This window comes from Lagopus muta, chromosome 2 (assembly GCF_023343835.1).
Source record: "Lagopus muta isolate bLagMut1 chromosome 2, bLagMut1 primary, whole genome shotgun sequence".
In the NCBI taxonomy this organism is placed as follows: domain Eukaryota; kingdom Metazoa; phylum Chordata; class Aves; order Galliformes; family Phasianidae; genus Lagopus; species Lagopus muta.
In genome coordinates this window covers 47,387,160-47,874,396 of record NC_064434.1, presented here as the reverse complement: position 1 = coordinate 47,874,396, position 487,237 = coordinate 47,387,160, and the positions used below count along the sequence as shown (strand labels likewise).

General features: G+C 39.6%; 3 protein-coding genes and 2 long non-coding RNA genes across 10 annotated transcripts; 2 read left to right on the top strand and 3 right to left on the bottom strand.

The window, feature by feature from the left end:
- The first annotated feature begins 29,834 nt into the window (after nucleotides 1-29,834).
- CEP85L (centrosomal protein 85 like) lies at nucleotides 29,835-172,254 on the top strand. 4 transcript variants are annotated; one of them, XM_048934747.1, is made up of 13 exons: nucleotides 29,835-29,896; nucleotides 74,823-74,984; nucleotides 101,526-102,292; nucleotides 137,412-137,533; nucleotides 148,939-149,056; nucleotides 150,840-151,016; nucleotides 155,200-155,352; nucleotides 155,632-155,786; nucleotides 157,411-157,528; nucleotides 157,867-157,917; nucleotides 165,888-165,995; nucleotides 166,349-166,562; nucleotides 167,857-172,254. In XM_048934747.1, exons 1-13 carry the CDS (start codon nucleotides 29,884-29,886, stop codon nucleotides 168,018-168,020), a joined length of 2,322 nt encoding a protein of 773 aa, XP_048790704.1. In that variant the 5' UTR covers nucleotides 29,835-29,883; the 3' UTR covers nucleotides 168,021-172,254. The 4 variants fall into 4 exon arrangements, with proteins under 4 accessions (XP_048790704.1, XP_048790703.1, XP_048790706.1 ...); XM_048934746.1 differs by lacking the exon at nucleotides 29,835-29,896 and adding an exon at nucleotides 60,351-60,640; XM_048934749.1 differs by lacking the exons at nucleotides 29,835-29,896; nucleotides 74,823-74,984 and adding an exon at nucleotides 60,351-60,640.
- Nucleotides 111,285-120,228, bottom strand: PLN (phospholamban). Its single transcript, XM_048934751.1, has 4 exons — nucleotides 120,016-120,228; nucleotides 118,972-119,056; nucleotides 115,255-115,288; nucleotides 111,285-113,110 (listed from the first exon to the last, which is right to left on the bottom strand). The coding sequence occupies exon 4, from the start codon at nucleotides 112,986-112,988 to the stop codon at nucleotides 112,830-112,832; it is 159 nt and encodes a 52-aa protein (XP_048790708.1). The 5' UTR covers nucleotides 112,989-113,110; nucleotides 115,255-115,288; nucleotides 118,972-119,056; nucleotides 120,016-120,228; the 3' UTR covers nucleotides 111,285-112,829.
- A 1,481-nt stretch (nucleotides 172,255-173,735) lies between the features above and the next one.
- On the top strand, nucleotides 173,736-211,985 carry LOC125689146 (uncharacterized). 2 transcript variants are annotated; one of them, XR_007375075.1, is made up of 4 exons: nucleotides 173,736-173,931; nucleotides 196,845-196,918; nucleotides 198,664-198,761; nucleotides 211,886-211,985. It is a non-coding gene; the product is annotated as an uncharacterized LOC125689146 (long non-coding RNA). The 2 variants fall into 2 exon arrangements; XR_007375074.1 differs by lacking the exons at nucleotides 196,845-196,918; nucleotides 198,664-198,761; nucleotides 211,886-211,985 and adding an exon at nucleotides 178,743-185,992.
- On the bottom strand, nucleotides 203,307-204,776 carry LOC125689147 (uncharacterized). The gene is made up of 3 exons (XR_007375076.1): nucleotides 204,663-204,776; nucleotides 204,453-204,549; nucleotides 203,307-203,962 (listed from the first exon to the last, which is right to left on the bottom strand). It is a non-coding gene; the product is annotated as an uncharacterized LOC125689147 (long non-coding RNA).
- On the bottom strand, nucleotides 209,678-441,062 carry SLC35F1 (solute carrier family 35 member F1). Of its 2 annotated transcripts, none has more exons than XM_048935985.1 (8): nucleotides 440,567-441,059; nucleotides 310,834-311,009; nucleotides 260,338-260,465; nucleotides 249,152-249,311; nucleotides 244,501-244,657; nucleotides 241,136-241,188; nucleotides 235,201-235,355; nucleotides 209,678-212,065 (listed from the first exon to the last, which is right to left on the bottom strand). In XM_048935985.1, the coding sequence occupies exons 1-8, from the start codon at nucleotides 440,761-440,763 to the stop codon at nucleotides 211,841-211,843; spliced, it is 1,251 nt and encodes a 416-aa protein (XP_048791942.1). In that variant the 5' UTR covers nucleotides 440,764-441,059; the 3' UTR covers nucleotides 209,678-211,840. The 2 variants fall into 2 exon arrangements, with proteins under 2 accessions (XP_048791942.1, XP_048791943.1); XM_048935986.1 differs by lacking the exon at nucleotides 209,678-212,065 and adding an exon at nucleotides 232,279-233,112 and having other exon boundaries at nucleotides 440,567-441,062.
- Nucleotides 441,063-487,237: the final 46,175 nt, after the last annotated feature.

Genomic DNA, 487,237 nt, shown 5'->3' with positions numbered 1-487,237 from the left:
CAGCTGCACAAAAGCTTTGGGACCTCTCAGCCTTTCTTCAATAGCATGCATATTCTTTAGTGTAAGCATTAAACTGGTTGACATTGCCTTAATTGGTAGAAAACAAGGTTTGAGCTGAATGCTCCTGAAAACTTTTGCTTCTTCAGTGTTATTGAGAGACTCTCTGTGTGGAAGATAATTTATTCTTATTTTCTCTTAGTGATGGCAATGCACAAATGTTTTAAAACTATAAGCAAACAGCTTTGGCCAATCCCATAAGACCAGTGATAAGCTGTAGCTACTAAAAAGACCGTATGGAGCTTTCAGTCTCTTCAGTTTCCCTGATCTTTAGAGTGGCATTGCCAACTCCCCTGCATCATATGCATTTACCTGCAACTTATGACAAAGGTAACACCCTTACAAAAGTGGCCACATTTGCATTTCTTTGCTTCTGCTTTATGATGAACTGCCCACGGTTCCTCAGCTTTGTTCTTGTCAGACACTAATTTTAAAAGATGAATTCAAGAGAACATCTTATTTAGTCTATTAAGAAGGTTTAGGGCTTTAATGTAAATGCAATAGAGCTCCTTTAAAAAAAAATATCCAAATACAATATTTATTCTTACTTCCAATATACTACATTTATATCTACTTCTAATATACTACATTTATATCTACTTCTAATATACTACATTTGTATCAGTTAATCTTAAGTTAAGTAAAAACATTTGCTCAGTGAACCCAAAGATTCCCAAACTATTGCTGACAGGACTCTTATTCCATTCTCATTTTACCTCTTCATCCAAACCATCACTGTTGGATCCTCTTAGCTGCTGTACTTGAGGAGACTAAGGCAGGCAAACAGTACAAAAACTATCTGGTTCCTATTACTACCACAGAACAGCCACCCTCCCTAGGCTGAGTGTTTGTGATGCCAAAATGCTAATTAGGTCAGTGTGTCAGTTTAAATTGTGCAGGAGATGAGCATTAAATGTTTACTAAATTTAGGTGTCTGTTTTTGGAACTGGAGCGTCTGTTTTCTAGGATGGAGCAGGAGCAGAGACATTGGGCTTCAAATTAATCAAAACCAGTACAGTGAAATACATGCAGAAAATGAAGCGGCAGTCAGACTTACGGTAATTATTGCATTAACTGAATTATAAGGCCCAGCCAAAGCTGCAGATAGAGATAGTTTTCAAAAAGGGTATTTTGCAAGCACTGAGATCTCGTACTCTGGCTGTGGTTTGGTGCAACTGCCTACATAAATCATCCAAAAAAAAAAAAAAGGAGTGGGCAGGAACATTTTGAAAAGCGCACAGTACGAATTTGCAGATCTGAGTTAGGTACCTGCAACTGTGCTGAATTATGGGATGTGGGAGCACTTCCTAAGCCCTGGGTCTGGGTGCTTGCCCCAAGGCATTTCATCTTTGTCCTGATGAGGCTTTCACGTGCACCATCCTTCTCATTAGGCCGTGGGCTTACTTGCATGAAAGGAATCTGGATGCCCACCCCAGAAGGCAGCACTGCAAGGTTCTGGCAGGAACTCATCTGTGAAATCAGGAGAGCAGGTTTGCTGCAGAGCATACAAGGCCCAGAGCCTAAATACACTGCAGAATTTCAGGTTGTTAGGTTATCAGTATGTGCACAGGGCACCAGCTCAACTTTCTTCCCAAAGACAGATAAAAGAAGAACCATATGCTTGTTTTGCAATATAGGGATTAAAGCGCTCCCTCACAAAGAGAAATCTTGGTTAATGATGTTTGTCCTGAATTTACTCTTATACAATCACTGACACAACTCTGTAATTTATTGCTTTGGGGAGGTGGAAGTTTGATGCTCAACAATGACATGCTTTCCCAACCTGGTAAGGCTGAAGTGTGGTGAACCCACTGAGATAAAAGAGACTCCAGTTGGAACCTTTTGGCTCATATTAATTCATGAACATCCTGGGATCTGAAAAAGTCTATGCCTTCACTGTTGGGTCAGGTTGCAGAATGTTCTGATGACAAAGCTGGTGTTTGGGGGAGAGGTTTGAGGAGAGCAGAGGAGAGCTTGTGATAAATGCACTAGAAAGGAAAAGTGCCCCAAAGCAGCTAAGTTTAGTTTTAGACCTTAAACAGAATGATATGCTTTTCCTGCATGAAGTGAGTCAATTTATTTTCTAGTATTAAAAACTCTGTATGTGCTTATTTTTAGCAGGCTTTGTGTAGCTTACACTCCCTGCAACAACAAGCACTGGGGACTTGATGTAAAAACAGAACTGGAATAAAAATAGATGTTTTGCTCTATATGCTCACAGCTTCTTGGAACTGTATGTTTCTTAAAGCATCACTGTGAGAGTAAGCACTGTCAAAACAAAGAGGACAAGGACTGTCTCTGTTTCGTGTAAGTTAATAACCTGCCCAAGGTAAGCTCTGTTTTATGTTCCTCCAAAACATGTTCCAGACTGTGTAGTTGCTCAAGACTTGCAATCAAACAGAAGCAGCTGAAACATCAGCAGCCACTGTCATACATCTAAATGAACTGTTGTCCTGTTGTTACATACTCTGTCACACTCTCTCTGTATAATGCTTATTTCTGATAGTCAATAACTGCCATCCAAGCAGGCACTCCTTTCTTCCAGGTGTCTACAAAACAGAAAAGGAAATAGTAGTAAGAAGGAAATTGACTTTAATTGTTTTTAGCTAATATGGCTACCAGGAACCTACCTCTGAGACATGGAAACAACAGTACTTACCACTGAACTGTGCAATCCCTATTTGCCTCAGTTTATCTGTTAGGAATTTGCATAGTTAACAGCATGAATATAACTTGACAATGAGGCGTCCTTCCCGTAACATGGCAGTTCTCATGAGAAAGCAGCTGTCAAGAATCTCCCTCCTCCTTCAACATTATTAAAAAAAGAAAAAAAAAAAAAAAGTCAAAAAGCAGGATAATATAAAGCCAAAAGTAGGAAAATACAGACCCACAAACCAGCTCAGCAGCCTGGAAACAATGAAGAAATTGTTGGTCAGTAAGCCATCGAACTCCAGGGAGAATAGGTACTGAATAAAAGGAAGAGCACTCTTTTCTCTTCTGACCCAGTTTATCTGTTCTGCTCTCCCTATCAGATCTCTCCCTGCTGTAACATGCTGTATTTAATACTCATGTATTTCACTTGCCTTTTATACATAAAAAGGGAGGACACGTAGAGAGGATGAGAGGATGAAATTCCTAGGATTGATGGACATTGACCCCTAACCTCAAATGGTGATATTACCATTCTGTTTATTTTCTGTCAAGTAACAGCACTCAGGAAATAAATACTAGTTTCTTAACAGCTGTCCTGGAGGCTGCATCCCTATAGCTATTCTTTTTGAACAGAGTAAACTAAATAAAGTTAGATGAATTTATCAGACATGATCTCATATAGAAAGAACTGATGTCACTAAAATAACATTCTAAATCCAAAAGTCTAATGTAATAATTAAAGTGGAATGTGGTCTGTTTAGTACTGTAGTGACTTAAGCCACGCTCTTTATTTGCAGCTGTGCTGGCATAAGGTTAGCCCTGCTGATATGGGCAATACTTAAAAGATAGCAGTGAATAATTTCAATGACTAAGATTTATTATATAGAGCTTAAGATTTTCAGCAAAGCATTTAAACCTAACAAAAGGAGAACTTGCACTTATGGGACTGATAGATGAAAAGTAACAAGAAGCTGAAAAGAATCAGACGCTTCTTTTGCCTGTTCAGAAAAATGTTTTAAAGGTGACTTCTAATGTTCCTTTATGTGTCGGCTGATGCTGAGGGGGAAGGAGAGCTCTCAGAAAAAAATTATCAGATGTGGTTTCACTCTTCCTTTCTCCCTGCAGAGGTGCCCTTCTTCTCTGCAGCCTGTGATATTGGGCTGTCTCACGTCCTTTTCTCTTCTGCCCCTTATTCCTTCTCAGTGGCCCCATTCCTCCTCATTTTCCACCTTCTTCACTGCTGACCTCACAACCTCAATCTCTTGTTTTTATAGAGCTCTTTTCAGTGGAGTAGCTCAGCTTCCTGAAGGCACGAAAGCACCCCCACACCATCCCAAAGAATGCTCTTTCATTTTTTGCCTCTTCCACTACTAGCTTGCAGCCATTATAGATGAATAGAATGCATACAAATATACGTATATAAATGACTCTAGATGCAACTTGTGAATGTTGGATCTGGAACACATCTTTTTTAAACATCTCGGTGGAGGCGTGTGTATGAAGGCTTGCCAGTAAGCTGTGCCAAATATGTTCCTCACTTGCCTGGCTGGGCAGTCACTGTGGTATGCTGTTCTATGAGCAGAACAGCAGATAGCTGGAGAAGCCAAGGGCAGCAGCCTTGCCTGTTTGAAAGGGAAATGCTTGAAGAGGTGATCAAAGTGACAAAAGTCTTGCTTGAAGAAGGTGTTTAAAGTATTTTACGGTTGTTAGAGAAAGAGATTTCCTTTTCCAGCATGCTTCATCCCATCCTTGGGTAGCTGTTTGAAACAGCTCCCTGCCTAGCTGCAACCCTTCCGGTTGCTCTCTTTGCAACATGTCAGCCTTGCAGGGCACCAAGAACCAAACCAGGCATTTGGGGCGCTGCCCAATTGCACTTACAGATACATTACTAGATGCAAATTCATCGTAACTGAGTTGGCTCTACTGCACATGTCAGGAGTAATGCAGCATTTAACACCATTCTTAGGGCCTGTTTCTGCAGCAGTATTATTGAGAATGTCCTTTTCCATTTTTAAACAAACAGTAATTTATTGAGTCCCAGTTGATTTTGTAGAGAGAAAAAAATGGGAAACAAGATAAAAAACAAAGGCTCTTCTATAGATACAGATTCTCATATTAAAAAAAAAAATAAAAAAAATAGCAAAAGCAATCCCATTGATAATGCAGGCAATCCTCAACCCTCTCTTATGATATTTTCCAGTTGTGGAGCAAGCATTGCTGGCTGACATACATTTGCAGAGGAAAAATACTCTTTTTATATCTCTTGCTATAACATGTGAAACGTGCACTTTATTACTGAAAAGATTGTGCGTTTAGTTTCTTCTGTAGACGAACGTAGGGAAAGTAAATGCATCCAGCAGAGGGAGCTCCAAAATCTCATTTGCTCGTGGGAGTGACGTATGGCACGGCTCAGAAACGATGCTCTGGTAAAACGCTGGTTGAGACAGATAAATCCTTCGGTGATTTTCATTCCCTTCTGTTAGGAATTCCTGTCTTTCATGTCTCACAATCCTCAACATTGAAATCATAGCAGATTTTTTTCTGTGCACAGAGGCATTTTTAAGTCTCTTCTCACATTCTAAAACAATTTTTATACATTTAAATTAATTTCAACTTACATTTAAAAGCAGCGGATGGCATAGCATTTTTTTTCACAGCATTTATTTAAAATACTTCTATTCAGCTTTGCTATAAAATGTCACAGCATAGGAATTACTGAAAACAATCTTTGCACAGCAAATGAGCAAAGATATTTCCCTAAACGTATGTATGTGAATTCAGTGTGCCTTTTGATGGTCAAATCAGCCAGCCTGAGGTGAGGCAGATGGATGGCAAACACTGTGAGTTAGGCTTAAGCCCTCACCTTTCTCTGCCAGCAGCTCTTCCCTCACTTTTCAGATCCATCAAGGAGTGGCCATGTTCTACTTCATCATTCTAGCGCGTACTACTTCATCTAATCTGAAGTATGAAGGGTAACCTCCATATGCCCTTAATGTATATAGTCAATAAACTTTATATAAACATAGCATACTCACTAGATGTTATTTGTCTATATTTTAGCTAACTTGGAAAAAAATATATAAAATCATTGCCTGTCTCTTGTTCACAGTATTTAAACCTTTGTCTCTGCAAAGAAGCAGATTGCAGCTTTCACAGGCCCAGAAGCAGAAGTACCGAGCAAGTGGAGTATAGAAAGCAAAACCCTTTTGCTATCTCTCCCTTTTGGCCTCATCTTCCATGTTCAAAATTTCCTGAAGCTCAAAAACCTCAGGAACCTGTAAAAAATCATGCTTGCTGCCCTCGTTCTTATAATAAATTCAGAAAAGACATAGCATTTAATTTCTTAATTTTTTTTTTTTTTTAGTGTCACACCACTAAAATTTCTGGTCTGTTGGGGGCCTTTTTTCTTTCTCTGGCTTAATGGATGAAGAGATGTAATGGGAGTAGTCCTTCAGAGGAGTAGCTGCACAGTCCTGTAGCAGCTGCTGCTGTGTGTGGGATGGAGGCCCATCTGAAACAGTGTGTGGCATTGCCCTTGATGCAACTCCTTGTTCTGCCAAAGAATTAATGTCATGATGTACTCTTTCCCAACTCGGCAGCCTCCAGATGCAGGAGAGAACACTGTTCATTTTGCAAACAAGAAAGCAGCAAATGTTTTCTTGCTGATGCTGCTTACTTTGTGTATGTTGCTCTGTGGACAGAACAGAGCTGGGAGCTATTTTGTGCCATTCAGACCTTCCTGTCACCAACTTCTGGGTGTGTTGTGACTGTGTTGTGCCCAAATAATCAGAAATCAGAATCTGGTTCCACAATCTGTTTTGTTCTTCTCTTCCCCTCCTCTTTTTGATCTGCTTCCAAGAGCATCCTTTGCAGTCAGTGATGTCGGCTAGGCACTCTGGATATTTGAAAAGCCAGCCACTTGTTTAGTTGCAAAAACAGTGCTTTAGGCTTATTTTTTGAGAAATTTATTGTATACAAATATTGAAATGTTGATACACTGTCATACTGAAGAAAAAAAAAGTTACTAAACTGGTTCATATTTATTTGTGCGTTTTAAATGTGCTCAAGTGTTGCCACAAACTATTGTGACATCTCACAAAGGATGGAAAAGCAGAACCTCCATTTGATGCCATCAGCCTGCAACCTGTGCATCTCCCAGCTCCTCTCCTTCTGAACTGGTGCCAGGTAGAGCTTGGGTATTTATCTGATTAGTCTGGAAGTCCTCACACTCTCAAACCATCATTTTCCCCTTTACATACACTCCAGCAAGGCTCATTTCTGGGATCTTGTGTAATATCCTTAAGAACTAAATCTGCTAGATCACTTTCTTTTCTGAGGCATATCCCTCTCTCCTGTTTCAAACATCTACAGGGTAGTGTCAATCGTAGATGAGTGTTAAGAAGGTAAATTTGATCACTGCATTAGCTATATTCTCTTCTCTTGTTCTGCATCACCCCTAATGCCTTCTCTTGTTTTGTAGCTGTGCGACTACCAGTGTTGTTATTCTCCAGCATGCTCTAAAATACTTTATTCAAGCTTTATCCAATGAGCTTGCCTTCCAAACATGAGATCTGTGAGAGAAACAAAGCATCCTTTCCCAGTAGAGGATGTCCTCTGGGTGTTTTAACCCCTGAGGATGATGGAAGAGTGGCCAGCTTGCCCGTTTCCCATGAGCCAAGATGGTCACCATGTTGTGCCAGCACCCACAAAATGGCTGCCCCCGTGTCTCCTCCCCACAAAGATGGCCGCTGTATCCCTGCAGAGCAGCCACATAGTGTGTGTGTGGGTACTGGCAGTCAGCTGGAAGAGGGAAGTGGGATGTGGGGTGTGAGGAGAGGGTTAAATCCGGTACATGGCGGGGAGGGAGAGTGCAGAGGATGGCTGGGTAAGGCCTGAGCAGATGCAGAGCTGAGGGCTGAATTATGCTGCGTACTTCAGGTGGAGTCTTCTGTGATTTGGGAGGAGTGGCATTCCCCCCCCCCCACGTGCACTTTTACTTTGAACCCGTGTGATTTAAAAGCTTTTAGAAACTCACAAACCATTGTGCTACTGTGCAGCAGGCTTCTCAGCAGAGAAGTGGTTGTACTTCCTGGGGGTATGCAGGTTACGCCTGTGGCATCAGTACTGCTATGGTCAAATCCTAATTGAATTGTGCAGCTTTTTCTAACACGAGTTAAAAAAATAGGTTTAAAACCAAGCTGATCGTGAGTAAATGCGATCTGACACATCGCTGTCCTATTATTGTTCTCTCTGGTTTTAAGCAGCGAGTCAAAGAAGCTCAAAGCTTCAGAGACGAGGTTCCCAGAGTGTGCATATCAATAGAACACTGTGGTCGTTTTCTTTGCAATGAAGCTCCCTTAAAATTTCATGAGCATGTTGGATCCAGTCTGCATTGCATATGTCAGCAGAAAAAAAACAGAGGAATGAGAAAAGTGAGATTTACTCATCTTTATTTCTGCTCTAGAGAAACACATAAAGATGAAAAATCTGGTTTTGAGGTTTTTTTGTTGTTGTTTGGGATTTTTTAAGGTGTTTTTTGTTTGTTTGTTTGTTTTATGTATCTTTTTATGCCTTACAGCACAACAAGCCATTGACATTTGTCTTCCCGATTATAAGCAACATCCTGGCTGTGCCCCATGCCAGCTCCTTGTGCATGCACCCCCAGCTCCTCACTGGCAGGGCAGCATGAGAACAATGTGAACAATCCTTGGCTCAGTGTAAGCACTGCTGAGCAGCAACTAAAACATCAGTGTGTTATCACCACTGTTTTCAGCACAAATCCCAAACACGGCAGCATATGAGCCTCTGCAAAGAAAAGTAACTCCATCCGAGCCAAGGACATAAGCTTCATTGGAACTCTGAGTTCCTTGGTAGTGCTGTATTTTAATTCAGTCAAGCTGGCAAAGATATTTTCCAGGCAGAAATAGCAGAAAACAATGAGACCCACCTTTTGTTCCACAAAGATCTGTCCAAATTTGGTTGGTTTGCCCTCATTGCTGCAGCTTTCCCAAAATCAGAGTAATCTGTTAAATAGTTCATACAGCATCGTTATCTACCCACCTGTCTTTGTCAACCAAGCGTCATCAGAGATGAGCACAGTCACATCAGTTTCCCTTGTTCTTTGCATTGAGATTTCTGCTTTGTGATCTTTGGCCTCTCCATAGCTAGGCTAGTGCTCAACTTTATTGCCCCCTCAGGGCCCATGGGAAAAGGTTTAGAAACTACTAGATCAGTGTTATTTTGAATAAAACCATCTCAAAAGAGACAAGGGTGGCTGATTTTAAAAATACATGAGCCATATACATAAGTGTCCAAGACACTGTCAACTGGTGGTTTACTCTCTGGAAGAGAGATGTCCAAGGGGCTCTGTGTGGCAGAGAAGCTTTCCTGCTTTGTTCTGGCCTCCACCTCCTGCAGTGCTAATACATTTAGGTCCGCCTGTCACATGGTTCTTGTTGGAGGCTCCACAGTGAAGAAAGAGGTTTAAGACAGCTTTTCAGCCCTGCGCAGCCATGCTCCTTGGCACACACCTTTCATCCTGGGGAAGAGCAGCCAATTGGATGCCCCACAAAAGTACTGCTTCCAGCAGGAGCTGAAGTGTCAAAGAGAGGAACAACTGTTAACAGAAGTGCTGGGAGACACAGCTGAAGTGAAGACCAAAATTTCCATACACATTCTTTTAATCTTTTAACTACTTGTGAGTATATAGGCTTTGGGGAGAATGAAGAGACATGAAATGATCAGGACAAATATGCCTAAAAATAGTGTCATGTATATGGCTGACAGAGGTATTCAGCCCAGGTTTTAGCAAGCTTAACAAGGCTATTAAAGAATGAGTAGATGCTGAGGGGAACTGGAAAAAAACAAGGGGAGATAATGTGGAAACACATGAGGAAGAAATCTTGCCCATTAACTCATCCTTGACCACGTGTGGATGTGAGAAGAGGGAAGGATGCACAGATGTAAAGTGGAATTGGTGGAATGAGAAGCCAGGGATGGCCACGGGAGCAGGGTGTGAAAGTGACTAACGCTGTGAGATTTGAATAGCTGGGATCCCTTGTCAGCATGAAACACATCATATGCTGGCAGATCTTCCAGGGAGGGCCCTTGAGAGAGATGCACGTACATTTAAAAGGAGATGCTCTAATTTTCTTGCACTCGTACAGTCATGACGTGTGGGTGGGTGGAGAAGGTCTAGCACTAAACATCACGCTAAGCACATCAACTTGTTCAGTCTTAAATGCCATCATTTGGTGCTTACCTCATTGCTCTGGAGGCGAGAGCCTGACTCAAATTGACAATGATCTGCTGAAAAGTCAGACTGCAGTAGAAGTGAAATGGCACTTTGCTGCTTTTTATTTCTTTGCTCAAGCAGAGTAATGTGAGAATGATATAGAGGGGAGCAGGGAGGGTAGGATTCAGAACTTCTAGCCCCCTGCACTTGTAGCATTGGTAAGAATTAATAATTAGGGACTATTCATTATAAAACCATAGGCATGTTTTCTACAATAGTATGTTTTGAAAGTGTTTATTAACACAGGCTCAATGTGGCCTTGTTAATCAATGCTTTTTAGAAATCCCTTGCATTAGGAATTTATGCAGGATATATAATTGCTCTCATGATTAAAAGAGGCCTTGAAACATGGATAAAAAAACATGATGTGTAGAAAAAAAATCTACCTAACATTTTTTGGCATTTATTTATAATGGCATAATGACCATCTGCTTCCCAGAACCTGTAAAAAAAAAGCTTTCTGTGCACCTGTTTTTATTGCACTGAATGTCAATATGTTGTCTTTCCTGTTATCGCAGCATCGGTCTCTGGTATCTGTTACTAATGCAAAAATGGTTTATTCCTAATAATAGAAAATGGGTCGTAAATGAGTGCCCTAGTTTACTGCTGAATTGGGGCCCCAAAAAGTGGAGCAGATTTATAGATACTCATGAGGTTTATGTACTATAGGGAAATATGACAATTATTATTTTTTAGACCAAATCCCTCTTAAGTTTCCTGCGAGCATGAGATAAGTTTTCACTGCTGGTTAAAAATTGTGTTTCCTTCTGTTAAATGAGGAAGTAAAGCGTGGAGTGTTTCAACTTTTATGCTCATTGAATGGCTATATTCAGCAGGTTGTCAGTGGGATTTCAGTTACTTCACAGACATCGGGACCTGTCACAAAGCAAAGCAGCAGCCTCTGAAGAGCAGTCAGGTTGGATCTTTGTACATGAAGAAAAATTAAATCATTCAGGACTTTGCTGTCCCCCATTATCAACTCTGGATTGTTGTGAAACAGCAGACCAAGGGTTCTGTTCACCACGATCATGGTTTTTTTGCAATGTGGAAATCTGATCTTTACAAAATCATTAATGGGCATTCCCAGCGCTGAGGGCTCTTCTTCCCCTGTGCTGAAGTGGGGACAAAGAAAATAACAGAGAACACACAGGGACAAAGAGGAAGCAAAGTAACAGCTGTCAAAGCTCAATCAAAGTATTCGTACGTGGAGAAGTACCATTCTTCAGCAAAATGAGTCTGCTTCCAGCTCTATTTAAAATCCCTGAGCAGAGACACCGTTTCTGTTTCTGTCCACACACACAGACCCAGAAAGTGGTGGAGGAGGTTGTGAGAATCCAGGAGCTGCTATAGCATAGCTTTGTGCTGAGGTTCAGCACGAGGACCTCACTGCTCAATACATTCACTTCGGAATGGGGTCAGAGATGAATGGTTTCCTTCTCACAAGACTCTGCATGTGTATCACAGGGAGTTTTTCAAGCCATTTGCACTACTCTCAAGTTGATTTCTTGTTTCTTGGTTACCTTCCAATTGTAATTCCCTTGAAGCTCTTCCCTAGCATGCATTTGTAGGCTGTGAAAAGCATGGTAGATTGCAAGGAAAACAGGAAGTTTCAATGCAATTCCCAGAGGTTACGTGCAAGATTGAAACAAAAAACTGTTGTATGTTTATTTTGGCCTGCATAGCTGGAACCTCGAGCTGTGCAGTTATTAATGCTCAGAAAAACATTCCAGTGGGTACGTACCCATGAACCTGCTGACTTCTTGTTACCGTATTTAAAGAGATGCTGTAGAAAATAAAACCTAGTTTATCCAGTGAACTTTAACAGCACTGCATCTGTTCAGATGACGTGGTTTCTAAGAATATGCTTTTTTTAGAACTCGTTACTTTTCTGATCATTCCTTGAGCCAAGGCAACAAAACTGTTCATACAGATATTGCCTGGCTCCTGCATTCCTGGCAACTCATTTATTTGAGTGAAGAAAAAGGAGGAGAAACAACTCCTACATTGTGAACTTCCCCTCTGCAGTACACTGAAGGTTTCCTCCAACGAGTCCTATATGGCGTTACCTCCTGCAGAGCAGCAGACTGCTCTCTAGCACAGGCAGAATTTCTTGTATGTCCCTTGATTCATTTTGGTCCTCTCTTTGCAAATGCTATGAATGCCTCACCCTCCCCTGACCTAAACACCAATTTCTGTCTTTGGTTGGAATACGACTCTAAACCAGAAAATGGGAGCTAATATCTTAAATCTGATCAGCAATCAATTCTGTGGCCAAAATAAGAAAAGCAAGACTGAAAAATACAGTGACCAACAGCAAAGCTAAACTCATGCTGATCAATAAAGCAATTATGCCTGGGAGTTGTCTCAGTCTCCAAAATGTAGACGAAGGACTGGCTTTTTTTTTTTTTTTTTAGAATGGATAGCCCAAGGTTGTATCCTAAAATTGTTAGCTTGTTATATGATTTAGGGTCTACCTGTAGTGGCAGAGAGCATTTCAACAGTTTGCTGGGAAAATGGCAATGATTTGTGCCTGTCAAGTGGAATTTCTGCTATTGAAACCTCCTACCAGATTTAATTAATGCTCTTGTTGACCTGCACCAACTTCTCAGAAAGTGCTTCTCATCTGGTCTCGTAATTCTCTCTCAGGGTATCCATAAACACGGCATGCTGTGGAATGCTAATATTGGCTGTGTGAGGGAGTCACCTTCCCTGTATGCTGAGCAGATACAGCTGTCCATTGTATAAGTAGTTCAAACTTTAAAAAGATATGCTCTACCACATTTTAGATCAAGGTGTTTTTTTTTTTTACCTACCAATTGGAATTTATCTTCCACTTATCTGCTTTTCAAAGTCATTAGCACTGTTCAGCTGGGGAAATAGCTAAATTGTAGCTGAGGCTGGTGGGCATAAGAGACGAACCTATGAAGCAATTAGTAACTGAATGCCCTGGACATGTAGCTAAGTTTAAATGCGTATGTGCTGGGCTATGTCATCAAAGCTGGCTGATGAGGATGTCTAGTGTTACTCTGATTCCTGATACTCTCTGTAAAGGTTAACAGGTCTTATATGTTCTAAGTAAATAAGCAGAGAACTCCAGATGTGGAGTCCTCAGTACAGGGGAGACATAGACTTGTTGGAAATGTCCAAAAGAGGGCCACAAAAGTGATGCAAGGGATGGAACACTTCCCTTTGAGGACAGGCTGAGAGAGTTGGTGCTGTTCATCCTGGAAAAGAGAAGGATATAGAATCATAGAATCATAGAATCATAGAATCACTAAGGTTGGAAAAGACCTAAAAGATCATCCAGTCCAACCATTCACCTATTCCCAATAGCTCCTACTAAACCATGTCCCTCAACACAACACCCAGCCTTTCCTTGAACACCCCCAGGCTCGGTGACTCCACCACCTCCCTGGGCAGTCCATTCCAGTGCCTGACCACCCTTTCTGAAAAGTAATACTTCCTCATGTCCAGCCTGAATCTCCCCTGCCGTAGCTTGAAGCCATTCCCCCTGGTCCTATCACTAAATATGAGATGAGGTCTTTCAGTATTTAAAATGGGATCTACAAGAAAGAAGGGAACAGACGCTAGTAGTTGTGATAGGACAAGATGAAATGGTTTCAAACTTAAAGAGGGTAGATTTAAGTTGGATGTAAGAAATTTTTTACAGTGAGAGTGGTGTGGCACTAGAAGATGTAAGAAATTTTTTACAGTGAGAGTGGTGTGGCACTAGAAGAGGTTGCCCAGAGGTATTTTGTGGTCCTCCTTTGGATGCACTCTGACAGGTTCATATTTCTCTCCTGTACTGAGGACTCCACATCTGGACACAGTACTCCAGGTAAGGCCTCACCAGCAGAGTAGAGGGACAGGATCCCCTCTCTTGATCTGCTGACCACGCTTCTGTTGATGCAGCTCAGGATATGGTTGGCTTTCTGGGCTGTGAGGGCACATTGCTTCTCATATCCAGCTTCCCATCCACCAGTACACCCACGTCAGCAGGGCTCTGCTCTAATCTTTTGTCCTGCAGCTTGTACTGATAGTGATGGTTACTACAACCCAAATGCAACACCTTGTACTTGCCTTTGTTGAACCCCATGACTTCTCAAATCGTTAAGGGAGGCTTATATGAGAAACCTATGCTCTTGTTCTCTGATATTGCTTCATAGTTACTGTCACTGTTACAACTCAAGACACAGCCACCCTGGAAACCTGAGCTGGGACAGAGTGCTGACACTGTTGACATTTTAAATACATGCTCATCTTGTTATGCTCCAAGGCAATCAGTCAGTGCTTTTACCACGACTCCCAGTAATGGATCTGAAAAACAGCACTAACTTGCGTCACTGACATATAGTTCCTCTGGTAGCTTGACTCCCTTCTTCTTTCTTCCTCTTTTGTTCATGCTTTTCTGTTTGCCAGCACAGTAACTATGTACACAGAGTGGTTTTCATATAGGGCAGATATTTGCAGTGATAAGTCATCTGAAAAAAAACCTAACTTTTAAGTCTGTACACTCTAAGGCATCCAATGCTGAAAAGTTTTGTTGCAATATGCTTGTCATAGTGAGACCTGTCTGGGAGTTCCCTAATGATCATGTACGGATTATTAAAACACTGAACTCAGTTTCCTGCATTTTACCAGTAGATCTTGTATAGTTATAGCATTCCTTTTCCTCTCCAACACTTCAAAAATATGTTTAGGATGATAGCTGACACTGATCTATCCTCAGCTGGTGAGCTGGAGAAGAAAATGAAAGAGCAGAAAGTCATTGCTGAGGGTTCACATTGATTACAAACCTTCCCTTGAATAATCTGGGCTCAGAGATACTTTCATTGTAACATTTCTTGCTCTGTTCCACTGAACTGAATAGAAGAAAAAATGATATTTTGAAATATATTACCAATATGTGGCTGAATCATTGAAGATTTAAAGTTGCAATGGAGTAGACGTTACTTGCTTCTTTTTATGTGAGCAACAGAGCTTATTTGTACAGCCTTATTTTCAAAATCTGCCCATCTCCACACAGAAAAACAAAACAAAACACACAAAAAAAACCCAACCACTTTTGATTTCTGTAGATTTCAACACACAATTCTCGTGAGAGAACTTTTAAACTGTGCATCAGATTGAGTTCCCATGTAAATATGTGTGACTCCTTCCAAAGTACCATGTGCTGAATTTATCTACTATCCTATAGGATAAACTCTATCCCTGTAGGATTGCATTTGGCCTGAGATTTAGAAATCTCTCCTCTTATTAGTTCTGGTTGCACAGAGCCTTTTGGGGATAACTTCAGTGAGTGTGAGCAGCAGCATCCAATTCTGTGCTCCAGTTTTCACAGACATACAAAGCAGCGGGGGAAGCAAAGATGACAAGTCACACTTAACGTCAGCTCTGTGAAAAGATTACTATTAATGGCTTAGAAATCGAATTAGCCACTCCTTTTCTTTTAGTGAAAGCTGGTATGTCAAAGGTTGCTGTCTCTCAGGAGAACAGTGGGGTGCAGATGGCTGAAAATCCTGTCATGCTTTTATGGAAAATAAGATTTTGGCGCATCGTTTTTCTTCAGATCTTGGAACTCCTGAGGAAGCCACACTGTCACCACCTGGCTGGGCTCCCCCCATCCAACCGCTTCCATCTGTAGCCATCTTTCCTCCTTAACTGAACAGATTTCTTACACAGACTGGTAGCTGTTTGCCAGACAGTGTTAGGTGGCTGTCAGCAAATGGGATGCAAATCACTTTTCTATTTGTTTAATTGAAGTTTCTTCTCTTGTCTTTCATTCATCTTCAGTGACGGTCAAGGGCAACAGTTTGAGGCTTTTAAAAAAGAAAAAAAAATAATGTTTCTGTCCCAGTTAATGTCTGTTTGTGGGAATATATTACTTTTATTCATATGTGGCTTAATGCTGGATTTATTTCATTATTAGATCCCTTTCATACCAGTGTTCATCTTTACCAAGAATTCACATGTACCTTTCCATGAGACATTCAGAAGACTGTGCATCTTAAAAGTCACTAGATAAGTTGTTTGATTCCTATTTGTTAGCCCAGAAAACATGCAGAAGCCCAAGACATTCATTCAGGACATTCATCCAACCTCTTCTTGGCTTTGCATGAATTGCAGTTTGTCAGAGTAGGTTAGTGCTTTTGTACTTCATATGTAATTCCTCCAGCATTTTGGTAGTCCAGAGGAGGATGGACATTTTTTCTCCATTGTGGATTGTAACCTGTTCCACAAAATTCTGTTTATTGTAGGCTTTTCTTTTTCCAGGCATTAAAGGGTGTATGGTAACTGTTGAGTCACGGCCTGAACCACTGATTGAACATCTGGGGAAAGGACCACCAGGTCAGCCCTGAGAGTACAGGTGAAGGCAATTCACCTGTGCAACCAGGAGAGGTGGAGCCTGGCTGCACCTCTCTTAGACCCCATTTATGAGCTGAATGGCACTGTGGAACGATCTGTGGTTGGAGATTCATCCCTTGTGGAGTCTTTTTTGGGAGCCTAGACCTTTGGAGATAAGTGAGCACCTTTACTTTTCCTATGAAATACCATTCTATCTGCACTGGTCCCTTTGCTGTTACATTCCTGTATTGCCTTTCTGCTGCATTAATCTTTCTAATTATAACAAAGGTGATCAACAATTTGAATTTTCCCTTCTTTTAAATATTGTTTGGACCTCTACAGAAGTATGCAGAATGTCCACCTAGATTTGGGATTATCGGAAAGAAGGAGAGAGACGCTGCAGTGGGATCTTTTGGGATAGGGTAAAGGGAAATGGTTTCAAACTAAAAGATGAGATTTAGACTGCAATGGAGTCTCTTTTGCCCAGAGAGATGGTAGAAGACCCATCTCTGGAGACATTCAAGGCCAGACTGGATGTGGCTCTGAGCAGCCTGATTTAGCTGTAAGTGTCCAAGTTCATAGCAGCAGAATTGGGTATTTGACTTTCTAGGGTACTTTCCTGATCAAATGATTTTATTATTTGCTAGCAGTTTCAAAGTACGTTGAATCACAGCTTTTGCACCATTATTGATATATTGGAGTATAGCAAATATCTAGAGAAATCTCAATAAATCCTTTTTATCATCTGTAGTCTTGCTGCACAGAGAAGAAAACTCCTGGAGACACTGTCCAGGAGTACAAGAGGGAATGGTGGGCATCTCACACTAGCATTTCATTGGAAGAAGGCATCCCAGACTTGCTATGGAGGGCCATCAAATATTTACTGTTACTTTAACCTGAGATTCAGGTGTGAAATAGGGTCTCCAGCACCACCCCTTTTGATGACTGTCAGCTGATGCAAGGCTTGCTAATGTAATCAGCTTTCAGGTTCTCTGACTGATCTTTCTTAAATGCAGTTTTCCTGAAGAATTTAGCTTGAGGTATAAATCAGTCCTCATTTTAGAACAAAGACAGTTATTTTGTGCAGACTGAAAGGGAAAGGGTAAAAGTAAATTTGTATTATTATGTCAGTAGGTTAGCAATTTGGTTTAACTCACAAAAGAGATCTCTTCTGAGACAGAAGAGACAGCAGTTCCTCTGGCTTTCAGTATAGCTTGATGCAAATGGTTGCTTCTTGAAAGTAAGTTTTTACCAGTTATATGGATGCTTTGATTTTTGTCATGTATTTTTAGCAGAATGCTTGAGCTGGATATATTAAACTAAATGTAACAAATGCCCCAACTCCATCATGGTTAGTTTTTTCTGGTACTACCCAAAATGTTCTTGTGAACCTTGTGTTGCTTGCACCTCTAAAAGTATTAGCATAGTTAAGAAACAAAGATACTGCTGTTAAGGAAAAAAGGAATCCCTAGCAGTGTTTCAGCAGACTCTTGGTTCCTTGCAGGTTATCCTAAATTCTCTACCACATCTCATTCCTATTTGCTGAACGATGCTCACAGCATCATGTCAGGCTACAGGAGCCTGTGCTGTCCTCCAAGCAGCCACTTTTCTGCCCATCTTAATAGCTGCTCTTCTTCCTTGTAGCCTAGGGCCACCTAACTCTCAGGAGGGAGCAGAGTGCCAAAGATATTATCTTCTTCTGTAATAACACCCATCTTGCTCCTAACTCTTCCCATCTTCCAGCATTTGCCTGCGTGCTCCTTTCCTCCTCACTCACATCTCAGGATGACCCTCAAGGGGCTCTGGGGCAGCTGTAGAACATCTGCCTGACCATCCAAGAAGTGGACAGTCAGTCCAATGCCTTTAAGGGAGAATCCATTACTTTTGATCCAAGATGGATCTATTCAACTAGAAACCAGTGCTATTAAAAATAAGATGCAAAGCAACTGACAGAAAGGCCAAGCCCTCAAGTTGAAAGATCAGACTAATTTTAGCAACTCATGCAGCCCTGGAACTGTGAATGAAACTCTAGCAAACATCCATAATTGATCAAAATCTCTTCCAAGCTTTTGAGGTTTAAATCCCTAGTAGGGTAACTGATGTTTTTATTGTAACTCAAGTTATAAAATGACAGACAGGGGAACTTCAAGAAAAACACGTGGTACAGCATGTTTGTGTCTGGTAGAACAGAGTAGGATTGACTTCTTGTTTAGCCTGGATGAAAAGCAGTGTCAGAGAGCACTGCCCGTGGGAGCAGTTTCTGAGGAATAACATGTCACACTTAAAATTGAATCTTCTGAATGTGTTCTTTGTTCTGAGTTTTGGACTCTACTGTGATGAAAGGTTTAAGAAATATTTAGGCCAGAGCCATCTTCTTCCTCTACCTAATATTAATACTGACATCTACTTCTGTGGGAGCAGGTCCAGACTGCTGCTCGGCTCCTTCAAAATGCAATAAATGTAATGCCATTAAAAGGAAAGCTATTACGCTAATTAAAATGAGATTCATTTTCTAAATGCCAAGAATACACATATTACTGAAAGATCTACGACCATCAAAATGCTGTGGAGCAGAACAGAATACCTACAGTGCATGCTTCCTGAAGCTTCCTAGGTCCCAGTCATCAGTACCTGGAGATGTAAGAATGACCCCTGATGGTCAAAGGGGTCAAAAAATGACCAAAGACAAGTTCTTCAGTTTGTAAAATAGCAGGGAAACAAATCTTTGCAACGCTTTGGAAACATTTAAACAGCCCCTTCAGGGTATTTAAAAATGAAAAGCGGTAAGAAAGAAAAATAAGTTAGGATGAAAGATAGCATTTTATGCCATTTTCTATTTTAATTAAATACATCTGTTTTAATTAAATACATCATGCTCTAAATTTGTTGAGTTCTGTGTTCATTATCCAGAATATACTTCTTATAGATTCTAATAAGGATATAATTACATATTCTTGTAATTATAATTCAATATACGCCATCTTTGGGCAACACAGACAGGAAATAAATAATGTATATTTCAAGCCTAATTTAATTTTCAGTGATTAAAAAGTAATTAACACCAGTTTAGGCAATCTGTACAATCTCATTTCTTGCCATCTCTTTAATTTCCTTGGAGCTGAAAAAACTAACAGCTTTTTAAATGAAACAAAACAACTGTTGTTTTGGTCTTTCCAGGCTGTTCACAGTAAATCCTGCTATCCTCATGCCTGTAAGTAGTTGTAACAATTCCAGTGAAATCCCTCGCTCAGTATTTAAGTGGAAATGAAATGCAGCCCTTGAGCTGCAGAAGTACAGAGCGAGGCAGAGTCAGAGCCTCTGCTGGGTCCAGCGCAGCAGCTGCTGCCACATGCTCTGCCATGGGGTAGTGGGCCCCTAATGTGTGGGTCTGGCAGCAGCAAGGCCCTCACACACAAGCTCTGCATTGGTATTTTTTATTTGGGCCTTTTTACACAGAGCATTTGGCTTCTGGTTCCTCTTTTGGATGTTTTCTTGTCTGGCTCCTGTGTTCTCTACTTTTAAAGATATGGGTTACAATGACCAGTTTTTGTTGATGCATGTCTTCCTCCTTCCTTCATTGATCTTCCTTCCTCTTTCTCTACCTCTCTATTTTTCTCGTCGGGCCACATTTGATTTTAGCCAGGCATCTGCTTGTAGTGCTTAAGTGAAGTCACTCTGCTGCTTCTTTGTGTAATTCTGGCTTACTGCAGAAGCTAAATTCGAAGTTATAATCTGCCTTTAATTGCAGCAGGGTCAATGTGCTTCTCATCTGTTAAGTGTGAGCAGCAGTGTCCTATTCTGAAATCCCAGGAGAGCAAGCACTTGCTGCAGAGCCCTGCCATGCTGTGGAGTGCACGTGGACAGACCACGAGAGCAGAACAGGGCAACTGATACCACAGACTCCGGAGATGTTTTCCTGCATTATTTTGTCATGCAGATTTAACTATTTTCTATAGCACAGAATTAGCACATCTTAAACAGCTGGCAGGTTTTTTAAGAGAGTCAGGACTGTTTGTTTTAATAATGTTCGTACATTTTGAGTGTTGTATCGGTACTAAAGTATGTTATGGCATCTTACTTTTTCAGACTATTTGGAGATATTAGAACTTCTCTGTGTATCTCGTTATTAATATATCCACATTACAACACATACATAATTTCTGAGTTCTGTCAGTTCTTTTAAGTTCAAGCTACCAGTTCTACAAAACTTTAACAGTGAATAAGGAGCATACTAATATTAAGAGATCATTAAAGAAAATTTGCAGACATTCATTCACCAGTAATTATTATTAGTAAATATTATTAGCAAATAATAATAATTACTCTACCTGTGAATATCTTTGGTAATAAGCTTTTCTGTTTATGTTCTGTAGGGAACAGACAAGGAAAGGGACTGTCAGACTTGACTGCTGTCACTGTTATGATGAAATACCTCCAGTAAGTTGTTGTACAGATCTTTCCACACCAAATTTTTGTCAGTGTAGAGCAAGAATTCCCAAATGCCATTGTTTTGCTTGCTATACTGCTGGTAAATTTTTGCATCTTCAAGCACATTCAATTCAATAAGCGATAAATATGCTTTTGCAGCTAATAGGGATTGGCTTTTTATCCTCTGGCTGTTAACCCCAATGAGAAATGTGAAAAGGGTCAACCCAGAACTCTTTAGGAGTTTGCACTTTGCTTTTGTATTCTTCCTTGGCATAATATGTACCACAGAAATTGGCCTGTTTGGAAATGCCAAGGTGAATATACTACAGCAATGTGACTTCCAAAAAGTGAAGAATAAGTACCCATTTAATATTACTAGGAGTAGTTAATTTTCCTGTCTTTCTTTTGTTCAATTTCAGAATGTTTGGTGTTTAGTTGTTGCATGTACACACTTCTTAGCATTTTCATATTCTGCACTTTGTTTTCTTTTCACGGCCCGTCGCCTAGGAATTGATTTTACTTCCCACAAGGAATTCTCCGTAAATAAAATCTTGGGAATAACATTTTAACCTAAACAGTCAATTATTGTAATTCTGTTTATTCACTTAATCAATGGTTTACAGATGATAAAAAATACACCTTGGCTCTGAGACAGTGGGAAACTTATGCAGTCCTAGCCTGAATCCTTTCACACCAGTTGCATAAAGACCCTATGGCAAAGTGTTATTAATAGGAGTTGTTGGTAGATGTCAAAACACCGTATTTCTTAACAAATAACTTCTACTTGGGAACATCAACCAGCAGGTACAAATGAGTTGGCCTGGATGGGTGTTCCCATATTCATTTGTATTTATACTAGGGAAATCGTTATTTCAAAAAGCAGTCTTATTTATGTAAAGGTAACACAGTGAGCAACACGGGCATACCATATACTGAGGCACTGGCAGTGAGAAAGTGCCTCAGTCTGCTGTAGGATTGCATTTTAAGTTAATTGCTTCATTTTTTTTTGCCATTGCAAGGTTGTGCATATGCATAGCAATTTATGCACATCACTTTCTGTTGGTTATTAATAAAAGCTTTTGTCATTTTAATGAATAACTTTCATGACATTGAAAGCATATGTTAATAGGTGTAAAATGTAAAGTGTATCTTTAAAAAACAGGAATTACTATCACTAAGGCACTTAGTGGATGGGGGAGGCAGGCCATTAATGCCAGCGTTCCAGTGATATGTGCTTTAAATACACGGTGTGATCACTTGCTAGTACTCAAAATACCTTACCCACTTCCAGTGCTAAGCAGGAACCAGTGATTAAAAGATTGTTTGTGACCGAGAAGCTGGGGCTAAAGATAAAAAGGGAAACATCATAATAGTTTTTAATTGTATCATTTAGGTGAGAAAAATCTTACCTGATGCTGTTAACCAGCAAGTAAGCTGTCACTGAACAAGTCAGAATGAGAATCTAGGGATGATTCATGTACCCTGAGAACAGTCCTTGTCCAAGAAAATCCTTTTAAAGGTCATGAGTAAACGCTTCGTGCATGAGCAAATTCTGAATGTAGAAGCTATTTTCTTGAAAAAGTAACTTCTCATCCCACTAAGTGAAAAGCTCTTCGTTCCTTCAGTGGAAGAAGGTTTGGCCTGCAACTAGAATTGAATTAAAGGGAAATCTCTGACTGATACTTGTATCTCAAATCCTACTACTGCAAAAGCCATGTAATCTGAATTACAGAATATGCTTGTACTTAGAAATGTGAAACACATTTAGAAATAAGCCTTGGTGTTTAGACTACACCTACAAGTGTTCTTGGTATGTCTCTTCACTGATCTAAATTCTGACAAAAGAAGTGGGTTGAGGGGTGATTTAATGGGAGGCTAAACTTTTCACATTAAATTCACATTACATGTTATTTTGCATTTCCCTGGAATAATTATTTATATATGTATGATAGTAGATTCTCATAGGGTGTCCTGCTCTGTCAAGGACTTTGAGCATCTAAATATGTTGCAGATTATATTTTGTCACTAACTAAAGTGGATACGTATGCTTAATGAAACAGATTTGATGTCAGTGTATGATGTTATGTTTACTAAATCAGTGCAAGACCATTTTAAAAGTCTTTCAACTCACCTTTTTTAAAAAAATCTTTTGTGTGAATAAAAGAATATTGTTCAAAGCATATTTCTTCTCTGAACAGTTACTTTAAAATTGAGTTCTACGTTTTCCTCCCATTAGAGAAGAGTTCCTTTTAGTGAATTGGGTACTCTGTATGTACATAAAAGAAGAACAAGGCTGGCCTCCCTGACTTGTAAGATTAATTTGGTACCTGTATTTTAGCTGGGTTTTTACAAATTATCTACAACTGACTAAAGAAGTCTTTCAAACGAATCTCTTCTCAAAAGGAACCTGTGGAATGCTACAACTTGCACTGGGTTCTGTGAATTGCAAGCAAATAGGGTCAAGTTAAGGATTTTTTTTCAACGTGAATAATGTACAGCAGGATCTAGAGTTCTTTTTCTACAGTGTCATCTCTACAGGCCTCAAGGAATTAATTAAAAAAAAAAAAAAAAAGAAAAAAAACAAACAAACTTATATTATCAGTGAAAACAATGAGCTTAACAGAACGTCTATGAAGGGCGAACCACAAAAGTGTAACCCTTCCTCTTCACTTTTGGAGTAAGACAAGTTTGACATTTATAGATCTTGAGCTTGTATATAGGCTTGTGCAAGAGGTTAAGGCAAACAGATAAGGAGCTAGCAAAGTAAAATAGAAGAAGCGTAGTCTAGAGTTAAATAATTACTCTGAGTGCTAAGGGTAGTTTCAACCATGTGGGTACACAACTGAAAATGCTAGAAATACATCAGTCTGATAGAAATCCCATATTTGCCTCCTTGCTGAGGTAAATAAAACAAAAGTGATTGATTTTGCTTATGTTGTATACGCTTTCTGCAGTAAGAAGTTAGCACTGATACATTTCTAAAACTCATCTAAGCCTATGATCTTTTCTTTACAATGATCTGAATCAATCCAGTGGGCCTGGAAAATTATTTCATTCTTTTCTTTAACATGCACAATAGGAATTTCTGTTATGAGTGATATTTCTAGCTGTGATAATAAATTTTCTTAGAACTTGATGAGGAATTGTTTGGATATTGTATTCCAACTGGCTGAAATCAATGTCCATTCTTGAATTTGAAAAGGAAGTATCTAGTATTGATTTCAGATCATTAGTTTGCAAAGAACTAGCAAATGTACTGCTGGGAATAAATCTTTACAAGAAGTGGAGGAGAAGCACCCTGAAACATTTCAGTGATTCAGATTTTTTTTTCAGAGGTTATTCCTCAAGAGGAGCTTTGAATTGAAAATGCTTCCCTTTTTAAAAAGGAGGATTTGATGTTATACTTAGCTTTAAATTTATCCTTGTCTGTTCCCACACTATGAAGCAACTGAATTTAATTGAAGAAACAAACTAAAAAGGAATTATGATTATTATTTTTTTTTATAAATAAATGTTACTCAGGACTGTTGCTCCTTAATGAGAATAGCTAATGTGAAGGAAGATCTTTGCATAACAAAAGGACTGAATTCCAAAACAGCTCCTTATTAACCAATAAAACAAACTTGCATAAGCATCTGTTTACTACAGAAAGTACTATCAGTTCTAGAGATCCACAATTATAGTAGGAATTTGTTTGGGTTTTTTTTCCACTTAGTGTATGTCAAAAATGACTGTTGACAGCAATTATTTAGCCCACAGGTATTTGTCTCTCAGCCCAGTGAACCTCTACAGTCTTCATTATCAGACCTAAATTACAGACCTAACTTACAGGTCTAATGCAGCGGATCTGATCATCCTGAGAACTGTTTGAATTTGTTGCAAATAGAAAATGGCTGCATTTGCAATCAATCCCCTTTGTTTGGATGAGGACAGGAAAATGTCTCACTGAGATAATATTGTTGGATAAATGCAATGGAGGGATTCATGCTTTGGCAGGTAATGACATAAAATTATCCAAATACAATCAGTGGTAGTAGGAATCTTCCTTACCAGTGTTCATACGAACATTTGCCTGGATCCCAAGAGAAAATGGCATTAGGTAAGCTCCAATAATCTCACGAGAAGATGCATCTCTTAGTAAGGAAAAATGCTTCAGAGTTTCATTTAGCCTCAAGAGTGTTACATCAGAAAAAGCAAAGATTTGGGTATCTGATTTAAAATTCATATCCACAAAGCCATGCAGTACTTCTGCACAGCCCAATGGGAGTTTCTGTGTGCCAAGTTTCCATTAAAAAAGTTCTCTTAGGATTTGAATTCATGTTTTGTATACAGTCTGTTGCTACCTCATACATATCTAAACTATGCTGAGGTTTTCATTTTAAGCAAATATTTGCTGAGCTCATTGGTAAGATTAGGTCTATTTGTTATTCAATTAATTTAATTCCATGTATCCTTCAAGTACTTTCCCCGTTTAAACTTCTGTTTAAACACTTGTTCATCTTGTGATTTTTGAACTCACGTTTCATAGGGATGCTTCAATTAGGTGTAGGATGTTAAAGGATGAGGCAGTTTCAATCTCTTCTAATTCAAAATAAACAGCTTTACAAAACAATAAGAAAAAGATGCAGCTGAATAATAATTTTGTGACTACACAGCTTGTGCACATAGGGGAAGGGAAAGAAGTCTCCAGTTTTTCTTTCCACTCCTGTGAATACTTTACATCAAATATCCTAGCAATAAATGGATTTGAAGTTGAAAGTTGAAAGCTTAAACTTCATGGCTATGGAGAGAATCAGTGGATGTGTAAATATTTATAATAAAGACCAGTGTTTTCAACAGGAAGAATAAAAAGAATCTCATCAGATGTTGTTTAAAAAACTAGTTTGTGAATCCTAAGCAATACAATGTTCATAAGTATAAATGGAGTCTCCAAGTCAATTTACATAGTTATGGCGCATAACTGCAGAAGCAAAATGGCATTTGGGATGCAGCTGGGTGAAGTGTTGCAGGAAAAAGTGAAGAATCAGGTGATACTGAGGCCAAAGTTGATAGAACTTCCAGAGCTATGTTGGTATCGCTTCCCTGTGAACTGCTTCCACTTCTTTACGTGTGACTTGTAGCTCTCAGTCAAACAGGAATTTTAATATGAATTTGAAGTCATCAATGTTGGACACTTCTGTTCCAGCATCTGACAGCAATAGCATTTTGATAGGAAAATATGAGTTCGGAATCTTTTTTTTAAGGAGGTAAAAATTGAATTTGGACCTTTTATACACTGTTCCAACAAGTGTGATAAGATAAGATCTCTAATTCTTAATAGTCCACAACTATGACAGTGCTTGTGAGGAAGGACTGGCACAGGTGCCTAGGTTTGGGAAAGAGTTCATATCTGTGAGTATAGAGAAGGTGGAAATGCTTGCTTGGAGTAAACAGGAACGTGAGACCCAGCTCGTCCAGGGAATCTTACAGGCAGGTAGGCAAACAGTCATCAGGACCTGCATTTGAACCCCCAGCAGAGCTCAGGCTGGAAGTATTCCTGCTAGCAGTTCAGCTGCCTCTCTTCTTGTTGTAGATTCCACACAGGGATTTGGGCTCTGGAGTTTAAATTAAACCGGTTACTTGAAAGACAATTGTTTCAATGCATGCACCATTTTGTGAAGCTGATCCCTAGCATGTAGCAGCTGGGCTCTCTGTTCCCTCACTCTGCTGTTCTGTTACCTCCGTGCATTACAGCAAACAAGAATTGGTGATCCTCGGGAGAGTGACATGCTAAGAGAAAACAGGAGTCCTGGATTAATTTCTGTTACTGATTTAGCAATATTTACCTGGGGGAAAAAAAAAATATGTTTTTTTCCTCTTGCTGTTTTTTTGTGTATATATAGATGTAGTGGTTATAGTGGTATACTGGAAAAAAAAAAAACAAACCACAAAAGTAGAGACTTTTGAAGTTCCTGAGCTTCCAAAGAGCTGCATGAAGCATTTTGCTTTGAAGGGAAGAAGATGGGAGAAAGGGGAACAAGGGGACAATTATGACATAAAAATACTTTTAATTTTGTTTTCAATTATATCATTACTTGCTAGAAATCCTTCTGGCAAGAAGAGTAACTTGGCAAGCTAGAAATTGAAGAGCTAGATGAAAAGAAATTACTGGAAGGGTTAAGGCAGCAAGAGAAACACAGAGAGGGAATAAAAGATGAAACTCAATGGCAAAAGGACCTTTTGCTCTAGGTTAATTACTGAAAGACTGGTGTGTCAGACTACAGCCTTTTCACTTCGTACCTGTCAGATCTCCTGTTATAACCTCTTCATCTCGCAGTCGTGCATCCCCCTCTGCACACACAACAATCAAAGATATCTCTACTCACTGTTCTTCCCTGCCCTGAGTAAACAGTGTCTGAATATCACATATCTGCTGATAAGAAGACAGTAGGGAGCACGGGTCTGGAGATGTCACTGTATTTACCTTCTGAATTACCTCAAGAAGTTTCAGAGTTGAACATGATAGCAACTATTCTGCATAGTAGGTGCATTTGGTGGAGGCAAGAGGTTCAAATTATATTTTTCCAGACAGCGCTGCTTAAACCGTCTGAAAATGCAGTAAGGAAGGACTATGGTATGTTTAATAGGGGAAAATGCAAAGAAACCAGATGCAGTTTCACTGAACTAGGTAAACTTTTCCTTCCCAGAGCCTCTATGTCCTTTTACTTGTGTCGTGCAACAGAGCAATGCTGACTTGCTTTGGTAGCTAAAAGAGATGTTTCCTTTTCCATGTGTATCTCTAGTGATTTTTTTTTTTCAGTCTGATAAGTAACAGCGTAAGCCAGACCTGGAGTCTATGCCATGGAGCTGACTCAGCTTACAGACAAATACTTTTCCTTAATCACTCACCCTGCAAAGTCCGACTGTAATCCTAAGGGCATTCTGTGGGTTTGTTGACTTATGCCCAGAAACACAGACTCTGTAGGCTAGCTCTGCCCCTCAGCAATTCTGTGCAACTGCTCCTTTCTGTAATTCTTTTGTCTTCTACAGCCACACCATACCTGCTAAATTCTTCGGGGGTCACAACAATCAGAATTTGGTCTTACAATTATGACTTAGTCAACAGCATTTCATCCAGTTTCATGACTATTTGATTGTACTGCCACTAGTCTCTACCTTATCTAATCACTCAATGGTATTGCTAACGGACTGACAAAAATGCAGATTTGAAAGTATAAACCTTGGTGAGGCAATCCAGTTATTAAAGTCATGCCAAACTGCCTGCAGTATCAGATGTTATCAGAGCTTTTCCATGGGTTCACAGTGTTAGATGCATATTTCTGTGAGCTGGATATTAGTGGCAGCCTTTTGCATCTGTTAGATGCTAATTTGGAAACAAAAAACAGATTGTCATTCCTGTTTTAAAGGCTGAAGGAAGCTGGCATGGTTTCAGCTAGCAGTCTCCTTACTATGAACTTACTTTGCCACTGTCTCCCACAGTATTCTCCTGGAGAAGCTAGCAGCCTATGGCTTGGACAAGCACACTCTTTGCTGGGTAAAGAACTGGCTGGATGGCCAAGACTAGAGAGTGGTGATGAATGGGGCTCAATCCAGCTACTGACTGGTCACTAGCTGTTTTCTTGGGGGGTTAGCATTGGGGGCCTGTCCTCTTCTATATCTTTATTGATGATTTGGATGAGGGAATTGAGTGCACCCTCATAAAGACTGCAGACAACACCAAGCAGAGGGGAGGTGTTGATCTGTCTGAGGGTAGGAAGGTCCTACAGAGGGAGCTGGACAGGATGGATTGATGGGCTGAGGACTACAGGATGAAGTTCCAGAAGGCCAAGTGCGGGTTCCTGCACTTTGACCACAGCAACCCCAGACAATGTTACAGGCTTGGAGCAGAGTGGCTGGAAGACTGTAGAAGAAATAGACCTGGGAGTGCTGGTCAGTTCTTGGTTGAACATGAGCCAGCAGTGTGCCCAGGTAGTGAAGAAGGCCAATGGAATCCTGGCTTGTATCAGAAATAGTGTTGCCAGCAGGAGCAGGAAGTGATTCTCCCCCTGTACTCAGAATAGGTGAGGCTGCACCTCCAGTAGGGTGTTCAGTTCAAAACTGAAAAAAAAGAAGAAAAAAAAAAAAAAGGAAGTGTTAAACGTCTTTGAGAAAGACATTGAGGCCCTGGAGCATGTCCTGAGAAGGGGAACAAAGCTGGTGAGGGGTCTGGAGCACATGTCGCATGTCCTATGAGAAGTGGTTGAGGGAAATGGGATTGTTTAGTCTGGAGGACTCAGGGGAGATCTTATCATTTTCTAGAACTACCTGAAAGGAGATTGTGGCAAGGTGGGGGTCGGCCTCTTCTCGCATGTAAGTAGTGATAGAACTAAAGGGAATGGCCTCAAGTTGTTCCAGGGGAGATTCAGGATGGATATCAGGAAAAAATTCTTCCCAGAAAGAGTGACGAGGAAGAGTCACCATCCCTGAAGGTGATGGAGGAAAGGGTAGCTGTGGTACTTAAGGACATGATTTAGTGGGGAAATATTGGTGGTAGGTGAGCAGTTGCTGGACTAGATGATCTTAGAGGTCTTTCCCTACCTTAATGATTCTATGAAACTGTTGCAAGAAGGTGGTAGAATCAGAGCCCTGAATCACTGCTGACCAAATTCTGCCTCAGCCCACTTCTCCCTATTTGTTCACATTTGTACCTATGTGACCAAGAGGTAGCAAAAGGTCAACATAGCCTTTAGTAAAGACAGAAAACACAACTCCTCATAAACTCAATAATCAATGATAGGACATCCAGGATGCTTTTCATTTTTAGGTCTCAGAGCATTTCATACAGGTACTGTTCCAAGCATAGAGCTATTATTAGGAGCAATCAAGCCTTTTCACAGGCATATTTCATGTAGATCTTTGTTAAAAGAACTTCTCTCTACACACTGCTTGTTTAAGATTTAAATGTAAAGTGCAAGGAGGGGAGGTGGCAGTTGCTTGTAGCTCACCAATCCAGTGCTGGCTGCCTTTGCGCTTTGCAGCTGGTGGTTTAAGTTGCAGGCATGCAGCTTACCCCTAATTACCACAATTTCCTGTTGAACTCATTTGAAAAGAGTGTTCCTGAGGAAGTTATGAAGACGGCAAGTAAGTTGCTGCCTTAATTTCTGTGTGTATGATTAAGAGTGCTGTCTCATTTATGCCAGTTGCAGCTTATCTACAGTGTTTCTCAGACAGTGATGTCTTTTGGAGGGATGAAGAGACCTGTGCTTCCATGTAACATAGGGGTAGGGTGGGGTTTTCAGCAGTCCTATCACTATGTTGCTCAGGATCAGCTGTAGAAGGATAAAGGCAACTCTTGCTGAAACTGTGAGGAAAACAGCTTAAATATTCTGTTGCAAGATGCTGCTGCAGCTGAGATATCACATAAGAAAATATAATTACTAGTATATCTACTGTATGATTGTAAGTGTTCCTTAAAGGCAGTAAATGAAAAAAAAAAAAAAAAAGAATTTCACATGTTCAAACCAGCATGTATTTTAAATTACTGAACTATTTATGTCTTCACTTGGCCTTCCCCAGCCTTGTGAAGCGCAAGCTGGAGACCTCCCTTTCTGTTCACAAAACAGATTTTTCAATAGAAAGGATATTTGTACATTTTTTGCTAGCAGTCATGGCTTCCTGCCTTTGTTAGGGGAAACACGGTGGAGGGAAGCAGCAAGCTTGCTGTCTGTCTGATGCACAGATAACCTGCTCCGGGTGCACAGTTACTACACAGCTTGCGGCACAGATAGGACTAGGTTGACTTTGCCTGCAGTGTCTGTCATGACAGCAATTGCCCTGTTAGCTAGGGCTCAAATGTGTACAAAGAACTAAATATAGCTCTAAAATAAGGGGATTATCCAGAGAGAATATTAGGTGCTGTAGTTTTTTTCTGGGTATAAAATGTGTGTGAGGAAATGTTGTGGGAAAGTCTGCGTTGCTAGGCAGTTGTTTTGCTGGTAATATGGGAACTTTGCCAAAGCAGAGCAAGTCATAAAGATTGTTCTTTTCAGGCCACATTACAGCAGAGAGCCTCAGTAACTTCTTTGCACTCAGTTTTCCACAGTGTCTGAACATTTAGGAAACCATTTATGTCACATGCCCTCACTCCTTATAGCTGATAAAATACCTGCTACTCTCTTCTCTCCCCTTCATCAACTTGAAAACTAAAAAATGCAAGAAAATGAAAGTAAAAATTATTACAGTTTAGTGTATGAAGCAGGTAATTGAGAAAATAATTTAGCTGAATGCTCATCAGTGACACTTTGAATTTCTTTGTTGGGGTTGTTGTTTTAAAAATTAATTCTGCCTGAACTTAAGCAAACTAGAATGCTATCCTAAACAATTGCACCAACTTAAAATATCAGTAACTGGATGTGCAGTGGCTTATGAAAGCACGAAAAGATTCCTGTAGTTCATATGAAGAACCAGAGTCTTATGAAGGCAATGTCAGTAATAGGAACTAATTTCCATTTCCATTTCTTAGTTAAAGTGGGAGAAAAGTGTATCCCTTGGGCATTGCTCTGCATGTCAGTGAACTGTGCAAGGCAATCTTAGGTATTTCAGTTACAGGATTAGAAATTCAACTCCAGACAGTGGGATGCCAAAGAGCTGTTCTCCAGGAGTTACTGATACTGTACCAGCACTCTGACTCTGATTTAAAGAAGTGAGAGGATATTTTTCAATCCTAGTTTGTTTCCATCCCTTCCTGTGATTCTGCAAAAAGGTTGTTGTCAGACCACAGTAAGAATAGGCACTGATGGGCATCGCCACTGGCACTGCCAGCAGGGCCAAGAGGACAGAGAAGAGTGGAGAAAACTTGCATTCTGAGTCACCTTCCTGGTGTCATGTGACAAATTTTAATTTAAAGGATTATTGTAGCTTTGTCTTAGCAATGCCAACCCAAATCTCTATCTGTGCCAAGCTTGGCAGTAATGGGAATGGTTTGCCATCATTGCTTAGGAGGAGGATGAGTTTCACATAGAGGGAAGCTCTCAGTCCTGATGCCGGTAATGCACAAGCTCCTTGGTGGTTTGAGAAACCAGAAGCTTGGTGTCATCTTTCACAGTTATTATAAGTGCCTGCCTTCATTTGTTTTGACATATTTGCGTTAATATTTCTTAAAGTGTGGATAGAACATTATGGCCTCGTTTTGGCTCATATTTGTTAGTTTTATTTTTAGTTTGCATATTAGCAGAATATAAAACCGTATTTTGTTCATACACTAGTTCAGTGTCTTTCTTCCTGCACCTCATAAATAAGTCAATGTACAGGGTTGTATTACAGAAGCTCTACTAGCTGATAAATAATGCATTTAGTTAGCCATACGATTCTGCACTTGTCTGCCTGCCCAGTGCTCATCTAATTCACAACATGTTTATTTATTGATAAAGTGTGTAAGTTAAGATTAGATTTTTTTTGCTATACCTCTCATAAAACTCATGCATGTTCTGAACTAGATGCTTCTGCAAAGTTTTTACACAGAGTAATTTATATATAGAAAAAAATATTTCTTTCTTGTCTAATGCCTTTGAGTTTTGTTTTTCTATTACTAATTTTTCTATAAATTAATGAAATGTGGATTTTATAAGCATTGTGTTCTCCTAAACCCAGGTGACTGCCACATGCAGATTCGCTTTTTAAAGATCTTGAAAAGGTATTAGGGCATCTCAGGGGATGGCCATTCTGTGTCCATCGTGTACTTAACATATATGAAATCCTCTCCAGTTGTCTGCATGATTCAGGAAATCAAAGCAAGAGTCTGAAGAGCAGTTTGCAAGAAATATTTGTGTGTTGATATTAGAAGATATGCTGGCCTGTGAAAATACAGTGGGATACTGAAGAATCATATGCATAATAAGCAGGGAAACCCTTAAAAACATTGCAGAAAACTTGAGCAAACAGCTAAAGTGAAAATAAGCCAATCTGTCAGGAACTTTGACATTGGAGAATTATTTTTAGATATTCAAGCTGAGAGAGGTATTCAAAATAATGAGGACAAAGAAGGAAGTATTGCCAGGCAGGCTTGAGATCATCAATGCTGTCTTTGATGGTCTCAAGAAAATATTCAAAACATTCAAAATTCATCCAGCATTCAAAATATTCAAAATTTGCATGCATGATAATGATGTGGATTGCATTTTGCTGGAGGAAGTCAAGAGCACTGGCCAGAAGTCTCAGAAAAACAAGGTCTAGAGAGTACGTGGCTCTGAGCAAGATGGTGCATAGAAGAAGGAGCTGTTCAGAAAGTCACGTGTTATGTAATACACAGAAAGAAAAATGATTTTTAAATAAAGAATGAGGGAAGTCAATTCTGCAAATAGTACCTAAGAAAGGCAAGCTGTTAAGCTGCACAAGTCACCATAAAATGGCTGCTCAGTGAGATTAAGTCTTTCTCAAAAGATTCACAGTACAGAGAAGACTATCTGCAAAATAGGCTGCTGCTCCATGTCTGGAGCTGACAAGACTTGGAAGCTGCTTGGTCTGCTTTGGTAAAGCACGTCACTTGTGAGTTCATAAAGCCTTTTTCTGGAATCACTAGAGGTTGGCAGTGTTGATTCCCAGAAATTTTTCAGACGTTATGAGGTCAGTGATCTTAATGAACAGCCCAGACCAGGCAACCAGTATGAGGTGAAAACTCACAGTAAATAGGATATCTGTTAGCTCCCAGTGCTTTCCTGGTCTTCCTTGAGAAGCTCATGAATGGAGTAATAATGGCAAAAAGGATCTCTTGTGCAAAAAAAACGAGAGAATGTAGATTTGAAGAGGAAAGTCAACTGCTTCTTCAGGCTGCTGTGTTACTAGGCCAGCTTATCAATGTGTTCTAGGCATGGCAAAAACAGTGGCCTTCTGGAAAGGAGATAAAGAGAATTATGTGGATATTAAGGGCAGTGGCAGGGCTGATGGGCATCACTTTCCAGCTTATGGCCGCTTCTTCACATAGGTTAGCAATTATTAAAAGAAACCATGAGGAATTGTGCAGCAAAGGTGGTCTTGTCTTATGCAAGGCCTCAACAGAGGGAGATATCAATAATTTTTAACTTGTGATTTACTAAACCCTTAGGAGTGTCCAGGAAAAGTTATGTAGAAAATCAGACTTCATTGTCAGTAAATTACTTAACTTTTGTGAGCAGTGCTGGGAGAGTAGGAAAGGGGATTAAAGAAAAAGACAGAAAGTGTATCATATATTGCAATTCAGGCCCCCCTCTAAATGGCAGTATCATATCTGTGAAATTCATCAGTTCTTTCTGGCACTGTAACTAAAGTTGATCTATTAAAATAGTTCTATCATTTGTTTTGAATCTAAAAATGTTGCTACCAAGGTTTTTAAAGAGAAAATATTTTCCAGTGTGCATCACTGTTACCTAAATTGGGGCTGGACTATGCAGAGCCTTCATCATCCTCTTAGTCATGTCAGGCTTTGGTTATGCCTCCATCTCCTTTTCAAGAGTCTGCCAGAAGGCAAAGGATTGTATTTGAAGATGACTGCATCTACTGCTGACTCTGATGGAAATATGATTGCATTATCTTTGAATTGAATCTGGAGATTCATGACCCTTGAGGTCCCTTCCAACCCAGGTTGTTCTATCTTTAAAGTATAGATGGGCTGTGTGGGCAGAAGGCATTTATTAAAACATTCCTCTACCTTGTTTAATTAATTTGTATTGCTTAGAGTCTTCATAGTTTAATTTTTCCAAGAGTTGTCCTTAGATTTATGAGCACCAAGGGTGGTGCCACCTTGTAAGCATTCTTTGGAATAGCTTGTGTAGTGATGTCTTGGGAGGAACAAGGATATAAAGTACTGAAATCTTAGTAGCCCTCATACAAGCCAAAGCCTTTTCTGAAAAGTTCTTAAAAGTGTGTCAGTAAAGTATCCATAAAGGTTATTGATACGAGGAATGTATACTGAGGTGAAATGCACAGGGAACAAGCATCTGTAAGACAAAGATCTCAGTAAAAGCTGAAAGTAATAAGTAGATGTAATTACCTGACTCATATGCTCTTCCACTTTTTAAATCCCTTTGATAGCAAAGGTTTAGTTTTGTCCATTACCACATACATTCGTAGCTGCTTCCTGGTTATGAGTCCAGTAAAGATATTTTTCAAAGGCTGATGATGTATTTCTGCTCTCATTTCCTCCTGTGCACATTTGTATGTCACACAAATACCATATAGCTGTATTCTGGTGAATCTTTTGAGATAAAAGAAATAGGAGTTTTCCAAGGGGAAGCGTGAAGTAAATAGTTCAGAGAACTGGTGTCTAAAGTTTGTAATGACAATAAAAATTAAGAAACTGAAGCTATGGGGATGCAAAGACTTTTCAGAAAATGAAAAAACTGAACCTTGATCTCTGAGTGCAGCTTTCAAGAACTAATGATTTCCTTCCCCCAGTCCTCCCAGCACATCTGTGCGTCTTTTTCTCAAAATAACAAATTATGATGACTGCAGTGCTGAGGGAGAGCCAAAGGACTTGCTAATATATATTCTGTATACCAGTGATGGCTATGTCATACAGAAAAAATGCATGGGATTTTTTTTCCACATTTTTAATAACAATAAACAACAGAGGTCAGGACACTTCCTAAGAATTTACTGACTGTTTTGAGTTAATGTCCTTCATCTTACTTATGAACCAGCATTCGCTCCTATTCCACCATTAATCTGCAGGGAAGGTCCTGCAGCTTGACACCATTTTCCACATAACAGCAATGCAAATCAGTAAAAACGATGTTCACAGAGCAGGTAGAAACACTTTCCTACACATTAAATGCGTGCTGTGTACGAGAATAAGTCTGCACAGGACCAGACTAGTTCTTGTGAGATGCAACGCTGCTCTTCCTTTGACATTCAGGGAAACTGATTGACCAGTTCTACCTCTCTTCCATGCAGTAGCCTCATTCACCACAGCCAAACTGGAGCAGGTAGCATTACCTGATACAGCAGTGCCTCAAGCTGTTGTGGCATAGACATGGGGCCTTCTGTGTCACTGTTTTGTCCCCTTCTAATATCCAGCCTTAAAATGTATTACATAAATGCATCGTCCTTGATAAGCCTCTGAATGAAATTGTGTTTCCTTTCTGAGAAATTAGAGGCAGAGAATAAGTGCAGCGTAAGAACTGTCTCAGGGAAAGCACAACGGAATTTGACAAAGGAGAGCCATGGAAACTTTATAAATAAAGGCAGAATTGTTTATAAATATTTTCCTTTTTTGAGTGTGGGTGTGCGAAGTTGCATTTATTTGAATGCACTTTTCTCTCACCACATGTTTTTACCCTCACTGCTGCATGAGGTTCCTACACAAACAGGCACGAGTAATACCATCACCAGGTGCCTACCAGCTGTCCCTGCAGGGAGTGCAGCGCTGCTGAGGCACCCGTCAAAATCTAGGATAAACCTGCAGCAGAAGCTGAGCTGTGAGCTGAGCTCTGCCTTCCAGCCAAGCTGGGGAACTCTGGCAGCCCTCTGCTAACATGACTTTGTTCCCAGCAACCAAACCAGGCCTCTTGCTGCTGCCAGCCACTTTGTAGTTACCCTCCTGCTGCTCAAGTGGTTGCAATTGGAGCTTTCAGCACGTAATTCAAAGCTTGTGTGACATGGAGGGTGTTACAGTTTCACATAATAGAAATTATTCTATATTATTATAGAAATTCGAATTTACAAAACAAAGCACTGCAAGCAGTTATGCAAAAAACAACCTTAAAAGACCTTTACTTTCAGACTGAGAGGTGTCTTTATTCCCGCGGCGTCTTCTATTCTTTACAAGTACACCTTTGGATTTTATATGAACTGCCTCACTCCTTGGAATTATGCAGTCCACTCTCAGTGACTCAGCTTCCCAAAGTGCTGGGGACAAAGCTGAGCCCTGGAGAGTGCAGGAGAAGAGCGGGGTACAAAGGGCTGAGCAGGTGTGCAGGGCCAGGCAACGCAGCATGGCATGGCATGGCATGGCATGGCACAGCATGGCATGGCATAGCACAGCATGGCACAACATAGAATGGCACAGTATGACCTGGCACTGTGTGGCACACACAGCACAGTGGAGCAGAACACCAGCACAGAGGTCACATAGCAACAGGAAGCTGCAGCAAAAGGAATTCTCCTCAGAGCAATCACGCAAACAACACTGGCAGAGTGAAGGTGAGCCAGAGGGTAAAGGCACGATCCTCGAAGTGGTCGTAAAGGTAGAAAGAGGAGGAAGCTGAACTGAGACTGTTATTATCCGGAGAAGGAAAGAACATGGGGAAGCCGTGCAGGCTCATGAGAGAAAGTGAGCAGAAAAACAATAAGCAGGATTAGTCTCCAGACAGCACAAACTACGTGCCCAGTGACAGGAATGCTGGTAGGTACACAAATATTTCTAGCACTTATTTCTGATAGCTTTCAATATAGTACGCTTTCTGATTTCTGATAGCTTTCAATATAGTATTCAATATATAGAATATAGTATGGTTTTACTGCATTATTATTTAAGGGGATTTGTTTTTCTTTATCAGCACAGTATTAAAATAAGTGTTTAATATTAATATTAATAAGAATATGTGTTTAAATCATTTATTTTGGAAATCTGTTTTACATGTGTGAAATAAGCACTTCTCCGGTGAGTGGTATTGCTAGAAACAACGAGGATGAGTAATTCTGTATTAGCATTCTTGATACTGCTGTGTGGTGAGCCTTAGCCAAGAGACTTTACAGAGTAGCAGAAAACTTTTGCTTTGAAAATTTTGTGGAGCAAATAAACGTGGCAAAGCCTGGGAGATAACAATAGACCTTAGCACTGTCCTTCTGCTTCATTCTCCTTTTATTCTCTGCTCTTCGACCTGAGAAGCAGTGCTGTGTTCCAACAGCCACACATTCCTGTGCTGGGCCCTGTGGGCTGGCAGCAGTGTACACAGGGAGGAGGCCTGGGCTGTAGCACGGGGCATTCATCTCATCCTCCTCCCACCGAGCCAGAAATGGGCGAAATGCCATGACTTAGGTGACAGGAAAACCGCATATCCTGAATGAAATCTATGACAAAACAGAGTTCTGAAAGCTTGGAGCAGCATCCCAGTGTGCCTTCCAAGACCGTCCTGCCTGGTTGCTCTGCTTGCACCTCCAGCCAGACCAAACATCCACTCATATTTTCCTCAGTTTTATGAATGATTTCCTGGAATTTTCTATTAGTTACGTCACGAGGAAGAAGCACTTGACAAGACTTAACTCAAAAATAATGAAGTTTGTTAAAGTGGAAATGCCTTTATTTGTGTAACTGGTGACCACAGGGCAGTTCGGGAGGAACTCAGGAGGCACACACAGACTGGGCTGCTGTGCTGGGGCCAGGGCTAGGGCAGTCCCTAGGCTGTGGTAAGTTCTGAAGAAGGAAAGTGGGTGACTGAACTGAGGAGCAGGGCTTGGCACCAGAACCACAGCACAGCACATCCAGCTTTTGCACAGAAGAAAGTGAGATGGAGGGCCCAGCCTGGAGAAGAGCAGAGTTCTGATCCTCATGTGGGTTACTGGGGTAACTCCTCCCTCTTCTGTTCCCACCTTAACCTGTTAGTTCTTCTGCTTTAAATACTGCTGAAGCTCAAAAGGTACAGCAGACTGCACCAACTTGAATAGTTTTTAGCTCAGCTTGCACATTAACACATACAAAATATTTGTGTGTGTTTAGCTGAGATGTGAATATACAGCTTATTTGCAATTTTCTACTATATTTCCATGGTATTTTTTTAGTATGCAAAGGTGACGTATGGTTCTTTCATGGTATTCAAGGAGCATTTTGTGTTTTGGCTGGAGGAATCTGCCATTGGTGTTTACTAAGCCCTGCTTGCTTCTTGTACATCAAGGAGCTTTTGCCTCATGCTGCTGGAAGTTGAGGAAGCAACTAAAGCCAAGTGATGAGCTGAGAGGCCTCTTTCTTTAGTCTATTCTTTGTTCAGCCTAAACTCCTCTATTTGTAGGACGTGCAGAGTTATTTGCAAATCCAGGCATTGAGAAGTCAAGAATGTTGCTGTGAGGGCAGCCAGTACCTTTCCCTGAACTGTGAAAGAGCCAAAGCTTGGGGGGTTGTTCAAAGAGAGCAGTTCTAAAGGAATAAACAAGCACCCTAGACAGTTCTTTGTGTTGACTATGGAAGAGACATGAAGGTCAGCTTGTTGTTACTAGTCAAGGCTATAAATGCAGAAATAATTAATCTGTGTTTAATTAGTAGATTGTATCTACTAAGGTGTGGTTTCTATGGTCTAATAACTTCCTTTGGTATTTAAATGCTAAAGCCAAACTAAACAGTTTAGTAAAACTGAATGCCGAGGTGAAGAGGTAAAAACACATGATGTACATGGGCTTGTAGTAGGATGATTTTAATTTGACAAAAAAAGAGAATGAAAAGGATTTAATATTATTATCAGAGGTTGTTAAATAACACTTGACCAACCTGTCATTAATCAAGTGCCACATTTTAAGTTCTTTTTAAACAGGCTGTTTGTTTCTCTATAGCCTTACAATTATAAAAGTCACCTTTTTATTCAAGAATGATCTTAAAAAGAGCATTGTTTTAATGTTGGCTCTCTAGCAGCCAGACAGCCAGGAATAAAATCTGATGTCATGCAAGGTGTCATTTGCAAGGTCGTGTCATGACAAATATGCCTTTTCACAGGACAATTTTCTTGCTGATACATAAGTACTCTGACATTTATGAAAAAATATACTTCAAGGCAAAGGTTCACATTTTCAGCAAATAACCAAATATTTCTATAGTAACATATAACTGTTTGCTTTGGGGGGAAATCTTAAATTATACCAACTCTTTTTTCTTCTTCTGAATGACTTAATTGTAGAGAAGGTGAAGTGTTCTACACAGTAGCTGCTGGTGAAGCTGTGAGTAGGTTGCTTTCTGCGCCATTACGAACTAACCGCTTTTTGAATGATGCCCTTTGGTTAAAAAGCATAAGGTTATCTAGAGTGTTACCTTACCCAGCCTGTACATATCCTTGTAACACTCTCTATCTGAAGCTGCAGCAGCTGGGGAGAAGAGACTTCCTGCTACCCCTGTCCTTAGCAGTCTCTCCAGTAGCGTGTTCCTCTCTCCATGTATATTTGCCCTATTGGCTTTCCATCCCGATTTTTATCAGTGTTGGAAATGCATCTATATCTTACCTAGTTCTTTTTAACAGCCTCCTGGGGGCTTCATCATTTAACTTCACAGAAGGAACTGTGCTATTGAATGCTTCCAGGAAGGGGGCATCCATAACCTTGCTGGTAACCTGTTCCAGTGTCTCACCACCTTCACAGCAAAGAAATTTCTTCCTAATATCTAGTCTAAATCTATCCTCTTCCAGTTTAAAACCATTTTCCCTTGTTCAATTGTTACATGCCCTTATAAATCTGAGCACCGTTCCTGCTGAATGCCTAAAGTATCTTGGGTTCTTGCACTGGCAGATGTGAGGGTGCTCAGATCAAGTTCCTCATAGGGGAAATGTGTCTGAAACATACATTACCATGTCTGTGGACTCACTGCCAGATAAAAAAGTATAGAATCATAGAACCGTTTGAGTTGGAAAGGATCCTAAAATGTCACCTAGTCTAACTCCACTACAATGAATAGGGACACCTACAGCTTGATCAAATTGCTCAGAGGAATTTGCTCAGAGCCCCAGCCTGACTTTGAATGTCTCCAAGGACAAATTTACCACCTCCCTGGGAAACCTGTTCCAGTGCCTCACTACCCTTGTTGTAAAAAACGTCTTTATATCCAATCTAAATTTCCTCTCTTTTAGTTTGAAACCGTTTCCCCTTGTCCAACCACAACAGAGCCTACTAAAGAGTTTGTCCCCTGATTTCTTGTAGCTCCTCTTTAGACACTGAAAGGCCACTATCAGGTGTCCCTGGCTGAACTGCCCCAGCTCTTTTGGCCTGTCCTCATAGGAGAGGTGTTCCACGCTTTGGATCATTTTTATGGTCCTCATCTGAATGTGCTTCAACAGGCCACGTCTCTCCTGTACTGAGGACTCCACATCTTGGTGAAGTACTCCAAATGAGGCCTCACCAGTGCAAAACAGAAGGACGGGATCACTTCCCTCGACCTGGCTATGCTTCTTTTGATGCAATCCAGAATACTATTGGCTTTCTGGGCTGCAAGGGAAGATTGCTGGCTCATGTCCAGCTTGCCATCCACTGATACCCACAGGTCAGCAGGGCTGTGCTCTATCCTTTCATTCCCCAACTTGTATTGATAGCGGGGGTTGCCTTGCCCAGGTGCAAGACTGCGTACTTGGATTTGCTGAACTTTGTGAGGTTATCCTGGATGCACTGCTCAAGCCTGTTTAGATCTATTTGGCTGGCATTCTGTCCATCGAGTGTGTTGACTGCATCATGCAGGTTGGTGTCATCCACAAACTTGCAGAGGGTGCACTTGATCCCACTGTCGATGTAAGTGATAAAGATATTAAAGAGAACCGCCCCCAGTACAGACCCCTGAGGAACAGCACTTGTCACTGATCTCCATCCAAACACTGAGCCATTGACCACCACTCTCTGGGTGTGGAGGTATTCCTATCCACTCATTCTATTCCTCAACCTAAAGCAACATGACTGCTGACTGAAAGCTGACTCAGTATTAGTAGAAGAAAAAAATACTAAACACCCTGACTTGAAACAGGGTTGTTGTAATAAAAGCACATGCAGAATATGGCTCTGTGATTTTAATTGTGCTTTGTTTCCATTTTGCAGATACTATAAGTTTGTCTGCAATTTGAAAAAAAAGAAAAAAAAGAAAGAAAAAAAAAAAGACTCAATTTACAAGAGTATAAAATAATAGCTATAGGAGAAAAAAATGAAAAATCCAACATTTCTTAATATACAAAATGTATTTTAGTGTTTCCTTTCTGAAAAGAGTCTTTAAAAGTAGTGAATTCTTTATGTTGAGATTACAGTAACTAGTTTTTTTTTAATGTAGGGCATTTTAGAATAGGATTTACAAGTATAATCTTACTCTATTTTGTGGTCTTTATCTTCTTGTGGTCTGTTGTCAAGGCCCCTGGAGAGTTAGAAGTTCTCCAGAGGAGTCTGATTTATTAAGCTTCTTTTGGCCTCTTTTAGATCCCAGGGTTTGTATGGTCTTTCTTCTGGCTCTTAGATAACTTAGAAACTTAGAAAACACTTTCACAATCTCAAATCACACAGAGGAGTTGGTAGGGCCCTTCATGCTTCATAATGAAACATACCTTCCGTTTTGCTGAGGAAGCAAAGGCTGCAGGAGCGGAAGATTTTCAGTACAGGTGATCCATTTTCTCAAGGAGCTGGTAAGTGAAATATTTGAACCTATAAGGGAAATCCTGCATTAGTGCTTAGACTGGTTACAGGAAATGTGAGCTACTTCAACAGAGAAAAAAAATAATAAAATATAGAAGAAAAATCACATTTGGATTGGCAAGCTTTATGTAGAGATCCGGTTCAAACCTTTCACAGAAGTCCCTGGATTTTGAACATAAGCCTTAGCTCATTTCAGAGCTAAGAATGATGTAAAATGAAAAAAAACAAAAAAACAACCCAACCATAAAGCTACTGATGGAAGGTCGGCACAGCTCGAGTAAACAGTGCATCTCTCCTGAGATGCTTGTATGACTTTTCCTAAACAGAACTTACAGAGACTTGGTGGTGTTGAGCAGACTGCAGCCTTTGTCTGCTGCGGAGCCGGTGCATGTTCTGCAGCTGGGATTCTTCTCATTGATCTGTTCCCTAAAGGGCTCTCAATCTTTGCAATGGAAGCAAAAGATAAAGTGACAGGAAGGTTTTGTTCAGTGCTCTTATTTTCAGAGATGCATTAGGCATCTCTGAAATTAAAAGGAGTAGGGTTTCCTGTTTCTGTTCCACTGTTTTTACAGTGTGCAAATATGGGAGGTGCATATAGCTTTGGTTGTATTTCCTGCAGAAGCACCATGAAGCAGACAGATAAAATAATATAGCTAATTAATTCAGCAGTGTTATCTGAAGGTAGAGTTGAACAACATGAGTGACTGTTAAACTCACTGCCAAATAAAACAGCTTTTGTGAGTGCCCTAGAAAAAATAATCATGAACGTGTTTGTACCACATTTATTTTCTATGTATGTTTTAATATCTTGCTACAGAGGCAAGATTTATCTTTGAGTATTTTCCATTTGCTCTCTAATCTTACCATTAGTCTGTGTACAGATATCTCTTCCCAGCTGTGCTTTTTCTAGTGCTTAAAGCAAAAAGCTATTAAAAATGCCCTTCATCCTGGGAAAATGTTTTGTGATAAGCAATTCTTGGGCCAGTCTGGCTTGAAAGACAACTTGTAGCCTTCTTGTCTCTGGAGGAGTGGACAGTGTTCTTGGGCACACCCTGGTGCATGGAGAGTTTGTCTCCCTTCAGAAAGTCTACTGCTCTCTCTTAGGGTAAAGTTGCACCTCTTTTGTCTGGACACCTTGCTCCTTCAAAGTGGCTCTCCGCCATCTGGCAGGATCACTGCTTGCATGTTTGCTGGCAGGACTTTCAGGCAAAAAACTGCTTGATGCACAGGAATTGAGGCTTACTGCAGCAATACGTCCATTTTGCTTGCAAGTTTGGCAAACAAGAATGCAGAGAGGCAGATTGGCTCAGGGGTGACTTCACACATGCTGCCTGGTGCACTGCCAGGCTACCCCAGCTACATGGGGTCCCCAGGCAGGTTAGGGGGTGAATGCCCACTGAGGTGTGAGTACAGGGAGGCAGCCTTGAGGGATCTCTGGGGCCAGGGACTTCAGTCAAGCTTTTCAAGATGCAGTGGAACAAGTCAGCTGTTTGGAGATCCAGGGATCTGCCTGAGAATGAGCTCAAATCTAAATGTTTCTTGATGTTTCCTTCCAGGAAAAAAACTCATTATTTTCCCAGCAATTAGGGACTAGTAAGGGCACTAGTAACTCCAGTTTAGCAATGAAAGTGTGATGTTCGTACCTCTCCTCTCTAAATTTAGTCTAGTCCTGAGCATACAATGCTTTCTATCAGTTCTTTGATAACCCATCATGAATTACACAGTGATTTGTTGCGCTGGAATATATGCAGTGATTCCTCTGGTAAAGCAAGCCAAGAGAATTTATCTGACAAATTTCAGAACAACTAGGAGTGTTGTGTCATTGGAGGTTCATTCCGTTTTGTGAAATCTGTATTCAGTTTGTGAAATGGGCAGATATGGTTTTAAAAATAATTTTATTTTCTTAGAGTTAACACTGCACTGGAAATGCTGTTTGTGTAAATAAGTTTACATTTCATGGAAATGTCTGAGAGAAAGAGATTTCTTGATGTTGGTTCTTTTTTAATTGTATGAATGCCAATCTAAATAGTATAGGAAATTTACTGAAAACAGAAAACCATAAAACCATCATTTGTGGTCCTTGCCTATATGTGTCATGGTTGGATATAATGTGAAGAACATTAATAACGCAGTTGTTTTACATCAGACGACTTTCTGATGGTGCAAAGGAGGCAGACTAGGCCCTGCTGGCCCTATCATTTCTGCTTTGCATCACCTGATGGCATTTTCTCTGATGGATCTCTCTCCTCTCTGTAGTATCTGTAGGACCTTCACTGCAGTTGTCTATTCATGCTGCACTTGGCAGATAGCTAAGCAAATAGAAGTGCACTGCCCAAAAGAACAGTTTACAATGGCTTTCCATTAATATTCCTTCCCTCTTTTTGGAGAGATCTAGGGGTGAAAACTCAAGTCTGAAATCTGTTATGTATTAAGTGGTTGTTACTGCACAGACATGTCAATATTGATGTAAGGTCCTGTGGTGTGATGGAGCTTTCAAAACAATGTCAAATCCTTAGTGGAAGTCAGGCTAACATTTTATGCATTACACTTAAGAGGCCAGTGGCTGTGTGCAATGGCAACATCCTTTGTTTGGTGACCTGGAACCTGATTTGTAAATGCATTTGTCTGGGTTTACATTCATGTGCATTCTTAGTGGGTTTTAGTACTCGTACAAACATATTTAATGAAACAAGCACTTTGATTAGGTTTTGGCCTATTTAAATATTTCACTTTATCTGTCCTCAGCTGCTTCTAGATAACCTTATTTTATTGCTTATCCAGTATAAAAACTTGCCAAGAGCCTCACACTCTAGTGCTGTGACACTAAATTGCTACAGCTTTACTTTCCCACAGAAACATTTGTGGATAGTAATATTTTTGTGCATGTTTTAAAATTGCATTGTATAGTCATTGCTTGTTGACTTCTAGAATCAGTTTAGTAAAAATGTAATGAAAAATTACAGATGCTGGAATTAACATTTAAAAGGCATGGTACTACAGAAGGAGCAAAACTGTCACCTTAGTGGACTGCTTACATTCTCCATTTTTCAAGATATAGATATGAAAAAATAAAGAAAATTATAGGGCATAAATGCTTGGCAGGTTTTTTAGACAGCACCTTTCAACCCAATTGCAGGAAAGTTGATATAGAAATGACCATTACACAATACTTTTCATTGAGAAGAGTGTCATCCTTATTGGATGGCATCCACACGGTGAAGGATTGAAAGACTGGAAGAACCATTTTGTGCTTTGGACAATTTATTTAATTTTATTTGGCCTCTGTCTTGAAAGAAGTAGCAAATCTAGATTAAAATCCAATTTATTATACACTATAATGAGTAATGTAGGTTAGATTTTAATGACTTTTGCTCTATGGCTCATTTATATTCTGTACGTCACCAGATGGTTATCTATGAAACCATTTCAAGAAAAAGAGACTCCTATGCACTTGTCAGATGCTGATGGAGTCTGTGGCAAGCAGAAACAGGAGATGTCTCTGGTCCACTCACTGTTCCAGGCTGCACAAAGGGATTGGGCACACACACAGCATTTCGGATGTGGTCTGGGAATTACATTTGAGCGGTTGGTGCATGACTCTTCAGCTGGAAAGGGGCTCTCTCTCTAGAGAGAGTACTGATAAAGAGAGACGTAGTGGGTTTCTTTTCTTTTCTTTTCTTTTCTTAGGACAGATAAAGAAAGAATCATGAGTGTTTCACCCTCTTATGTAGTATAAGGCATGCTTAATCAATTCAATGCATTTGACCCCATTGTTACTGGTATTGGAATTTCTGCAGTTCTGTGTTTGTAGGGCACACAACTTTTAGGGACTGAGATATTTCAGTGTAAGAGAAACCCAAAAGCATGGATAAAATTCCATGTCCTGTAGCACTAAAGAACTGAAAATACAGAAATTGATAATTATTCTTGCATTTGACATTCAGCCACCCCATAATACCTTAGTTCCTTGTCCATGTTCCTATATGGGCAAAATGATAAAAATAAAACCAAACCATTTAGTTTCCAAAGCCATATTCCACAGTCTGGGGCAAGAAGCAAGCCTTACTGATGAACATGAACACCTTAGAGCTGCACCTGCACAAAGAGCCAGTGTTGACTTCTTGGGATCCAGTCAAACATAAACAACAGACTCTGTTCTCGACGAGGGTACAAAAAGTTGAGGAATTTCTGGTTGGGATGCTTTCTAGAAACTGCTTTCTAGGTTGTAGACTGTGCTTTCCTCTGCAAATTACAAATCTACATCTAAATACAATTCATCAAAGTAGTTAATTTTTTTTTTCCATGCGACCTGAAGACAGACATCAAACTTGCTCTTTTGGATGGAAATTGTCTGTTTCCCAAATAAACCCCAGTTGGGTCCTGGGATTTCTTTGCTGTCAGAAAGTTGTTAAGTGGTATGCACTGAAAATCTGGGGCCTGGCAGACTCAGTGTCCATATTCAGTTTTAGATCAGTTTTGGCTTTCTTTCTTTTTTTTTCTTTTCTGTGAGAGCTGAGAACGTTGACATTCACTCAGTGTGTTTCCTCTGTGCTGAATTGCCCTACGCTGAATAACTAACAAGAGACCAAGGAACACTGTGAAGATATCTTTTCATTGCTTGTGCTCAGATTTTCCTTTCATTGCCAAGATACAGCATCCATTTCCAGCACTAAATGTCATGCACACAATAGCTCTGCTGTCGGTGTGAAAACCTAACTTAACTGGAGGAGGAGGCATAAAAGATCAGATCACATCCTCTGTGTGCAAAGCTGTGCAATCTGAAGCATCTGTTTTTTCATGGGCGATTCAAAACAGATTGATTAGACAGGATTGTATCCTAAGGCTTCATTGCCTGCCTGCATAAAGTGTAATTTTTTTTACCATTTTTGAACCATCTCTATATGTCCAGGCACTGAAAGTGATTATGGCCCTTACTTGGCCAAAAGAAGGTAGCATTTGAAGGAAGGTTTGCAGACTGGTGACTTGCCTGCACATTGCTGAGCAGTGGATGGATGAACATAAAGGCATACTGTTGCTCTTTGTCTTTATGCAGCTCAGAGCAAACAGTATTTCAGATGTGAAGTTTAAGCAAAATAAGAGGTGGCTTTATCTCACCATTTGCAAGTGGGAGACATCAAATGAGAATTGTACAGGAAAAAAGAAAGCAGAGCCAGCCAACTCCCAGTGCAAGGCAGCATTGAAAAACAAGCAGTAAGTCAGTCACTGAAACAGGAGTAGGACCCAAATCAAATTCTGAATCTCCACCCTTGCAGTTTGACCTTCACTGCATAGTCTGTAAATTGATTCAGAAACTGTATAAATTCCTTGATACAGAAGTGAATAATTTATGAGAATATTTCTCTAGCTTTATATGGTAGGGTGTACATATAATCTCATTAGAAAAATAATATAAGATGCAATGAATACATGATATGCTCTGACATTTAATGGTGTTTGTAAGATATAAGTCTATTTCTAGTGCAGCGTAGGCTTAAATAGCCAAGTGGTTTTTATAGGAGATAGGCTGCTGCATTCCTTTACAGTTTGCTAATATGTGCTAGTCTGCTGAAGTAAGCCAGCCCTGTGCTGAATAAAGATATGGGACTCTGTTCATGTATAGGAGAATGTGAATAAACCACTGTACCTTCACTGGAGATCTGTGCATATGTTACGTCTTAAATTGTGAAAAAAAAAGAAAACAATTTAAACAAATTGATTGTTTTCATTAGATACACTCCTAGGATCTGCATATACCTTAGTTTACCCAGCTGAAACTTGAAATAGAAATATGTGTAACTGGAAAATCTTTGAGGTGGGAACTGTAAAATTCCAGTTGTGAAACTTAGTTTATTCTTGTAAAACGGTTTAGTACCTTTGTTTCAAATGTGTTTAAACCATAAATGCTGCTAAGTGTTTGCTTTACTGCTGTTCAGTGCTTTCGGTGTTGCATTACATTAAGAAGCGGAGGCATGCTGTTGGTTGGAATACTGCACGCAGTGTTGTTCTGGACTGTTCTGGAAGAACAGAAGCATGAGTTCTCTTTGTATTGGTGAATGTATCAGAGAGATGAGGATACCCAACTGTGTAGTGCCATCACAAGGTAGAAAAGGAAGGAAAAAAATAATCTTTTATGACTGGACTGACATTCAGTCAGTAGAAAAAAAAAACAAACCTAAAACGGTAGAGCAAATGTTAACGAGCCTTCATCTTCAAAATAACTTTGACTTGTTACAAAGCAACTTAAACCAAATTTCTGTGACTCTCTTTCACTACATGATCTGAACAACCCCCAAAAAACAACATCTGAACTTTTCTAGGTGCAGTTGGTGCAGCATTAGCAGGTATTAGACTTTATTCAGAATCCTGCCTTCAATCTCCAAAAATTCAAATTGCACTTAGCTTAGAAAGTTGCTGAGCCAAAGTTTCTGGTCCTTTCTTGGATCTTGCTTGTGTAAAACATTCATTTGAGCTAAAACAGGCTCCTCCTATCTTGTTCCCACACTTCTCCTGAGAATCATTTTAGGTGAGATTATTGCTGTGATCACTGAATTGGGCAATGTGCAATAGTTCAGATAGAAACATGCAGAAAGCGAAGGAATAATTTTAATTTGTAGAATCTAGGTCTTCAGTAGGAAAATGTTTGCATGTGGTACTATCTAGTCACTTGGAAATACAGATTTACAGAAATATAGATTGTGTGGTGCTTGAGTGTTTAACTCCAGGGGGGATACTACAAGCAGAATTGCAGACCTCTGTGGCTTCTAATGGAAACAAGGACAGATCATGAATGAGGTAGCTAAAGTAGGTTATATTAATGCCCACAAGGAAATATGTCCATTATATTTTTTTCCTGTGGCTTTCTATTTTATCTTTCTCATTTAACAAGAATCCATACACGGAAGGACAAACTGGGGGAGGGAAATAATTCTTTAGGAAATATCCTTTTGCTTTCAGACTAGCTGGATTTGTTCCTCTTTTTTAGAAACCCCAATGCATAGCCAGTGAGCAGTGTCAAATTCTTGGTTTGAATTTCTCTTTGTGTGTTTACCGTCACAAAGAAGATATCAGTTTGTAAGCAAACAGCAGAGCATTGAGCAAGGATGTGTTTTGAAAGACAAGAACAGCTGAGCCTTCTGCAGGCTGTACAGTTTACTGATTATTGTAATCTCCAGGTTGATTTTGCTTACAGTTACATGTATGTAATTTATCTGCACATCTAATTCTATAAATTAATCCAAAGAGGAATCAGTATAATGCTGCTCTCCAAACTTCCCTCTCCCTCTTTCTAAACTTAAGAGGAAAATTCTCCAAAACTGCATTTTGTCAGAGAAGACTTCTCATTCATGCTCCTTTACTCCCTTTCTCTTCTTTCTTTCCTTTCTTGCTTGCTTTTCCTTCCTTTGTCTCTTTCTTTCATTTCTTCTTTTTCTTTTTCCTTTTTTTTTTTTTGTTTTTCATTTTCTTTACTTTTTTCTTTTTTTTTCTTTTTTCTTTTTCTTTCACTTTCTTGCCTCTTTACCCACTCTCTCCCTTATTCTGTTCTTTGCCATTCTTTCTTTCATTCTCTCTTTCTAAAGCAACTGCATTATTCTGGAGCGGGCAAATTACCTTTATGTTTTATTGCCTACTAAATTTTATATGAAGAGAACTTAGGACCTAAAAGAGTTCCTTTTGGAACAGGAGTGGGCCCCCAAAATGGACTGACTGTCCAGATTGCCTTAAGGGAAACAAGAAAAGAAAGATTAGTCACTCTACTTGCTTATTTGCCTAAATTTCACATCAGAAAAGCTTGAACAGTTTCTGAACTCGCAACTTCTTGAAGAGAACATGAAAACTCACAAACCTGACACTAGTAATTTTGCGAAAAGGCATTACTTGATAATACTGATACATGTTTCTTTGTTCAAAATCGTATTTGACTGCTGTTGTTTGGTAAGAATTAACAGTGCACTTCCAGCTGTTCAAGAGACAAATGAAAATTCAGGGCCTCCTACCAGGAGCCTGTTTCTTATTTCTGAAAAGCTAACTAGGCTTTAAATGTGGTTTAGAAGTTGATGTTACTTCAGAACTGTCTTCTTAATTCCCAGAGCTGCTATTCTACAGATGCTGACAATCTCTATACTATATTGCCCACGACTCTTTGTTATCATCTGCTAAAGGTCCAAAATCTCATTTAGCACACTACTAATTTGAAGTTCCTTTTTCCTTTTTGGAGACTGAACCAGTCTCCAAACACAAGAGCAAGCAGCATATCTGTATAGCTATTGGTCAACTAACTCTGCTGCTTTTATTAGAACTCCTTTCAGAGATGCTCACCAATACTTCTGTTTAAGTCAGCCAAGAGGAATTGTAATTGTAATCTTACATCCTTCTCTTTTTTCCAACGGAAAACATAATTTCACCAGGCAAACTGATATTCTGCCATGCAAGAAAAACACATGGTGTTTGAAAAATTGAAGCTGTCTTCAGTAAAAGCCTCTTTTCAAATGTGTGATTATTCTTTCTCTATTAGCCAACTGTACATATGTAGAATTAAAGCATTCAGAAAATAGTATTTAAAAGTATCATGAAAACAGTAATTGTAAATTCATTGTATATCTTACCCATTCTTCATTACTTTTTGTTATAGCTATGCACAGCATAGTTAGTAATTGCACTGTTTTGGTTCTCCCTGTAAAATTTTTGAATTATTTCATTTAAATGATTGACTTGAAACTGGTTATTAATAATAACATCACTGTATTATATTATATTATATTATATTATATTATATTATATTATATTATATTATATTATATTATATTATATTATATTATATAATTTTTAATAAAAACTCAGATTACTAAATTAGGAATTGACAATTCTGCAGCTAATAAGTACATTTAGCAAAGTCCTGTAGGAAAGATTTAAATGGGAACACTGTGGTGTGTTTACTGAACTGGAGCAGATGTGTGTCACATCCATTTCCCATCCAACAAGTGCTGCTGTATGACACTGTGACGTTCACAGGGACAGTTTTCTTTTCTGTGCTGTGAAAAAGATGAACAAAGTCTTCCACTCTCTAGATAGATCTATAATAGGAAGACTGTCTGTCAAATCTCAGGAAATTATATGGAGCTAATTTTGTGCTTAGAAAGATAACTGATGAGCATGAGGGAAGGGCTCATTCAGAAATGTCGGCTTTTATTCTTTGCCAAGCAGTCCCACTCTCAGGCAGATTTGGAAAAAGATGGGAAGATGAGAACAGGGGAAAACCTGACCCTGAATTCCTTTGGTAAATGTTGTCTTCTGGGATGGTAAGCTATGTGATTAAGTTGCCGAACTAATTGGATAATTTATTCTATGGTCCCGTGTGTTGATTCTTTCTGCACGGAATCATTTGAGTTGGTATTGAGGTCCATTCAATTTTTCAAGCTTTTTCAAGTGTGTCTGTAGACCCTGCAGATGTATCAAGCTAAGCCTCCATGCACACCAGAGCCATGTGGACCCTAAACCTTTACCCTTTTCTCCACTAAATTGATAACTCATACCTGCCCTTTTTTGGGTAAATCAGACTACAGTGCAATCATAAGGCTTGCAAGTCTGTATTGTGCTGCTCCATATGGAGTCATCATCGTGCTGGGAGGACATGGAACTGTGGGAACGTTTGCAGCAACTGAGGTCTGGATACAGTGGCAGTCACTGCTTGGAATGGCAAAAAAGATATCTGAGGCCAGCTGCAAGTATGGTTGACTGGGACTCTGCAGGGCCATGCAGGAGATTCCATTTCAATCACTTCTTGTTTGTATTTTAAATGAATAAAGTTTTAGCAATTTAGAGTCTTACCGTATGGTTCAGTTTGAGTCCATATATACACTCATAGAATCATTGAATCCTTAGAGTAGGAAGGGACCTATGAAAACAATCTAGTCCAACTCCCAATTTACCTAATTAAAATTATATTTTAAAGTAATATGAAAGATTATGCTAACAAAAATGTGGGGAAATATTAGAAACTATTAGATAGAGAAATACAGTTCAGAGCCTCTCTAGAAGATGGTTGGAACTTACTGATTCAACATGTCTTACAAATTTTTAGGTTTTATTTGAATTCTATAACTTTTTTTAGTGCTTCAGAGCTGGCCTGGAAATACTGCAAGGGAAACCTTGTTCTTAATATTTAATATGACTCATGATGCTAATAATAATAATAACAATAAATTGTAGTTATATTTTAATACTTCTGTAGAGACAGTTTCAGTAATTTAAGCAAGATGCACCAAATGCTAAATATAGACCATAGTTAAATTTTTTTTCTGTGTTTTGCTTGTTTTTTACAGAGCTCAGTTTTCTTATCTCTATGTAACCTCTATCCTTAAATTGAAATCTATAAGCTCAAGGATAAATAACATTTACTACAGCGTACAGGAAATGTTACTGTTTGATTAAGTTTAAAGTGTATTACACACTTTCAGTGTTTTATTTTAGAGATCTATTATATTCAACTTTCAGAGGTGACACATCACCTTCAAACACAGAAGTAAAAGACAAGCAGTATCTCCATGCAATTTTATTATTTTTTTTTTTTTACAATTGTCTGTTTCCTCTTCATTTATTTCTCATTTTCTCTTTCTATTTCCTAACAGTATTGGCTTTTTAAAGTAAAGATCCTGTCGCTGGGGCTGCTGGGGCTGTATTCCAGCAGGATCATGTAATGCTTGTGCAGTGTGTAGTCAGCAGTGTCGTCTAGCAAGGGCTTCCAGGAATGAATTAACACAGCATTTACTGGAGCAGTTTGCAGATGGGAATCCTGTGAATAACTGTCTCTTGTGCTTTCTTAATATGCTGCTATTCATTTATCTTTCTATACTGATTTTCATGTCCTATTTCAGTGTATCTTTTTTTCTTTGTACTTTCTTTTCATGGGAGCATATATGTAATGCTGTAATGTTTGCAAGGACATATCCAATTCTGAACTATTAGGTAGGCTGTTTATCTCTTCAGTTAATCCATTTAATTTGGATGGTTCAAGCTACATACCTTGTGAACAGATGATAATCAATGTCCTCTCGAACTGACCCAGAAGATTGTAAAGTTGAGAACAAAATGGTCGAAGTATAGAGAATATCTTACATTAATGTTCTGTATAAATGAGAAAATTAAAATCATGATTCTTCAATTTAATTTTGACTGATGTAACAAGACATCCTTATTTAAGAAATTAGAATGGTAAACTTGGGCATTCACTTCTGTGCAATTCTTAAAACACAGGATTCCTGAATTAGTGAAACAGTCTGCAACAATTTAAGCAGTGACACTTATATACCTTTTATATATATACTTTTAAAGAAACATGCTCATTTACAAGCCTAATTTCTTGTTTTCTCTGCGATCAAAGATCAGGTTGCGTGTTTACTGAATTGCTTCCTATATCAATTTCATCACTCAAGCAATGAGTTATAAGTAGAATACTGAAGAAAGTGCTTACAGCCAAGTTAGAGTCTCAAAGTTACTTTTATTAAACACTCTTGTCTGTGTTAATTTTAAAAGCAAAGCAGTCTAAGAGTACTGTGGTGGATTCATATATATTGCATATAATAACTGAGGTCCAGTGAAACAAATCTGATGGGCATTGTAGCCAGTACAAACTAGTACTGTCCACTTTTTCATTTAGGTAATTTTCTACTTTTGTTGTTGTTGTTGTTAACTAGATTTCTCTAAAAGCGTATGCCAATCTACATGCTTGTCAGTTTAATGTCAGAATGCTATTAAAATAGAGACAGATATGAAGCTCAAGACAGAAGGAAATAGTGCATTGCAGCCTCAGGCATAGGAGAAGCAGAGGCTGTTTTGTTGGCCTGCCGGTTCTCCACACCAGGACGTTCCCAGCAGACTGGGAGCAGGTGGCTGCCAGCCTCTATGTGTTGTACAAGGAGTGGGCTGCTTCTGAGATGTCTGCAAGTGGCTTGCTGTGTGGGCTTAAAAATGTCCCTTTAAACTGGCTTTTGTTCTACCAATGTGGAATACCCGCTCATTTCAGTCAAGAAACTCTCGCTGCTGAGATAAAGTATTACAACACAGACAAAACAGTTACAGTGTATAGCAACAAACTGTTGTACAATCAGCATAGCAATTGTTGTAGAATCAATGTCAGTACAGAAAAAAATGGGGCTGTGAGGGTCTTCACAAAGTACATTATGTTTATAGTTAGACCATGGAATAATTTTTTCCATGTGACTATTACGTATGGGCGTATGACAGCACAGAGCTGACTAAACCGAGCACTGGCACAGTGCTTTCACTTTACTGAAATTTCATCCCTTTGCAGTAATACAGGGTTTGGCTCAAACACAAGTGACCAGAGAATTTCTTGCTAGTAATGTTTGTAGGCTGTATTACTGACAGGAGTGAACAAACTCCGTATTTTAGGCTATCGGCAGACAGATGGGCATTTGGAAGAAATTTCCATTTGCAAATATTAATATAAAGTCACATTGCTAGTTGGTTGATCTCTAGTTTGTTTGGCTGTCCAGTTTAGAATCACTTGTTTTCAATTCTGTATTTCTCAACAGCTTTAGAATTCAGTGCGTTGTTTGTCAAAAAAAAAAAAAAAAAAAAGGAAAACAGGAACCTCAGTGCATGCTCTGATCCTTTGTTTCAGTGACTGAATACAAGGGACGTGCTTTTTTATTAGACATTAAAACAGGTAGATTTTAAACAGATCAAGCTAAATGCTGTTCAGTGCTTCCAATGCGGCAGCTGCTTCCCATTTGTGGTGGAGTTTAATCTACGTAAAGCAGTTTAAAAAAAATCTTCAAATCGTGCTATAGCAACGTCGTCCATTGTTTATCCTTTTGCATTGGTTTATCTGTGTGTAGCATGAAGTCAAGGAAGACTGTCTTGAAGTAAAATGTCAACTCTAAGAACTGGAACATTGCTAGCAGCAGTTGGATTGAAAGTCCGGCCTGCAGCGCTGCTGAAGCTTCCTACATTTTAACATAAGTTTAAGCACAGAAAAATAAACACAAAGAAGTTCAGTATTTTCTTAATTCCAAACAAGAAGTGTTTTGGTAATACCATTTTGAAACTGAACTGTGACTGTCTGGTGTGGTGATCTCCTGGCTTAGTCTCTGAAGAATACTAGAAAATACTGTCAAGAACAAAATTATCATTTCTCTTTATTATTATCACAGAAGCCTGTTGGCTGCAACAAGTCTCAAATAGGACCTTTATCAGATGTATCAGCAACAGAACAGATGCAGAATATCACCAAGGGATCTCAATCCACTAGAATATAGGAAAGGAATATCAGTTCATAGGAAGGGAAGGAGATTAAAGTGGGTTCAAGAACAAGAGAACCACAAAGACTGTAAAAAAAAGTCATTTAACAGGAACAGAAGATGAATTTATTTATTTAAAAAAAAAAAAAAAAAAAAAAAAAAAAAAAGTATTTTGTCTAAGTGTTATGTCTTTAAAGATGTTGAATATGTTAGCGAGCCCCACCGGTACTAGGGGAGGAAACTGGCTGTTCCAGTACAGGCAGTCTGCCATGGAATGTGTTAGGAGCCAACCCTGGAAGCTGCCTGCTGCCTCTAGGTTTTTAAATACTCTCTCCATCCCCTTCCAGGCCACTTATTTTTCCCCTTCTTGTCCTTCTGGGAGGGCAATAGAGATGAGGGAAGGGGGAACAGCAGAACTAAAAAAAATTCCCCTTGAGAAAAACACATCTGGGAAACTCCTTGTTTGTTTTACAAGACCCTGATTAGAAGCCACTGGATTCCACACCCACAGCGTATTCTTCTTGTGGTATCAGAGTTGATGACTATGGGATTATCATTATAAATCTCTTTGATTATTTTAAAATCTTATGATGAAAAAAATATGATTGTCCTCCCCATCAGTAATGAACCATGTAAACTGCATAACTCCCAAGAGTTGTCCAGCAATGGCTTAAACCAGAACATTTTCAGGCTGAGATTCTCAGATTCTGTAACCCATAATATTAAGAAGAATCTAAAATTTCAGGAGGCTTGTAATAAAACCATAGCTATGGTAACAATTACCTTCTTGATTTTATTCACTGTCATGGTTTCAGCTGCTACTGAAAGAGCAGGGCAAAGCAGGTTCAATTCCATATCAGTTTTTTGCTCCTTTGTGAAAGACGTGCTTCCTGATTTACTTGTAGAAAAAGGCAAAAATAAAAGCAGCGCAAACACTATTATTTCCTGATGCCTGCTTTGCAGATACCAGCTGGCACAGTTTATTGTTGATGCTATACAGTGCATGCAATGTAATTTTAGTGGAACATTTCAGTCTTTTATAGACCAACCTGCCCCTACCAGCAGGATACAGTTTATGAAGTAAGCTAAGCTGTTGTTAGCTCCATCCCCCCCAGTGCAGTTTAACATCTTGCTTTGTAACACACATAGCTGTTTTCTGGTAAACTAGGAGAAATTGTTTTAAGGCTTTTTAAAGGTCGCTTAGATTTTGCTGGGACATGGTGTTCAGCTTCAGAAATTGTGGGTGGAGGAAAATGATTTCTGTGCTTAGTGAAAAAAAAAAAAATCAGTAACTGAAAAATCTGTGATTTTAATTTCCAAGTAATTTAGAAGATGTGTTCGCAGAAGTGATGCTGTTGGTTCTGACACAATGCATACATGTTTGATGTTTTAATTAGGCAGTGGAAATAGTCTGCATTTTCCTAGAATGATGTTTAGCTATTTAGCATTAAAGGTTTTTGTTTTCTTTTTTTTTTTTTTTTTAATAATCTTTTAATTCAATTAAATGCAAAAGTAAGCATGTAGAATAAATATTGAACACATTTCTGCCTTTAATCAAAGAAAAAAGACTGCATTCAGAGGTTACATTTCAGCTTAATTTCATTTAGATCATTATATATTTTAGTCAAGGAAAAAAAAGATGTGATTTCTGAACGTAGAGATAGATCACAAATCCTTGGGTAAGATGTGTTGCAAATGACATTAATGAGACAGCATCTGTTTAGTGCCAAGCACTTAAGCTATTACTTTCTTTTGTTGTTGATTCTTCCAAGAGGGTTTTTGTCATGAGGAAAGAAGTGGGGAAAGGGCTTTGCAGACAATAGAAACTTGAGTCCATTCATTGTCTGGAGCATCTCATTTCACAACAATTATACCGGCTGTTTCCACTTAGCATAGATTTACTTGTAAGGCACCACGCTGTGGCTTTCTAAGAGTACCCTAAACTTTATACACCTCTGGAGTGGGGCTGTATTGGGACAGGGATTGCTATACTCCTAAGAGTCAGCCCAAGGGAAGGTGGTAAGCTTGTGCAAGTGCTCTTAGTGCAGGCAGGCGTTATGAGGTGCAGAGGCACAAACGAAGTGGCCTGGCAGTACCCAGCTTCTCTGCTCAGTTGCGCCCTGCAGATTGGAGAGCACAGACTCAAAGGATGGCTTGGGATATCCTCAGGACCCACAGGTGAGGTCCGTGCAAAAGATGTGCCACAGCAGCAATAAACAGCACATGCCTGGCTTTGCAGGAGGTCCATTCCAAACCAATAGCTTTTTTTAAAAGAAGTTTTTGAGAATCTCTGACAAATTCTGCTCCCTGTCTAGAACTATGTACGTAGGCAGACTGCAGATGCAAAACATTTCTGGAAAGTGCATAAAATATTAGCCAGCTGAATGTATTCATAGAGCAAAGCCACTGACTGCAGTTTGGCCCAGTTTCCAGGCAGACACACAGGTTATTTGCTTTAATTCAGTTACAATAAGAATAACTTAAAATCTAATCAAAACAATGAATGTATCCCAGGTTCAGTTATCTAACTGCTTAAAGGGCTTTTTGTTTTTCTTTCTTTCTTCTTTCTTTCTTTCTGCTCTGAGCAGTAACATTTTAAAAGCATGAAGGGGTGGGCTCAGACACCTTGGAAAACAAGAAGCTGCTGAGTCAACCTCCCTCTGCAAGGAGCGTGGCAGCAGTGAGTCAGCCAGCCAAACCCATTGTGTTCTGATCTCCTTTATTCACGTTCTTTTTTTTCTCTGTAATATTATTCATAAGTGGTTGAGATACATAGAAACTGTATAAAGCTTCCATGAATGGCAGTGCCAAAAATCATAACAAGACTGCAGTGACACATAAGGAGATAAAAGAACTATTATCAGAGCATTTCTGGGTGCACAGCTTTCTGGTGGCAAAATATGCCACTGGATTCTTGCAGCTCCATCATAGGACAGCATCACAAACTGCAAGGCTCTGCACTGATAGGGGAGTTTTTCTGCTCACCTGATGCTGCATGCCTTTCTTGGCCTTCAGTTTCCTCTCAGGCTGCTGTGTTCCGTTGTGAATACACTATTGGCACACGCTTACCCAGAGTTGAGCAAACTCAACAAAAGAGCATGCAACAGATTTTACACCTAGACAAGTTCTTTATACAAATATCAAACAAAGCTGTTCACGTGTTTCTTGTTCCTGAGTGCTTCACAAGTTATAACACCTTTTACTGCCCCTTCTTACACTCACGTTTACCTGCCTTGCTCTCACTAACATCCATCAGTATCAAAGCTTGCTTGTTGGCTGAAGGGTTGCATGTTTTTGGCTTGATGTTACCGATAATTTACTCTCTTGCATTGTGGCATCTTGAAAGTGCTTCCACCTTTCTGTCATTCAGAAGGCCTCCAGAAACATCCCGAATATTCTGATGGAATCTTCTGGAGCAGGTACACACCACTTTTAGCACTGTTGATTTTTGTTCAGCATTTACTTTTGAAGCCTGTTTCTACAACTCTACCTACAAAACAATTATGCTCCCTGGGTTAAATGAGCTAGTGAGGAATGCAGAGTGTCACATCTTTGATGAGAACATAAGGGCTGTATGCAGACAAGAAAAAGGACAACACAATATGCAAGCATTTCTAAATGCTCATTCCACCATTTCAGAGCCCTCTCTTTTAATGAGTACATTATGAATATGTAGCTAGGTGTAAATAAAATATGACATACCAAAATCTAACATAAAATTTCCCAAAGAGATAAAAGCTATTCTGTGACAAAAAGCTACTATTAAAAATGTACTGAGTCAGCAGGAAGTATTTGAGCATAGATTTATCCATTGTGGATGTTTTGCATGAATTGCTCCTGTTTCACCTCACTTCTTAGCCCTTTAACGTCCATTGTGCTATGCAATGCCATCTAAATTTTTCATACATTGGTAATAGTGGTGGGTTTTGTAATTTTGGGATGGTTACATTAAAAGTAGAAGACACCTAAGTATTTTCTCCTTAATTTTACGATCTGTTGGGCAATGACGATCACTGACAGGTTCAGAAGGCATTTTGCAGTGGGGAGCACTGGGCTCCAGTTGCAGACCAGCAACATAAATGCGAGTGCTGCTGTGGCAGAATTCTCTCTTGATGTATTTTGGCAGCCTCAGAACAACTTGGTTTGGAAACTTTATACTGTTTTTGACTTATTGCTGACAAGAGCATTTTGTTTCCAGCCCTGTGGCCTAAACTTGATTGTGATGCTCAGAATTAACCACTCAAGGGAAAGTTGTGATTCTTCTTTCTTTGCACTTCTTTTTTCCTTATGAAGTAGGAAAGTAGGGAATGAAGGGAGTACAGGAAAACTGTGATACTATAATAAACTCTAGTAAGCCTGGATGTATAGGCCTGGGGCACTTCTTTAAAAGGTGTAATTTAGGAGGAAAGCATTTCACCTTTCTTTACTGATGACCCTGATATCAAACTCACTTCCATCATCGTGGAATACGGCCGTACGGGTATTTGCGGGGCCAGCCAGCTGCCTGCGAGGCAGCAGCTGCGCTGCAGACCCGTCTCCAGGAGAGCATGGCAGAGCACGGGCAGTGACCCCGTGATGTATTCTGCCGCTCTCCTCTTCCTTCACCATGGCAGCTTCCCTTTGCCCCTCAGTTTCCAATTATATTTACTTGCCCTTGCTAACTGACTCTGCATTTGCCTGCCTGGATCGCAGTCTAGATGGGAAGAAAAGGCAGAACGGAGTGCAGCGCTCACGCCCCAGCTCTATGTACCCTGCGGGCAGGCTGAGGAAGTTCCCACTCTCGACACAAACGGCAGCGCCCAGCTCCTTCTCGGGGCCAGAGCGGCTCCGCGGGCCGGGCCCGGGGAAGCCGACCTCCCCCTTCAGCCTTGGCCTGCCTCCCTCTCAGCCCCAGCTGCCGCTCGCCCCGCGCCCCCTCCCCATGGGCCGGCTTACGCAAGAGGCTCGCCCCCGAGCGCCGCAGCATCCGCGGGCTCCCTCCCCTGTCCCCGCCCCGCTCCGCTCCCAGCTCCGGAGAACCAGGCGGCGGCTGCGGCGGCAGCGCAATAAAGCAAGTTCTGTCTGCGGTGGGGGCGGTCAGCTCCTCCCGCCTGCGCGATCGCGGCCAGGCAGCATGGCCGCGGCGCCCCGGGGGCAGCGAGCCGCGGCGGCAGCCCCCCGCTAATTCCTGTCGCCCGACCGGGCCGCTCGTCCCCCGGCCGGGGCCGGCCAGCGAGCGGCTCCGCGTTGCCGGAGCGCGGCACCATGTGGGGAGGGCTGCAGCCTCAGCTCGGCGCCGGCCCTCGCGGCTACAGGGCGGGTAAGAACCGGGACGTGGGGATGGGGCAGCTGCGGCCGCGGGGATGGGGGCCGCGGGGCCGGCGCCGCTTCCCTTCCCCTCCCTTCCCTTCCCCCGCCTGGCGCGGTCTCGCCGTTCCCTGCCTGCAGCGTGCTCCCGGCGCCCCGCAGCAGCGCCCGTGCCTGCGGAGAAGCGGCTCCTTCGTTCCCTCCCCCGCTCCGCGGAAGGAAGCGCCGCAGCGGCTCCACGAGGGGACGTGGCGGGGAGCGACCCCCCGGCTCGGCGGACGCTAATACAGTTAGTCCGCATCTATCTTTAGGGCCGCTCGCGCTGATCGGGGTGTTTTTCTCTCTTAAATCTGCGGCTCAGTGTCTCCTGCCGCGGGGGGAGCCTGCCCGGGGCCGAGGACGGGAGGCCCTCCCCCGGTGCCGCTCGGCGCGCCCCGCTGTGTCTGGAGCGCCGGGGCAAAGCTGCGCTTACCCACGTAATCACCTTCTGTGGATTGGGCCCTTGTTTTTTTTTCTTCTTCTTCTATTTTTTTTTCCTTGTTACTGTGCCATTGGATAGAAAATCTAAGCAAAAGGCTCGTTGTTTCCTTTTGTGCTTTTTGCTTTACATTATTTAGGTTGCAGCCTGCTCCGGTTGTCGAGATCGTTCGAATCCTATTTTTTGCATCACGTTGCTCTCTGTTTCTGGGCTTTAGATTAGAGTCCGGCTCCCACAGTTTGGCAGGGGGGAGTTTAAATTTGGTGTTAGTCTGGCAGGGAAGATGGCCCGTGGGTAAGAGTGCTTGGGATGAGTAGATTGCAGAGGGACGTAATGGTTGTTTTTGTATAGGTAAGCCCAGATACTAAGGTTTTTTTTTTGGGGGGGGGGGGATGCCTTTTTCGTTTTTTTTTTTTTTGTTTTTTTTTTTTTTTAAGACATTGTGGTCTAAATTCAGCGAGCAGAGTTCCTGTGAATACTTTGAGGCTTTTTACTTGCTGAAGTAATGGATCACAGTGTTAAGTCGGTGGTTTGGTTTGGCAGTGCTGTTACAAGGGCAAAAATAACACTCTTGTAATACTTTTTTTTTTTTTTTTTTTTTTTCATTCAGAAATTTGGCATTGTGTTTTAATTTTGGACTTTGGAAGTATGGCTGCATAACGTGTGTTTGGTTGGTTGACGTATTTAAATGGAAGGGATTGTTTTGGTTTCACTTGACAGCGCTTCTCTTGCAAATACAAGAGCTGCTAAGATGTTCTCAGCAGCTGCCTGAATCTCTGCAAATAGCCTAATGTTCACTCCTTATGATTTGAATGAAGGCATTGTTCCTTTTTTTCTTTACTATTATTATTAATTTCTATGTATAACGTGTTTGCCTTGCTGAAGCGTGGTGGATTTTTTTAATGCTTCCTGTACAAAAGCAAAGTTATGTTATCTTTGTGCTGCTGCTTGCCAAGATTGGATATCCTGAACCAAGTGCACAGATCTCAGTGAGTTTGATGGAAACTGCAGGAATTCAGTGTCTCGGTTCTTGACGATTTGTGTTTGGGGCAAGAATACTGAAAGGCTGTATCACATGTGTGCACTGCTTGTTCCATTCACTAGCTTCAGATTGTTAAAAAGGTTGTTGATGTGCATTTTTTACATTTGCTGTAGAAGACTTTGGATTGGGCCATTTGTTACTGCGTGTGGAGTCAAAGTGTTTTCATATAGCAGTTTTCATCAGTTAGTTACTGGATGAATGTTTTCCTTTTGCTACTTTCTCAGAGTCTTCCTCTCAGAGTAGGCTGTGAGATTTGAGAATGTGTTTTGATTTTCTTTGGCCCCCATTCCTCCTCTTTGAATACTTGCAGTTAATGTGAAGTTCAAAATATATTTGCATATGAGTTAGGTAAAAGAAATAATGTAAGGTAGCAAAACTTTTGTAGATAAACCTCCAATTTGAGGTAGGATAGAATAACAGGAAGTAGCAGTTGATAGAAAACTAATGCATAACAATGGAGCTTAAACTTAAGATATAATCTCTGCATTATGGTTGAAGCATAGTAGTCCCTTCTTTCATTGATCTTGCTTTGAAATAGTCCAGAAGTTGTTCTGTGAGATTGTGTAGCTGTGCTAAGGAAGTAGAAAGTATTAAGGTCCATACAGGCATTGTAAAGAAGAACTGATGGCTACAAAGATCCTGTGCTATTGTGTTATTGACAGACTAGGTTTGTTTATTTTTGCTTGAATACAAGTTGTCCAAGGGAAAGTATTTTGTCCACAGTTATGTCCTACTAGGATGCAGGAGTTAAAGAATGAAACATATTCTATCAGAAGAAAAATTCCTCTGGCTTCAAAATTAAATGCTTTAGCAACAGCTCCTCAATATAGATTTTGATGGTATTGGCTTTTAAGTATTTGTTTGGGAATACAACAGTTTTGTTGTCAAATTCAGTTCATTACTGAAAAGCACAACTATATTTTGTTAGTTGTGTGGTAGTCATACGTGGATATGGGATCAGAATTTCTATTTCACTCAAAGTCTTACAATTTGCTTACAGAATTCTTCAGGCATTTGGCTCTGTAACTGCATAGGAAAATTATATATATATTTTTTTCAGTAATAGATATGGATTAATTCTGATTTTTCTTAAAGTGTAACAGGTTGGGTCACTTCATTTTTATTTTTATTTTGCTTTTCAATGTGATAGGAGCACATTACCTGAGAAGTTGTGCTGTTCTGTTTGCACACCTCTTTTAGATGGGTGCTATTGGATTTAATGACACGTTTTGCTGCTCAGACAAGAAAAATTGACACGTACACTCTTATGTCCCCTCCCTGGAAGCATTCAAAGCCAGGCTGGATGGGATTTTGTGCAACTTGGTCTAGTGGGAGGCGTCCCTGCTATAATTTTAGCAGTGTAAGAATGTACTATATGGCTGTTCTTAAGGGATAGCAATGGTTATAACCTCTTGTGTGTTAAATGTTTACTGAAATATCAACTTATGATTTCACATCACAAGAGGACAGTTCTATCCTTTTAAAACTTTAATGAAAGGAAGCAGTAATTCATCTTAATGATTTCAAGAAGAATGCATTGATTTGAAACAGTTGCACAGAATAAGCATGTAGTAAAAGGCAGCGTGAGCCATCATGTCTGCAGTGGGGGATGGAGGCAAGGGAGGTGTTTGCTGGCGTAAGAGTGCCTGTAGTTTCGGCACTGAACATCTAGGATTTGCCTGCTGAATATTGCTGTTTATGACATGGTAAGATTTTAGCAACAGGCATTTGAGGAGTGTTAAAGGACCTGTGCCGTTCAAAGTATGGACAAGTGGCCAAAGTGGTAATGATATGTGGTGGTAAGGATGGTTGAAAATTGAGGTTATAGTAGGAGAGGATCATCTGCCCTTGTTGGAAGCAAAGCCTATTTGTTGTGGATGAGTAAGGAAGAGGGGGACAGTACTATAGATGTGTCCAGTACCAATGCTCTGCCTTGCATATTCTTTGGATGCTTGCTTTTATTAAATAACTTGCCTGTGGCTTAATGGTAGGGCAGTTAAACTAATTTAGTTTCTGTGCTTAGTTGCCTTTTGACTGAAAAAAATGCTGACTTGGTTCTAGTTGTCATTTGTTTGTCAGCTGCTCAGACGTGTCCTGAAACTGGCAGTAAAAATCTCACTGTGGCTGCAGTTTGTTTTAAAACACATTCAGGATATTTGCTATGTGATTCAAAAAGTGACTTTCTATTTGCCTTCTATCGTGGATTCACCTTGCCTGGCTGCCAGTCATTCTCGCTTTGCTGCTCTACAGCACTGGGGGAAAAACAGGATGGCAGAGTCAGCAGGTTGGGATCTGAGGGAAGAGATCAATCACCGTCACGGGAAATCAGACTCTGCATGGGGGAAATGAACTTAATTTATGGCCAATTAAAATGCACTTGTGCAGTGAGAAGCAAAGACAGAAACAAAACAAACCAACCCATGCAAATAATAAGACCTCCCTACCCTGCTCCCTCTCTTGGGCCTATCTTCCCTTCGGACAGCACATCCTGATCAAGACAGGCATTGTGGCCATTCCAAATGGTTAATCTCTGCTGTTCCTTCCCCCTCATGTTTCTCCCCTGCTCTGGTACAGGTCCCTCCTGAGGGATGCAGTCTTCCATGAAACTTGCTGAGGCCTGATCCTATCTCAGCTGCAGAGCTGCTCTGCCGTGGCCATGAAGGCAGCATGGGAGCCTGGAGCACCTCTTCTCCTTTTCTGACCTAAGTATCTACGGGTCTTTCTCTCACTTCCTCACTTGTGGGCAGTACTTTGCCTTTTCTTACATGTACTTATTGGAGATGCCACCAGCTGTGTGTAGCATGGGGCAGCCCCGTCCACTACTCACAGATGGCACCACTGCAGTCCCCTCTGCCAAGCCCATGACGCCCACCCTGGTACAACTTGCGGAGAAGAATGCTGGACCTGCAGTAATTCTGTGTGTTACCTGTAGCATATTCCTGCCATTGCTAAAGGAGGGTGTTAAAAGGGATCCTGAGGTCTGGTAAGATTACCCAAATGGGAGCTTCTTGCTGTTGGACTGATTGAGGAAGTGCAAAATATGGCTCATGGGAGACTGCAAACCAGCTGCAGAGGCTTGAGAGTGGATAGCTAGAAAAGATGAGATAGAGATAATTTGGATAAACAAGTTCACGAGAATGTCTGAGTTTATACTTGTCCTGACCATTCCCTCTTTCAGACCAAAACTGCAGACTCCTGTGTAATTGCTTGCAAGATGCTCATTTTCCACAGGCATCTGGATTTGTCGCCTGGGCTGGAGCATCCTATTGATCGCCCAGCTGTATTCCACTGACCTATTTCTTCACAGCCAGCCATGCTGTAAGTGGCATCACATCCTTCTGTTCGGCTTCACCAGTGACCTTGGCTGTTTTTTGAGAGTCAAATGGCTACTGTAAGAGGAAGCAGTGATGCAAATAAGAGAAGAAGGGTGAGGGTTGAGAATTTATTTACTTTCAAGGCATTATATTCCCTGAAATTTGGAAGATGTAACAATTGCCTGAGCTGGGGTATGTGTGTGAATTGCAGGACATCATTTCCTTTTACAGTTAAAATGATCTAGTAGTAGTTCCTATGCTTCTGGATACTAATGCTCACACATCTTTTCTATTTCCACGGGGCCTGCTCTGACAGTTGTTCAGCCTTATGTCAAACTGATCTGGGGAACTGGAGGAAGGAGAATACTAATGGTAAACAAATGATAAAGGGGGAATTTACATTTGCCTGACTCCTGCTTGAGCCACTGCAGCAGAAAGAATCTGTGCTGGTGTCAGGCAAGTGTAGAATGAGTGATGTCAAATGGGCTAGCTGTAAAGTCATCTTGCAGGTAGTGGAGAGAACTAGTAGTGCAGCCTTGCTTCTCCATTGCAGAGCTGCTGATGACATCAGAAGGACCATAATTAATCCTCAGATGTGCGAAGAAGGCCAAGGAAGATTAAGGGAGAGGATCTGAAAAGTGACATTAATTCTAATGGACTTGCATTCAGGTTAAAACTGGTCCAAAGTAATGGACAATGACTGACAAGGTAGTAGGAGGCTATCTCTGTCTTTCTAAAGAAGAATGGTGCAAGTAGTGTCAAGGAAAAAAGTCCTGCTGCTTCTCTATGTATTAGAATACCTGGAACAAGCTTACATTAAATGTTCCTTTTCAGACTTTTAGCTTTCTAATGTGTTACGAGGTTTACAGTGTCAGGCAAGAAACATTCTTGAATCATCCTGGAGAGAGATCTGAGATTCCTTATAAGGTATCTGTGTGTTTTTAATGTCTGCTTTGTTCCTTTTGTAGCGTAGTTTCCAGATGGTGTGGAAAGCTGCAACTTTTTCAGTGGTTTAGAATAAAAATGGCCTTATTAAAATTTGTGCTTCTTTAAAAGATGGTGCCTTCCCTCTTGCATACTCTTAAGCAAAGATATTTTTGTGTTTGCACATTTTAACCTCTGGTAACATTTCTTTATTTAAGAATGAATGCATGTGAAAATGCTTTGTGTAAAAGATTCGGTGACTTGCCCTGATGGAAGGCAGGAAGTGCGAAAACACTAACGGGCATTGACAATGCCATTACTTAAAACTTTATCGATCTTGCTAAGAACTGAGGAGAACTCAACTAGCAGTTATGATCTTTACTTGTTTGCTTTGTCATCCTAAATACCAAATTGTTTAAACAGGGGTCTTGTGTGCTTAGTAGAGTTGTTGCAATAAAAGCTTTCGTGTCAGTAGTGATTGCAGTTGTGAAGAAGTTATGAGAACATAAATGACCATTTTTTGGCTGGAAGTATTCTATGTATAGTTTGTCATAACAGTGTACAAAAGAGATATGTATATGTTTTTCTATTTTAAACTACTGTGCTTTCTTTTTAAGTTTCAGAGTATTCTTCCTTGCTTGTTTTGAATATGTATGAGATTTTTATTTTTTTTTTAAACAGAGAAACCAAGCTTGTTGAAAAATTTTAACTTGTGTCATAAGCCTTAGAAGTTAGAAAAGAAAATCTCCTAATAACTTGCACAAAGTCAGAGTGCCACTCTTTTAACTTAAATATAGGAATTCTCTTGTATGTTACACAAGTTTCTCTAAATGTGTTCTAAAAATGCAGCCTGAAGGCTCTATCTTTGGTGCATTAATGTTGATTCTGCCATGTGTGTAATGCCTATTAAGCTTCTTTGAAGAAAGATGAAAAAATGATATCGCTATGCTTTGGCAAATTGGTTCCTTGAAATGATGATGATGTTTTTTTTTTTTGTCTCTGTCCTTACAATTTCTTTTAGTGCTAAGGATATCTTTAGATCTGATTACAAGGAGAAATTATGTTCCTATTTGAAAAAATGAAGCATTTTTGTAAGTGTGGGAACTGCATAAAACCATCTACATTTTTTGTTGTTGTTGTTCTTTAACCTGTTGTAGAAGTTGTGATTACTTTTTCCTATTCAGAGAGGAATGTGAATGAGGGAGTGAGGAAGAGGCAGTTCTGGTAGAAGAACATTGGAATAGAAAAAAAGAAAAAAAAGAAAAAAAAAAAAAAAAAAAAAAGTCAGAGAATAACTTACCTGATTGTGATTTTAATATCAATATGGTTAAACCCAAAGAGAGGCTTAAACATAGATGATAAAAGGATTTAAGAAAAGGGTTTAATGTTTCACCTACAGTACACAGCCTTCTAACACTTTAGAAACTGAGTGGGTGTCCTGAGGGCGTGCTGTTCTACATTTATATATACTTTATGCATAGCCACGTGTTTATTTTCCTAGACATTCTCCTCTTCATATTGTGATAAACTTAGCAAGTTTAAAAGATAGGCTTTTCATCTGTGTTCTCTACATGAAAGTGAATGGAAGCTAAGAACGTCATTCTGTGTTTGTGTGGGTTGAATAGTGCATTTAGCCCAAAGACAAAGAGGCAGGCCAGCATAGCAGGCATGAGGTAATACATGTGGTTGGTGTGCCAAACTTGAAATAAGAAACATCTGTAGCCTGTAGAAGTTCTGCTTTATGCAAATGTGCTCTCTCTCTGGAAGAGGAAAACTCACAGGAGAGCTATCAACAGTTGGATGCAATGCCTGGTCTTGCCCTGTCAGTGATGAAATGGAAGTGAACTTCTTACTCTCCTGGCAACAGTGGGGATTTCACTATTGGGGTGATACTAAATAAATGTGGATAGATGCTATCTGAAAACAAAACAAAAAAACCAACAACAACAACAACAACAAAAAACACAGCATAGAAAGTATGTTACAAATTGAGTCCTGGTGCTACATACTTTCTGGACTAGAAATCAGGCTGAATGTCATTATGTACTGTGCCAATGTAAAGATTTTGGTACCTTTTTAGCCAGCAGAGTTGAGCAAAGCTTTCTGCTAGCTGAACAGATTTTGTCCTGCACATTGAAGCTTGCAGAAATTTATGCCTATCTTGCTCCAATTCAGAGTCAGCCTGAATGCACGGTTTGGCAGTGAGTTGGTTGGCCAGGCACTTTGATCTAGTGATGAGCTAGTTGCTGTTGGGCATTTAAGTGTACCTGTACATTTCCACTCCTCACTTAGCACTGCAACTGTTTCACCCCTTTCTGAGACAGCTTTGGAGATCAAGTTAGAAGAGAACCTTGTTTGTAACTGGGGATGGTTTTCTTCCTGAAGCACTTTTTGTGGTATATGCAGTGGTAGGGCTTTTGCTATGGAAGCAAATCTGCGGGTGGGGAGAGAGACCAACCAGCCTGTGCGCAGCAGCTAGCTGATGGATCCAATTAGTGCCAGTGTCAGACAGCATTCTTAGCTCAACCCATTTTTGTTAGTGAAATAATCTTGCCAGCTGGTGGACTTCCTACATAGAGAAAGATGGGCACCTCTTGCTTTCTGTTCTGTGTGGTTTAATGACAAGTGAGGTACCTGGTTGTGTCTTCAGCTACAGTAGCAAGGTTCTGTAAAGCTCCTCTGTCAAACTGCCATTTTTTTTTTTTTTTTTTCTGTTTGCATTCTTCTAGATTGCATACTTCCCAGCATGAGAGACCTTGCCACATGCTGATTTGGTATTGTACAGTGCCATGCACATTTATGAAGTCATAAAAATATGTAGCGTATAAAAGCTTAGCGATACTGTTTTACAGAGAAATCAGTTTTTATAGCTATAATCTATGAAGAGAAATTGTACAGTTATCTATTTCTTTTATTAAAAAAATAAAGAACTTAATCTTTACTGAGGAATTTCAGAGACAAAAGAAATCAGGTGTGTTGTCACAGTCAGCTTAAAATGTAGCTCTCTTAGGAAATTATATTGCGAGTGCATACTCCTTAAAATGGGACTCTATTCAAGTTCCAGATGATACTGCCAATCAAGTGCATGTTTACTTTGAGGACTGTACTTTGAGGATTTTCTTTTGGGTTTTTCTGCTCTACTTTTCTCGCTGCTGTTTTATGACATTTTTATCCCTCCTCCAATAAGTGAATTATTTTATGGATGAACCCTTATAAACTGGGTAATATATTATCAGATTATACCAGTAGAAATGCAGTGAAAAGCCCTCCCTGTCAGTGTTCTACTTGAAATCATTCTGGTCTTTTGTTCCTGCTTGCCTTTATGTATGTACAATTTTTCTTCCTTGATGTTCGTGGTTATTCTATTCAGTTTCCAACGGAAAAACTGGGAGAACTCAGTTTAATAGTTTGCAGGTTCTGTCAAGAAAGCTCACCAATAAGGGATGTGAGTCCTCAGGATGAATCATATTTCTGCTATCTGACACTGTAAAGTGCTTTGGATAAACTGAAATATACAGATTCAGTAGTTAAGGCTGTCACTTCATCCCGCTTATCTCTGTTCATGCACTGACATGAAGCCGCGTCACCCACCTACTCTCAGCTGTGTTGGTAGGAGGGGAGGGGCTGGGACCTTCTGGTGCTTTGGTTCATGCCAGTGAGCAGAACTGTGAGCTTCCACCACCTCCGGGGCATTGTGAAGAGCATTTTCACACTGTCATCTGGCTGTTTTCCTGAAAACATTAGGAAACTCAGTTTTTTCCATACCACTGCTCATCTTAAACACAGGATATTAGAAGAAGTTATATTGTAGACCTGGAGCTTGTTTTGGACACTTGTTATTAATAAAAGTCAGAGCTCGTTTTGCAGAAAGATCAGAGTTGAAGTTCATGCCAGGTTTTGCATTATTATTCTCAGGAATCCTCACCTTTTATTCCTATAGACCAGCAAACACTTCGCTAGGACTGAATGTTTCGCTCTGTCCATGGAAGAGCTTTAGGCAGGTTCTGCTATCATCATGGTGTGAAATTTTGTTTTATAGCCTGGTCACGTCCATGCTGATTAGAAAAAGCATTGAGTTGTGAGGTTTTGATAGCACTGTAGTAAAACCTCCCTTTCAGAATCCTTTAGTTGTATGCATTCGCACCGGCTGTCACTGGTATTTCACTTCTGGTCACAGTCTGTGTCAGCATCATGCTGTGAAATAGAGAAGTTGGCTGTAGAAGCCAGTTAAGTCTTCTGGTGTTGTGTTTTTATCAGCATCTAGGTAGATGTAATAGCTGCCACTTAAAAATAATTTTTGTACTTTGGGCATGTTAGAGGTATTTTAGCAACCAAATACAAAGATCGTGATGCTGTTATTTTGTGTATGTTGATCATCTGGGGTCTTTGCATGCCAGAGTGGTAATGATCCAGAATTAACTAGCTACCTTCCTGCCAACAGTCTGTAATACAGAGAAAAAGGTGCATGTTCTTGTGGTGTGTAACTTCAACCACTGCTGTCTTTTAATGAGTAAGTTACTTCCTGCACTTCCTTTGTTTTGTTGTTTACTGATCTGCTTTAAATGCTTTGGCTGGAGAGACAGCACCATGCCAGTAAAGTTAGCTGGCTAAATTCAAGGATGCAATCAACTGCTTGTATAAACAAGTCTCTTTCATATTTGGGATTTTGGCTGTAGTCTGTTTGTCACATTATTTGAAACCATGGCCAGGTAGGATGCCATTTTTTAATTTTCTTTTTCTCCTATTAAATTCTGTGGAAGGTAGATTTTCCTGTAGCGGTAAGCCATGATCTCAGTCAAATGGTAACTTACTGTCTGGTGGCACATATTAGAAATTTTGGCTTGCTTCTCTTGCCCCACTGCGTATTTTGGGCAGATGGATGCTGGCTGCTGATAGGCAGGCTGGTGATCACAGCAGCAGGGGGAATCAGGTGTGTAGCTGAGCAGCAAGGGCAGTCCTGTGTATCTTTCTCCTTTTACACTCGATTTATTTAGTGTCATCTGTTCGCTGCGTGGAAGATCATATTTTTACAGAGAGCTGCTGAAAAAGAGATGGGAAGCATATCAGAGTACAGAATGATTGGTGGTTCTTCAGTACTTGGCTCTGAACGGCTGTGCCAAATGTGAAACTAGTAAATTGGTTTTTAAATACTGACTTGGACTGATGGAGGGGTCTATAAGGTTTTTTGGGTTATGTTTCCTCAATGAAGCTTGCATAACATCCTTCCCTCAGTAATGGAGGGTTGGTCTGTTGTCTGGCACTTTGTACCAGACAAAAGCCTTAGCTTACTGATGAGGCTTTCTTAATGAGTGTGTTTCTACTATCTTGCTGCTTTATTTATTTACTGCCGTTTCAGGGACTGGGTTCCATTAGCTTTGAAAGGCTTTCTCATATGGACTGTTACATGCAGCCAGCCAGGCCCAATGGGATAAGGAGAGGGAGTGCCACAGCCAGGAGACCTTCTGTGGCCCTGGTCACAGTGCTGAGACACAAGTGCTTCCCTGAAAGCCAGCTAGGGTCTGGTTAGCCAGAGCTGAGCTGAAGCTAATGAACCTGCACTGCGCTCATGCTGGTCTGTGTGAAGGTATGTACGTGGACCAGCACTGAGCAATTCAGGCCTGCTGTCTCAAGAATCAGTCTTTACAGCATAACTTGGAAATGTTCTCCAGTTCCTGGGAATGTAAACATGCCCCAAAAGTGGTGTGTTCCTTCTTTGCTGTTCTTTCCCACTGGACCGTGCTGCAGCAACTGAAGCTTGAAGTACTCATAATCTTTGTGCCTGTAGGTGTAAAATTAAGAATATATCCCAAAACACCTTTGGATGCTTTCTGTTTCCTCGAATTACAGTAACTATAGAGATTGTGCTGGGATGATTGTCTGCACCCCACTGTGTTAGCACTGTTTGTAGGTTCTAGCTGTGCTGTGCTGTTCCATCTTCCGGGATATGTTGCAACATGAGAGATGCTCATGAGGTGTTAGGAAGATCATCTTTGCACTGGAAATGATTAAAGACTGAACCAGGTTGTCTGGAAAGGTTGTGCCATGTGTCCCTGGAGATGTTTGAGGCTCAGCTGGATGTGTCCCAGAGCAATCTGATCTAATTATAATTAGCTTTGCTTTAAGCAGCTGGCTGGACTGGATGACCTCCGAATGTCCTTACTCACCAATGTTATTCTGTCCTTCTGTGCTATTTTATGCTGAAGTTTTTCTTACTGTTAGTAATAACTTTATTACTCTGTCTCTTTTGAGAGCGTGTATATAGATGAATATATGTCCAGATACTGAACATCTCTGTAACCAAGACGTCAAAAGAGTTTTGCACTTAATGCATTGATTTAACTTGCAGTGGTAGTAACTTTGTTTGCTGCAGTTCTGTTAACACTTGTTTAGTGCCATAAAAGCTGAAAGCCTCCAAAGAGGCGTAATGTGGAGAAAAATATAATAAAGGGTAAAGTAAACTGAATTTCTCTTCTATAACTGTATTTTAAATGTCTCCTACATTAGAACTGCCTCAGACTTAATTAGCTTAGGCTCTCATAAGTCAACTCAGTTCTTGCTGGAATAGTTAGATACAGTTTGAGAGGTGTAATGTGGAACTGTTAATGAGAGCAAAGCTATTTATAGAGAGGGAGAAGAAAACTGCTGCTCCCAAAGAAGCCAGTGTGTTTAATGAACCAAGTGCTGGGTGACAGAAGAGGAAGAAATGTCCCAGTTTCCCACCAGCTGTATGTGAAACTGCCATGTGGCAATATGTTTGATGGTGATACAGAGAGGGTGGTAGAGGAATGGTGCTGGAGTGGCACCCTGTTGGCATCTTGGAGCCTAGCATCTGGCAAGCCATGGGCACTCATGCCTGTTTCCCAGTTTTAGGTTTTGCTGTCTGATCCTTGAGCTTGAAAGGTATTCTAAGGGATAATAAAGAGTTAAAAGACTCTGGAGAAAAGGCAAGCAGTTTGAGGAAGAAAAGGAAATGCATTGCGCGAGGCTATGCATTGCACAAGGCTTGAGTAAAAAAGAAGAGTTAATGAGATACTACAGAGGCAAGAGAAAAGGCAGGAACATGTGTTAATGGAAAGGAGAAGAAACTCTCAGTAGAGGTTGAAGTTGAGACAAGTGGGCAGAGATATTGAAAACCTCCAGGAACTACACAGAAGGTAAATTTAGATGTCATGCTACACTTAATTGCAGCATTCAGTAAGGGAGTGCATACAGCATACCTCATTTTACAGGTGGTTTTGTGAGCAGCTACTGTTGCTCTGGTTGGTAAGTTTGATTTCACTGCTAGATGGGAAGTATGTACATGTTCATACTTCTACAGATAAATGTGTTTGGGGATGGTTGATATATGTATTCATTTTTACATCGTTTTCTGAGCTGCTTGATTTATTGTGAAAAGAGTACAGTGAGCTATGGAAGTCCTTGTGGAGACAAATTGCTCTTATGGCTTTGGATGCTGCTGAAAATGTTTAAATGACCTAAGAATACTCATGTGTAACCTAAGAGACACTATATGTGAGCTGATAGTTCTTTGAGTCATTTCCTGCTGAAAGTGTTATGCAAAGCTTGCTGCTAGAGGGGGTGTATGTGAGCAGCTATGTAGAACATCAAACCTGAGCTGTGCTTATCTCCAGAGTTCTTTATGTGCCTCTGCTGATGTGGAGTGCAAATATGACAATCAGTATGTTGCCTGTAGGCCATGCATAGGTTTAGATTATGGTTATTAGAAATTGTGATCGTCATTTGGGGTTGTTCTCTGGGTTTTATTTTCCACTTCTGATCAGCTATAAAATAGGACATGTTTTCAACAATTCTTTGAGCAGAGAAACTATTTGCTGCTTTGAATTGTGCTTTAAAATGTAACCTTTCAAACTTTTTTTTTTTAAAAAGCAAAACAGCAAACCCTGGATATATAAGATTCTCACAAAGCCTATGTGCCTGCTTGATTTAATAGGCCATCTTGTGATATAGCACAAAAAGATAACAGATGACTTTAGATACCAGTGCTGGCTTTATTTTATAATCTCAGTCATGTGTGGTTTATGCAGTTGGAAATGACTGTTTCGACTGCAAATGCTTCAGCTGGTTTCTGCTGCTGGAGCACATTTATTTCTTTGTAGCTAAGTGCTTGCAGTGCAAAATCCTGCTGTATGTTGAGAATCAACTCTAGGATAAGAAATGCATGATAAGTATCTTGGTAAAGTTACCATGAGAACAGTTTCAGGACTATGTTTTTAAGTAGTAAAAGTGTATTTACTGGACCTTCTTGGGAAGGTTCCTCTTAACAAAAGGACTGTAATTTAGGGAAAACCGAACACTGGCAGATTGTTTCAAACCTAATCTGTGAAAGATAGGGCTCAGTTTTCACCTTGACAGGTATTTTGTTGTTGAATTCTGTTCTGTATCTGTAATGACAGACTTCTGGCTTCCTTCTTTATAGGCTCAGACTATTCCTCTGTGGGATGGTTACCTGGTACTGATTCCCTGTGGCAGTCCGCAACCATTGCGTCAAGCAGTCAAAGCAATCCTGTCAGAAGACACAGTATAGCTTCCGACAGCGGGGACACTGGGATCGGTACCTCCTGTTCTGATAGTGTGGAAGGTGAGTGTACACTGTTAAACTTTGGATGTTTCTGAGAGAGAAACGATCCAAACTGTTTTGAAGGTATGTTTCTGAAGATCATGGTGATTTTTTTTCCAGAGCTGTCGGGAGCATGCAGTTCTATAGTTTTCTGACTGGACCAAGTCTTTGTTTTGGCAAGGCTTAATGTTTTGGCAAGGCTTAATTAGTTTACTTCCGCATGAGTTGTGCTCATTAACTTGCATTTCTGCAACAAAGCTGGTAACTGTTTCATCTTTTGATAGCTGCAGTTAGAAGAGGTGCCAGACTTGAACAGGGAAATAATATCTTGTGCAGTGGTGCTTGGTAAACAGCTGGTAAAAACAGAAGAAAGAAATTTAGGAGTTGGGGCACTGCTTTCTCACATTTTTATGCACACCAGCAATGAAATCTTACTGGGACTTTTGGAAAACAGGGTTACTGTTCTTCAGTTCGTTACTTCTCTTGGCGAAACAGGTTTGCATTTTACTGCATGGCATTTGACGCCTCATCATAGGATCACACCCCCCTGAACTTTCCTTTTCTGACTGAGGTACCTTTAGAAGGCCAGTTAATCAAAGATCTTTTGGGGGCGTATCAACTGTATCTAAAGATTGTCAAAACTCAATTTGTATTAAATCATGGTTACTCTGAGTTGCTCTTGTTAGGTAAGGTTTCAGCCTCTAAGGCAGCAGCATCTCCATAAAATTACAGCCCTGTCTATGACGTGTGAAAGTGGGAGGAGAGAAGACAGTGAGGAGAGCTTGAGATTGCCTTCTTGTGAAGCCTCATGTCCCAGTAAGATTTTCAAGAGTAAGAGAAATGAAAGTAGGCTTGTAGTATAACTTTCTCCAGTGCTCTTCTGTGTGGAGGAGTGGACAGCTGAAATGAGGTAGCACAAGAAGAATCAGTTGAAGAAAAGGATGCTGTACTGTATGAAAAACAGGATAATATACGCGAGGGCTGAGTATTCCTGAGGAGAGGTCTAGCTATTGCAACACTGGTTAGTTTTAGATGAGGGAATTGTCTGCTGCCCTTCTTCCTGTTTTGTCTGTCAGTTAGAAAGGAACTGTTGGAGACTCCTTACAACTTTCTTTCCACGTACTTTATTTTTAAACCTTTACTGGGCTTGGCAAAATGTTTTTATTTAAATATGCAAGTTCTTTGGTATAAAACTGAAATATTAAATGGCTATTAATACTTACTGCTTTTTATTAAGTCTTACTGCTTTTTTTCTTTTTTATTGGAATTGTAGGGAGAATAAAGCTCTCATGCTTACTGTATATGTATTTACAAGCTGACTTGCCCGTGTGTTGTAGAACAGTATTTTAAAATGCAGTATCTGAATTGAAACCATTCTTGCCTGCTTTTTTTTTTTTCTGTCTCTTCTCTTGAGGGCTTTACCATCTGAGGGGAGGGAGTAAGAAAAGGAAATGAAACAGCACCTCTTTTCGTCAGATAGTTCTCCTGACTGAGGAGACCAAAATAGCTGTTCCTTGATGGGGGTGGGGAGGGAGATGACACTGATGCAGCCGCAAGTTTGAAAGTCAGTTGTTGCTATCCAATGACTCTGACCATTTGTGTGCTTTGTGTAGAGTATTATTGCAATCTGCATTAGGAGTTTCTCAGAAAGTGAAGAGGGAGAAATGGCAGCAACTGGTTTATGAAGTTTGTGCATTTGGTGGTACTTACATGCAATGGTCAATTTTTCTGTATCTTTAATATTATGTTTCCTGCCACCTTGTTTAAGAAACTTTTAGCAGAAAGAAAACGTTAAAGGAGAAAAGAAGGAAATGTAAAGTGAAAGATAGTGGAAGGAGTGTATGACAGGATTGGATGTTGACTCTATGCACATTTTTAGTGGAAAGGGCAGTTGCCTATGATACCTAGCTGTCCACATCTCCAGCTGCTCCCTCCCCACACCCACAAAAAGAAAAGAATATTGTAATCTGCGGGACTGCCAGGCCAGACTGGTAATTGCAGGCTTGATGCTGGCCATCTGCTCTCAATGTGCTGCTTTGGACATCTCTTGGGGATTTTGTAGAGAGGAATTTTTCTCAGCAGATCATTAGAATTTTTAACAATGCTTAGAGAGTGAAATGTGGTCTTGTTATTTCCTTTTTACTATGTCTACTAAAAAGCAAAAACTTAATTTCAGAATTTAATATTAACATCTTTAATTATAGAAATCTCAGGTGGATTAATTTGTGCTGATGTGTAGTAACTTGTAAATACACTGGCATGGGGAATGGAGATCAAGTACATTTTAAATCTGTTATTTTGTGGGGGTTTTTTTGGTGTGTTTTTTTTCCCCTATCTTTCCTTCAAATTCATGTGCTTGGTCATACTTTATTTCAGAAGCATTCATTCTTTTGGAAGGTGCAAGGTTTAGAAAACAGTGTCAGGCCACTCTTGTATTCTGTTTAAACATTTGTGGTCTGGGGGAGAGATGGGTTTTGTCAAAGGCATGAGTTAAGATAACCACCACTGAAACTCATTTAATCACAAAAGATTTATATTTTGCAAAGGTAGGAAAATTAGAAAATGTATTGACTAGTTGAGTTTCATTGCTGAAGGTGAGAAATGCTGGTGTGTGTTGGAGGAATCTGAGAGAAGAAATCTTAGCAACCATAAATGCGGGGATGTTAGTTTTGTTAGAATAAATCTAAATTTCTAATTCAGTGTGCTCTTAATTTAAGAATTAATGTAAAAAGGTGTTTTCTCTTTCTGTAAATAGGTTGTTGTTGTTGTTGTTCATGTTTTCGTTTGTTTCCCGCCACTGAGTGCTGGGTGGGTACAGTTCAGCTTTTGAAGGAGGGGAAAAGCCCCCACAAATGCATGTAGTAGGAGGAAAAGATTTGTACATTGGATTTTTCAAAGTTCTCTTATTTTTAAACTCTTCTCTACTAGTGAACAAGGTGTGTTATTACAGTTTTCATCTTATCCTGTGCTATCCTGACTGTGTAGTTTACTCTTGGACACTGAATGCCATTAGTGTTCTGAAAAATCTCATTCTTTCTGTTAAGAAAGAAAGTGGAAGGAAGTGGAGCGTGGAGCCCTGGATTGAATTTAGAAGATCAGGGTTATAACAACTTCACTGGGGAGTTAATGTTCTGCTAGTTAAATTTATTTTTTTATATGTTCTGGTAGAAGTGGTGATGTAAGATGGATGTCTAATTGTGTCTCTGTCTCTTTTCATTTAGAAATCTGAATAAACGAGGTCTGTTCATAACCTAAAGCACTGCTGCATAGGGCTTGTTATATTGTCAGTGCATTTTAATAGGCAGGACTTCTGAATGCTTAAAACAAGTTGCTGTTCTATCATTTAATATTATGAGGCCCACAAGAGTCTCTGATCTGTCACTTTTACTGAACAAGTTACCTTGATAACTGATTTTAAAAAATCTGATTACTTCAATTGAATTGTGGTGCTTCTTTGTGTGCCAGGGAGGCATGGTACAGGCAGCTCCAAAGTTGTTTAATATTCCTATATCAAGCCTTCTTTCAGTAGGACCTTAGCATGGTATGATGTGCACTTTTTTCTTTTCATTTTTCTTTTTACTGTGGAGTGGAAGGGGGTGGAAAAGCTTACAAGTGTAGCTACAGAATGTAGCTTGGTAAAGGCTGAATAGAGTTTGAGGAGGTAAAATCTAATTATGAGTAATTTAGCGTTCTTGTTTTGTTTAGCATGCTGCTAAAGATAATGGGATTGAGAATGTTATATCTCCAATATTAGCTCGCTCTATCTGTTTTAATGTCAGTCAGGAAGGTGCAGTAGCAGAAGGATCCTGAGAGCTGGCATGTATACTTTGTGTTCATTGTCTTCTGCTCAGTGATTCTGGGAGATGATGGATTTTCAGAGGAAATCATTGGACTTCTCTAAGTGGAGGTCAGTCTTTTAGCATTTGGATCCTGGCAAATAGGGGTATAAGTTTGGTGAAATATTCAGTTACTTGGTGAGAGGAAAATAATGAAGTTGGCGTCATTCTTCCATGATTTCCTTCTTCCCCACTTGCCAAGTTTCACATTCTGGAGAAGCGTCCCACCCTCTGTGTGTCAGCCTTATTGTGTTACTTGGATATTTTCTGTCCTGACGATCAGAAATGTGTACTTCACTTATACTTACATTAAACTCTGTTCTTTGTAGAAGAGGTGCTGTTGTTCCTTACTACAATGAAAATGTATTTCTTAATGGAGTATAAGTACTGAATGCTCAAATGTTGGCTGTTTATTTTCTGGCTGGGTGTTTTTTTTTTTTTTTTTTTTTTTTTTTTTTTTTTGATTCTGTAGAGTTCAAACAAAATTGAAACACGGGGTCTTTGAGAAGTCTAGTAACATATTACTAGGAGTGGATAGAAAAAAATATGCAATTAAGTCTCCACTTACGTGACTGAGAAATTGGCTCAAATGACTGTAGAGCATCATATGTCTGAAGAACTCAAACTATGGGTAATTTTCACACGATTCAGTTTTCTTGAGATACGCATTAGATTTCCCCATCTTTTCTGTATTACTACCAGAAGTCCTTGAGCAACAGAAATCCCACAAATGAGTTTGCCATTCCCAAGGAAAGCGTAACCCACGCTGTCTTTCCCAGCCAGTTCTTTGTGCACACTACTGGGACCTTATCCCCTTCCACAGTATGGAGGGACTTTGGGGAGGACCAGCTCTGTAAGCAGATGCTATGGGGTTCGTTGGTGGAGTGGCTTCTGCTGTATTTACATCCCAGCACCTGAAGGTCCCTGCAGCTGTCACTCGAGGTTTTAACAGTCTGTTATATCATTTAATCTTCTCAGAGGATCTTCATGATACCCTTTATCCTCCTTCCTGCCTTCTCTCTATCCCTAGGGTATTTTTTACTTGTCCTGTGAAGAAAATACATCAATTATTTAATATACATTCATATTTACTGTGCAGCTACTGCTACTAAAAAGGTAGAACTATGTAAGCATTAGAAGGAACAGAGCTTCTAAGTAGAATGGGATATGAAACTCTAATTTATAGACTTGTGGATTAAAAAAAAAAAAAATACCAGGAAAGGTGACATTTAGGAAAGTTGTCTTTAATATGTCCTGTAATCTGTATTTTGGAGTGCAGTGAATATTTGGCATTGTGATAGGAAAACAAGGAGCATCATACAGTAATTCTTTTTGTATTTAGGTTAGTGCTGTGGGACCTGAGCGTGCCAAATTTGCATCTTTGCTAAGAGGTCTTATGGAGGATTTCACATTTTCCTTGCTGTTGTCAAATTAGAGAAAGCTTCTGGCCTGCATTCATCAGCTTGGTAACCTGGGGTCTCCTGAAGAAAGCAGGAATTACATTAGAGATCAGTTTCAGAGAACAGCATGAAAGGAACCTTTTGAGCCATAAACACTATAAACATATTCAGATACTATTCAATATTTAATGTATGTATTCAAGCAGCATCTGCAGCTGTATCTGGAATAAAAATCGCATGACCCCGCTTTAATCTTTTCCACAGTAGGCAACATAGTGCTCTTGGTGGATTACCTCTAGTCGTCTGGGATGTAGGCAGTGGGTTGTTCAGAGACTTTTGCTGAAGAAAAAAAATGTTCTGGTGCTGCCTAGAGTTCTACGTTGGGGTATGGCAGAGAAAACTGGTTGTATCCTCTGCAGAAATGCCTGTAAATCCCTGCTGGTTTTTTGTGTTATTTTCAACAGATTTATATTACTGCCTATTTCTGGAGGGCTTTTCTTTTATTTTTTATTTAATAAAAACTAAATATCTACATTAATGCAAGTAATAAAATCTTTTTCTTGCTATATATATATTTTTTTAAAGTGTGGTATCTAGTATATTTAGCATCACCCTTTATTTTAGCTGTGATTTCAGTACTAACAATAAAGAATTTTGTAAAATGCTTTGAAGCAGAGTATAAAAGCTCCTTGTTAAAGAGATTCTTTTTCGGTACCTCACTTGTGCTTCTATGGTAAGTCAGATGGACTTCTTACATCAATTTTGGCATCATAAAGAGGGCAGCAAGAAAAAAAAAACAGTGTGCAGACCACTCTTAGATGAAGTGTATTTACTCCTTTCATCTCACTTCCTTCTTCACTAACTTCTTTCAGGTTAGGGGAAGTGAGAGGGAGAGTGGAGCTGTGACTGCTTTGTTTTTAAAGCAGTTAAAGCTGTTGCTTTGGTGTTGTTTTGTTTTGTTTGTTTTTTTTTTTGTTTTTTTTTTTTTGTTTTTTTTTTTTGTTTTTTTTTTTTGTTTGCTTGTCTTAAAATCTTTTTACTCAGTCAAACTTGGACAGAAAAATTGGTGGATTCCCCCACTGGAAACACGATTAGAAAAAAAAAAAGGAAAAAAAAAAAACACAACGATTTTTTTCTACTTTCCTATTAAAGGGTGGGGGAGGAAGTGTTTGTGTATCAGCTTTGGTTGAGGAAGTCTGCATTGTAGAAGTGTACTCAGCTACACAGAGGTCACTTCTTCTCCACTGAAAGGAGACAACCCTTAATTCCAGAAAATTTGTAGATGTACGCTTGGCTGATGTGAATCTATGAAAACTTTGAGTTGAGATTATGACAGAATTCATCCATATTTTTATATTATATGGAGCTATCAACAGGCATTAGTAGTCTTTCAGTTAATTGCAGAATTTTTTTGCTTCTGTGGTACCTGAAATCTGTGACCTGCAGTGTTGCCATGTAGTTCTACTAAAGTTTTAGAGCACTTTAAGATTTGTGTCTTGCCTTAGGTACACTTAATTGTCTTTAGTAGCTGATTTAACCATGTTTAAAGGTTTTTGGTTTTATTGTTATTTTGGTCTAGAAATACAGAAGTAGCATATCATGAACTGATATTAGACAAAAGTAGTTGAAAAAGAATCACAACAAGTAGGTGTGAAAGGATTTGATCATTAATGTCAGTTCATAGTGAGAGTGCACAGGCTTTCAGTTAGTTTTTATGTGGAAGCTTGAGTGAATTTAACTCCTTTGTTGGGTACCTTTTGGTTTTATTGTTCTTTGTTTTAGCCAGTAGTGAGTATTTAGAGTTGAGGTGCAAGAGGAAGGTTCTTAAATCCAAGCACATTTTGAATTAAGAAGAATCTGTATGAAATACATTGGGAGAGTAGAGGTGAGAACATTTCCCAGGTAGGTATTCCTACATCTGAATTTTAGCTTTATAGCTGTGCACTAGAGCTATAGGTCAATATAAAGAAATCTATAAGAAGTTTGTACATAGTCTGAAGAATAGTCTTTGTCACATAAAATGCAGATATGAACTTTTCTACCATATGAACTATACCAACTGAATTCGTTAGGGTGTGCCAGGCAGCACTAAGTGACCTGGTCTGAGGTTCGGCACTTGTTTTCTGAGTTCAAAGCTGCACTGAATTCAGTACTGAGCTGAAATGAACTTGTTGCTTAGGACCGTGTTTTTGTGGCTCTGTTGTAGAGATAGAGACAATATTGGTAGTGTTAGTACTGCCAGGAAAAAAAAAAAAGGAAAGGAAAAGAAACAACAACAACAAAAACTGTAGACTCTGTGTTTTCCTCTTGGCTGCAGAACGGTCATTGAGGTGCAGTAATAAATAGCCTTTTCATTTCGGGGTGAGATTTGGAGCCCTTGTTCGTTTTTCTCTGTTCTACTTGAAAGGAGCTCTTCTCTTTACTTTCTCTGTAACTTCATGATAAAAGAGCTAATGGATGATGCTGCAGATTACAGATATGACGTCTGAATTGTTGGAATTTTAAGCTAGCTGCTGAGAAAACTGCAGGATATGTCTCAATGCAGAAATTACCTTTTTGGGTTTTTTTTACCTTGTCTTGGCTTTTTCTATGCTACTGAAAAAAAAATTCAACTTCAAGAAAGTGTATTTTAAAGGTATGTTTTTATTTGTGTAGTAAGTCTTACATGATGCTACTCAAACTTTTTTTTCTTTTTCTTTTTTAACTTAAAATTTGGCTTAAAGTTTGATCTCTTGTCTGGATATAGATCTTTGGCATTTCTGAAGGAAATTCTCTTAAAAATCCTCCTGTGGATGGAGGAATATTGGCTGTGCTGAGAGGATGCTTGTATCTTGATTTGGCTTAGTTTGCATTGTTCTTTTTAGTTGCTACTTGTTTTTTAAAACAAAATACGCAAACTTTCTCTTTCCTGGGAGATCCCCAAGTAAGCCATCAACCCCCACAGCTTATAATAAATCGTTCACCAACTGACCATGCGGAGGCTTTGCAGAGGTGAGCTTATTTGTATTCCTCTGGACTATTTTGAAATTATCTTCCATTGAAAGTGACTTTCCCCTGCAATTTTATGTGTGCTTGTATAGAAACTTTCCTTAGAAATGTGTTGAAAAGTTCAGGCTTTGTTCTGCTTATGAAAACAGGTACGATTTATGTAATGAGCAGCTTTTAAATGCATTTTCTAGCCTTCTCTGCAGAGAAACACTTCAAAGCAACCCTGGCCAAAAATATTAATTGTGTACACCTGGAGAGTATCTTCTGTGTATACATATTGCTTTTCTTTCTGATCTTACTAATTTGAGATTTTTAAAAACAAACAATCTAGATGCATAGGTAAAGCTGTGTATTTTTAGAGGGAGAAAGATTATTGGCAAGAAAACTATTGAAATCTATTACTTGTAATGTGAAAACATACTCCCAGCAGATAGTTTTTCATGCAGCCTTTTCTTTGTTTCATCAATGGTACAGATACATAACAGTGTTTTCCTTAAAGGGGATCTTGATTTGATAAAGAAGATTGTAGATTGAGTTTGCATTTTACTGTATTTTTTTTTAATCCCATGCAGAATAGCTAGTAGTTTTAAAAGAAATCCAGGTTTTTTTAACATCATTGAGTGATGCTGTTAGGATAATGGAGGATCAGACTGATGAGCATGCTAACAGTCTACTTCTATGGGTTAATAGGAGCCTGTGTTCTTTAAAAAAAGGTGTGGAAGAAAAAGTTCTAATTCTAAGGTCAGTTTCTTCTTGTTCACTCCGTAGTTCAGGATTTGCACCCTCTTCTCTTTGTACTTCTCCCCATTGCTGTTCCTTCAGATGCAGAAGGAACAAAAAGCACAGTAAAAGTGAAATACACCTACCAGGTGTTAGTATTTACAAAAACTTGTAAGACATGATTATCCATAAATGTATCGCCCTGCTTGTGATCCTTACCTTACAATATTTTTCTTTTCCCTTGTGATGACTTGCTGTATTATTATTATTGCTTATAGTAGTAGTAAATACAACTATCTGCCTTTTTTTTCTTTCTGGTTTTATTTATTCTTTTACTGGCCAGAACTATGGGCTGGCTTAACCATTACCTCTAAAAATATAAAGCAGAGTTTAAAAATTAATAAAAAATAAGATAGGAATATACAACACAATATTATTTCTTATTATATATAGTCATGTAACAATGCATAAACATACGTAATGTTGTATCTTTACTTTGTGTGTACACGTGTGTTGATTCGAAGAACTCGTGTTTGGGCTGCTACTCTTAAGTATACAGGGTGATTTTATTCCTGATGTGAATTTGTGAACCAGACTTGAACATCGTGTGTATATTTCTTAAGTTGTAGGAGCTATGATAAACTCTTTGTGGCACATCCTTTTCCATCAGAGCTTAGCCTATCACTGTCAATAGCTAAAAATATTTTGCATTTGTAAATAGAATTTTTCTAGGCTAATGTAAACTGTGACTTTTTTTTGTATGAAGTAGCAGGAGGTTTTCAGTTCTCCCGTTTATAACTTCTACTGTTGAAATGCTTAGAAATTCTGGATAGGATTATGCTTATTGTTCTAACTTTATATACAAATGCTGCAAAGGAAATTCTTAAATGGATCAGGGATGCTTTCAGATTAAGCTTTTCCTTTGAGAATTGGTGTAGCTAAAAGCATTCCCTTCTTTCTCATTGTGGACCATCTGCATTTATTCATTCTTTTCAGTTGAAAATGGTGGCAAATTCTAATTTTAGTTAGCTCAAAAAGTGCATTAAAAATATATTTGAAATGTGTAGAAGAAGAGGGAGATGGATTTGATGGGGCCCATAATCAAATCAGCTGATGTCATCCTTAAATGTTAGGTATGTTCAAATGGCTAAAAGAACAAGTTGAAACTTTTTTTTTTTTTTTTTTTTTTTTAGACAATATTAAGGACTTGGAGATTTTTTGTTGTTTTGGTGGAAATAAGAACTGACAAACTTCTGGTACAGATATTTGGTAAAAGGAGCGTGCAGCTGAGATCTTGGGCTTTAACTTCTGTGTTTTAATAGGATGGTTCAAAGAATGAATTTCAAATGTCACCATTCACTTATTACTGCACTGAATGTCTTCTGGATTGTAACTGAAGAGGATGCTGGGTGGTTTTTGTAGGTTTAATGGGCATGGAGTCTTAGAAATGGTGATTTTCCTGTGAGTTTGCAAGCTTTAAAAGAAAATGTGTTCTGCTGGGTGGTACTGCTTGTGGAAGAGTAACTCTTTTTTTTCCCTTATGTAGGCAAGGAGGAAAAAAACAAAACTTGAAAGTATCCCTTGTGAAGAAAAGTAATTTTTGTGGAGATTGCTAGTATAACTCGCATTGTTTCTGCTAGTATTATTTGTGTTGTATCTGCTGTTCAGGAAATCCTTAGTTAAGTGATTCATGACTTTGGTAGAACTGGAAATGTGCTGCCCTTGTGACATATGCCTTACCATTATCTTACGTTACTTTTTTTCCTCTCCGTTCAACTCTCACCAGTGCCACCAGCACCAGTAGTCCTGGTAGTTCCTCCCATGGATGGCCCCTATTTTTGTTCCCAGTAGTGATGTGCTGTGTGGGAGGAAGGAGAAATATCTGAGTTGAAGCGGTTTGCAATATAAGTATGCTTTCTATCATTTAGGCCTTCCTTGAAACATCTCTCATCTTCACTTCAGAGTCAAACTGCCTTACTCTTTGATGCTGTGTGGTCTACAGTAAATGACTGTACAGGGTGCTCAGCTGGGCAAGCTGTACATGGAGTTCACAAGTGACAGAACTGCTCCAGTTTCTACTTTGCCATTTGTTCAGTGGTCATTTATTAAAGAAAAAATGTTAAGATTGATTCTGGCCAGACTTCTGGCTTTATGGTCTTTGCTGTAACTTCTCATGTTGCTTTTCATAGACTTGTAGAATCCATAGTATTGGAAGGAACCTTTAAAGGTCATCTAGTCCAACACCCCTGCAAAAAACAGGGACATGCACAGCAAGATCAGGTTGCCCAGGGCCTCACCCACCCTTGACTTGAAAATCTCCAGGGATAGGGCATCAACCACATTTCTGGGCAACCTTTTCTAGTGCCTCACCACACTTACTGTAAGACTTTTTCCTTATATCCAAACTAAATCTACCCTTTTGAAGCTTGAAACCATTTCCCTTTGTTCAGTCATCGCAGACCTGCCTAAAGAGTTTGTCCACTTCTTTCCTGTAGCTCCCCTTTAGATACTGAAAGGCTGCTACCAGGTCACCTGAGAGCCTTCTCTTCTCCCGGCCAAACAGCCCCAGGCTCTCTCAGCCTGTCCTCATAGAAGGGGTGTTCCACTCCACGGATCATTTTATGGCCCTTCTTGGGATGCACTCCAATAGGTCTGTGTCTCTCCTGTACTGAGGACTCCAGTGTGGATGCAGTACCTTCAGGTGAGGCCCCCACCAGCACAGAGTAGAAGGGCAGAATCTCTAATTTTTCAGTGGAAATCAGGATGGGTTATCTTGGAGAGAGCTAAAGAATGCAAAAAACCCCCAGGCTCTTAAATGGTACTTCTGAAATTTTTTGATTAAAATGGAAATTCAGAGTAGGAAGCAATTCTAGGGATATAAATGAACATATACCTAATTCTGGCAGGTAGCATTGTCTAGCAGAAATAATAAAATGTGACTTTCTGGCAAGGGTTCTTGTTTATGGAGTCTTCTGAGAATTTCATATGCCCATGGGAATAGTGTAGCCTTCATTTACTGTAAAAGTTGAAAAATGTTATTTAGCCATTTTCTTAAATGAGTGGTTATTATTCTCGTTGCCTGTGGTGTAACTGTAGGACTTGATAAAGAGTCTGACAAATATGGTTGAGTTCTGTGCTTCAGGTTTAGAGAACTGAGAGACTTAGAGAATTATGGATTATTTTTTTTCCTCTGAAACTGGCTGAATTTTAGGCTGGTTAAGTTACTTCATTTCTTTTCTGTATGCCCTTGTATAGATACATTTATGAATACAGGCAAGGAGAGTTTGTGTGCCTTTATGTATATAACAAAGATAATGTACGTTTTTTTCGTAACATCACATATCTCTTTAGCCTACAATAAATGAGAATATAAATTAAAATCTTTAAATTAAACCGCAGTACAGAAACGCAGTATAAAAATTACTTTCTGCTTTTTGTTAAGAAGCCATTCCTGCATTCAGCATTTACAATTTTATTACCAATACGGTTATGCTGTTTCCAGTGTTCTAATATTTCAGTATATAATTGGGCCTGATCTGCCTACAATTGCTCGCCTACAAGACTTGAAAGGGAATTGAGCTGTGGTTGATTTATTTATTTATTTATCTTACAAGTATTTTATGGAATGTGAAGCATGCTAGTTTTGATTTCTCTAAAATCATTTGTGTCGACCTCTTTAAAGCTAAAGTGCATTAATAGCCTTCCACCACTTGAGTGATGATGGGAAGATCTGTATGTGGCTTCTAAAATTGCTGCCCTTTGCAGAGTTTCAGATTTCATCGTGGTAGCTTGGATGTGGGCTAAATGCCATTACAATTTGCTATGTTAGGGATTTACTGGTACTATTAAGTAACACTGGAAAACATACATACTGCATTGCGCAAAATGGCTCTCTCGTGTTTCTCTGGAGTGAAAGAAAACTTTAATAACTAACATTATTAGGGAGAATTACATATATATTTTGGAATAGTTGTTATAAGTAGATAATTCAGAGTCTGTGAACTAGTGGTTATGGAGCTGACTCTGAAATAGAGAGAAGATCCTGGTAAGCTGTTTTATCCCATGCTAGTTTTTATGATGTACTTTACTGCCTGTGTTTATTTATTATATTTAAAAGAGCAAATCTGAAATTGAGTCTAGTTTTTTAAGAGTTCTGGTTTTCATTTTTGACCATGCTATGATCATAATACCAAGATTAAGGTGTTTCCTAGTAGGTCGGAGAGCAGAGGAGAAGCAGTCTTACATTGTTTTGCATGGGTCAGAGCACTCTGCTAATGTGCTTGGATACCACAGTGATGAGAACTATAAATACCCCAATGTATGAGCCAACAACTGGAAATAAACTTATAAACACTAAATTCTTTCCATTATCAAAGGCAGCAATTGAAACATTCTCTGGTCTCCACCTCTGTCTCTGTACTCACAGCTGTGCACACTGGAAAACAAAATGGATGGGCAAACACTGTCTTCTAATTTTTGTGGTCTGCAGAGAGAAGCTATCATCAAATCTTCTAAATAAAAGCTTAGTTTTGATTGCTGTTGTTCAAGCTTGTTAGTTCATAAACAGTGAACCCCTCGTATTTTAATGCTGCATTTCAAAGTATTAAAGAATTCAAAGAATTTAGTGCTCACAAGTCTTACAGTAGCACTTATAGTAAGTCTGCAATTCTTGTGTTTAAATTGAAACCTATCTTTAGTAATGCTGGTGATGTACGTTAGGGAGGGATGTTGATGTTGAACCAGCATTCAGGTAATCCATCCTGGTAGACATTGAAGTACCAATCTGATTTTTTTTTTTTTTTAATTTTCTTTTTAGGATGATGGAGCAAACCTCAGAACTTTTCTGAGGAGAAGAGAGAATTGTCTTTTCTCTGTTTTGAATGCTTTAGCATTTTTTTCATCTTGACTGACTGTAGAAATGATGGTTACAGTTCTGTTCTATGCAGGGGATCAGGTGTTGTAATGTGAGACTGTTTGTCATTTGCAGTGTGTGCTGAGTTACGTACCAGGGAATATGGATTTGGAGGACCGAATGGTGCCTGACACCTACATAAGATGTCAGATATCTTTCAAGATAAAAATGTTCTTTTAAGTGAATTGCCAGTGAAAGAATGGGGAAAGAATAAACTGCTGTTAATTTATGTGTGTGTGTGTGTGTGTTGCAGAAGTTAATATTTTGTCCAGGAAAAGCCAAGGTAGAACACTGTACTGGACATTATACAATTCTTTCCTAATTTGGTATCTGTTTATTGAGGCATGCTTCATAGCTGAAATCAGATCTTTTGTAAGGACACAAATGGCTTACAATTTTCAGAATGTTTCCAAAAAAAGTGACTTACAGGTTCAGAGGGACAGTGTGTAAACCTGATTATATAACCATTTTTGCTTTGTGTGCAGTCTACTAGCAGGTGAAAATGCTGATAACCCTTAAGATATGCATATATAATCCTGTATCATGGAAAGATTCTGGGAAATAGTATTCAGATGGCAGTGGTTTTCTTCTCTGAAACTGTATTTCGTAGCAGCTTTGGTGGACGTGAAAGCAAGTATAGTCCCTTTCTGGACTGAGGCTTGTTTGTTTTTTTTTTTTTACAGTGCATAAATTCTCCTAAGAGTGCAAGATTTAGTTCTAAATATAGTTTCTGAATTAACACAGCTAATTTTATCTGTGTATTATTCACATTTGCTCAAAATATCAACTGTCCTCTAAGGAAATCAAAACCAAGTCCTCAGAGTGTGTATGGAGAAGATGGAGGACTCAGAAGAAGGTTGTCAGTGGGCATCACAGAAATGTAAACTGTTATTTTTTTTACTTCATGCTGCAGAGAAATGAGGCATTAGAAATTGAACAGTATTCAGTTGTTGTCAGTCTCAGTGCCAGACATAGGTGTGTCAGAAATACAGAAGTATTTGAGCGCAGCGCGCAGAGCGTCGTTGTTGGTGGTGCAGAGTCCGGCTGGAGGCCTGTAACTAGCGGTGTTCCTCAGGGGTCTGTGCTGGGTCCGGTCTTGTTCAACATCTTCATCAATGACCTTGATGAGGGGATAGTGGCCACCCTCAGCAAGTTTGCTGGTGATACGAAGTTGGGAGGATTGGCTGACACGCCTGAAGGCTGTGCTGCCATTCAGCAAGACCTGGACAGGCTGGAGAGCTGGGCAGTAAGAAACCAGATGAGGTTTAACAGAAGCAAGTGTAGAGTCTTGCATCTGGCGAGGGATAATTGCATGCACCAGTACAGGTTGGGAGATGACCTGCTGGAGAGGAGCTCTGCGGAGAGGGACCTGGGTGTCCTGGTGGATGACAGGTTGGCCATGAGCCAGCAGTGTGCCCTTGTGGCCAAGAGGGCCAATGGCATCCTGAGATGCATTAGAAAGAGCGTGGCCAGCAGGTCGAGGGAGGTGATCCTCCCCCTCTACTGTGCCCTGGTAAGGCCTCATCTGGAGTACTGCGTCCAGTTCTGGGCTCCCCAGTACAAAAAAGACAGGGATCTCTTGGAAAGAGTCCAGCGGAGGGCCAGAAGATGGTGAAGGGCCTGGAGCATCTCCCCTATGAGGAAAGGCTGAGTGAACTGGGTCTGTTCAGCCTTGAGAAAAGGAGACTGAGAGGGGACCTGATCCAGGTCTATAAATATCTAAGGTGTGGGGGGCAGAATGGCGAGGCTGGACTCTTTTCAGTGGTGTGTGGAGACAGGACAAGGGGAAATGGCCGGAAACTGCAGCATAGGAAGTTCTGCGCAAACATGCGCAAGAACTTCTTTACAGTGAGGGTGACGGAGCACTGGAACAGGCTGCCCAGGGAGGTGGTGGAGTCTCCTTCTCTGGAGATGTTCAAGACCTGCCTGGATGCCTACCTGTGCTACCTGGTGTAGGGAACCTGCTTTGGCAGGGGGGTTGGACTCGATGATCTCAGGAGGTCCCTTCCAACCACTACAGTTCTGTGATTCTGTGTGATTTGAAGTAAGAGTTAAAATGGTGAAGGCCAGAAAAAAAGGTACAAGAAAACAGATTTTTCTGCATCTGTTTATTATGTTATAGTCAGCTTTATAGGGTGTTTTTTTGTGACTTTTTTTTTTTAATATCTTTGGCTTGCCACTGGCGTCTTCAGAAAACATTCTGTTAGTAGTGGGGGAGTCAACTTCTCTTTGTAATACTAAATCTTTGGTTGCTGTAAAATAATGCTGAGAATTCCTGGCTACCAGTGCTGCTTGTTGTAGGTAACAGTGGGTAAAAACAAGTCAGGTTTACTGAGTGACATCAGGCTAACTATTTTAGTACTCCACTTCCTGTTCTCCATATGAGAAATGGAGACAATAATACTTACTTCTTAAAGCACCAAAAGTGCCTTTAGATTATAGAATAATGATAAAGTGTAAATTAAGGTTACTCCTGCGTGACCTGAACTGGGTTTCAGATGGTGACCTACTGATGACATCGTCTGATTTATTGTGAAACAGTGCAGGGTTCTCAGTAGCCCAGTTCTAGCTGAATACAAGTTATAGTAATACATTGTTCTGTTACTATGCAGGGACCAGCGTCTGAAGGTGAGAGATCTTCCCAGCAAGTTTTGTTGTTCTTGAAGCAGCAGTGGAATCTTGGGATTAATAGGGATGACCTCTGTCTCGGAAATGTTTGGTGCAAGCATACCCAAATTCTCTGAAGTAAATGGCGTGTGGTGTGTTCACCACTTCTGAGTGGCATGTAGCAGTGGCACGTTGTCTGCGTTCAGCTGCCTGGCCTGATCTGTGCCTGTGGCAGGCAGGGAGGGAGATGGTGTGCTGAGGCACCTAGTCACAAAGTGCTGCAGAGGCTGCAAGCTGTGTGCAGTGCCTTGTCTTCCTGCCATGCAGGGCCTGCAGCCTCACTGCTGCGGAAAGAAGTCAGCAGAGGAAATGGCAGTGTATACAAGGTTGAGAGAGGCTTCAGATGAAGGTCTGTCTCCTGCATGCCTGAAAGCTGCTGCTCCAACAGCTGTTGCTGTTGGAAGGAGCTGTTCTTGGTGGCTTGAACTGAGACAAAGGGTTCATTTCTTAGTGGTGAGCAAATGGGGCACGGGCCAACTTGAATGTAGTATTTTTAGGCTAAAGACCATAAGGACAGGAGTTAAATCTACAGTAATGAATAATCCCAAATGTAGCCAAGAAGTCCGGTCTCCTTGGGAATTGAAAGTAGGAATTAACCTTTTGAAGTTAGTTGACAGTAAGCTGTAGACTGTTTATGGCTGTACTTACATATAGAATGGAAAGGATCAATAAACTCCTTGGTCAAGAATAACAGTTATATCTGCATGGAATTAAAGTGCTTGGGGGAACACTCAGAGTCAGCTCTGGTCCCTTGAGTCCCTTTTCATCACACGTGCACTTTGCTTTCTCTTCACATCTGAGGTGAGGTAGTTCTGGTGTTGTAAGGGATCAGATTAGCTCATGTGAGTGCGCTGGTGTTGGAGGTGGGACCTGGAATGTTAGAGTTGCAATAGCATATGTAAGTTTCCTTTAGAACTGAGAAAGTACAACTTCTGCCTCTGTTGGTATAGGAAAGTGGAGGGATAAGTATGTTCCCATTGATGATGTTCTTTTACAGAGGATGAAAACATTTAGGGTTTTTCTCTCCCTGGAGTTAAGCGGTGGATTTTTTCAGGTGGGCTTTGTTACTCCATATTTTGGACAGTCTTTTCCACGTGGAGTTGAAGTAACTCCAGCAGAGGGATTATCTGGTAGCTGTTGAGGTGGATGGTATTTGTAGCTTGAATATCTAGACGATTCAGAAATAGAGGACAGGTATCTTGTCATCTGTAGCATAATTTTTTTTCCCTTTAACCATTGCTTTTAATGAATGTTCCTAGGGGCATATTTGATTTCAGTGTATCTTCATTGCTTGTCATTGAAGAAAATGGAATTGGAAGCTGTAGGCTAGGCAGCCCTCATATAAGGCAAATGCAAGTTAGCATCTGGACTTCAAGTAAAAAAAACCAAAACAAACAAACAAACAAAAAAAACACCCTGTGGCAGGAGTTTCCACTTATTCTTTCATTTCAGCAAAATGAAGTTGCTTGATTACGTGACTGCTGTTCTGAAATATTGTTTTATCCTCTTATCTGGGAGGGAAAAAATAGAACCTGTTAATCTAGAAATCGTTCTACTTAGTTACGTAACTGGTGCTTAAAAATAGCTTTGGATTGCTGGAAAAGAAGGATTAGATAATGCTATGAGATAGGATTTTCCTCTTCTGTTCCATTTCTTTTCCTTTATGTTGAGCATCTACATTTTAGATGTTATCTTTTATTATATATATATATATATATATATATATATATATATATATATATATATATATATATTTTTTTTTTTTTACAATTTTGTGATGGCCAGTTGTTTGTTACTTGTACTCTCACAGCACTATCCTTTAGCCCAGCTCTGAACTGTGCATGTGCTGCAGTAAATAGCATAAATGCTGAATGCTAAAAGTTGACAGGCCTTTAAAGAGGTACATGTGTCTTTTCATGGTGGGAGGCAGGTACTGCTGGGAAGGCAGATTGTTCAAAGGGCGTTCTTGTTTATGTTGCGTCTTTAGGAATCTTGGTTATATTGGACTGGGGGTGTTATTCTTTTGAATAAGGTGGCAAAACATATAAATAAAGTTTATGCTATCTTGGGAGAAAGGTGGTTCTTTCAAGACCCACTTCTATTCAAACGTGTTCAGTTTTGTAATTTAGAAATACTTTATGTAGGTTAGGCTAACCTTTGTAGATGAATTTAGCAGATAAACCTGATTCAGAAGCCCAGTTTTCATTTTGGATTACTGTTGCAACGTTGGTACCATGATAGTTATGCCTCATTTCCAGTGCCCGAAATGGGCTTACCTTCTATTTTCTTCACCATCTCTAATGAGATGCTCTCTGTGTTTCAGTAACAACAAAACAAAGAAAGCCTCCCATATAGTATCATATTAGCCAATTTTTTTTCATAGGCTTTTAATGGATCCACATTTTCTCATTTCTAACAATGACAGAATAATTGAGTACAGTAAGGAAAACAGTCTTGCAGTAATTGACTGCTGTAATTATTTCTCTCTGCTGAATAATCTAACATGCTTCAACTGCAGCTTTATGAAGAATGTGGCACTTTGGTAAGGCTGTCCTTGTTCACAAGTCTGATACCTGCCCTTATTTTAGAGTGGCAGCATCCTACCTCTGTACAGCATTTCTCTCCTTTACATTCATATGTTAAATCATTTTCCATACATGAGCTTCATGTGAGTGGGATTTTTTGACTCAGATCTGATTTAAGAAGATTCATTGAAAATGTCTTTCTCCTGGAGTTGTGGACTCCATAGCTGATTATTATTAGCCTAGATATTGCTAGGCAAATTGTCCCTTGACAGAAATGTCAGTAGGCAGAACTATTTTGTATAGAGTCTTAAAATATCATTTATACTCAGATCCCTTAAGTAGCCTGGGTGTGCTTGGTGCATAGGGTATGTTTTGAGGGCTTAAGGGTTTTCTTCTGGTCTCTTTCCCCGCCTGCATACACCTCAACATTTGGTAAAACCTAAGTTTTACTACATTAGATCCTAGGATCTTTACTGTGTGACTCATAGACTCATATCTGTTGGCCTTCTTTGTTGTTAAGTCTGTATTTGTTTCCCTTGTAATTTCTTTTTGTTGCACTGGCTTGGTACAGTCTCTGAAGTCAACTGCTGCTAATAACAAAGCATTTGAAATTTTTGTTAAGTTTTATTTGTGGAAACGTTTTTGTTATTTGAGACGTGATAGTTCTTAGTGCCAGGAGCAGTAAGGAGGAAGGGAATCATTTTACTCTGTATTTCAAGGGAATGTGTGTGGTTGGTTGTGGTTTTTTTTTTTTATTATTATTTATTATTTTTTATTTTTTTTAATGAGGAATAGTTTGGATGACAGATTATTCAACCAGTTGTCTTTTAACTTAATTGGGAACTTTAATCTGAAGTCTTACTCTAATGGAACATAAGAGAAAATGAACACTTTTTATCAGGCATGTCTCTTTGCTCAATGTTTTTTAAACTAATGATATATTTGCTTTTTTGTTTGTTTGTTTGAAAATGACATTATCTCCATCTTGTGCTTTGTTTTGGTGCTGTCTCTGGTTTGTTTACACATGTGCAAGTCTGTGAGAAGCTACATTGCCTCCCTTGTCATCTAACTCAAGTAATGAAATTAGGAATTTTGGCTCTTGAAATGGCCACTGTAAATAGAGACTTGATTAGTGTTACTCAAATAAGATCCTATGAATGTTGTCTTTATGTGTGGCTCATTATACCGTTTAATTGCTTGTCCTTGTTCGTGGAATCGTAATGGCTTTGTTAATGAGATTTTTGCTAAGACTACATCTCAAGTGTGATGGAAATATGATTTGGTGTACATGGAGGACTTGTCAAGTTTGGGACAGCCTTTTTACAGATAAAGAGGATCTGTTTTGCCCTGTTTGTCAAAACTGGACTTCAGAAAGTATTTCAGTACCCTAATTACTGTAACTGATTGCACTCTTAAAATAGAAAGTCAAGTAGATTTTATAGATCTGGTTCCTTGTCAGTAGTGTGTCCTGAGGAAAGGTAGGGAAATCTGAATGAGGGTAGGCAACTTCTGTGATACGCTGATAGGAGGACTCTCCTGTGTATGAAAATAGGGAAATGTGAATAAAAGATTTTCACTATGAGTAAATAACTTTATTCTGCTCAATGACAAGGTGTAACTTTTTTGTTTGCTCAGTGCAAATCAGTTACTATGTTAAGCATCATTAACCAAACTTCAGAATGTACTTGTATCCCCCACTCTGATTTCAGATTATTGGAAAGTTGAGTGTTAACCTCACTTTATGCGCTAAGTGGGATTTCTGCTATCTTACCTTCTCTGTTGTGTGACAAAGAGGTGGTAAGTTTGCCAGAAGGGTTATAGAAGTACCAAGTTCTTAGGTGCAACTTGTGGTACATGACAGATTACAAAAAATCCTACCAAAAAAAATAATCCTATTAATTGATTCAGTGTAGAAGAATTGGCTCTGAATTTGCTATATGTTTCTGTGTAACAGAAGCATTGTGCCACTGCAGTATCTAGTGGTGCCAGAAGCCAGTAAACTTGCTATTTTTTTTTTTCCAATACCAGAAAGTGAATTTGCTTCTGAATACTACTCTCCTGGCTTTGCTCTGCAGGCATAAATGTGACACAGGCAACTTGGCTTTCTGACAGTAAGTGTTTTAGTATTTTACATACTAGTATTTTAAATCAGTATTATTTTAGTACTGATTAATGCAATTAATATGTTAAATATTTTATCTGCAGCAAGTTTTTTTTTTTTCTGTTGTTTTTTTTTTTCTTCTTCATGTTCATGCCTAGCACTTTAGTTCCTAAACATGATTTGCTTATATATGAGAATTTCAGGCCCCACTCTCTCATTCAGAACTTGTTAAATGCCAGAACAGTTCTCTCTAGTCTGCAGAGCTTCCATTTCTGACACAGCTTTATGTGACACATGCTTGTGTTTATTTATTCATTGAAAGAGATTTATTTTCAGAGACTTCCTCCATTCATTCGGTTCTTATTTCAAGTTAACGCCACTCATACTATATTTTCATACCCTAAGAGGGGAATGGCAAGGATTTCTGTGCAGGGGGAAAAAAGACTCAAACAAAAGCAAACAAACCAGCCAATTCCTGTGATTGGCTGCTGCTGCCTGGAAAGGCACCCTCTTGCTTCCAGTGTGTGATCCAGGTTGAGATCTTGCAGTATGTTCAGCTGATTGTCTGTGCTGCAGGCAGGCTAGTCCAATATTTAGGTGGATAGGTAGTGGGAACACAGGTGTAGCATAAACCTTGCTTTGCATGGCATGTCATCTCACAGTGTTTGTGTGTTGTATGTTTTGTGGTTTCTTTGTTTGTTTTTTACCAACTTCCAAGAGATTTTAGATGTTCTCATTATTGAAAGCAGTGAAAGCAGCTGTTGAGGAAAAGATTTCCAGGAGGCAGCCATATGCTTTTGTCATACAGAAAATTTGTGGCTACATCAGTGTTGTATGCTGGACCCTGGAATTGCTCTGGCTTGCTGCTGGAGTACGTGCAGTTAAGTTACACCACAGGGAATAATTTGGCAAACGTCCTGTAACAAACTTAAGAACTTTTTTACGCTGAAGCTCAGTCAGATGCAAGTAAATATGTACAATAGTGGTTTGGCTGCCCCCATCTGCCTTCTGCTCAATTAATAATAGTATTTTAGTTTATTTTCCTGGATTGGAGCAGTTTATGTCAGTGTGTAGGGGGTAGGGAGTGGAGCAAAAAGGAAGAGAACGTCATCTGTTTCTAATAGTGGCATTATTCTCTATGGTCAGGGTTTTCTAATTATAGCCTGGATAAAATATCAAATTTCAAAGTCTTTCACACAAGGAAAGTCTCTGTTTCCAGTGATATTAGATACACGTGCATCCCACCAACATATGCATAATAAGCATTTTGGGTTTTGATTACTAGCTGATTGTTTGGTGATATGTTGGGAGAAATAAGATATACTTCTATATCTAACAGTTTAGTTAGATATAGAAGTATATCTTACATATGGGTACTCATGAAGTGTCAATTTCATTTTGCAGCAGGGAAAGTTTTCAATAAACCTTTTTTGCCTCTCTTGCTTTATGACTGACCACTGGGGCAACTGATTAGGATTTGAAGCAGCTGACTGATTGTGTTATGAATCTGACCTGAGAAGTGGCTTCAGAGATTGTCTTCTAAGTCTGGTAAATGTAGATGGAACTAGTGATGTTCTACAGCAAAAAAAAGTATAGGAAAATGTAAATAAAGAGGAGGAGTCCATTAAGTTGGGAGGTTGTTGTTGTTTTTTTGTTTTTTTGTTTTTTTCACTTTTCTAGAAGAAAAGTTTGTGCCATGCTTGTTCCCAAATAAGTGAAATTTCTGTGATTTAGGTTTTTTTGAAAACCAGAATTGATTCTCTTGCATTATTTTTCAATGCTAGATACAGAAATAAGATAACTGAGAGGTATAACAGAGGGTAGTAGGAAAGCCATATGGAAATGTTATTCACTTTTGATTCCATCTTCTGCTACTGTGTGGTAGAAATCTTGTAGAACAAATTTCTAAAATACTCTTATTACTGTGATTTAGTATCTATTGTATCAAAGGTTAAAATGCAGTGCCAATTGGATGGGTGGCCTTGGGTGCTTTGTGGTAGGCACAAAAAGGTATTAATATGATTGAGAAGCAAGTTTTGATTTTTAATCTTGATGTTCAGAGGAAAACCAGTAGCAACTTGCTTTATTTTTTTCTCCCATCTCTTCAAGTTTTCCTTGATAAGAACAATCTTAAGCATTGAAAAGCTGATTCTTGATGTATACAAATTGTGTTTAAATGCATTTACAGTCTTCAAATAAAGACTGGCTTGATGCAGCGAAAGCTGAACCATGCTGAGAAGAGAGCAGTAGTTCATTCATAACTCCTTTTAATTATTCTTGGACAACACTTTCCAAAATGTGGTTTGAATTTTGGATCATCGTATGTGGAGCCAGGAGTTTGAAATGATGATCCTTGCAGGTCCCTTCCAACTCAAGATATTCTACAGCTCTATCACATGAGAGGGAAAAATCTTTTTGCTTAAAGTTGTCTTTGGCAGGATTTGGTGAGAAGGAACTTTTTTTTTTTTTTTTTTTTTTTTTTTTTTTTTTAAAACTTTTCTTACTACATGAGTTATCCAACACTGGCACATGTTGCCCAGAGAGGCTGCGGAGTCTCCTTGGACATCTTCAGAACTTGTCTGGACAGCCTCTTGCGCACCCTGTCTAGGTGTCCTGCTTGAGCAAGCATTACAACAGATGGCATCCAGATGTCACTTCCTATCTTAGCCATTCAGTGACTCTGTAAACTTACTGCTATGTCTGCAGGAGTAATGGTATCTTCTAAGCTTTTCTGTGCTTTTGAATTATCTTTCATTTTGATGGCATTTCTGAATTTTCTGTTTTTTGTACTATGAGGAGATGTTTTAGAATGCAGACCAGTTCTTTCCAGCTGAGCCTGCAGTCAAGGCAGACAGAAGCAATATGCTCTAAGAAAATGTGTGAATTTTCTCATATGTTTCAGTGAGAGTTAATGGGAAGACCAATTAGGGCAACTTGAAAGCAAAATTGCTAGGTTTCACTTCAAAACAAATTGTCAGATACATCCAACTGCTATTGATGGATGTATGTGTTATATTTCAAGACTGAGGCTGCTTGTAGAGTTAAGAATCAGAATTGCTGAAGACAAATTTAGGTCTAATTTGGGAGTTTAAATTTGGAGTAGAAGAAACCAAAACAAATTTTTTCTATGGATGAGTAGCTCATTACACCAGTAAAAATAGGAAAAGGAAGGCATATTCTTCTAATTATTATTGGCCTTAATTCTAGTTTGAAGCTGGTATCTAGATTACATTATCTATATTTTAGACCAAAAACTCTATATTGAATACTACTGTAATCTTGTTACAGAATGTATTTGAGTAAGCATACAGGTTGGGTTTCAGCTCTTGCCATTCTCTTGCAGATGTGACATTCCTACTCGTAGAAATCAACATATCCTGAAGCATAGAAAGCATAGATCTCCACTGTCAAAGAGGTCGTTCTGTATCGTAATGTCCTCTGTGCCTGATGCAGGCAGATTGGCTGCACACAGCAGTTTTAGGAACTTGGTGTTGCGTATCACTGTCTCCACTGCTGTGACAGCTGTTTGGCTAGAGAACCACGATTCCTTCAATTTTAAATGGATTGCATAGTATTCAGTCACTCAGTCCTTTTTGCTGTGTCCCACTTCTTGAGCAGCGTCAAGGCAGAGAACAGCTATGTTTCTCTGGAATACAGAATTTTAAAGATGAAGTGCAGGGAGGAAAAGGGGTTTGTTCTTGCTTGTAGTGGTGTCTCATGTTTTTAGCAACATTGTGCATCAAGTAGCAAAGCCGGTAGTGTTACTCATCTTGTTCTTTCTAATGTGATCAAGCTGTGTGTATTTTTTTTGGCGTTCAGTGCCCTATAGGTAGCTCTCAAACTGTTGGTCTGTTTCAAGCAAATCTGACAATTCTGTGGAAGTCTTAAAGGTGGCCACATTCTGTAACTGCTGCGGAAACAGGCAGCTGGGTAGAGGTGAGAGATAATGTGGTATAAGCTTTCTCTTTAAAATGAGAGAATTGATGGTGGGGCTGTTATTGAAGGCTTCAGCAAATATTTTCATCTCCTTAGTGGCCTTGGCTGCTTTAGAAGTCAAATGTGTATGTAAGAACCCAGTATCAGTTAAGGAACTGTTTATTATTTTGTGGAATATAAAGCATTTTTCTCTGAGACGAGGAGTGTGCCTTTATTCCTTCAATATTTTGTGTTGTGATGCAAGTGCACTGAGTCAAAAGTCTTGTCCCGAAGAGGGAGGAGAATCCAAGCTGGGGATAAGGGATTTTGATACATGTAAATGCTGGTCTTCCTGTCTGTGGCATGGTGTATTGGAAAGCATACACAATTAGTAGCATGTTCTGGCTTTTCATACTAACCTACTGCAGCCATCAAGCTGGGTATCCTAGCTGTAATTTCAGAGTGCTTGGTTGATTTATATAAAGTATGTGTGTAGTTCAAGAGAAGTATTAGGATTGTATCTGCCTTGCTCCGAGCAAAAAGGATCTTGAATGAATAAATTAGCTCTTTCATTCTCTTATCTACTTTAGACCTATTAAGCTTGGGTAAGGCGGAGCCATGTGACGTGGTAGGAGCTGATCCTCTAATGAGAGGATTAGGAGCTTATTTCTGGTTGTCCATGTTCTGTGATGTGAAGCACCTGCTGCTGGGGATGTGAGAGGTCTCAGGCTGTCCTCAGTCACCTCTCGTTTACCTTGATCATCTTTGCCCTTCTGTTGCTTTCTGAGCATCATCTTTCTGATTTCTCTGTTCTTGGTATTTCAGTTTGGGATACATTTAATGAACTATGCTAAACAGTTCCTACGCTGTGTCCTGTTTGGATTTGTGGAAAATACAAAACCTAAAAAGAATATAATATTTTTTTCAGAATTTTTTTTTTAATTAAATCAAATCATCTGATAGAAATGTAGGTTGAAAATAGTGAAATCTGAAAAGATGCATAGTACTGACCAGAAGTTGTTATTCATCTGCCTTGTCTCAACACTTTTGTTTTACAAAGTGCATTCAGTGAATTGTGTTCCCTCAAAGAAGGAGAGGAGGGGTGTTGGAGGAACAACAAATCAGGGAGATCCTAGATTGGGTTGCCTCTATCATTTGTGTCATTAAAACCATTTTGAGTTGTAGGGGGAGAGGAAAAAAGCCTTGCCTTGTGTGTTGAAGTTGGGAAGTAAACACTGCACTCTGCCCACAGTCTAAGTGTGTCTGGAGCTTCTCTTATTGCCTTCTTAATGCAGTACCCAGCAAAGTAAATTTGAAAAGATCTCATTCTGCGAATGAAAGCATATTGAAATCTTGAATGGTTCAGAAGACCTTGTTTTGTCAAGATACCCATTTCCTTCTATTTTTGCATTTCGCCTTGAGGTTGATGTTTTGCCCTCTGTGCACTGTGTTAGTATTCATTTTGTGTTGTACTTACGTAATAAATTTTTCTTCCCAGATCATTCAACTTCAAGTGGTACATCCTCGTTTAAGCCCAGCCGATCACTGGTTTCTATTCCCACTGCCCATGTGATGCCGTCTAATGCCAGCTCTTCACTTTCCAAACACAGGGAAGCTTTCAAGTCTGATGGCTCTAAATGGAGTACAAGCTTTGTACGGTCAGGAGGAGGCAGAAATCCAGATGCCCTAGACAATTCTCTTGACATGAAAACCGCAAGACCTGTAAGAAAATGGTCCTCCTTGTCTAAGCTCAGCTCACCAAACACCTTCAGCCAGGATGGCAGTAGTCATTCCGTGGACTCCAGAGCCGGTACAGACAAAGCTGTGTCACCACCATTAAGGACAAATGGGCCAAACTGTTTGCATGACAGCATGGAGTTGCTAAAAATTGAGGACAAGGAAATAGGGAAAAAACGGTCGTCTCTACTGGACTGCAAGTACAAATTTGAAACGTGCAACAAAGATGATTTTGTTTCAGATTCCTCGAGTAGGAGACATGCCTTAGACTTGAACTACAGTGCCTTACCCGAAAGCAAACCTGTGGCAGCCAGTTGTGAAGCTTTTGGACAGAGATATGCAACCTTGGGACAACAGGCTGTGAGTGGAGCTCCCATACAGCCAGCAGTGAGGACTCAAATGTGGCTTAAAGAACAGTTACGGGCAAATCCCCTGGACTGCAGGACTGCAGAAGAGCCCTATGGTGTAGCTGCATGGCACCTACAGCAGCTTGAAGACTTCAGGCCGGGAAGTGAAGACCCTGTGCAGGTAAGGCTACAGCTTGGTGTTTGCTGCCATCGTGTGGCATCTCGTGTTATATGTGAAGAATAATGCCTTTCGTAGAGTTTTTAGTAAAACACAACAGGAAACTCAAGTCCTCTCAACCAGGTGGTGGTGGTTTTAAATGTATATTGGGGTTGCTGCTGCTTGTGTCTTAGTATCATGTGACTGCCAGCAATTTTCTTCTGACATCTGTTTGCTTAGATTCAATCTGTTGGTTCACATGAGACCAGCATCTCTTGTTGAAGCTGGGTGCAGTAAGAGATTAATCAGAAGACACTTTTAAAATTTTTAACAGTTCTTAAGAGCATTTTTGGCATAGTGTGGTGGAGGAAATGTGAATGTCTATTTTCATCTGAACTGAGAGATTTAATTTACACAATCAGAAGGACTGATACCTGCATACAGCAATATCGCTGTGTCCAGGACTTAAAAGCTTAGTTCATTTTGTTGTTACTGCTTATTTTTTTAGTAAATTAACTGACTATGGTTAGTTGAATCTAATCACATTTATTTAAATAAAATGTATTTGTCTTATTTGAAGCTTTTTCATATAGTAAACATTATATGATTTTTCTTTTTTTTTTTTTTAAGATGGTATTTTTAAGCCTTTCTGATATGACAATGCCCAGTCTTCGCATCCACGTCCTCCCTAATGGGAAAAGATAGTTTGTAACGGAAGGCATGAATTAGAAATATTAATACTTAAGTATGTAGATAGAGTTGTCTGAAAGTTGCAAGGAGATTACATTATGTAAACTTCTGCAACAGGCAGTGTGAAGTTAGTCTAGGATACTGTCCCAAAAAAGATAATTTAGCTGTATGTGAAAATAACCATTTCTTCCGGCCTGACAATAACAAACAGTTGTGCTCAAATTTTGTTGTTTGTTCCATTGTGCACTGTGGGAAAGACTGAGAAATTTAGAAGTTCTCAGGATCCCACAATGCTCTTAAAGGGATCTGTGTTTTTATTATTATTTATTAACATAGAAAGTTGAGGCTGATTCATATTACCAAATTATTATTATTATGACATTTTTCTAGGTTCTTCGCTTCTCACAAGTGTATCCTCAGTCTGGTTGTAATGAAATGCAGTTTCCTTTTTTTTTTTTTTTTTTTTTTTTGAACAGATGAAGCCCTGGGTGTATTACTCTGGTTACTGTTCAGAAAAACCTCTTTTTGTGGTTAAAGGCAGGTAGGCAGGCATAGATTCCCAGCTGTATTTTGAGGACAGAGCTCATAGGGGGAGCACAAACATTAGTTACCTTTTTGGCTTCATTTATAAGATGGTACAGCAGCTTTTCTGCTTGTAAGATTGCAGGTTAAAGTTTTTCCTAAAGCTGCTTTGTCTTGCTTCTGTTGCTTTTATATCTAGATTGGTAATTTATAGCTGGATCGGTGTTTGTTATGGAGTATAGATAGGATCCTTGCTTCCTCAGGCAGACCGTTAAGCTGTGTCAACCCTTAATGATAGGGTTTCTCACATTGTTCAGAGAGGTTGTGGATGCCCAATCCATGGAGGGATTCAAGGCCAGGCTGGATGTGGCTCTGGGCAGCCTGGTCTGGTGGTAGTACTTTGAAGTCCTTTTCAACACAGGCCATTCTATGATTTCCCCCTTACTCAGTTGCAACAGGAGATCACAGGGAGTCTGGCAGTAATTAAAAGGAGTTCCTGATGGCTCTAACAAGTGCTTTCATTGATATGGTTTAGGGTTGCATTGCTGTCTTGAAATAGGTCTGTCAGATTTCCTTAGTGGAGAGGATGGACTTGTCAAATAAGATTCCATAAAGCAGAAAAGTAAAGCATGGCCATGAGCTGAGCTCTTCAGGGTGTTCTCTGCTGCCTCTAGGTGTGGTAACTAACAAGGAGGGAATTTTTTTTTTTTAAATGGAGAAGCTGTGAATGAAAACACACTGATAACCCTCTATCGTATCTTAGCTTCAGCTGGGATATCTTAATTCAGCTGGGCCTGTTATTATATGTTTTGGTTCTAGGACAAAATCAAAACCACTGATGATAATGTACCAGTGTTTACAGTTGCTGCTAAGCAGGGTTGTATAGAGCCAAGGCCATTCTCTGTGAAGGGCCCCTGGAGCTGGGAAGGAAGAGAATTAGGACAGCTGACTTAAACTGGCCTAGGGGATATTCCATACCACGTAGCATCAAACTGAAGGAGCTTTGAAGGGGATGGGAGTCCATCTCCCTCTCTTCTACTACTTGGGGGGGACTACATGGGCATTGGTCAGTGGGTGGTGAGTAAATTGCTTGTGCAGAGCTTGTTGAATACATATATATAGTCATAATGATTTTTCTTTTTGCTATCTAAGTAAAAAGTTTTGTCTCAAGCCATGAGAGTCTCTCCTCCATCCCAGTGGGAAGGGGGGCAATGAGCAGACGACTGTGTGGTGCTGAGCCACCTGCTGGGTTAAACCATGACATAGAAATCTTTCCCCTTTTTCTGTTCCCTGCCCCCTCCCTTTTTAGTGATTATTATTTCAGGTATTTTGCTTTCTATCATGTATGCTGATAGAAATGCAGTGCTTTTACAGGACTGAAATAATTGCTATTTATCATAATTCTGCTTTAAAACATTGCCCTGAACAGAAAACAAACTGAACTTTACTTTAAACAGAGAATATCGGGCAGTTCTGTGTAACTTTAAGGTGTGCTGGTGGCATATGGAGAATAATGGGCCCTGAAGATGTGAGAATCGTAAGGAAAGTTCAGAGTGTTGGGAAGCAGACTTGCAACCTGTCCTGAAAGAGACTCTCCGAACAGCTGTGATTTATACCAGTAGGAAAGATACTGTACATCAACAAAAGCTCTCCTCAGAGAAGGTACAGTGTTTGTCTGTGGTGTGGTGTGTGTAGGTTTCTGAACTGAATCTCCAAGGAGGATCTAGGCTTTGTTTGTTGTATAGCATGGAATTGAGTATGGAAATGCTTTTTGTAGCAAATTTGTATTCAGTGTAAGCTTTTTGAAGATGAACATTCTTCTAGACTTCCAAAGAACAGATTTTAATGATACTAGAACAAAAATAATTTTCCTGCAGAATTTATATTTCATCACACAACTATTTTTTCAGTGCTCAGCTGATCTTTCAGTATTTCAGCAGAGGTGACTGTTCTAATACATTTTAATTTTAAGCTCTCAAAGTTAGTGAGTGGCTAATTAAACCTTTGTTAAGAAGAAAAAATGCTTGCAGTACACAAAATCCCATCTAGTGAACTTACAGGACATATAAATCTGAATACAAAAGCTCCATGTTTCCATGTAAATGCATTTCTTAAAGCCTGATCCTATCATCTGATTGCAATTAATAGATACTGTATGTTAGCCCAGAATAAAAGATATGCCTTCAAAACTGTAGGAGATAATACAGGAGGAAAGAAGTTTCAGAAGGCTTCGTGCAGCACAGTACAACTAATGTGTTGGTTTGGTTTTTTTTTCCAGTTTACGTGGCATCCTTGGGATTATTTTTTTCATGGTGTGCTAGCTTTGAACAGAATATTGCAGAGATGATAGATGGAAGTTGCTTAAGTGCATCTTCTTCCATTAATGTATCTCATTTACTTTTTTTTTTTTTTTTTTTTAATGAGGAAAATACTGTCAAGTTCATACCGTATATATGTTACTACAAATCAAATTTTAATGCAGTGAGAAACTAGAGATGCTACAACAGTCATCATTTCAAAACAGTGCTTGCATATCTGAACATCACCAAACATATAAAAGTTTAATTGAAAGAATATGCTTCACATCATATTGTTGTCGTTGAATTTTATTCTGAAATGTGAACTCAAAAGTATTTTTCCTTATGATTCTGACAGGTCAGAAAAGTGAAGGAAAGAAGTCATTATAAATGTTTTCAAAATCTGACTTGAGAAAAACATACTTTCCAACAGGATAAAAATTTCAAACATCGCTTACAGTTAACAGAATTAGTTCACTGCTGTGAGCTTTTATGCTCTGTTTCTTTTGCTGTGAAGTTGGTTGCAGGCTGACAAATGGATTCAACCCATAGTGAATACGTGCGCTCAGTCTAAGTGCTAGCAGATGGTGGCAAACCAAGCTTGGACCATGTCTGATTACAGAAAAAGGCTTGGCAATGGAAGACTGATAGCTTTTCCAATTTTGTACGTCATCCCAGCAGAATGCATGTTTAGTTTCAGCAGCGTGTTTCAACATTTATTTAAGGTTCTGTGATTTTCGTTGCAGTCTGGGAGAAGTTTGGTGTTGTTTCATGGGGTAGCTACATCCTAATGGCAGTTTGTGCATAGCTTTAGAACTGGAAATAAGTGATAGGTCAAGTTACTACACTCAACTTTGTCCTTTTTAATGAAAGGAATTTTTTTTTTCTTTTTTTGTTTTTGTTTTTTAATGCTAGTTCATTTAGCTCTTTTTAGCTGTTCAGCTGTCACAGTGACTTCCATAAGGTAAGGGAGCTCTTGTTTTTGCAGGAGAATAGGCATGAAATACTCAGGGTGGCCATTTTGCTTGAAAACTAGTTTTTACTCTTCATGAGACTAGAGTGGCCTTCATATCAGTTTCTTAATTTCGTGATTTTTTTTTTATTTTTTTTTTTCATCTTGTCTATTTCATGTACTAGCAGAAATCCTTCTAAATAGTATGGAACTGTATTACTGTTACAACGTCAATCCCACGTACATAAATCTATAGATTTTAAAGCAGAACGTTTCAAGATAATCAAAATAAGTGAAAAAGTGGTTACAGCGTGAAATTTTCTGCTTTGAATACAAATATTATGTATTGACATAAAAAAAAAAGAAAAAAGCAGAAGCTCTTTTTAAGTTTTTATTGCATTTCAAAGCACAAGAGAAAAATCTTTTATTTGACTTCTCTATCAGTGCTGTCCCACATAATGGTGTCTCGATGCTGAAGGAGATAATGTGGTGTGAAACATGGGTGCCTGGTCATGGTGGGCCTGCACACCATGTTTCTGTTGGCATACTGTCTTCCTTTTGTGCTAAGTCTTTTTGTAGATCTTTTTTGTAGTACAGTCTCTTCTGTGCTGAATGACTGAAATGACTGAACCAGCCGCAACAGCAGTAATAGTGTGGCAATCCTATGTGGAGCTGGAGTAGGTCAGCTCTGTAACGTTGGGGGCACCTGTGGTATCAACAGCGTACCTGCTGGTCCAGGGAACTCTTCTGTCATAAAGGAGCTGGAAATTGGGTTTTCCTCACCTCTGGGCACCACCAGCATCTTGCATGTGTATGGCATTGAATGTATGTTGTTACGTTTGGTTCCCAACTTGTTGGGGGAAGAGAGAGATGCTGAAGAGCAGACTTTTTGGCCTCAGTGTGGTGTTTGTAGTCTGCTTGTGGCTTCCTTCTCTCCCTGTGTATCTTAGGGTTGCCTGGTAGGCAAATGATTCTAGTAGAAAGGAGCTCTCCTTGGTCACTGCCTTTCCCAGCAAGCATGGAGAAAGCAGATCATCCTGTGAAGGGCTGTAGGGGAAGGTCCCACGGGAAGCTTTCGTTGCAGGTTTGATGTGAGGATGAGCTATAGGTGGCTAACTATGCTGCTGTGGTACGCATACAACAAATGGAGTGTCAAACAGCTTGAGGGCTCCAGGCAGCACTCTTGACCTGTGCATAAGTGGTGAACTTGTTGAGGATGCAGCACTCTTCTTGCTGTTATGCAGAGGCTCTGACAGCTCACATATGCAGCAGTGCTAAAGGATTCGTGGATATGATAACCCTTGCTTGCTAGTGGCCCTTGTTTGGGTTTGATTTCTGTTTTGTTTGTTATAGATCTAACAGCTGCTGCTTCTGTTACTGATGTGTAACATGAATACTTTCTGGCTTTTAAGATGTTGCTGTGAACCACAGGTGTCAAAAAGTGTCCCTAAAAATTACATTTTCAGATTTAAACTTAACTTGTCCACATCTCAGTTGCTGCAAACCACAGCAACCTCTTCCATCCCCAGCATCTGTACTTTTGCACTCCACGGGAGATCTGAAATTGCTTTTTGAAGGATGCTGATCTTTTGCTGGTCCTTAAAATGAAAGTTGACTGCAGCATTTATAAAACTAAAGTAACTCTTTATGCGTACTTGGATTTCTTTCTGTACTCAACAAGGCTCTCAGCGCTTTCCTTATTCAATGGCATGACATAATTGTGTGTAGATTTAAGGTTCACTTCTGATAAAACCCTCTGAACACTTTCTCTGTCAGATACTTCAATCTATGCAGTCTTGTCGTATTTCTGGTTAGGTAGATTGACCTCCTTACGTTATCATTGCAAAAGAACCCCAAGCCCTCAGAACAAGATTTGAAAAGAAACCTCCCAGGGATTGTTCACATCAGCTTCACAAGGATGAATGCAAGTACTAAAACCAAGACTATGAGCAGGAAATTGAGCAGCAGGTTGAGACCTCTGTTGGTAGCAAGATCCATAACGTGCGCTGGTCTGCCCTCTTGTGCTAGCAGCAGCCCTCTAGGTTGTTTGCTCGGTGGTAAGCAGTGCAGTCACACAAATTTCATTGTCTTCAGCTGTTAACCTGTTCTTAGTTTCTGCCAATTATGAAAAAAATTATTAATAGAAGGTATTTTTTTCCTTTCTAAAAAAAAAAAAAAATCTGAATGTTCCTACAAGCCTTCTTGTTTCTCCAAATTCCTTTTAAAAAGAAAAAAAAATTAATGAAAGACATGAATTTTGTACAGATTGGCTCTTTATTTATATACTTTTTCTATGAGCACAGCACTCTGCAGGACCCTATGATTTCTAACAGAACTCTATTCTCAGTGTTTACTCAGGCTTCCAGTCGTAGATTGTTGGAAAAATCGTTTTTCTAAAAGATCTCTGTAGATGAAAACCACAACATTTTCTGGGCAAAATGCACCTCTTTTAATTGGAGTATTTCCTACCTTTCTACGTTGTGGCATTGTGCACCGCGGCGTAGGTAGTGTTTTGCCAACAGTATGCTGCGTAGGATTCATTGCATCTTCACAACATGAATTCCACCTGAGAAGTCTAGATTGAGCTGGCAGAGTAGGTATCCATAGTACTACTAATAGCACATATGCCATAGCCTTTTGTAAGATAATATCTTATTGTTTTTATGCAAAAATGTATATGTAGAAAAGAAACAAATATGACCAGTTCTCTCTTACACTGAAATGTTGCCAGACCTTTTTAATAATCTAAGTTCTTAGAAAAGATCACAAGAGGGCACTGTTCACTGTTCTATAGTTCTGTGTGCTATACAAGATGGTGCTTCTGTGTAAAGATAAATCTTTAAGAGCGAACAAACAAAAAGAGCAACAAGAAAGAATCTTAGAAAGTGGTCAGCTCGACTGAACTGTCAGATACTACCATGAATACAGAGCCCATTTAAAAATGACTTCAATTGTCTGTGTTCTTGTGAAGATAACCACCAGTTTTTAAAGGAATTCTTGGAAATGTGTTCTGGCTTTAAGCCTTGCAGTGAGCAAGAGGTGTTCTATCATCTCTTTCCATAAGCAAAACACAGACCTCCTTCAGTTTTTAACATCTAGTCAAAGAAGTTCAATGTTAAATGTGATAAATATGATATCCCTGGATCCTGTAGAACATCGCAAATATTTTTATGACAGTTAATAGCCATATAAAGTTGGTATCTGGCCATAATCTATCATGCATCAGTTTGCTTCCAGTTAGAAACAGGGGTACTCTCAGAATGAATGTGTTCATTGCACTGTGCTCAAATTTTGGTACAGCGGGCTTAAAGTACAAGACATGAGTGAATGTGTAATATGATTATTGTTTTCCAGGTATTCTTAAAAAGTTTCTGTGGAAGTTCTTTGTGCTCGGAAGCCAAATACTTTGCATTTTGTGAGAAGCTTTGTTAAAGGCTTCTCTACCCTTAAAGGCTGCCTGACATTAGTGTTGGACTGAGTGCCACACTTGGCAATGGCTACCTCTCATTCACGTAACTTTGATTTTTAAGTAAATAATGGGATGGATGCTTCTTTATAAACAATTGTTTGAATTTCTTCTTTTATTCAGTAATATGTTTTCACACAGTCATTTTAATAAAAAATACAGCTGATGCCAGTTTGGAAGCTCTTACAAGTATACCAAGGAAAATACTATGTAGAAGAGCCTTTATCTCTGGGTTCAGTTGACATTTTGTGATGTGGAGCATGGGAGCAGTTTTTCATATCAACAGAACACAGAGGTGCAAATGAACCTCACAGTACTTGCAATTTATCTGTGTTGATGTAAAATAACAGTAGAGCTTCCAGCTTATTTATACCATGGTTGATTCTTGTTTGCTTATTATCTTTAAATGATTAATGGCTTTTGAGGTACATAAGAAAAAAGCAGGTATTTTAATTTTTATAGGGAAGCTGTTTTTTCTTTATTTAGCAGTGCTCTGCTTTGATTACAGGCTTGTAGATCCTATAACTTCAAAATATCTCAGAATGTGTGCTGATAATTTACTCTTATCACCTTTTCTCTTCAGAAAGTTTTTCAGTACTGCAAAACAATCAGTTATTTCCAGTAGAAATTTATTAAAATAAGTCAAAATTAATCTAAAATGCCTGTATGAGAAAAGCAAGATGGAAACCTTCCCATCACATAATATGGATTTAAAAATAGAAGAAAGTAACTTTTCAATTATTTCTTTTTTATTATTTTCTATTATTTGTATTCTCCCCACAGTAGTACACTGTGGCTTTTCTTTTCCTTCTTCTGTGTGGTAGTAGTGATAGGAAAAGTGCATGTATGGAAAATCATGATTTGTGAAGATGATCAGAATGCATGAAACAGGAATCGAGGTTTATATTGACAATTCTAGTCACTATGATTTGAATGGGATGCATGTGTTGCCAATTACATCAGTATTTGCTTTAATCCTCATACAGTAACTAACTACATCTAGTGACTAACCTTACTTCAGAGATCTGCTCTTAGTGTACCTATTTGCTAGTTCATCACCACTGAGCTTGCATTACATTCAATACAAGAGGGTTTTTTTTTTCCTCTGAGATTTCTTCCCTTTCTGCTTAGTTGTTCATTGTTAACCCATATTTATATAATGTTAAGTCTTCAAGACAGAGTACAAGATTAAGATAAACTTCATTTGATTTCCTGCTTTCATCAGTGGGATTCTTTGCCCAAGAAAGATGCCTGTTCAAAATAATGTCTGATCTCTGTCTGTTGATTGTTGAGCTTTCTTTGTTTGAAAACTGTAATGTTTCTAGGAATTTAGCCTAACACCAACATGTGAGAGGGCTGGAAGTCTGCTCAGGCCTGTTACTGATATCTGCTGGAGCAGAAGCTTCACCTTTTATTTGTATAGACTGTGATTTACGTACTAAACCAATTTTTCTGCAATGTTCTTCTTCCTATACATAATGATACATAACATTTATCTTAGGAAAATACTTGCTTGTTCTCTAACAGTCATGTGCAGTTGAGGATGGTGGTGTTGCTTGTATTTCTGCAGTATGCCCCATTTGCAGTAGTGAACACGACCTAAACCTTTTTCTTTACCACATCAAATGTAAGTCACGTAGAATGGGAGTGGCAAATGTCAAACTATCTGTAGTTTTAAACTCGGGCAATTATTGTATGAATTATAGCAGGCTGCAAATCAAGTTGTCTGCAACCAAACATTAAGAACTTGGAGCTATTTGTAATTTTTTACTTGTGCCGGTTGTTTATGCTACTTACAGAAAATGAAATCTTTGCCAGTGTGGTAGCATGCATTTGTCTGCACAAACATACTGAAAAATCTTTTTGGTTGTCATTTAATTCTGTAAGATTATATCATGTGAAAATGGAACAGCGACAAAGTCCAGTGAAAAAAATTGCCTTTTTGTTTTCAGATCCAAGGTGTGAGTGTATAGAAATATGCAAATACATTATATATGTGTATATATATATAAAGGATCCTTTAAATTTGAAGAAGAGCACTTGAAATTTACAAAAAAAAAAATCTGTTCAGAAGATATTTTTTTGTTTTACTTTCATTCTTATAAAAATGCTAGAACAAGGTGAATGCCTTCAGTTGATAGCACAAAGATACAGCATGTTTTAGGACTCGGAGCAGATGTCCTCCTACTCTGCAGTATGTGGTATGTGTGCTGTTCTTTCAGCTGAATTTGGAACATGCCCAGTGGTTTATGGACTTACAGAGATCCTGAAAAAGTACACTTCTTGCTTGTCAGTAGTGGCCAACCCATGGAAAACTGGCTAAAACATGGGGAGACTTACCAGCCCTCTGGAGAGGCAGTTCCCTGCACCAGAGCAGACATCTCTTGACTGAACAGATAAAATAGGTCATGCACAGCTGTGTAACAACAAGCTCTAGACACTGTTCAGCACAGAAGTGTGTTTTTAATACATGTGGCAGGCAGTAAGAGCAGCGCGACGGCTGGCACGCAGCACAGCCTTAGTCCAAGTGCTAGCCCCTCTCCCAAGGGGATCCTTGCATTGGGGTTGGAAGTGGAGGTCGCTCTTCCCTTTGGGCGGCTTTCCTAGAGAACAGTGCAGAGAAGTGCTGGAACTTCAGAGGAGCATCACAATGATACAGATCAGCAAGAGGCAAATTAAGATCAGGCAGAAATTCACAAAGAGCTCCTGGAGCCTTTGGCGTGCTTGTGGGTTGACCTCAATAGTTGAGGCTCTCCTCAGAGCAGAGCGGGTTATGTATTGGACCTTCTCCATGGCAGCAAGAAAGCAGAGGGCACAAATCAGAGGTTTTAGAAGTGCAGGAAAGGAGTGGAGTTGTCAGGAACAGTGAAAAGTGCCTGTTATCTTCTCTTTTTGTTTAGACAGCCTTTGTGGAGCTGGGAAAGCAGGAAAGTGAAGAGTTAGAAATGCAGAAGTAAAGTGCTTTGATAAGTGCAGATGGAGATTGTTTTAAGGTTCTGAGAAGCTTGAAATAAATAAGTTGTTTTCATGAGGGCTTTAGTTTAAAGTGATGTTTTTGAAATGTTGTTTTCCAAGTTCATGTTTGTGCTGCATTACATTTCTCCTCCCAGGGGCTACTGAGCACCTGCTTCTTGGCAGGGGTTGAAGACTGTAAAATGGAAATTGTGGAAATGTGGGACTTACCAGGTCCTGCCTTTTTAGATCCTTATCTTTCCATCCTTTGTGGTCTGTGAAAAGACTGAGTTTTTTTTCCGCCCTTCTCCCCCCATTACTACTAATACAAGCACACCTGAAGTCTTGTGTTAGGGCTGAAGGCCAGGATGCCTGGCTGTGGTTGCTCATGATCTGTATAGATCATCAGATTTGCTAGAGCCTTGTTTTGGAAGGGAGGAGAATGAGTCTTTATTCATTGCCATTCCAAATAAAAAGTACTTTATGGTGTGTAGTTAAAAGCTATACATCATTGATACAAGGAATTTTAGTAGTATATTTTTCACTACACAGAATAGGATAAGGACTAAAATATTTAGGTACACAGGCTGCTATGGGAGCAAGATAAAGCAAATGTATTACTTTGTCTCCTGCTTGAAATAAAACGTGCACTCCTGTATCTTCTCCCTTTTGATGGCACATAGAAGTACAGGGTGTTGGTTCTCTTAGAACTCCCAGTGGATTATAAAAGCCCTACTGTGTGAATCTTCTGTGTTGATGGGCTGTGTGCTTGCTTAGCTCATGGCAAAGGGTAGGTGCTATAGCAATGCAAAAAATTAGTTCTTAATGTTGATGATGTTAAAATGTCTCAAATGTTGTTCTGAAAGCTGAACTTGCCCCCTGGTGGTTTATGAGTATATATTGCAATAATATCTTTAACACAAGGCCTCTCCTTATCTTGTCTGGTGTGTTTTTGTGTTGTTTTGTTTGTTTTTTTTTCTCTCCAGTTAATTATACAGTACCTGCCTTCCTCTCTTTCATACATGTCAGGTAAAGGTAAACACTTGCTTAGGTATCTGCTGCATGAATTATAGGATGTTTTGACTGACCCAGAGATGTTTTGTCACCCATGAATTTGTCTTCAGGTATGTCGCTATGTCTAAAATGGAAGAACCTTAAAATGAAACAAAAGCATTTTTCAGGCTCTTTTTAAACTTTCCATGTGGGTCTCTAAAGTTAGATGGCATTATATCAGCAGAATACGTGTGTTTTCAATACCAATGGCAGCACCGGTATGTACAAAAAAAAAAAAAAAAAAAAAGGGCTTCTGAAAGGAAGCACTTTGTGCATGGATTTTTTTTAATATACTTTTAAGTGATTCCATGTGATGGTATCTCCAAAATCTGAACTTTAGATTTTTTACGGTGACTTAAGCTCCTGTTGGTCTTAAAATCACTGTGAACAAAGTGCACAGGACCTTAGTTCCTAGCACTGTTTTTCAACTTTGTTGAATGCTGTACCTGTTCTCATCCATCTAAGTAGTGAAGGTGCTCAAAAGGCACAGTGCGCTGAGCTCTTCACTGGCTTCTGCCTGTTCCCAGAGCAGCAATTCCCTGTGCACAATGAGCCCATTTCTGTGGGCTTAGATGTTCTGCTCACTTGCAGACACCTGTACATTATGATGCTGAGTTCATTTTCAGGGGCAGTGACTGAAGACTTTAAAGTACTGCTCTAAAGTATGGGCTGGGCATCACAGGTGGGAAACCATCACCAGTTCAGGGAAACAGAGAAATCTCAGGGAGGACAAAACATCAGTACACAGCCAGTCACTGTGCCAGTGTACCAGACAAGTGATACAAAAGGATTTAAAAAAAAAAAAAAGAAAAAAGAAAAGTAGAGTATATTAGAGCATATACCCCTTATTGCTAGAAAAATACATAGAAAAGGAATGAGAGAGGTCAGATTACAATAACAGATTGTGTAGGTTTGGAAAGTTTTAAAACACCTGCATGCTGCTTTCTCTACTTAGCCTGCCTGTGGGAGAAGTTCTCTTGTAAGCAAAGGGAACACATGCTGCTTAACAAAGTTTTTCTTTACAAGTGCATAGTTTCAAGCAGTAAACACATACCTTACTTGTTAATCTTCCATGACGCTGTCACCACCTGAAGTGTGCATAAAGAGAAACAGTCAGTAATACAGCTGCAGCTGGGTAGCTAACAAGGTCAAAAAGGGCAGCCTGACAATTACACTAAAACAAAGGCAATCATTGCACAGATAATAGTTTTCTCTGTTGTTTGCCTGCTGTCCTTGCTTTAGGTCAATATGAGGTATTGCGCATGCACAAAAACACCTCTTGAAAGTGCAGCAAATAGTGAGATTTATTTGGCTTTGAAGCCAAACTGCATAGCCTTTGGGTGCAACAAGCCCAGAAGGGAAGCTGTTGTTTGCATTGGTGTACAGTTGTGTTTAATGCAGGGCTCTTAATGGATCTGTCTCGTGCCCAGGGCAGCTCTGCAGGAAGACATGACATGGTTAACCCCATGTTACTGTGTGGGGTATCCCCTACACTTGGGGCCCTAGAGTGAGTCACCAGTTACAATTACTGCCTCCCTCTTCACTGACATATGACTGTTCCCCTGATTTGTGTCAGGCTATTTTTGTCTATGTTTCTGGATGTCCTTCACCATGAGAGGAGACCTGTGACCAGAGTAAAAACTGTGGCCACGCTCGTTCCTGGTGCAACTGTGTTGACTCCATTGAAGTCACACAGGATAAATTTGGCTCGTTTGGAAATGCCACAGCAATTTTAGACACAGCCTGTTTCCTGTCATATGTTTACTAAATGCAGTGGTGATATCAGTGGAATGGGCTTGACATATTTGATTTGTTACTGCCCCGTACAAGCAAGCTAAGCCCTGAAAAGGTATTGTTAACAACTCCTATTGTGCAGTAGCTCATTACATAGATTTTTACAATTAGATTTAAAAAGCAAACAAAAACAAACCAAACAAAACAAAAACAACCCAGCAGCAGTGGTCTGGTTTCATAAGTTTCTTGCTAATCATAAGGATAGCAATGCAAAAAAGCACCTTTAAATTCTGTGATCCTTGCTCTACATGTTGAGAACTGTTCCAAACTCTAGAACTGTACCTAGTGTAAGAAATTCCTCTGTACATTTGTGTGAACAGTGTGGTGTTCCTGGGTACGTTCTCTGCACGCTCAGAGAAGAAGCATTTAAAGATGTGTGTACAGTGCCAAAGTGGAAAAGAAAAGCTGTGAATTGTTGACTGTGGTGTCTTTTGTCCCCATTGTCCATGGATTGTAAGGACCCCGGCAGAAGAAGTGCTACAGGGAGTTACAGCTCTGCCTGCACAGTGCGCCTGCGGTTGATGTGTAGGCATGCCTGTCATCTCTGCTGGCTTCCTGTGTTAATGTATAGATATTATTCCCAGTTGCATTGCTTTGTTTTGAACTTGGCTGTAAAACACCTTCTCACTGATGTGTGGTGCCATTTCAATTGAAACTTCCCGAGTCTGAAAATTCTCCTCTTCTGAGTGAGCAAGTTGAGAGCTGATAAGGAATCAGTCTGAATTGGCTTGAGAGACTTCTAGCAGGTGTCTGCTCTCAATTCAACGAATAAAGGCTTCCACTGATAAAAACAGAAGCTGCTTACAGGTTTTCAACCACAGAAGTGATCTGTAGAGGTATGTTACAATTTGTTTTCTTGTAAAAAGAGTGAAATGGCCTGAAGGCAACTTGCTGGGTTTTATGCCTTTAGCTGGGTGTGTGTTTACTCACACTAGGGGTGCAGGATGCTGTTTCCTTTTCTAGGCTGGGAGTTGCACTAGGCAGTTATACCAGTGAAAAACTGTGTCAGCCAACTCAACAGCTTGGCTGTGGGGGAAAAAAAAGCTAATTAAAAAAAAAAAATAAAAATTGAAGAAAATATAAGGGGAAAGAGAGCTGGCAATCAAAAAAGACTGGGGTAGATGAAGGCAAGAATGAGAAAATGGTGCAGGTGAAGACAAACTGAGGGAGAAAGTAGGAAAAAAAAAATGAGCAAAGGAAGAGTGTGGGAGTGTGGAAAAAGAGCAAGAAATTGCATGAGGGGAAACAGAATATTGCAGCTGGAGTGCATTGTCAGTGAAAGGAGCCACGGACTGACTAGTAGGATATGGTTTTATTATTTTATTTTTTTAATTGCATGCAGAGAACGTTGTTTTTGAGATGGGGAAAAATAACAATTCAGCTCAGGTTTTGGGATGTGCGAAGCAACAGGAAAGCAAACTATTTTTTCTGATTTAAAGTCTGTATTGTACTGAAGTGTCAGTGCAAAAGGCTCACACTTTAAAAGTAACAGTTTAGATTCAGTTTTTCCTGTTTTGCATTTTTCATTTTGAGTAGTTTTGATGTTCTCCGTGTTCTAGAAATGAGATCATTGGTTAGTAAGAGCCGTTAGCTATATTTCAAGGATAGTAGAAAGATAAAGGTATGGATGTATTTAAAAAAACAAAACAAAACAACTATTAAATTCTTGACCATGCATAGCTTGGCTTTTTTTTGTTTGGTTTGTTTTTTGTTGTTGTTTGTTTGTTTTGGATGTTATCCATGTACTTTGTGGCTAACTGTGACTTCTGTATCTATTTCTTTCTATTAAAGCAGCCTGGAAGCTGCTGTCTTTGGCTCAATTTTAACTCTAGGCTAGATTTCCTGCAAGTGCTGCAGAACGACGCGGTGGGGTCTTGGGCAGGTACCTCACTGCAAACTCATCTGTTACTTCATTAAAATAGGATGTATGATGCCATGTACTTTTTTCCAGCTGTTTATATTTTTTACTTTTTTATAGAAAAGCTCCTTCTGGGAGATGGCTCCTTTCTCTACTGTATGCCCTGAGGATTTAACACCTTGTAGTTTCAAGTTAGGTTTTAGGTTCTGGTGATTCTGATGTTACTTATTAATAAATAGGATAGGTGCAGTGTGGACCAAAGTGAGTGAATGTGAACTGAATTGCATCTAACATGTATAAAAAGCATGCAAGTGGATGGGCATTCTGAAAGTTATTTCTTATTTTAACGTTTTTAGCAGCAGTGAAGTGGCTTGGATGGAAAACAGCAGTAGATAAGTAAGGTCCTGAGAAGTAACTGGATACCAGGAAAGTCCTCATAAGCCATGTATTGATCTCTGGAAAGCAAAAGCGATCTGCTAGTTCTAAACTATCTGTCTCATAATCTATGGAACATGACATTACTTTCCTGCAGGGTTTTGGTTTCTCAGTTGAGATGCTTTTCTACTGCTAATTCAAGTTAGTGCTACAGTGTGTAAAAATGTGTCTTCCCACGTAGGTGTATCTCAGACATTCCTGTTTGCTGAAAAATTCAATCAGAATCACCTTTATGGTGATATGAACCTTTATGGTGTCTAATTATCAATGTTAGTTTTGTGCTGCACAATGAAGATGCTACATCCTTAACCTTCTTGAAGGATGAGAAATTTAATACCATTTTTTTTTTTAAGTAGACGTAAATCAGAATCTCTGGAAATGCCAATTCAGTTGTCTCTGCTTGATAGGAAATATACAAACTTTTTTTTTTTTTTTTTTTTTTTTCCATTTGGAAACACATTTTAAGTGACCTCAGTGCTAAAAATTGTTTTTCAGAATATTCCTCCTTGTCATAGGTGTTGACTTTGAAGGCAGCATGGGTTTGAATGCTGCTTCTACCTGCTGGGAACAGCTCCTAGAGAGCTTCCTAACAAGCTGCCTCCCTGAAGAGCTACAGAGCATCCAGCCTTCATGAACCAGAACAGGGTGCTGAGCACAAAGCCAGCTGCTCTTGGGTGTCCTTACCTGGTGCTTACCAGTAAAAGGAAAAGGAGCCAGGTGCCTCACAGCATCAATTTGTCCCTTTCCTAAATCAAAACTTGAACAATACCTAAGTAGAAAAGTGAGCATCAATGGAGGACAGAACAGTAGCTCTAAGGAGAAATTTGTTGAGAATAAATCTTACTCCTTCTAGCAATATTCATATATGTTGGGTTCTTGTTTTTGTTTTTTGTTTGGTGGTTGTTGTTTTTAATGTAAATATCCTTTGTGGTGTGTTCCTGCTTGAGATGTGCTCCTTGTTGCTTGCTTAGGCTGTATTTTTGTTGTGTACTGTCTGCACTCTTCCCTCAGGATTAAACGGATTACTTTCTGCATTAGAAATAAATTTTGTGATGTTACAAATCCTGGTTACTTTTTTATTTGTTACTAGAATATTCTAGTTTGGCAGTTACAGTGACCAGAAAGAAAAAAGAAACCTTTCAAAGAAATTCGCAGCAGTAACGTTGTATGCATACATTTGTTTAAGTGTCCAATAATATGATACAATTCCAGTTCTAGCGCTGCTATAAACCAGTTCACATTTGCAATGAAGGATGGTACTTTATCACACAGCAGCCAAAGTTTTTATTGCTCGGTGTCACATCAGCAAAGCATTCCTCTGTGAGCTCAGTAACGGAGGAGCTTTGCCTTTGTGGGGCTGAGGCACACAGCTGGGCAGTGCCTGCGAAACTGAGTTACTCTATGTAGATTTTACATTTGAAACAAACCAAACCAAATAGATTAAGAGGAGGAATAAAGGTTGAAGGAAGATGATGATGAAAGTTTCTCACTGCTGCTGTGACAGTGATGCCCAGGGATAGTTAGTGTCTCACCAGCATGTAGAAAAACCTCATCTGTCCCTTAAAATACAGCACTGTATAAGTGACTCAGAGCAGATTTGCCTAATTTTCCCTACTTCTAGTGAACATTTAGAACTGGCTGTTAATTTGAATAGAGGAGTTTATGTATAAAACTGCAGCTACAGTGCCTTGCTGTGAGGGTTAAAAGCATCAAATAGAGGGTGCTTACCTCTGCTGCAGGCTGTTGGAGTGTGGTGGCAGCTGCCTGTGGTCTCTGGTAGCCTGTCTGAGTCCGTGACCAAGTGCTGGGAACAATTGAAGGAGGCTGAGGGGAAAAATAACAAAAGTTACAGAGGCAGGACTCCTGGTGTCATTCAGCGATGCAGAAGTTGTGATTGGCCTCGGCCCTGCCTTCTGAAGCCTGCAGTTCTCATCTCCACTTGTTGGCAGCGGGACGTGCTCAGTCCTGGCTGCTCCTCTGACCATGTGGGGCTCAGGGAACTGCGGCCAGGGCGCGAGGGAGGGGGTGAGCTATTTGCTGTGGCCTTTTTTATGTTTACTTACATGAGAACTTAAATAGGAGTTGGTTTGGAGGGCTGTTCAGGCTATGCTACTTCAGCTGCAGCAGTGCAGTTTCTTGTTAATAAAATCCTAAAAATAAAACCTATACAGGATTTGGAACTAGAATGATGTTCTTTTGTACCACAGGTTTCTTGAACTGTACACTTTGTGTATATATAATTCAGCAATGTTGTTGTACAGCTGCTGTATGATTTACAGTGTGATGTAAGTTCTGCAGTATCAGCTTTCTTCTGACCGTGCTTGAACTTAATTTTTTCTTTTTTTCATGCCTCTTCCACCCTCTTGAGTTAATTTGTGGGTTGTAAGGTATGGCATGTGGTGGTGTTTTTTTCCAAATAAAATCCAGCTTGTATGAATTAATCCTCTGAATTAATCCTATATAATTTGAAGTATTTTACCTTTCTTATGGAATACCGCAATGTCCTTGTAGTGGCTGGGAACTGTGCCTATGATTTTGTGCCCTGTTTTCTGGGGAGAAGTGCAGCTAGATAAAGCACTGCAGGTTACCTTCTGCATCTTACCCTTGTCTGAGAAATGCCAAGTGGGGACACAGCACACACTGCATCCTGCACTTGTGAGGAGGTTTGTGCTGCCTGTTGCATGGGCCGCATTTAAGTAGTAGGATTCATGCATCCAGGAAATGCAGGATTTCCTAGGTGTGGAGGCACTGAACTGCTCTGTGAGAAAGCGCCCAGCGTTGGGCTTCATGTGTGGATGCTACAGGCAGTGTGAGCGTTATCCTCATTTGGAAATGGCAGGCAAAAATACAGAAGCTCAGCCTAACTCTAAACATTTAGATCCAGTTTTGGCAGTTGTTGCTTAGCATAGATTAATGTCTGGCTTTGAACAAGAAACCAGATGTGATAGGCTGACTTTTTTTGCTTGGTTTATTGTTTAATTTGTTTTCTAATTCCCTCTAAGCCATGCTGTGATGCCTGCTGCAAACCAGAGGCAAAAAATGCTTGAAGGCTTTGAAGGTGATGTTTAGCTCTCTTATGCTTTTCTTGGCTATATTACAATTAAAGTTAGAAACTGAGCTTTTGTATTATAAATGCGACTGCTTTCTGTTATCCTTTAATAAATCCAGGAAATCCAGGGTCACTTGTTTCAATTGAAAGTTAATTGAGTGTCTCTACAGTGATAGTTGTTCACCAGTGCAGAGTGTTTCATAACTTACTTATAATGGCATTATTAACATAAATCTATAACAGTCGGGCAAACTGCATTTGACCTTTTTGTGAGGGGAGTTTCATGTTATCGCTTGCTATCATCCAGCAAAAGTACTGCTGTCTTTACAAGATGTAATATGAAACTTGTACAAGTGTTACTATTGAAATTCACATCTTCCATTTGTTATTAGAGTCCTGCACCCAGCACTGCGGTGACTAATGTCAATTTCTCCCTTTTACTGAGTCATCCTAAAATCATAGCAATACTTACTCTTCCCTTGATTTCTGCCTTTTTGTGTTGGTGAATTGCTTGTAATCAGCATTCTAGAGCTTTTTTTAACGTGAGATGCCCCTAAAGAATGCTCTTTTTTTGTTACTGAGCCACTGACAGGTTAGGATATGCAATCATAGCTTTAGTCGTCTTTTTAAAGAAAGGTATTTAGAAGTGAAAGATAGGGCATTAATGCAAATGGTAATACCTCATCCGAAATGTAATGTGTGCCTTCTAGATATATTTAACTCAGATAAGAAATGCTGCATTCAAATAAGATGGGAAATGCATTTGGTAAATAACAGTAAAATTCCCCAGCGCAGATCTTGCGAATGCTTTGGATTTGTATTGGTGTTTCCCTGGCAAGAGGCTTGCTGGGATACAATCTCTCCAAAAACCTGTCCATTGGTTTGGTGTTACACACTGGTGAGGCTTGCAAGGACCTGTGTGAAGCAGCTTGCTGCTCAGGGACCAGGCAGAAGGACCACGTGTGTGAGGGTGTCTGCATGCTCTTCAGTTTCCTCCTTGGTAGCCTGAGTCTGAGCACCCACGGAGTCCAGAAGGGAACAGCTTTTAAAAAAAGAATTTGTGTTGGAGGTTTTGGTCTGCTTTATTTTGTTCTGGGGAACAAAAATGTGCAGCTGTTGCTTGCTTGACCTTAAATGGAGATGATCTGGGCTTTCTCCAGTGGGATTAGAGATCTGCCACCAGAGCATGTTTCTTCTCATAAATTTATTTGGAGATCCGGTTGATGTTTGGGATAATGTCCAAAAAAGACATTGTTATATTCCAGCATACCAGCTCCTCCATTTAAGTAATAGTGAAACTTGTATTCATAATGGCCATTTCCTATGCCGTTTGTTTGTTTGTTTGTTTGTTTTCATATACTGGTTTTGCAAATTTCAACTGTATAGGCATTGCTAACTGAATAATCTGTGTGCAGAGTTTGAGCTGTCAGTGTTTGACCTTTTGGTAAGCCATGACACTGCATAGAAGTGAACCATAACCCAAGCTTCATTATTTATAAAAGCAAAGAAATTCAGCTATCAGTCTGACTACTCAGGTTATTGCCCTATTCCGTAGCACTGCTCTAGTTTTCTCTCATACCAAAGAAGAGTACATTAATGATATCATACAGCCTTGTGTTGTGTGTTTGGTTATAAAGCAACTAAAAGGGAAGGGAGAAGTGCCACAGGTGTGCACTGGATTGCAGGAGGAACAGAGTGGCGGGTAGCAATGTGAAAGTTGAACCTGGGAATTAAATCTTTCCTGTTGTAACCAGCAATTTCTGACATGATTCTGAGGTGCAGTTCATACCCACTGCCCTGGGGAGCCTGTGCCAGTACCTGACCACTCTCTGGTGAAGAGACTTTTCCTAACACCCTATTTGACTCTCCCTGACACTGCTCCATGCCGTTCCCTTGGGTCAGCACTGTCCCTCTTCTCCCTGTGAGGACCTGCAGGCCACCATGAGGTCTTCCCTCAGCCTCCTCCACTCCGGGCTGAACCAGAGCTCAGCTCAGCACCTCCTTATACAGCTTGCACTCCAGACCATTCACATCTTTATAGCCGTCCTTAGGAAACTAATAGGTTTGTGTTTTTATATCGTAGTGTCTGAAATCTCACACAGTTGTTGAGGATACACCAGTGTATAGTATCATCGGGTCCCTTCAGGTCTCCTCTTAGAACAACTCAAAGCTGCTTACTGGCATTTTTAGGCTGCAAGGTGCTGTGATCTGCAGCTGCTTCAGGGAAGGTCAGGTTGGGGCTTAAGAAATGGTTCTACACTGGAGGTGATCAAGCTTGGGAACAAGCTCCCCCGGGCAGTGGTCACAGCACCAAGCTCCTGGAGTTCAAACAGCATTACCAGTATTTTCAAATGCTCAATGATTCTTGTGCGCCTCTTCTAACTTGGGATATATTATAATTGTAGTTCTTGCAACAGGGGAAGAAATCCAGGCATCACAAATATGGCTTGTGAGCTGCTTTTTTTATGATCTCCGGTAAGGGAAAGGCATCTTTCAGTTATATTGTATTGCATGTATCCTTCAGTAATGTTTGTATGGCAGACTGAGTTCAACTTGAGGGCAGTTCTTTTCTTCCATTAAAAAATATAGGCAAAGCGCTATTTTCAACTATTGTGAACAGCAGTTCAGATTTACAGCAGGTGGGAAGATAGCCTGATCAATTTAGAGATGCTCACATTGCTCACGACTTTGAGTTCTCTTGCTTGAATTTGATAGATTTATGACCCAAATGTTTCTTTTCTGCCTGATGCTTCCTTTAACACTTACTTAAATGATTCTCACCTGGATCTGGAATATGGCTAGATTCTGACAGTCGTTTATCAATGTTTTCTGGATGTATGGGGACAAACTTGTCTTTTTGAGACTGCAGATTTTCCTCCTCCTATCGTGATGCTCACAGCTTCTTTTAGCATTGTAGAGAACAGCTCTGCTGAAAAATTTATCCTTGTTATTTTGTTTATCTCCTCTGGGAGAAGTAGCATTTTCTTCTGCTAAGCATTGGACGATCGTTAAGTAGTCTGATCTTCACATTTTGTTCTTCGTTATAAACAACAAGAACTAACTTTTGAATCTGCAACTTTTGAAGTATAACACTGTGAAGTGATTAATGAACCTGTGTGAACAGAAAACTACGACTTGAGATGAAATACTTCTCATTTTGGGAATGCTGAAGGCTCTGGCAGGGCTAGTTGCCTGATTTACTAATAACCAGAGACATTTTTGGAAAAGTCAGCTTGAAAGTTCTCAGTCTAGTCAGTGTTACTGGCATGAACTTTTAACTATTAATGCAGATCACAGAACTCACAAGTGTGTCACACCAGTTTATTGTCTTTGGTGCTTTGGCCTGGGATTAGGAGAAAAGCAGGGGAACAAGAAATTTTGCCTGGCTCTGAAAACTGACGGTAGACTCCCATACCCCTGCAGAGAACTCTTGTTTGCCTTGGACACAATGGAACTAGAACTGACTTGACTTCTTCTGTTTTACAGCAAAATATTGATGGCACAAAAAGCCTGCTCTTTCAAATACTTGATTACTTATATATCAGTGAAAATAGATTAATGAAGGTCAAAATAATTAGTAATTTGAATAGTAGCAGTTAATTACAGTAGTGCAAAGTGCCTTCAAAATAACGTGATACAGAATAGGACATTTATGATCATCATTAGGGTGGAAAGTTTTTCCTTTTCATAAACTGCTTGTGGGAATTGCCTTTGGTGTTTACAGGTGTCCTCAGTTGACTAAGCTGAATAATGTGTTTTAGGTGGTATGCAGAGATCTTTATACCTAAGAAACTGTGTTGAGTGTCTTTGAGATAAATTGTTCTAGCAAGCACAGATACTAGCTGTGTTATTTGACATGTTATGAGTGATGGATGAATAGCGGGACAAAGGCATATGAAGGAGAGATAAAGCTGGAAGCCATGTTCCTGTTGCCAAGTGTTGATGCTGGACTGTCTCCACTTCAACAGCAGCAGCGCAACAGAAGAGAAATGTCTGGGGTTTGGACTCAGCTGCTATCTATCTCCAGCTGCAGGTTGTCCTCACAGAAACAAACTGCCCAAATGATGAACTCACCGTTGAGCATCTAGAAGCTGAAGAGTTTTCCTGTGTGGGACATTACAGAAACCTTTTCCTGTGGTGTGGAGGGGCAGCTTGTAGAGTAGTGGCCAAGGGCACATCCACCTGCCTGACAGGCACCTTCATTCAGGTCGGCATGGAGACAGTGTCAATCAGACATCTAAATTTGGTGTACCAAGAAGGCTCTTCATGCTAATTCTTAGTTTGTCCTACTTTGAGAGGCATGTTTGATAAATGCAAATGAGAAATACCTCTCCTCCTCTGTGTCTTTATTTTATTTAAATAGTGGAAAGCCTTCCTTTTCTTCAATAACAAAATGTCATTTCACAGTTACACATGCAAGAAAAAAATGCTTTGTTATAAATTTTATTTCATGCCATTCCAAAAATTAAAATCCTAAACTAATTTTTTTCAGAATTTGAGGGAAAAAACTTTGTTTTTCTTTTACCCTATTATGCAGTGTGGCAAAATTAAATGGTGACCTACTCTTATAATTCAGACCACCTCTGAGTTAAAAGCACAGATTTCCCCATCTTGAAAGTATTTCCTAATTATGTATTTTGCTGTGGGCAGCTGTTTTCTGATAAAAGTCTTATTCTCACTCACTGGAGGACAAACTTTGCCATGCAGATTTGGATTTGACTGATGAGTGTTAGAGCACAGCTTAATGGAAATAGCCATGGACTGAAATTTGAAGAATAATGAATTTCAGTCCCATCTACATTACCACATTTGGGGACATCTTTGGTTTCTTCAGCAACTGTAAGACATCTATTTTGAGTCTAAATCATAGAGAAGCTAGATGAAGACTTGCATGTACAGCTTTGAACCAGCTTTTAGTTCCTTCCAAATGCTTAGTATTATTTCTTACTGTTACTATCTTTGGAAGGGTTTGCTGCAAATGTCTCAATTTTCCTTTCATTCTCTCTGTACTGGACAAAAGAGATTCTCCAGCCAGGTGTACAGAAGAGCTGCTCCAGGCTGAAGTGTAATGCAGCACTGCAGCGTTTTCCAACAGGATGAAAAATGGCATCTCATACGGTCGTGCAGAAGATGCAGCTTTATCTTAATTTTAGCTCGAAGAATGTTCTGGATCTGTAAGACCATGTTCTTCTAATTCAGATACTTATTGAATAAGTGTTTATGTTTGTTTTGTTGTTTTTTTTTTTTTCTTTTCTTTAGCTAGGAATATTCTTATTTGTGTTTGACAAAGCCAGTGTTTTGCTTACAGAACATGATTTCCACACTAGAGAATCTGCAGTGTTTTGGTACTTTTTGGTGAGCCTTGGAAAAAAGTGTCTTCACTTTTATCTCGCTATCCTTTCTGTAAAATCTGTCTATAAAGTAGTTTCTTTACAATGTCAGTTGAGACCTACAAGTGGGACGTGCTAACTGCTGGAGGTGGAAGTGCTATTTATTTTTAGTGTGATTTCACTCTGCTGTTTCTGCTTATATTAAGATCCTAGGTCTGCCCCCATTAATTTATCTCTTAAAGAAGGAAGACACCTTCACACACTGACACCAGTGTTAAAATGCACCCTTACATCATCCCTGCTTTTGTTAGAGACAAGTGTGTTTCAAGTACCCCTCATAAACTCAAGTGGAAAAGGTTCGTAATTTGAATTGAAGCCAAACAGTTTAAGAATCCATCAGTTGTTCCATGCTCAAATTATGTGACTGTCATCCACGTTTGTGTGGTTCCCAGTTTAAAAGAGAATCCTGTGTTAAACTAGTTGGGTTTCTTTTATTTGTCAGTGGTGCAAATATTTCAGGCTGGAATCTTCAAATATGTGACTCTGGATGTTCCAATAGTTGATTTTTTCAGGAGTAAAGGCCTCTGTAATTCCTTCTATATTTGGAGTGGGGGGGGGGGTTGGGGAGGGAGTGAAGGAACAAACATGCAAACAGGTCTGTGGCGTTTCCAGATGGGGTTTAAACAACCAAATAAAAAACACAGAATGGAAGAGAAAAATATTTTTCCAAAATTATGGTACAGGTGCCTGAGTCACTGCTGGTTGTGTCACGATTTATGTGCTGCTGTGCAGGGATGGTGGTAGCAGTGCCTTTAAGCAATGGAAACATCACAGTAGATCTACATGCTGTCCTGCTTTTTTTTTTGCTGGCTGAATGCAGATACTTCCCCCAAGGAAGAATTTCCACAAGGGAAGCAGAAAATATGAGCATGCCCTTAATGTTTCATTTACTGAAATCTTTTCAGGTATATACAGGCAAAAGTAAATAAGTCCTGTACTCATTGTTCTGAACTCAGGAATCCACAGACTTTATCAGCTTTGCATGGATCTGTTTCTTTAAACAACTTGGTTTTTTTTATCTTCCAATACTCAGTAAGATGGCTTATTAAATCTCCACATTCTGCTGCTAATAGAATTATCCCCATAAGGGTGTAGAAGGTAGTAGAGAAAGCAGGTCACTACGAAATCATATCTTCTCTATGTGGTCTCAATTAAAACATGTACAGAAGTTGCATCCACAAAACTTGAAATGCATAGTTACAAGGAATTTGTCTGGATCCTGTTCTTTGTGCAAGTGTTCACTGAAACCAGTTCTGGATTGCTATTTTTAAATAGTGTTCTTTTGTGAATTTGTTTTTGTGTAAATATTTTGAACACTTATGCTTTATTTTTGTGGGAGTTCTTTGTTTGTGTTTAACCTCTGTTAAATCTGATGAATGTTAAATTCGTGGTTAATGTTTCTTTTAAAGTCATGAAAAGCTGAACCAAACAATGCAGATGAAGTGAGGCCCGGTTTTCTGGTTTGGGAGATGACACTCTTCACAGAATCTAAAGATTATCCATTTGAAAAATGGAGACTATTGATAATGAATTTGCTGAGGATCACTTCCCCAAATGCCTATTCCTGCTTCAGATTAGGCTGAGAGGAACACTGTTCTCTTTCAACATGTTTGCAAGTCAAGAGACTCTGATACTCTGCTTGGGTAGGGTCTTTTAAAGCTTCTTTTCCAATTATTGGACAGCAGTTCCTTTTATCAAATATTTGCTAAAGTAGAACTCTTTTAATTATTCTCTTGTTAGAAAAGGGCTCCTGTCCATTTCTGTGCAGGACTGGTGCCTGCTCTGCACATCCTTGCAGAATTTCATGCAAGGTGGCAAAAACAGAAATTTTTGCTTCTTTCTAGGTCACTTTTTGCATCTGCTTTTCTTTGAGAGTGAGCAGAAATAATATTCAAATAATGAACAGGCAACTGACTTTGATAAACTGATATTTGTAGATATCAATGGTATTTCTTTAACAAAGACATTTTCATAAATGATCAGAACTTGTCTGAAGATGTCCGAGTGCGAATGACCAAGATACTGTACTTTCAGAGATGCTTCCATTTATGATTGATTTGTGTCTTATTTTTCTCCCCAACTAGTCCTTTTCTAATCTATTTCTGTCTTACTCATACGGCCCATAAAATCTTTCAGTGAATAATGCATGCCCTACTTTTGTGCTGCACTTAAAACAGAGGGCACTTTATGGGCTTTCAAAAATTATAGTCACTTTTTTTGCATGCTGCTTTCCAGGTCAGAATACGAAACACAAAAGGTGAATTTAACTTCATTGTGTTGCTTCCCTGAAAGTTCAAGGAAAAAAGGTTATGGTTGTTCTTGTGGAAGCTCCTTCCATCTTCTGATTTCTTTTGAGTAGAGAACATTTGAATTTAACTGTAATGTGAAGATAAAATGAACACTTAATAAAACAAGTGCTTCTATACTTAGGAAAGCCCCAATTGTTATCAGTGGAAAATTCCAGGCACTGTTGCTTTTAACGTCATGTTAAATGGCACCTAGAAGTGTTTTGTGTTCATAACATTTGCCAGAATATAAATGGAAAGGATTTCTGACAACAATAAAATTGGTGTGGTGTGGACTATAGCGGAATGTTATAGCAACACGTAAAAACAGGAGCTGTTTAATTGTTCTCGGGACGATAGACAGAAGAGGGTGCCCAGCTGGCAGCTCTGGAATTGCTGCTCGCAGCCTGGTGGAGTGTGGTGGCTGAGGTGGGAAGATGCTGAGGGCTGATTGCCTGTGGCCAGTCTCAGTGAGACCCTCCTGCTCTAACACAAAACGGTGCACTTCAGTGAGTGTCCTGCCAAGCCTCCTGGGAGTCACTGTTTTGACTTCTTAGTTTGCCGGTTGGGACTTATGCCCAGTACTGTGTCATGTTCCAATGTGTAGCCTGGGTTTTTGCACAGTCCTGCTGGTTGCATTTTGGTCACCAACGCATGCAGTCCCTGCCTGTGGGCCTGGCCTGTGATGCTGGCCCTGGGCGTGCTGCTGTCACTTAGCTAACCTGCTCTGGGCTGGATGGAAGCTCATTTTCTTGAACTAACCTGCATCTCTGAACACCAGATGTTGGCTGGTAGTCATTCATTTAGAAACTTAGAAAATATGGACAGTTTTTGAAGGGTTTGGCACTGTCTGGAGTCAAGATATCTCAGTTTGAGGTTTGTACCCAGCACAAAGCTGTGCCATTACATATAATCTCAGCTGCTGCTGCTTTATGTAGCAGTGTGTGCCAGCATGTGATCTCATGGCCTGATGTGGTGAACCCAATGCAGATAACCAGTGTGTGTGTGTACAGCCAGGGAGGGGCTGTCAAATATGAGTGTCAAAGAGGTGGGAAGGGGAACAGGCCTGTCCTGATAGCAGCGTTTGTGTGTGCCACCTATAGTGACGACATAGCTGCTGTCAGACCCGTGCAGCTATGCTGGTAGTAGCAGTGCTGTGTTTTTTGTTCTGTAGTGATCAGCAGAGCTGGCCGCAGTATTTAATTTCTGTGTCAGTATCCCAGCTCACTGCTACCCTGATGTAAGCTGCTGGAGTGAGGAATCATGGCTTCCCTCCCTGTGGTTGTTAAACCCAGCCTTGACAGCTCAGAAGCTGCAGTGCCGTTGGTGCTGGGAGAAGAGAATGCCCAAATGGCAGCACTGTAGAGAACAGGTTTCTCCCTGACTGGTGTGGAATGAGTCTCTGAGGGCCCTAATGTGTGGGTCGTGTCCTGTCTGTAGTGCTGCCTTTGTATGGGAGAGACACTTCAAATGTTCTTGGCAAAATGTTTGATTAATAGATTAAGAGGGAGGGTTGCTTTTAGGAGGCGTAACAAGGGTGTTGTTACTATTGATTCTTTCTATATTTGGAAGCTTTCCCCTTCCAAAAAATAGGACAATGGCAGTGTCTATGGATATTCAGCATTAGAGTTTAAGTTTTTTTCTAGAAAAGCCTTAAGAAGTCATAAAGCAGATGCAATAGTGCAGCTGCCAAACAGATGAGAGGCTTGTGGCTGCTAATTGTAAAGATGGAAATCTCACTATCACAGTTCTGAATGCTTGCTGCAAAAAGAAGAGAGGGAGCCAGGAAGAGCACCAGTGAAGGACTTCATGGACTTGCTTTATAAGACCCTAAATGACTCTTCAAGGCCAGCCTGGCTGAACCTAATTATATAATAGCCAAAAAAAAAAAAAAAAAAAAAAAAAAAAAAAAAAAAAAACAGCAATGTTTAAAAATAGGGGGGAAGTTGTCCTTTTTTGTTGTATTGTTTAGTCAATTTTAAGACTCCGATTTACAAACACTCAATTAGCTTTTGCAAATCAGGATACCAACAAGTGCATCTGTCATTCTGGCTGGCTGTTAGAACTTATGTGTAAAACCCATGCTGTTCAACTGTGGCTGTGTTTTTAAGGTCAGCCGTTTCTTAAGTGAGTTTTATTTCTGTTTTATTTGCCCTATGTTGTTGCCTGTGCTTTTCCTCCAGTGCTCTCCAAAGTGTTCTCCATTCTGTTCTTAATCACAAGTAACTATGCTGGGATCAAATTAATCCCAACGCTGAGCAGAATTCCCAATGTATTATTAAGTAAGGATGGGCTTGCCTCATGTTTTCTAAAATTTATTCAGCATAGTTTTTAAAGCTTGAATATTCTTTTGTTTGTTAAATGCTGTAGTTGCTTTTCCCAATCTTTTTAGTTTATTCTTTATTTTCGTGATATTCCTATCTCAAATGTCATTCTGTAAATCCTGATTGAATATGTACTCTCAGCCTGGGAAAAGAAATATTTGCTGTTTTCTTTGATGCCTCTTCAATCTTTGTCTGTAGTATTCAGTTCTTTATTCATAAATTTTTTTACCAAGCTTCCTAATAATTAGGATTGCTCTTGAACATGTTCTACTATTTTAGTGTCTTTCTGGTAGTACAGTGCCCAGAACTGAACGTATTTTTCCAGCTGGGTTTATGCCAGAGCTATTTAAAGTCACCATTGTATTCCTTCCCTCTCCTCCTTTCTCTGTGACCTGACACACCCTATGTAGGCAGTCCAGACTTACAATATGCTTGTTTTCAGGCAACTTCTGACAAGTTTATTCTCTCTGCTGGTCTGTCTCTATTTTTTGTTAATTACTTTGCAATTTATATGTCTATATAAAGTCTACTTCAGAATTTTTTCCAAGCTTTGTTGATTTTTGTTATTGTTTTAATTTCATATTTCACCTCTCCCTATTAGTGTAATGCTAACCTTTTCATAATACATCAGTGTTCTTAGTACCATACCAATTAAATATGCTTTAATTTTGATTTTGTCTCCTCCTCATTAAAAATTCCCCAAGGAGCAACACGTGTACCAGTGCTGGAGTGAGGGTGCAAGGGCTTGATTTGATGCTCTCTCTCTCCCCCATGACTGCTTCAGATTTGTAAAAGTACAGCAAAACATGGTACAGCTTTTGTGTTAGTGCAAGAACTTCCCTGATTATGTTGGGCTGAGCAGAATCACTGTCTCCCCTAAATGGCAAAGATGGAGCAGAGCAGTAAGTAGGTGGTGGTAAAGCACAGAGGCTGCAAACCGAGATTTCTTGATTTGATCTGTTCTCATGTTTTTACCCATCTGGGAATATATTTTAATGCTGATTTATGGCTGCTTGTTCTAGTGCATTTGAGCAAGGCACAGGATTTTTCTGCAGAAATGGTTACTTGCTTTGCTCTAAGGTCATTTAAAAGTAGGGTCCAATTTGGCTTTACATCACTTGTGCAGTGTAAAAATCCCTAGCCCTGTCTTGCTTTGCTGTCAGGAAGACAGTCTTAGAGGGCTGCCTTGACTAAAGGAGCTGTTGCATTCCAAAGCACTCTGCCTGACGCTGAGAATAAATCTGGGGAGGAAGGGATGGGTAAATCCTTATTTCCTTGCTATGGGCAAGGACCTGTTGCGGAGCTCTTCAGTGACCACTGTGCTGGCTCTCAGATGGGATCCTGTTCCTGTTGCAGGAGAGAGCAAGAGGTACCTCTTCAATAATTGCTGCATGTGTGGGTTTGCTGGTCCCCTTGCCATGGGAGGGCAAGAGGTGTGTCCCTGAGGTGCAGCTCATGAGAGAATCTGCAGTGCTTTCCTCTGTGTCAGTCCTACAAAGAGAGCTGCTTGTGGTGTGGTTCATCGTGATTGCACTGATTCTGTGCGTTGGGTTTATGTGGGTACGCAGCCTTGGTTTTGTTCCAAGTAATGAATGGCAGTGAAACTTCACAACATAAGATTGATAACAAGCTGCTGACCAAAAGAGGTTATTCTTGTGAAATCTTTACAGTTAAAGTACAAATACTGTTAAAGTATTGAATTACTGCTTCAAAATTCAAAACCTACTGCTTTTTTTTAGTTGTTGTTTTTACAGTATATGTAATTTTGAGATTTTTGGACTGCACCACAACTCTGCAATACGGTGTATTACGATGTGGAGTGGCATGCTGCTCATAAGCTGAACCACTAAACTGTTTTGGGTAGAAACTGCGGAGAAGATAATGTTAATTACTGCAGTTAAAATCACAGTCATTATTGGCCTAAATGATCCAGATGCTGTTATCCTGAAGTCCAGAGAAATGTTATTTTCCCACTGCTAAGAAACATGATGGAATCAGTCAACAATGTGTATTCCAGCAATAAATATTTACATATAGGCTAGTACAGCAAAGATTTCAAAATTTTATTTCCCAGCAACTGACTATGTCTCAGCATGACTTGAAGGCTTGCCAAGTCATGAAAATGAAGGCTAAGCCCTTCTCAAAAAAAACCAAGCAAGAACCTTTGGACACCACTGCTTTGAGGGACCAGATGTTCTTAGTCCAAGGCTGATATACTCAGAAGAGGTGCCAGTTGACAAAAATAGTTAGATTTTGGGGGCCAGATGGAAAAGAATGCTGTCTGATTTGAGTTAGGTTTATTTTGTGTGTGTATGCTTTTTTGTTTTGTGGAGGATTCAAGTTAAGTACTTGGAGTTGGGAATGATCTTCTGCTATTCTGTGTGTGAGTACTGAAAACATGTTTTGCTCTTTCTGTTTGGCTAGATGTCCTTAAGAGATGAACTACTCAAATGTAAGTGGACCACCTGTGTGCTCCCACACCATTCAAAGCATCTAGAAAGTTGTTTGGAGTAGTCAACACCACATGCTCATAAATAAGTGAAGTGTCTTGTTATTCTGGGCAGTGCTAAGAAGTATTTTTAGCAGGTTTTTTTTTGTCGTTTTTTATATTACTGAAATGTGATATCAGAAAAATCTTTTGTTGTTTTTGTCTCTTCAGAGTGATGACTTGAAGAACACAGGCAGTTGAGATAATGTAAAATAACGTTTTATGAATTTTATGTGTATATCCAGCAGGCATATAGTCCATAAGATTTAGATGTATTCCAGCAAACATCTTGATCGGTCAACTAAGGAGGCATTATGTATTATATATTTTTAACAACTTACCACTAGTGTCTAACTGGCAAACTGTTACTCAGTTCTTAGCTTTGTAAAATGCATTGCCTTGCTTTTCAGCACCAGTAATATTTCACTGTCTTCTTACATAGTCATTTATTGAAACCAAAGTTGAAGGCTTTATTTTTAATTTTAGCCTTAAACATGAGTTTGCAAATGTGCTAGATTTAAGTAACAGGCTTGCTTTGAAGAATTGTGCTAGAGAAATCACTGGTGGCTTCCAAAATGTTTTCAGTTAAGATTGCTTAATTTTTAAATAGTTGTCTGTATTCTCATTCCATCTCCATTCCCTTTTAGTTGCTTTTATGAAAGTTTATTTTTATAGTTTGATTTTAAAAGACAAAATTTGCCTTGCTCAGTAAATGGAATGATTGGGCTTTATAAAGCCATATACTTTCTGTTTCTAATGTCAAACAGTTCTGGGTGGTTTGTTGTTGGTTGGCTTTTGGGGGGGGGAGAGGAGTAGGGAAGGCACAGGGAGGTGGGTAGAGATGGAATTTCTGGTTCTGAGAAGAAAATTGAACAAGGATCCAATCCAACTTTGTTTAGGACTGTTTCTTTTCTTTCCTTCCTTTTTCTTTTTCTTTGTTCTTTATTTTTTTTTTTATTTTTTACTGCAGCACAAGGGTACTGAAGTGGACATATTAAAACAAGGGTTAATGCTACAGTGGAAGAAGCAAAGGAAAAAATGTGTGACACGAAGTATAGTGTTAGTAACTGCTGTTGCCACTTTATATGACCTGGCACGTGTGACTAAGAGAGACTTTGACTGGAATAGTTTTGTGCTGGTGACTATTAATTCAGGCAGTCACAAGAATAACTGTAATACAGAACAATATGTGACAATCCTAAGGTATTCTGTAAGTACTGATGACTACTTTTGAAGTTATGTGGTCTAGTTTTGGCAACCCAGACAAAATTAATTTTTCATTCATAGATCTGAAAAGATTAATCGTGTGTTGTGCTTATGGGACGGAATCATTACTTGGTTAACAAATTGGTGGGAAATCTTAATCCAGCTTTTTCTTTCCCTACCTCCCAGTAGAGTACCACTTTCATAGCTTCCTTGAACAAGCATAAGTTTGGATTTATTGGAAATGACAGACGTGAAAAGTTTTATTCCAACAAAATTTTCCCTGAGCGTGCTCCAGCAAGCAGTTGTATGAGGCACCTTTCTTAGGCACAGTGTTTGAGAGAGTTTCAAGATGTTTTGATGGTTTTTAGTGTTTGTGGGATGTGGTCACGAGTGAGCATAGGGCAAGAAATAGTAGTCATAGTCGTGTATCATTGAGCCATTTTAGGGTAAAATTTGGTAGTATTTCACATTTTACTTTTCCGCAAGAGGCACCGTTACTCCCGTCAGTCTGGCCTTTTCATTAAAATGGTGATACTAAATACTATCCTGCTAGTTACAAAGCTGACAGTAAGCCATCTAATTGCTGCATTCCAGATATGTGTGTTTGTTTATTTATTTTGCTTTGTTTGAAAATGACTGGTACATTTCAATCAGATGTTGGATGCTTCTTTGGGTGTTTTTTTTTTAGTCATTGACATTAGATGTTTAATGTGTAAAATTGTTGTGTATGTTTGTTGTCTGAAGTTATTAATAACAAATTATACTGTTGAAGTTCTCCAGGTTGTTAAGCAAAGGAAGTATTATTGCTAGAAGCAGATAATTGGGCATTATAGGATTTATTTTTTTTTTTTGTAACAGTCTTAAAATAATCTTGAACTAGTTGATTTTGTCTTTTTAAACCTAATTTTAAATTACGTATTAAATGAAGGAAGATGTGTTTCAGCCTTTTCAGGTTCATTTTGTCAGTGAGCACATTAGTTCAGTTCAATCCTTAGACTGAATGGGGGAGAGCATACTCTTTCAATTTACAGAAGAAGCTGTCAGGAATTCATGATGTCAGCACGTCATAATTTTGGGGTTTAGGCAGTAACTTCTCAATATTCAGTTTAGCTTTAAACAGAAATGTGTTCTACTTGAATATCGTGGACCTAATTTTAATATCTCATGCTGTGTTTTGGTCTTAATATAATTAGTTATAGTCATAAGTTTAAAATCCTTAGAGCAGTCAAATACAAATGTGCAATACTCGCACAGATATCATTAAAAACTGTATTTTATCTTTTAAACCAAATTTAGCCGTATTTTCACTTTCTTCTCCTGCTTTGTTCTGAAAAATTAAAGGCACCATAGTCCAAGGTTGCTCCCTGATAATAAAAACGTAAGTCTTTTTTTCCTAGGGGGTGGTGAAGCCCAGGTACAGAGTACCCAGGGAAGCTGTGGCTGTCCCATCCCTGGAGGAATTCAAGACTGGGTCGGATGGGGCTCTGGGCAGCCTGAGCTGGTGGGTGGGTGCCCTGCCCACAGAAGGGGATTAGAACTGGATGGCTTTAAGGTCCCCAGCCCAAGCCATTCTGTGATTCTGTAATTTTTCTAGTGATGAGAAAAACACTGGAAGAGGAGATGATGGCTCATGGCAGCTGATGCTGGGTTGCCTCCATGTGTAGGCTAAAATTCTAACTTTCCCTTATGTGGATTTCTGACACAAACACTCATAATGCTTTTTATATTCTGAGTATAAAAATATTCCCTATTTATCATCCCAGTTAGTGATTTACTTCTAAACCATGTTGTTGTTGGCTCTTATTCAGCTTGCCTGTTGTCTTCAGATCACTTTGTAATGAGGCAAACTGCCTGGCTTTTGTGAATATCAGTGGCAAGCCTGTAATCTATTACTTCTGAAACTTTGTTCTTGGAAGAAGTTACTGTTTAACCAGGATTGTATTCCCATATTCTGTACTTCCAAAGCTATTTTTCTCTTTGCTGAAGTTACAGGTGGGAGTTAACAAGTGAAAGGAATGGTGGTATCTGCAGTTATCAAGCAGATCTACAGCCATTCAGCTATCTCATTTTCAGTACTCAATTGCAGTGGTATATGAACAAAATGTTTGTCTTAATGTTCTAAACGAGCTTTTCATCTCATACTAGTTTCAGGGCTATGAAGTCATCAGTCATTATAAAGCAATTTTTAAGTCGTTCAGGCTGGACTAAAGTCTGTTTAAAAAAAGTGTATAAATCGTATTGTTTTAAATGAAGTAAATCTGAGTAAAGCATAAAACAGCATGACATTTCTGAAACAACAAGCCACTTAGTAAATTCCCTGGTATCTAGGAAATAATCTACCTTTACTGTTTTTGAGGCTAATTATAGAAATATTTTATGCAGGTTCCGACTGGAACATCTCGTCAGAGTTACCCAGCTACCACATATCAGGACTTCAGCAACTGGGAATCTCTAATGAAAATTAAAGAGGGGCTGCTAAGACAGAAAGAGATTGTGATCGATCGGTGAGTAAGCTGCTCTTGCTGCGTTTGTTGGAGTAGATGACATAAAAGCTGTGATGTAGAAACTGGAAAAGTAGAACTGTTAGCTTTCAATCCAGCATGTACTTACAGACAAAATATGTGGGACTTAGACCTTGCCAGGAGAGAAAACAGGCTGCTTACTAAAAGTCTTCTACAAATTTGGGAATTTACTCAGGGGTTTGAGGCTTTTGCAATGGAAAAGGGAGAGCAGGAGCAACAGCTAGTTCTGCTGTCAGCTTGCCCAGTCTAGTTTCATTTAAGTATTCATGTTCATATTGGATGTATTTCTGCTTGTATGTAGGGTCTTGGGATTGATGCAAGCTGAGAGCTGGTAATCTGCTTTGTACTGATTTTATTTGTTGTGAGAAAAGAAAGAAATGCAGTATATCTGAAGCCAGCTGACAATTAAAGCTTTGAGAAATTGGTCTTTGAAGAAACGTTTATTAGCAAAATCCTATTTAATTGCTCAAACAAATTGTTCAAATAATAAAATATTAAAATCATTATCTAATTATCAAGAGATACATAGTTTCAAGTTGAAATTGTTATCAATAGATAACATAAAATAGAAACATAAAATAGAACATGGCAGCAAGTTGCTACTGTAAGTGTCTAGTACAGATGATACAATTTCTGGAGTTCTAGATGTTTAGATGGTATTAAGCCTTAATGAGGAAAATGTGTTTCTAATAAAGGGCCTGAGCTTAATGAAGCTTGCACTAAATTATCAAATGTCATCAGGAGCCACAGAGTTTGGATGTAGGACATTTAAGAAGGGTATTTTTATATTTGACATAATTATCATTTGGCTTAGTCTGTGTTTTAATAATAAACTCTTGACTCATGACTGAAAGGAGTGGTTGTTCTTATCTTGAAATAGTTTTGGCCTCTTATTAATGTTTTGCTTCTCAGCCTGGAGAGAACTGTGTAAAGCAGGTGTGTGCTAATAACAGGAATGTCAGGCATCTGTGATAAATGTTATTTTATTTCATCTGGTAGTTCTCCCTTAATTGGATGGAGATGGACAACTTTGGCGGCAGAATTATAGTTGTGCACTATCTATTCCTTCCCCTCTTGAAACAGAGAAGGGAATTGTGATGAATTAAGATGTTTTTGCCCCCTAGCAATCTGACCATCACTTCTACTGGCCAGCATCATTTTTCCTAGATCAGCTTAGACACCTGATAGCATGTATTTTCCTGCCCCTGCAGTGGAACATGGTCCCCAAAGTAGGAAGTGGCTGGTGCATGCACTCAACATCCTGCTTTAATGCAGACCTTCCAAGGGAACAGGCAGTTGAGGTGGAAGAATCTGTTGCTGTTGCATAGATCTCCTCTATCAGAGGATAAAGGATATCCTTTATCAGAGTCTTTTGATCAGCTGTTTGGGAGCTGACTAAAGTAAAGCAGCTTTTCCAGGCCTGTTATATCAATAGTAGTGCTGTATAACCTGCAGCCCTCTTTTCGATGCCCAAGCTATCACTGACATTTGTAAACACATAATGCATGATGGCCAGGGGCTGTCTTTTGTTGCCTCTACTGAGCACCTACGCTCTACAAGAAGGCTTGTTACACAACGGCAGGTAAGCCTTCAGTTCACATTACTCTTCTCACAGTGAAAATGGGTTTACAGTCAAGGTGAAGTTTCATTTTACTGAAGTGACAGTTTGCAACTAGTTACCTGGTACCGTCCATCCTGAGGGAGAAAAGCAATTTCTTGACATCCCATGGCAATGTGTGTGATCTTTTTTTGTAGAAAGCATGCTTTTGTGTGAATTTGAGATACTGAATACAGCTCTTTCTGGATTTATGAGAGAAGTCAGTTGAGGTGATCCCTTCTCATTCATCTGAAAAGACAGAATACACTCTGAAAGCTACTGACATGAACAAAGACCACTTTGTGATCTTACAGTCATTTGCTTTAAATAGACACTTGGTGTTGCAGTTACAGTGTGAATTGCAATATAGTCATAAAGCACAGAAGGGGCAATTTCTAAACATTATGCCTCCATTTGGGCAAAAACATTGCCTCAAGATTTATGATTTGAAAACAAAGTTACTTCAAATAGTTGAGTTGTATTATTTAAAATCAGTACAAAATGTTGCATATTTATAAAATCTTCTGCATCTCCTTATATTTTATTTTTTTTTTTTCTTTTCACTGGTGGTTTCTTTCATGGAGGAACTAGTACATATTGCAGTCCAAAATTCTAGAAACAGAACACCATTATAAAGTGCTAGTGTTCTATTTATTATTAGATGGAACGTTCATAATTCTTAAGTATAAGTAAAGTATAAATCCATATTTTAAAAGACATTACGCTGAGATCCAATATAATGTCTGGGACTAAACCTAAGATTTTTGACCCCTGTTCTCCTTAGTCTTATCTGAAACTTTTTTTTCCTAAGTTAATGAAAATTCTGAATACTGGCCTAAAATGCATAAAATAAATGTTTTACTAAAATAAAGTTTTACTAAGTCTTGTTAATTAGAATTCAAGATAATGGGATTTAAATTGTAGAAGTTATGCCTTTATGTTGTGGAGGAGGAATTCTTTTGTTGATGGGAGGACTTGATACTAGGTGTTGGCTGGAAAAGCGTTTCATGCCTTTGGTTCTTGCAGAGCTTTAGAAAGCATGGTTGTCTTAAAACAAACAAACAACAACAAAAAAAAAAAACAACCATGGCTAATGTTGAATTTATAGCCTGGTAAAAGAAGGATATCAGCAAGACTTGTTTAATTAATGGGGAACTGGGAAGGGTCAGGTCGTCCCCGTGACATTTGGAAATTGGAAGAGTGGTGTAGCAGTTGGCCAGAGGATGCTGGAGATGAGGCTCTGAACTGGTGCTCTGGGCATAGCTGTTTGCAGTTGAGAGGTACAAGAAGCAGCAGAATGAAAAGAAACACCCCTAGAACACGCTTATCTTGCTCTTGTCACTAGCTGCCATTTCACTGGTTGCTGTCCAGTTTATTTGAGGTTAACATACGCTCTTCTGCTGTGAATTGCAGCAGGAGGTAGAGGAGTTGAACGCCACAACATAAGTGCTTAAATCTGTTGATGTGCTGGAAGTAAAGGCTGCATACATAGTGGTGTTCTTGAGGTGCTCTACTTTGTTGTTGTAAAGGCAGCAGAGAGGAAACAGAAACCTGCTGCCTGCTTCCCTTCTTATCCCACGGTAATTAAAGGGCAACAAAAATCCAACCCATCCGGATAAGAGTATTCAACTTCCTTGTTTTACAGCAGAAATCTAACAGTTTGGAAAAGCTGCAAACAAGATCTTGTTTGAAATAACTCAAGAATTAACACTTGCTGTGTGAATCACCACACTTGGATAGCTTGTGTGTCACTGGAATTCAAAGACATTAGTAGAATGTTAGGAAAAAAACAGCATTTGTAACTAGAATAAATGGCTTAATGTGTATTCTGTACACTGTTGAACATCAGATTTACTGGTAGATGAGTTAAAATTATTTGGATTTGTACATCTGAACAAATATAGATGAACACAGTAGCATAAATGTGTGGGTATAAAAGTGGTTTAATTTTGCTTTTAAAGCTGCTGTAGGTATCATTGCAAATTTAACAAATCAAAGCTTGAAATCCATTTTTAAGTCTACTCTTAAAGAATTGGGGAGAAACCACTTTTATAAAGGGGAAGTGTGGCATGAGGGAGGGAGCCTGGCATGTGTGTACAGAGGTATACAGTGGCTCTTACTAAAGGTGTGCATCATGCTTTTTCCACTTTAGATCTGTTGGTGCGGAGTATGAATAAGGGCAAAGGGTCTTACAGTTCTGTTTGTAAGAGGAAATCTGCTGTTGTAACACTCGTTACTGGAATTGGATTATGTCATTGCCTCTCTTCTGCAGCTTAATGTGTAACACTATATTGTATTTGGCACCAGAGGGAGCCAACAGTATATGCATCAGTTCAGAAAATTACAGCATCACATTGTAATTCTCAGCACTGTTCGCCTGTTGTGTATTCTGTTCAGTTCATTAACAAAATGAAATTACAGCATTTTGGTATAACTATGAACTTCTCTTGTGACTGGCAAGCCACTATGGATGTCTCTACTGTGGTATTGGCCCTGTTTGGCAGGGATTGCACGTAGTTAGGTATGTGAATAAATGCCAAATATCTGAATATATGACATAAACTGCTGAAAATAGCACTTTGCACGCAATGTTCTCGTCCGGGCAGCTTAAGGGCATTTGAACTGCTTTTTATGGAAATACAGGTATAAAAGTATCATTTTAGTGAATAGCTGTAGTTCCTCGGAGCATAGTAACAGTCACAGTCTCTAATCAGTCGCTAAATTATTAGCTTTCCATCCAGAGTTGAAATTACACTTTACTGTTTTCATTAGGACATTTGTAATAGGTTTTCTTTGCCTCCTGTCAAATGGACTTGTCTTCACTTGTTGACGTCAGACTGGGTGGGCTGATAGCGTTCATGTTACTGCTAGTGCAGGGCTGTGATTTCTTAATTTTTGGATGCTCTGTAAGCATCTGCAGCACTAGCATATCCAATTGAAGGACCCATTAGTGCCATTTTTTATGAAGTAGCACTGAAGCTTTATGTCACCCTGGATCTGAGCAAACGTGTACAGTGGGAGTCCTGTGCAGGGATTAGGCTATGGGGAGCCTTCTTGAGTGTCTCGCTGTGTAAAATATTAATTGCTTGCAATAATATCTTCAAAAACATGAATTTATCTTCTTTTGATGTCACTGATCTCCTTGGTACTTGGTGGTTGAGGTATCTTGGGCCAGTAAACCTTAAGTAAGAATTTTCGCACTTTTAAGAGTTCACCTTTTCAGGAGTGAATATGAGTAATATTGCTGAAATGGAATAGTAACAATCCCTCATTAGATAGCAGCTTGAATTGTGGCACCAATGAGAAGTAGGACGGACCTGACTAATGCTTGTTCCAGGCCATAGGGATACACTGTAGCATGACCCATGTAACCCATTCTTTAAAGCCTGCAGTCGCAGATGTTCTACAGCGTTTCCAGGTTGGACAGTTCAGAGATTACCTAGCTTAATCGTTACAAAACTAAGCTTTTCCTCCTAGGTCATATTTTCTGGACCTCTGGTAGGTTTCCTTATTCCTTCAATTCTCTCCAACTGATTCTACATCTTCTGGAAGTGTCAAAGTTGGACAGCTGAGGCTTTCTTCCTGCTGCTCTTATAGGCTGCCTTTCTACATTGCTTGCTTTTGTAGTACAGCATTGTGTAGTTATGCTCAGTCCTTGCTCAATAATCCCAGATATTATCCTCTGGAACTTCATTTTCTTTTCTGTGGGCTTAAATGTTTTTAGGAAGTCCCACTATTGACAGAGATGGGAGCAAGCATGATTCCTGTCAGGAGGGCTCAGAAGTTGCAAAACTCCATTGTGGGAGGGAGGGAGCATCCTCTGCCTGTGCAGGCAGCCACATCCATGTTCCCCTTGTTTCTCACTCCCCCTTGGCTACATGGCTGACATCATTTGACCAAGTCAAGTGCAGTTGTTGGCTGTGCTTTTACCTGGCCTCCCCATATGTCAGTGCTAACTTGCCTCCTGAGGGTCAGAATAGCATAACAAACTTCAGTGCAGTTCAGAAGAATCGTTTAAAAAATAACAATCCACCTATAAGAAAGATCCATTCTGGATTCCTAGAGGAAGAAAGAGAAAGGAAAGAAAAAAAACAATGCCAAAAAGACTTGATTGCATAGGAAGTTGGAGTCTATCTATTTTTGCATGAGCTTTAGTCGTATAAGAGCTCTTTGGCTTTATCTTCCAAGTTACGGAAATGTATTTGCATTGTTTTTAGGACTTTGTGTACTACTGACTTCTCTCTCTATCAGTACTCTGCACGTTTGGTCCCAAGAGATTGTGCCTTTAAAACAAAGGGATATAAAAACTAGTATCCAGCTTCTTAAAACATCAAAACAAAACAGCATACCTCTAACTGTGGTGTGAAATGAGTGATGCTTTTGCTTCTGAAGGACCCATATTGTATTATACTTCATGTTCTGATTCTCAGAAAAATCTTCTGAAGCATTTTCACCTAAGGCAATGATTTCTCGGTAACCTTTGAAGGTGAGCATCGATTTCATTTGACTCATTATTAAATTACTAACATGATTTCTGCAGTGGAGGAAGCTGCTTTCTTCAGTTCCTGGAGTTTCTGAAGGTGCTGGACCTTTATCTTCATTTGTAATGTAGGATTCTTAGATTTATGCTAATTTAAGACTTTTCAGAGTTGAAAGGAGGAGGCAATTCTCTGGCAACCATAGGTTTTTCAAGATGCTTTTATATTAGAATAAGTGATGAAAGGATTTTATGGAAACAGATGAGTTGCTCTCAGGTTGAAGAAAATGTGGCTTGTTTCCAGGCAAATGCACATACGAGTGTCTGTCTAAGTGTGTGTGCCTTGTTAACTAGTCCAGTGTAAATATGAGAAAGCGTTGTGAATGCCAATTATGTCCTACAAACGTTCTGAGAGAGACATAGAAGCAATTTGTATATTAAGCAGTGTATTTATTACTAATGCTGGTCTCTGAAGGTAGTCCAGGCTTTTGCATGCAGAGCTGCGTTGTATTTGTACCCCATGTTCTTTGTGCTGATCTGAGTTTTCGAAGAATTTTGTTTGAGCCAAAGGACAGAACTACAAATGAATTGAAATTAAGATTCCCTCCACACCCCCGGAACTGATATTTTACAGGTAGCTGTAGTTTTCTCTTTTCATATTTAAATGTCTTCAGTTTGTGTCAAGAGATAAGAGTCATTTTCCTCTGGATTACGACCAGCTTCATAAATAGAATCTCAGTCATCCAGCATGGGATGAGCTTGTCTGCCATTTTGTGAAGGGCCGTGTGTTGTCTTCCCTGTGTCAGTCTACACAAAGGAACAACACAGGGATTATGCACCACTAGCAGCTCCTTGCTGCCAAAGGGGCAGACAGACTGTAAAAGTTGCAGCCTCCCATGGGCTCTCAGGAAGCAAAAGGGTGGGTGGGCATCAGGAAAAGATCCAGGGACTTGAGCAGACTGGGCAGCAGTGTGCTATTCTTCTATTGTGCGTGTACCAACTGAAAGTGAGCTGCTGATTCACAGACTTGGCTTTAGGTGAGCTGGCAACCATCACTTTGTGCCAGGTCACGCTAATGCTCATTACCAGAGAACAGTGCAGCTGCTGGGCTGTTTTGCTGTTGGTGAGGGACTAAAAGGAGTGCATAATCAGTTAAAAGTATTCTGGAATGTATGCGTATTCCAAGATACTTAAAATTAAGGTGAAGTCATTTGTGAAAATGGTAGTTTTCTGTAAATTAACTTAGCTAGCGTGTAGCTTACTAATATGAGAGTTGGGACAAAAGAGCTGGATAGAGGGAACCTTAGAACACTTAGCCACCAAGTTTGTCCCTGTGTCTTGGATAACCTGTCACTGTTGCTAAGTCCCTTTAGAAAGAAATACCTGGGAGCGGCACAGGTAGGATTTGGTCTTAAGTTATCTGTATGTACCTGTATCTATAAATTATGTCTGAAGTTCAGAAAAGGTGGTGAAAGGCTCAGAGTGAAACTCCCATGGTATCAATGGAAGTTTTTGGAGTAATAATAATGAAAACATGGATATAACAGGCAGGCTATTTCTGAGGAAAAACAAAACTGACAAATCAACCCATCTAAAGTAAAATCCAACAATACAGTGGCTTCGATATCTTCATTGCAGAGCTCTTCTGTGGGTAATGGAAGTGGTATTCTTGCTCATTTAAAGAAGATATAAAATTCATTTGTTCCTATATTCCCCGTTCCTGGGGACTTTTATGCCTTGAAGGGCAACTGGAAAGATTTATGCCAGATTCGTCTCTGAAAGCAGTGGTATTAGTGCTATGTTTGTATTAGTTGGTTGGATGGGAGAGTTAAAGTTTATACACTTTTCAATGATATTTTCTTCTGAAGCATCAAATTAAGTAAGGCACACTTTTAAATATCCCTCCCGAAAGGATATATTTTATTTCTGCCTTTTTAACTTCTTTTATTTGTTTATTTTTAAACAAACTCTTCTTCCCTTTGAGTCCTAATGATTGGTTTGCAACTTTAGAGCAGGACTGTGCCTCCTGTTCTTCTCTCCTTAAGTCTGAGTATAAAGGGAAGGACGAGTCTGGACAGAAACTTGGAGTATTTTCTCATCTGACTGACGGGATCGAATGAAATCCTGTGACAAGTCCTATGATACTCAGATAACGTGCCAATAATTGTTACTTTGCCTTCAACATAGAGTTGCAACACCCAGTGATGGTGAAATGGAATTTGTGAATGAGAGTAGTTTTTGTGGTATGAAGTTCAGCGTTTCTGCCGACCCTAGTTGTGCTCTGGCTTCTGTAGAGGACTGCCTTTTGTTAGTCCCAGTGCCCTGAGCTCAGGCCTGGGCCTACTTACGTTAAGGCGCGGCTGCCTTCTGGGGTATAAATGTAGTGAATGCCTGGGGAGAGCTGATGCCGTTAGTGGCTCGTTAGAGAGAGGGAAGAGCTGCGAAAAGTCTTGACCAATCTTGGCAAAAGGCTACAGCATTTCAGCCTGCTCTGATCTGCCCTCTGCGAACATACAGGGTGCACGTGAGTTGCAATCACCGCAGCCGTTACAAGGGGAGAGTGGCCTTGCTGTCACATCTTTCCATCTCAGGATTATTTTTGTTTTTTGCCTGACCAGAGTGGCAGTCAGCACGTACCTGCTGGGGTGGAAGATGGATTGGTGATGGGGAGGCTTGTGGGGACAGTGTCCCCTCTGCAGTGTGCAGGTCGTGTTTGTGAAAGTGCTGTAATAATGTTTGCAGCCTGCGGTTATGCTGCAGATTAATAGTAACAGCTGTGGGGTAACAGAAGATTAAAACTGTCTTAGCATATGAGAACATCGGTGAGAAAAGGCATCTGGTATGAAGTCTCCAAAGACTTACAGGACTGTATGTAAATAGTAAGTATGTTTCTATGGTGCTTTATCTTTCCCTCTGCTTGTGACTGCTGGGCTGTTCGCAGCATTTTTGTCTCTGGGTGGCATGAGGTTAATGATATTTTGAGAGAGGCAGTAATGTGAAGAAGCTGTGCAGGATCTACACAGACGTGAAGCATTTACATGACAAGTTTTGCTGGCCAGGTTTCAGATGGGGCAGAGTTTCACGCTTTGCAGAGCAAAAAGAAATGCGGTTACACTCTTCACTCATGCAGCTCTATTTCATCATGGATTAATTTGTTCTACCTTTTTTCCTACAGGGATTTGTTAGGGTAGGGAAAAGATTATGAAATATGGTACTGTAGTTGGAGGTTCAAAAATATTTAAAAATGCTTACTCTGGGCTGTAGCATTTGTCTCGAGCTATTGAATTCCTGCCCATAAAGTGAGGCACTGCTAAGATGTAATCAGTCAGAAGGAGAAAATTGCATAGTGTCTTCAAGGGATGAGTGGCAAATGGATGAATAATGTTAAAGCAAATGGGGCAGGGATGTTGTAATAGCTATATCTGGTAAGTAATAAGGTAATAAAAAATGAAAAACGACTTCTGTTCATGGATTAAGACAAATCATAATAAATGATCCCAGTCTCTGTGACCAAGCATGCAGCAGAAGCCAGCAAGGCTTTATATTTTCTCACACGGTTACACTAGCACTTGAGCTTGTATGTGGCCCGTTACAAGTTACAGGCATACTCTTTTTCTTGATCTTCAAATTCACTTCTTCCAAAATAAGTTTTTTAATTGACGTGCCCTCGTACAGAAAGACACTAACCAAAGGAGCTGAGTCTGAATACGAAGTTGTTCAGCGTTACATAGTCCATTTATGTGGGCTTTTTTTCTATGAATAGTAAAACTGAAAAGGGAAGCCTCAGATTTACCTATTTATATATTTTAGGACTTGCTGTGGAGTCATCTAAATGCATTCGGTTGCTCTTATTTATGAATTGTCATCTTAAGGCACTACAGAATTGAATCATCTTAAGGCACTACAGAATTGCAACTTGTTTGTACTGAGTTCCCACTCATTGTAATTCTTTATAGCTGAAGAAATAGAGAAATGTTAAGAAGATAAGTTTTGAGCAAAGTTTTATACATGTATCCTATCTTTGATGCTCTCCTAATATTAAAAAAAAAAGAAAAGAAAAGAAAAGAAGGAAGTAGAATTAAAGGAGTACATGGAAAATACATAGAATCAAAGAAGAGCTGAGGTCAGAAAGGACCTCTGAGTCCATCTGGTCCAAACAGTGTTCAAGTAGGGACAACCAGAGCTGCTTCACAGGGTCATGTCCAGCCAGCTTCTGAAGATCTCCAGAGAGGCAAACTCCACAGCTTTGCTGGGCACGAATGAAAGCTGTTTGTAGATTGATCGAGCAAGTTGCTCTGTGTGTTTCTGGTAGGTACTGGTGACTCCACTCCAGTCACTTCATGAGGTACCCAGCTCTTCCCAGAGAGAACAGCAGAGCTGGCAGTCTGTGTCTCTCGTGTAACTTGGGCTGGGGTTGAGACGTCTCTTGTGTTTGCTATCTAGTCACATTAATTCAAACAGTAATAATTTAAATACAGTAATACAATGTATGATATAATTAAACAGTGATGGAAGAGTGGTGCTATTTCTGTTGTACACTAGCCAAATGATTGGTGTAAGAGGTTTAATTCTTTAGTATGTAGTGCAGGATTTTACTGTAGTGGTGGGAAACGTATATGAAGCAACTAACTTAAAAGGCCTGGAGCAGCATGGAAAGACAGACATCACAGGAAAGCCCTGCAGACTAACTTTTGTAATGACATCTGTCTAATTTTTCTGCTCCTTGCTTTGTAAATCTCTTTAAGCTATGTCAAAAGTCAGCCCTCAGAAAGAGAGAGGAGCCAGAGCACAGTCAAGTAAACTAAAGGTGTGAATTTTGTTTGTTTGGATTCTAATTTCTGTGTAATTCTTGCTACTTTTTCATTTCTGGGTGTAAGAAAAAATTACAACAGAAGCTGCTCTGCAGCCCCTACAAAACTGGTATTGAAGTACATATTTCTGAAAGATTAATTTATGATTCCCAGTTGAGTGCAGGCCAGTTGGGGGATGCTTAGGTGAAGGATGCATGGCAGCTCTAGTTTAAGAACTCCTGATGAGATTCCAGTTCTGGTGTTGAACTAGGCTTGTTGCAGTCCAGCTGCAGTGGAGAAAAAAATACACAAAAACAACCCACAGCTAAAGTAGATCCAGGATTATGAAATACTTAATCTGGTTCTGTTGTCTGTTTGTTACTGTTTCATTTGACAATGTGGAAGAGAGAAACTAAGTTGCATACATCGCTGTAGTATTCTCCAGTACTAGTCTCAAAATCATTTTTTTATTATGGTCTCTGTTCAATTCCATTTATCTTCAAATAAAATGTATTTATTACAGGCAAAAGCAGCAGATTAACAATTTACATCAGAAAATCAGAGAGAATGAATTACGAGCTCAACATGCAAGACTGAGCCATCTTGTGAACTGCGAAGAACCATACATGACTAATTTGCAGGTAGGATGGATATTTTTGTTTTAGAGAATCTTTCAATTACGCAGTAACTGCCACTTGAAATGATGTTCACAGTTCACTGTAGGATAAAATGCTGAGTTTTTATAGTTATTAAAGGTTGTGTCTTTGGATAACTGTGAATTGCACAGAGTGGAAAATCCTGAAAATGTTATTTACTTCAGATTTGTGGAAATTTAAGTTGTATTAATACTGTGTACATGCTTATTTTGAAATCTGAGGAAAGTGGGGTAAGAATCCTCATTCATATTGCAGCAATGTGCAAAAATGATGGTTTTTAACAGCAAGTGTGTAACACAGCTATATAAGGAGATATTAGAAGATAAAATATTTGAAAACACTGATGAAAGATTTGTGGAGTTGGACAAGGAGGTGCTACCCAAAGCAGTAATTACAGAGATAGTATTGATACAATCCATCCCAACACCTCCACGTGTCGAAATGGTTGTGCTGGAGGAAAATGTTAAAGGCAGAAATGCAGAGAAATAGCTTTGCCATCCTCTTTTATTACTTGATCATTTTTGTCACAGGCTGCACCAGGATCTCAGCTAATATACTTCAGCCTGATGTTAATTATGTTCTTGGAATAGCACAGCTTTGTGTAAGGTGTGTGTTTTGTGTAAGATGGGAGGAAAGTTGAGGTAGAAATTCAGTATGAAGGTGGATAGAAATGATCTCTGAATGTGAATTTCGGTGCTTTCAGAAGTTTCTTAATAAAATACCCTAAAACTCTGTCTAGGTTAAGAATATGAAAGAAAAAAAAAATCATGGAAACTGAAATGTGAATGTATGTAACCTTAGTGTAGCAAATACACTTCAAATAAAGCAGCAGATGCTTTCATCTTTCATGCTTTAAAATACACAAGCAATTTATAATAGGTCTTAGGATTTCTGCTTGATTTGTTTGCTTTTCATAAGATTAACTTGCAAATGAAAATCTGCTCTAATGGAGATTTTAATCTCTTATAATGCTTTGCACAAGGAATGTTATTTTAAAAGCTCTCTGTATAATTTCTTTAAAGGTTCCAGTTTATATTATTAAAAGAATATGAAACTGAAAGCCTAATGGGATGCATCTCCTTTTTCATCCCACGGGCAGTGGATTTCCATTTTGTGCTTTCTCTCCGTGGGCAGTGGAAGTGGGAGAACAATGTTGAACTGCATGAGATAGAAAGGGAGGAGGGTTTTGGTGGACACAACAGAAGGCAGGAAGCCTGCCATCTGGTTGTAGCGATTATCTCAGACTGTCCCTGCACCCCGCATCTCAGTTGTGATAGCTCTGACGTTTCACTGCTGTCTAATGTTCTGCTTTAACAGAGCCTGTGAGGTTGGAGCATATCTTACTTTATAAAATGTCTGTGAATATATTACACTGTTTTTTCTCTGTAAGAGCTAATAGGGTAGTGTAGTGGACTTTTTTTTTTTGAAAATGCATTCCCTTTGAATTTTAAGGAGCTTTTTGTTTGTTTTGGAAGAAAAGTTGTACCTCTTCGGTTTATCTGAGGGGGAAATGTCACACAGTGTTCATTTTTATATGTTGTGAATGTAAGTGTCCGGCTTCCATTTTTTCATTTCTTTTTTTCTCTGCAGAAGATTCCTGAGATACATACCGTTCCCACACATTTTAATGTTTGAAAATCAAACTCCACCCTTCCTGAAAGTGAGGGGGAAAAAAAAAAAACAGCAGGACTGTTTTCTGCTGTGCTGTTAAAGTATGCAGTGGTATGTGTGTGTTCATTTATATGATTGTTCTCTTTCTTTTTGAAAGCAACCACAGTATGAGAGTGCATCACTGCAACCTCACGTTTCAGAAAGATCAGCACCCCACCTTGAGGAGCTTGAGAGAAAGATTGCAGTTGCTGAGAATAAGGAGTTACAACTCAGTGAATTTCTAAAGCAGATTTCAAACAAATCTAGCGAGGAGAAAAAGAAGATGGAAGAAAAAGTAAGTGTCTTTCATGTTCCAAATTTCCTTTTGACCTTGTTAATATGGCATGTATTGTACTTGTTAGGAAGCAACTCTGTGTGGAGACTACAGAGCTGTTTTCAAATTGAAGATAAACTTTGTGATAGTAGGCATTGAAAGTGGATAAATCTGAACTTGTAGTGAAGAAATGTCAATCGATCTGCATATTTCAGATCTGGTAATGGCAATTTTAACCATATATCAATTAAACTTATTTTGAAGAAAGTCTGCTCAGCTCTAAGCCTAAGAATTCGTTTAACTTGTATGTTTATTACAACAACTGAAGTATTTCCTAAAAACACAGGAGAAGCATGGAAATGAAAGCTCCTTTTTAACATGATGCATAGATGCAGGCCTCACACTCTGAGATGTGCTGAAGGTGTCTACTCAACAAAAAGCAATTCTCTTGCAACTTCCTTAGGAAGCATGAAGCAGCCTTCAATCTGAGACAAGAAGGAGGCTTAGCTAACTGTGTTCTTGGAACTCTCTTGATAAGAAGTTTCTTTGGAAACCAAAGCAATACCTAAGGTGGTTCTGAATGTCTCGACAGCCTGTCATTATTGCAGGCTGGAATGTGCCATTGATCAGTGATTTGTGATGTTCAGTGAGATGTTGGCAGTTACCTTCTCTTTAATCAGCAAAACCTTACTGCTGTACTTAGATTTATATTCATGCAGATTCAAGAGGCAGGAGCAATGTGGTACAGTGAAGGAACAGATAAATCCTGTTGTATGCCTTTCATTGACAGTAACATTCAGGAAGAGCAGAAACTGAATTCTTCTGCTTCGTCTTGTTTCTTTTAGTGTTTTTGGTGCCTGTGTTCCTGTGTAGTAACTGCTGCTGTGAATGGTGGCAGTTCTGAGCAGCTGTGCCCCAAAGTCTGTGTCAGCTGGATAGTTGGTTACCAAGAGCCTGATTCACTGTACAGATCTGATCCACCGCACAACACCCACCCATTCTGTGTGCTGAACAACAGGCTCTCAACAAGAAAAAGGACAGGAAAGGAGCGTGTGTTGTAGTAATACATTGAATGCCCTCCTGTTTGAGGGAAGACTGCAGAGGGAGGAAGACAATGTGTAGTGATCCTGCAGTAGGCTGGGTGCCAAGCCTGGGGACAGCCCTCTCTGCAGTTCCTCAACTGTGCCTGCACAGAGAACCCCAAAGCCCAGAAATCTCGGTGTCCCTGCTTGGTGGTACCAGACATTAAGGGACAAAAAAATAGAATTTATGTACTGAACAAAAGGATTATGGCTGGTAGCTGTTCTAGGGTTATTTATCAGGGAGTGCTTATGTTTTTGAAGAGGCTTTTCAATCCTAAGTCAGACTCGGCCAGCGACTGGGGAAATGATAGAAGCCTGAAGCAAATTAGCTATAAGATAAGCTTTGTAAGTGCATGTTTAAAAGGACACGTGCTATATGTATCTAATTCTCTAGCTACCTACTGTTGCAAATATTTTTGTCTTATGTTGACATTTTAAACATACAACAAATACAAAACAAATACAGTGTGCAGATTATATGTTTTTGACAGTAAGAGACAGGCTGTGATTGTTCCAGTGCAGATGGGAAGGAAAAAAACATAAGGAACTCTGCCATTTCCTTGTCCATCAATTGTCAGTGATGAAAGGTCTAGAAGAGTCTCCCTCATCACAAAAACAGGATGTAGTGGAACTGGAAGAGGTTCAGAGGAGGGCAACAAGGCAAATATCCAACGGAAGAATGTAGAAAACATAACTGCCTCAGGAGAAAAATAGTCAAAAGCAACTGGAGACTGGAAAAATGTGTTATCCATGTTCTTTCCTTACTGGTAGATATCTGCATATGGGCCCTGTTGGAAATTACACACTGAGCTACAAGACTTCTTCGTCTGAAGTGCTGTATCCCTTCTAATGTAGTGGATACACTGGATGCTTTCCTTTTGAGAAACAGCAGGGCCTGCAGAGGGACAAGGTGCCATTTTCTCATTACTGGCTTCATACCTCTCTTCCACATGCTGACATACCAAGCAAGGCAGTGTTTTTACTGCCTTGCAAATAATACTGGTACCTGAAGAGGAGGTTTGTTTTCTTCAGGCTCCACATGTGCTCAGTGTGTAATTGAGGTAACTGGAAGTGCTTCAGTGGGTGCTGAAATTTCAGCAGCCTGAAAAGGCTTCTCTTTTGTGGCTGGCCAGATACCTTGGCAGCTTGTGGCTTCCAAGATGAAGGAGTCTGTTAAGGTAGATACTACATCACTCTTCACAAGTGTTCTTATCACAAGTGCTTAGCTTCTTCCTTTTTTTTCTGCCAAGCACAAGTGTGCCTTGTGGCATCTGTAGATTTTGCAGCTCTCGCTATAGTTTTGAAGCATTTCATCTGTACGCTGTGCTGCTGAACCGAAAAACATTGAGTTCAGGTACATGCACCCTGCTATTTCCTCCTTCTCCCTCTTCTGGGATTAGTTGTGAAGACTCCAAGGCACCTCTGGTAGTTGGTACTAATGGTCAGCCCTTTGGTTTCTATGGCATGCTTTAGTATTTAATTGCCAGGTAGTGAGAGCCTGTCCCAACTAAGTCATATATGCATGCATGAGGGATGAAATAATAATAATAAAACAAAAACCAAAACACCAAACCAGCAAAGCTTTCTTGTCTTCTCAGTAGAATGGCAGGAGTGAGTGGAGGGGGTAAAGATAAAATGTTTTTTTCATCTCAGGAGAAGGTAGAAAAAGAGCTGTTGGGCTGATGCTGAGAATGTAAAGAGGACAGAAGGAATCCAAAGGCAAACACTGTAGCTATGAGAAAGGTAGAGGTTGTAGGTGAGAAAATATCTTAGTGTACATATGCAGGAAAACACAAAGATTCAGAAATCATGTAATCTTTGTCAGAAGTACTGCAGTATTCAGACTGTTAACTTCTCATCCTTATTGCTGTGTGAGAAACAAAGAAAAGGGATTTACATATTGGACAGTCGCATGCTCCTGGCAATTTGTCTTACTTGAATGTATTTTAGTTGCTGTCCTGGGACTTGGATTGTGGGGAGAGTATATGTTTCTACAGGGCATGCTGTGGCAGAAAGTGATGGCTGAATTGCAACTTCACCTCACTTGAGTATGCAGTGTAGTTTGATTTTTGTCTAATCTGAGAGATTGTAAATTATTTGGAAAGCTTTGCTCAGTTTTGAGGTCATAATGGAAAAAAAAAAAAAGTACTTAGCCTTTTTTGCAATCCTCAGTTTTCTGGTCTATTTTAGAAGGCTCTTTCTAGAAAAACCTTTCTAGATACTATCAATTTAAACTTTTCTGTTGCCCACAACTCTGAGCTCTGACATTTTCACACTCATTTCTCATTGAGGTGGATGTCCTTAGTACCAAATAAAAGTACATTTTGCATTTACTGTTCATGTTAAGTGCTTGTTGTCTTTGAGTTACTACACAGTTTTGAGTAATAACGATATTGTTTTCCATTAAATTGGACTCTGACTGGAAAATACTGTTGCTTTTTTTGCTTCCTTTCTCTCTCTCTTTTTTTTTTTTTTTTTCCCCAAAAGTACCAGCAGTATAAGCAAACTTAGTACAAGGTGCTTTAAGAAAGCAGCTGTTCTGTTCTGATGTCACCTGATGTAATTGACAGATGGCTTCACAGACCAGTTATTGGCTGCAGTTCTTCTTGGGTTAAGTTCTTAGATCTCGGTGTTTAAGTCATTTTCCTAGGTCAGAAGAAGGGAAGGGACTAAAATATCTCCTCATCATTTTTTGCACTGCATCGTACTTCCTACCAAAGTGGTTGATGTCCTGTGCCTGTCAGTGTTCAGGAGGCATTTGGACAGTGCTCTCAATAGTGTGCTTTAACTTTTGGTTTGTCTTGAAGTGTTCAGGCAGTTTAACTTGATCTTTGTATGTCGCTTCCAACTTAGCTATTTTAATTTTAATATGAACGTGCTCATTTGTGAAAAAAATACATCTATTTTATCTTTTAAATTGTACAGTTTGCTTTTTAGGCATAGGTGGAACAGCTGTGGTTGGAGGGTCTGGAAGTTTGAGCTGCTGGGATTTTTATTTTTATTTTTTTCTTTCAGTAATTAATGCTTTTTTGCAGTTGAGAATATAATTCCTGAAGAGCCTCTGGTCCCAAAGCAGGTTTATTTTCCACTGTAATCTTAAAACATTTATTCTTATTTTCTAGCTTAAAACTAGAGACCGCTATATTAACAGCCTGAAAAAGAAATGCCAGAAAGAGTCAGAGCAAAACAAAGAAAAGCAGAGACGAATTGAAACCTTAGAAAAATACCTGGCTGACCTACCAACACTGGATGATATAGAAGGTCAGACTAAACGGGTAAGATGAAAGGAGTTGGTTTTACTTTTTAAAAGCAAACATAAGCTCTGTAATATCTGTTGTCAAATGTTTTACTGTTTTCCAATACATTTTCCCCTATCTGTTGAGGAAGAGAAGTATTTCAGTGTTTTAGGAGACTAAAACTAGTAGCTATAAGGTATTGTCATACCTACATAACTGTGATGGGGCTAAGACTATACATAGAATAAGTGCCAAGCTGTGGCCTGCTGTGAGCTCTTCTAATATGGCCTTGTGTCTGACTAATGTAACCTGTGTTAGCTGCAAATTCTAGAGGAGAAGAACAAGCAACTTCAAGAAACTATGACTGAGTTGGAGAAGAAACTTGGAGAGGCTCGATCTCAGTGTAGGGAGAGAGAAATGCAACTGGTGTGTCAGAAGAAAAAAGAAAAAGAGCTGGTTACGACAGTGCAGAGGTATGAACAGCTGCCTAAACTGAGCCCTGGAGGTGTGCTTTACCAACTAATATCAATATATAATGTTTTGTTTTGTTTTCCACTTACACTCTATTGCAATATTAAGGACTTTGTGGCATAAGTTTATTACTCTACAGAATGGCTGTGTAGTGCAGTAGAAAATCCAACAAGAGTTGGTTTGTATCAAGTTGCAAGTAATACCACAGAGAAGTCTGTTTAGAAATTCCTTGCTCCCATTTCTGAAGATGTAGGACACCACCACAGTGGCATCACAGGCTGCTGCCAGGCAGAGGATAGAGTAAACATGTTCAGCAAAGGAGCACTGTATAGAAACTGTCAGCATTCCTTCTTTGTAACTGATCTTGTCACAAACTGCAGAAAAGCTCCCGTGGATATTAGCTGAAGGGTTTATCAGTTAAGGATCAAAGATTTAAATAAACTGTAGCTGTCTCTTATCTTTTCACTGAATCTGAGGGATACTTACAGAGAAATGTAGCTGTTGCTTGTCTGCTATCTTTGAACTTGTAGAACTGTGTTTGAAAAAAGCAACAAAGCCAACTACAGTAGGACGGGTTGCCCTGTGAAGAGTCCAGATGAAACTTGGAGATACAGTGGTACATTTTAGATCAGCAGAGATACAACATTTTGTTCAATAACAAACAAACAAATAAAAAAGGTAGGGAGAATCACTTCCAATATTTTATGTGGATGTCACTGCAGTTCAGCATCCCACCCTTACGTAAACATGCATGCCATAGCAGTCTGAAAGTGTTTCCATGATGAAAGGCAAGCTAGTGAGGACTTCTTGCCAGCCAAATTGTTGACACATTGTTTCCATCTTACCAACCAAAGGCCTTTTTTCTTTGTGCCCTCATAATCTAGAGGGGGATCATTTTTTTTTTTTCTGAAAGCCTACAAATAGCTGAAGTGACCCTTCGTTTCTAAATTAGGCAGCAAGATTAATACTAATAAAATCTGTGTTCTTTCTGAGTGAAGGTGAGCAGGCAAAAGCTGTATGATTCTGGGAGCTTGATTTTAGCTGCGGAAGGCCTGAATGTTATGCTTTGGTGTGGAAGCAGCTGGCAGAAATGGCTTCATGACTCCCTGGCAAGCCAGATAAAGAGGGTGTGCAAGGTGGGCTGCCAGTACTCAGTGCTGCCTCAGATTCTGGATTCTGCTTTGGGTCACACATGTTCCTGTGACAAAGTTGGATTTTTAAGGCTCCTGTAACTTGGAGAAGCTCAAAGACTGCTCTGACCAGTGTTGGTCGGCGGCACAGAGCAGCTGTGAACTTACACAAAGTTTTCCTTGGTTTTATCTGCCTTCTCCTTATGCCATACTGCTGGATCTGTGCCCTTCTGGAGATATACCGTGTCTGGTCCATAAAATCATTTTTACATAAGTTGGCTGTAGTCAGTACCACAGGTACTTCAGTCATTTAGGATTTCTGTATCATTTATCCACTGTTGGTTTGCTCATTCATTAGGCTGGATTCTGCTAGTGTTATGATTTTGCAGTTCTGTTTGGAAAATGGTGAAACTTCCTCTTTTTTTTGCCAGAACACAAAGCTTTTCTGCATTTTCTCAGTACAGTCATTTTTTTTTTTTTTTATATTGAATGGCAGCTTGCAGCAGAAAGTAGAAAAGTGCCTGGAAGATGGTATTCGCCTTCCTATGTTGGACACAAAGCAGCTTCAGAATGAGAATGAATGTCTCAAAGAAAAGAACGAGAAAGCCAGTAAGGTTAGTCTGCAAACTATATGTGGTATTTTTGACCTTGAATCCTGTATTTGCTTTTTGTTTGTTATTTTGTTTTTTACTTTAGGAACAATTATCTCTGTAACAAATTACACATTTATTGCTAAATCAGTTTTTTCTTCAATATCTGCTTCTCTTCAGTGGAATTGTTATGCATTTATTTCCAGTTGTGTGAGAGTTAAACTCTGTCTTTGTAATTTGGTTTTTCAAAGATATCATGTAAAATCTGTGGCTATACACCTCTAAGTCGATTTAAAGAAAAAAAAAAAAGCCACAGGCTTTAGAGTTTCGAGCCTATTAAATTACTCAATTTTATATTCTAGGTCATAGACAATCAACAGAAACAGATAGAGGGACTGATTTTAGATATCCAGGTAAGAAAGAGAGTTTATTCTATTTACTCTGCCCATGTTTACTTCATAAAGATGACATCCAAATAGGATGTAAAGACAGAAATACTAGAATTTAATCTTACAGACTGTGGTCGGCCCATGTTCTCTTTATAATGTATTTGTTACTGAAGTTTGTAGGGTTTAACACTCTTCAGATACTTATAAAGTGGTAAGCTGTTGCTATATAGCATTTTTATTCAGCTGGTCTAGTAGATGTCATATCAGAACTATGTATTTCAAGTTTGAGAACTGCATTTTGTGAAGCATCTCATCAAATGTTGGGACTCAAATGATAATCCAAAGTACAAAAAGTGACATTGAGCTTCACTGCTGAGATCCCTAGCAAAATGAGTGCCTTTTTATACCATGCAATTTCACAGAGTTAAAATGGATTTCTCTTCTGACATATTGCTCACTTAAGTGTTCTCTTGGTGGATCTTGGACACCCAGGATAGAGAAGGATTTTTCAAGACATTAGAGGTTACTAGAAGTCAGTTGCTGCTCTGTGGATCGGATTAACACATCAAGTGCTTGATCCTTGAAAGGTGCTTGGTGACCAGTGTTTGTTATGGAGAAAAGGAAACATTATACAGGATATAAGGAAGAAAGTACGACTAGCTCTAGAAGAAGCTGAACATTAAAAACAATAAGTAAACATCTGTTGTCGTTAAATATTGAAGCCAAATTCAATAAATTCTAGTTTCTGTGATCTTCCAGATTGGTATTTGTCTCTAGATTTCTTCTTCCCATACTCTGCAGCAAAAATTAAGTTACAGGCTTGACCCCTGAGGGTGAAGAGGGTATCTCTACTCAGGCTCAGTGTGCTTTAGGTTTGGGAGAAGAACAAAATGGTAGCTGAATGCCTTCTCCTTCTGAAGTGGAAGGGAGTTCGCTATGGAGATAGAATCCAAGTAACAAAAAGATACAAAACTGCTTGCATAGCACTTGATAGGAAAATGTGCTTTCTTACTTTCACTTCGCACACTGGAGCAGAGTTTTCTTATTTGTATCTGCTGAAAGTAAGTTGTGCAAGTAAACAGCAGGTTTGGTGTCTATTGACAGCAACATTTTTGATTAAGTGAACTAGAATATATTAAATATATCTGGAAAAAAGCAGTATGGAGTTGCAACATAAAGTATGTCTGTTAGCTGAGAAGCAGAATCAGGCATCTAAGCTCTCCTTGGTTTGAGGACAACAGAATCTATCAAATGGTTATGTTTGCACAGAGCAGCCTGCCGCATGTGGGAAATATGGCACAGGCAGATGTACTTTCATTATTCAAGAAACAAGGTCACAAACTGAACTCCATAACCTTCTCAAATTCTCCGTCCCTCTCCATAATTCAGTTTAGATTGTTTTGTTGAAATACGCACGTTATTTTTCACCATCCTAAATCCTTTTGTATTTCCTAAATTCTCTAATCTTTTTCTCACCACCACCTTTATCTTGAGACTTATGTTTTTATGTGCTTATTCTGAAGTGACTTTAGGGATCTGTGACTTGGAAATGCTGAGTAGCTGTAGCAGACTGTGAACAGAGGAGTGTTCTATTCTCTGGGACTTTCTCTTAACTTTCCCATTTTGAGATGATTTGTATAAGGCCAGAAAATAAGATTTGGAAGTGGTGTTAGCCCTCAAATTACTTGCAGACTACAGCAGTTTCTTTGTATCTTTGATCCTCAATCCTTTTCACATTTGTTCCATGGGAAGCATTGAAAATTAGTTTGTAAGAAATAGAAATCCCTTATTGGCAGAGAGATGTAATTCATCTTCAGTTGAAATCTTATTTTATTTCCCATCTTCTGCCACACTGTCAAGCTATGCTTGAGAATGTCTTTCAGTTTTTCAAGCTGAAAGAAAATATTCTGCTTCAGACAACAGTGAATCGAGCAGTACTAGCTTCTGTTTGCTCATAGTCATGATGGAGTGATTTTGATCTCTTCCTTATATGGTTTTGCTTGCTTGATTTTTGTTTATTTATTTATTTTCTCCTGACTGTGAGTGATTAAACTTCTGGTTGATCTTGACAAGATGTCATGCTGCATATATTGCACATCTTCCGAAGGACAAAAATGACAACTGAGAGTCTTGTTTGCTTTTTAAATAAAATATTCCTTGTTTACATGATTAATTTAGATATTGCAAAATTAGCATTTTTTGTACAAAACAGCTAGGAATCAACTTATATGGTGTCTGTGTTACCCAAACTATATCTGTCAATCTTGTAAGTCGTAATAAACCCAATCTATACCAGGGCTGGAAATAACGCCAAGTTGTAACCTCAGAAAGCAAAAGGGAAAAGTAAGGATGGGTTATAGAGGACTCTCAGAACTGTGAGTATTGGGAAGTCATAGCGCTATGGGATCTAGCAAGCTGATCAGCATTTGTGCTTTTCCTGAGCTTTAAGGTAAGGATAGCATAGAGTGATAGATGTTAGGTATGCCTCTCAGAAGTAACACTTACTTCCATTTAGTAGTTGCTGTTAGGTTGCACAGTTGGTAAGCTGTTGCTGACATGGACTTGAAACATGTAAATAAAACTTCTAGTGCATGTGTCATATTGGGCTTGGGGTGTCCCTGAATTTGCTCATGCAAGAGAAATGCAATAAAGACTGTTAAAAAGTGAAGATACTCAGAAAATGGAAAATCAGTGTTGGGTACCTGTCCTTATCTTGTTGGTCTGTTCTCCTTGTCTCTAAGCAACTTCTGCATGGCTGCTAACCGCACAAGAAGTCCTTCAGTCTGACTCAGTCTGGCCATTTTTCTCAGTAGACTGTTTTTAAAATAAAATGAAGGTGATTGTTCAAAACCTCTGCATGTTACACTCATCTTCAAGCACAACAAAGGAAAAGCATCAAGCAGAGCTACTTCCTGCCCTCTCTTGGCCCGCAGTGTTTCCTTTGACATGGAGCCATGATCCTTTTTCTTCCTCCCCTTCCTTTGTAGCATGAAGCTGTGCTTTCTAGCCACTGCTTATCTATAGGATGCACACTATTTCAGCACTTCCTTGCGAGGGGCATGGTGTGGGTGAACTGAGAGGCACATCAAGCATGTGGAAATGTTCTAAAAACAAGTAGCATTTCTGGGTTCTGCCTTATGATTCCTGTTACTTATGATGAAAAAAGAAAAGTATTTTCATCTAGATTGAATGTGTAAATTTTAACACCATTGTTTTCTGGCTTTGAAGAAAGTGTTTTGTTTCTTGTGCACCATTGAGCCGAATCTCATTATTGGGAAATTTTCTCAAAGCTGCACACCATTTTCTCCATTTTCTGTTGGCCCTGCCCTGCTTCTCACTATTTCCCACCTTGTCAGCAGTGTTCCTACAGCTGGCTGGTCAGTTAAAAGGCTTCTCCTTACGAAAGCCACAAATGTGGTGTAGGGCCGGCCTCAACGCATAAACATAGTTTCCTATGTGTTACAGTCCACAGTATCAGTACCTTGAAAGTTCCGTTCTTCATACCATTTAGGAATAGCTTTCGCATAAGAGTAAGTTTGGCTTTCTTCCCAAACTGCAATTGAATCATAGAATAAAGTATCCCAAGTTGGAGGGACCTACAAGGATCATCAAGTCCAAATCCTGGCTCCACACAGGACCACCCAGAATTGAAACTCAGTGTCTAAAAGTGCTGTCCAAATGTTTCCCGAACTGCATCAGCTTGAGGCTGTGACTGCTTCCCTGGGGAGCCTGTGCCAGTGTCTGACCACCCTCTGGTGAAGAACTTTTTCCTAACCCCCACCTGACCTTGCCCCGGCACAGCTCCATGCTGTTCCCTCGGGCCCTGTTGCTGTCACATTGAGCAGAGCTCAGCGCTGCCCCTTTGCTCCCTGCAAGGAGCTGCAGCCGCCATCAGGCCTCCCCTCAGCTGGTTCTGCTCTGGGCTGAGCATACCGAAGGACCTCAGCTGCCCGTCATGCACCTTGCATGAGGACCACTAGGTGTTTCACCGTCTTTGTAGCTCATTTTCTGATGTTCTTTAGTAGTTTTATATCCCTCTTGAGCACACCATCATATTGCAACAATTAAAACACGTATTTTACTCAAGATTGACTTTGATCTTTCTGTAACATTTTGTTTGAGCTATGACGTAGAATTTCCTATGACAGAGTTCTTTGTTTTGGAAGAGGAATACTTAGGATTTTAACTACAGAGATTCAAGACAAACCATACTTCTCAAACGGTGTCATTCTATAAATTGAGATCCATTGGTCTGTAAAGCATTCCATCTCCTCCTCCCATCGTGGTCTCTGGTTCCACTTTGTGGAAGGTTACATTCAAAACTGCCAGAGCACACACACACTGTTGTCACCAATGCACCAGCTGTAGTTTGAGCATGATGAGATTGGATTTGCATCCAGTAATTGACACAGGTTTTATACATGAATATGCTGAGCTAGGAGTGGAGAAGGCACTTCAGATGCAATGTTGTAGCACAGCATCAAATCTGTCAGTAATTAATGGCAAAAGAGGATTTTTTTTTCATTGTGGAAGATGAAAAAGTCAGGAATACATGTCAGCAGTAAACTTTACAAGCATTCAACCTTTTGGCTTGTTTGGGGATTGCTTGGGGTGCACTGAATGAAGAGAAATGGATTATATTGGGCTGCATATAATAAATATAGTTAATATAAGTAAGTGACAAAACATTTTATTTTTTAATATTTTTTTATTAAAACACAAAAAGAGCAACAAAAGCATGAAAATAGTGGGATATTTGACCTTGTTTTTTGTGAAACTAATGCATTGGTCTGATATAGTGGAAGTAGTCGCAATTCTTAGTGAGCTCTCAAGATGTTTGTTGGAGATTTCTCGTGAAATTTTACTTTTCCCATACTTCATCCTTGAATCATAAAATTACCTCAAGGATCATCAAGTCCAACTGCAGCCTAACCATAGTACCCTAACTCTTAACAACAGATTTCTCTTGAAAACAGTTGTTCTCAAATGTGCGTAACTGCCAAAACGCGATGACGTGAATAAGATGCGATTGTGAACTGAGGGGTACTTTTCTTTGGAAAGATAGGTCTTAGAAAAGTCTGGTGGAGAAACATGGTTATATTTTTGAGTTGAATACCTGATTACAACTCTATGTATGCCATTTAAAAATTCACAGGTAATATACATTATATTGACTTGAAATGGAGTCACAAATAAACAAAGAAGCGGATAATTTTTTTTCAATATTTTCATCAGATTTCTGTATTTTCATTCAGTGTATTATTCAGAAACGTATTCTCAAATTCCTTTATAAAAACAGAAAGCACATTTTTCGCTGTTCACAGGGCTGCGTTTAGTCAATGTATCAAAATGCATAAAATTATTTACCATAGCTTGAGTGTGCCATAATTTAAGTTTCGTTTCAAATGCTGTTATGATTTGGAACATAGCACAGATGATTTTCTCCTTGAAGAAGTGTTTGACTCATCTTAATGAGTGGTCAAATCTGACAAAGATGGTAAATCTGTGAGCCATTTTTCAGCTTCAAGTTCTGGCAAAAATTTTCATTTTTACTCTATAAATGACTTGATTTCATTTTGGAACTCACAAACTTTTTAGCATTTACCCCCAACTTAGCCACCTTACTTCAGAAAACTAAATGATGTTCTCATAATTTGCATGCATGGTTTTATGAAACTTCTGGAATTGGTGATGATTAAATTCCTTGGACTTTATGAAATTCACAGCTTTTGATTTGCATGATGTTACCAATTTTTAAAGCTTTTGTGCATAAATTTTCTTGATGTAAGGCACAGTGATATTTCATCAAATGTGATGGCAAGTGCATAATCTAATGTTGACTCTTTAAGTCCCTCTTCTTTACCAACAGTCATCGGAGTGCCATCAGTAGCATTGCTGTAATGAAATTTCTACTGCTTCATACAAATCAAGAGCTGTTGTTGTCTTCTAGTGGATCCAAAGAAGCCATTTCTTCAGTGATGTTCATTATCAATTACTCTAATGAAAAAGACAAGTTGAACCTAATCTATAGCATCAGTAGGTTAATCTGCTGCCTCTCAGAAGTAACACTTATTTCCACATTTAGTAGTTGCTGTTAGCATAAAATTTGAAATAGCACCTTTACTGTCCAAATTTCTTCTGCTAGATTTTCCCATTTCTTCAGTTTGCCTGGCTACGGTCTGGTGAGACAAACTGATTTTAGAAAAATCTGTTTTTTATCAGGAAAAATTGTATCTGCCATGCTTTCCAGGGATTGCATAATAAATTCACCATCAGTAAATGGTTTTGATTTTACTGCAGTCAGATTTGGTACCACGTAATGTAGCTTTTGTAACAGAGCCTGTTGGAGTTGTAGCTTTTTTTTAAGGATTGGTTGAGGTAATGGACTTCTTTTCAGTTCTGCTATTTTGTCTTTAAAAAGCATTCCTTGATATTCATCGAATCTGACAGCATGTTTCTGCATATATTGTCTTTTTCAAAGACAATCTCTGAAAACTGACGCGATTTCCTTACGAATTAAGCATAGTGCTATATTATTTGCTTTGACAAGAAGGTGCTACTCTCTCTCTTTTTCATTGAACACTCTTCTTTCATCTACAGTTTTTCATTCCTTGGATTCCCTTTTCTTTTGAGACTACATTAGGTAGCTAGAAATATTATTGTCAGTCAGTAATCACTGCATTGAACTCGCTAAGCGGCACAAGCGCATGTAATGTAGTACATGTGGGTTTCAGTTTGACTGTGTGCGTGATGAGTGGAAGAGGTAAAGTTAGCACTGCACTGCACCCTCCCCTTGTCCTGGTTTCAGCTGAGATGGTGCTAATAGCACACCGATGTTTGGCTGTTGCTGAGTGATGGGTGCGTGCCTGGGGCCGAGCCAGGCTGCTTGGTGGGAAGAACGGCTGCCATGATGGTGTGGGGCAGTGAGTGGGCTGCAGTGCGGGCTGTGCTGGGCCATGTGCAGCCCAGTAGATGTGGGTTGGGCATGCCTGCTATTGCACTGTTGCTAGTATTCAGATAAGATGATTTGAATCTTCCCCTTTCTGAATTTTAGCAGATGACTTTGGAAACATATAGTAGAATGAAGGTGTGCGTTTGACAGCTAAGGTAGCTGTGGCCATGCTGAATTCATTAAAATAAATAAAAATAAATAAATAAAATCTTACAGGGAATCTTACAGTTCTTTCCATGTTGCAGGAGTTGTTGGTTTATTGCTGCTTATCGCTGACATGGAAGTCGGACTCAGAAAGCTCTAGTTCCTGAGTACAGCAGCGTCTGAGAAACTTATTTCTGATTTTATTAATGATGATTGTAATTATTGCATCTGTTAAAAAAAGACAATATAAACTACAAACAAATTATATTGGTTTTTTTTTTGCCTACAGTTGTTATTTCAGCAAAGTAAAATTGTTGTACCCTATTCTGATTTATGTTGTGTGAATGCTTTTAAAGAGGATGGTGCACTGTGTCAGCTACCATAGGCTTTTTTCTCTGCTGTGAAATAAATTGAGTAGGTAGATACTATGTTCTGAAAGCTTGTAGGAACCCCTGCCACAGTCTTCATGGAAAAAAGAGGCAAAAATATGTTCAGCTATAACTCTGAAATTGCATAAATGAAGTTTACTTGTCGCTGGTATGCTTTTTTCAAGTGAAATAATTTGGATAGAATAAACAAAATTGTGTGATTGTTTTAGCCTTCCATACATCCCTTGTTATCCTGTGTTGGAGTAACATTTTGCATACGTGGTCTGTTTGCTTAAAATCAGATGCTAATACTTTAAAGAATTTCACAGATATTTGGTGCAGCTAAGTTAGTGTCCATAGAGCTCTTGGAGCCCAGTTGGACACTATGAAGTGGAACTTGGTAGAAATTCAGGTGTAATTCAAAAGCAATGAATAACAAACTTAGGAATTTACTGAGGATATGTTTTTTGTCAGTGCTAACCTGCAGTGTGAAAATTTAAAATGATTACCTGTGCTTTCTTTCAATTTAGTCTGTGCAAGAGAAGCTTATGCAAGAAAAGAGGACAGTTCTGAAGATGACAAATGAGCTTGAAGAAAAAGAAAGAAATATAGAACAGTTAAATAAAACATTCTCTGAAGTAAGTAAAAACTCCAAAAACCCAATCCATGACCATGCCAGCTAAGAAGAACCTCAGGAAGTGATTACAGTCACTTGTGGTAGGGCTTTATGAGCTACATACTTTGCTGTGATACATGTTGTGCAGAAATATAATAATGCCATCCTTACCTCAAGAAGAAAAAGTTTTAAGGGTGAAGGCCACTAAAAGCTGTGTAAAAGCTGTCTATTTGCTGTTCTTTGGAGAGGTCCAGCTTTTATGTATGGAAGTAACTATTTTTATTTAGTATTGCTTGTGGTTTGATACAGGAAATTTTCTGCCATGCTACATGCTGTAGACTAACTTGACTTTTTTCTTCTTTATTTCTCATGAAGAACCAAAGACTGACAGAAGAAAATGCTTCTCTGAAGGAGCAGATACGGCAGGTGGAACAGTCCCGACAACCAGTGTCTGAAAAAATGCCTGTAGCAGACCAGTTGTTCAAGGAGATGTCCCACTGCTTGTTTGAGTTGAAAGCTTTGTGCAGTATTCTTACCCAGAGAGCTCAAGGCAAGGAGCCTAACCTTTCCTTACTGCTGGGAATCAGATGTAAGTGATGTTATCATTCCAGTGCTTACTAGTGTTTTGGACACAGAATAATAGCAGTTTAGCTAAGTGGCGCTCTCTTGCCAGGTGGAGAGGATAGTCTTCCCATGACTGTGCAACCAGAGCAGTTGTGCACAAAGTATACTCCTGGAGCTCTTGGAAAGTGCTGAGCTGTTAGCACATCTGGGTTGCCAACTGCCATACAGGTCTTTGTCAGGTGCTATACAGGTCTTTGTCAGGTCAGGAGGAGATGTCTAGATGTTCATACAGACTCACTTCTCGATATATTCATGCCCTTAAAAAGGAAAGGCATGTATCTGTGTGTCTCCCTTGTGGTGCACACAGCCGTCAGCCCTAAGGGTTAATGGGCTTTTTCTGTCAAACATGTTTTGCCCTCTAAAATTAGAAAGAAGGTGAGGCATAAGCAGGCCATTTCTTAAACCCCTTGTGATCAAGTGATGGAAGTGTAAGTCTGCTGTTTGAACGTGTATATATCTGATTTCAAGGGGACAGTAGCTGTCTGTGTGTATAAGCCTGGGTACCTGGCAGCTCTAGTTTTGATAATGTTAATTCCATATCCTTCTCCACTTCCTATACTGTAAGCCAGGAGATGGAAAGTACATCTTGATGCCAGCCGTTTAGAGCTCGAGTGTAGTTTTTGTGAGGTTTTTCCTTTTAACAAGCTTAATGGATTTTTTTTTTCCACTTGAATGTATCATATCCTAGTGCTTTCTGAATGTTAATTAGAACTACTCAGACCGTTTGCTGAACTCTACCTTCAGCAAAGTAGGAAGGTAAAAGGGCAATGTTCTGTAGGCACCACTTAGATTCATCTGCACTGGAAACCTCTGAAATGCTGTGAGTGCACGTATACCTGTCTCGAAGTCCATGAGATCATTGTCAGCCAGCAGGATAAATAGTGCAACATATCTGTAGTACTGTTTTGTAATCTTACATGGTCTCATTTCCCAAGCTTTTCTATCCCTCTTTACTGAGTGGCTAGAAGCTTCAAAAATTGTTATCCTACCCAACTTTTTCACTGTTTTTCACTGTTGAAAGTGATTAGTCATTTCTGAGTCTAGGTGCAGAAAGAAAAGCACGTCTTTCAGTAGAGCAGGGACTGGCTTTAAGTTCACGTGGTACAATGTTTTGTTGGCCTTTCGTCACACTGGAGCATGGGGTTTTTTTTGAGTTAATTAAAGTGACTTTCCCTTTATTTCAAGAGAGGCTGACTGGTTTATGTATTCAGAGCACAGCTGTCAGAGCTTTAACCTTGGCTTTTGTTTCTTTTTTGTAGCAATGAACTGCTCAGCTGAAGAGAATGAAAATTATCACAGCACAGAGACTCTCTCGAAGAAGCTCTCAGACGTTTGTCAGTTACGAAAGGATATTGATGAATTAAGGACGATAATATCAGACCGTTATGCTCAGGACATGGGGGACAATTGCATCACTCAATGACAACGTTTCATCCAGTAGCAAATGACTTATTAAATGCTGCTGTGTCACAGGTCTTTGCATTTCTATTAAGGAGCCATATTAGAAGATAGCAACCACTGCACATGCCTCTCTGTGAGGATCATGCATATGTAATCTTGGGAACCGGGTGGGGAAGGGAGAGACATGGTTTGAACAGAGTGGTACAAACTTCAAGAAATCTTTCTTTTCTCCAAACTACTGAATTTAAGAACAAGCTGTGAAGAATTTTTCAGTTGGATTCTGTTTCCTTCATTGGGTTTCCTTTTATTGCTTCAACTAGTTTCTGGAATTGGAGCTTTGGAACAGCCGTGCTGCTACTACTCTCGGTCCTTTCCTCCTTCAAGGGTTTGTGTGGCATTACCTGTGTTCTGAAGTCAGTGCAGAGAGTCAAATGACCTTTGACTGTATGTGGTGAAGATGGGGGCTTCTGAAACTTCACTTAGCTGTAGGAACTGCAGTCGGAACAGTCTCAGAACGCTGCAAACAGTAAATGCTTTTCAAGTTGCCTGAAGAATTTGCTACAAGAAGTATCTTGCTTTTAGTAATGAATGTTAGCTTGTTTGCTGAAGAATGGAAGAAAATCAACTTTCAATTCCTTTATGCACATGAATCCCATAAGATTTAAGCATTATCATATTGCTCTGAGGAATTTCAGTAACATCAAGTCTGTGACAAGCCCAGAGAAAATGGGAGGCGTGAAACTGCAGGGTAGTACATGGCTGTCCAAAAAGAATAGACTGTATTTTAGTGTTCATACCATAATATTTTTTATTTATGTCACCTCCACTTCAAAATGTGGCTTCTCTGTATCTGTATCCTTGGAGACCTCTGATGAGGTTGTAAACAACCTCAACCATTCTTTACTGCAGCTACAAAATGAGTGTTAGGCATTTGGCAAAGTCAGGGCTCGAAACAGAATGTCTCCACTTACCAGTATTAAATTCTCAGTTATGCAAGGACTGCAAAATTTTCCACGTTGTTTGGTTATTCTTGATCTCTCCTTTCTTGCAGGAAGAGGTTACCTTAAAAATAAGATCATATTCCATAGTTTGTTCCATGAGCATCAGTTGGCTGTGCTACTTCACTCCCGTGGGCAGATAAAATATTAACACTTCCACTTTCCTGGATCAGTACTGAAAGTTATCTGAACTGTTGTGTGTGGTGTAAGATGGTAATTAACTGCAGGTAACGAAAACGAAAATATATGACCTTCGGTCATACGTGTGAATTAAAGTTTCAAGTGGCCAATGTGCAAGTCAGTCTGCTGATCTGTATCATGGATAACAGCAGAAATCACTTAGCATAGAGGTTAGAATTGTGTAAGTTCTAGGGTGACATTTTTATAGCAACAGTTTTCTGATGACATCTATTTTAATAGAAGAAAAAATGGTTATAACAACGTAGGCTGGATTTACGAATTTTAACTTGGTGTTTTGTTTTCTGTTCACTGTTATGCAGTTACTGTTAATGTGTTTATAATTTAGTGTTGGTTTTTATGTTGTTTTGGGGTTTTTTTCTTTGCTATAATGACTAATTTATTTGACAGTTTTCTCTATCATGAACCTACACGTGGACTAATCTGTGAAAAATTATGTTGCAGTGTATACTGTTGCTACACAGTATTTTCAGATAGAGATTAATCTGACTGACCCAGCTCCGGTGGGCACTAAAACATCCAGATTAAATCTCAAGAGAAATTGCGTGGTATCTCAGCTTGAAGGTTGAAGGAAAAAAAAAAAAGAAGGCCATTTTATTTTAATTTGTTGAATGCTGTTCTTTCAATAGTTTTGAAAGTGTACCATTACACTAGTGCAAAACTGAAAACAAGGATCTTTGCACTAATTTTCCTGTGTCTCTTGATGCAAAAGCATTGGGTTTTTTTTATGAGGGCCATACCTTGTTCCTTTGGTGTAGTGCAGTGGTTTTGGCCCTGCAGTGAAGGAACAGTCCCCAGTCTATGACTTCTGTCTGCTATCAGAAATTCAGCAACAGGGTTTCTAGAAACATTATGTGACAGTGAACACCAACATAGCGCACAGTTACTTCCTTAGATGGAAATGCTGTAGCTATGGAAATGACCGAGCAACACATTTTTCTAAATTTTGTGGAAATAGAGCATTTAATAGAGAATTAGCTAGCAACAGGAGATGTTTCAAGTCTGTATGTCCTGTTGTGTTGTTGCTTGACTGGTGTGGCTCCACTGTCTTACTTGCTGAATGTACTGCAGAGTTGAGATCAGTAATTTAATATTTGCAAAGCACTTCAGGAGCTGTGATGCTCTGTAAGTATTAGTTGAAAGTCCCTCAGGAAGGAGGTCCCGTTGTATTTGTAATACTTTGTTTGCAATGCTGTAATCTTGCATTTTAATATTTTTTTTAGGGAACCCGTGATATTTATGTTGACTTTAAGGCACTTGGTTGTTGTTTTGTTGTTGTTGTTTTGTTTTAAATATATATATCAATTGAGTTTACCTGCCTCGGTCAGATTAAAATAGGGCTGTAAATGGTGGATGGTTGAGCCAAAGATGCAGGCTATCAACTGAATATCTAAACTGATACTGTATTTTGCTCTGGTTTCTTGAAATTGGGCCTGTTGTAGTAGTAGCAGTTACTATATATGCATCACTTTAGAGATGCCTCTAAATGGAATAAGCTTTGTCTATGATATGCATGACTGATTAATTGGTTAAAATGTAGTGTGTGTGAATCTCATTCAGCATATTTAATACACAGTTGATTAATGAATGTTAACATTGGAATTGCTTGGATTTAGTCATGACAACTTTTTGCTGTGGCTGTTAGACAATCTCAAGGGCTGAAAAAGAACTGCTAATGAATGGATACTGTACTGTTCTGTTTGTCAGCAAATTTGTACAGTAATTTTTTGTATAGTTTCAGATCGAATTTGTACAATTCTTTTAGAAGGTATTTACAGTAACTACTGTATTCAAGAATGTATTTTGAAAAAAGACTTGGAAAGTCTTGGGACAGGCTATAGATGATGCTGTCTATTTGCTATGTAGAAGTAATGCAGCTCAACTGTGTAGACATGATTTAGGTTCCTAGCCCCAGTTCTGTCACTGTAGGGTGCGATAATTCTGTGAAATTGCCGACACTGCTGCCACCACCCACCCAGACTTCAACATTTGAAGCTGCTGGTGGCTGTGAGGTAATGGCAGGAGCTGAAGTTTTGTCCTTTTCACTTCAAGATGTTTCTTCCCTTCCTTTGCCCTCACTGCCTGCTTCTTGTAGCACATGTTCTTCTGGCAAGGTAAGAGCACAAGGAAAGAAAGAAAATCCTTCCTCTGTGACCCACTTCCCTAGCACGTGTTCCTTTCACTGGTGTTACGTAGGAGATGCAGATGTCATTGGGCTCTTCCCATTGGTGTAACGAGTTCTGTCAGGAGAGGGGAGAAGACCTGAATTAATCCACTTCTGTTGGCTCAAACCAGTCAGTGGTTATTAGTGAAAGGGATGATTTATTCTAGTAGCTCCTTAGCAATATTAATTCCACAGCTGCATACCTTTGTGCCTTTTTATGCCTGAAGTTAAGTAGAAATTCCCTTTGAACTTTAGATGAGTTGTTAGAATGCTGATGACTGCACCTTGTTTTCCTCTTACCTGCCAATATTTTGTTGGGCTTTTGTAGTAAGAACTCTGCATAATATCTAGAGACATAAGTGCTGACAACAGGTACTAGGTGTGCGCTCGGAATGTTAGCCTGCTTGTAGTATGCAGCTTTCTATGAAGAGTGAGCAGGAAACTCAAAGCATAATGTGATTCTTTTGTGTGTGTTAATTGCAGTATATCATTAGTGCAGTGGGGAGGAGTGTCTGGAGCTATCTGTTAAAAGCACAGCTGACATATGTACTAGATCAGTCCCCAAAGACTGGTAGTTGTGTAAATTGGGTTCAATTTTTGAACCGCTCAGAATACCTCATATGTAAATAGAGTTGTCATGACTTAATCAAAATGTGTTTGTTGTAAAAAGTAAAGGAGCCACTGGCTGGCTCAGCTTTAGGCTTGTTGTTCTTGCCTCATTTTGTAATTTTTTTAAAGTAGGGTTTACAGCTAGAATTTTGAATGCCAAAGTTCTATTTATTAAATAATAATAAAAGTTTTCATTGTTAATGACTGGTATTTTTTCACTGGAATTTGTTTGTTGATGTTTGGGATTTGTATCCACAGAGCAAAAATAAATTTTGTTACAAAATTGATTTCTTCTCTGCTGATTTTTTCCTGGCATTATTTCTTGTTCTGAAACTGAGACATTGGTAGCAAAACTACTACTCCAGTGCAATGCAGTGATTTTAAAGCATTGTTGCTTGTAATGTCCCTGCTCCTTTTGTAAGAGGATGCTGCTGTTTTTCCTTGCTCATGGAGAGATTATAGATAGAACTTAAAAAAAGACTGAGTTGGTACAAACTCGTAGAGAGAACTGTTACGATCATTAGGCTCAGAGCTGCTTGAGCCGTCATCAACAAGTGGTTTCCCCAACACCAGTCAAGCAGGACAGAAAATAAAAGGAGAGGGTGAAGCAAAAGCAGCAGTGCATCTGAGAGAAAGGGCACATGGTTTTAATGGTAATTTTTCAGCTATGAATTTTTCAGCACTAATGGATGTGGTCATACTGGAGAGCAGTTATGGCAAACAGAAATCCTTCCTGCATGAAACACCACAGTTTGTCACAGACCATTGAAACCAAGCAGTGTTGACTTCTTTCAATGTCAAATTAGCGCTGTCTGAGGAAAGCGAAAAGTTACAGTTTGAAAAATCTGAAGAGGAGTCTTCCCAAATGCTGAGTAAGTGTGCTTACCTGGAAATGATTTCTTTTCAGGCTGCTGCCCTTAAAAAAATCTTAGGACCCAGCTGGAGCATAAGGTGTTGAGCGGTCTCTCTTGACAACTGCTCTTCCTCAGCCCCTGGCTTTCTTCACTGTGCAGAGCGTAGAGGTCAAGGATCTTTTTCCTCAACCTTTGGAAGATGATGGGAAATTCATTTTGATAAGCTAATGCATTATATATGGTACAGATCACTTGCTTTTCTCAAACCTTGTGACTGAACGTTGAATGATGTGCTTTTAATTCAATTAAAACATGCTGTGCCCTGTATAAACGTATGGAAAGGGCTGCGCAGGTGCCAACTTTCCATAAGATTTCTGAGGGTGACCTTTTGTGAACTGTTCAAAGTCAGGTTTAGATTTCAGAGTATCATGATGAAAGCGCTGCTAACAATAGTAGTGGTAGAAAATGTTCTCTTGCCTTTACACCACAAACAAAATACTAGTCCAAATGTGGTTAGAAATAAAACATCAAACAAGAACACTGCAGGTAACACTACGGCATCTTGAATGAGGACAAATTTGCAGCAGCAAAATCTGCAGTAGATTGTCTGTTGTATATTAAATTAAATGTTGTAAATTAAATAATTCCATCGGGATTGCTAATGATGCTGGGTCGTTTGTTTTATAAATGAATGGGTTCAGTGTACCTGGAAAAATTTTCAAGTGGTGAAGGAAAGCATATAATGAAGAACTATGATATTAATTACATGAATATACGTTAATAGTACATAGCTCATGCATATTTATTTTCCTTTCTGTGAGTTACTCCCCATCTGGGGGCTGCTGCTGCTTCTATCTGCATGGAGCTGAAGCCTCACTTCCAGCCGTGGCATTGCACGGCTTGTGGGGAACCCGATAGGTTCAGCTAATGCTGCTGGGCTCTTTCATGGACAGCTTGGCAGCTACCCTGAAGAATGCAGCCCATGTGTATTAATAGACCAGAAAAGTGATTCACTGTTCTATGTACCTGTGAAAGGATTTGCCTGGAAGAAGGAGAAAGGGAACTGTTGTCAAATTCTGGACTGGAGTGAACTGTAATGCTGAAGCTGAGGTAAGAGGATTTTCTGATTGGAGTTTCCTCTGAAGGGAGAACTGAGTAGAACTTAGTGACAGAACTAGAGGGAATGGCCTCCAGTTGCAGCGGGGGCATTCAAGTTGGATGTTAGGAAATAATTCCCTAAGAGAGTGGTCGGGTGCTGGAATGGGCTGCCCAGGGAGCTGTTGGAGTCGCTGTCTCTGGAGGCGTTCAAGAAACATTTAGATGTTATACTGAGGGATGTGGTTTAGTGGGGAAATACTGGTGGTAGGCAGATGGTTGGTCTGAATGATCTTGGAGGTCTTTTCCAACCTTGGTGATTCTGTGATTCTAACTTGGTATCATGGATACTTACCTGTCTTACATTAACAGCTGAGACTACAATCAGCTCCTGACCACCAGATGTCCCCAGACCTTTCCTGTCCAAACTCATGCTGAGCTTCATGGTGACCCTGGGTGCCAGCCTGGAAAGTTGGCTCAGCCCTGCAGCTGTCTGTGGTGTGATGAGGGGAACCTGTGCAGCTGCAGAGCCAGCACTGCCTGCACACAAAGCACCTTCTGGCAGAGCCCAGCCTTCTTTTAAGGGATTTCTCTGGATGGGGCACAAGCACGGCAGCAAATTGCTTTGGTCTCAAGGAGTGTAAGCCTTGTTCCACAGATATTGGTGTGTATGGAAGCAGCTATGAAGTCAGATTCACCTCCTCACTGTCTCCCAGTCTGTCGCACGGAGGCAGGGCAGAAAAGTAGTTTGAAGTATTTTGGAAAGTGAAGAAGTGAAGGTAAGGAAAGCACAGCACACAGGGCCCAGGCCCCAGCCTCCTGCCACTGCCACCTCCTCTGAGGAGATGAGACTGCCTTACACTTACAGATCGTAATTTTTTTTTTTCTTTTTACATCCTGTCAATAGAAAATCATAACGTTAATCACTACATTTCTACAGTTAAAGCAGTTTTTCCCTCAGCCTGCACTATAGATTCTCTTAAGCCAAATTAATTGCTGTTTTCTTTTTATGATGCCTGTGCTGAGAAGGCACATTATGGAAACCAATTTGGCTGAGATTTTGAAGCTGAGGTAATAATTTCAGCAAGGACTCATTGCACTCTCTATAATCATATCCACTTCCACTCATTTTCCAGGCTACTGCAACCACTCTCAGATGTTTCATGATTTGTTGTTACCTCTCTAACCTCAGTGCTGTCCATGAGGTTTTTGGGGCTGGGGAAGCCACAGCCAGAAGAGCTGCCTGCAGGAGGAGGCTGTGGTGGGCACAGGGGCTGCTCATCCCTCAGCGTTGCAGCTGGAGCTGGGCCATTGCCAAACCTCAGCCCCTCACAGTCTCCTTTTGCCCACCTCACTTGTTGCTTAGGGAGTGGAAAAGGAAGGCTGCATCTCCCCTGCAGAGAGCAGTGCTGCTTGATTGTGCAGTTGGCCCTGGACACACTTCGTTACAAAGGCCTGCCACAGTCACATCATTGGTTACACTATCTCCCCTGCCCTAGCACCCATGAAATCGTGGGGATAATTAATGGGATATTTTTAGTTCGAATTAGAGCTTGAAATTGTTAATTAAAAGCCAATTATGATCAATCTGTTTTCAACATCCTTTCCTTCTCATAGTCATAAAAATTAATTACCACCGTAACGAGCCATTCAGTGGCTAGCCCTGATGCTGCCCAGTGACAGCTTCAGAGCTGGATTTGTCACTGCCTGGGGGCCGCATGCATGGACCCAGCCCAAACTGTGCAGGTGTGCAGAGCTCACCGTGTGTGCAGTGCTCTGAAGCTCAGCACGTGAACTGCCCCAATGGCTGTCAGAGAAGCTTTGCTTCCCAAGCAGACTCAAACTCAGTGCACGCAGCTTGGCTTCACAATGAGAAAGTAAGAATCCTTTGGTTTTAAAAAAATAAAAATAAAAAGGTCATTCACTGAACTTTGCTGTGACCTTCAGAATGCTGATCCTGGCCTGTAGAAACAGATTGGGGCCTTAAGATACCTCATTTGGGGATTAAACATGTTTCAGCAGCTCTGTCCTCTGAAGCAGAAATACTTCCTCTGCCAAATTGGAATCAGCCATTTCAATGGAGGGCTTTTCTTTATTGCCAGGAGCAAAGAGAAGCTGATGTTATTTCACACTGGAATGGCATTGCATGAGGCTCAAGAGGAAACAGCTTTAAACTGGAAGAGGGTAAATTTAGACTAGATATTAGAAAGAAATTCTTTACTGTGAGGGTGGTAAGACACTGGAACAGGTTGCCCAGAGAGGCTGTGAGTGCCCTTATCCTGGAAGATTTCAGGGCCAGGCTGGATGGGGCTATGAGCAACCTCGTCTAAAGGGAGGTGCCCCTGTCTGTAGCAGGGGGTTGGAACTAAATGATCTTAAACATCCAACCCAAACCGTTTTGATTCTGTTGTTTTCTGACCGTAATAGAGCAAGCGCTGCAGATGCTGATAACTGACCCATATTGGGCCAACCTTTGGGCTTAAAAATCTGATCTACTGCATCAGGTTCAATTTTCAGTTATTTTGGTGTTTGAAGCTGAGAGACAGGAATATTCAACCACGATGCACATTCTCTCTGCTTTGTATCCTGCAGAGGGAAAGTTTCACATCCCCATGTCAGAAGGAGGACTTTCAGATACTGGTGCACGCAGTGTGGACATAATTATGACTGAGGCCACTTGCTGGAGAGTGAAGTCACAGCTGTCCGGGATTGTGAATTAGCAGCTCTGAGTGTAGCAATTTATGTGCACAATTTTTTAAAGCCCAGCTACTCTTATTTGTACAGCATAGAATTACTAACAAAACCCTCTGCTGTTTCCACAGAGAAAACAAAAACAGGTCGTTTGTAATGTACATTGTAAGTGGTGACTTCACAAAGCAAAAGGATGATTCTAAGACCTTTATTGGATAAAGTAAGAACATCCAGTTCAGGGAAGAAAGCCAGATCCTTTCCATTTGCCTTTTTCTTCTTCCCCCCCCCCCCCCCCCCCCCCTCAGAAAAGCAATGACTCACATTGCTACAGGCTCACAGACAAATAAAGTGGCGATTGCAGTAGGAGCTGTAATTCATCAGTTTGTCCATGAGGCTGCTAAAGGAGATAGAGTGAAAGCCTTGCTGAAGTCAAGATGAGATTGTTCATTGCTCTTCACTTGTCCACTAAGCAAATCATTCTGTTGGAGAAGTCTATCAAGTTGGTTACACATGATTTCCCCTTCATAAATCCATGCTGACAATTCCCAATCACTCTGACTGTATTATGTTCCGAAACCATTTCCAGCACTGTGTGCTCCAGCACTGTCCCCAGGATCAAGGTGAGGCTGACAGGTATTGAGTTACCTGTATCTTTGTCTTGCCCTTCTTGAAGGTGCAGACAACGCTCACTGTCTTATAGCCCTCTTTGCCATGACCATCCAAAGATAATCAGGATACCTAATGCGAGCCTCCTCCACCACCCAGGAAGGCCTCACTGATCCCTGTGACAGTGAGAATCTCCCAGACCTTAAAGATGAGCTCATCTCTGCCAGCTATAACTGTACTTAGTGCTGCTGAGAATTTGTTTGCATACAACTTCCATTCAATTACAATCACAAGTCTTTTCCCAAGCTCTGAAGATGGCACTCATTTAGTTCACTCATTTAAATAAGTTATATTCTGATGTGCGTTGCATGTAATAATGCTGGTTTGATTTCTTCCTGTCACACTTTAAACACGTATTTCCAACAACTCAACACCAAAAATTGAAGTAAAGCCCTCTGCAAAATCACAGTTACTCAGAACTGAAGCAAAAGTCTGCAAAGTTCCAAGAGATGTGGTGAGCCAGTGTGTCACCTCTGTGCTTACGCCTCACTCCTTCCCCCCCTTACACACATCCAGCTCTCTCAGTGCTCTCATACTGAAACATGAGCTCCTGGTGGCAGAACCAAAGCCTTTCTATACACTTGTAGGAGTCCCCACGTTGTGGGTCTGATACCGAAACAACAGGCAACAGCTCTTACCAGGAGACTTCCCTTTCTCCAAGGAGCGCTTTGCTTCTTCTGAGGGCTGTGAGTTGTGCTTAGCATATGTGGGGGCAACTTAATGAGGAAAATAGCCTGCTGGTGTAGTCTTCCACCACTGAGCCCTGAGTCAGCTATACTCACACTGACAGCGAAATGAAAGAAAGCAGAGCTCTCCATGGGAGGCAGTCTGAAACAGCAACAGTGGCATTTTCTGTTTATCTGAAAAATACTTCTACAAATACTTTTATTTAATGTAGTGTAACTACCATTATTTATTTGCACATTGATACAAAGGCACAACGTGGCTTCTGCTTAATTAAAGCAAAAACAAAAACAAACAAACAAAAAAAAAAAACCCACAAACCTCAGCAATGCTCACATCATGTCAGGAACCAGTCTTAAATGGTGGCAGAGAGAGAACTGTACATCAGCTCATTCACTGTACTTACTGCCTGGCACTGCAGAAGCTCAGGGATGTAGAGACACTTGGTTTCATTTGGTTTGATCATGGAAGAAATAGAGCTCCTGTCACCAGTTCCTGCACAGACAAATGAAAACATGGGCTGGAAGACAGCTCCAGCTTAAATCCCTGTGCATCCTGCTCTTGTGCACCTTCTCCTTGTACCATCGATTGCTCTTCTCCCCACTTGACATTTTGCTAGCTAATGAGTGACATGCCTGGCCTTTTCCAGATTCAGCAGCATGGCCCTACCCCACTATATCACGCAAAGGTAAAAGGTGATTCTGTCACAGACTATTACAGAAACATCCAAGTGTTTCCGGATGGAGCAGCACAGACTCCATTCACATAAAGGTTCTCCTTTACAGAGGGGAAGTGTCAAGGAGCAGAGCTGCAGAAAGGCTTCCTGGCTGATCAACCAACAGACAGCACTTTCTGAATGCAAATTTTTGGATTTGAACACCTTTGGCACCTGTCACTAGGCTGCCCAGAGAGGAGTCAGTCATCACCACTGATTGTGCTTGTACCGTTGCTGGCTAAAAGGTAACAGCATGTGAATACTGATCAGGAAGAAGTAAACTTACAGGTGAAATAGAAAGTTTTTGCTAAGAAATTCTGGAGAAATGACCGTGTCACCTTTTAAATAATTGGTTTAATGGTACATAAGCATCATTATCTTCCAAGGTGATTATGAAGAGGAGAAAGGAACAGGATACTGTTGCTACCATCCTTTGCACCAGCAGAACAAGCAAAAATTAATTTGAGGAAAACTGTCTAACAGTACAGCTAATAAAATACCACATTAAGTTCAAATGGAAATAAAGAGAATTCACCTGAGGAATAAAACCTGTCCATTCATGCCAAGAAAACCCCTGCAAAACAGCTCCCTAATTGAAAGTGCAGGCAGGATACTTCATCAAAGTCTCTCTAACAAGCAGATCCTATCATTTCCCCTATGAGAGAGAAGGAAAAGGTACATGCCCGACTTGCTCATGCATACGTGCCTCACAATGACTCGGAGAGATCTTCAGAATGCAAGGAAACCTCCCGAGTTGCCATATCATTCATGGACTCATTGCCTGCAAACAAGCACAGTATGGGAGTGTAAGGAAAATAAAGAAGAGCGGAGGAAAAGAAAAAATATATATATACATGTATATACACACTAACTCTCCGAAAATCTTGACTGACTCCAAGGAAAGCATCAAGGTTCTAAAGTCCAAATGACTGACATTATGAGTCTGGTGTTTTGGAAACCCCACACTGGGGCTCAATGTGTGAATGCAAGGATTCCCACAAGCGATGCCTTCGTGAGCACAGAGGCCTCTAATATGGCACAAAAAGCACCAAACACCAGGCTGGCTGTGACCACAAGCCATTGGAGATGCTGTCAACATATCATCTCTACTGCTCAGTGAAAGCTGATGGAGAGTGAGCTTCAGAGCAGGAGCCCCATGAGTGTGAGGCACCATCACAGCAAGGGAGACACCACCGCTCTCACAGCTAGGCTGTGGTAACCCACTGCAGCCACTACACTGGCTCTTGCCAACCTGCCCCAGCATGGTAGCCCATTCATCTTTCCTTTCTCTATTGGCTTTGTCATCCTTCCAGAAGAGATGGATGCAAAGAACTCCCAGGTGACTGGAAAGAAGCCTTCCCAAAGTGCCCCATCACACTCATCCCATTTCACACTTCAGCCCATTTCTCTCTCCCTCAAGCAGGTTGCAGGCTTCTGTTCAGCCAGGCCCTCGCATTCCCTCTCGCTTCCCATCCTTGCCCCCACAGAGCAAAGTGGAAACTCTCAGGGTGGCTGCCAGAGGCACCCGGAAACGGGGTGAGGAACCCAGGGCAGTGCTCCCCAGCATGCTTCTTCCTGCTGAGGAAATCTCTCAGAGGAACCTCTGGGGCAATAGGAAGGCAGCAGAGCTTCCTGCTGGCTTGCAAGCTCTGTTTCTATTCTGCAATTTTCCCTGAGCACTCAGCAAACCATTCAGATGCTTGGACCATATGGTAATTCATTTGTCTTGGATTAATTTTTATCTGTATTAGAGATTTATTCCTGGTCACTGTTTATTCTCCAACAACATATACCCTAGCAATGGCCATAACAGCTACACTATTAATGTGGTAAAAAATTTGGCTCCTCCGTTAGCTGTTCTGTTCCTCTCACAAAGACAAGGAAGAAATATTTTAAACCTAGTCCCTAGTTTACCCTAGTTTATCTCCATAACAACAGCTTGCCTCTGGGCCAGCAGGCCAAGCTGACCTGCCTGGCTCCTGCTGGTGTCTGCCACTGAGGCATTGCACTACAAGATCTTCCTCATGGTGGCACAGAACAAACATCTAAGGAGCATAAGGGCTGAAGATAAGGATGCAGGATGCCTCACCAGCTCATCAACCCCCAGGTTGCAGTATGAGGAAAGGAAAAACAGAAAAACAGCTTTTCAGGAGTATGTGGCACACACAGGTACATACAGCGGTCTTGTCTATTCCTGGCTGAATGTTTGACCTCTCTGAATGAGGCATGGGATTAAAGAGGGCTAAAGTGCAGAAAGGTGTTCCTCCCAAGGAGCGAGCAACGTGCTCTGCTTTCTCACTAAAAGAAAGAAATTCTACCTTTGTGTAGGATGACCCAAATTTCTCTTTTAAGACACGCATGAGGCTTGAATATTTTTTTTCACCCTAGCGTATCACTTAAATTCAAAGCAGCAGAAGTGTCCATATCCTGACAGACACTCAGCCTATTTCATTCAAAAGCATTCATAAAGTATTTCACACACTAAAGATGGTTGTCACAATAAAGAGTAATTCCTGCAAAGTTTTAATGTTAGCTCTGAAATTCATGTATTACATTTTTATTTTTATTTTTTTTTTTAAACTTGCCAAGCCAAAAGATGCTAAAGGGAAAAAAAAGAAAAAAGCAAGCAGCATGGTGGTTTCCACACTGGTGGGCAGCTGAACGCAATGCCTGCTCTCTCATCTGCCTTCTGAAGAGAAGATAGGGAAGAGGTCTCAAGGGTTGGGACAAGGACAGGGAAATCACTCAACCAGTTTCTGTCACAGGCAAAACACTCTCAGTGTGGGGACATTCATAGAGTTTATTGTCTATCGTAAACAGACCAGTGAGAACTAAAAGCAAACTAAAAACACCTCTCCCTTGCCACCCATCCTCTTCCACCTCCTTACCTGAGCAGTGCAGAAGAACAGGGAATGAGGGCTACTATCAGTCCGTAACATCACTGCCACTCCCTCATGGAGCCCTTTTCTCCTTGTTATACAGCTACTCTGAAGACAGCTTAAAATTCACAAATGTATATTTGCAAGGCTTTGAACCTGATTCAGATCTAATTCCGTGCCCAGGACAAGCTTAGTGCAAGGCTTCCACGTAGTCACTCCTTCAGATTGGGTCAATACACAGCACTCACTCCATATGTGGCCAATGTAGACAATACATCCCGATGTGAAGAACTCCACCACTCCTACTGGCCCCCAAGAGCTCACAAGCTCTCCAATTACTATACACATTACCTAAGCAGCATCTATGTTTTTAAAATAGTAGAGAGAGCAGCTTTAAACTAAAATATATTTAACTTGAGTCCCTCTGGAGCTAACATCCATGATCAAAATAGTCAACTAAAATTCATTAAATCTACTTACCTCAGTATAATTGAAATGCAAATCTCAGTGAAACATTTTAGCTAAACAGGTGAATTCCTCTTTGAATCACACAGTGATGCCATTCTTAGAGAACAATATCTGACACAAAGCACACAGGCTCCAGGGACCTCAAAATCTACCAGCACTCAAGTTTCTGAATGATAAAATTGCCATATAAAAACATAAGTAATTAATTGCTCCTTTCAGCAGGTCTTGTCTGATGTACTCAGACAAGAGTAAATTATAAGTTTATAAGACAAGTTTAAATTATACATCTTTCAGAATAACTCATCTATTGAACTTGGACATAGGGGAAGAAATGGTAGCAACACCTTCCACACCTACAATATTTGCAACAGGCTCAGAAAAAGAAAAGCACCATAGCTGAAACAATGGTTGGGACATCACAAAATTGGCTGAGTAATTTTGGATGAATTTTCCAGGTTAAACAAAATCAGAAACATTAATTTCTGCATTCGAACTCATGACATCAAAAGTTGAATCATGTGAATCTCTAAATACCATAATTTCAAAGAATTCATTGCAAATAAAAAAAATATTCTGGCACATGCCTCCAATATCTGAAAAAATATATTGTGTATCTATAAGCTAAACGCATTTACAGATGCATTAGATATAAATACATAACGTAAATACACATATTTGTAATATGATCATATATGTAATGATCACTGAGTGCGAAGAGTATTGTTTAATGAAAAAAAAGTAAAGGTGTTTGAGTTCCTATAAAAAAGCCAAAGCAGATTTGGGTGCTGGATTGCTCTGCATTATTTATGTGGTTATACTTAATATTCTTCTTCTTGTTTTAAAGTCAGGACCTGAGATATTCCTGAATTTCTCAATGGCAAATTCTTTGCATCTTATCTTTAAAGGCTGAACCACAGTGCACAACTCAGCCTTATCCAAGACAGCCTCCAAACTGAGAAGTCAGCAAATCAAGATAGTAAACAAGCAGAAAGAAGAAGATATGAGTGTTTACTACAAACAAGAAACACAAAGATTGAATTCCACAGCTGTTACAGAAGAGACAGCTGGATATGAATGCTGCTTAGAGCAGACATAGTGTGCTAACCACTGAGATGTTTCTTGCCTAGATGGAAAAAGATTTTGTACTGATTGTCATTCAGGACATTTCGTGAAGAGTACCTCCCAAATTGGAAACTACTTGCTTTTGCTGGCTTTAGATAAGTAGGTGAAAAGGCACAACCTGCACCAGACAATACCTGGTTTCCATGAAGATGGCTTTGAAACTGAGGATGGAATCAGATGAAGAATAAGTAAAACAACTGTTAAATTATGATAATTCCTCTAAGAAATATGAGAAATCTTCAAAGGAAAAATGATAGGAATTATATCATTCAATAATTGAATACTGGTTCTCCAATAAGACATGAAATATTAGAAAACACTATAAATGCCCAAAAGGTTATCTATTGACTTCATACTTCACAGCTACTTTTGTGCAGACAATGAGGGAGCAAGACCTGCAGAAAACAAGCTACTGCTGTCAGAGAGCTTGTGGTTGAAACCATTTCTATTCTAATGAAATAGTGAATCTACAGAAGAGCCCTTTCTCCAAGATCAATAGAAAGGCTTCTGTAGGCTTCCCAGCAAAGAATGTTTGTTAGGAGGTTGCAAGAGAAAGAAGACTGCTGCCAATCTCTGACCATTGAGATGTTCACATCTCACAGTAGAAGTATTGCATATACTTCAGTGCCCACTTTAAAACTTGTGGGAATTTTTTGACACCTGAAATTCATTAAATAGATCATGACAAGTTCATCTGAGATGCAAGCCTACTTCCTTTGCTTGATTTATATTGGATTTAAAAGTAGTACCTGCTGGGACTTTAAGTTATGATTAAATTTGAAATGTCATTGTGGGACCTCAAAAAAAACAAGAGCTCCAGCCCAGGGAAGGAACCAGTACCGAGTCATTTGGGGAACAGCCATCCACTTTCATGAAAGAAAATCATTACATTTGTCAACCAGAATCTTACCAAATTACAGGATTCTTAACAGAGCAGCCTTCTAGGTATTACATTTTGTCGTCTTAAGAATGGCAGAAGTTGCCAAAATTCATTACAGTGGGGATAAGATAGCTGGACCTCGTGTCCACTGAGCTGTAGAATCTGTACAATACCCATAATGACTGCTGCTGGTGGGAGTGTTGCAATTCCTCTGTCCAGTGCTGTATCTGGCTGACAAATTCACAACACGGTTGCAGATGCTGGCAGGCAGTTGTTGATCAGTGCTCAAAGTGACAAGTGATGTTCAGAAGTTCTTCTGGCTTGAATGTTTCCTCCCTGCATGTCAACCTCTGTCCTCTTTCAGTCAGGTGGCTTTTGCTAGAGCCTCACTGGTGTACATCAGTGACACAGGTAGGAAGGAAACACAGTTTTGGCTTTCTTTAGATGGTTGCTTAGCACAATCCAGACTGGAACTACCTTGTTAGCATTGTGAATTAAGTATTACTGGGAAGAGGAAAATACTGAGACCTAATAGTTGTCACCCTGTACCATAGATATGCTCTGCTTTAATAGAAAGTGAAAACAGTGACAAAACTTTAAGAAGAATTTATAAAGCTCCTGCCTTTACAGCCTTTTTAAACTTCTGCTCAACCTAACTTTCTGTGACAAGAAAAATTAGAAACTTGACTTCAGTAACTTTTTCCAAATCAGCTGGTAGAGTTAATCTGGGTGTTTTATAGAATGGCTCTTAGGTGTATGGATCAGATTTAAGATGAGGAATAACTAATGTTACCAGAACTTTTCACTATAGCAGAAAAAGGAAAGAGAAAGAAAGAGAGAAAGAGAACTCTCTTCTATAAAGCTGCAGCTATTATAGAAGAAACAAAGGGGGATATTTGCTATCCTTTTCTGGAAAAAGTGACAGAACTAAAGATCAGTCATGACCTAGTAAATACGAGGTACTGCCTCTTACTCTGTGTCTGGACACAGTATTTCTGACTATGGCAAGAAATAAGTTCTGGAAATTGTTGGTTCTGACTTACCTTGCCCTTTATCCTCTCCTCCATGCACCTGCTGCTGAAGGTAGGAAACCTGGCTATGGGCATCTCTAACCAAGGGAAGCCTTTTTTTTTTTTTTCCCCTCTGGTTAGTCTGTCCAACAATTAGCACTGTACAGGCCTACCATAAGAAGAAAAAGAGAAATGGATAACAGATTTATTTAATTGCGTTTATACAAGTAAAAGACAAAAGATCTCAGTCCATCTGTATACGAAGCATCATGCAAGCAGTGTCTGTTTGCATTTATAATTCAATCCATTTTCATCTTCCACTTTGGAGTCTCCAAGTCTTTACTAAACTTCAGGCAGGATACTAATCACTGGTAAAGGTTAGGTGTACAATTTTTTTTCCAAAATAGACCAGAAACAAGCACAAAGGGCACTAGTAGTGATGTATTTTAATTACTCCTTCCAGTGGCAACCTTATCCAGAAGATGTCACCAAAACACAAGTAGTACTCAATGTTCCTACAACAAAGAACATAAATGGAAGGACTTCTAGTCTGTAGATGAACCACAGAAAATAAAATAAAGAAGGATGCTGAAAGAATACCTCAAAATAAAATTACTGTTTTTCAAGGAGAAGATTAAATCCTCGTATCATCATAGCAAGAATGCTGGATACACTGTACAAGGAGAAAATCTGACGGAAAATATAGAATGATGTTTTGAGCAGAGATCACATTCTTGCCAAAATTCTTCCCTTAAATTAACAAAACATGGGCAGAGCAACCATTGAACTATTGAACAAAGAAGTTTTTCATTTTCTGAAAGTTTAAAAAAAAAATTAAACCATAACATGGTGAAATTAGAATTCTTCTTTTATTTGGATTTAAATAAATGAATAGTATGTCCAACAAGTTCACAGAGCAGGCACAGACCTTAAAAAAAAAACAAAAAAAAAAAAAACACAACACATGGAATCCACCTTGTTACTTGTCTGAGCAATTAAAACAATGTTTTCTTCTGTTAAGGGAACAACTTTATTAATTTGTGAAGTTAAAAAACCCAGTAACAGAAGATTCAGCTGCACTCATGCTTAAAATAGTAATAAAAATGCAAATCTGCTTTACTAACATGTTGAGTCTCGAGTCATGAATAACAGGCAAAAATCAGCATCTAACCTACCATGTAGTTTCAAGTTTGCCCACAGTGAAGAAACTCAACAAGGAGAGATGGTCAGGAAGCTAAAAGCAATCCCTGCAGAAGTTACAGATGTTGCTCTCCTGTGCTAATGATGAGCATCTGCTTGGTTCAGACGCTCCTCTCCAGAAAGCTGTTCTGATTTGTTTTCTATTCTTTTTTGGTGAGAGCAATCAAAAGTGGAGGAAGCAGGGTGGGATGCTATTGTATTGTGAGCTAGGGATTGAGATCTGGTTGAGTTACTGACAGGTTCTTATTTGTCACACATTCAAAGAACAATAAAACTTTACTTATGGGTAGATTTTATATCAAAGTCTAATGCTCAGTTAGATATAAATTAGGAGAACAAGCAATGTGAACAGATATCCAGCCTTAATGGGTGGATATAAGGGCAATTTCAGGCTCTGGGAAGTTTCTCTTTGCACACCTACCAGGCATTAGATCATTGGAAATGCGCATTTTTTTCTTTTATTAATGACAGTAATTATCCCCCATTCCATAGAACAGCTTCTTGTCTCTTTGTCATGGCCCAAAAGAGAACGTTTGACATTAAACTTACTTCTTATTAACTTGCTGCTATTTGTGCAAAACCTTCCAGGTTTCACGCAGGCCTGGACAAACAGCATGGTTAAGAGACAAGCTGTTGGGTCAAACAGAACTAGTGCAGCTATCAACGGGGTAACTGAAGAGATCTTTGCAATTTCCAAATTCAGTAAGTTTTTCAGTATATACTTCTATGAGCAAAGGTATTGATACAGAGAAATTAAAATAAGCACTTTTTCTCTTCCATTATGTTTCAAGTGCATCATGGCTAGGTTATATGTCCAAAGAGCACTTATCATCCTAACATATGTTAGAGGGAAAAAGTGCTTCCACAAGCAACAGTCAGCAACCTGAGTTGCTATCAACTAAATTAAGACAGATTTTTACATCACATGCTGAACAATCACTCTTCTATGTTTTCATCCAGTGCTTAGTAGACTTCACAGAATCACCAAGGTTGGAAAAGACCTCTAAGATGACCCAGTCTGACCATTCACCTATCACCAATATTTCCCCACTAAACCACATCCCTCAGTACAACATCTAAACATTTCTTGAACACCTTCAGGGTCAGTGACTCCACCACCTCCCTGGGCAGCCCATTCCAGTGCCTGACCACTCTCTTGGAGAAGCGTTTCCCATCATCCAACCTGAATCTCTCCTGGTGCAACTTGAGGCCATTCCCTCTAGTCCTATTGCTAGTTTAATGAGAGGAAAGGTCAACCTCCACCTCACCATAACCTCCCTTCAGAGGTTGTCAAACTGCAATTAAAAAGAAGACATGATTACGAGAAAATTACTAGATCTTTAAATCTTTTATTTTTTTTTTCCCTGTTCTGTGCTGTTTTCTATATTGGTAGAGAATAAAACATCACATATTGTTCTCTGATCATATTCCATCACACAGCACTTGCTAGTACTAACTCCTTAAATTCTAAAATTCTTCACATTCTAAGAGCTAAGATCATGCTGTTACTGCAGTTGGCTTTCGCATAGTATAGATTATTTTAAAATAGGATTGAAAGCATGGTTGTATAAGCATACCTTCAATTTCCTTCAGAGCTCTCCTAGAGTAGAAATCAGGATTAGGTTAAAGCTGACCTCAGGGCCTCGTCTCTGTATGTCTCGCTGCAGTCAATGGAGCAGAAGCATCAGTTCAGTAGCAAAACCACTATGGCATGATGATTCACTCCCAAATTTGGCACTGGAGAGATTTGAACCAACATGATGTTGCAAAGTCTTTTAAATTCATTTGGCAACAAACACCCAAAAGGTTTGTCATCGCTGTCCTGTGGCACAAACAAAATGGACAAACAGCTGCTAAAGGAGGCTGTGGTGTTTTCTCTTCCAGTTTAGTTCCTCAGTGTTCCTTTTTCAAATGCACTGCCTTCATTTAAGTTGGTTGTTAGAGCTCTTGGAGAATGCGGAGATGGTTCCTACCACAGTAGATTGTGCACGAGCCTGGATGAGTACCGGTTGGGCTAATTGCTTCCTTCTTTGACATACTGTATAGGAGATTGGAAAAAAACAGACTTGAGAGTAAGATGCAAAAGCTCTGCATTCCTCTGATGAGAGGGAGCCATGGCCAAGCTTCTGAGCAGATGTGCTCTGACAGCCACCATCTGGTACAGGAACCTCCAACTCCAACCTTCTGCCTTTAAGTGAGGAATTCCTCTGGAGCAAATATCTCCTCTTAGAGTTCAGAGAGCAAAAAGCTTTACGAACAGTACAGTACCTAATTAAAAGTTATTATTAGGGGCAATGGAAAAGAAAGTTATTTCTGTGACCCCTGACATGCTTCAGGACTTGCTAATTGGAGGCTGGATAATTCTCAGGCTTAACCTAAAGTATATAGATAAGTACATGTCTGCATGAATGCCTGTATCTTCAGCCCTCTCAGTCACTCAGTGCATCCTGGTATTTGTAATGTTTTGTGATACTAAAAAGTAACCTGCACCATGAGCTTATTGTACAAGGAAGTCAATGAAGAAACCTAGATATTAGCAATTTTCTGATTGCATCAATGTAGGAGAGTTCTAAGTAAATCACAGTAAGCAGCAATAGACTAGACATCTATATCCTTCACCATCTCACCTTACATGCTTATTATTATTGTTTTAAAAAAAGAAAAAACAAATGAAGTAGAAATATGCCTGATCATTCCTTTCTCCTGGTAAACGGCAGCACCACTTCATATGAAACAATAAAAAAGAAATCATACTGATCAGCCACCCATACATTTTCTTTAAAACCCTCATAAATTGGATCAACGTTTAGAAAGCACAGCAAGTACTGGCATTTAAGCAATATTATAAAAACTGTCAAGCTGTAGTAGCATATATGTATCCTTCCTTTATGCATTAGCTTCCCAATACAGACATGTTACGAGATACTGCTCAGCAAAGCAAGAACAAGAAATCATGTCTGTCTTTGTGCACATGAGGAATGCAGTTAGCTCCCTCCCTCACCCCATCCAAGGTCAGCTCCCTCCCTCACCCCATCCAAGGTCAGCTATTCACTCTAATTCCGAAGTGATGCTCTGAGCCCAGTGTTTGCATCTCCCTGTGAAAGAGGTTAAGCACAAGCTTCTGTGCTCAGTCTAATCTTTGATCCTCCCACACCTTAATTAAAACTGAACTGTAATCTCACATGCCTTGGGAACAGCAACAGTTATTGCCATGCCATATTCTCCTCTTGTCCGAAGTGACTGGCAAGTTCACTGCTTGCCAGTGAAATCTATATTCTGTTCGCAAGGAAAGAGAAATTAAATTGGATAAAACTATTTTAAGATATGTTCAGCTTCAAAACACAGAGCTGCCATTCCATTATTTTCCGTACACAACACAGTTGCTTGAAAACAAGCTTGGGTTGATTATTTTTCCTCAGTGATGTTTCAGGGAAAAGTTGCTGTGAACAGACAGTGGCAGTCTGTCATTTTTCTCATCAGTCTCTGGCTATATTTAAGATCTTTTAAATGCTCTAATGTTTCTTCTTGAACTTATATTCTTCTACATTTATCTTTAATGTACTTATTTTTAAACACACACAAACACAGATTTTAGGATGGTTGGCGTACCATAAAGAGGCTGCTCAGATGCATTCATAACCTTTAACAGAACACCAGCTCTTCACCATTCATCCGCTTTATTACCAGTCTCTCCGTAGCATCAGTCTGAACTTCCCCATTCAGAAAGCCTTGATTCAGAAAGCCAACAGTTGTTGGAACTGTTTCCTGATTATTTGTTTCTTTTTATTCTAGAATTTCCAGCAGAGAAGAAAGTTAGCAAGCTATTGTGATCCTCTTCATATTCCAGTAGGAAACTTCCATGCTGGTGTGGTTAACTCTCATGGATGCATTGCCCACAAATGTGGGCTGGTGACTTCTTTCTGGAGCACTGGCAGAGTAGAGATCCCTTGAAACCACCCTGAAGTCATCTCAAAAACTAGCACATAAAGCACATGCAAGAAAAATGTTCATCAGTTTGAGTCTTCAGCTACCTCACACTTGAAGCTGGGATACACAGGTTAACATAACCTACTGCAGTCATCTCATTTGTAAGCTTTCCACCGAAGTCCTTTCCACCCCCATTGGAACACACTGGTTCTTAAAGGAGGTCAAGCACAAGGCTTTTGCTGTAGGGAAGGTTGCTTACTATAGAAGATGGGTAGTGAATTACATCATGAAAGAAGAGTTTCATGGTTGTAATGCTACAGTAGGACAGAAAGTACCACAGTAATAGCAGGATAGCAAAGCCTTTGGCTACAGCAATTGAGAATGAGTCCAAATACAGCAGCTACTGAAATAAAGGAAAACAGCTGCCTACCTTTGGAAGGCTCCTAAAAGCCAGGGATCCCCAACAAGAAACACCCTTGCTTCCACTGCCAACCCTTATATGAGGTCTGGGAAGGAGTGCATCCTGGCTCCACCCCTTCCAATTACTCAGGTGCATTGCCTCTGCTTTCTCATCAGGTGCTCAATCAGTTTCAGGCCATGATCTAGCATTTCTGCTACAGCAGTGCTCCCTTTAGTCTTGCATGCTGTTGCCTTTTGCTCCTTGAAGTCTGCTGCGTTTGTTTGTCTACAGTCACCAGAAGTAATTATTTGGATTTCTTTGGTCTGTAATGACTGCAAGCTTCAACTGTACATACTACAAGAGACAGTGATTCCTCCTCTCTATCCAAATAGGCAAATCGAAGCTCAACATCTGGGAAGACTTTTTCAAACAACTGTTGCTTTTGAAAGCTAGGGAAAGGACCAGGCTGTGGAACATTCTTTCTATAAATAGAAGTTATAATGCCTGCAGTGTGATATTGCATCCCATCTTCAGCACTCAAGGCAGTATTTACCCACTTTTTAAGTGGCCCAGTAGATCTAGTCTGTTTGAGCAGAGACCATGCAACTCATTCCACTCTGGAGTGGAATTTAAAGCAGAGTTTAAAACCACAGACCCAGAAAATTGATCTTAAAAAAACACTCAACTCTGTGAGGAGCTCATAAACCTAAAATTAAAGCTTTAAAATAAATGCAAAAGCCATCATCTCCTGCATTATGTTTCTCAGCTATACCAATTTAAAATTTTCACACTGAGATAATCAGCATAGCCCAGCTCTGTGTCAGTAATATCACCTACACTAATGCCCTGCAAGCACAGCCACAAACCCTCTCAGGTGGGAGGCCAAACATCAGCATCAACTACCAAACTTGGAATCAAATTTTTCTCTCAAGTGTAAATTTATTCTTGTACTCTATGAAACTATCGCTGTGTAGAGGGACAGCTGTACGCACATTTTACAGAGATAACTAAGATGAAACCACTGACTTATGAAATTCACTTTTTGTAGATGCACAGTACTTCTCCCCTGTGCAGCTGTAACAAGAGCAGGACAGAAGTAATGTGATGCAAAGCAGGAGGAAAGCAAAGACATGGAAATCTTTATTGTCTCCTTCTGAAAAAGGAGCCATGTTTCTCTTCCATGCACTTTGTTATCTTACTGAGGGATTGTTTTGAATATTTTCACCACTGTTCTCTCAAGGGGGTTGACTACAGTCTTCATTTTCTCACTCCTGTAACCAATGTAAGCAAGCTGGTATTTGTATTCCCAGTTCTTCTCCCATATCAAGGTCTTTCAAGTGTCCCAAAATAGGCTGGACTTGGAAGAGCCTTTGTAGATTCCCAGTAAAAGAAATACTACAGATGAACTACTACATAGTCCTCTGAATTAACAGATATAATTATTTCCAGTACTGAATCACAGCATATGAATTCATCAGACAAATAGTTTCTTGAAATTGGAAGGGAAGAGAAAAAAAGAAGAAAAAGTGTTCTCAAACACTTCGAATAGAGGCCAGCAGTTAGTGCTCTGCTGACAGCAGGCTGCGGTATCTACATTTATTCTAAAAGCTAGCAAAATGTGAATAATCCATTTGTAATGTACCACTGAAGTACTAGAAACTATCTTATGAATATGTGCTTTTTCCCCCATATTAGACAATTTGCACACAACCAGCAATTCTTCAACATTTTTAATTCACCACAAGAGGTAGTGAATGGCTCCCCCTAACTCGGGGGTTACAAACCTCAGCGCGGTTCAAGTTCATACTTTTGGCAGAGGCAACTCTCCCAGTAAACAGATCTGCTCACTGCAGTGGCCATTTGTCAATTCTGGAACAAGCAGAGACATTTAGGCAGAAGTGCTGTGGTAGTCCTGTTCTAACGGCTCAGTTATCTGGCATGATGCCTGGCATCTTTTGATGTCTCGTTATCTTGTAAAAGCAGAACAGCTGCACACGTGGTAGAGTTTTCCAATGAACAAGTCACAAGACTCTCAGAGATATAGCTGGTGGAAGACTGCTGAAATGCTCTTAGAATAGTAATAACAACTTATCAATGGCTGGAAGAAAATCATTCTTTTAATTCACAGGATCTGGGAAGAGTATTTGCTTGTGAAATATCTTCTGCTAGTTCTGATGGTCATCTGTAAGAATAGCACAGCTGTAAGCTCTTCTGAACTTAGCTCTGCTATCAGATAGCTGTCTTGGGAGACTAATAGATAAAAGCAAAACATGGCTTTTCTCACCAAATAACAACTATTTTGATATGCACAGCTTTGAGCGATAAGCTCCCTGTACATGCCTTCATCTGCAGACCTGTGATCTTGATGCTATGGCTCTGTTACTCACTGGGTAACTATCTCTACTATGTGGGCATCAGCTCATCTGTGACTGTGCAGAAAAGGAAGCTCTTAAGGGTTCTTCAGCTCTTCAGCCCAGCAGAGATTCCCTTGCATGAGAGCTGGTAATACAAAAGAGCTCTAAATAAAACTGCACCTGGCTCTTATCAGCATTAATAGTGAGAGCCTGTATTTCAACCGCTAGTCAATAATGAATGATCCCTTACCCAACTTACATGACCTAGGCAAAAAAAAAAAACCAAAACAAAACAAAACCAAAAGCATCCAAACTCATATTGCTCATTAGTAGGTATTCGGCTGACAGACTACAATTTTCAGAGATGCCAGTCTCTAAAAGTTACGCTACAAAAAAAAATAGAGATGAGCAGAAGAAATTCAGCATCAAATAAATTTATACACAGAGAACTTTCCTATCTGAGAGAGGTGAGCCACACTCCCTGAGGACAGCCAACTCCATGTCTTTCCAAAATAAGCCACAGCACAGCTTCTTTCAAATAAAGGAATGACTCAGAGAGTGCCACTGTCACCACGTCTGGCTGTGAGTCCTTCAGAACTCTCACTGACACCCGCTCTGGCTTTGAACACCAGATGACAAAAGCCAGAGCAATCTTCACACTTCAGGCTGCAGAACAGCAGGTGGTTTGTGTTTCTATTTAATACAAGTGGTAAAATATAACACCACACAGCTGACAAAGTCCCCTATGGTAAAGACCTCAAAAAAGCTCCAGAAGCAATTCATTCCCTTCTGAGATCTATGCTAAGAACTGCAGTAGCAAGGGTCTGTTCAGAACAGCCCCTCCGTTAGGCTAGTTCCAAATGCCCTTGGCACATGAACAGCGCATTTTGTTTGCAAACAAGTCACCCAGAGAAGAAAGGAACCCAATGACACTTTTCTGAGAAGACACACTGGAGACTAAGAGCAATTAAATCAGTGTTTGCCTTGGTTGGAAGAGGAAGTGTGCCACAAAGCCTGATTTTACTCTGTGGCACTCATACTTCTCTCTTGCATGTGGAAACCACAGCGTGCCCCACCGCCCTCCGTTGCAGACGCCTTCCCTAACCCCCAGCTGCCCTCCCCTGACACATCTCCATGCCGTTCCCTCGGGCCCTGCTGCTGTCACACAGAGCAGAGCTCAGCATTGCCTCTCTGCTCCCTGTGAGGAGCTGCAACCACCTCAGCTGGTTCTGATCTGAGTTGAGCAAACCAAAGGACCTCAGTTGCTCCTCGTACATCCTGCCCTCTAGACTTCACTGTCTTCATAGTTTTATGTCTTTCTTATACATCCCTCTGGGCAATACTACATGGCAACACTATGGTTACCACTACCTTATGATAAATTTATTGTTTTAAATAGTGTTTATTTCTTTTTGTCCAGCTACAATGCAAAGTGGGCAAACACCCTCTTGCTCTTAGCTTCAGTTCTGACAAGAGATGGTGGCATTTAGAGGGCTTATTTCCTTAAGGAAAAGAGCCCTTTATGTGTTTGTCAGCCTTTTGAGCTTGTACTTCTAAATGGAGACAGAAAGCACGTTGTACTAGCTCCTCAGGATACGGATAAACATTCTCTAGTGCTGAAACTTCTGCTTTCCTTGCTGTTCAGGTTACAACTTTTTTGTCTTTTACCCATCTGAACCTGAAGTCACCTTGTGTCCCAACTCACAGCAGAGGGTTTATGTATCATCATGCACTATCAAGGCACTTGGTGCCCAGGGAGAAGAGCAGAGATGCCTGCATCTAGCAACAACATACACAGGTCATCAAAAACAAAACCCTCTGCTTTGTAGCTGGTCACAAACTTGCCATTGTGTTCCAACTTTACTCTCTTGCTAAGATCCTGATGTTTTTCTTTTTGGTCCATGTTAGCAACTGACTTCATCTTTTATTCCAGTGATAAGTATTGAACATTACATTTTCGTTTCTTTGCAGAAAACCCCCTGCTTTCTGACCATTATCTATCTAGGGTAAATTGTCTGCAGATGCCCAGTATGTGATTATGAAAGATTAAACAAACAGTAAGGGAACAGCATTAGGAATCCGAAATGCCAGTGCTGACAGTGCATACAATTATGGGCTTGTTATTGAAGGGAACGCATCTTTTTGAAGCCTCGATAGATTTTAAAAGTTACAATATCTTTCTGCTAGTCACATAGTGGTTCAGGAAATGAGGGAGATAATTTTCTTCCCAGCACTATATAATAGAATAGATAATGAAGGAAAAAAAAAGTCTTTAATATTACTTCTCCACTCTTCTTACAATTCTGTGACAATTACAAAATACTGAAAATATATGTGGGCTGCTCTGAAAGTAATGCTTCCTATTTATTTCCATTTTATTTACAACAGACAGAACACAATAAAACTACTTGATAGAGCAAATTTTCAGCTGCAAAACACTGTTTCTCAACAGTCAAAAACCACTAGCTGCACGTTTCTGCCAGTGATGAACAAGAGCCTGCATTCTGTACTTGTTAAAACCTGCACCAGCAGAGGTGATCCACTACTGCTGTCATCACTGCTGAAACACACCACCCACTGCCTCTCTGTGCTTACATCCACTCTTTTGTCTCCTTAAATGTTCAGTGAGCACTGAGGAATGTCAATGGCTGCAATTGTTTCCATATGGAGGAATTCAGTGGCACACCTGTGCTTCATATGCACTGCCATATCAGACTCCATTCTGTCAGATTGCCCCTCTGCTGCCATCTGTCAAATGGCAACAAAATGTAAAGGAGTACTGGTAGGAGAGTTCAACCTCTACAGCCATGCCACCAACATTCACCTCTGATACTGTGGGCCAGCTTAATAAAATAGGAACATTACTTTTGAAGCATCCTTCATAGCAGAAATTGAAAATACCAGCTCTCCGTTAGAAATCTTACTAGATAATACCATTCCTTGAATTTTAGGGTTCTTTGATTTCTCAGTCCCTAGTAATCTTAAATAAAACCAACGATTTTCTCTAAACCAAAGCCAGAACTCATGGGGTGAACAGTGTTCTCTCAAATGTCTATCTATCTACTGATCAATCTCTCTATCTACGTGCTCATAGATTAGAAAACAATTAAACAAACAACACTTGAATTCTGAAGATTAGAAACAGTGATTTTCCTCAGACAGGTTTATGCATCAACTTCTCTAACATGCACACAATATGACAAGTTAAGCAAAATCTAACTTTGTCTGAGTAATGCAGATGGTTCTTTTTGCATTGACTGACCGCTCACCTTTCATTTGTTTATTTTGACATTTTGGTTAGGTGGATTTTATGCCAGTCCTCTGAAATATCACATACTGGGTGAAAGACTAGGTCTACAACTGAAGAAAGGGAGTTTGGGGATGTTGCATTTCATCTACGGTAGAAGAAATCATTGGAAAATTATCTATTTGCCTCAAATGGGGTCATCTCTACCTTTCTTTTTCATCATTCTTCTTCCTAAATCTTCCTTATGATACACTGATACCATATTGACAAGAATCATGAAGAATAAACAGAGCATCTCAGATATTTGGGATTGAAGTGTCACACGTAGTCAGGAAAGCTCACAGCTATGGACAGAGAGTGTGATTTTGCCTACTGTTATGGTGCCTTTTTTCTTCCTAATGCAATTTTTCCACATTTCAGATATTTCTGATAGTCCCTCAAGACTTCTTATCCTTTCTGCAATTACTCCAATTTGCTGGTACCAATTATTTGTTCTATTTCACATGTAGCTCTGAATGAACTCTGCTTGAACATAGCATGCGGCATGTGTCTGAGGAAGCTAAAAATCTTTATGAGAGATATTTGTTTGTTCAAAAAAGGTAAATTCTTCCCACATAGGAGACTTTTTATCTCTTCCCATTTTTTCTCAATTCTGAAATTGAACTTTTAATTTTTGCTCTCTTAGGTTTATAGTTGCTGTCGTGGAGCCTCAAAACTGGCGTGAACTGAAAAAGAAGATACAAGGCAAATACAAGGAATGTATGAAAGGTTTTCAGTAGTCTATAGAATCATAGAATCATAAAATAATAAGGTTGGAAAAGATCTGAAAGATCATTTAGTTCATCTGTCCACCTACCACCAATATTGCCCACTAAACCATGCTCCTAAGTACCACATCTACACATTTCTTGAGCACCTCCAGGGGTGATGATTCCACCATCTCCCTGGTCAAGCCTGTTCCACTGCCTGACCACTCTTTCAGAGATGAAGTTTTTCCTAATGTCCAACCTGATCTTCCTCTGGTGCAACCTGAGGACATTTCCCCTTGTCCTATCACTTACCCAAGAGAATATGCTACATTATTCATAATATAAGGGTATCAGATTTCAGGTAGCATTTTGAATGTAGACTTAAAAGATCCCATGATTAGCAGCAAGAGTCAGTTTATTAATTGTCCTCAACATGCAGTGTAGAAAAGTGTCACTGATGGCAGTGATGAATTGTTATTCAAGAAAACTGTAAACAACTTAAACTGAGAACCAAAGACTCACATTATCCTGCAATGTGCTCGATGCATGTAGGATAAATTAATCTTTATTAAACAAAGATACTGTGCAGCCAAGCAGATAGTTCAAGTATCACCTCATTCCTATACGTCACTTACTAAGTTTTTCAGCAAATCATAAGCATGGTTAATTAAAAGAAAGAGTACAACCACAGAGTTTCAGGCAGCAGATGTGATGTCCTAGCTCCTGCTGCCATTCCCAGGTTGCATGTCAGTGCCCTCTTGCTAATAGCAGTATGCACACACTGCCACTACTTCTACCCTGCATTTGTGTTCAGTTTTCTCTCTGCCTTGGGGGGTCACATTGTGCTGTGTCTTGGGGACCTCATTCCTTCTCACTGGGGACTTGCTGGAAGCCACAGCCAGAGAGAACTGCTGCATTCCAAACCTTGTATCAGTGCGTGTAAGGCACATCCGTGAACAGAACACAACACCCAGGTCAGACATAGCCTCCTTCCACCTTCATCCAGTCAGATTTGTTCATAACATGCATTTTTATTCTCATTTCTCACATCCTATTGTTGCCTCTGCCCCTTCATAAACAATTGTGTGGTGACTGCACTGTACACATAGAGCATCCACATAGTGAGCTACCACATGTCCTCGAATGACTGAAGAGAAAGAAGGGAAATACATGCTATATATTCATACTTACATATAAAGAATTGCCTTTTACCCCAAGAGAACCAAGATAAAACTCAGACAATATAGAGTTGCTTTGCATATAAATGAAGGAGACCATATTGACCAGAGCTGCAGTGCACGTCTGAAGTTTTCTTTCATGTTTAACACTTGAAGTCAGTTAGAAAAATCATATGTGTCAACTCACAAATCTAAATGTCAATTGTCAGAACAGGCTTATCTACTTATTTCACTAGGAAAAATTTTCTAAGTATTAAAGTTTTCCATTGCACTTCTATTAAAAACAGTTCTATCAATCGGGTACAAATGCACTCACTCATAAACTTCTTAAGGGATAAATCCTCTGTTTGAATAATTACAGATGAAAAGATAAATCCTGAAATTCAGTTGTAGTGTAAGAAGTTTTCACTGTGGGACAAGATGTTGTAAATGACAAAAGAAAAACTGAAGGATTGGCACAGCGATGTAATTTCCATGGAGAAAGTAAACCTATGCAGCAGTCATTTCTTACAATTGAACTCATCTTGTTTGGATTTTTAATTCCCATTGTAACTCTGTGTTAACTTTCTTTTGACAGAGTGAATTGTTTTCAAGAAGAAAAAAGATGAAATAAACCACTTGATCCCAAAGTGAAAAGAGTGGACCCATCACAGCCACTGCAGTAAACAATTAGAGGTAAATACAGAGTAACTCAAATTTAACCTTACTTGCCTGCCTTTAATCCACAGATGATTTGAAAGTGATTCAGAGCGAACAGTTAATAATACAGAAGCTTACTGAATTCTTTCATTAGTGCACAACGTTAATGCATTAATCTTCAAACTGCACACATTTCCAGTGTGGGTTAAAAAGATGAAAAGACTGAAGTAGGGGAAATGAAACCAATTGCTAATTCCTTTCTGTACAAAGAGCAGGAACAATGTTTTGGATGCAGACATCGAAAGAAATTTAAAACTTCAACTGCTTTTGCAGAAAATAGAGAAACAAAACAATGACTGAACTATGGCAGCTGAACACATTGTGTCAATTTTTTATTTTTATTTATATAATTTATTTTTTCCCTTGGCAGATAGATCAGATACAAATAGTTCTGCATAGAGAGGTAAATAAGGAGAAATGACCTGGCTGTATTGACATTCATTTTGAAGTATTAGATGTTAAAATGAAGATGCTTTATTGTTAATGGATAACAGTACAACTCTTGCACACAAGGACTCCAAAATAAACAAACATCACTCTAAGTTTATTTTTTTTATTTACAAACCACTGACCGTTGTATGGAGTGCACCGTCACCTCATGCCAGCACCCTGGTTGGAATGAACATGAAAGATAACAAAAAAAACAACAGTAGATGAAGTGGGCAGCCTTTTTTGATGATATGACGATAGTCTCGCACCCTCCTCTATGGGCCTGTATCTTGGCTTTGGAAACTCCCAGGAGCTCCAGCAATTCAAAGACAATATGCTCTGTATTCCACCAGTATAAATTAATATCTCACCTATTAGAAACAAGCTTTCCTCTGCTCCAGAGAGAGGATATAGCGGGTACACGCCATACACCATCCTGGGGTTTTATGTGTGTGACCATGGAGAGGATATGAGAAGGTGGGATGGAAAACCCACCTCAGTGTTATGGGCACAGGTACTGGAGTTGCAATGGAAAACAATCACAAGAGAGGGTGCTTCCAGGAAGACTGCAGTTCTGGCTTCCAGCCGGCAGTTCTGCAGATTGAGAAGATGGTCCAACCTTATCTCTGAGGTTGACAATGAGCCTTCTGGTGTTTATAAATGAGATGAACAATGAATACAGTAACTAACACTAGAGAGACTGCCTCCAGCCAGGTGGACAGTCAGGTTTATTGGACTGAGTGGACTGGATGGCCTGGCACAGAAACGTAATGCTCTAGTGGATACCAGTGCACAGCATACTCTAATGCTATCACATTATAAAAGGACCAAACCCATTTGTTTTTCTGCAGCGATAAAGTGATCCCAAGAGCAAAGTATATTGGAGGTCAGTGTGAGACTAACTAGAAATTAGTGGCAAAAGCACTCAATTGCAACTGGCCCAGAGGCTCCATGCATCCTCAGTACGGTTATCTAAGATGGTACTCCAAGGACTCAAAAGGGTACAGGTGGGCTTTCTGTACAGCTGCCTAAGAGACAAAGGGCACAAAGCAGCTGTCTACCAGGTCTGGTCTCTCAGAGGACCCTTCTGTTGAGATCACAAGCTCCTTCACAAGAAGTTGGTACCTTGGCACAAGAAGCAGAACTCCTTTTGGCACCTTGAACTTTCAGCCAGCAGTCAAAGGGAGCATACTGATGCTAAACGGAGTAAGTTGATTGCACTGATCAAACAGCTGGCTCAAATACGGAATCTCACTCATCTGAGAATCTTTGAAGTGATTATGGATTGGCCCAAAGGCAAAGATTTAAGAAAATCAGAAGAGGAGATTGTGATACATGTTAAAGAAGCTCCACTATATAATAAACTGCTAGAAAATTACAATATGCCTTGTTCTTTGATGGAGCCTGTTGCACTGTGGGAAAGCACTGGAGATGGAAGGCTGCTGTATAGACTCCCCATTACAAGTTGCCGCCCGTCCCCTCAGGGCAGCACTGCCTTACAGGTGTTCTCACCTCTCATCCTGAGCACCTGGCAGAGCTGGGTGTGAGCGACTCATCTCTTCAGCTTCGGTGTTTGAGAGTCACATAAGCATGAGGTGTTCCTTTCAAGGCAGTATACACATCCACAAACACAATTAAAAATATTTTTTTGATAATTAGTTATTTATAGTGACTCCTCGCTCACATCTCTGCCTCTTCAAGGGAAATCCCTTCTGAACTCAGAAATATTTTTACAGAGAGAAAAGAGTGTAATAAAATGATGCCTGTTTAAAGTATCTGGTCTCTCAGTGACTGTTACATTAATTTGCTACAAGATTTCAGATAAAAGAGTATTGTTCTATTGGAAATGATCAAAGGTTACTAGCTACTAGGTACTAAGGAAAAAAATAGATTCCCCCAAATATCCCCAACTAGCCTAACATCAGTTGAATACAAAACACTTCAGTGCTAAGACTGAGGAACCTCTATTGCTGGAACCACTTGTGCTAATTATTTCTCCCCCTAATTATTTGCAACAGAAGCAGAAAAGAAGTGGAATTGACCTCTGAAGTGCTGTGCCCAAAGAACAGCCTTTAAGGAGAAACTAATTAAACCAGGATGAGCAGCAGCATCTCCTCAGGACAAAACGCACATCCATCCAAAGGAGTGATGGGTGCAGGACTGGGGGTTTATAGTAATTAAGAAAAGAAGTGAGATGCTCCAGTGGGAAAAGACTGAGCAAGGCTTTAGCTGTGCAGTCACCCATATAGGAATGTTAGGTTAGAAGACAGCTCAGTCTGGATAGAGAATGCTGACCTGAATTGGAGAGGAAAATTTGAGAGTCATTAACATTCACCTGGAAGAGTGAACAAGTTTGCCCATAGGTAAAATGGAGAAAAAAGAGAAAAGGCAACCAAAGAATTAAGTTGTCAAAGATTTGGATAAATAGAGAAGAGCTGAAAGGGGTATAGTTAAGAGCACTCGGCGGATAAGTTGGAATGCTGAGAAGAAAGCAAAACAAAAAGATAAATAGAAAAAAGATAAAAGAGGCTTGCTGGATGATGTTAACATGCTTTCCAGTCAAGCAGGGAAAGACAGTAAGGGTCAGAGATGTGTTCACATAGGTACATCTCTCTAAAGACTGGACAGGAGCCATTCTAAAGCATTAGCAACATCTGGTAGCTGGGCAGAAGGCAAGGGCATTAGCTTAGTGTTTACAAAACACAACTCCAGAAAAAGTCAGTGCTTGCAGCTGTCTGCCATTAAGTAGCCTTATGTAGAATCGTTTCCATGTGTATGTGTGCCTTGACGGTGCCATGTGGGTGGGACAAGGGGCTGGTATTCAAAATGAGAAAGCCCATTGAATTAGAAATATCAGTTAAAAGCTGAAGAGAACAATGTATTTCAAGAATTATCTGTGCATTTTACTTCGATTTTGTTGTTGTTGTTGTTTTGTTTTTTTTTCAGCAGTTCTCTTTTCTGCTTAAAAGCAAGATCTATTAAGCAGCTGCTATGTTTAAATGCAACCCACAGAACATTTCTTTATCTCACTGGAGAAACAAGAAACCTTAGTAAGAGCAATTCAGCACTTATAGTGTTAGTTTTAAATACAGCAATACATTCAAATTTTAAGAGCTCTACCACATAAAACCAGGAAAGAATAGGTGTATTTCAAACATTTATTCTATTTATCATTTTTAATTTTGTCTTTTAAAAGTTTTAGAGTCTAGCACATTTGTAAACACATAGAAAATTTGGATATCAAATCTTTATAATGTTTGTAATTCATTGCCATCTTCCTTTTGGGTATCATACTTTCTCTAGTTGTCAGTGAGTGGTGTGACCACACCTTAAATTTCATGGAAATCAGCATATTCAAGTATCTTAGCAGTACTTTGTTTGGGGGTTTTTATTTTGTTTTGTTTTCTTTTCTGCCCCCTCCTCCTCCTCCAAATGAATTAGTGACAATTACAGATCAAAATAGTGGATCCCTTAGGCTCTGCTGGTAAAGACACTGTCACACAGGAGTCCAGAGCCCCAGTAGTTTTTCTCCTTTTATTTTTCTTTCCTCATTTTTTCTCCTTGCAGAATGAAAACTGAAAGAGGTGACTCTCCCCCCCCCACCCCCCCCCTCCTAGGCCTGTTGCAAGCCAAGTATGAAGCTAACAGTAGGGGAAATGTTGAACATAAGATCTGGAAGCTGCTTTAGTCCAGAAATGTTGATATAATTAGATTGAGGTAATTTAAAAATCTCACAATTTTTCAAAAAAAAAAAAAAATATTTTTTTGAAATAACAAAATAAAAAAAAAAAGTGCCTGGCATTTGTCATTAGTTTAAACTGTCAATGCAAACTCTGGATGCTTCTTTTATGGAGCCTCAGATACAAATACTTCCTAATTTCCATTCAGCTTTTGCAAAGAAAAGCCAGCAGACAGCCAATATCAACAGAATAAAATGAATAAAACAAATAAAACCAAACAAGGATAGTTATTCTCCCTCTGCTCCAGCATACAGATCATCTCTCATGTCCACAGAGATTTTATCTCTCCACAATACAAGCAACCAACTCACCAAAAATTTACCCTTACATATTAATATAAATTTCTAAAAAATCATTTATGAGTGGTAGGAGAAAACCAAACAAGAAAGGCAACGTTAATACTTCTGCTAAGAATCAAGTACCATGGTAGCGTTCTTGTTTGAGGAATTTTTCTTCTGTCTTCAATGTCTGGGAGATGGTTCTCAGGGGCTTTGTCCATTTCTGCTCTAGATTTCCATGCATCCAACGCAGACACCTCACAATACACCTTGTAGGGAGGAGCCAGCTACAATTGCAACTAATTTATATTTTCATCGTAACTTCAGAAAGATCTGGAAGCCCTGGAGAACAATCAGTGTTACAGCCCAGCTGGACAGCTAGGCCTTCTAGTCTGAAATGAAAAGCAAGAAGCCCACCAGCACAAATTGCCACATGATCAAGTTAGGTACAGCTTATTTTCTCAGGAGCTATCTCCAGAAAGTCTTATAATGTTAACTGAGGGGCCAGGCTGGCAGCAGCCTGCTGCAATGCTGAGGCAACTTGTGGAGATGTGTATGTGGCAGCACCCAGCCCACCATCATCAGGCCTGCAGATACCATCTTGCCTTCAACACTCCATGTGATATAGGCACAGAACTGATCTTCATGTGGCTGGGGCTGCCAATGCTTTTTTTTCAGCCTTGTGTTGGTATTTTGCTCCAAGACTCAAATGCTGAGGTGGAAAAGTTCTCTTGGTGTCACATGTGGGCAGAAAGAACAGTAGAAGCACAAGGAAAGCATACAAATTAAAATGGGAGGGCTGGGGTATTTTTTAATAGACATTACCCCCCCCCCCCCCCCCAATATTTTACAATGTGTATTCATAGTAAAATCTACCTATATTCCCCTGTCATAATAAAATACCTGTGCTGTAGCTGGCAGAGATGTTTCCACAGCAGTTATAGAAGCCATTGCTAGTGCAGCTGCTGCAATTACTTTCCTTAGCTCAGCAGTTTACAACAGTAATTCTCATTAAAGTAAGCCTGTGGAATGTGCCAGACTGCTGGCTCTGCAGAGCACAGCCCTACAAGTATCCACAAAATTTAAAATCTGATAGTTGTATCAGCACAAGAAATCTTGGACACACATTCCTCCCCACCAGTACCTAGGAAATAATGTGTGCTGAGTTTACATGATGAATGTGATCACGTAAATGAAGGAAAATGAGAGAAAAATCTCACCTGAGTCAGTATATCTACTCTCTCTCATGGAGTGAGGTCTTCAGGATAAGTGAAATTTTAGATCTGGGGGATAAGCATTCAGAACCCTCTTCACAGCCTGTGATGTCAAATGCCAACCAGTTCAGCCTTATCTCATATTTGCACCAAACACAGCTCAAAGTACACATTTGTTCAAGGAGAAGGAGAAACTGCAAGTTATCATGGCTTTACCTTGGGTAAACTTTTTTTCTCTTTTCTTAAAAATAAACTAACAAAACAAACAAACATACAAAGAAGAACCTGTAAGTCTTTCCTTGGTGCATTCACCTGCAGAGAGGAAACATGGCCGACAGGAGAGAAGAGCTGGGAAGAGGAAGCTGGTCTCTATTTATGTGAATGGATTGCCAGTGCTAACCCTGTTATTAATTTAAATCATTACAAACAGGAGAGACATTTTTGCTTTATATGCTTGTTTCTTTTTTTCTACTGATGTAGGTTACCATCACTCATTCAGTCTAAATGTCACTTTCACAACCTGAAATAATATAGCTTTTTTATTAGTGACTTGCTATATTCAGTGACTTCTGGGCTACCTGTGGCTCATCCTCCACCATCCACCCCTCTTAATTTCAACACTAGAGACAGTGTCAGCAAGTAAGAGTTTTCACCTTCTCTGTTAGTCAAATGACAGGCAAAAGCATATTTTCTCAGACCTGTTTTTTCAAATCACGAATGACATGCATATAATTGCTATACCACTGGCTGAATAGGAATAGCATAGAGCAGAATTGTATTCAAGGGGTATTTTGATTTAGGGAAATATCTTTTCCTTTCAGCCTACACCTGTTCACTTAAAAACTCTGTTTCCTTCTGTAATATGTTGTATTGAAACTCAAGGCTGAAATAAAGGTTATTATTCTGTGCTTTTCCCACCTGCCTGCTGGCCATGTGCTTCTTGCACTGCAGGAAGCAGTGTGCTTCAAGGCTGTGCCACAGAGTACATCCTGCAACTCCAACACTCCTTGTCAACATGGTTGTTAACTGCATCCTGCTGAAGGAAGGCTGAGTGTGGCAAATCTGAACGGCAGCATTTTAACATGAACAAAGTTGTTATCCTGCTTTGCGGGCTCGCTTTTCTTAATTAGAGTGTAGACTCACAGAAGCAGACTGGGGACATAAAGTCTTACAAAATCCAGACTGATGGTTGCATACCTGTGTGACCTATTTAGCATCTGCAAATCTGTTTAATGCCAAGAACTACATTAGATAATTCAAGCAAAAGCTCAAAGGGAGTCACATAATGAGAGCGTTCAGATTACTGTTGTGATTACTCCAGTCCCTTTCCCCTTCTCACTCAGGAATTTCATTTAGGCAAGCAGTCATTTTAAGAATATGCAAATTGTGATTGCCAGTTTAGCTATGAACCTGGCAGAAAGCCAGGCTTCTGTGAAACTGGCTACTGCAGGCAGCATGAAGTTAAATATGCATGACCTTGCCTGATGTCAGTCCATAGGATTGCAGGCATCCTGCATCTGTAAAGATTCAAGCCTATCAACTATCAGTTACTAGTCTGTATGCAAAGTGTCTCAAAATCCAACATAATGGATTTTCTTAGCATTTCAGTGCTCAATGATCATGTAAACTCAGCACATATTCATTACCTCTCTCTTCTTTAGTAAGGTCTTGAATTAAAAAGCCATGCGTTTATCCATGGCAAATCCAATAGTTAGCTCTTGACAAGAATGTATACTGATTTCACATAATGAGGGTGGGAAGATTTCATGCTGATGATTTTATTATATAAAAATTGGATAAGTCCATTGTTATCAACAAATGGTGATTAAAATGCAATAGTTAGTATAAATAATGCATTTGACAGTAAGAAATTAATGATGCATTAAGATAAGGCTAGCACTAGGAAATTGCCTGAGAGCATTGTACATAATCAAGAATCATAGAAAACTCTACTATCATTCAGGGTTATAAATGACAGCTTAAAGTAGAATAAAATCTTTCCATCCAATACAATCAGCTTTACCTCATTTCAATTCACAAATATCTGTCAAGTATACTGGCATTGGCAATACCTGTATTCTTTAAAAAGATTCTACAACTATTGAATATATACAGAAGGGCAGATTCTGATCTTGTAAATACCAGGGGACCTCAGTGCATAGTTTTGAATTAAAAAAGAAAAATGCTGCCAAACAATGTCAAGTTTATTCTTTCCCAAGAGAAATGGCTGCAGAGGGTGATGACTTTCCACATGGAGCCTTATCATTTGCATTGAGCCAAACTTTGATTCTTCCTCATGGCTGCTTTAGAGCAGGGAAGAATCTTCCTTACCCAAGGGAAACTGGTGAGGAGCAGATCAGCAACAACCTTCCTGCACTCCAGGGAGAGTTCTCAGGGGGCCATGGATGTAGATGCTGCTCCATGCCATCCAGCCACAAAGTGGCCTAAAGAAACACTGTGAGCCGTGCACTGAAATTGAAACCCCAGCTACAACACAGTTGCAAAATCTGAGGGGTACAATTAGACTTTTGTAATCAATTTGGCTGCTGGTTTTCTTGTTTCTTGTCTCACACTGATGGCTCACAGCCAGTCTGTGTCTAATTAGTGACCCCAGCCCTATGGAATGAGCTTTCTCAATACAGCAGAATACAGTACAGCAGTGCATGACCCCCCAGTTCAAAATGGAGAGGGAGGACGATGTCTCCAATGCTCTCACACTGATGTCACCACCATTGCTGTGCTGTTCACATTTGGTGACCATCTGGCAGTTGCTATGGCAAGAAGTCTGTGGCTGTGCAAACAATTTCCAAAGCTTTTGCAAATCTTTTATCTTGATTTGTGGAGCAGATTTAATACAATAACATTTATACATGTAAAAAATAATGCTTCCTGAATCATATGCTATGGCATATTGATGTTAAGCAGGCAGCTTCTGGATTTCTAGTATTTTGGAGAGCTAACGCTAAACAAAGAAAAACCAAAGGGGAACTGGTAGCTTGAATGTGCTTGCAGGGTGGAAACATGTTTGCTGTTAAACAAAGAAACATCTGTTTATAGGTATTTATAATCAATTTATAGAGTAATTCCAAGCAATTACTCTTGGTATGACTCAAAAACTCAGGCTGAATTCTAGCTAGGCAACAAAAAGAGATTTCTGTAATGCTGGAGAGACTCTTGAGCACAGTTGGAGGAAAGTACAAATCAACTGTTAGCATGATAAAACTGTGCTCAGTAACTAAACTTCTGGAGCTCTTCATAACTCAGCAAACATTCACACTGGAAAATCAGACATAAAGCAGCAAATTGCTGCAGCAACACTGGAGCAATGCAGCAGGTGAGACAGAGGGCGTACAGGAGACCCTGTAGCATCCTGGAGCAGCAAATGGGGGCCAGGTAGGATAGTGACCCTGATGGTATTTGTTTGTAGGCACGTCAATTGCTGCCTCAGAGGAGCTGTAGCTTAACCATTTCTCAGGGGGGAGAAGTCTGCAGCAGACACACACAAAAAAATATGTCCTTGGTCAAGATTTACACTTTAGAAAAAGGATTTGATTCTAAGAAACCAGTAAGGAAGAAGACAAGGAAACTAATAACCATAATTTCATAAAGCATTTTTTTTATTTGAAAACATTATACAGGCATTACATTGCCACAGCCAGTCCATATAGGAGCATGCAAATATCAAAATGAAGAAAGGTTTGTTCAGCTTTTTTTACGCAGGATTTGAGGTTGGGATTCTGTTTGCTTGGTTTTGGTTTTGGTTCACATTTCCATCTGCAGTGTCAAGATTAGTGTGCTTTATTATGGCGTTTAACAGTAAAATCCTACCCATGGGGTAAAATTTATATTCATAGCTAGCTCAGGAATACTAAATGGTTTTTTAAAAAAGAAAACAATACTACACGCTTGTCAAAATGTTAATAGCACAAGTTAGCAATCTCTACACTATACATTGAAACTTTTTCATATGACACAATGGTGCAAAATTTTCAATTGCTTGGTCTTTCATTGTGTTGTTTTGAAAGTTTATAGCTGGAACAAGGACAAGGTTTGTTTCCCAGTAAAGGTTTTCATCCAGTAGCAGAAAATTACATCAGTCTTGCTAAGGGCTGCTCAGCGCCAACAGTGTAACAGGGCTTCAGTTTGTTCAGGCAAGGATCTACGAAGAGTAGCTGCCAGCTAGATAGCTGAACCTCTGCTGGTGTGTTCTGAGGTCTTGAACTGCAGGAAACAAGCAGGCAGAAGTAATGTTTTCCTTTACTAGACCCCAGCTTCACAGTCAATACTTGCAAAGCTATACTACTTTCTTCCTTAGAGGTCCATCCAGCACTAGCACACTGGTGCTAATTGAAGTTCCCACCTTTTTTAATGGGAGATGCAGAATGTGAAGCAGACCCACTTTGCACATGGGACTCCTCCTGTGCAAACAACACAGAGGATGGTGGCTGGGCATCAAGTGTATACCCAGACATTCACACTTTATTTCCAGAGGACAGAGCTTTTAAAAATAGCCTCTAAAAATCACTATAGATGGCACATCGTAGACATCCATGGTTTGTAAACTCTTGTGTGTAAATCTCCCAATCCAGCAAAGTGCCCAGGACATGCCTTCTGCCCAGCTCTTTCTGAGAAGACTCCAACAAACATCTACAAGTTAGTGTCAGAAAAATGAAGAGAAAGAGGTGGAAGGACTACAAACATTTGGCTTGAAAATAAATACTAATAATGAAATAAACCAAAACAGTTATGCAAAACAAAGGAATTGTAAACATAGAACAAACACACACACCATCCTCAAAGATCTCAAGATCAACATGGGGACTAACATGCAGAGAAAGGTATTTAATTGGTATAAAAGGTAGCAAAAAGACTGAGATGACAGGTGCCTGTCAGTTGCCTCTGAGCATTTGACAGTGTTGTGGTGTTTGTGGCCAAAGCCACTGCTCCTGTGAAGGTATGAAACCTGACAGGGTTGGACCCAGGATGCTCACTGGCCCACTCCAAACAAGGGCTCCAGCCAAGTGAACCACGTGCTTTCCACCTGGACTTCCACCCTGCTAACCTGAAGCACCAGGCGATCATTCTTGAGTGTGGGAGGTCGATTTTTTTGTTCATTTTAACCTCGAATCCTGTAGCATTTGAGCTTTCCTCCACATTCCCAGAAAAAGGACTCTATTTCTCTGTGGAATCTTCTTTTTTTTTTTTTTTTTTTTTTTCAAAGGCTTAGGAGAAAAAAGCTTGGAAAGATGAATGCTAAAGATGATTTAAAAACAGAAGGCAGGAAAAAAAAATCTCATTCTTTTTGATTTAAAAATCAGAGAATCTTAACTGAAGGTTTTAGAATGGCTTTGAGTACGGTTTGACAATACTGCAGACCCTTCCCTCAGCTGCAGCGGGAGACTGGCAGACAGCCTAAACACGATGGGACAGAAATCGCCTTTTCTCCTCAGCCACAACACAAGTAAGAGAAAACATATGTCTGCTGTTCAGCAGCATTTTGGCATTTGTCACTTCACGTATATTTGGATAGATATTTCTCCCAGTCTGCTTCAGGGAAGTCTTTTCAATCCTAAAGCAGAACGGGACTATAAAAGATGGAAGTTACCGCAGCAGAAATTCATCCTCTTTGGTTGACCTGTGGCCTTTCTAATCTCCAGAGTACAGGCTTTCTGTTCTCTTTTTTTTCTTTTTTAGAATAGAAGTAGGAAAGCTGTATTTTTCAAGTATGAAGACCTACATTTGCACTTTAGATAGACTTCCTCAGCAGAATGCCATTCAAATCAAATTCACCTTTTATGCCCACAAGCAAAATATTCATCAGCCCAGCTGTAAACCCCATGTTCAAATACGATGAATAAATACACTTTTACTTGGTCCCATAGCACCCCTGTGAGGTAGGTAAAATATAACTATTCCCTTACATAGAGATTGGGAAATGCAGCCACACAGAAGGTAAGTCATGCCCAAGATGATGCAGAGATGTGGCAAATCTGTGAATAAAACCAAGCTCTCCTGGATTTCTTTCCTATCTGTTTGGCATTATACCATTACCTTTTCCTTATTTTTAAGTTAAAAATAGATGATGGATATTGAAATTGTGATTACTTCTCATTGTGCTCTCAAAAGAGCACACACAGTGGATTCTCATGACTGCAGCTAAGATTTTCCCCCTTCTGATAAGGCTCATGGAGCAGAATTGCAGTTGCAGAGCACACCCTTAACTGCTTTCATATATTCCCAGGAATGTAAGAAAACTGCTGAATTCTTCTGCTAGTTTTGTAGTTAACGAAAGATAATTGGCTTCACCCTGCTGGTATGGATGCTTTTGTGCTACACCAGCAGATGGTCCAGTGTTCCTATTCATGAATTCCTCGCATAATCTTCCCAATTTTTACAATTTGTGGGTTTTGGTGAAAACCTGACGAATTTCTACACAGCTATTGTTAGAACAATGAACCACAGGAGACTAAGCACACTGGAACAACAGAAGGCGCCCTCGATGCACCGAGTATCTAAAATAAGTGCCCTGATCCACATGATATGTCATCTTACCATAGAGAGGTACAATACATAGGAAACTAGAAAATGCATTTTTCTTTAACAGATTAAAATTTTAAAAGTAAGAAATCTGTGTTAGTCACAACTACAGAGAAATTAACTCCCTATCACCTGATGCAGAACCTCAGCTGCTAGGAAATCTGCCATGGATCATAGAGAGGTCAATGCTAGAGTACTTCACTTCTTGCAAATATAGAAAGGCTAAAATGCTCACTTTATACCTATTCCTAGAATAGAGACGGATATTGTAAGTTGTCCCTCCTCTGGATTCATGGAATAGATTACCTAGAAAGGGCAACTAGATAGCACAGATGAATTTATTGTATTTCCCTCACCAAATTCAAGGTGCTAGTAAAAATGTGTCAGGGTGTTGTTACCATGAGTAACCCATCTATTTTGTGCAAACAAACAAATCTTAGAGAGAAATCAACAGTGACTACACAAGTGTATTTGCTGTAAAAAGATATCTTTTCCACAACTGGTGTGGCTTAGGCATAATATCTCTCAGTGGGTGCAAATACCCGCTTCCATGAATTTCTTCTTGTAATTTCAGCTTCTATATTGAATATCTTTCATAGGTAGTTTGAAAGACTGATTCAGATACAGCAGTTTGTATGGCAAACATGCTGTTCACATCATAAACAAGGGACATGGAATCTCCTTGCAATGAACACCCTGGAACAACTAATTTGCACTTTTATGAGCTTTCCTTATTTGCTACCTTGCAGCTCACCAGAGTAACTGCACCTGGTAAATACCTTTCTCTATGTACAATACAGAGATAATGAATATACGAGCTCCACTGAATCATCAGCAGGCGACCAATGACCCTGGGCTTAAGCAACTCTGACGTGAGGCTCCTCTTCTGTCTCCTGCCCCAGGCTGGTGTATGTTACCGAAGGCTCCAGCTGGCCAGTGGTTGGCAGGTCTACAACAGGTCCCGAAGGGTTTCGAAACTGCTTGTACACCCGAGGATCTTGGGCTACGTAAGTGGATGTGGAGGAGTAAAGCACTAGCCCAACGAGGATGGTGAAGAACGATAGCAAGTAAAGTCCTGAAAACTGAGCAAAAAGAAGAGTACAGACATTAGACACAGCACTGCTTATCCCAAGATCATGAAGACACGTGGACAGAGGTAGGCACAGGTACATGTTATGGCATGTACATCACAATACAAACCTGTCAACAGGATGGCAAACTTTTGGGGGAATATCTATTTGAAAGTTGCTTTGTTCCCATTTATTCCCCTATCTTTCACAACCAACTGCTATCTGGTACTTTTCCAAGGCTCATATGTATAAAGTATTAGTCAGATGGGGCTTTGGAAAGCTCAGCTGTGGTCAATGATCAACAGCTGATTTTGTTGTGCTTTTAGCCAAGTGAACTACCTCTCTGAGTGCAAGTGTTTCTTGCACCAATGTGGGGCTCCACCGTCTTCACATGTTTCTGGTAGAGGACAAATATGAAGCTAATTACAGCCAAACCCTCTAGTGAAGTATAACATTCTGTGAGTAATATAAAATTATAAAAATATAATTAAATAAGCAAATAAATAATTTAAATAACATTCAAAATACCATTAACGTTTTACTTCAATAAAGGTGCTTAAGAAGCCCACCAGCAGCTTCTTTTGCTTGTAAACCGAAAGCAGATGATAGAAGTTTTAGTGTGAGTAAGAACAGGACAAGCGTCTGCTGTGAAACATGCCCTGGTTTGACCTCAAGGGATTTGACACTGTTTGTGGAAGGCAGTTAGGTGAAAAATTAAGCATATGCATATTTTGGCATGGGAGTCCACTAGATCAGAGCTTGAATTTCTTGACATGTGTGATGGACTAAGAATAAATGGAAATAACTTGACAATATAATTCTTCATGTAGGTAGAGGTAAAACCAGGGATCTAAAAGCATAACTGAATGTTAGCCTTAGATGTTGTGTTTCCTGCTATGAGGGATAAAAAAAATGGCTTCAAGCCCATATGACTTGTCTCTTGATCCTAGACAACCAGTTACTGTTTCTTGCACACTCTGTGTGAGAATACATGATGAGTATACTGTCCAACAAACCTGTTTGTGGACTTGCAACAGATTCTTATTAAGTGGGACTTTTGAAAGTGCTTGTACCTGCAGCTATTGGGGGTTCATACTTCAACACCAACGAGTAACTAGCCTGTAACTGACTGCTTCATGAGGTACTTCATTATTTTACATGGAAGTGTCTGAAAATCTGTTATTCAATCCTTACTTATATGGTACATCAGATCATTTCAGCATGAACAAAATAGGTAGATCAGACTGTATTACCTTGGCAGAAGCTTTCTATTTTAATATTCAAAGAAATAATCACAGTAGTAAAAGCAAATTTTATTTAAGGTAACTTTGTAGAAATGCTAATTTTGTCTCATGTAATAGATTAAAGAACAGTTTCCCACCCAAGGAAGCATCTGACTCCATTTATTCTTTGTACAGAATCTGAATTACCTTCAAAAGCTTTGGGCATATATCATGAAGTGACATATCTGCACTTGTTTTTGTTTCCTACAGCTGGTGTATATGTTTTAGAGGAAAAACACCACAACAGGGAAAGTTTAGAAGTTAGAAGAATTGCTGTGTAAAAGAATGCTGCTTTCATCACTTGTTAATTGCACTTTTCCAGGGAAGCCATCTTCACCTGTCACCCGGTAGTATGATTTGATGGGAGCCATCCTCCAGAACATCAAGAATGAACTCAGTTATGAGCATCACATTAAATCTGCTGATGGATTCCTCCTGCATGACACAGCTCTAAAAGGCTGGCTTAGTCTTAGATCTCCCTCATGTGGCAATGAAATCCAAGTCTATCATTTCAAAGCATTTTCTGGTGGCCTTTTTTTTTTTTTTTTTTTCTTTCAGTTTATTTTGTTCCAACACTTTCTCCTCATTTCATGAACTTGTGTAGCATTTGGCAGCAGTGGCTTAAATTAAGCAGAAGAAAAACTGAAGAGTAGAACGTGTCCCAGTTTCCCAAATAGGGATCTAGTTCCCTAGTTTCCTACTGTCCCTCCTTTCTATCTTATGACTGAATTTCTCACCCAGGGCAGCCAGCTGGCTTGCTCTGCTGTACAACAGTGCCAGGCAGACCTGTGATTGCCTTGTGTCCTGCTGTGAGGACTCCATGAGGCTTCCAGCAGCTAAATATGCCCTTATTCTTGCTCTGGGAGCTGTCCAGACAGAACCATTTCACTTTCTCTTTATTCTGTGGCTTCAACTCTACCATTTCCACTCCTCTTGGCCATACCTCTCATTCCACTCTCTGCCAGTGGGTTCTTTTGCCCAATAATATTCTCACTGTGGCAGTTCTCCAGCCTGGGAGAAAGGCTTTGAAAATTACAGAGGAAATCTAAACAAAGGCCTGTAAATCATTTGTCTTTTGCATCTATGCACAGCTTTTCCAAAGAGACTAGGATCCTGACAGCCTTATAGCAATAACAGTCTTTACCTTTCTCTCTTGATTAGAAACAAACTCAGCCTGAACTGTTTTCTGCAGTAGCTCCTTACCACCCCAGAAGGGTTATTAATAAGGTTAATATAGGAATATATACTGTAAGGACCTGATAAATCTGTGTTTATTCACTGTTCTGCTAGACTGACCCAAAGTCCTCTGAAATCAATAGATATTTTCCCTCTTTAAGTGACTGTGAATCCAGCAGTGTGATGGAAACAGTTCACCAAATGTGTAATGTTATTCACTGTACTGTGTTGCTAAGACTCTCCATCTGAAATCTCTGTGTTTTATTGAAGATGATACATCCAAGCATACTCTACTGCTCTGTCTACACGTAGATTTTTATCTTTCTTTCTTTCTATCTTGACCCGCAAACCTCATCTGTTGAGACTCACCACTATTAGACAGCAAAAGAGATGGCTTCAAAAACAGCAGAGGAAGCTGTTCCAAAGAAATGTAGTGAGAGAAAATCATTTCACACTTCCACCCTACGCACAACTGCACTACCAAGGCACAAGCTCTCAAGTAGTGTGCAATTCCTCTTTTTTGCTGAAATACCAATTGACAATGATATTATGCTTCAATTTTCTAACTTATTTCTCACTTTGTATAGGCAGATACTTACTCTAAGAAAAGATATTTTAAAAATATCCATGTTTGCATGCCTCTCCAGATCCCATATCCTTCCTTGCTATATGGGATAATAGAAAGTTGTTCAACCTCTTGAGTCCTGTATTGATTTTTCAGCCTAATATGAATTTATTTTGTGAATGAAAATGATTTTAGATGGCCCTCAGTTTCTTATCATTTAAAAGAGAAAGTAGCACTTGATTTCTTTCTTTACCTCTTTACAAAATAGAGAACCAAACTAATCTACATAATGTGTCCAGCCAGTAATTCCTAATAGAGTAGGATTCTGATCTCAGCTACTGCCTAACCAGGCAGAAATAATGATGAGTGCTTTGCCTTCCCTCTACCATGGAATGGTACCATGGCATGGCCAAAGAAGTCCATGCACTTTTGTGGATTCCCGTGTTGATGTTCCATCTAAATTTGTGGTTGGGTGGACCTCAGTGAGACAGATAAAAATCTCATTGCAATAAAAGAAAGAGAACAACAACAGTCAAACCAAACTGAAGCAACAATGTACCAAAACCAAGTAAAGCTGGAAGAGTCAAGCTGCTTTTGTTTGCTAGAAACACTGTACAGATATAATTTGGAAATAGAGTAGAGGATCCTCTTTCTTTCTTAGTGATAAAATAGATGGAGCACGTCATTGATGATATCATGGATGGAAGTAAAAACATAGAGGCAACATTAATGATTGTATTCCCACCTATTGTGCTGTTTGCTGTATACAGGTACACAGCAACAACAACAAAAAAAACCAACCAGAACAATTCCTGTTCTGAGTCAGTTAGGATCTTAATAAACATAGTAGACAAAAGAAGACATCCTTATTTTCCAGCTGAGTAACTGAGACACAAAGAGACAATTATTCACCCCAGATCATACAGGGGCATAAGGCAGAGTTAGGCAATTAATTCAGCATTTCACAAGATCAATCCAATTCCTTAATCTAAAAACTTCTATATTAGACTGCTTATACCTGCTGCATATTATTCTGCTAGATGCAATTCTCTGTCATGTAAAACAAACATGGGCTGTGATGACAATGTGTAAGTTCTCTGGGAGCAAGAATTTAGTTTAAAAGTAGATGATATTTAGCAACTGACATTTTATTTGGTAAATTCCTTGAATAACACATTCCTTAAACACACTGAAACACTGTATTTTGCATTCAGTCTGGACTCAAATAGAGGTCACTGGAATATGAGATCTAGGGACTCACTGTATTGTTGTTTACTGCCCAATTTTGCTTAGTAATACGTACATAAAGAACAGGGAAGAAGAAGGCAGAACAAGTTGCTACAGAATAAAGAAGGAAAATCACAATATTATCCTATTTGGGGAAGACAGAGATCTCATTTTTTCAGCGAAAAAAAAAGCCTTTGGTTACACTAACATTTCAGGTCTCATCAGTGACATCTCTGAAAACATGTTAGCCAGAGCAAATAGAACAGCCCTTCACATCTCAACAAGGCTGCTCTGCTCTCATACAAGCAGGTGTCTCTAAATGCTTTCCCAGTCACCAGAATTGAACACGGAACACATAAAGATACTTACAATAATTAAATACTAGAAAGACAAATAGTATGTTGTCTCTAGACATTACTGACTACCTGCAGTGAAAATAGCTTGCCTTAAATTACTATCAGTTTTCAGCATACGAGAACCTAATTTTAGTGTCTATCAATTCGAAGAAAAGCACATATAAAGAAAAAACTAGACAAATTCAACATGATAACATGTATAACAAGATTTGCTCAGTCTATCAAAAACTACATTGATTCTGGGTGAGTGGATGTTTCTGGTATTTATCTATGAGATGCTCCTTAGGGAAACAGTACTTGAATGCATTCAAGTAGTGCAGGCTTAGCAGAAAAGCTAATGTCAGCTGATGGATTAGGTGCAGGAGCAGGCACCTAGCATCTCACGTTGAGACGTGCTAATGTACAACTCTGCCAGAAAAACAGTGCAGCACTAGGGCCAAGCTGACCACGGAGAACACATGGCAAACCAGTCCTACTTTCTGTTATCCATGCACAAATTCGTTTAAACTAAGAAAGAATGAACTCAAATATTACTGCAGTAATTGTGTGTGTGTGTGTGTGTGTGTGTGTGTGTATCACAACAGCACTCATACGATTGTGGGTGAAGTTTAGAAAGCTTATTTGAAATTTAGCTCATATACAGTATTTTCATTTCATGTGATTCAAAATTGTGCATTTTGGGAATAAGTTAAGCATCGCAAGCAACTGAAAACTGCTTTTTTTTTTTTTTTTTTTTTTTTTTTTTTTTTTTTTTAATTCAGAAAGAAACATTAAATCTTTCAGAATTCACTTCCACCCAATTCACTACTTCTTATTCCCTACTTCTTATTATGTCTATGTGCAAAACGTGTCTTTCATATATTTGCAAACCATTATGGCTAAAACATTACTAGTATTTCTGCTTGAGTTTCTTGTGCTTTAAAGTAATCTTGTTGAAAAAACAGGTGCAAAAGAATTTTCTTGATGAGGAGCAAACAGTGCTCCTGATTTCATCATCTTCAATTGTGATAAGACAATGGTGGCAGAAGAAAATACAAAGGAAGAAAAACTGTTCAGAAGGCAGTAAATTCAAGACTGGTTTGGGAGAGAGCAAGTCATTCTTCAGCACATAAATCATTGACTTTATGAGGGAAAACAGGAAGAATGGGTTTAAAAGAATCCCTGTATTACAGCTAGGGAACACAGCACTGGCTGACTGCCTTCTGCACAGGGAATTTCAAACAAGTATTTCTGACTGTCACAGATGTCCACATCCATGTTACCATTGCACAAGGGCAAAACAACATCCACACCGACAAAACCTGACAGATGTGAGTCTGTAGAAAAGTTCATGCTGACAAAGAACACAATGATTTGCTAATTTTGGTTTTTCACTAAGCTATCATAATGATCATGACCACTATTGTAACTGGTTATGAAAATGCAAATTCCCTTTCACTTGATCCACTGAACTGGAAATAGTCAGAGAGAGCAGATTTCTCAGCTGTGGCACTCCAATTCCATTTGTATTTCACAGCAGTAGTAAAGACTGAATATTTTGGTAGGTAATGCAACTCTTAGCTCATGGCAACCTCGCTGTGCTTTCTGAATCTGAAAAAGGATATATATTTTTTTCTTATATGACTAATATTCACTGATGAACTAAAAAATGGAATAACTACCATTTCCCTTATCATGTCTAGAAATTCTCCACATTTTGACCAAAATGAATAAAGAAATCAAGGCCTATTAATTCAACTTTTAAACCCACTAGAGAAACAATCTCCTAAAAATTGCACTGATAAATACTCCATATTCTTGTCAACGCTCTCCATGCTCTCTAGTCAGGCAGTTCCCACCAATGCTTCATTCTAGTCAGTGGGTCTGTGCAGTCTGATGAATATCTCTGTCTTCCAAACTAATTCAGTTTGTAATGTATACTGCATAGCCAAACAAAGCAAATAATGGTTCCTGCACTGGCTTTTGTCTTTTCCCCTTGGGTAATTTCACACATGACTACCTGAGTGGACTGAGCTAATAGAGCAAAAGCCAAATTTCTCTCATCATCTTTTACATAGCAAACAGACATTTCCACTCAGTTTGATGAATTGATCTAGAGACTGAGTTTGTTTTCACACTGTTTTCTATTTTTACCTCAAATATTGTTTCCTACGAAATTCACTGTGAAGTTCAATGAAGATCTCTGTGACCCGGTGCAGAAGTTGCCCTGTGGGATGCACATACTCTCCAGTCAGCAGGAGTACCAGGTAGGGTGAATGCTCAGAGCTATGTTTCTGTTTGCATAACTGGATGTTATGGATACATTATTTTATTAATAGGGAAGCTAGACTATGCTAGTTGTTGGCTGGGACTGGAACTCAAACTGTTCCTGACAATTTTTGTTCTAGCCTGGGAGGGAGATGTTTCTGTTCACTCCTAATGGGAAGGAAGGGTTGCTCTGTTTGGGATTCCACATTTGTCCAGCTCTTTATCAGGACAATGATCTATTGGGTCAGCCTCAATTACTCTTCTCTGTCTTCAGATGTTAGAGATAAAGACCCAATCTTTGACTGATTACTGATCCCAGGTGAGAGCTATTGGCAGAATAACAACCTAGACTTTCCTAGGAAGAAATTATTTACTATCAGGGTGGTGAGGCACTGGAATGGTCTGCCCAAAGGATCTGCCTATGTCCCATCCCTTAAGGTGTTCAAGGCCAAGCTGGATGAGACACTGGACAGTCTGATGTAAAGGGTGGTAACCCTGCCCAGGGGAGGGGGTTTGGAACCGACTGGGCTTTAGGGTCCCTTCCAACCCAAGCCAATCTTTGATTCTATGATTTTAGGATCTTTGTCATATAAGAAATAGGGTCTATTACTCCAGTTTCGTAAAAACCACATAGTGCCAAACACAAAGGTGTTGCTCACTCATTTAAGACTTTATATGTATGGCCCAATCCCTCAGGTCTTTAATCTACAGGTCCCTAGATGGGCAGAAAACAATAAGTTTTAGCATGTCTTCTGTATTCTCCAACTGCAGAAGACTGAATGTCTGAATAGAAGTGTTTGTTATCCTGATGAGAAAGATACCAAGAAGTGCTGGCTATCTTCACAGTTTAGTGACCTCCAGCTATTTGCAAGGCAAACTGTGAGGATATAGTCAAAAGTGATGACTTACAGCCCACTCTTGCCCTTTGAACTCAATTGTGATGCAAAGTGAAATTTGTAGCTAGTTCATCCACATCTTTTTTTCTTTTCTGTCCACTGACGGGTCCAGTGAGAAAGTTTTCAATGGACGAAGGATGCTTGAGCTGCAGGGCATACATATGTCTCAATCCATCATTGTTGCCCATAGCAGCCATAATCCAAAGCAAAAGGCATCAGATTCAACAACACTGAAGAACTGACATCAGCATCACTGTTAACTGGTCAAAGAAAGAAAAGAAGCCTAAGAAAATTTAGCCCCTGCCATTTCAAACACAAGAAAAAGACCATACTCCTCTACTCCTGCTGCCTGCTTGCATTCTCAATTTGCTACAATAGAGATGAAATATTGTCTGTTACTGTTGGTTAATCAACCCCTGCTTATACTTAATCACAAATGTTGCATACAAATTGTAATGTGAAGCAATCACACCATGCACTTTCTGCATTTTACATTGGACTCCTAAAGATCTGGCCCTTGTACTTATCTGTTTTAATGGAGATAAAATATAGTGTTTAGCATCTCCTGTTGTACAGCAGCACCCTCCTTTCTCTCATATGCTACTTACACCATTAACTATGCGCTGAGTGGAAAATGCCTAAAGATTCTAGAGAGCAATAAAAAAATGTTTTGGAATGGAAATATTTCCTTAGCTTAGTGTGACTTTTTTTTCCTCCTCCTGTGTAAGGATTGTCACGACTGTGTGCATCTCACCATCAGGGGCATTTGGCTGCCTGTGCTCAAGGCCAGCATACAGCCATGACAGGCCTCAGCAGAGAGCTGGCACCATCCCTGGGAGCTGCTGAGGAGCTCTTTCTCTTGGTCATCACAGCTGCACCCCTCACTAGCCATGTGTTTGTTTTGCACATATTTCACACTGTTTTGCATAATTTCATACTTCTCCAATGGTATTATTAGAAAAACTTTACAGCAGACTGTCTTTTCTAAATTTGTGCCTGTTAGGACAAAACATTTGTCTGATATGGCTTATCTTACTTTAATGGATACTGGGGGAAGTGGAAACGCTGCTTTCTCTTCTGCTTCCCTTTGTTGCCTCCACCATTAGACTGGAGTAAAAATAAGCCTGTGTTCAGTATCCCGACCATATCAGCAGTCTCTCTAATTAAAAAGCACAAGGTACAATGAGTCCTGCAATCTGTTTTAATCCTCTACTATCTAGATAGAAAAGTGGTATTTATGTGAAGTTAAAACACTTATATTACACTGCTGTAATTTCCTGTCAGCATTTTCACTGTGGTGCCTCATTTCTGGTTATTTTCTATCCATCGCTTCACAAGAATATTTTAAGATAAGCTGTGGGCAGGGAGAAACCTACACTTATAAGAATAAAGAGGTCCACATAACGATGAGTTTACTCTGTTCACTCCATGCAAATAGAAGACCATCAGACCATGACAAATTTAATCAGTCTATGCAGAAAAACAGCGGTAAAACACTTAACCTTTTAGCTCTTGTCCTCAATGTTAAAAGGAAGACCACAACAGAAACACTTAGAAAAATAAAAGTAGTTCTCACTCTCTACTTTTACCTCTCAACACTTTGCTGGCTGGTTTTATTGCCATGTCTTTCTGTTTTTGTGTATAAACATTCAATACAGTAGAAGCTGTCAGCTGAACTTGATTCTGTACTACTGTATATGAGGCTAACTGTGTTTAAAACAAAGGTTACAATTCATTCAACTTGGATTCTTTGTTTATATTATTACGCTGAATCCTATTAATTTATTTGTGCGGTCATGCTCTTCCAGAATGGCATTCTTTTATCTCAGCTATACAAACTGGGTGCACTCCTGCCCAGAGAAACAAGGAATACGCAGCTGCATTTGCATTTAACATGAATGACTATGTAAGCTGTCTGGAGAGAGTGTGATGATGCTATTTCTCATCAAGGTGCTGCATGGTCTGCTGTGTTTGCTGCAGGCAAAATCTTAGGAGCAACAAAAGCTCTTAACTGAGTCAACTCACCAGACAGGCATACCAGAATGAAAAAGAATGTCCTAAGCCATTGAATCCAATCCTTCATTGCTTTGTGCAGCCAATCATACATCCAATTTGGCAAATATGCCCTGTCCTCTTTTAAGCACTGTTAGGGTTTTTGTCCTGCCCTTTAATCTCTTTGAAGTCTATCCATGAATCTCCCTGCTAATACACCCAAAAATCCCTCTGATTTCTATTCCGAATTTATACCTTCTCAGTTTCTACTCATATGTTCTTATGTCAGCGTTGGCCTTTAGCTCAAACAATGCTCATTTCCTTCCTGTGTATTTATAGATTAATTTACGTATGTTGACGTATTCTCTCTCAGTTTGAGGTCATAGATATGCCACTTATAACTGATTGTTTTTTTCAATTTGCATATACAGCATTTTTTTTAGAGGATGTATGCTTATGCTGCCAAGGTTTTGAAGAACACAAGAGAAAAGGTCTGTCGGCCTTCTCAGGCTAATGCAAAATTTCCACATATACACTGAGCAAAGTGCTGTCCTACGAAAATAAGATGTCCTACAGCATTAGCATTTCTCCATTGTTACTAGAAATACCTAGACTAATGCATTTGGAAGCAACTATACCACAGTTGTGTTTGAACTCCTTCCATCTGCTATCACAGATGTTCCCTAACACTTTGGGCTTCATAGCTTTCCTCAATGTCATTCAGTTCTTGTTGCATGATATTTCAATACTTCATTCTACTGAAGGTGCCAAAGCTATTGCTACATTCACTACATAAGTCCAGTCCTCAAACACACTCTCTGGAAACTTCATCAGCAAGTTCCCTCTGGCAAACTGTTTATGTTGGCATGTTATCTTGTCCTTCATCCTCATTAGTTGCTATCTTACTTACAATCTTTATAGTGCTAATCCTGTACTTAACTGATACTTTTATACACTGCACCACAGAAAAGTCTTACAGATTGAATCTACCATTTGTCTCTTGTCTAGGAAAATGTGTTAAGTTATGAGACAGATAAGATTTAGAGTGGCATGGTTTACCTTTTGTGAAACTGGTTACATTTTAACTAATTTTCCATTTATCTTCATGACCCTAATAATTTTTCCCTAGTGTCTACTTCTCATTTTGGTTTATTACACACTTCGTAGATAATTCTTCCATCTATATTCCCTAGCTTGGAAGTCTTCAGATCATTGTATTCTCTTCCTACTTCCAATGCAGTAATTCTTATTTCTATGAATCACTGTGCATTGTCATTACATTTATCTCTCATCCTTACTGAATGCGACAGAGGGTTCCCATTTAGTTTTGGTCTCTGCTGTCTCTGCACAGTGAAACTATCCTGTTCACAGACAAGAACAGCTTTATGCTGTTAGTTTAGCTTTCTTCTTTATTGCAAAGTTTGGTTTATCTTTTCTTGCAATCATTATTTACTTCTTTTCCTTTTTACATGTACTGTATTAGTTTTTTTCTCAATTTCTAACATTTTTAAAGAGATTTTTTTTTTGGTCCTTAAAGATGACAAAAAGAAGACTCTTGAAGACTTCCTAACAGTGACTAAAATATCCTACTGCTTGGATTGAAAGTACGTATCAGTGAGATCTCCTGACTGATGTTATGTCTGTCTATTGGCCCATTCCTTTATTGCTGTAGGAAATACAAGGTCATTTTGAAACTTCAAATCTATCTGTCTGCAGCATACACTGATTTGGATGGCAGGAGGCACAACTGAACTAAGCACTTCATCCACTTAATCAAAATACCATTATTTTTTTTCTCCAGTAATTAAATTTCTTGCCACATTGTCAGAATCACAGAATCACAGAATCACAGAATTGTAGGGGTTGGAAGGGACCTCCTGAGATCATCGAGTCCAACCCCCCTGCCAAAGCAGGTTCCCTACACCAGGTCGCACAAGTAGGCATCCAGGCAGGTCTTGAACATCTCCAGAGAAGGAGACTCCACCACCTCCCTGGGCAGCCTGTTCCAGTGCTCCGTCACCTCACTGTAAAGAAGTTCTTGCGCATGTTTGTGCGGAACTTCCTATGCTGCAGTTTCTGGCCATTTCCCCTTGTCCTGTCTCCACTCACCACTGAAAAGAGTCCGGCCTCGCCATTCTGCCCCCCACACCTTAGATATTTATAGACCTGGATCAGGTCCCCTCTCAGTCTCCTTTTCTCAAGGCTGAACAGACCCAGTTCACTCAGCCTTTCCTCATAGGGGAAATGCTCCAGGCCCTTCACCATCTTCGTGGCCCTCCGCTGGACTCTTTCCAAGAGATCCCTGTCTTTTTTGTACTGGGGAGCCCAGAACTGGACGCAGTACTCCAGATGAGGTCTTACCAGGGCAGAGTATAGGGGGAGGATCATCTCCCTCGACCTGCTGGCCATGCTCTTTTTAATGCACCCCAGTAAGCCATTGGCCTTTTTGGCCACAAGGGCACACTGCTGGCTCATGGCCAACCTGTCGTCCACCAGGACACCCAGGTCCCTTTCCGCAGAGCTCCCCTCCAGCAGGTCATCCCCCAACCTGTACTGGTGCATGGAATTATTCCTCCCCAGATGCAAGACTCTACACTTGCTTTTGTTAAACCTCATCCGGTTTTTTTCTGCCCAGCTCTCCAGCCTATCCAGGTCTTGCTGAATGGCAACACAGCCTTCAGGCGTGTCAGCCAATCCTCCCAACTTCGTATCATCGTCAAACTTGCTGAGGGTGGCCATTATCCCCTCATCAAGGTCATTGATGAAGATGTTGAACAAGACCGGACCCAGCACAGACCCCTGAGGAACACCGCTAGTTACAGGCCTCCAACCGGACTCTGCACCACCAACAACGACCCTCTGCGCTCTGCCAGTCAGCCAGTTCTCAACCCACCTCACTGTCCACTCATCTATCCCACACTTCCTCAGCTTTGTTATAAGGACGTCATGGGGGACAGTATCAAATGCCTTGCTGAAATCAAGGTAGACTACATCCACTGCTCCCCCCCTATCCACCCAGCCAGAGACAACATCATAGAAGGCTACCAGGTTGGTCAAGCACGACCTCCCCCTTGTGAACCCGTGCTGACTACTCCTGATAACCTCCTCTTCTTCCAGTTGTCTGGAGATGGCATCCAGTACAAGCTGTTCCATCAAACAGAAGCTACTTAGGACACAAGCAAGTCTCTTCCATACCCCCTGGCTTGGGTAGTTGCCAGATTACCAAACTTTGCCAACCTTTCTATCTAGTTATTTTAAGTCCATTCATTTGCTTTTCCATGCTTTTCTTTCCAGTGGCAATGGAGAATGTGAATATGCAGACATAACCCTCAACTTCCTATTTTCTTTCCTGGTCACTTTTGGAAACAAGAAATTATTCAATTCCACAAGAAATCTCAAACTGCATAATAGAGGTATTTGTATTTAACTCTTACCCTTCACTTTCAAAGATCATTCTATCTCTGTTTTTAGGAAAATTCCAGCCCTTGTTTCTACTTCTGTTTTAAGTGGAAATAACATTCAGTTAGTAGAATCATAACTTGGAAATCTTTCCTTGTGTTTTTTTTTTTTTTTTTTTTTTTTTGTTGGTTTTTTTTTTGTTTTTTTTTTTTTTTTTGGTAACTGAAACATATTTAAGCTTTTGAATACTACTGCTGCTTTGTCAATTCATGACTTTTTTCAGCTGTCACCTCCGGACTGCAAAATATTGCTGAGGTAACCTGATGCTTTAATTGTACTTGTCAAAAAGAGTGCTTTACTTGGGAAATGCTGAGATTCTCATTTAATTTGATTTTTATGTTTTTCCCCACAACTATGCCTAAGCCTCTTCAGGTTTTTTTGTTGTTTTTGTTTGTTTGTTTTAATCATATTTATTGAGCTTTTCATTTAGAAAAGGTATGTTTCCATCCACCTCATAAGGATCCAGCTTAGTAGGATGTCTTCATTATATCTTTCTGTCTTCACTTTTTATTATAATAAAGTATAAGGTAATATTAAAAAGAAAAGGTTAGAGAATGCATGTGTGACTGTGATTTAACCTCAGCAGGTAGCTCAACACCACACACCTGCTTGCTCACTGCTCCTAGCTGGGGTGGAGTAGAGAACAGGAAAGGTAAAAGTGCATGAATTTGTGGGTTGGGACGAAGACAATTTACCAAAGCAAAAGTAATCTGAAAGCAAAGCAAAACAAGGAACTGATTTCCTGCTTCCCATTGGCAGGCAGATGTTTAGACATATCAGGAAAACAGAGCTCATCACATGCAATGTTTTATTGGGAAGAAAAACGTCATCACTCCAAACATCCACCCTTGTCCTTTACCAAAGCTAATCTTACTGAGCACATGTCATGGGGTACGGAACACCCCTTTGGTCAGAGTCAGCTGTCCTGGTTCTGTCTCCTTGTGCACCCCCACAGGAAGACAGAACCAGGACTTTGCTGGCAGGACAGCACAGGGAACAGGAAAGTCCCTGAGTCTGTGCAGCACTGCTCAGCGAAGTTTAAAAACCCATGTTTTCCTCAATAATGCAAAATACAGCATCAAACAAACCTCTACAAAGAAAATTAACATTTTCCCAACCAAAACCATGACAGTAGGTCAGATACGAGTGTTTTTGTTAGACTACTTTTGCTTTGGAAATTTATTCAGACCTTATTCTTGTTTTCTGTTATGTATTTCTATTACTCCTCCCAAATTTCATTTTTCAGTCCATGCTCATCAACACCTTCAAAACTCATATGGTTTTGCTGAAGATTTGCTATGCGGAAGTTAATTATTTCCAATAGCAATTATTTCCAATGAAGATTTCTACTAATAAGTCTGCACTTTCATGCTCAGAAATTATGAGCACTTCACCTTTACTTTCCACATGACTCATTACTACTTTTTCCAAAACACTATTTATTTCATTTAGGATATTACAATTAATCTTCATAATGTGATCTGTAGTATATCAAAGATATCTCTGAACAACGTTTTCCATCTTTCGAAAGTCAAAACTAATTCAAAGCAATCTGAGGTGACAGTTACTTGTCTAAAAGTTCTTAAAGCCCACTGTTATTGCACTTGGCTTCTTGCATTTCTTTAAATTAACAATGGCAATATCCATTTATTAGCTCCCAATGAAAATGATGGATGGAGAATTAACTGCTAAACACACTGTTGCATGTCTCACCAGTATAACTATTGCTTTCGTCCAGCTGCTGTAGTGCTCTTATGTTTAGAGTGGGTGGGACTCCCTCTTCTGATTGAGGACTGCTGTAACTTCAAATTATAAAATGTAAAAGTGTTTAAATTACACTCAGGCCACAGTTCTCTAAGCATTTTTCTCAAGTTCCCAAAACACTGCTCCTCCTTTCCCACTGCTGCCAACAAAGCACTGAAGATTTGAGGGTGACAGGCTCTGTATTTTGCATGCTGTTGAAAACCCAGAACCCATGAAGAACTGCCTTCTTCAAGCAGCTAAAGTATCTTTCTGTTTATTCAGCTCAACTCACTCTCAACGACAATTCTTGGAATTCTTGTTCAAGAAAATTAAGGTGGACTATTTTATAATCATAATTGAAAGTATCAACCATAAGTGTAAGACCTTATAGAGAAATGTCAGTGTTGGAAACTGACAATCTTCCTCTTTATTTTGTATAAAAAATTGGAGGAAACAAATAGGTTTCGTGCTAGGACTTAAAAACTTAATTTTTGTTTGAAAAATAACAACTTCACATTATAAGGCAAGTAAATCACTTTCCCAGTGCCTTATTGGTCAGAGTACCTTAACTCACTGCAAGCAAGCCTGACCATCAATTTTAGTAGATTGCAGAGATATACTGGCTATGTTCTTTCTCTGGGGACTGTCTGTGGATAGGTTGATTCTATATATTTATTCACTATAGTTAACACTTAAACTCTGTTTTCATTTAATGTATTTTGAGTAGTCAATATCCATTAGGCATTCTCCTATCCAATCTCACCAAAGGCAGAACTCAATCACGTAGTAATGTTTTTTCACCCTGACTGGCTGGATTGTCAAGTATAAACTATTTCCTACTTCATTCTGAAATTTGTTCTATTTAAAGATTATACGGGTCTCAACTAGACTTAAAACTTTTATACAAAAGAAAATTCACTGGTTTACCTTCCATATGCAGGTGCTGAGAAAAGGTATGAATGCACTGAACTGTTCTTTTGAAACCGCAAACAAATCCTTTAACATTTTAGTACCTAAGGTATGCAGGGACATGTGATACAAAATATTTAAGAAAGGATATAAAAATATTTTATTCAAATGTTACACGCAATGAAAGCAAGGGTGAAGAAAATGGAAGAAGTGAAGAAGCATTATGCTCATTTGATCACTGATTAAAAAAAAAAGGAGAAAAGAAACCATTACTGAGTTGATAGCCAGTTGTGGAGTAGAAAGGCACAGAACGGTCCTGTTGTCAGTAAATACCATTAACTAGGCATTCACTAAGAACATCCAAATTATAAAGGCAAAAGAATATAAACCCATGCATGGGTAGGAAGATCAGATTCTTACTCTTCTTTCGTTGTAATTCTGAACTACTTCTTGCTTGTGTAAGCAAAAAAAAAAAAAAAAAAACAACCCAAAACCAAACCAAACCTAAATCCTAATCTGAAATGAAGTAAAACCCAAAGCTTTTTCAATACACCAAAAACTGTTATTTCTGAAACAAAGTGTGCTTGCTGGAGACTGGCAACTACTGACTGCAACTACTGGATTGTCTTCACGTCAGAAACCTGGGAGCCTTAAAAGCTTTTCCTTGGGGTTGCAGCCTGCCTAACATCAGACCTGAGATTGGTTCTCTGACTTTCAGAATCAATGAGCTGTGTAACTCATGCTTTTATGTGACTGACAGTTTCCAGTCCTAGAATATGTGGCTGAAAAGTCTGGAAACTATGTTCTGCTCATCCCATTAGATGAGCAGGCAAAACAGCACTCTGACTGGAAAATGCAAGGTTGTTTCATATTGAAAAGTATATATATTTTCATTTAGCATTTTTGTTTCGATAATTAGGTATTTCCAACAAAAATGCATTTTGCTGGAAAAATCCTAATTGGTTCTGTTGCGTACAGACTTCTTACATGAAACAAAAAACCATCCCAACATATAAGTTCTGAAAACATCCCACATACCATTAAATTTACAATGAACTAATAATATCCAAACCAATAATATCAAAAAAGGGAGCCTCCAACACACCTTCTGCAATACAACTGCCACTTCTTTTGCGCTCTTTTTTGATATGTCCAAAAGAGTGAATATTCATGTGGCACTACTCCTGGTCTGCTATCAAAATGTAACATTGCAAAACGAAGAAAATCCATGTTAATGATGCAGTGTTTTCAGGGCAATGCTATAGCTGTGCTGCTTTGTTAAGCATCTATTGTCAGATTGTGCGAAATCTTTATAGGAGTAATTTTGATTTCTAGGTTTTACTCCCTTGTGTCATTTTAATTCAGAGGGTTTTTTTTGTTTCATGCCATCCTCTACACTCAAAGAGTAAGCGGATGTTAGCCTTTAGATCTATATATACATACAAGTGTGACCAAAGACACTCCTTACATCCTTCTACCTCGAGGTAGCTATTCAAGTATGGATGCATAGTTTTCCTACCAGAACTACTTTGTACATTATTGCAATTTGAGGGAGGGAATCCAGAAAGACAAACAAATTTAAACACATGTGAAGAAGTAGCTTCTGAAATGCCACCTAAATGAAAGAAATACACACAGTGTAACAGGAACTGAGTTGCTGAAAGACAGTCCTGCTGTAAGAAATTTCATACTCTGTACAAGAAAGGCAAATATGTGTTTAGGTTTGTGGACATTACCAGTGTCACAAACAATTATTTGGTAATGTGATTTCTCCTCATTATTATCAAAGGCTCAGAACCCTTCACCACAATAAAGGCCCAGTGAAATTAAATTCCATTCAAACAGAGAATTTATGGGTCAGGCAGATGGCACGTCTGATTTAATTGCAAACAACATCCTGAAGAACGTGACTGAGTAAGTATTGCTGTAAAAGCTAGTTGCTTGGCCTTCAATGCCTGCTCTGATTGAAATAATGATACATCATTAACAACACCACTGTCATAGTTTAAAATATGCAGGTGTCAATCCCCTAACAAGTGCAAGCAAAGCAAAGGCTCTTACTGACTTCAGTTTATACTTGCAGATGAGTTTAAAAGGACTGAGAACATCATCTGAAATATTTTCTCAGCTTTGTCCAATGATTTGGAAAAATCTCTCATATTTATGGTAAAAGTAAAACCACCAAGTGAAAATAAAACTAATAAAGAATCATCTCCCAAACCATACTACTTCTACCTCCTGCTCCCAATCCACTCACATCATAATAAAAAACAGGACTGTTGAAAAGCATTATAATGTTCTTTAGAATTTTTCTTTAAAAGAAGATTTTCTTTAAAATAATTATTTATGCAGATGACTATCTGCATCTTTCAAATTGTTCATATGCTGAAATAGAGCACACCAAGTTACAACAAAGCATGGTCTTTATCTCCACCGCCATTAAGCTGTGAAGCGTTTTTAAGAACATTCTTTGCATGGTAGACTTTCCTGACTTACGAAAGTGAATTAAAGGCCACTGAAGCCAGCAGAAAATCTCATACTGGATTCAGCAATCTTTGATCAGGATGGTAGAGAAGATACTTTTAAAAGAAGCTCCTAATTAGGAATTAAGGGCTTCTTCCTACTTCTCCTTTATTTCCAATGGGGGCCACAATCTCAGTCAAGCCTACGTACTTCCATAACTCATGTTGCTTAGGATCCATACAGGAAAAAATGAAATTGATATCTAGAGCCCCTCTTATCTATTATGATAAAAACCACTCTCCCTTATAGCTTGTTTCCAGATGCAATGGAAAGGTTGTCAGCTGCTCCCTTCCATTAAAGAAGCACTGCTGTTAGAACTGGCATTAAAAAGCTATTTCTGGATGCATCAATTAATGAATTTTCAACCAGCACCACTTCAGATTTCTAGTGCTGAAAGGTTTTAAGTATCATGTTTAATTGTGTAGCCAAATTCTTTGACAATGTTACTGTTCATGAGATATATGACTTCCTTATTATGAAATAAAAACTTTTTTTTTTCATTTGGAAATTATTACTATATGCAGAAATTCTGATTTTTTTAATAGCTAAATCTTGGATAAAATAATGAATGATTTTGCCAAGGCAGAATACTTATGCAGAATCCAGATGCTGCCTGGATTGCTAGGTAATGATAAAACACAGTGTGACCTGCTAGTGCAGAGCATAATCAGTATGCATGCTCTAGTTGGTGGAAAACATAAAATGAGCTGCTTAGATCATTTAATGAGTATGCAAATTGCTTAGAATGACTAAAGCACAACATAAGCTTGCAAATGAAAACAATGAACTCTAAAAATTCACATTAAAATAAAGCCAAGGCTAAGGATAAAATGCAAAAATTAACACATTCTAAGCTGAAAAATAATAGTTACATTAAGGATCCAATCCCTTACAGCTGGAGAGTTGGCCCTGCATTTCCCAACAGCTCTGGTATTAGTGTACTGCCAACAAATAAAGGCTATTTCAGCCTCTGACAAAGCAAGGGCTGTTCTGTTACTCAGAATCTGAAATTTCCTGCACACTATGAGTAGACACCCTCATACATGGCATATCTCTCACTGCATCCCCCTGTTTGGTTTCAAAGCTGTTTATTATCAATTATACATATTTACCATAAGTACAGGTGAAACCCAGCCAGCAAAACAGACCCTAGGCTCTGCTGCACAGGTTCATTCTGCACACTGGGAGGGCACTGGACGCTTCTCCTGCCTGTGTTTGGTGGGAATGAGTCTTAGGCAGGCTGACTTCAGTACTGCTGGGACCACTGATTTTCATAGGGATCAAGAAACCAAAAAATGAGCTTGAAAGACATGAGATGAAGATGGATGCTTTGTTGGTATAGGATGAAATAATAATAATAAAAAATCTTTGTTTTACGGCTCTGATTGCCTTTGTTTTTCAAAGCAGGAGATCGTTTAATTGTGCTTAAGAAGAAGGTGAAATGAGAAGAGACAGCTAGAGAAGTTTTGAACATTAAAATTGCATAAAATATATAACTGTGGTGAGAATTAAAAAAAAAAGAAAGATTGAAGATGATGGAATGTTTGTTAAACTCTACTGCGTTAGCCAATATTCAGCCACCAAACAGGCCAAATATCTTTTCCCATCCAATGGAATATTTGAACTCAGTCACTGATTTTAAAAAAGATCTAAAAACTGAGCTGTAATTCGGGTCTGCAGATAACCTTAAGAATGAGTCACTACAATCTAGTTAGTATCCATCTTAAGTTGAAAGTCATTATGTTTAAATACAACAGCTTCTTGAACAAATAACATATTGAATGATGAACTTATCACCAGTGCTGTGTCAGGTTAACATACTTTATTCATAACTTCTACAGGCCTGAAAACTGCTCAGTACAATACAAAGACACTGGCAAACAGGATGAAGGATATAAATACCAGCTGTCCTTTATGCCATGATGTTGCAAGTCTGTATAATCAAAGATAAAATGCTAACCAATCAAAATACTTCAAATGCATTCTCCTCATTTTGGTTTCAAAGGCTCTGAAGCCCACTTAAATTTCCTGTGTTTTCCATGGATTTTCATTGAGTTACTGCTACAGACGCAATAAACTTGTTCACTGATAGAAGTAGCAGCACAGGGAATAACTGTAACTGTTTCTGGTAAGCCTCATAAAATAATATTCTGCAAGGGGCACTAAACCACTCAGTCGATCCTAATTCAGCATAAAACCTTTTGCTTTCTAGTGAAGTGGGACTTTGCGCATTGGTCAGCACAGCAATAAGCAGAAGGAGCTCTGCATTTGAAGGCGACATACAGCTGGGCTGGGAATGAAACAGCTTTTTTGAAGGTAGAAAACTAGCAAGAGTACACAGTCAAAGGAGGTGAACAAGTTTAGATAGTTTAACATATGAGACTTTGTTCTTGAGTGCATAACATCACATAAAATGATATCTGATAGCAAACCAAAAAGAAAAGTAAGAAATGATCTGTCTAAGGATAAAAACATAGTAACTAAAGAAGTGATCAGATTATTAAGTAGAGTTTTAACTCTGGATACTCTCTCTAAATATAGAGTCTGTTTTTAACTTTTCTCTGCAATTTGAGTTTGAAGGGCATGAAGACAGCTCTGACAGCTCTGGAAGCTGATACTACATTTCAGGTAAAGGTCTTTCTGTCAAGTTCTAACAAAGGTCTTCTCCTTATCAGCACTTCAGCTAGGGAGAACAAAGGAGACACACGAGTTACACAGATTAAATACAAATGAAGAACAAAGTAGACACACACAAGTTATACAGATTACATACAAATAACAAATACAAAACATGAATGAAAAAGTACATAAAATGTTAATATTTATGGAGTAATGTTTACCAAAGAATGTGAGAGACAAGAGCATTTCACAAGTTGATAATGATACAGGGCCTTTCCTGCTTCAAGAGCGGAAGGGACTAACTCAGGAAGGATGAATTTTCTCTGGATAGGAGGAGGACAGAGGAACAGGTGGTCCAAACTATGAGGAAAGAATTAAAGACTATTGCTTGTTTTGACTAGAGAATTAGGGGCTGAGAGATGATAATACTGCTCTTTGTTATCTATCAATGTAAAAATGTGAAGGAGGTAGAGGTGTTCTTCATGCAAAGGATATTCCTGACCCAATCCATGAGTGGAATTTTACTTTTGCAAAATTGACTTTTTTTTGGTCATGTTTAACAAATCCGAGCAGAAAATCATCCCAAACATACTGCCTTTCAAGTCTCTCCCTCTGAAAGACTGATTTTGTTAAAACACCACTGCTACTATTTGCAGAGTTAAATTTGTCTGTCTTTTATCGTGTAGTATAAATATCCTTCTTAGAAATACTTGACTAAAATCACCTATTTTATTATGATTATCAAATATTATTAGTGGGGGCTTATAATTCTCAGCTAATACCTAATTTTGAATATTCTGGATTTAAAGTATGGGGCAGAACCAAATCACCATGAAGAAGACCTGTAAAGCAGCAGAGAACATTTGCATCTCAGTTTCTGTATTTGCCTTTCTTCTGTCTAAAGAAAAGAAGAAGCAATGAAGAAAAAGGATTTTGTTTGGGACTGCAAAGATTTGAATTTTCTCTGTCTCTTTCAAATTCACACAGGTACCATTAGTATTACAAAATCTGATTCGTCTTGATTAAGTAATCAGTATTTTTAGGCTTCCATTTACCTAACACTCACATTGGCCACCAATTTAGCTAACAAGTAACCTCCCTCTTACACACAAATGAGATAGTATGAAGCAGTTGTCTCCAGCATCCTGGTGCCACTTTCATATAATGATCACTGTAGGGCTGCTCATTAATAATGCAGTACAGTCTCTTGCAAATGGAGACCAAATGTGTGGTTGTACAAAACAACCTTTTAAATATTAGAGGAACTGAGAGATAAAAGTTTAACTTCAACATAAATCTGCTGCACATTTTGACATTTTAATGCTGAAAGGCAAGACACTGATTTGGCTGGCTGTAATTCATGGACAGTTATGAGTCATAATTTCAGAATCGTTATGAAATGAAACAAAGCCTCTGTACCTCAAGTGATTTAACAGCTCATCCTAATTTGGCGTTGTCTGCAAACTTACTTTATATACATTTGAATCCTGCATCCAACTCATTTGTGAATGGCTCTAAAATGAAGCTCTGTGGAACTCCACTACTGACTGGCCACCAGCCTGATGTAACTCCATTTACTTCAATCTTTTGAGCCTAACACATCAGCCATATATATATATATTGATATGATATGATATGATATGATATGATATGATATGATATATTTGCCTAGCTGTACACTGAGGATTCTGTCTAGAAGGATACTATGAGGGACAGTAGAACCACAGAATCATATAATTGTTTAGTTCAACCCCACTGTCATGGGCTGGGACATTTTCCATTAGACCAGGCTGCTCAAAGCCCCATCCAACTTGGCCTTGAACATTTCCAATAACAGGGCATTCACAACTTCCCTGGGCAACCTGTTCCAAAGCCTCACCACTCTGATAGCAAAAAATTTCTTTCTAGTGTCTAACCTAAATCTACCCTCTTAGTTTAAAGCCATTATCCCCTGTTCTATCAACACAGGCTCTTGTAAAAAATCCCCCTCCAACTTTCTTGTAGGCCCTACTTAGGTACTGAAAGGCCGCTATGAAGTCTTCTCATCTCCACATTGAATGGTAGAAGCTCTTCAGCTCACCTTCGTAGTTCTGCACTGCTATTTGTACAGGCATACAGCTATTACACAAATGCACCTCTCATTTGCACATACCTTGTAGTGGAAGAGGAATAATCCACAGAAAAGGCTGTATAGGTCAGCTGTGAGTAGGGAGAGGTTGACAGCAGTAGCACTGGTCTTCTTTATGACCACTGGCATAAAGCTGTAGAGGCCAAACATACAGGCACTAAAGCCGACATACAACAAGCCTGCAGAAGAGAGACAACAAGAGTGACCTTTCACAGCCTGTAGAAATGACTTATGCTGGAGGGAATAAGGATCTATTTTTACAAAAGAATAGTTTTTCAAAAAAATATGGATTCAGATTATTAAAAGGCATATATGTAAATATATATGTATTTGTACACTAGGAGCATTATCCTAAACATATATGAAAACTACAGAAAGCCACATCTATTCAGTATTGAACATTTGGTACGCTCCCTGTGATTCCCATAACAGCAGTGCTGTTTTAAATTGGTGTCTTATATTGCTAGCAAATATCCCAAATTCAACATAAATTCAGGTGAAATTACATATTCAGACATATCAAATCTAGTCTTTTAAGAAACAACTGTCCCCAGAAGCCACTGAGTTCCACTGATTGGAGGGAGCACACAGCATTTTCTAGGAATCAGCCCACAAGATGTATGCAAAAGTACTTTCATAGTAGTTAATAAACCAACAGATAAACATGTGAGGAGAGCACTCAAGTCAGTTTTGCACCAAACTTGACAAATCATAGTTTTGTGCCTCCATTCCCTACTACTTGTTGTCAGACTTCCTTAATAAAGCTTTCTGGTGCTGAGACTGCTCCTTGCTACGTGCTTACAGAGTGACTCACACAATTAGATTGTTAGAGGCTAATATAATAAAAATATATTACAGTGAAAATCTAATTTCATTTTAAAAACTAAATAACTAACTAAATGACTTACTGGGAAAGAATTCATCCCTTCAGTTATTACTTGATAAATCCCAAGGCAAATAAATCAATGAGAAGTTAAAAAAACAGCAAACACTTCACTCATCTGTTATAATGCAAATGATAATTCTTAGGCTGATATATGCTGCAGAATTCCCAGCTGGTGTATGCATGAACCTAAATTTGGACACATGCCAGCTTTTCAGAGCACGTTATTGACTACATGTTGCAGAAAATCTGATTGCCAAAGTCCTGAAAGGAATTAGTAGAAAATAAAAACATAAGCATAAAACAAAACCCGAAGTCCTCACAATGTTCCACATAGTTAAAAACTCTTTAGAAAAGCCATCTAAAGGACAAAATCAACTGTGATAGCTTTAATTCCTCTGAAGCATTTGAACTGAAGTGTACATTAACCTGAAACAAATACAGCACTCAGGAAATGTCACTGTCCATATATCAGTTTCTATGGCATGATAACAAATCAGCGTTTATATTCAGAATGTGTATAACCATGGTAAGAGCTGCTTTTATTAAAAGGTAGCCATTTTTTAAGGTGCACGTTGTATATGGCAGAGTTGCTTTATACAAAATCTGGAATTCTTCTGCAGTAATAGATTGCATCAAATGGAGCACAGTTTTGATCAATGAGAAACTGTATGCAGACGACCATTAAGTTGGCTTTTCTTTCAGTCTTAAGTCAAGAACAGGCCAGGCACAGAAACCATTCTGTTCTCTGTCATGGTTTAACCCAGCAAGCAGCTAAACAGCACAGCCATTCATTCACTCACACCCCCTCCTCCCAGTGGATACAGGAGAGAACTAGGAAAAAAAAAAAGTAGTAGAACTTTTGGGTTGAGCTAAAAACTATTTGTCAAAACAGAAAAAGAAGAGAGAAATAATAGTAAGGATAATAATATATAGAAAACAAGCAATGCACAACGCAATTTCTTACCACTTGCTGACCAATGCACAGTCAGTTCTTGAGCATTGGCTACACCCCCAGCCAACTCCTCTCAGTTCTGTGCTTTTTTCTCATGATGCCACTTAGTGTGGATTATCTCTTTGGCCACTCTGGGCCAAACTAAAATGTCCTTGACTCTGTACAGCACTGCTCAGCTAAAACATCAATGTGTAATCAACATTGTTTTCCTCTCCTATAGCCAAAATATAGCATCACATCAGACTCTATGAAGAAAATAACTCTGTTTCAGCTGAAAACAAGACAGTTTTCAAGTCAGCATTCTCAAAGTACAGTCTGAAAACCACCAGCTGGCCCACCAACCCCGTTAGTCCTTTCGGATTTAACAGGCATATTCAAGTGTTTTGAAGGGTTACACTCTCAATTACAGTATAGTTTTATACTGCTGTCTTGGTGTTCATATTCTTTGGCAGGCAGTTACATGCATTCCACAGGTTGCTTTTCCAAAGGGCATTTCAATATCAGTGGAAAGCTTTTTAAACGGTATTTGTCTTATCAGAGGTAAATGTAAAGTGGCATTTTACTTACAGTGTAAAAATGCAAGCAATATGCACCAGATAGATAGCATCTATTGGTGACAATAATCAAGATGGAAGTAACGTATGATTTTCAGAGAGCGTTTCTAGAAGCCCAGTTTTCACAACAGAAATATGTTTTAATTCAAAGGCTTTCAGTCTCAGCTTCCTTGAGTGCCACTGCAGTGCTAATGGCAACCTTGGGAATCACCACTAGTGCTGAAGACCCAAATGCCAGAACATGTGCCTAGCCAGGCAGTGAGTCACCAGGACTGACTGCCTGAAGCAGGCATGGGAAAGAAGGAAACTGGAAAGTTAGAAGGTGCTTCTGCATTGATCTGCTCATGAACTTAGCTGTTTTAAGCCCTGATAAATTCATCATTCAGAACTGCATGCTTTGAGATACTGTCCTGGTCTGAAGGATTAATGTGTATGAAGGCGGCTGTGGGTGGGATTTGCTACACTTAAGTCTGGACACATACTGGGGGTTGGTGCCCCGTGAGGAGATTTGGAAGTTTTAGGGTGCTGGTTGTCTAACCTCTTTTAAACACCAGCTTTAGCACAGTTTGATTTGTGTCATGCCTAATTCTTTCTGCTCGTGATAAAAAGATTCTGTCCAACTACGTCAGTTATCCACATCCCAGATGTCTAAAGCTGGTGCAAGGAATCCTGTCTTTACTTTCAGCACTCATCCTGATGAGCAATGTCACCACTTTTGCATGGTTGAGAGCGAGTGTGTGGTGAAGGTCAGAACTGGGAACACAGGATCATAGAATTATGCGGCAATTCAGGTTGGAAGAGAGCTCAACGGTCTCAAGTTCAACCCCTGCTTATACCAGACTCAGCTGTGAGATCACACAAAGTTGCTCAGGGCTTTGTTCAGACTGACCGCTACTGTCGGCACAACCTCCCTGGGTAACTTGCTCCACTGCCTGCCTGCTGTCAATGTGAAAAAGGTTTTCTTCTTATCCAGCTTGAATCCATTATTTCAATTTCTTCTTGTTGTCTATCCTCCTTCCATTGCATTATGCTCTGCACTAATGTGAAGACCTTGGCTCTGTCCCTCTAACAGCCTCCTTGTGTATAGCTATTTGAAACTTTCACTTCTGCAGGCTCAACAAGCCCCAGTGCCCCAGTATATCCTTACACATCTTAAGATAGGGCATCTTCACAGAAACAAGCAAGACCTACCCCCATGGACTACTCTAAGGAGTCCCAACAAGACTAACATGCCTTGGGAACTTTTCTTTCAGCTGAGTGTGTTGTTGTATGTTCCATGTTCTAGACCTGACATTTTTAATCCAAAAATTATTGTTTCCTTGCATGAAATTGAATCAACAGTTCTTTTTACACTGATCCTTTGAAGTAAAGAGTATTCAAAAGCATTCAGAGCTTCTGTAACATGGAACACCTCCCAGGATCATCAAACTGGCTTTCTGAACAAAAGAGTTTTTTGTTTATTCGTTATTATTTCATGTGTTATTCCACAATCATGTCCTGGTCTTCCTTTAAACCGCTCAATTGGCATGATATAATCATTCTCTGTTCAGTGAGATCCCCAGCAATTATTAACATTTAAACCTTCGAAGATTTAAATAGAGCTACACTGATTTATACTAACTGCAAAGATGATACAATGTATTGAAGGAATTTAGAAAATTAAAATCATGAGGGCCCCAGTCTGTTTTAAGCACATTAGACAAAACAGATCACAGAATCATAGAATTGCTCAGGTTGGAAAAGATCTTAAAGATCATCAAGTCCAACCGCAACCTAACCATACTACCCGAACTCTAACAAACCTCTGCTAAATCATGTCACTGAGCAAATTGGTTGGCTTTAGATCTTTATATTCCAAATTCATTTGCATTTTGCATCAACTGAAAGGTTGCTCGTACATTCTTCATGACACAATTATGGCAGATGGCAATGGGCCATCTTGAGTTATTTATTAGGTTGCCTGCTGTGACTTTAACATCGCCATTGAGAAGGCTGGTGATTTAACTCTGTTGTTCTGCAGGTTTAAGTATGCTGTAGTAGATAACTACTTAGGACAACGCTGTGAACACCCTGACATAGATTTGTCAATAACTACTTGACAGTTTTGTATCACTGTCAGTACAATAGAAAGCACAACAAATAGGTGTGTAGGAAGCCAGAAAGAACAAAAAAAGACGCAATTATTGCAAACTCATCTGTGTTTAACTACACAATTTTTACATATATGATGACCTTGCTAAGATGGTCTCATTGACTAACTTTTGATGACATTTTAATGTCATAGACAAAATTTTATTTTAATGGCACATTCCACTGATACTGAGATACAAAAGAACTCCTAAGAAAGTATATATGACATTTACATGTATAGTAAGTAAACTCATGATGGCCATTGCTAGTTCCATTGGTATCAGATTAACTATGTCCCTGAACTCCTTATCATGAAGTATAAACAAACACTGCCGCAGTTATGCTAACAACTGCAGTTTAAAGAAGGACAATACATTTACAGGATGCAGTTGAGCATAGTTCTCCATAGACAGTGTAATTGATGCCATCTAGTACTACAGCACAACCATCAAATCTCCTATATGGAATATTTTATGGAAGATGCACTCTTTTTAAATAGGATAATGAGAGCAAATGTTAAAGTCTGTTTAAAGAAAACAGTAGTGAAATCCAAGAGTTGTATTTCCTATTCTCAGGGATTCCCATGTAGTCAGTTGCCCTTGCACACTTCCAAGTTTTTATCTTGATGTTCATTCTAATACTAGCTGACAAGCTATTTCCAATGGATTGCCAAAACTTGAATTCCCTAGTCTGTATTATTAGCACTCTTTTTTTTGTTCTATTGTTGTAAATGCTAAAAGAGTGATTACAGGGACTCATGTTCAAAATGTTGATTTCCTTTCAAAGCAAGTAAGTTGTTGGACTAATTAGAAGGGAGTCTTAGATCAGAAACTCAGCTTCCCAACTGAAATGGGAAAATGAAATTCACTGACTAGCAAAACATTGTAAGAGCTTCATTGTGCATGATGCTACTTGTTACACATCTTAAAGACATACACATCTAAAAGACATATCTGCTATATTCCACCAAGACTAATTGAAAATCAGTTAACCACTTGCATACAGAAATGGTCCCTTGGAAATGTGTTTAAAGATGCTACAATATGTATTACAAGAACTTTTGAAGTTTTTTGTTAGATCTCATTTTCTTTCTTTGGTATTCATTGAAAAGGCTTGGTTCTTTGTAACTACCTCATTTATTTGTCTCACTGTTGCACTGAATCTCAGAATAGAACACCATTGTTATTTTACTCCACAGCTATGTGAATAATTATCTTATTCATAAGCACTTCTCTGTTGCTTAACCTAAAGGTGCAAGGGAAGAACAGTCAGGGAACAAATCAGTTAAGAATGGTTGTAAGACATGTGCTTCAACCTTTGGCAGACATCAGTGCAAAAATCACAAACATTGGCTTGTGTGTGCCTGCTTCTCCAAAAATCGTTTGGCTCCATACCTCCTTCAGCAACTATCTTCAATGAGGTAAAGAGTTTTCTTACCAATTTGCCAGTCCCAGGGAACCTTCAACAGCTCTTTGTGTTCCATGATTGCACTGTAAGAGAAGAGAAGGCAAAATCTGATGAAAGGGAACAGAAGTTAAATTACTTCTACTCATTCAATTCAAATGCTGGACAAAACAACATAAACAGCCTTATAACAAAAAGTCTCTGTAGGAACCAAATGCAATCAGAATTTGCTAATCCACCCTATTCCTATGTGTTTGAAAGATCTTCAGGGCAGTAATAAGATGTGATAACATACAATTTGCACTGGTTTATTTCCAGCTCTCTGAATACCTGCTCCAAAGTGCTCGTCCCCCTTCATGTTCAGTCCTCTTGTCTTCTTAATATTCTGAAAGCTTTTGAACTTTAATGATTAATAATGTATCTGCCTGAGTTATTCACCCTTCAGAGTGGCTCTGCAGTGAGAGCTGAGTAAATCACTGTCATGAGGTGGCAGATATCACAGGCTGGGTTTGAGGAGAGCGCTGTAATTTGTTACATGCTGAGACAGAGCAAATAGTCATGGCAATGAAAGTCAGGAAACAAAACAAGAGATGGGCAAGCTGCAAAAGTCCATTTTCAACATCTTGTATGTCTTACTTTACATTAACATCAAGATACCAGACTCAGAAAATTCTCAAGTGGCAAAAAGTCTGTTCTTCCCAATCACAAAAAAAGACCCCTGTAAATTAGGAAGCTTACTCTGACAGCAGATGTTTCTGATCTGTGATTGACAGATGTATGGAACTCTGCACAGCAGTCGGGGCACTATTTTAACCAAGCATAAAACATGGACTACACACACTGTAAAAAGAAATACCTAGCACAAAAAGTGGTATGTAGGTGACCAAGTCTAACAGTAAAACTACAGAACTCAATGCCTTCCAGATAAATACGATCTAGAGAGTTGCATCCTGAAAATTCTAATTTGCTTACCTCTGATATGTGGCAAATTTAATACTGTGGACAGAATAATGAGATTATTTTGTCTGCAGAGTAACTAAATTAAAAGTGTCTTTGCACGCAGAAGGCATATGTCTCTTTTATCAGCAATCCAGTAAATACAAACTGCAGTGTCTTGCTATGGGAAGCAAATTTTGATGTTATTTAAATACACGAACATTGCTTTCATACTATTCCATATCCAATACAAAAGAAGTAGAAACTGATATGCTGTGATATGTGCTTCATTATGAAACAAAGAGGGGTAAGAGCAACTTTGTGAAAGGGCTTCATTTAGTGACGCCTGATTCATTGAAGAATAGAACCACGATGAATTTTCAAAGGATGCTGTGACAAGGAGTTCCCTGAGGACTGAAAAAAGAGACAAAACAATATCCAGTTTCAAAAAGAGCAAGAACTACTGCTAGCCAACCTTACTCTAGACTTTGGGAAGATAATGGAGTAACTGTTCCATTTCCAGGCAATTAATAATGAAGAGCTGAGTAGGAACAGTCAGCACAGATTTTTCAGAAGCAAACCTGTTGCCTTTTATGATGAGATGTCTGGCTCCATAGATAATGGAAAAGGAATGCATGTGAGGATGGAGTGTAATCTACCTCAACTTTAGCAAAGCTTTCAACATGATTTCCCAAAAAATTCTTAGAGATTGAAAATACACGGACATATATTGGAAGGGTGGACTATCCATAAGGATCAATGGAAAACTGTGTTCAAAAAGTAGTGATCAGCAGATTGACAACTTCTGACAACTGATTAACGTTATCAATGTAGAAGATTGGATGGAATGCACAGTCACCAAGTTCACAGAGGACATCCCATGCAGCAGATATGCTGCCATTCAGAATGACCTAACAGGCTGGATAAATGGACTGGCAGAAATCTGATGAAGTTCAAGAAAAGCAAACATGAACTCCTACATCTAAGATGAAATATCCCCATGCAACCAGTACAGGCTGGGAGCTGACTGGACAAGAAGCTATACTGTAAAAATCAAGCTTGGAGTCCTGGCGTACAGGAGCCAGCAATGTGTTGATGTAGCAGAGAAGACCAGCTGTGTTAGTAAGAGTCTAGCCAGCAAGTTGAAAGAAGCAATTTATGAGAGAGCAACTGCAGAAACAATTTCAGACCAATCCCTGCTTTGCGAGTGCCAACCAAACTTTGACCAGTGCTTTTCCCAGCATGCTGGTAAAGCCTTATTTCTGAGACATTCTTCCCCCCAGGAAGCTTCCTTAAAGCTTTCAGCAAAGAAATGGCTTTTGGAGTTTCTTTCCTATTGAGTCCTCTGTGCATGAACATACCTTGTGCCAGCACCAGATTCTTCTTCCCAGACAAATAGATTATAGACACTCAGTTGTGTCTATCTTCAAGAAGAGTTGAAATGGTACTATAATTAAATTTAGGAATATGAGACCTGTATATTACTGTTTAAATGCACAGCAAAACAAAAGCACTGCTTGATAGCTTTAGAACAAGCCAGTACCTACATACCATGAACAATTTAGGTAACAAAAATGCTTTACCCAAAACATGACATTTTAAGTCATGTTTTCAGATTCTACATAAACATAATAAGTTTTCTATCTAAAGAAACAGAATTAATTAAGTAGAAATCAATGGGCCATTTCTTTGATGAGTCTCAGTTCTTAAAGCTGAATACCTCAGATGTGCAGGCAAATAACTTGTTTTTGGCTAACATTCAAAAGCTGTTGGGTATGACAAGTGCCAGTGACAGATCTCTGTAAATGTGTTGATCTTGCAGGGTGACTTTTAATACAGGCATATTATGCACAGTGTTGCAATACTGGCAGTGAGGTACCTGCTCATTAGGTACATGTGGATATCACTCCAAAAATCCATGTGCCAATCTACTGAGTGCTAAGTATTTTAAAGTGAAAAAGCCAATTTCTTAAGGACATTTTCATTATTTCTGCCATATCATTCTTAATTACACAAAACAAATCAATCAGTAAAATCTCTTCTGACTGCATATGTGTTTTTCGATCTAAGTAACTTCTAAAAAGTATGAAACAGAACTGTAGAGGGCTGTAGAGAGTTTCCTGTTCACAGACCAGAGCAATATGTGAAATATTTATTTGTCTTCAAGCAATACAGGATAAGGATGTGTTTTCCCCCTCCTCATGGGACTTTCATACGAAAAACCAGTTACTGAATTAAAGTACTTAGCTACATACATATATATATGTATATATATATATATATATGTGGATGGATTTGAGTACAAATCCAGCTATCTCAGATATCAAAAACAAATTCCCAAATCTGCAGATACTTACTCTACAAAGGAAATGGCTACCTTTGAAGAGTAGGGCACAGTACCTCAAAGGAAGCCAGAACTATACTTATTTGAATGACCTTAGAGTTCAAACCTGCTCACTTACAGCTGGATTCCACTGAAGAAGGAGCCAAAGAGTCCAATCATGCCCAGGAACTCCACCCGACTCAGATTTCGGACAATATACTCTTCACAAACGTTCGAGATGCCGTACAGTGTTGCTCCACCCAATACTAAGAGATCCCCTATCAGTTTATTTTCACCTAGGAATAAACAGGGGAAAAATCAGAACATGTCAAAACAACTTTTTGTCTAGAACTGTTGTAAGTTCTGCCCTGTAGATATGAATACTCAGTCACAAAGTAGCTCTTATCTGGATCAATAAGATGAACACAAATGTTCTGTTGTAACAGTTTTCATCCAATTATCACAAGAAAATCTAGCAGAAATGAAGCAAGAATTTTATCTTTTCTGTAAGAAAATCTGAATGTAAAGAAAAACTTATGAAAACTACAGAACTCTTCAGTGATCAGTTATTTTAATTTTATTATTTTAACTTTTATTTTTTCCAGGTGGAATGGGACAGTTTGCATCTCATTTTGAAATCCAAGCAAAAACATCCCTGGCATTCAGATGGGAAGCCAACAAAGAATAATTCTATGTACCTGTGAAATGAATGAAGAAATCATTACAACCCCAATACTGACCTCATTCTCACATGAAATTGTTTGACAATAAAGAGAGAAGGAAGGATGAGGTGTAGACAGGGTGATGATAATAGAGGTTTTGTAAAAGGAGGTAAATTAACATAGCAGTACCTAATTTATAAAATGAACAGAAAATTATATTTTCAGTACTTTATGATATATATAACTACTAAACCACCATATTATCAAAGAATGTTTGAAATCTTTTTAAGTCTTGGGTTCTTTTATTACTTTGGGCCAGAGGGATGCAGAGAGATTTGATCAAAATTAAGTTCCAGCTTGAAAACTGAGGCCCTGTTTTTGCAGCCTGATGCATGCAATTCCCTCTGCACATAAGGCTTACTGAATGATTTCTACTAGAGTTACAGCTTCACAAAGCTGCCAGACATTGCTGCAGAACCAAAGAGAGTCAGAAAGACTGGCTATAATGGAAATTCCTTTGAAAAGGTTCTGAACTTCCCAGTGAGAAGAAATTTATGGAAATGACAATGGTCATAAAATGGTCATAGAAAAAGAATTTAAAAATCCTGTACCTTGTCTCAGAATCACAGAACCATAGGGTTTGGAATGGACCTCTGGAGGTCATCAAGTCTAATCCCCTGTTAAAGCAGGTTCCCTAAAGCACAAGAAAGCATCCAGCTGGGTTCTAAATATCTCCAGAGAAAGAGACTCCACAGCTCCTCTGGACTACCTGTGCCAGTGCTGTCACACTCACAGTAAAGAAGGTTTTCCTCATGTTCATATGGAAGTTCTAATGATCCAGTTTGTGCTCATGGCCCCTTGTTCTGTCACTGGGCACTGTTGAAAGAAAGCTGGCTCCAAGCACTTCATACCTGCCCTTTGGATATTTATAAGCACTGTTAAGATCTCTCCTCACTCTTCTCCAGGCTGAACGGTCCCAGGTTTCTCTGCCTTTCCACGTAAGGGAGATGCTCCAGACCTGTCATTATCTCTGTGGCACTCTGTTGGACTCTATCTAGAAGTTCCCTACTTTTCTTGAACTAAGGAGCCCAGAACTGGACACAATAGTGCAGATATGGCCTCACCAGTACAAAATAGAGGGGGAGGATCACTTCCTTCAACCTGCTGGCCACTTTCTTTTTGATGTACCCCAGGATATCATTGGCCTTCTTGGCCACCAAGGGCACACTGCTGGCTCATGCACAACCTGCAGTTCACCTGAGGATGCTCAGGTCCTTATCCACACTGCTCCTCTCCAGTGGTTCAGTTCCTAACCTATACTGATGCTTGAGATTATCCCTCCCCAGGTGTAGGTCTTTATGCTCGCCCTTGTTGAACCTCAACAGGTCCCTTTTCACTCAACTCTCCAGCATATCCAGGTCTTGCTGAATGGCAGCACAACATTCCGGTGTGTCAGCCACTCCTCCCAGCTTGGTTTCATAGCAGACTTGCACAGGGTGCACTCTATCCCTTCATCCAGGTCACTGACGAAGATGTTGAACAATACCAGACCAAGCACCAACCCCTGAGGAATACAGCTAGCTATAGGCCTCCAGCTAGACTCTGAACCATTGATCATGACCATCTGAGCTCTGCCAGTCAGCCAGTTCTCAATCCACCTCAGTGTCCACTCATCTATCCCACGCTTCCTAAGCTTGCCTATGAGGATGTTGTGGGAGACAGTGTCAAACACCTTGCTGAAGTAAAGTTACACCACATCTGCTGCTCCCCCCTTATCTACCCAGCTGGTCATGGCATTGTACAAGGGTACCGGTTTGATAAAGAATGATTTCCCCTAATGTCTCCAAAATTAGTTATAAGCACCAGAAAAGTTGCTTAGGGACAAACAAGATTAGAGAAAATAATCAAAACTCTCCTACTAATACTTGGCTAGTCTCCAGTATGATTTGACTCAGAGACGTGGTCTCTTTGTAAACATTACTAGATTCAGTCTCACACTGAATTTCAGCTTTGCATACACTTCGACTAACAGTATGTTCATATTTGTCAATTTATCTTTTTAAGATCTGGCACTTATTTTCCTTTTTGCAATCAGCCATGGAAGATGATGGCACATACCCTTAATTTAAAATAAGCATCAGCACTTTGGAAAACCTTACCCTCGATGCATTTGGTGTTCCACAGTGGATCTAATCATCCCTCACTGAGCTCACTCATGTGGTATTTATTATAAACACTCACTAGCACTTTGGAGAAGTACTGCTGAAAGAGCTTTTGACCTTAGAGTTTGTCTCTGCTGAACTGCTGATACAAACATATCATCCTTTGCATGTACGCATCAAACACCACAAGATTGAACATTTTCATAGAAATAAGATGGCCCCAAACAGCAGCTTGTAATGGCTCTTCCCCACCTCACTGACATTCAAAGACTGTGAGACTCAAAATTCACTGATTTCACAGACTGTGGCAAACAAGAGTCAATTCTTCTTGCTCCCTAAAATATAGGAATAACAAAGGAGTTTACTGAGGGCAAATACAAATTCACTGCTTTTGATGAATTCCTTTATTTTGTTTGCCCAGTCCCAAGAAATTACCCATAAATGTTGTGGAACATTTTAATGTAAAGTTTCTTGAGATCTTCTGTTTTGCTGCCAATATTCATTTTAATTTGCAGATTTTTAAGGCATAGTTCTATCCCTTCAGCCAATTTAGTCACAACAACTCTATTTTATTCTGTTAAAGAGAAAGTGGAAACATATTCCTATATTTCAATACATTTCTTTTTGCCATTTTAAGAAGCTGCAAACTCTATCATGTGTGGCTCTGATCTTTTATGTCTTCTTTCTGTGTAGAAATAAGTCTTTCATGTGAAGGTCCAAATTAAACAGCAACAGCATATGTTAACAGATATTCTTTTTATGGGTATATTTCCTAACAGCTATATTCATGCCTTAGTAACTAATATAGCAAATAATATCTAATTATTGCAGATAGACTGCGAAGTGTCAGTGTTTTTCAGCCTTTTCTGCTGATGTCCAATGCCTTGCATGCCTCTGCTGAACCACAACTCACATGCCCAAGCACATTATGCTCCAGATTATAGGGATACTTGATGTTTCTCCCAGAACTCAGGGTTGAAATCCCAGTCCCTCCAAATAAGACATTGCTAATGCAACCTTGGCTGCCTGACTCCACGTATATTCTTTCCTTTATAGGTAGGGTGAAGGTATTTCTGGAGGAGAGCAACGAGCTAAAAGTCTTCAGAACAGAGATAAAAAGGGACAGGGAGGTGTAATTAATACTTTACCAAACTTCCTTGTTTTGTTCAGTTGCATCTTGGCAAATGCAGATCTTAGAGTGCTTGCATTTGTATTCAGAGAGAATTTTAAATCCCAATGTATTATGTTCAGCTCACAATTCAGTGCTTTTAATTAAGGATGAAAACTGTGCCTAATTTACAGCCTTTGAAAAGAATTTTCAGCCTTCCCACATCATTTGTGTTGGCGCTAGAAATCAATGAGACAGAGGAAGTTCGTCGATGAAATCTAACTCTGTCTAGTCTACATTAATAGCTATGCACACATTTTTTGTATGATGCTGCGCACGAAAAAGAACATTTTATGCACAAGAAGATACTTCTCAATAGTTATGCACACAAATCCCAAATCTTTACTTTGAGACTGTGTTACAACTCAGTTAGTACAGTTGGTCTGGTGTATTCTAGTACCAAGCAAGTGACCTTGTCTCTGTACAAAAAAGGAGCAAAGTTAAGCAGCAGTGTACAGGAGAGACAGTATACTCAGAGATGTAGCCAATTTGGAAAGGAAGCAACTGAGATTTGCTAACTCTAAGCAGAACTACAAGCATTTAGTTTGCCCCTCTGTATAAAAGATGACATGCATTGCATGCTCAGAGCATGTTCATTTGCAGAAGTGGTGAATTTTAACTGTTGACCCATTTTTTTTCTCTACCTCTCCTGACAACGAAGCACCCTTGAATGCTGTAGTGCTTTGGATCCATGAAGACACAGGATTTCCTGCCAACTTCCAATTTTCCATGCCCCGAACCGAAATTACAGTTTCTGTGATCAGAACTTTGCAGTACTAGACACTAATCCTTACTCACCTGCTCCTTGCTGTCTCCCAACGAGGACATCTGCTCCTGCCATGCAGCCCATGCCCAGAATGCAGACCACGATCCCAATGAAATGTACTGCCTTGTATCGTACCAGCAAGAAGAACCAGGAGAGCAGTATCACCACTGGGATGACAAAACAATCTAGGAGCTAGATAGAGATAGAGATAGAGAAGAAAAAACAGCAAATCAGCTGCTAATATTTTGCCCTTAAATTCTAAGATAGATTTCAGAAGACGATAACAGGGTTGTTAATTTAAGAACGGCACTTTCTACTGGATAGAAAATGTATAAAAGTCCCTGTGTCCAACAGGCAGATGATAAGACAATATTCTAACTATTCCACTAATCCAGGAGAGATGTTGCTAGCCATTTTAAGACACAATTGAACTGTATTGCTCTTTGATTCAGTTGCACATTCCAAATCCATGGGAAGGAAAGCTGGGCCAAAAGAGAGCCACAGTATTCTCCATCTGGTCTTCACCTCTGGTGATTGAGGGCCAGAGACAGAGTCTACTTTTCCTGCAGTCTAGACATATGCTTTGATTCAGACGTTTCAGGTCCAATTAGCAGGAATGTTCATAATACACAAGTTGGCCAGATTTTCAAAATCTGGCCATATAAATCAAGGGGCTTTTGCATGCAGAATACTTACGAAAAATCTGTCCCCTGTGGGGACTGTTAGCTTCTTAGAAAAATAGTCCCATATGCCTCTGAAGGAAAAAAATAAACACCTTGCCTGCAGTGCAAGAAGCTCAGTCTTCCTGCCAACAGACTTGGGTAAGAGCTTTCTCAAATAAGTGTTATGAAATATAACCTTTAATTGGTCTTTTCAGAGATACACAGCAACAAACCCAGAGGATTCACAATTAAAAAAAGAAATACATCAAATGTTTGTAAGAGGACCTTGAGATTTTGAGACGAAATTATATTTTAGGAACTATCAGTATGTCACCAAGGAACAAAAACCCCTGCGTAGAAACCACAAAGATATTTGAATTTAAGAACATGAATCCCACTTTCTAACGGCATACACACAATTAAGAGATAGGATTCTTCTGATTAAGAATGAGATTTAAAGAGGTGTATGGGGTACATTATGATTCAATGCCATTTGATAGAGTGGGAACTACATCTATACAGCTGCTGCTTCTTTCTAATGAAAAGATTTGGATCAAACAGTAATGGGGGAGATTGCAATTCTAGTTCCCAGAAATACTTCTGGATACTGTGACATTGATTTTACATGATATAATTTGTTGGTTTTTTTTTTTTTAATTATCTTTGGGCCTATTATCTGCTTGCTCTTTTGGTCTCTCAGTCACTAGTCACAGTCACAAAGATTATCAAATAATGATCATTACCCTTTCAACTTCTTTGTCTGCTAGTGGGGCTATCTGAAGAGAAACATAATTTTGAATGATCTGAATTTCAGTCAGTCTTTACCTGTGAGCTACTTATGTCATAAATACTAAATTTAGGGGTTTCACAAAAATTCAAAAGCTTTCATTAAAAAAAAAAAAAAAAGTTTGAAAAACAAGAGTAAGCAGTTGAATGGCATTCTTTTCAATGCTTCCTCGGTCAGTCAGTAGTAGCAACAGTCTTTAGAAGAGAAAGGGTTCACCAGCAGGGCCACACAGCTCTCAGGCAGTTCGTGCAGTCCCAAAGAACAGCAGAACTGATGAGGAAAATTACAAATTGGAAAGGACTATGCTGAAAGAGCATTCTGCTTTTAAAATGAGAGCTAATAATTTAAAATGCATGACAAAGCCTCTTTACAGTGAAAACTGTCTCCACCAGTCCTCAAAATGCAGTCCTTTACAGAGAGGAACAGGGGCTGAAAGTCCAGCAGAACTGGTGCAAGTTCCTTTGTTTTTATGTAACATCTGCTCTGCCACTGAAGAGCCTATAATATATACAGGATGCAACTGACCTATCACTCAGTAACTTCTTTTTCAAAAGCGCACTTGGGAAACATGACTTCAACACCTGAAGTTTTTGTTGTTTTTTTTTTTTCCTAGATAGTTTGCAGCCTATTGGGATGTTTCCCTGCTGTAACCTTGTTTCTCTCTCCTGGAGGGCTCTTTTCCAGTCAGACTCAGGAAGGAAACAGTGGACAACTGAGATTTTCTGACAGCCGCAGCAAACTGTGGCCCTATTGGTGGCCACTGTTCTCCACCAGATGATGGCTGGGCACATAATCGCACAAAGAGAGAGACTGAGTCACTTGGGTGCTCCTGTGTGAGCAGTTCTTCCAGTCTACAGCCCAGGTCTGACAAGAGGCCAAACTGCAGGACTGAAAGGACCAACATCAGAAGCTGTGCTGCTGGGAGCATCTCCAGGAGCAGTACTCCCAGGTGTGGGCATTACATTCTGGCACGTTTATGGGTGAAACGGCACATGGCCTTCTCGTGTCACTGGGAGGAGAGACAGGCCATAGCTAGCCAACACTGACATCACTACTGTATGAACAACATTCTCTCATCAAGCACTGTGGATTTCTGAACTTCAGCACAGTTCTAACACATACCAGTAACAGATAACACACTTGAGGGATGCTCTCTCTTCAGCGTAAACCTTGGGATATGAATCCAACTGAACACCTCTGTTCTCAATTACAGTTCATGTCATCACACCTGTGCACATGCTTCTTGTTAGCAGCACTAGCACACATTTGCTAAAGGTGGAGGGAAGGTGTAAAGCAGTGTCTCCTGATGTTGTCTTATAGCTAACCCTGAAGGTCTGTATCTGTCTCATTCCTATCCACTGCAGTGCTGAACAGGTGAGCTTAACTTACTGCTAGTTTGCATTAAAGCCAGATGGAGGAGACCAAAATCTGCTACCAATAAGAGTTGCTTCTACCCGGCCCAGAGCAAGTGGCTTCTATTGAAAAGCTACTGCATGCAAACAGCTTTCCACCTCTATTTTGTGCAAAGCTGTCAAGTGAATCTCAGTTACCACTGAACCCACCACTTGATTTTGCAAAGACAGGAGGTCCACAACAACTTTTAAGAGCAGATTCAAGAATATGAAGATGTCACCTTTCAGCCATTAACTACCATATCTCAAGAGACAAAATGACTGTGTGGATGTTTTTAACCCCTACTGTCTGAAATACAGTCCTTGTCCACCTTCTCAAGCAGGACATGGCACTGTATGTTCACTGTGGGACAGACGCTCTGCTTTATTTACCCTGGGCTCATCATACAAAAAGAGCTTTTTCTTGAAATACAAATTAGGATGCTAGTATGATTTCAACAACCAGTTTTAAATACTGGTCTCTACCTGCAGCATGTGTACTTCAAGATGCAAATTCTCACTAAGAGTCTTTTTTAGGAAGATTTTTAAAATTCATCTAATTCCATAAATATTTAAACACACCTATGCTTTCAAGTATATGAAATTGTCTCTTTTAAGCACTAATTTCAAGGGAAGCATGAACAGAATCTGTCACAAACCAGCAATGCTGACATCAGCTGGAAAACATCACTTTGGAGCTAGTAGTCCAAGGTCTGAAATGTTATCTGCAGTACTGCAGCATCAATAGATATAAACAGTGAATGCAGGTAACATCCACTGACATCACATAATTCTTGAATCGTGTCCAGTTTACACCTGAATTTAACAATGGGGTAGATAGAAACAATGGGGTGGATACCTTACCACAATGTGAGAATTAAGATTACATGGGGTGTATTGCTAGCTACTGCCTTACATTTCACTTCTCCCAGGCTACATTCACTCTGCCTTTCTTCTTCCTTCAGACATACCTGTCTAGTAAAAGAAAAAATGCACATACATTCTCCAGACAAAAGATGTGCCATCACTGATTGCCTGATGTGTGATAAGGCTTTCTTGAATTCTTTGTTGCTTTTTCTTTTGTCTGCTACTAATCATTGCAGCTAATAAAACACATTATAACTAACTGCCAATTTTCTGACTATATAGCCTCAACATTAACAAAGATAAACTATGTTTAGCTTGAATTTCATTCACAGTAAATAAAGGTCAGTCATTTACCAATATTTCACTAGGAACAGCCTTCTATACTTTCCTTCCTTTTAATTGCTTGTTCAAAAGTACTGCAAACACCCTGTCATTATGTTAAATTAATGAATGACCTGATTTCAGTCAAAGTTATCAGATCACACAAGTTATCAGATCTCAGTAATCTAAAGGAAAACACATTTCTTATTTTGCTATGGAAAGATATTAAAACTGATATCAAAGTGTAGTGCAGACAGGTTGAACATTTTGTATAGAAGGAGGCAGAAGAACAGCTCTCTGCTATGTCTTTCTTACTGAGAGCTCTGAATCAGGTCACTTGAGAAGGCAGGATATAAAAACACCTTATCTACTGATACATAATTTTACAGAAACTACTTGGTAATAAGAGAGTAGTGTTGCTTTAGAGAATGAAGACTCTTATTTGATTCTTAAAGATATCACACTGCATCCATGTTTGTTGATACAAAATGTTGAAATTTATTTCCTCTGATTGTTTGTTAAGTACACTCACTTCTTTACGCTACTGATTCACAGAAAAATACTCTCTTGCCACCAATAAACACCCAGACTCTGATCTCACAAATTCAGCAACTGCCTGCCCATATCAAGCAAGAACATGCTGCTAGTGTTTGGAAAGTGGTGCTGGCAAGCTTTAGAAAAAAGGTCTGTAATACAGAGTGTGAACTGCTGATCTGTAGCTATATCAAAAAGAAAAAAGCTGGTCAGCAAACTTCCTGTGGGAGCAGCTGAGCTGAATCTTCCTTTTTAATCATTCATTGAATTTTTTCCCCCCAGTTACCAGCTCTTTTTATTTCACATTAGGGGTTTCTCATTAGTGCTGCCCTCAAGCAAATCATGCAGAGAGTCAGCTGTACCCTCTACTCAGCTTGCTCTCTAGAGCAGAGAGATCAGTGAAATCAGTGTCACAGCCACAGAGCTTTGTATTGTCAGGTAGATGTGATGGCTACTGAAATTCAGCACGAGAACTGATGAGTTTAATACAAAAGCAAGTTCAGTATCCAGGAAGAGACACACCTTTCAACGAGTACTTTGCTTTTCAGTCAAAGGAAGAAATGGTTTGCCACTAATTCCAACAAATTTTTTGTTCCAGTTTTCCCACTGCTTTCACGATCTCACACTCACCTGATTCACTCCATGTTACACACGCACAAAACCAGCTGAGATGTAAACCTTCTGTTTGCCTTTGGGCTGCCCTCAAACAGAAACCTTCTGTAAGGAAGGTGTGGATGCTGGCAGTGCTTCTGGCAGATTTATTTTAAGCAATTCAAATTAAAACATGAAGCACTGTCTTTACCTTTTGTGTCCAGATGCATTCCTACTTGTTATCATAAGCATATCACTTTTTTTCCCCCATGATTTATGTAACCACAGATGTAGTTTAAAAACTGTTCATTACTTCATCATACCAAAGCATAGGGTACTACAGGTTGGAAGACTGACGAAAGAATCAGTTAGCAATGTCATCTGCCTACAAAACAATGTAAAAATGTTTTGCTTTCATGCTATGGAAGAAACAAGAAGACTTCTCCCAGTCCGAAGTCTCTTTAATATTTTGCTCTTGAGATCTCTTAAACTATTTTCCTTTGGGCCACATGACTAATATTTCTATAACCATTCCCATCAGTTCCATTGATTCTTTTCCAGAATTTCCTCCTTTTCTCTGCAGACGCTGAAACTTCTTCAGAATATTCACTAGTGAAAGTCCTTCACCTACACCTGTCTTGCGTGCACCAACACTTGAGATGAGGATTATTATGGCTCCAAATTTTTGTGTACGTAAGAGGAATTCATTGAGGTCATACAGACATTTAAAATGACGAGTGGTGGTCACATCAACCTAGAGTTCCTCTGCTCTCAAAACTGCGTATTGTCTTTATTGTGAAATAGAATAATTTCATTTTGACTCCTCTAAAAAAAAATATCTTAGGACATACCTCTCACACCTCTTCATTCCTTTCTTCCTTTCACTACAAACACTACAGCTACGCTTATGCTACGTCTGCTCAAATACCACAATCAAGGAAGAGTACAAACAAACTGACTCCTGAAATAGAATTTCATTTAACCAGCTTCCTCCTTTGACTGCCTCCATCACTGGCAGAAGACCATTCCAAGACAGCAGATGGTTTCTCCAGCAGTCATATATTTCTGTAGAAAAAAATGCATTTTCTGTTTTGCTTCTGTCCAAGTAAGAACACTGGATATAGGTTTTGAAGGCCATTTTCTCAAGTTTACCAATTAGATACTTTTCTGTGTCATACTGTAAGGCATGGTTTTGGAAAAGTCAGACATAACTCCCGTAGCAAATATTCTGCTTTTGCATTGCACCTGCAAGAATATGCAAAATGGGCACAGAATGCCAAATTCTCTGCTGTTGTAATAGGTACAGCTTCACTGACTTTAAGGAGATTTTGCATATTTATGCTAGGAAAATGCCTGGCTTGAGGTAAATCTTGCCATTAGAGAATACCTAGAGCTAAGCTGATTCCAAAACTACATAGAGAGACTGGGGGAGGAAGGGGGGGGAGCTGGTTTGTGAACTATGAGTGTGTAACCATTAAAAGACAGAATAACAACTCAAAATACGATAAAAAAACAAATGCCAGACACACCCCACAGATTCTCCCAGTATACACGTATACTAGGCACAACAGCAATCTGCAAACGTGGTTAACAGTGCATGTTTTCCCTCACAGCCCTGAAGCAAAACAGGAAAATATAGCCAAGCTTTCATGCATGGGGACTGGGGGAGGAAGGGAGGGAGTGGTTCTCTCTGCTTCCAAGATATTTCACATTAGTGAGCACTGGGCAAAGTGAATCAACAGCTTCAGTACTGCAAATCCCTTGCTCATCACCTCCCAGATTTGCTTCAAAATTACCTCAAATCTTCCGCCTCAATGCACATCAAGTCCACGGGGACTAAAAACAAAGCAAAGTCTGCCATCCAGCACTCCTAAAATAAGCATCTACTGCTGACTTCTCTCCTTTTTTGGTGGCAGTCGTTGAGGTATGAAAACTGCCACAGGTAATTGGAAGTATGATGTACTGCTGAGGCTTACGGTGATCTAAGAGTAGTTGAGAACATAAGAATCATAGTTTTATCGTCTGTCTCCTGATGTCTATAAATCCTAGCTTTTACTATCTTTGTTTTCATCATGCCAATCAAAGACTTGATTGCCTAAGGAATAAATTACCAGATAAATCACTGTGTGAAAATATAGCTCTCTCTTTGACAGTGCCTTATTTTTTGTAATACCAGATGCACCTGCTACAATTCCACTATGAAAGGCATTGCACATATAGTTCAGTGATGTCACACCACAGAAAAAGGATTGCATTACCACGAGACAGAGTAAATCAACAGCATAATATGGAGAACAGTGTATCTGCAGAAGCAAAGCTGTGGGGATGAAGAGGGAGAAGGGAGGGCAGTCTGCCTCATAATGTAGCTAACAGGATGAGAAAACACTTACCTGGAAGATTACAAATTTGAAAGTCAAAGTCCAAATGTAGTTTCAAACCAATTATATTATCTACCTCTAAATAGTTGCAAGAACTTCAGAATCTTTTAATTCCCTCTGGGGGAGCCAATTTTATCTGCCATGTAAGTGGTGTCTCTAACAACAGTCAAAACACATTTCTTGAATAGTTATGAAAACTTCCACAGGCCTACACCAGAGCTGTGTCAAAATCAGTTAGGATAAATATGGAAAGCATTACCACAGGCAGTCCTGAAAGTTAGGTGTATAGCTTTAAAATAAAGTCATAGGTTCGAATTCTAGTATGTACTGAAGGCTTTAGTGCAGTTCTGTACCTGCTACAAATGACACTGAAAGGACTGCAATAAATAGTGTAAGTTAGATAAAAACATCAAAGAGAAAATAAAAATAATTTTTACAAGATTTTGGCTACCTCAGAACCAGGACAAATGCATCTGGGAGCATTAAATGTGACTGATCTCTAGGAATTCTTGAACAGTGTGTTTTTGGAAGTCTAAATTAGTCCACAGACAAACTACTTCGCCTTCTATGTGATGTATTCTCAAATTTTAAATGAACTCTTTAGAGGACAGTCTTCACTTGCAGGATTGCTGTTCTAAGGATTTTCCTTGATGTAGAATGGTTGAGTTTCAGTTGTCTCCAGCTGAGATAGAATTAACTCAAACTCCTTATATCAGCTACTGTTTTAACAGCTACGACTATATGTAAACAGTGGCTCTACATCTACAATTTAGAAAGCACTCCAGACTTTCTGTAAGCACTTGAGAAATGCTAAGATCGTATCTAACAAATTGAGTTCTTCAGGGTACTTTGGTGCAAAAATACTTGGCTTTTGAATTTTAAAATGGAAGTAGATGTTAAGGTGGCAAGTTCTGGAAATACAGAAGCACTCTAGGCACATGAGGAATGAACTTGAAGCTACAAAGGAGCAACCTGAACTGCTCATATCCCAAGACCATGCCCTTGGCATCAGGTTAGTATATGCAGACCAAGGGGTGCTAGCTGTCTACAAGCATTTTAGCTATATATAGAAAATCAGGTGTGGATTTTTATACATTTTTTTTTAATTGTTCTATTAAATCTAGTTGCCCATGGATTGCACTCCAGGTACCTAAAGGATATCTTGAATTTTATCTGTAGCAAATGACTGAAACCTTGGATTCTGAAATGTAAACAGTGCATTGGATGTCATGGTGGAACTGAGCAACAATTTTCAGACATCAATTGTACAATAATTGAGGATTTGAAATAATCTGAAGGATATCCAAAAGCAAAGGGTAGGTAACATACCCATCTGTGGCTTATGCTTGCGTGTCCTGGCTCACTGTGGTTCTGAAGGAAACTGATGAAATATTTTAGGAAGTTTTACCAGGGAATTCTGTTTTCCCAAACCAAAATCTCTTAAAAAAACAAAACAAAACAAAACAAAACAAAAAAAGTTTAAAGTGTCAATTAGAAAGATTTGAGTATAAAAAAAGCGTGGGAAAGTAGGGCAAAATTTTCAGCCTTCTTCCCTAAACCATAATAAGACAATGTCCACTGGGGGAAAAAAAGAGATGGGAGTTCAGAACAGAAACTTCAAGAGTACAGAGAGTTTAGAGCTACTTGGAAAACAAATGCTGAGTACTCACAGTTGTGCAATGAAAGGAGAACTGTAAATCAATTGTAATAATGGTATATAATGCTTTACAGTTAGACTTTGTTTTTTGGCTGGGAGTAGCTTTTTTTTTTTTTTTTTTTCTTCCTAAAGGCACCACAAACCCATTACATTCACTTGCTAGTTTTGTGTGATGGAGCAGGGATGTGGAAAAAGCTGTAAAACCGATTTCCTAATGAAATGGTCCATGTATCACCACTATAAAAACACTGCAAGATTTCTCATTTACTAAGGGTCAATTTCAACCTTCTAGTAAGTCTAAAATATTAAAAACTTACTTTCTCTCCATCAAAGAAGATTTGGTGTCAGTGAGCATTTACGGCCTCTTATGTAGTAGTGCTCTTGCAGAATGGGGATTTTCCTCTCCTGAAGAGAGCAGAATGTTTGCTTTTTCTAATTCTAGGAGCAGCCTGCTTTTGTACATCTTTTATTTTTTATTTCATATCAGTTATACCAGTGTTTCTTCTTCAGTTGAAATAGGATGTTTTTTGTCTACAGCTCACAAAATCTGTCATTTAATTCAGTGTTCTGAACAAATGACCTCATCCACTAACCTATGGGTGTCCAACTTTTTGTCACGTCTGGGCCACACTGAGTGAAGAGGAATTGTCTTGTGGTGCATATAGAATATATATATATATATGTAGTTAGTTATAAATTAGTGTATATAAACAGTGAAACATCTTTTGTTGTTTTGTCTTTTTCTTTTTATTAAAGCATAAAAGAGCAAAAAATTTAAAACTATTGGGATATTTGAGCTTGTTTTTGAGAAACTAATGCATCAGTCTGGTTTGATGGCAGTGAATGCAATCATGAGTAAGCTCTCATGGTGCTCATCAGAGACTTTGATGAAATTATTCAGCAATCTTGAAACATATTCTTAAATTCCTTTATCAAAACAGAAAGTGGAACTGCATACATTTTGCTGGTATATATATATATACACGATATTCTTGGGTAATATGATGTGGATAAGTCTTAAAAGTATTATCATGTTGTCTGGACAAATTTTGAAGAATTCTTAAACCAGTACTCTGACGACAGAGGCATTTGTGAATATCTCATATAAACCTTGGATTCATAGGGTATTTTTTTTTTTCTATTCTTGTTTCTTATTGAGCTAAATACATTCAGTATTTTCCAATATAACTTGTTCAACTATGAAAGAAATATATTCCTAATTAACTTTGGTTTTGCAGAACTTAAGAGCTGCTCCAGTATTTTACTGTTTCTGAAGCAAACTCCAGGCAAACAAGGTACAAAATAAACTGAACATTATGTAGTGTTGCCCTGTGATTTACAGATAACATAAAAAGGGAGTAGGTTTGCTTTAGAGCAAGTAGCAATGAAGAATGTAATGATTTCCCAAGACAGACAATTTCCAGTCTCTTAAAAATGTTTCTGTTATTTACTTCTGTATTTAAATGGGAAGAAGGCTCCATCTTTGGTACCTGTATTTAAAACATACAGGTTTGATCTTTGGAGAAGCCTCCACCATAGTTTTTATTCACTTCATTTTCAGATTTTAAGGGACACACTTTGATAGCTGCAGTTAAACTATTATATAACATAATGCATCTCTCTGCTTGTATTACTTTATCACAGCTGCATTAGTTTTACTTAATGATAAATTTGACAATCAGATCTGATTTCAAAATCCTAAAAGAAGCGCTTACATTTTTTCCAAGTACAATATGAAGTGAGAAAAAAATATGTCATACCATCTGGAAACAGTTCCTTGAAGGAGCAAATTAAGTAATTGGGTAAAAGTGTGATTGAGCGGTTTAGCACTGATGAACAAAATGAAAGCCACTATGTTTTTGTAGAGTTTGGAAAACATTGAGTACTAAAACTAATGCAGTATGAAAAATTATCTTATGAGATGGCATTGGAAGCACAGAGAAGATATAGAAAGAAACGACTGTCAGTGTACTGAAGACAACAGAAGCTGTTATATTACCTCAGAAAAAGAATATCCTTTATGTACTTACCTGTACACTAGTAAGAGTGGTGTATTGATAAGCTTTTACTACCAGGTAATTGGCTTCTATATCCACTATCCCCAAGATCATGTACTTCCACCATCTTCTTTTCAAAATTGCCAGCAAGTTTTCTTCTCCTGAGGTTAAAAAAGGAGAAAAGAATAATTATGTAAAAGAGGCAGATTTATGTGCACAAGGTATCTGCGTATCAAGAGAAATTATCTAGAAGATCTCTTGCAGTTACAATATGCAGTTGAAAATGCATGTATAGCTAGGTAGTGCCAGGAAATGAAAACTAGCATATCCTATTTGTCTTGCAGATATTTTACAAAACAGCTTGGCAAAGTAATTTGTGAAGGTCAGACTGTTACTTCAATTGAGATATAAACAATGCTAGGAAAAACATGCAAAGCTTGAGTAGACTTTAAATGTGTTCTTAGCTCTATTTTTATGCATGCATATATATATATATATATATAAAAGAGTAAAGAATAGAGCTTCTCATTATATACACTTACACTCTCCATACATACTGATAGATGCTCCTTGCCACAAGTGGGAGATTACCAGTATTTGTAGCTACCGTGAAATATGAGAACGATAGGATACCTTTTGGGTGGATGGCAGATCCTGATTAAAGGATAGCTATTATGACCCTAGAGGTCCAAAGTATTTGACCTGTTTGGAGGAAGGTTGCACTGAAACAGACAGACAGTGTGACAGGTTGCTCTGCTCCCAGGACCAGTTTCTGAAGGAGCAAGGTTTGTTCTGTAATGCCTTGCATGGGAACCCTGCCAATCACCCCATACTTAATTTCTATCATGTGAAGACTGACAGAACAATACGACCTGCTGATCAAACCCACAACTTTCAAAAGGTCAAAGGAGTCTTCACGCCAGGCTAGGTTCCCAGTGCAAATGTTCATTAGTGAGGGGTAGGCAAACCTGCTACTTATTTGCATGACAGTGGGCAAACTGATAGTGAGCTCAGTAAAGCTTTAAGTCTTTGAGAGGGTGCAGCCCTAACAGGGATCCAAGTGGGGTTGACTGGGAAAGTGTCAGAAACAGAACTGCCTTGCAAGTGAAATAAATGCACCATTTTGAGATTTGTCCATATTGATGCAGCCCTTCTAAGTGTCTGTGATCATCAAAATGGGTGGTGGAAAATATTGAAGAAAGGGAACATTACCATCAATTGGCACTAAAACTTGTTCAGGCTTTCCAACTCTCCCTCACCATTTTCCATCATTAGAAGTGTGTTCATTCTTTGGTTCAAATGGTGATATGTGTACTACTATACTGTAAGAAATGGCAGGCTTTCTATAGTGCAGGAATATCTCAGATGTAATCAGATGCAATCACAGAAAAATGGATAATAATTTCAGCAGTTCATTCAGAATCTGAGATGCTAAATCATGGCTCTACTGAGTGACTTGAGTGGATATTTACCTGAAGAAAGCATCTGAATCATGTGACATTTGTTCATTAACAGATACTCACATATATACACACTTACAGGGAGATATTATTAGGCAACAACCTAATTACTTGCTGCAGTGATGATGACACTGAGTGTGAAATCATAAATGTTAAATCTTTCCTTCCTGTTCTTCTTTCCTTCCTCCTCTCTCTTCTCTTTTTCTATTTCTTCCTCTCTCTCAACAGGCAGCGGAGAAATAGAAGAAACAAGATGCTGAGGAAGCTAATTATTATAGACTAAATAAGAACGATTCAATGGTACATTCACCCATATCCCACTGTCACCACCAACTCATACAAGAGATTTCACTAAACAGAAATTCCCTCCCTTTGTTTATACTGTGATTCAGGAACAATGCATTTCAGACATGAAATAAAAGTAAATTTATGTATTTGTTATGATGATTTGAGCATGCAGAAAGTTTTAGATCTTTTTGTATTTTTTAGATCATTTAGGAGGGTGTTTTCAAAAAAGCGTTTAAGATGAGATGTCCTAACTCCTACTAAAATCAGTGTAATGCATGCAGATAGATCCTTCCCAGGTAATGAAACTCTCTCTAATTTTTATGCTGCCCACATAATACCTTTATAATACCATTTGAAAAACACCAACGCAATGGAAAGGCTGAAAAGGCACCTCAGTGCGAATCTTGAGAATGTTTAAAAACCAAAGATATCAAATTATCAGGCAGTATTAGGCTTCCAGTGTCATTGCAGTCCTTATTCCAAAAGTGAAAATCCCACCTAAGTCTGGTGTTTTCACTAAGACCCACACTTACAGAGCAGAAAGAAACAGCAGGCTCAAGCTCTGAACACTGCATTTGGCTAAGACTATAAATAAATATCAAGGAACATTTTGGTGCCTTTGGTTTGCCAATGATTCCTTTTTCCAACTTCAATTTCCAACCACAGATCACTATACTGCTCAAATGTAGACAAATGAATTAGGCGTGGAAAGGAATTCATGGTCATGTGTTCTGGCTAAAGGGTAAAGTCAGGGTTTCCATAGGTGGGAAATAAATCTTTTAAACTTTAGCTGATGTTCATGATTCTCCCTTTTGCTTTTTCAACCCTTTCTAGGTTAATGACAGAAATTAAAAAAAAAAAAATAAGTGGCGAGTGGTGTTTTATCTTTGATGTAGAGCTCTGAGATGTTCCCACCTGCAAAAGATCAAGTTGAGCTGAGAAGTCTCTGCAGAGCAAAAGGTAACGATGAAATGAATTTATGCAGGCACCATACAGCTTTGACGAACATGGTTTAGCTTCACAGCAAGTGTCTTTGTCTGACCCAGTGGAAAGCTGAGAGATGTACAGGCATTCAGCATGACAGAAATAAAACAGAGAATGTGTTCCTGGAAGAAAAATCTTGTGCATGAACTGCATTTCTCTGTGGAACACAGTTAGTCTTTGCTTCCATTCCCAGGCTGTAATTCATTATATCTGGTATGTAAGAAACGTTCGGTTTCTGACGTGGGTCCCTTTGTTTGGACTGTTATTATCTTTGATCATTAATGTATCAGTTGCATAAGTATCAGCAAAATTGACCCACTCATCTGAAGCTTTACCTGAGGAAAAAGCCACGTATGTTTGACTCACTGTTAGTATAGGGAACAGCAGTTGTTCACTATTCTCTGTTTCTTCAGTACTGTAATCAGAATTCACGGAGGGAATTAATTTAAATTGCTCTTGAAATGGAGGGAGAGTTTATGCAAATAGGGCAGGGGACAGAAGATGATCATCTGCAGTGGGTGTCAATTTAAAGCTATGTAAAACCAAAAGGAGGTAGGTGGAGTCCTTGTTTGGAGATGGGGCTGAAGCAAATTCACCATACTGAAAGGCAATCATTCATACAGAGTAGAAGGCAATGGTTTCTGTGGTGATGTGCCTGCCAGAAGAAGACCTCTGGACACTGATCACAGATGGCATCCTTAGTGAATACAGTGTCAACAGAGAGAAGAGTAATGAGACTCACAGTTAGGTAGATTAGCCTCTATTTAATTTGGGGAGACTACAATGAGAAGCTCAGGGTATCAAGAGGTTCATTCATAAGTCTACATCCTAAACAGGAATAAATATCAGCTTTGCACTAGAACCTAAAAGGGGGGAAAATCACTCAAAGTCAAAACAAAAAGAGACATGGTCTTCTTTTTTTTTTTTTTTTTTTTTAGTTTGCTTTGATGACAAATCACAGCAAAATTGAGTAATACAAGTTATAAGCCTTCTAGAATGAAGGAGCAAATGTAGATGCCTAAACCTGAACTACTTGGTAAGGCATTTTAAAACATTAGAATTATTCATCTGACATATTCCAGATGGACTGTTTAGGATGAGATAATGGGTGTTTTGCAAACAAACATCTCTCCTACTGAATGTAAAAGCAGGAGAGATTGTGTCAGATTGTGTGTTTTCGTTATTATCTGAAAAGGACTGTGACTAAGGCTTCCAGGCAGTCATAAAAACAAATAATCAAACTGACAAGCACAGGTTAGCTCGAAGGCAACATTTCCTGCAAGCCAACAGAACACACTGGTGCTGGTGAACACGTGTTTATGTGAGTGCATGGAGTAATGCCATCCAAACACTGCCATTTTCTGATGGAAACTCCCTTTCAAAAAACAAAAGCTTCTGTCAGCACTTGGATACTTTGAAAACTTGAGCTTTTATATTCAATCTAATCCAAATGTACTGTAGAGTTAAATCACATATAAAGAATGTTTTTAGATTCAGAAGTCTAACATACTGTTAGCACAGAGAAACACAAACTCTCTTCTTTAGAGGATAGGATTAAGTTTTTTTTAACCTAATTTTGCAGTGAAACACACAGTTGTCAGTTATATATACAGAGAAACCCTTGGAGTTCGGAAAAAAAAAAAAGCTATAGCTTTTTGCCTCTACTGGCTCAAATTAAAAATCAACAAATAAGCTGCTTTGTAGAAGAGATGATTTTACAGCATATAACAAGGATTTACCCCTGGGGGTTTACAAAATTAAAAATAAATTAGAGAAAATTAGAAGAGGCTTTAGCTGTGCAGTGTCTACTGAAAATGCATATGTACATGTGCAAAAACACTTTCGCATTCACCCACACAGATGCAGAGGTACAATTTAAAAAAAAAAAAAAAAAAAAGACAGCAAATTCCCAATTATTTGTATATAGGCTTGGGACACCAGTGGAATAACAGCTCTGTTAGACCAGAAAATAAGCATATTGCTTCTCTTTCATCTGCTGCAGTCTCTATCTTTTAATTCAAATGACAACTTGCTATTTAGATCAGGATCATCAAAGACACTAGGCTCCCCTTCTACTTTGCAGCACAGAGCTCAGAAGAAGCAATCTAAATGTATGCAGGAGGCTTGCAGAGGGGAAGGTGACATAGGAGCGTGGAGAAGGAAAGCTGCCTGGCGTCCTGTTTCTGCTCTATCCTGCCGGGAGTGCCAAAATCAAGTGGTAAAGAGGCAGAAGTCTCACAGAGGATGAGGATCAGATCAGAATTATCACTGCTTTGAACAGCAACCTGAATTAGAACACACAACAATGGGCTAATTGTTTCTTCTCCGTTTTCACACATTATAGCATATAAAGTCCTGCAGATAAGGAATTTCACCATTAATAGCATCACTTCTTTGCAGCCTTTGCAATCATCCAGTCTTAAGGCAGGGTGAGGGATGAGAAGCAGTAAAAAGGAGTCAATGCTGTGCAGGTGTAATAGGTCTCTTTTCTGTATTACTATACTGTCTGATTACAAGGAACCACTTCTGTGCTGTGTGGGTGACGGAGCACTGGCACAGGCTACCCAGAGGCTGTGGAGTCTTCTCCTTGGAGCTGTTCAAAACCTGTCCAGACATGGGACCTGGGCAAGCAGCTCTCCCAGCTTGAGGAGGGGCTGGGCTGGATGGACCCAGAGGTCCTCAGCTATCCTGCAGTTCTGTGACTCTGTGACAGGAGCAAGAAGCCTGAAAAATAAAAACTTGCTTGTTTCCTGCTTTGTTGAGTTGCTGGTTCAATGGACATAAAGCTTGTTGTAAATGGTTTCCAGCTCTCAGAAAGGTCAAAATAACTGTCTTTCTTCTGTGAGATTTTAAGTCTTTGACCCAGAATAGTTTGTTATTTCCTTAGATCTATCTGTATTACTGATAACTACTTCATGGAAGTAATGTGGCCTAAAGGCAAACCACCACCATTTAATTATTCATGCAACAGAGAAAAAGTCTTCCTTCAACCTTGCTTCACAAAGCATTGCATACACTCTGTTCACTTTATGGATGACTGCTATAAGCTGCACTGTGTTTGTTCTATTCAGTGCTTTCTGCAAACCGACTGAGAGCTGAGATAACCTTAATTCTTTTTGCTTTCTCCAAACACCTGATCTTATCCTGCCTGCTCTCATGCTCTTATGTTGATCTTATGATCTTATCCTTCTGCTGCCTCTCCCTCAGTGGGAAATTGGCATGTCCTGCAGATCATGGCTAGTGCGTACATGTTGAAGTGAACCTCCAATAGATGGTGTTGCTGAAGTAGGATGCAATCACAGGACACCAGCTGTAGGCCTAGCTCAAGGAGACAGCTATGTCATGGGAATGCATCTTCACCTTCTTATGGAGTAAGCCTTACTTACCAGTCACAATCAACATGAAGTTTTGGTTTTGAAAGGGATACTATTTATTTTTGCTGCCTGTTCCAACACTCTGATGTTTGAACATCTTCCTAGAATGTTTCCAGCTACCACACTAACACTTATTTGGCTAGTCCTTTAGAAAGAGGTAGTTCATGTAACCCTTAATTTCTAGATGTTGAGTACCTCAAACTGAAGGTTTGTCTGCTGCCAACTACTCTTGTCATTTTGAACATCCTCTCCACTAAAACACACTTAGCCAACCAGCATGGCATAACATAGCCTTCCAGTAACCATCTTACAAGCTCATCTGAAGTAAAGACATCAGTATACATCTCTGAATACCATTTATGAATATGTAATTTGCATGAATTATTTATCCTCTTGGATGATCTTGGGCACTTTAATCATATTCACAAGACTTAAAGCTAGTGAAATAATCTTAAGAAAAACAATGTTAATTGTATAGGGCAGAGGAAACAGGATGCATAGGTTTTCTTTCTTTTCCTTTTCCTTTCATCAACTCATTATGAAGGGTTGGTCTAGCCACCTACCTGCTCTGTGACATTTCTCTCCCAGAGAGGGATGTGAATAAGGAATTACCAACTTATTATTTATGATTCCTATAAAGTTTATTTCCCAAAGCATGAGATTTGCCTGAGATAATCAGAAAAAAAAAGAATGCCAATTGCCATGATTATTAACCACCATAGATCAAGCAAATCCAACATGAGTTGAATTTTTAGCCTTACCTTTAAAGGAGTAAGGAAATCAAGGAATGTGTATTTTTCTCAGCTCCCCATTCATAACATTTGAAAACACTGATCCAATTTAAACCAAATTTGACACAGATAGAGTACAAAGCTATTAGTTCCTAGAGTTTTACCATGAATCATACTGTGAACTGGGCAGAGGAGAGAAAATCTAACGCCATTGCTACCAAGAAAAGGCTGGGGGGTGAACTCACTATTAGACACCAGTGACTGAAATCTGCATCTTCTTAGGCAGCAACTCACTCAGCCCGGGATGTAAACCCCTACTAGATCAGGCAACACAGGGGTTGGAGCTCCCAGAACCACTGCCTTGCAGCAGGTGCTGGTGCCCTGTCCAAGCAAGGACCATACAGAACATGTGGTATATGACTAAGAGAACATGTTCTCATGGACTAAGAAACCTAAAGATAGCTATTAAGAAAGAAACTTTCCTGATGATGAATATTAAAAGATATTATTTGGTAAGAAAAAGCTACTGGTTAGTAACTGAAAAGGGGAGAATTTTCTTAGGTAAGATGAGCACTACAGGCACACAGGTACTCTATTACAATGACAATTCTTGTTAGTTTAGCAATAGTGTTGAGGGACTTAAGTAGAGTAAGATGGAAAGTGGATGTAACAGCACTGCTGGCAGAATTATGTGAAGTTAAGAGTGTTAACTGGAAGTATATAGAATGCTCTTTTTTGCACGGTTTCATGTTATTGCTCTGAGCCAAGTAGAGAGCTGCAGAGTTCAGAGTATGTTAGTGATGAATGGCTCAAGAGGAATATGACTACAGACGGTCAATGATCTCTAGAGGTATTTTCCTCTGTCAAAAGGTTACCGATATGCACTCAGTCCTCTTGGAGGACCTATGTGCAGTAACAGCTTTCCTCAGCCCATTGCTGGTGGACTGGAATACGACTTGTTAAAGTCCTAAATTAAATATTATCCCTAAAGAAATACAGATGCTTTGGGAATATCTTTCTGTTGTTTTATGCATGGCAGAAATTCCAAAATGCACCACGGAGGAGTAAACCCAGTTAAGAAGACAGAAAATGCAAAATGCAGGCATGGGGAAACGTGTAAATCACAATGACTTCAAGTAACACCCAGAACTGGCACACTCAATAATTTGCCTGTTATGATACCTTCAGGATTTACACACACCAAAAATCTCAATGTTGTGTCTACAATGATCAAAAATATTTTTAAAAAGATGTTTAGAGCCTATGACCGTAGCATGATCATACATTGATGTGTATTGCTAAAAGCATAAAACATCACTGAACCATGCTGATTTACTGGCATAAGGTATCACAAATACACTCAACTAGGCATTTACAGGCAGTTCATCTGAAGAGCTGGCTATCCATTATCACATAATTCTGAATGAGTTATCCAAATGAGCATTAAAGTTAGAAATCAGGCCAGATTTTTTTTTTTTTTTTAATAAGAATCTGTTTGGATCAAGCAATATTTTGGTGTATCTGTAGTATACCTACAACAGTGGGGTCTTCCTTGGACCTCTGGAAATTTAACATTCTTAATATTGAACAACCAGATTTAAAAATAGCATTATACATCCTTATAGTTAAATAAATAGAGAGCAATCTGGGACACCACAGAAACAATGAAGAAGAATCCTCCATACTGGGTAAAGAGAAAATAAATCTTAAATTTATGTGCATTAGGAAATAGATAATGAGGATCTGGATGTGAAAGCATTTGTGGAAGGACCTGATAGCAAGTAGTGTTCTGAGCATGTGACTGTATGACACCATTTCTCATACACAGGCATGCTCATACAGCCCAAATGTAGCTCTGCTACACTGGGTAGATCAAAATGGGAAAATTCTGGCCCACCACATATAGCACAGTTTCACAGAATGATTTGATAGCCCTTTCTATAGCACTGTACAGACATACTCATCATCTCATCATGCTTTTTCTCCTCAGGACACCCACAGTGACAGGAGCTGTGCAGTACTTTTTTTTTTTCTACCAGCATTAACAGCCCAACATTAATTATGCCAACTAGGGCTTTCTCCTCTTGGTATGGCCAAATCAACACCTGGGCATTTCCCGCAACACATGTGACAGAGTACTGAGAGCTAAAAAGCACAGAGACAGTGTCTTTTTGATATTTTGAATATGAAAGAGCTGTACTGGTGTGTCTAATGTTGAGTAACGCATCAGTACAATGCTTCAAGAAGAGGAAACCATTCCAAAATTAAGGGTCACCTTAGCAATTTCATATCTCATAGAAAACTCATCAACACAGACAGTATGAAGGTATATCATGGGAGATCCGACAGTCAAATGCACAAGCAAGCTATCTGACCCTCTCAGAGTAGACATGTTACCTCAATTTCAGTGTGGAAGACTCAAACTTCCTCATAAAGAAGGTGATGGATAAGTATGAAATCCTGTTTGCCAGCAACAGTAACACAGCCCCAGACTGAGAAAGAAGTGGAATAGTAAGCTTTCAGGAAATGAAGTTAATATAAGAACTCTCATAAAATGTTCTGTGGCATCTAGAAATAAGAAAAGCGTCAGGTAGTGTGATCAGATTTTTTTTTGAAATATAAATCACAGGTGATGAACACGCATGTGAACTTGATGGAAAAGGAAGTAGCTGCTGCTGATCACTGAACTGTTGAAGAGAAAGCTGAGGGTTCTGCAAGCCCATCAGGCAAGAATGAAAGCATACTGAATATCCTCTAATTGTTCCCATTCCTTGATACTTCAATTAACATTCTTCGCTTTTTTTTTTTTTTTTTTTTTTTTTAATTATGTCCCCAATTTTCTGCAGTGATGTGCCTAGTTGAACACAATCTGGGCAAGGCTGAGTTACATCTGCCTTGCCCAGAGGGCTAATGGCCCCTCAAGATGCACAACAGTAGAGAATCTAAGCTACCTATGATGCTTCCAGCTTACACATCCTTTAGAGCAGATCTATAAATTGTGAAATCTATTTTTGCTGTGAAGGCTCAGCCCCTTCACCCAACTTACCACTGACAGTAAGATATGGCACATAATGTGAGCACACAGGTTTCAGGAGAAATTTATGTGGGGCAGCTCAGATGTATGAGGTTTTTTGAGAAGTTCACACAGCTGTGGGTTTCTAGTTGCAAGGACTAGGCTGAGCAATAAAATAATAAGAATGAAATCATGGCATAAAACTGACTATTATAGACAGATGGCAAAGGGAGAAGTGGAGAATGAAGCTAGTACTGGTACACAACGATGCTGCTGGACATGCACGTTCACCTGCTGAAACCATACCTGCACATCCACACCAGAAGAGACAGCTTATCTACCTTGTCAGCAATGACATTTGGCTTCCACAAGAGCTAGGAATACCTTGTAGAATTCTGTGAGTACTGTAATTTTACAGACTGATCATCAGATCTCTGTCAATCCCCAAGTACTACCAACTGTGGTCACAAGTCTGCTAGCAGAAGGCTTCAAAATGCCATTCTTTCATTTAGCTTTTCTGTTCTTCATTTCTCTGGCTCTCCAAATTTTCATGGAAAACCACAGAGAGTCTTCGGACACTGTAACTTACATATTGCACAAGTGTTACCACATACAGATATTACACTGAATTTTAGTTCAGTATTTATCTTCAAAAAGAAAATAAGCTGCCCTTCACAGGTATGAAAATAAATTAAAATTGAATAAAATAATATTGCAACAAGTCATTAGTCATGATGTATGGATTTCATTTTGTTTTGTGGCTTTACATTCTCTGCTCTTAGTACAAACTTTCTGCCTTAGGGCATGCAGAAGAAATTGATGAGAGATGTCTTTGTCCACACACCAGCCATTCACAACATTATTTGTTATCATCCTTATTCTGTGATGCCAATAGATGTCTTTACCTATTGCAAGTACAGTGTTAGGTGAAGAATTAAGACTAGTTGTTGGAAAGAATACTCTTTCAAAAGGGGGTCTGGTATCAACAGGCCTTTAAGAACTCTTACAACAGATTATTTTGTGTCTTTGAAACACACGCTCCAGTGTCTCCTAGGATTGACTTGATTTGCACTCTGGAAAATTCCAGTGCTTGAATGTGAAATACACCTTCCAATAATTCTCTCTCCCTTTTTCCTGCTTCTCTTTCATACCACTCTCCTCCTTTGTACACTTTCACCTACATGTCCTCTGCAGCTTTATCTTTGCTTTGCCAACCTGTTTTGTTAAATTCAAGTAGAAAAGCATACTAGATCCCTGTATCTGCCCTAGTGATCAGCTTGACACCCCTCAGGACAGCACCTTCCATTTGACATGCTGCCATTTGACAATGTTCAGCAAGTTACATGAGCCCAGATTTCTGGGGCTCTTTCAGCAGCCGCTCCCCTTTACCTTCCTCTTTCCTCTCCTCATTGCTATGCAGCTGATTCTCTATATGCTGATACTTGACAACAATTCAGGGCTCTTTCAAAAAATCAATTAAAAAAATTAAGTTCTACAGCCAGTGCAGGTCAAATGCCTCAGCCACTTGTAATATCATTAGCATACAGAGAACTGCAAACACTCCTGCTAACTCTGTGACTCCTATCTTCCTCAACCATGTTGCTGCTGCTCTTGAAAGCCAGAGGAAGAGACCTTGAGCCCTAGCAATAAATTCAACTGTAGGAATTGGGACTTCAGTAGGTCCCAAGAGGTACCTTCACAGAAATGTGCTTATACAGTGCAAAATAAACTATGAGGCCTGCTGAAAATTCCTCCTATTTTATGGTCCTGGCCTACAACATCAGAGGTGGATGTTGGTGGTATGACAGTAGAGGTTGAACCTTCCCACCATGAACCTTCTATTACATGTAGCTGACATGTGACTGATGGCAGCAGAGGAGCAGTTAGACAAAATGGCACCTGACATGAAGATGCATATGAAACAAAGGTGTGGAACTGAAGTCCTCCACATGGAAGAAATTATACTCACTGATGTTCACTGACACTTGATAAACATTTATGGAGACCAAACAGTGGATGTAAACACAGTGAGGCAGTGGGTGGTACATTTCAGCAGTGGTAACAGAGAGGTGAAAGACAAGCCATGTTCTGAACAGCTATCATATCATAAAATTAACAGTTCTTATTTTTCAGTGGCAAAAATGCACAGCTGGTGGTGGTGACCATATTGAAAAATAATGTTTTGCAGCTGAAAATTTCCTCTGTCAAGTAGTGCTATTGCACTCTTTGTACCTTTTGTAGTTTTCATGTTAATAAATAGGAGGCATTACTTTCAGAGCAACCTACATATCAATAGGTTCTTAAAGAGTGAGAGATTGACAGGTAACAATTTTCCTACTGAATGAAATTATTTTTTCCCTATTCATTTCAGATTGGATGACATTTTACCATTTATTACTCTGTCATAAAATCATAGACCTTCCCTTGGATTCAAACCTCACTTGTTTTTGATAGAAGGATTGGACAACAACCCTCCATCACAAGCCTGATTCTCCATTCGTTGCAAAAGAGAAAATGTGAATGAAAAAGAAGTAGTAAGGATGGCCGAGATATAGCTGGGACTGGATACAGGAAGACCATGCTGGGAGTATAACCTGCATAACCACAGGGTAATCCAACATGCATTCAGTATTTTAATCTTACACTTTTGCTTCAGTGAAAGATAGAAGGCAATTTCGTGCTGTAACATGAAAACTTGGAAAAGTGTGGTTTCACACGTATGTTTTATTTAGATGGGAGTAAAAGGAAGTGAAGGATAATTCTTCTGATCTGAATAGTGGCTGGAGTGTTATTCAGAGACACTCAAAGAGCTACATTTAAAATACTACACTGCTGAAATACCACAATATTTTGATAGCCTCAGCTGAACAGTAGTTATTTTCACATACTAGGAGACTGCAAGGCTTTATATCTAACTACACTTGTTTTGTGGTTGTGTTTGCTTAAAGCCAATCTGGACGTGAGGAAAATGAGCAGGTGAGAGCCTCAAGTCCCAGGCTTATGGTCTAAAAAGTAAAAGTAAAAATTGCTCATTGCATGAGTTTGATCATGTGACTGGAAAACTGCATGAAATCAAACTTCCTCCAAGGTGAATTTTTCAGGTCATCTATCTCATAAATATTTGAATATGCACGTTCCAGTTTTCCCCCTGTCTTGCTTTGGTGTCTCCTTGCACAGCAGCTTCCCCTGTGGAAATCTGTCCCTCTGGGATTTTCTGCAGTACTGACTGAAAAAGCCTGAAGCCCGAAGCCTTTCCTTGCCTAGGATTTAAAAAGCTTTTTTTTGCTGTTTCTTGCAATAAGTGCACATACCCTTAGGATACAAGCTTGTCAGCCTAATGCTTGCTCTGACAAGGGCTTGCTCTGAATATCTCCTCTCTTCCCTCATGCTGCCTTCCTACTGGGCCACCAATAACATGAGTAACCTCTCAGGTCTACTTTCCTATCCATTCCTTCTCTGGTTTTATTAATGAAACCTCAAAAAATGCCTTTTTCTCATACGAACATTTAATTCCTCCTTCTTAGACCTGCAAGGTAGCTCACTAGCTGGCATCCTCTGAGCTCTCATCCCTCATCCACCTCCAGGTCCAGAACTCCAACAAAAGGCAGAGATTGACAAAGGCAGCAAGTATCTTTCCAAGCATCACTAAGTTTACCTTACATTTTAACATTTAATTTATCTCCTTGATCATCAGCATGAGCAGCAAGGTGCAATTCAACTATTAACATTTAGATATGAGATGCCAGTACAGTTTAGCTGCTCCTTTGGACAGTGACAAAGTCAGCCATAACCAATAAGAATCATATTTAAGGAAGGAAAGAACTGTGATGAGTGTGTTAGTTTCCCTTAATAATATATTTTAAAACACAATGATATTGCTTAAAAAATTCTTTGTACTTAAAATTCTTACCAGCTATATACCTGAGTCAGAGAATTAGCCAAAGTTTGAGTTGTTCACCATCTCTACTACATTAATTTATCTGCTTTTGGGTTTGACACTGGATTATATGGGCTAATACAGCAAGACTTTATTTTTTGATGTAGAAAAACTACTGTAGGCTTCATTCTTGAAAGATGTATCACATCCTTCTTTTTTAACCCTACCAGTTACCTTTGCTTTTGTCTCATAGCAGCACTGATTTTGAAAGTAACCTGGTTTTTGAAACTTTAGTCTTTAAGATATTAGGCCTCCTGCTCCAGGTATCATGTCCAAAAACTCCCACTGCAATAATAAAAGGACTTTTTGCTTCCTACAAAGAGTGTATGAAAGCTATTGTATATGAACACTATTTCCAGATCACAGACTTCAATGATATTTACAGTGTTTGGTCTATTACCATTTAACAAAGACAGGCAAATGGCAGTTGGACCAGAAAACATGCAGGTCATGTTTTCACACTGGGATTCTGACCCAGTCCAATTTAGCAGTGTGAACTCTGCATGACACACTGGTTCCCCCTGAAAAATGTTCATCCATGCCCTAATGATCATTTGTGATCTGCTCATTGTTTACCAGCTGCCTGGATTGGGCAGGTGGGCTCACGCTGGTGGCATCAGCAGTGCTCATGGCTACTAAAAGCAGTTGCTCTAGGCTCCATAAAGTAATTCACTTCAAAAGGATAATATTCTTTTAGACATGTGCCTGACAATCACCTCTCCTCATATGACAAATAACCTAGTGACTATGCAAAGGACAGGGAAGGGCTTCCCTTTGTGTACTATGAAAAACAAACTTATTTTAACATTACTGTAAGATCGTAAAGCCATCCAATAAAATGCATATCAGAATACACAATGAAGATTGAATGAAAAGCAACAGAACATTTTTCTAGTTAAGTCTTTAAAGCACCAGCTTTACTGAATGCCATAAGCCAGCAGAGTACCCTTGTGACCAAGAAGGGCAACAGTACCATGGGGTGCATTAAAAACAGCACTGTCAGCAGGTTGAGGGAGGTGATCTTCCCTCTCTATTCTGCCCTGGTGAGGACACATCTGGAGTACTGTGTCCAGTTCTGGGCTTCTCTGTTCAAGAAAACTGGGAACTTCTAGGTAGAGTCCAACAGAGGGTCACAGAAATGACGAGGGGCGAGGAGCACCTGCCTTATGAGGAAAGGCTGAGAGACTTGGGGCTGTTCAGCCTGAAGAAGTCTGGGAGGGGGTCGTATCTGTCCTTACAAATATGTAAAGGGTTGGAGTCAAGAAGATGTGGCCAGGCCCTTTTCTGCGGTGCCCAACGACAGAACAAGGGGCAATGAGCACAGTTTGGAACACGGAAAGTTCCATCTGAACATGAGAAAGCACGCTGCAGTGAGGGTAACAGAATCCTGGAACAAGCTGCCCAGAGAGTTTGTGTAGTATTTTTCTCTGGAGATATTCAAAACCTGCCTGCACGCTTTCCTGGGTTACTTGCTGTAGGGAACTTACTTTAGCATAGGGGTTGGACTTGATAATCTCCACAGGTCCCTTCCAAACCCTGTGATTCTGTAAAATGTACAGAAACAATGAACCTGGGCAGGGGTGTTAATTATTTTCACTGCTATTAGGCTGCAGTGACATTTGTGTGACCAAGAAGTGACTTCTGACCTTCTACAGGGCATCATACTAATTTATCTCAATTTTATGACCATGGCAACATCAATGAAGTCTGCAGCCTTCTTTTTAAGAACATGAGCTCTAGCAAACAGCTGCAGCAGGAACAAGTAGAGCAGAGATGTCAGGTATGTGCACTGGTCAGGAAAGCAGGCAGCAGCTTCAACAAGGCAACCAGCCATGGAGAAAAGGTATGATCAAACAGGTATGCAGTTAACACAAGAAGCTACCTATTTTCAAGTATCAACACTATTTTATCCATTAATGCAAAAGAGCAAGATGAGTTGGAACACATGTAAGCGACCATGACATGTATCATCTCCATACTACAACCCTTTCCACTTAAAACACTTTCTGAAACATAGCCATGTATTCCTTTACTATATATTTTTCCTAGTGCCCTTAGTATCATCAGGAGGAATACCAAGTTTAATGGCAGTTATGTCTCTGCAAAAAGCATACTTAAAACTCACCCAGGCGGCAGTGAGTCCATGTGCAGAAGTATTCAGCACAGAGAGATATGGCCTGCTACAATAAGGGCATACACTTATTTGTCAGTGCAGGACTCTTGTATTAATAGCAAGCTGTGATAACTTACAATTTGCTATTGTGTTAATTGAAATCTTGTTCCTCTGAGATGCTCTGATACAGGCTATGCTGCACCTGGGCAGTAGATTTTTTTTGCTGGTGCCTGGCAAAGGCAGAAATCAATAAGTGACTTTTTTTCTGCTGCACTGATTTGACTTACGTGTTCTTGTTTAAAACACACGGCAGGAGTTAAAACATACATATGTTACTGTATCTGGACAAACACAGAAGCAGTGATCGCAGCTGAGCCTAGGACTTGGTGTTATTAGTCTGACAGTCACACCACTGATATATGGGGGAACCAGGTTTTTGAGGTACTTGTACTCTCTTTCCCTGTGGGTTTGTTTGAAGGAAATGGCAGTGTTCCCACGTTGATTACAGGCTAGAATATAAAACTGAACTAGTCTTCATTCTTGACTTTCACAAACAAGAATTCAAAATCCATTTAGATTATTTCACGTTTGGAATTTATGCTGAAAAGAAGCAAGCAAACTGTATCTGATAATCAAGGTTCTCAACCTCCAAAAACTGTCAACCTGAATGTCACTTATCTGCATTGGTTCTCACAGAAGGCAAACCTTATGTTGTATTCTCAGTGCCCATGCATTTCTTCATCTTCTAAAGAGCTGGCACCCCAGAACTGCTCCTTGGCAGATTTTGGTTTCCTTCCAGTGCTGAAAAGCAAGAGAGTAGGAGATGTCCTGCTGCTACTCTCCTTTCATTTAGAAAATTGAGAGGTTGTCTGGCTGCCAACCTGTCAGTGTAAATAAGTCTCCTCTGTGGACCTTATCAGATGAATCCCAATGCAAAAACTTTTTGCATATGAATAACTTCCCAAAGAATGCCTGATTCCTTTCAGAACAAATAAGAGAAAGAACAAAATAAAGGAAATGAAAATATAAAGGACCAGTACTGAAAGGTCATTTTGAAGGAACAGAAGTCCACATGGCTTTTTTTTCCTGTTTTCTTTCTTTCTTCACAGTTTGCCTTCCAGTATCTACATGCTGCTCACCTAACTGCAGAGGGCTTAGTCACCGCAAGCCCTCATCAGTGTACAATTAATTACTCCTGTTAATCAGAGTTGAAAGGCTGATGGAACTAGTGTGCCCACAGATCAGTAATGGAATATAGTGCTCCCATAAGTGCCAGCGGTCTATTCACAGGCCTAGGTGAGCAAAGACAAAAACAGCTAACAGCTACCAGATCTGTCAGCAGCCTAGCTGAAGGGAGCTTCAGTGTGTAGGAGGGGCAGAGCTTATCTTGGAAAATCACCAGCACTGGAAATGGTAGTCAGGACTTTTGGTTATATTAAATCAATATTGTTAGTTATTAAATATTAATATTAGTTATTAAATATTAATCTAAGATATCAAAAACTGATGGCTCTTCTGGCTCTGACAGACACCTAGTGTAATCTTACGTAAATCACTCAATTGCAGTTTGTCTTAAATTCTCATCTATAACACTGAGATAATAATGCTTCCCATCTTCCACCTCTTGTGGGTTTGTCTGCTCAGGCAGGCTCACTGGTTGCCTCTCACATTACCCAAGTACAGTCTCCTGGGGTTTGGAACATCTAAGCCCCTGTAATGTTGCAGCTGAAGAGACCAGGCACAGAGAGGTCACACAGCTTGCACAGAAGCTCAAGTCTCACATGCTCTTGCTGTTTGCAAAGGGGAAACAGATTGGATTAGAAGAGCCAAAGGACAGACTAGAGTGCAGCTGATAAATTACATGTCTTAAAATCAGCTGACTCTGAAGAGCCCTGTCCTTGGATGCTTAGAAGAGCTGTTGACACAGTCATTGAATTATTACCAGCTCTGAGAATTCATAGAGTGTAAATGAATGTAATACAAAGAAGGATGATACTGACAAATTTGTCAAAAAAAAACTATGTAGGACTAAGCTTATTTGTATTACAGGGAAAGGAGAGTTATGGGCAAGTGAGAAGCAACAGGTAGCATGTACTGATGTCAGCATCACTGTCCCACTGTAGGTCTCTTCCAGCACCTGCTTTTGACAGCACTGCGCTGCGGGGGCTGGACAAGCAATGGGAGAAAGGGAAGAAATCCTAATTTATGTTACAGCCAATACACTGCTCTCATGGAGGTCAGGGCACCCAGTTCCATTCCCTTTGCATTTCCTTACTGTTTCATGAGATCACTCCTTCCTCTTTCAGTACTTTGCTATCCTTAAGAAATGTCCTATAGCTCTGAGAATGGACATAGATTATTTACCTTTTACAAATGCTATCTGCTCCAAGTAGATGTTCCATGTACACAGATCAGTGAAAGTACTAAGTATTGGTCCCAAAGCACCTTGAAATTGGGCTTATAATACTATAGGCAGCCCTGTCCATTAACCTAGACCTGCAGATGAACTGAAATAAAACAAAGCAGCCTCAAGATGAGTCCCAGTACCCACAACTACAGCTATAACTGTGTTATCCTGTGTAATTGGAACACAGGCCTTCTGGTTAAGAGCTAAGTGAACTGAATTATACTGAAATTAAATGGATGAGAACAGGTAATTCAATACCTAAAAAGTTACTAAAAAGCTACCGCGTGACCCAGGTACCTGCATGAAGAGAAAAGGTAACACTGCTGGACTCTGTCAGACTGTTTCTCCCTTGATGGAGAAGCCAGCCTGAATACTGGGCCAAAATTAGTGAGATCACACATAAAAACTTCCTTCACATGAACAGAAGGGAGCTTGAAAATGGCTAATAGAAGATAAAAAAACAAGAACGCACTAAAACACAAGAATGAGATAAAAAAGAAGAAACTTCACTATTAATTAACTGGAATAACCAGCAGGAAAGAGCAGAGGCTTCAGTTGAGGTGTAAGTTAAACTTATTCTGGAGTTGCCATGCTGACAATAGGACGTGTACATATGAAAGAACACAGATGACAGTTGGGATTAAAGTGCAGAGAAATGTTGACTCAACACATGCATCTTGTTGCTGCCAGTGGTACCCTGACACCGAATACTGACTGGTACCTGAAGTTCTGACTGGGGTTAAGCACATACTCAGCAGCTTACTGTACTGAGATGAGCTGATGAAAGGGGATTCCACAATACAGTAGCTGAAGAATAGGGAAATAGGCAAGTAAACAGCAACAGACGTAAAGAACAACAGGAAATTACTACTACTGACGATGCTGTTGAATTGAAATCTCTCACCTATACTAAAGCCAAACCTGAAGCCAGATTTCACTACTATTAAATTGAAACAGATTAAATTGAAACAGATAATATAAGCTACTGTATTGTTCTGGTAGTCTGTTATCACTGTGTAAAAAATAATCTGCTCAACTTCAAGAGCAGGTAAATGTGATTTGTTTTGTTTCTCTGAAGATACTGCCATTTGCATTTTTCTACTTTATCTTTGTTCCCCCTGTAAAGCTGGTGTGTTTCTTCTTGGTGGTTATGCTAATTTACTGCACTGTATTTTATTTGGGTAATAGCTTAATAAATTCATTAAGGGTGTAACGACTGACACAGATCATGAGGCAGTAGGGAGATGAGCTTTCTGTAGAACACATAGACTAACACTGATTTACCTCATGGTGGGGAAACTGCCAAGTGAAGGTAAGCTTGGATAGCCATGTAGAACAACACTACAATATTGCCTGTTGACAGGGAAGTACAGGTCTCTGGAATCTTGGTCTTTGTGATCTCATGCTGCTGTAGAGAAAGAAAACTTGAGCAAAGGGATGCTGCTGATGGATTAATATTACTTTCTTTACTATAGGCAGCCCTGTCCATTAACCTAGACCTGAGGCTGAACTGAAATAAGCTGATGTATGTTATACAATCACTGCCACCTTGGCATCCACTGGGTCTTCATAAAACTGTATGTAAGATCTAAAACATAAAAGAAATACTAGTTTTCATTAAATCTATGCTAACACGACAATTTCAGTGGCTAATTATTGTCTAACATGTTTGCCATAGGCATAACAGAGTTTACGCTATATTTTTTAGCCAAGAGTCTCACAAACACATCCAGTAAGCACTGTCACTAGGTTTTATCTTCAGGAAAGAATGAATAAGAACAAAGCATTCAAAAGTAGCAATTGATGAGGGGTGCTAAAAAATGCAAATATGGGAATATGAGTTTTCGTAGGTCAACAAAAGAAAATTCTCGCCACTGTTGCCAGGGGTTGAACAGAAATCTGAGTGCAGGATCTGGACTTTGAAATTAACTGTAAAGTCCTAGTGAATAAACAACTCCATAGCAGACATGGTCTGACTGTTGCTAGTCCTCTCCAACCAGGAATGAACTTCACTCCCTTGCAGAGCCTCAATAAAGGGGATGTGGGAGATGCAGGACTGATCTTTCACTCATGGGAAAGTTCAGTAAGAATGAGAAATGTTGATATGTGCCTACACTGAGGTGAGACTATGGATCTGGTCTTCCCACATGTGGGGAATACCTCTAATTGGCAAAAAGTTGTCACTGTCTTTGCTGGAATACGACTCTCAGTGCAAAGGCTGTGCCACAAGGACTTACCGTGAACTGTTAAGAAATTCATGACTTACTTTGGGCATATTTTGGAGAAAGAAACCACAACAACAGCAGTACTGCCACTGTGTACTGGCTAGCCTCAGTCCTGAAAACACACCCTAATATTACTTTTTCAGGCCTGAAGAGATGCATGGGATAATGGAAGTGTTAAAACTGGATGGGTATACAACCAGCTGTCTCCTAAGCTCTCACCCTTCAGCAAACAGCACTTTGACCTGATGCTGCTCTGGGTACGCCTCAGCTTTCAGACAAGGACATCTACAATCACTCTCCATTCCTGCTGTCAACTCAGGGCCTGATGAAGGGCTCTCACCATTTTTGGGTGCAACAACAGCCAAACAAGGGCATCTGTTTTCTTTTAGCCACTATACTGGTGGCTAAGGGAACAGAAGGCACTTTCACATTGGAACAAAAGTAGGCAGCCAGTCTGACACAGCTCTGGTTTGTGCCCATGTGTCCCCACAATTGCTCTATCTTCTTCCACTTGGCTCTGCCTGGAGCAGCTGCCGAGGTCTGGCGCCCTCCTGTGCAATCACCAAGACTGCAGGGAGAGCAACAGCCTAAAGAGATTTTACTGCAGTCAGCAGGATTACTACGGATGCACTACAGAACCGGTCTTATTTCTACCATTTACTGTATTTTATGAATGGTATGTTCTTTTCCATATTGTTTTCAGTTTGTTTTGGTCCTACCTGGAGCAGTAACTAATTAGATGCACTTACAAATGTCAAGCCAGACTTTCAGTCAGCACTCTAAGACCTAAAGTTTTTCTCTTACCCAACAAAATCCTCCTTTCTCTTTAGAAAATGGCAGCCATCCATCTGCTCATCTGACTCCATGAGAAATCCTGACTCAGAGATTGGCCTTTTTGCTGCTTTCTGTTGCGACAAACAGAACCAGAGACCAGTTTAGCAGCAACTAATGCAGTTTCTCCATAGGTTCTGTTGTTCTGCTCAGTAAAATGCTTTCTTAACATGCATTCACTTTTCAACACATTGACCTCTTTTAAGGATGTCTGCTAATAAACTGCTACTCAGATGAAAGATACCCCGAAAGAGCATCTCTGTGCCTCGTGTCATCATTTAATCGGTTCCCTAGTCTATACTGACAGCATATCATCAGTTCTTGTAACAAGGTCTGATAGATGTCTGAAAGAGAGATCCTTAAAAATAGCCTGTTTTTAACATAAGCTGCAAGACCTAGAAAATGCAGTGCACTTCTTCCTCCCGCCATCTGCTTTTCACCCTTGGCCTCAAACACTACACAAAGTGATAGCCAAGCTGCTCTCCTGTGGGACCGCAGCCTTTAATTGGGAATGGGACCGATTTCCTTCATGGCTGTTCTCTGAAAAGAGAAAGCCTCAATTCAGTGCTTGCTTTTCCCTGAGTGAGCCACAAAGAAAAGAGCCGCACTAAACAACAATGCCTTCAATCAGCCACACACGCGCTAAGCAAAGGGAATTTTTTTTGCTGCACAGCCAAAAGAGGAGGGGTCTGATTGGCATTCAGGTTTTGCAGCATCTCACTGTTGGAGAGAGGTCTTCTGCAGTCATTACTCTCCTATGGTGCTTGTTATTGACAGCTCTTTCCACTGACTCTAGCAGAGAATAAAAGTATCCTTCTCAGTAATATCATTCACTTCCCTCACTTTCTGTGCCCCCTTTCTGCGCCTCACTCAGAGCACATGTGCACCTGACACAGAGTGATCACAATGACCTCCTCTGAATATGCATAAATGCTAAGAATCTGTTGTGGGTTGTTTGTTTTGTTTTTGGTTTTGTTTTTTAAGCTTTGCTGCCATGGCTCACTGAAGCAATAGGTTGGCCAGCATTTTGCTTGTGAAAGAATGCAGTGCTTTGCAACTGTTAGCCCACAGATGGCCAGCTTCTGATTCTGGCATCCAGACTTTCTATTTAGTCTCATGAGTAATTTAGAAAACATATAGTTAAAACTGATGAGACATTGATGTTTTAATAATGTGCACCTGCTTTTATTTTCTTACAATGGCTTAGGAAAAAGTCAATGTGCTGAGCATAGCATAGAACCAATTTAAGGAAAGAAATGATTGATGCTAGCAGATGATTTTTTAGAATTCAGCTCTTCAGTGCTCAGCAGTTGCAGCCTGCATGAGTGAAGTGTATCGGATGTAAACACAGAGTAAGAACAGGCTCTACTCCTCCATAACAATATAGATCCAACACCACTGAACTTCAGTAGGCTATGCATGTGCCAAGGGTGTTTCACCACCTCCAGTCTTTTACAGTCCTAATCATAAGAGCAAACACAACATTTACTCATAATTGTTGAACACAACACTCATAGTTTGCTTTTTGCCTTTTAGCACTTATGGTCTGGTTTTAGAGCACTGTTCTTATCCATGAAAAGTTAAATACTTGCTTTTTGGTTTTAACAAGAATTGATTAGCATAGTTTTTACTTTAGAAATAGAATCTTCAAATTAAGTCTGAATCACAGAATAGTTGGGGTTGGAAGGGACCTCTGGAGTTCACTTGGACCAACTGCACCTTGAGCAGGACCACCTACAATTGCTTAGCCAGCACCATGTCTGGGCAACTTCCACAATGGTTAAAATACCAGAAGATACACTATAGCAGAATATGGAGATAGATGCTGAGATTTCTTTGCTCTCCTGCACTGACTGCTGGGATGAAGACAAAGAAAATGGATGGTGTGCCATACTTCTGCCTCTGTATGCACTACCTTGCTGCATCGCTCATCTAATGAGGGTGTTTGCAAAGGATCTGCTTATAACACAGAACTAAAATTCCAAATAATCACAAAGTTCTAAGAAATGAGTAAGTCAGTTAAATATTTCAGAATGTCATGGTATAAGGTCTTCTTTGTAGAACTCCAATAATTCATAACTCACGTTTTATTGTCCTCCTTTTATCAGAGTTATTCCTATGTGGTTTTTTGTTGTTGTTGTTGTTGTTTTTAGTATTCATTTTGTTTGTATTTGTGTTTTACCTGTAAACTCAAGTTGACAGCAGGCTCCTTCACTGGAATAATGTTTCCAGTTGATTGTAATCACCAGTGCCACCGATAAACAGAGCTGCAATAACCTCACTCTTTCTGGGTCTGTGATGAAGATTGCTTGCAACAGTTCTCTTGTAAACACCACCAAACACCTAATTCTCAGCTGATAGAAGATGCTGTAGTAAGTGTTGATTAATCCTAGTTATTTTCTACTAGTCCTGAAGTCCTAAGCACAAAACCCCCATGGGGGCAGCCAGAGCAACAAAATTTTCCTCTGCAGACACATAAAAATTAACTTTCCTCTCTATAGCTTGATTATCTTTACTTTTGCAACAAAATCTTGGAGCTTTCATAATGAGAAAACATTAGCAGAATCAATCAAAGCATATTGCAGCACATAGCAGGGATGAATGATCAGAAATCATCTCCGATTAGTATTATTAATAATAAATACCCTGTGTCATTGAGAATTGAAAACACCTCTGCTGCCAGCAACAGAAAATGAATGAAGCAGGCAGATGAAGAGAGGAATAAACTGAGGGAAAAGAGTATCAATTAATTATTATTTTTCTTTTTTTTCATGAAATGGAGGTTAGGAATTCATCAGCAGTGAGATACTTGGCAAGCTTTTAGCAAGGCTGCTACTAACACACAGCCCTTCAGAAAAGAAGGAAAAAGCATCCAAACAAAAAGCAACTTTACTTGTTTTATGTACAATTCAGTGCAATGGGAGTCACCAGCACAGCTTTGTTCTCCAGAAGGAAGTGAAGATCTGGAACAGCACTGGTGAACCACGAGAGGACTGTCAGAGTCAGGATCAGATGCCTGAAAGTGGTATTTTTAGCCATTGTTCTGAAAGACTTTGAAGCTTGGAGAAAAGAAAATAATATACATAAATAAATGAGAAGTAACAGACAAAATCTTCACAGACAGAAGTGTTCATTATTCCTTCCCCTCTATTCTGCGCCAGTACGGCCGCATCTGGAGTACTATTTCCAGTTCTAGGCTCCTCAGCTCAAGACAGACGGGGAACTTTCTCTAGAGGGAGTGCAGCAGAGGGCCACAAAGATGACGAAGGGTCTGGAGCATCTCTCTTATGAGGAAAGACTGAGAGATCTGGGTCTGTTCAGCCTGGAGAAGGGAAGATTGAGAGGAGATCTTGTCAGTGCTCGTAAATATCTAATGGGTAGGAGACAAGAGGATGGGGCCTGGCTCCTTTTGGTGGTGCCCAGCAACAGAATAAGGGGCAGTGAAAACAAACTGGAGTACAGGAAGTTCTATAAGAACATGAGAAAGACCTTCTTGATTATGATGGTGACAGAGCACTGGAACAGAGCCCAGAGAGGCTGCAGAATCTCCTTCTCTGGAGATATTCAAGACAGACCTGGCCACTTCCCTACTCCTGTGTGAACCTATAACAGCAGGTGTCCGGACTCAATGGTTTCCAGAGGTCCCCTTTCAACCCCCACAGTTTTGTGATTCTAAGTAATTTAAAACTTTACAAGATTATAAATACTGTATTCTGCTTTAAGCATTATACTGCCTTAGAAATTTCTCTAGCACAGCTGTCATGTGACTATTTGGGTGGGAAAAAAACTGCTGAGTTCTGCAAGCAAAACTTAGGAAGTGGCAAGAAAGCAAATAATTAATACTTTCATCCAAATTCGAGTGTGAACAAAAGGCATAAGATGCAACACCATGCATGAGCACACAGCACTTGACTTGAAAGAACGTGCTCACAATTTACACTTATATAAGAAGGATATATTACAATGCAAGAAGACTAGAAAACAAATTCTTCATGATCACTCTGGTGCATATATATTCCTCAGTATTTTACCATATCTCATAATCTAAATAAATTAATAAAGAGTGTTGGCTTTAAGTGTACGTGAATAAACTTAGAAAAGAGCAACAAAATTCCTGAAGACTGAAGACATATTTTAGAAATTTCAGGAAATTATTTTAAAGTACTTGAGATTTGAGGAAAACAATGTTTTGACTTGTTTCTTGAATCAAACGTTTTAAAATAGGACTATATTCAGAAATTAAGTAATTTCACATTTAAGAAACGAGGGTTTCATTTTCAAAATGTAATGGTATTCTTAGACTTCTACAGAATTAGTGTGAAATGTTTCTCAAAAATAACAAATTCCTATATTTCTTTATGAAGCACTGCATGCACAAAACCATCCTTTAACTCAATTTACAATACATCACAGTTAACTCAATATATAGATTCTGATATCAATTCATTTTGATCCTGTTTGAATTTCCATTGAATCTTGAAGGCCCTCATACACTTTATAAAGCAAAACTTGAAAATTTGGCTTACACTCATTTTGGAAGTTATGGACCAGCATTAGCCAAAAGGCACACAAAATATATTATTCTTAGAATTCAGAATTTGCTTTATTTTTGCTATGGTGTGTATTTGTTTTAAGGTCATTGTTATGGTATTTGACTATTTAAGATTGACAAAACTGATATTGTGAACACAACTGGAATATATATCCTCTATTTCCCCAAGTTGGGAGTATTACCATGGAAATTAATTTATATGCCGAAGTTTATAAAAGAAGCAGAAATAAGCAGTGTCTTCCTAGAAAGTACTCCTTTGAAAGAACCGGGAATTACCATTATTATATGAATAAACTTTCTGCACAGTAAGAACCATTCTGAGGGAAATTCTGTTCCCTCTGGAATACTTTTGACTGAGACAAAGCTGAAGTTCAGACTTCATTCTCAATCCACATTTTAATTAAAGAATTCTATGAAATATCAACAAGAGAAAAAGAATTTGTGGATAGATATAAATAAAATTCAATATGTCTCACAAACAATGCAGAGTAATCAGATCTATAAAATACTATGTCTATGCATATAAATCTATACAATACTTGCATTTATTATCAATTAGATTGCCACATACAGACCTATTTTTAGTTTTTTCTTCCAATTGTTTGTCAAACAAGCACTTTTGGTATTTATTGTTAGAAGAAATCCACTTTTTTTTTTAAATCCATTATTAGATAGGCAACATTTGTTAGATGCCTATTATCTAACTTTTAAATAGGTACAGCAATTTTCATTGCTTTAATCTTGGAGAGCTTTAACTGATGGGACAGCTATAAATGGAAAATCACCTGCAGAAACGTATGCCTAGTTGAGCTAAATGCATCCAATGAACCACTCCAGAGCAACAGAAAATGTTTCCGTGCTCATAAAAACATCACAATATATTAAGCAGCCATACTCAACTCCAAAAGGAGTCTGCTGGACTACAAGCTATTAATAACACTAAAGGGAAGTTTCAAAATTTCCTCTGTGATGCAAATGTGCATGAACTATGTGTTACATTAACTGTCTTTTGGAGTCTGTCCCTTACTGTTTGTAACAACACCACATCTGTTTCAATTACAGCCAATGCTTACATAGAATACTTGTATGTACCTGGGGCCCATCTTGTTTAATATCTTTATTGATGACCTAGATGAGGGCACTGAGTGCATCCTCAGCAAGTTTGCTTGTGACACCAAGCTGGGAGGTGGTGTCGATCTGCCTGAGGGTAGGGAGGCCCTTCAGAGGGATTTAGATAAGCTGAATCGCTGGGCTGAAGTGAATGGAATGAGGTTCAACAAGGCCAAGTGCCAGGTCCTGCACTATGGGCACAACAACCCCATGCAGCGTTATAGGCTTGGGGATGAGTGGCTGGATGAGTGTGAAGAAGAGAAGGACCTGGGGGTGTTGGTTGATGCTTGGCTGAACAGGAGCCGACAGTGTGCCCAGGTGGCCAAGAGGGCCAATGGCATCCTGGCCTGTATTAGAAATAGTGTGGCCAGCAGGAGCAGGGAAGTGATCATCCCCCTCTACTCAGCTCTGGTGAGGCCGCACCTCGAATACTGTGTTCAGTTTTGGGCTCCTCACTACAGGAAAGACATTGAGGCCCTGGAACGTGTCCAGAGAAGGGCAACAAAACTGGTGAGGGGTCTGGAGCACAAGTCTTATGAGGAGCAGCTGAGGGAGCTGGGATTGTTCAGTCTGGAGAAGAGGAGGCTCAGGGGAGACCTCATTGCACTCTACAACTTCCTGAAGGGAGGTTGTGGTGAGGAGGGATTTGGCCTCTTCTCCCAGGCAATGAGCAGGACACGGGGCAATGGCCACAAGTTGTATCAGAGGAGGTTTAGATTAGACATAAGGAAGAACTTTTTCTCTCAGAGAATGGTCAGGCACTGGAATGGCTGCCCAGGGAGGTGGTGGAGTCACTGTCCCTGGCAGCGTTCAACAGGCATCTGGACAACGTGCTGCGTGATATGGTTTAGTGCTTGTGGTGGCAATGGTGATGAGGAGTCGGTTGGACTAGATGATCTTATAGGTCGTTTCCAACTTTGTAATTCTATGATTCTATGACAAATACTGCTGGTTTTGCTGATAATTTTGTCTTGGAAAGCCTGAATGGGATAACCTGTTTTGCTCTGCATTTCATCTCTTCTCCTCTCCCCAGCTACTGTGCATTCTTCAGCTTACAGTAATTGCACCACATCAGCTGATGGAGGGTACTTATTGGCACCCTCTCAACCATGATTTGTTGACTGTTGTATTAGAGTGCACAAGGAAACTCTGCCAGAAGCATCTAAAAAACAATTAGGGCACTGGCTATATGAGGAGGCCCTAAGGTTTTACAAGATATCCTAGCGTGAGTCCAATTTATGGATGCTTAAGTTGTAATGAACCAGAAGTGAAAAACTAAACAATTTAAAAATATTTAAGCTCTTGGAGCATGCTTTAAGATTAGAGAATTCGTACTGAATTTTTCAAGTAGCAGAGTACTCCATGAATTAAGATAGTGCTTGTTTCTTGAGAAACTCTAAAAATCACCCTGAAGTTAAATGCCCCATGCAAGTATGGGACTTAACCCTTCATTCATTACAGAACCAAGAACCACAAGAGCTAGAAAACTCTAAGTAACCATGCTGAAGGCCAAAAGACAAGCTGTCAGGCAAAATTTCATTACAACCACGAGCATTGAATGGTAGGCACCTAAGCAGAGGAAGAAAGAGTACTGATGTGCAAGCATCCAGCAAAAGCATTAAAGCCAAAAGTACAATGTTCCCTCACAGATTACAGTCCAATAACATTGATCATGATGTATTCAGAGGACTAATAGCATCAAAGACAAATCCATTTACATTTTGAATTTGGCTTCCTACTTTTTCTGATACAAGCATCAAATCCTGACTGAAGAGATGGATGTTTTAAGAAGCAGATATGTGTTTGAGTCACATACCCAAACAAAATCAAATAGACCAAAGAGTTCTGCAAGTCCTTTAAAAGACAATTACTGTGTTGTTTGACATTAACATTTAGCATGACCTTTAAAAAAAAGTTTAACATGACTACTGTAAAAAAAGGTTCTTGTAAATCATAGACTGACCCAGGTTCATAAAGGACCACAATGATCATCTAGTTTCAACCCCCTGCTATGTGCAGGGTCGCCAACCACCAGACCAGGCTGGTCCAGCTTGTCCTTGAATGCCTCCAGGGATGGGGCATCCACAGCCTCCTTGGGCAACCTGTTCCAGTGTGTCACCACCCTCTGAGTGAAAAACTTCCTCCTAATATGTAAACTAAACCTCTGTCTTAGTTTAAAACTATCCCCCTTGTCCTATCACTATCAACTCATGTAAACAGCCATTCCCCCTCTTGTTTATATGCTCCCTTCAAGTACTGGAAGGCCACAATGAAGTCTTCCCAGAGCTTTCTCTTCTCCAAGCTAAACAAGCCCAGTTCCCTCAACCTTTCTTCATTGGAGAGGTGCTCCAGCTCTGTGATCATCTTAGTGGCCTTCCTGTGGACTCACTCCAAGAGCTCTGCATCTTTCTTGTGCTGGAGACCCCAGGCCTGGGCGCAGTACTCCAGATGGGGCCTCACATACATAAGCCAAGTAGAAGGGGACAATCACCTCCCTCTCCCTGCTGGCCACCACTTTTTTTTAACGTAGCCCAGAACACAGTTGGCTTTTCGGGCAAGCACACACTGCTGGTTCACATCCAGCTTCTCATCTACCAGGACTCCCAAGTCCTTCTCCTCAGGGCTGCTCTCAAGGAGCTCTTTCCCCAGTCAGTATAAATACCTGGGATCATTCCACCCCAAGTGCAACACTTGGCCTTGTTGAACCTCATTAGGTTCAGAAATATAACAGAAATTGAATAATCACACAGATGTGATGTTTTTAAGGGAGATTTAGAAGTACTCCTAAGGGAGTTACAGGAGAAACTTACAGGAGAAACTTTAATGACTAAAGATGAAAGCTGACTGCTTACTTCTTCATAGAACCTTTTTCTTGAATAAATTTTTAGAGGAAGTTCTCACTGAAATTTCCAGTCAGTCAGTTAGAATATTTAGTGGCAAGTCTGCCTTTTGCTTAAAGAGAATTAAACAGTCTCAAAATCTGGCCATTTTCTAATAATTTTCTATCTCGTCAACATGGGCAAAATAGATTTACTACTTATACTTCAGTTTTGTGCTTAATGTTGTCTCATCCCAACCTCTGGGAAAGAGCAGAAAAGATCCAGGTGATTAGAAAGACCTTACATGACAGACTGACCCTGTCTTATTTGCACCCCTCAGCTTAAGCAACCTAAGGATGGACGATTCTGTAAATAAATACAGAAGTGGTATAAGTTGGTAATTTGAGCAGACCCATACAGAGTTTCATTCTGGGCTGTTTTTAACTGTACTGCATTTAAGTCTGGTTGGAGGATAAATATTGAACAACTTGCTTGCAGTCAGCTTATAGTCTATTTCACTTTTCCTAAATTCCTGCTGACCAGCAGAGTGGATTTTCCTTTGGCTATTAACACTACAGAGAAATATTAAATACAGACAAATTTTAATAAAAGCACTATTCTTACTGGACATAAACAACATAACTACTGTTGGATCAGCTGACTTGCACAGGAGGTCCAGATATGTCAGAAAACTTTATAGATGGTGGCGCAGTCTAAGTATGCAAGATACTGGAGACACAAAGCACCAGGCAGAAGGAATAGCCATCCAGACTCCTCTTGACAGAGAACAGAAGCAACTTCAAAACCTGTTGCAAAGCAGACTGAACTACGCTTTCCTCAACTGCAGGACATTTATCCTCTCTACTCACCAAGGAAAACAAGTTGAACAAATACTATCCTACTCATAAAGTAAGTCTACAAAACAGCACAAAACATACACAAGGCAATAAGGAGATGATTTTAATAGTCCCCTACTGAGAACACCTGAACACTTTTACAAGGATATTTGATTTGCAGAAGTGTGCCGCAAAATAATAGTCTTCAAACTCTTTGAATCTTTCCTGCTATTGCCTAATTTACACCTGTATTAGCACAGCAGTTAGTGGAGTCAGATTAAAGCAGTGAGAGCAGAAATTGAAGTTTTACGACCTTGTTTACCATTAGAGAACTCTCTAAGGAGAGCATGGAAATAAGTACTCACAGGAGAGGTAAAGCTTTAGCATCTCCTACTTTCGTTCACAAAGAGCAAGCACTAGAGAGACTAAAATGCTTGGGTTTATATAGTGCCCTTAAGCATTATTACTTATTATCATTTATGTAATTACAAGCTGTGTTCACAGCAATAAAGGAAGGCTAAGGTTGGGTAGTTATTAATAGCCCAACCAATTACATTGCTATAAAAGTTTTATGGGTGATATAAATTTCAATACTATTACTGCCATGCCAGGAAACTGCTTTTGTCTAAAGTAAGGGGTCACAGAGTTGATCTCCAGGTGCTCTATTTTTGGTATAATTCACTAAGAATTAGTGAAGACAAAAGGATATGGGAACACTTCCACCTGGCTACAGGGCCAACTTAAGACATGACTAATCCTGTAGTTACAGTACAAAAGCATTATTCCTCTGGAGTTATGTTTAGGTATGGTAAAGTTGTTTCTGTTCCTTTTTTTTTTTTCCTTCTAATTTCTATGGTCATTTAAAATTCCAGCAGCATTCCTTCAGCTGTGCCCAGTCTTGTCAGACATCAACAGCAATCTCAGATATTCAACTGGAAAATTAAAAACCTCTCTAATCTCCTACTTTGTGAATTTGTTCTTATTATTAAGGAGACATAACTGTACTATTATCTAGACTCTGCAAATGTCAGAAGGTGTGTTCGGGCTGGATACATACTTTTTGGAATACTTGAGTGGTTCTAGGTCATATTATAGATAAATACAGTAATATCAAAATATGCTGTTTGTTTTCAGCAAAATAAGAAATTTTGCTAGAGATTCTGTCAGCCCTTTGAGTTAAATAAGACAGAAGAAAATTATTATGGAAATGTATCTCTGGGTTTATAAATGGCTTAAGAAAGAAGGATCAGAACAGGTATGTAAAACTCAGGTAGTTGCTATTGTCTCAGAAGCAATGCACTCTTAGCAGGCTAGCAGTAGTAGCCAGTGAGGTATTGGAACCAAGCAAGTGGCTCTTTATCAGGTGGTTTTCTTTCAAGTTACTGTGACACTTAAGCTTTCTAATATGATGAATTTAACAAGGCAACTGGGAACAGCAGGGAAGGAGAGGCTGCTCACTTACAGGAGCCAGGAGATGAAAGGCAGACTGCCAATACCAGGCATAAAAATATTTATGGTGATCACCCAGCATCAAAAAAATGAGGATTCAACTGGAAGCAATACAGTTGCCACATACCACTGTGGAGTGTAAGAGTGAGATTGTAAAATCATCATAGCTGGTTTTAGAAACAACCAACCATGTCCACTGCTGAGGCACTGGATCACTGAAGACTGAAAAGGACCTTAGTTAAATCAGAACATGTCACCCAGTGCACAGCTGGGCCCACTTAACCTTTGAATGACTAAGGCTGCCAGCCCATAGAGGTTTTTGATACTGGATTCCAGCTGAAGCATCAGGTTACTCATAACAGCCATGTAGGAAAGCTTACAGACTCAACTATATTATCTATTTTCATACCAAGGACTATCTTACAAATCATCCTTTTAAAACTACTTATACGGTCAATAAAAAGCTGGTACTAGGATGGTATATGGGAATCTGTTGCTTAGGAGCTCCTTTTGGGAAAAGGTCTGCTTTCTGCTTTTACAGGAGTCTTTGCAAAGGAAAAGCCTGCTACAGTTCCATGGTGTTGTCAATAAGCAGGCATCTACAAGGGATTTAATATGTGTAACATATTTGGATTTAAAAATCCTTTATAAAGTTTCACAACAGGTTGTTAAAGAAACAGCTGCAACAGGACTGGGGAAAAGTCCTCTTGTAACTGGAAGCTAACTGAAGCACAGGTTCACTGGTCATTTGTCAGGCTGGAGAAGTGGAGCTAAATAAGGTACAAATAAGAACAACTAATTATGAGAGGGATGGAGCAGCTGCTTTAAGAGGAGTGATCAAAGAAGCTGGTGCTGTTTAAAAAGAGAGAAGAGTGATGAGTGAAAGTACTTTCATATGCAATGTGTGGCAAACTTTTGGAACTTGTTACCACAAGAAGGCAAGCAATATCAAGAAGTTCAAAAAAGCATTATTAAAATTCACTAGGAAAAAAAAAAAAAAAAGACCACAGATAGTAGACAAGCTCTTGTGATCTCTCCTTACATAAGCACCTCTTTATGCCACCTCTGATACAGAAGACTACATGAGGCAGACCTTTGGGTTGATTCAGCTCAGTTTTTAGTAAGTGCGTAAAAGTTCTACAAGGCAAGTGTCCAAAGGGACAAACAGCATCTTGTCCCCATACTATGTACTTGATGTCAGTAAGCTTTCCTCCTTTTACAAGTGGAGAGATCAGTGAGCCACTGGGACTGTAAATGAGCAGTCTGTGCACTGTATGGCAGTTTTGGTGGCATTGAGCTCTCTGCATTGAGTGACGGCTGTACAATCCACTATACTTCTAGAAGTTGCAACCAATAGATAAACCACCATGCATGGCTGTACCACAATACCAGCATACTACTTATCATATTTTTCCTCTCTTGTTTGTCACTCTTTTCACTTCCTCTGCCAAAAAGAGCACAGGCAAATGTAGTCTATTTTTAAGAGCACCAAACTACTAAATCTATCAGGCTTACACTATTTTTAGTACAACCAACCACAAATATGCAAACATTTCTTTGAAGTAGATGTATCTTGCAAAATTTGAAACGTTCTAGGAATCACGTTGTAGTAAACATACTAAACTTGAGATTTAAAAATAAGTGAATTATACATTTCATGTTTGAACATTCTTCTTTGCAGTTATGTAAGAAACACACTTCTTGTAAAATATGGAGGAGATACTCTTGGTTGACAAAATTAAATGAGGGTTTTAAGAAAAAACCTCACATGATCACGAATCTCTTTGTTACAAAAGTATTCTATAAAAGTTGGCTATTTTGTACAGAGTACAGTCTTTGTAAGCTTGCTTCAGTGTCTGCTGATTTTCTTTCCTGTTCACAGCAGAGAAAGAACATTACATTTTAAAGACATGTTCAGTGTGAATAGAATCAAAGCTAGAAATAGAATTTTGACACATTCAGTGTTTTATTTAATGTATTTGAACATAAGAGGTTTAAAATAAAATAGATTTTAAAGGCACTCAGCTACCACAGTAATTAAAGGATGGACAGACAGATAGTCAGATTGCTTTTCATTTGATTTACTGCCTTCAAGGAACCTGTGGTCTTCAGCACTGAAACTACTAATTCCCTAGGGGTATGCTTGACGGAAGTCTAACCACAAGGGGCATATCTTTCAGACATAACTTTATTGGCTTCATTTCCAAGGAAGCAGCTATGAAAAGGTTATCCCACTCAAACTAACCACACCAGTATATTGTGATGAAACACTTAATTGTTAAAACTCTATAAATTACAGTTTGTATTTACTTACAATTCAAAAAGATAAACACCTTTGCCCACGTTACCAGAGCACATAACCCAAGGCTAATTGCATTCTCTTCTGCATTCTCATTATATCTTAAACTTAACTCAAATCCTTGTGAAATTTAATTCAACCTTTGCCTCTATTTCAGGCACGGACGTAATCCATTACTGATATAGTGAAAATGCAGCATCTTGTTCTAAAATACAGCTTCTTTTTCCATTTGTTCCTCATTACATATATCTTCCTTGTATTACAATTCTTTTATAGAAAGGTCTTGAGGAATGACGTCAGAATTCATTAATTTAATTTCGATTGATAGCAGAGTGCCTTGTACAACACACCATCACAGCTCTGATGTTCATTTCATTTCTCCTACCAAAAATAGTAAGCAATTTGCATCCTTATGAAATCATACTAGAATAAAAATTGCTACTGATATATTAACATGAAATAGGTGGAAAAGATGCTAAATCCCGACTCAGAAACAAATGCATCACTGGAAGACAGTTTAAAAGTCACAATCAGTTGACAAGCGTTTTTCATCTGCAGATAACACTTGGAATAAATGAAAAAAATGTTCATAGAATAATGTAGGGAAAGCAACATTATAAAAAAGATTTAATAAATGAAGAAAATGAGAACATCATAAATAAGAAGAGAAAAAACTCTGAATGGCACTGCTAGTAGAGACAAGCAGCATAAAAATAATTTTGGTATGATGGAGAAGACTGCAATCAGCAGGGAATTCCACTGATCACAGATTCGACACAAGGCTTTCAAATTAAGTAGAAGATGAGAACTGTTATTCTCCAAGCATGCTGACTCACTTATCTTTGTGTAAGCCTCCATCAATATTTTGGTCTCAACTCCCCCTGCTCATTACAGCTTTCTAGTCTTAATTTCTGTTCATGAAAACCCTACACAGATTTCCTTGTATGGGTTTCTAGAATTGCCCAGAAGGCTACATGAAGATCATACAGTATTTATGTTCTAAAAGTATGAAAATAAACCACTTTCTGCTGCACTTTGCCTTTTGCCCAATCCATTCAGGTCCATGAAAACCTTAAATGCCATCTTCACACACGATCATTTATTATTAAGTTTGAATTTAATTTTCACTTCTCATGGGAACTGGGGAGGATCAAAAGACTATTTTTCTTTGTTCCATGAGGGTGACAAAGAGTTAGAAAGAGGTGTCATCAACTCCTGCCCTTATTCTGAACTTCTTAAATCTGATGGAGGTAAATCACAGACACATCATGCAACAAGACTTCTGCTTTCAAGTGTCGGAATTGAAATCCTTCCCCTTTCCTTAGATTGTTTCACCACTGGAAGGAGTGGCAGTTAATAGCATTTATGTGAGAAAATTGCTCAGTAGTGTCACAGAACTCTCGTGACTTACGTGCCACTCTGAATTTGAGAAACCGTGATGAGATCTCCAGGAAAAGTCCTTGTGGAACTATCCCACTTTTGTTCTCCTATCTTCACTTTACTTCCCCAAAAGTTTCCTAACAGTATCCTTTGGTCAATCCAAGCAAAAGAAAAGAGCTCCAGCAATGATTTTTCTAATTCTCTTCACAATCATATACTGCTAATTGGCTATCCCCTCCCCACCCTGGGAACATTTGACCACTGGAGGGAAAGAATGACTTATACTGGTCTCAGAGATGGACTTGGGAGTAGCGATGGGAAAAAAACCCTGTTTTGTGACCATATGAGTCAACCAAAGAAACTGACAACACAGCTTATTAGCTTGGTACTTAGGATAGACTGAGTGGTCCAATACAACAAAAATAATTCACTTGTAAAGGATTGTTCCTGTATCACAAGGGCAAGTATCCAGAACAAATATTTGCTCTTCCTGGGCTTTCACAGCTTGCTGACCTTGTCTCACAACTTTCCTTAGGATTCCATCTCTGACCATGTCTTCCAGGAGCCTCAAACTCAATGTTCTTATTTCAGATACCAAAAGGATGATGCCTGCCCTTGAACAGATGTTGTGGGAGCATGCATACTGTTTGTACTTGGCCACAGAATATACGTAAATATAAACAACCTCATACAACCCCTTGCAACAGAGATGATTTCTTGTATATACATATTACTTCCAGAAGACGTTTTTCAAATACTGATTTATAAAACAAAGAAGTGTTAAAGACTTCTCTGGTAACTGTTGATGCAGTGGGTCAATTGAGTACCAATATATCCCCACCAAGTTTACATTGCAAGGTCTTTAACTTTCTTTTTTTTTGCTCACATAATTATTATTAAATGATATAATTTTGGAAGAAAGTGGAAAAAAGAGCTTTCTCTCAGTCATCTATAGCTCTGAAATAGTTATCAGTCTATCTACTAGAGCAGCTATTATCCTTGTTCTGAAGTTAGTAATGTTGACAGGCAACAGAAATATATTCAAATGAAAAAAGTCTGATATTAAATTCCTTGAAAGGGAATGGTTTATTCCTAAGTGGCACTCTGCAGCTAAACTGTCTGTATAGGATATTGTCTTCAGATGAAAACCATGTTGTGGTTTAACCTGACAGGCAGAACAACACAGCTGTTTGCTCACAACTCCCACAGTGGGATGAGGGAAAAAACTCAGAACAAAGGTAAAACTGGTGAGCTGTGATAAAGCTAGTTTAATGGGACAGAAAAGGAAGATAACAATAGTGGTAAAGAAACATATAAAACAGAAATGATGCATAACTGCTCACCTGACCCACTGATGCCCAGCCAGTCCCCAGGCAGCAGCAGCCTGGCTGACTCCTCCAGTTTTATTGTTCAACAGAACAGTATACAGTACCAGACATCCCTTTAGCCAGTTTAGGTCAGTAGGAACCAGCTCTCCTGATTGTGCTTCTCCCGGCTTTTTGTGTACCCCTAGCCCCCTCCTTATATGAGGGTACAAGAAGCTGAAAAACTGAAATATCCTTGGATCTGTACAGTACTGCTCAGCAAAACATAAGACATAGGGGTGTTATCAACATTATTCTTAGCCTAGTGCCAAAACATAGCATCATACCAGATACTAGAAAGAAAACTAACTCTATCTCAGCTGAAATAAGGGCAAACCACTACCAGTAATTTGCTCAAAACTCTTCACTAATTATATATTTTCTTGTACAACTAAATAGTTCCAATCAAACAAATATGAACCTTTGCCTGAGACCACAAAAGGCAATAACCATCATCAGTGCTATTGATTCTGTTACCTGTAACTTTGTAATTCTACAGCACTGTAGTTAAGCCAAGAAGCTCTCTCTTAATACCAGATTTTCATTAAAAAAAATCTGCTCCTTTCAAGCATTTCTTACGTTTTCAACCAATAATGTGTCCAGTCCATTAAATACTGTACAGCTTATGACAGATTAAATCCATAAAACATTAAACACAGTTTAAGGAAGTACAAAATAAAATAGACAGTGAGAAACATCAACAGTATGGTTGATAAAACTTGCAGAAATGTAGTCACATTTTCTTTCAAGCACTGTCATTAGCAGAAGATGACAGACTGTTCCTCACCCATGCAGGATTAGTAGAAATAATGGAAATAAACACAAGCCTCGTGGAAATCATAAGAAGAAATTCCTCTGTAATAACTGTGACAGAAACAGTTGAAAATGAATTGACATCTTTATTCCACATTTCAAAATATTGAGGAAAAGGAGATGACATTTTATCATAATACTGACAAAATATGAAATATATTAACAGGGATTAAAGAAATTAGTCTTTCGAGAAAAGTGAGGAAAAAAGTTGATAGAACCTTACAATTGGTATTAATTCCAGTTAGGAATTAATTGCTACTGTACTACTGAGTGTGTATATAAAAAACAGAAGGCAACTGTGGCACTTCTAAGAAGATACAGCTTGTTTAGATTTGAAAGAAGTAATTTTCTTGTGTAATCTGGCTTGCGTTTATTAGACTATTCTACTTCGAACTGCAGATGCATTTACTTATAAATGTCCCTTTAAATGGCTGATGTGTACTTTTGCTTAGAAATAATTATTAAAAATTGTTCATGATCTTCTATACAAAGTAATTGACACGGCTTCTTTATATTTAAGACCTCCCTCCTTTTCCCATGGAGAAGTCTATAAATTCATTCACAGGCACACTGAGGACTCTTCCTTTGCAATTATGGATTTCTCTTAATGGAAAAACAAACATACAGAGCAAAGAGCAAGAAATAGTTGCGTATAATACACAAGTCCAAACCGCTGTTCAACAAACCATACACTATTGGTAAAAATACTATCATAATTACTAGTCATTTGTCCTCTTATAGGCAGGCTGTTCTGAGATGTTACTTGAATTTTCTCTTCGAAACAGCAAAATATTTTTCTGAAGTGTAATTTCCTACAAAGATTTTTTTTTTAATTTTTAAATTAGCTTTATTTCACTACATACTTCGGAGAAATATTTTTCTGATAGATTGTTTTATGTTGTCTAAGCAAATAACAGTACAAAAATCACATAGGCTCAGTATCTTCACTAAACTAAAAGTGACTGAATTTACGTTTTCTAGCATCCTATTCACCAGAGAAAAAAAGCTATGTTCCTGTGATTGCAGATCTTGGTCCACCACACACACTGCAGTTCTACAAACATTCTCAATCACAATTATCTGCAATTTCAGTGCTAACGCTGCAGCGTGGGCAGAAAAGTTGAAGAAAGTGTTAGTCTTGCTTCTGCTCAATAATGCTCAGTGATTACTACCCTCCCTACAACTATCTTCAGTAGGACTCTTTGCCACAGACATGCAGAATCTGCTGTAGGATGAGGAAAACACCATAGGAAGAAGTTGTTTGGGATGTGACAGGAATATATTTAATGGCAGTTGGAACTAGGTGATCTTCACCTTCCAACACAAGCAACACTACAATTCTATATGCCAGCCATATTATCATCTAAACAGGAACTAAAAAGTCAGGACATACACTTGTTGGTACAGTATTCTTGTACCTTGACATGCTGCAGTTTGTCAAATACCAGCGTTCAGGAGAGCAGCAGGGCAGGTCAGTTTTCAGCCTCTGCTTAAGATATTCTCACTGAGACTTCTGACTGTGAAGCTGCCTCTCTAACTTTGCCTCCTGCCAGGTTGCTGCACACTCTCAGATATATGATTTTATTAGAAAGCATTCAACTCAATGATTTCAAATCACTGACCAATAGCTGCTTAGCTCAATGGCCAAGTTCACTCAGCAATCTTACCTCTAGCTTTAGCAGGTACCTGTTCCTAACAAGCATTTCTACAGTACAAGTTTTGACTTAGTGTGCAATGAGGACAACAGAAATTCAGCTCTTCAGATGTTTTTTCTGTTCCCTTCAGCTTCAGAATGCAGTTCTTCTCACCCCTTACAATAACATTTAATCCATGGTTTCAACATCCTATTGTGAGAGCATCTACAGGATCCTTCATTGGTGCCAGGAATTCACCCAGGGACATGCTTGCAAAGAGTTCACTGGCAACTTGGCTCCATGGAAAGCATGGATTTTGGCAAGCTTCTGTCCCTTTTAAGGCATTTAATTTCTTTAAATTTTTATGAAAGCTGTGTGAAGACACAAAACATCCCTAGTTATATCATGGCCTATATCTTATAATTTGCCCCTTCAAAGAATAATTAAACATAGTGAACATCAGGCGTTCCTGAGCTAACTAGAGCTTGAGATGATAAGCAATAGACACTAATTTTAAAAATAATTTATAGTCTTAGAATCTGGTACTTCATGAGAACAAATCATACAATTCCTTTAAAATGGAGCCAAATCACTAAGATATCAAACATACAAAACATAGACATTAGCTAGTGGTTCTGCTTGTGCTCCAATTGGCTGAAACCTTAACAGGACACTCAAGAACAGGTTCAAATAAAAGATTTGAAAAAGCAATGGTAATAGAATATATTTTAACACAGTCATGAAAATACCACTTCTGTATTAATATTATCATCAGGGTAAATCGGTGCAGATCCATTTAACTATAGCAGTAACAGTTCACTTCTACCCTGAGTTTTTAAAATCTCCTGTGCAATTAAATAAAACAAAACCAGGTATCAGATCACAGAGGAACAGAGAAGGATGGACAAATTGTATTAAGTATTCAGCACCTGCACAGAAGCAAGATGATGAATATTTAACTCAGAAAAGGCAGGTACATAGCTCTCCTTGGAAACCTCACTTGCTACATTTCTGTAAGAGTTTGACTGTCACCAATCTATTACTGAAAACCGAAAGATAATTTTTTTTCTGAGATATGCACATGGCCTCTGCCTCCTCCACGTATTTAGAGAGCTCACTTCTGCTGTCAAAGAGCCCTCCACCCATCGGGGGAAATGTGAGCAAGAATTGAAGGAGGCTGTCAGACAGCATACACTAGCCTTCTCCTTCTCTCTTTAACATTAAATCAGGAAAAGATAATGTAGAGCAGACTGCTAATGACCTTGCACTGAGAGGGAGCACCTTCACTCCTTTATTCAGTAGCTACCTAGGTCTAAATCACCCTCTGGGTTTGTGAATCAAAATTTCAGCCAAAAGGAGATCTGAACCAAGAGGCAAGACCCCAGGTCCCTGCATTTCCATTATCGTCCAAAAGTGGCTCTGTACTCCTGCCTGCTCAGCTGGTTGTAAGCAGAGGGGAGGAAATACAGCAGCTTATACCTAGAGAACTACATTTGTAAACAACTTCTCAGATGAAGTTGCAATTATTATTATAGTGCTGTCGTGCAGAAATACAACAGGAGTTTGAAATAATGGCATACTAATGGCTAACAGCTCAGCCAAGTAGAAAGGAGAAAAAAAAAAAAACGCTTACAAGGCAGTGGAAAAAAACATACAGGATATTTGTGCTTTTTTGCATGACCAACGCATTTAGTTTCACCTATAATTATATGATTACAATGATAATAATGGACAGGGAGGAAGAGTAAATTATTACTGGCATTATGGCTTGGCGTTAGGTAAGAACTGTAAAAATAAGTAGAAAGTTGAGCTTTTTCCCCCACTAATGTTAACTTTTTATTTCCTTGATTCAGACTGCTTTTAAATGAGGAAGTTTATTTAGATCAATTTCTGCAGTGGTGAATGTGAGTTACTTGAAGTACTACATATGCTCTTTACTCTCTTCTTTGTCCACTGCCATCTTGCTAATAGAAGCTAATAAAATCCAACAAATAGAATGGAGATGTGGGCTATTTCTCATGTAAGAGAAGTACACTGCACTTCCAAACCTTGAGAAAAGATGTGATCTTCAGACTTTGCTGCGAGTCCTATGTACAGCTTACAACTGGGCTCTGCAAAATGAGATGCTGCTGAGTCTTTGATTTAATGAAAACTTAGGAAGGCAATCCAATTCACTGCAGGGACTGCTTTGTTCTTTCATTATGATTCTCTTTTAATGAGAAAGACGATTGCAAGGATAAACTATTCCTCTGAATTTTTGCACTAATTACATACAAAGCACCATTCTGGCAGAGCGGGACTTACATCCTTCAGGCAATACAGTTATCATCTTGTAACCACACTCAAATCTCCCATACGAACGCTGATGCTACGTGCATCGCATATGGATTTGGCTACCCTGGCTACTGCTTGAATTGATGAATGTTTAAAGCTTCTGTAAATCACAAGCAAATACTGATACTGAGCGAAATGGGATAGACGACCCCTGCATTTTGCTTACAGCTGTAGGATCAAGGGTAGCTATTTCATCAGAAACATTAACTTTTCTCATTGCAGTGAGAAGGGATGGTTGGTTTTGTAAACAATACTTGAAATGTTTATGTATTAAGGGGGGAAAAAAAGTCAGATGCATACACAAACATTACAAAGGATATTTACCCCTTAATTCTAAGGAAAATAATGCTCTGCTTGTGATTCAGCTCAGACTCTTAATAGACTATTTATTATTTGACATACTTTAAGGCAGTCTTGGCTAGATAGGAAACTGTTTTATCCCCTGATAAAATAACCAAGAACCACATACGATCCTGCACAACACTCTGAAATTATGAGACAAATTTCCAAGCTTGGTATGTGCCCCCTGCCATGGTACATAAGCACCTGTAAGAATTTACTGTGCAACACCCAGCTTTCTAGGTGTCCAAAAAGCCTTCATTCTGTAATCTGTATTATCTGTGCCCGTTTGGATCTGTGGAACACTGAGAACCCACATTACTTCAGCTGCTGAGATAGGAATACAAGTCAAGGAGCTGAGAAGTACAAGTGTTTCAATGGCACTTCCTAAGAGCCTTCTTGAGCCCATCCACTCATGCCTCCAGAAACAAGGTTTCACTCCACAAACTGATACCCATAGAATTCCATGCAGATTAGCATTGTGCTTGAAAGGCTGACACAGCTTCCGGAAGAGTGCAAGGAGGGAGCTTCACAGGCTCAGCAACAAAACCTAAATCTTGATCCAAACAAATACATGCAAACATATATTGTGGATTTTCCCCAAGCCTCAGATCTCGGTGCTGAAATCAACAAGAAAAGCATCACAGTGTAAAACACTACCCTGTGATCATTGTTTGGATTCTGCTAAATCCCACTAGCTACCTGTGGCAGCTGTAAGCTAAATAAATGTGCTGCCTTCCATTTTATTGCATCCATGACTTTAATTATGCACTTACTTATGGAGCTGCCACGTGTTCTTAATGTTCTTAAACAGGAGACTGTCCTTTTATGTTCACTGCAAATAGGGCCTGTAAGGCTTCTTTTACAAAATAAGCACTAGTATTTGAATCATGATGCAAATCCAAACATTGTTTCTAGAAGGAACTGGTCGATGGCATAAGTTTGGTAGTCAAAAACATGCCCATGTCTGAACACCTTGACCTAAGTGTTCTCACTACTCAATATAAACACTCCAGGGATTTTGCTACAAGGAGAGTTCATAAGCAATCTTAGTACAGATTCTCTTTCCTTTGTAGATAAGACCTCCCATTTCCTCATTTAGATCAAGAGGACAGTAAGAGATCTCCGAGATCTCCCTTCTCCACCCTCCCTTTTTTTTTTTTTTTTTTTTTGTCCTCTTGATTGAATCAGCAGAGGTGCTCCTCTACTTTTGGTCAAGGTCCTCATGGAGGTTCTTTTGTCTTTGATGGCACAGATAGTATTTCTTTGAGCAGCAGAGCTATTTTGAAAGCAAACTGGACTCTGAATGAACTGCATCAGGGACCATGGATTACTACTACAGAGAATACTACTTCATGGATGCATGAATAGGCTTAGCCTTTATTGCTTCTGGGGTCTCCTTGAGTATGTTAGTATTCACATCACTAAACCACAGCATACTGTGCTTCTGCTGAACTGCTGCCCCATGCATCCTAAAGGAAAAGTACTTTTCAAGTCTTCAACCATGGGACACGCATCTTATTTCAAAAAATTACAAAAAGATTAGCAGAAAAGTGCATGCTTTTTAACAAGGGATTTTTCCTACAGGCTTGGTTAGCAGGTGTCTGGCCTAACAATTAGGAGACAGAACTGAGAAATTAAAACAGGAGAAAGAAAAGGCTGAGGTTTATTTTGTGGCATTACCTGTCAACACCTTCTCACTATATTTGGGGCCAGGATTCACCTCTAAAGTGTTTATTTATAACTTGCTAAACAGCTGGTAAAGCAAGATGCACCTGATGAAAACTGACTCAGCCCTGAAATGGCTGGTCCCTTGTGCGGGTGGAAAGAAGAAGTAAGGTCAGTGCAGAAAGCTTATGTACACTGGTTAGGGAAACAAGGCAGATGGCAATGAAAAACCCTGAGGGCTGAAAAAAAAAAAAACAAAAACAAAAAAAAAACCCCACCCAACTCCATCATTAGGAACAGCAAAGCAGAAGACAGAAAGGTCAAGTTTATTGTTTTTAAAACTGCTGTCTTATACTCAGTGTGGTCTATTGCTTTTTACTGTAACCAGGTGGGATAGGGCTTCTGGGCAACCTGATCTAAAAGTTGATTTAGAGGTTGGCAACCCTACCCGTGGCATGGTGGTTGGAACTTAATGATCTTTGAGGTCCCTTCTAATCCAAGCCATTTTATGATTCCTACCAGCAGTGTTGAAATTGCATCTGTTTCTGTATTATGGCCGAAGAATGCAAGAAGACTTCATCAGATTGGGAAGAGAAATGCTGTGGCTTTGGGAACCTATCAGAAAGAACAAGATCACAATGTCCTTTGAAGTTTCCATATGCAGAAATAGTTTAACATCTCTCTAAACTGTAGCCACCTACAGAGTAGAATAGTAACAGCTCATGCTATGGAGACAGCAGCAATATTCTGTAGTTCACAGCAGGAAAAAAAAAAAAAAAGAAAAAAAAAAAACAGCTGAAAACGGAGGGAAAATTCATAGACAAACAACATGATTATACAAATGGCACTGGACAGGAAACTGGATCTAGTCATACTATTTTACCTTTTAGTTAGATAGCTCTGTTACCTATGATGTGGTAGGAAACAATCAGATGACAAGTCATATTTCTCACTCCTATACATCTCCTATTCAAAATTCAAAAAATTGCAGGTTACAAAAAAATAAAATAAAATAAAATAAAAAAATAAAAAAAATTGGGATTTTTAAGTGTCTGTAAATAGCCAGAGTTTTAGTTTCTTCCTTATAAAGTGCAGAATTCCTACTAAACATGAGAACGGCTGTTCAAAGCACAGACAAGAGGACTGTTTGGCTGACTACCTCCATAATAAGCATAGCCCACATAACTTGGCACCCCTACCTAAAAGCCCAGAGTGATTAGGAGAAAGTACACCACAGATTGCAAAGCTCTATGGAGAGGGAAGAATCTGCAGAGCTACTCTGAGAATACCAAAGATCAGAACATCATCATTTTTCATCATTCCAAGCCATGCTCACTGTGATGCTTCATTTTTACAGTGCAGCCTGTCCCCTTGCAGCAGGTGGACTAGGAGAAGCCTGACCAGATTGATACTCATTTCCCTCAGGTTTCAAGGCAAAATGCAGTAGTATGTTTGCCATGCAGAGGCTGGGTGTAGTCTCACCAACATATTGTCTTTAAGGACTGAGCACCACTTCTGCCACAAGCAGAGAGGACCATAAAGCAGTATGTCTAGAGCTGTGGGGACAACACAGCAGGCATCAACAAGCTCTTTGTTCTACAGCAGAGACACAAACATGCTAAGAAAACTGAACAATGATGCAATGTATATTTGCTAATCAAAATCACTCCCTGTCCTCCTAAACAAACAGGAGGTCCCATATTTCTGAAGGCATCTCTTTGAAAATGGTGACAAGATTGATGCCTTTCAGGAAGACTTTTCACCTCTATGGTACAACACATATTGCCCAAAGTACTTTATACCTAAGATAGTTTGATCAGGTGAAATTATGTACTTTCTTTGTTTCCCAAATATATTCTTAAGGGCAGCCCACATTAAAAAAAAGGTCTTAATATTGAAGAATTATGGTATGTCTATCAAAGTTAACTGCATAGTACCAGCTTTGAGATAACACTGCTAGTGGAATGAAACTGAATGAAAATAAAGACACATCTATCCTTCCTATCATTCACTAAAAAACTGACAACAACTGCAGTAAAAGAAACCAATGCCTATAAAGTGTCATACTTCCCTTCATGTATCCCATTTCAGTTATTCAAGGGAAGTGGAAAGGATGTCACAGTCATTTTTTCCTCCCCATGTATCTAAATGAGGATACATGTCTGAATAGCAGATGAATCAGTAATTTACATATGATTGAGATACTAAGATCATAAACAAGTCCAAGACAAAAACGCATAAAAAGAAATCAAATTCCAGTGACATGACTGCAATCTTTAAGAGAGTCACAAGGCTCTGTATTTAACTTAGAGGCACAGACTGGATCTGATTATTTGTCAAATCTAAGACATTACAGTAACTCTAGTGAAAGCCATGTTCGTATTAATGTACGTATAACCTTAGTCTAGAAGCAGAACTCATCTATCCATAAAACCTATTTCATGAAACTTATTCTGAATTAGCAAATTATTGCCAGCTCTCACAAATGGTGGCTGGAAAACACTAACTTATTGCACTGAAATTAAAGGAACTTGCACTGTGGCATGCTACTCATGCAGAATTTGACCCTTAAGGTTTTATGCTCCCCTTCCATTCAAAACAAACACCCTTAATGGTCCCTCAGCCCACTTATCCACTGTGCTCCAGGATAATAAAAAAAATAGCTTAATTTTTTTTTTTTTCTTCTTCAACAACACCTAGCAGATGAATTGTTTTCATTTGTAGCATATATGAAGTGGCTTTTAGAAGTAATGTATTTTTGGCTGCAAGCTGCTGATGCTTGCACTCATGTTGACTGTTCATAATTAACACCTTCTGGTCCACTATGGACCATTTCCCACTTACTACTTTTTAAGATGCTAAAACTATCTCCACCAGTTCTATGTCACATAGCTTCATTTCACTGACAGAAGGCTTTTCTTCCTGATAGCCAAGGAGTCCCTTTTCCTCAGTTTGTAATAACATACAACCCAGAGGACTATCAGGTAGCATTCTGAACAAGATCTTACTAAGCAGAATCCTCTGCTGAAAAGGGGACTGAGCTAATACGTGCTAAAACTTTCTTGTCAACTCAGAGGTGTTAACATGGACAAACATAGGCTTTGGCTGTAAAAACAGGCAGGAGAAGAATTTACCTCAAGAGGAAGAACTGAGGGTTCCCTTACTAGCTATTCAAAATTTGGCTGATATCAATCAGATGAAACAATGATATTCATTGCCTGATAATGCTGCATAAGTGACAAATTTTATAGCATTGTTTCCATAAAAAAACTAAAAATTATATTCAGACCTCAGCACATCAATGCTGGTGCATTAAAGAGTACTTGACTAGAAGCAATAGTGGATACACACACGTGGATAAGTGACTACCTGCTTCTCTGCACATCTGAGCATATGCACGCCTCACTGTGAAGAGCCTCTGCACAAACACCTTCAGGGAAACAATAACTTCAGTTTATGTATAACAAAAGAATTAAGATGAGCACAAGAATACCCAGAATAGAAAAAAAAAAAATTATCTAGATACCAGACATTTCATTTAATGGAAATTTCAGAGTTCCACATGTCTCAGAAAATTATAGCTTTGAGTCCGACAGAGAATTAAGGTTTTCTTTGGCCACCTCAAGTGACTGTTTCTTGGCAAGTACATTTCTGCAAAAGCCCAGAGGCTAGAAAAGCAAGCAAAGAGAAAGACAAAGGGATGCAGTTATTTTTGACTATCAGCCAACCTCAATGGTTTGATTTCTGAATGAGAAAGTGGGTAATTTAAAAATCTTAAAGCTTGCATACTGTAGAAGAACTGCAATTGATAAAAAAACACCTTCTGCTGCTCCTGGCACTTAGAACAAAATCAGTCCATATAAAAGCAATATAACTTACGTGATTTCCACCTGATAATGAAGCCAAATGATTAGAGCTGCTGGAAAAACTGCCTTAGTGAAACAAACATAGATAATGAATTTGAGTAAACATACAAGCAAAAAGAATGCCAAGCTCAATCATTTGGCATTATTAAGTGCTGAGTTAATGAGTTGGCTGTACATTGCTCTGCCATTCAGCATTAATGCTACGGTGAGTGCCTGGACAGTGGATTTCATTACTTCAGTAGCTAATTTTGATCTAGATTCTTTTTTGGACACTAAACCAAACGATCTTTCTTTTTTTTAAACAGCTCTCTTCCGACAGCCATTTACAGACTATTCCTTTGTCACCCATTATGTTGTGCTCTGGTTGTCTGTACACTTTATATTCAACTGCAAGCCCCTTCAAACATCTTCCCCAACCATTCTCATATGTCCAAAACATATTTTTGACCTTACGCTAATACTTCACCATTCACTTCCCAAACTTACCTTGCTGGAACTAAAGAGCACTCCAGCAAACTCTCTTTTATCAAACACTGCATTTATAAACAGAAAGTCACTTCATAAAGTAAAATCTTAAGTATTTTTATGTGTGTAAAACATAATGCTTGATAGTGTTATTAAAAAGCAAATGTATACTGGACATCAAACAGCACTCTAAACAAGCCTCTGTAATACATAGCAGATTTCTAGCCCATACATCCTCCCACAATTTTGTGTTTAAAAGAAATACATATATTTAAAGGTCACAGGAAGTTGGCTTCCACAAAATCTATATCAGTCCTGAGGAGAACGTTTTTGGGATAGAATTTGCAAACAGCTAGGCAATCCCACATTCAGAAAAATTATTTCCAAGCACAGTTCTCTGGGAAGATGCTACTGATACACATTTAAAGCCTACTGCAGTGAAAAGCATGTGGCACTGCCCTACACAACTGATATTCCAAGACTGCACAACTGAAATTCCAAGACTAACACAATGCCTGAGCAATTCTTCCTTATGGAAGAGGTAACATTTCCTCAGTTGCCTGACCTCCATTGTTTATTAACAACAATCAACATAGAGTAAGTTCTGTAAAACTCCAGTTGTAGTACATTTCAGCACTTTCTGCTGTAGTGCAGCAGTATCTTTTTAATGCTTGGTTGTTGTTTTTTTTTTCCCCCCACAGGAATGAAGCCCTTATTGTTCTGAAACACTTCCATACTTAGTGTTACATCACGCTTATATCCACTACTATCTTGACTAAAGAACTTAAGCTTCCAGGCTGATCCCAAATCATTACAAAGATCTAATATCAAAGAACAATTCAGAACTATTTGCCCCTATAAAAAATGTGAGCACCTCAATATGCTAATAGATGTTCTGGGGCCTAAGACACATTCTAGTTCTTTTCCTTGACAGAGCCCTTCCCTCCTACCACCAGGAGAGGACAATCAGGAAAGCAAGTAATGTTTTTGCTCTCTTATCTTGCTCCTGTTCTGCTCATGAAGAAGCAAAATTGCTTCTGACAGGATCTTGACAATACTAGGCAAAGTATTCACAGGTAGTCATACACAGAAATGTAAGTTGAACTCACCCAACTGGTGAAGTAGCTCCTTTACTGCGTAACAATCATTCTGAAGAAACAGCCTAGGTCCAAGAAATACTCTCCCATTAGTGGCTGGCCCTTGTAAGAGCCCAGGGAGGCTTCACTGTGGGTCTACTTCTTCTGGTCATGTGGGGAGCACAGGCGCAGTTTGCTTGTGCTCCCTGAGCCAACAACACCCCTTCGCCAGGTGCTCAATCACCAGCTCAAGCTGTGACCTAACAGCTCCCCTATAGCTTCTAATCCATGTGTTTTGTGAAAATGAATTAATAATACAATTATGAAAAAATGAGTGGATGAGAAATGTACTTAAATGTGTTAATTTCCCATACTTTACCTAAACAAGAAATCACAGAGAAGGAAGGGACAGGCAGGGAAAGCACCAAAAACCTGTATTATAGATCAACTATTAAATAGAGGATCATTTGGCAAATGGTACTGAAGTGCACTTAGATGCGTTTCTCATTTGGGGGGCCAGATTGCTTACACAAGCCCTGTCCCAGAGCAGCAGCAGGGCTATAGAACTACTCTGCCCAACCAGCATCTCAGAGAGACAGCATCCCAAATTCCTTCCTTCTACCTCCTACTTCCAAAACACTCAAAATTGGCTGCTAATAGTTGGTGAAGTACTGAGTTTCTTTGATGAGCAACTAGAAAAAGCAAACTCTTCTTTGCTTGCTTCTGAGCTCTCCTTAGCCTACATAAGATGTAGAGCATACTAATATTTCCCAGTAAGACATGCAGTTAGATCTAAAACAAGCCCTGAATGTGTGGCTGTGGTGACAGAGCAGCAAGAAGAGCATTCCTAAAAAAAATATTTAGGATGTAAAAAGTACTGATGTTTCTTTTCTGCATATAGGTAGATGCCCTATCCTTGAATCTAACCCTACTCCTGAATCTGTCAGTTCATTCTTTATTAATAAAGATTTAGGTGTTTTGGTTGTTTTTTTTTTTTTCTAGTTTATCTAATGTACTTTACTAGGCAGTGTAAATATACTATAAATATTACTGTGATGTGTCTGAATCACACTTCAGCATAACTCATTTATTGTTGTTCTGAAAAAGTTTCATCATCACTGTCTTACACAAAACACTGTGAGTTTCATAGGTAGACACTTACCTTGTCTGACTGCTAGTGTTGTTGTGTAGACCAAGAATAGAAGGATATAATTGAGGAAGCTCTGAAAAACAGGTGTGTTGGCATGGAAATCTTCTGACAAATACTTGCTTGTGAGTCCAATGCCACAGATAAGGAGCGAGAGTACCTGGCCAAGAGCCACAGACAGCAAGAGATCCCTAAAAGGAAAGAGAAAAGCACAGACATAAAACACTGAGCTTCCTCACTGTGAAGGAAATGCTCACTCTCCTCCAAGAATCATGTTCAAAAGTGTTAAGACAGAAAGGAAACAGTGCTTCAGTCAACAAGGCATCTGCTGGGTGTTGCTGATGTAAAGCATTCATCATTTCTGTACTTATCACTGGCTTAACATCCCCCGAACACACTAGCTTTTATGCACATATTAAATAGCAGTAGATGGTAAATCTCTACCATTTAATTTCACATTTCTTTTTTAACAATAAAACAATAATACAGCAGCCTTCTCTTTAAGTGTTTTCCCTACCAGAAGTCCTTTGGCTAAGTCTGGAACTACAGCTCTTACAGGACTTAGTAGCCACAAAGAGAGCCATCAAGAAAGGATTCCCTCTGATGTGAAAGCATATCATGTCTCACCAACAACAGGAATTTACTGAGCAACTTCGTTCTCCTCATTTCATTTCCATTTTATTGTATAAACTGTTCTTTCCACCTGTGCAAATGCATGTATCTTTTCCTCTACCTTTCTTACCTCTTACCTTTCTTTCTGTTTGGAGGAAATGACTCATTGTGGTTCTTCAAAATGTACTTTTTGCTTTGGCTTACTGCTTTAATCTGTTTCTCTCGACCTTGATCTCCAGTCTTTGCTGTTCCCCTATCTAATGTTCCCCATTCTCTCTCCCCACAGATCTCTGCGAGCTTCTTCGTTCGTGCATGTTCTGTCTTCCTATAAATTCCTCCTCCTTGCTCAAGAAACTGCTGTATTTGAAAGCTAACTGTTTTATGGTACATATTCTTTTTACATATTTTCTTCAGTCTTCTCCACAATATCCTTTTCCCTTCCAAGTATCTCATGTATTCTTCTGCCAGAGCATCATTAGCCAATGGCACAGCCCAACTTAGCCCCCAAAAAACTCATTTTATCAATATTTTTTGTCATAGGATATCCACAGCACAGGAATATATGTATTTTTAAATTACCCCATTCCCAGATTTACTGTTTGACAGTACTTCTGTGCTGATCAAGCCTGTTTCAAAGCTATGCCTTGCTCTATGCAAAAGCACAAAATATAGCACGTTGGCATGACACGAGAGCAATAAAAACAATTGCCAGGGAGTGTAAAAGGACATCAGATGGGACCACATAGTCTGAGACCTGCTGGCTGATGCTGTCAATGCCACCAGTCCCTAGAAGAGACTGTAGGTCTCTGAGGAAACAAAGGAGAGAGGGAGATGGGAGAGGAACTCTTCTGCACATCTCATTAGAACATGTGAAAAAAAATGATGTTAGGCAATCCTAAGGAAGTAAAGGAAAGAGGTAAGCTCTCTGCTCAGCTGTAACAGTAATTCATGTGTGCTCTCTTCTGCCAGCCAGTAAAATAGCACTGCTTCAAGGCTGCTTTGCTTTCCCTGACAGATTTCCCTGACCTCAGCTGTGTTTTGTGGCAGTGAGCATCTGTGCTCCAGCAACAACTTCCCTTGTAAACTCAAGTGTCAAATTTGTTTCCCTTCTTCTCATAAACAATCCTCCCACTAATGTGTCTCAGTGTCAGTCACGGCGTGATTCAACCAAGCAGATACCAGAAAGCACAAGAAGCTGGGTGGTTACATTCATCCAACATACCTCACTGACAAACAGTATGACATAGATAGTATGAGAACAAACTTTATTGTGTTAAACCCTGTGTTTTGATGGCAGACTGCTGAATAAGTAGAAAATATGATTTCATAACTACTGCCTCCATTTCTACATTACTAATTCTACTGCAAAACGTAACAGCGTGAACAAACACTCGACAGAGGTGATATCTGAGACTAAGACATCAGTGCTGTGAAAATAACAGATCCTCAGCTTCTGCCACTACCTACAATGTTGTTCATGGAGAGTAGAAAATATGACTAGTGACAGCAATTTAAATTCACGTATTAGACTTGTAAACATGTATGTTAGTCCTTCAAGCAGTTGGGTAGACTGTGTTTTTTATGTCTGCCCTACAGTGAAGATTCATGCAGTAGTGTCTTCTTGCCTACTATTCTTTTTAGTAGTTTAATTTCAGTACGAAATTGAAAGCTTGTAAATCTGTATCTCTAAAGGTGTTTCTGTTTCACAGAGGATGCAGGTAATTATTTACTGTCCTCAGTATCTCAGTCACGCCCATTAACATGTATTTTGTTCTCATGAACTCATGATACTAGCTTACTAATACAGAGCAAATAGAAGACATTCTTCTCCCATAAAACACAAATTTAAAACCCATTTCTCAATGTTATTTTTGTTTTGGTGGCACTTGCATTAAAATCCTGTATTGGAAACAATCAAATTTATTTTTGTGTCTTTTTGTGTAGCCACTCTTGCTAGTTAATGCTTAATGTTTGCAATTGAGTCAGATGTGTATTTTGAAGGAAGAATTGCTCATAAGTTGCCAGATGTCACACTGTTAGACATCTATCATCTGTGTTTTATATACTGAAGAGATTAAACAATACTTCTTTACAGCTTCTTCAGAAATAGTGTCAAAAGATAAAGCATCATCTTTGCATTGGGACCATTCATTTCTGTTTAAATGCTTAGGCTGGCAGCTGCTGTGCGTCATTTTACTTGCTTCTCCAAGCATATGGAAGTTTCTGTCAGCTGAGTTGAGTTTCTCTGAGTTTATCATACATGATAACACCATAAACCTCTGAAGGCAGACATTCTTGTATCAAAGCAACTCCAAAGCTCATGTTTGGTTCCTAGCACATGCACACTGGCATGAAACAAATTACTAACCACATAGCCAGGCTGGATGTGGCTTTGGCAGTTTGCTCTAGTGGTTAGTGGCCCTGCAAATTGCAGGGGGGCTGGAACTAGATGGTCATTGTGGTCCTTTTCAACCCAGGACATTCTGTGATTTTATGATCCTCAGGTACTCCAGTGATTATTTTTCAAAAGGTTAGAACATTTAGCTTTGACTACTAGTCTACTTCCATGTCCTCCCCAAAATTATTAAAACACCATTTACCACACAAATCAATGCAGTGCAATGTTCAGAATGGCTCACAGAACTATAGCTGCCATATGCTGGATGAATCAATGACAAGTAAAAGGTGACCAAGTCATATAAACATTTGGGACTGTTTTATTCTGACACTAAATCTTGTTTAAAATCTGACAGTCTCCACGTTAGATTCTTTTAAAGTTAATTGCTTTCCCTCCTCTCTTTTGTATTTTATTTGGTCTCTTTCCACTGACAGATTCCCACTGCATCAATTGAAGATCCAATAAAGAACAGTGCCCATCAGTACTTTTAATCTCTAGCAAGAGGTGTGCTGATCTGCCAGTGTGCCACAGGCTCTGGCAGATGAGAGATTAGCAGTCCATTTCCTGAGCCTAGATTTCACTAGACAAACCCATCTGTACAGGCTGCTCTATAGCACTGATAGAGCAGGCCTGCAGGCGGGACAACACCTTCTGCATGATGATAATGGCTGCTATACATAGTTATCTTTCCAAATGTTTCAAGCATATATTCAAAAAAAGTAAAAACAGACTCACTTCATTTAGAGACTGATTGGTGTTATGTCATAGCTAAGCTGATGATGTCTGTCACAGCACTGTAATCTTGCCAGGCTTTGTCACTTCAGTGCATTTTAGTATGTTTATATAAAAGAAAAAATACAGCAAGGTCTTAAAAACTTTACATTGATTAAAAGTGAGCTGAGCTTACACACCTATGAGAAACAGGTCGAATTTATTTAAACATTTAAAGTTGAATATGGAATCTCAAGCATGGACCAATAGAAGTGTTTGCACACATTTCTACAGGAAAAGATGGCAAAGCATTTGTGACAAAAACTCGAACACCAAAACCCCCGGGGTCCAATTGCTTCTGTGGCAGCAACCCCCTGCATTTGAATGGCTGCTTAATAAGGCCACAGACATCGCTTCCATATTTTGCTGTTTGCACTTAATGCACACAGGCAGCTTACAAAATAATAAATTAACAATATTTTCTAAAACCTATTCCAAGACAATCATTTGAGTTCTCATTGAAAGCTAAAGCTTCACATTTTCTAATGGGAGGCTTCATATGCTTGAAACCTATTTGTCCTTCATTGGTCAGGAATTGGTCATACCTAGAAAACAAGAGTCTCCATGAATTTTGCACAGAAACCTTCCCTTTTTTTCCCCATTATTTTGAAATGTCTATTTCATACAGGAAAAATCCTACACATTGGCAAATGCAAATTTTCTTTCTGCCTCTTAGTAAGGAAAGGGCTGAAGCAAGTATCTTCAATTACTGTATTAAAGCATCAGCATGAAACATTATAATAATTTAGAGAAGTAGCCATAATAATCTGCAGTAAAATGTTCACAGTACTAAAAAGTAAGCAAGGTCCCCCACATATATACTGATGATAACATTATTAGCACTTATACCACTTTTACTAGTCAACAACTCCTATAATGTACATTCTCCATGATCATACTAGATGATGCCTCAAGAAAATGCAGCAGTCTTGAAGATCTACACCAAATACTGTATTTTTTTGATTGCTGTAGAGAAGAACAAATCAGTCTAAAATATTTTCAGAATGTAGGCATAAAGCATAACTGAAGGGTGAAACACCAAAGCGTGAATCCCAGTTAAACTTGCAAGCTGAATTAGAATATGAATAAGTCTAATATTAGCCTACAAATCAGAGAGTGAAACCTATGCAAGAACAAGTCTATCCATCACTTAATTCCTACTGAGTCATTATTTGGAAATCTTCAGTTGCATTTAAATGATGTGAAGGCTGTATACTTGATCTCAGTACAAAGGGTGAATTTTATAGCTGGTTAGTTGCAAAGTACCTCCACCTCCCACTGATGCTCAAAAGAAATGTGGTTTCTATGCAGTGTCTTGAGAGGATTAGCTCTTTATTTTCCAAATGTGAACACTTTAATCTCTTTACAAGAGGACAGCACTGTGGTCTCCATGCAGCTCAAATCTTCAGCCCAGTCTGAAAAGCTCCAGGCTTTGAATACCTAGGCCTTTTTTTAATGAAGAAAAGCCAGTAGAGGAGTAAAATGCTAAGAATTTTTTTTTTAACCAAGGCTTTGAGTCCTTTCAGGTGGGCCACAAGTTCAAAATTCAATCTTTTTCACTGTTTCAAATTCATTATGCCTTACACTGAGAGAGGAAGAGAGTTCTGTGCCTTGCTGTCACCACCTTCCCACCACTCCAGCTCCCCACTTTCTCCCTACTTACATTAAACTCTGTACAGTGAAAATAAGATTTTACAATTACTTTTTTCAGTGCAATGAAGTTCCAATAGTGCGCAGTATTCTTTGTGTCTCCACATTCCTAGCTATCCATTACAATCCTATACTATCACTGTCTCAGATGGGCTTCAAGAGAACTGGGACTGTTCCTTCCTTCAGAGGCTCCAATGAGAGCGATGTTGAGATGGCAAGGCATGGATAAGCAAAGGCGAGTACCAGCATGAAGCTGAAGTTTGCAGCTTATGCAGAGACTCAAGGACAGCCACGAGGAGCAGGGAATGACTGGCCAGACCTGGCTACGTGGACAGGACTTCCCAAGGGAGAAGCCAAAGCAACCACAAAGACAACTAGAAGAATACACTGGGCAAGAAGACAGTTGTGCCCTTTTTTGTTTTCCTAGCTTCATTTGTTCTCAGTTTTACTTTCATTTTTCTGTATTTTAAACCATTCTTTTCTGTTTTATACAACTCGGCTTGAATGTTAGAGTGTCTTCTGGAAGCTCACTAAAATTGAAGGTCTGGGTGCATCCACCTCACAACGGTGGCTGACTCGGGCTCTGCTTCTTGTGACAGCTTGAGGGGTTGCCACAGATTGCTGCGTTCTGATAAAAAGAAAGTAGAATCACATATTCAGAAAGCCTCAAGGGTCTCTGAGCAACTGCTTAAGATGAGATCTTACTTCATACATTTTCTGAATCTTACGTATTTCCTTCTACAGTAATTCTTGAAAATGCATTCTATCTATTATAAGACTTTACACAAGTTCACAAACACGTGCTCACAACTGCATGTCTTTTATAGTTCTTTTAATATCAAAGGAACTGGAAATGCTTTAAAACTATTATTATAAAACTTACTTCCACATTTAATATTTAAAAATACATTGCTGAGGCAATCTGTTGCAGCGACTGAAAGTGCAAACAAGGGACTTCTTATTTTTATTTTTTAATAAAACATGCATTCAAAAATAGCAAAGTGCAGACGGAAAATTTCCAGGCTCTTATCCTGATGGAGCCCAGTGGTAAGTCATTACAGACAAATCTGTGCATAGTAGTTTTTCTTCACACAAGTTGCTAATAGTCAGCTTCATCCTACAAGTGAGATGATAAAGAAAAAGCAAGTATATCCTAAAAACACGTCTGAGTTTTGAAACAGCTGCCTTCAAAACAGCAGTGTCATAGTGCTTTTTCAACTATGAATCACAGCAGGGCTTAGAAGACCATAGGCTTCTTCCCTTGCAAAATTGAAGGTCTCTCCATATATGTTTTTAGCAATATCCCAGTCTAGGCACTACAGAACAGAGTGAAAGAATCCCGGTCTCTCTGATGTAATCAGAAATATAATTACAGATGATCATGCAAGAAAATAATTCTATTATTTTGGCAAATACGCAGACCGAAACTAACTGCAGCCTATAAACTTCTATAAACTGCCACGTGTGCCCTAAAACTACTCAAAATCTTAAATATAAAAATTTGATGTAGATTGGAATAATGAAAAACAAAATTAACTTTCTACACAAAAGCTGACAAAAATTAGTTACAGTAATTGAGGACTACAGTACTTTTTAAAAAAATTCCATCTTATTACATAATCTTTCAAAAATTAATTCAAACTTCAGAAATAGAATCTCTGGGAATCACATATGGATTAAGATGACCTGTAGTATCTCAGAGTAGAACTCCATTTGAAACATGAAAGCTCCTGAAAATACTACATTTTAGCCTTCAAAAGCTAATCAGGGGCATTGGGCTGCTGGAAAAACTTGATTGCCATTATTTTTATAACTCAAGAATAAAGCTCAAAAATATATAGATTTTTTCATGAGACAGATATTTTCTCTTACTCTGTTTCAAGTGAGTGAGTTTGAGATTTCACGTTAAAGCAAACTGGGAAGTGAAAAGAGTGACAGCTGTCTCTCAGAGAAAACAAAGTTCTCTGTCAAATTTTATTAGCTCATCTCACCTGCAGTGACTTTAATGCCTAAGGCACAGGACATTATAAATACAGTGATGAATAATTTTAGATAATATGAGAAACATTTTTAAAAGTTTCTGTTCAGCTAAGATCATCATTAGCTCCTGATTTTCTCAGAGGAGCTCGTAGCCCACAGTAATAGACTGGGATGATTCTAACTTCAAGAAAAATAGCTCACAAGTGTCCTAAAAGTACATCACTTTTTATTGCTCTCTTGCTATTACTGTACAATGCTAATACAGTTTAAATTGATGGGGGTTTATGGATTAAGCCTTACAACTACTGAGAGACAGTTGATAAAGCAGCAGGTAAAAAGCATTGCAGTTCCTGCTGTACCCAGCCACCGATAAGCCAATCTTGACTGAGTGATTCGAGTGCAAACAAGCTCAAATGACTCAAGATTCCTCAGATGACAAATGCTAGTGTAACCTAATTCACTGTTGTCAAAAACAGGAAGTAAAGGCTTAGGAAATTAGGTTGAGTTGCTCGAAAATTGTATATATGTAAGTCAGTATGATGGTATGAAGGCTGAAGTCAGATTATTTCTGATGCTCCTGAAAATTGCAAAAATTATTTCCAAATTTCTGGCCCTGGGAAATGCGTAACGACTGAGGACTGGTTGTGTATCTACAATTAGGTGCTTGAAGTGATTACTCTTTATTTATTTCTCAAATAAATAAATAAATAGGAGGTTAAAAAAATGACAGCTATGAGTATTGAAGACACAAAGATACATCTACAAAGGAGGAAGCTGGATTTTGGAGAACTAGAATTATTAGTTCAGCTATCATAAGATGTAGATTTTTTTTTTATATCAGCACACCTCCAAACTGCATATGTTAAATAATAACGACTTCATTCCAGAAAGCATGTAATGCATAATGTAAAAATATAATTAGAAAAAAAGAAAAGATTTGGCTTTTGCAAAATCTTTTTCATGGCTAAAATTATGCGTACTTAATTTTCAGAGCAAAATTGTTCGTTTTTTTTTCAGTTTTTCTGGAAGTTATCAGTAGCATTTTGGATAATATTGAAACGCTGAAAAGTTGAAAAATCCCTAATTCAGTGGGCCAATATACACATGTAGCTTTCATAAAACTGAACCTTCTTTATTGGGAATTCCAGTGATCACCTACATACTTAAAACAAGTAAAATAAATCCTAACAAAAGTACTCTCACATTCATCTCTGAAAACTGGCCCCTTAACTGCATCACTGATACTGAAAGGTGAAAGATACATTAGCAATTCACCAAAGACAGCAATAAGCTGCTGCACACTATCCCAGATCTCCATCTACTTCAAAGCAAAGATGCCTGTGTGCCTGTGGCTCATTGTGACTGACTCTTTGAGGCTCTGACCTTCTTTCAGTATTTCCCATCCGTGCGTTGGTATTGCTACTGCCTCACTTTGCAGTCCCTCAAGCAGTGGTAATGCTCAAAGTTGCTTGCTCATGGATATTACAACAAATGCAGGGACATTAAAATTTCATGTTTTATTTTTTTTTCTATTTTTTCCCCCCCAGCAGTTCTTTAATGCATGAAGTACAGGATTTTTCCCTTTTGGGCAAATATTCTCCTCTGCACTCTACTTTCCTGTGAAGCTGCATACTTACTTTCATGGTGGCACAACTTCATCACTAAGGATGAACTGGAAATGCTCTCAACAGATCTACATCTATTCCGGTAGTAGAAAGATGGGAATTCAAGTTCCTCGGAACAAGGAGACCACCAAAGCCACTTAGGCAAACACTTCAAGCTTGTTTCACAAAGTTCAGTATTCCTTCTGGTCAAGAAGCTTCTGCTTCAGTTCCAAACCAAGGAGGTACAGCACTCTCAAGAGTGAATGCCAATTTTAGTAGGTAACTACCCCAGGGCTGCAGAAATGCGGGATTTCAGTGGGCTGCATTCTTCCTGGCCCAGTTGATTTCCCTTACTGGGGAAGTAGGGTGCTTCACTCAAGCTTACAAATTCTGACATAAGAGTTATCATATAAAAGAAAAGTTTAAAAACCTCAACATCATCATCTCTAAATCTTTCTGTGGATCTGGGCAAAGTCCATATTTTTGATTTTTGGTGCAGGACTTGAAGGCGCTGAATCTTCTTCTGTGTTACTGTTTTTTTCTAGAAACAAAGTTCCTCTAGGCAGTTTCAAGTTCGGTGTGCAGAGCTGACGCAGCCATAACCCACAGGTGCTTTCACTCTGCCTTTCTACTTCTGTGATTCCACAGTCCTCCAAGAAAAGAAGAAAACAATGAAAGGTGCCACCACAGATTCATTCTCCTCAAAGGAAAATGGAGTGCAGATGCTTCTCCCACTCCTTACTTTTGCTGTTTGCTCACTATACAGTAGTGATAGCCATTACACAGCCAAAACTGCCTCGAGGTCCAAACTTCTGCATCTGCGTTTATATTTCTATTCCATATAATTTAAAAAGGAAAAAAAAAAAAGAAAAAGGATATTTAAAGCAGAAGTTATAGTTGGAAAGAAATCACCTCCTGCCAAATGAGAAGCCCAAGTATTTGCAACAGTCTTCTCCATTTGTAAGCATGAGTAAAATGGTTCTGGTTTACTGTTCCACCCCCAGGCTCTAAGATAAATCTCTCCTTTGCTATTCCTTTGCAGTGAAACAGCATAACTGCCTCTGTCAGCAATGCACATTTATTGCTGACCTGACACAAAATCATGGAACAGGATCAGCTGAGAAAACATAAGGGCACTGATTCCAGTATTGCTGCTTTTAATATAGTTTAAAATTGCAAGGTGTTTGAAATAAAGAAAAAAAGAATATGAAAGTGTTCTGGGAAGCATCAACCTGCTGATTTTTCGAGGGTCAGAAAAAAGAAACTTGTGGCCTACAGAATCCTGTTGTGGTGCCTAATGTACCACCAAAGCCACTGATGACGCGAAGGATAAGAATGATGACTCAAAATAAAATGAAGCCAATGAAGCAAAATGAGCTATAAGGTCCTCTTGTGGGAGATAAATGAGGTCTGACATTCTGGCATAGTACTTATCTGTCCATTCTCATTGCTTTCTAGACTGCTTTACAATTTCTCCACAATATTAGCATCATATTTTGAATGTGCAACAGAAGAAAACATCACCAGTAGTCTTCAGTAGAAATTTTTACTGAGATATGAGTATATTTTTGCCTTTTTGGCATCAAGCAGTGGAGCTGTGCAGACGTGATGATGGCGCTGTAAACAAGCTGCAGTGTGTGGGTGACACAACACCTTCTTCCTATGCAGTGGGCAATGGCTAGCCAAAACACACTCCTGAGCTAGCAAAAAATGGACCAGAATCAAAGTCCAGCTACAGTACCATTTACTGCTGATTCAGCAATGTGTTTGGACTTGACACTGCAGGCTAGAAATTAGTTTGCATGAGCCTCTTTACTTTTCCTTACGAGTTTCTTCTAACTTGGGGTACACTATGATTCTACGATTTAGGGCAGGGGGCCTCTGAAGAAGATCACCTCTATCAAGCCAACCTAGGAAGATCTTCCAGACAGAGCACATCTCCAAAGCTAGGGCTTCTTAAAACCTGCATAAACTGCATCCAGCAATGCATCCTCCCAGACACACAGCTTTCCTTCAGCAGATAACCTCTGGCCTGGCAGTTATATATAAGCGCGATCACAACCTTCATCTAACAAGTCTATTTTATTTTCCCTCCTATAACAGTATGGATCTGAGATTGGTGCGAGGAGAGCAAGGGATCAAGCTGACATTTGAAATGAAAAGTGTGAAGGAAAAATCAAGGATTAAATCACTTTCTGTCCATGCGTGGCATCTGAGATACTCTGTACTAGAGCTTTACATAGCTAGAGATACAAAAATTCATGAAACAAATAACACCGTTAGCATTTAAAAAAGAAGCATTTCTGTGCAATTCAATAGCAGTTGCTCTCCAAAAATCACCTGTGTGAAAGAGGATTGCTGGCCGGCTGTTATAACTGAAGGATGAAATCCCAGTCTTAACTATGAATTTCCTTGCCTTTCTGAATTGAAGTTAGCCATTAAATAGGATTTCACTGTAACAGTATGCATTTCATTTTCTATTGATAATTTTTTTTTCCTAGTAAAAATAACAGAAACAGAGAGAAGGCAGAAATTCTCTCCTAAGCTGTATGAGTGAATGAAATCTCATACCTATCATATAAAGCATACACACTGGTTTAAGGGACTATATTCATGTAGGCCATATTTTGACACAACTGGAGGAGTCTGACACATTATTCAGGAGCAACATGCATTGGGTAACTTATGTTTGGAAATGATTACCTTCTAAGGACCATATATAGAGAGTTTTAAAGCAACGACATACTTCACAGACATAACAAAACATAGTAGCTTTTCAAGTCAATAATTAGTTTACTTATGGATTAAACTAGAACATAACTGCAGTTGAATTACTCTGTGTAGGTCAAATGTTTTTGTTTACAAAGCCCAAATTGAACACATGGATCTGAACTGGACAGGTGTGACTCATCTGGATGATTATCTCTGGTGACCCAAGGCAGAGATGGGCTCACTGTGACTTGGCAGAGGCTTTCCTCAAGGCCACTGCACTGATACCTGTGTTCTCTCCCCTGAAATATGTTTGCTGATGAAAACATCACCATGCCTGCCCAAGCCCAAGAGCAGGGAAATCCAGAAGACTGCAAAGCTCTTGAGGTGCAATATACTCAATAAGATTTATCCATTGAGATAATGAATAACATGGGGATGTTGTTCTGCTTTTTCAGACTCTGTTCTATAGAAGATTAATGGGAAGATAGATAGAAAGGATATCACAGATGACTGCAGCTGAAAAACAAAAACATCTTTACCCAAGAAAACCAGACTTAGCAGGCCAACGACCCTTCAGATGTTCAGTTTTACGTTAAATTAATGAAGAGGAATTTTATTTTTTTTACGACTGTTTTACTCACTAAATCCAAGTGCTTGAGCACACACCAGGGATCTTCTCAAGGAAAAATATCTGAACAAAACAGTGTCAGTCAGTGAGAACCCACTCATTCTTTTGATATCACCGGCCACCAGATCAGGTCACATCTCTGTTACAGCTTATTCAGTGCGTGCATACTATGCAAATCATAGTACAAAACATCAGAGTAATCTGACATTCAGATACTGGTTTTGTGTTTTTTCTAAGTTTTTGGAGAACATCACATTTCACCAACGTGTACTGCATGGCAATGTGATACACAGAATATCATCATTATTCAACTAAGGTGTACATATAAATGTTTTCATACTCAGTTAATATGATTATGTATTCGCAGGTTTACTTGAGATATATCGTGAGACCAGATGAGAGACATTAATCTTGTAATTAATTGCATGTTTGCACTTAATTTCTGGGCTTTTATTATTTAGTACCTGTGTCAACCACTTAATTTGCCTGCAAATCATTTTCTTATATAATATTAATGAAATACGCTATAGTAAAATTCACCAAACCGTGGAAATTAGAGATTAGGAAGATGCATTATATCATCAGTTTACCCTCTTCTCATTTAAAACAGTTCAAGAGCTGTGGCTTCAGTACCAATTTTCACAGAACAGACTATGTTTTCTCATAGTAAGAGATCAGAATTAAAAATCCCATTTACACCGTGCAACAAAATGCTTACTGGAGTCTAAACTTAATTTCTTTCCCCAAACAAGACTTTGTGAAGAAATAATAATGACAGTAACATTCATTTCAATACAAACATTGCACAAAGGTCAATGGTTTTACAAATCTATGTATGACACTGAGCAAACAAAGATCATATTACACAGTAAGAAACACAAAAACATACAGATTTGTCTGCACAACATGCTCCAAACAATTCATGTTCAAATATGAATATGGGTTTTCTTGGGATACTGGGGGGCTGCTGACTGAGCACAGGAAAAGATCAAATCAAGAACATCAAAGTAAATGCTTTCAACTTTGGGTTAGTTTAATGACAGTTTAGGGCATACCTGGGCAAGCTGCTTGGGAATGTGAACAGCTGTGTTTTGGAAGGAATGTCTGAAAGTGAGAATGGCTGAGGATTTGCACTGCTAAGAGTAGGGGAAGAAATTGCCCCAAACACAACAATCTTGCTACAGGATTCTGGGGACAAAGGAAATGTTACTGTGAATGGGTGCGTAGGAATGAACCTATAGACCCACACAACCAAAGGAGCAAAGAAGTCTAATCTTGAGACACCACTGCCTGTAGTCTGATTAGAGGAAGCTCTGCCTGTGATTGATGCTAGAAATCGAAAGTGGAGTAGCAACCAAAAAGAGGCCAAGTTTTAAAAAACCACAAACACAATCCTGCAGATTCTGACTACTAACAAGCGTCTGTTACTGCAAGAACAGAAACAAAAATAACACCAGTAGTCCAGTCTGGCTTATGGGATCTAAATTATGGAATGTAGTGCAAAGATCATGAAAAGTAGGCAGAGATCTTTTGCTGTAGGATTTTCTCCACAGTGTCCATTCTCAGCACTACGATAGAATTAATGTAGATATCAAGTTGCACCAGGGGAGGTTTAGATATCAAAAAGTTATCAGGAAGATACAAGGAAGAATTTATAGAAAGGGTGGCTAGATATTGGAATGAACTGTCCAGGGAAGTGGTGGAGTCACCATCTCTGCAGGTATTCAAGAGAATATGGAGGTGGTGCAATGGAATCGAGCGCACCCTCGGCATGTTTGCAGATGACACCAAGCTGAGTGGCGCAGTCAATACATTGGAGGGAAAGGAAGCCATCCAGAGGGATCTGGAGAGGCTGGAGAAGTGGGCCCATGAAAACCTAATGAGGTTCAACAAGGCCGATCATTGATCATTGTGTCCTTTCCAACCCAGGCCATTCTATAATGCTGTGATTTTATAATATGATATGTAGGATATGATATGTAGGAAGCAGAATAGGAACTGGAAGGTGGTACAAAATAATTTCCTTAAAAAAATTCTGTGGAAGGAAAATCTCCCAACTTCTTGCGAACAAGACTTTCTTTCCCCTTAAAGAAAAGCACAGTATATTTGTAACTGTAGTTTATTTTTTTCACAGTTTTCTTGAAACTGTCAAAGACCAACTTCCCTTGTTTCCATTTTAAGTGAACCTTTTACTCTGTGATGGCTTTCGGTTCTTTGTAATGAAAATGCTTTCATTGCCCAGTTATATTGATTTTCTTTTTCCTAAAACACTGTGCTTTCCTTCTCCTAAGGTTCCACTGACAGAGCTAAGGTTGAGTTTCATTTTCCCTTCTCCTGACTGAGGAAACAGTTCTCAATGGATGAAACTCATCAGGCATTTAAAAATGATCCCCATTCAGCACTATCTTCCTATTTAGTAAATATTTTCATTTTTAAACAGCTACAAATATGACCTATACACATGAAAATTTACAGGCAAACTTTTATATTAGAGATATACAGTTTCTGAGATCAAAAACTGACTTGCAGGAGAAATTCACATTGATAAAATTCAGAGATGCTGTGTCCAATCTCAGTAGGGGTGAACTTGGAGTTGTTTCTATTTCTTAATTCAATTGAAAAAGGACAGAGATACCCAGATACTTGAAAGGCAAATCTTAAAAGCCTCAGCAACCAAACGTTATCATTTATCACTCAGAATTCCCTGGAGATAATGATAATTGAGATTTCCAGAGTAAGTGCTTTTTCGTTTCATTATTGAGCAAAAAAACATCCAGCATAATTTCATACCCAACATGTACAAGATTCACAATTTGAGCAGAAACTCCCAGAGAGTAAATTTTCATACATCAGCTAACTCCACACGTTGCATAGGAGGTAACATTTCCATATTTTTATATCTCAGTAGGTTTTCACTGACCACCTGCCAGTGATTTCTCTCAGGTACTTCTCCTGTACCTGTCCTGGTATTAAAACTAAAATGGAGACAACCCATTCACAGAGTCTAACCCTGGGTATATCAAAACATAAGTACTCTATAGTAATTCCAGAATGAAAATCAGTACGTTCTGAATAAAAACTTATTTCAGAAAGACATCCAGTTTTGTTTGACTTCAGGGCATAGAACTTTTTAAATTCCAAATAATTAAGATTTTTGAGAAATGATTATTTGCACTTTATATCTAGCCTGAACTGTTATGGTTTCAACTTTCTACCACCACAGTATATTATGTTTTTTTGATCAGAGATTACACATGCAAAAAAAGTTAAAACAGGAAAGAGAATCTATCAGTGAACTTTGAGTTTAGCTGAAAAATGGGAAAATATGGCTCCAAATACATTGAAGTGAAATCAGCTTCTAAGAAGATCTTTAAGAGAGATGAGGCAGACCATGTTACCAGTTGTACTTTGCATCAGCTTGCATCCTGGCTGAACTGCCTCTGATGGGGAAGCTATAGAACACCTTTTTTGCAAGCAAAGTTTTTTCCTGTGAAGCTGTTACAATTACAGCTGAGATGTAGTACAAGAAAATTCAAATGAATACAATTACTTTAGGTACTTATTTAAACTTTTGTTATTGGTGATTGCAGCTCTATGTATGTTCCAACAAAAGAACATAGATATAACAATCTAAAATGTCATCAGGGATGATGAGTCCATAAGATCCTTTACTTTGACCTTCAGCATAACATAAGCCATTAGACTTCTCAGAATTAATACCTGTTTGAAACAGAGTACATATTTCATAAAGGCATTCAATATTGTCCTAAAAATGTCCAGCAATAGTCTTGACAACTTGCTCCAGAGATTAATTACCTCATTATTAAAAATCTGTATATATTATTTCTATTTTGTCCAGAATTAACTTTCATTATACAATTGCTTTCTAATGTTCTATTAGCAACTTTTGCTAAGATTATGCAAAAGTCTTTTAACATGACCTCTTATTTTTGTCTCAATAAACAGGCCAAGTTTATTTAGCCTTTCACTAAATAGCATTCTTCTTTTTAGTGTTCTTGTGGCATTTTTGATTTTCTCTAGTTTATCACTATTCTTCAGTCTTGAAGAGAACAGGACACAGTGTTCCAAAACCAGTCAAATCATAACCAAAATGAGCAGTAATGTAGTCCAACCCTTAAAAATTTCCCTCTTTGCATTCTAAAAAATCTTACTATCCCTTTTGCAGCACACATAAACAACACTGAGAGCTCCTCTGGATGCAGGTAGCATCAGATTTACACGTATTCACGTTGTTTCAAATCTTCCTTAATATGGAAACAGGAAGTATTACATTGTTGTTATATAATACATCATCTTTCTCAGAATCCTTCAATGTTTCTGATTTCACTCTTAAAACAAAATAAACAAATTCATCCCTGCCCCCAAAGACAGCATGAACAACAAACCACAACCACAGCAATATCAGTTCTGCTTTCTGCTTCTGCTCCCCATGTTTCCTACAGTCCATAGATACCGCTGCATATGAATTCCCATGTCCTTTTTTTCACTGCTTACACATTTTAAGTCTTTTTGTTGATTTTTTAAATGTAGTCATGAAAGTGTGACTGACTAGAAAGTAGAATATTTTGGGCGTTCTTTTCAGAAATGGTATGAAACACTTACCAGAAAAACTAGAAAGACAACACCAGAGAAATATCTAAGAATGTTTGCTTTCAGTCAGAGGAATCCATTCAGATGCAAGTAATGCTGAGACTGATGGCATTTCTCAGCTCCATTAAATATCAGTAAAATTTCATACCCTAGAAAACTTCACTGCAGTACAAATGAAAGTCAGTTTCACTGTTATCCACCTGTGATCTTTCACTACACTGACTAAATACTGTTTTCCAAAAATCAAATGGCATAGGGGTGAATATTTTGCTATGCTGCTCAGTGGAGACCATGCTTCTATAGCTTGATTTTTTTTCAAGTCAGGCAAGAATATTTTTTTCTAAAATTTCCCCACAGTGGGTAAAGAATGTTTTAGCTGTGAGAAAGCTGACTACGGTTACATGGGTCTAATTGGGCAGCTTTGGCAATAAAACACTCATTTTCTCTTGGCAAACTAAAGGTTTTGCACCCAAACATGCCAGAACTCTACAGCTCTTTAAAGCTACTACAAATGAAAAAATTCATCTTTGTGCAAAGACCTAGCACGTTTAATTTAAAGATAGTGTTTGAACCATCAGAGAAGGACTTAAAAGGGAATTAATTCCGGCAAACTACTTGTGGGGCTCTTCCTGACAGAGAATCAGATCTTGGTTTTACTGAAATCAATAAGAGAAATCAATGCTGACTATTGATCAACAGGTATTTAGCTCCTTATTATGGCCCACATTGCCTTTTGAATGTCACTGTAATAACAGCTGGATTCAAATTAACATCACTCTCCCTGATGCTTCCCTGAAATAACACTTGTATTGTTCTTCAGTGTACCGAGGGAGTAAATCTTATCTTCACTACTAAAAAGGCTGGCATTTTATAGAACAAATATATGTGTTGATTCTGGTTTACTTTTTTTCTAGTAAAAATAATGGCTTGTATTTTGATCTTTGAAGAAGTAACTGTAGTGAAAATGAGAGCACAGTCTATGCATTTTTATTGAGAAATCTACAGAATCACAGAAATAATGATTCAAAGGCAACACTGGTGGTCATTTAGCCCACCCTCCTGCTCAAAGTACTATCACCAACAGCAGCAGATCAGGTCAACCCTGGCTCTGCTTCTCTGAGGCTTAAGAAAGCTCTATGAGGGGAAATCCCATCATTTCTCTGAACAACCTGTTCCTATACCACAAATGCAGCTGGCAAAAATGCTGTCCTAATGTCCAGTCCAAACCTCACAAAACACAAGTTCACACTGAGTGACACTGAATCACATTGAATTGTTGAGTCATTCAGCATGCTACAACCAACTAAGGTGCTTGATGTCATAAGGCACAACATTTCATATCCATCAATATGGAGATAGTGAGAATTGAAGAAGCACTCAACCTCTTAGCAGAAACTGCTTGACTTGTGAGTGCATTTTTCCATAAAAGCTTTCTCATGATTCAGCAGAATGTATTTAGCATTAATAATACAAAAGACTGTCAGTCCATATTTCTCTTGCTAACAACAGCTGGGTCTAAGCACTACAAGCCAGTGCAAGTCAGCACTGCGCTACAGATGGCTCAACACATTTGTTCTAAAAATGGCTCAAAAGACTGACAGCCATTTTTTTCACTGGAACAGGCTGCCCAGGAAGGTTGTGGAGTCTCCCTCTCTGGAGATGTTCAAGACCTGCCTGGATGCCTACTTGTGTGACCTGGTGTAGGGAACCTGCTTTGGCAGGGGGGTTGGACTCGATGATCTCTGGAGGTCCCTTCCAACCCCAACAATTCTGTGATTCTGTGATTCTTTCATTCAAATATTGGTGAATAACATCAGTTTCTTCAAATGCAAGGCATAAAGTTACAGACAGTCACCTTTTGAAACACAGGTATGTGTGGTTCGTAGTTTAAAACACAAGCTGTGTCTTGCCTTACTCATTCAAGTAAGTGTTCTTGACATAAGTATGGCCCTATATGTGCCTTATTCTCTATTTTTATCACTCTTAGCTCAGCTTGCTGGCATTCACTAAAGGAAAGAAAGAGTACGCCAAGATCTGGAAACCCATAATCTTGATAAAGAGGATGTTGTTCAGCCTCTATGGGAAGTTTCGCTGCTGGAAAGAAAAAAGAAAAAAAGCTTCTTTATTCCTACTCCTTTTTTTTAAGAACCATGCAACTGTGCCTGCTACAAGGCTATACAAGGCTAGCAGTAAATGGAGAAAAAAAATAGCAAGGAAATGAACCAAAGGGCACCCATGCAAGTCTTATAATGGTATCATTTAGAATGTAATTAGAATTATTTCTGTTCCTGATTTCAGCAGTCCCAGAAAGCAAATTTCCTATCTTAATACTCAGTTTTTTAAAAGGCTAGATAGACCTACAGCGCATTTTTCATTGCAGCCTAGGTTCACAGGCCTTCTTCAGCATTCCTTCCTGCTTCATTTTTACCTTCATTTGCAATAAATGGTTCTTTGTACAGTCCTCAGAGCTAAACAGGGATAACTAAATGGATATACTTGGAGGATGACTTAACTGAACATTAAAATCTTCATTTACCCTAGGAAATGATGTTGAAGATGAAGACAACAAGCATTATGAAAGGACTTTAAAATGCACGCGATGAAACTACCAGGAAAGTATGAAACCTGGATGGGCACGCTTCTGTGCTGCTGGGTAATCCACTCCAAACCTGTTTCTAGCTTAGGAACTTTGAAGTCCATTTTAAGCAGATCACCAAGAAAGGGGCCATGATCCACTTTTTCTAGAAAGACATACAATGCGCTCCTGCCTTTATCCTCTTGACTTTGGATCTCTCAACTATTGAGTTACCAGACCCAGTGTGAAAGATCACTGACTAACTAGGTTGAGAAGGAACGATCAGCAGCAGTAACAAAGAGCACCTCCACATGTACAGAGTCTATTACCCAGATGGAATTTTAAGTGCAATTTAAATGATGTCTAGATTTTCTGACTTTGTTTAGCAATTCAAATGTGTGCTCCAGTCCACCTTAGAAAAAATGAACAGACTTGTGAGGAAACTGCCCACTGGCACCTTGTGAGAATCAGCAATTGGAACAGGACTGCTCCCTGCACAATGGGAATCCCACACAGCCATGAAGCCTTTCAGTTAGCAACAACAGTTCTTTGTGTGTTCTTTGTGTGGAACACTGCTTTTCAGTGAGCAAAACCACGAATTTTTCTTTTGATAATGGTGAAAGGTAATGATTCTACTGGATGAATGTGACTTTGACATTTTAACGTTTAAGAGAAGGAAGTATTTACATATACTACATGTTCACATGTACTTTTCTCCCAGATTTCTCTGCAATTCTTGGCAATTCTCTTGTCTCCTCAAAGTCAATTTTCCCATGTTGTGATCTGCTTATGAAAGCATGGCTTTCTGGTCTGAAAAAGAAATCTTTTCACTTAAGAAAAGGATGTTAATTATGTTAAACTTCTTCCTAATTAATACATTAAATCTCTCCTAAACATTTCTGATAAAAGAAGCAAGCAGAACAACAACAACAACAACAAAAAAAAACAAAAAAAAAAACAAACAAACAAAAAAAAAAACAACTGGGCATGGCATTCATTTACCAGAAGCATTTATTATAAGCAATTAGAAAAAACGATTCTGTGATTTTTCAAGCATATAAGACTCCTAAAAAGAAATACAAAAATTTCAGCAAGAATGAATTGACACAAAAGCACCTATATCAAGTGGATAAACTGTATAAGGTAAGCCACTGCATACACAAAAGGATTTGAATTTGTAACATGAATTAAAAAAAAAAAAAAAAAAAAAAAAAATCCAATCTTGACTTTAAAATTCCCAGTGATAGCAATCTAGAACCACTGAAAACTATCAGGCGTTTGACTGCTTCCACTGCTCAAAAGACGTGTCTCATTCCTATTTTGCATTTCCCCTCTATTACCTGCTCTTGGATCCTGGACACCCTTGCTAAACCAAAGACTTCCTTGCCATTTAACTTCCCACTCTCTAGGTCTCCTCTTACAGATAGGCCTTAAGTAGGTTACCATCTTTTCTCTGTCTTCTCCCTTTCAGCTTATATCAGATACAACAGTGAAGCAAGAACTTTCTTTTTCCCATTTGAATGCTGTTGCAAGTTCCCACAGAATTTTAATAACAAGCACCTCCTATATTTTGACTGTGAATTTCTACAGTTAAGTTCAGGCAAAAACTAAACAGAGTGGATTGGATTAATAAAATTTCTGCCTTTGATATCTTCTGATCTTTCTTCTGGGCATTTTCTGAAAAACCTCCACTGTACCAAAAGCCTGGCCAAGCTGTGGCTTCTGACCCCTTCAGATCAGCTCCCAGTAGATGGCTGTGGCACTGAGAATCACAGCCTGACCCCTAGTTCTGGGTTTTCAGCAATGGTTCAGGATTACTGAAATGCCTCATGGTCTTACATGTGAGACAAGATGGATGGGAATCTGAGGTCTCCTGGTTCCATAAAGTATTAATTCAGCAAAAATATCCTGTTTTTACTTTTACCATCAGATCACTCTACTTCTAATACCGTGTAAATTCTTGGTTTGCATGTGCAATATTTTTTTTAATTTACTGGAACACCAAATACTTTCAATAATAGCTGATGGAAACACAGATAGGTTCTAATCACTTCACCCTATTAAAATCTATTCACATTACCCACCTCTAATGTGAAAGCCAGCAACTATTAAATGGCACCCAGGAGCACTATAAAGCAAGTTAAGAGTGAAAAAGACCATGTAAAACTGAAACTGTGGGGGAATTCAGATAGCAGGGCTGCAATGCATAACAGCCCCTCCTGACTCAGCCTCTATTGCTTTCCTCAGTGACAGAGGAGTCTGTACAGTCCTTCTAAAGGCTGCATCAAGACACCCACACTTACTCATGCTGATGAATCTTTAATGACTCTCCTTTTATTGAATCTTTAATGCCATGATGTATGGCATAATCAGGTATCAGGAGCAAAGCTGTGCTACTTCAAACTTTGATGCACATGGATCATATTGATACTCACCAAATAACAACAGTTTATGTTCTAATATTCTTGTACTGCCAATTTCTATGTACAGAGAAAAAAAAATAATGAAAAGACTGAGGGAAAATTGCACTTACAAAACAGATTTGACAAACTAAATTATTTCATTATTATACACGGTTGCAGAATAATTTTGCCTCGGATGTGACACCAAATGGAATACCTCTGAATAGCACTGGAAAGGGGAGGAGGAGATTTGTATTTTATTTTGCTCTGCAGCCCCTCAGGGCTTTATTCACTGTGTGAAGAATCTGCTTAAAAATAGAATTGTTCTTTTCCTCAGATGTCCTGGTGGGAACAGTAGATATCTTTTACAGAAGGGCAGGATGAAGTCCCAAAGGTGTTAGAGACAGTTCAGAAAATGCTGCAGGATATAGTAGTGTATATGTTTTCTAAGTTCTTAGAATTAATGCAGTAAAATACTACATAGCAATTGATAACACATTGAAATATATACACCCTTAAGAATGAAAATGAAATTTGGAAAACAGTGAATTAAAACAAATGCAAAAGGAGCAAATTAGAAAAATCTGTAGAAGCCCTTATAAAATTGAAGGCTGTTTTCAACTCATCATTTACCTGAACCTTACTGTGTTTTATATCACATGTGTTTCCAAACTATGTTATTCTTAAATGTACGAGAGCCAGATTCAACCAGGTTACTCATGGCATTGCCACGTGTGGCTCTGTAACTTCCATTTGGCAACCTTAATTCAGTCTTGACTGCTCAGAGAATGGAAAGGCATTATCTGACATAAGGAAAGATCTACATTTGATCCTCAATAAATTTGAAGGAATAGGCTTTCTCTTCATGGTTTGTTGCCTTTATCTGTGAGTTTGGTTCTTCTACACACAGATGTATTTGTTCAGCAGTTTGGGATGAGAGAAACAAGTTAAAACCATCCTTAGATAAAGATACACTCAGTCTCTTAAAAGCTTCTTCTGTCATATTTTCTGCCCCAGAGGAGGAATGAAGTCTGCAGGATGAAGATTTGCTTTTGAGTCCTGAATGCATGCAGCAATTCCCCTTTGATAATTCACCAGCATCAGCCTGCAAGCTTTGAAATAATTTCCAAAACCTGCACATACTTGATGAGTGGTCACAAAGAGTTCATTAATGCTGTCATTTTCTTGCTGCAAGTTAATATCATCCCTTACGTGCTGCAGAGGGACACTGTTTTGAGAAGATCACATAGACATCCCTGGGCTTTTGTCAGCTAAAATACTTGTTTCTGCATTATTTTCCTATTTGTTTCCTCTTTTATGTTCCTCAACTTACCCGACTTCCCCACCATCAGTTGCTGTCAGTTTGGCTACTTTGAAGTTCCGCGCTCAAAGCCCTGAAGACACGAACAAATATTTGTATATGGTATCAGTGAAATTCACTTCTGAGTTTTTTTGCTTATATCAAGTTCTCTCCCTTATTCAATCGCTCTGCTAAAGTCAACATGTGTTTTGTTTTTTTTTTTCCCCTTATCAGACTCCTGATTTTTTTGACACCAAATACATACGTGTATATTTATATGTACACTATATATAAAAATCCAATCTATCTTCCCATGTTTTGCAGTCCAAATCTCATTACTAAAAAGACCAATATGAATTTCTATTCACACTAGGATGAGAAAAGAAAAAGCAATAATTACTAAAAATAGAAGAAAATATAACCCTTAGTGGAAACATGCCAATAGATGAAAATATGGTTTCAAATATTCACCTTGATAATTATGATATGCTTTCCTGAAGATCTATCTTACTGCAAGCACTGAAACTCTGTATTAAGCCACTAAGACACTACTGGCTCAGACACTGTTCATTAGCTCCAGCTTTGTAACAAAACGCAGGAGTAATTCCCTCAGTAGGGCAGTGAGGATCAAGAAAAATCAGGAAGATCAAGTCTAAAGGAATGATATACATATGCTAATAAACAGAATGAGATCAAACGGAATGCTCATATTCAAGTGACAGCTTAGTCTTGGTCCATTTCCCACCCAGCTCATGCTATGTTGGACACCCACCTCCTTGTTCTTCAGCCAAACTCTTCAGACAAACTGAGTTCCACGCTTAGGTTATCCCAGAGGGCTTTTCTTTTACTACATGCCCAGCTACAATTTCGTAAGTAACAAGACAAAGCACATATCTGACGCACCAGAGTAGAGCACGACCCCTCCTCTGCTTTGCTTCTTGAACACAGGAATCTAATATACCATGTTGAGGATATGGAGAGATGCAGAAATAAAAGAAAAACCTAAGAAAAACAACACAAATGAGAGCTGATGGAGTGATAGGAGGACTGCAAAAATGTACCTTTGGGTATGTTAAAACTTCTTTCATATGTGAATTTGTGGGATTTCTAGGTCATCTTCAAGATTTTTTTTTAATGTGATTGCTGTAATCTTTCCTAGGCATAGGTGGCACTGGATGTACCACAGTGTCTCTGAACAGAAATAAATCTTCACTTTTTTCCTCCTTCTTCCTGAACAGTTATCAACTTCACATGCATTCCAGGAAATGGAATTACCTTTTCATTATCCAGCCTTTTTTTTTTTTTTTTTTTTTTTTTCATTTTTTCTATTCTCTTGTTAATGAAACTTGGAAATGAGGGCGGAAGTGATGTAAAGCAAGAATAACATGCAAAAAAAAAATTGTGTCATAAAAATCCTATTTGTGTAGTCCACTATACATACATGTGCAAATAATCTGTGGTTTGAAAAATACTTGACTGGCAAATAGATTTAACTTTAGAAATCCACTGTTCTCATAGTTGTGCACAGTGGCTTCATTTAACTCAGTTTTTAACAGTTAATTTTGAGGGCTATGTCCTTGATTTTGTCTGTGAGTGGTTTTAAAAGAAATTGAGCACCAAATGTATTCTTTTCTCTCACCGTTTATCTACCTAAAACTAAATTAATTCAGTGTCCATTCTGCTGCTTCTTTTGGCTGATTCACAACTGACATGATAAAATTAAGCAATAAGACATGGCAGCTGTATACCTGTGGATTTCAGTATCATAACACAGATGGCAGAATAAGATATTAAATTTTAACCATCCAAGAAGTACAGAGAAATTGCTTTACTTTCCTATGATATTTCTATGAAGTCAAATCTACTAGACATTGAAAAATTGGGAATTCTGGAAGTTTGCCTAATGTAACTTAGCAATGACTGGTCCAACAGTGTCAGAACAGGCAAACAGTGCATGCTTTTCTGTTTTGTCCAGCTTAGCTTTAAAAATTGCTGCCCAAATCCACTACTTACACCGTCTCTGAAAAGCCTAGACACCCCTACGTGCTGCACATGAGACTTAAGGCACTCACAATTACCAATAAGCAAGTTCCAAATACCAACTACATATTTCAGCTAAAGCACTGATGACAGAAAGTAATCACATTTGCAGAACACAGTGTTTAACCTTTCTGTTTGGTTTGTGAGGGTACTGCCAGGTGGTGGTGAGAACTCCATCTCTGCCCTGGGCACAATCAGGAGCGGGGGACCCTAGGCAGGCACAGGGCTATGGGTTCATGAGGTAAGGAATAGGAGCCTCCCTAGCTGGGATGGGTCTCTGGGCAACAACACAGCTTCAGGAGAAAGGAGATACCGGACAAAGCTTCATCTGAGTCGAGGCACAGCGAAAGTGAAAGCACAGTGGTTTTGCGTATGAAAAGGACAAGCAGGAGGTGAGATCAGGCTTCATGAGCATGCCCTGCCCCACATCACTGTGGGAAAGTGATCTCACTTCAAAAGCAGCTTTCATTTTCAGAGCACAATCAGTGACTGACCCGAAAACTCTGCAAGGAATCACAGAGAAGGAACAGCCCTGCGGCACAGGCCATTTATCTTCTGATTTGAAGAAACAACAAAATGAAAGACTAGTCCCTTAAAATCTTTTTGGACCAAAATTTCATTTGTTCTCACACAAACCTTTGGCTCCTCTCCTTTGCTTTAGATTCCCCTTAAAGCAGCTATTTTTCCTGGCCATGCCAATTTTTTATATGTTTTCTGACAGAAATTCCTCCCTACTTCCAGTTTACCATTACATTTGTTTTTACTTTTAAACACAGCTATCATTACATTTCTAAAGCCCCAACTCTCTGAGGTCCTGAGATTCGTAACCAACACACATGGCTGCTGTTCAGAAAGAACTTTAAAAGAACCTGCTGTATTTATTTCCATGGCATTGCAGGTGTGCAATGAAAATGGGCCCATTTTTTTCCCCCACCCATTGGTTCCTACAGCATCTACAGCAGCTCTGACACTTGCAACTCAACCAACATCTACTCACTGAGACAGCTGAATATTCTCACTGCATCCCCCAAAGAAAATCTTCTAATAGCACAGAAGATGTCACTTGTCAACACCAAGACAAAATATCCTGATCATGAGCCAGACTGTACTCAGGCATACAGAGTAGACAGGATGAAACAGAAAAGGGAGAAAAGTGTTCCTAAGAGACATTCCTTTCAGGATCTCATATGAAAAGAGACCTACAGCAGTCACCTTACTGAAGTGCCTGCTTCACAGAGCTGGTATGTAAGCACGGAGTGGGAACTGACTTCTAGTGAGAACAAGTGAATAAACAATAAATACAACTTAACGCTATGAGAAGTATATTCTTCATAGTATAGGAAAAACATTAAATGTTCATTATATTTGGAAAAATAAGTTTTACTTTCCAAATTACAATAGGAGCTGCCCAAACGTGCAAATGTAGAACATAAAACTCATCATTCTCAGCAGACAGACGGAAGACATGGTCTGATCAGACAGCTACAGATGGAAAGAAACCCTGGCTAGCTGTAGCAAACCAGTGCTTGCTTCAGATGAATTCAGAAAAGCCACTTTGCATCCTTTCATATTATGCAAAGTGACAGTATATGCATGACTAAATACATGCAATGCACACAGGGGTTTTTTGTAATTTTGGCTTTTCCCAGCATGTAAAGAGCTAGCAATGAAAAGAAGCTAGAATAAGAAAAAAAAGTCATCCCTGATTGCTTTCAGTTCACCAAAATCACCAACATGCTAAAAGCCATGATGCCTGTAGGTGTATTGCACATGGCCTTCAGACACATAAACAACAACGGAGATAAGGAAACCACCAGTGACAGCACAACTGTCAGATGGTTAGGATGAGCACATCACTGGCAGAACTCCTTTTCTGCCATGCCAAGTTAGTACTTTATTTCCTCAGTGTTATTCACCAGCCAAATCTTGCTTTCAAGAGCATTCAGTAAATGATACATGGTGTCAGTTATCATGCACAGAAATACTACACTAATTATACCTTTACTCGACTGTCTCACCCAAACAAGAAGTCTGGCTGCTGTGCTGCTTGTTCTCCCAGTAGTGCTGCACAGTAGATCCGAGGGTCAGATGAGTTCACACCGGTGATGCCTTCTGCTCTTAATTCAATCCAATCCACACAACACCTGCAGCAAATTTATGGCTATATGCTTAGTTTCTGATGTCTTTGTCATCCTCATGGTGCCCAAGAACTGCTGGCAGCCCATCCTAATCAGAATGCTCTTGTGCAGTGCTACTCTGCTAACTCTTAACCTCTGCCCTGTCAGTGTCCATACAGTCTGTTCAGAGCTGTTGCCTGCAGCTTTCCACCCTATACACTGTTTTTGCACAGCTGTAGCTTTGTTGATGCTGAAAGATTCCTCTTGGTTTTCATAAGCAGAATTTAAGGGACAACCATATCAGTTATAGACCAAATATGCAGAGTATAAATAGCATTGTTCATCTGACAACTGTGGAGAAGCATCAGATTATGTGAGGAAACAATTTGGACTTTTATATGAAGTTGTCTCATAATGTAACAAAACATCCAGATCTTAATAGTTTGATCAGGACTGTCACTGCATTGGGTAGATGAACAGTACTGTCCTCAGTCTGCAATCTCCTTACACTTCAAATCCTAATTTTCTAACTGCCAAAAAAGCCAGCAGACAGATAAGATGAATTTCACAGGAGTCAGAGAAATGTTCATTCTGAGCACTTCTGTCTCACACTTTTTTTTCAGAGGCTATTCAGACAGCCATTTCATCTACCCTAATATCCACATTGCCTTCATAAAAGGTAGAAGAGGACAAGGAAGAGAGATTAAAATAGCCTAATTAAATTAAAATTGTCAAACTAGCCTAGAAGTCACTAGGGAATGTGCATTCAGGAGCACAGTATAAGATTCTTACAATCTCACTAAAAGTCCTAAATTGAGGTGTGTTTTTTCCTATCCCTTTCAGACCCCTCCCCTTGCCAATAGCAGCTGACACCTCCTCCCCTGCTAGGAAGGGTTTCCACAGTTCAGGGAGCTTGTTCCAGTCCTGCCTTGTCTGGACTTTACTCTGCTGGCAATGGATATGCTGTAGCTATATCTTACATCTGCCACCCTCAGATATGTTACTAGCTTGAATAAAAAAAATGACTACAATTGGACAACTTCCTTGTTGAAATGATGAACAAGAAGTCTTTTGCTTCAGTGTGATTGTGGAAGGGCTGTGTATGTTCAGTTTGGTTATTACTTACTTAAGAGCAGAGCATTATTTTTCTTAATGATGAAAACTTAATTTGTAATACAGAACACACCCATATTAGACACAAGAACTAGGAAGGAGGAACAGAATGCACAAAATAACTAGCACTTACACCCAGAGGCAGCAGGAAAACTCTTGCAAAACTCTTGCACATCACAAATTTTGCATTCAGCTCTACTTAATTAATTTTCTCATCTTAGCTAACTGCAGTTACAAGTGGAGTGTGGGCAGCTGCATATGTCCCAAGTGCAGGCTAGAAGGAAGAGCTGCAACCATGAAGCGGAGCTGTGCAAGCCTGAAAACAATTTGTCCAAGAGCTATTAATGACTGAGAGTTCTTGTTGCAGGGCTGTGACTATCAGTCTGCGTGACAAATTAAAGGGTTTTACTTGTGACATCCAGCAGGACTTAAACAACAACAAAAAATAAACAACCAACCTTCAATTCACAAACGCAGCATCATTTAAAATTTCTCTCAGATGCTCACTTCATCTGTGCAATCAGTATTATCAAATACCTTTCCCCATCTTACATAAACATGTAAATACTTACAGAGATGCTATTGCAAAACTCAATCTGATGATAGTTGAAGGAATTATAAAGACCTCAAAAGAGGTCAAGAATTTGCCTTAGTATCCATTAATTTTTAAAGAGCCATTTAATGCAAAAACAAGGAAACAGAATAAACTGGGTTTGATCATAATCTCCATTTTCAGCAGCAAAGTGTACCTTCCAGTACATCTTACCTAGCTTGTATGAAGTGACACTTCCCCAAAGCACTTTGTTCCCCTGTTGCTTAGAGGGCGATCTCCCATGGATCATCCTGGGCAAATGAATTAGATGCATACAGAAAAGAGAAACCAATGTGGCAATCTTCCCTAGAGTATTCTTTCTCTTGAGGCAATAGATTCTTAACCAGATATTGCTGCCCAAGAAAATAATTGCTTTAAAACAATACTCAGCTCAAGCTCAGTACTTTTTTGGCTGTCACAAAGAAAGGAAGGCCACAGACAGCACTGCAGAAGAAAAATGGGATTGCAGGAACAGTGTGAAAGGGCCAGAGATGTTTAGTAGCCTGGTAAGATAAATCAGTATTTTGAAAGCTAAGAGACATTTGATCAAATCAAAGAGGGGAAAAAAAAAAGAAAAAGAAAAAAAAAAAGAAGTCTGAATACATTTCTCGTTTCCTGCCCACAAGAAGAAGACAGGAGGGAGATGTTACACTTACATCCAGTTTATTGAATCTAAACCTCAGTAAGTTTCTTTTTAAAAATTAAGAAACCTAGTGAAATTTCTCCTAGAATCCCAACTTTTTTGACAATCAAAATTGATTTAAAAAAAAAACAAACTATTTTCTACATCTTCTATGCTATTCTTCTCTTTCTTCTACATTTCAGTATCTCAACTTTCCAAAGCCACAATCAATGGCATTTGAAGGCTTCATCCAGTACCTACATGCTGTGTATGTAGCTAATACACAAAAAATGAAAAGGAACAAGGATGATGACCATGCTGATACAAATAAGCTAGATATCCATAAAGATTATTTCACCCCATAAGAAAAATAATAATAATAATCAAACAGGAATAGATTTTAATCTGTACCTAATACAAATGACTCTTGATTCCTCAGCTTCCTTATTCGCATCACTGTCTACATTGGTCTTCCCTGCATATCAGAACGCCCACCAGCTAGGACTAGTTGGTTTCTCTCTTTTTAAATTTTACATGCTGAGTTTGCTCCTCATATGTGGGAAAATGGGTATGAGGTTGCACTGCAGTTTGAATCCACAATTGGCACTGGACAAAGATATAAGCACACACTGCTGCTGTGACTGAGATGCAATGTGCCCAGACACTTACCCCTACCTCCCACCTTTCTGGCCCTGTCAGTAGCTCTGGTCACCAGGAACAGCGACAATACTCCTTCACCTCAGAGCAGGTAGGAAAACTTCAGCCTTCTGCTGGGCCCTAAAAGTTGTGTTTCTCTGGTCCTTTGTTTCACTCAGAAGAGCAGTGAATAAGAAGAGGTAGAATTCCAGCCCCATAGCTGCCCCAAAGGCAGCCTGCAAGTCCCTTCAGTGGAACACAGCTCAGCTGGAGGGTCTCTGGACATCTGCAGTTCTTCCTGCTATGCAGTAGATGCCACTGTAAAGACTGTTTTTGCAGTAAAAGAGCCACACTGCCTTACAGGCCTACTGTTACCCCCAGATTGAGAGTTCAACATGTTTAGCTTGGCAAAGCTTCCTTGAGCTAAGACAGGATTATCATCATTTTTAGACAAGAAATTAGGGTACAGTTTTTTGATTTTGTTATGGTTTGGGCATGGCAAGGTGTACAGAACATGTACTTCACAGCAGACGACTACATTCACCACTTGGCCAAAGTCTCAAGGACATTTACTTGCTCTCTTATACTCCTGCTGTTGAATCCAAGTAAGTATGGAAGATCAACAGATAGTCAGGGTGGAAAGAACTGGAAATAATAGCCACAGACTAGCAACAACAGCAACACGATCAGACAATTGCAAATAAATTCAACAGGATTGGCCAACCTCAGTTTCTCAGTCCCTTATACTAGCCCAGCCTCCTGACCATCTTCCCTTCAGGGGTCACCCCTGTGGATGTCACAGCCAGGCATTCTCTTTATGGTGGCACATCTGCATGTTCCTTCAACACCAAACCTTCCCGGTGATGAGAAAGGCAGAAAACAGAACAGACTTCCTAGGAAGTCAGGAGAATCTGCATCACGCAAAAAAAAAAAAAAAAAAAAAAAAAAAAGTTAAAGGCAGCAGGTGTCTCCATATTGTTACATCCCCCATTCTGAAGAGATGTAGAAGGTGGCTTGGGTCAAAAAATAACTTCTGCTGTTGCTAGCGAGGCAAGGCAGGTGAGGAATTGAGGGCTGCTGCAGAATGTGATCTGCTCCAGCCTTACTTTGCTTTGTTTCTGGGAATGGTTACACAAACCATGGGTATCAGCTTCTCCTTCTCACTGAAGACTGATAGAACACTCACCCAGGCACAGCAGCCTCTTGCATCTGAACTCAGCCATCCCAGACACTTTCTAGCAAAGTATCCCCTCAGCTTCACAGTGGCAGAACCATTCTCATTTATGTACTCCAGACAGACATACTAAGCATTGTAGATCTCCTTGTCCAGTGCTTCCACATTCAGAAGTAGAGCATACTCACCATTAGCTGAAGGCAAAGTAACATCTTATTTATAATCTGCAATTTAGCTCATTGGGAAAAGTCAGTTACTCTCGCTATGTGACACAGGCAACGCAGGAGCCATACCATACCTTTCAGCTGCTGGAGTAGCACACAGTAGCCCTGAATGGAAGAAACAGCTTTAAAAATGCCAAGCACTGCCTTCCACTTTCAACCTATCAGTACAATTTAAGCTCTTAGCCTGGGGGAAAGCCCAGAGAAGATCACTGTGTGTTAATTCAGTGCCAGGAAACACAGCAGCATTTCAGCATCAGCTGTGAGTATTTGCACACCTGCACTGCATTTTTTATTAAGCTCATCCTGCCAAGCAAGCTCACTTGCAAATTCTGTTTCTACAGCAGATTTTACTCACTTTCTGAAGCTGAGCAAATAAAATTAAAGAATCTCTGACAGAAGCAGGTTTCATCCCTTTAACAAGCTATATGAAATAGGAAACAACCTGCAGATTCTAAATTTGAGGTCTTCCACGAGGACTAAATAATCAATTTTAAACAGTCTGTCAGGGTTACATCTACATTACAGCTGCAATAAATACTTATGTCAGTCCTTGCTTTCTCAAACAGTGAGTATTAAAAGCTCACTTTTGTGGACTTGCTAATTGTCAGTTCTAGTGTTTTGATTTCTGTTTGCCAAATGACAAAAACTTTGACTTTTTTTTTTTATTTACCCATCTGCATTTTAAAATTTACTCTCCCTCTGGCTGTCCCCACATAGTGAGACAGTGGAAAGAAGGAAAGCCCCAGAGATTGCTGATGCTGGCAGCACAGCATTCACACTATCCACACTAGTCTGGAGCTAGGAAAAACGCATGACAGAGCTGTGCTGCTCAGGGGTGTGCAAACCCATATATATACATATATATCCCCCTTAACTGACTTGGTACAGTGGCCTCTCCAGTGTCACTCATAGCGATGCGTGTTTCCTGTGTTGCACTGAACTCTGTGATACTTTTCCTTACTGTTTTTTTCCTCCATAAAGCCCACAAGCAACTTCTAGCAGTGCAAATACATGTTTCCATGCTTGAGTGAAAGACTCGGTTGGCTTGATCTCTCTGCTTGCCAAATCATTTTGTGCCACTGAGAATGCCCTGAATTTTCTCCTTTCTCTCCTGGACCCAACAGAGTAAGCAAGTGATTGCTAGAGCAAAGAAGTTGGCTCGTGTCCTGTAATTACAGTTGAGATGTCACCTGCACAGCATGGTTCATCCTGATCTGTCCTTCTCATGCCTATGAAGACACCCATTTTATTGATGATCTACGCTCTCTGAGCTGGAAAAACCACGACATCTTGAGCTGGCAGACACAAGCACTATCCAGAGATAGAAAATGACAATGAAGAAAAGTTAGCTCACTCCTTCCAACTATCAGTGACAATTTGAGAGGAATACAATCTTTATCCAGAAAAGTACTTCCCCGTTCGCTGCTAACCCTTATTTGAGGATGAGGAACGGCAGACCCAAGGTCCACCCATTCCAGTCACTCAGGTGCATTACTTGCAGCTGAGCTCCCTGGGTTAGCCATGCCTTCTCACCTACTGCTCAACAATTGGTTCAGGCTATGACCTGGCAATTCCACTGCCAAATGGAAGTCTCTGGTTTTGCAAGAGCATCCTGGACTTGCTAAAAATTTGTTAGCTGTCTCTATCCAAAGCCTCTATGTTGTCAACAACAGAGTTTAAATTTGCACTCTGGAATAATTACTGTGTAATTGGTAATTTTTCCAGATGATTATTAAAGCTTTTACCTGAGTGGTGTTTATTTTATGGATTAACATGCTTTGTTTAGTTGATGTCAAGTATTTCTGTTGCACGTTTATCACCTACTGCTTGCTGCCAGTTGAGTAATTCTGTAAATGAGATTGATACAAACTCCCGTGTAAGTAAATCTACACGCAAAAGTGTCATCCCATTAAAGCTATCTTTTGCTAGCTAACCAGCCTATGTATGCACACCCATCTGACATCCAGGCCATAAGCAGCTTTTGCCTCTGAACAAGGGATTACAGAAAAATATAAAGCAGCCTGTGGAAAGGTAAATATCACTTCTACGTCTACAGAAGAAAGAAGGTGAAGGAATGGGGCAAAGCTGTAGGCAAATAAGTAACCTTGAGTAACACTGTGCACAAGACAGAGTACGTACTAGAACAATACTGGTTTTCTTATTCTATGGTATTTCTAACATCATTCACTCAAATTATGAGTTAGATCTCACAGATCAACTGCAATTAATAATAAATAAAATCAAGAAACATTAAACAAAAATATTCAAGCTATTATTATTTTCTCTAGCTTCTGAAAATGTCATGGTTAATATTTCAAGCTTTAATCTGAAAACATGAAGACCAGATAGTCATTAATCTTAATTATTCTTAAATAGACTTAAATAGATATGCTAAATATCCTGACACAATACAATTGTGCTCATTGATAGAAATGATATGATATGATGTGATAGTAATAATGACCACAGATCACCAACTGATACTTGTTAAATATCATTTGATTCCTTCCTGATTAAGTTTTACAGTAGTTTTGAGCAATTCTCCTCAAAGATGAAAGTCCTGACCTCGCTTTCTCAGAACAACAATAATTTTCAGAAGCTTAATAGTACAGCTGGATCAGTTATGGGATTTGCCTTTCATATTATTTCCTAATATTTATTTAGTAGACAGCTTGTAAAGCTTGGTGAAGAGTTTAGTGGGTCATTGCTTTGAGCCTTCCTGTAAAATCTGCAATTCCAAACATATGAAAAAGAATAACTCCAGTCCTCAGAATATTATATAAAATAAGAAGAAAAAAACAAAAAAAGCCCACACATTCATAGAAAACTTTTCTTTTCTTTTCTTTTCTTTTCTTTTCTTTTCTTTTCTTTTCTTTTCTTTTCTTTTCTTTTCTTTTCTTTTCTTTTCTAAATAAAAATGTAGATATGTTCATTTTTAGAAAAGAAAGCCAGTATCTCCTTTGATACCTAGTATTGCTTAAAAAAATCCTGCCTAATGGTTTTTAACAAATGGTTAATTAACAAATTAACAAAAAAGATTTCAAGCATTAGCAAACCATGGACCACAAGGTTTTAACATTTTTTTTGTTTTCCTCCAGCAGTCCTGACTGTTCAGCTGCAATCCTCAGGTTCATAATAACACCATGCTAAATTTAAGTGACCCTCTTCATCATTTGTGATGCACTTACTTGAAAAGAGAAAAAGAGAGTAGAGAGCAGATGGAGCTGTAATTATGGTGATGTTTACCTGGATGAGTTTTGGGAGCTACAATGACTGAATTTACTTGCAGAATCAGTGGGTCTCAAAGAAGATCAACTACACCTGTCTGAATCCTTAAGTCTGCAACCGAAGCGAAAAAAAGAGGGACAAAATCTTAAGGAATCAGAGCTAGAAGGATATTCTAGCAATACCAAGGTGTTGATTAAAAAAAACAAGAATGTATGTATTACACTGATAGCTTGAATAAAAGCATCAATTTGACAATATAATGGTATTTATCTCTTTCCTCTGTAAGAGCTCAGCTACTACTTGTATAACCTAGACATGCTCAAGTAAAGGACATGATCAATTAGTCGCTTACTCCATTATAAATAAAGACATTATTTCAGACCCTAGATTTGTCTTAAACTTACAATTTCCTTAATTCTGGGGGGTGAGGGGAGCTACACAAATGCAAGGGAAAAAAAAGGGAGGGTGGGATGACTTCAGCATGGAAAAAATGAAAATTCAGAAAGTATTCATATGTCGGGAGTGAAGACACCTTGCTACAATAAGTTTACCATAAATACTTCTGTTAAAATATGGCAGGTTGTAAACTGCAGAACATGCTCTACTAACACATAAAAATACTGAATGACTGTTTTCCTGTCTAGTATTAAACTGTTTATTTTTATGCTGTTGGACAAATTGAAAAGCTATCTGCTAGAGCAAGTCTCTAAAATAAGTAATTTTATAACGCTGACTCAAGATGAGGCAAGCAGCAGCATACTAACTCATCTGATGTAGGATGCTCCAAAAATATTCAACATCTGCCAATAATTCAGACAAAACCTAGTAGAGGTTGGAAGGAGATGTAAAAGACTCAGTTTTGTCTGCCACTGGCAAATGCCTAACTAATACATGCTGTTCATTTTTCTGCATCTCTGCTGTCTTTTTTGTTATAGAAAAAAAGCTTTCTTTACAAAATTTGGACTGGACCAAAATTTACTCCTGGTTTTGCACTGCATGTCTTACGTATACAAGGTCCAAACATCCATAGCGTATGTGGGCCCAGTTAGTATTTCTTTTAATAAATGAGAGAATATTAGAAATCATGAAGAGTAAGAAAACATTATTTAGTTAAAAACAGAATTGCATCAAGTCACTGAAAACATGATACATCTATAGTATAATCATAGTTCCTCATGAAGGTACTTTCAATATCAGACAGAGTACAATGCAATTAAATTCAAGTGATTGACTAAAATTAAGCCTTTACTTAATTTAAGACTTTTGCTTTTAAATTTAATTAAGACTTTTGCTGAGCAGTAAAGATATGCTTATATCTTTACTTTATAAAGATAAATCAGGATTGCTCAGAATGACCAAGTAACATCAAAATTGTTTAAAAGTTATAAAATTATTGCTCATCAGATAAACAAATTATGGTATTGCAGGGAGAAGTGTAATAGTTTACACTCACCTGTAATTAATGTGTTGATACACACTTTAAGAGCATCCATCAATCCCAATACAGCTGTTATTATTACATAATTAATTATTTTTTATTATATATATATATATAATATTAATTATATAATTAATTACATATTAATATATGTACATATATTCTAGAAAAAATACTGAAGGTGGAGATGCAATTCTCCTTAAGATGATGCAATTCAGCCTCTCCATCACCTTACCTATTTCAATACTCAAACAGAAGTCTTTTGATGGTGAAGCAAAATCTGTGACAACATGCAGGTAGTCAGTGGAAGCACATTTATTCCCAGAAAATGTCAAGACTTGTAAATGTTAAAAGAAATATTAAAATCTCAGAATTTTCACACAGAATGTTACTGTTAAATATTCAATTCTGAATCACAAAAGTGTTTAAATATGTCTTTTATAAGTCAATGCTGTAATACTGTCTGTTGTAATATTATATATTAAATGTGCCGACTGAATTTCAAGGAATAATTAGAACAATCTATTTCCAAAATTCTAAACACGATTGATGTATTTCTACAAAATGTTCCAGTAACTTGAAGCAGAACTTTCTAATGGTAAGTTCTTTAATGAGCTGATTTGCAGTCTGCTGCAGAAGGTGTGGAGATGTCTCGCATAGCAAAGGAGCACAAAGATGCAAACCTGAAGGCTTCTGACCATAGCTGAGTGTCCTTTGACAAAGGCAAGTGAGCAAAGAAGTAGTTTTTAAGAAAATCTTTAACAGTGTGCTTGAAAACAAGTAGTGCCAAGCAAAAAGCCTCACACCCTTAGAACCAAAATGTGATTTAATCCAAAATTTCCTAAGGCACTCCATCAGTTCTTCCCCAGCTACTGAAGGCACTATTCTGAGCACCTTTTGTAACATAATGAACTTGTACAAGATCGTTACTCTGCTTTATTGCGTGGTATTACTTACATCAATACATCTTACAGTGAGTGTCACAGCAGATGAACCCCGTCTGGGAAGATGTTGCAAAGAGTGAGGGCTGGGCTTTAGGCAGACCTTTATTTCCAGGCTGTAAGGCACCTTAGCCATGGAAATGGTTAGGAGCCTTTCACTTCTTCTCCATCACCATTTCTGTCACAGAGCAATTACACCAGCATATGCTGCAAGCACTTCTGTGTCATTTCTAAGCTTGGCTCAGTAGCTAATAACTTATTTAGGACCAGAAGAACCTGCACAGACTTTGACATCTCCTTCCAGCAGGTACCTGCTTTGCTGTGCCCTGGCTTCCTTACACTTCATCATCTATAAATTCAGAAAAGGCATGCAGGTTGAGACTGAGAAAAGCCTTGCACAATATCAGACTTTCTCAGTGCATGGGAAGAAGCTGGTTTGGAATCACATTGTCTTATCTGCATTTATATTCTGGCACATAAACATCATCCCTAGTGTGGGTGAGACTGGAATGAGGAGCACTGTCCTTTCAGGAAAGACACTTGTGGTACCCAGGTCATATGGCAGTGTATTCCTTTGCAGAAACATTTTTGAGAAATTCTTTTTCAAAATCCACTAATTTGATGTAGTGGCTTCATGCAAGCAAGCAATGACACAAATGACACTGTACTATATATACCCTATACTACATATATATATATATATATATGTGCACACATACAAACACACACAAACATGCATACCATATTGTTCAGTGGCTTCTGGTCAGTGCAATTTGCACATCTACTTTGTGGCACTGTTCATTTTAATGTTTTCATTACACTTTTTAATGCATACCAGTCTATAGTCATGTAAGTCATAGTACTCCTACAGGAAAAATGTGGTATGGGACCACTGTTTCTAGTGTATAGTTTAACACTGTTTAAAAGATGCAACATAAAATTAATGGCTAAAATGTTCACGAAGGGAGCATTACATTTCCACCTCATGGAAGTTTAAGAAGATATATCTCTATTACTACTATATTGCCAAAACTAACATTCAGTAGCCCATTATATGATCTGAAGGAGATCCGGTTTACTATCAGTAATGCAATGATGCTAACTATGCTAATGATAAATATCCTTACAGAGAAACTCTCTTTTGAATTCTGTGCCAGTTCCAATCTGACTGATTGCATTTCAGTTGCTGTAGCAAAAATTCTTCTGGTGGTGATGGAAAGAAAATAATTAAATATGGCTTCATTTAATTTCAGTGTCAACAGAAACACTTTCAAACTCTAATCCCAATTAATTACAAACTGGAAGCTTTCTAACAGGAGCTGGGCTTCAGCACCTATGCACCCAGCTCCAGGAACATCCCCTGCTCCCCTGTGCAGCTGTGCAGGCAGAGGAGAGCAGCATGCTGCCCTCAGCCACAGCGGGATTCTCTGTGGGATGCACTCCCACTGCAGTGAAAGGCAGCCTGCACCCAGCACAGTAAGAAAAAGCCAGAAGGAGCTGAGCAAGCAAGCAGTATTTTCATTTCTTTCTTTCAATTTTCACATCCCTATCTGTGTCTCATTTCTTCTGCTCATTCTTACATAAGCTTAAAATCTACTCTTTTCCTCCACTGCTCACATAGCTTCTGCTCCTGCTTAGCCCTTTTTCTTTCCGAACACGATTTCTCTATGATGTTATGGCTTTTCTAATTCTAACCTCTTGCCTGTGTAATTCATAAAAATAAGTATTCTTCACAGACATCTATTTGCCTTTTTCACATTATCTTCTCTTTCTTCACTGCTCACATTCCTTATCTTAAAATATTCTCCCTAAAACATTAAATCTGTCTTTTGAATGTTTCTGCTTTGGACCACACACTGCACACATAGGAGGCTCTGGGTTTGGTGCAGTGTTCTGACTGAGAGCACAGGCAAGAAAATACTGCAACCACCAGAAGTAAGGGGTAGAAATGTGCAGGCAGGGATGTGGGGGAACAGGCACTTGAGAAGGGAAAGCAAGGCAGTGGGAATTTCCTGTGTGTGAATTTGCAAAGATTTCACCACAAAGTCTGTGGTTTCTCACGTGTTCTTCTGCATTTCCAGGGCCTCATGGGCAGGAGGAGATCAGAAGTGCTAAAAAACGATAGATGGGCCCAATTAAGAAATACTAGAGAAAACACATTCAGAAGAGAAGGCAAGCACTGTAAGTGAGCATGCTCCTGAGACTGGGGTAGAAAGTTCAGGAGTGATGAAGACTATCGACCTTACTCCCTTGACCCCCAGATGACCACTAAAACGACCTCGAGTGGAGGACTGTGCATACTCTAAGTGGGAGGGTCTTATGTTAATCAGTTCTAAGAAATGTTTAACATATGCATGAAATTATGGAAAAAGAAAACATGAATATGTACGAGCACAACCAATAAATGTAATCTACGCAAAAGTCAAGGTACACATAATGGGCAAAGTTATCCCCTATGTGCCCAGAGCTGCAATAAAGGAATACCTGTTTGACACAACTCATTGGCACATCACGTTAATCTACTGATCTTCTTGGCATCATTTAGCCACCTTAGGAAGCTATCACATAATTTTAAAAAAAACAAAAACCCTTCAAAATAAAGTTGCTGGTTCATTTTGTGTGTTAGTAAATTGGCCAAAAGTTTTCCATGACAACAACGCAAATATTACTCCCAAATAGGCACTTCAGATGATAACTTGAAGATGCTTTTGAAAATACAGAATAAAACTTCTCCCACTTTTTGTTAAATATTTGCTTTTATATGACTTGTTTGAATGCATTGTACCTAACCATACTGATAATCATAATTTGTCATCACTGGCTTAATCACCAAAATTTCCCTCAGTGGTTTGGCCCAACCTACACTGTTCATTCTTTTTCACATGGACACAGCTGTACGCATGAATAGTTCAACATTCATATAAGAGTTTATATACGTATGCCATTGCAAACGAAATAGAAAGGTTCTACTGATTAAAACATGCTCTGTGATTTACATGAATGTCAAGATACATTCTATCCCATGTAAGCAGATAGCAATTTGATTGCATTCTGATTTAAAACTTACTAAACCTGAGTTCCTTAGCGCATGTTGCCATCGCTGATTTTGGATCAAAGGTCCAGGATTAACTGCAATGCCCTTTAACTGGCAAAAAAGACACATGCAGTCACCATACTATGATGGCTTAAGAAACAAAAAGATTATTTTCCCTAAATTTCAGCTGGATTCTTTTCACCAAGTTGTTTGTACTGGGCCTGAAGTTCCTTGTGAGCTTGAAAGGAGTGAAGGAAGGAGCAATATATTGTGCCTAAAAGGTACAGCTAAAAATCTGAGTAGGAAAACAGGCAGTGAAGTTCTACTAATTGTACAGCTCTATTCAGTAGAAGGATCAGAGTCCTGCATATTTCCCCTTGTAAAAATTAACATTTTTATATCAGAATTTAAGAGAATCCCAAGGCACTTGAGGAATTAGTCATTTTTCATTCTTTATTAAGTTATAAAAGGAAAATAAAATGATCTTTGTGGCCAATTCAAGATGCTTCAGACAGGCTATAAAGCAAGGGATCCCTTGAGCTATTCCTTTGTCTAACAGACCATTTGTTTTGTGTGGTATTTTTCCACACAGCATGGAGCATGTAGCTCAGATCACCTTTTATTCATCTCAGCTAAAGCATAAGTCAGCCCCTGCACTGTGATGGTCATGGAAAGTATAAATCATTGCAGAAAACAAGTGATAATTGTCTGGCAGTGCAGTTACTGATTTGGATGTCAGGTTACAGCCCATTCCCCAGACGCCCCTCTGCTCTTGCCATACACATTCCTACAATAAAATCAAAACCTTTAAGTCCCATCAGAACACTTGAAAAGCTGACAAGCCATGCGAGGCTGCCTGCAAACTTTACAGAGTTCATGAGGCAGGGATGAGGCAGACAGCAATAGTAAGATATTAGTTACCATATCTGTAAGGAATAAGGGTGAGAATTTCCTTTGTAAACCAGACATACATAACTCCTGCCCAAGCTCAGCTCTGACCTAAGGGTCAGGCCTTTAGGAATTGCTTAGGCTTACAACACAGTCCATCTGCAAGAAAGGATGAGAGCAACAGCAAACCTGCAATGACTGACATCACTGCAGTGCCTACCATACCAAACAGGGAAGTAAAGACTTGGATAAAGTGCAATAAAAGCCAGACTCTTGGACTTGTGAGAGAGCTGTGCACATGGATGTTGCCAATAGCTTAGTTACAGACTTTAAGTGAAGTAAAATGAGACAGCATAGGGTTTAAGAAAAGCAGGCACCCTGTCATGTAACTACGTCCATGGAAAGACTCTGTCTTCAGTGGAAAGAAACCAAAAAATCCTCAAGTTGGTCCTCCAAAGCAAAAAGTGATTATGTCTCCAATGAAGCTGTTTGCAGAGCAGACCACTAACACGAATGCTCTTGTGCTGTCCCAGACAGTACTGGTGAATGCTGCTGGCAAGTCTCATCCCTACTGTCCTTCTGGGTGGCAGGGATGGGCCGTCCCGTCCCTGCCACCCAGAAGGATGGGCTTGCCTGAAGTCAAAAATTATGATGTCACTTGTAGCCCTGGTAGGAAACACAGCTACGCAAAAGAAAAAAAAAAAAGGCAAGAAACTTCTACTGTCATACAATCTACAGAATTTTATGTAATAGACAATTCTAAAATATTCTACACAATTTTGTTTCTGCTGCTGTAAAATCTTCATTTACATAGTGTACACATTCTCCTGTATCTTATTTGGTCTTATAAACTACTGACAGTATTGAACAAAGATTGGAGCAGCTCTGAATTAAAAAAAAATAAAAATATATGCAACAACTTTCAATCAGAAGTTCACAAATGTTTAGGATACTGAGGACCATTAAAAACACTTCCAGTATTTCCTATCACTCCTTGTAGATACTCCTCATCCATTCTTCAGAGTTGAGCAAAAGGAAACAGGAGCAGCTCTATGCCACCTGACAAGCTGAAAGACACTTGCTGCCAAATCAGTCATCAGTAGCCCTGACAAGAGATGATTTTTTCTCCATTTTATACCATATGGTGTCTGTGCCTAAAAGCTCAGACAGCTGCTGTCGTTTTTTTTTTCACCATGCATCCCAGCAAGTCGCAACCAGCAACTACATGATCAGAAAGGGTACTAGTGTTGATGAAAACAAAAGCATACCAGGCAAGCTGACATAAAGACAGGAAGAGAGATGTCCCAACCATGAAACAGGCCAGCAACAAATTTTATGTACAGTTTCATTTCCTAGAGTCCTCTCGTCCTCTGAGATTTGACTTTTCAAATTCTTAATTTCAAAGCTTAATTTTTTATAACATGAGAATATATTTTCAAATTTCAGGGCCAAGCAGAATGTGATCTACATGCATTCTTCATCCTCATTTCAGTTTAAATCCTCTCCTATTAACGCAGTTGTACCAACATATGTTACTTTCTTCTTTGTATGCTAAGAGCTAGTATGAATCAATCTTGTTGTGGTGTAGCTGAATTCACATCAAGCAACAAAAAACTTAACTATATATTTTTGTTGTGAATTAAGTTTTGTAATCACAATGAAGAGAATTCAGCCTTTTATTTTTAAACCGGTACCACTTTAGACAAGGCCCCTTAAATAAATTAATGACATGGGAAATAACTGCAGTGTTAGTCTGAAAAAAAATACTTCCAAAGAAACTGTTCTCTACAGTAACCTTCCTAAAAAAAGTTATTAGAAAGATGGAAGAAGTAGAAGCTGGGCTAACACTTTTTCTAGATATGCCTAATCTTCTGTATCTCACAGCTAAGGAAAAAAAAAAACATCTCTCTCAGAGGCAAAGCCTGCAGGGCTTTGACATATTTCAACTCAAGGCTGCAAAACTGGCTCACTCCATGGGGATCACTGTACCACTGTACCTGATCACTGACCCCCTTTATATCTGTAACCCCCATGCAGACCCACACAGATCTGCCCACTGCTCCCAGTTCCCAACCCCTGCATCCCCACAATGGGTTTGATCTTGCATTTGCAAGGCTTATGGAAAGCTTGGTGGTATATTTAAGCAAGAGGAGAATCTTTAAACTCAGTCACATACTGGGCTGGGTGTGGTACCTGGCATATCCCTGTAAATAAATTCACTCTTTCCTGAGTGCCTCCTGCCCGGAGATGAGTTATTATGCGATGATGGCATTTGAAACAGAGGAGCTCAAATAAAGTCCAATTACAGCTTAAGTATTTGATTACAAGATGGGAAAGATATGCAGAAGAAAAAAAAAGAGAAACAGCAAAACTCAGAGATCAACCTGAAACTCAGATTTAATGCCACTGGCTGTTTAGGTTTCTTTCTCGGGTCTTGTCAGATTTATCTCAGCATATACTCCAGCTTTCTATATGTAACCTTTGAGAGTCAACCTCTTCCCTTAGCCCCCATTTATCAGTTAAATTCTACTTTTAGAGTGAGTGGTCAGCCTAACATACCTAGCCTGCCAGGCTTTCTGACTTCTCCCTTCCTCCTATTCAACTAGTTCATATGAATGTATACTGTCATTGAAATGGAACACTGTCTGACTTGACCAATACAAAACCACTTAGAAAGTCTTTTGGATGCAAATGAATCTTTTTCAAATTGCTTTTCTATCACTGAGCCTTGGTTTCACCCATCATCCGTCCCTCTTTCCCATGCCATGCAAATATACCACTTACACATCATCTGAAAACTGTAACCAGTGCCATCCAACCGGTGCCATTTTTGCACAAATGCATCATAGTTAATCCTGCCAATTTACCTGACAAAATTTAAGCCTTCAGAATGGTTTACACAGGCCTACACTGTACTGACAGTGTACATCCTACACTGTCACTGTACATACACACATCCTACTGACAGAACTGTTTTCAGTTTGTCCCTAGCATTACATGAAATCCAGATATGGCACAAGCATGGATCTCAGATGGTAGTATATTAAAGATATATAGTAAATATTAAATTTCCTATAAAGAGAGAAATATTTCAGGCAGTTTTCTTCTTGATTGTTCCTAAAGGTTTCTTTCTTATCTCTTTTCATAAGCCAAAGGAAATTCCTATGTCCTAATGCTACATCACCTGCTGGTTACTAAACATGACCTATGAACCTGGTGAAGTTTTTCTGAAATTTTCTTTCTGAAATTTTCTTTTTCTTTTTTTTTTTTCTTTTTTTTTTTTTTGCAAATTACCTCTTCTGGGAATTTTATTTGTGCACATACTCTTATCAAAGTCTTTTTGCTGTAGAGATGTGCCAGCTCACTCTTTTGGGACTTTTTTAAATCATGAGTTAATTGACTGCCAATTAACTGAATTTACTGTCTTTGAAAACGCAAGTCAGAATTCTCCCCAAACATTTTTCACAGACTACGGACGTTTGTAGTTTGCCTTAACGTTATCCCTAAGGTAAACCAGAAAAGTCTGTAGTATACATTTTGAGATTGCTCAAATTCACAGTTGACAGAGGGTTTTACATTTTCTGGAGAAGCATAGCATTGAGAGGGTTGCCCTTTGGCTTTTTGTACTGTGTTTTTGGTAAAATCACCAAAATCAACTTCAGAAGTACTAGCTGTTGGGCCAATGCTTGCATTGCTTCATTAAAATTAGTTTTTCATTTAAAGTGAACCAGAATTTAACTATAATAGATCCCATACCTACACAAAGATAATTCTGAGTATCTTAGACACTAAAACAATGATCATTTAAAAATATATTAGGCACCTGAGTAGTGCAAATACAGAGAGTATTTTGAGAATCAATAGAATATATCATGCATACAAACAGCCATAGATGTACTTTGCAACTTGTACTATTTGATTATAAACAATGTGCAGTAGCTGATTATGAACTCCCATCCAAATACTCTCTACAATTTCCCAGTGTCAAAGTTGAAACAAGCAACCTCCTCTTCCACTAGAATTTCATTAATATATGAAATATTCTAATATACTCATTTAGTTTACATGCTTATTTACTTGACTAAAGAAAGACATTGCGTATATTACAGCAATTAAGCTTTATCACATTACAGACTAAGAACTGCAAGAACTTTTTTCCTCTATCTTGACATGAACAGACTCTCCTTTCCCAAGAAAGTAATCTAAAATGGTTCATACCATTTTTTCACTTTCCTTTACATCAATCAAAAGTCTATCATTTCAATTCTAGCAAATGTGTAAAGTAACTTCTTCAAGTTGAGAAGCAAAACAGTGCTCTCAAATGCAGTAACTGGGCAAAAGAACAGCTAGTTAAAGTTAATTTGGATTTCTCTAGGTGGGTGGGATGCATCTTATCTTCATACATCTACATGTAATAATTTACAGCTTAGTTAGTTTGAGCTTGCTGGTTTAGCACTTTCTCTACATAGTCACAGAAAGAGAAACACACAATCCTATCCATAGAAAGCAGTTGGCAAGACGTATCACAACCATGTAGAAAAGGATTTTCAGAAAACAGGTATCTATTCAGTTGCATATAATGTTTTCCCTGAATCTCAAGATTCCGATGTGTGATTTGATTAAATGAGGATTATTTGCAATGGCAAGAAAAACAAAAATAAACAAATCTCTATCTTAACAGTAAGGCTCACCAGTTTGGTGTTTGGGTTTACCTACTGTTGCTTGGGGCTGGAGAGATAGAAACATATAATACTTTGAATGACGAGACCAACTTCCTTCACGGCTGTACTATAAACATCTATACTCCCAGACAGTTGTGTTTGTTCTTTACAAACAAAACAACTTTCATATGAATTCTAGCCTTGTGCTACTGTAGATAATCTGTTATCTGGAATGATCAGAGGATATGTCTGAAAAACACAAACTGCTGGTAAAACATCAGTTTCAAGCCCAATTACTGTACCCAACAAGAGACTGCACATTTTCCCCCATATTTCATTTACTGTAGTCCTCTGACAGTCAAATAATACAGCTCTTCAGGGCTCTTCAAGATTTATATTTTATGAATTTATAAATGTGTTGCCCATTTTAGCCAATAATGTCTTAGAAACAAGACTTTTCAGAGTTTGGAATATTTTCCTGGTAGCCTACCAGACTGACACAAGCCGGTGTCAGAATTCACACTTTCTCACAATCCAGATTTTCTCTGGGCACCAATTTTAAGAAAGCCTTAGAGTTACAAGAAAAACAAGAGATATGTGAAATTGTTTTCTCATGCATTGCTGCAAACTTGTTTCTTGTGAGAGAAGTCATTATTTTCTTCACGGAAAAATGTCCATAGCTAAAAGTTATGATAGAGAAGAGTGAACTTGCACAAGGAGCTCCCATGAGCCTTTTCCAGTTTCTTTCTGTTCACTACTGGTGGGTCACCTCCAAGAAGCAGCTGCCCATTTAAAGGCCTGGAAACCACAGGACAACACCTTTAGCAAAAGCTCTGTACTCTTTCTAAATCTTTCTCTGCTCTAGACAGTAACAAAGCCCTGTAAGTGCATCCAGAGGTACGTCAGTGCATAAAGCAATAAAAGATCCTGCAACCATCTCATGGACTATCACCATACTGCAACAATATAGGTCCATTAGAATTTATACTTATTTATTTTACCCTCTATAATTTACAATGATAATTTTGTCAATATTTGCAAATCTTCCCCTTCAAGATATGTCTAAGTAACTTTTGGTGGGATATCTGATGGTGGGTTTTTAGCATAACCAGAAAAACAAAATGTCTCTTTTCGATACACATATTGTGCTGACCAATGCACATCATTGTACTAAACAGAATCTCTGAAAAAAACGCTGTATGTGGTAAAAATGGCTGTGCCTGTAACATGGTATTATTATGATAATGTCAATAAATGAGAAAAAATGTTGTCCAAACAATAAAACCAAGTTTCCATTTGTTGGTTTCATTTCTAATACTTACAAACAACTTCCATGTAAATATTTTAAATTTTCTAAATAAATATTTCTTAAAATGATAGTATAGGAACTCAGATTCAAAAAGGAGCAGATAGTATAGGAACTCAGATTTAGAAAGAAGTATCCTATGTTCTATTTGGTTTTACAAAAATTACTTTCTTGCAGCTGTTCAGGATTATTTGTATACATATTTTTTTAGTTATGATCAGGAACAAAATAAGCCAGTAATTAAAAAATAATATTGACTTAATTTGCTGAGCCACGAAACAAATACTTAAAAACCTCAAGAGCTGACATATACTGCAGACCTATTCCACAATAAGCAATTTACAGCAAAAACAGTGTGTGAGCAGCGTGTTTGCCCATCACTGGTTCTGTGGTACTATTCCTCTTGCCTTCCTCCAATCCAGCCTCACAGCTCTGCAATCTTTTGAAAGAAGCATTAAGATCAGACTGGTGCAGCACACAATTGACATGCTGCATGATTTTTCTAGCACAGAGATATGTACATCCATATCCCATACTTCCTGTCCTTCCAAATCAGAAATGGAAGATAAAGAAAGAGTTATCAGTGGGATTGCTGAGGTAGACCAACATATTTACTCTTTACTTCCCTCTCACATACACACACACCTTGCTGTTCAGCACAGAGAGGATTATTTATTTGACAAACTGCAAGGCTCTAGTAATCAATGTGGAAGATTCACTAATATTAGTATGTGATAGTCTGCCAAGTATGGGATAAAGCCAAGCTGTCTATGATACCTTCTGCGGAAAATTTCCACTACAGTATTGACCTTTATGCTTGCTTGTCTATACTTCCTTTGTATTTCTTAAGACAACTAGATGGAAGATGGTGAGTTATAGCTCCATCAGTCAAAGAATGGTAGGGGAATGTACTTTCAACACATTGAAAGACATATGGAGAAATCTATGCCAAAGTTGATGACAAATATCTACCTCTAATACTAAAATAACTGCTTGCGGTATTGTATATGACCTTCATGACACATAAGGAAAAAACTTCAGAGATGGATGGCAGAAAGAAACAGGCAGTCTAAGGTGTTTAACACATGCTGCTGTTTTATTAAGACTACAGTACTTGTACTTACAGTACATCTTACAGTAAGATGAAGGCTATGCTGTTTGGGGCCATGGGTGTGATGAAGGGAGCTATTCTGTGATAGTATTTCTTTATTGCTTTCATGCCTACATGTTGTTCGATGAGTTGGAAAGATCCAGGATTTTACAATCTAGTAACTCCCTGTTGGCACCAGTAACAACAATGACAGCTGTGGCAGGATCTTCTGCCGACATGCACTTATGCTTATCATAGGAGCTGTGGAGCCTGAAAGAATGCATGAAGATCCAGTGACTATACCTTACACTAGTAACACTAATGACATTTTCTGTCTGTGCGGAAATCAAAGCAGAATGTAAAATGGAGGGAGACGTTTGCTTGGAAGCTACTGCAGGATCTGGGAAGGCCCAGTACTCTCACTCATGAATTATAAAGAAAATATAGACGTGTCATTTTCCTTAAGTGAGAACATCTGGAGGTGTCCAATATAATTACTTTTTCCTAGTGATGAAGCACAAGGTTAAGCTGCACAGCTTTAACAGCTGATGAAAGCAATTTGTGCAGCTCATAAGAACTGAAAATCCAGATGTAACAGAGAGTACAATGGGAAGGGCTTTTCAAACAACTCCACAAAATAAATAAGATACAACAGACACCTTTAAGAAGATTCTTTCCTTGGTTATTTTCACGTAACAGGCCAACGTAAGCAATGACAGGTCCCAGGCTGAGGAGCAAACAGAGAGATACTGCTTTGTCTCTGGTGAGTGAGAAGTACTGACTGCCCCCTATTACTGTACAAGTGAAACCTGCAGCTTCCTTTGAAGCAGATGGAACATCTGAAAGGCAGCCATTCACAAATTTCTGCTGGTCTCATCTTAATTTAGTGTAACTAGGTTTGCCACCATCCCCAGCCCTTCTGAAGATAGCAGTGGGCTGTGCCAAGCTCTGCAGTTCTGCAAGGTCTCTGGCACAGGGAAGGCTGCACAGATCCATGTCCCAACATCCAGCCAACAGTCAGGCAGATCACATGCTGCCAGTTAGATCCTGAGGCTCATGCTCACACAATATGTTGTATATGCTTGCATAAATGGCCAGTCATGCATTAGCACGGATTGAAAAGACAGTATTGATGCAAAGATAAATGGCACTTACAGCCTGACTGGACAAGCATACTGTCCAGCCACTTGATTGTACACTAACCATCTCCTTATGAGCTTTTCCTCTAATTTTTTACTTTTCATTTCCACAGTGAGCTCACAACCATGTCAGCAACCTCTCAGTCTGTGGTGATCTCAGAGCAGGGTCTTCTGCAACCTCACAGTGATGGCCATCCCCCCATCCCTGTGGGGCTGATATTTCGAGGATGCTTGCATCCCTGACTGGTTTATTGGGGTGCCTCTGCCTGGCCCCAAGACCCTCTGCTCCTGAGTGGCTGGCAGCCAAGTGTTTAACCAGCTATGGTGAAATACATGGAGTCCGTGGAAGCTATAAAAGATGGATTTTTGCTATCATTTTGCAGTTTCAGCATGAGACAGTCTTAACATCTGAATGCTGAAATCTCCCCAAGAAAAAGGACTTGCAAGGAACAGCAGGCGGCATGGAAGCAAGGAGGTGAAGTCACTCATCCCAAGTCAGCACAGAAGAGGACAAACAGTGAGTCGACAGGCTGAGCCAGGCAGGGCCATGGAAGGGCTGTGGATACATGGCAGCATGACCAGGCACAAATTTCAAGTGCACATGAGCTCTTAGTTCAAGAGCATGTCCAAAAGAGCTAAGCTCATTTAAGAAAGCAGTTAATGAAAACAAAAACACAACTTCAATCAATCTGCTTTGAATTATGGAAACTGACCACTGATAAAGTCAGGAAAGTTGGCCTTCGTTGGCCTTCCTTTAGCAGCTACGCCAACTCCATTCTCGTGGCAGATAAATATAAATTCTGCATGTACTTTGAATTTTAAGAGGCACATATTCTTCACCAATGGCTGATGGAACGATCTGAGATACATTCATAGCTTCTGGTTGACAGTTCACAAACCAATTAGGTCGGTAGATTGGACATAACTTCTTTCCTTAAAAGTAAATTTTTGAGAGTATGGAGATGGCTTATAGACCATGCATATTGTTTTTCTAGAGGTGAAAAACTGCACATTCAAATGATCAATTAACCTTTGAAATAATATTAATGCACTTATATGAAAAGTATTTATCAAGAATCAACTAAAACTGGTGAGTATACCTTGAAGAATTTCTAGCTTTAAAATTTTGATTCTGCTCCTCTGTGCATATGGAGACTAATAGTTCAGGAAATTATTCCAACACGTGCTTGGAAACCTCTGAAGTGAAGAGAATGTAAGTTTAAGCCTGGAGTTAAGTGAATATGTACAGAGCATTTCTAGGCAAGGGAGTTGGAACTGGGACCTTAACCTTTAACTATATGATTCCATATTTCTCCAGTGCTATTTCTTACAGAACAAGCATCTCTTTCTGGCATGAGCACCTTTAGGCTGATATCAAGGTAAGCATAATTTATGGAAGCAATTTCATCCCACAGTAGATTTTACTTCCAGGTCATTCTACAAATAAATGAAAATTGAAGTGCCACTGAAAGTTGGTTCCACACATGCCCCACTTTGGCTCGTGCTCCTGAGCTATCACAGCTTTTCAGACCAAGGCTCTAAGACCCTTCTATCAGCCCATCAGAATTGGGAACTGCTACAGTCAAAAGATCTGTGGGTATCCCACTCTTGAGGGAAATATTGACTGGATCCACACCATGCAACAGCCTGTGCAATAACAGCTTTCCTTTTGGGGAATCAACAGTGTCTGCAGTCACTTTTCTGCCATCTACCCTTTTTCACTCTAGTTTTCAATCTAAAAAAAAAAGCAACAGTACGCATCACTTCTGGCCTTGTTTTAGAAAGCTGATTTTCAACCTCCAACAGCCCCACCTCCTAACTGTTATTTCAGAAACAACGATCTTACTCAGAAACATGGTATTCTGCAAGAGCAATACATACATATAGATACAAATATTTAGACTAACCAAAAATCACAAGGGAAACAAAAGATAGATCAAATAGATTAGTATTTTCATTGTGCCTTGAAACTCTTGTTGTATATGCTTTTTTGGGGGGGGGTTGTTTTTTTGTTGTTGTTTTTGTTTGTTTGTTTGTTTGTTTTTTCCATGGAAAAATGATTAATATGCCTTTGTGGAACAAAAGCCATTGGTTGCTTAACAAAGAAACCCTGTGCACTAAGTGAGGAAAGCAGCATTAGCGCTCCCTGAACGTGACCTGCTGCTGCAGCCAGCCGACAAAGACAGGGCAGCATTTGCGGGTCTGCAGGGTGACCACCACATGCACACTGCACTGTTATGCAGATCAGAGGCGGTGGCAGCAACTACAGAATTTCCCAGTGCCATAGGGCTTTCAGATGAGTGCAAGGAGGGATGCTTTCCCAGGCTGACACGCTGACCACTGGTGAGTTCACACTAACAAACAGAATTCTGGGGATCCGAACTAATCTTTGCTTCTGTGGCTGAAGCTATACAAACAGCAAACAAAGAAAACAAAGAAAGATTTAAGTAGCATGTGCCCTGCCACCATTCATCTTACTCAGGGGCTGCTATCGAGCTTAACTAATAAGCATAATCAGCTCCAAACATTAACTTCTGAATCTTTAGGCAAAAGCTTTCAAGTGCTCTCGAAATGGTGCAGAATGCAGGTTGTGGGTGAAGGCTCCTTCTCCTTCAGCGCCCCTTCTCACCTCCAGACAGGTCTTGGACCGTTCCCAAGAACAGCGCGGACGTGGAGCTGTTCTTTTTTATGCTGCAGCCATGCATGAATACAGGCCAGATACAAAGAAAGCATTGTATCAGCTTTGTCGGGGATGTTGTAGTCTCTCTTTCCTCCTACAAGTTATCCTCCCAAACCCAACAGCCCACTGCAGCTGCACGGGAAAGTTGCGTTAAAGAAGGAATATTTTAAAAGTTCCAAAAATAATTCCTGAGACATTCTGTTTTTCAATTCTGACAGAGTAACAGACAGGCTGGAGCTGGATGGAGGACAAACAAAACAGAACTAATGACAAAGACAAACCCACAATACTGTGCTGTTGAAAATCAGAAGATTTAGACAAGGTCTTCTCCAGTCTGTGGGAGAATTAAGGATTTTTTTTTTTTTTTGTCTTCCTACACAGCACTAAGAACAGAAAGAAGAATAAAAATGAAAAAAGGAACAACAAAACAAAAAAAAAGAGAGAGAGAGAAAAGGAGGGAAAGAGGGAAAGGGGATGGGGACTGGAAAAGAGAAAGGGCAAAGGGCAAAGAAGTCTTGATAATTTGAGATCTCTGAGTTACAGTGGAACCCAAAGCATGCTGGACAAATGCTGACTTTCTTGATGAAGTCCTCAAAATGCACTGATAAACAAGCTTGAGGAAATGAAGAACATGGCTGTTAAATGAAAATGGAAGGCAATCAACACATCAAAGGGGCAAACCCAACATTTTTAATATAAGCATCCCAAAAGGAAAATACTCAAAATTTAGAGATCACATTTGAAAAACTGAGGTGTTATGCCTTGCACTTCAACAGGAATTGCACAGCTTCACACCACTCTGTAAAGAGTATCCAGGCCTATACATCTATAGCTATTTGGAAAATTTAGTAACAGATTCTGTAATGTTTATAGTGACTTTCCTTAAATCATGCATTCTGGAGTTCAGATTTCCAATATATTCACATTGCAGTGAAATTAAATTAAAACTGATCAAACGATAGCTGAGGATTACATCCTATTTAAGGAGGCTGTTCTTTCACTTCGAGCTAAAATGAAACACTGCCAAGGGCTGGCAGAAAAATAGCAAAGGAAGAACACGATTAAAAAGTAAAGCATTATTACAAAGACAAATGGCATATTTTGCATGTCAACTATTAAAGATACTTACAGACCCATATAAAAATAATACACTGAACTACTGAAAAGGTGTTTTCAGGCAGGGCTATAGGATTACAAGGAGGTGCGGAAACTGCAATAGGGACAGAACCCTCTTCCTCCAGGCAAGGGAAATCAGAGGAAGGCTTTGTACTGTATATTGCTGCCAGACAATAACAGGAGAGAGGGAAACAGCCCAAAATGGCAGTTTTTGCTGAGGTATCAGAGTCAACACATCACTCTTCACTCCTTCATGTAACTCTCCCTGGTGTGACTCATGCCAAGGCTTCATCTATGCTGCACCACATGTGCCCTATGCCCAGCCCTCAACACTGGGAGGTGATCAAAAGCCAGAACTGATCCAGACTGAGAAACCTCTCTTTCATGTCAGAAAGTATGAAATGGAGGCAGCGTGCTTCATTTCCCTGCATTTTGAAGGGCTATGCATGCAGCTAACTGTCACTGAGATTTTTGAGATCTTCTCCTGTATGCCCAGGGGATGTGAAGGGACACTGGGAATACAGATACACAGCTCACATCAAACTGACTAATGTCAAAGCTCACCATGAGCATCATAGCTGCACAGCCTCTCTAGATGAGTGAAAGCTCAGCCCAGGCACACTCGTGGCAAGCATATGTTTTGAGCCAGACTTGGCTCGTTAATGTTGTGGTGTTAAACCCATTAGACATTAATTTTTTTAGCTTTTCACCATAACTCTTTTCTGTGATAAAATAATGAAGAATTTCTCACTAATGCTTTTAAAATGTTCATTAACACCTTGAGTGAAAACTCTGCTTTAGGTATTTTCTTTGGGTCACAAACTCCAGTAGCATTAAAGTATCATTTGATCTTGGCTTCTTCTGGTAGTTTACACATTTAAATCTGAAAATCAAAGAGTGGTTTGGGTCAGGTATTGGGCTTGGTTGAAAACAGAGAAAACAGGCCCTGTGAGGCAATTTGGCAGTGAGACTGGAACATCTTTGGAAGTATGTGCAGGTGGCACCCCTCGTCACCTGGGAGAGGAAGCTGCAGGCAATGCCTCCTCACCCAGCAAAGGGCAGAAATGGAAATCAGTTCACTGCAGTAAGGCACTGTCACATCACATCACTTGTTAGGAAAAAAGAAAACTTATTTAGCAGACATTTGCTTTGTGTACCATTAAGCCAGACTCTGCTTTGCCTGAACTCATGCAGCTGGCATGTATGTTAATTCACAGATCAGCACAGACAGGCAGCCATGCTCCTGCAGCCCTTCCTTGCATTTCAAAGGGAGCCGGGACTGGCAAGGCTGCCTGAAGTCCTTCTTTATTCCAATTGTAAATGGCTGTTTCTGTGTGCCCAAATGGCGTATCCTTTGAAGATGTGAGGGAGGAGGTGGGGGAGGGGATGCTTTCCTTTGTGAATTAAGCAGTTCTGAAAGAAGCCGAATTTAGAGGTATGGTTCTCAGAATTGAATTTAAGACAGGAAAAGCCAGAGCAGAGGGAGACCTTCCCAACACCTTCTGCCTGACGTCCTTCAAGGTGAGCTGGGGAGATGGAAGCCAGCCCTGCTGCTCTGTGATGGCTTCTGTCATTCACACAGCTGTCCTGCAGCTACTGGCACCCACTCACTGGCGACCAAACCTTCAACAGCTGCCTAATAGCAACCAGTTCTGCTCATTACACACAGAGGCTGATTTGAAGTACAAATTCGGAGAAGTGCAGATTAAATTACTAACTCCCTGAACTAGACTGCCTTCACCTAATATCATTAAAGCCTTACATGAAATAATACAGGATGAATTGTGAACCTCTTTATTGGTTTCTGGGTAGACAGCTTTAAATACTAATCGTAGCTAATTAAATTACTTAACTTCATTTGCTTCTGCCAATGGGCCATGTGATACAGTGACTTTGGAAGACGGTGCTCTTGGAGGCTGTGGCTCTTATATTTTACACCAGGGCAATGTTAATCACTAGAAAATACTATTATCACATTATTGCTAAATCCATATGTCTAAAATAAAATGAACTCCAGCAATGGGAAGATATGATACATCTGACTTCTTGAGTAACAGAAAGAACTGCTATTTATTCACTTCAGAACACCCTTAACTCTTGTTTAACATATAAGGCCTATAACACCAGACAAACGTGTTTATGACCAAGTTAGCAATTCATATATTTATTAAAAATCTACCGCTTACTGTCACATCACAGAGAAGTATCCCATCAAACACTTGCTGTTGCTGTCTCAAAATATGAAAAACTCCCTATAAAAGAAGAATGCACATTCTGTTTCATCATACAAGATAGATGTCGCCATTCAGTGTCCAGAGAAGATAAGAGAGTTGTGAAATGGTTTTTCCCCAGTTATTGACAGAAGGGGTATCAGAATTCAGATGGCAACTCATGAGATCTTGGGCCCTACTATTCTTGCACATTTCTCTCACATTACACCGCTGTCTTTCTGCTAATCAATGTCATGATCAAAATCTGAAAGCTCACCTTTCTGTCAATGGCCAGCTGCACAGTTACTTTGATTTATTCTTCACTTGTGAGGCTGTGCTTTTAGCTACAGCAGTACAGTTGAAGGACCAACAGCATAAATATATGTACTAGTTTTGCAATGCTTCCTGATGATGACTCTATTGATGAAGTCAGGAATAGATCTGAAACAGATCACTGACCGAAAAGTATAATTTACAAAATAGTGGTGAACCACCACTGATGTTTATCAATCGATTTCCATCACAGTCAACAGTCTGCTAAGGAAAACTCCTTCCATTACAGCCTCCTGTATTGTTTGCAGCAGTTACAGCAGCACAACAGGTTGCTTACCTGTGGGAGTTTCTGTTCATGCCTTTGCCATGGTCATTCCTATGGGTGCCTGCTTTAAGCAGTGTATTAAACATCAGCATTTGCTCCTACTTCTTTTGAAATGGGGCACTTTTCACACAGCAATTATTCATTCAGCTCCCCTTTCCAGCTTCTTATGCCTATAATTGAGCCTGGCTTCACTTGTTCATTCTGTCTGTTTGCTGCACTCTCACATACCATTATAGCCCCATTTCTGTTAAACAGCTGGCTGTGATGTGAAATGCCTGGGCCTCAAGCTCTGCAAACAATGAGATTAGCACTTGGGTCTTCTTGTGATAGCCATGTGCAGCAGGACTTAATATTGGCATGACCTAACCTACTTAAGAAACTAACTTAGAAACCTCACACTCCTCTGTTCCAACACTGTTTTCTGGGTCCAATTGTCTAATTACAACCAGTCAGGAAAGAGCACGTGCATCCAGATTAACATAAGAGGCAAAAGAAGACTCGCATGAAAAGCAACACTGCCTGAATAGCATGGCAGTGACATCTGCCCTTAGCACGGTGCTGGGTTCTCACATGGTCACTGCATGGGCATAGGGCTGCACTGTCACCTGCAAGTGACGGGCTGGCAGGAATGTTTCTCTGAAAAGTACAGCACTAAGGAAGGGAATACACCTTTGGGCTGTTTTAGAAGCACATGTAATTCTCACAATCCATTTCCTGCGGATAGAAGGAGGCACAGCATTCGACTGGCATTACTTAATGACATCTCACTGGCTAAAAAGATTGTGAAAAAACTCTTTTTGACAATATGTCACTGGTAGGCACTTTTAATCAAGAGCGAGCTGACTACAACATTCAGCCTGGATTAAAAACTGCTCTTTTTTCTTAAAAAGACAGTCAATCAAAGTGGCACAATTACCTGGTCTGAATTAAAACACGCAGTGATTTGCAGTTCAAATGCAGGTAACTCCGGAAATACAATTATCCTTCTAATACTCAGAACCAAAGTAAAACGCTTCAGAACACTTAATAAATCTTCAGATAGAAAAGTTAGCATTCAGCAGCATGTTATATTGGTTTTGCTCCCAGTTTTATAAGTACCAATTTGTCTCTTCAAAAGGAAAGAAAAGAGCGACAGCATTTCTTAATTGAGTCAGAAGCTTTGCCAAAACGCTCCATACTGCTTGTTACCGCAAAGGAAAGAAATACTGGTTCAAATGGAAGCAGTTGTACCAGACTTTGAACATGTAATCTTCACTGAAAAGACTAAGGGTAAATCTGAAGGCAGAGAACTGAATAAAGTCTTCGGTCTCTGGTGTTATTTCATTCATATACACTGATACCATCCAAAGTAGAATAAGAAGACCTGACATGTGTCGCACTGGTACTGCTCTATGCAGTGGCAGGAGAGAACAGCTTTGAATTCTACAAACTAAGGTAACGGTGATATATTTAATTGTTTAAAATGTGATATACAGTTTTCTCCATCGTTTCTTGCTTCTGTGAATTATAGTAAAAATAGTAATTGCTGCTAATAGTTGTAATCAGGGTAAAAAAGACATTCGTTTTTTCACTGACTAATTAACCAATTATTCTTTCTCTATCAACTACAAATGAAACGCATGATTAAACAGACCAACAATAGACATTAATAAAAAGATGGACTGCACTTAAATCACCAACCTAAATATAAATGTTAACTGTAGTTACACATCATGGATTGTATTTCACCATGACATGAAGAGAAAGCAGTTTACAAACTGCAGATTAGAGAATAATAAGCAAAATATTATCATGATCAGACACAGTCCTCAGCCAGAAAACAGGGTGTTTGTTTCTAAATTAGAACTAAGGCTTTAGCAGAGAGCATCTGAGAAAGTAAAATATTACATGTCACTCTAGCAGCAATAGAAAGATGTCTGTTCATATACAGCAAGATTGTGCTTCTGATGAAAGGAGAAGAGATACTGAAGTGCACTTTTGACATTTTAAAGATGTTCTTCAGAGTGAAATACTAACAGGAGGGTCTCTGTTCATCAGGGAGTATCATTATGTTACACCCATAATAAATGAAGGCAAATTCGCAAGTGGTGGCAGCCTGGCAAACCAAAAAGGGAAAGCAGAGCACAATACACTTGTACCTCGCATTTGTACTGCACCATTTCTGGGTAAAATCCAAAATTTGACTTCAACACCTGCCAGCTCTAGTAAAAGAGAAAGGCAGAAAAGAATCTTGGCTGCAGATGAAAGTGAATCAACTATACTTATCCATCCCACAGAGCTCAGCAGTATTTACTTTATCTTGAAGGGATCAGATAAGATACAGCAGCAATTCTTTGACATTATTTGCATCAGCTGCAGCTTAAGTTAGTCGAGGAACTAGGCTCAGAAACAGGATGTAATTCAAAGTAAGTTGTACAGAGATTTACCAAATTCAAAGCTTTTGACAAATACCCAAGTTGATAACAAGGATGAGGGCAGGGGAAATCCCAGAGTATTCAGATGTATTTTTCTGTGATTGTCCAAAAATTCTTATTTTCAAACCACACCACACTGAGGGAGGCAATGTTGCATTCAAATATCTTCCCTCTCCTTTCACCGAACAAAGTATGACTTTGGATTTTAGTTTAGCTTTGCAATTCATAATTTACCAGAGTTGTAGAAAGGGTATATTTCCATCAAAATTTCATATCCTTCACAGCATATATAAATTCCATGATGACTAAATGGCAGTTTCAGAGCTATGGAAAAACCTATAGTATTTTTACTGTTAAAATAACATTCAGCAAGTAACACGCTAAATCAGTAACTGTCTTAGTTTCAGCTGGGATGGAATAGCTCTCTTCCGAGTGTCTGGTATGATGATATGTTTTCATTCCAGGAGAAAGACAATGCTGATACACACCAATGTTTATCGTTGCTGCTAAGCAGCATTGTACAGCGCCAAGGCCATTCGCAGCAAAAGGCCCCAGGAGCTGGGAGGGAACAGAATTAGGACAGCTGACTTAAACTGGCCAAAGGGATACATGATGTGGCATCAAATTAAAGGAGTTTTGAAGAGGGTAGGAGTTCATCTCTTCTGCACAGTGGGCTAGCAGAGCATCATTTGGGGGTTAGTAAGGAATTACTTGTGCATCACTCATTATATACACATATGTATATTTGTCATAATTATTATCTTTTTTGCCTGTCTTAGTAAATCCTTTTATCTCAACTCATGAGTTCTATTTTGTGAGGTTTTTTTTCGATTCTCTCCCTCATCCCACTGGGAAGCAGAGGAGTGAGTGAATGCCTGTGTACTGCTCAGCCACCAGCTGGGTAACAGCTGGGTAACAGCCACAACAGTAACTTTTCTGGAAGTATATTCTATTTAGTACTGTATTTCGCAATCCACTACTCTGGCAAACGTATATACATAAATTAATATTTTTTTCCCAAATGAATCCAAAATTAGCCAGTAATGGTAGTACTGCAGCCTTAATTTACGGATTCTTTGGGACTAAAAAAAATGGTTGACAGGTATAACTGCACAAGCAGCAGGGCCCCAAGATGCTGAAGTGCTAAACACAAAGCCAAACAGGAGACAGAAACAGAGAAGCCAGAACAGAATCAAAATAAAAGGAGGTACTGTGGACTTCATGCCAGCTTTATCTTGCCAGTAGCTGCGTCTTGCAATGCAGCAGCCCCCCTTGGCTGCCATCAGAGCACGGCTGTGACCAGCGCCTCCTGCTGCTCCCCACCGCCCCTCTGCCTGTAGGACACGCTTCTCCCCTGCCCTCTGCCATGGCTTACTCAGATTTCTGCAGGATGTTTTTTTCCAAAGTGTTGCTGACGCAAGTCATGAGCCACGCTGTCGGCTTTGGGAACTAATGAGAAAAATGTTCGTCTAAAAAACAATATCCAAAGGAATATTCCATGCCATATGACATCGCGTGAAAAAACTATAAAACCGAGGGGAGTCGGCCGGTGGGTAGTGAGCAATTCTGCTGTGCATCACTTGTGTGCATGTACACTTAGATATAGTTATTAAAACTGCTGCTAAAATTTTTATCTCAACCATGTGTTCCACTTTTTTCCCAGTTCTCTCCCCCATCCTGCTGTGAGGGAGAAGTGAGCAAAAGGCTGGGTGACGCTCAGCTGCTTGTCCAGTTACACCACACCTTCCATGCTGCTGGCTCCAAGTTTCCACAGCACTCACATCTGCCCCATCCAGATGTCTAATTAAATTGGAGTCAGATGGTTATTATGGCTTTTATGAACATCATTGAGATGGCAAAAATTAATTCAGAACCAGACTGCTTTTTACTTTTCTTAATCTTCAGTTGTCTTTTGGGATGAGTTGTTGAATTTTACAGCATCCTGATATACTCCTCTGTAAAAATGAGCAAAAAAGTTTTTGCCTTATAGACATTAGGCTTGCAGATTGCTGAGAGTCTGTCAGTGGAGTACTACAGAAATGTCAAAATTTGGTAAGAATGTATGAAAGTGAAAGATTCTAATACATATTAATTGCCACCAATATACGCATTCATAGCTTTCTAAGTTTTAGAACAGACCTGATAAGAAGTACAAACACTCATTCTTAAAAACAATCTGACTTCCCTTTCACAAAATGATACCAACAGTCTTTTTGTCAAAGAAACTGTCAGGACACTTCCTAATGCGTTGCCTTAATGCACATCATGGACGTTATCTGTTATGCATTCCTTCATTTGGAGGAAAACTGGCAGAAAATCTTCCCTAGCCTCCCACATTTTTCATTTAATTGCTTACATAAGTTCTCTCTCTTTTTTTAAATACAACCTTTATCAAACAGAAAGGCTAGAAAAATATAATAAGGCTATAAAATATAATACTGATTGAATGTGGTTCATCAACAGAAAAAACTGCATCCCTGTTGAGAGAAGCAATTGCTGAAGTTAAGCTAGACAGTTTGGCAAATGGCATTTTAATTTTAAAACTACAATAAAACTTTAAATAACCAAATTCAACTGTATACTTAGAAAGAAGGAAAGCACTGATGGAATAGAGGACTCAAACCTGGAAACATCATCTCTGAAATGAACCTAGGGAAAATGCAACTAACTTGAGTCTGTCCTGCTGTGCTCAGAAACAGTGCGAAGGAAGGGAGGGAAAACATGATTTTGTTTCTGTGAGAAATTCTGCTGGATTTACATGCACCTTCTGATAAGTGCATTAAAAAGAAGATGAAAAGGGGTATATAGAAAAGCTTGTAAAATTGCTGCACATCTTAGGAAAAATAGCTCATTCAACATGCAATTTATACATACCTTTGGAAAGGAGAATATTGCCTAGCAAGGTGTTCTTTAAACTGAAGAAGTGTAGACAAAAGCTAGATGAACTGATACTGGAAAGAAGTTGCAATACCTGGATACTGGGGCAAACTGCTGAGGAAACTGGCAGAGATTTTCCATCTTGTACTGTCTTCAAGTTTAAACTGGACTTCCTTCTGGAAGTTATGCCTAACACAAACCAGATTTTGGGCATGCTTACAGAGAAAAGTAGGCAATGTTTGTTATGGCAATATCTCATATTTTGAGTCCCTTCCAGCCTGAGCCAGACAGCACGAGAAGACATCATGGGAATGCCTCTAAAGTACAACCATCTCTGACATGAACAAAGGAAGCGTTTCTCTTGGTTTCACATTTCTCATCAGGAAAAGCCTGGGACAGTTGAGATCTAGCTAAAGGAACTATGAAAAGAAACCAAACAACAAACAGCAGCTCTGTAACTTTTCAAAGGCTTTTGAAGTGAAAACTTCATTTCTGAGTGGCTACTGTACATCTTCTTTCAGAGCCAGGATAGAAAGGATAGCAGTTCATGACACAGATTCCTTAAAAAAAAAAAAAAAAAAAAAAAAAAAAAGGCAAAACAAAAAACATTTCAAGAGCATCTATGTTCAACTCTTGGACAAATTCATAGATTCAAAATTTACCTCAAAAACATGTACCTCAAATGCAGTGTTCAGTTTTGGTTTTTTCATCTGTATTTACCACGAATGCTGGTCAAAGTATGAAACACATGCAAATTTTTAAAAACATTAAAATAATTTTCACTCGGAACATCTGCATATTCTTATTGAAATTTCTTCACAGTTTTCCTTTAAATACCTTCTTCTTGCAGTTTTCAGATTTCTTTAATACAACCACCATTACAGCTTCTGTGGATGATCAAGAATTTGAAGATCTCAACCAACTTTAAGGCAAGATAGCCGCTGTTCTGCATTACAGGCATGGTAGTTTTACCACTGCTAGTGCAATTGCCTTCAGTGCTTTCTGCTCTGCTGTCTGCCATAACAGCTGTATGCCTCACTGACCTGTCCCTATTTTCATCATTCAGTGGTACCAACTGTTTCCCTTTATTTGCTATTTTACTGCTACATTAAAGCAAGTAGATTACCAGTGAAGAACAGGTTACCTTTACAAAAGTTACGCTATTTTGACTTCATATTGTCCTGATCTTCCAGTTGCTTGATAGCAGTATTTCCTTTCTTTTCCCATTGAATCATTTTGCCAGGTGCTGAAATGCAGCCTCCTGGATTATAATGCCCTGCATCACTTTCAGCACTTATAAATAACGCAAACGTCAATTTCTTCTTTGCCAATGCTCTAACACACTGCGTTATTTTAATCAGAAATGCTGTATTTTTAATTGTGAGCAGGAACAATCCCAAGCTAAAAGCACCAGAGGCAGGGCTGCAGCTGCTCCATGTGCCCTTTCTTGACAACTGAGCCAGCAGTAAGGACCATACATTTTGTAACACAGCAGGGGTCACTGGGCAGGGATGCCACCACCTGGATCTCAGGAACATTTGCATCTTAATGAATGCAAGCCGAAAAGTATTACACTGCTTGTTGGTTTTTGAAGCTGCTAAAAATAAGCCACGCATGATGCTGAATTACGGATGTATGGGAAGAACAGCCCATCTGCTGCCACGAGCTTGACAGACATCACAGCATGGACTCTGCTCACTTCTCTGTGCAGGGCAACATAATGAATGTGTCTAAGACAGCAAGAAAGACTTGTTAGGTTGGTAATGGCTTGTAAAGAAAACTACAAAAGCAGCTGTACAAAAAAAATCTTCCTATTCGTTTGAACATTTTAGAGAATTTAACAGCCCAGCCAACCTTTAGATTTGCACTGGAGCAGCTTTGGCTGCTCCTTCAACAGAAGATGAACCTAGAGCTGTATGCAATGGCCTTTATGACTTGCTCCATGCCACCTCAGACTGCAAGGAACCCCAGGTCAAGGCTGCCCTCTCTCCTTGTCCCCAGAGCCAGCCATAAGCAAGATTGAGCACATATCCCCACACACAACAGAGAAAAACACATACACACCACTGGCCAGTCAGTTCAACACACAAAACCCACTGCTGCTCCACTTCTGGAATGCTCTGGGATCTGATATAGAGACTCATGTCACCAAGTGAGTTATTGGGATGTCGCTGCTTAGCACTGTGCCCTTCTCCTCCTCTCTGTCTGGGGAGATGGACCTGGAGTCACAAATCCCAACAAATCTCCACAGAAAATGCAGCCTGCTTCTTCCCAAGAGCAAGCAGTTTCCTGGATCTGTCTCTGCATACGCTGGCCAAAATTGCCAGCAACTGAAGTCTGGATAAGAGCCTCCTCCAAAACAGAACCAAATCCACACACAGAGCACATCCAGTCTGCATCATGAGCAAGGCTCTCTCTAAACATTATGTTTAGACAGACACAGACTGTCATATGACATCTTCACAACAAGCCAGAGTTTCATAGGCTATCCTAAATTTCTTTATTTCCTTGCTGCTCAGTGATTGGATTTACTCTGTCCTGTGGGATACATCTAGAAGAAATTGTCTCTCCTGGAGAGAGCAGCTTCGGAGGAGACTGAAATCAAGTTTACATTCAGGTCACATTTATATGTTAAAAAAAAAGTAAAAATAATAATATTAAAAAATTAAGCTCATGTGATAGCAGAGGTTTCAATAGAGTGGTATTGAATTACACGAGCCTCCCCATAACTGCTATAAGGTATGTATTATCTGCCAGATCTGCCACACAGTATTTCTGCAGCCATTAGAGACTGACATACTAGAAAACCATCCAGAGACATTTAGGGGAGCATGACAGAAGTTTGCTGACAATGATAACAACATATTTTGAGTAGCTCTTTTTAAAGTCATCAAATTCTTTTTTATTCCCAAGATCCCAAAGAATGTAAATTAATAGACAAATGTATTCTTCCAGTGCATGTTAACAGATGGAAGATGCACAGGCACAGCAAAAGAGAGTGAACCAATTAATATGGTTAACTTCTCATTTGTTTTATATTCTTTTATATTATGTTTTAAAGATAGCCAAATTAATTCTTCCTTCACTTGTTCTCAGACTTCTGAGAATGATGTTGACCTTCTGTATGATCTGTCATAGCAGGGTTGTTAAAACTCTTAATTAAATGTGTGTAATGCCTGACTGGTTTTGGCAATGCAACATGTATCACTAGATATGCAACAGTTCTGTAAAATCAAATGATAGACAAATGCAACTTTACGTGGTCAGATGCCTAATATGTAAATTCATTTGTCAACAGCACCCAATAATTTGTTAATAGTGTGCAGGAAATAATGACACAATCAAAAAAATCATGCATATTACTAATTTATTAGATACTGTATATCTATTAGATATATAGATATAACGTAAAGCAACTAGCTTTTTCATAGTGTTTTACATAAACATACTCAAATTCCTTTAAAACCAACAAATCAAATAAACCCAAACTTTAATATCTGCATGCCCAAGAGCATGTATTTGGCCACAGCTTTTTTTTTTTTTTTATTTGAGCAATGAAGCGATATACATTTATGCTATCTGAAAAATGTACCAAATATCTTCCTCATCAACCTTTTAACTGAGAATTCTCATTTTGAAGTATGATCTCTGTCTTGCAGACACACTTTCCACTTACTACTTAGGGCCATAAATAAGCTCCAAGCATAAACTGGTGCAACAGAAGTTAATACATCTGGTAGGAACAAAATGCTCAGCTGTGCTGAGCTGAGCCTGCAATTTACACATCAAGTGTAAAATATCTTTAACAATAATAAGCCTTTAAGTTGTGCATATAGCCCAGTTTAAGCACATGCCTACCTTCAGAAACCCTCTTTCCCATTTAGTCTGGTTGTGAGACACTTAAAACCTCACTGAAAATCCATAGCAAAGCAAGTCACTAATATTAATTCTCCAAAGGAGGTACTGGTGAGAAGAGTGAAATGGTCACTGGGGCTGATACCCTCTTACTATGGCTCTTCTAATTAACCTTTGGAGACAGAGTATAAACAAGTTCAGGATGCAGATATTTTCCAGCAAAGCACTTGGAAAATTGATGCAATTGTATGTCTTTACAGTTAAAGCATCTGTACTGCAGTCTGATAAAAATCAGCAGTATCAGGAATGGAACTAAAGTGAATCTTGTCATTTATATTCTCCATCTGAGTATCAAAAATGATGCAAGCACATCATTATTTCTCTAAGTTTTAGGGATGGATGGGGATGGATGGAGAAAGAAATCAATGGATCTTTTGGATGAGAGCGCATACTGAGCACCAGAATTCTTAAGAGTACTGGAAGGGGAGAAACTTTTTTTTATGAATCCACTTTTGATAGATTAGAATTTGAAACATGAAAAAAGAATAAAAAGTTCAATCCTATAGCTTGAATTTTTCCTGTGTCTTCTGTTCACATCACAGAAGACTGCACTTTGGAAACTTACTTTACTGCTAAATATGTGGAAATAACTAATATCACTCTGTTCAAGAGACAGATGAGGCCATGTATTTCCAGAACTGCTTTTTACTGCAAATGTTATTGTTCTGTACAGAGAACACAAGGCTCTATTTTTTAGAACTCAAACTAATTTCTTACTGTTGTAAAGCAGCAATGTTCTCAGTTGATATGGGACATATGTCAAAGATGACAGAAGTCTCACGATAGCACACACTGTTTAAAGTATTAATTTTTAAAGCATTGGTGTGCTCCAAGCCCTCTTATTGTATGCTGGGAAAGTACAAGCATTCATCAGAACACAGCAGAAATCAGTTCTAAAGCAGGGTGCCTGACATTTAATCTTGCCAATAAAATGCTGCTGGCACACAGTTTTTAGGGAAGCCACGTTATGTGATAAAGAGCCCTTTTCATCCTCTGTTGTCTGCAATTACCATGTACCTGTCAGGAACAAGCAGTGCACATCCTGTCCTGCACATGCATAAGTAGTAAAAGATTTTGTAAAGAACAAATAGTTTAAAAGCAATCACCTAGATACTGAAGCTATAGGAAAAACAATTTATTGCTACAGACCAACAAACTTCATACCTAAAGTGCAACTCTTTATGGTCCATAATTCAAATCTTTAGTAACAGAATTCAAATCTTTAGTTGCCCAACAGCACCTTTAAGCAGAGATTAAAAAGGAGAGAGAAGGAAGAAAACACGAATGCAGTCTGACTTTGCTAGATGCAGTGCAGAAGGAGACTTCAGGTTCTGCTGGAAATTGAAGGCTTCCAGAGACCTCTGTTCTTCAGGTGCTCCCAGATTTCTGCAGCGTATAAAGCTAGCTGCAGGGCTGAGCTTTTTAGAGCTAAGACAGATAGCAATGGATGGCAGCGACTCTGAAATTAAAGCAGTGAATGTAAAAAAGAAAAAGGAAAAAGACTTAAGAACTTTGATCATTTTTAATGGCCCAATCCTCTGTTTCTACTAAGCACAATGTAGTCTACAAGAACCAAGAAAACTGTAGAATAGACATCTCAGTAAACTGCAACTTTGATATCTGTGTGCCACTGAATGCAGGAGCTTTCATGTACCTAAAGCTCTCAACTAATTTAGGATCACTGCCCTTTGCAAGACAAACCCCAAAATCTGCTTCTGATCTGCTACAGGTCCATGAGTCACTTTTGTAGTTCAATAAAGTCAGCCAAAGTCCGAGTCAGCAGTGACGCTGTGGCTAATGTCAGGCAGAATGCTAACTCCAATACAAAATACTATCTTCAGGAAGTTAAAAAAATTCCAAAAATTTAGAAACATTCAAAGCTTTTTATTTATAAATTCAAAAGTATCAGAATCAATTGTAAGCCTTTTAATTAGCCTACCTGGTCACTCAGTAATGGCTCACATGAAAGAACCTGGTACTAAAACATCATAAAACAGCATCACTTAAGGACTCTGAAATTTCATTTTAAAATCACCTGAATTCTCATTTAGTCAAAGAGTTAAAGTATTAAGATCCTGGGATTTAGTTCAGCTTCAAAGTCTGCAGACAATGCAAGATTCTGACTGCAGACAGCAGTTGGGATGGGAATGCATCCTTCAAGACTTTCATGGAAACATAAATGTCAGCCTCGCCAATTTTGAATATAAAGACAACCAGGGAGTGGAAGACAGGAGAAGGTTACAGAAGAAGGAAGGTAGATAAACAAACAGACAAAAAATTTAAGCCTTACAGGAAATTTGTCTCGAAGTATCCTCAAACCACATAGAAAATCTTCCTTTAACATCGATGTATTACTTTCACAAAGATGTGTGCTGACTTTTACCTACCTTCCTGGGTAGCAATTTTAGCAGATCCCTGGGTAGGTTTTCCATCAAAGTACAACATTGAAATATTTTTCCTCAGATTGACAACATGGGTGGCAAGAATAGTCAGAAGGCTCTGTGTGGATGTGTAATCTGATTGCTGAGCAGCCATCCATCACACATCTGTTTGGCAACCCTCTCCCTCCCTCCCACCCTGAACAGTCTGCATTAATCCATTTCTATGACATCTCACACTAAACAGCTCAGCATGGGCTCTGACACTGCTCCAGCTATCTTTCATGACTTTTATCACACCTGGCATTTCATGGTTGCTTCTCTGAAATTAATCAGTCAAAATGTGATAAATAGGGAAAGAGTCTCCATACAGTAATCAGGATAAAAGAATTTTATGTAAATTTTACCAGTCTCCAAAAAGCTGTAGTTTCTAACAAAATATTTTAAGTGTCTGGGCAGCGGGAGCCAGGAGAAACTGCCATTGGTAGAATATACACATTTACACAAGTACATTGTTTCTTAGAATGCAGTGTATGAAAAAAATACACTAAAAAATGAGAAGTCAGAGGAATAAAAGAGACACAGTATCAAGTCAGTGCATGTTGCCTAGAGAAGGCCAAGAGTGGAACTGACCTGCTGATCATAGTAAGAATTGCAAATCTCAGGGTAAGGATGAATCACATCATTTGCTTTTAGTTCTGTACTCCTCTTAACCTGAAAAACAATTCTGCATCAGGTTCACCGATAAAAACACTGCTTTGCAAAGATGCTATTTGTGCCCTTTACGTGCTTATGCATTTCTAACTTAGCCTACAGGGAAAACTGTTATGAAGATGATAAAGTTACCTGGAAAAAAGCAAACTTAGGAAGGAGCATTATGACTTGGATACCAACCCTACATAAAATTAGCAGTAAGTGTTCACTGATCCTGAGATCTTCACCACGGAAATCTGTCAGATCCTGTACATTGGAAAGATTCTAACTGGACTTAAACTTTAAAGATAATAACAGATGTGTGCACAATATATAAAAATAAATGTTTGAAACAGTCTTAGTGTCAGAACTCTTTTTTTTTTTTTTTTTTAAATACTTGCTCTATTTTTCCACTTCATAGATAATAACAAATCCAAGTGTCAACGGATTTTCCCCATTGTGATCCATCTGCTCTAGCAGATAATCTTTATTTCCATCATGGCTTTTCTACACATTCCAGCAGTTTGGATGATTTTTTCTGGCACCTGACAAACTGCATTTATACATATTTTTATGCAAAGCACTTTCTTGGTGTTAAGATTTAAAGTTTAAGGACTGTAAGCGCCTTATATCTTTACAGATAGCATTCCCACAGATCTTTGTCCAACAAGCAGAAGTGTGAGTCAAAATTGTTTCTTCTGATGCATCATGAGGAGGGAAATCAGTTCTTTGTCTCTGTCAGTGTCATCAGAATGGCTGGAATAAAATGAGATTTGGACTTTTACTGTCAGTAGACACTTCCATTATGTGCTCATATTCATATACTAGTAATTTTAAGGCCAGGTTGGACGGGGTCCTGGGCAACCTGATCTGAATATGTATGTTGGTGGCCCTGCTAGGCAGGGGGGTTGGAACTACATGATCCTTGGGGTCCCTTCCAACCCGGGTGATTCTGTGATTCTGTAATTTCAAGAAAAAAATCTGTTTCAGATCTAAAATTTCTACAGTTGGTTTCTGTTCCAAGTTGATAGTTGATTTTATTTTTTTTTTTAAATCTGTAGAGAGAAATGGTGCCGTTGTTTTTCTTTCAATCCTTAAATGCTTTCTAAGCAAACTACATTGTCATCTGACTGCTGAGGCCTGTCATTGTGAGGCTTCTACTCAAAAGCCAAGCCTGTAATCTTACTACAATTTTGTATGTCTGAGTGAGAAATAGGAAGCAAACAAATATACTCCTTTATCACTGCATCCCAACCCCTGTGTGTCATACATACCCCATTGCCAGCTCCACTGAACCTCACATTTTCTTGGACACACCCTCTGAACTTTCAGTGGAAAAAGGCAAAAGACTACATCAAAGATAAGCAATTCCACAATTTCACATGGCACTTCAAACAGTCAAACCATCCGAAATGATATGTGATATGTGACATGTGACATGTGATAGAAAGGTCGTTTGGTTCCACCTTCTTTCTCCTACTCTCCCCTCTTTCAGTGAGGTTTTAAATAGCATTACTTGTAAACTAATTTTGGAAAGGAGAACCTAAGAGGAACCAAAGGAGGAGGAGCAGAGGTAGAAGAATTTCTTCACAGTGGTCAAGCACCAAAGCAGGCTGCCCAGGGAAGTGGTGGAGTCTCCATCCTTGCAGGCATTTAAGAGATGTATGGACATGCCACTGAAAATATGGTTTAATAACAGGGCACGATAGGTCAGGTTGATTGTTAAGACTTACTGATCTTGAAGGCCTTTTCCAACTTAGATGATACTAAAATTCCGTACCCAAACTATTAACTATGATATAAAGAGGAAAGTCACAGTCAGCATTTTGAGTCCACAGAAATGATGTTTGCAATCAAAGAGTACATTAGGCATTCAATGAGCTATATGATGCAGATCCATCAAATTTTAAAAAAAAAAAGCAACAGGGATAAAGAAAAGGTAAATGCTGTAGTGCTAGGACAGTACGAAATGTATTTATATCTAATATGTAGTGTATAAACTATTTTCTTGAAATAGCACAAGAACAAAAAATGAAAGTAAATTATTTACTGCACATATTAAGAAGCCAAAAATTAATAAAAAATTAAAAAATCAAGCTTATTTCAAATAGTGGGTTCTACTCTTACTGTCATCTGGTTCCCAGCCTACTAAAGATGTGTGACTTTATTTCAAAGCTAGAGCTAATGAACAAGCAGATGGATGAGGCACAAAGCATTCCCAGGCCCTTACACCTACGTAAGGTAGACATTTTATGGATAGCTACACTGAGTTTCACAAGTTCTACGGATGTCACTGTTACTACATTTTGGAAAGAAAAAAAAATCTGCTAACAGCAGCTTTGCCATACTGGGCCTGGACCAAAATTGACTGCAGATGATGGGAGCCTTTCCACTTACTTCATCAAATTTTGGTTCAAGATCCCTGATACAACACACACTAAAGGTAAAGACAGAAAAGATGTGCTATGTAGTACAGCTTGGCAGCCTGCCTAGAACACATAGAGATATATTTACAATCTTTATAATGGGAAGTTTTACTTCCTGACACTGAGAAGCAATTTTGGAAGTAAGAGAGTTCCTCTTTTGTGGGAGAAAGAAGGAACAGCCACCAAATTAAAAATAATGAAATGTCATAGAAGCTGAATGCTGCAAAAAAAATTTTACAATTGACAATGCTGCCCCTCACAGAGCATTAAGAAAGTAACATTTCCTTTGATATTAGATCCTAGAATAGTACTCCATATTCTAAGCATAAAATGAAGACAGAAAGACAAAAAGGAGGAAAAAGCCATGGTGGTGTTTCGTATTTGACAGGGACTTTAGGCAGAAAGAAGGAGCCTCAACACCATCACAAGGGCAGCAAACCCATAGTGGAAAAAAGCCATGTGCACAGAAGTCATACTCCTGATAAAGCTGCTGCTGATGAAGAAAAACAAAACCAGGACCCCTCTTGGCATTCCTTGACGGTTAGCAGCAAACATATGGATCTTTGTGTCTCAGTTAAACATGCAGATTGAGTGTCTATGAATTTTTATGAGGACATCATTTTAAGCTTAAGAATAAATAATCTGGGTTGTATTCCAATAGATTTGAATTGTCTTTTTTTTTTTTCTCTCCATAAGAAGGAAGGTTTTCTTTAGGGGAAATCAGTCTTGGCCACAATACACACTTGCAAACCTTCTTAGAGGAGTTTGTGCCAAGCCAATTAAGAGTTTTCTGGGACAACGGTGAATATTTTCACTTGCTAGAAACCATCCAGCATTGAGCAGAGGTCACTGAAAACCAACCCTAACCTTCAATATCATTTAGCAAAGGCTATGAAAAGTGCAAACATTTCTACCCATGACTGAATATTTTTTTTAATGTGTAACATTTCCCACAGCCTCAGCATATACCTCAACCTCACAAAGAGAAGATTAAACCACAATGTTTAAAGGAGGGCTTTTCTTTCATTTTATGTGCAGCGTTTCTGATTCACAGGCTTGCAGCCAGCCATGCTACAGGCAGCCAGCACACTCCATGAAGCAAGCAGCAGGAATGCAGTGAAATTCTTGTGATTTAAATTGACACCTGTTTTAAAATTACTAGTTGTAGATCCATATGTTGTGACTCATTGAAAACTCACTAAGATACTATCAATGTAATTGAAACTAGGAGTATTGTAGCAGACCCAAGCAGTGTGTAAGACCTAGTTATCCTCTGCATGTTTATGAAGGTAAATTCCTGTCAACCATTTTTTCCACAATGCTTACAGGCAGCCAATAAAAGCACCCATTCATAAATCTACTGGAAATTGTGTGTAATTTTAAGATCTATTGTTGGCATAACATTTATTTTACTTTCACAATCTTTTTATTGTTGTGTTTTCCTTTTGTTCTTTTCGGTATCTGACAATGTAAGCTCTTCGTATCTTCAAAAGACTACTCAAAAATTGTATTTATCATACATTTCATAGCATGAATTTGAACGATTCTACCACTAGCACCACTAGCACTGATAGTCTATTTTTGATTTAAACTGGTCACAAAATCACAATTGGATCAACTGTTGCTTTAAATCTTTCACTTTTTGTTGTTGCTGTTTTCCAAAAAATATAATTGCTTGTGTCTCTGATTTTGCCTAAGAAAGTATGTTGTTAGCTTTTGATTTGGGGAGTAGAAGGAGGAAAAGAATTTTTATCAGAAAAGGAGACTACTTGTTCTTTTACTGAAAGTAGGAGAAATCAAACAACTTAGCAGAAAAGTTGATAGAGAACAGTGCTAACAATCTTGATACTTAGATGGAGGAAACTTGAAGAATGATAGAGAAATGCATAAAGAAGGCCTGAACATTAGAACAAAACAATGAAAAATGTTTATTTCTCCTTTACCAGCCACTTCACTGTATCTCTAACATTAAAAATACTAATGACCTTAAAATGGGCTCCAGGAATCTTACACAGAAAGAAAATACACCAATATATAGAAAATAGAGAAACCACTTAATGTATCCTTCAGAAAATGTTCTACAGGTAAGAGTGAGCAAAAGGATATTTGGGAGAGAGCTAACGCATGCTAACCCATTCTGCCAACACAGAAACTATGAAAACATTTACATAGACCACAGTCATCTTTCCAGTAAATGGACAGAAGATAGACATCTCTGGGTTAAAGAGTATAGAATAGCTTTAAACAGTGTAGCCTAATCCTTAACATCATGCCCCACCAAGGCAACATTTTGTTCATCATTCCCATCCTCATTTGCTAGCTCTGTATATTGGCTCTCAACTTTTCAGATCTCTCATTTTCACTACTGCATGAACACCATCCATGAATCCATCACAGAAATCAGTCTGAAGAAAACTCTCCAGTAGCTGTGTTTACTGAGCTCTGGCATCACCAGCCTAAACAAGAAAACAGCTAACTGCTTTAATGGGAAAGGGAGGCAGCCTGAGAACAACATGAGTTTGCAGGATCAGGAGTTTATTCACCAAGCGAGAACACAACAGCTTTCCCAAGCACGGCTTCACCTTCCCACCTTTGGAGGATGCATGGGAGGAACCCAGCCAATCTCTGGCCCTGCCTGTTTCTCTCTCATCCACCTGGCAATGACTGGCTGCCACCAGGGAAGAAACAATGGTGAAACTCAGAGAAGGAGCAGGTTGTGTTCCCACAGGCACACACATGTGGAGGAGAGTAACAAGTACCAGGGCCAGTCTTGCCCTTTTTTTTTTCCCCTGCAAAGCTCACACCTGGCTATAGTACATCCACAACTCATGTAGGGGAAAAAAGGATTTTTTTTTTTTTTTTTTAACCTCAGATTTGATAGTTTTCAGAATAAAACAATGAAAATGAGGGAGCATTGTTTCTTCACACCTGATTCTAGACGAAAGGCTTTGCACTTTACAGGGACCTCATAGGCAGTTCTCAATTCATAAAATGACTTTCTCAAAGGAGCAAAACTGAACAAAACAGAATGAGGACTTCTTAAAAGATTGATTTGCCAATAACGTCTTCATTTTGTTTTGGAAACAAAGACACAAGGGTCTCCACATAGTTTTCTCTTCAGCTACAACACGACCTGAATTTGATGATGTTTAGTTATAGCTAGGTCCCCAAATTACCTCCACAATTTTTAAAGTTACACTCAGAAGGCAGGAAATGTAGTGTTAGTTTCAGAAAGCCATTTTTTCCTTCAGTCTCATAAACGATCAGTGCTCTTCAGGTGGAAGGGGAAAATCCCTGTAAAAATATTTTTATTCATTCTCTAAGAATTGATATTCATTCTATAAGAAATGACAACTCAGAAGGAGAATTGAGTTTAATTTGCTGTTTATAAAGCAAGTTTGTAGTTTCTAAAATACTTTTATGAGAGTATTTTATAATCAGCATGTATAGTATGATCACCTAGCAGGTGTAAGATGAAGCAGAAGACATTTTCTAAAAGATATAACCAAGAAAAGATACTGATTGCAGCTCCTCCATCCCAACAAACAGCCCAAGCCACAGAAGCAGCCTTCTTCTGGGGGCTGTTCAGTGGCTCTGCTTTCCCAAGAGACTTATCAATGGGCAGGATAAATTCCAACAAAACACAAATAGGTTACCTCTGTTTTCTTATTCCAAATGCAGACCCTCAGCGTCTCAGATGAGTGCTCTGATGCCATGGGCATCTGGTAGGCAGCTAAGTACTGCCTACCAGCATTCTTTTCACCTAAACACATACATTTAGGCATGTTGGGAACCTAACCATTCAGTTCTCATTTTTGGGTGAATGCGTGTCAGCTTCTCTGATGTGAGCTTTCTAGATCATCTTCTAATGACCTTAACACCTGAATCCACTTCAGTCAAATTGGAGTTTCTGCAGCTGCCTTGCAAATTGCATTAATGGTGGAAGAAAGCCATGAAGCTGTTTTTACAGAAAAAGCAGCCTATATCCTGGATGTTGTTTTTGTCCAATAGAGGATTGCTATCCACTGAAGGTAGCAATGTTAGAAACAGAGCTGGGTAGCTATATAGCACAATGTCTACTCAGTACTTCTCATTTAAAAAACCAAAAACACTTATACAGAAATTTCATACACCCACATGCTGCTTAAAAACTCATTAAAATTCTACAAATGCTCCTTTTGCCTAATTCTAGCATGTCTTACTCAATTATTCATGGACACCAATGTTCATTTTAAATATTCTAATAATTGGAAAACAGCAAAGAAATTATAATTTTGATTTATGTATTATGTGAGGAAACTGTTCCCATTTTAATTTCAGCCCTTGATTTAGTGACAAAACAGGCACGTTTCTTCAGGAAATGGATTAGAACAAAATAAATCTTTGTTAAAAGTAACAGAACTCCAAATCCTGTTGCCTAGCATACTTTAATAAAATGAGGTATTTTTAATAGCAGAAAACTTACAAACCCAGCACCAAGAAAGCAAAGTCTGTATAAGAAAAGCAGAATCTGAGAAAAACATCATCAAACTACACCAGAAGGTAAGAAACCCACAACTGACCTAGCAGCAACAGCTGTTACCTCAAATGGTGATGCATTGACGACATAGAAGGACCAGTACTTCTATTTAAGCATGCACAGCTGAATGACAAAGGCCAGTGTATAAATGATGCCCAGTTGGCTTCTTTCTTTCTCTTATCAGAGAAGCTGCCCCATGTTAGCCAGTGTCCCTTCCCACTATCCAAGCCTGGTGGCAAAGAGGAAAATAGATCACTGTTGTTTCTTATGTGAAAGCTTATCAAATCTGACTCAACTGTAGAGACAGTCTTAGAGATAGGGCAAGTACAAAACTGCCTTCACTAAGCAAGACACCACAGAAGAGTGCCTTGTCTGCCTCTATCTTACTTGTTGCTTTTCCCTGAATTTCTCGTTTTCAACTGTGGTTCCTCCACCAGTAAAGCTGGCAAGTAGGAGTGAAGGGCATGTGGAGTATGGACAGCACAAGTGGAAACGTTCATCAAGATCCTGAAGTCTTGAAGATTTCAGTTTCAGTGAACCTCTCCAGCCTTTTTCCTTCTTTTTCTTTCCTTTTTTTTTTTTTCTTTTTTTTTTTAATCAGTCATGAAAACACTAAATCAACCTCTAGTCTCTTTTGCCTTGATGATCTCCACAAATTATTTTCAACGCTTATTATCCACAAAAGTGAACGATTCCTTCAACTGTACTTGCATAGCCTTTCAAAGTAATAAATTCTTTTTTGACATTCCTTCAGCACAGTAAACAAAAAAGACAGACTTAGGTACTAGCTATCACTTTTCCCTAAATTATCTGGATCCTGTTTCTCAGGAAGAAATTCATGCAAAAGGATCTGAGGGAAACCTAAGATGTATAAAAACATTTCTGAGGCTTTTTTTCAGTTTTTGGAAAGTTACAGGCATAGTAGGAGATTCAGTTAGCCACTCCAAGGTCCCAGCTTTATTCCTCTGGCTTGTGAAAACACTTGGCAAAGATACATCACATTTTCCTGCAGGAGGTAAATCTTTCATAGGAATACTAGTCTGCTTATATCCCCATTGAGCTTGCCAAACAAAGTATCACAAAGCTAAATATGCCTTGCTTTGCTGCACTCCTTCACTACTAGACAGATACTAAAAAGATAAAAAACTAAACTGAATGAAATGAGAGCGCATACTAACATGCAAACAAAAGCCAGGAGATGGATTAGGTTTACAAGGCAGGACTAGCACAAAGTGGTAACAAAAATGAAATGCTTTGTTCTCCAACCTCACCTGATTCATTCAAAATACCTTTCCAGATGAGATGACAACAACTGTAACGGCAACTCTTTTTTGTTTCAGTAAATGAAATGCCAAAGGAATGGCATTTTAGCTTTACAGATGGTCAGCTTTAAGTCAGCTTTACAGATGACCTGAAAATGTTTTCAAATGATGTGTGGGAAAAGAACCTGAAAAACAAAACAAAAATGAGGAACAAAGGAATAACTGAATAACAGCAATACGGGAAAAGAAGGAAGACAAGGCAGGAGAAGCCCCTGGTTTCCTTAAGCCTTCTAACACATGCATTTTCACTTTAAAATTATATATTTTCGCATAAAAAACTAGCTGTCTGCATCAGCCCCATTCAGATAAACGTCAGCATGCATACTCAAATGATACTTGAATATTCTACCTGAACTGCAGCACACTGCTTGTTTCATTGCATCCTTACACAAACATTGAGAGGTTGTTTAACTTATCACTTTGGCAAAACGCTATTGATTTACAAGTAAGAATTCACCATCCTTATTTGCCAAGGTTCCTTTTATTTTTGCTGACAGAACTGAAGAGCAGTTGAAGCATTCTTTCCATTCCCCAAAACAAATCATGCCAAATGGTTGAAATGCATCAGTGATCCATTTGTAAGTACTTGTTTCTCTGGGACAGAATCACCTCTTCACTGTTCTTTTTCTGAATATGAACAAATTTTATTTTAATCAAATGCTGATGTCATGATGCAGCAAAACTTAGGCAAGCAACCAAGTGGAGCAAATTAGTTGTATTAATAACAACTGTACACGTGTTTCAAGAAGTTCTGAACAAACTAGAACCAAAAGGGCACTGGGGCAGAAACAACAGTGCAGACATCTGACCTGGCATATTAAAACAAAGAAGAGAACTACTTTATTGCCTTGAATATTCTATAATTAATGCATTAAAAAAGCAGAGAAAAGCAAGAACTGTATGATGTTAGAAAAAAGTCATTGTATCAAAGGGCCTTTTTGAGTGCAAAACTTTGAAAACCACAACTAAGGTCACACAATCAATATAAAAGTATTGACAGCAAAGTCTCAGCACTTTTATGCTCTCTGGGCTCTCACTGAATGATACTACAATCTGTATTACTGGCTTTTATTACTGAACATGATGGTGTGGAAACATTTCCTAGCATTTAAAGAAATCTCATGTACTATCTAACACTCTCTGAGGGCTGCTCTGAAAGCAATGCCTCTTATTTTATTATGTTGGCCCACAATGTCAGAGGTGATATTGGTGGTATGGCTGTAGAGGTTGAACCTTCCAACCAATATTCCATTACATTTTTTTGCTGTGTGACAGATGGCAGCAGCAAGACAGACTGGCAAAATGGTGTCTGATATGAAAGTGCATACGAAGCAAAGGTGTGCCACTGAAAAAAAGGGCAGAAAAAGAGGGCAGTCACTGAGATTCACTGAAAAATAGGCAAAACACTGTTGAAAATTTGCTCGAGAATTTGCTCTATCAAATTCACTTTTTGTATCTGTTGCAATTTCCATGGAAATAAATAGGAGCATTACCTTCAGAACAACCTACACGTGTGTAGTCTTGGTTTTATTATGAATTGTAGAACATGCTAAGATATTTCGCAGCACCAGCAGATAATAGTAAGAGTAAGGCTCAATTTGTCAAGTTGAGAGCTAATAATGTAAGACTATTTACTGAGAGATCTGAAAATTGAGGAGTGTATCTCATACATCTTCCACTTCACAAAGATAGAATTTCCTACAATTTGTCATTTTTAAAAGTGCTCAAAGACTCCACCAAAATTGCAATAGTCTCTCTCTGTGAACTACACACAGCATGTATAAGCACTTTTTCATATCTAATGCATCACTTTTGCTGCTCTGCTCTACCACGCCTAGCTCTGCTGCTTTCACAAAAGGAAAATGCATGACATGAGCAGCACCATTGTGCTCTTCTGCTATCAAGGGAATGCCTGAAGGCAGAGAATCAGCTCTCTTCACTCATGTATGCTGCATGTATGAAAGAAAGGTTAGCCACCTGAGAAGGCAGAAGAGGGATGGAGAATGCACGGCACTCAGAATCTTCGATATGCTTTATATGCAACATCAGAGCTAGGACACAGCACTCCACACTGAAAGAAAAAAGGGAAGGATACTTCCAGTGTAAAAGCAACCAAGATAAATACATGAGTGAAGTAGCTCTCCCCGAGCTACTCTGAATAACTTCTACAAATTGTTATCTAAGCTAAACTTATCCATGATTGGTGCTCAAAATTGTCCTAGCATCACTTACATTTCTCTAATTAGAATCTCTTTCTCGGAATCATTTATACTTCTTCAGTCTCAGTCAGACACACTTACAACCTCTTAATAACATAAATTTTGTGCCACTTAACCCATCAGCTCTGAATTCAGCACAGCAACTTTAGCTACTTCTGTATTTTAATTAATCCTTGGCCTTGAATTTCGTAGTGCAAGTAGCCATTTATTTCTTGCTCTGGCTCACATCTCTCATTTCTTCTTAGACTACAACAGCTTCAGCAAAATAACATAAAAAGGTTTGATTTCGAGCACTTTAGTCAATGACTACCTTCAACAGAAGAGCACTAAAATAACATCACTGGGCTAAAATAACACCATTTTCACATTAAGACTAACACTAAAGCATACTGTTGATGAATAAGGGAAGCGCAATTAGTAAGAGCTCACAGTATTGCTTAAGTTGCTATTATTTAGAAGAGCCCTTTACACTTGCTGTTAAGCTTTTGATTTACCTACTGATTCTGAAATTCTGCATCACTAAAGGACAAGTTCACCAGCAGAGCTAACGGGCATAGTGTGAAACCAGATAGATTTCATTAGCTAATAACACACCGAGTCCTACTGCTGCTAAGGGACTTATCAGCCAGCAAGCTATGTTTATGACCTGAAGCTTTGCAATTGCACAGGGAAGGGGCCAGGGGGACGTACTTTATAAATGTGCTGCAATTTTTGATCTCTTTTTTTCTTTTATTACAAGGCTGTTCCAAAGGTAATGCTACACTGCCAGACATCACAACTCTGGGCTGATTCCATGACAGATGTCAAATTTCATCTATCCCGCCCGATAATGGGAAAAGGTGTGCATCTCTGGATTAAATATGAAGAAAAGCAATACTGCACGGTCTCTTAAGTTTCTTAGTTATGGTGGTGACTGACAAATTGTTGATGAACCTTCCAGAGTTATTCATCTTCAGATTAATCTGAGTATCTTCAGAAAAGTTCATGAGGTAAAGGCTGCAGATAATGCAAAACTACTTTACAATCAAGAGTTAATGGAAGGGAGGAAAAATAAAGAATGATCTTTTACTGTAACCAAAAACACGTTCCAGAAATGAATGACGTAGTCAGACTTCCGATAGCATTTACTTCATTAGCCACACATCCATGGTATGCAAATGCAAATAATACCTCAAAGTGGCCTTTAAAAGAGAGGAAAATACAGCAGAGACAAAAGAAATTCAGTGATTTTTCTCCTTCTAAATCTACCATGTCATATTCAAAATGCACCCCATCTTTCCAATACTATGCTTCTGAACCTGCAATGAATCTGCTTTTGATTTTTTTTAATCCAGAGGTCTGTAAAATTACTCTATGTTCTGTACATAGAGAAAGGTACCTTTTTTTTTTTTTATCTTAATAGTTATATTTTTCCAGCAAGTCACCTGGGTTTTCTTAGTTTAGTAAATCTGCTTATAATTAACATCATAACATACATAGGACACTCCAAAAGTAATGCCTCCTATTTATTTCCGTAGAGAATAAAACATCTACAAAGAGCACAATAACACTAGCTGATAGAGCAAATTCTCAGCTACAAAACACTATTTTTCAACATAGTCACTACCATTAGCTATGCTTTTCACCAGCAATGTACAAAAGCCTGCATGCTGCACTCATAAAAATCATCACCAGCTGAGGAGACCCGCTCTTGGAGAATCACTTTTTCACAGCTGCAACGCAGCATCACTCCAAGGAAAACATTGCCCATGTACTCCATCTTTCATTGGCTCGAACAGATGGGAGTCAGAAAGCACCAAATCCTGATTATACAGTGGGTGTGGCAGCCACAGTCAAGATTGGCAATGTGCTCCATGGTCTTTGAACTGGTATGGGGCCAGGCATTAATATGCCACAAGAGAAATGATGTGTTTTTCTCTCTCCTGATTCTAGAAGTTCAAGCTTTCAGCTTAGTCAGCATAATGACATAGCGGTCAGGGTTTCTGGTTTGTCCAAATTCCAGGAAATCCAGAAGGAAGATCCCTTTCCTATCCCACGTAATGGGACATGGTGGTGACACCATGTCTCATCACCAGTAACGATGTGATTCAGGAAACCATCATTTCCAACTCACCGAAGCCAGTAGTTAGCTCCGTACACAGTTCTTTAGTTGTAATTTGCCAATTCACACATATGAGCTGATTGAGATGCTCTTCATTTGACAGCTGTGCGTGGCCATCCAGAACATGCCTTGTCTTTCATGTCACTGCTTACCTCTGTTTGAACGCATCACCCACTGCCTCACTGTTCTCACATCCACCGTTTGGTTTCCATAAACATTCAGTGAACAGTGGGTGCCATTTTTTCCATATAGAGGAATTCAATGGCATACCTCTGTTTCAAACACACTTCCATCAGACACCATTTTGTCAGACTGCCCTTTTGCTGCCATCTCTCACAAGGCAACAAAATGTAATGAAATATTTGAGGAAAGGTTCAACCTCTACTATCATACCACCAACATCCACCTCCAACATCATGGGCCAATATAAAAAAAAATATAGGAGACATTACTTTTGGAGCAGCCCTAATATACATAAAATATATTCATGAGTAAAATCAGGAAAATCTAGGGGTTTTAGTAATTCTAAAGCAGTATACAGAAGAAAAAAAATTATTCCCTGAAGAATGTGCTTGGCAATTCCAAACATTGCTCTGCAGCTTTTTTCCTTCAGGGAATTCATTTCCTATTCTTTTGACACTTTGCACGCACACTCAACAAAAAAAAAATCTTCCCAACAACCTTTTAATTTTATACTAATTCTTTTGTGCTTTCAGTGACCTTTGATTTCCACTGCTTGTGCCATGTTCACACGTTATTCCAGTGGGACATACAGTAAAAGAAATGTTTCTGCACTCCTCTTCCTTTTCCACGCAAGGGCTCCTCCCAACCGGTGAAAAGGGAAGACAACCTTGCTCAGAACAGCAGGATTAGCATCCATGAGGCCTTTTTCAGTTTGCCATATACATGAGATTAAAAGGGAAAATGCTTGGGGCAATGAGTTGTTAGGGTAACGAGCAGTACATGCCTTTTTTTTTCCCCCCCTTCCATCAGACCTTGCTGCCTAACTTTCAAAATGCCTTCTTAAGGAAGAACATGGACAAAGGGCAGTAATTTGCAAAGAGCTAAATGGACTAAGAGAATGGACATCTTAAGAGATTTGGGAAGGCAACAGGAAATATTATGGAAAGGAGGCAAACTAGTATGCTTACTTTCTGCAAGTGGATTTTGCTATCGTACTGTATATCTCACCAAACAAATTGTACAAAACTTCCAGTTATTGCAGCATTCATGACTGCTTATCAAACAGAGAAGTCATTATAGTCTGGTTCTTCCCATTTTTTTATATATGAATAGGCACAGCAAACAGAGGAATGACATATCAGGAAGTGAGTCATCCTAAGATTTCACTGACTGCACACCAAAATCCCAGGATGGAAATGCAAAGTTGAGAAAATCTAGAAGTCATGTTAGTTTGAATTAAACTGATAAATTTTATACATTGATGCACGTATAAACTCAAACATTCTGGGAATTTCAAAAACAAGTCTGTGCTTTTTTGCTTGTGATGGTAAACTTAATACAAATGATTTTAGCACCACAAAAGTTCAAATTGTTGACGGGGTGGTGGTTCTCCAGGAAATGGCACACAAAAGGGTAATTATATGACATCTCACCCAATATGACCTTAAGATACAGAAGTCATGAATTAGTTTGACACTGCCCCGTTTAACATTTTTTTTTATAAGTTTTTTTGTCGTACGTCATTTATGGAAAATTTGGCACCTGGACAAGCATCAAAGTCACCCAAATTGGTGATTAGAGTGAGCTCATCCCATCATGCTAAGAACTAGTCTTTGTTCCCAGTGTGGCATCTCGCATTGATAGGAGATCATTTTCTCACAATCACCGCCATTCATCTGGAGTGCAACAGGGTCTGCATCGAACAACTCCTCATTGAATTGCAGAAAACAGGGAAATAACTGCTGAGTTTTCCTGGCTACATCATTGATATTTAAGTGCTGTTCTCTATGGGGACATAGCAGCTTAACTCCAAAGAGGCTGTGACCTATTTTCATGATTACTGCTGCATTAATGAACAAATTGTTTCTAAAAGGCATAACCACAAAGTTTCGAGAAAGATGGATACTCCTGAGAGAACAGGGTGGTTTAGGTAAAATATGTAACTTGGGAAATTAGTTGTTCTAATTCTGTACTGAACAGTAAAGTAAATGTTTGTGTACAGGTCCAGAAACAAAATTTCGTACTGACTCTGTGCTTTAGCTATGCATTCCCTCAGCTTTGAAGCTATTCTTGTAGCAAATTAGGTTTGGAGGGGATGGAAGAGTGGTGATTGGAAAACCTATAGACAGCCCAAATGCTCAGCCCTACTGTGGATGTAATGAGTTATATTAACAAGTCCCCCTAGAATTTCCTGCTCACAAGATAGTCTTCAGCACTGTGTCCAGCAAGCTTAGTTGCTAGATAACAGAGCAAGAAAAAGCTTAGATCATAGGCAACATCTCATTTTCTTTGAGAATCTGCTTTTTCACTTGATTTGGCATCAGGTCAGCAGAACCAGAAGATCACCAAGATAATGGAAGCTCACAAATTAATTTTAAATAGCACCAAAGCCTGTTCAGGCTCTGAGAGCTTTGTTTTACACTATGCAACCACTAAAGTTGTTTAATTAATGACAGCACAGTTAAATGATACTTTTTTTTTCATTGTTAGGGGGATCATATGCAATTTCTCATCATTGTAGATTGCATTCAAACAGTACTAAGTGGGAATCCAGCTTAGTCACATAGAAAAGCCACTCTCGTCGTTTCAGAGCACATATATGTAAAAACTAAAATATTAATACAAAGTTTGCAAGTTTAACTGGAGGAAAAAAGGCCTCTATCCTCCTAGCTACTGACTTACAGAGGTAAACTTCTAAAACAACAGACAAAAGTTTCTGTTGCATAAAATATTTACACAAAACAGTGGAAGCGGTTAATGGTACTGCGCTAATTCCACTAAAATAAAATGAAGAACATAGAAATTCTATAAGCCAATTATTACAGATCTGTTTATGCCCTAGAACAGGTTGTCCAAAAAGGTTGTGCATTCTCTATTTTTGTATCTTTTCTGATCGTAACTAGACAAGACCACAAGCAATTTGCTATTATTTTGAACTAAGTCTGATTTTGTGCAGCAGATTGGACTAAAGATCATCACATGCTCCTTTCAACACAGTATCTCTATAATCTAATAAGTTTCTTCCAAACAGAAGGTGCATCTTTCGGCATCTTCTCTGATTGGAGTTTGTCACTAATAGACAAAGAAGCCAATGTTAGTTAAATTAATAATGTACTTAGTTGCCTTCACCTTCATTTACATTTAAGATTCGTTCATTGCTGGAGGGGCTATTAAGACCTTGTAATGTGTGAAAGTCTAAAGCATTAATTTTTTGTTTTTCATCCAGAGAACTTTATGAATATGCAACAGTATTTCCTTCTTAGAGCTTAACAGTTTGTAAAGAATATAGCATATTTAACTCCAGAATAACAAGCTAACATAAGTAAACATACATCTATGTTCAGCATCAATACTGAATACAGTTTATTGTGTGGATTTATTGATAATTGCCTTGAGCACTAATACTAAGCACAGAGGAGTTCAAAATTGCCACCGTTTTATATTGAAAATAAGTCCCAATTTGTGTGACTCTTGTCATACCTTCCTCTAGTTCAGCTCCCTTGTATGGATATTACACAAGGATTCTAAGTGCCCTTAAATCCATTACGTGAATAATTAAAAGACTTCAATTGAGAAAGATTATCTTTGTGTTACATTCAAAATATACTTTATTTGAAGTAACAAGTAGAAATTGTTCTCTTAACCTAGATCCAAAAATAGGACTTACAAATATGAGTCATGGCTCACCCATGTCACCAGATAAAATCCACTAGTTCTTTTGAGGATGCTGAGAAATCTCTCCATTGTTAGCATTCCATCTTATCTATGCACAATCAGAAAAGGTGGAAAGCATACATATGGACACGTTTTAATAGAGAAAAAGTGAATGGAGCTGAGCAGTTCAATGTTTTTCTGCCATTCCCCTCTCCCCTCCCTTTTATTATAAAGCAGATAAAAATCAGCAGCAGATGTTGCATTGGCTGTTCTACTGAGTTCACATATTTTAGACTATTTTCTTGCTAAATCTCAGACAAGGGAGAGACAACTACACATGAGCTACTTTAACACACCTGTTAAACTTGGTGGTACTTTTAAGGAACAATTCATTAAATCATTTTTTTCCCTTCCATTTAGCATTAAATGCATTGAAATCATGGGTACCTTCTTTGCACTGACTGTAAGGAAAGATTTAGAGAGGAGTTCAAACACAGGCACCTACCATCACACTGATGAATTCTCAAAAATCTTGCTAGTCTCAATGAAATGTTAAATAACCAAATTCTGGTGGGAGGGTTAAGAGTTTCTCAGCTCACAAAGGTAATGAAATAAAACCTTCCAAACGTACTTGAAACAGAGAAGTTCAGGTTGATTTTCACTTATCCTGCCTTAAAAGAGTATGTTTCTCATTGATATTGAATTCCATTCTGCCTGAATTTGCAATTGATCATTCTTTCTAGAAATCATCTGCCATGCAAAAGGAAAACAAAGAACTCTGAATTAAAAAAAAAAAAAAAAATACAATCTCTCAATCTCTTGAAACAGTAATCCCTTAAGCACTTTTTGACCCAGTTTTCCTATTTCTGTTGTGAATTTCCAAGCTGCAAACAACCTTTGTGACCCTGGACTCTGCATAATAGGATAATGCCTGGTGGCTCAGGGTGTCCATTCTGAGATACATGAAAGAGTGCCGCTTTATATGGCATTTGAGATGAATTGCAAAAATCAGTGCCAATGAAATCACTGCTCCCTGCTGAAATCTTAAGTCCATAATCAACTTAGCCTCTTGGGACACTCAGGTACTAAGCGTTCCTCAGTATACCATATGAAAGTTATCTTGATTTCATTCCTGTTTCACTGCACTCTATTTTAAAGTTGTGCATTGAATTACAGCAGCGCAAGGCAGTTTGTAGGACAGCCATAGCAAAAAAGTGACTGATTCCTTTGACCAAAACCTTGTTCTCAAAGTAAGAAAACTCAGGGTCAGGTTGCTAAAAATCCATCTGTGGACTTTGGGGAAAAAAAAAAAAAAAAAAAAAAAAAAAAAAAAGTTACAAATATTTGCAATGTGAAAGGTAAATATAAATTAAATAAATTACCTGTATGTTCAAAATCCTACAATTACAAAACTCTACAATAGAGAAAATTACAGTTTGTACAGGACTTAATAGCCTAGTGCAACTACAGATACAACGTAACAAGAAAAATATAATTTCCACCTTTCCTTAGTTCTTATTACAGAGCTCAGTGTTGTACTGTCCACTCATGCTTTGAGGGTAGTTCTGTCAGAACATAAAGAAGGCTTTTTCCTTGTCATTTTCTGGCCCAGTCTCCTGAGACACTGACTTCAATACACATTAATGGTACTCAGCAGGAATGGACTTTCGTTAATAAAGCTGGAGAAATACAGTCTTACACCAAGTTACTTTGCTGCCAAATAAATGAAAGAATTATCACACTGATTCAATAAAACCAGAGGAGCTGCACTTAAAATACCAGTCTACTGGATCCTCATAGCTCCTACAAAAATCCACCTTTAACCCTAATCTACCTTCTACACTGCTGCTCATAGAATCATAGAATCATAAAGGCTGGAAAGACCAGTAGCATCATTCAGTCCAAACACTAACCTACGTAACCTGTGGCCGCTGTAAGCCACATCACCCAGTGCAACATCAACCCTTTTCTTGAACACCTCCAGGGATGGTGACCCCTCCACCACCTCCCCTGGGCAGCCTGTTTCCTATACCAATAGGTTTTTTGCCTCTCACCCATAAGGTAAAATTTAAGAATGAAAAAATATGTTTTACATCCCCTGCCTTTTAGCTGTTTCCAGCAATTTCATGGCCGTCTTGCTCCCTGGTTTTGCTCTCATCTACATCTACAGCAGTTCCCAAATTCCAGGCTTCAGCTTAGTCACTATCTCCCCTGACCCACTTATGGTTTTCAGTAGATTGAATTCAAAGTAACATCCTGATTCACATTATCTACTCTTTCTGCTTTTTCCTCTTACTTCAATTCCAAGCTTTTGTCTAATCATTCTTACTGCACTTGTCCATAAAAACATCATGTTCTCCATTGTTTCCTTTATATTCTTTGTTACACCCATTAGGCCTGTGATGATCACCCCTGTTTTATTTACATAGTTTCCTGTGGGAGTACTTTATAAGGCTGTCCTGCTCTTCGCAAGTGGCTGAAGAAAGTATCTTTGCCTGTCTGCACCCAGCTGCCACAGGTAGTGGGAGTCAGTGGTGGAACGGGGATGTGTTCTTTCCCTAAAAGCAAAATGACTACCCACCAGGGGAAGTTTTTCTTCAGGAAAGGAAACAGTAAGAAAGGGATGGGGGGAGGGGGAGGGGGGAGGTGGAAATCAGGGGAGCATTAGCAGTCATATCAAGACAGGCTGTAGAGCTATTCAAACCAGGAAATCACTGAAATGAAGAAGACTGACCCTACAAGGGCAGAGACAGCAATAATTTTCTTATCCTTCTGTTTTAATAATGTTCCTTTTTCAGAAGTCACGGTGCTAACAGTTTCGCTCAAACTAAAAAATACTGGTAGCTTTGATAAAAGAGCCTGGCAAACTGGAAGCTGTTCTGGTGGCTTTAATACACTTACAAACAAATAAATCAACAGAAGTAATTCTGCCCCAAATCATCCACCTATATGGCTTTACCAATCATTTTTGTACGGATTAACTGCACCCTGGTCACGCTTAACATCTCATAATGACATACAAGAGGTCTGATGCACATTTGCACTCTCTTGGGTCTGCCACACCAAGGCTGTATCCAAATACTATTTCAATCTAGAAGATGCACATCTATCTGCCAATCCCCCTTCCACTGATTTAAGCGGTTATTACTGTAGCTTTGCTTCAAATCCTTTAACAAGACTTTCTTCTACTATGTATAAATAAAAATACACACATGTAGCAAAGCACCATATGCAGAACTTGTACAGGATCCAGCTCAGGGGGTGTCATTTGTATTTAGGTGTTTACACACAGGTGTCCACAAAAGTACTGGTTGTATACACTCCCATTATAACCGTGTTTTAGCCTAGCATGTAGCTCAGCACCACGCAGCCATTCACTCACTCTCTCCTCATCCCAAAGGGATGGGGACAGAATGAAAAAAACAACTTGTGGGTTGAAATAAATCTATTTACTACAATAGAGAAAAGGATAATAGCTATGATACCACTTGTTATATACATTAATTTATATATGAATTCATACAAATAATAGATAACAAATATGAAGAATAAATGATAACAAGCAATTGCTCACCACCCACCAACTAATGCCCAGCTAAATCCTAGCAAGTGAAAGAGAGTAAGATGATTTCTCACACTCTTCAAAACCCTCCTTCTGCAGAATATTTGGCCAGTTTGTCAGCTGTCCTGATTCTACCCCTTCCCAACCCTTTGATAGTATCAGCTGAGACATTGGGATGGCGTTGGTTCTGTACAATACTACTTAGCAATAACTATAATCATTAGCATGTTATCAGCATTGTATTTCTCCTAAAATGAAAACATCATACCAGACACTCTGACGAAACAATTCTGTCCCAGCTGAAACTAAGACAATAATTAATGCAGACCTACTCAATACAATGAGTCTACAGAGTGATTCAGTTGATGCCAAAAGGGCATGGAGTGGGCCTACTAAAAGCTTTCATAAAACCTACCAGTCCACACAGATATCTAAGATACATCTCAAAAATCATTATACATTTTTGTTTAGGCAACTGAATTAAGCCTACACCAGCAAATAGTTGAACAACTGCTCTCTAGGGTTTACAGGCCAGATTAACAGTCACCTTAGGCAACAAATAAGCACTTTAACACTCAGACTGAAGTGTCTTCACCTCAACTTGAATTATACCTGCTGTGCCCTCCAGGATACAATGGCAGTACTTACTGCTTTGCAGCCACCACTGAAATTCAGTAACAACAGCAAAAGTTGTTTTGCTCATCTTTTGTTTCAGTACATCAACATTTACTTCTGAAATCAAGATGGGTATTTTCTAATAATCTATCCTGTTCTTTGCTCACTAGATGAATAGGTTTTGAGAGTTTACCCTCAGTGGCAGGAAACTTCTTAAGCTGCCTATGGAAAAGGAAAAATTCTTGCAAATCTAGTTACTTTGTTTTCTTTGCATGAATGGATTCATTATGTGCAGATGTTTGGTGCAATTCTGCAAGTTTTTATGGATGAACAAGTCACATGATTATTGTGTTATTTGACCAGAAATGAAGCATGGAAAGAAAAAAAAAAAAAAAAAAAAGAAAAATAGCATGTTTTTTGAATCAGAACCCTAGGCAAATCTGAAATATATTTACAAACTGAACAAGAATATACAAGGAGATGCTGGATGACTCATGTAATGAATAACAATTCATCAGAAAACAAGTAAGTGAATTTTTCATTACATTCCTGTCTCTATGTTATCCTATAATCTGCTCAGGCAATTTTACTACAACATCCAGAAAACCCACTTTTACTGTACTCTGATAAATCCTCTCGAAGGCAAATAAGTAAATAAATAAACTACTTCATTACAGCAAGCAAGAAAGCTTGCTGTAATCCATGGAAGTTTTCTAATTCCATTTGTGTGTTGGATTGAAGAAGTGACTCTTAAGAGTACTAGAAATGACAGAAAAAAGTGAATTAGAAATCATACCTCCATGCTTTTGTCCAGTAGCATGACAAAGAGTTCCTTTTTTTTTTTTTTTTTTTTTTCTCCTCAAATCTTATGGCAACAGAGTACAAAATTCTCTTTCACACTGCAGAAGAGGTGCTAGGACAAGGTAGCTGGTGAAGAAAACAGTCAGGCCTACAAGTTGGTTTATCAGTACACTTCTGTTAGCAGAGACATGCACAAGGACAAGTAACAACCATTTGCTCCCCACTGCCCATGTGTTATGGGGCTTCCTGGGGGCTGGGACCCACCAATGTCAGGCTCAGCAGTCAGGACCTGCCTCACCATTGAAATCAGTGTGTCTGGGGGCACCAGAGCAGTCCCAACCTAGGACTGCTGCCAGTTTGGGATTGGGATAAGCCTGCTGAGGAGAACAGGGGACTCTTAACCACTGGATTTCCTACTCAGCACTGCTCCAAGGCCCCATCCCTGAGCACAAGTGGCTGAGTGCCTGCCAAGCCCTACACTTCCTCCCAGATACTGGTACAGTCTGATAGTCCCCAAAACAAAATTTCTGGGACAGGAAGAAAGTGTAGGTAACTTCATCCACAGTGTGGACTTAGCTGACAGGACAGGCACTGCTCTGGTGCACAGAGAAGTGAAGATTCTCAAATGCTTACCAAAGACTGGAGCTGTTCACTAATGTTTCTACTTTCCTACTATTTACCTCCAAACAATAACATTCAGTAATACATGCTACTATTTTAAAAACTCACTTTTCTACCCACATAAGTTTGTAACACTTACTCTCCTATGTTTATCCTAAATATGCTTTTCTCAGTAAAAAAGTAGGTATCCTTGAACTCCAGCATAAGACAAAGAATCAGTGAATTTATCCAAATAAGTGCATATACCTTGCATATCTAACATGACAAACTAGCCCTACCTACTTTATGGCCACCATGGCATTGTTACAGATGTGCAAGTAGACATTTCTGTCTGTGGCTACCCCCAGATTCTGTGCAACAGTTACATGACATATCTGCTGAAATACGTAGTAAAAATACACCCAGTCTGGGAAAACACTGAAACTGTGGTTCCAATGAAGGGAATGGATCTGATAATGCCTTTTAAAGTTAAGATGATGCCTAAAGAGCTTTTGGTTTCTTTCCTATTAGAGCTTCCTGTCATGAGCTAAAAAAAACAAAACAAAACAAAACAAAAAACCCTCAAATGACAGTTAAAGCAAAGCATCCAATGTAAACAGAGCTCTACTACACAGTATTTTGCTTTCAGAGCAGAAGCCATAGCTGAAACATCTACTAATTACGGCACTAGTGCAGCTGTATTAATTACAGCTGCATTAATTTGAGCAAATTTATGTAATTTAACTAGGTTGGCCCTTAAACTGCCTGTGCAATTATGATGCAATTTCAGAACTTCATATGTCTCTCCTCAGCAAGTTGGCAAACTTCTAAGTCAGTGCTGTTGGAGTTACATTGCTATCCCTTCAAAAGGAGACGTTACATAAATGTTATCGACAGAGCTAATAAAACAGGCACAGTTCAGGGTCTTGGAGATATTGCCTGCTAAAGCCCTCAAATCCTAGGATTTTGTCCCTTGTTTTGGGCTTGGTCTGACAAGCGTCAATCTACAACAATCTGCATTACAAGAAAAATAAAAACCACCTCTGATAAACTGACAATTTCAACATCAACAAAAGATACAACAGTTCACCATTACAGGCAACATGAAACAGGGTAGGAGAATGAGGATTTCTGGATCAAGACTTGCCTTATCCTGAAGACATTGCTAAGTTTTCAATCATCCCATGTTTATATCAAAAAAAAAAAAAAAAAAAAAAAAAACCACCACCTGCCACAACAAAATAACAGAAGGGTTAAGGTTGGAAGGGACCTCTGGTAGTCATTTGGTCCACCTTGCTCAACGATGGCCACCCAGAGAGCAGGTTGCCCAGGATCACCCCCAGGCAGCATTTGAAGATCTCCAAGGAGGGCGACTCCATAACCTCTCTGGACAACCTCTAGACAAAGCCAGTTCTCAACAGCAGGCAGATTTCCAATGTAAGAATGGAGTAAAGGAAAAATGAGCAAAAGACTTGGACTTGGCTCTTCACGTATAGTCAGTAACTGTCTGAGGTTTTTATATTCAGTTTGCTCTAGTCTCACCTGAGCTAGTCAAACACTTGCACTGTAAGTTTAACAGTGTTGAGGTGTCTAAACACCTGCCAGTTGGCCCTACATAAGGGGAATAAAAACTGACAATTAATCAGTAGGTTGAGAAATAGCCTTTACCTTCAGTATTGCCATTTCACTGAAAGGAAAAGATAAGACAGTCCACATCCCATTCCATTGTACCACACTGTATTGCTGGGACACCACAGCCTCATGAGCAATCAAATTGTGCTGAAAAATGGAAGGGGCAGAGGAGAATGACCACGAGAGAAAAACCTGGGGAAAAAAGCAATGAACCTGCATAGCAGAATGGCATATTTTCACTTAAAACAGGGATGCCAACAATAGCATGATTTTGGCATATGACTCTAGCTCTGGATTACCAAGCAGTTAATAGGTTTCTCTTGTCTTTAGCAACCTGATGCTCAGGTATGCACTTGAAAAAGTTGATCTTGTAAAGGAAATGCAGACAGTATAAACATAGAAATGTTTATAACCTTTGAATATATAAACATAAATGAATCAACATAAACAGGCATCCTTTTTTTTTTATTGATATTTTACAGTTATATATTCTCAGATGAATTTTTAACTAGATTACGTGACCTGAAAGGTGGGAAATTATAAAGATATGCTAGTTCTTAAACAGCATGTAGCCATAACAATCTAACCATATTTTTGCAGTTTGTGATGACTAATTAAATAAATGTCACGGTCTACAGGAGCATATGTTAACAGAAATTCTGTGTGTGACTGTATACAAGTGCATGTGCTAGTGTGATATCCAAAATCAATTAACAGGTCTCTACTAAAAATGTATCTGCATAACATAAAGTAAAAATATAACTCAGGATTGACTGCAGAAGCTCTGAGGAGCCTGAAGCTGTGGAAATTGAACATACAGAAAGCTATTTTAGCTCCAGTGGAAAAAAAAAAAAAAAAAGAGTAGGGAAAATCACAAAGAAATATGTCAACGATACCACTGGAGACAAACACAAATGTGGGAAACTACCCTGTGTGCAAGAGACATACTTGCCTGAGAGGAAATATGAGTTGTAGTGAAACTGGAGACATAAGTTACTGGCATGCAGCAAACTGCCTGCATGTGCATCACTTACCCTCCCTCACACAAAATCCAAAAACGCATTCCTTGCACATCGACCAAAATACAAAGCATAGGATATTACATTCAAAACAGCATAAAGGGATTCAATCTCTTACATATTTCTAGATAGAAACTAGCTACCTCATTTGTTTAAGGTAAGTTATAATAAGTGGCTTTAAAGAAACGACAAGTTAATAATATAAACATCTGTCCATTTAGCTCTTACTGTCAGCACTAACTACAACATTTGATATTCTACAGGCAATCTGCTGTCTGAGCTACGAAGAACAGTGGTTAACTGCTGACACATCAGTGAAGCAGCGGATGTGAATATACCACCTGCTGATCTGCTCTATCTTACATAAAGGTAAAACCGCCATCATCTCTAGTATGGTGACCCCAAAGTGATGCTCATCTGTGCTGTCTGATAGCTTCACATTATTTAGATTTGAGTTATATTATACTTAAGAATAAGTAATTAGAACTCCCAGCATCAATGCATATAAAAACTTACCATGTTTGTAATTTCTGTGAAACAATAATGCACAATAGCAAATTTGTACCACTTGATGCTACAGCAGAAGGAAAAAAGATTGTAAGAAAAAATACCAATAGAGAATAGGAAATTAGAAGCAAAGACCAGATGCTAAAGCGTTCTCAATTTAAAACTTTTGCATCTTAAAACAAACACAGAGTCAAGGTCAGCAATAGCATGAACTGCTGCATCCCTCACAAGTTTTAATCAAGTTGGCAAATATATATGGAGCAGCAACAGGCAAAAGTCTAAAATCATGTTCCAGCCCCTGAGGTCCTGGTAGCACAACACTCTGTAGGACCTTCTGAGTTTGCAGCATGTGCCATTTATTTTTTTGATGCTGGAAATCACAGACACCTACCCAAAAAGTCTTCCCATCACTTCATTTTATCAAGAAACATACATAACTTCAGCTACCGTAACATACTCCCTAATGAAAACCAAATGTTGAGCTTTTATTCCTTGAAGTGGTAATTGGAACAGAATTTTATGAACAGGAATATGTCTGGGATAACAAAACTTCTGCAAAAGAGAACAATAATTAATGCCTGTTAGCCATAATATAATTGGAGGCCCACAGCTCCAGGGGTGAAAATAGTCCACAGCATCTGTGACACACAGTTGGCTAGGTAAATTATTTTCTAAGATCATTCCCACGAATTTTAGTTTAGTAGCCATCTTTTTTTCTTACTCCTACCTTCTGTTGCTGTTTTTCTGGATCTGATGAAGGTCTTGACACAGAAAGTCGTGACTCCAAGTCTCAACATCAGACGATTAGCTTTAGAGAACTCAGCTGGTGTGTCTCAGGCTATCACTGCTGAATACTCAGACTGAAATTTCTGCCCCAAAGAGTTTGCATTTTCATGATGGGGGCTTCAAAATCCCTAACTGGGATGTTTGAGCAAATTTAATGTTAAATTTCATCTGTATCCTCTACAAGAAACCACTGAAATTGAATTAGAGCGAAGGCTGCTTTTTTGCATCATAAAACACAAGAAAAAAAGAAACTATAAACTCATAAAGCAATGTCAAATCTTGTTAAAATTAGAAATTCTTTATTTTAAAAATATTGTGCTCCTTGTGGTTGTTGGCTGTACATATCAGAGCCTGAACACAAATGCATCATCTTGAGCAATTCCTGACACTGCAGACATTCAAAGAAGGCATCACTTGATAGATAGGTCTAAAGAAATTAAAACCCAGAGCAGACTGAGAACTGCTACTCATGAATAGATTCTCAGAGCAGAAGCTGATTTCTACAGACCATTTCTGCCAGTAGCTGCTCAAAAACTGCCCCTGTTAGACAGGAGTGAATGCAGGTAGAACAGGCTGACTCCAGTCAGGGAAGGGACAAGGTAAAGCTGTGGATAACGGAGGAGGAATTTGGAGAAGCTAAAAGAGGTGTCTCTCAGACTCTCAGTGACTCGTGTAATGATCATATGGCTTGGATTCTTCTCTCTATTTTATTTATTTATTTTAATTGTTATTAATTTGCAGTTGGATGGAAATAATATGAAAGCAGTCAGGTTATCTATCTGATACCCAAATCCTGTGGACAGGATTGTCTGGCACATTTACATTTATTTATTTGATTTTCACATCATTAATATTTGTTTACTGGTGCAGAAAAAGAAACTGAATACCAGCACATACTGAGACTTCCACCAAAATGAGAACAAACCTGCACTCAATGCCACCAGCCGTCTACCATTCTCTCAGGCACTCAGCAGCCATGGCATGCAATTACAGGTCAGTACAATGAAGTGTGCAAAGCTTTTTATATTGCTGTCACCAGTGAGACTCTAGAGAAATTTAATCTCAGGCAGTCTAAAGAACAGAGAATCAGAGACAGTCAACTAACTAACAATTTCCTATCAGCATCGAGGCTGTAACATATCCCAGACATTTACTGAAAGGCAGGAAAGAAAACACTATCAGATTGAAATTTTTTACTTTTATGAATAGCACTAATCTAATGAAAATAGAAGAAAAGATTTAAAGGGTAGTATTCTCTCTCTCTCTATTTATTTATTTTTTTTTTAATATTGTTTCCAGTATAAATGCCAGTGATTCATTAAGGAATATAAATAAGAACCAGAGGTGAAGCATTCCTACAGTAGGAGTACACAAACAGGAGCTAAGGTCTAGTAATTACATAAGATAAGGATGCTGTGATTTCACTTCTACATGTAGTAGAACGTTCTCTGGCTTTAGTGTTATATAGAACACATTAAAAGAAAAAGAGAAACAGCTATAAGCTACTGCTTACTTGAACAACCCAAGTTGCATACATAATACTTAAATCTGTATTTCCTCTTTGCTTAATATCCTGTTGTGACTAAAACTCTCTTAATCTGAATTCACAACAGGGTATTTGCTCAGATTTGCTCAGAAAAAAAACCAGAAAAATCATGCTGCTACATACCGCATAGACTTTCAAACAATACTAAGAATTGCTCTGTCTGGCACAACAGTAGAAAGCTTTGGTACATGGCAATTTGCTTGGCACTGTAGAATAATATCTGATATGGAGCAATTATTTTGGAATGCTATCATTTTTTCTGAAATCAATCCCCCTGTTTTTAATTAATATCCAAAACTCTAACAGTTCTTTCATCACAGCATAAGGAAAGACTCTAAAAAGGAATTATTATGACAGAAAACTTATTCTGGAATAGCTATTTCAGTAAGTTTCCAATTGAAGACAAATTCTTTTGCTATGACAGTCACCAGAACACAAAAAGTAATCCTTGGAAGAATACATCTATTTTTTAAACAATTAAAATTTTTAAGTGACCTGTAGCTTCAACTGAGTAGGACAGGACAAACAGGGCACTGAAACTTTTTAAACACAGAAGCGCTACTCTGCAGCACATACGGTTTCAAAATCTTCCCAAGAAATCTCACGAGAGCCTCCTGAAGGCTACTTCTAATGAGTGAAAATATCTCAGTTGATAAAGTTTTAATTCACTCCTCAAATTCTCAACATCAGAGTCTATGTTATATCAGTCAGCGTGAGCCACCTTTATTTGTCTCACTTGCAACTCGAAAAGACCCATTTATACACATCAGCTACTGGAGAATTTTTTTAAATACTAATCTAAATTGAAACAAGTAACTGAAGACATTCTGGACAACAGATTCCCACTGAGATTTGGGTGACCAGTGTTGTTAGAAATACCACAGATGAACTCTGTGTGTAGCCTCCTTGTGCTGAATGGGTGTCTTAACAACTGACATAACCTCAATCTTCCAGAAATTGAATAACCTGCCACCCTTTTTACCTTTCTCCAAATAAGTACAATATATATTCAGCGTGTACTGATTTTCAAAAGCTTAAATTTGGTGAACGGCTGCTGAAGTGAAGTTATTTTGCTTCAAAGTTCACATAAACAAGGGCAAAAAAAAAAACAAAGGGTAGACAACCATTAGCTTCAGTTCCATTAACTGGCAGCTCTAACATTTGGATGTCCTTCTACAGACTGGTTTTCTGAAGTTAGTTTACTCATATATTCCATCTGATGTAGCAACTATAGCTCCTTACCACATATAAATGGGACAAAATGTTCACCTACTATACAACAGCTGTTACAATTTCACAATCTTGCAGGTAACAGTTGGAAACATCCACCGCGTATTTTGAACTCTCAGTGCAATGCAGGAAAGCAAGAAAGCACCAAACAAAGGAAGAACTCCCTCCTCTCAAAGGAATCAGAGACAAAAAATACCACGCTCTCTTAGTGCAAGTATTATGAGAAACTTAGTTATAATCAACACTTCAGAGACTTCTGTCAGCTCTCACAAGAACATTACCACCAGAACACACTGACTGCTTCTCACTTCATATGATGTCATGCTTACATAACAAAAAATTAGTCTTCTACAGTGTAACACCACAATTCATTCAGCTCAAATAAACAATACATAGCCGGAGGCGTATCATCGATAAACCATAAACAATGCAGAAAAAGATACCATGTAAGAGGAGAAAATCCTTCCGTTGGCAGTTCTAATATAGCTTTCAACATCATTTCAGTGAGTAACAATAATTTTATTGTCCACTATGTTTTGCACTACATTTGATAATGGACAATGTCAACGCTGAAAATCATATGCATTAAAAATACAGAACAGTAAAACTAGTGTTATTAAAAGCCATCATTACTGAAAGCACAATATCACAATATGTTTATTTTAAAGAACGAATTTTGCATGGCCCAAATTTTCAAGGTTTGTTAGACAAAGCCAACTCCAAAACAATTACTGAGAGCTGAGCAGTACAGCTACAGAGAAAAAGATGAAGTATCCATGCTCATTAATACAAGGTGTAAGAGAAGATCAGAGTAAAACACAAACTCATGTGATTAGTTTTGTTAGTCAAATTGGGATGAAATACACTAATATACAATCTCCCCAAAACTTTATGAATATACCTTGACTTACCATGCAAAAACTCAGTTTAAACATTAGAAGCATTAAAAATTGACAAATTTAGAAGGTTATCTTTTCTCCTTTTCCCTCACAGGCATGAATAATTTTGGGAAAGGAAAAATACATGTCGAAGCACAACTTCCCTTCAAGAACATGTCCTCTGAAGTCAGAGTGAACTTTCTAAAAGCAGAAGAGGCACCAAGGTGCCCGACCCTCACTGAAAGTCAATGGGAACCAGATAGCCATTTCTGGTTTATTCTAATGAAAAGTAAGAGTTTAATTACAGGTCTCCACAGAGAACCCTCAGTCTTCAGACTGAATTCAACAAAGGTGTGGGGGAGAATAGCTTGATTACGTTTTTAAGTTATAACTACCAATTCCAAGTAAAAAAACTGAAGAGCAAGAGAGAAGTGTTGCATACAACGCAAACTAATTACTTCCATGGGAAAATTAATGATTGTGACCCCAATCAGTAACAATGGTTATCTGATCAGAGGAATTCTGACCTTCCCAAATCATTCAAGCACACCAACAGTAAATTAAATTCTTGCTGCTGTAGCACGCAGAGATATCCCACTCCACAATGACTGCTACACTCAAGTGACTCCAGTGAGTACTACAGCAGTTTGCCCTGCAAGAGTACCAACACCCGATGTCCACAGGAGCATATTACTTCACTTGGTTTTCAGTGCCCACTCTCTCTCCCTCCAAGCAAGCAGAAGTGGTCAACATTAGGCCTCTGTGGTTCTCTTTTCTTTCCTCTGACATCCTATGAGAAAATCACAATGACTAAGTTCCTGCACTAACACAGAGCCGGCAGTGCCAGCTCTGAACTTCATTCAATAGGCAGACAGACTACTCTAAAGTCCTTGCACCAACCAATTTGAGATGCATGAGCTCCTGGCAGCAAAATAATTATTTCCTCAGAGGTTCGTATTGTCTTCAGCACACCATGAATTCTGTTCAAGTTCAATGTCAATTTATCACTCTACATTACTTGCGGCAGCTGACATCATGGGTGCAATTGTTAAATAAAAGGGAAATTATTTCTGCCCTTGTACGTTTAGATTCTCCCCCTTCCGAGGCCCAAATAAGTGCAGTGAAGGGAAAAAGCTTTAAGCAATGTGAAATCACAGAATATCTGTCTATAAAAGCACCATCCTCTTTATCTACCACAGCTGCATAATATCAGCAACCAGAGGGGGCTGAAAGGAGTAGACAAAGTAGGACCTAAGAGGGTCAATATTTCTAGAGTACAATGTTGTTCTTTCCCTATAATACACAACACCTTCATTGGGCTTCATACAGCCAGGTGCTGAGCGTGCTGGCCACCCTTTGCAAAGCATGGCAGGATGTGTTGTTTTTTAAGCATAATTACTCTGGCACAAAGTAAAGTGGTGAGGTAAGACCTACGTATCAGCACCTCACAGGATTGAGCCCACCAGACTCAGTGTCACGATGCTGACAGAGGGCATGATACATCACTTTACATGTGATTATTTCTGGTTTTTTTCCTCAAATGCCTGGTCTAGTATTAAACGGGGAGGTCTGTGGCCCTGCACGTGGCAAGGGGGTTGGAGATTCATGATCCTTGAGGTCCCTTCCAACCCTGGCCATTCTGTGATTCTGTAATAAGGGTGTCAGTAAGCAGGCTTACAATTAATGACATTCCCACATGTAACAAGGGTCTTGGAAGTTTATCTAAAAAACCTGGAGCTTGATCTGATGTAGGATGAGTTAAAAAACAGTAAGCACAAGGTTTTAAAGTGGAAAGAAAGGTCTGTAAAAAGACAACTCCACTACAGTGAAAAGGAGCGAAAATCTGATCTCTGAATATTGACATTCATTTTCTTTCCACATATACACTGCATTTCTCCAGTTTTTTTTTTTGTTTGTTTGTTTTTTTAATCCAAATAAGACTATAAGATACAAGAAGAAAAATAAAATACGATATATATTACATTCCCAGAACTGCAAGATGTAAGGTATATAGTCATTCCTGCAAAATCTATACTTCTCCTTCTCACCATAGCCATTGACAGAAAGCTGAAAAGCATCTGAAATACGAATTGATTAAATATTTTTGTAGCAAAGGACAAACCAAAGGAAACACACCAGGAACACATATCTAATTTATCATTTACATCTCTAGCTTAAAATAATATGAGATGTTCACGAGCAACTTCTACCAACATACATCAGTTTTGCACTGTGGTTTCTGCAATTCTTTAGTGCACAGAGATGAATTTTTTTTATTTTTATTTTTTTTTTAAATAACAGATATCCCCCTAACGTCCAGTTTAAGACAGTTCTGAGTTTAAGTAAACTGAGGCCTTTCCATATTCTACTTAAAGTTGCTTTTTGTGTTTGTTTGTTTTTAATATACCTGAGAAATCTCAGGCTGCATGTACATATAAACACTGCTGTAAGTTGGATTGCTTGGCAGCTTGCTACACCTATTTCCAACACCTGCCTTTTAGAAAAACTGCAGGAAAAAAAAAATTATCCTGATTACTTATGATTGTTAAAGAAACAACAGAAATTTTGGGCATAAGTAGTCTCTTGAGTTGGTGTTCTAGCCAAAATCCAGTTTCAATAATTACTGTGAGAAGCATCTTATTGCCCTTAAGTTGCATTCAGCAATGCTCACTTGCTTACATTTTCTTACTTATAGTTACAGAGAAATTGCTGCAAATTGTGTGCGTCTCAGTACTCACAAAAGAAAACTTAACTGAAGATCTGCATGCATATAGAAAGACATTCCTCCAGAAACCTTTCTGGCAAATCTGTAAGTTACAAATAATAAAATCTTGATAAATCCCACTTTATATCAATGATCAAAAGCATAGTCAGTTTCCTTAAATATGATGTCAGACAAGCACAGACTGTGAGGCACTCATGTACTAGTGGTGGCATGGATAGCTCCCAGACACTTACTTATCCATATAAAATAAAGTTAAATAATTCTTTTCACCTGCAGTGACATAAGGTACACGCTTCAAGTACAGGACATGTCATTTAGAATACCTCTGCAGGCATTTTAAATGCACTACGGTTGAGTGAAATCTGCATCATGAAGGATTCAGAAAAAAGACATGACATTTACTGTTTTTGATTAGAAAGGATTATTCTTAAAACAGCTTGGATTCAGTAAAGGGGAAACAGTCACTGACATATAGGGGTATGAGAGTGAAAGTATTGTCAGAAATTCATGAATTGGAAGGAGAGAAATATGAAAGCAAGCAGGACAATAGGAGATAATCAAGAAACATACAAGAAGGGAACAGAGAAACTAGGGAGTGGTGGGAAGCTAGGCACAGAGGTAGGAAAAGAGCAGGGGAGCAGGTCAAGACCAGGAGCTCACATGAGAGACACGTGGTACAGTACTGGAATGGAAAGCAAACACTGAACACAACGCCCCACGTTGCTTCAGCCTTACAGCCTAGGCAAGAGGAAGCATAAAAGAGATCTTCCCCACTAAGTTTTGTCTGAGCTTCTTCCTCATGGAGAAGCTACACTGCTCCCTATCTGACAAAGTGAGGCAACAGGCCCAGCCTCTTTTATTAGTACAGATGATTCCTCCGTGAGGCTGTAACCTTGTCTTTGACTAGGGCATCCAAGGGGCTCTTCCTCCCTGACTGCCTTAGAGCATTCCTGACCTCAAGTTTTGGCTGCTGGAGCTCAGGGCCAGGACCATGGGGATGCCGGGGCTGGGAGTGATGTCCTGGCTCATCCCTGTCCATTCAGAGGTACCCAGGGCTCATGGCTGGGGCACAGCGACAGCCCTGCCAGCAACATTTCGCTTCTTCAAGCACTTCTATACGTGAAAGTTTAAAACTCTCCCGCTGTTAGAAGTCCTTTTAAATTCATCTTGCTTTGAAACTGAACTGCAGGGTATTTTATAATTAGCCACAAACCCAGTGAGCAAATGCTGACATATACCTAAGCAAACAGATTGTTTTTATTTATAATGAAAAAACTACTCTTCGTAAAACTACTCTTCGTGACCTGTTCTGGTTGATACCGTTCCCTGATTGTGCAGGCTGATTATCCTGATGCCTCAAGTTCTATAGTGGCACGAAGATCTGCGTTTCTACTGACCAAGCAGCCTTCACAGCCAGGAACTATGTAAAGGCATGCAGTAGTTTTTTGACATTGCCTTCAGAAAAATATCAGGACAAAGGGGTAGGAGAAGATACTCTATAGGCAAAGAAACACCCATTTCATAAAGATTTCAAGTAATACTGTATTTATTACTGGTAGCTCCTGCAATATGGCAAACCCTTCGTGCATGCATAACCCTGCTGAAAGAAGCCCAAAATCTCTTTTGAGATTTTTTGGGATCCCTCCCCTTGTACAGAACACAAAAACAAAGATAGAAAAAAGAAAATAAGGAAGAAGTGATTGGCCTTTCAGACAACTGGCTTTTATGTGGTCATCCACTGCATTTTAACAGGACCACAAAGAATCCCATACAGATATACTTTAGGCTTTGTAATACTCATTTGAAATATTGTTTGTACTTTATTCCTCTGTCAGCATGCACATCACTTCACTAGCCTTCCTCCAATTTCCTTTCAGATGGTAAGAGAACACTTCCTGACTTGCAACACAAAATATGAAACCTTTGGAACAGAAAAGCTCATTTTTCCACTTCATCGGATGCTACTGCTGTTCAAACACATCTCAAGAAACACTTCCTGTGTTTGTGGCCTGCATGCTCTCTTATTTTCTCATGCCAAGAAATCAGCTATAAATGCCAGAGAGTGGGTTTCTTCCTCCTCCTGCCCAGTTCACGTGAAATGCAGCTGGAATCTACTGCTCTGCTTGTTGTGGAAAATCACGTAGAAAGCAGTAAAAAATGGGTGATGCCAGCTTCTGCAGAAAGAACCTCTGTTCTCCTGAGTCACCCATTGACACTGAAATATGGAGGGGAAAAAAAAAGAAAAAAAAAAGGAAATAAAGAAGAAACAACCAAAAAAAAAAAAAAAAAAAAAAAAAAGAAAAAGAACAATTTTTTTTTAAATCCACAAAGCAGCTGTAGCTGAGTTACATTAAATTATAAATATGTACAAATCAGGGGTTCAGAGTCCAGTAACCAATAGACTGTGTCTTAAAATCAGAGGCAGAGTCTCTGGAACTCGGCTGTGTTCCTGCTTTTATCTAGGATGCAGTTTTACAGGTGCTCACCCACCACTCTTTGATCCATTGTATGATAGCTCACATCACAGCTTCAAATCCCTGTTTGCCACTACAGGCACCAAGCCCTGATGGTGCTCCTGACTGGTACTAGAAATATTATTTTACGTTATTTGCAGGAATTTGACCTCATACAGCACCACTGAAGCCTGACAGTGCATGACAGCCTAATTCTGACAGGCCGGTTGAGTCACAAGTACCAAAAACAACAGACATGAAGAATGGAGGAGGATGCTCAAAGCCACATCTGCTTGCCTCTTGCCCAAACTAACCTAGAGGAGGCACTGCAAAGTACACGCAAGTGGAGTACAGTTAGAAGGAGCGACCAGTTCTGTCTTGTAAAACTTCTGGAGCACGCTGATCCCTAGAACAATACTCCAGATTACTTAGACTTGTTTTTTAACCTTTTCAGTACACAAAATTCGTATGCTGGCACACAGAGACATTTACTGAGTACATCTGGGGGGCTACAGTTCTTTAGCCATTCTCTTTCTAATCTAACAACTTTCTTTTCAATAAATTTTACAATATATGATCCATGTGCAGTGGTCTAGAGCCAATAAGTGGGCTGAGTTGTAGACCTCCTCTTAAGTCAGAAATTTCTACTGAGGAAAAAATATCAGACAATAGAACATAGCTCATCTCTTAGCTTCTTTCCTTAAGATGCACAACAAGATGCTACATTAGAAAAGCAGCCAAGCTAAGGAAGTGTTCCAGCTGCTGAAAAGACAGGAGCCACTGCTTCATACATTCTAGCAGCCATAACTGTTTTACAGGACCACTGGCAAAGTCCTAAGCAAGGCTTTACATTTGTGTGCTAAATTTGATAGGCGTGGCTTTTTTGTATGTGTTGGTTTTTCTTTTTTCTTCCCCCCTCCCCTCCCCAATCTCCTTTTTAATCAAGGTTTAAATAAATAACATCCCATTTGTAAAACTGGGAAACTTGTATTTGGATACAGATGAGGACCCCTCTAGATTTAGAAATAGAATTATTTGCAGCCCCGAAACATAACTCAAGTTTTGCACAGAGTTTCAGTGTTTTTTTTCTACCTTTGTAGCTACTACACTGTCAAAAGAATGAGAAACATTACTTCCCTTCCACTGATAAACAGAATTAATATATTTTATATTCTTCAGACATTATGCTTATATCTTTTTCTTGCAGGAACACTATTAGAAAAAAATTTTGCTTAATTGTACTTGGTGAGATAATAGGCCTTTATTAGAATTAGCTATGTTATTGCAGTTAAAGACAAGGGAAGTCCTTCTTTTCCCAAAGTTATAGTTCTATAATTGAGCACGTCAATTAAGATCTAACCAAGATTTAGCAGGCAGTAGCTGAGTGCCATTACTGCGAAATCACTGAGGTAACGATACATGCCTTTATTTTTCTAGAAACTGAACACATTTTACCTATCAATTCATTACAGCAACTATCTTTATGCTACTTTGCTGCTTATTCAACAGGACACTATACATTAGCAGGGTAGAGAATGGTAGCGTTATCTCCATAGTTTAAAAACAACACACTTCTTTCTTTTTTATAGGGAATCTGACTGTAGTTACCCTTTGTAACCCAGCTGGCAGTGAAGGCAACACACCCAAGTAAGCTTTGTGAAACTTCAGTCTTGTTCTTGCAGGCAGGGGCATATACACAGTCCTCTGAAATTCCTGGTAGGAGACACATTTCTGAAGTTCCAGGTAACGCTCAGTGTAACACAATGGAAAGAGCAGCAATGATATCATAGTAGCAAAGTCCTAGGCTGCAGCAAGTGAGGATACACTCAAAAGCAGAAGTCATGGATACAAAAACAAGAAAGCTACTTACCTTCAGAAGGCCTCAGACACACACAGATCTCCAACAAGATACCCTTACCTCCAATGAGAACCCTTAAACGAGGTCTGGGAAGGGATAGATCCTGGCTTCACCCCTTCCAGTTACTCAGGCGCACTGCATGCACCTGAACTTCCCTGGGTTGGCCCTGCCTTCCCACCTGGCGCTGAATCAATGTCTCAAGCTGTGACTCAGCATTTCTGCTGCTCTCACAAACCATCATTTTAAAGTCTGATCCTGAGAATTGATTCATATTTTGCCTGAGCAAAATAGGGTTTGAGGTTATGAAACACTTTCTAGGAAGAAGACTGCATCTATTAAACAATGCATTGATAGCGATTTGACAGCATCAAATGGGGATGATGCATTAATATCACAGCAATGATTAAGACAATCTGAGATATGGTATCAAAGGATTACAAGGGATTATCCATGCTTCTTCTTGTTCAGAACTACCTCTTCCCTTATCTCAATTGCTATTAAAAATGGAAGCAAGAGGAGGAGGAAGAGGCTTTCCTGTAATGTAGGACATCAATACTTTATTTGTATTTATTAGAAATGTATGCATTCAATAAATTAGAGCTTTTGGAAAGCAAATAAATGATGTCCCTTCTGCCTCCACACTAATTCAGCATTATAGACTTGCTGAAAGCTGTAATGGGCTCTGCTGATGCGAAGCCTTCATTAAAGTCACAAGAATTATTAAATGATATAAATATAGTACTCAATGCTGCTTCTCTATAACACAGACACTCACCTAAAATTATTCCAAATTGAAAGAAATTAAAGCTGAAGGAACACATTAAGTATCTGCAGCAAGGATTAGATTTGAGAGCTTTCCACAGTTATTCATTCATCAGTTACGCTGCAGAACTGCTCTTGTGTTATCTAGATGAGGATCTTTTTCAATGTTGTCTCCAAATACAACACAAAGCATGGCATTATTTTTGCAACTCTTCAAAGTGGTAAGATTGTACACATTAGCTGTGAAACAGCCACGTATTATCACAGCAGCATGGCAGCATGAAATATAGCAGAAGTACAAGAGCTGAGAGAAGAAAATTGATGGATATTTAAAACACCATTTAGTTGATTTACCTCTAGCATGAAGTACTGTCATTTAACAATATCTCACGGAGATGTCTCTTTTCCAAATAAATGTCTGCACTGAGATTATTTACTAACAGGCTTGTAAATGCTCCCCATTAAAAGCAACACATTAAAATAAATTAAAAAGGTTTTATAAAAAATACCCACCTTTTCCCTCATTATGCTCTTGTTAGCACCATTCCACCCTTTCAGACTCTTACTGCAGCAAACAAGATATTTTTCCCTGATTGTAAGAGACTACATTCCAGCCATTAAAACATGACATTGGAAACCTCATGCTAAGCACTGCTTAAATGCTCCTGGATATGTGTACATCTTCATTTATATTTAGACTTCCTTGCATGTATTGAGAAGGACATAAAATGAGTCTTGATCAGGTAAAGTTGGCAAGAATATTGATTCCCCCCAGAATCCGGAGAAAGCAACATATCGGTATTGATTCAGGAGTAGAATCCACCCCATCTAATGTAAGCTCTCAAAAATTCACCTGCCCAGTCACGTGCAATCACCTATCGATGAAGGTCAGAGAAAGACTCATTCAGAAGACCAGGACCCATTATAAGACTACACAAGAACCCTTTCTGAGAGGGTCCATCTTCCTCCACCAAGCACAGAGCCAACACACATTGCCAAAGTTAAATCTAGAGGTGATCAATGTCAGGAAAAATAAATCTACATGGTGATTAATAGTCCATTCTTTACACATAAGTTCCCTATCAACATTAATCTTATGTCCATGAAATGTGGCAACATTTTATGAGAAGAAAAAAGAATTACAGAAGTATCACTTAGGAATTTAAAACCCATTTTTCAGAAAAGCTAGTGCTACTTCAGTTCTCACACACAGAAGAATACAAATGGTTGCTAAAGGTGGAACACTCAACTTCTACAATAGCCCAGATTAGAAACTCACGTATATTTATTAAAAATGTACCCAAAATTGGAGTTTAAAAGAATAATAAAAAAAAAAATTCACAAGCAATTTATTAGTAAAAATGATACTTTTTTTTTCAGTAATTTCTGGGTTGTAGAATTAACTCAGGCTTCTGGTTGTGATGAGCTTGCTCAGGCAGCAGAGCCTCCTTCAGTGAAACAGAGCATTAGTATGAAGAGGAAAGAGCACCCAGCTGATGGCTGCATCACGGCTGGCTCTTTGAGATAAAAAGTAAGCAGATCATCTCCTTTTTTCTCTTCTCTCCATTTTTCAGTTTGGCAGACATATGGGGAAGTGAAGTTTTTCTTGATGATGAAGATGACTACTCTAAGCAACAGTTAGTACCTACAATAACAAATAAAAGGCTACAACAAACCCTTCAAGTCTCTGTCCACCAGTAACAGGAGGCTGAAGGTCAAACAAAGCATGATGTTTTCAGGCACTACAGCAGAAAAACAAAGAAAGCAAAAGCAAAGGAAAAAGAAGGTGCAAATTCTGCATTATTTTTATGCTCAGACAGTCCATGAAAGCCAATAGCCGGAGAGTTCTCAAAGGAATAAAATTTGAAATTAATTTCCCATCACCAACTAATTTAGCAGCTTCACTCATAAATCTCAGAAAAGCGCTATGTGTTCCGAGTTTGTGTGGTAATTTGAAAGACATGCCATTCTCCATTCACAGCCATGCAGCTGGATTATCTGCTTTAGCAGAAAAATTCCACTCATTCACAGACTCAGAACTGTGACTGGAGCTCCCACCAGAAATGATAATTAGAGCAGAGAGAGAGCTGCAACTCCACTAACTTGATGGAATTTCACTCTTTTTATTCCAGATCCTGTATTTGCTCTCGGGCCAGCGGGCACAGAAATTCATATCTCACATGTTAGTTTATGCCAGGAGATAGCCATTGCTCCACATTTTTATTTAAATATAAAAACTCAGGGTGAGATTCTGTGGCTATTGTTGTTTTCTCTTTCAAAGCAGTCTACAGAATGCTGTTTCACCCTCCTCAGAGGGAAAGGCCTCCTCAGGCAGCGGGTTTCTGCTTCCAAAAGCTCAGAGCTCAGTGGTAAACCATCGAGGACCCAGAGTTCATGCCGCTAAAGCAACGCTTTGTGCTGACACATTATTTTAACACAAGGGATTTAAACCCCCGGCACGGGCTCTAGGAGCCAGATTCTTGGCGGCTGGGATGAAGTGACAGTGGACTCAGACAGCCGGGTATGGCGGCAGCCTGTTGGGAAGGTTGGGATGCCCTCGCACAAAGGCATCGACGCCCCTTCAAGCCAGGCTTTTATCAATGAGCAAGCCACATTCCAGGCACTGCTTGCCTGTTGCCTAGCAGAGAGGCACTCATTGAGGATCTGCTTACAGTTTACGTGCCGCAAAAGAGGGGAAAGAAGACTGCCCCACAAAACTCACAGCATCTGGGTGGGCAGAGATGCAGACATGCTGCTCTCATGTACCTTCCCTTGCCCACAAAGCACAGTGCTGCTCTCCCCCAAACAGCTAGACAGTAGCATCCCATAATGATATAACAAACTTCAGATCTGTGTGCATATCATTCATTATCGCCATTAATAACTCTAAACTCACAGCTTTGATAAAGAGTTCAGTGTCACTGAGATCAAGAGACAGAGGATTTCAGATAGTCCTCATCTTCCTCCCACCAGCACAGAGCGAGTTTCTCCATGTAATCTCTGAAGGGCTTTCTGAGAAATACTTCAAAAGATCTCTCTTCTTCCATGAAAGATTGGTCTACCTTCCTTACAGGCATCTCCATCAGGTCCTGCTTTCTGTTACCCAGCTTTTGTATCTGTCCCACTGGTACTAATTAAGTATTTTTTGAGATGTCCCAAACATCTTCTGCTACAGCACAGAAAATAAGCATAACATTCACCTCTTGTCTCTTAAAAATAAAAATGAGGGGTACAGTTAGCTTAGCTAGTACATGTTCTTTCACATCCTTCAGCTTTTCTACTCTAAAATGAAGACAACCTCTTTTCTAAGAGCATATTGCAAGGTGACAGAGCTAGGACAGTAAAAGACAGTATCACAAAAACTTACAGTAAACTTAGCAAAAGAAAATGTGACTTAAAAAAATGTTAGTGAGCTTTTCAGGCCTAAATAATCTCAGGAGAGTGCACATTGCTTTCAATTCATTTTGGGGCTAATTTTTATTCTAAATCAGACAGCAAAATTCAACTTACCACATGGAGAAGAGATGTTTTACTTTGGAAGTTAGTAAATCTTGTAGCTTTACTACTACAACCCAGGATGAACGGGCAGGTTTCGTGTTGGAGTTGGTATCTTCAAAAAATGCCGTATCACCTTGCATCATTACTAAAATATTTAAGAATTATATTCTTTCTGAATTTCTTTATTTCATTCAGAAACTTCACAGCATGTTACTATTGATTTTTTTTTAAATTTCTATAGGGCCAAATTCCATATTTTTTACAAGTACACACTTGCTTTTTTATCAGACACTACAGTGATCTTCATTTTCTGTATGCTGAAGTCAACCTCTTTTGAATATTTAATACTGAAATTTCAGGTTCATTAACTGCAGTTAACTCTTTGTTGTTAACAGTTTAGTCTTTGTATAATTAACACTGTTGGCTATTTAGTACCCTGAAATCTAAATCTTGATCTTTTTTGCACGTCTGTTAGGGTTTCATATCAAAGCCAGGCCATTGCGTTTGGGCTATTCTGCCTCTGACAGGGGGGAAATCTGTGTTCCCTTGCTTAAGCCATAAAGATACCAGTGCCCCAGAAACATAGAAGTAAGATACTAGAAAGAGATTTTGCTAAATTAAGGAGGATGTGGACATGCTGGAAGGACACGAGCTGCAAAATATGCAGAGAAATGGACTTACAGCCAAGTTTGGATCTGAGGCTGGACAGAAGGCTTCTGTCCAGTCTTGTTATTACTGATTTCAGGTCACCTTTAAGATAAAAAAGCTTTCAGAAGTACTGTGTTCATCATATAATACATCATCTCTCAATTTTGCCTCTATCAAATAGGTGCGATTTTTTTTGGAGGTATGTAGAAGGCCACTCTTATCATGGCAAGCAATCCCAAGGAAATCGAAAAAAAGACAACAGAGATGTCAACTGAACTGCTTCTCCTTTTTCTATATATATATCTATGTATTCTTCTTTTTTGAGCCACGTGCACTTCTGTGGTCAGTTACAGCAGTAAATATTTTAGATGTAATGCTGGAATACCTACACAGCCGAACTCAGTGTTAATTTAAAGAGTTGTAACACCCAAGGGATAATTGTATACAATCAAGCCTCACAAGTAAATGAGGAAGCAGCTTACTTACAGAGACTATTTTGCTGGCAAGAAAGAAAATATTATTAAAATGAAAGTAACAAAGCCAGTATTATAAATAATTCAACAACTTCCCAAGTACATCACAGTTTTATGTTTTCTTGTGCTGCAGTGAGAGATGGAAGACTCTTCCACACCCCTGACAGCCTGCAAAGCCTCTTCTTCTCCTTTACTATAGCTACTACTTTCCCTTGTCAGCCTAGAAGTACAGTAAAAATTAGAAGCATTTACAAAGATCTTTCCTGTTTTTTTTCATCAAATACCCAGTGCTCCTGATGTAAGGATAAAGTTTTTATCCACAGGGGAAAATCAGAAGCAAATCAGGTAAATGCCTTGTTCAAGAAGCAGGGGTTGAACATCAGATCACAGGTTAAAACTAAAGAGGCTTTGTTCTACATTCATATCACTATTTTGTAATTATTCCACCACTTCAGCACTAGTGTTGGCAGCTAAAAATAACCTAATGAGGATATACATGAAGTTGGTCAAAGGGAGGTACAAGTGCCCTGATCACTTCAGAACTGACTAGAAGTTAAAGCATATTGTCACACTGAATAATCTCCACCGAAGAAATCAAGTCAAATTTTAATGTGAGTTTTTATTTATTCAAATCAGGCATGCTGCTACTGTGGGGCATGCTAATCAGTTACATTAAAGCTACTGCTTCTCATTGCTGCTCCTTGAAGCCTCTTCGAGTGTGCGGACACTCCACACTCCACAAGAACAGATACCTCCACAAGAACATGCAAAAGTCATGGCAGGGCATGCAGGCTAGCAATTCCTCCCAGCAGGCACCAAAAGCAGCTGTTATTTTAGTGTCAAAACCCTGAGCTCTTTCCTCCAAGAGACCTGAACATTTGATCCTCACTTACGAATATTTTCTCTCCAGAAAGAACAAGAAGAGATGGCCAAGCTGGGGAAAGAAATCAGGGAATGCTGTGAGGGGACGAAGGAAAAGGCAACCACACTGGAGAGTGAAGAAAAAGGACAACTGTCTGCTACTTCACCAAAACCGACCACTGAAAGGAGAAAAATAAGATAAAATTGATTACCAGCACCCAGACAGCAAGGTCTCTGCTCCAGGCCCCTACCAGTCACTGTCAGCAGTGCCTCTGGGACCTAGAAGAGTTTCACCTAAGCAAATCCCCAAGAATCTGGTCCATGACTTCTACACAGAGAAGTACTGGCAATGCCACAGGTGGAAAAAAATTCAAGTTTTCTGGATTTCTGTAATATAAAGGATGACTGATAATTATGACATGTTACACAACAACAGAACCCATGTAACACACATATTCAAGGCAAGTGCCCAGGTACCCACAACTGACAAATATTTTCAGTGAAGCAAAGTGCATCTTAGTATTTCATTCCATTAAATAAACAACCACACAGCATTGTATTGAAAAGAAAAGATTAGTATCAAGTTTCTTGGGAAGAACAGGGCAAGAGAATATGGACTGATAACTCCGACAGCATCATGGATAGCCACGTCTGGGTTCAGAAGCACCCTGAATGAAAAACTGCTGTAAGCCTGGCAGAAACTTAAACCTGAACTGTCTCTTATCCCTTTTCACACCTCTCAAACCAAGACAGAGGCCTATCTATGAAAGGTACAACTCCAGAAGATGTTATCTTTTGTGAATACCTCCAGCTCTGTGGTTACCTTCCCTGGAACCTGATGAGATGCATCCAAGAAGCCTGAGGGAACTGGCAGATGAAGTTTCTAACCCACAATTCGTCATACCAGAGAAGCTGGGGCAGTCCACTGAAAACTCCCACTGACAGGAAAAAGGGAAACTTGACTCCCATTTTTAGAAAGGGAATAAAGGAAGACCCAAGAAACTGCAGGCTGATCAATCTCACTTCTGTGCCTAGCAAGATCATGGAGCATATCCTCCTGGAAACTTTGCTAAGGTATTTGGAAAACAAAGGGGTGGTAGGTGACAGTCAGCATGGCTTCATTAAGGGCAAGTCTTGCACACCAAATTTGGTGGCATTCCATGAGGAGGTTACAGCACTGATGGATAGGGGATATTATTTACAGGGACTTGTGCAAAGTGCTTAACACCATTTCACATTACATCCTTGCCCCTAAATCAGAGAGGTGTGGATATGACAGATAGACCACTTGGCAGATAAGGAATTGAAGAATTAATTAAAGAATTAAAGAAATCAAACACTCTGAAAGTTGCAGATATAAGGAAGAAGTTCTTCACTACGAGGGTTCTGGATACTAGAACAGGTTGCCCAAAGAAGCTGTGGATGCCACATGGGACCCTGGGCAGCCTGATCTATCAAGAAGTGTCCCCAGCCATGGCAAGGGTTGAAACCAAATGGTCTTTAATGCCCCTTCCAACCTGAAGCATTCTATGACAATTAACAGGGAGAAGAGATTGTGTCAAAATTGCATTTGCTTCAGGGTCTTTCAAGCACCGCCACTGACCAATAACAATCTAAATCTGGAAAAGTACTTGCATGGAACCCTTGAATAGTAAAGTGGGAAGGAGGAAAGATGAAAAGGAGAATGCTTTTTAGTTGACTGGCTCTTGTTCTTCCATACAGGACAGTTGATCTTGCAGAGATATGAACTGAATAAAGACCTCCGTCTGCTGTCCTCAGTCATTTTGCCCATTTTTAGTTTTAAACTCTTCCTAGTTATGATAAGCAACAGCATCCACAAAACACTATTCCTGTGTCTGAGAAGCAGGAATAAAGTGATCACCCAAAATAGAATATACAGCATGGATCTGTGTGCACAAATGCATATGTAGCAACATAACATTCATTAAATAACACTGGTCTGAACTGTGCCAATCCCATTATTTAAGGCCAAGAGAGCATTGTTCATTTGCTAATTTATCCCTTTAAACATATTTCTCTTTGTATTTTTGCTTGTTTGGTTGGCTTTGTTTCTTGCTTTTTTCCTCCTGTGAAGTAAAATTAAAGGTCGGAGAGACTTTAATACCATCAAGAAAAAACTTCTCATACATCTAGACAGATTTTGCAACTATTTTATTAATGCGTAGTAGAAACGAAGGCTCCCTTTCAAAATAACAGTTCTTCAACCTACAGAGAGACTTTTAAAAAGAAGTTTTGCTCACACCTGCAGATTTCTGGAGCTGTCATTATGTAGTAAACGCCCCCCAATTCTGTACTGTTACCTACTCAAACAGACACAGTATGGTCCTACTGTAGCTGGTTTTAATTTCCACTGCCGTTACATTAATAGACACTAACAGCACAGTAATTCCCACTCGTTCTTTTCAAGGCGCAAAGAAACGCAACCCTCATCGGCACTGACTGTTTGCTGTAAGCTTTCCCATACCAAAAACATCCATGCAAACCCCTCGGAGACTGCGCTTGTTCCATTCCCCAGGCACGCAGCGCTCCCGGCCGCCTGAAGATTACCCGCACAAACATGGCACCCACCACATCCCTGTATATTTCGCAGTTGTTCACAAAAGTTCATTTTGTCTCGGTGCAGAGGCTGGCTAACCCGCATTGCACCTCGAGGGGAAAGCCGCGGCAGGGCGAAGCTGATCCGGCTGCGCGTACCAAGTCCGTTCTGGCTTTTTTCACAAGTAGAAAAATAAGGAGGAAAAAAAGAAAAAAACCAACTCCTTCCAATCTTTTGGGTTAAAATTAAACACAAAGGTGCCTGAGGGGAAGCTTTAACTAGTGTTCTGGGCAATTTACAGGGTTTGTATTCAGCGCTGGTCCTTAAAAGAGGCGATTAATTGCTATGGCAACCGAAGCATCACATGAGGCGCACTCGCTCCGTAATACAGTGCCTGCAGTGTGCCCGCTCACCCAAACACGCATCTCAACAGGGTGACAAACTCCTCAAGGGTCCGCATTGTTTGGCCGCAATTAATCCTTCATAATAGACCCTCTTCATTTGGGATAGGGGACTCTGTCCACCTTTCTCCTTCCTTTAGCAGGAAATATTGCAACTACGTTTCTTCCGTGTTTTGGAGTGCAGCTGTATGTAGTGGGAGAAGGAAGCAGGAAATGTTGGATATGCAGGATACAAAACCGTGGGAACATACACACTGGGATCCAAGTAGGAGTTCATTGTAATAATCTATGAATTAATCTTCCACCTTTACTGCTATTGTATTTCCTTCACTCATTTAATGGGTCCTTCATATGAACCAGATGCCTCATCTCTCAGTACATCATCACAGCATTTGCAAAAACACCTCATGTTTCTGCTATATCCACTCCTGCAAGCTAGTCCACTTTAAGGCACCTGGCAACCTCTGCATGCCTGAAACCAGAGCGGAGCCACAGCCATTAGCCAAAAGCAAGAAACAGCTTATTTCTATGTCACAGAAACATACTTCGATACAAAAAGACAAAACGAGAAAGATTTTTGCTATGTTTATGTTTCATCCCTCTGCTTCCAAAACTGGGATTCACACACCAACAGAACTGACCAGATACCTCTCCAGCTTCTTGCTCCCTCATTTTCCCATCAAACCACAAACTGCTTTTTGTGTGTGTGTATGCCTTTGGGTTTTTTTTTTTTTTGTTTTGTTTATTTATTGTTAGTTTTTAAATCAACTGGGCCCATAGTCTCACTAACAGAGAGATCTTCTCAGTCCATGCATGATAATTCAAATTGCCTCTGGGGCATACAATTTTTTTGCCCTCCCTATCAATCAGATACCAACCTGGACTGGACTGTATTTAATTACAAGCTGTTAAATTTTTAACTAAGAGCAATACTAATACTACTACTTTTGGGCTTCCCCAACACAGGACCAGTCCCAGCAGAAAGTCTGAGTTCCTGCTGGACAATAACCCAAAAGACAAAGAGGGAACACAGAATAAAATTAGGTTGGAAATAGATGATCTTAAAGGTCCGCTCCTACCTAAGCCATTCTATTCTATGATTCTAACTTGAAAAATTCCTGTGTTAGAACACAGGCCAAAGCAGAAAGAAAAACATTACAGCTACGTTTTCAGTACCGTTACAAAAAAAAAACAACAACACTGTTGTTAATTGTTAATACAATTAGCTCTGTAAGAAATGACACAAGCAGTTCTTCACAGGAACTGAAATGAAACTCTTATCCCAAGTCATACGAATGAAACCTACTGAAATTTCACTCCAGGGATCAAAAAATGGCCACCCACCACCAGGAACAAATATAACTTACAAAGAAACTCAAGCACAACCTCGTAAAAATTGATAGATTGCAATGTTCCAATTTTTAAGAAGTCACAACTGAAGAGGCCTTAAGGCTTGATCAGTAATTGCTATCCTTACCTTCATTTTTTTCAGTAGGGTCAGAACGAAGAACTGAGTAATGCATATGTTTCTTACTTGGACATGTTAATCCTTTACTTCTCTTCAGGAACAGCATACAAGCCTACAGTTTTATACCTATTATCTTTGACAAGATCAGTTTTCATCCTTAGCTCTTCTTGCCTGTGCTTGCCTGTGTGTTTGGTGCTCCAAACACAACAGCTTTACCTGTGCAGTGATAGAGAGAAATGGTGCAGCAATACTTTCCACAGCAATACTGACAAGTGAAATTATAACAGGATATAGGATGGATTCAGGAAAGGGGAGTAATAAAGAAACACTTGCAGCAAGTTGTCTTCAGAGTTGGTGTGATCTGTATTCCCAGAAGAAGTGCTGCTGTGACTGCTCCCAAAGGTAAGCAAATTGGTGGATGTTCTGTTCTTAAAAAATTATTTCTGTAACTTAAGCCATGGGACTCCTGATAAGATCATTCTGTCAGAGGAAAGGTTTTGGGAAAGAAAGCACATGGTTGTTGGCTCTGGGGAGCAACAGAAGAGAAACAGAGGCCAGAGAGCAACAACAGGCCCCCTAAGTCACATCAGCTAAACACAAATAGCTATTCACAGAGCTCAGTATAGAAGAATGCTATAATACAGTGCATGCCATTACAGCAAATGGGATAAACCAGTTCTGCAGCCACTGATCACTTGTTATTTTTTCTAATCAGCAGCAGGAGAGAAATTACTGCATACATTTCCAGAGAGATGAAAGTGAGTCATAAATTACAGAATCGCAGAATAGGGGCTGGAAGGGACCTCTGGAGATCATCTAGTCCAAACCCCTGGTAAAGCAGGTTCTCTACAGTAGGTCACACAGGAAAGTGTCTAGTTGAGTTTTTAATCTCTCCAGAGAAGGAGACTCCAAAGAAGGCAGTTTGTTTCAAGGCTCTGACACCTTCAAGTTAAAAGCTTTTTTCTCATTTTTATGGCAGCTTCCTATGTTCCAGATTGTGTCCATTGCCCTTTGTTCTGTCACTGTGCATTTTTGAAAAAATTCTGGCCAAACCATTTGACTCTTACCCCTTAGCTATTTATAAACAGTTAAAAGATCCCCTCTCAATCTTCTCCAGGCTGAATAGCCCCAGGCCTCTCAGCCTTTCCTCAAAACGAGATGCTCTAAGCCTCTCATTATCTCTCTAGCCCTCTGCTAGGCTCTCTCTACAAGATCTGTCTTTTTTGAACTAGAGATTTCAGAACTGGACACAGTACTCCAAATGTGGCTCCAAAGGGCAGCGTACAGGAGGAAGATCACCTCCCTCAATCTACTGGCTATGCTTTTTTAATGCGTCCTAGAATACCATTGCCTTCTTGGCCACAAAGGCACACTGCTGGCTCATGGCCAGTTTATTGTCCACCAAGACACCCAAGTCCTTCTCCACAGAGCTCCTTTCCAGCCCTTAGCCTGTACTGACACATGCAGTTATTGCTCTCCAGGTGTAGGACTCTACACTTGCCCTTGTTGTAACTCAAAGTTCCTCTGTTCGTCCAAGTCTCCACTCTATCCAGGTCCCAATGAATGACAGCACAGCCTTCTGGTGTCTCAGCCACTCCTCCCAGCTTTGTATCATCAGCAAACTTGCTGAGTGTGCATTCTATCCCTTCATCCAGGCCACTGATGAGGAAATTGAATAAAACTGGAATCAGTACCAACCCCTAGAGAATACCACTAGCTACAGGCCTCCAGCTAGACTCTGTACCACTGATCACAACCCTCTGAGCTCTGCCAGTCAACCAATTCTCAATCCACCTCAATGTCCACTTGTCTATCTCACACTTCCTAAGCTTACCTACAAAAATGTTAATGGGAGGCAGTGTCAAATGCCTTGCTGAAGTCAAAATACAGAACTTCCACTGCTCTCCCTTCATCTACCCAGCTGATCATGACATCACAGAAGGCTACCAGGTTGGCTGAGCATGATTTCCCTCTGGTGAATCCATGTTGACTACTCCTAATAACCTTCTTTTCTTCCACTTGCTTGGAGATAACATCCAGAATACAGTGTTCCATCATCTGCCCAAGGATAGAGACGAGGTTCAGTGCTTTCACCTCTGCTAGCTCCCTCAGCGCTAGTAGGTGCTTCCCATCATATGGAGACCATGGATCTGTGTGCATCAAGTATGCTCAGATGATTTCTGACCAGATCCCTCCTTGGCCAAGGAGAAATCCTCTATTCCCCAGACTATCCCTTATTTGTGGGGTCTAGTGTTCCCCACAGATCTGCATTCCTTTTACCATGAAAAATAATATCAGGGATAAGACTCCCTTTCCATCCTCTGGCAATAGGAAAATGTTTAGTACATTTACATTAACTTCTGCATAAGTTCACATCCTTGCTGATATCATTCCTGACTGCAAAAATAAAAGATGTAACAAGGATGGCTGAACAGATATCTCTGTGTAGTGCTGTTCATAGCCATCAGCACACCTTGTTCTCTCAGCCCCATCCAGGTTCATTCTATACATGTCGAGCCTTGCTCTATTTCTTCTATTTCTGTAGAAACACTTGGCTTCCTCCTCTCCAGTTGCTCTTTCCTCCAACCCCTGATTTAAGGGATGGAACATCTCTATGGTTGAGAAAGCTGGGATTGTTCAGCCTGGAAGAAGAGAAAGTTCTGGGGAGATCTGCTAGAGGTCTTTCAGTATTTAAAGGGGTGGGGGGAGGTATAAAAAAGAAGGGAGAGAATCTAACGAGGTCTATTGTGTTAGGTCAAGGGGAAATTATTTCAAACTACTAGAGGGGAGATTTAGACTAAATATAAGAAAAAAAGTAAAAACAGTGAAGCACTAGAAGAGGTTGCCCAGAGAAGTGGTAGATGCCCAGTCCCTATGGACATTCAAGATTCAAGGCTTAGTGGAAGTAGTCAGAGTAGCAGTAATTACACAGAGGTGAGACCTCCCCGTGGCAGTTCAAGAGACTGTCACTTAAGAGCAAGCTCATCCCTCACCATGACAGGTTGGCAGGAATCTTCCCAACTGGTAACTTACCACCCCTCCCAACAAATTCTGACTGCTTGCTTGGGAGTAGGCCATCAAGAAATTAAGTGGTGTCTTTTTGCCATCCTAGCTTTCTACAGTCTCCTGTGGAATCAAATCAATACATGTATGTACACTGCTCATATAAAGCCATATACTTGCACTGCAGGTACTGCACACAACAGCGGAAAGGTGCCACTCTCAGGAAGGACCACAGGTTCAGCTCCATCTTGTGACTCCTTCCCAGCCAGCAAAGGTCTGCAAGCAGCACAATGCACTGCATGGCAAGCTTCTGCTGGGATCAACTTCTTATCAGATGGTTGGGAAGAGGCAGGGCAAGAGAGGCAAGAGGCTGAGAGTGTGCAGCTGGAAGAGGAGCAGAGAGCATGACACACTGTGACAGCCCCAGCTGGTGCTGGCTAGTGTGTGCCAGGCTGGGGTTCTTTGCACACCCTAACTTTGTTCTCTGTCAGGAAACTGCTCAGGAGCACTGGCTGCCTCTGAGAAGCCACCTCTTTACCTCCCAAAGCCTCCACAGGCCACATGCATGGGTCATTTTGTTTCCTAGACAAAGTTTGCCTATAAGGTGTCAGAGATGCACAATGGGAACTGCAGCTTAGCTGCTTCTGAATGCTCTGGAACAGCTACTCTCTATTTTATAGCACTCTACAATATTTTAGAAGCATTAACTAATCAAAAACTCTTCCAGGTAGTTAAGTTTAAGTATCCTCATTTTACAGATGCTGAACCAGACCCAGAGAGGTTGAAAGATTTGACCAAGGCAAAAAAAATAAAAAATAAAAAAAATAAAAAAAAATTGGTGGCTAATTCTGGATGGTGAATCAGCAGCTGCTGTATGTAGCTTTTCACTGAGTCTCTCAGAAGGCAGGATTTCCCTTCAGGACCTGATGCAACATTTCCTGGAAGTAGAAAAGACAAAAGCCCTCCTCTTCCTGCCCATCCATGCAAACAGCTGGCTAAGCTGCTTTTTGCTACCAGCTCTCCACCACCTTTTGGTCAAATGCAGTCAACATGATGCAAATCATTACGCTCTACCTTCAGTCCCAACTTCCACAGTATCTGCGGGCATAAGGCATCACCCAAGCTTTCTAATTCCAACACCATCATACTTCCACCTGCATCATACATATTTAGGGTATTTTTCCCCTCTCTGTTTCCCATCTGAGATTGGAACTGCAGAAACAACCAAAAAAGAAAATAAACAATATTCTTTCCCTTCTTGCCTTGTATGAGTTATTTATTTGGGCCAGCCTCTGCAAAACTGTACGCTGCTGCTTCTCATACAAACACCACTGGTCCTGAAAGACAAATGCACACAGGGCTGCTCCTCAAAGGAAAACATGTAAATATAGGATACTTGACAGGCAACTATGTTGGAAGTTAAATTTGTAGCTTTGTTTCCTCTCTCACTTTGGACCTGCTATGCAGAAAGGCAGCCAAAAGGCATATCAAAGATTAGGTCTGGCCTCAGAACCCAGACCTTTCAAACGCAAGTTCCCGAATATTCCCCACTGAGCAGAATACAGTCATGAGTTTGCTAGTGCTTGATGCATGGTATTTTGCTAAAACAGAGCCCACAAACATGTGAAGAAAAATAATAAATCATTGGATTAAGAAAAAAAGACGAATTTGAAACTGTCAGATAGTGTGTATGCTTCAGAATAAACTGCTGCTAAATACTCTCAAGTGTAACAGTATTCTGGATGTAGAAAGACCATTCACAAATGTGAAAAGAAACTGGTATTGATTCTGTGGGCACATGTCTCAGTACATCTATAGGTTGTAAAAGTATGGGAATAAATCTAATATATTAATCTAGCTGAGTAATAATAAGTTCTATTAGCATGGTAATAGTTACCAAATCAATAAGAACGTACACTTTCAGACATCAAATTTAACAGAAACCATTCTGTGAGCTAGAATGTGCTAGAATTTATTCTATTATTATTTGTAACAGGATGTTAAATCAGTTACCTTTTGTAATTCATCTTAAAAGATCTCACTTGCTTTCCCACACAGGCATGCAGCCCTTTTTCCAAGTAAATTATTAGGGAATTACTTAATGTCTTTAACATGGGCAATCTCTTTAGAGCAGAAGAAACTGAATCCCAGAGACTTTTCTTGGAAATGCAACATAATTCTTCCAGTTCTATCAATCTTCCCATGACCACACTCACTTTGCATTCATGTGATTGGGCAGACTGGCCATTCTACCACTTGTCTGTTGTTTTGGTAGGCTGTTCACCTTTTTGTTTAAATAACAGAAAATCTGAATTTTCCTTTTCAATACCAGGGAATGGTACTTTCATACACTTTCTACAACTATCACACCACCATGACTTCCTGCTTCTAGACCCCTAAGAGTCTACATTTGCATTCCACTGTACCTCTTCAAAGATTTGGCATGCTGGACTCAAAAAACACTTAACTATACTGTCTAAGAGAAATAAAAGAAAAATGCTGTTGAGTGCTAACTGGAAGCAAGGCAGTTTTGGTAGAAAAACCTCAAAAAGAGGCAAAAGAGCAAGGTCTCCAGGGCCACACACAGATTTTGTCCACTACTGGAAGAACTGGACTTCTGCAAATTGAAATTCCTGAAAAACACCTGTTTTTTCTACAAAGCATCCCCAGCAGTATGTATGTGTCAGGAAGTTTCCTGCAAGGCTCAGATAGATCAAGCAGGAAAAGGATGCACTCCAATCTGACCTCTTCTATTTGCCATTACCGACAAGGTAATTCCCTGAAGACAGAGAGACTGAAACTTCTTGCAGAAGGATAAGCTAACAAGCAGCCAACCTGAAAACACAGAAGAGAGGTCCACCTGAAAGCATTACATCCCACGTCACAAGGCTGTACAGAAAAACTGCTTTGCAGATGGTAGATTTCCCTATCAAGTTAGATGAAGACTGTCAGCTTTTTCTGCCTGACAGTACTTAAACCTCATTCCTAGACTGCTGAAAATTGTATCTACAATATTAAAATTTTATTTCCTTCAAGTATCAAATCCCATAACCGTTAAAGTATTTTCCAGCTCCATGCTCAGCTTTTCACAGCCTACTTGGTATTTGCTGTCCTTGCTCACTCTGAGTCTACCCAGGACAGTCCATACAGATCTGAATACACTGGCAGTGGGGAGTTAAAAATCAAAATCTAAAGCATATTGTGCCTGTAGCAGAGAGAGAAAAGGAGAAGCAACACTTGGTCTGTTTCATTATGACTCTCAGCTTCTAGTAAGAAGAGATTTCAGGAGGTAAATGGCCCAAATCAGGCTACAGAAGCCATGGTAAACACAGAGATGCTTAAATTCCCCAAAATATCTGGGCTAAGAATAATCACAGCATAATTCATTTAATTTTATCAAGTATTTTCCAGCACTTATCATCCCAAGGCTAGGGACAGCATAGAGCCACTGCATCCTAAGACAGCAGCAGTAGCACCTAGGTGGGTAATCTAGGTGGATCCAAATCTGGGTAAAGAACAGAAAGCATACAGCTGTGTACAGCTTACTCCTTATCCCTCCTGGAGCATTGGGCCATGGCCAGTCCAAGATTAACCTCATGCCTCCTGTCTGTGATTCACATCCCTGAAGCTACTCTTTGAGTAAGACTGCTACCTCCTTTAATCAAATACAGGCAGATATCTGCCCCACTTTCATCTTGTAGCCACAAACTCCTTCAGCCCACAAACTCTCTTTCTGGCTTAAAGAACTTGAGCTGGCAGTTCTGAGTCCAGTAGCACATAAAGGATTGGAATTTAATTGTTAGGCAGGAGAGAGACAGCAGTGGAGCAGCAGAGCTCACTGCTGAAATCCTTCCCCCGAAATGAGCTGAATGAAGAGGCACCCAAGCAGGGAGCACAACCCAGGTACCTGCCCTCACCACTGGCAGCTGCACACCAACCATGTGCAAGATGAGACAAAGTCATGAGAATGAATGTGGCACAGAGACAGCACTATTTTGAAAGCATGCAGCCTCATAAAATGTTGTAAAGCAGGCTCCTGGACACGCAGCAACATTTTCTTTGACAAAAGAGGGCCAGAGAGGGCTAAGTAAACTGAAGATCATCACTATAAATGCTTCAGATTTTGTTTTTGTTCTGTCATCAGCTAATACTGGCTTACAGGTTGCAGTTAACATTAGGGCTCTGGAGGTAACAATTATTGTCTTGCTACTGGACAAAAATTATCTCATTTATCTGTATTAAAGATGCAGCAATCTGTTTCAAGCATAGAGTGCTTTGTAAATGAACACCTTGAAGCCTGAAATGCCTAGGGAGATGAGCCAGGCAAAAAGCCCCTATTGGTTCCAAACTTTTCAACATTAAAACTTTTTCCATTTTGTGTTAGGAAAAGACCCTTCATCCGAAGTGAGCTTCACCATTCAGGTGTCCACAGCAACCCTCAGGGATGAGGAAAAATGGAGTTAAACCTGGTATCTCGCGTAAGGATTCGCATCACCAGACTACCATGAAGTCTTGCTTGCCCTTTGTCCAAATAATCTAGTCTGGACAAAAGAAACTTCTGTGCACATGCAGTCATGAGAAAATATCCTTCTTTCCCAGGTTTTAACTCATTTACATTGCATAAAAATTATAGCTGAAGAGAGGACTCTCCATCCAGACCTTAAGCTCCTGTGCATCACCATGCACTGCCTCAGCTCAGACCTGTCCAAATATGGAACATGGCCTCCCACATCTCTACAGGATAAGCCAGACTAAGAAACTGACTCTCACACTAGCAAGAAACTGAACTTAAAGGCTGAGATGACTGCCCCTGCCACAAACAGAAGGCTGGCTTAGTAAGTGCCACTGTATTTTACAGTGGAATTGTATCATTTGAGAATGGGTCTTTACCGTGAACTCCAGCATCATGCTCCCAGTGCTGGAAATCTTTTGGTGCCTCTGAGAAAAAATGATGGAAAAGAATATGTATTGAAACAATGCTTTCTTAAAGCATGAGAGAAATTAAGTCAGAGAAAGCTGATAGACAAGCTTCAAAACAAACAAACAAAAAAAAGTCCTGAAGGGACAGATGACAGACATAAATAAGCACAGACAGGTAGATCAGGTGGTTCACTACATGAATTTCACAATTCCCTACACTTACACACATTACAGTCATAACGATTTATGAGTCCCTATACAACTTCTCTTGCAATAAGTGATTCCAGCTGAGCTCAAGCTCAGCTCCCAAGACTTCGAGCATGGGTTTTCTCATTGTTGGGTTTGAGGGGATGATTTTTTGCGGTTTTTTAAAACTCAGAGTTCTTCAGCAAGTTCATTTTCCTCTGCTTTCTTGGTAATTAGCCCTAATCAGTATTCAAGTGCTGATTTGGAAGGCTATCTGCTGACTTAAAGGAAGAGAACACCTCAGTAATAGCCCCAGTGTTCCCCTCTGCCAGCAGAAACAGTAGCGATAAGGACAGAGACTCCAGCCATCCCAAAGGAGAGGGAGCCACAAAGAACCCTACTGATCATTGCTGGCATCTGGCCTTCCCCTCATTAGCACATTAAAGCTGCTCTGTCCATCCCATAAGAGCCACTCTGTCCATTCCTCCAGCTCTCTCTATGGAGCCATTTACAGCGCCGCTCTTTTGAAACCCCTCTGGTTCAAGAGGCAGTAACCCCTTCCCAAAGCCTGCAGCACAGCCAGTATCAAAAATTCTCACTCACCAACAGGCATCCAGTAAGAACAGACCTTCCGAACGCCGGACATAGATGGATGAAACTCATGTATTTCACCTTGCCAAATCGCCTCTCCTAAGAAAAGTCTCTTCCCAATCATCACGGGGGCTTCTGATTTCATTTGAAAGAGTGCTTGTTGCATTCAACCTCCATGCTTCAAACAATTCCCATTTCAGGTCTGGACTGACAAGGCTTGTATCTCGTTAGGCACAAATTTCCAGGAACAAAAGAAAAGCAAAGGGAACAGAGCTGGGGGACATTAACTGTGAAACCATGCTCACACACTTGGTCTTGTACTTGGACAGACTTCTAGCACCTGCTACAGCAGCAATACTAAAGCTTTATCTTGTCTTCACTCGTAAATCAAAGCATCTTAAAAGTGAGCTGTGGCATGCCAATAAGCATGCATTCACTGAAATAAGTTGTTTGGGGAAGGTGAAAAGCATCATTTCCTCTGATTTCACAGGTATTTCCCTTATGCACCCAAATTATTGGGAACATAGCTAATGCACAGAGGCCTCTTGCTTTCAAAGTGGTTATTACAAATGGACTAATGAGAAACAGAAACACTGGACAACATTTTACTGGTTGGATTTTACAGTGTTCTGCTTTTAAAGGATGCTTTCCAAGGACAGACGTGACCTCCCACCCCCCACCAAAAAGAATAAAAATGACAGGTACAAGAAAGCCAACCTACCTGCTTTGCCTGTGCTCTGAACTCATTTTCTTTGACTCATTTCAAAATGGTATAAAATTTTTACCTAAAAAGAGAGCTACAGCTGCCTGAATTGGGCTCAGATTTTCTTCTATAGCTACTGTTATTCTGGGCAGACACTGAGAGATATTTGTACTTTTTAAGAACAAAATTCCCCAAGGAAGCCAGCCGTTTTTGGATTGAAGAAGAAAGTGAAGCAATTGAAGGTTATGAATACTCACTCTTTCTGAAATTTCAGAAATAATATATCTGATCTTTGACCTGCTTTTCATTAAGGAAAAAACGCCATGAATTATTTGGTTTGTTCGCTACCCTGATCAGTCAACTGAAAGATGGTACTACTTTAGGGCAATGAAATATATTGCCTCGATTTCATTTTTTTACTACATAAACTCTACCAGGTTTACTATGTGAATATATACTATAAGAAGAAAAAAATCACTGGGTTATAGCTTTTACAACTTGCAGTGTAATTTAAACAGCTCTCATCTCTAAGGAGTTAGTAGCCGTACAAACAGTTCAGGCTGAAAGTTAGTCAGCTACTAGGCCAAGTCCTTCCTGAGCTCCATTACAAAGGATGAACTGGTCCTGCAACATACTAAAACGGCAGAAGTTCTACTCAGACTGTACGTAAACACCTGGGCTTTCTGATGAGAAGAATCAATTTGTATCTAAACTACTTTTATTTGCTACATTTTGTTCATTTTGATAATAAATCACTGCCTAGCTTAATGAATTATATTTATTAGCAGCAATATTTTTTCTTCCGTCTTTTATGAAAGGTAATGGTAATCAGACCTACACTGGTTTATGCCCAGGGCCAAAATTTATCTGAGAAAGTGAATAAATGGGCAGAGAAGTAAAGGGACTTGCACTGTCCCAAAGAAAGCTCTCAGCATTCCTGAGAGCAGAGAACATACCCACAAAGCCACTGAAAAGGTGACATGGGTCTGAGATTGTGCTCCTGCTATTATCAGGCAGCAAACTGATCAGTCTCTAGTACTCTGGTATGATTTGAGGAAACTTTTGAAAACTGCAAAGCACCATTTACAAATAGCAAGAACAAGCATGCAAAGATATCCTTGAAACAATGAGATAAGCCACAGTTAAACGTTATGGCAACTATTCCTCATGAATGTGCTGAAGGGCAGAAGCAGGCAAGCCCAGAATTATGCCCATGCCAACCAGCTTGGTAGGAAGGTCCTTGGTAGGAAAAAGTAATTCAATAGTGGAGACATGGATATCATTCTCAGTTCATTGGTGTGGCTCTAGTTTAGGCGGTGGTTGTTTTTAATTTGTGGAGTTTGCTTCTTCTCTTTTCTCTCCCTCTTTTTTTTTTTTTTCTTTCTTTTTTTTTTTTTTTTTTTTTTTTTTTTTTTTTTTTTTTTTTTTTTTTTTTGTATCCTGGAACTATCCTTTTTACTTAGGTTAAATAACTTTGACATAGTATCTAAAGACATACATTCATTTTTCTTGCAAGAACGTCTTCATTCCTTGTCCTTGTGTGTAGGACTACAGAGGTAATGTTCACCTATAAGCAGTTACCTGATTTTAGACACTCATTCAAATAAATAATTTGCAAGAATCCCCCCAGGAGACCATTTAGCAACCTGTTCCCCTGTGATTCAGCAATTTTTCCCTTTTTTCTTGCTTCCTGTTGGAGGTGGGAGGCAACATGGGGCAGGTGAGTCACCACTCATTAGGTGACTTCCACAAGCAGACAGGTTGGTAGAGTCCAATTCTGGCTTCACAGAGGCGGTGCAGAAGAAAGCAAGTAGACAGCCAGAATATTTTCTTCCCTCCCCTTCAACATATCAGGACAGAGTTGGTGAAGGACAGCTGCTGAGTAAATACCACAAGAAAGGCATAGGGCAGCAGGGATTCATAGACCACAGATGTGAGTCATAGGTCCAGGGATGTATTTCTGATATGTAATCACTACAGTTCCCCCTTACTGAAATGTCTATTCAGCCATCCTCTCAGACTTCAAGGGTAACAGCTTGTTCGAATGTAGCAGAACGTAGTAGGTTCTTCTTACCATTACCACCAGCTCAGAATTGACTTCCAAACTATTCCAGTAAATCCTACCTGGCATCTCCAGCTCTCCTTGATTCTGGCCCTTCAGTTTTGTTTCACTTTGGTCTTCAGTTCTGGCCAGCATTTGCTCTGATTACTGAATTGCACTTTTGAAGTCGGCCAATGCTGCCCTCCATGAATTACCTCCTTCTCAGGCACTCCTAAGGGGTTCTTCCAGGGTTTCTCTGTTACCTTGGGACCACTGAGCAAACAGGGAGCAGGGACTGGAAGGTGAAGCTAAATGTTTCCATAACTTGAAAAGTAATTTTAAAAGAAGCCTTGGAAGGCACCCAGAACCCAGGTAACTAAACTTCCACTACACAGCAAGACAGGAACAGCCCTCAGTTTCTGTGAGTGCCTGCTCCATTCTCCCACTTCTTCCCCTCTGACCATAATAGTTGCAAATAGGTTTCTGGCGACCCCAGCTGTCCTCAACCTGTTATGTTGTCTGTTAGTCTTAGGAACATCCCCATTAGCAGAAAACAGGAAGGAGCACATTTTCAACTGAAGGAGTCAGTCAGTAGCCTTCCACAAACAGTTCTCAAGCAAACAGTACTCACAAAGTACAGGCAGCATGGACAAAGTGCTACCAGTAGAACAACACTAACTGCAGAATCCAAAACTTGGTTTGAGCTGGGCTTCTACCTAGAATCAGAATTGTTTGAGTGGGAAGGGACCTCTAAGCCCACCCAGTCCCAGCCCCCTGCTATGGGCAGGGCTTGAACCCCCCCAGCTCAGGCTGCCCAGGGCCCCATCCAAATTGGCCTTGAGTGCCTCCGGGGATGGGGCACCACAGCTTCTCTGGGCAGCTATGCCAGTGCCTCACTGCTCTCCAAGTAAAGCATTTCTTCCTAACACCATGCCTAAGTATTTCCTCTTTCAGTTAAAAACAATTATCCATCCTGCTATCGCTACAGGCCCTAATAACTCTCTTTGTATGTGCAACACAATATTTCTTCCTTTCTCCTTACACGTTTGCATGCTATTGTGTTCATAGAAGATGAAAGCATAAACAGTGTGTCAGGTTTCATTTCACTGTACTGACAGAAATACAGTAGAAAAGCCATGACATTACACAGTGCACAATCCTTAGCTCCTTAATTTCTCCTTCTTGAAGGAACCCTCACTCAGGCAAAATTTCCTTTCGCACAGGTTTCGGGATGGGCTAAGGATTTTCTTAAACAAAGAAAAGGCTGCCTTAGTACTCCACAAGAACAAGTTTTCTCCCATGCATTTGGGAAGATTTGCTTCATTACAGATGGGAAAAGCACATGATTGCCAAGAAGTGATGGGGTTGCTGCCCATGGGAGTGCTTCTTGGGACAGTGGGAGGTCTGGGCTGTAAATCGATCAGAACATAGACAAGCTTTCACCATCAGAGCCAATTTTTATCCTTCTCTCCTTTCAAAAAATCTAGATGTCATATTTTCAATAACATATATATGCCAACAAACACCAACCAGACTCACAATATACAGCTGAGAGTCATATCTAATACACACGAGCACGGGAAGTCCTTCCATTCTTTGTGTCAACCCAGAACCCCCAGCCATGCAGTGAGGTGGCTCTACGAGATCACCACTATTGCTGTACGAAGACCCTCTCCACACCTTCACCCACCTTCTGTTGCCCCAAGAACTTTCCATCCCAGCACCACATCCTAAAGCTAGCAGCCCTGTGGAAGGACTGCAACGTTCTGCCAGTGCAAAGCACTGGTGGGGTGGCAGTCATGGGACAGAGGAACAGAGCGGGTTGTACTGCATGGGGAGTTGCAAATGTGCATGTATGAGAAAATGTTTGAGTTTGTCCGAGTTCTTGTTTCAACTATTTTTTTAACAAAGGGTAAATATTTCATCCCTCTCCGATGCTTCTGAGGTCCGCCTAGAAAGGTAACAGGTAATTAATTGCATATAATTGCACTGATCTGCGAGCAATGAGACAAACTGCCCCAGGTATTTGTAACAAAGACTCCTAGATAAGATAAGATAAACTCTTAATGTTTAAAGCCTGGAAGAATCAGGGAGCTCCATCTCCAAACTCAGTATATCAGGGAAGAAGAGCTGAGGTTTCCTGAGTAGCTCACCCGTACCCAAAACTAGAGAGGTCACAAAGACATCGCACGGTGCGCGCGCCCCGCGAGGAGGGCTAGCCGGGCAGCAGCGATGGCTCCGGGCGGCCCTTCAGACAGAAGCTCGAGGGCTCCTTCTGGAGAAGCGCAACCGGTTGGGCTCGGATGAACACCGCTCGGCAGTAACAACTCGCACCTGACCAAACGCAGCGCAGAAGAAACAATCCGCAAAGAGGAGAGCAGCCAGAGCAGCGGTGCGACGACGGTTCCTGCGTGGCATCCTGCGGTTTCGGTACCCTTATGGTTGCGATGCCCAACAGCACACATCGACCACCCGGCTCTCGCGGTCCGCACGCGCTTCTCCCCGGCTGCGCGCTAACGCCGCGCGCCGGCGGCGGCAGTTCCGCGCTCCCTCCGCCCGCTCCCCCGCAGCTCCCTCGGGCACGGCCGCTCTGCCCCGGGACACGCCGCGCCCGGCCCCGGCCCTAGCCTCACCTGTTCAGCACTTTCCTGATCCGCTGGCGCACGCCGTTGGAGGGCGCGGAGATGCCGCTCCTGGCGCCACCGCCCTCGGCCGGCAGGTTCTCGATGGTGGCCACGACATGGTTGGGCTGCGGCGGGAGGTGCGGCGGCGGCGGCGGCTGCGGCGGCGGCGGGTGCCGGGGGTGGCGGTGGCGCTCCGGGGAGAGCATCGCGGCGGGGCTGCGCCTTAGCGGCGAGCGGAGTGCATCCCGGCCGGTGCGGCGGGCGCTGCTGCTGCTGCCGCGGCTTCCGGGCAGCGCCGGACCCTCGCCCGCTCCTCCCTCACCGAGCTGCCATGCAGCGAGGGGCGGGCTGCCGCCGCCAGCGAGTGCCGCTCACGCTCTACGGAGCGGCGGCAGTTTGGCGACACTCCTCCCGCCGCCGCCGCCGGCGCCCACACCCCCTCCGCGCAACCGCTCCTTCCCGGCTGCCGCGCCGGCCCGACCCCTTTGTTCCAGCCCGCCGCCGCCCCGCGCGCCCCGGCGCTCCTGTGCAGACCCGCGGCCGCGTGCGGCGGCGCCCGCCCCCGGGAGCGCTGCAGCAGCCTGGCCGCAAGGGGGCGCCGCAGCACTCGACTCGCGGCTCTCACGCCGCCCTCAGGGCGCCGTCGGCCCGAGGCAGCATGGGGCACGAGGGCTTGGAGCACGGTCGGATGGGCTCGGGCTTTGCTCCGCTGCCTCCTCTTCTTCTCGTAAATTTCCTTTTGCCTACAGCTAGGCAACACGGTATTGTGTTCATTTGCACCTGCGATGCTGAGTTCTAAGGAACTATCACATGCTTTCCCCTCAAAACACAGCGTGGCGTGTCTCCAGTCTATTAGGAAAGTGTAGATAAAACACGCTTCTGGAAAGCTCTCTTGCTCTCGCACAGCTGCCAGGCTTGGAGCTGGCATCCAGGTGGGATTATCAGCTCTGTGGCCCTTCACGGAACTAGAGCAAAAGCGCTCTAGTGAACTAGAAGTGACTGAGACCTGTGAGTGCATCTCTTAAGTATTAGAAGTATCTCTGAAAATAAATAGGAGGAGCTTTTAAACTCTCTATTCTAAACTATTTCATTTAAAACTTCTAATTAGACTCTCAGATAAGCTTACGTGTATACATACTTGTTAAATCAATCATATATCTGAAGTGTCAACTCTTTGAAAGGGTAGACAACAGCAGGACAAGGGGAAATGGCTTTAAGTCAAGGGAGGGAAGGTTTAGGTTGGATGTCAGGGGGAAGTTCTTTACAGAGAGAGTGGTGAGGTGCTGGAACAGGCTGCCCAGAGAGGTTGTCGATGCCCTGTCCATGGAGGTGTTCAAGGCCAGGTTGGATGGGGCCCTGGGCAGCCTGGTCTAGTATTAAATGGGGAGGTTGGTGGCCCTGCCTGTGGCAGGGGAGTTGGGGAGTCATGATCCTTGAGGTCCCTTCCAACCCTGGCCATTCTGTGGTTCTGAGATTCTGTAATTCTGTGATATATCACCTTATAATTTCACAAATAAATTTTAATTCCTGTAATTTAAATATGTTTGAAATTTCATCTTTTCCATCCTGTTGTTCCTCCCTATTTATTTTTGTCGGGTTCCTTTCATTACTTTCCTGTTTGTGTGAAACCTACACAAAGCCATTGAGGTGAGAGGAGCATCTGCGGAAAGCAGGGAAATGCAGCGATAAAACTGTGGAGTGTTCCCCAAGGAAATCAGTTAGACTCAATACTTGAAATTACTTTTGCTTTTTTTTTTTCCTTCTTAATGACTAGATTTCAGGTTGGTAATGTCTGTTTATGGGAACTATTCCTTTTGCCAATATTAATTTTTAATACTTCAGCTCACTCTGAGCACCTCAGCAGCTTATATCTAACAGGTCTGCAGACGAGGCCCACTGAAGCAAGCTGCTGTGCCAGAGGAATGCTTTTGAAGATGTGGATCACTCACTGGAAATCCTCTAAAGTTCATTCTCAGTTCTGGGCAGAAAGCCAGCTGTTTTCAGCACAAACCAAACCCCGGTTGAATCGGATTATGCTGCTAAAAAATCCTCCTCTCTCCTTTCCCCCTCTGGCAACCGCACACTTCCACCAGCAGTGGAAAGATGAGGTCTGCTCTCCTCTACGCCTTCTGGGAGGAACAGAGCCCGGCAGCCCTTTGGATTAGGCTGCAACTCCCCAGCTCCCACACCTAGCACATTCCCATTCACGTTGTAGTGCCCCACATTCAGCTATAGCAGTACCCAAATCCGCGTCTGGGTGACGCCACCAGATATTCTGGAAATACTCTCTGTCTGTGCGACATTGTTTAGATAAGGAATACGCTTGCTCTTTGTGCTCGGTGGCCTCTTCAGACTCATCCAGCAGCTGAGTGGAGCAGAACAATAGTGTTTGTGTAGCCTCATTCCTGCTGATTAAGCCACAGGCATGCCTACCTGCATCAACTTGGGCGCTGCAGTATGCGGGGTGTTGGTAGGAGGCTGTTATCTTTGGGGCAGTCACCTTGCTTGGCAGCCCTCTGTTTCCCAAGGCAGAGGGAAACCCCAGGCCCACTGTCTGGTGGTATCAGCATTGCAGTCAGTAGTGGCTGAGAGCAGTGTGTTTTAATGTTTTAATAATTATTCAAGATGTTGTTCGTGTGGCTAAATATCCCTTGCAGTCTGAGCACTCTTGGCCTGATTTCAAAGACAGTGTTATGCGTGTTCAGCTCCCATTAGAGCTGTTTCTCAGCTTGATGACATTCAACTATGGAACGTTTTGCATCTTCATTAATATAATACTGAAATTAATTTTAATGAAAGATAAGAATAGATTCTGTATAATTATGAAAATATACTTTGTTAAGCATTTAAACCCACTGACTAACAATCAAACAGGCTAGGTGTAGGTCTTATTGCTTTTCTTTGTGGCTTGTGCTGAAGAAGTATTTGCCCTTCAAACATCAAGCCCATTTTTCAGTCCTGGCTTTCCAAAATGATCACAAGTTTAAATCCAAGTTCTCAAATGCACTGAGCTTACTCCATCTTTCTGGTCATCAAAGTCTTCCATGAATAAAAGTACCTTTCCCTCACCACCTGAGCTCACAGAGAAGCAAAGCCCTTTTTACTTATGAGTTTGCCAACTGCATCCTGAGCTGCATCAGAAGAGAGGTGGACAGCAGGGAAGTGACCCTTGCAAGGCCCAGTTTAGAGAGCTGCATCCAGGCCTGGGGCCCTCAGATCAAGAATGATGTGCAGCTGTTGGAGTGGGTCAAGAGGAGGGCCATAAAGATGAGTGGAGGGCTGGAGCACCTCTTCTATGAAGAAAGATTGAGGGAGTTGGGTTTGTTCAGCTTGGAGAAAAGAAGTTTCTGACAAGATATTGTGGCCTTCTAGTACTTGAAGGGAGCATATAAGCAGGAGAAGGACTGACCTCTTTTTTACACAGTCAGTCATAAATCAAGGAGGAATGACTTTAAAAAGCCAGATTAGATAGGGCTCTGGGCACCCTGATCTGGTAGCTGGCAGCCCTGTCAATGGCAGGGCATTGAACCAGATGGACTTTAAGATCTCCTCCAACCAGAGCCATTCTATGATTCTATAATTTCTGTCCATAAATGCACAGGAGTCTGACCTGTAGGTATGCTGCTTGAGACCTGGTCAGGATCTGGAAAGCCTTGCAGCAGGACCAAAGACTGACCAATAATTAGAAGGACAACTGGCAACCAGAAAAAAACTTATCAGTTACGATGGTAACAACAGAAATATTTTTAAGACACAAATGGCCATCTCCAGTTAGGTTGGATACTCTCCCTTGGCGTGGGGAATCGGGCTCTCAATTGAGGCAAAAAAACTTCAAACTCAGCCCTTCCAATTTCAGCTGAATCTCCTGGAATTGCTGAAACTGCTCATCTGTAATACTGCCAGCATCCCTTGTTCCCAGCTAGTGAACACCCTGCAAGTAAAGAAACCCAAATTCCGGTGGCTACAAACACTGTCCTGACTTTCAGGCAGGCAATGGGTCTATTGCACTACATTTCTTCAGGGATGGGAAAACTGAGGTACTGAAGCATCTCTAGCCAGCATTGGATACAGGCCACCTCTTCTGAAGTAAGCACCAAGGGAAAAACTCATTCTCTTTCATTTGCATCAATGATTACTCTGTACTTTGGTTTATGGTAAAATTATACTTGGAGTCATTAAAATGTAATGTTTGTATTTTATATAATGATTTATATTAAACATTTTATTTGATACAAAGATTCTTTATTATTAATCAAGTGTTACATTTGCATTTGATTTTGTACCTGGATTGAAATAGTTGCAGCTGGAGGGTGTAAGACAACCCTTGCTTGGGGTACTCTACAGCAGCATCACCTGGGCCAACCCTAGCATAGAGCTGAGATTCATCTTCCTTGCCCTTGTGAGACATTCTGAGGAGGTCTTCATACTGGTGATTTGGGGTGAGTGCTATCCTGAGTCTGTAGAGCTTCTGCCTGGCTTTCTCAAGCCTAGCCCCAGTGTCTCTGTACACAGCACTATGTAACAGTGGTAACAGACTGTTGTGCTGCTAGGGGACAGGCAATGGCAGAGAGGCCAGGTACTGGTGTACACCAGAGTTCTCTATTTGAAATCCTTCAAGCCTCTTATCAGGAAAATTTTTATTGCAAAAAGCCCAGCCTCTCCAGCCATCCCCAACACTTCAGTAAGATACAGATAACTGACAAAGCAAGAGGAAGAAAAACATGGAGGTGTGCACACTGAGCTGCTTCTCCTTTCCCTCCTCACTGCCCTGTAGCACAGGCAGGGAGAGACACAGCACCCAGATCACACACAGATGTGGGAGGCTCTGGGTGACAATGCCTATTTTTCACATCCACCACAGAAATGCTTCATTTTTCTCATTAGTTGCAGAGGGGAATATACCAAACCAACAGTAATATTTTTGGCTCTTGTAGGGGAATATTTACACGCATACATAGAATTACACTGCAATATCATTGGTGTCTGAAACCAAGCAGCTGAGTCCATATAAAAAAGACAGATTATACAATACAGAAAAGGTAAAATTAAATTGAATTTATCAGGTTCCATCACCTCGGATGAGCAACAAAGACACAATCAAAAATACAATAAATAATCTGTGAATACCTCAGCTTACAATTGGACAAGGTTCACGGCCAGTTCAAAAATAAAGCATCTGGGATAGCTCCATTTCTCTTGAGAAGGGCAGGTAGAGATCCCATCTCACATCTGATTGCTTCTGCTTCAAGATTTCACTTGCTTCACTGCTGCAGCTGTAATTTCAGCAGAGTACATAGTAGCCATGCAGTCACCAGTAGCTTCTGGACAGTTGTAGACATTTACCTACTTGCCCTTTACCTAATTTGGTGACAAAATGAATTAATCCTTCAGAGGCTAATTAAGAATTCTATTAACTTCCCTGCTTTGTTCGTAGAATAGGTCACCCACAGACTCAAAATCTCAGGCTGCAAAACAAGCTGAATCTCAAAAGAAAGCAATAACAGCACATCCTCAGAAAGCTGCAGGGAGGCAGACAGTTATTTCCCTTGTTGATATTCAGTACTGGAAAAGCAACAAGGAGAAAGTCCCTAATCTGCAACTAAAAAAAGAAATGAACTCTTAATAGTCATGTGATGCTATTTTTGTGTAGCCTAATAGCACATTCAATCTACTTGTTCTATTCAATAAACCACATTACAATTATTTTTGTTTGGTTTTTTTGTACGCTTCCTCTCCTTCCTCATTACATAATTAGATGTCAGCCTAACATACTCCCCGATTTAAGTATCTCTACTTGTCCAGAACTAACAAATTCTTTAAATAATCCTGGTTTTCTATGAAAAAATAACCCTTCTCAATCTGTTACTGCTCAATCAGAAATCTGCCATACAAATACGAGAAAAATCAAAAATTCCTCTTGAGATTGAAGAAACAGGTATTGAGAAGTCCTTTTCAGCAGGAGTGCGACAATGCAATACTACTTTATCTCCTCACTCACCTTTAAATTGTGCACACAAACACAGACAACTCCATCTCACAGACTTTGTTCATTTTTGCTGTCATCCCTCCAGCTGATGCAAGAAACTCTATTGTGTACAAGAAGCATCCTCCTGCAGCAGATGTCCTGGCACAGTCACAACAAAGGAGATCTTTGTTCTACATGGGGCAAGTCAGTCTCAGGGACAGATAGGAGGCACACTAGGACCCATGACTTAGAAAATATTTTGGGGACTACAAAATAACACAGCCATACTACTTGTCTAGAAGCATCCGCCTGCTTTCCTGCCTTAGGAAAGGATCCTTGCCAATGCTGTTTCCACTCAGAGCTATCCACATGCCCAGTCCCTTTTGTGTGAGTAAGAAGTGCTAACCTGACTCCCTAAAACGAGAAGGGAGATGTGCTTCACAGCAGAGGATGTTTATTACTCCATTTGCAAGCTAGGTAATCAACATCTTCAGAAGCACAAGAAAAGGCCTTACAAGAGCAAGGTTTTGTCCTTAGACGAAGAGCTGTTTTATATTTCTCCTTCATTATACTCTTTCAATAAAGAGATAACTCAGTGAAACCTAACGATCTGTAATGCGTAAGAGGTTGTATAAGTGATCTTAAGGTCCTCCTGGCCATCCACTCTCCAAGTAAACAGCATCCAAGGAAACACTTCAGGTGAGCAAAGACATCCTTTTAGATTCCAGGCCAAAGTGACATACTGGTTTTGCTGGATAAGAATTAAAAACAAAACAAAAAAGATTTCAATATCTGAAACAATTCACATCAAGAGAAGAACAAGAGTGGTTTTTTCAGGGAGAAATGTCATTAGGCAGACTGTGGAGAAATCAAAGGAGTTTCTTAAAAAGAAAATGTTCTAACCTCCAGAAAAAAAAACAAAAAAAACAGCCATACCTATCATATGCCTTAATCTTTTTTTATTTCACTGACAGACTTTTGTCCTAGTTAATATAACTTGTCTGTCAGGGGTTTCTTGGTTCCTAATTACTGCTGCCATAGCTTCCACAGTAAAGAAAGTGACAAAGCCAAGCGACAAGTCAAGCCTGCAGAGCAAGCAAGACCCATTGGACTGCAGCCTCAGCCCATACAAAACGTGAGGATGGCATTGTCCTCCTGGCCTCCTCCCCAGGTTGTGATAAGGGGCATGAGGATGAAGAGATGGTGCATGAGGCAAGAACAGAAGGGGTCACAGTTCCAAGCAGTAGTCAAGATGGTGCTGGTATGTTTAGCTTTTCTCTCTTCTTTTTATCTGCCTGTTAGAGACATTTAAAATTGTACTGCTGTGACTGTGTCTGTGTCGGCACTGCCTGCCCTTCGTGCTTAATTCAAACATGTCATGTCTTTACTCTCTGGCCTTGTGTACATGGAGTACCACGTGCCTTGGCTCCTGCTGCATAGAGCTGCCTTCCCAGAGATGATCCATATATCTGTGACAATACAGCCCCATTTTAATTAGTTCTATAAGGGAGGAAGATGACTGACCTTTGCAGAGCTCTTCTGCTTTTTTTTTTTTTCTCCTGGTACGGTGGTATGATTGACTTTATTGAACACAAACTACAGGAAGCAAAAATGGCTTTCTGTCATTTCTTACTTCTTTAGTTAGGCTGCCTGGGACTGCCAGACTACTCTTGACTAGACCTTGAAGCTGCATTGAAGCTTGGAGCATACTGGAGTTTACCCAATTTTTCCTGGTAACTTGATACTAGGAAGACACAAAAGTCACAGCATTCTTGGAGTAGAGATTACTACAATCACTGCTAAAAGTTTCATTAATTCAGTCAACACAGGCTACCCAGGACAGATGTTGGCTCTCCATAAATGTTTTCAAGACCCGACTGAAAAATACCTCAAGCAACCTTCCCCTGCCATGAGACTTCCTGAGCTCCCTTCCTAAGAGAGTCATCCTACAGTCCTACAATCATTGTAGTTGTGGTGTACCTGCATGCATAACTATACTGAGTGGGAATCAGAAAAGTCCAGAAGGAAAAAGAACTGGAAAAAAATAACCTTTCCACTGTTTCTATTTGTGTTTTTGCTCATTTGTTTGGGGTGTTTTTTTTGTAACTTTATTCTAAAACATGAAAGGATGAGATCTATAAAATGACTTATTCCCACGTGACATTATACAAAAGTGAAAATAAAATGAATGTATATAAAACAAAGTGCTCAACCAACACTAATTATAAATTAGTCTAATTTATTGATAGATTAAAAATAGTTAAGATTCAGCTCCTTTGCCATTTTTCTTGCTCAACTGCAAAGATGAACAATTCCTGGGATCATTGGCTTAGTCGAGATTCATAATGTGTACGATGAATAGCCATCATCAAGAGGTAACTGCAAATGACCACGGGGGGGGGGAAATCAGAATGATCCCTTCAACAGTTTAGGAATACTTACTATATTTTCCCAGTGATTCTCTGCTATTTCTAAAAAATATCTTCACCTTTAAAAAACAAAATCTGATCTCCAGATATTGGCAAGATCTTCTCATCAAAGTGTGAAGTGCTTTTTGATGTTATCTTTTTTTCATTTGTCACTCTATTTTGCAGGCCTCATTGGCAAGATAAAACTGTAATTCTGCAAGGGAGTGGGAACAGTGCTTGTTGAGCTAAATTTAAAAGTCTGAAGGAATTAAAAGACAGAACACATTGTTTTAAACACAGTTTGCAAGTAACTCAATTTTTGTTACCAGTGAAAGTTACCAAGTGTAAGTCTTTGCTGAATTGTTATTATTTTAGTTCTGAAGTACTGAAGTATCAGCAGCAGAGATGATTATTAGGATGAATCATGCTTAGGAAGGTAGCACTCAATGAGGTCATTATGTCACTATCATTAGCGGTGTTCAAGATAAAGATGGATAAATGGAAAGTAGAATTATTTCAGTGTTTAATCCTGCTTGATTCCAGAGGTTAGACAGATGACCAGAGAAGCTGTGTCCCACAGTACCCTCTACAGTAAGTTTCACAGTCAAAGCGTATGATAATGGATTATAAAGGATTCTCTGAATGAATATAGAATTTCGAGAAAAAAAAAAAGTATGGAAACCAGGGTCTGTGGGAAAAACCACTAAATTAAATTCATCTATTCTATTCTCACTGACTAGAATGATAGCTCCTTTTGACTTGCTCCTCTTAACTCGTTCTCAGGACAATTTCAAGTAACTCCTAGTTAACCTGACAAGCAAACACAGGATTTAGACTTTTTTTTTATTCTGGCTGTGTCTCTCTTGCTGCAGAAGCATGAACTACTCTGGCAAGCACTTATCTTTGCCTTATTTCTGTGCACATTTGTATCTAGCTGTAGAGCCAGTCCTCTCCTCCTCTGCTCCTGGGATGAAGAACAGAGGAATAGTGTGAAGAATGTGCTTGTCCTGATATATGCATCACCAGGATTTACTCCTTACTACACTGGGATAAATTAACATGCCTATCATATTCTGCAGAACATTTAACTGCCATGCCAACTAAAGCCAAAGCTGCACTAAGCAATAAGAACTACTTAACAGACAGATATGATGTCTGTGTTGAAGTACAAGCAAATGAATACCACCATAACGTACTCCTTCCTGCACATGCTGTGAAATCCTTCTCAAGAAAGCAGGTCCTGAGTAGTAGAGCTTAAATTCAGTCAAGAAGGCTAGTACTACTTTGCAGGTTTCCCTGACTCAGTAATCCAGCACAGAAATACTGAGGACAAAGCACCAAGGGGTGTTAGACATGCTAAACACTTCACAGCTGGATTTGAGGGTTGACTCATACCCACTGAGATGTCTGATAGCTAATTCTGTGAGCTGCCACCTGCTGTCTTCTAGAAAGCCTACCAGGTACTGCAGATCCTTCTGCTCCCTGAGCCAGTTCTCCCTTTGTTTGGATAAGCACAGATTGCATTTGCAGACTCAGACTCTGCTCTCTCCACCTCAACCTGTCCAAAGAACGTTCCAGAAAGAAAAATGGGCAGCAAAACTACCATTACTGAAGGGTAAGTGTCCTTTCAAAGTCTGAGACATACTAAGACATCTCAAATTTTACATCAAAGAATTCTAGTAGGTAATATCTGTGATACAAAACCAGAAACTATCCTGTGCTTGAGACCTTCTGAAATGGTTCACAAGCTGTTGTACTCCTGACCAATTGAACTGTTGTGCTGATGCAGTCCCACCTCAAGCAATAGGTACAGGTTTGGGGTCTACAACATAAGAATAACATAAAACTATCAGAGATCTGATGAGTGTTACAAAGCCTTCAGCTCCTCATAACAGGATCAGAGGGGCAGCAGAAGGGCAGAGCTCTACTCTCTGGTGAGGTGACAGGGCCCAAGAGAATGGCATGGAGTTGCTTCAGTGGAAGGTCAGGTTAAGTATTAAGAGAAAATTATTCACCAGAGGGTGGTAAGGCACTGGCAAAAGCTCTCCAGGGCACTGGTTACAGCCCCAATCTGCTGGAAGTCAATGAGCATTTGGAGAACACTCTCAGACATGGGGTTTGATTATTAGTTGGTCCCATGTGGAGTCAGGAGCCATGATCCTTGTGAGCCCCTTCCAATTTGGGATACTACAAGACTGTATGATTCTATGAAATTACAAGAAAAGAGAGGTGATAGAGCATCCACAGTGTTGTGGCCTAGGAAAAACAAAACATAAGGCCTTGGCAGTATGACACCTGCCAGTCAGATAGAGTAAGTCTTTGGCACTCTACACATAAAAGAGCACTGATTTTTCTGTTACCCAAAATGCTTGAAATCTTCAGTGCAATGGCTCCTGATGAAGTATTTCTTTATGCCAGATGAGCTGCTTCTGTGCTGCAGAAAGCTGAATGGCCAAGCTATTCCTCATGACAAGACAGCAACAAGTGCATTAACACTGAGCTGATGACAAATAGCATACAAAAGCTGTAGTGAACTAAAGCAATTTGAGGAATACTATCAGAATTCATTATGGCATTTCCATTTGCTGAACTAGGACTCCTTGTGAATGGTTTTCATCCTTGTATGAAGGGCTCACTACAAGAGATTATATGCTCCACTCATGTTACTTAAACTCCAACAATGCTGTATAAATAACAATTATGTGCCAGTTCTTCCCAAGATACTGGACTTTAAAAACTCTCTCCTTGCTATGTACAGAAAAGCTCGCATACTCAGAGAAAATGTTTACACTGAGTAGCTGGACATGTTCAATGATAACGCAGCAGTAATCTGTGCACAGAACATGACAAAAACCTTCCCAGCTGTAAGGCTATGCCATACTTGAGCATTGGCAGCTGCTGCAGCTTTTTGAAAGGTCTTGAGGGTTTAAGAGACTTACATTAAAGCAACAGAACGTACCCAGAAAGTGTCAGTATGCCAAGTCCGAAGGCTTTCAGCATGAAACCTAGAGACTCCCTGAGTATACTCTGGAAGCCCAACCACACTGTTTTACAAGTCCAACCACGTGCCTGCAGGTCATCACTGCTGATGTTTCTGACACGAGAGCTCTCTTGGACTCTCTCATGGTGTTTTTGGTTGATCCTGCAGCAGATGAAAAGGATCCCACAGCAGGGGGAATTGTCCATATACAGTGAAAACTAACAATGAGAACTGACATTGAAACAGGCAGTGATAATAAGTTGGAAAATGAGAGATTCTAGCTATTATGATTACTCTCAATTTTTCCCACTCCCCAAGCCTTTTATGAATATGCATTTTGCCCATTTCTACTACCTCTGTGCCTTGTTCCATAGTTTCCTATATTCCTTCCAGCACGCAATAAGACATCAGACAAGTTCCATTTTGCTCAAAGGATGAAAAGTCATACTTTGACATTCTTCACTTACATTGTGACTTTGATAGTTCTAGATAAGTGCACTAGTTAAAAAATAATTGTGATTGGCATTCATGGAAGGAGCAGAACTGAGGCAAGAAAAATCAATATGAACATGAGTTTTAAAACAGCTTCAGTACATCTATCATAGTAATTTACATAAGTTTAAATCAATTTAATTAAACTGGCTTACTTTTTTTCAGTAGAGAAAAAGCCTCACATTGTGCTCAATTTGACAGGATTAAACTAAAAAAAGAGTGGCTGGTTCAAGGCAAGTGGCTGGTGGTGTCATGGAGAAGGAGTCATATGAAGATTTGAGGTGATCTTAAAAGTAGAAAATTATTCAGAATTAAGTATTATTCCTTACAGTTCAGTGGTGTCTATCAGGCAAGTATGACTACTCTGACCAAGTCCAAGTAGACAATTATTCACACATTTCTTATATTTGGGAACATACTGTTCACAGCTATAATCAGAACAGTCTCTTGCTGAAATGCACATGGAAAAAAAAATAGTAGGCTGTTGAGCCCTTTCCAAAGAAAACATTTTGTTTATGACTGGGAGCAGTGCCATTTTTACCAAATCCAATTTGTAGATCTCATCAGCTACAATGTCAAAGATTGACTTTATGTAAGAACTCTTCATGATTCTCTCTTTCTAATACAGAGGGGACCACCAAGGAAACAGTTTTCAAATCTTATCATTACAACTGTATCATGAAAACAACTTAAGTCACAGCATTCTTGCTGGCGTCCACATGCACACACAGTGATCATCCTATGGCTCAGGTTAAAGTTAGAATAAATCCTTATGGAAATACTAGGGATTTTATGCACAGATCACATAAGATTGAAAATACATTTGGTACGTCATTCCCAAAAAAGGCATTTTTTTCTCTAAAGTACAGTCCATTTTCAGAGTACATAGAATTTTTGTGAGCAAAATAAAACACGTTACTTGTATGTGCATCTTCTCTCCCTTCTCCACTCCAAGACAACGGAGGGTATCTTAGATGCCTTAACAACTGTTGTTTCTTTTAAAGCAAACTATTGAAGATTATATGCAGTTTCTCATTCAGAATGAGCATTAACTTTCACCAGGTTTTTATTTCCCAGGAAAACAATACAAAACAAAGCAAACACAAACAAACATCTATTCCAAACACAGTAATAACAACAATCCCTAGAAAAATTTAATTCTTTTTTTTCCTCTGTACATGATTGTGTAAGACTTCACTTCAGCACACAAATGTTCTGAAACAACTACTTCTATTCTTCTGATCTCTGAAACTCAAGGGATCTAATATTATTTGGTCCACTTACTCCTGTCTGCTTCCTGACTTTTTCCTCTGGCCTGCCTGACATCTAAGGAGCAAACCACAGCAAATAGCTCCTGTCTTACCCAGTGAATTGTTAGACCAACCTTATGAGTAACAGCAAAAGAAGCAAGATAGGATTTTGAAAAAAATAATGCAAGATGTTTGGTAAAAGTATAAAGAAAAAACAGACTAGGAAATTTTCAATGTTGCACTTGTATCCCTTTCTCTCCTACCATGCTTGATAATTCTGTCTACCAGTCACAGAGCTAACTGTCACAGTGTTTCCTAAATTCAGTGTTCCTGAATTATGGGCCACTACAACTGCAATAATAGTGTGATACTCTTTCCCATCCTCTTCCAGTAAGCATTTTCTTTGTGTCCTATTTACCTTTCTTACCCTTCTTGGCAATATGCAGTTTAAGATAAAATGGTTTTGTCTGTCATAGCAAAATTACATATAAATGCCACTAGCTTTAGTCTTCTGCAGTATACATATAAAGCTTTACCAAGCTTCTACCCTGATAAGTAGAAAAAAGGGGAAGTTGCCCACTGAGCATTTTCTACTACCAAGAAATAATCTTCAAACATATCTGAAACTCACTTACAGTAATTTGCTAGCCAGACACTGTGATCTATCAAGAAGTTAGGTCTTTAAAGCTGACAGCATGCTAACTCCTGACTACATAGATCAGCATTCCTCTCTACAACAACAAGGTTACTGAGAGCTGAATCCATTCCTTCACAGCCAAGAGAAATAGGGAATAAAGTGCTATCTCTTTCTCCAGTTTGGAAAGCTGTAAGTGGTCAAAATATTAGGGCTCTCCTGACAATAACCAAGAAAATACAACAGCAGCACATGTTGGTCTAGCTGGACTCCATAAGTCTGAACAGACAAGTTCAACCCCAGATCTGTGCCTCCTGCACAGCTAATATGAATTCCATTGTGCAGGTCACTTTTTTAAGAAAAAAGGATTGTTAAATTTGGATGCCAACTCTGTGGCTTTATTTGGTAGTAATCTTAAGTGAGGGGAACTAAACTAGTGTGAAGAGTAGCCTCTTAGTACTGCCAACAGCACTGCTATAAGAGACTTTATCTCATAAAAACTCAGCTAAGGTAAAGCCTAGGTGTCACTACATACCAAGCATGCAGGTAAAGGCTACTGTAATCACTTGTCTTCTTCAGACTTTGGCTTGTCTGATCAACACAGAGGAGCACTACATTAAATACTTCAATATTAAGTGTAACATGAAAGAAAGCACAGCAATAACAGCAGAGTAACAAGGTACCAGACTACAACAAGTGAGGGCTTGCTCAAACACAACAGCTTTGGGCACAAAAAGCAAAGGAAAAAAAGACTACTCACCTTCAGAAGACCTTAGGCACACAGAGATTTCAGCAAAACACACTTGCCTCTACTGCCAACTCTTAAATGAAGTCTGGGAAGGGATGGAGCCAGGATTCACCCCCTCCAGTCACTCAGGTGCATTGCATACACCTGAGCTTCCCTGGGTTGGCCCTGCCTTCCCAGTAGGTGCTCAATCACTGTTTCAGGCCATTACTTAGTATTCCTGCTACATTAAGACAGATTAAGGAGCGTACTTTACAGAAGTGTAACTCATACTGGTGTTACATTCAGAATCAATAGCCAAATTTCTGGAATTATTTTCATAATTCATTAATTCAGATTTGTCTTCTTACAAAACTACTGCAAAAAGGGACTTTGTGTCTACTTGAGGAAAACCCTGTCTGCTGTCTGATGCTATTGCACTTAGGGCATTTCTGCTTCCTCACCTGCAAAAAAATAACTACACTGCCCAACTTTCTAAAGAGCCTTTGTGTCTCCAGATAAAACAGACTACAGGCAGGAACTACATGAATTATTCAGGATAGATCAAATTAATGAAATTCAGCTGCTTTTGTTTTTTTTTTTCTGTGCAGATTTCAGAGCTTATAGTGGTCTCAAAATATGCTGAAAGCAGAGTGTCAATAGCTCACAGTTCTGCTGAAAATATTTTCTTCATTGTCAGAAAATATATTAATTAAATTATTGACTAGCCCATTTGTGAAAGAGCTATTGAAGCATGATCAGCTTACTACAGCATTTTCTGGGTTGCCAAAGGGAGTGAAGAATGTGAAGTCAATGCAATCTCTGTGAGACAGCAGGGTGGATTTTTGAGGAATTAATGGCTAGTTTATAAAGAAAAAATGGTCACTTGGTCAACAATCCAGGGCTGTAGGGAAAAGTCTTATATTGTGCAGGAAGAACCCAAGCAGAACACCTGCAACGTCACTCCATTCAATTTGCTGTTCTTCTGTCCCTGCTCCACATCTCAATGACCATCTCCTTTCCCTTCATCTGTTCCCAAGATGCCAGGGGATGCCCCCTGGTTTAGGCTATCCAACTTCACCTCAGAATTTGGGGTACAGGGCTGCTAGCATAGGAAGGTCTCCTTCAAGCAGCTTCCAATAGCACCTTAACCAAAATAAAAATACTTTTTTTTTTTTCTTTTTTAATCTGCACAATGCTTTGTGAAATGAGTTTAAAAGAGTGGTGCAATATATATCTGTTTTGTTTTTATGCTTAACTTTCCTGGCTGGAGCTTAGGCAGACCTGGCATTTTTCCTTGATAAAGAGAACTGGAAGCTATCCATCCCCTTCGCAGGCTACTTCCCCTGATTTATTTTTTAACGTGTCTTTAGTCTATCAGCTGCTCCTGGCTCCAATAATCCCCTGCCCTTTTCTAGCATCTCTGAGGTGCTAGGAGCTCCTTTGAAAGTAAGCTTAGCTACTGAGGAGTCTCCCAGCCTGGCTAGGCATTGTTATCCTTACTCCTCTGAAGCTGCATACCTGGGGCTGGCTTAACCCTGTCATTATCTTACTTCTCTTGGCTCAGATATGTAACAAGCTTTTTATCGCTTGCTTTCAGTTAACTCTATAAATTCAAGTGAGCAGCAACATAAAGTATGGCACCAGGGCAAAAGAAGCTCTTTAGTATTAATAAACGGGTCATATTGGCATTTCTTAGTTTGTCCCACTTTGTTACCATAGACTTTCATGTGATATTGAAAACAAGTATCATTGCCTAGAGCCTGTAACAATCTGGCACCACCTGGTTACTGTTTATTTTAATTAACAAACAGATAATTACTGACTGCTGTGTGGCAGATTGGAATAGTGGGAGGAGATGAGGTTTGTGGTGTGTCCTAAGCTATAGCATACAGCTAGGACATGGTTCTGACCTAGGGATACAGTAAGGATCTCAGTTCATTGGCAAGTACCTACCTGCTCACTGGCTGAGCCAGCAGGCTTATTTTTCTTGAGCCAGATCTCAGACGCATGTTTCACTGTAGAGAGGAAGAGTGGGAAAGAAGGAGGAAAAGGTTGACAGCTCCTCAAGGTGAGATTTTAGCAGCTGCAGAGACCATCAGCTGCTCCTGCATCTACCTTGAGCTGTAGGCAACATACTTAAAATCTGGAAGGGAAGGATGAGGTTCAGGGGAGTCCTGGTGGTCCATATTTGTTGTTTTCTCTTTCCTTTTTAGGTGTGAGAATGCTTCATGTGAAAAGCAGCTGTGGTTTGGAGTAGATTTAGCACACCACCAGAAGCAAGCAGGCAGCCGGGTAGAGTCCGCCTTTTAGAGTCCACCTTTTAGAGTTCAGCTCAGACAGGAGTGCTTCCTTCCCTTTGCAGAGCAGCTTGGAGCTGTTACACAGAGCAGGCAAAGGCATGGGCTGCACTGCCACAAGACACAGGGCAAGGAGCTTCACAGTGTGTTACTCTGCAGCAGTCAGCTTGTTTCTGTGGTAGGACTGCAGCTTGACTTGCAACATTTAGTGCTGCTAGTCACAAGCTTGCACATATAGTAATGTAGCTGTCTCGTTGCTGAGCAGTCTTGGGATTTTTTTTGGTAGGGTGCAACATACAGCCTGCATGTTTTCCTCTGTTCTGGTCCATGGTGGGCATCTCTGAAAGCTGCCTGACACCTCAGTCATGCTGAGGGAATTACATTATTGGAAACGTGATTAATTTGTTGTCTTTGGTGGTGTTTTTTGTTGTTGTTTTGTTTGTTTTGTTTTGTTTTTGTTCTTTGCATTTCCTTGCAATAATTCTCAACCATAAGGAATGTGTCTAGGAAACTCATTTGATATTTCAGTTTTATGAGTTGAAACATAAAATATGAGCAAGTATGGATGTTCACAGTCAGCTAGGTGGCAAGGTAAGGGTGTTTTCTAGTCTCCTTGTTTCCCATGCAGTGAGCACAATGCAGTACGTGAGTTCCCCACTCTCATTATCTGGCTGCCTCCAGAAATAGGTTCCTGCATTTTTCATCTGCTAGAAAACTGTGAGAGGAAAAAAAAACCCAACTTTTTTTTTGTTGTTGTTGTCTTCACTGGTTGTGCCTGAAGCCATGCAGTACTTTGAGCAACTACTAAGCAGCTTTCATGCTTTCTCCTGCTTCACAAAGAATCAGCTACACAGATGTCAGGGTTCTGAGGATACCCATGGGCTTTGGCCCTGTCCGCCCTCTGTTAGGGCCTCTCAGGCCAAGGACTCCATTTCAGCTAAGCCCAAAGCCATCAGCTTTTCTTCTGCAGATCTGGTTGTACGCCGAGACTCATCATTTGTATGCTGTGGCCTGGTTGCACACTGGTACCCCTTGATCATACATTGTAGTCTCTGGTCCTGTCTCACGCTCCTTCTCCTTCAGCTGCTGTTTCCTAGATGAAACCTGGCCCTGCTTCATCACTGCCTGTATTGAGGGCTGCTGACAGACCTGTTACAGCCCCCAGCTCAGCCCACTGCTCTCAGACCCTGTGGAAAAGTACCTGTTGGTGAGGACGCAGCCTGTGGAGCAGGAGTGCTATGAAACATGATGTGTAATACATCACTTCCTGGATAACAGTATGATAGGGACAAGCCTGGGAAGGCTGGAGTTACCTTCATGTGAATTATTTGTATCTCTTTGTGAGTTGATTGCAAAATGGACACAAAAATCGAAGAAAGGTTGCAGAATAAAAACATTATATTCATAATGATGACTGAACTTGTGACAAGTCAGCACATTAATATTAATTTTTCCCAAGTATAGAAATGCTGACATTTCTATCTTTAAAAAAAAAAAAAAATGGTTGCACACATTACGAACAGAAAAGCTGAAGCCAGTCCTCCAGACCCTTCTGCATTTTATTTGCTAAAACTATAAATAATAGATTATTAATTGATTAACTAAAGATGAGTTAAAGTGATACCTCAAGAAAACAGTGTTTTTTAAACATATTGTCTAAACTGCACCTCTAATTTTATCTTCCCGGCTCTCTTCCTTTCATCATTTTCATTTCCTTCTGACTCTTTTATTTATCCAAATAATAGATCCTTCTCCTGGCTGATTTGAGCCTCTGTGATAGCTATAGAATTTATTTATTTATTTATTTATTCCTAAAGAAAAAATGAAATGCTGACATCAGAAAATAAATCCCTTCTAAGAGTACCACTACTGTATTTCATGGTCAGCAATTAAAGATCAACAAAGAGAACAAATAAACTATCTTTTAAAAAGTTACTAATAAAAATATGCTTCAAAAGTCTTTATAGTGGAACAGATATATATACATATACACACAACGGATATATACAGATATGCAAACAGGTAACTACAAATTTCTACTACTATTAATGATAAAAGGGAAACTGACATCTGGTGTATCACTTTAGTCCTTTGTTCTCCCTACCTAAGTTAATTTTTTTTCTTCAAAAACAATTTATCAAACACAAAATAGATGTTCAGTTTGTCTTTGATTATTCAGTTCTCCCCACTGACACTGAGGCTGGGGATTCCCAGAGGGACTACTCTGAATAGTGAGGTGAAATGTGGAAAAACATATAGAGAAATTATGAGTAAAATCTTAGAACTTCGCTTCTATCTTTGCAAAATCCTATCTTTTCCAATCCTCACTATGAAGTGTGACTCAGCTGACTTGACCATAGCCAGGCAAAGCAGCATGAGAGGCTGGAGAATGTCATGCTGGTCTGCAGCTGCTGGCCCAAGGTACGTGTGTTTGGCTCTCAGCCTTGTGCAGGTGTCTTATGTATGTGAAACAGCATGACTTCCCTCTGCTCAAACACTCCACTTGCTCCCCTAGTCTTGATCTTGAGCAAAATATTTGTAACAGACACACAAAACTCTCCATATCAAAGGATAGGGAAAAACCAAGAAGCCTGCAGGCTTGTGTTTCTCACCATATTTCCATAGAAGCAAATTCATTCAGTGCTGCTATGAAGTACAGAAGGAGAAGGATGCATTATGCAGTAGATAAACATAGTGAGAAACAGCTGCAGAGAGACAGCACATTTCAGATCTGCACACAGATAAGAACAGAACTCAGCCTCAGCCCAGTGCCTCTTTGAAGAACAGGAAGGTCACACTGTTCCTGCTGTAGCATGAGCCAACGCAACATGATAAGCACTATGCCAAATCCCAGAGAAGCAGGTCAGCAAGACCTGCTGGTCTATGCAACCATGGTGTGATGTCTTTTCTATCTGCTAGGAGTGAGGAAAAGTGCTATTGCTGGTTGCGAATGAAAGTGCATTTTATTACACCAGCATTCTCTGGAGGATTTATTATATTCGCCCATCAATATAAGTTAGCTACGTGTCTTGGCATATATCCTGTGCTTCAGAAAGCTCGGATTCTTGACAGTTCCTGCATTCTTCACAGTTAAAAGCATCTGATGCCCCATGGGACAACTGGATTTCCAATGCTATTCAGCAGTCCCCCGTGCTCCTTTTGGCATTAATGTAACACAGAGGGAATGAGCTATCACAATTAGATGAAAGAAAATGTTAGCATGTATTAAGAAAAGAAAGTAAGATAGGGGCTTTCCTACAGGAAGCTCATCTTAGAATTCCCACAACTTCTAAGAGTCTGAGTTAGAATGAAAAACTGGAAATATCCTTTCCTACAAAAGGAAAAAGCACACCTGTATTTCATAAGCCATTAGAATCCGGATTGCAAATGTCATCAAAAGCAAAGGATGTGCAGTCTGTTAATTACAGATTAGATTTAGTGACACAACACTACTACCTGGGAATAGTTATTTCACTGACAGAGATTAATGTTGTCTTTAGCAACCTAACGTATCAAATGCCAGCTTCTAGTATAATCCATCTCATTATGCTTAGAAGATCACCAGCCTCACTGCAAACCACTGATGGGCAGTGCTGACAGGGCTCCTCAAGGGGCTTAGCCCATTGCATGCCTTTGCAGTGCCTGCTTGTCCTGCCTGTGTCTGTGTGTCCAACACTGTGACAACCTCGTGTGACTGCTGCTGCAAAAGTAACTTAGCAGGGGAGGGAAAGAAGAGGAGAAGTTCCAGATACCAGGAACTTCAGGTTTCCTTCGGTCAGAATTGTTTATATGGTTTTGTCAACTCACTTCCATACTCTGTGATTCACAATAACATTATTGCCTGGGGCTGTCACTGATGCAAATCTTCCAATGCCAGGAGTTGCCTCCCAGGATAGAAAACCAGCTCCTCTTCTATTTGAAACACTATGATGTGCATTTTGCTATCCTTTTTAATGGTTCTGTTTCCATTATCTTTGCATTCACTGAGTTCTTACAACACAAGATGGTAAACAAAGGCAACATATAAGTTTCCTTATAACAATATAATTGTGCTGAAAATATATTGCATTTATCTTCAGGCTTCACTGGAATCCTTCAGGGAATGTCCAGCATCTTCTTTATTGTGTTCTCTTCCTTTCCTTTATTTTAATGTGATTTTGGAGTGATCAGTGTTCCTGTAATGTCTGTTACTTCTCTCTTGATCTTTTTTCTTCACTTCAGAATTTTGTAGTTCCTCTCCTCTCCTCTCCTCTCCTCTCCTCTCCTCTCCTCTCCTCTCCTCTCCTCTCCTCTCCTCTCCTCTCCTCTCCTCTCCTCTCCTCTCCTCTCCTCTCCTCTCCTCTCCTCTCCTCTCCTCTCCTCTCTCTCCCCCTTCTCTTCCCCCTCCCACTTCCCCTCCCTATCCCCCTCCCTCTCCCCCTTCCTTTTCCCTTCCCTTTCCCTCCCCTCCCCTCATGTCTCCTCCTTTCCCCCTCTCCCCAGTCCCTCTTTCTCTTTCTCTTTCTCTTTCTCTTTCTCTTTCTCTTTCTCTTTCTCTTTCTCTATCCTTTTTTCTTTTTTTCTTTTTTTTTTTTCTTTTTTTTTCTTTTGTATTTGTCTCTTGAGAAGGCAGGAAAAACAGTAGATTTATGAAGAATTAGGTCCTTTTTTGAACAGCTTTTAGAGATGAGTATGACGTAGCAAAATAATTACTTTCTCAAGTCTAATTGGCTCAATTCTGCTGCTTACAATTTTGAAGCTATATTTCAATGCAAATCTGATCAGATCAGCCTTTTTCCATAGCCAGTATTTTTGGCCTGTGTGTTATTTTAAGCTTATCATTACCATGGGACTTGAATTCATTTGGAACTCATTAATAATCAGTATAATCCCTTTTCATTAGAAATCTCCTAAAGAACCACTGCTTGTGATGTAAAATAACATTCCCATGAAGTGAACATTTTTGTAGCTATACAGCCACTGATGTTGGATTTATACATAATTTTATGTTAAATTGTTTTTTTTTTTTTCCAGTAGTAATAAAATGCCTTGGTATATTCTTTGCATAGTGAATAAAAGATCAGAAAGACGAAAAATACAACTGGAAACAGGTTCATTGCCTTGTTTACCAGTTTTCTCCTTTATTGGTGTGGTACACTAGAGAGATTTTCCGTTGCTTGCACATCTTTCTCAGCACAATGTACTTTTCTTCCCTGTGTAATGGAACCCACAATGAGAAACACTGACATACTCAATGAAGACAGAGTCCTTCCCAACACTAACACAATGGCTGGCAGTTCATGATGTCTGAAGAGACAATTTTAGAAATGAAAGACTCTTGAAAGTCTGTGAAAGAGAGGGTTAAGGAAAAAAAGAGCACAGTTTGCTTGGAGCATGGACTGCAGTCCTCACTGTTTGGTTTTGTTTGCATTGTTTGTTTGCTTTTCAAACTTTCACTGAACAAACACTTTGTATCTTGACCCTCTTCACAGGTTACAGTTTTTGTAGAGATACTTGTACACAGGCTAACAAAACCCTGCACAAGTATCCATGCTGCTCTCAAGGGGTGTCAGCATGTTGCGTTTCTCTGAACAAGGATGCACTGTTAAGAGAGGAAAGAGATTCTAAGTAGCTTTGAAAGAATGTGGAACAATATCCTTGATTTATACCACTTCCGTATGCGTTAGTAATCCACCATGCAATAGTAAACAAGCACGATTGTCCTGACTAACTTTGGTGGAACTGAGATATAAGAGCCTTTTCTACAGCAACACTTCTGCTGATAGCCTTTGAATTCTTTTTTGAGAGGCAAGGGAGAAGAGTCAATAAAAACTGTGGCTGAAAGCTGATCCTCTACTGGAAGGAAGAGGGCAGGGAAAAGGGTGTGTACCATAAACAATTTATTGCCTGCTTTGTTTTTACTTTACTGTAAAGACTGTAAAGCAACTCTTTGCTAAACTTTCTTTCAGCAGGGAGCAATCATTTTTCTCTTTCAAGAGATTTGGCCATTTTGTCATGGAACCCATGACTGCCTCTAATAGTGTTTGACAACTTCATTTTCAGATAACTTCAATTGAATGGAATTGATGGAATAGAAGATTGCCACTAAGCCATTTAAACAACCTTTATATGTCAGCATGATCCATAGGAAAATGACAGCTGCTTCACCAGTTGCCACCCCAAAGCAGCAATGGCTCTGTTCTACCCAGCAGGCTGCAAGCCATCTGCCCAGTGTGGAGAAATCTATGTTCCTCTAAACTCTCTTTAGCCTATGTTGAGAAGTCTTCTCTTTCCACAGTGGGCATTTCCACTGAGCTTATCACTAGGAACACTCACCCCAGAAGTGGCAGCTTCTCTCTGTGTACCATGTGAAAACCTCAGCGACATCTCTATGGGGGTGAATGACTGCCCTGGAGGAATCTGCCCTGGAGTCAGCCTTGGGCTGATGACCACGCTCTGGATCCTGCCTTCAGTTTCTAGCATGAGGAAACAAAGCTCATGGTGAAGTAGAGAGTTTCCTTAGACTCTTTCACAGCTCAGATGCAGCAGGAGGAAAGAAGTCTTCATTGTCCTAATGAGCAAATATGTTCAGAGCAAGTGTGCTCCTTGAAGGGCGTTAATGCTTTCATCACCACTGGCTAATGAGCCTAAACTTGCACCTTGTACCAGATACTAATCAGATTCCTCTTTCTGTACTCTTTAAAGCAGTGCAGTTTGGTCTGTCAGCTGACAGGAATGCTGCTTAAAAATAACTACACTTGGGTGCTCTTATTCAACATTTCTATCACAATAGTTGCTAGAGGTCCTGCCCCAGGCATGACTAGAGCCCAGCTTAATAAGCATTGCTTTCTTAATTTCTTAATGAGAAACTATCTTAATCAGAGAATAATGTTTTGTGTTGTTTTTTTTTTTTTTTTCACAATATATCTTCACCTTTTTTTTTCCCCCCACAAAATTTCAAATTCCTTTGGTCCTTTTTTCTTTTCTTTTCTTTTTTTTCTTCTCCTCTTTTTCTTTTTCTTTTTCTTCCCCCCCCCCCCCCCCCCCCCCCCCCAATACTTTTCATAATTTACAGTATTTTCAGCACTTTCTCACTTTGCATAAATCAATTTCAATTCTTGTTCCCCTCATGACTTTCAGAGGAATTCTTTCCTGATTTTCTGGACTTAAATTAATCCCCTGGAGGAAGCAGTGTCACAACATGACCAGCATCAGAATTGCATAATGAAAGTATTTTTTCCCCATATAAATTGGCACTCAAGAAGATCACTGCTCATTAGCAGACTTTGAATCTTTTATGTCATTTTTTATGAGGAAGACAAGTACTCTTCCCCTAATATAAGTTTATCATTTAAAAATGCATTTGGAGATCTTTACGTTTATTGCAGTGCAAGTTAGGTGCCTAAATACTTTAATAGAACAGGTCTAAGTGATTTGTGGAGGATTAATATCTGTAGCAGGACTATTAAAATTGCCAGAGTTCATCAAACCAATGATCTATCTGGTTTGGATTCTCTCTAAGATCAAAAGAGTCGTGAGAGCTGGTAGAACAACAGATAGATATGGAATCAGATGTGATGAAAGGGAAATTTCTTTCTTCTCCAGGCACTCAGCAGCTGCTTTTGCTGGTGATGATCTTACATGAGGTTTAATACATAATCTGTACTGGTATTTATGACTGGGAGGAGTGCTCAGTGTAACACAGGAGAGCTTCAGAAAAAGCTCTCAGACTGGGGGGTGAAATGCCAAATCTGTGTTACTTGTCCCTTCCTGTACCAGCACACAGCTGCAAACAACTACATCTGCTTGACTCGATAGATACCCTCACACTTTCCCACAGTCTGAATGAAGGCTTTATTTTTAATAATTCTGTATTTATCATTCACAGCTTCAAACAAATATCTCTCTGTGGGCAGGAAGAGTACTTGTTGCTCTTGGTCCCATAGCACAGCTGCAGGATGGCACAGCTTGATCTCCCCATGCTGTGGTTCCTTGGCCAGGCTGTGCCCTTATCCCTTGGCTTATCCCTTGCTGCAGGCTTCGAGGTACCTGTCCTGCACGGCTGAGCTCAGCCTTCCCCAGACAAAGCTTCTGATGTAATCATCCCAGGCAATCTGTGCTCTGCATTGACCTTTACCACTCTGTCCTGTCGTAATTTCTCCCAAAATAAGACATACTGGCTTCAGTTAAGTTGTTAAGAATAATATTTTCTTTCTTTATAAGCTGAAGATTTCTTTCTTGATTTTGCTTGCAACTTACTGTTTCTATTTGGATATTTTAGGGGATCAGTGAGGAATGCTACCTGCTTACCTTTGCTGAAGTTCCCATGTTAAGAATGGAAAGTTACTTTTATCTGCTAAATACAATGATAAAGATTATTTGAACACTTGGAAGAAAGTATTAGTGCACCTACCCCTCCTGTCTTTTCTAATTAAAGGTTATTTCTTTGTCACAGCTGTGACATAGAAGGAATAAACTGAACATGTGGATCCTCTGACTGAAAAGAATTCTGTTCACAAAAAGCACTGAAGGTTATATTTAATTTGGTAACGTTCATGAAAGATTTTTTAAATTACTTCCCCTATTAATATGTGTTATTCCCAAGTACAGGCCTTTGATTTTAGAAATCAGCAGAGGAAATTAATAATTTTACTACAATTGTTAACTCTCTTGTTTTATGTACACAGTGCCAATAAATAAATAAATAAATAAATAAATAAATAAATAAATGTTTGGAAAGTTTATTTATGCTAATTCTTGAAAAAAAAATTACATGCTAGAAAAGAGAAAGACATAGTGATTTTTCAATTATAAAACACATTAAAAACCTGTCTCCTTTCCAATATGTTTTGAAGTGCACTTCTGTGTTTCTTCTTGCATCGCTCTTCCTCTTGTTTCTTGAGCTTTTATGAAACAAATGTAGGAGAAAAAGAAGTGCTTTTGACCTGAGATCACCATTATTTTCTGTTTTGTTTATCAAAAAATTTTCAAACAATGCCCTGACTGCTCAGATGCATGGCTGAATAGAATTCAGCTTTTTTGGAAAATGAGTCCTCTTTATCCTGGCATGTTTTAAGAGATGCTTTTGTGAAGGCACTCATATCTTCTGTGTTCATGGACGAGACACATGGAGTGGGATGGGAGGACACAATGATGGCCCATCATTCAGGCACTGTCAGGGCAGAGAGCGGGGTACTGAATTTGGTTCCTGCACCCAGTGTTGTTTCATTACATTGCAATTATTGGATAAAATGATTTTACTGCATGTAGTCAGGGCATAACTTGGATCAAAATCTTCTGTTTTCTTAGTGGTAATTCTTGGCCAAGAGGGGAGTAGCTATGCTACTGAAAGACATGGATGAATGCTGATGATGCATCCAACAGCAGTATGGCACTGAGCTGGGAATAAGGACACCTACTGAATAGAGATGCAGTCTTGATCAGCCTCCATCTGACAGACTCAATCTGATGCTCTGTTCAGGCCACACTTCTGTAGAGTAATGAATTTTACCAACTGAGAAAATAGAACTGATATTCTATCAGCTCTCTGGTTTTCAGCTAGAAGAAAATGATTTGACCATTTGACATTCTTGGACCATGGGTGGGCAAGAACAGTGTACTGAGGCAAAAAGGACACCACAGAAAAGTTATGGTAGAGCTGGATTTCCTACCTCCTAGGTGGAAATGCCTTCATTTCCCTGAGATCAGCTGGTCATAAGAGAAACCTGGAAAAACACCATGCTACAGAGCAGTCAGCTACTAACAGCCTCTAATATTATTTTTTCCTTCTGTTTGTTTTAGGTTTTCAAATAAAAGCAGAGCATGCTCAGCATCCCAGAGGCTTTCACTCTGATGGGATGTTAATGAGTTATCGATTACTTATGCAACAGAAAATACATACATGTGCACATATTGCTCAGCTGAAGGTGTGCTGTGTTTAAATATTGGGGCCCATACCCTCCTTGCCTGGGTCTCCAGCCCAATGTGTTCCTTTATACCTACCCTGCTGCAAAGTCTAGCATGTAGCACCCCAAGACTGCAGATCTGAAGCTTGTGTACTCATACTCTAATCTCATGGATAATTGAAACATATCACATCTCTTATCCAGCACTTGTGATGTGTCACTCAGCCCTCATTTCTCTTCTGAAATGCGCTAGATGTTAATCTTGTTTCTGGAGGCACAATCTTTTTCTTGACTGTGGATTCTTGAATTGTGATGTCTAAAAAGCATTTCTGTCCATTCATAACAGCACCAGGCAGCTAAACTTCTTCCACCCAGCCTTTGATACTCACATTTAGGACTAATCACTGTCATGAGCTCAACATTATAATGAAATTGGTGACCTTAGAAGTGGACCAGGCAATAGAAATCCTCTTGCTCATCCGAAATTCAGAAGCCATTTGCTGAACTCCAACTTTCTCAAGAGTGCGGAGCCTTCTGTAATTCCCACCTGGCCCTGTGAAGCTGCTCCCTCTCCAGATAGCACAGAGAAAGCATTTATGGGACCCAGGAATGTGAGGACACAGTCATCTGAGTCCAGTACTTGGACTGCCGTGGGCACTTTTCTTTCCTCAGAGTCCTCTCCTACATGTCCCTGCAAATTCCAGTCCCTGTTAGTCCCTGGGGGCAGCCTCCAGCCTGGGGAGCTTTCCAGGATCCATTTCTTCCCAGCATCTGTATCCTCCCTGCCTCATCTCCTGCTCTGTTCTATCCCTTCCATCTCCTCCCCACCATCCTCCAGGCTCTCTGCTCTCAGGCACCCCCAGCAAGGCAGTGCACAGAAGTGCTGCAAAGGGCAGTGAAAAACAAATGTAAAATGGTATAGAAAATTTTTAAAAATCTAAAAAATAACACATTGTCCTTCCTTGTTATTTTGCTTTGCGTGGTACTAAACTATGTCAAACAGTTTAACACCCTGGTATCAGTCTGCTAAGAGTTAAGGTAAACATGAACTCGTTAAGAGATGGAAACATTATGTACTTCTCCATGTTTAATTTTAACAGTCAGGCTAGAGAGAATCTTTGATTACATTATCAGTTTATTCTCATTGAGAGTAAGCTGTAGGTTTTGTTTTTTTTTTGTCAAGTTCTATTTCTGTGTCAGAAAAGATATTTCTCCCTATTGACTGTAAATGGGGGTCTTTGATTAGCCAGGCTTCTCCTGAAGAGGATTCCAACTGTTGGAATCACAGGCACATGAAGGGTTAAATGTCAGCCTAAAAGACTAATGACTTAACTGGAAACATTTATCCCACATAGAGAAAAGAATTTCTCTTTCATGAGGTAGAAACCTGCAGGAATCAGTAAAATCTGATGGTTCCTGTAATTCAAGCAGCCAGGTATGAGACAATAAACTCAGAGGGATCTGTTACTGAGCTTCCTGGCCAGCCGCAGGACTGAATGGTGGCACGTTGCCTTCCTGGAGGTGACTTGCTTCAGAAATGTTTGGAGTCCATGTCCTAGGTTGGCTGTCTCAGCACAGAAAAGCAGTGTACATGTTTTGCTTCCAGGCTTCAGCCTGTGAGAATATGGGTTTTTATCCCCAGCAGCAGTTTTCAGCTCTGGTTTACATTCCCAGAGGCTTCTGCTGGCTTGTGAGACATGGACCTGGAGCATTAAAGCCCAAGCCAGACACGCACTGAAGGAAAAAACACATCAAATTTACAGCAGCTCTGAATTAAGAAATATCCACTTTCTCTTCCTTCCTTCAAAGGAACAGAGAGCCATCAGTATCCCATCTTTGCCCACATTCCTTCCCCTTCCAGCACTGACCATATAACTTGCTGGAACTGAGACATGACTCAGCAAAGGATGTGGCTGTTAGCTGACAACAGAGACAGAGAACGTGCGTTAGCAACACAGGCTGAAATCTCTCCTGGAGCACAAACATGAAGCAGCTACCAGTGCAGCTCACTGAATATTGCATAAACGCTGGGCCGCATGTGTTTTAGGCCTTGCTTGCCCACGGATAAAGAAATTAATCTGATGTTTAGATTAGGTTCGTGTCTATACACTGTAAGTATGGATTTAGTGGGTTGTTTGTTTGGTGCTTTTTTTTTTTTTTGGCAGAAAAAAGACAGAATTTGCTAAAACTACAAGCTTTTCCAGGACTAATTTCTCAAGTTGCTAGTTGTTAAACAGCAAAACTTTGAGTGAGGACAGAAAAACACTGCTCTTTCACCCATGGAATAATGTATCTGGAGTTGAGTGGGTGATGTTCCTCCAAAACTGCTGCCTCACTACCAACATCAGTCTGCTCAAGTGAAAATCTGTATAAGAACAAGACCTCCAGAGCAAGAATTGCTTTGCTATACTTTCATTTCCCAGGAAAAGTCTTTGTTCTGTGATTTTGCTGAAATGGTTCTCAGCAGTAGGAGCCACCTTATTCTATCAGTGTGAAGGGCAGACAAAGAAGCTCCCAGTACAGCAGCACTGCAGACACAGGTCCCCTGGTCCCCTACATTGCAAGTGCAGAGGAAAAAGTAAGGCACTCATTGAGCAGATGGTCAATATTTTATTTTATTTCCTTTTTTCTCCATTTTGTAGCCTCAGGCCTTTGTCTATTGCAGACTTTTCAAACCAGATATGAATAAAGATGTGTCTATTTTCCTCTAGTCTTTCTTATACCCTCCATCATCACCACTCTCAGCTGCTTCGAACACTCATTTACTTCCACTGCTGTGAAGATGCTTCTTCTTTTGGTGGAATGAGGACAGAAGCACTGAGAGACCAAGGTCCAGATGGTGTGTGCCTGCAGCTGAACCTCCTTACCCTTGAGCAGCACACTCAAGTGTGTTGGTCATCATTGTTTCCATCTATTTCATCTGCAGGTATTGTCAGAATATATATGCCTACAGGGGAAAAAAGAGCTACCAAGGGAACATGAAACTTGTGTCAGTGTGTTTCAGTGACTGGACTTCAGAGTGATGAACAGAAAAAATCAAAGGATGATCCCAGAATAACCAGGCTCCAGGTGGTTCCTGTTCACAATAGGCAGTATGTACCAAAAGCTCTGCAAGGTGCCAGCTGCTGCTACAGACTGAGAAGAACACATCAGAGGATTTTCTCCCATCCCAGTATGGTGCACAGGTTTTGCTTCCCAAGAACAGAGCCCATGTGGGAGCACTTATCCCATCATCCAGTCTAACCCACTGACTACTGCTGTCATGCTCCTGACTTCAGCCAGGTCCCACCAGAAGGAGATCTGCACCAAGTATGGAGCAGCTGTGTCACCTTGTATTGGGCAGGGTTTCCTCGGGGTCCCAGTCCTTCTGCACACTTTCCTGAAGTAATGAGCTGAAAGAAGTCTTCTTTTTATAGGAAGTTATGCAAAGGAGCTACACGAGTTCTTTGATTCTGCCTTTGCATCCCAAGATATACAACTTTCTTCCTGATCCTGTATCATCTTCATTTACCATACAAAAATAAATTATCTGCAGGAGAATAAGGGCAAGCTGAAAACTTATTTATCACCCAACCATTATAATGTGGTTGATGATCAAACAACCTGTGAAGCCGAGATAATTTTCTTCATCTTCAAGTAGCCACTGGAAAGGCTCATTACATGCCTGAAGTTGCATTGCTTAGCAACAGCATTTCAGAAATTCAAGTTATCAGCATGATCACTAATAAGACAGTAAGCTGCAACAGAATTCTGAATAAACTAAATGCATTTGCATTTCAAAATAAATGAGAGTAAATGTCAGATTGTGTTTTGGAGTGTATGAACTCTTCCTAGCATAGACATATTGCATTTACTCAAGCACTTGCACAATAGAGAAAAATCTGAAATGTTTCTAAAATATAGCATGTTTGGGAGTTTCAAATATTTTACTACTCTTCTAATGTTATCTGTAGGAAAAGAAGTCTGTCTCGAAAAAACAATACATTGTCAGTGAATAACACACAAGAATGATTAGAAGGGGTACTTCTACAGCTGAATGCAGCTATGAACAGGAGTTTCTGAAGAATGAGAACACAATAAGCCTGCTGCAGTGAAAAAGATGCATCTGAAAGACAATTTGGTTTACTTAAAACCATGTTTGGGAGCACTTTTTAAATATAAAACCTTCTTGTCCTTCCAGTAACATCAGCAGGTAACAGAAGCATAGTTAGCAAAACAGAGAAAGTTTTGCTAACTCCTCTGCAGCCTTGGATTTCTATGTAATGTACAGAAAGTGGAGTCTTGGGATAATCAGGGAAATCAGTGTGAGAGTTGTCCATGCCTCCTGGTGACACACTGCCTTTCTCACTTGTTCTTAACACCGAGTTGACCAGGAACAAATGTACCCAACAACAACCATGGAGCATCTGGTTGGAACTTTGCCCCATTTCATCTCCAGGGAATTCACATGAAATATTTCCTTCCTCCATTCACTCACAGACAGAGCTTTTAGAAGGAAAAAAAGCAAGTGCTTAGTCCTGTTCCCTCTCCACACAAACCCATCCGGACCTGCCTGTGTGTGCATACATGTGCTGACTGGTACCTGCGGGGGCAGCTACAGGTAAGTGGATGAGATGATGGTTCTCCACTGCCTTCAGGTTGAACTATTCAGTGAACACCAATCTTCTAGTTATTTATTAGGCCTGAATTATCAGTTTCATCGTGAATTTATTCAGTGTGGTTAATCTCAGTAATTTTGTGAGTTATCTATCCAGAGCATTTTTGAGGTAGCAAGAAAAAGAGCTGGGTAGCCAGCTTTTGTTGTTAGAAGACTGACAAGCAGAAGCATTATTTGGAGTGCTTGGTTTCAAAGGCTGAGCAGGTGACACTTCAGGGCCCTGAACAATACACCTCTTCCGTGCTCAGGGCAAGGCTCATCTCCATTAGGTTGGCAGCTGCAGGTGTCAGCACTACTCCAGTCAGGCTCTGGGGTCTCAAGCTTTGCAATTGAGGATTAGCTGTGAAAAGCTGGTCTTCTTAGACTTGTCTTAACTGAAAGTGTCAGATCAGTTTTGCAAAGAACGAGGATACTTGGATCACTGTCCTCTTTTACATCTCTGATGAAGAGCTCTTATCCCTTTAGTACTGTAAGATCTGTACTTGTAGGGCTTATCTTTTTAAAATTCTTCTCAAAACAAGTAGGATATTTCCTTCCCAGCTTCCCCCCATGAAGAGGATAGGATTCATCCTTTAGGCAGGCTTTCTTTGCGTATGAGTTGTCAGGAAACAAAGACAAAATCCAAGCCAAGATTTCTCTAGTCTGGAGGTCAGTCCGTGGGAGAGCATTTTTACTTGCAAGAGAAGAACATGAATCCAAATGACAGGCAAATACATCTAAAGGGGAAAGAGAGAGAACTTGGCCTTGTGAAAGAACCAGAGGTAAGGTTGTTAAGATACTTCAGGAATATGAAGATGCGTAGTTTAAATGCCAGGCTTTTTTCAAAGCATGTTCTTAAAATGCTTTTTCAGGCACAGGATTCTTCTTTTACAGTATTTTTCAGGTCTTTTACCACTTAAAGTCCTGGCTTCAAGTGATTTCCTCCTGCAAACATATTATTTTGATCTTAAATTTTTTTAGGAAGGAAAGTCAATATATCTGAAGTGGTATTCTCTCTTATTTCAAAGCCTATTGTTGGAAATAGTTTGGGAACTACTATAATTCTGAATACTGTGAGACTGCTCGTATTTTGACACCCACATGCTGCTCTTCTGACCTACAAAGTAAGTTAAGAATGGAAAATAGCTCATTCTAACTTCAGTCATGTTTAATGCTGAAAATAAAACATGTAGACAACCTTGTAATTCTTATAAATAATGATTCTACAGTACAGCGCAATAAATGTGAAAAATACAGTCTATGATAATGTATTCTGCAGAAAAATAGGTCATCATCTTGGAAGAGAGAATTATCTATCATGTTGAACATGCGAAGGAAGTCAGAGGAATTTCAGGGGGAGAACAGGACAGCAGCCCATGTTATCATCCTTCTGGCCCTCTGCATTTAACAAGATCAGTACACACATGAAGAGTTTGTTGTGGAGGTGGCAGCTGCAGGTGTGTGTCCCAAGGCCTGCTGCATTCTGTATGAGAAGCCATCTTCATCCCAGAACATTAATCTGGATGGCATTAACCAAAGTGCATGAGTTTTTCTGGAAATAAAGTAAAAATGAGTGTTCAAAAGAACAGACATCACCATCGTTAGCTATGTGAAAGATATGGTTAGCTTCAAACTCCAATAGGTGCAAAATACTGCCGTTAGAGTGGTAAATCATGTTTCCCCTTAAGGCTCTTAAACACAGTTGGCCCAAATGGACTCATCAGCCTTTTTTTTTCAGACAATCAGTTAACGCTTTTGTGGCTGGACTGCAAGCAAAATCTCTGGATTATGTGGAAAAGTAAGTCCAACATGTGTCTCTCCATCAGCACTACATAAAGATGACAAAGGCTGTGACCAAAGTTGTTTTCGTGTGCAGATCTACTCAGCAACATATTTCTCTCTGCATGTGTAGGTTCTGGGGGTGGCTCCTTTCCACTGAATGAGAGCAGGATGCTGAGCCTGTGCTTTAATAAATATTTGACACAAATCCTTCTCCAGACCGGGAAAGGCAAAGGTTCCATCATTTAATTGGTTTTCTAGATGGTCAGTGCTGGATTCATTCTAGTCTGATGCTTTTAATTTTTTTGTGAAAATTGATTCATATGTCCTATCAACTTTATCAGTAGGTTACAAAAGAGCAATTCATCAAATCTCACTTTATTACACTTTTATTCTCCCTCTTTGCCTACCTCCCTTTCTATAGCAGAGGTTTTTAGCAGAGAAAAATCCACTTTGATTTTTCCTTCCTCTCAAACTTGTTTATCTTTGCCCAGCGTTCCTGAAAGCACGCTGCTTATTCAGTACCTCAGTATTCAGGCTGCTTCTGCACTGATCTCTATGTAAACTCACAATAATTGGCCTCCAGCAGCCAGTTCAGTGGAAGTCTGACATCTGAATGTTAATGCTGGAATAAAAAGGTTAATGGCAACGTTAACTAAGAGTCATTTGTTATAAAAATAAGTAAACTGATTTACTGATTGGACTCAATGATCTTTAAAGTCTTTTCCAACCTGAGTGATTCTATGATTCTATGATTCTATGACTTTATTTGATTTCACATCAAAGAGTTGCCAATAAAAGTACCAATAATTAATGGGCATCATAAAAATAGTTTTAAAAGCATTGAAAAGGACTGATCTGATGAGGGTAGAAGGGCCTCTGCCCAGTTGCAGTGGATGTTGTCTTCAGGAGTACTCTGGGCTTTCTTTGTACACTGAGAAAAGAGCACTTCCAGAGGACTCTTCACCATCCCGGCCTCAAACATATTTTTGTTCTGCACTCCTCTTTACAATGAAATAACCAATGTCTGTATCATTCCCTCCATCAGTTTCTTCTGTAGAAAGATATCTATTGAGAGCCTGAAGGTATTCTTGCAAAGCTGATCTGGCAGGAATTCCCAGTGAAACATTTCGTAGAGGTAATATTGCTGAAAAGAAAGGTCTATCACATATTGAGATCATGGTGTGCCTGACTCATGATACCATTCACCCCTTCATACTTGTAGACAGACACTTCACAGAATCACAGAATTGTAGGGGTTGGAAGGGACCTCCTGAGATCATCGAGTCCAACCCCCCTGCCAAAGCAGGTTCCCTACAGCAGGTCGCACAGGTAGGTATCCAGGCAGGTCTTGAACATCTCCAGAGAAGGAGACTCCACCACCTCCCTGGGCAGCCTGTTCCAGTGCTCCGTCACCCTCACTGTAAAGTTCTTGCGCACATTTGTGCAGAACTTCCTATGCTGCAGTTTCTGGCCATTTCCCCTTGTCCTGTCTCCACTCACCACTGAAAAGAGTCCAGCCTCGCCATTCAGCCCCCCACACCTTAGATATTTATAGACCTGGATCAGGTCTCCTCTCAGTCTTCTTTTCTGAAGACTGAACAGACCCAGTTCACTCAGACTTTCCTCATAGGAGAGATGCTCCAGGCCCCTCACCATCTTAATTCATCTCACCACTTGGCTTAAGAAATATTAGATCTGGATTTTTTAAAATTTACTTCATTAGATGGGGGTTGGAATAAAAGCTTACATTCAATCTAAACTCTTCTTCCATGTGTGCTGGGATCCAGACAACCAAGAAAATGTCCTTACAGCACACAGGGTAGCTGTGCCTTCTTGTTTGTTGCATGAGATGGGAATAAAGTGTTGCATGAGACAACACCAAACAGTGCAGTTAACACATAAAAAAATAGTCTTTTGATCATATAAGGCATTACCTCTGGCCAAAGAAGTGCTGGAGCTCCTGCAGACTTTAAGAATGTGCTGGGGATCTGTCCTTGTCCTGTCCTTGGGTTCTTCCTCAAGCATCTGCTTTATGGCCACTTTGGAAATTCAGAACCTCTGAGAAGTCAAACAGGCATGAGCAAGTTCACCAGATGCCTGCTCTGAGGCACAGGAACAGGTTGCCCTGAGAAGTGGTTGATGACCCTAATGTACCCCCACAGCACTGTCTGAAATGGCTCCAAGAAGAAGAAGAAGCAGGTGTCCAGACTTTCATAATGTGAAAGCCCAGAGGAGAGAAGAAGTGGAAGGAGTCGCAATGGGCAGACTTCTCAAAGGCTTCTGTGTTCTCCCAGCCTGGCAGGGGGAAGGAAGCTGTGCTGAAATCAGTCTGGGAATTTCCTAACCCCAGGCAGTAACAGCAGCCAATCTGGCATTATGGCTTTATATATATCTGTAGTATTTTTCACAGCTGCAAAATGAATGCTGAGAGATTTCAAATACCTTAGAAGCTGGCCTATAGCTGGCCTCTAGCAGTACAATTCACTCTGACTTTTATTAGCGCAGCTTTACTCTGTGTAAAAGTTAAGCTAAAGAAAAATCTCTTTCACAATATACAAATTATACAGCTACCATAAAAGTATCTAAAAAACAGCTGTTTGCTGCTGTATATTAACATTATCACAGTTAGGTAGGGATGTGTATGTTCAAGTATGTTACCAGGTAGCCCGTATATGATACGGAACCTGACTGGGTTCTGTGGAAATTTTATCTATGCCAACAGAGCTTAACAGAGAATTAACTCATATATTACTTTCAAAAATTACCCCAAAAGGCCCTGCGGTGGACATGAACGGGGCTGCTACTGAGTGTGAGTTGCTAACAATTTGAATTTCAACTCTCTTTCATGGATATCCTGTGGTTTGCCTAATAAGGCCTCCAGGGACTCTGGTGCTGTTGCATGGATTTCCCACACAATGTATGGTACAGGGTCAGGTTTTTTTTTCAGAGAGCAGATGGCTTTAGATGCTAATCTCTGCAAATTCCCAGTGACCTCTCATCCGTGGTTTGTTCTCTGCTGAAGAGTTGGTTCTGACTGCCTCCTCTGTCCTTTCTTAACAGCAATGGGAAGATTTTGAGGCATGTTGGAAGGAGAGTTTTGGTTGCAGATTCAGCCCCCAAAATACAAGAATCGCCCCTCCTTTCCCTGTTTTCTGTTTGTTTGCTCATGTTGGTTTTGTTTTGTTTTGTTCTGGTTTTGTTTTCCCCGGCCTTTTGAACACTGAGAAAAAATGAGGAGGAGGGTCTTTTGTGTGTGTGAATAAAATGCTACGGTGCAATGAAATGCAATGCAGTTCCCGCATCAGCGGTTGGTATCGGCTCATTTTTTACCTTCTGCCTCCCTCTCAAAACCAGAAGCACTCTTCTTCGTTTCTATCTGCTTCATCACTGTGTGTTGCTGAAGAGAACAATTCCATGTTTCTGCAGCGTTCCCAGATGCGCTCTGCGGGCAGCGCTTGCGTCTCTACGAAGCACGCCGAGCCTCGGGCTGCAGGTAGCGCCGTGCCGCAGCTCAGCACCGGGCATCGCTCCGCTGCCGGGGCAGGCGCTGCCTGTACAGCTGCCGGGAGGCTCTCGGGCTCCATCTCCTGGTGCGCCCGACTTGAAGCGGCCCCGCAGGGCTTGGTCGTTAATCTGCGAATTCCGACGTGCTGGGCGCTGTCGGTGGTTCACTGAGAGGTGGGTGATGTAAGCGTGCCCGATCAGCACTGACGGGCTGTTTCTCTATGTTAAAGGAGAGACTGAAATACTTCACATCGGACTTGATCTCCCACTTCTTGTTTGGATTTCAAAGCCACAGTATCAGATGTGAAAGTTTTGCTTTTCTTCCTCTGGACCATTCTGGACCAGTGATGGGATGAGAGGTAATGGCCTCAGGTTGCTCCAGGGGAGGTTCAGGTTGGATATTAGGAAAAACTTCTCCAAAATGGTGGTCAGGTGCTGGAATGGGCTGCCCAGGGAGGTGGTAGAGTCACTGTCCATGGAGGTGTTCAGGAAACAAGGAGATGTGGCACTGAGGAATGTGGTGAGTGGGCATGGGGGGCGGGGGGGGGGGGGAGGGAAGGGATGTGGACTGGCATCTTAGAGGTCTTTTCCAGTCTTAATGATTCTATGATTCTATTCACCAAAGCCTCCCTTGCCAGAAGAACAGCAGCAGAGCAGTGCTGGCTGAGACATTTCCTCTAACCCCATCATGTGATGTCCCGCCACCACAAACTGGTCTCTGATCTCCAGAGCAAGATTTTCCTCTTGAAAAAGGGAAGGAAAAGAAAAACAGGTAACAAGAGTTTACAAATACCATCACACTTTGAAGTTGTCAGGAGGCTTTTGAAAGCTCTAGGTCCTAAAAAGACCACAGGATAAACTAAGGCCTGGACAAGGAGGGGATAGAATCACAGAATCGTTAAGGCTGAAAAAGACCTAAGATCATCTAGTTCAACCAGCAACCCATCCCCACCATGCTCTGTCCCTCAGTGCCACACCAGCACAGTTCTTGAATACCTCCAGGAATGGTGACTTCAGCACCACCCTGAGCAGCAGCCTCTGCCAGTGCTTCACCATTCTTTCTGAGAAGAAAGAGTACTCTTCCCCTTTTCCTAGGACACCTACCAGACAGTGCAATCATCAGTCCTACATTCAGCTGCACAGAAAGGTTCAGCTCTTTAACTAAAAAGAAATAGTAGGCTCACAAGTGAAAAACAGACTCTTTCTTTTTACCTTCCCCAAGTTACACACAGGAGTCCGGAGAAGATAAATAAATCACAGGCTTCTGGGTGTAGTGTTGAGGTGGGTGGGAATGAAAAGGGGAGGAATAAAGCACTGCAGGAGGAGAGGTGAGCTGGAATTGTGCAGACACTCAGGCAGCTATGTAGCAACGATTGGGTTGGGCTGGCATGCCAGGGAAGATGACGATCATCTTCCTTTTAGAGGGAGCCACATCTCTAGCTCCAACTACCAGAGAGCAGCCACTGAAAGGGCTTGTCACAACTCTGCCAAGTCATCTTAGCTCTGCCACAGGAATACCCAAAACTGACAATAAACACTTCACCTCTCCTTTTTCCCTTTCCTTGTAATACATCATCCATAATACTATTTTTCTCCTTTCTGCTTTGCTGTTTTTTTTTGTAGTAAACTGAAGCACACAGGCTTGCCATTTCATATATCATTTCAAACATAATTTTTTTCAATCAACTTTTTGTATCCTTAGTACATTTGAAAGTGTGCTTTGCTTGAAATCCCACCTTTGTGACTTTTAGAAGCAATACCAGCAGTTTCAGATACAAATTTTTAATTACTTTTTGCTTTAAGACTAATTTATTTCCCAGAGTCACGTTTGCATAGAAAACACAAAATATAGAAAGATCCTATATCAACAGAATGACATCTGTTTTGTGAATTACCCTGACTGCAAATATTTATCACCTGAACATCTGTCAGATCTGTACTTCCTGGAGACATTTGTACTAAATTTTTACTCGAATTAGATGGAAAGCAAGGAAGAGAGCTTAGAGACAAAATCACACAGCATAACAAACACAATCCAAGAGGGCATCTAATGTACAAGGTCATTAATTTGTTCTGCTGCTCTTTCCTAAACAGTGCTCAAGGTTTCCAGTGCTTCATTATTACGTTGCCTCAGTTTTAGAGGTTCAAGCAGAAAGAGACGCCGGCCATTTCTGAACGTAGTTTCAAATAGAGCTGAAACCAACATTTTATTTCAGTGCAACCCAGATAACAGCTGAATGTAACATTTCTTTCCATATGAAAAATTCCTCATGTTATCAAAACTCAATAAGTGTGTATATGCCTGGAAAGCAGTTGGTGAAGGAGCTGCTATGTGTCTACTCCTTACAGCTCTCCATCCCAAGTAATCCAGCTTAGACCCAGCTAACATCCACCCCGGGACAAAATTTAAACCCAGTATAGCAAATGACCAATGGGTTTTCACCCCTCACAGTAAAAGCTGACAACAAATACCTTAGTAAAGAAGGCATTAACCAAATATTTAGTCACTGAAGATAGAATCATAGAATCACAGAATCCTTAGAGTTGAAAGGAACCTTTAACGGTCACTTAGTCCACCTCCTCTGCAATGAAGAGGGACATGCGTGGTTAGATCAGGTTGCCCAGGGCCTGATCCAGCCTTGCTTTGAACGTCTTCAGGATGGGGCATCCACCACTCTCTGGGCAGCCTGCTCCAGTGCCTCACCACCCTCACTGTAAAAGACATTTTCCTTATTTATATCCTAAATCTACCCTCTTTAAGCTTGTAATCCTTTCCCCTTCTTCTATCACCACAGACTCTGCTAAAGAGTCTGTCCCCTTCTTTCCTGTAGCTCCCCTTTAGATACTGAAAGGCCACTATCAGGTCACCTCACAGCCTTCTCTTCTCTGGGTTGAGCAGCCCCAGCTCTCTCAGCCTGTCCTTATAGGAGAGGTGTTCCATCCCTTGGATCATTTCTGTGGTATCCTTTGGGTGCACTCCAACAGGTCTATGTCTCTCCAGTACTGAGGACTCTACACTGGGATGCAGGACTCCAGGCGAGGCCTCACCAGTGCGGATCAGAGGGACAGGATCACCTCCCTTGATCTGCTGGTCATACTTCTTTTGATGCAGCCAAGGATGTGGTTGGCTTTTTGAGCTGCAAGGGCACATTACTGGCTCACATCCAGTTTCCCATTCAACAGTACTCGCAGTTTCTTTTTTCAGCAAGGCTGCTCTCAATTCTTTCATATTCCAGTTTGTATGGGTAGTGGGAATTGCCTCGATCCAGGTGTAAGATTTTGCATTTGGATTTGCTGAACCTCATGAGGTTCACTTGGGCCCACCGCTCAAGCCTGTCAAGTCCCTCCGGATGGCATCTCCTCCCAATGGAGTGTTGACCACATCCCACAGTTTTGTGTCATCCTTTTCTAGTTGAGATACCTGTAGAAGCCTTTCTTGTTCTTCTTGGCATCACTTGCCAAGTTTAGTTCAAGCTGGGCCTTGGCTTTCCTACCCCATTCTTACTCAGCCTAGCAGTTTCCTCATACTCTTCCCTTGGTACTCGTCTGTTTCCACTGCCTAATTGAATAAAACACTGAATAGAACCATCCTAATTAAATAAAACATTTGAAAGGCCTTTTGGATGTTGCAGCTGGAGATGCTCTTCTGGCTCTTGGAAGCAGAGTGTGCAAGCACCATATGCTACATCTTTCAAGACAAACATTTAATAGGCTTAAGGGGATTTCTAGGTTCTGCTATAATAAGAACTTAAGGATGGCAGTCCAGTGGGTTGTCTCGGATCAAGCCTGCAGCAGAAGATGGGAACAGCAAAGACCTTGGCAGCAGGGAACTACACTCTCTCATTCCTGTTCCTATCCAGCCCTAGTTAGAGGAAATTTCTTTGCATTCAACACATATCAATGTTGGGCTTTTTTTTTCCTTCTGTGATTTTCCTTCTCCAAACTCAACAATACTGGTTATCTCAGGAGAAACCTTATTGCTCCCTGCAGCTAACTGAAAGGAGGTTGTGGCAAGGTGGGAGTTGACTTCTTTCATGTAACTGGTGATAGGACTAGAGGGAATGGCCTTATGTTTTGCACCAGGGGAGATTCGTGTTGGACGTTAAGACAAATTTATTCTCAGAAAGAGTGGTTAGGTGTTAGAATGGGCTGCCCAGGGAGGTGGTAGAGTCACCGACCTGGAGGTGTTGAAGAACTATGTAGATGTGGCACCAAGGGACGTGAATGGGCATACTAGGGATGGGTTGACAGGAGAACTCAGTGATCTTCTGGTCTTTTTCAACCTTAATGATTCTACAGTCTCTACCATACCTGCCTTAGTGACAGATCTGTACAGAGCAGCCTGCACCTCATGGGTATTTCTGAGAGGTACAGAGACAAAACTGTGAGCGCAGGAATATGCTCACAGTAAGTTCCTGAGAATCAGAAAGGCAGATGTATTTTGCAGTGACCACCAACCAGATCCAAATGCACTAGAAAAATAACATGTATTTTTTTGTCCAGATGCTGAATGCATCTTTTAAATTTTACACTGACCTTATGCCAGCTGAGGGAGACCAAACCCATGAATGGCTGAACAAAGACACGGAAGGATCAGCTGGAGCAGCAGCATTGGACACTGTCAGTTTCTTGAGAAGAGTTGCCCAAGGCTCCCTGATGCTGGGGTCTCAGGCTGCTGTAGGGCTGGGTGGCACACAGGTACTCAAGGCAGCCAAAGCTTCATGTTAAGTTTTGGAAAGTGGTCCTTGGCTGTACCTAAAGGCCTGAATTTTTGAAGAAGGATGCTCAGCACATTTTTTAATAGTCTTATTTATTTCAGGCTGGGTCGCTGAGGGCACGGTTTGGCAGTTCATTTTTGCAAGTAAAGTTTTTTGGGATGCCAGCTCAGCATTGTGTTTGACATAAAAAATAGCCACGGAAAGACTTTGCCTTTTTTTTTCCCCCTCTATTTCTTTATTTACAGGGCCATAGGGGTACCAGATCTGCAGATTCCATGCGGCCAGAAAGAATTCATTCTCTGTTATTTAAGTTTCTGTCCCATCCCTTAACTGAACACCCTGCTAAACCCATCCTCACACACAACAGTTTGCTCTTAAAAACTATGTCACCGAGCAGTTTGCTTTGAAGCTGCTCTTTCTTTTTGTCCTCTTTAATAACACCAACTCTCATTTTTTGCATGCTTGCAAATTCCACAGCACAGGATGTCCTCCTGCCGTCCTTGTGTCTGATGTTAGAAACCTGCTCCAGCCCTTTGCAGGCGACTTTCTTCTCTCATCCCACAAACAACAAAAGAGGCTTTAAAGATAAAAGGGAGAGGAAGCCAGCTCCTTTCTTTAATAGCCTGGGGACGGGACACCATCCTCTCACACAGCAGTTTGACTGCAGAAGGATGGGGATGATTGAATTGAGCTCACACAAGCAATGCTGCATTCCCACAGGGCAGCCTCCGGAGGACTCCCAGCACTGTGCTGTGCTAAAACAGATATAAAAAACCCTCAGGCATGACCTGGAATCAATACGATACAATTCTTCCCTCCTCCTGCTTCCCACTGGGCAGCCATCAGCGTGGCAGTGTGTGACCTTTGCTCTCACCTCTGCAGAGATCCCACTCCCCCCTGAGAGACAGTGGACACTCTGCAGCTGTGGCTGCCTTCCCTAAGGCCAAACAGCACAAACCTCACATCCACACCTTAGTGTCTCCTGGTTTATGCTGAACACAGAATATCCAGAATCTTGTACATTAAACCATGGTACAGATTTAATCTGAGATTTTAATTTTAAATACTCCTTTCTTTCTCAGCACACTGCAGCTCAGGATGCTCTCTACAGCCATCCTAATTTTTCCTCTTTTTAGAGAGGTGCTGGTGCCCCCTCTGTTCATAGTAACTCCTGCAGCCTTGGCACGTCTATTCACAAATGTGCTTTCTGAGAAGGCGGGGTGCTTGCTTAACACACAATGCACTCTACAATACTGAAACCCACATTCAAAGCAATTTTCTAAATAAACAAACAGAATGCCCATACCCTTATGCAGTAATTTACTCCTTATTTCTTAGACATAATCCTCTTAGACTAGTAGCTTAACTTAATAGAGAACGTGTTGTTATATTGCTTAGGAACACTGCAATTCTGCTTCAGTAAAACTGCAGTCCATTTTTTACACAGAGAACAAAGGTAGATACCAAATATATATACATACATATATATATATATATTTAAAAACACCTAAAAGTAGCAGCTTTTATACAGTGAAAATTGAAAGTGCAGATGATACAATCATGCTGCATCTTTCATTTCCTGCACAAAACGTGCGCTACAGCATTTAATAGATTGCTGATCTGAGAGGCATAATGATCACGATAAGCTGACACGATGCATAGGATTGCAAACAACTTAAGGTCAGAATGACATCATGAGAGGTCACTCGTGGGCTGTTGTCAGAAAATGAGTTCTGGCCATGGAGATGTAAGGTACTTAGGGGCCAGTATGCCTAAAGAGAGGGAGAAGAGGTCATCTCCCATTTGCTGACTTCATGACAGAGCTGTTACCTAGTGAGAGTTTTGGCTCTTATTGTAAGAGCAGTGATCTTTCAGCAGTTGGCTGTTTTCAGGTCAGTAACTGAAGGCAAAACTGACTCCTTCACTTCATTGGCAAAAAGTGATGGACTTGAGGAGGGCAGCTCTCCACAAAGAAGGCAGGAGCTTTCAAGACATAATAACTGCATGGCTACCCATGCAGCTTTCCCAGATGAGCTCACTTTTTCATTCTGGAAACCCTGTCCAAGCAGGACCTGCACAGCTCCCATGTCTGTCTGGGTTAGTGGAGATGTCACCTTCTCTCTAGAGCTGCTGCACAGCCATTCACACCAGGCACGTGAAAGGTGAAAACTGCAGCACTTTCAAACATACGCTAAAAAGAGCAGAATTCAGAGCAGGAATTCTCTTTTGCTGTCCTCCATATTTGCAGGTCTCCACAAGCACCTCCCTCAGCTGCACAAACATTTATACAATGCAAGCCACAAAGCATTTGCTTTGTCCACCTCTTTAGGCTCCTCATGAATGCAAAGGACCCCATCCCACTGCAGTAACAACGACAGGTCTCAGTTTTCCTGTAGGAAGCACAAACTCACTTGACAATATCGCAGTAAAAAAATAAAAAAAGATAACTGGATAAGCACAGTCACAGCATATCAGAGCTTGAATCCACCAGCAGGATTCTGAGGGAGAGAGGGAAGCAATAGCTCAGCAACACCAAACTGGCTATACTGCACAACTGCTGCAGCATCAATCAGATCATTTTGCATACACACACAGTGTTTGCAGTACAGCTGAGCTGGTGAAGCTAGGAGAAGCTCCATCTTTTCACTCCCACTTTCAAATTCAAATTAGGGCTGATACATAAATAGAAACCTATTTTTTTCTTCTCTTTCCCTCTAAATGAATCCCCCCCAAATCTCTTCTTCCAGCATTGCTGCCACATCTCCCATATTTTAAAAATTCGCTACTAACAGAACCACTTGCATCCTCTTAAAGAAAGACAACCTCTTCATTTATTTTGGAGAAAAAGAATCAACACAAAATGTCACACACAAGCAAGAAAAAGCACGTGGCCAGGTGGAAGCCTCATGCCCATGCAGCAATGTGGTGTTCTGTAGTGGTGATGATAGGATGACAGGGAGAGGCAGCCAAAGATGGGAAGAACCCTCTTCTCAGCCTTCCATCCACATGTGTCCTCAGCTCTGCCCTGAGCATCAGAGAATGAAGCCAATCTGAGCTTTGGAGAAGAGCCAGTTAAATAAAACATGGCCAGAAGCAGCTGCACAGAGAGAGTTACAAGGTAGCGAGCACCATCACAGATGCTGTTTTATGTCTCCAGAACGTGCTTGCACATAGGAACTCAAGCAGAACATATGGGGCCTCAGTAACATAACCAGGAGGTAGGAGATGTTTTCAACATGTCAGGCAGTCTGGGGAGAAACCTGCCAGTGCAGTACTGCCATCACTGGTACCTTGCATGGCCATGGCTGTAATCAATGCAGCTGCTGGGCAGTGAGCTGGGCTTACTAGGCAGCTGTGGAACAGAGCACTCACCTCAAAATGAGCTGCAGGTCTTGCAGGTGTATTGGTTAGTGCTTGAGGGAGACAACCACTATTTCTATTAGATGAAACTTCTTTAAAATACATGAGCTATGCATGAAGTCTGCAAGGGAAGCCTGTGAATGTCCAGCCTTGATGTTCCTCTCCAAATTCAAAAGCAAGCAATGTTCCTGATCTAGCAGTGCCCATAGCAAAATGCTTGGCCTTTTCTCTAAAGCGTTCCTTCACCAGGTGAGAGGAGGAGAGACTGAGAGTGAGCACTGGCTAGTGAGCTGTAATCCCCTGCTTAGAACAGTTCTTTCCTTTTCTCTCACTAATCCTCTCTCGGACTGTCCACCAATTTCCAAGCACAAAGAACAATCATAGAATCACAGAATGGCTTGGGTTGGATGGGATCTTAAAGCCCATTGAGCCCCAACCTTTGCTGTGGGCAGGGCTGCCACCCCCAGCTCAGGCCGCCCAGGATTCCATCCAACCTGCCCCTTGAGTGCCTCCAGGGATGAAGCACTCACAGCTTCTCTGGGCAGCCTGTGCCAGGGCCTCACCGCCTCTGAGTAAAGAATTTTCACCTAATATCTCTAACCTAAATCTCTTCCCTCTTTTAGTTTAAAGCTATGTCCTGTCACTACAGACCCTGGTTAAAAAGTCACTCCCCATCTTCCCTAGAAGCCCCCTTTAGGTACTGGAAGACTGCACATGAGTTTTTCCCAGAGCTTTCTCCAGGCTGAACAACTAACCTTCTCAGCCTTTCCTTCACATCCAAGAGCTGCCAGTTGCAGAACGGCTCATGAAATCAGATTAACAAAAAGCGTCCTGGTGTTAGCAGACACTTTTTCAGATGCCTTTGTGTTCTTGAAATTAGTAGGCACCTCACCAAGAGGCGACTTCTGTAGAATTTCTGAACCCAAAATCCCACAGGAAGCTTTTCACTTTGGTAGCTGGATCAGAAAATTTCCATTAAAGTTACAATCAACACCTGCAGCCAAGGAGCAAGACAAACCTTTCCTTCTAGTTTATCAGCTACCAAACCTCTAATGCTCACTTAAGCTGTATTACAAATCTGTCATAGCAGCCAAAGGTTTAGCTCAAGTAAACATTATTGTAAACAATGCTTCCTAAACAATCGATCCATTAGAGGCTTCTGTTGTTTTTGGTGCAAGGGGAGGCCTAAGCTTTTTTTGCAGACCAAGGAGACAAACACAGGAGAAGTACTGAAAACTGACACAGCCAGAAAACACATGCCATATTAAAGCAGCAAAGCTTGTCAGGGAGATGAAACAGCCCCAGCTTGTGTTCATGTTCAGCCAGCTAGATAGTGCAGCAAAAACCTCAAGGCAAACAGTTCCATTAAACATTAATTTGTGAAGTGCTTCAAAGTGAAGGCTGAGACATGTGTCTCTATAATACATAACGTTATTCATCATCTGAAAAAGTTGTTTTGGATGCAATTAAGGAGCAATCCTAAGGCTCTCCACAAATTGATTCAATAGAATTCAGTGAGACCTTGTATTTAATAGAAGAACATACAGCAGATGAAGTGCTTGAAAGTCCCTGTTTAAATTTGTCAGATCTGAGGGGAAAAGTTGTGCAGAGGTTTAAAGTGTGGCCTTTGATTCATTTGGCTTAGAATTTCAAGCTTATCAAAGCAGCTTAGCTCCTAGAAAATAGCTATAAGCTATTTAGTCATTCATGGTGTGGTGCAAATGGGACAAACTGTAACCTTCACAGCAGCACTCATCAAGAAGTTTTGTGTACCATGAGCTAGAACTTGGTTTTTGTTGAATTTTCACCATACAGTGAACTCTTAGTTTACAATTTCAATAATGAATATTAACTGCATTCAATAATGCATATTAACTGCATTATAGATGGAGAGCCACTGGTGCTGTACTGACTATTAAAAGCCAGCTGAGAGCCCCGTCCTCTGGAAGCACACTACATACCAGACACAAACTGATTTTCAATGAGCAGCTTAATGCTGGCATTGTGAAGTTATGGGTAAACTAATGTGGAAAGAAGTCACAA

Bases quoted from the DNA above. Each gene is read 5' to 3' on its own strand.
- CEP85L (XM_048934746.1), top strand. From the start codon at position 60,586: ATGTGGGGAGGGCTGCAGCCTCAGCTCGGCGCCGGCCCTCGCGGCTAC. The intron at 155,787-157,410 runs GTATGAACAGCT...ATTGAATGGCAG, and splicing joins CTGGTTACGACAGTGCAGAG to CTTGCAGCAGAAAGTAGAAA. The intron at 157,918-165,887 runs GTAAGAAAGAGA...CTTTCAATTTAG, and splicing joins GACTGATTTTAGATATCCAG to TCTGTGCAAGAGAAGCTTAT.
- PLN (XM_048934751.1), bottom strand. From the start codon at position 112,988: ATGGAGAAGGTCCAATACATAACCCGCTCTGCTCTGAGGAGAGCCTCA.
- SLC35F1 (XM_048935985.1), bottom strand. From the start codon at position 440,763: ATGCTCTCCCCGGAGCGCCACCGCCACCCCCGGCACCCGCCGCCGCCG. The intron at 311,010-440,566 runs GTGAGGCTAGGG...CTTTCCTTTTAG, and splicing joins ATCAGGAAAGTGCTGAACAG to GGATCTCTTGCTGTCTGTGG. The intron at 249,312-260,337 runs GTAAGTACATAA...ATCTCTATCTAG, and splicing joins CCACTCTTACTAGTGTACAG to CTCCTAGATTGTTTTGTCAT.